Below are 547,681 nucleotides of genomic sequence, written 5' to 3'. Positions count from 1 at the left end.
AACCGGTTTGAGTCGAAGGACAAAAACAATGTGGGACTTTCTGGTGTGACTGAGTACGTTGGAGGTAAAAGGCCAACGCTCTCTTACAGGTCAAGAGTATGGAGCGCCACCTCTCTGGGGTGAGAGGTGGGGCTTGGGAAATAAAACACAGGTAAGACAATGGACTGATTGAGGTGAAAATCAACACTACTTTAGGCAAGAACTTTGGATGGGTGCGGAGTACCACCTTGTCGTGATGGAATACCGTGAAGGGTGGGTCCGCTACCAGAGCCTGTAACTCACTAACCCGCCGAGCGGAAGTGAGCGCAAGCAGGAAAATATACCTTCCAAGTGAGGAATTTTTGGATGGCATTTGTCTAGGGGCTCAAATGGAGGTTTCATTAGTTGAGCCAGAACCACATTGAGGTCCTAAACCACCGGAGGGGGTTTGAGAGGAGAGGGTGGACATTCAGAAGACCCTTCATGAAGCGAGAGACTAAGGATATGGAGCGAGAGGGCTTTCCCTTCCAGGGGCTGATGAAAAGGCCGCAATCGCACTGAGGTGTACTCGAATGGAGTTGGTCTTTAGGCCGGAATGAGATAATTGAAGTAAATAGTCAAGGACCAGAGGGACGGGGACCGACACCGGGTCCTGGCTGGTGTGGAGTAGCACCAGGTTGAGAATCTGGTCCACTTTTGGGAGTAGCAGGTTCTCGTCGAGGTCTTTCTAGAGGCCTTCCAATATCTCCTTGACTGATTGAGGACAAGGGGAGAGCAGTCAGGGGGGAGAGAAACCAAGCATTCAGATGAAGAGATTGAAGACTGGGATGTACAGCGAACCCTGACCCTGTGATAGTAGAGAGGGAAACAGAGGCAGAGGGCAGTGGATCTCTGACACTGAGTTGAAGTAGAAGGGAAAACCAAGGCTGGCGTGGCCAGCGAGGAGCAATCAGGATCAGGGTGGTTTGTACTGTTTTCAGGTGACAAGCGTCCGCAGTATCAGATGAAACGGCGGGAACGCGTATAGGAACCTTCCCTCCCAGTCGAGGAGGGAAGGCGTCGGCCTCGAGCCGGTCCGGGGAGTACATCCGGGAGCAGAAGAGAGGGCAGCTTGTGGTTGTGGGGGGATGCGAATAGATCTATTTGCGGCGTCCCCCACTTTTCGAACACCTGTCGTAGGGATCTGAGAGTGCAGTGACCACTCGTATGGCTGGAGGAGGGCGCTGAGCCTGTCCGCCAGACAGTTTTGTTCTCCTTGTATGAACACCGCTCGAAGGAAGGTGTTGTTGGAGATTGCCCATTTCCAGAGGCGCAGGGCTTCCCGGCAAAGGGACCAAGACCCTGTTCCCCCTTGTTGGTTTACGTAGTACATTGCTACCTGGTTGTCGGTTCGGATGAGAACCACTCGGTCGTGGAGCAGATGTTGAAAAGCTACAGCTGCGAGATAGATGGCCCGAAGCTCTAGCACGTTGATGTGGCAGCGACGGTCTTCTGCTGACCACATCCCTTGAGTGCGTAGGCCGTCCAGATGGGCTCCCCAAGCGTACTCCGACGAGTCCGTGGTGAGTATCTTGCTGTGGGGTGGGGTGAGGAAGAGCAAACCTTTGGAAAGATTTGAAGAGTCGGCCCACCAGCGGAGCGATCGTTTGCAAAGAAGGCGTCACTGTCACGGGGCGGTTCGATCGGGTCCCCGGTTCTTGACGCCATTGAGAGGCCAGGGTCCATTGAGGAATTCTCAGATGGAGGCAGGCGAAGGGTGTGACGTGAACGGTGGAGGCCATGTGGCCCAGAAGAGTCATCAATCTGCCGAGCTTATACCGAGATCAGCAGGAAAACCTTCGACTCAGGCTTACTAACGCCTCTAGAACGCGGAGGGGGGAGGAAGGAACGGAGGCGAACCAGTGTACCAGCGTGGCCCCGATGAACTGTAGGTGACTAGGAGGGGCGTAGTTGGGATTTGGGAAGTTAATCTTGAACCCCAGACTTGTAGGTAGGTAATAGTCTGTTGGGGTCGCTGAGATAACGCGCTTCCCTGGACGGGGCTTTGATCAGCCAGTCGTCCAGGTAGGGAAATACCTGGAGGCCCTGGGAGCGTAAGGTTGCTGGCAACCACAACGAGGCACTTGGTGAAGACCCGAGGTGACGATGCTAAGGCCGAAGGGAAGGACACGGTATTGTAGGTGCCAGTACCCCTACCTGAAAAACGCAAGAACTTGCGGTGAGCGGGGTGCACTGGGACATGTGTGTACGCCTCCTTCAGATCGAGGAAGCAGAGCCAGTCGCCCTCGTCGATCAGGGGTAGAGGGTCGGTAGGGAGAACATCCGAAATTTTTCTCGTATCAGAAATTTGTTGAGGCGTCTCAAGTCTAGTATTGGGCGTAAGCCTCCCGTTTTTTTCGGTACCAGAAAGTAACGGGAGTAGAAGCCCTTCCCCCGTTGGTCGGGGGAACCTCCTCCACTGCTCTCAGGCGAAGCAGGTCTCGAGCTTCGGAGAGGAGTAGGGGTAGCTGCGTCCGGTTGGGAGGGCAATTCCTTGGGGGGTTTTCCGGAGGAATGGTCCGAAAGTTGAGAGAGTATCCTGATGAGATCACGCCAAGGACCCATGCGTCCGACGTGACTTGTTCCCAGCGAGGGTAAAAGGCTTTGAGGCGACCCCCGATGGGAAGGAGGCCTGGGACTATGGCGGAGGGGGCCCGCCCCCTTCCGCGTATCCCGTCAAAAGGACGGGGATGGATTTGGTAGTCGCAGGCGGTTGGGACTTGGGCATGGCCTGGTGGTGGGCTTGCGGACGCCTGGGTTGGAGGCCGCGAGAAGGCAGAGTGGATTTTTGTGGGTAGCGGCACGGAGGGGCCCTATACAGCCTGGACGCGGGCGGTTTGGCTTTTTGTCGGACGAGGGAGGCAAACGAGCGGTTCGTGTTCGAGAGGCGTTTTGTAGCCGCCTCGATAGTGTCATCGAACAGTTCTCTTTCCCACGCAGGGGATGTTAGCCAAGCCGGTCCTGTAAGTTGGGGTCCATGTCGACCAGGCGTAGCCAAGCTAGTCGGCGCATGGCGATAGCAAAAGCTGCCTCTCTGGAGGAGAGTTCGAAGCCGTCGTAGGCCGCGTGGAATAGATGGAGACGTAGGTTGGGAGAGGGATTCCAAAAGTAGGCTAAAGGCTCCTTGGCGGGAGGCCGGTAGGAGTCTCAGTCCTCAAAGGCTCTCAGTAGTCCAATGAGGTGTTTAGAGGTAGGATGTGAAGGTGAAAGTGTAGCTTTGCACCCTAGAGGCCATCATCGCATTTGATATAGTCGTTCCTGCCGAACTTGTTCTAGGGTTCGGCCGTCCGGCCTTGGGGGACCGCCGCTGCAGACCCAGAAGGGGTGAGCCTTTTTTAAGGAGATTCTACTAACAGCGACTGGTAGTGGAGAGCTGTGGTTGTTCCAAATCCAGGAAAGGGTACTGTACGGTACTTGGCCTCCATTTTGGAGGCATCGGCTGTGACCATATAGGGGGTCTCCAGGTTCCTGAAGAGAGCCTGTTGAGTTATCGGGTTTAGGCGGTAAGGCGAAGGGACTCTCTGGATAGTGATGGCATATCCAGTTTCCGCTAGGTACTCTTTAGAGGTATCGTGATCGGTAACTGGAGGTCTTAAATTCAAAGCGTGGCCCATGTCCTGGACAAAGCGTGAGAAGGATGGTCGGGATGTTCCCGAGGCCCCGTGGGGGGTCGGTGAACAGACCTCCGTCGGGTGGAGAAGGAAGGGGAGGCTTCCCTCGAGTAGCGAGGTTCCTGCTCCGATCCAAGCTCCGAGACCGGGGAAGTACTGTGAAAGTGTTCCGGGGTCATGGATCTCCGACGTCTCGAGGAGCCCCTCGGAGACGATGCTGGGGTTCGGGGTACCGATCGATGTCAAATCGGTGACCTCGACCCGGACTCCCTTGGTGAAAGCCCGAAACCTCGGATCGGAGCCCCGGTCCGAGGGGGAGTTCGGAGGATGCGTGGGTTGGAGAGTGATAACTCTGCCACCTTCAGCGGTCCCGTACGAGGTGTAGGTGAACGGCCTCGTAGAGTGGGGGAACCCCGGGCCTTCTTAGAGGTACGGCGGTTCGAGGTTTCTGTTGGTTTAGCCCGACGTTTTGCCCTCGGCGAGGAGTCCGAGGAGGATGAGATGCGGCGAAGTTTGCGCACTTTTCCCCGAGGTGGCTCGACGCGAGGCTCAGGCTGGTCTGGCACATGCGGGGGAGGTCGAGGCAGAGGCCGGTTGTAGATGGGCCATTGCAGCGGACAGCTCCGACGAGATCATTGCTCGGAGTAAGTCCTGGAAGACGGGAACGGACAGCATCGAAGGCATGTCCCCTGCCTCGGTGCACTCCACCGGGGGCGACCTCGTATCAGAGTATTCCCGTGTGGTGGAGGCACGGCCCGAAGGCTTGGAGGGCTTCGTCGTGGCTGTAAGCATGGGACTTCTGCCATGCGTTGCCGGTGTCCCCGAGGTTGGTTTCTTCGCTGGTACAGAACCTGAAGAGGGAAGAGGGGACTTACCCGGAGCCGAGGCTTTCTGTTGTCCCGAGGACTTCGGAGTCGAGTCTCGAGGCGATGCCGAGGTATTCGGGGCCGAGGTCAAGGCCGGGGCCGACCTCGAGGCCGAGGTAGAAGAGTTGGTCTGGGGCGAAAAGATCCGCCATGCGGGCTTTCCTTCGACGGAGTGCCCGGTTCTGGAAAGTAGCGCACTGGGGACAGGAGTCGGTTGGATGAGCGGCCCCCAGGCAGAGGATGCTCCGGCGATGCGGGTCTGTGATGGAAAGAAGCCGCTCGCACCAGGTGCACTTTTTAAAGCCGGTCAAAGGCCGGGACATAGAATCCGAAAGTGGCCCGCGGCTCGAGTAGCCACGCGGCCACGGGGACCCAGAAACCTCAGGGTCGGTTCAAACGAAGCAGGAATCAAGTTGAAGAAGAAAAAATTTCGCGCACCAGCAACTTAAACGATGAAAAACAAGAAAAATCGCGGTGCTAGAAGGCAGTTGGGGCAGAGCCTGAAAAAAAACACGACTTCTAGGCTCAGCGGAGAAATTTTGAACTGGAGACCACGAGGGGATGCACCCCCCTAGTGGAGCAGGAAGGCACGCATGCGTGGAGCAGCAGAGCAAACTTAAATCTTCAATCAAGTTTGCCTTGAAAATTGCTTCCGCACTCGGGGCTCCCGTAGATGACGTCACCCACATGTGAGAATATCATGCCTGCTTGTCCTGGTAAATATATATATTTCCTTAGATTATTCCTGACTAGTGCTGCCCAATTCAGGAAAAAAAATTTCTATTCGAAATCAGCCTACTAATTGATTTTTTTGATTTGATTCAATTTTCCCTGCCCAATTGGGTGGGTTTTTTTTGTTTTGTTTTTTTTCAACATCCTGGTGGGTTTATTTTTATTGCCTCTTCACCTCCTTTGCCTCTCCTACTCACACTGGCGCTGTGGTGTAACAAAATTAACAAAAAAAGGACTTTTCCTTACTCTGCTTAAATCCTAGCTCACGTTCACGGTCTACACCAGCTCTGGCAGGATACACATTCATAATTCTGACACAATTGTAATCGCAAAAACAGAAAATAAAATTATTTTTCTACCTTTTGTTGTCTGGTCAATTACTCAAATCATGTTGGTCCCAGGCTCTGGTTGTCTTCTGATCATGGTCTCCTTTCTCCGTGCTAACCCATCCATCTTTGTCCTCCCCTTCTGTTTTCCCTTCCCTCTCCTGGAGGTTTGACATCTTTCCTTTTTTCCATCTCCATCCCCCTGCAGCTGCAGCAATGGACCCCCACCATCCCCAGATCCATTCATCTCTCTTTTTCTCAACTAATCTTCATCCAGCATTTCTCCCATCCTTCCCACCACCCGAGACTACCTAGCTCTCCCTTTCTCTTCCCAACTACCCTCCTATCCATTATCTCTAACCCCCACCCCCTCCACACCATCCCTTGAATCCAACTTGTCCCTTCCTTCCCTAAATCCCATTGTCCACCACCTCTCTCCCTCTCCTGTTTTTAGACCCATTATTTCTTCCCCCCATTATATGTACCTCTTTGAACCTCTCTTCCATCCCTCCATGAACTTCTACACTCCTCCCCAGGCCTGCCCCCCCCCTTGAGGCCTACGTTCCCCCTAGCTCCCCCAAAGGCCTGCCCTCACTGATAGGCCTGCATGTTCCCCCAGCTTTCCCTGAAGGCCTGCATGTTCGGCTTGCTTCTCCGCTCTTACCTTAACACAGGGGTGTCCAATGTCAGTCCTCGAGGGCCGCAATCCAGTCGGGTTTTCAGGATTTCCCCAATGAATATGCATAGGATCTATTAGCATACAATGAAAGCAGTGCATGCAAATAGACCTCATATATATTCATTGGGGAAATCCTGAAAATCCGACTGGACTGCGGCCCTCAAGGACCGACATTGGACACCCCTGCCTTAACATAATACGGCAGCCTGCAGGATCGCCGGTGCTGTAATGATCCTTACAGCTGCCGTCAGTAGCACATTTCCTCTGCCACGATCCTGCCCCCAATTTCAGATGGCGGGACTGAAGCAAAGGGAACATGCCACTGACGACGGCAGCTGCAAGGATTGCTACAGCACCTGCGATCCTGCAGGCTGCTGTATTAGGTTAAGGGAAGAGCAGGAAGATGGACCGAACATGCAGACCTTTGAAGGAGGGGGGCAGCCTTCCCGACTGATCCTTCCCCCCTCACCCCCTAACGCAGCAGCGGCATGGACAGCCAGCAAGAGGCTGTGCTGCCGCTCCTGCTTTAGGAAGGCACGGGGAGGAGGGTCGGTCACTGAATCGGGAGGCCGATTTTTTTTAAAAAGCAAATCGATTCAAATTGGAAATCGTGGCAGGCACTATTCCTGACCCTGTCACCTCTTAATTTCATCCTATGTCTTCTCATTACAGAGCTCCCTTTCAAGTAAAACGCGCCTCTCCCACCTTTCCTCCAAAGTATACAAGGTGTGATCAGAAAATACAGCAAATTTTAAAATAAAAATTATTACAGTAAAAGACACATTACCATTAATCCTCCTCAAAATACTGCCCCTCACTTCAAACACACTTATCCTATCATCCTTGCCACTTTCTGAAGCAGTTCTGGAAGTCCTCTTTTGTCTTTAGTTGCGCTGTCATGGCTTCCTCAATGTCCTAAATCGAAAACGTTTTAACTTTCATGGTCATTTTGACTTTGACCGAGTCAGAAGTCGCACAGTGCCAGACCCAGTGAATAAGGTAGATGACAAGCCGTAACATTTTTTGACATAAATTTCCATACCAGAAGCGATGTATGCCACAAAGTGTTGTCATGATGGCAGTTGAAACCGTTTGCCCATTTCTCAGGTCACGATCACTCACCTCATGTTAAAATCTTATTGTTAAAATGTTTTGAACAGAACCACAAGACATATTTAGATCAATGTTCTCCCCAGAAATTTTTTCCAGCCGGGTGGCATGAAAAAGTAGCAGGGTGGGCAGGGTGGGGAAATTTGGTAGTGGGGAAAATTAAATGTACACTATTTTTATTAGTTAATTATTATTATTTTCCAATGGTCGATATGACTTCCTTTTTTAAGGTTTGACACTTTACTAAATTTAAGAAGTATCCAATTTCTAGAAGTGAATAATTAGATATTCACCCCTCTTTCAAATAGTATAGAGGTTTAAAAAAGGGAAATGCGTTAATGAAGTCATTAGGTTCAATCTAACCATTTATTTCTGCCATGAATTTAAACAACTAAAAAAAAAAGATAAATATAGCTCATCCAGTCATACAAGAAATGGCTGTACAACACCTCTAATAATGTTTTGATCACTAGGTTCCCTTCCTGAGGTCTCACTGAGGATATGAAATAGATGCTATCCCTACTTCCAGGACCTCTTCCACATAATTTATGCAGAGGTATTACTGAGCCTTGAAGGGCACCTGTTGTGATTGATCTTTATCTGCTTCTTTTTTATTTTGCTATACTGCAAAGTAAGAGCTAGGGCAAAACAGTATAGGTAAAGATGCAGGTAATAATTAGCAATGTATAAAAAATATTTTATTTTTATTTGCTTATAATGTCATTTGAAAGCTGCTTGATGATTAATACAACTTTAATTTAATTCTTTATAATGGGTGTGTCTGTGTGTTGGGGGGACAACACCTATGTCAACAGTAAGTTAGAATAGGGTCATTAAATCCAGTGGTGTACCTAGTATATATGACAGCCAGTGCTAATCATTTTTTTAACAAACCCTCCCTCTATATAAAAAAAAGATATTTTTTTAGTAATAATCCATGAGTCACACAATAAGGGTGCATCTAGGAAAAGGCAGCATCTTAAACACTGCAGTGAGCACGATAGCACCAACACACGCATTGTAAAACTAAACAAACCAGATCCCTACATCAGTCAATTGATCCCGTAGTCGATGCTAACAGAAAACCATGTCCTTTTCATACACACAGAACACAGATACACCCTCGCCCAATATGGAATAATCACAAACTAAAAATAGAAATATGTAGACAAAAGTTAAACGGAACACAAGAAACCAGACTCTGCATACAATGCAACACCATAGAAACAGTGACACATGTCCCCTAATACTGTGCAAAATATAAAGACAGTAGATGTAAATTTGAAAAAAAACTTCTACATAACAGTCACCACTTTACAAATTAACAAATAGAAATAAAATAATGAGAAATATGAAAATACCATTTTATTGGGACTAATCAATTTTTCAATTAGCTTTCAGAGGCCAAATCTTTCTTCAAGACAGTACAGTATACAGCTGTTATGGTATCCTGTCCTGACCTGAGGGAAAGGGGTTTATTCCCCCCCCAAAATTGCCTTATTTCCATTTTCCTATTGATAATTTTTAATCCATTACAGTTTACAATACTACTTGATTCTACGTAAAGCAACAAAAATATTTTTTTCTACCTTTTGTCGTTTCTGCTTTAGTCATCTTCTCTTCACTCTCTTCTTTCTATTTAGCATTTGTCCCTCGCTCACTTCCATGCAACTTATCACTACTACAAAACTACAAAAATACTTGGTATCACTATTGACAATAATCTTTCCTACCATGATCATTTAATAATACTGTTAAATCATGCATTCACAGACTCTGTTTAATCCGATCAAATCTCAAAATATTTAGAACCGAAATCGCTAAATATCCTACTTCATTCATTGATTATCTCTAAACTCGATTACTGCAATTCTCTAACTGTTAATACATTACACATAAAGAAAAGAAACGTTTACAAATTATACAAAACACTACCGTTAAACTTATTTACAAAGGAAAAAAATATGATCATGTCACTCCTTTTCTGATTAAATCACACTGGCTCCCCATAAATCATCGGATTACTTACAAAATCCTATTTATTAACATTCAAAACCCTCAGCACTAATGAACCTCAATTTATAAATAAACTACTTTATTCCATATATACCTCACGTTCATTACGTTCAAATAACCATAAACTTCTAACGATTCCCTCTTTTAAAAATTTATTGGAACCCGCCGTCAAGATATGTTCTCTGTATCAGCGCCGCAACTTTGGAACTCTTTACCCCTTACAGTTAAGAGAAGTAAATAATTTAAGCGACTTTAAATGAATTTAAAATGTTTTTTATTCAAGGATGCCTTTAATGTTTAACTTCTGAATTACTTATGTAATCCTCTTACATGTAAATATCTTTTACATTACTCATATACTTATTAGTCTATATATTTGTTAAGTAAATTCTCAATTTTATAATATTTCATATGTTATTTCCTATTTAGTTTCATGTTGTTTTTTATTTACTGTATAAATTGTTAATTTTATATTATTTCATGTTATTTACTATTTTAGTATCATGTTTACTCATACATTGTAATTCGCTTAGAAATAATTTTTAATTAAGCGATTAATCAAATATAAATAAAACTTGAAACTTGGAACATCTGTCCTCTCTCTTTGCCTCTTCCACCCTGCCTCTGCCCTCTCTCTCTCTACCCCTTCCATCTACTGTCCACCCTATCTCTGCCCCTTGATTCCACTGTCCACCCTTTCTGCCTTTTCAATCCAGTGTCTGCCCTCTCTCTGTTCCATATGGTATCTTCCCTCCTTTCTATGTCCCTTCAATAAAACTCTATATCCTGTGCCCTTTATCTCCTTTGTACATGATTTATTTCAGCTTCAAACCCCTCTCCATTTTTTGTCTCCACCCTTCCCCTATGCCTCTGGCATCTCTCTCTTCTCCTTTCCTTCCTTCCTTCCCACTCCACCCCATGGTCTGACATCTCTATCTCCTTCCCTTCTCTCCCCCCTCTCCAGTATCTGCCTCCTGTCTTTCCCCTTTTGGTCCAGGCTTCTCTCTTTCTCTCCGTCTTTCTTCTGTGAGGAGATCATATTGATCTTGAACACTGAATAATTCTTCCACATTCTCCATATCACTGTACTGTAGTCTGGTCCAGCAGACTGCTTTGGCACTATTACATGGGTAATTAGTAAATTCATTATGCATCAGCTTTACACACAGAATGCCACAAGTCTCTATTTCTTGTGCTGTGTTTACATCTGCAGCAGCAGAAAACTTGTGAGACAGATCCCTTGGCAATACTGCACTTCGGAGCCCTTTGACCATCTGGTTCGTATGGCTGCAGGCTTTTAAAAGCTCTGTTTACTGGAGGAGACCTGTCCAGCATACATAGTTGCATCGCTCTTAAGGATCTGATCAGAGATTACCGTATTTTCTCGCATATAACGCGCGCGTTATACGTGGTTTTTTACGTACCGCGCACACCCTTGCGCGTTGTACAAAATTTTTTTTTACATAGTTCCCCCCCCCACGTCTGATTCACACACACACCCCCCCCCGCAGGACCGCTCGCACCCCCACCCCGAAGGACCTCGCCTCGCACACCCCACAGCCTCCCGACACCCCCCCATCATGTAGAAGCTCCTACCGGTGTTCCTGCTGCTTCCTCTTGGCGGTCCCGACACGATCGGGGCATGAGGGAGCTCAAGCCCTCTTGCCCCCAGCCAACCGCGGCACCCCCGACACGATCGGGGCAAGAGGGAGCTCAAGCCCCTCTTGCCCCCTGACTCCCCGACACGATCGGGGCAAAAGGGAGCCCAAGCCCTCTTTCCCCGCCGACTCCCCAACTCCCCGACATATATCGGGCCAGGAGGGAGCCCAAGTCCTCCTGGCCCTGGGACCCCCCTCCCCCCTTGCTAGTTGTTCGGGCCAGGAGGAGCCCAAACCCTCCTGGCCAAGGTGACCCCCCCCCCCCCCCCTACCCCCACCCCGCACTACATTACGGGCAGGAGGGAACCCAGGCCCTCCTGCCCTCGACGCAAACCCCCCTCCCCCCAACGACCGCCCCTCCAAGAACCTCCGACCGCCCCCCCAGCCGACCCGCGACCCCCTGGCCGACCCCCACGACACCCCCACCCCCTTCCCCGTACCTTTGTATAGTTGGCCAGACAGACGGGAGCCAAACCCGCCTGTCCGGCAGGCAGCCAACGACGGAATGAGGGCGGATTGGCCCATCCGTCCCAAAGCTCCGCCTACTGGTGGGGCCTAAGGCGCCTGGGCCAATCAGAATAGGCCCGGGAGCCTTAGGTCCCACCTGGGGACGGGGCCTGAGGCACATGGGCTCAACCCGACCATGTGCCCAAGGCCCCGCCCCCAGGAGGGACCTAAGGCTCCCGGGCCTATTCTGATTGGCCCAGGCGCCTTAGGCCCCACCAGTAGGCGGAGCTTTGGGACGGATGGGCCAATCCGGCCTCATTCCGTCGTTGGCTGCCTGCCGGACAGGCGGGTTTGGCTCCCGTCTGTCCGGCCAACTATACAAAGGTACGGGGAAGGGGGGTGGGGTGTCGTGGGGGGTCGGCCAGGGGGTCGCGGGTCGGCTGGGGGGGCGGTCGGAGGTTCTTGGGGGGGGGCGGTCGTTGGGGGGAGGGGGGTTTGCGTCGAGGGCAGGAGGGCCTGGGATCCCTCCATGCCCGTAATGTAGTGCGGGGTGGGGGTCGCCGTGGCCAGGAGGGTTTGGGCTCCCTCCTGGCCCGAACAACTAGCGGGGGGGGTCGCAAGAGCCAGGAGGACTTGGGCTCCCTCCTGGCCCGATATTGTCGGGGAGTTGGGGGAGTCGGCGGGGCAAGAGGGCTTGGGCTCCCTTTTGCCCCGATCGTGTCGGGGAGTCGGGGGGGCAAGAGGGCTTGAGCTCCCTCTTGCCCCGATCGTGTCGGGGGTGCCGCGGTTGGCTGGGGCAAGAGGGCTTGAGCTCCCTCTTGCCCCGATCGTGTCAGGGGTGCCGCGGTTGGCTGGGGCAAGAGGGCTTGAGCTCCCATCTTGCCCCGATCGTGTCGGGGAGTCGGGACCGCTAAGAGGAAGCAGCAGGACACCGGTAGGAGCTTCTACATGATGGGGGGGTCGGGAGGCTGTGGGGGTGCGAGCGGTCCCTTCAGGGTGGGGGTGCGGGTGGGAGTGCGTGCGAGCGGTCCTTCGGGGTGGGGGTGCGAGCGGTCCTGGGGGGGGTGAATCGGACGTCAGGGGGGCGGCATCAGGCTTTCAGGGTGGGTACAGGACTTCAAGGGGGAGAGGAGAGTCGGGCGGGCAAAAGGAGAGTCAGGCGGCGACGGGAGAGTCGGGCAGCATGCGCGGTATACGGGTGTGCGCGGTATATAAAAATTTCTGTACATAAATTTGTGTTTTTTGCGCGCTATACCCGTGTGCGCGTTTTACACGGGTGCGCGTTATCTATGTGAAAATACGGTACATTAGACAAGGTAGTATTTTTAGGCATGGAAAAACAGGACATGTTCTCCTCAATCTACTCAGATGCCCTTTAATGTTCATCTGATCTCGGGCTAAATCTTGCCTCCTGAGCTGATCTTCAAAGGAGAGCGGAGTGAGAGCCATATCGGCAGTGAGATCCGTTTTGGGCCGCATGTGGTGCAGGGCTGGACTAAGGCAAGTTGTAAGCTTCCTTCTATCGCTGACCTAACTTCCATAAGTCAGCAACGGAGGGAAGCTTACAACTCGCTGCTCTCGCTTGCTTCGGGCCTTCCTCATTGCCGGGTCCTGCCTTCACGGAAACAGAAAGTAGGCCAATGTTCCCTCTAAGGATTGATGAGGTGTGTGCAAAAAAAAATATGCATGAGCGACAAGTTACATATTCCACAAATTTATGAGCAGGCACGGAGGACGCATTTTTAAACAAATGTAGTTTATTCTTGTACTCCTTATGTATTTTTAATCATCTATGGATATGTTTGTATGTTTATTGTTCAAATGGTTTTATTTATTTCCCAAAATTTATTTTTGTTATACACATTGAAAATATTTGATATTGCGTTTAAATCAAAATCTCAATAAACTTGAAACTTGAAACGAGTGCCCATGAGATTGTGGGAGGGTTAAATACTCAAAACTTAGAAGAATAACAATTTGCTTAAAGTTTTTGCTTCGCCAGCTTTCTGGTATCTTTACATAATGCAGTGGTGTACCTAGCATATGTAACACCCGGGGCCCATCATTTTTTGGCACCCTCCCCCCCCATCTGTACGAAAAACGTGATTTTTAGTAACAAGCCACACGTCACACATGAGTACCTAGGAAAAGGCAGCATCTTACATATTGCAGTGAACAGTACATCAATACACCCATTGTAAAACTAAACAAGCCAGACCAGCACAGATCAATCCTACACCGTCAATCCTAACAGAAAACTATGTCTTTCGAACACACAGAACACACCTTCGCCTAGTATGGAATATGTAATCACAAACTAACCCCGCCCTCTTTTACAAAACTGTAGTGTGGATTTTAGCTACGGAGGTAACAGCTCTGATGCTCATAAAATTCTGAGCATCAGAGCTGCTACCACCAAGGTTGGTGCTAAAAAACACTTCACAGTTTTGTAAAAGGGGGGATAAAATAAAAATACATAGACAAAGGTTAAATTGAACCAGCAAGAAGCTGGACTCTGCATACAATGCTTCACAGAAACAGTGACACATGTCTCCTAAAGCAATAAATAAATATAAATTTTTTTTTCTACCTTTGTCTTCTGTGGTTTCTGCTTTCCTCATCTTCTTGTAACTCTCTTCCTTCCATCCACTGTCTGCCGTCTCTCTTCCCATATATGGCATCTTCTCTCCTTCTATGCCCCTTCCAGAAACTGTATGCCTCCCCCTTCCATCTCTCCTTTCACCCCCATTGGTCTGGCATCTCTCTCTCCCTCGGCCTTCCCTCTCCACACCTCTCCTCTGCAATCCCTTTCCCTTTTTTTCCTCATTTCCCTTTTCAATTTATTTCTGCATCTGTCTAGATTATGTTCTTACTACCCCTACTCATCAATGTACTTTTTTACTGTCTACCTAAAGCTTGCCACCTCTTTCCCTCACCCCTCCAGTGTTTTCCCTAACTCAATCCTTTTTCTCCCCATCATGTGTCCTCCTTTTATTTATCCCCTCCTTCCATCATGTACCCTCTTTTCTCCAACCCTTCCATCTAGTACCTTCTCCTCTCTGTTCCACTTATCATCCAGCATCTGCTCCCCTCTTTCTCTCCTCCCATTTCCTTCCGGCATTTGCTCCCTAATCTCTTCCATCTGCACTTCCATCAGCATAGGCTCCCCACTACCATCCAATGTCTGCCCTTTCTCCCTCCATCCACCCCTCTTCAATCAGCATCTATCCCCCTTTCTTTCCCTCCAATATCCTTCCCCCCTTATGACTCTCCCCTTTCTCTGTAGATCAATTCCATCAGCACCACCCTTCCATACCACCCTGCCCCTTTCTTTCCCTCCACCACTCTTCCATTCCAGCAGTCCTGCTCCTTTATCTCCCTTCATGCAGCAAGGTCCCGCGATGATTGTAGCTGCCTGCTGCCAATCCACCCCACTCTGATGTACTTGCTCTAGAGCGGACTCAGCAGCCGCATGCTGGAAGGGCCCGCGATGACTCGTCTGCTGGCTCTGCTCTGAAAGAAGTAAGTTACGTTGGAGGGGGTGGACCCAGTAGACGCAGGGAGTTGCGGCAAAGTCCTGCAATGACTGCGTCTGCCGGGTCCACCCCCTCCGACGTAACTTACTTCTTCCAGAGCAGAGCCAGCAGACGAGTCATCGCGGGACCTTCCTGCACCTTAGCGCGGATGCTGACTCTGCTGAAGAGAAAGTAAGTCAGTGGTAACGTGACCATTTATTTTTTTCATCAAAAGGGGACATCTATTAATTGACTGTGTATCCTTTCTTTCTTTCTACACTCAGGCCCAACAAATTGTCCCTATTCCCCTCCCTCCTTCCTTCCCCATGTCCTTAGTGCCCCCAGTGCCTCCTTCCCGTGTTCATAGTGCCCCCAGTGCCTCCTTCCCATGTCCTTTGTGCCCCCAGTGCCTCCTTCTTATGTCCCCCTACTGCCTTCCAGATTTTGCCCACCCCCAAAGCCAGTCAGCTCTGCCACCTCTCCATTTTTTTTCTCTCTGTCACCACCGCATCCCCTATGCTCTGGCATCTCTCTCTTCTCCTTTCTTTCCTTTGCACCCCATAGTCTGGTATCTCCCCTTCCCTGATTCTCTGGCATCTCTCTCCTTTCCTTTTCTTCCATCTTTCGCTCCCCCTCCATGCTCTCACATCTCCCCCTTCCTTTTCCCTTAGACTGGCATACCTTCCTCCTACCCTCCAAGCCCGGCATCTCCTTTCATTCCCTCCCTCATCTTCCTTCTCCCTCCAGCTGGGTACCGCAACACTCTTCCCTGCAGCTCTGGACTTCCCCACACCTTCTCCCCCCCCCCTTCGGTTCGCTATTATTTTAAATGTTATAGCCGCGGAGCTGTATCCATCAGTGGAGACGTCTAACCTCGGCCTGCCCCGGAACTCTTACTGCAGCAGCCGCCCGTCTAGGCAGGAACAGGAAGTCACTGTTGCAGTAAGAGTTCCGGGGCAGGCCGAGATTAGACGTCTCCACTGATGGATACAGCGCCGCCGCTATAACATTTAAAATAATAGCGATCCGAAGGGGGGGGCAGGTGTGGGGAAGTCCGGAGCTGCAGGGCCGACGTTACACCAATGAGACCAAGGGCGGGCCGCCCCCCCCCCACTTAATACGCCACTGATTGCGGGGATCATGAAAGGAGTCGCTGCTGCTGCATCTTAGGCGAGCAGGGCAGACCGCCGCCGCTTCCTCTCACCTCCGCTCGAGTGAGCGACACCAGAAGAAGCATGAGCGATGCCACTGAAAATAGTGAGCGATCGCTCATGCGCTCACCTTTTAGAGGGAACACTGGGCAGGACCCGGCAGTGAGGAAAGCCCGAAGCAATCAAGAGCAAGTTGTAAGCTGATCTGTCTCCTATAGCGAACCCATGCTCCGGGGCGTGTGCATGCCGACTTCCCTTCTCTTCCCCCCTCGGGACGTGACTTCCGGTTTCGGAGAGAAGCGGCATTTCACATGTTAGAGCCCGGAGCATGGGTTCAAGTCGCTTGCTGGCGTTAAAAACTAAAAGAAAAAAAGTCAGGCTCCTGCGATTCAAGCTGTGCCGAGTCAGCCCGGTAACTCTCCAAACCGGTGAGGTTTTTGTTTTTTTATGTTGAGCAGCAGGATTGCCATCGAGATTACAGCCGGGCGCTCATCTAAATTAGCTGGGCGGAGCGCCCGGCTGAAAGGCCCTGGGGAGAACACTGTTAGATCCTCAGAAATTTCACTAATAGTCTGTCTGATCGAAACATTTGGTTTCATCTTTCAACATTCTCTTGGGTTTTTGATGTTGAAGGACATACCAATCTCTCATCTTCAACCAATTCACAACTATTACAAAATCACTTGAACCACTTGTAAATCGTCTTCATGGTCACTGCTGCATCACCATAAACTAATTTTAACATTTTTTGTGTTTCTTCAGCACTTTTTTGTAGTTTGAAACAAAATTTCATGTTGTTCATGATCCATGATTTACAGCACACTTTAACATACCTCTCAACTTCCTGTATTGAAGATTCCCTGCCTTTCCGCTGGATGGCACTCAGCAGCAGCATTCACTGTATTTATTTTTATCACACCTTGTTACATATTAAGAACATAAGAACATAAGCAGTGCCTCCGCCGGGTCAGACCATAGGTCCATCCTGCCCGGCAGTCCGCTCCCGCAGCGGCCCAGACTGGTCACGACCTGTCTGTATCACCAGAAGAGGGCTCCCTTGCCACCTTGGTTTCTCATTTAAATCCTGTCCTCCTATCGAAGTCCTAACCTTCCGGTCTTGCACATGCACGACCTGGTTTGGTTTCTATACTCATTACTTGATTAGCTTTCTATACTTGTGTTACATCCCAGCTCCTCCCTCAGTATCCCACGATCCCTTTATCCTTCAGGAATCCGTCCAATCCCTGTTTGAATCCCTGTACCGTACTCTGCCTGATCACTTCCTTCGGTAGTGCATTCCAAGTGTCCACGACCCTTTGGGTGAAAAAAAACTTCCTTGCATTTGTTTTGAACCTATCTCCCTTCAGTTTCTCCGAATGCCCCCTCGTATTTGCTGTCCCTTTCAGTCTGAAGAATCTGTCCCTATCCACCCTTTCTATGCCCCTCATGATCTTGAAGGTCTCTATCATATCTCCCGAGCCTCCTCTTCTCCAGAGAGAAAAGCCCCAGCCTATCCAACCTCTCGGCGTATGGGCAGTGTTCCAGCCCTTTTACCATTTTTCGTTGCTCTCCTTTGGACTCTCTCAAGTACCGCCATGTCCTTCTTGAGGTGCGGCGGACCAATACTGAACGCAGTATTCCAGATGTGGACGCACCATCGCTCGATTACAATGGCATGATGACTTCCCGTGTTCTGGTTGTTATGCCCTTCTTTATGATGCCCAGCATCCTGTTGGCTTTTTTCGAGGCTGCTGCACACTGTGCAGATGGCTTCATCGATGCATCCACCAGCACACCCAAGTCTCTCTCAAGTCTGCTGTCTCCCAATAATACCCCCCCCAATTTGTAGTTGAACAACGGGTTCTTTTTCCCTATATGCATGACCTTGCATTTGTCACGTTAAAGCGCATTTGCCATTTGTTTGCCCAGTCTTCCAGCTTGTCCAGGTCCCTTTGTAGGTCCTCACACTCCTCCCTGGTCTTAACTCTGCCGCACAGTTTGGTATCGTCTGCAAATTTTATAACCTCGCACTTTGCCTCCTTTTCCAGGTCATTGATAAATATGTTAAGGAGTAATGGCCCCAGCACCGACCCCTGTGGCACACCACTTGTGACTCCCCTCCATTCAGAATATTGCCCCTTTACTCCGACCCTCTGCAGTCTACCCGACAACCAGTGCTTGATCCATCTGTGCACATCCCCTCCCACCCCGTGGTTCCACAGCTTCTTAAGCAGCCTTTCATGTGGCACCTTGTCGAAAGCCTTTTGAATATTGAGATATTTAAATCTGTCTCCATACGCCTTATGACTAAGACCACTGACCATTTAGTACCCTTTCTCTGGACCAACTCAATCCCTATCCTTTTTATATCTTTTTGAAGGTGTGGTCTCCAGAATTGTACACAATATTCTAAATGAGGTCTCACCAGAGCCTTATGCAGGAGCATCAATATCTCCTTTTTTCCTATTGGCATCTTTCTAGCTTTCACCATTGACTTTTCAATTTGTTTTGCCACCTTTAGATCATCATACACTTTCAAATCCAAGTTACGCTCCTCTTTCGTGCAAAAAAGTTATTCACACCCTAAACTGTACCATTCCCTCAGGTTTTTGCAGCCCAAATGTATGACCTTGCATTTCTTAGCATTACATCTTAGCTGACAAATTTCAAACCATTCTTCAAGCTTTGCTAAGTCCTTCCTCATGTCTACTCTCTGCAGATGATACCAAAACTGCAATAGACAAATTTTACCTGACAGCCTTTCAACAATATCACTTACAAAAATGTCAAATAGAACAGGCCTAAGAACCAAACCTTGAGGCACATCTCTGGTAACATCCCTGTCATAAGAGCATAAGAATAGCCTCACTGGGTCAGACCAATGATCCAAGCCCAGTAGCCTGTTCCCACGGTGGCCAATTCAGGTCACCAGTACCTGGCCAAAACCCAAGGTGTAGCAATATTCCATGCTACCGATCCAGGGCAAGCAGTGGCTTCCACCGTGTCTTTCTACCCTCTGTCACCTTCAACTCAACCAATTCTTAACCCAGTCTGTCACTCTGGGGTTCATTCTGAGGGCACTCAGTTTATTCATAAGATGCCTGTGTGGAACACTGTCAAAAGCTTTGCTAAAATCTAAATACACATCTAGCGCACTCCCTCCCTCTATCGCATCTTAGTGCTAAATACTCTAACCCTTCCATCTTATTTTGCATTGATACATATATTTTGCTGTTTGCATCCACACATTGCTTAGCAATTGACAAGGATAATTTTAAATATTTGCATGGCTCTACTAAAGGCTCCTGACCTCTGCCTTTGTTGAAATTTCTCTATTTGGAAGATAGAATGATTCTTATGAGGAAAGACTAGAGCTCAAAATCCTGAGTGAGTGGGACAAAAAGTGTGAATCAATTGTTTACTCTTTCAAAAACAGTACAAGACTAGGGTATAGGACATTTAAATCAAAAAGGAGAAAATACTCTCTCAAGCAGCATGTAGTTAGGCTCTGGAACTCATTGCTGGGTTTAGAAAAGATTTTGACTACAACCTAGAAGAAAAGTTCATAAAGTGTTATTAAAGTGGGTCTGGAGAAGTAGCATGAAAACTTTCATTTTTATTTTTTTAATACTCCCAGATACTAATAACCTGCCTCAGCCACTGCTGGAAACTAAACATTGTGTTTGTTGGACCTCTAATCTAATCCAGTATGACAATTCTTATGTCCTAGGGGCCTGATCTATCCAGGAAGGAACATCAATCCACAGTGCCATCCCAAGAACCCAGGAAAGAAAGGTCCAGAGACCACTGTCCTAGAGCCTAGCAATCCTGCAGTGTCAAACTGTATATCTGCTGGAGACAAAGAAATATTATAAAACAAAAAGCAACAGCAGCGCCCCACCCATAGGGGGAATGAAGTCAGCTTTTAATTTTTTTTTCCTCTGCTGGTGGAGGCACACAATCTGCTCTCTTACCAGATATGGAAAAGATTACTACCAGTGGTGTAATAAGGGGGAGGCGGACATAGGGTGACATCGCCTCTGCTCCTCTCTGCCCCACCCCCTTTGAAATATTCACCGGCATAAGCAGCATCTACCACCTAATGCTCATGCCAGCCTCAGCTCCTTCTAACATCACTTCCTGGTCACCAACCTCCTTCACTACACCACTGATTACTACTTAGAGTTTTGATGAAATTTCAACCTGCATGCACACAGATATACTTTACTATGAAAATAATTAGTGTCAAATAATTCAAAAAATGTTTATTTAAACAACAAGATACTCTTATGCTTTAACAGCAAATTTGCGCATGGGGTACAGGCGTTCTTTTCTTTGCTGTTTTTTGGTCTTCAGACTTTCTTCATATTTGTTGAGTCGGCGGCGAATGGCACGAGTCTTCTTGGGCCGAAGGTCAAGAGGCTTGTACTTCTTTCCCTAGTAAGTAATCAAAACAAGTGTCACAATATTGCTCATGTTAATTCTGTGAGATTCCCGAGTCAAGTAAACAGCTCAGTATTTTCACACTGTTCATGTTACACAGAGTATAGCATCTCCGATAATATTCAGCCCACTGCACAACTTTGTCTACCTCAGAATTTTATTTAAGCAGCCCAGATGTATTGCTTATTTTTTATTTTATAATTTTTGTGTCTCATTACAAAAACAGGAAAAAGGTATGGAGAAGGCTTGGAACAAGCCTAGGCACTAGGTCACCCAAAATTCAGTGTCGGCCCAGGTGGGACAGCAAATGCTGCAGCCAGGTCTAAGTTAAGATCCTGGGACAGGGGCCACATGTTAGTGACTAGGTTCAAGGTCTATAATTCCAGGGTTCTGGAGGAGTCCTAAGCATCATCCTTAAGCAGTGACCACTACTTGCTCTCCCATCCTCACTAGGTGAGCGAGAAGCTTTGAACACTACCACCACAGAATGCCAAACCCACCTGGGTAGCAGATATGCAATGGAGGACTAAAGGCAAGTTAGAGAGACTAAAGGCAAGTTAGAGAGACAGCCTGAAAAATGGTACTGACCAGCAAATGCACTAATTTTTGCCCTATACAAACTTCCTGAAATTATTTTCTAGAACCGCCAAGTTTCCCGTATGGAAATTTTAAGCCAGTCTTGGATTTCTGACATCACCCTAATACATTACGGAACCTTCAGCACCGATTCCAAAGGGTGCAATCGGGTATTACAAATCCCATACTGCTTTGGGATGCAAGTATAAAACCAGAATTGATCAAAAAAATCTTCCTCCTGGAACTCTAACATGATAGTTATGATTTTTACCCTAAAAGCACTAAATTCCTGCCCATTCCACAATCCAATTAATATTATAAAATCACTCAAAACATTCCCATCCTACAGACCACATAGGATCAGATAATTGATCTGTATCCCCCGAAAGGCAAAACAGGCACAAGTACAGATCTATACGCCATCCAGCAGGATTTCCTTTAGCAAGAACTGATTCACACTGCATCTACTGGTTTTAGAGCAGTGCTGGGTGAATGACTTGCAGTATATTCATTTCAAAACAGATACAAAATATGCAAAGACAAAGAACATAATAGTTTGCATTTAATATTTACCTTGTAGAATTTTCTCAGATTTTCTTTCTGTGTCTGATTAATGACTGTCAGCACTCTGGCAATAGATTTACGGACAACCCGACTAAATTTAAAAAAAAAAGGGGAAAGGCTGTCAATTTTCAGAATCTGCATTTCAGTCATGGATTGCATCAGTGCAGTAGTCTATAGTGCTGCCTGATTCAGGGAAAAAATATTTCGTTTCATAAGATATAAAATTGCCCTTTTGACTATACCCCTGCATTCATAAATAGATTACTGATTCCTTATGATCCTCCCAGAACTTTAAGATCAGCCTCACAACATTCCCTTAACGTCCCACCCTTAAAGATAATTGGTACTCGTCGTACTCTCATTTCCTCAGTCACTGCCCCTTTTATTTGGAACTCTCTCCCTCTATACCTCAGAGCTGAACAAAACTTGCAGAAATTCAAAAGTAGCCTAAAATGCCTGCTCTTTAAAGATGCTTATAACTGATTTTTTACATATGTACTTACTTCCACACTAGAGAGCTGAACGGGGACGACGGGAATCCCGCGGGCATCCCGCGGGTTCCCCCTTCGGGTCACGGGGATCCCGTGGGGACGCCCCTAGGGTCGCGGGGATCCCGTGGGGACGCCCCCTAGGGTCGTGGGGATCCCATGGGGACGTCTCCGAGGGTCGCGGGGCTCCTGCGGGGCTGGATGTACTCAGTCACGCGGCTCTTCTTCTCCCTACCTTCTCTGCTTGCAGCACAGAGCCGAACGGAAGTCTTCCCGACATCAGCGCTGACGTCGGAGGGGAGGGAGGGCTTAAATAAAGCTTAAACAAAGCCCTCCCTCCCTCCGACGTCAGCGCTGACGTCGGGAAGACTTCCGTTCGGCTCTGTGCTGCAGGTAAGGAGGAGAGTAGCCTCACGGTTCGAGTGGCTACCAAGGGAGGGGGGCGGTCCGCCCCGCCCCGGTTGCAGCACAGCCGGCCAGGTCCCCTTACTTTTGTGGCACTTCCCCGACCGACCGATAACAGCCCGGGGTCCGACAATCCTCCCTGCCCTGTAGCCGCGAATCTAAATTACCTTCTTACAGCAGATGGGTGCCAGACCAATTTGGAAGGGGGAAGAAAGGGAGAGGCACAGTAACAGAGCAAATGGAAGATGCAGAAGGAAGAGAGACAGTGGATGGAAGGAAATGAATGAGAACATGAGGAAAGCAGAAACCAGGCAACAAAGGTAGGAAAATAATTCTATTTCTTTTTTTTTTTTTTTTTGCTTCAGGATAAAGTAGTATATTAGTTGTGTTGATAAAAATTTATAAACATTAGAGGCTCTGGTAGAAACCCGTTTACAAAGTATGTATTCTTCCCAATTAATATTTTCAAATTAATAAAGTCTTTTTGCTTATTTGTAAATGGGTTTCTACCAGAGCCTTTAATTCAGTAGCATAATTAAATGAAATAACTATTTCTGAAGTTTATAGGGACGGGCGGGGATTCCTCGCGGGGACGGGCGGGAACGGAGGGGATTCCTCGCAGGGACGGAGGGATTCCTCACGGGGACGGGTGGGATTCCTCGCGGGGACGGGTGGGACTTTGGCGGGGACGGGTGGGATTTCTGTCCCCGCGCAACTCTCTATTCCACACTACTTAATTTGTTCCCCTTCCCTATTGTATTTTCCTTTTATGTATTCTTTCTAAGAAGTTGTAGTTATTCCCTTTTTCCCCAATGTTATCATGTCGCAAGTACGTTTGTTTTGTTGGTTTATGTTTAATTACTTAAAATGTACATCTCCCAGCTATTTTAAATTACTATGTACCTTTGGAGAAGCGTTTAATCAAAATTTTAATAAACTATGAAACTATGAAGAACGTAAGAATAGCCTTATTGGGTCAGATCAATGGTCCATCAAGCTCAGCAGCCCATTCTTATGGTAGCCAATCCAGGTCATTAGTACCTGGCCAAAACCCAAGGAGTGGCTTCCTCCATGTCTTTCTCAATAACAGACTATGGACTTTTCGATTCGGCCTATTGAATCAATTTTTCAATTTGATTTGCCTTTTCTGCCAAATCAAGCATTTTGGTTTTTTTTTTCAAATGTTCTAGTGGGTTTATTTTGTAGCTTTTCCACCCCCACCCCTTTTCCCTCTCCAATCCTACGCCAACGCTGTGGTGTAAACAAAATAAAAAAAGTTTTTTCCTCTCTCTATTATGTCCTAGCTTCACGCTTGCTAACACCAGCTCTGGCAGGATACATATTTCAAACCTGACATATCGTAATCACAAAATAGAAAATAAAATTACTCTTTTCTACCTTCCATGCCATATCCAACATTTGTTTCTTTCCAACTGTCTACCATCTCTATTTCTCTCCATTATGATGTGCAACATTTCCTTCTCACTCCCCATGCACCATCTCTCCCTGCCCTCCACTCCATGTCCAACATTTCTCCTCTCTTCTCCATGCATGTTTCCCTCCCTTCCGCCATATGCAAGATTTCACTCACACCTTTCTACCTCTTCTCTCCCTTCCTATCCTCCAACCCAACAATTCTTCCACTCCCTCCCATGTGCAGAATCCTCTCCTCCCACCTATTCCCCTGTATAGCAGTTTTCCATCCCTCCCCTTGCCCTGTGCAGCAGCACCTCACCAATTCTCCCCACTGTAAGACCTAATATATCTCCAAGGCCTCCTAAAGCAGCAGCAATGGATGGTCAGCAGTGGCATTGCTCTGAATGGACTACTCACAGCCTGGCCTGCCCTGCCAGGGCTTCCCTCTGCTGCATCATCGGTGATGTGGCAGAGGGATAGCCCCAGCAGGGAATGCAGCAGAGCAGCCCATTCAGAGTGATGCGCCACTGTTGAACCTTCATTACCGCCACCACTGATGCTTTAGGAGACCTCAGAAGTATGTCAGATCTCAACAAGGGGGGTGGGGGTGGAGGAAGGGGTGCTGGTCACTGAATTAGTGAGTACAATTTTCTTGAACAATGAATCAATTCACCAAAGTGATTCGGACAGCACTAATAGTCTCCAACCACAATTTTCATGTAAAGGACCACGGTGTGATTACAAGAAAGCTCTGAGGGCCATCAAAAGGTTTCAAGTTTACGCATACTGCTAATTTTGTAAACCACCTTGACCTGCTTATTCAGACTGGGTATTAAACTAAAAATTAATACTAATACTGATTCTACAACACTTCAAGGATATATTTTAAAAATTCACTTTATTTTGGATTGTCAACAGTAGCAAATTCCATAAATGAGACACCTCAGTAGCACACTAGATTGTTTGCAGTTACTATATCAAATGGACAAGATTGAAATTAACGCATTTACATGATTTGAAGAGCATTTTAGCCAACTTTTTGAGGGCTGCAATGGAGAGCATCGGGGCCACACACTATTAGTGTGTTCCACAAACTTCCAAGACCAACAAGGGAGAAGTATGCTGATATTTTGTTGGAGCAGATCCAAGCAACACTGACAATTCCTAGAAGGATAGAATACAGGCAAAGCTAAACTACAGAAAAGTATTTGATATATGGTTTATTGTATTTTCTTAACACCACAGTTTTACTTGAGGAGCTAGCTAAACTAAAGGTGAACAAAGTGATGGGGCCAGATGGTGTACATCTTAGGGTACTGAAGAACTTAGGGAAGTTCTGGTGGCTCCACTTGCTGATCTTTCAATGTTTCTTTAGAGTCAGGAGTGGTACCAGAAGACTGGAGAAGGGCAGATGTGGTCACTCTCCACAAAAGTGGAAGTAAGGAAAAGAACTACAGGCCAGTAAGTCTGACTTCTGTGGTAAGTAAATTAATGGAAACTCTTTTAAAACAGAAGTGACGTTTCTAGAATCCAGTGGATTACAGGGCCTGAGAAAACAAGGATTCACTAGAGGCAGATCTTGTCTGACAAATCTGATCAATTTCTTTGCCTGGGTGACCAGAGAACTGGATAGAGCAGGAGTTTCAAAGTCCCTTCTCGAGGGCCGCAATCCAGTCCGGTTTTCAGGATTTCCCCAATGAATATGCATGAGATCTATGTGCATGCACTGCTTTCAATGCATATTCATTGGGGAAATCCTGAAAACCCGACTGGATTGCGGCCCTCAAGGAGGGACTTTGAGACCCCTGGGATAGAGGGAGATGTGGTGTATTTAGATTTTAGTAAAGCTTTTGACAGCATTCCACACAGGCGTCTAATAAATGAGAGAGAATAGTGCACAATGGAGATAGCTCTGAGGAATGGGATGTTACCAGTGGTTTACCTCAAGGTTTGGTTCTTGGGCATGTTTTTTAAACATTTTTGTAAGTAATATTTCAGAAGGGCTGAAAGATTTGCCTCTTTGTGGATGACACCAAAATCTGCACTAGAGTAGACACCCCTAATGGAGTGAATAACATGAGAACGGACTTAGCAAAGCCTGGTCTGAAATTTGTCAGCTAAGATTTAAAACTAAGAAATGCAAGGTCATGCATTTGTGCTACAAAAAAACAAGGGAATGGTACAGTTTAAGGGGTGAAGAACTTTTGTGCATGGCAGAGGAGATGTTGGGTGTGATAGTATGTGATGATTTAAAAGTGGCCAAAGGAAAAAAAATGAGGTACTGATGCCCCTGTAAATAAGTCTCTGGTGAGACCTCATTTTGAATATTGTGTACAATTCTGGAGACTGCACCTTCAAAAAGATATAAACAGGATGAAGTCTGTCCAAAGGAAAACTACTAAAATAGTCAGTTGTCTTCGTCATAAGGCACATGGGGACAGACTTAAAGATCTCAACATGTGGAGGAAAAGCAGCAGAGGATAGATATGAGATACACTTAAATACCTATGTGACAAAGAGGCATGAGGCCAGTCTTTCAATTGAAAGAAAACTCCAGGGTAAGATTACATGGGATGAAGTTAAGAGGTGATTGGTTCAGGAGTAATTTAAGGAAATACTTTTTTACAGAAAGGGTGCCAGCTGCATGGAATAGTCTCCCGATAGAGACTGTGACTGAATTAAAGAAAACATGAGATCTATTAAGAAGAAGGAGATAGTAGATGCTGCGGAGAGGCAGACTGGATGAGCCATTTGGCCTTTATCTGCCATCATGTTTCTAGGTAAGAGTAGAACAGAGATTGGAGGCATCTACTGTACATGTTTGTAAAGTTGTTCTGTTAGCTAATAAGTGTATATTCAAATGAATTCAACTTCTTGCAGGACTTACATTTTAGATAGCTTGGATGCAGCTCCTCCAGTTACTTTAGCTACTCTGAGCTGGGAGAGTTCCACCTTAAGGTCATCAAGTTGCTTCAGTAGCTCCTCTTTCTTCTTTCCACGCAGATCCCGGGCCTTGATCTTTGCCTAATAAAAAAGTAGATCACCCAGTCAAAATAAGTGTGCTACTAATAAGGCAACTGCAAAGTAGTGAAACAAAACAACTTCCCTTCAGTTACATAAACACCCCATTTCTCAATCATTCATACCCCTCCATTACCAAATCCAGCTCACTTCATCTAAGTCTGAACAGAATACTTAACTAAAATCAAACCTAAACACTTTTTAAAGTCACTTTTATAAAATTAATTCTTAACTCACTTACCACGTGTTCTTATGTAATGCTTTTATCAAGCCTCATTCATCACAGCTATCTTATAACCCACCTAGTTTACTTTTTCCCTTTCCTGGCCTAACTGTCTTAAAGCCTCTTCTATAATAATAATCCTCTAAGAGCGCATGCGCACTTAGGAGGATGTGGGGATCCGACATGTGCTGTGTCCGTCCGTGGCGGCGGCTTGAGGCACATGCACCACAGCACAGCCGGCGAATCCCCCCTCCCGCCCTCACTCACAGCCAAAACCTTCTCGCCAACTCACTCACCGCCAAAACCTTCCCGCAGCCCCCTTCAAATTCATAGACAAGCGCTACACCGCACTACCACTGGCCTCGCCGTCTTCTGTCCACTGCGGCCCGCCCTCTCTGACTACTTCCTGTTTCCGCTAGGGTTGGCCGCAGTAGATAGAAGATGCCAAAGACAGCGGTAGCACGGCGCAGCACTTTTCTGTGAATTTAAACGTGGCGGCTGGGAAGGAGGCTGCGGGAAATGCTGCTGCTGCTGCACAGGAAAGGCCAGGAAATGCTGCTGCTGCACAGGAAAGTGTGTGTGTGTGTGTGTGGGGAAATGCTGCTTCTGCACAGGGAAGGGTGGGAAATGCTGCTGCACAGGGAAGTGTGTGTGTGTGTGTGGGAAATGCTGCTTCTGCACAGGGAAGGGTGGGAAATGCTGTTGCACAGGGAAGTGTGTGTGTGGGGGGGGGAGAAATGCTGCTTCTGCACAGGGAAGGCCGAGAAATGCTGCTGCTGCACAGGGAAGTGTGTGTGAGTGTGGCGGGGGAAATGCTGCTTCTGCACAGGGAAGGGTGGGAGGGAAATGCTGCTGCTGCTGCACAGGGAAGTGGAGAGGGAAAGGGGGCCTGGTAGCAATCTTGGTTTGCTTTGGAGGAGGGGAGACAGAAAGACAGGCAGGCAGGCAGCGCATTAGAACAAAAGTCAGACACACAGAAAGACAGTGGGCAGGGAGAAAAACAGAAAGAAAGGACAGACAGCGGGAGGAAGAAAGAAAGAAAGGAAGAGAGAAACAGGGGCAGGGAGAGACACAGAAAGAAAGAAGGACAGACAGCAGGAAGGAAAAAGAAAGAAAGGAAGAGAGAGACAGGGGCAGGGAGAGACACAGAAAGAAAGACAGACAGACAAGACATATATTCTAGCACCTGTTAATGTAACGGGCTTAAACACTAGTTTATCTAATAAAAGCTTATGAATCACACACCTAAAAGTAGTCTATTCAAGATAGTTTCCAAAAACATATGTACAGAATATTCAGGAGAAAAAGTCATAAAACCATATAAACAAGAGAGGTGATGCTTATTGTTTGCGGACTGTTTTTGCCTTTTGAGCCTCTGAATTAGCTGTGAACTGTGGCAGTTGATATGCCATTTACATCAGGCACCCGGAGAAACAGCATGGGACATCACTGGGCACCTTCAGCTCTGGTTGAAAAAAACCACAGCTACTGTGGCACGTGGCCAAAGGGGCCCCTTGGAGCCACGAGAGACTAAGGTAACCTTGGAAGATTATAAAAATATTTTCTTCATATAATGGGTAAACGGAAAGGTAAAACCAAGGTTTCTACTCCAGTGACTTCTGGTCCTGATAGTTCCTAGTGTATCTTCTTCACAAGTTCCAGCTGTTGATATGTCTTTAGAGGTCTCTCTCAGTCCGCTAGACCGTACATATCCAATCTCTCCTTTTTCTGTTGAATTAGGCCCTAGTGTAGGTCCTAATACACCTTCACCAGATAATCCAGAACTTCGAAGCCCATCGATAACATATAGTTCTATGCCAAAGGTTTATCTTTTGTTGGTAAATGGTTCTGAAGACACTGATTTGGCGAAGGTAACACAGGAAATTTCCTTGAAGGATGTTTGGTTAATGTCAAGATGGAGGGTTTGTTAAAAATCAGTCATTAATCAATATCAGGTTCTCCAACAGGAAGTTGTTGGCAAATTGGAAAATTTAGACTCTAATGCAAAGATCCTTGATAAAAGACTTTCTATAGCTGAAACACAGGTTTCTGCCTTGCAAGCTATTTCTACATCATCTGTTAAGGATTTCCTTAGCTTACATTTAAAAATTGAAATGTTGGAGAATAATACAAGATTCAGAAACCTGTGATTATTAAATTTCCCAATAACTCATTTGCTATCTCCTAAATTCTTTTGAGAAAATATCTCGGGGAAATTTTAGGTTTACAAAATGCTGAATTTTGTGGAGCAAAAATTCTTGTGTTTCCGGATGTGGGCACAGGTTTGACAGAAGACCTTTTTAGTATTAAAGCCTAGGGTGTTGGCTTTGGGTGCCACATTTTTTTATATTTCCTTTGAAGTATCATGATAAAAATTTCCTTTTTTGGGATCCATTACAGTTGGAGCAATTTCTTAAATTACATGGAGGAAAACCTTGACTGTTTTTGCTTTAGAATGTTAAAAGGGAAGGGGCACGGTTTATATTGGGATCATTCCCAATTTTTTTTCCCTTAAAATTATGATATAATTGGTATCATCTCTCTAGATGTGGACTATGATAGATTATCATATTATTTAGAGATATTGTCTGCTGAATATATTTTTGTTGTATTTCCATATCCTGTATTCTGTAATGGAATGTAAATGTAAAATATGCAATCAATATATATATATCCTATATAATAAAACCCTAAGCGCACCTGCGCACTTAGGGTTTCATGTTCCCTGCCGCTATGTTTTCTGTTCCCTGGTCGAATTCTATTTTAGAACACGGCGGCAGGGAACGTTCTGGCCACTCCCCTCCTCCCACTCTCACTCACCAACTGCTGGAGGAAGCCTGGCAAGCTCTCTCCCTGCCCGCGTCCTCGGCAGGGAACACACTGTAGCTTCCCCCTTCCCGCCCTCACTCACCAATCGCTGCCGCCACTGATCCTCCTCTTCAAAACAGCCTGCGATCGTGGCCGGCTTTAGCGAACCTCGCAGGCCGCTCTCCAACCTCAGTAGCATGTTCCCTCTGACGCATGGGATTGCGTCAGAGGGAACGTGCTACCGAGTCGGAGAGCGGCCTACGAGGTTCGCTAAAGCCAGCCACGATCGCAGGCTGCTTTGAAGAGGAGCAGGCCAGAAGACGCTGGGATGGAGGGAGGGTAAGAACGGGAACAATAGAGGGGGCCAGGGGGAGAGGGAAAGGGGGCTGCTTTGGGGGGAGGGGTGTGCTGGGGACAGACAGCTTTGCTCTGGGGAGAGACAGAAGGGGCCATGGAGAGACAGTTAGGGAGAGGGAAAGGGGGCTGCTTTAGGGGGAGAGGTGTGCTGGGGACAGACAGCTTTGCTCTGGGGGGAGACAGAAGGGGCCATGGAGAGGCAGTTAGGGAGAGGGAAAGGGGGCTGCTTTGGGGGGAGGTGTGTGCTGGGGTAAACAGCTTTGCTCGGGGGGGAATACAGAAGGGGGGGCCACAGAGAGATAGTCAGGGAGAGGGAAAGGGGGCTGCTTTGGGGGGGAGGTGTGCTGGAGACAGACAGCTTTGCTTTGGGGGCAGACAGAAGGGGCCATGGAGAGACAGTTAGGGAGAGGGAAAAGGGGGCTGCTTTGGGGAAGAAGTGTGCTGGGTACAGACATACAGACAGCTTTGCTCTGGGGGGAATGCAGAAGGGGCCATGGAGAGACAGTTAGGGAGAGGGAAAGGGGGCTGCTTTGGGGGGAGGTGTGTGCTGGGGTAAACAGCTTTGCTCGGGGGGAATACAGAAGGGGGGCCACAGAGAGACAGTCAGGGAGAGGGAAAGGGGGCTGCTAGCTTTGCTTGGGGGGGGGAGACAGAAGGACACAGACAGCGGCCAAGGAGAGAGCGATAAAGAAACACAGACAGACTCACTCCAGAGTCCTCTTTAAATGTGCCTGTTTAGCCTTCAAGATCCTACATGGCATCCTCCCTCCCGTTATCCCACTCTTCTGGAATTCCTCTAACCCTAATTCCACTAGATCCTCCCAAAAACTGAAACTATCATTCCCCTCTACAAAAGGTACATCCTGCGTAGGAAAACTAGGAACATCCCTCCCCTTTAGAACCACAGAACTCTGGAATAACCTCACATCCCAGCTCAGAGTTTCAAGTTCCCTCCAATCCTTCCACAAACACCTGAAAACTTGGCTCTTTTCAAAAATCTAACACTTCCCGCTTTTTGGTTCTCTGTCCCTCTTTATCTTCCTAGCTCCTTTCCTATAACCCTTCATTGTAGCTCCTTTTCAACCTAACCCTGTAAACTGTGCCGAGCTCTACGCTTGTGGAGATGGCGCGGTATATAAACCTAAGGTTTAGTTTAGTTTAGACAGATACATCTATTCTAGCACTCGTTAATGTAACGGACTTAAAGACATTTTGATAGACAGACAGACAGATATATATAAACAATACAAAATACAAAACAAGTCCACCTGCCCCTGTATTCCTCCAATAATGGTAGCCGATCCTTTACATTCTTCCCCCCACCAATCCCATAATTTGTTATATCTTTTTTTTTTGCATATATATATAAAGCCCTTTCTGTGGCTGCATAGCTTAGTACTTTGATTCAAGACCAGAGATAAGCAGGGCTCAGGTGCACAATGGAAACAATCCTCTGAAGCGTATGGAAGGAGAGGAGGTGGCTGCCAGTACTATGGTGATGTCTGTTGCCCTGAACTTTAGATGAGGCTTTGTTCCAGCCCTCAAGGATAAAGAAAATGGATTAATAAAAGCAAAAATACATTGCTGATAAGCATGGATCAAATATGAAGCAATATTGAAGACAGATACTAAAAAGACAGCCAAAAATTTGTATCCCAACAATATTTTTTTCCAGTATTTGCTACAATGCCTTTCAAAGTAAACCGTGCTCGTCAAGGCCCTTTAAAGAATAAACCGAGTACATTATGACAGTCAGCTACTAAACATATACTGCCATAGCCAAGATAACATAAAAAGATCAAGAAAAACAGAAATATGCAGTGTACTACTCCACCAGATGGCCCCATCTAGCCCAGGGTTCCCTTAAAATTCCACTGAAAGAACAGCGAGATCAAATCAGAAATCCAAAGAAAAATCATTTCACAAAAAATGAACCAGTATGGAAATGCTGAGTGCAAGCTGGTATCAAGTCTGAGTTAGACTTGATACCAGCTTGCACTCAGCATTTCCATACTGGTTCATTTTTTGTGAAATGATTTTTCTTTGGATTTCTGATTTGATCTCGCTGTTCTTTCAGTGGAATTTTCAAGGGTGGTGGAATGCTAAGCAAAGTAGCCTGAAACAAGCACAAGTTACCCAACTAAACAAAGGAAGCAAGTAAGAGCTGTTCTTGCACTTTAGTCAACCAAGCTTTAAACTCAGATCTTCAATTTAAATAAAATACATTATGGAAAAACCAATATTGGGCAGCTTGAAACAGGAACGCTATCAAATTGACTTGCACCTATAAAGCAGCTTAACCAAATAAATAAACAATACAAAGCATTAGTCATTGAGTATTGCAACATCAAACTAAGGCCATAAGTGTTATTGTAAATACAACAATAAATTACCGCATATATTCAAATATAATCCGAGGTAACCTTTCTCCCCCTCAGAAAGGGGGGAAAAAGGTTAACTCGAATATAAACTTAACTCACAACAGTCTCGTAAGTTTACTGTGGAGTGGAGGCGTGGCTTAACATGCCACTGCCCCCAGGTACCACAGTTAGATTCTGAGCCTGCAGGGACAGATAGGGAGAATACTTAAAGAGTACTTGATTACTATTCAATGTATGGTATACCAGTCTGGATGAATCTCTTCATTAAAAGGCAATTAATAAATCCAAACAAACTTGCATCAGCCATTTTGAGTAGCGAGATTGCACAGGGCAAGAGCATAGGAGGATCACTGGCTCACCACTGGACCAGCACGAGTTAAGACAGGCCCAGGCAGAGGCCTGCGATGGATCCAAAAAGGGAAGGACTCAAATATAAACTGAGTCCCCCATTTCTGGGGCTATGTTTTTGGCCCCCAAATCTAGGTTTATATTTGAGTATAAACACTAGTAAAACACCCAAATCAAAGCATTTGGCATGAGCAAGCAACAACCAAACATCCACCAAGTTTTTTTCTATGTATTCAAGCCCATTTACAGAAGAGACATGTTCTAACAGCCATAAAAATGAATGAATATTGCGTATTGGGAGGGCCAGTCTGGTGCTTCTCATGAACATATTTGCAGTAAATATGAAACTACAAAAAAAGAAAAAAGTTGTAAGCATCCCCAGTCATGACTGTTAATGCTATATACCTCACATCCATCTCTGTTTTTCTCTTACACTCAGCAATATAAGACTTAACAATATAAGACAATGAAAGAAAGGTGTTCTCCAGGGGAACTAGGTTTGATTCCTACTGCAGCATCTTGTGACTTAGGGCAAGTCACTCAGCCCTCCATTACCACTTAAACAAAATAGAGAATGACACGGGAACAAATTTTCCCATAGCCCCGCAGAAACTCAGTTCTCCATCCCGTCCCCGTGAGTTTTGTTGCTGCCACTGTCCCATTCCTGTAAGCTCTGCCTTATCCACACAAGCCTCAAACGCTTATGATTTTAAAGTGCTTGAGGCTTGTGCAGATGAGGACAGAGCTTGCAGGAATGGGGCAGGGACAGAAAAAGAACTCTCCAGGAAGGGAAAATTAGTTTCCATAGGGACAGGGAAAAATTTGTCCCATCATTCTCTAGTACAAAATAAGTACCTGTATATAATATGTAAACTACTTAATCTTTAAGCACAGAAAGGAAGTACATCAAATTCATTCATGTTTCTATACCGTTCTCCCAGGAGAGCTCAGAATGGTCTACATAAATCTATTCAGGTACTCAAGCATCTTTTCCCAATTTGTCCCGGTGGACTCACAATCTATTTAATATACCTAGGGCACCAAGGGGGGGGATTAGGTGACTTGCCCCAGGTCACAAGGAGCAGTGTGGGTTTGAACCCACAACCTCAGGGTGCTGAGGCTGTAGCTTTAACCACTGCACTACTCTCTCCCCTTCTGCCCCTCATGTGTGATTATTAACCATGTATCATGATATTCAACATACAGTCTCAAGACTGATTTATTATTTATTGCCATCTTCTGAATCACCACTTATTTACTAAGCAACCTGGAGCCAACAGCAAATTGTAACCAAACATCTGTGCAATAGGTGGCCGAAATTACTACTATACATGGGGTAAACTGCCTACCGTCTTCCCTAGGTAACCTAGAACGGCAAGCTGCACACTAGTTGGCCTGTAAACACTGTAGAAACCTACAAACATCTGACAAGAGGAATACACTCAACTTGGCTTCTCTGTTTAAAGCACACAGTAATGTAAAAGCGGAGACCCTAAGTCGAGTTAGATCCTAGAAAATGGCATGTAATAGTGGATATCGAACTGTGTAGGAGGCAGAGGGGAGATAAAAGTCTTTGAATTGCCTGAAATTTTAGTAAAGTCTCATTGGTGGTATCTATCACTAGAAGATCGCGCACTAAGTTAATGGAAAGCTACTCCTCGCGGAAGCTCAGGCTGCAAAGCCTTAAAGAAGAGGTTTTTTAATGGGCGGTGAGGATGAGAGAACCAGTTAACGAGAAAACGGGGAAGCGCCTCAGGCCGCAACAGCCTTCCTCTTCTTTAAATTAAAAAAGGAGATTTCTTCCACATCCCACACCCAGAAATGCACAAACAGAGCTCCCACCCACCCAACCAATGCCCTAAAGTGAAGTCTAGGGTTTCAGAGCCCACGGATGACGACGGATTACAGTAGCACAGCTCAGCCTTTCTCACCATGGTAGCTGCAGGATATTACCGGAAAAGGAAGAGGAGTAGCATCAGCGATGCTGTAACTGTGCGCGGACTGAACCAATTGCAACCCGGCGCAGGGGGTGGGGTGAGGACATTAGGGGAAGAGCGTGGGGCAGTGTGCTTTCTGATTCCCACCGCGTGTATAGTGAAATGGTTCGGTCTGCGTCATTCCGTGTTGTGTTTGGCCCCGCCCACAACAGATCGTCGTTCCCAGGAAAATGGTGTTAAACGTTGAACGATGGCGAATTTGAGTCAGTAGCAAATACCTGGCATAATAACCAAGTAGGAGGTAGAGATACCAAAGCCTATCTGACTAATAATTGTGTACGACTTTGACCTCCACGTCATTTTCTTTTTTAAATTTAGCAATGCTGTTTACTTTGTGCTAGAGATGCCAAGTGTAGACCCTCTCAGAGTCTTAAGAGATTTAAATTATATTGCTTTTCAAATGAGAAAAAATATTTGCTTTCCTTTGATACCCGAAATTTACACATGATTTAATCAGATGGTAAGGCATCTGTTTCACAACTATACAGTATATAGAATGCAACTATATACACAGGAAAAAGGGGACAAGGTTGAAGAAAAGGCAAAGTATGAAGGAAGTTGTGCTCTGATTTCTTTCTGCTGGTTGTTTTTTTGTTGTATTTTTTTGCCACTTGGCTTCTCTCTCTCATATTTGTCCTTCATTAAAGTAGTGATCAGAAAGAGTACACAGCCACTGAAGCTCCAATGTCTGAGAGAGAAGGGGGCTCAAACAGAGCAGTCAAGGGAGCCCAGTTTTTGAGAAGAAGATTTAACTGCATGCCCCCAGCCCTGCCCCACTGTACCTCATGGCTCAGCCCCCTGATATACTTCAATCCCACAGCCTTTCCAGAAAATATCTTATTTACATAAGTGACAGCAGGGATGGGTAAAAGGAAGTGTTTCAGTGCATCTATTTGTAAGTGGATTATCAGCCTCGGGGTGCTTATATTGCTCCTGGTCATCCTAAAACCAGTGCACAGGAATCAGAATATATGTGTAATGATATTAGGTAAGGCTCTGGATTACATTCCCCACATATAAGTTCTGACCCCTGGGTAATACAATATCTGCAAAATAATCAGGGCTGTGGAGTCGGTATGACGGGACTCCTGCCTTCGCGTATCCGGCAGATACACAAAGGCAGGAGTCCTGGCATACGCGACGGTAGCAGGCAGTTGCAAGTCAGCTGATGCCGGCGCCTCTCTTGCTGCCCAGAGTGTGAGATTGGGTAATAGACCATGGGCCGCAAAATAGCACCTGGGGGGGCCACAGGCAGCCCATGGGCCACAGGTTTGAGACCACTGCTCTAAAGTATGCATATTAAGATCTTTAAGGACTCCGTTTACTAAAGCACGCTAGCATTTTTAGCACAAAGATTAGCATGCGCAAAACCACACAATAGATGAAAATACTAATGCAAGCTCTATGGAGGCATTAGCGTCTAGCGCGTGGGGCATTGTACCGCTAATGCACCTTAGTAAAAGGAACCCTAAGTCAGGGGTGTCCAATGTCGGTCCTCGAGGGCCGCAATCCAGTCGGGTTTTCAGGATTTCCCCAATGAATATGCATGAGATATATGTGCATGCACTGCTTTCAATGCATATTCATTGGGGAAATCCTGAAAACCCGACTGGATTGCGGCCCTCGAGGACCGACATTGGACACCCCTGCTAAGTATTTCTAGTGAACCCACTATAAATCAAAAGAGATGGTAGAAACCCAACGGTAGCTGTCAGCTCAATATTAATGATTTCTTATTTTAGAAAATAAAGTGCCTAAACTTAAACTATTTTCATATAAAGAGAGGAAAAAGAAATCTCAGAAACCTGCTCAGAACTTAATAGTTCAAGGAATATATCCAAGACTTTAAAGCAGGGGTAGGGAACTCCGGTCCTCGAGAGCCATATTCCATTCGGGTTTTCAGGATTTCCCCAATGAATATGCATTGAAAGCAGTGCATGCAAATAGATCTCATGCATATTCATTGGGGAAATCCTGAAAACCTGACTGGAATACAGCTCTCGAGGACCGAAGTTCCCTACCCCTGCTTTAAAGGTTCCAGATTTCAATCAAAGATTCTTAAAAAACCTCTCTTGTATGAATAAATGTGTGAAAAAAATAAAGTGTTAAACTCAAACTAGTGTTTTGTCTCCCTTTCATACAAATAAATTTTGTGTATAACTTGTGTTTATATAAAAACTAACTTTACTTCAAAGTGTTGTAAATTCTCATTTGCAACAAAAGCAGACATGCTATCTTTCATGTGACTGAAAATAAAGTTGTCCTGCTGTTCATAAACCAGAATGCTTCTTGAGAGATAAATCTGTTACTCAATCATTAAGCCTTGAAAATCTCATCCATTAAATATTGCACTTATCTCATCCAGCTAAATCCCTACGGGACCCATTTCGCATATGACGGCTTCTTCCGGGGTCTTGGATTAACAGCTAGTTTTCTGTGCAAGAAAATACAACTTATATCAGCAATCTTATAAGGCAAATCTATTAAATCACATTAATTGACAACCGTTCTGCAGTAAAGTATAAGACACTGTTATTTTCTAAATCCAAAAAAGGAAACAGCTCTAGCTATGTGCTGTGCCAAGCTGGGAGTGAGCTGTCATTAATAAAATTTGAATGAAAAAAGAAATGCGTGAACATCATCTTTAAAATGTTTACAAAAGATGGCAAACTTTCAAAAAATGGCACTCACTCTTCAGAGAACGCTAGCGCATGCGCTTTATTAAATATCTGTAGAAACTATTTTTTAACTCTCCAATGGCATCATGTTCAAACTACCAATTCAAGAATGTTCAAAACTATTTCAGCTTTTTTTAAAAAAGCTTTAGCTTGAACTAAAAGAAAAAGCTTACAACTTACTGAATGAAAAACAGCAAAGAATTCTTCTGGACGCTGCTCCTGCGCACTAACTCTCAGCAGGCAAAAAAAGTCTAGCGCATGAACAAATAAATCTCACTAACTGCCACCTACGTCACATCAGTTCACAGCTCTTATTGGCTTGAGAGATGTTAAAACATTTTGACAAATGTCAAAATTAAAATAGTTAAAAATATGAAATGTGTTTAAAAAAAAACGGCTTCCCTTATTGAAAAGCATTGGAGCCTATGAAAAATTGTTGTTTCAAATAATCTAATGCGTCATAATGATGTTATCCAATGAACACTCTCAATTCCAAAGATCAGTTCAATCCAGAGGGCTGAACAAACTTTAATTTATGTATCTAGCGTGCCTCCCGCTGCTGAAGTCTTTTTCTGTCTGTCTCTTCCCCTAAAGGAGATAGGTTCCTGATTGATAGCAAAACATCTCAAATCAGTAAATGAGTGTTGGAATTCCATGCAATGTTCTACCAGTGGTTCAGGTATCCTTTTTCTTTTGTTTGATTTGTGATCCAATAATTTTCAACATAAATTTTCTTACATGGACACCATATCATATATATAATGTAGGTAGATTTGCAATTTAAATGATGATTGATATAATAAATCCTGTTGTCAACAGGATTGATGAAATCTTTAACTTGCTGAATGATGCTGCAAGATAAACATTTAAAGAAACCTTTTGGCAAACCAGACTGAACAGTGTTCTTGATATTAGGAAGTGATGCTGGACTGATGAGTTATTTCAAATTTCACTCTTTCGAAAAGGCTATCCTCAAATCAGTACTTTTGAACGCAGAATGTGTTTTTACAATTGACCAATTCTTTCTGATGATTCTTGCAACACTGTTGCCTTTTGCATTGTATCTCAAAACACAAGTCATGTTATCATCTGTCTCTGATCTTGTGTCCCAAAAGTAGGTCTCGGTTGCAATACAAAGCTCTTTTGTATGCTCTTCTTATCACTCCATAGGGATAACCCCTGTCAAGGAACTTCTCTTGCAACTTTTTCCTTTGCTTCTTAAAGTCACAAACCCTTGTTCAATTCCATCTAACTCTAATGAATTGTGAAAAGGTTAAGCTGTCTTGCAGTCTCTTTGGATGGCAACTTTGATATTCTAAACAACAAAGCAAACAGTGGAGATGTCCACATTCAAGACTCTTGATGCAGGCCAGTGCGGCCAAAACATACATGTCGAGTCATTGAGCTATTGAAGTGAATAAAAGAGTTTTGAGGAATATTTAATGCTCACCAGTCTTGATTGGACATCTCCACTGTTTGCTTTGTTGCATCTGATTCGTGGAGGTGATTTTCCTGTTCTGAACTTTGATATTCTAACAGAGCATTTCTGTCGGGTTTAGTAAACAAATCTGTGTTAAACTGATTGTCCTCTTGAATAATTTTCAGATCTAAATAACTGATCTCCAGTTTTTGAATAAGACATAGAAAATCTCAAACGTGGATCATGGGAATTAAGCCAGTTTTCAAAAGCTTTAAGTTGTTCTGTTGACCCCTTCCATAACATTAGAACATCATCAATGTACCTGTACCATTTATAGATACATGAAATGAAAGGGGAACAATACACCCAAGTCGTCTCGAAATGTGTCATGTATAAATTAGCCACTGCGGGGGCAAAAATTGTTAAATGTTAAAAAAACTTATTTCATGGCTATCCTTGCCAATTCCATAAGGAACTCAGTTGGTGTTGTGTGTGGTGCAACCCGTTGAACCTCTGCTTGATATTGTTGCGTCCTCTACTTTCAATTCTTTTCAATTTTTGATTGATCTTGAAAGATTGATATTGATATTAAGCAATGGTTGTACAAGGGACTTTCATTGCTGCTTATCAGTCCCTGACCGCTCCTACTGTTAATAATTGCAATGAAGTTAAAAGCAGTTTCACATAGCTGTACACTGCCACGGGTGTTCCTTCATGTGCAACTCTCTGCTTCACCAGTTCCACCCAAAATTGTGTAATCACTTGTGCATCTCTATAACCAGTGCATTCCTTCTACTCGAGTTTTGCAAAAAAGACGCTTCCTCAGGAGGGATATACCAGTTACATGGCTACAGAACCGCTCAAACACAGAAACGCCAGTATCAAACCAGGGACTGATAAGCAGCTATGATGGTCCCTTGTACAACCTCTGCTTAATATCATTATTAGAGCACTTAGGTTCTGGGTCTGAGTACTTATCACTATAATTTATGCATTTTTAATTGTTTATGTGAGGAAGGTGGCTGTGAGATCAAGCGCTGAATAAGCTGTGTTGGTTGAGCACTTAAGCATTATCACAGGAAAGTTTATTAGTTGTGCTTCAAGATTTATTAAGAAGTTGAGATATCATTCTTCAGTGCCATAGGATGGTCCCCTCATGTTCATGATCCAGATTGGTCATTATGAGGAATAAGCCAACTCGAATAGATAGGTTTTTAATGTTATGTTGATACAGGAAAAAGTATGTTCGATCCATGGGTAATGTCAATAAAGGCTGAGTTTCTTGGATTCTCAATTTGCTTTGGATAGATGAGGAATTACAAACCTATTTGCTAGGGAATGAAGGGAACAAACGGGTATATAGGGGATAATTAATGATAGATAACTGGGAATCCCAGAATGCAGAACTTTATGAGTCTATTGTACATATTTTGAATTGAATTCTAAAATGAACTGGTAACCAATGTGATTGCTTCACGAGCAGAACTGCATGATCAGATCATCTTGCCTTATATAATAATCATACAGCTATGTTTTGCAAAGACTGTTAGTGCTTTAAGTTGAATTTTGATATGCCTGCATAGATTACATTGCAGTAATCAATTCTTGAGTTTATGAAAGCATAAAAAAGTGCACATGGAGTCGACAGAAAATTATGGACACCCCTAAGTTTAGGAAGATATAAGAAACCTATGCTTTTTTTTCATTCTGTTTTTGTCCCAACCACCTCCACCTGAAGAGCATTCCAAAAAGTACTTCCTGATCTTGTTTTTAAGCTTGCTTCCTTGCAGTTTCATTTCATGTCCTCAAGTAGCATAGCTGCCCTTACCTTTGAAAAATGTTTGTTTACTCATTAATACCTTTCAAGCAGGGATCCTCAACCCAGTCTTCATGACACACCTAGCCAGTCAGGTTTTTATGATATCCACAAGAATAGGCATGAGATATATTTGTATGCAGTGCCTCCATTGTATCTCTAAAATGTAGACTTCGGCACTGTATTCAAATCAGTTTGAATGAAAAGTAAGGCTAATGTACAAATATACTTCAACAGGGAGAAATTATCTCACTGCATTAATTACCTTCATTCAGTTTTATATTCATTAATAATTCATGGTACCTCAGCGGGCCACCACATACTCAATTACTCTCATAGTACGTGGCTTTATGCTCACCCTCCTCATTGGAACCAATATGTTTTTTAGTTTTATACTTATTTGCAATTTTATAGGTGTGTAATTAACTACTAAAGATACTTAGCTTTAAGCTGTTGGCTTGTTTAGCAAGACGCTGTGCATGGGAGTTTTTACGACAACAGGTGTTGTCGTAAAAACTCCCATGCACAGCGTCTTGCTAAACAAGCCAACAGCTTAAAGCTAAGTATCTTTAGTAGTTAATTACACACCTATAAAATTGCAAATAAGTATAAAACTAAAAAACATATTGGTTCCAATGAGGAGGGTGAGCATAAAGCCACGTACTATGAGAGTAATTGAGTATGTGGTGGCCCGCTGAGGTACCATGAATTATTAATGAATATAAAACTGAATGAAGGTAATTAATGCAGTGAGATAATTTCTCCCTGTTGAAGTATATTTGTCCATTGTATCTCTTGCATAAACATCTGAAAACCTGGCTCTTCTCCAAAACCTAACACTCCCCCCTCTTCTGACATCCTAGCCCTCTAACATTCTTCTCCCCTCTGATCTTCATCTAGCCCTTCCATGGAGTTCCTTTCTCATTACAATTCCTGTAAACCGTGCCGAGCTCCACAACTATGGAGATGTTGCGGTATACAAACCCAAGGTTTAGTTTAGTTTAGTTTTAGTTTAGGATATCATAAAAACCTGACTGCCTGAGTGTGCTCCGAGGACTGGGTTGAGAACCTCTGCTTTCAAGTATTTAAACTAGAGAATTGCATGAGGACAGAAATCAAACCCTTCCTTGCCCATCCCCACAAGTGATCTCTTCCATCCCCACCCATATCCATAACCTTCAGAAGTAGTTATTTCATTTAATTATGCTACTGCAGTATGTTAGTGGTTCTAGCAGACACCCATTTACAAAGAATGTATTCTTCCCAATTTACATTTCCAAATAAGCAAAAGCACTTTATTAATTTAGAAATATTGATTGGGAAGAATACATAGGGCTCCTTTTACAAAGGCGCGCTAGGGCCTTAACGCGTGTTAAATTGCCGCGCGCGCTAGCTGCTACCACCTCCTTTTGAGCAGGCAGTAGATTTTTGGCTAGCGCGCACTAATCCGGTGCGTGCATTAAAAACGCTAGTGCACCTTTGTAAAAGGAGTCCATAGTTTGTAAATGGGTCTCTGCCAGAGTCTTTAATGTAAATATAAAATATAGATACTCTAGCTCACAGTTCTTCAACCGCCGGTCCGCAAAAAAATCTTGCCGGTCCGCAAAGGATTTGGTCCCCGCTGCAATGAAAGGCCAGCATCAGCTGACTTGCAACTTCCTGTTGCAGTCGCTGTGCTGTGACTCCTGCCTTCCACCGCGTTTGCCTCCTGCCTTGTCTCCGCACCTCCAGGCCAGCAGCGGCAGCTCTGTGTACTTTTTAACTTCGGCACAGAGCTGCCCCTAAACAGTAGTTTAGCGCGGTTTCATGTGGTAGCCTTGGAGCCTTTGCTAGGCCGGCCCACATTGCATCATCGAAGCGGGCCGGCCTAGCAAAGGCCCCGAGGCTGCCTCATGAAACCGCGCTAAACTACTTGCTTAGGGACAGCTCTGTGCCGAAGTTGGTCTGGACTCTTGGGCCGCTGAAGGAGGGCAAAGAGCAGCTTCCTGGAGGTCTCCCTTCCTCTCGCCTTTGCAGGTCCCTTTTTTTTTTTCCTTCAAACGGCAACGGGCCCCAGCATTGACATCAATCAAGTTGGTTCCACTGTTCCTTGCAAGCGGTTCTGCTCAGCCAAAGCTTCCCCTCTGACATAAGCCACCCTCAGGGGAAAGAAAGTGACCCGCAAAGGTGAGGGGAAGGGGGGAAGATGATGGAAGTTGTGGGGGGGGAGAGAGAGAGAAGGGGTAGATGATGGAATGGAGGAGATGAGAGAGAGAAGGGGACAGATGATGGAAGTGAGAAGAAGGGAGAGAGAGCAGAAGGCAGATGGATGTCAGTTGAGAGGGGAGAGCAGATGCTGAATGGAAGTGGGGAAAGAACACATACTGGATGGAAGGAGGAGATAAATAAAGGGAGAAGAAAATAGTAAGATAATGGAGGGGTGAGGGAAAGGGGTGACAAGCTGTGGGTAGACACAGTGAAAAGAGGGAAACAGGACTAAATAGTAAGAAATAATTTAATTTAGATGGAGGCAGAAAATAGAGAAGGAAGACCAGAGAAGAAAAGGGAAGAGAGCAGAGAATGATATCAGATCTGAGTGGAGGAAATGAGAAGAGAGAGATGCTAAAAACCACAGGGGGGAGGGAAGGACAGAGATGCCAGACCATGAGGGGAACAGAAGGAAGATGATGGATGCCAGACCAAATTGGGGGGGGGGGGGGCAGGAGGAGAGATGGCAGGAAAAGACAGACAGTGAATGGAAGGGGCAGATGCTGGACTGAAGAGACAGAGTAGGTTATCACGCCACTGTACCGGGCCATGGTATGCCCTCACCTGGAGTACTGCGTCCAGCACTGGTCACCGTATATGAAGAAGGACACGGTACTACTCGAAAGGGTCCAGAGAAGAGCGACTAAGATGGTTAAGGGGTTGGAGGAGCTGCCGTACAGCGAAAGATTAGAGAAACTATGCCTCTTCTCCCTCGAACAGAGGAGAATAAGAGGGGACATGATTGAAACATTCAAGGTACTGAAGGGAATAGACTTAGTAGCTAAGGACAGGTTGTTCACCCTCTGCAAGGCAGAGAAAACGAGAGGGCACTCTCTAAAAGTTGAAAGGGGATAGATTCCGTACAAACGTAAGGAAGTTCTCTGATAGAAAGCTGGAACGCTCTTCCAGAGGCTGTTATAGGGGAAAACACCCTCCAAGGATTCAAGACAAAGTTAGACAAGTTCCTGCTGAACAAGAATGTGCGCTGGTAGGGCTAGTCTCAGTTAGTGTGCTAGTCTTAGACCAGAGGGCCGCCGCATGAGCGGACTGCTGGTCATGATGGACCTCTGGTCTGACCCAGCAGTGGTAATTCTTATGCTCTTAGGGCAGACACTGGCTGGAAGAGAGTGAAAAGGCAATGAAAGCAGAAACCAGAGACGACAAAAGGTAGAAAAAAATAATTTTATTTCTATCTTGTGATTCAAATATATCAGATTTGAAATATGTATCTTGCTAGACATAACTGGGGAGTGCAAAGCCCAGGCAGTGCTTCTTTAGCTTCTAGCTGGCTTAGGGCTCTCTCTGACCAGGGGGCAGTTGCCCTAGTTCCACTCCCCTAACACCATTCCTGTCATGTGTGACTGTGGTATTCTGTTACATGATATTTGTGTAGCATTCTGTAATAATTTGGCTTATTCAGTTTTCTTGATAGTAGAGGGGATATATGTGAAGGGGAGGGGAGACAGGGGTTTTGTTGATCTTTGCCCTGTATTATTTGTATTTATAAAAGACATGATTGTTTCTTTTTATACTTTAATAAAATATGTTCAATATAAAATCATAACTATTTGAGGCTTGTGCGGATGGGATCAGATGGTTTGTGGGACCGACCTCGCGGGGACGGGGCAGCGATGGTTTAAAAAAAAAAAAATTTCAGTCTTAGTAGTTTGCCGGTCCACAAAATAATTATTTTATTTCCACCGGTCCATAGGTGTAAAAAGGTTGAAGAACACTGCTCTAGCTGATAAGGATCCCCCAAGCTCTGTCAGCTGAAGGTTTCCTCCAGAAGTGGCCAGAACTTCCTTTTACATAGCTTGATGGGTAGCAGCAACATCCCTGAGCTACAAATGCAGGCATCTCAGTCGCTTTTGGATGCTGCCACACTTGAAGGGAGTTCGAGCCACTTTTGGAGGAGGTCCTCAGTTGGCAGTGCTTGGGGATCCCCACCAGCTATAGCAATAAATTCAAAATAAAATGCTTTTTTCGTGTTTGTCACTCTTAGGGACATTTATTTTTCCATCAAGTTGGTTCCAGTTTCTCGTGTTTGCCTTCCTATCTTCTGCAAATTTTCCTTCAAGCAGCTGCTATCCATTTGACTTTTCTCCTCTCTCCTGTCTTATTCCATTCCTTCACTACAACTGCCTATGGCATATTGACCCTTCCATTTAGTTCTTTTCTATCTCAGTCCACTCAAATTTCACTCTTTTTCTCCCAGGAAAGGTGCCGGAAATGTAGGCCAGGATTTTCCAGACCTACATTTCTGGCACCTATCTATGCCATAAATTGTGCCTACATAGGCGCTTTACAGCATCTACTGCCACTTCTGGCATTAAGCATGCCCATAGTAGTGTTAAGCGCCATAAAGTGCTTTATTTTTACCATTTTAAATGATGTTTCTCAATTAACGTAAGTGCTAGTAGGACGCCTACCGGCGCCTAAGTTTCAGCACCGATTATAGAATGTTCTCCTTCCCTTGAGTGGGGCTCAAATTGCCAATATATAAGATCAGTCATCTAGCTTTGATGAATATAAAAAACATTTATTATACATATAGGGGTCCTTTTGCTAAGGCGCGCAAGCCAATGTAGCACATGCTAAATGCTAACGCATTCATAGAATATAATGGACGCGTTAGCGTTTAGCATGTGCTAAAACGGCTAGCACGCCATAATAAAAGGATTCCATAATCTGGTCAGTGCATAAATGCCAAATACACAACCTCCAATAGCCCACAAAAAATTATTACGGCCTCTTTAACAAAGCCGCGCAACAATAGCCCTGAAGCCCTTTAAATCTCTATGGGCTTCGGGGCCCTTAGCGCGGCTTTGTAAAAGAGGCCTAGTGTTACAGTATTTTAATGTATTTCCTTATTTTAAATAGTTACAAGTTAATATTCTTATTATTGTTTTTATCATCTTATTCTTTAGAGGGTAGGAAAAGCCTCAGATATTGGAGCAATATATCTCAAATCACCAATTAATTTATAGGTGATAAGACTCCAGCATAGATATGTTCATCAGGCATCTTCAAAACGACCACCAATTATTTCTACTGTGACTTTTTTGTATGGTTCTCCAACACAACCAACCTGTTCATATGTTGGTATTTAACTCAACAGGTTTCTGAAGACTTTGCTGGTATGAATTGGCTATCCAGTGGCCTGCAGTATCACTAGGTCATGCTTTTTTTCAGCTTATTTTCTATTGCCTTGTTAGATGCTATCTAATCTAATCTAATCTAATCTAAATCTTGGGTTTATATACCGCATCATCTCCGCAGATGGAGCTCGACACGGTTTACATGGTTAGGGAAGGAACGGAACTCCAGTGGAATTATATAAGTATGAGAGAAGAGAGGTTGGTGTGAGAGTGCCAGGAGCGGGACGGGGTTACGTTCTGGAGAAGAGCCAGGTCTTCAGATGCTTACGGAATGGTAGAAGGGGGCTCAAATTGCGGAGAGGGGAAGGGAGACTGTTCCAGAGCTGAGTGATTCTGAAAGGGAGGGAAGAGCCAAGTTTACCAACAAGGGAGATGCCTTTTAAGGAGGGGTAGGATAGTTTTAATTTTTGAGTGGATCTAGTGGAGGTTGGATTTGAGGAATTCCAGGATAGAGGGATAAAAGGAGGAAGGATACCGTGGAGGATCTTGAAGATCTACCCAGTACCCACCATGCGTTGTTGGATGCTATGTACCCACTACTAGCCTTTCTACCCCATGACACGAGCAAAATGGTACTGAAGTTATACACAACATACAATGCATATTATTTTCTGTGTGGTTTAAGGGTTTGGAAAATACCAGGAGCATGTCTTTTTCTCCAGCAACTCTACAAGCTAACCTGAAATCCTGTGGTCTCAACCAAATGTAACAAGGCAGCCAGCTGTATGTCAGATATGTCAGAGAAGATGTAACTAATGAGAATAACTTTACAGTGATAGACTTCTGACAATTACATTGACAGGTAACCCTTGAATCACAACCAGAACAACTTTTAATTTAAAAGTTATTTTCTCCTTTTGAGTATGCAAATTTGCTACTATACAGTTTTTGGCACATCTCATTCTAATGTTTTGAAAAATAATATATTAAAAAATTGAAACAAACTCCCATAAATCTCTTGAAAATCTGGTTATTAATAGGATCCATCTTTTTTGTTATCTCGTATGTTCAAAAAGAAAATGTATTTGGCCATATGTAACTGTTTGATGAGTGTCATATATTTACTGCTACTTATCAAATTAGATCTGAATTATGAATGATTTTTACATTCCCGACTCCCACATACATGTTCACAGTGGTTGTTGTGTTGCCATGGGATATAGTACGTACTAATCAGCTGCTAAGCAACCAATTCAAATGTAGTGTAGGATTTTGGTAAATTTAGAACTGTGTGGTTGAAATATATTACTGGGATAAATCTTTATCATACATTTAACCATGTCGGGGGGGGGGGGGGTGGTTGCAACCCAAAGCTGAGGGGGGGGGGGGTTGCAACCCAAAGCTGAGGGTCTGTACAGTCATTATTTATATAGCTCCAGGGATATTTTCCCTTATTAGTCTTCTTCTGTTGATATGACCCAGAGCTACAAAGCATAAAAAATTCAAGAACACTGAGACATAAGAGAGGGGCCCTTTAGCAGCAAAGATCAGGAGGAGAGCGTGGCACAGTGGTTAAAGCTACAGCTTCAGCACCCTGAGGTTCTGGATTCAAACCCACACTACTCCCTGTGACCCTGGGCAAGTCACCTAATTCCCTCCATTGCCCCAGGTACACTAGATAGATTGCAAGCCAACCAGAACATACAGGAAAAAATGTTTGAGTACCTGAATAAATTCATGTAAACTGTTCTGAACTCCCTTATGAGAACAGTATAGAAAATTAAATAAATATAAACAGCAGCCACTGGAAAAATATCTTTGTCAACATGGACCAGAATTGGCCTCTAATTGGATTAACAAGTACTTGATAGACAGCTTTCCCTTAATACATCAGAGCAGTGTATGGTAAATCAAGCTATTAAAATGTCATCATCATCAACCCTACATCATCATCATAACCAACATCAACCCTACATCATCATCATAACCAACAACCCTACTCACCTTAATCTATTGCACAGCCAATCCTCACGATCCATGTCCCTCCGCTATCTTCACATTCAAGAAGACTTTAAGGCCTAGATTCACTAAGCCCACCGATCCTACCCAATCCGTGGCAGGCCGACTGATTCTCAACACGTCCTCATGCAAATGGGGGCGATCGGGGGCACGCCCCCCACCGACCACAGGGATCGCTACAGAGCGATCCTAACACATGTGCAGACCATCTTTGCCTGTAGATGGTCTGCGTATGCTTACAGAGCTGGAAACTTTTATTTTTTTTACTTTTACTTTGGGAGCCCATGATTTTAACCCACTTTAAACCCGCAGGTTAAAACCACAGGCTCACACTGCGGGGAAGGGGGAGCAGGAGAGTCAGGGCAGAGTGCAGGAGATAGTTTGCTGAAGTCGGCAGAGAGCAGGGCAGCAGAAAGAAGGGCAGTCAGAAAGGACATGAGCAACTGGTCCCCAGCAGTTGCTTCTTTGTTGATCGGCCAGCCCAGTCGGTGTTCCTGATTTTGGTTAGTGAATCGCTGCCTTCCTACTTTGCATGCCGTTTCCTCTCATTTTCATGCGCGGATCGGATCGGAGGATGATCAGCACAGAGGTTAGTGAATCAGGTAAGTACAAGATTACAAACATGATTGGTAGGCTTAGTGAATCTAGCCCTAAGACTACATTTTCCTTAGTCAATTTCTGCATCAGTACTCCAATTATGAAACTGGGGCCTTAAGAGATCAACTACTCACTGTTTAACTTGTTTCTGAAAACATGGACAATTGTCCATAGTTGCTCACCATCCTCTATATTATTATATGACCACTGTAAGATAGCAACAGTTACACAATCTAACTACTGAAGATCAAAATCATGGCGATTACTGGCAATGACCAGTGCTTAAAAGGAGGTACAAGTGCAGTCCTCAAGATAAGGTACAGATTTAGGGGGGGGGGCGTGATCAATGTGGGTTACTGCCAAGATGTGTTATTTTACTGTTAACCCCAGTTATTAGTAACTAGGTCTCAGTACATAACATGGGACCTTTGCTAAAATAGCTCGAGTTAGTGGTAAAATAACACATCTTAATTGCACCCAGGCTGACAACAATGCCCCCTTAGACTTTGAGCCCTAGGGATAAAGAAATAGTTTGTGTATCTGATTGGCCTTAGTGTGCAAGGGCATGCTTAGGCCAGCTTAGCAAAAGTAACAACCCCCCCTTTTATCAAGCTGCATTGCCGAGCAGCACGAGCTAAATGCCAAGCCGCCCATTTTAATCCTATGGGCAGCTCAGCAGCCTGATAAAAAAGGGGGAAAGTAACATAATAAAAATGGCAAAAATAAAAGGGTTGAAATGATCAATCTGGAGACCCTAGTAAGGTGTTTTGGGTTGGGCTGCTTTGGGTAGGCTAGTACCTTCATACCTTTGTTTAAAACACAGTAAAAGAAAAAAAAAAGTTGATACCTTTTTACATATTTATTTATTCAATTTTCTATACTATTCTCCCAAGGGAGCTCAGAACAGTTTACATGAATTTATTCAGGTACTAGAGCATTTTTCCCTGTCTGTCACAGTGGGCTCACAATCTATCTAATGTAGTTGGAGCTAGAGAATGACACGGTGACAAAATTCATCACCGTTCCCGTCCCCGTGGATAACCGCAGTAAACCATCTTCATGTCATTCTTTAAGGAGAGAGGGAAGAATCAGAGTATGAATGGCCACAACCACTGACCTTCAAGCTTTGCTTTGAAGAATGCTGGTGTAGAAGGACTGAGGCTGAAATAGACACTAAAAAATGACTTGGGATTATTTCCTGCGGTTATCCTTGGGGACAGGAACGGTGATGAATTTTGTCACGTGTCATTCTCTAGTTGGAGCAATGGAGGGGGGGATTAAGTGACTTGCCCAAGGTCACAAGGAGTTGTGTGGGATTGAACCCACAGCCTCAGGGTGCTGAGGCTGTAGCTTTTAATCAATGTGCCACACTCTTCCACACATATTGGACTATCAATACTGTATATTTTTTAACAAGCTTCAGAAGGCAGTGCTTTCTTCATATCAGATATCAACAAAAGATGACAATATACAGTATATTCAAAGTTCTGGGTTTCTCATCACATTACAAACCATAAAATTATACAGCTGGATCACTTCCTGGTTACCAATCCACCTCTCCCTGTTACTCCTTCAATCACTCCTCTTCCCACCCCTATTTTTCTCTTAACACTGTCATTTGAATGCTTTTTATGATTCTATACTGTTCTCATAAGGGAGCTCAGAACAGTTTATGATTGTGTGTGTATACATATGTGTGTATATATACACACACATACACATATATATAGTGAATCATGAAAAGCATTCCAATGACAGTGTTAAAAGAAAGGTAGGAGTGGGAAGAGGAGTGATTGAAGGAGTAACAGGGAGAGGTGGATAGGTAACCAGGAAGTGATACAGCAGTATAATTTTATGGTTTATAATGTGATAAGAAACCCAGATCTTTGTTAAATCCTGTCTGTTGAATGTCTAAATATTTAATCATTCTAACTTCATAGGTCTTACATTCCTGGATTGTTTTAAAGTTATTTATTAGTACTCTGACCATAAGGTAATTTATGCAGTGTCCAGGTTCTGAGAATCTTGGCTTTAGCATCTGTCCCATCTCCAGTATAGCACCCTTCTTCACATATTCTGCATTGGTTTTAACTGCTGGTCTTTGCAGGTTATTCCCCATCCCTATGCCTTATTAATAAGTGGAAAGTAATTTTCATTGCTGTTTGAGATGAAGCCCTCTATTCTTAGTTTCCCTAAAAATTAAAGTGCCAGCACATCACCTGCAGGTATTGTTCTGCATATAAATTTCAGCCTCACAAAAGTTTAATGTAGAAGAATTTTTTGTGAGGCTAATATTTATTTGCAGAGCAACAGCCTCAGATGTGTGCTGACAACTTTTGTTTTCTTCAGTCATATGGACAAGAAGCCATGCTTACCATTCCCTCAACCCTTGTGTGCAATGCAGTCAGGACTAGATTTAAATTGGTGGGTGCCTATGGGCTACTGGGGAGGATCATGTCCCCAATTGCCACTTTTCTCATTGTTCTCTGCTCATCTACAGGTATTTGATGTGCTGTTCTGAGTTGGGGAGCTGATTTTAAGTATCACCAGTATGGTCTATTATTGACAAGGATACAGTATAATTGCCTCTGAACAAGCATGCAGTATGCTGAATTGGGCTTATGGACAACTGTAAAGAAAAAGTCTGGACACATATATAATTAAGGACCACCTTTTTATACCTTTATTTCTAATAAAATTTGGATGAGCCATTGTATACTGTGCTACAGCTGGAAGTCAATGTGCAATGAAAAAGAGAAGAGGTGACAAGCTCTTTAAGGGCCTCCTCTTGCAGAAAACCCATGAGGAAGGAGATGGCAGGACCTTATAGAGTCTGTCAGCACAGGAAGGCAGTCAGATCTGCCTAGAGAGGAATTGTTGCCACAGCTGGTTTCCCTGCCCAGTAGCAGGCCTAGATCAAAGCATGCAATTGGCAGCAGCACTCCAGCACTTAAGGCAGCAGCACTCCAGCACTTATCAAAATTTAGCATCGGAGGTAGTTGCCTCTGCCTATCTCATGCTCAAATCCAGGCCTGTATGCTGTTCTAGCCATTCCTTCTAAAAAAAAAGATAGCACATCTAGAAAAGAAGGGTAACAGAAATAATAAAAGGGATAGAGTGGTGAAAGTGGTAAAAGCTGGATCTGATTATTTCCTCCTTAAAATATTTGGAAGATCCTGAATTTGAAGAAAAGGATAGTAAACTTTCTAGAATCAAATGGGTTGCAACTTAGTTGCAAGATATGAGGCAACATGGTTTTTACCAAAGGAAGTCAGACTGAGTGACTAGATCAAGGGCCCGTGTTACATATAGTCTACTTAGATTTCAGTAAAGCCTTTTAATACTGTTCCTCATAGGAGGCTTATGAATAAGCTGAGTACCCTGGGGGTGAGTCCCAAGGTGGTGAACTGGATCAGAAATTGTATTCCAGCTGTGGAAGCTGGTGTCCTGATTGTTGCAGTTGTCCGGGTCTCGCCGCATGAACCGATGTTTCAGCCATCATGCTGTGGCTTTCTTCAGGGTGTGCTGTGAGGATTACAGTTTGTTTTTATATATAGTGGGTCCTCAAACCTGACTGGCTGGAGCTTGAGATTGAGGCAGGAAATTTTGGTGGGAAAGTCCATTGGTCACCGATTTGAATTTCAGCAGGAAAGTCAATTGGCCACAAAACTGCTAAAGAAGAATAACATCAAAAGAACCCAGAGTGCACTACAGAAACTTGCATCCGGTTACCTCTACTCCAAACCCCTAGAGTGTATGAAAATCCATGCAGTTGTGGCCAATCGTACATTGGTGAAACTGGGTGCACTGTAGAGGAAAGGCTGCAAGAGCACAAGAGACACCACAAGCTATGCAACATGGAAAAATCAACTGTAGCCCTTCATATCAAGGCAATTGGTCATATGATTAGATTTGAAGAAACAAATATCTTGGAGAAAGAAGATCATTGGTGACCAAGAAAAATCAAGATACCCCAATGACTTCAATGAGATAAAGGGGTCTCCCTAAACAAAGTTTCAAGTTTATTAGGATTTTATATACCGCCTATCAAGGTTATCTAAGCGGTTTTACAGTCAGGTACTCAAGCATCTGTCCCGGCGGGCTCACAATCTATCTAACGTACCTGGGGGCTATGGAGGATTAAGTGACTTGCCCAGGGTCACAAGGAGCAGCGTGGGATTTGAACCCACAACCTCAGGGTGCTGAGGCTGTAGCTTCATCCACCGCGCCACACACTCATCCAAAAGAAATTTAGTGCAAAAAAGGACTGGGGCCAAGGACAAATGCCTTCTTCCTCCCTCTCAAAGTTTTACAATATGACCTCAGAAAATCCCTCTCCCCCCCAAGCGTCAGAATAGTCCCAATTAGTTTTCAGCCTTTTTCCCACCAGAAATTAAAGTTGTGACCAACAGACTTTCCCACCAAAATTCAATTTTGATTTTTCTGCCAAAATTCAAATTCATGACCTATAATAATAATAACTTTATTCTTCTATACCGCCATAATAATAATAATAATAACAACTTTATTCTTCTATACCGCCATAATCGTGTGACTCCTCCTACTTCAAGCCCCAGCTATTCAGGTTTCAGGACCCACTATAAATAAAGACAAACTGCAGACCTCACAGCACATCCTGAAGAAAGCCACAGCATGATGCCTGAAATGTCAGTTCTACCTACCCATATGTAGCAAGACCTGGACAACTGTAACAATCATAGATCAGAAATTGGTTGATTTATAGACCAGAAGGGGATGGAAAATGGAATTCACTCATAAGAAATTTTAAGTAGTGGCGTGCTCAGGAATTGGTCCAGTGAACACCCCAGAGGGAATAGACAACATGAGAAGTGATCTACAAAAATTAGAAGTGTGGGCTAAAGTTTGGCAGTTAAGCTCTAAGAACATAAGAATAGCCTTACTGGGTCAGACCAATTATCCATCTAGCCCAGCATCCAGTTTTCACAGTGGCCGATCCAGGTCACAAATATTTGGCAAAAACCCAAATAGTAACAACATTCCATGCTTCCCCATGTCTGCCTCAATAACAGACTATGGACTTTTCTTCCAGGAATATGTCCAAACCTTATATAAAATCAACTACGTTAACCGCTCTTATCACATTCTCTGGCAATGCGTTCCAGAGCTTAACTATTCTCTCAGTGAAAAAATATTTCCTTCTATTGGTTTTAAAAGTATCTCCCTGTAACTGTGAGTGTCCCCTAGTGTTTGTGATTTTTGATGAAGCAAAAAATTGATCCACTTGTACCCTATTCTACACCTCTCAGCTGTCTCTTTTCCAAGCTGAAGGGCCCTAACCTCTTTAATCTTTCCTCATACCAGAGGAGTTCCATCTCCTTTATCATCTTGGTTGTTCTTCTTTGAACCTTTTCTGGTTCTGCTATATCTTTTTTGAGATAAGGCGACCAGAACTGAATGCAACACTCAAGGTGAGGTTGCACCACAGAGCAATACAGAGGATTTATAACATTCTTACTTCCCTCTTCTAAGAAATCACGCCAGCGGTTTTTAGCGCAGAGAGCTGCGCTGAATGGCCTGCACTACTCCTGACGCTCATTGAGTTCCTATGAGTATCGGGAGCAGCGTGGGCCATTCAGCACAGCTTCCCGCACTAGAAACTACTAGCATGGTTTCGTAGAAGGGGTTAGTCTTGTTTATCATCCCTTTTCTAATAATTCCTAGCATCTTGATTGCTTTTTTGTCCGCCGCCACCGCACACTGGGGGGAAGGTTTCAGCACATTGTCTACAATGACTCCCAGATCTTTTTCTTGGGTGCTGACCCCCAAGGTGGACCCTAGCATCTGGTAACTATGATTTGGGTTATTCTTCCCAAAGTGTATCACTTTGCATTTGTCCATATTACATTTCATCTGCCATTTAGACACCCAGTCTTCCAATTTCCTAAGGTCTGCCTGCAATTTTTCAGTTTGCATGCATTTTAACAACTTTGAACAGTTTAGTGTCATCTGCAAATTTAATCACTTCACTCATTGTTCCGATTTCCAGACCATTTATAAATATGTTAAATAGAATCAGTCCCAGAACAGATCCCTGCGGCACTCCACTATTTACCCTCCTCCATTGATAAAAATAGCCATTTAACCTTACCCTTTGTTTTCTATCCGATAACCAATTCCTAATCCACAACTGAACATTGCCTCCTATAATTTTCTCAGGAGCCTCTCATGAGAAACTTTGTCAAAAGCTTTCTAAAAATCTAGATACACTACATCAACCGGCTCACTTATATCCACATTTATTCACACCTTCAGAGAAAATAAAAAGAATAGGAAAGTTGATAAAGTTTAGATGAGTAAGTATAACCAATTCACCCCGATGTTCATGATTGCTTTCTCTCCTGCTCACACACACATATCCTAGTCACGCAGTGATTCCCAACCCTGTCCTGGAGGAACACCAGGCCAATCGGGTTTTCAGGCTAGCCCTAATGAATATGCATGAGAGAGATTTGCATATGATGGAAGTGATAGGCATGCAAATTTGCTTCATGCATATTCATTAGGGCTAGCCTGAAAACCCAATTGGCCTGGTGTTCCTCCAGGACAGGGTTGGGAACCACTGTGACCTAGTGTATCACAGTACTGCTACCTGATCCTTTGCATCTTTTGGGTTTTCTTTCATTCCTGTCTTTTCTGCTGCTTTGTGTCTGTCTATAGCAGTGTTTTTCAACCGCTGTTCCGCGGCACACTAGTGTGCCGCGAGATGTTGCCTGGTGTGCCGCAGGGCCGCCGGGCCCGGAGCTGACAGGGGGCTCGAGGCAGGGGCGCCAGTAGCTCGCCAAGGCAAAGTGAGTCGATCACCCAGGACTCACTTTGTCTTGGCGATCTAATCTATCGAGACGATAAGTCTTCTTCTCCCCGACGTCAGTTCTGCAGTCGGAGAGGAAGTTCGGGCCAGCCAATCGCTGCCTGGCTGGGCGGAACTTCCTCTCCGATTGTAGAATTGACGTCAGGGAGAGCATGCGTCGGCGGCGGCTTTGGGGCCTGTTATCCATTGGTGGGTCCTGTTCCCCGATGGCAGCGGCAGTGGCAGTGGCTTGGGGAACGGCAGGGAGAAAGAAAGAAAGGGGGCAGGGAAACAGAAGGAAAGAAGAGAAACAGAAAAAAAGAAAGAAAGGTCAGGGAGAGAGGAAGAAAAAGTTGGGGGAGGGAATGAGGTGTGGAGGAGAGAAAGCATACAGGCTGATAGAAGGGAAGAAAGATTGGATGCACAGTCAGAAGAAGAAAGTGCAACCAGAAATCACCAGACAAGGTAGGAAAAATGATTTTATTTTAAATTTAGCAAAGTGGAGGCAGTATTACCACAGTTTTCAAAGGAATTTGCCCAAATAACTTAATAGTTAACTGGGTAAATTCCCAGAGATGAAAACTTCCCTTCACTTACTATGCACAGTTCTGAATTTATATCTGCTGTCTATATTTTACAATATGGTCCCCTTTTACTAAACCGCAATAGTGGTTTTTAGCGCAGGGAGCCTATGAGCGTCAAGAGCAGCGCTGGACATTCAGCGCAGCTCCCTGTGCTAAAAACTGCTATTGTGGTTTAATAAAAAGGATGGAGGGTATATTTGTCTATTTTTGTATGCTATAAAAACCAAATACAGAGAGAGACTGAGAGCTGTTGACGAAGAGCTACGTGTGTGTCTTTCTTCGATTCCAGCCAGAATATCAGCTTTGTGTTCAGCCAAACAGGCCCAGGTTTCGCACTGAATAAAGTATTTTATAATTTTTATTTCGTAATAAAGTAATTATAAAATACTTTCTTTGTGTTTATTTGATTCCTATTCAAGAGAATTACTTTATATATAGTCAATATAGGCAGAGAGTTAAATTTTTTAACATTTTCTAATGGTGGTGTGCCTCGTGATTTTTTTCATGAAACAAGTGTGCCTTTGCCCAAAAAAGGTTGAAAAACACTGGTCTATAGCATGCATGCTTAAATGGACAAGTTTCTTTTGAGTTTCCTGGTTCTAAGCTGAAACACAGTTGATATCAGTATTTTCATAACCAATTATTGTGCATTCCCCACGTAGTTGCTAGCTGATGCCAAATTTCAAGCCTGTATGGACCTGTGATTTTGCTTTTCTTATGAAACTCAGTGAGTGCACCAGAACAGGCAGTGAGGTAAAACCAGGACAGAATCTTGGTCTGTGTTGCATAGAATTTGGATGTGCATTTTAGAAACCTAATGAAAGTTGCCACCCAGGCTGACAGAACAGATTAAACCAGTTCTGCATTAACAGTAGGTATTTCCCCTTTGGTTCTGCTTGCATGACATGCCTAAAGCTGTAGTTCATATATTTTTCCCCAACCCAGGCATGCGAAGCTTCTCAGTTATGCCGCAGTTTCAAAATAAAGCCTTTTTTAATTCAAAGATCCCACAGCATTGTGATATTGTAGTATCTATTTCTATTGACTGAAATCAGCACTACAGATCCCATAATACAACGAGACAGGGCTGACTGACATCCAGGACTGGGATCCCCTCATGGAACTGGGTAACTTGGCAGTTTTGCACGAAGTTGGTTAAGAAGATCAAAACTACTACTACTTATCCAGCGCTGAATATATAGCTTATATAGCGCTGAAAGGCGTACTACAGCTTCAGGTAGCGCATATGGTAATTAGAAACCAGGAATGGACCAGCGCGAAGGTTATACGGCAACCCAAGCCGCAACCTATAAAAACCCCCCAAACAAAACTCCCTTCACCAGCGAGGTCGCCTTCCATGTTTGTTAGGGGCACTGCCAGTGCGTCTATCTTACCCACGCCTCTCCGCGACACAGTTCCGCTTCCGGCCTTGAGCCCTCACCGGAAGCGGCGGGAGCCGGGGAGGAGAGTGGAGCGGGAGACATTGACGTTGGGATTTTGCTGTGCTGTCGCTGCTGCCCCGCGGGTTTCCCTCCCGCTCCTTCTCGCTCTCGGTCTCCTCCCGCCCCGTTCCCCTCTCCCCGCCCTCCCTTTCCCCGACATGGCCAAGAACACGCTGTCCTCGCGCTTCCGCAGGGTGGACATCGACGAGTTCGACGAGAATAAGTTCGTGGACGATCAGGAGGAGGCGGCGGAGCAGCAGGGACCAGATGAGGGCGAGGTGGACAGCATGCTCAGGCAATATCCTTTCAGCCCCCGGAGGCGGAGGGGGGGGGGGTGCTTTGCAGAAAGCGTGTGTGCGTGCCCGGGGTGTGTAGGTGGGTTTCGCTTGTGCCCCGTGCCAGGAAGCATGCATGTGTGTCTGTGTGGGTAGGGCTGGAGCTGGGGGGTGCCAAGAGGCCGCCTCCGTTCCCACGTCTGCAGTGTCGGGGGTGGGGGCTACGGCTGAATGTCACCTGCAGATGGTGGGAACAGACTGGAGCCTTCTCAAGATGGAGAATAATACAGCGCTTGGGAAATGGAGCAATTTAGTGCAAGGAGGACTAGGGCATACGGGGTACCAGTACGTTGCCTTTTCGAAGGCGTTTTGTAAAGATTTGCTAGTTGGTGGATGGAACATTTCCTAAGACTGGGAGAGGGAAATCGTCCATATGCCATGACCTGCTCTTTAAGATACCTGGGGATTTATTTTTTTTTTAAATCTTACCGTGAGTGTTTTACCTTTGACCCCGTCTTCTGCTTTCATATGTCATTCCAGCGAGTCCTTAAGTTCTTTCATTGGAGGTTGTGTGTGCTGGTGAGGATGTAGTGAAAATGACAAGCTTACTTATAAATCATGGCTAAAATTGTTTTTCTCATAGGGTTTATTCTGGATGAATATATTTTTTTTTTCTAGTACATAAGTATGTGGCGTTCAGATAAAGGGAAGGCTGATGGCAGTGATATGCTATGTGGGGAGTTGGCAGAAATTATTGGTCAGATCTTCTCTTATAGTTGGCCAGAGTTGGGAATGCAGTTGAGAATACATTTAGGGGCTGATTACAGGGTTCTGGAAAGATACTTGAGCCCTCAGATTAATAACCTAAATTGAGAAGGAGCTGTACAATCAACTGAGGAGGGCAAATATCCTGGGTGATTGTAAATAAAATGTAATGTTGCTAAATAAAATTTAATGTTACTAGATTCCAACCTGAAATCAGTTGAATTGGAAACCCAAAAGTAGTAGGGGCAATCTGCTAGATTCCCAAAATGAAATGGGAACACCTAGATTTTATTATTTTTTTTTTTTAGCAAAGACCTAAATTTTTAGACAGAGATGTATCTGTATGTGAAGGTCACCCAATAAAAGTAAGCATAAAAAGCAGCCTAATAATTTTTAGTTTATTTGGAAATTGAGATTTATGGTTAGATTTGCTAGAAGTACTGTGTATTGACATAATGCATTACTTGCAGTGGGTCTCATTTACAAATAAAACACGTTAAATTTACTTACTGCATTTTTGTAAATTTAGCCCTTAATTTGGTATGACATCCAGCATTCTGACAGAAATCTATTCTGTGTATAAAGCCCCTTGGGCTACTGAACCTTGCTTAGAATTGGCTGTATTGTATGCACTCCTTGATTAGCTGCATGGAATTAAACAGCAGTCCTTAGTTCTGCCTGTTCCGTCCACATTTTTATTTGCTTATCCTGTTTGGTTTCTTACTTAGTTTACTTCTTTGATAATTTGTTTCATGCATTTTGGAAACACATATAGTAGACCTTAGCTATATACAGTATATATAATATGAAGAAAGTAAGGACAACTGGGACTGTGCAGATCTTTATATGCTGTCATTTACTGTGTGAGGAGATGGCAGGCATAACACCATGCTTGAGAGTAGAACTTGCCCTTTGAATGCTATAGCTTGATTCTCATACATGTTTTGTGGGGTGGGAGGGCTTTTCAGGCTATCTGCAATTTTATTTATTTATTTATTTATTTTAGTATTTATATACCACTTATAGATAAGCGGTTTACACTCAGACACTTAAGCATTTTTCTCTATCTGTCCCGGTGGGCTCACAATCTATCTAATGTACCCGGGTAAGTGGAGGATTAAATGACTTGTCCAGGGTCACAAGGAACAGCACGGGGTTTGAACCCACAACCTCAGGGTGCTGGTGTAACTCTAACCACTACACCATACTCTCCTTCAATGAATATGTGTGAAAGAAATAGGCATTCCTGCTATGCCCTCTTAAATACAAATCTCTCTCATGCATATTCATTAAGAAAATTCTGACAACCTGACTGGTTGATGGTCTCCTAAGACCATAGTTTATCCACTGTTAACCCCTACAGTGTGGCTTAGGTTTTATTATTTATTTGTAATGTATGTTACTTGCCTGGTGAGCTACAAATACCTCATGAAAGCTGTGAGTAATATGTATTTCCCTTTCATGCTCTGCCATGATGGTATTAATCACAACATGGAGTGGAGAAGTAATCTAGTGGTTAAAGCACCAGACTTTACAGCAGGTACAAGTAAATCAATTTATTTAATTAGTTTTTACTCTGTCAAAAATTACAAAGACTAGGGGACACTAGATGAAGTTACAAAGAAATACTTTTTTTTTTTTTTTTTAAATGGAGGACACCCCACCAGGCTAGCCAAACAAGGAAATACTTTTAAAACCAATAGGAGGAAATATTTTTTCACTCAGAGAATAGTTAAACTCTGGAACATATTGCCAGAGGTTGTGGTAAGAGCGGTTAATGTAGCTGGTTTTAAGAAAAGACTGGATAATTTCCTGGAGGAAAAGTCCATAATCTCTTAATGAGACAACATGGAGGAAGCCATTGCTTGCCCTGGATTGGTAGCATGGAATGTTTCTATTATTTGGGTTTTTGCCAGGATTGGGGCTATGGGGCTAAATCAGTGGTTCCCAAACCCTGTTCTGGGGGACCCCCAGCCAGTCAAGTTTTCAAGATATCCCTAATGAATATGCATGAGAGAGATTTGCATATAATGGAAGTGACAGGTATGCAAATCTCTCTCATGCATATTCATTAGGGATATCTTGAAAACCCGAGTGGCTGGGGGTCCCCCAGGACAGGGTTTGGGAACCACTGGGCTAAATGAACCATTGGTCTGACTCTGTAAGGCTATTCTTATGTTCTTTACTAGCAAAACCAGGTTCAAATCCCACTGCTGCTCCTTATGATCTTGAGCAAGTTTCATAACTCTCCATTACCTCATGTATAAAATTAGATTGTAAGCCTTGTGGAGACAGGGAAATACCTATTTACTTGAATGTAACTCACCGTGAGTTACAGCTAAAAAAGTGTGAGCTAAATCCAGATACAGTGTTCCCGGACTTGGTTATTTGCGGTATTTTCTGACTGCCTCTTCCGGTCAGAAAATATAGGGAATGAGTCTGCGAATCAGCCTTCTGCACAGCCGATTTCTCCTCTGCCCATCCTGATCAGCCTTCTGCACAGCTGATTCCTACTTCTCTCTTAACCCTCCCCCCCCCCCCCCCCCCCCCCAAGAGCATACTGGGTATGATTTACTGCCCCAGCTGCCCTCTTCTGCCTCTCCAATTAGTAGTTTTTAACTTGAATTATTGCAATGCTACATATCTGGAGTCCCCCAAATATCTGAACAGGCTACTTTTTTTTTGTTTGTTTGTTTTTTTCAAATAACCAAAAAATGTCCTGCTGCAGCAGAAACTTCTGCCTGCAATTTGAGATATTTCTGAGCACTTTATTTTTCAATAGTCTGGAGCGCCAGTGCATTGAGCTTGCAAAACAGTTGAGCTCTTAATTAATGAAGCCTCAGAATTCATTGAGCCAACATTGTGAATGTTTCAAGGTTGAAGACACTTTGAACACAAATTTGAATTAACTAAGAGAAAACCCCATTATACTAATGTATTTTCAAAGGTCATTCTAAATGATTAAACAATTGCAAAGTATATATTGGAACTATGGGGTTCTGGTTTTTCTGAATACTGTATAGTTTGCATTGTACTAGCTCCCCTTTATGCTACAAGCTTGAAATTTTGTCTAGTATTTTAGAAATTTTGGGCCAGATTCTATAAATGGTGCCTAAATGGGCAGGCACCTTAAAAAAAAAAAAGGTGCTGGCCGCAGGTGCCATTTACAGAATCACGTTTTATGGCGCCTATCACAAAACTTAGGCACCGGTAATAGTAACATAGTAAATGACGGTAGATAAAGACCTGAATAGTCCATCCAGTCTGTCCATTAGTTATTCTCATTAAAAATACATGATTAAATTAATTTGTCTCTTCTTTGATATTTCTGGGCCATAAACTAAAGTCCACCTGGTTCCAATAGTCGAAGTTGCCATCTAAGCTCACTCCAGCCTATCCAACCATCCTGTTGTTTGCAGGATATCTACTGTAAAGTCTGGCCAGTAACATCCTCATGTTTCAAGTTAGTGGAGTTCCCATTGATGCCCACCCCAGCCCATCCTACATGAATCGTCATACGTGGGACACAAACCGTACAAGTCTGTCCAATACCAGCCTTAGTTCTTTAATTTATACTATTTGTTTTCTAATTAATCCTCTGTGTTTACCCCACGCTTTTTTGAATTTCATCACTGTTTTCCTCTCCACCTCCTCCCTCAGAGAGGGCATTTCAGCCATCCACCAACCTCGCTGTGAAAAAGAATTCCCTTACATTACTCCTAAGTCTTTCTCTCTGTAATGTTGGCCAAGGTTTTACTAGCCTATATTTCAGGTGCCCAAGTTCTTTGCAGAATAGCGCCTAACAATGCCTATCTCTGTCTCCACCCCCAAGCACGCCCATTTAGGCGTTAAGTTCCCCTAGGCGCTTACCTTTTATAGAATCAGGTTATCAGCCAATTAATATTTGTTTCCAATTATGAGCTTGTTAAAACTTATTTAGATAATGTTGGCATCGATTTAGGCACCTAGCAATGCCTTAACTTAGGTGTCCTTTATAGAATTTGGCAGCTGTGTTGGCCTAGTTTATTTGCAAGATTGGACATTTTCAGGGAGTGGTTCTTGGGTGGTGGGATAGTTTGATTTGGGAAGTAAGAGGTGATTATGTATAATTCTAGAAGATATTGTAAATGGAATGGTTTGAAGAGAGGGAGGGGACATTATGGTGAGGGTAATGAAGACATGTTCATGAACCAAGAGCTGTTGGAAAGTGAATTGTAAGGGTGGGGCTAAAATTTTTAACTTTCATTTTTGTTTTCTTATGTTTATGCACTGACACTGGTACTGTTGTAGAGGTGATACTGGCAGCAAACTTCCAGGGAAGTTGGGTAACGAACAAACTAGGGAGGACAGTTTGCTTGTGGAAGGTCTGAGAACAGGATGATAAAGGATGACTGGTGGGAATAGGTGGGTAATCAGATGGGGCTAAGGGAGGAAGTTTGTGAGGAAATTAGTTGGTAGGAAGTGTTTTTGAATTTGTGATAATTGATAATATTCCTATACAATCTGAAAGTTGGTTTCAAATACACAACCAGGGTCTGGTATACTCGAGCGGAAAAATACCTCAGATGTCTAGCAAGAATATAAATTCAAACTGGTTTCTGCAGGGTCGGGTTATCTTTCATCGGTCTAAACAGCCTCTCTTGGCTGATGAAACAATACTAATAAAGTCAGTGGATTATGCACTGAACTATTTAAACTATCAGCACTGAAAGAAATTAAATGCACTTATCTTTTAGTGCTAATAAATGCTCAATAGGCCCGTTTTGCCAACAGGCATGTTTTGGTTTGGCTTCGTTGGGGAACTTTTTGTAAACTGTAACAAAATAAACAAAGTGCAATAAATAACCACATTTAATTTCAGATTGTGTAGGCTACATTTGAGGTTTCTATCCATTCAGATTTGTATTACTATTTATAATATTCCATCAGACTATTGGATAAAACTAGACAAATTTGCCTGTCTTTATACAGGAAATAGAGAGCTCAAAGAGTTATAAAATGACATCAAAACTGTAATTAGTGATGAAGCTAAAACAAACAAACAAAAAAAAACACTCTATAAGAGAGAGAGAGAGAGAGGCAAGAATTAATCTTGGATCTCAGAAGAAACTAAAAAAGTAGCAGAACAAAGAAAATGAGCAAAACTTTCCGGTGATAGAGAAAAAGTATCACAAATGAACAGTGTTTCAAAATCAAGTTTGGAAAAAACAGATTAGCGTATCAGGAGTTTAAGAGGCTGCGGCAGAAATTTCAGCCTTGGTTGGGGATGATTAAAGATGCAAATGGAATTATATTTAATGATCCCCCCCCCCCCTAACATCAGAGGAACTAGCAAGATTAATGGTTTAAGATCATCATGTCCTCAATTAATTGACTCGGATCCTCAAATTTTGCTATCAAAATTGGATGTTATCCATGCAGATCTAAGTTGGATTTCTTTTGACAAACCAGATTGGATTTATTTTAAAGGACTATATAATACGTATGCAAATTTGTTCTGATATTTAAATCAATGCTCCAAAAATTATGAAGTCAGCCCCATTGAACTTCCAATTAGATTTATTTAACTGGTTGTTTCATATGTTGGCAATAGGGGTATTTCCATCATCTGGAGGTAATATCATCATTACTCCCATAGTTAAAAACTCTTAAGAATCTACTTCATTAGTTACCAGCTATAAACCAATTGCATCTGCCCCTTTCTTTGTTAAATTAATGGATTGATCCACTCTTGATTACTGAACTATCTGGAACACCACTCACTTCTACATGAGTCTCAGTCAGGTTTTCACCCTATGTATAGCACTGAAACTGTTTTAGCTGCTATTTTAGATTTTCTAAATAACTTGTTTAGTAAAATGTACTTGATACTTGTTTAGTAAAGTGTACTTGATAGTTTGATCTGAGCAGCGCATTCGACCTAGTAGATCATACAAAATTACTAGAATGCCTAGATGCTATTGGCATTCAAGATAAAGTCTACAACTGTTTTCAGGGATTTCTTTCATTGTGTTCTTATCAAGTTTGATTTGGTAATGTCTGCTCCGGTAAGTGGAATAATCCATGTGGTATTCCACAGGGTTCTCCGCTCTCTCCACTGCTTTTCAATGTATGTCTATCCTCACTGGGCACAAGATTACACTTCTCCCTCTGTATTCGTGGTTTCAGCATTTGTGATGTCGATTATTCACGTTTTTTAGCTTGCTGGCTCCTCTCCGAAATTACATCAGCTTGCATAAAGAAATCTCTGATTCCAAGGATTTACAGAAAAAAAAATCGCTGATTCCCAACACTTTCTTCACCGTATTTTGCATCTCCTTCAGGAACAGTCCAAGTCTCCCACCATGTTATTCGCGGTTTCACCATATTCACAATAGTTTTTAATAGAAAACAGCGAATAACATATGAAAAAGTTATTTGCGGTTCTGTTAATCCCCTATCACAACGAATATGGAGGGAGAAGTGTATGTAATCTTGGGCTCAATTGTTCAGCTATACTGATGATATTACTATTGTAATTCTGACCTCCTTTTAAGAACATAAGAATTGCCGCTGCTGGGTTAGACCAGTGGTCTATCATGCCCAGCAGTCCACTCACGCGGCGGCCCTCTGGTCTAAGACCAGCACCATAGCCGAGACTAGCCCTATCAGCGTGTGTCGTCGTTCAGCAGTATCTCAAGTACAGTGGTGCCTCACACAACGAACTTAATCCGTTCCAGGAGCAAGTTTGTTATGTGAAACGTTCGTTGTGTGAAACGCGTTTTCCCATAACAATACATGTTAAAAAAAATAATTCGTTCTGTAGCATAAAATATGCTAAGATGACATAAAAAAAGATAAATTTTTGGTTATTATTTTTATTTAGATACATCTAAAAACATAATTGTTTTTTAAAACAACACACATTTTTTAAATTTAAAGACAGACTAAGTAGAGTCTAATTTTACAGTGAGAGGGCAGAGTCTCAGCGGCAAAAACTGGGACTTAACTGTTCATTTTTTTTTTTTTTCTACCGTGTTTCCCCGGTGATAAGGCAGGGCCATCAAATAAGACAGCCCCCCCTTTTTAGAAAAAAATGTAAAATAAGGCACCCCCCCCGCAAATAAGCCACCCACCGATACCTGCGCTTACCCGAATCGGGTGGTACGGTGGGTGACTCCGTGTGGTCCCTGGCACCCCCGACACGATCGGGGCAAGAGGGAGCTCAAGCCCTCTTGCCCCCCCGACTCCCCGACACGATCGGGGCAAGAGGGAGCTCAAGCCCTCTTGCCCCCCCCCGACTCCCCGACACGATCGGGGCAAGAGGGAGCTCAAGCCCTCTTGCCCCCCCCCCGACTCCCCGACACGATCGGGGCAAGAGGGAGCTCAAGCCCTCTTGCCCCCCCGACTCCCCGACACGATCGGGGCAAGAGGGAGCTCAAGCCCTCTTGCCCCCCCGACTCCCCGACACGATCGGGGCAAAAGGGAGCTCAAGCCCTCTTGCCCCCCCGACTCCCCGACACGATCGGGGCAAAAGGGAGCCCAAGCCCTCTTGCCCCGCCGATTCCCCAACTCCCCGACAATATCGGGCCAGGAGGGAGCCCAAGTCCTCCTGGCCACGGCGACCCCCTAACCCCCCCCTGCACTACATTACGCGCAGGAGGGATCCCAGGCCCTCCTGCCCTCGACGCAAACCCCCCCTCCCCCCAACGACCGCCCCCCCCAAGAACCTCCGATCGCCCCCCCAGCCGACCCGCGACCCCCCTGGCCGACCCCCACGACACCCCCAACCCCCTTCCCCGTACCTTTCTGTAGTTGGCCGGACAGACGGGAGCCAAACCCGCCTGTCCGGCAGGCAGCCATCGACGGAATGAGGCCGGATTGGCCCATCCGTCCCAAAGCTCCGCCTACTGGTGGGGCCTAAGGCGCCTGGGCCAATCAGAATAGGCCCGGGAGCCTTAGGTCCCTCCTGGGGGCAGGGCCTGAGGCACATGGTCGGGTTGGGCCCATGTGCCTCAGGCCCCGCCCCCAGGAGGGACCTAAGGCTCCCGGGCCTATTCTGATTGGCCCAGGCGCCTTAGGCCCCACCAGTAGGCGGAGCTTTGGGACGGATGGGCCAATCCGGCCTCATTCCGTCGTTGGCTGCCTGCCGGACAGGCGGGTTTGGCTCCCGTCTGTCCGGCCAACTACAGAAAGGTACGGGGAAGGGGGTTGGGGGTGTCGTGGGGGTCGGCTGGGGGGGCGGTCGGAGGTTCTTGGGGGTGGGGCGGTCGTTGGGGGGAGGGGGGGTTTGCGTCGAGGGCAGGAGGGCCTGGGATCCCTCCTGCCCGTAATGTAGTGCAGGGTGGGGTTAGGGGGTCGCCGTGGCCAGGAGGACTTGGGCTCCCTCCTGGCCCGATATTGTGTGGGGAGTTGGGGAATCGGCGGGGCAAGAGGGCTTGGGCTCCTTTTTGCCCCGATCGTGTCGGGGAGTCGGGGGGGGGGGCAAGAGGGAACCAGGCGGAGAGAGGGCAGTTAAGCGCAGTGCCTGCGCGGAAGGATGCAGCTCGGGCGACTTCGTTGTGTGAAACGAAGTTCGTTGTACGGATCAAGACATAAAGTTCGTTGTGCGCAGCGTTCGCTGTGCGAGGCGTCCGTTATGCGAGGCACCACTGTATTAGTCATATAGTTTGCTGAGGTATTTAGAATAATTTAAAAGTGGATGATTGAATTCAAATTGAAACTTAATCCAGGGATGACAAAATTTTTCTTTGCCTCACCTTGTCAAAATCAAATGGAGACCTCTTTGACATTAATCGCAACAACTTATCCAGTTCAACCCACAATTAAGATTCTAGGGGTGATCCTAGAACAGAATTTAACTATGAGGAATCAGGTTGATTCCCTTGTACAAAAGGGTTTCCACATGTTGTGCAATCGTACACTTTGAATGTCTCATCTTTTAAATTGTTAGTCCAATCCTTGGTGGTGGGTCAGTTGGACTACTTTAACATTGTCTATTTTGCAGGTATTTAAAAAAACATGTTTATTGGGAGCTGCACTGGCTGCCTGTTGAGGCTTGTGTGATATTTAAATTTGGATGCATTTGTTACAAGATTTCAACCGGTCTAGTACCCAATTATCTTAGATTCATTTCTCTTTGCAAATTTAATGCATTCTCGAAGATCTCATCTTTTTTTTTTCCCCCTCAGTAAAAGGTTGTAAATTTTAAAAAGTACCATCAGCATCTTTCCTATCGAGCAGCTATCTGGGACAAGGTTTTTAAGCTATTGATAGTGACCTCTATTTCCTACCAACACTTTAGGAAACAATTGAAAACCTTCTAATTTTCTAGGTTTCTGGGGAATTGATATTCCATATTTAATTGTATGATTATGTAACTTTTTGTAAACCGCATAAAACTTTACGGTTATTACATTACATTACATTACATTACATTAGGGATTTCTATTCCGCCATTACCTTGCGGTTCAAGGCGGATTACAAAAGGTTAATTTAAAAAAGACAGAATTACAATGATTAGCCAGAGAGGTAAGTTGTAGATCTTAAGAGCATTTAGAGGTCTTGTTGTTATTGCTGTTTCAGGAATTTCTTGAAAAGTGTGGTTTTTATTTCTTTTCTGAACGTCCTATAGTCTGGGGTGGTCATCAGAAGGTTGGAGATCTGGTTGTCCAGTCTTGCGGCTTGAGTGGCTAGGAGGCCGTCGTGTAGTTTTGTTCTTTTTACTTCTTTGATTGGGGGGGGTATGAATGGGGAGTGCGTTTTTCTGTGTCTGGTACTGGGTGCTTGGATGAGGCGATTGTTCAGGTATGATGGGCTGTCTCTGTGTAGGGTTTTAAATAATATGCAGTAGAATTTGAATTGGATTCTTTCTTGGATTGGGAGCCAGTGTGAGTTGATGAAGGCTTCAGTGATGTGGTCATGTTTTTTCAATGAGTAGATGAGTCTCAAAGCTGTATTTTGGATTGTTTGGAGTTGTCTTATCGTGGTTGCAGGACATGGAAGGAAGAGTATGTTACAGTAGTCCAATATACCTAGTATTAGGGATTGTACTATAAGTTGGAATTGTGTTCTTTCAAAGAATTTTCGGACTTGTCTCAGGTTTCTCATGATTGCGAATGATTTTTGAATTGTTTTATTTATTTGCGGTTGCATTGTGCAGCATCTGTCTATGGTCATGCCTAGTAGTTTTATGGTGGTTTGGATGGGATATTTGGTTGCGTTTATGTCTAGGATGGTTGTGGTTTGGATCTTGTCATTTTCTAGGAGGATGAATTTGGTTTTGTCTTGGTTGAGTTTAAGTTTGTGATTTTCCATCCAGGTTGTGACTGCTTCAAGTGTTTGGTGAAGTTTGTCTGTCATGGTAGGTTTAGAATGATCGTATGGGACGAGGATGGTGATGTCATCCGCATAACTATAGGAGGTTATGCCTAGATTATCCAGATGCGTTCCTAGAGAAGCAGTGTAGAGATTGAAGAGGGTAGGGGATAGTGGAGATCCTTGTGGTACGCCGCAGGGGTTTGACCAGGATTCTGACTTTTCTTTGTTTGATTTTACACTGTAGGTTCTGAGTTTTAGGAATCCTTCAAACCAGGAGTATACTTTGTCTGAGATGCCTATTGCATCTAAGATCTGTAGAAGGATGTTGTGGTCTACTAGGTCGAATGCCGCCGATAGGTCCAGTTGTATGAGTAGCATTTTTTTCCCTGTACTAAGTTGTTGTCTGACGGTATCCATAAGGGAGCCTAGTAGTGTCTCTGTGCTGAAGTTTGTTCTGAAGCCTGATTGCATGGGGTGGAGTAGGTTATGGTCCTCTATGTAATTGGTGAGGAGTTTGGCTACTAGGCCTTCTATAATTTTGACATATAGCGGAATTGAGGCTATAGGTCTGAAGTTAGATGGAAGGTTTTGTGGTGCTTTTGGGTCTTTTTGGATTGGGGTGATGACAATTTCGCTGAGGTCAGCAGGGAATGTGCCTTCTGTGAGCGTGAATTGGATCCATTGTAGAGTTATGTGGTATAGAAGCTGATTTTTATGTTATGTAAAGCATTGAAAAGAGATGGAAAGAATATGCAGAAAGTTTATACAAAAAAGGCAATGAGGATAACATTGGGGAAATTTGAACTGGAAACTGATGCCGAAAAAGAATCAGATATTTTAAAAAGTCATAGCAGCAATTAAAGCTTTATCGAAAAACAAGTCACCTGGTATCGCTGGTATTTCTATTGAATTAAAGGTTCAGAAGGTGCTATCAGGCCCTTACTTGACTGTGTCAACAGATTTGGAAGGAAAAAAATGGCCAACTGATTGGAGAAGATCACTACTCATGTACCAAAGAAAGATGATGGCAAGGACTATAACAACTATAGAACAATTGCATTAATTCCATACGTATTCAAAACATTGCTGAAAATAATACATTGAACAAGAACTACCTGAAGTTCAAGCAGTTTCAGAAAAGGTCGAGGAACAAAAGATATTATTGCCAATGTTAGATGGATATTGGAGAAGAACAAAGAATACCAAAAACCCCTACACCTTTGCTTCATTGACTACAACAAACCTTTTGACTGTGTGAATTATGATTAAACTATGGAGAGATCTAGCACAAATGGGAATACCCAAACACATAACTCAGCTGATAAAGAGCCTCTATGAAAATCAGGAAGCTGCAGTGAAAACTGAATATGGCAACATTGATTTGGTTTCCAATAAAATGTGTCTGGAAAGGATGCATCTTGTCACCTTACCTGTTGAACCTTTATGGTGAAGCCATCTTCAGAAAAACAAAATTGGAATAAGAATATGTTGGTTTTAAAGTTGGTGGCCAAAATATAAACAACCTGCGCTATGCAGATGATACAATGGTAATAACCTGCAGCAAGGAAGACCTACTGAGAAGTCCAAGCCGAAAGTCATAACATGGGAATGGGATTAGAACTGAACATAAGACATAGATCATGGACACAGAAAATGATGAAGATTTTGACCTTCAAGGCGATTGAAATCCTTTAACTTCTATCTCCTGGTCTCTTTCGTAAACAAAGAAGTAACTAGTAGGGAATAAATACTCCGCAGAATAGCACATGGTCGCTCTTCAATGAAGGCTCTCAACAAAGTATTCAAAGGCAAGGAAATAACACTCCAAACAAAGATCAGACTTGTCCACACACTCATTTTATGGATGTGAAAGTTGGACACTACGGAAACAAGACAGAAAGAAGATTGACTCATTTGAGCTTTGGTGCTGGAGAAGGATTTTATGTGTGCCATGGACCACCAGAAGAGCTAACAAATCAATTCTGGAAGAGATGAAATCAACTATGTCACTCAAAGCCCAAAAGATAAAGTTAAGACTGTCTTATTTGGTCATACTCTTGGAAGAGAAAGATGATTGGAGAAGGCCATCATGTTTGGGAAGATCGAAGGAACCAGCTAAAGAAGGCAACCTGCAACCAGATGGCTGAATACATTGAAAACCGCCATGGGAATGATGCTGGAGGACCTTACTGGACTAGCACAAAACCAATTTCTTTTTAGATCTGTAATTTATCAAGTCACTAGGACTTGAACATGAGTCAATGACACCTAACTAACTAATAAGAAGCTTTGATAGAGGAGTTATCTGTAATGTTTAAATACATTAAGGTATTTTAGATTTCAGAAGTTTTTGGTAGTCAGTAGGAACCACTTTAAAAAACAAAAGACATGCTGCTTACTTCGTACTGTTATGTAGATGGGCATTGTTGTGTGTAATCTTTCTAAGGAAATATGCTACCTGGTGCTATTTATGTAGCGCAAGATACCAGCACTACAGCGCTAGCCCATCTTACCTTTAAGTAGTATCTGTGAGTATCGTATTGGTATCTACCAAATAATTATGACTCACAACTCAATTCACCAGAGATACCAATCACAACTATCCACTCAGTGCAAGCTGTTCTTATCAAATGGGAATTCAGATTCCACCTACTCAGGCAGAGTTGGTGATAGTGGGATTCTTCATAATTCCTCACTGCTAAATTATATACTTTTTAAATTTTATTATGATTTATTTTATTATAATTTATTAAATAGATTTAAAAGTTAAATCACTTATCTTTAAATCCTTATCAGTTCCCCTTCCCCTTCCATTTAGAGGCTGATTCTATAAATGGCGCCTAAATTGGGCGGCACCTGAAAAAAATGGTGCTTGTCAGGTGTCAATCACACTTAGGCACTGATTACAGAACTGTAGCTAGAGGCACCTATGTAAAAACTGAAAGGTAGGTGAGGGTTTTAAAGGTCTACATTACAGGTGCCTAAATTTTCAGAGAATCGTGTTTAGCAGCACCTAAGTCACACTCAGCTCATAGAAACACCCAATTAGGCATTGGGTGCCTTTTATAGAATCAGAGAGGTGCCTATCCCACTATTTTTATTTTTATTTTTTTTTTAAGCAATTGAGGCTATTAAGGGTATTTTGCCAATTAAGTTATATAGAATCAGCCCCTTAAATGTTTGTTTTGACAATGGGGAAAACGTTACTCCATAACTCACAGTGGAATGGGGTGACTACCTTTCGGAGGTGTGTCATAGATAGGCAAATTAACTAATCTCCAACTGTCTTATAATCAGTTTAAAGACCATTTTGATAAATTCAAACATTAATATTTTAATTACCTGGTTAGCGAAGCAATTGGCTATATATTTTTAGCCTATTTTCCTGCAGGGAAACTGGTCTTCTAAAAATGTTCACCCCTCCCCCACCCCATAACATTTTGAGTTTGAATTTCTGCTATATTGAGTAGACCACCCATAAGCCTGGTTCCCACTTTTCCCACCTCCTCCTATATGCAGCTTGATAGGTCCCATGCTGCTAGATTACACAGAAGGGGTACTGTCCTGTTTCTAGGTATCTGCAGGCTGCCGAACAGCTTTTAGAAGAAAAGACGGCTGGAAAGAGAAAAGACTAGTAAGAGAAGAGCCAAATAGAGGGAAGAAAGTGCAGAGAAAAAAGCAATCAAGTGAAAACATCGTAACATTAAGTAGATGGCAGCAGAAAAAGACCTGTCTACTGAGCAGTCACACTTGTTATCAATTCATGATTAAACCAACAATAAATGTGGTATAAAATACGTGTATTGGATCCTGATCCATCTTTGCCATTTTTGGGACACAGATTGTAGAAGTCTGCTTAGCGCTGACCTTATGTCCCAATTATTAGAGTTGCTGTTGGTCCACTTCAGCCTATCCTAATTTGTCTTGCAATATACAGGATATAGACCATGGAAGGCTGACCAGCATTGTCCTTGCAATTCAACTGCTGGGGTTGCTATCAAAATCTTTTCCAACACATCCTAATTTGTCTTGCAGTATATCGAGCAAGAATAAGTTGCTCTGCAGTAGTTGGTTCTTTTGGGAATGTATAGAATACAGGCTGCAGAATGTAGACTCTGGCCCTTTCTGAGAGTGGATTTTTCTTGCAGGAGTGCTTTGTGGTTTTTATTTTAAAAGCCATATGTGGTTAAACTGACAAGTTTCCTATCCCCTTGTATGTGAACTGTTGCTTGAGAAAACAAAGTGATCAGGTGTATTGTCACAGAAAATAGACCATAAAAGTCTGTCTTGCTTTGGACTTGGAGGAAGAGTCTCAAAACTTCACAATAAAATATGATGGGCTGCTACCAAGTTTGCTATTGTAATGATTTCAAAAAGACAGGTTATTCTCAAGACTCCACATGCAAATGAGGTTCATGGATGTTCACGTAGGCTCACTAAATTTACTTGAGATGAGTCACTGATGGTAGCGATCAGTACATGCGCAGAATATACCCACATATTTTTAAAAAAATCCCACCAAATCGAAGATTGGCAGGAGAGATGCCCACTCTCTCCCGCTTTGTTACACAATCCCTCAACACTACTACCCACACTGCAGCGAGAGAGATGCCCACTACCTCCTGCTGCACAATCCTCTGACACTACTACCCACCCCCTTTCACCCATGCAGCGGGAGGGATGCCTACTCTCCTGCTGCATCACAAAATCTCCCGACACTACTACTCACCCACCACCACCACCTATTCAGCGGGAGGGATGCTCACTCCCTCCTGCCATCGCCCAACACCTCCTCTGACAACTCCCTCTGTGCTCCTGAAAACTCTCCCGCCCCTCCCTACCTTATTCACGAAGTCCAGCCAGAAGGACCCCTACCTACTCTGGCTGGCAGGGCCGCTTCTTACAAAATGGCAGGCCTTCCCCTGCACCAGGGAGGGGCCTAAGGCTCCGATTAGCCCAGGCACTTAAGACCCTTCCTAGGAGGGGCGTTAAACACCTGGGCCAATCAGAGCCTTAGATGTATTAGGGCCACATTTTATATTTTGTAACATTCAGAGGGCCAAAATATGTGCACATGCACTCATTCTCTTTTTGAGAATCACATTTTTTCTTAAAACACCCAGTCTTTGTCTCACGTACTTAACCTCCCCTCTCCCAGCTTCTCTCTCTTTTTCGTATGTATCCCTTTCCCCAAACATGTAGTTGTGTTAAGACTGTCCTGCTTTAATCTCTCTAAGTAAATGGAGTCAGGGAAGCTCAAATCATGCTTTTACAAGTAGGCTGTTTCACTGAAGAAATCAATTTAGTCCAGGCTTGGCCATTCATTTTTCTTTCCACCTCCCCCTCAGAGCTTTTACCCAATCTCTTTCCCCTCACCTGGCTCCAGCAGCAGAAGCTCGGTGGGATTCCTGCTTTGGCTGTCTGGAAGTTTGAGCCACACGGTGCCAAAAGTTCAGGTTGGTCATACGGTTTCAAGTCTATAATTAAGATGGCACCAGATGGACAGCATTTGGTGTGTGCTGATTAGCAATTTGATTGAAATGTTCCATTCAGTTACTCTGTTATCCCATCTTTACCACTTCAAAGAATTGTACAAAGCTGCTTATATTGCATCATAAATACAAGTACAAAACCAATATTGTTTGTAATTACTGTATATAATAGATATGAGGAGACAGCATTCGGAGCATGGCTCATGGAATTCTTTCCAACCTCTCCGTGTTTAGCTCAAGTTATCTGTGTGCACCATGGACTGAATGCAATCAATCTGAAGAAATTAGAGTGAATAACAGTCTCATGGTCACTTCCTCAATCAGGTGAACTTGATCCAGTTCTTGGATGCATGCTTTTTTTTTCTTTTTTCTTTTTTTAAGGAAATCAGAGCCACACTACCATGTTGCCAAAAGGGTCAACTCAGGACTTGACTAACTTGTCTGGGACAACCTGACTGGGTTAGTGACTCCAGTTCCAATACTTTGGTTAACTCTTTTAACATGAAATCTACCAGACCATGGTGATGTGGTTGATTTATTACCATATCCTTACACTGGTGAACTAGGGGAAGAACTACCCAGATTTTTTGTCAGGGTTAAAATAATGGATAAGCAAGAGCCACCTTTTTTAGTTGCCCACCTTTTAATTCAAGAATTAGTTTTCAGAGATTTCCAAGGTTTGAGCTGTCCATTGATAGATGATTTGGAAAAAGCATCTCATCATGTGAGAAGATAATTGTAAGCTTGGTGAGATGCTTATGGAGTCTCCTGTCCCAGACAAGAATAAGTTGCTCTGCAGTAGTTGGTTCAGCAGGAGATGTATGTGTCTTTTGGGAATGTATAGAATACAGGCTGTGGAAGATAGACTGCCTGGCCCTTTCTGACGGCAGTTTCTTTCATGCAGGCGTGCTTCTTTGTGGTTTTTATTTTAAGCCATATGTGGTTAAACTGACAGTTTCCTATCTCCTTGTATGTGAACAAAGTGATCAGGTGTATTGTCACAGGAAATAGCCCTCACAGTAGAACTGGCACTTGTGCAGTGTGTTATTCTGTGCTTAGGAGCTATGAAGACCTTGAGCCTAGTTTAGGCAACTGTACCTCACCTTTTTACAAAGTGAAATGTCAGTGAATTCAGATGATCATCTGTGGCAAATCATTTCCTTTTTGCTGTATTTTTTCCCATATTCAAAGGAGCAAGTGTACAAATACTGGTGCGCTGTTTATCCATTTTACTTGTGTAGATACTTATGTGGTGGACGCTTGACCAGTAAGGGATACATCATAAAAGTCATGCAAGACCAGTCATCTTGAACAGAAATTCTATCATGCTAAAAATATAATTGTCGGTCTCTGTACTTTTAGACAATTCTGCCATCCCCTTATTTTCACATATTCTTGGTTGTAAATTCCCTTATTACATTTTTTCCCCCCTGGATTCTGAAATATGCAGTGCCCCAGATCCTGAAATGCGTATGCGGTTGGCTAATGAGCAATAATTGGACACTAACAAGCAACTGATGTTAATTGGCACCGATTGGCATTTGCAAACGCATCTGGTTGTGTGCTATTTTCTGAGGCTGGATGCCCAAATTCCATAGCACACAACTTGAGGCATATAGCCATGGGAGGAGCATGGGTGTGTCATTCAGGTTTCAGAATAATGGCTCAGTGTGCCTGACTTGGGCAGCAGCATTTATGCCGAGTTTCAGCTGGAGTAAATCTGATGATAGAAAACTGAAGTTGATGCTCACTGCTGGATTGGAGGCTGGGATTGGAAGTCATTAATTAACATTGCAGAAGCCTCTCGTTTTACAGAGGGAAATCATTTTTGATAGCATCTCTTACAAAAGCCATTTGGGACGTGCCCCGGCAAGGTCAGATAGCTGATGAATGACTCTGTTGCTATGAAAGCTGATTGATTGGTATCTTGGGCAGTGGCCCCAGCTTGACGGTGCTTTGTCTTCTGTAGTGGTAACACCTACCATTTCAGACATAATTTGTTTTGCAAGTTAATTTTACCTTGAGTTTAATCAGCAAGCTGTATATCGCTATTTGATTTTGCTTGGCAGACCAGTAGGAATATCTCGTGATTTTAATTCCTAGTCATGTTCAGGACCCATATTTTGATGTAAACTTCTTTTCCTGTTGTGGAATTGCTACAGATACAGTGGCAGAATTCACTTTGCTCCCTTGACTAAGGCACACACTAGTTTGTTAAAATTATTACTGAATCTAAAATTAGTGTCACTAAAACTTAAAGTTCAAGTTTAATAAAATTTGATAAAATCGCTTATCTGGAATTACTAAGTGACAATTCAAAAATTATACAAAAAAATTAAAACATGAATTAAACACTTAAAACTAACAATTCAATAATACAAAGAAAATAAAACATGCAATGACACTGAAAACTGACAGGGGGACACCACAAACTTTACATTAGGCAAACTAGGGGGCATACAATCTTTATAAGAATATAGACAAATAAGGTAAGTACAACAGGAAAAAGGGAGAGAAGAAAGAAATAGAAGAAAACAAATGAGAAAAATAGAGGAATAGCACTACATATGAAAGACTGTAGTGTCCTAGGATGGAATGTGGCTGGGCCTCCGCGTGTGCAGATCACCGGACTTGGTGGACCTAAGGACTGATCCAGAGATGGCAGTTCTTATGTTCTTATACATCCTTAAAAAGGAAACTTTTAAGGTTATTCTTAAAGTGATTTATATTACTATCATCTCTTAAGTATAGTGGGAGGGTATTCCAAGACTGCGGAGCAATTACCGCTTTTGCTTGCAATATTTTGCAAAAAAATCTTTTCATGTCACAGCTATATGAAACCAGCTGCCTGTTCCCCACCCCCTTTCTTGGTGATAAGAGTAGCAAACAGTGAGCTGAAAGGGGAGACCTCATATGTTACTTTTTTTTTTTTTTTTTTGGGGGGGGGGGCTAAATAGTTGTTTGCCAGTAAACAGATTAAATGTGACCAGGAGCCACCTGAAGCTAAAGTGAAATTTGCCATAGCAGCAGTATAAGAGATATCCTGTTTTCAGTCCGTCATGGCAGTCAGTAGCCATCATAGATGGTTTCTAAAAAGGTTTCTTTGAATGTTCATTAAAACAAAATATTTAGAGGTTGGTTTCGCCAAGACAGGTAACTTCACAACTAGCTCCTACCCACGAAATAAACAAATATATATTAAAAAGACTGAGGGGGGAGGCAGAATTCATCAAGGGGCACTCACCAACTGATTTAGTGCATGCTAAATACCAAGATGCCCTTAGGAATATAATGGGAGTCTTAGCAGTTAGTGCCTCTTAATGGGGTGAATCCTGTGTGTGTGGGAACAGACATTAAGTTGACATGACGTGTGTCTGCCTTAGTTTTGTGCTTTTTGAGAAGCCAGTCGTCATTCTAGATTTTTTTGCTCTCATTGCTTGGTTGTTCAGTTACAGTTAAGATGAATTCTTCCTGAGCTACTTGATTTGCCTATTTGGCGTTTACCGTATTTTTCGCTCCATAAGACGCACTTTTTTCCACCCAAAAGTGGGTGGAAATCTCAGTGCGTTTTATGGAGCGAAGGTACAATTTTTAACCCCCCGTACCGTTAAAAAAAATCCCCCCCCCCCCACTGCATGCCCCTTTTTAAAACATCCCCCCACATGCCTGCCGACGCACCTTTTTAAAACATCCCCCCCCCACAAACACCCGCCTCCGTCGTACCTTGTTAAAAACATCCTGGTGGTCTAGCGTGATTCCTCCCTCGCTAGCTGTCTCTGCTCTCCTGCCTGGCCCTGCGTTGCGTCAGTTCTCGCATCCTACCCTCTAAACTTGGCTCTTTTGCTGAACATATTGTGACCTGGACTGAAATTCTGTATTTTACTTTTAACTATTGCTTCTTTCTAAATTCCTCCCCCCCACCCCTTTTTGTGTTCCGTTTGATTATTGCGCCCAGATGTTACTGTTGTGTTATTCAGCCCCTGCTCTTGTTTCATGGTGTCTTGTTTCTAATTTATGTTCTGTTGTCTAATTGCATATTTTTGAAATACAGAATTACTATATTATGTACACAGCCTTGAAGGTTGTTCGAACATGCAGGTTAAGTACAATACTTCAAATGTACTACAACTGAAATGCATCTCAAAAGAGATCTCATACTCTGGAAATTGCTGTCTTTTTTACTTTGCTTGTTTTAAATATTTTAACTGTTTGGCCCAAAATGGGTTTCATTCCCCCTACTCCCAATAAGAATCACTAAAGAACATAATATAGTCGCCTCAATTATTCAGTTCCACACTTCTCAGGATACATCCCACCTTCTAGCCATAGAGTGACAGTTTTTTCTGTGTTCTTTCCTGCACTGCTGTTTTGGGTAGATTAGCATATGAACTCCTTCACTTGGTGCACATCCAGCATACCTCCCTTTTTCCATCTCTAACCACAAATCTTTATAATGAACTAAACAGCTAAAACAATTCTGGTCAGGCTGTTGCCCAAACATGTGGCTGCCCAGATTTCTTGCACCTACCTTAGCATCTGAGTTTATGCTAGGATGTCAAGTTGTGGCCTCTTAACTTGGATCACTTGTCTCACTGATGAGCAAATATGTTTAATTCCCCCACCCCTTCCTCCCCCACATATTGCAAAAGCGAATAACTGGGTGGAAAAGTAGGGCATACTGGGATCCTTAGGTAGATTGCTAAACAGCCAGACTAAGCTATTCATTTTGCTGACTTTTGGAATACAAATGAGTGAATCATATATTACAGGTTTCTGCAAATGACTAATGTCTTTCTATGAAGTCAGCATAGGCGTGAGTAGAGAGTGAAATTTTGGGCCGGAATAAAGGGGCCCATCAGAATGGGGATCTGATGAATCTGCATTTTTAAAACTTTTTTATAGAGGGGATTTTGGGAAATTCATTGCACAAGATAAAATGAACACATTTTTGGTTGTTGAATTGTATGACTTTATTGGTATGTTTAATAAAAATTGTTTCAACATAAAAACTGTTCCTCAGTTTGGATTAGATCTATTTGCCTTTTTCAAATCCAAATTCAAGGCAAGTTACGTATTCAGATATAAGGTCTTTCTTTGCTCAAAATGTGTTATAATTTAGTTGTACCTGAGTTAGTGAAGGTGAACTGACTTGCCTACGGTCAGTGTTGGGAAAGAGGCAGAGTTTATATTCTAATTTACCTGGTCTGCAATCCACTTCTCTACCACCGAGCAGCTCCAATTCCAATATCAAACTACTTGGAGTAGTAGTCTCCAGTTTCTTAAAATTGTGTTTTGCTAGGAATAGTACAACAATGCTACTTCTTCCCTTCTGCCATTGTTGCCACCAGGTGCTTGTGTGTCATTTTTAATTTCAGTTTCAGTTTCATTGGCATCTCTTCAGATTTAGTTATCTCATATATCCCTTCCTCGCCATTTTCCCGTCTTTGACACCATCAACTCTTATCCCTCTGCCTTTCTTCTCATTAGTCCTTGCCTCCACTAGCTTGCCTCTCTTTTCTTTGCTAGTACCTGCTCCCTTCTCTAGGCTGCCCAAGCATGACGAACACTTACAAAACTCATGGGTCAGTGCTCTGGCTACTGATCTCATTCAGTGTAAGATCAGCGTAGTTTTCACACATTGGACTGAACCAAACACACTTTATTAATACACATTGTACATCATACAGGGAGACTTAAGTAAGCAGTTCAATTACCTACTTAGTCTCCCTGTATGGGGTGGAGCCTCATCTTTTGACCTCTGGTGACTGGTGGTACGTGCCCCACACATCTGGAGTAGAGCATAAATAGGACTGATAGGACTGAACTAGTAGGAAGTGCAAATTGTGCGGATTACAAGGATGTGTCATTCAAGGACATTATAATCAGTTCCTGGGAATTGCTAGCCCATGAGGTTGGGGAGGATGGGGGGTAAACTTTTGTAATTTTGGCAGACTACACATGAGCATAAGCTTTAAGATGGGTTCCCACTACTTGTTTCTCATGTAATGATATAAAAGGGAGAAAACTTAATACTTAAATCTAGCTTGCACTAACTAATAACAAGTTTGTTAATGATGAATTGCTAAAGGGATAGTCTGGGGAAAAATCTTTAACAAATTTCAAGTCTCAAAATCAAACAGGCTTCAAAATGAACCATATTAGTCTCAGAAGCCCCACTCATACCACTGGCTTACTTCTAATAGTCGGGGGGGAAAAACAGAACAGTGAAAAAACTCATAAGAATATAAGAGTTGCCGCTGCTGGGTCAGACCGGTGGTCCATCCTGCCCAGCAGTCCGCTCACGCAGCAGCCCCTAGGTCAAAGACCAGTGCTCTAAATGAGTCCAGCCTCACCTGCGTATGTCCCAGTTTAGCAGGAACTTGTCCAGCTTAATTTTGAAACCCTGGAGGGTGTTTTCCCCTACAACAGCTCTCCATTCTCTGGGTGAAGAAGAACTTCCTTACGTTTGTACAGAATCTATCCCCTTTCAACTTTAGAGAGTGCCCTCTCGTTCTCCCCACCTTGGAAAGGGTGAACAACCTGTCCTTATCTACTAAGTGTATCCCCTTCAGTACCTTGAATGTTTCGATCATGTCTCCTCTCAGTCTTCTCTTTTCAAGGGAACAAAGTCCCAGTTTCTCCAATCTCTCACTGTACGGCAACTCCTCCTGCCCCTTAACCATTTTAGTCACTCTTCTGTGGACCTTTTCGAGTAGTACCGTGTCCTCTTTCATGTACGGCGACCAGTACTGGACGCAGTACTACAGGTGAGGGCGCACCATGGCCCGGTACAGTGGCATGATAACATTCTCCGATCTGTTCGTGATTTCCTTCTTTATCATTCTTAGCATTCTATTCGCCCTTTTTGCCGCCACCGCCGCACATTGTGCAGACGGCTTCATTGACTTGTCGATCAGAACTCCCAAGTCTCTTTCCTGGGAGGTCTCTCCAAGTACCGCCCAGGACATCCTGTATTCGTATATGAGATTTTTGTTACCAACATGCATCACTTTGCACTTATCCACGTTGAACCTCATTTGCCATGTCGATGCCCATTTCTCGAGCTTGATTATGTCACTTTGTTTATGTCACTTTGCAATTATGTCACTTTGCAATTCCCCTGTGTCTTCACTACTCTGAATAACTTTGTATCGTCTGCAAATTTAATCACCTCACTCGTCGTACCAATGTCCAGATCATTTATAAAGATGTTGAAGAGCACGGGTCCAAGCACCGAGCCCTGCAGCGCACCGAGCCCTGCAGCACCCCGCTGGTGACACTCTTCCAGTCTGAGTATTGTCCATTTACCCCATTCTCTGTTTCCTAGGCTCCAGCCAGTCTTTAATCCACGTGAGTATTTCACCCTCGATTCCATGGCTTGCAATTTTACGAAGTAGTTGTTCATGCGGAACCTTGTTGAACACCTTCTGAAAACCCAGATATACAATGTCGACTGGGTCACCATTGTCAGTCCGCCTGTTTACTCCCTGGAATAAGTGCAACAAGTTAGTCAGTTGCTGAAACTGTGCTGGCTGGTCCTCATTAAGCCATGTCCATCAAGGTTCTCAAGATGCGGTCCTTTATCAGCGCTTCTACCATCTTTCCCAGTACCGAGGTCAGACTCGCCGGTCTGTAGTTTCTTGGATCTCCCCTCAAACCTTTTTTGAAGATCGGCGTAACATTCGCCACCTGCCAGTCCTCTGGAATCTTTCCCTATTTGATCAACAGATTGGCTGAAGCATTTCAGCTATAGTCCCTTTCAGTTCCTTGATGACCCTTGGATGGATGCCATCCGGAACCGTGGATTTATTGCTCTTAAGTCTATCAATCTGCCTTCATACCTCTTCTAGACTGATTGTCAACCCTGTCAGTTTCCCGTCTTCGTTTCCAGCATATAGTCTGATGGGTTCCGGTATGCTGTGTATATCCTCTTCGGTAAATACAGACACAAAAAATGTGTTCAGTTTGTCTGCGATTTTTGTCCTCCTTTAGCACTCCCTTTATTCCATGGTCATCCAACAGTCCCACCGCTTCCTTCGCGGATCGTTTCCCCTTAATATATTGAAAGAACAGATTGAAGTTTTTCACCTCCTTGGCCATTTTTTCCTCGTAGTCTCTTTTGGTCCCTTTTACTGCCTTATACATTGATGTTGCTTGTGCTTATTCCAGTTTTCGTCTATTTTTCACCTTTTTCATTCTTTAAACGAAGTTTTCTTGTCTCTGATCGCTTCTTTCACCTCTACAGTGAGCCACGCCGGTTCTTTGTTCTTTTACCTCTTGGATCCTTTTTTGATAGGTATATATATTGATTTTGTGCCTTAAAAAGAGACCAAGCTTGCTCTAGCGTTTTTACAGTGTTTATTCTATTCTCAGTCTTCTTCCCTACCATGAGTCTCATCCCTTCGTGATCCCCTTCTTAATCATTCCTAGCATTATATTCATCCTTTTCACCGCCGCCGCACATTGCGCAGATGGCTTCATCAACCAGAACTCCCAAGTCTCTTTCCTGGGGGGGGGGGGTGTCTCTCCAAGTAATGCCCCGGACATCCTGTATTCGTATATAAGATTTTTGTTACCGACATGCATCACCTTAACACTTAACCACGGTGAACCTCATTTGCCATGTTGTGGCCCATTTCTCAAGCATGTTTGTCACGTTGCAGATCTTCACAATCCTCCTGCATCTTCACTACTCTGAATAACTTAGTATCATCTGCAAATTTAATCACCTCACTCGTCGTACCAATTTCCAGGTCGTTTATAAATATGTTGAAGAGCACGGGTCCAAGCACCGAACCCTGCAGCACTCCACTGATGACGCTTTTCCAGTCCGAGTATTGTCCATTTACTCCCATTCTCCGTTTCCTATCTGCCAGTCAGTTTTTAATCCATGTGAGTATTTCACCCTCGATTCCATGGCTCACAATTTTTCGAAGTCGTTCATGCGGAACCTTGTCGAACGCCTTCTGAAAATCCAGATATACACTGTCAACCAGGTCACCCTTGTCTATCTGCCTGTTTACTTCCTCGAAGAAGTGCAGCAAGTTTGTCAAGCAAGATCTTCCTTTGCCGAAGCCATGCTGACTGGTCCTCATCAGATCGTGTCCGTCAAGGTGCTTAATGATGCGGTCCTTTATCAGCAGCTCTACCATCTTTCCCGGTATCAAGGTCAGACTCGCCGGTCTGTAATTTCCCGGATCACCCCTCGAACCTTTCTTGAAGATCAGCGTAATACTCGCCACCTTCCAGTCTTCCGGAATCCTTCCTGATTTGATCGACAGATTGGCTATAAGCATCTTAACTTGCTCCGTTGATAAACAGGGTAGCTTAATATTATCCAAATGCATATCTGGAGCTAAGATATGTTCTTTTATCTGGTGTGGATACGTGCATAAAAACGTCAAAGACCTCACGGATGTGTTACTGTAGTCAGAGTGCATTAAAGATCCCTGTGGTGTTTTAAAGAGTTCAGATTTTCTTGGGACCTTCCCAATTTTTAGTGAGACAGACCAATAATTCACTGGTCTTATTCCCATATTTATATAATTGGCAGTGGTAGTACTTGATTGACTGATTTTGTTTAGCATGCTGATGCAAAAGCTCATTTAAAGAAAATTGTAATAACAATTTGTGTGCAGAAGGCAGTTTTCACATTGTTGCTGGAGACGCATTAGCTGTCTCCGAAGTCGAATTGTACATGATCTCATATTTTACGTGTATGATTGCTATAAACAAGAATCTCCCCCAGTAATACCACTTTTGCTGTCTCCTAAATCAATATCTCATCTTGTTTGTTTTTGTTTGTGTATTTAAAGTTTATATACCGCTACTAATGACTGGAACAGTCAAATCAAAGTGGTTTATATGTGCTTTAACAATGGTATCGCAAAGCATGAGCTTCTGTATTAGTGTATCCATACAGAGCACTTTACATGAGATTGTAATGGAATATGTGAGTGTTGCTTATTAAAACACTTTTATACTTGCTTATTTAGTCCTAATATAATCACTGAAGTGGGAATCAAAATATAAGTCCAAAGGGAATCTCCATTGTCTATGACCTCCCAAATCTCCAGGTATCTGCAGCTCTAAGCAGACTGGGTCATGATCTGAGATCTCAGTGGGTCCGATAGTGGCAGACTTAACTGAATAGAAAAACTCCTGATCTACAAGAAGATAATATACATGTGACTGAGGGAAAGGTGGGTATAATCCTGCTGTGTGGCATGGAGAACCCGCAAACAAGCAGAAGAACACCTCTCCTTCAAGTGAAGACAGTCAAACAAAAAAGGCAAGGGAGGTGTCTTTTCAACCAGTGATAAAAAGTCTTTATTGAACAAGTAATGGTCCCAACAAGGATCCCTGTTTCGGCATATAAAAACGCCTTCTTCAGGGGACACGTAAGCAGTCAGGCAGTAGCATACATAACACTAAAAGTGAAAGTGAACCTGCCACACCTACAAAATCTAAAGTATCACAGAGGGGAATTTCTTTTGTTCTGAGGATTATAAGTTTTATCCACCATTACAGGGTCTGCCACACATTTAAAATTACCCCCCCCCCCCCTTAAAGAGTGGATAGCCTGAAAATGAGTGGAGTTTAACTAGTAAAGCCTGAAAAAATAATGCTTGTAAACAGGGGTGTAAACAGTGCATGATAGCAGGGGCATAGTCTATTGTAAATTGTGCTATAATAAATCACCCTTCTGGATCCACAATAGTTGTAATAGTAAGTATTTTGTGAAAGAGTATGATGATTTCCCTGCTTTCTTATGTACTGCAGGGGCTTCCATATATTGCCCGACCCATTAAGACTTCAGTTTTCTTATGCTCTTCAAAACCTAGATGTGTTTCTTGCAAATGTGCTATAGAAGAGTGTAGTCTATATCAGAGTTTCTCAACTTCTTCATGCCAAGTACCCCCTAACTCTAACAAATATCAACAGAGTGCCCCTGACCTAACCCTCATAATAATAGTACTAATTGTAATGTAATTTATTCCATTAACTTTTCATATACACACACAATATAATCTTATTAACAATACTTAATGGTAAGCGCAAAATTTTTAAAAACACATACGAAGAGAATATGTTAATATCATTTATATTCGGGAGGTTTAAAGAGGTCAAGGCAGATGACTTTAAAATATGCAATGTTGAAAACTTGGAAAAAGTTATAAATTAAATTTAAAAATAAATGCAATGTCACCTAGGTAACAACTATAGAAAAAGAGACAAATATAGTGTAAAATATAAACAGCAGATATAAATTCTCAAAACTGACACATTTCGATCACTAAATTGAAAATAAAATCATCTTTGTTGTCTGGTATTTTCATAAGTCTCTGGTTGCACTTCCTTCTGACTGTGTATCCAATATTTTTTTCTTTCTGCCTCCTACAGGCTTTCTCTCCTCCGGCCCTCATTCCTTTCCCCAACCAACATCTCTCTGTCCCTCCATGAGTCCAACTTTTCTTCCTCTCTCCTCCACCCCCATTGTCAACTGGTCTCCCTCTCTCTCACTGTCCATCTGCCTTCCTCTCATTCCCTACCTTGCTGAAAGGGAAGTGGGGAAAGAGAGAGATCCAGGGTGTGTCTCCCACTCCCTCTGCTGCCACATCTATCATTTCTCCCTTTCTCATCCACAGATCTCATCCACAGATCATGTGCAGCATTTTCCACTGCCCACCAGCCCCATGCCCAGAATTTCTCCTATCACCCCTCCAGCACCATACCACATCTCCCTCCATCACTATGCCCAACATTCCTCCCCCTTGCACCCCTTCAATCTGTACCTCTGTTCCCTTTCCACCACCATATCCAACATTTCTTCCCTCATCCTTCTCTTCCCCATGCATCTATACCTCATTTCTCTCTGTGCTCAATTTTCCTTTCCCTATGTGCACCATCTCTTTCCCTCTCAATCACACACCCATGCCCAAAGTTCTCCCTTTCTATTCCCTTCCTCCCTTGTGTCCTAAGTTAGTGCAGCCCCCTCCCTGCCTTCTGTGTCCTCTGAGTTCATGCTCCCCTCCCTGCCTTCTAGCCTTTGTCCCAAATTCATATCCCTCCTATGTTGAAATGCGCTCTGTCCCTCCCCCCCCCCTCCATTCTCCCTTTGTCCCACATGCAGCTGAAGGCAGGAAGGACTGTTGAGGTAAATGGGATCCCCAGCTGACCCAGAAGGCTTCCCTCTGACATCAGAGGGAAGCCTTCTAGGTTGACTTTGATGATGCAGCTGGAGGGCAAGGGATCCCCAGTGGCAGTGTTAATTGAGGAGGAAGGGGGTGGGAGACCTGCACAGTGCCATGTACTGCGTACCCTAAGGGGTACGCGTACCACACTTTGAGAAACGCTGGTCTCCTAAGAGCAAAGTTAACCATACATTATGGTCTGTTCTGATTTCCTAGCTCCCAACCTGTATACATGTTCCACTCGAAATGAGGAATGTTGTCAATCAAGCCAGCTATAAAGACTGGAAGCCACATTTCCAAGAAACTGACCAGGTCACATTCAAACAGTGATTCCGGAAGACCAATTAACAATCTGTTCTCAAAGTTGTCCAGTTTTTGTCGTAAGTCTACAGCCATCTTCTTCAATGCGATTTGTACCTGTTCCATAATTTGCACTTGATCTTCCAGCACCGAGGTGTGATGCCACCTGGCATCCAATTCCAAACCCAAACTGTCTAATCTCTTGTGTTCGGCCTCCACTCTGTTGCAGGTTTGTTTGGTTTTTTAAAATCGAATGCGGCTTCCACAACAGCTGTGACCTCGGCAGTAATCTCCAAAGTCCACGCAGAGCTCACTGATGGACTCTTGAGGGCAGCTGTGGTGGATTCATTGGTTGGATCTTGCCCTTGTTCCTCTGCACCGATTTGAAGTAATAGCTGAAAATAGCTTAGTGGTAATCAGAGATTCTCTATGTCAAACACTTGGACAAAGATTACATTCAAGTAGAACTCTAAAGCAGTCTTTTAGCAGGAAGTTGGAAAGAGCTCAGCAATTTAGCTGCAGCTTCCTCCTGTGATGACACTTTCTGGCCTGTTTTAAATCGCTTTGAATATTGGGCTACTTTAAACACTTTATATTTTTAGCTCACACCTTTTTTGTATTGGTAGCCCAAGGCAAATTTATATTATGGTAAAGTAAGTATTTCCCTATTCCCTGAGGGCTTAGTCTAGTTTCATCACTCCTTCAGTGAAGTATTTTACAATGCCACCACTGAGCAGGGGTAGAATTACCGTATGTTTAGAAAATATAGACAGCAGTCAAATTTTTAGGAGCTAGAGAAAATCATTTCCACCACCACTTTTCTTTATTATGCTCTTCAGTGGGAGGGGTTTCTGACTTCTATGCATTGGGTGCCAGACCTTAGGTGGGCAAAGAATAACAGCACAGGAACATTTTAAGATGGTTTACTAATGAACTTCGTGTCCCTTTTACTAAGTTGTGGCCTTAAAATGGCCTTACGCAGGTCTTTCCTGCACACTAAGGCCACTTTTTGCAGCTATCAAAGGTCTTCATTTATTTACTTCTTGTATTTAATGGTTATTAGTTAATGTGGCCATTTAAAAACTAAAAATACCACATAGCGCTTATTGCCTACAAAATGGGTAGTGTTAAAGGCTCATGCAGCAATCCTGTACTAACAGACTGCACGTGATAATGTGGATGTACTGTTTAGTGCAGGAATGTCTGTTCTCCATCTTCTGGCATGCCCCCTCCAAAAAAAAGTTACTAATTTTTTATAACACACTGATTTGGCTGTTACGGCAGGATGCTGAGTGTATCACATGGGATGAGATTTTAAGCTGCCTTAGGTGCCTAAGGCAGCTTAGTAAAAGGACTCCTTTGTTAAAAGTACTAGGCCCCAGATTTTAATTGATACTTGAATTTTTCCAATCCAGCTCCCAAATCTTCCACCTAACGGTTCTACAACATCCTGTCTGAGGCCTGAAAGCACCATTTTAGGATTTTCTGAAGTAAACATCCATCTTTTGTGGTTACACCTTGTTCCATGCTTACCTTCCTAGAAGTCAAAACTTGGAATGGCCTTACAGAAAAGACCAGAACTGAACCTTGCCACATATCTTCTGAATAAAACTGAAAACCCATCTGTTCGATACTTAATCTCCTTTACCCTCTCTTCTCTCCCTTTCCCTTCCTCCTCTCCCCTATTTTTCTCTCCCCTTCCTCTCCCTCTTACCTATCCACCTCCTCTCTCTCCCTCCTCTTTCTCTCCCCTCTTACCTCTCTTTACAGTTGCCTTGACCCGGTATAGGTATGAGCGACGCACAAATAGAAGATTAGATTAGATTCTATGCTAAACTTTTTGAAAGATTAAATTACAGAAGTCTTCCCCTGCCCCCACCCCAATTTAGTTTATCGCAGCACTACTAAGCAAGGGTCAATGTGCCATCATCATTCAATTTGATCTAAGCAGTGCGTTTGAGCTAGTGGACTTCAACTGAATGGCTAAGATTCTCAGTGAGCCTGGACTCAGCAGCCCAGTCCGCTCCTGGTTCCAGGGATTTCTTACCACTTGACAATACATCATACAGAAGAATGGAGGGCATCACACAAGGGTAAATCAAAAAGGGAAAATACGTTTCAACACCTTTAATAGAAGTAACTGTGAGAAATTAAACATTTCACTTTTCCACATAGTCCCCATGCAAGGTGATGTATTTGTTGTATAGTTCAATTAGCTTCTGCATTCCTGCAGTGAAGAAGTTTTTCAGTTGCTCCCAAAGCCAGGTTAGTATTGCTTCCTTTACTTCATCATGCTTTATCTTCAACTCTCTGGGTCTCAGTAATGTATCCATGTCTCGTTGCCGGTGACAAATTTTTCTTCATACTGTCACAGGAACTGGGTCGCAATCTCCACACACTGTTGCTTGTCCAGATCAGTAAACTATTTGGGAGCCCATTGTGTGGAGACTTCTGTATCCCAAGTCTTCATGCATTATGGCAAATGCAGATCCATAGCTGATATCTAAATATGCAGCCAATTGAAACACCGTTATCTTGTCAGTTTTCTTTAATCAAGGCATCCACCCTGTCAATGTGCTCGCGTGTGTGTGTGGTGTTCATAGGTGACCAGAACAACCTTTGGCGGTTACACCTGTTCTTCCTGCATTAAACCTTTCAGAGTTTTTGGGGGGCCTTGGCTTCCTTTCTTCAGGGGCTGTTACGGGTTTCTGTTCCTGTTTCTGCATTTCATATGTTGTTCGCACATTTTTCTCTGTTTTCTGTGTATACTTCTGCTGAGAAATTGTTTTTGAGCAAATGTTATATTTTGGGGAAGAAGTGTATACTGAACTTCTGGTTGGCGGATGTTCCTCCCTCATTCTGGTATTGGAGGAATAAGTTACATAGCCTTCTCAGCTGGGAGGCCACCCTGGCTTCTTCCTCACGGCGAAGGAGCAGAGACTTTGTTCATATTTGGACTCCCTATTTGGACAGTTTGTCTCCTAGGGTGCGTAGTAGTATCTTGAATAGACTGCAGTTGTATTCCAGTCCGCCTGTCTGATCTGGGGGAGGGGGCGGGGTGGGGGGGTATGGGGAGGGGTCTGCTTTGGGGGGGGGTTGGGGGTCACGGGTTCTTTGTAACCTGAGAGGACATCAGAGTCCAGTCCTCTTGGGAGGTGGGGAGCCCTGTTTTCTTTTGTTGGGGGGGATTATTGGTAATGCTTTTGTCTGCAGTTTGTATTTGATATGGCTTGTTGTTTAATAAAAAACAGATTGCACTTAAACCTTTTTACCCACTCATAAATCTTTCATTGGATCATGGTGCTATGTCCATACTGAATCAATATCCGATGGTGAATTTCCACAGGTTTCACTCCCTATTCCCAAAGAAAGCGTACTACACGGTCTTCGATGATGCAATCTTGCAATGGTGCATCCATGTTTCTAACCTTATGGCTGCCACACAACTAAAGGCCGAGCACAGCACTGTGCGTGGGCAAACTATCCAACAGGCAATATAGACGTACATATGTTGCATTTCACTAGCTCTGTTCCAGTTATCGCAAACTTTAACAATTGCCTTTAATTTTTGATTTGCCCTCATACATTTATGGATTTCCTTTGGCGTTTTTTTCAGAAGGAATAGGAACTTCATAATGCTCAGAGTTCCACACTTGAACATTTCACACTTTTCTTTGACATGGTTCAATCAATGATCTGAAACAATGTCAAAACATAGCATTGCAATTCTGCAAATTTTCACTTTGCAAAATAAACATTCTCTTCAGCTACAGTGGCAAAACAACACTCAATTTAGGAAGTTGGTTAGACTGAGAACTTTTCATCACTCTCGTAAAGCAAACTCGCTGGTGTTCTATCATTCTCTTTAAATACTAGCAATAGTGTAAAAGCAGAATACAAATCCTTATTTGAATTAGTAACATTTAACTTCTTGGCCGCTTCTTACTACTGCTATTATTAATTATTTCTATAGCGCTACCAGATGCACGTAGCGTTTCACAGAGTCACAAAGAGTAAGAAAACAATCCCTGCTCGAAAGAGCTTACAATCTAAACAGGCAAGACAGACAAACAGGATGTCATGGATACAGTTCAAATTCCAAAAATTGGTACTACAATGTATATAATCCCCAAAACTGAACCTACAATGGAGTGAAAAAAATGCACCACCAGCTTACTCCTTAAATAAGGAAAATATATATATAAAAATTCAAAAAGCCAAAGGGCACTAATCAGTACGGGCCTAAGTCAACCCTCGTAATAACCAATGGCCCCGGGCAGGTATTTATTGAGTGACAAACACTTAGACCGAAATCTAAATAAATCCTGCCCCGTACATCATCATGCCTTTATACAGTGTAATAAATAAGCTGATAAAACAATAAGGTGCATAAACACTGCCAGAGAAGTTCCAGGAGGAGAAAATATAAATGTGTAAAGGAAGTTTCAGATGACGGCAGGACATCCAGGCAGCATGTCAGCCAAACAAGCAGAGACTTTTTCTTGGACTTTAGGTGAAATTTCAGGTGTAGAGAGGTAGATCTGGGAGTCGTCCACAAATAGGTGATACTGGAAGCCATGGGAGGAAATCAGGGCACCAAGGGAAAACGTGTAGAGAGAGAAGAGAAGAGGGCCTAAAACAGAATCCTGGGATACACCAACCGCTAGTGGGGTAGCAGCAGAAGAGGACCCACCAACACATAAACTAAAGGTGCGTTGGGAAAGGTAGGAGGCAAACCAGGAGAGGACAGACTCACAAAATCCAAACAAGGACAGCATATCAAGGAGTAAGCTGTGATTTACAGTATCAAAGGCAGCAGACAGGTCAAGAAGGATAAGGATAGAGTAAAGGCCCTTAGATCTGGCCATGAACAAGTCACTACAGACCTTAGTGAGGGCAGTCTGTGGAGTGTTAGGGGCGAAGACCAGATTGTAGAGGATTAAGAATCTGTTGAGTTGAAAGGAAGTCCAGGTAGTGAGGGAGAATAGCATGCTTGAGTATCTTAGATAGGAACGGAAGAAGGGAGACAGGGTGATAATCGGACAGGCAGGAGGGGGTCCAGCAAGGGTTTTTTGAGAAGTGGCTTAACCACCGCATGTTTGAAGGCAGCAGGGACAGTTGCAGTGGAAACAGATAGATTGAGAATATGGCATATGAAAGGGATAACAGTATGTGAGATGGGGTCGAGTAGAGGGGTTGGAATAGGGTCAGAGAGCCTGGCTGAAGACAGGGTGAGCAGTTTCTTCCTCTGTGATTACAGAGAAGGCAGACAAGCGGGCGGGACCAGACAGGAGAAGCTCCCTGAGCTGTTTGGGCAAAGGATGAAGGGGAGGTGCAAGGTTGAAGTTAAGGAGACTGGATGGTGGGTAGGGGAGAAGGATACGACTTTGTAGTGAACTCAAGGGCGAGCTTGTGGACCTTGTCATGGAAGTAATCAGCCATAATCTGGGGAGAGAGAAAAGGAGGGGTTGGAAATGAGGGCGCTTTGAGGAGGGAGATAAGCATGGTAAAAAGATGACGAGGGTTGGAAGAAAGGGAGTTAGTTGGATGTAGTAGTCTTGCTTGACCCATGTAAGTGCAGAATTAAAGGAGGTCATCGTAAATTTAAAATGAATAAAGTCAGTAAGATATAGATACCACATACAGCTGCATGAGAAACCAAATGATCAAGCTTATGTGAGAAAACTAAATTGACAATCACCTTTATTTTCTGACAATCTGCAAGATGAATGACATCATTCCCAAAAGATTCAAAATCAAAAATCCTTTGGCCACCACTTAAGATTGACTGTGCAGAAAAACTCTTCAAACATACTAGTCAGAAACTGAGAAATGAACTTATACATCAACAAAAAATAAGGAAAAGATAACTCGTAAAAAAAAAGAATTATACTGGAGCTAAATCCCAACCTTAGGAGTCAACTACCTGCAGGAAACCCATATCAAGAAACAATACATTGCCATTCACACACAAAAGAAGACAAAAAGGTGACTTTTCTCCTGTAGGACCACATAGAGAACAATGTCTAATTCCAACAGCTGCTGGAAGAGACCCAGACTTGGACACACTTTCCAATGCACCTGAGAAACATGAAAATCAGAATTCAAACAGACAAGGTGATCAGATAAGCCAACTAATTCTCTGCATGAAATCTCCCACTGACCACAGAAGTGTTAATTAAATGGGGATAGCAAACCTCTCCAACTACCAATTATCACAACAGGATACCTCTGTACTATCAAAAGGTCTCTCATTTTGCTCTGCAGGCAAAATTGATGAAATTCAACTCTAAGCAGACCTAGAATAATTCTTTAGGAAACTCCGCTTGAAAGTATACTTCCACAACAAAGACTCCCAATAGACTGGAATACAATTTTAAACAAAAGAACACACATTTTGCACAACTAGACACTTACATAGAAAGTTTCACATAACAGGATAAAATCACAACAGGATAAAATTTTGTACAACCTTTCTGCACTAGAACAAGCTGCCATAAAAAGCTTACATAAAACATTGGCATCAAACTAGAGAGTTGCGCGGGGACAGAAATCCCACCTGTCCCTGCAAAAATCTCACCCGTCCCCGCAAGGAATCCCCTTCCGTCCCCACCCATCCCCGCGAGGAATCCCCTCCGTCCCCGCCCGTCTTTTTTTTTTTTTTTTAGTTCAAAATTTTTATTGTAAAGTTTTGTAGTACAAAAGAAAGGAATACAGCATACATAAATGTAAGAATAAGTACATAGCACAATGAACTAGTGACATCGTAAAATGACTCAAAAGGAGCTATTTATATAAGAGAAACATCCAGTAAATGCAAAAGAAAGAAGAAAGAATAGGAAAAAAAAAGGGTGATGAAATCAGAAAACAAATTATGGAATGGTTAATGAAACATATTGATTGAATTTCCAAGAAATTTCCAAGGTGATACAGGCCCGTCATTATAAACTTCAGAAATAGTTATTTCATTTAATTATGCTACTGAATTAAAGGCTGTGGTAGAGACCCATTTACAAATAAGCAAAGAGACTTTATTAATTTGGAAATATTAATTGGGAAGAATACATACTTTGTAAACGGGTTTCTACCAGAGCCTCTAATGTAAATATAAAATATAAATACTCTGCTGATGAGAACCCCCAAGCTGTCAGCTGAAGACTTCCTTTGCAGTTGGCTGGGGGTCCCTTTTGCCAAGCTTGGCAGGCAGTAGTAGCATCCCTGAGTCACAGATGCTGGCACCTCAGTGGCTCATGGATGCTGCCAGTGACTGCTGTGCTTGGTGGAGGGGAGTTCTGGCCGTCTCTAGAGGAGGTCCTCTGCTGGCGGTGCTTGGGGATTTCCACCAGTCACAGCAAGGGTCAGCAAGTACTTCAACACTGTAGAAATAAAACCAGAAATGCATTTCCTTTTCTTTTGAACACAATACAAAGCCATCTGCTATATACATTTCCCAAAGCTAACATATTTTAGTCAATAAATTCCGTTTTTTACCTTTGTTGTTTGGAGACTTAATTTTTCCATAAAGTTGGTCCCAGTTTCTTTTTTCCGCTTTCCCATCTTCTGTAAATTCTTCTGTTGCTGTCCATTGGTTCTTCCTACCATGGTACAACATTTATCCCTTTCTCATCTTTTGTGCCTGCCCACCAGCCCCATGCCCAACATTTCTCCTTCTATCACCCCTCTCCAGCACCATGCCATATCTCTCCCTCCATTCCCTTCACCACTATGTCCAACATTCCTCCCTCTTGCATCCATTTCAGTCTGTCCCACTGTTCCCTTTCTACCCCAATATTTCTCCCTCCCATCTGTACCTCACTCCCTATGACCAAAAATTCTCCTTTTTTTCCATTCCCATGTACACAACCATCTCTTTCCCTCCCTTCCTCTCTCCCAAGTCCATGCCTTTTGTGTCCAAAAATGCATTCTCTCCCCCACCTCAGCATCTTTCCCTCCCTTCCTCTCTCCCAAGTTCATGCCTTTTGTGTCCAAAAATGCATTCCCTCCCCACCTCAACATCTCTTTCCCTCCCTTAGAAACATAGAAATAGACGGCAGATAAGGGCCACGGCCCATCTAGTCTGCCCACCCTAATGACCCTCCCCTACCTTTCTCTGTGAATAGATCCCACGTGTCTATCCCATTTGGCCTTAAAATCAGGCACGCTGTTGGCCTCAATCACCTGTAGTGGAAGACTGTTCCAGCGATCAACCACTCTTTCAGTGAAAAAGAATTTCCTAGTGTCACCTCGCAGTTTCCCGCCCCTGATTTTCCACGGATGCCCTCTTGTTGTCGTGGGACCCTTGAAAAAGAAGATATCTTCCTCCGCCTCGATGCGGCCCGTAAGATACTTGAACGTCTCGATCATGTCTCCCCTCTCTCTGCGCTCCTCGAATGAGTATAGCTGTAATTTGTCAAGCCGTTCTTCGTATGGAAGATCCTTGAGTCCCGAGACCATCCGGGTGGCCATTCTCTGCACCGACTCCAGTCTCGGCACATCCTTGCGATAATGTGGCCTCCAAAATTGCACACAGTATTCCAGGTGGGGCCTCACCATGGATCTATACAATGGCATAATGACTTCCTCCTTACGGCTGACGAAACCCCTTCGTATGCAACCCATGATTTGTCTTGCCTTGGACGAAGCCTGCTCCACTTGATTGGCAGACTTCATGTCCTCACTGACGATTACCCCCAAGTCTCGTTCTGCTACCGTTTTTGCTAGGATCTCGCCATTAAGGGTATAAGACTTGCATGGATTTTGGCTGCCCTTCCTCCATCCTCTTTCCCAAGTTCACGCCTTATGTCCAAAAACGCATTCCCTCCCCCACCTCAGCATCTCTTTCTTTCCCTCCCTTCCTCCATCCTCTTTCCAAAGTTCATGCCTTGTGTCCAAAAACGCATTCCCTCCCCCACCTCAGCATCTCTTTCTTTCCCTCCCTTCCTCCATCCTCTTTCCAAAGTTCATGCCTTGTGTCCAAAAACGCACTCCCTCCCTCACCTCAGCATCTCTTTCTTTCCCTCCCTTCCTCCATCCTCTTTCCAAAATTCATGCCCTGTGTCCAAAAACGCATTCCCTCACCCCTTTTGTGTTCCGCCTCCCAGCCCTCATCTACAAGCAAATTACCAGCAAAATGGAGCTCGAGCCATGAGGCTCGTCTTCTATTTCCTGCCTGCACTGCCCCAGCACACATAGCTGACCGGAAGTCTTCCCCGATGTCAGCGCTGATGTTGGAGGGAGGGAGGGCTTTTCTTAAGCCCTCCCTCCGACGTCAGCGCTGACATCAAGGAAGACTTCCGGTTGGCAGAGCAGGTAGGAAAAAGATGTGCCTTGCGGCTCAAGTTGCATCGAACCCCGCAGGATCCCCACGACCCTAGGGAGCGTCCCCACGGGATCCCTGTGACCCGAAGGGGGAACCCACGGGATCCCCGTCGTCCCCGTTCCTGTGCAGCTCTCTACATCAAACCTGCAGACAAAAGCAGCTCTGTAGTGGAAAACGCCTGCAAACACTCCTACTCACACTTCCTACCCAAATTATGGAACACAATCCAGACAACCATCAGATCACTGACAAATCTACACTTCAGGAAGGCGGTAAAGACCCACCTTTTTAGCGGACTCTCTTAAAGACACCCTAACCTCTACTTCTATTCCAACAGTGTTACGCTGCCTGATTGTATGTGCCCTTTACCTGATTTATAAGTTTCTATGCACACACCCGATTCCAAACTGCACAAGATCTTGTCTCCCACTACATGTACCTACACCAAGAATGCCTTAAATTGTCCTTTGAATCAAATGTATTTGCCCTATGCAATGAATGTATTTTATTTCTAGCTTCTATGCTATACCATTCATGGGTAACTCCAGTCCTCGAGGGCTGGAATTCAATTGGGTTTTCAGGATTTCCCCAATGAATATGCATGAGATCTATTTGCATGCACTGCTTCAATGAATATTCATTGGGGAAATCCTGAAAACCCGATTGGATTCCGGCCCTCGAGGACCAGAGTCGCCCATGTCTGTGCTACACGTACCTTGCCTTATTGTTTGCCTTCTACTGTGCCTCAACCCCCTAAACATGTATTCAATCCTATATGCAGTACATAGAAATTATCTCACTGTTGCTGTTCCTCCTTTTTAATCTGTTCTGTATATCTGCTATATGTGAATTTGTAACTTGTTGCTAACCTTCCATTATGTATAATTGTATAATTGGGCTCTTCTGTGAGGATGGGCTAGAAAATCGACTAAATAAAATTATGGACACACAGAAATATATTGAAGATGGACACAGACAACTCTCAGACAAAACATATTGCAGGAAACTGACTGAAAAGCCCACACCGGATTATACTAAACAGCTGAAAAACCTTATCAAAACACTCCCAAAGCAAATACAACCATATGTAAAGAAACTCAAACCTAACCATCCTGTGGGCATATTCTACATGCTACCCAAAATTCACAAACCATGCAACCCTGGAATTAACATTCTCACAGAGGAAATAACTGGACTTTATAGAGGGAATTTTAAAACCTCTAGTGTACATGACAAAGCTTCATACAAGACACCACAGACCTCCTGAACAAATTAATATCAAGAAGCTACCACATAATGATCTGCTAGTCACAACGGATGTAGAATCACTATACAGCAACATCCACCATGCTGATGGCATTGCTGCATGTGAGAATTCCTAAAAACATTTACCCTGGACCAACAGTACTTACCAGAAGCTGTTACAGCACTAATCAAATTCATTCTAACTCGCAACTATTTCTGCTTTAATGATATCTGTGGATCATGGGCACTGCTGTGGGCACCATGATGGCACCATAATATGCGAACTTCTTAGCAGAACTAGAAGAGAACCTGTGATATTTGATAACATTTTTATGATTTGGACTGAGGGAAAAGAGATTCTCAAAACAGTTTTACAATTATTTCAATACATACCATCCTACAATCAAAAATGGACAATTCGTCAGAGAAAGTCAAACGTAGTAACATAGTAGATGACGACAGATAAAGACCCGAATGGTCCATCCAGTCTGCCCAACCTGATTCAATTTAAATTTTTTAATTTTTTCTTCTTAGCTATTTCTGGGCAAGAATTCAAAGCTCTACCCGGTACTGTGCTTGGGTTCCTATTGCCGAAATCTCCGTTCAAACCTACTCCAGCCCATCTACACCCTCCCAGCCATTGAAGCCCTCCAAAGCCCATCCTCCACCAAATGGCCATATACAGAAACAGACCATGCAAGTCTGCCCAGTACTGGCCTTAGTTCAATATTTACTATTATTTTCTCATTCTAGATCCTCTGTGTTCATCCCACGCTTCTTTGAACTCAGTCACCATTTTCCTACCCACCACCTCTCGGGAGCGCATTCCAGACATCCACCACCCTCTCCGTAAAGTAGAATTTCCTAACATTGCCCCTGAATCTACCACCCCTCAACCTCAAATTATGTCCTCTGGTTTTACCATTTTCCTTTCTCTGGAAAAGATTATGTTCTACGTTAATAGCCCTCCCCAGCCCATCCTCCACCAAATGGCCATATACAGACACAGACCGTGCAAGTCTGCCCAGTACTGGCCTTAGTTCAACTTTCTAGACACCACTGTTTCCATCAACAATGGATACAAGTACAAACATTTTTATACAGAAAGCCTACAGATCAATGCAGCTTTCTCCACAACTCCAGCTTCCGTAAAGTTTCTTTTTTATTTAGTTTTTAATGCCAACAGAAAGTGCAATACAATTTACATACAAATAATAATAATCAAATATTTTCCCCCTGGGACTTCCAAATTTCCGGTATCGGTGTGGAGAACGTCTAATCTGCAGTATATTTCTCAGGTGGTAACTGCACAGGGCACGGTTCCACCATTCCTGGTGATGCAGACTGAATATCATTGGACACCTCGGGACTGGTTGGCGTATGTTCAGATGACTTCTTATATTCGCTCTCTCCCATCGGCAGGGCTCACCAACCATACTCAGGAGAAGATTTCGGAAGCGTTATGTTTAACGGCGCAGACTCTTATTCCATTGAAATTCCACCTACGCTATGCGTGAAAGTTTGGGGTCCATTCCCTATGAAGTATACGCGGCCCGCTGGTCAGGGGACTTGCAGTGTGAGGTGACCGGCCAACATATTCAACAGGGTCTTAAATCCATTCAAACTATAACCTCGCAATCGACCCTTATTGAAACGAACTATAAATTCTACTTACGACTGTACCGATCTCCAACCTATCTGTATCGTGCAAAACTTAGCACAACAGATGCTTGCATTAAATGTGCCCAACCAGGATCAACATTGGGTCACCAGTTTTGGACATGCCCATTGGTACAGGGCTTTTGGATACAACTGCAGTTGCATATTGCTTCCATGTGGCACCGAGGATATATTAGTCGTCCGGAACTGTTGTTTACGATGGACTCACTCCCCCGGGGGCCCCCGAAGGGTTTTCGAGGCTTTATGGCCCGGACTTTCCTAATGGGAAAAAAAACCATACTACATAATTGGATAACTGCAGACCCACCAACGGTATCATTCTGGAGAATTCTGATGCTTCGACAAGCATCACTGGAGCGTATGTCTTTGACTTCCCTGGAATCTCCTGGAGGCCATACATTTTGTTCTATTTGGGAACCTTTTTGGTTAACGTTGACTCACAGAGCCCGAAGTAACCTATTGAACCCGTAATATATTGTCTGCTGGAGGATACTTGTTGTTATAGAAGGGAGTTGGGGGGATGGGGTGTTGGGATGAGGGAGGGGGAGGGAGGGGGGATGAAAACTGTTTGACTTGTGAATTTCTGCTTTTATTGTAAAATCAATAAACAAATTTAAACATAATAATAATCAAATAAGCACTTATAAACAATTGTAATCTATTAAAAAAAAAAAAAAATTCCCTCTCCCATCCATCATTACCATCAGGAATAATACCAAATCCTGCTCTCCCCCCCCCCCCCCCCCAGATGTGTGGGTACAATACAACAGAAAATAAAAATGAAGAACAAGTATAACAAATCTACAAAAGACGTCAATGGGCCCCAAACCAATTTGAATATCTTATTATGCCCCAGCAAGTCAGCATTCATTTTCTCATACTTATAAGTTAAGCATAAACTTGCCCACCAGAAAGGAAAACTAAGGCGATCCCAATTCTTCCAATTGCGAGTAATCATTTGCATGGCTATCCTGGTCATAATTAGGAAAAGCCTGCATTTATAGCAGTCCCCGGAGGGCTTAATATGTAATAACATTCTGCATATGACTACCTCATACATCAATGGAATTGATGCCTCCCGTATGGTATTATCTATCCCCATATTGACTTCCAGAAGTTAATTATTAAAGGACAATAGAACAGCAGATGATCCAGTGTCCCTACATCAAGATGACAGTGTCAGCATCTATTAGAGTTAGAACTGTCTAATTTTTGTAAAGGAGCAGGGGTCCAGGAACTTCTATGTAACAACAAAAAAAAAATGTTTGTCACACAGATGCTGATGCTGTACATCTCATCCTCCAAGTCCAAATTCGTGGCCATTGAGATGCAGAAATATGCTGCTTTATCTCAATGCTCCAAATGTCTGTGACAAGTTTTTTGCTTTTTATTCAAGAATTCAGATATTAATTTATACCAGTGGGCGGCCTGATGTCCTAGCAAATCTTTCTGGAAGCACAGAACCTGCAAGCTATTATATTTTTTCAAATTTCGTCATTTAGGGAACCCCTTCTGAATGGCTTGCTTCAACTGCAACCACTTATAAAGTTGAGACTTTGAAATACCCAAAAATTGTTGCAGTCGTGAAAAATCAAGCATTTTCCCATTTAAAATAACATCATCTAGTATATGTATGCCTGCCTGCATCCAGTGCTTTCAGGCAATCTTGGACTTGCCAATTTGAATCTTGGAAGATTGGAGAAACTGGGGCTCTTTTCCCTGGAAAAGTGGAGACTTAGAGGGGACATGATAGAGACTTACAAGATCATGAAGGGCATGGAGAAAGTGGAAAGGGCCAGATTCTTCAAACTTTCAAGAACAAGAGGGCATTCAGAAAAATTAAGAGGGGACAGATTCAGAACCAATGCTAGGAAGTTCTTCTTCACCCAAAGGGTGGTGGACACCTGGAATGCGCTTCCAGAGGGTGTGATGGGGTTCAAGAAAGGATTAGATAATTTCCTGAAGGAAAAGGGGCTTGAAGGGTATAGATAGAGGATTACTATACAGGTCCTGGACCTGATAGGCCGCCGTGTGAGCGGACTGCTGGGCATGATGAACCTCTGGTCTGACCCAGCAGAGGCACTGCTTATGTTCTTATGGTGTTTAGCCATAAGGATTGACATATGGATTTCTGTACTGGAATTTCTGTTAAATTGTTAATAAGTTTCAAGATTTTCCAGGTGTCAAATATAATACTAGTGACCTTAACGTAACTAGGTAACTTGATACTCAACACATGAGCCAGCCGTAATGGGGACATAATTTGTAACTCATTAAATACTACAAGCCTCCTTTTGCTAAAGAGCAGTGTCTGCAAGCTGTGAACACAAGTTTCCAATTGCTTAAAGGCAAGACCGTTGCAGTTGGACTTCCAGTTATTGACAAGTAACAACCCTACAATATCTGCAGTTTTCAAGTTCTCAAAAAAAAAAAAAAGTGCTACAGCGTTGTGAAAAGTTTGTGTACCACTATTTGTGGCACTATCAGAAAAAGTAAAATGTAGTTTTTGAGAGGTAACTCAGATTTCAAATCCCCCAAAGAAGATCCATCTAGGATTGAAATGCCCACAAATAGGAGGGTGTCGGGAGTTCTTACTATACACCAGCGCTGGATGTGGCATAATCTACACAAGATAAGTGTTGCCTTTCCAGTTATGAGGTTTTCAGATACATTGTAGCACACTTTTTTGTAGAGAACTTGAAAACTGCAGATATTGTAGCGTTGTTACTTGTCAGTAATTGGAAGTCAAGCTGCAACGATGTTGCCTTTAAGCAATTGGAAACTTGTGTTCACAGTTTGCAGACACTGCTCTTTAGCAAATGGAGGCTTGTAGTATTTAATGTGTTACAATGTTTTGAGTTTGATGATCATTTTCTGATGGGATTTTCTTAGGAATAGTAGTTAAATTTTTTTTTTTTAGTGTAGTTACTTTAATGACCAGTGGTTTGAATTCAATTTTTTTTGTAAGTTGTAAGGGTTGAGAAGGAGGAATGGGCATATATGATTAAAGTAAGGTTGCAGGTTGTAGAAAAAAAACAAAAGGAATTGACCCCAAAATATCCACAAAGAAGAAAATCCAGAGAAAACCAAAAAGACTCTGGAGTGACGATGTTCCTAAATGGACTTTATTTGAAAGTATCAAAGTTCCAAAGGTACACTGAAATCATCCACATAAGAGCCTTAAAGGACCTAGTCCGCTAGGGATACAGGACCCAACACGGTCTGCGTTTCGACAAAAAGTCTTCTTCAGGGGTCCCTGGGGGTCCTATAAAGGTGAGTACGTGAGAAACAATTGTGTGGTGAGCCGGAAGTGAGACACTGCTGCTCATCTTTATAGGACCCCCAGGGACCCTTGAAGAAGACTTTTTGTTGAAATGCGGACCGTGTTGGGTCCTGTATCCCTAGCGGACTAGGTCCTTTAAGGCTCTTATGTGGATGATTTATTTTTATGTGGATGGAATTATTTTATGTGGATGATTTCAGCGTACCTTTGGAACTTTGACACTTTCAAATAAAGTCCAATTAGGATCATCGTTGCAGGATGTAGACCTGAAATAACATATAGGTTATAGGAGGGTCCTATGATCTGACTTCCTATGACATTATGATATGCCCACCCTCCGTTTGAATATGTGTTTGAGTATATTAGATGTAAATGGTGATTGAAATAACTTGATCTATAAACTCGTTGAATTGGTTAGAAAGTCAGTGTTTACAAGTAACTAAACAGTAAAATTAGTAAAGACAGTTTTGGGGTTTTTTTACCATCTTTTTACCCAATTGTTCTGTGAAGATATTGAAGAAACAAGCCAGATGCTAAAGACTAGGATTAATTTATACAGCTATCATATTAAAAATTGCAATACCAACCAGGATATCACCTCCATGGGACAACATTTCAGAAAACCAATAATTTTATGGTGAGAATATTAAAAGCAAATTTTAAGACAATCCAAGAATGCAAGACTTTAGAGATCAAAATGATAAACCCATTTTGAAACCCACCAAACAGGACTTAACAAAGATATTGGCTTTCTCTCGCATTGCAAAACATAATTTTTACTGCTTTGACACCTTCATATTCTCGTTCCTTCTCTCCCTGGCTCCCACCCTCCCTCTTCCTGTAAGACTGGCATTTGAATACTTTGATGTTTTATTCTTATAAACTGAAAAGGCTGCTTTTGATCTTTTTGAATGATCAAAGTTGGCCTCATCAAGTCCATCTTTGTCTCTTTGAAATAAGACAGGCAAGATTGTTTTTCCTTTAGCTGGCAGCTAGCCTGATGGGGGATCAGCTATAACTAGAATTCATTACCCCAGCAAAGCCACCGCAAAAAAAGTTGCATTGCTTAAACAGTGGGTTTATTAACATTCTCCACTTAAGCATAGACGCTCTTAACTTTTCCATTTGCCACCCTTCCATTTTTAACAGCATAAATAAAAACTGAAACTTTGGAAATATCTGTCTGACCCATTTCTTTTTTTTCAACTGCTTTTTTTTTTTTAAATTCTTGACATGTTTTGGGCAACTGCTGTCTGGAAAGTTCATACAAACAAAAGAACAGGTTATTTGCAGAGATTGGAAGTGATTCATAATGACTTGAATTGCAACTGTAAATGTGAGAAATACCATCCTTATTTTGCTGTGGAGCTCTCTTTGCTTTTCATATGTGCTTGAAGGTTAATTTGTTTGCCACTTTCTTCAGAAAAGTATTTCATATTTTCTATCAGCCTTTCCTTTTTGGACTTTGTCATGAACCACTGTCCTTAAGCATTTTTGTGCTTATGATTTAAAAATATAAGGTTTTGTCTATGTCTGTACAAGGTCATGCATTTAGGCTGGAAAAACCTGAGGGAACAGTACAGTTTAGGGGGTGAAGAACTTTTGTGCACGAGAGAGGAGCAGGATTTGGGTGTGATAGTATGTGATGATCTTAAGGTGGCCAAACTGGTTAAAAAGGTAATGGCAAAAGCCACAAGGATACTAGGGTACATAGGGAGAGATTTGGCCAGTAGGAAAAAGGAGGTATTGCTACCCCTGTGTAAGACTGGTGAGACTTCATCTAGAGTACTGTGTACAATTCTACCTTCAAAAAGATATAAATAGGATAGACTCTGTCCAGAGGAAGGCTACTAAAATGATTGGTGGTTTTTATCATAAGGTGTATGGAGACAGACTTAAAGATCTCAATATGTATACTCTGGAGGAAAAGTGGGAGAGGGGAGATATGAGATGTTTAAATACCTACATAGCATAAATGTGCATGAGGTGAGTCTTTTGAAAGGGAGCTCTGAAATGAGAGGGCATAGGATGAAGTTAAGAGGTGATAGGCTCAGGAGTAATCTAAAGAAATAATATTTTTTTATAGAAAGGGTGGTAAATACTGGGTAAACCTCCCAGTAGAGGTGGTTGCGACAAAGACCACATCTGAATTCAAGAAAGCATGGGACAGACACATAGGATCTTATAGGGAGAGGAGGAGAGAGTGTATGCTGCAGATGAGCAGACTGGATGGACCATTTGACCTTTATCTGCCATCTTGTTTTCATGTTTCTATTATCGCATTAATTTAACACCATTAACACTGCACTTATAATCTGCATCTTTCTCTCTCTCTTTTTTTACGGATGACTCTTCATAACTCGCTACGCACTCTTGGAAGCTCCTTCTCCCCTGCTGCTGCTTCTCCAAGCCCCTCACAGCCATGGGAACTTATTTTGATGTGGAAGCACTGAAGGCAGGCTGCTGCTCGTTAGGCCCAAAACTTCTCTATCTAGTGTTAGAAACAGGAAGTCGTGACAAGCAACAGCCTGCCTTCAGTGGCTCTGGAAGCTTATCCCTCTGCTTCAACATCCTGTCCCTGCAGAGGTAGGATGCTGCACTAGAGAGCTTCTGGGTTGTCAAAGACAGTGCATTTTTAGGCTGCTAGCAGCCTGAAGATTGTTAACTGCAGCTTAGGGAAGGGAATGGGGTGCTGGACTGGCAGCCTGTTTGTGTTGTCCTGCATGGCACCCCTGTGAGTTCACTGCAGCACCCTAGGGAGCTGTGGTACATAGTTTGGGAAACACTGGGTTAGATGATTCTTGCATTTTTCCTGTTGTCCTTAGCTGGCTGTATTGTACAGGAGAAATGCTCAGAGCTTTTCAAGCAGCCTTAAGGAATTCCCCAGTTAACACGAAGAACCAAGCAGTAAAGGTAAGGCCTTTCTTTTGTTTGCCGATTTGCTTCTTAGAACAATGAAGGAATTGAAATAGTTTAAAGATCATTTGTTTCTGCTTGTAAATAAAGAAGGGTAGCTTTTTGGCCATGTGATTGTCAAGTCTGTTGGCAGCTGGTCTGAAGGCAAGCTTCCAACTGACCTGACACTAAGGTGTTTGAATTTTGAAAATGGAATTTGCCTTCAGTAAAAACAAAAACATTTTATTCCCACCCAACATATAAACCAAATTCCAGGTTTTGCTATGGCATGAGCATGTGTGCTTTCACATTAAAGATTTCTGTATAAATACCAGAAAGCAAAATTCACTTTATGATGATAGATCATTCCTGGAACTGAAACAAGTTTAGTTTTAAACATGAATAAATTATAATCTTATAAGTACACAGTCTCTTGGCAAGTAATGTTAAAGGAAGACAATTTGAAAGAATTTGTGATGGGGGGGGGTTATAAGAAATACTCTTAAGGGAATTCTGTACAAAAAAATAATAATTCTGCGTATTGTACAGTGTTTATCATCTAACCATTGTCTTTGAATAGTAAAACTTCTAAACTGGAAAGTTCTTTCTTTAAAAGACGCAAAACAGTTTTTGGTGCAGATTTTCCACAGGAGTTCAATAATAATGCACTTTAGCTAGAGGGGACTGCTGGGCGCGATGGACCTCAGGTCTGACCCAGCAGAGGCATTTCTTATGTTCTTATGTTCTTCTTACTTTCAATGATTTTTATTTCAGCCATCCACTGAAAATGGGAGTGCAGGAACTGCTGACCTCTTGCAGCAACATAGTTGTTATAGAGTTGTTCCTACAAATGTCAGCAAGTCAACAAAAAAAGTCTATGCTACCTGCAATTACTCTTGGGTCTTCAGATTGCTAAATTAAAATAACATGAAATTTAGAAGCCGTAACCAAAAGGGTGTGAATTGTTTATCCACCTATGTACACAGTGTTTACAAACTTGTTTCCTGAATGACTATCAAAACAACCAGTTTCAATAAAATATGGGATATATCATCCTGAATAAATTTTAAATAAGCCTACATTCACACAGGCCACCTTACATAAACAACTTTGCCATCACCTAACGATTATCCTCATAATATGCACAGAAGCCATTTTTTTGAAACAAATAGCCACAATAAGGATCTGATCCTTATAAAATATTTGTATCTGGAGAAATATTAGGTTATAGTTTCAAGTTTTAATGAACATTTGAGATATCGCCTATCTTAATTCTAGGTGATTGTACATAAAATCAGGGGGATTCTATAACAAAAAAACAACTTATTACAAAGACAGAACAGACTAATGACACAAAAGGGAGAGTGGTGAACTACAATAAAATTTAAGAAAGAACAAAACAGGAGGGTAGAAGGGATTGTTCAAGCTGGCTGAAAGGATTCAGGAAAGAAAAGGTAAGGAGAACTCATGTTAGTGCTCGAAGGCATCTCTAAATAGGAAACTTTTTAAGAAACTTTTAAATTTATCTAGGCTTGATTCCTCCCTCATATAAGGGGACAAGGAGTTCCAAATAAGTGGAGCAGTAACAGCAAAGGAGGTTGTACTGCGGGTGCAAAATGTTTTGAGAGTGGGAACAAAGAGTAGATTTTGGGAAGATGATCTTAGATTTCTGGCAGGAGCGTGAGGAACGAGTAGTTTGTCAATGAAAGCTGGTTCTCTGAATTTAAGAGTCTTGAATGTGAGCAACACAGTTTTAAAAGTAATTCTGTGAGGGATGGGAAGCCAATGGGCATTTTTAAGTAAAGGGATAATGTGGTCATATTTAGTTAGTTAGTGATTTAGTTAGTGATTATTTTAATGAAAGTATTTTGAATTAGCTGAAGTTGCCTAATTTATTTTTGTATTAACAGTATTCCTTTATAAAGAGAGTTGCAGTAGTCTATTTTTGAGATAATAAGTGGATGAACTAAGATATTTAAGGAAGAGGGCTCCAATAGACTAGCTAGAGATCTAATTAGTCTCAGTTTATGGAAGCAGTTCTTGACTACAGCACTTATCTGTTAGTCTTCATAGACTGATGCAAGAGTTTCCAGTGGCAGAGTCCGATCAATTTGCACTGAAGAAAACATTGCAATGGTTGAACAGCCAGATAGTTGAAGTAATGTTATTTAGGTAGGGTGTGTGAGTGTAGGCTTATTGTAAATTTTATTCAAGATATTTTATTAAAATTGGTCAAGTTTTGACAGAATTATGTAGCAAACAAACTTTGTTGTAGGTTTTTGTGTTTAAACAGTGTGATTGGTCAGGCCAGTCGTGGCTCTACGAGCCAAGGAAGAACATAAGAATTGCCGTTGCTGGGTCAGACTAGTGGTCCATCATGCCCAGCAGTCCGCTCATGCAGCGGCCCTCTGGTCATAGACCAGCACCCTAACCGAGACTAACCCTACCAGCGCCCGTTCTTGTTCAGCAGGAATTTGTCTAACTTTGTCTTGAATCCCTGGAGGGTGTTTTCCCCTATGACAGACTGTGGAAGAGCGTTACAGTTTTACTCTCTGGGTGAAGAAGAACTTCCTTACATTCGTACAGAATCTATCCCCTTTCAACTTTAGAGAGTGCCCTCTCGTTCCCCCTACCTTGGAGAGGGTGAACAACCTGTCCTTATCTACTAAGTCTATCCCTTTCAGTACCTTGAATGTTTCGATCATGTCCCCTCTCAATCTCCTCTGTTTGAGGGAGAAGAGGCCCAGTTTTTCTAATCTTTCGCTGTAGGGCAGCTCCTCCAACCCCTTAACCATCTTAGCCCCTCTTCTCTGGATCCTTTCGAGTAGTACCGTGTCCTTCATGTACGGCAACTAGTGCTGGACGCATACTCCAGGTGAGGGCGCATCATGGCCCAGTACAGCGGCAGGATAACCTTCTCTGATCTGTTCATGATCCCCTTCTTTATCATTCCTAGCATTCTGTTTGCCCTTTTTGCTGCTACCGCACATTGCGTGGATGGCTTCGACTTGTCGATAAGAACTCCCAAGTCCCTTTCCTGGGAGGTCTCTCCAAGTACCGCCCCGGACATCCTGTATTCGTGCATGAGATTTTTGTTACCGACATGCATCACTTTACACTTATCCACGTTGAATCTCATCTGCCATGTCTATGCCCATTCCTCGAGCCTGATTATGTCACGTTGCAGATCTTTGCAATCCCCCCTGCGTCTTCACCGCTCTGAATAACTTCGTATCGTCTGCGAATTTAATCACCTCGCTCGTCGTACCTATGTCCAGAATAGCTATGATTTTTATATTGAACTTATTTTATTAAGGTATAAAAAGAAACAATATTCTGTACAATTGTCATTTTATAAATCATAAATAATACAGAGCAAGGGTCTCCCCTCTCCTCCCCCTTACAAATGTCCCCTCTTCCCTCTCCTCTCTCTTACAAATGTCCCTTCCACTATCGAGAAAACTGAATATCTAATTACTATAGAATGCTACTTAGAAAAATCAAGCTAACAATACTTCAGTCACACATGGCAGGAATAGTGTTAGGGGAGTGCAATTAGGGTAACAGCGCCCAGAGAGCCCTGCATAGCCTGGACTTTGCTCTCTCCAGTTATGTCTAACACCAGCTCTAGTAAGATATATATTTCAAATCTGATATATTATAATCACAAATAGAAAATAAAATTTATTTTTTATACATTTTATTGTTTTGTCATTTTATTCTTTAAATCATGTTGGTCTTAGGTGCTGGTCTCTGTTTTCTTTTGTCTTCTCTTAACTCACTTGCTAGGGTCTCCTGACCATTTGAGATGTCTTCTTTCTCCATGCTAGCCATTCATCTTCCATCTCTGTATAATTTTTCCCCCATGTTCAGCATCTCCCTCTCTGTCTCCTATATGTCCCTTTCTAGTATTTCCCCTGTGCCCAACTCCCAGCCTTCATCATCTCACCATTCTATGATCTTCTCCGCTTTTGTACAGTATCATTCCTCTATATCCCTAGTCCAGCATCTTCCTTCTATGTTCTTAATCTCCACCATGTCTAGTTATTTTCTCTGTGTCCATATACCACCCCCATGCAGATGCAGCATTCCCCTTTTGTCCCTGTTCCTATGCTCCCATCCATGCCCAACATCTCACCTCTTTTTTGTATATCTCCCTATGACCAGCCTCTTCTCTCTCTTACTCCCTTATACTAATATCATTCACACTTTTCCTTCCACTATGTTCAGCTTTTCTCTTTCCCTTTCCTCTCTTCCTCCCTGCAGGTCCTGCACCTCTCTCCCTTCCCTCTAGCCCTCTCCTTCAGTGCCCAGGTGTGGGTCTGGCACTTCTCCCTTCTCTCCAGCTCTAGTCCCCCCACCACATGGGACCCGCACCTCTTTCCATCCCCAGACCAGATCCAGTAACTGTCTCCCCTTCAGCTCCAGCTGGTCCAGCAGCCCAAGCAGCCCTCCCTCATGATTTTGGGTCCAGCAGTCCCCCCCCCCCCCATGATTTCAGGTCCAGCAGCCCCACCTCATGATTGTGGGTCCAGCAGCTTTCCCTTCCTCCCAATTGTGATTCCAACAGCTCCCCTCACTCCCTCCTGATTGCGGGTCAAATTGGGGGGGTGAAACCCTGTAACTCCTCTACTGGCTAGGCCCCTTTGCTCCTCAGGCCTACCAGCATCTTAGAAGCTTCATCGAACGAAGAAACAGTCGCAGACCTGCTCTGGGACCGTCGTCCGGCTGAGTCCCTTTTTCCAAAGTAACTTCTGATTTTGCCAGAAGTTACATCAGAAGGAGTGACTCAGCTGGAAGAAGGTCCTGAAGCAGGTCTGTGATGTTGCCTCTTCGGTCGATGAAGCTTCTTTTTTTTTTTTTTTTAATATTCTTTATTCATTTTTAAAACTTACAGCAAGCGTACAGGAATATATCATTAGTAACAACAATAACACTTGTAATTCTCATATAATTCTACAAACATAAAAATTATATCCCGTCCCACCCACCTTCTTTCAAATATAATCAATCGTATCATAAATATAATATAAACACATAATTTAGTGAAATTTCCAGAAAAACTCCCTCCCATCCCCCAATGTGTACATATATTCATCCAAGGAAAATGATGTTTACTCTTTACAATATCGTTCCAATGGCCCCCAGATCTTTATAAAATTATTATAGTTCCCTTTCTGTATTGCAATTGCTCTTTCCATCTTAAAAATATGGCATACCGAATTCCACCAAAATGTATAATTAAGATTAATATAATTTTTCCAGTTATTGGTGATATGCTGAATAGCAACCCCAGTCAAGATTAATAATAGTTTGTTATGTGCTGATATTTGACTTTTTTTTCCGCATAGACATGCCAAACAGAATAGTATCATAGAACATAAGAAACGCCTTCACCGGATCAGACCTAGGTCCATCTAGTCCAGCGATCCACACACGCGGAGGCCCAGTTAGGTGCTCCCTGTTGGAGACCCAGATCTCCCATATCCCTCGATATGATTTGCAAGAAGGTGTGCATCCAACTTGCGCTTGAAACCCTGAACACTAGTCTCTGCCACAAGCTCCTCTGGGAGAGCATTCCAAGTGCTCACCACTCGCTGTGTGAAACAGAATTTCCTGACATTTGTCCTGAACCTGCTGCCACACAGTTTCAGGCTATGACCTCTTGTCCGTGTCACATCTGAAAATGTCAATAATTCTTCTTTCTGGTCTATTATGTCAAATCCTTTTAATATTTTAAAAGTCTCTATCAAATCCCCCCTCAATCATCTCTTTTCGAGGGTGAACAGTCCAAGTTTTCGGAGGCGTTCTTGGTAGCTCAAATTCTCCATACCTTTGACTAGTTTAGTGGCTCGCCTGTGCACCCTCTCCAGCAGAGTTATATCCTTCTTGAGGTATGGAGACCAGTGTTGGACACAGTATTCCAAGTGTGGTCTGACCATCGCTCTGTAAAGTGGCATTATGACGTCCTCCGACCTACTCATGATCCCTTTTTTAATCATGCCCAACATCCTGTTTGCTTTCTTTGCTGCCGCCATGCATTGAACCGATGGTTTTAGGGTTCTGTCTATCAGGACCCCCAAGTCCCTTTCTTGTTCGCATTTGGCTAATATCACACCCAATATTCTATATTCATGTTCTTTATTTTTCTTTCCCAGATGCATCACCTTGCATTTGTCTATATTGAAATTCATTTGCCACTTTATCGCCCATTTTTCCAGCTGGTTCAGATCCTTCTGAAGTTCCTCGCAGTCCCTTGGAGAGCCAACCCCCCGACATAATTTTGTGTCATCTGCAAACTTGATTATATTGCATGTCATTCCCTCTTCAAGGTCATTTATAAAAAATTGAACAAGATGGATCCAAGAACCGAGCCCTGGGGCACGCCGCTAGTCACCTTCTCCCAATCTGAGAATTTCCCATTTATTATCACCCTCTGTTTTCTGTTCTCTAGCCATTTACCGATCCATCTGTGCACTTCTCCTCCTATTCCATGACTTAGTAATTTACTCATAAGCCTTGCGTGCCTGGACCTTGTCAAATGCTTTCTGGAAGTCCAAATAAATTATGTCCACTGGATCTCCAGTATCGATTTGTTTATTCACCTTGTCAAAAAATTGAAGTAAATTTGTCAAACATGACTTCCCTTTCCTGAATCCATGTTGACTAGCACTTATTAGGTTGTGTTCTTCCAGGTGTTGTACAATGGCATCCTTAATTAGTGTTTCAATTATCTTCCCAGGAACCGATGTGAGACTCACAGGTCTGTAATTTCCCGGTTCACCTCTTGATCCTTTCTTGAAAATTGGGATGACATTTGCTATCCTCCAGTCATCCGGTATTTGCCCGGTTCTGATTGACATGTTAGCTAAGGATTGTAATAGTTCGCCAATTTCTATCTTAAGTTCCTTTAATACTCTTGGGTGAATTCCGTCCGGTCCAGGGGCTTTGTCACTTTTAAGTCTATCAATCTGAAAATATATCATGTCCAACCCCACATGTACTGTTTCGAGGCTCTCATCTATGGTTCCGGCGAATATCCTTCTTGTTTTTGGCATTGTTGTAGTGTCCTCATTTGTAAAGACAGAGGCAAAGAATGAATTTAACCTATCGGCAACCTGTTTGTCTTCTTTTATTGACCCTTTCCTTCCTTGATCGTTGAGAGGACATAATAGGATAGGATAGGATAATGCAACATGGTTTTCTAATAGACAATTTACTTGAGTCCAAATTGAATTCCAAAATAATCTTATACGGGGACAATGGTAAATTAAATGATCAAGTGTTCCCGCTTCCAGATTACAATGCCAGCATTTATTAGACTTAGAGCTATCTAACTTTTGTAAACGAACAGGGGTTCAAAACGCTCTATGCAACAAAAAGAACCAAGTTTGCCTCATAGATACTGATACTGTACATCTCATTCTCCAAGACCAAATTCGGGGCCATTGAGATGCAGAAATTTGCTGCTTAATCTCAATGCTCCAAATGTCTCTAAGACCATTTTTTTGTTTTTTTATTCATATATCCAGATATTAATTTATACCACAATGCGGCTTGATGCCCCAGGAAGTCCGCTTGAAAGCATAGGAACTCTAGACTATACTGATTATTCAATGTTTTCCATTCAGGGAGCCCCACCTGAATAGCCTGCTTCAGCTGCAACCATTTAAAACTTCTAAGCTGCTGGTAGTCCCAGGACGGGAGGTGCAAAAGGGCTGACCCGGTAGAGGAGTCGCAGGATTTCTTTTTTCTTTTTTGCCATTTGACACACGTTCAGGAGAGAGGGAGGTGAGCTGCTGGACCCATGATCAGGAGGGGGAACTGCTGGCTGGAAGGGGAGGTGAAGAGGGAAACGACTCGTGGTAGTTATCCTTTATTACGGGAACAAGGTCCTTTACCACTCCTGTGGGTGGTGAAAAGCTTTGTTCCTTAACCTCTTGACAAATGGGCCAAATTTTCCCCATTCCTGTGGGTTTGCCACAGGAAACAGTCACCGTGTCATTCTCTACACAAGTATTCTGCTGCCAGTGAGACCAGGCATGCCACTAGAACGGACACACTTTTTTTTGGTTCAGCCTCCCTCCCCCCTCAAAAAAAATTCAGATTGTTGCCTCCTTCAGTCCACACTACAGTCTTCCCCAGCTCATCTTCTCTTCTACAGTCAGAAGCTTGAGCGCAGACTGTGTGGGCTCCTTCCTGGTTTGGCTGAAACCAACAGTGGGCCGGCAGCATGGTCCTCCCTCCTGTCATGGAATGCTTCTCTGGGGTTGAGTTTAGACTGACTTCGGTCTGATTGGCAGCCAGACTAGGTTCATCCAGTGAATCTGTGAGGCAAATGTCTTCTCCCCTTTGATTCTGAAATCATATGCTGAAGCAGGCAGGCACCACTTGACACCATGAATAAGGCTATTGAATCCTATGGGGAAAATTGGGGGGGGGGAGGGTCTCTAAAAGTTTTTTTTTAAGAGGGATTCTGACCCCATAGTCTAGGACCCCCTCCTCCAAAACCCCTTTCCCTGTGATTTCCTTCAGGGAGGTCTCCACAGGCTGTTTTTGATGCAATTTTTCCAGCAGCAGCCTACCTTCTTTGTTCCTATTTCCTCCATCTTATTTCCCCCTTCCATACACATCCACTATAATTCTTTCCTAGAGCATATGTTCTTCCACACATCCCCTTACTCTGTTTAGCTCTTCTCCTACCATGCACAACTCATTTTGACATCCCTGTCTCCCCTTCCCCTTCCTTATCTGTTGTCTATCTCTTCTAACATCTCCCTTTACATATATGCTTTGCTTATCTCAGTGCTTCCTTAGCCCATATCCCAGTATCATCCTTATCTCCCAGCACTATCTTTGTTAGATGACCCAGTTCTCCCTGGTTCAAACACAGCTGCTGCTGTTGCTTTCCTGCATACTGCAATCCTGTCCTCATAATTCTGCACTTTTCTGAAGTCTTGCAAAAACAGCACAGGACTTCTGTACCATGCTGATTGCATGCTGAAAGAGTCACAATGTATGGAAAACTGGGAAAGCTGCTGAGTTTGAACCAGGACACCACCTTCCTGCCTCAAAGTAAATTCTGCATTACAGAATTTGCCTTACAGAATTCCCCAAGGGGTAACAGTTGGAAACTGGGTGAAATTTGGGTGAAAAATTTCTTTATTTAGAACCAGAAAATAGAAATAGTCCCTGGCTCACCTTTTCAAAACTTGAAAGTAAAGATGCAACAAAACCCACTTCAAAAAAACACCTCGGCATTGCACATACAATGCTGACCTGTCTGGTTTTTCTGGGCCATGGGCTTTAATTTTCTTATCCCAAAGCAGTGCTCTCCTGGATTCCTTTAGCTAAGTATATTTTAAGATGGGCTGTGGTTTTCTCCCGTGTACCTCTTCAAAGTTCAAGTTTTAGGCCATTCTTAACTAATTTTCTAGCCCTTGTAATTTAGCAGTGTTTTCTGAAAGGATGATATAATTTATTATGTGGAGTGTCCAGCAAGAACAGTCAAATTCTTACAATCTATAAATAAATTCTGTGGTAGAAGTTTACTGTCATACTGAACTTGCACGTACATTGATCCAATTCAGCATTTTCTACATTAAAGAAATCTTAATTGGAGAGCAGTTTATAATTTTTCATGTGTTTTGTTTTTTTCACAGGAACGCACCCAAGGAATAGTGCTTAAAGTGCTCACATCCTTTAAAAGCAGCGAGATAGAACAGGCAGTAAGAACGCTAGACAGAAATGGTATTGACTTGTTAATGAAATACATTTATAAGGGATTTGAAAAACCAACAGAAAATAGCAGTGCGATATTACTGCTGTGGCATGAAAAGGTAGGTCTTATAGTTACCTACACGAGAAAAAAAATGTAGACATTTTAATTGAAAGTTGGTAGGCTGGACCTTGAACTATGATAGCCACAGCTATGAGCTCTCATTTTCAAATTTGTAATATTAAGTTAGGAATATTGTTATGCTGCTTTGTATGTCTGTAATTGAGAAATTGTTTGAATTGCCTTTGTGTTTGGGGGAGGGGTTGGGGAGAACATGGCAGGCAGCTCACAACTTAATTTGCCTTGAGTTGCCATTGAAAAAGCATGAGTGAAATCCAAAATAAACCCTAATAAGCACACACATATTCATTTCATTGAAGATGAAGTATTGTGATATGGCCTGAAGAGTGTTCTCAGTAAGAAAGGGAAAAAGTAATGGAGGCCCATGGATATTTAGCCCTCCAGCTGTTTTTCATTTCACACTCAACTCTACCATCTCACACCCATTAACGGTTATCGAAGTTGGATGTGATTCCACGAAGCTGGAAGCATGTTAAGAAACAAATTAGATTATTTGTAGCTTTCTCCATTGCTGCTGCTGATCCCTCCCCCCACCTTTTTTATTTTCAAAATTTAATGCTCCTTACCTGTGTGTGAGTTACAGCAAAATAAGCACAGTTACTTACCATAACAGGTGTTATCCAGAGACAGCAGGCAGCTATTCTCAACATATGGGTGACATCAACCATTAAGCCCCGATGTGGACAGCTTCACAAGCAGACTTGCTTGAACTTTTAGAAAGTTTGTGACTGCTGCACTGTGCATGCACGAGTGCCTTCCCGCACAATGTAAGGCTCGTGTCTCAGTTCAGGTAGCTAGCTAAGAAGCCAACCCAGGGAGGTGGGTGGGTTGTGAGAATATCTGCCTGCTGTCCCTGGATAATACCTGTTAAGGTAAGTAACTGTTCTTTATCCCAGGACAAGCAGGCAGCATATTCTCAACAAATGGGTGACCTCCAAGCTAACCAGAATGGGATGGTGGAAAAGCTGGCGATGCAGGAGACAACTCAATTTGTCTGCCAATGCATTTTTCTCTCCCTGAATGTAGACAGCTTTAGAAAGGTGTTGTGATGAATTGCCCAATTCCAAACTTTCTGAGCTTCTCCGCACAGGGGAAGAGATCCTATTCCTCCCTGCTTGTTGGCTTAGTACATGATGACTTGATTGTCTGAACGGATGAGAACTACCTGATCGTGAAGAAGATGCTGAAAAGCTTTGAGAACATTGAAGATCGCTCTGAGTTCTAACAGATTGATATGATGTCGACGGTCCTTGGTGGACAGGGCCCCTGAGTCCAAAGACCATCTAGATGAGCCCCCCACCCCAAGCGTAAGTTGAAGAATCTGGAGAGATTGGATGAAAGCATCTACCAGTGAAGAGATTGCTGTAGAGAAGGAGTCACTGTAATGTGTTGAGAAAGCGGGTCGAAAGCCTGCACCCACTAAGATGCCAGGGTCCACTGAGGAATTCTGAGGTGAAGTCTGGCAAAAGGAGTCACGTGAACTGTAGAGGCAATGTGACCTAGGAGAACCATCATATGCCTCGCTGAGAGGGAAGTGAGGGTAGAGACTCATTCACAAAGTTGTATGAGGGCATCCTAACATTGCTGAGGAAGGAATGCTCTGAGTTGTACAGTGTCTAGGACAGCTCCAATAAACTGAAGCATCTGAGAAGGTTGTAGCTGAGGTTTTGGAAAATTGATTTTGAATCTCAAGCTTTGGAGGAACCAAATAGTCCGTTGGGTCGCTACAGTAACCCCCTGAGAAGTTGTGTCTTTGATAAGCCAGTCATCCAGGTATGGGAATACCTGGAGACCATGGCTGCGCAAAGCTGCTGCTACCACTACCAGGCACTTGGTGAAAACTCTGGGAGATGATGCCAGGCTGAAAGGTAGCACTCTGTATTGATAATGATTTTCCACCCGAAATCTGAGGAATCTTCAGGAGGCTGAATGAATGGGTATGTGAGTGTAAGCTTCCTTGAGATCCAGAGAGCATAACCAATCGTGATCTAGAAGGGGATACAATGATGCCAAAGACAGCATCCAAAACTTTTCTTTGATGAGAAATTTGTTGAGAGCTCTGAGATCCAAAATTGGTCGCAGACCTCCCATCTTCTTCAGGACTAGAAAGTAACGGGAATAAAAACCCGTGCTCTGCTGCTCCAGAGAAACTGTCTCGATGGCGTTGAGAGTTAGCAGAGCCTGTACTTCCTGTAGAAGAAGGGGGGGTTGCAAGGAATTGGAAAGACACTTTCTTGGAGGGTAACCTGGTGGAATTTGATGGAATTGAAGAGAATAACCCTCCTTGAGGATGGAGAGCACCCAGAGGTCCGAAGTGATCATCTCCGAACGTTGATGAAAATGATAGAGACGACCTCCGATGTGAAGAGGAGAAGACAGAGGCAGAAAGATTGATGTTATGCTGTGTGCAAGATTGTCAAAAAGTCTGCGTTGGCTTGGTTGCAGCAGGAGCCTGGGGTTTACATTGATGCTGCTGTTGCGGTTGCTTCCGAGATGGTGGTCTGGAATAAGCCAGCGTGAACTTCTGCGGATAACAGCACTGATAAGATGAGGGTCGCTTATAACCCTTAGCAGCCGAGGGTCTAGGCTTTCAGCCTGATGAGAGAGGCAAAAGACTTTTCGTGCTCAGACAAGCGTTTTGTGGCTGCCTCAATGGACTCGTCAAACAGCTCATTCCCTTGACATAGTATGTTGGCGAGATGATCCTGGAGATTGGGATCCATGTCTACGTCTCATAGCCACGGAAAATGCAGTGACCTGTGATGACATCTCGAATGCATCGTATGCTGCTTGGATCATGTGCATTCGAAGCAGAGACAGAGTGTAGTGTAACTGCTGAAACTCAGGCAAATGATGTTCTGGTACGTCCATGAAAAAAGAAGGCAAGGTCTTAATCTAATGATTTAGATAAGAGGTAAAGACAAAAGTTGTAGTTCAAAATTCTATTCGTCATCATGGACTTTTGATATAGATGACAGCCAAATTTGTCCATGGTTCTTCCTTCTCAACCTGGGGGAACTGCTGCATAGACCTTAGCCAGGTTAGACTTTTTTTTTAAAAAAGAAGATTCAACCACTAGAGATTGGTGAGATAGTTGTGGTTTCTCAAACCCTTTACAATGTACAATGCGGTAACAAGATTTCATTTTCATGGGCACCGCCGGGATGGAATAAGGGGTTTCTAGATTTCTCTTTAAAGTCTGAGAAAGGATGCCATTCATGGGTAACCACAAAGAGTCCTTGGGAGGGTGTGGCATCTCCAACTCCTCCAAATATTCAGGTGTATATTTAGAATCAGATTGCAAATCAATCTGAAGATCTTTATTCATCTGATAAATAAATTTGGAAAAAGACACTGGCCCAGAAGATGTGTGTGTTTCTTGAGGCGAAGAAGAACGAGAGTGAGATGCTACAGAAAAAGAAGATGAAGCTTCTCTGGAATACAGGTATTGAAGATCAGGATCCAAAGTCAGGGACACAGAAGAGCCGCCACTATGTGAAGGAGGCAGGGTAATTGAATGCTTGCGCTTGAAAGAGCGTGCTGGAAATCCATGAGGAAGATGAGATACGAAATGTTCTGGCTCATGCCTCGTAGAAATAGGTTGTGACAGATGGGAACAAGCCTTTTGAAGTTGACGGGGGTCCCCTGAATAATGCCTCGAGACAGGCGTATGGGGCCTCGAGTTGTTGGCAAGCAAAGTGTGTGAACTCGCTGGTCTCGAGATGAAGACTTCCGTTGAGCAGAATGCCTGGACAGGCTATGCTGCCTGGGAGAAGCAGAATGAGAATCCTTGAACAGCCTCGAAGAATGAAGTAGAAAGGGATCCTTTGCTTGCCTCGAGTGGAAGAGGTGTCTTGATGGCTAGAGATGCCTCTATGAGGACTGAGATCGAGACCTTATGACTGTAGTGGTAGCAGGAGACAGAGACCTGCAAGGCTTGGATGAAGCTGAAGATTGAAACTTGTGAGCTGAAGTCTTAGACCTGGCGTGTCGAGACGAGGACTGACTTGAGGACAAAGAGCAGAGTTTCCCAGATGCAGCTGCTTGCAAATCAACTATATGCTCTTGCCGGACTGCAGGGAGCAGTGTTGAGGCTGGAGTGAATTTGGCAAGCATAGTGTTTAATTCTTTGTGCAGGATAGCTTCCAGCATATCCTGGAAAGCAGGCACCGATACCAATGAGGCTGGTAATGTAGGTGCAGCAGTGTGCTTTAGAGAGGGTGACCTCGAAGATGAGTATTCCCTAACTTTTGAGGCACACTTTGTTGGAAGTCTCAAAGAGGCTGGCACGACTACACTCGTTACCTGGATTGCCTGAGACTCCGCCTGGAGGACTGGAGGCTTATTAGCCAGTGTACCTGAAGAGACTAGCATAGACTTGCCTGTCACTAGCGAGGGTGATTTACTCGAGGATGGGATATTCGCTAGTGAGACCGAGGTTGAAGTCGAGGTCTTTTCCGTGGAGGGATCCATGACCCCGAAGAGTTGTTGAAGTTGAACGCGACATCTCTTCAGAGCTCGTTTTTGAAGAGTAGCACAGCGTGCGCACGATTCAGGACGGTGTTCTGGGCCCAAACAATACACCAACGGTGCGGATCAGTGATGGAAATCGTATGATTACACTGGCTACACCTCTTAAAACCCGTAAGAGACTGGGGCATGGAAAAAAGATGGCCTCAGCCAAATCAAAGACTGCCGACTGGGGCCGCCACCATCGAAAAAATGACTATTATTATTTATTTTTTTAACGTGCCACACAGCGACTCGTTTTTAAAAGAAAAAGAAAACAAAAGCCGCAGCGTGAGAAGGCAACAAATTCATGCAGAGCTAGAAACAAGGGCTTCTCAGCTCCACGGGAAAAACTAGAACTGATGAGATGCACACCCTACGTCGAGTGGGAAGACACTTGCACATGCATGGTATGGCAGTCGTGAACTTTCTAAAAGTTCTTCAAGCAAGACTGCTTGTGAAGCTGTCCGCATCAGGGCTCCGTGATTGACGTCACCCCTATGTTGAGAATATGCTGCCTGCTTGTCCTGGGATAAAGCAATATTGTATAACCAAGTTATTGTAGTTAGCTGGGGGGGGGGGTTAAATAGTTTGGTACTTGCAATAATTTATTTATTTAAAAAATTTATATACCATCTAAAACTAAACGGTTTACATGTGTGATACAGTTGGACTGGTAATGGCAGAGAAATTCCTTTTTCAAGCTTAGCAGTGAGCATAAAATGTGCTGGATTTCACTTAATTGTGGGTGGTTCTGAATGTGTACAAGAAGTAGGAGGAAAATACTGCTATACATCAGCCCAGTGGGTTCCAGATTTTTTTCCATTGCTGACTTACTTTTGATCTATAGCAAGATTTCAAAATACAAAGCTGACTAGTGTTTTTATGCTGTGTAGGCAGTGCCCCATATTTAGAAACATAAATAGTCATCTTACTAGCTCCCTTATTTGCTAAATTTTATACTTTAAAAAATTATCCCTGGTTGCATAGTTCATCAAGGGACCCACTAACTTGGCGTAGCATGGAAACAAGACTACAGGACCTTAGATAAAGATTTTATTTTGTGGGCAGAAATTGGAGGAATAAGTTCTGCTTGAATCAAGTAATTTTACCATATATACTCGACTATAAACCAAGGTAGCCCTTTTCCCCAAAAAAAGGAGGAAAAAGGGTTGACTAATATAAGCTGGGGGCTTAATATTCAAGTGCCCTGCTCGGCTTTGCACCCAGCCCCCCTACCTTCCTGTTCTGCCAGGTTCTGCACCCTGTACTCTCGGCCTCCACCAAGCCTGCCATAAGACCTGGTGGTCCAATGGTGAGCCGGGACAAGAGGGATCCCTCCCGCTTCCTGTCCTGACCAACTCTAAACCTTTACTTCCCTCCCCTACCTTGCATACCTTTTGAATTCCCTTGTGGTATCACGGTACCGTGTTTTACCACCCTCCCAACTCCCCAGTGTGCCTTTCAATTCCCTGGTGGTCCAGCAGGAGCGATCATCTGGCACTCCTGCTGGGTGAAGAGCCACTAGTTGAATGATTGCCACGAGTTCTCATGCAGTCATTCAGGTAGCGGCTCAGCGCTGAGCAGGAGCGCTGGAAAATCATTCCTGCTCGGTTCACCAGTGGACCACTAGGGAATTGAAAGGCATGTGGGGGAGTCGAGAGGGAGGTAAAAATTGTCACAGTCAGCAAGGACAGGAGGCGGGAAGGATCCCTCCTGTCTCGGCCCAATACTGGACCACCAGGTCTTATGGCAGGCCCAGCGGAGGCCTAAAACAGGTCTGGGAAGAGGACAGGTGGGCACTGAACATAAGAATTGCCGCTGCTGGGTCAGACCAGTAGTCCATCGTGCCCAGCAGTCTGCTCCCACGGCAGCCCTTAGGTCAAAGACCAGTGCCCTAACTGAGTCTAGCCTTACCTGCATACGTTCCAGTGTAGCGGAACTTGTCTAACTTTGTCTTGAATCCCTGGAGGGTGTTTTCCCCTATAACAGCCTCCGGAAGAGTGTTCCAGTTTTCTACCACTCTGGATGAAGAAGAACTTCCTTACGTTCGTATGGAATCTATCCCTTTTAACTTCAGAGTGCCCTCTTGTTCTCTTTACCTTGGAGAGGGTGAACAACCTGTCTTTATCTACTAAGTCTATTCCCTTCATTATTTTGAACGTTTCGACCATGTCCCCTCTGTCTCCTCTTTTCAAGGGAGAAGAGGCCCAGTTTCTCTAATCTCTCACTATTCGACAACTCCTCCAGCCCCTTAACCATTTTAGTTGCTCTTCTCTGGACCCTTTCGAGTAATACCATGTCCTTCTTCAAGTACAGCAATCAGTGCTGGACGCAGTATTTCAGGTGGGACGTACCATGGCCCGGTACAGCGGAATGATAACCTTCTCCGATCTGTTCGTGATCCCCTTCTTAATCATTCCTAGCATTCTGTTTGCCCTTTTCACCGCTGCCGTGCATTGCGCGGACGGCTTCATCGACTTGTCGACCAGTACTCCCAAGTCTTTTTCCTGGGGGGTCTCTCAGAGTACCACACCGGACTTCCTATATTCGTGTATAAGATTTTTGTTACCAACATTCATCACCTTACACTTATCCACGTTAAACCTCATTTGCCATGTCGCGGCCCATTTCTCGACCATGTTTATGTCATGTTGCAGATCTTCACAATCCTTCTGCGTCTTTACTACTCTGAATAACTTCGTATCGTCCACAAATTTAATTACCTCGCTCGTCGTATCAATTCCAGGTTGTTTATAAATATGTTGAAGAGCACGGGTGGAAACACCGAACCCTGCGGCACTCCACTCATGACACTTTTCCAGTCCGAGTATTGTCCATTTACTCCCACTCTCTGTTTTCTATCTGCCAACCAGTTTTTAATCCACGTATTTCACCCTCGATTCCATGGCTCGCAATTTTTCGAACTAGTCGTTCATGCGGGACCTTGTCGAACGCCTTCTGAAAATCCAGATATACAATGTCGACCGGGTCACCCTTGTCTGACTGTTTAGTCCTTCAAAGAAGTGCAGCAAGTTCATCAAGCAAGATCTTCCTTTGCTGAAGCCGTGAACCAAATATAAGCCGAGACCACCATTTTGGGACATTTTTTTTGCCCAGAAATCTTGGCTTATATTCAAGTATATATAGTAATCTGCTTTTCCAAATATTGAAATATACCCAACTACCATTTAAACCCATCCAAATATAAACTGAGAACATTCCCCCCCACCCTTTTTTTTAAGGGAAAAATGTTCTTGAATATAAGCTGAGAGTTTATATTCAAGTGCTGACCTGTTCTGCACCCACATGCCTCCTTTCCCTCCCCGACCCACCACAGGCCTGTCCCTGGGCCTATCTTAAGCCCTGGTGATCCAGTGGTGATGCCAGGACAGGAACAATCTCTTTCTCCCCTGAGGTCAGGTGTCGAATTCTGTCCTAGCTGAGCCTGCACCTACTGTACCCCTTCCCCCTCCCAAACCCAGCACTGACCTCTTCCCAGGCCTACGTTAAATCCTGGTGGTTTAATGGTGAAATAGAATTGGAGAGATCCTTCCCCCACCCAGATTAGGTATCAGGTCCTGTCTCAGTTGGCTGGCTATGCAACCATCCGCCCCCTTGTGGATCCAACATAGGCATCCCCCCCTGGGCCTACCTTAAAATCTGGTTGTCCAGCAGGGTGAGTTGGGATAGGAGTGGTCCTTCTTCGCTCCTGCCCGTTCAGTCTTGCTGGTAAAAATGCTGCCGCATGGTTTGGCAGACTCACAGGATTGCTGCAGGAACTCGGGCAGCCATTTTTATGGGCGAGACTGTATGGACAGGAGCATAGGAGGATCCAACTCACCCTGCTGAATCACCAGAGTTTAAGGTAAGCCCAGGGGAAGGCCTATGTTGGTTCCATGAAGGGGGCAGGTGGTCCCACAGCTGGCTGGGACAGGACCCGATGCTTCACTTCAGGAAAGGGAGGGATCATTCCCGTCCTGGCTCAACACTGGACTACCAGGATTTAAGGGAGAGGCCAGCACTGGGTTTGGGAGGGGGAGACTTAAATATAAACACCCCCCTTTTTTGAAAACTGCTTCATGACTGCAACTGCAGATAAGAACCTGTACAAGCTAACACCATATTAGAATGTGTCAGGTTAGTTACTCACTGGACATCAGTTATGTAATATCCAGTGAGAATGTGGCATTCTAAAGAAGACCTGTCTCTTCAAGGGGTTTTCACTTTTTGATAGCCTGAGCTACCAGATTTTGCCCAAGAAAAAAAATTTAATTTGGTATGGAAAGCTGTGGTAGCTGCTGTATTTGAATCGGGACACCACTTTTCTGGCCTCAAAGAAAATTTTGCATGTCAGGGGAATTCTGCGCAACTTTGCATTGCAGAATTCCCCTAGGGATATCAGATGGAACATGGGTGGAACACAAACCTGTCTGGTCCCTGGCTCACCTTTTCCAGGTTTGAAAATTAAAGATGTAACAAAACAAGAAAACCCTCAGCATAGCACATACAAAGCTGACCTGTCTGTGGCTTTTCTGTTTTTGAACTAGCCTACGCTGTAGGTTCTGGGCAAGGGCTTTTAATTCTCTTACCCTTAAGCTGCGCACTCTCCTGGATTCCTTTAGCTAAATATCTTTTATGATGATCTGGGGTTTTCTCCTATGTACCTCTTAGAGTTTGTAAATCGAGTTCTAGTGCAATGTGACTAGTGGTCCTGAACACTACGGTCTTGTATCTGAACCAGCAAGCTGCTTGCACAAAACTTGTCAATCATGTTTTCCAACTCCACCTGTTTTCCAGGGAGCTGCTCCTGCCCCCTCGGTTTTTCTGCAAGCAAGTTGTTCAGAAGTGTGTTTGATCTGCTCTTCCATTTTATTATTTTCAGGTATTTTTGCGCAGTGATCTTTGTTTTTTTTATTTGAAGACGCTTTCGAATTGTAGAAATTTCAGATGACATCATCGATATCATTCCTTAGTATTTCAAACATTCATACCTACTGTTTCTAGGAGTTTTAACTGCTTATTTCCCCTCCTCTTGTTTTTTTCCTTATTTGTTATCTTTCTTTACATATTGTAGTTCATTCCTTTTCTGATTGTGTCCTAGTTCATCTGTTAAAGATTTTGTCTGCATTTATCTATGTTTGTTTTAATACATGTTATATGTACTTTCCCCTTTTTTAAAAAAAAATATTGTTAATTGCTTAGAAGTTTGGAGCAATCAATCAAATTTTAAATAAACTTGAAACTTGGAGGCTCGGTACCCAGCAGTTCCCTCCTGGTGGGACTACTGCCTGGGAGAAGACACAGACTTGCACAGTAGAAGTCTGCTGCTAGCAGGATTAGCCCCTTGGGTACACCTACTGTAGCTAGCCAGCCTGCTGATATTTTTTAAAGCTCAGGGGGCCGTCCCCCGCGTAGCTGCTTGCATCCCTGATTTCAGTCAGGAACTTGAGTTCAGGCTGTGTGGGCTCCTTCCCGGTTTGGCCAGGACTAACGTAGTCCTCCCCTTTTTTGCGGTGCACTTTTAAGGGGGATGAGATTCAGTTTGACCTCAGTCTGACTGGCAGCTAGACCAGGTTAGGCCAGTGAATCTGTGAGGCAAATGTCTTCTTTTGATATCAGCTGAAATCCTATGCTAAAGCAGGCAGGCACCACATGGCATAGTGAGTAAGGCTATTGAAGCCTATGGGGAAAATCAGGGTGGGGGAGGGTCTCAAAGTTGTTTTTAGAGGGTTTCTGACCCCAGGGCCCAGGCCCCCCTAATCCAAAAACCCCTTTCTCTGTGATTTATTTTCCTCACAGAGGTCTCCACAGGGTGTTTTGGCACAGTTTTTCTGGCAGCGGCCATCTTGGGTTTTAAATGTTGTTTTTTTTTGGGGGGGGGGGGGTTTTCTTTTGCCTCCTGCCTGAAAACCCCTAGATTTTGCTCAGAATTGACTGGGATGGACTCCTCTGGCCTTTTTACCCCTATATTATGCCAGGTTTGTGATGAATGGCTGTCCGATGAGGTCCATGTCCTGCATACAACAGAGCACATGGGGGAGGAGCAGGTGCACTGGGCTCAGCCTCTGAGTCATCAAGGGCTGGGGATCCACAGGAGGCATGGCACAGGGGGAAGAGACCCCTCCTAGGACCCTCCAAATCTGTATTGGCCAAGCGTGGTCACGAGGGGACTGTGGAGCCCCAGGGAACTTTCAGGGGGTCCATGCCAAGGTCGGAGGGAACCCCAGTGCTGGGTTTCACACCAGATTTTGTGAGCCTGATGTGGAATGCTGATTTGAGCTTCTGAGCATCCTCAGCATCTGTTGGCAGCGCACCAGTAGCAGCAACATAGGGGTTCTCCTCGACAGGTGCCCTGACAAGACAAGGATGCAGACTTGGACCAGAAGGTTCAGACTGGGAGGATGAAGTCTCCCTGGCAGAGTCTGCTTCCGTGCAGGACAGTGGTCAAGAGGTGATGGTGATACTGGATCAAGGGGAAGACCCCGCCGGTTGTTTAGGGCCTCTACACTTTCAAACGTTATTTTTATCTTGCTGCAAGAGTTAGAAGCTGGTAGGAGTGCCAAGTTTTTCTTATCAATGCTCAGTTATGAGCAGTTCTGTGGCTCTGACCATATGTTTTTCCTGACATTCAGTCCTCGCTAATCTGGTCACTGACCATTGGAAGTCGGCAGAGGAATCACTTTGAGTGTCTAAGACTAGGGCCAAGCTGTTTCAGATGGCGTCAGATTTTCCAGCAGCTGTTTCAACTGAAAGTGGATTCGCTGGTTGTGCAGGTCACTATGCAAACCTCTCTTCCTAGTGATGGAGGGGTGATAAAGGATCCCCAAGCGTCAAGTTGAAGCCTTGGCCCTGGGGATTTAAGTGGCAGCTGCGTCTTCCTTTCTGGCACGTGCTTGTCAGACTTGCCTGTCGTGGGCCTCTGACCTGATAAATGGGGAAGATCCCCAAATACTCCTCTCTAGGATGAATAGTGCTGATGCTTTGTATGATCTTATCAGAGTTATGTGCAAGGTCTCGGCCTATGATATCTCTGCCCGAAGGATGTTCTTGATCAGACAGTGTGCAGGAGATATTATCTCTAAAGCTTTCCTCCTGAGCTTGGAAACAGGAAAGGCCTGTTAACTGCACTTTCAGAGAATATACAGAGAGCCCCTTCTGAAGTCCCTCCTGCAAAAAAATCCAGGACTACCAAAATCTGAGCTTGCCAGGGCTCTACATCATTCGCTGCATACCAGTGCTGAAAGGACTTCCAGGCCTAAGCATAGGCTGTCACTGTGGACTTCTTCCTAACTCGGAGCAACGTGGTAACGACCACATCAGATTAATCATTGCTTGTCAGAGCCATCTGCTCAAAAGCCATACCATAAGTCCAAAGTGTTACAGATTCTCAATAAGAACCTACAACTTATTTGGCACACTGTTTTTACCTTCTGTGTTTCTTTCCTTTACCTATTGTAGTTCTCCCCTCTTTCCACAATGTTACAATACGTCAGTCTTTGTCACTATCTATGTTTTCACTGTTAGTTTAGTTAATGTAATATGTACTTTTCCCCATTTTAATTATTGTACATCGCCTAGAAATTTTTGATATACAATTAATCAAATGTTTAAATAAACCTGAAACTTTACGGGAGGCTGTCCTTTTGGATCTTACAATCAAGACATTATCCCTGATGCCTAATTGTGTCGATGAGACAGATTTCAGAGTTACAAGCTTAGGATTATGGAAGCTGGGCTCTCCCTATGCACGGTTCTGTCTTTCTTACCTAAAGTAGTCTCAGCCTTCTCCATCAATCTGGAAGTCAGTTTCCCGCTTTTCACCCTACGGGGTCTAGAAAAAAAAAAAGAACGTTGCATTTGCTGGATGTCAAGCGAGTGCTTCTTCGGTACTTTGAAGTTACCGAAGAGTTTTGCCTATCAGACTGCCTTTTTGTTCTGTCTAGTCATAAGAAGAAAGGGAGGCCGGCATCTAAAACCTCAATTTCCAGATGGATTAAAATTGCCATTTTCTCCACGTATATGGGCTGTGGTAAACAGCCATTGGTCACATTGAAAGCACACTCCTCTGTTTTGAAGGCTGTGGGGACTGCTTTGGTATGTCACTAGAATTTAGGACCAGAAGACACATTGCACTAGAAATAAAAATTAGGTTCTTACCTCAATAATCTTCTTTCTTGTAGATGTGTCTAGTGGTCCTGGAGCCCCGCCCTGTGTATGGCTTTGCCTGCCTTCTGCCTTAGGATTTGAAGAATTTTCTATCTCTCAGAGGATAAAAAAAAGAAAGACGATGCATAGGTATATCCTCATGACTATACAATCTGGTTTAAGTCTCTGTTTGAGAGCAGGTCATGCAAGTAGCTACGAGTTCTATAAATAATTGGTGCTGGTTGCACAAGTTTGGATGTTATGTTATTTCCTATGTTTTATTATGGTGCTACTTGATTGCTTTTGTACAAACTGAAGGAGTAGGAGCAGCTCCCTGGGAAGGAGGTGGAAAACATGATTGACAATTTTCTGCAAGCAACTTGCTAGTTCAGATACAAGACCCTAGTGTTCAGCACCACTAGACACATCAACAAGAAAGAGGATTACCAAGGTAAGAACTAATCTTTCTTTTCATGCTTTGCTTAACTAATTTTCTAGCCCTTGTAATTTAGTAGCAGTTTCAGAAAGAGAATAAGAAGAGTCAAATTCTTACAATCTACAAATAAATTCTGTTGTAGAAGTTTACTGTCTTACTGAACTTGCACGATTGCATTAAGATCCATTCTATCACTTGATGTATCAATATTTATCCCAGGACAAGCAGGCATTATATTCTCACTTGTGGGTGACGTCATCTACGGACCCCCGATGCGGAAGCATTTTCAAGCAAACATGATTGAAGATTTAAGTTTGCTCTGCTGCTCCACGCATGCGTGCCTTCCTGTTCCACTAGGGGGCGCATCCCCTCATGGTCTCCAGTTCAAAATTTTCCGCTGAGCCTAGAAGTCGTGTTTTTTCAGGCTGTGCCCCAACTGCCTTCTAGCACTGCAATTTTTTCTTGTTTTTTCTCAATTTAGTCGGTGTGCGCGAGTTTTTTCTTGTTTCAACTGTTCCTGCTTCGTTTTTCTCCAACCCGGAGGCTTCCGGGTCCCCGTGGCCGCGTGGCTATTCGAGCCGCGGCTACCTTCGATTCTATGTCCCGGCCTTTGACCGGCTTTAAAAAGTGCTCCCGGTGCGAGCGGCTTCTTTCCATCACAGACCCGCATCGCCGGTGCATCCTCTGCCTGGGGGCCGCTCATCCAACCGACTCCTGCCCCCAGTGCACTACTTTCCAGAACCGGGCCCTCCGTCGAAGGAAAGCCCGCATGGCGGATCTTTTCGCCCCGGACCAACCCTCTACCTCGGCCTCGAGGTCGGCCCCGGCCTCGGCCCCAGCCTTGACCTCGGCCCCGAATACCTCGGCATCGCCTCGAGACTCGAACCCGAAGTTCTCGGGACAATAGAAAACCTCGGCTCCGGGTAAGTCCCCTCTTCCCTCTTCAGGTTCTGTACCAGCAAAGAAACCGGCCTCGGGGACACCGGCGACGCATGGCGGAAGTCCCATGCTTACAGCCCCGGCGAAGCCCTCCAAGCCTTCGGGCCCTGCCTCCACCACACGGGAATACTCTGATACGAGGTCGCCCCCGGTGGAGTGCACCGAGGCAGTGGACATGCCCTCGATGCTGTCCGTGCCTGTCTTCCAGGACCTACTCCGAGCGATGATCTCGTCGGAGCTGTCCGCTGCAATGGCCCATTTGCAACCGGCCTCGACCTCGACCCCGCATGTACCAGACCAGCCTGAGCCTCGCGTCGAGCCACCTCGAAGAAAAGCGCGCAAGCTTCACCGCATTCCATCCTCCTCGGACTCCTCACCGAGGCACCCGAGGCGCTCTCCCTCCACAGACCGCCGCGGTGCAAAACGTCGTGCTAAAACGACAGAAACCTCGAACCGCCGTACCTCCAAGAAGGCCCAGGGTTCCCCCACTCTACGAGGCTGTTCACCTACAGGACCGCTAAGGGTGGCTGAGTCATCACTCTCCAACCCGCGCATCCTCCGAACTCCCCCTCGGACCGGGACTCCGACCCGAGGTTGCAGGTCCTCACCGAGGGAGTCCGGGTCGAGGTCACCGATTCGACATCGATCGGTACCTCGAACCCCGACATCGTCTCCGAGGGGCTCCTCGAGACGTCGGAGATCTACGACCCTGGAACACTTTCACAGTACTTCCCTGGTCTCGGAGCGTGGATCGGAGCAGGAACCTCGATACTCGAGGGAAGCCTCCCCATCCTTCTCCACCCGACGGAGGTCTCGTTCACCGACCCCGCACGGGGCCCCGGGAACATCTCGCCCATCCTTCACTCGCTTTGTCCAGGACATGGGCCACGCTTTGGACTTAGACCTCCAGTCCGACTCCAGATACTCTAAGGAATACCTAGCGGAGCTGGATATGCCATCACTTCCCAGAGAGTCCCTCCGCTTACCGCCTAAGCCGGTACTCCAACAGGCCTTCTTCAGGAACCTGGAGACCCCCTACATGGTCACAGCCGTACCCTCCAAAATGGAGGCCAAGTACCGCACAGTACCCTATCCAGGATTCGAACAACCAAAGCTCTCCCACCAGTCGCTGCTAGTAGAATCCTCCTTGAAAAAGGCCCACCCATCCCGGGTCTCAGCCGCGGTCCCCCCAGGCCGAGAAGGCCGAACCCTAGACAAGTTTGGCAGGAGACTATATCAAAATGCCATGATGGCCTCTAGGGTGCAAAGCTACACTTTCACCTTCACATCCTACCTCAAACACCTCATTGGACTATTAAGAGCCTTTGAGACTGACCTACCGGCCTCCCGCCAAGGAGCGTTCGGCCTGCTTCTAGAGTCCCTCTCCAACCTGCGCCTCCATCTATTCCACGCGGCCTACGATGGCTTCGAACTTGCCTCCAGAGAGGCAGCCTTTGCTATCGCCATGCGCCGACTAGCTTGGCTGCGCCTGGTCGACATGGACCCCAACTTACAGGACCGGTTGGCTAACCTACCCTGCGTGGGAAAAGAACTGTTCGATGACACGATTGAGGCGGCTACAAAATGCCTCTCGAACACGAACGCTCATTTGCCTCCCTCGTCCGGCAAAAAACAAAACTGCCCGCGCCCAGGCCGTTCAGGGCCCCTCCACGCCACTACCCACAAAAATCCACCACTCCCTTCTCGCGGCCTCCACCCAGGCGTCCACAAGCCCACCACCGGGCCATGCCCAAGTCCCAACCGCCTGCGACTTCCAAACCATCCCCGTCCTTTTGACGGGATTCGCGGAAGGGGGCGGGCCCCCTCCGCCATAGTCCCAGGCCCCCTTCCTATCGGGGGCCGCCTCAAAGCCTTTTGCCCTCGCTGGGAACAAGTCACGTCGGACGCATGGGTCCTTGGCGTGATCTCATCAGGATACTCTCTCAACTTTCGGGCCATTCCTCCAGACAACCCCCCAAGGAATTGCCCACCCAACCGGACACAGCTACCCCTGCTCCTCTCCGAGGCTCGAGACCTGCTTCGCCTCAGGGCAGTGAAGGAGGTTCCCCCCGACCAACGGGGGAAGGGCTTCTACTCCTGTTACTTCCTGGTACCGAAAAAAACGGGAGACCTATGCCCAATATTAGACTTGAGACGCCTCAACAAATTTCTAGTACGGGAAAAATTTTGGATGCTTTCCCTACCGACCCTCTACCCCCTGATCGACGAGGGCGACTGGCTCTGCTCCCTCGATCTGAAGGAGGCGTACACACATGTCCCAGTACACCCCGCTCACCGCAAGTTCTTGTGTTTTCAGGTAGGGGACTGGCACCTACAATACCGAGTCCTCCCCTTCGGCCTAGCATCATCACCTCGGGTCTTCACCAAGTGTCTCGTGGTGGTCGCAGCAACCTTACGTTCCCAGGGCCTCCAGGTATTCCCCTACCTGGACGACTGGCTGATCAAAGCCCTGTCCAGGGAAGGGGTTATCTCAGCGACCCAACAGACTATTACCTACCTACAAAGTCTGGGGTTCGAAATAAACTTCCCAAAATCCCAACTACGCCCCTCGCAATCCCTACAGTTCATCGGGGCCACGCTGGATACGGTTCGCCTCCGTTCCTTCCTCCCCCCTCCGCGCCTAGAGGCGTTAGTAAGTCGGAGTCGAAGGATCTCTCTGCTGACCTCGGTATCAGCTCGACAGATGATGACTCTCCTAGGCCACATGGCCTCCACCGTCCATGTCACACCCTTCGCCTGCCTTCATCTAAGAATCCCTCAATGGACCCTGGCCTCTCAATGGCGTCAAGACCGGGACCCGATCGACCGTCCCTTGACAGTGACTCCTTCCTTGCAAAGATCGCTCTGCTGGTGGGCCGACTCTTCAAATCTTTCCAAAGGTTTACTCTTCCTTGCCCCTCATCACAGCAAGGTACTCACCACGGACTCGTCAGAGTACGCTTGGGGAGCCCATCTGGACGGCCTACGCACGCAGGGGATGTGGTCAGCGGAAGACCGCCGCTGCCACATCAACGTGCTAGAGCTCCGGGCCATCTATCTCGCAGCTGTAGCCTTTCAACACCTGCTCCACGACCGGGTGGTACTCATCCGAACCGACAACCAGGTAGCAATGTACTATGTAAACAAACAAGGAGGAACAGGGTCTTGTTCCCTCTGTCGGGAAGCCCTGCGCCTCTGGAAATGGGCAATCTCCAACAACACCTTCCTTCGAGCGGTGTACATACAAGGAGAACAAAACTGCCTGGCGGACAGACTCAGCCGCCTCCTCCAGCCACACGAGTGGTCACTGCACTCTCAAACCCTACGACAGGTGTTCAAACAGTGGGGGACACCTCAAATAGATCTGTTCGCATCCCCCCACAATCACAAACTGCCTCTCTTCTGCTCCCGGATGTACTCCCCGGACCGGCTCGAGGCCGACGCCTTCCTCCTCGACTGGGAGGAAAGGTTCCTGTACGCATTCCCGCCGTTTCCTCTGATCCTGCGGACGCTTGTCCACCTGAAAACAGTACAAGCCACCCTGATCCTGATTGCTCCTCGCTGGCCACGCCAGCCTTGGTTTTCCCTTCTATTTCAACTCAGTGTCAGAGATCCACTGCCTCTGCCTCGGTTTCCCTCTCTACTATCACAGGGTCAGGGTTTGCTGTTACATCCCAATCTTCAATCTCTTCATCTGAATGCTTGGTTTCTTTCCCCCTGACTTCTCTCCCCGTGTCTCAATCAGTCAAGGAGATATTGGAGGCCTCCAGAAAGACCTCAACGAGAACCTGCTACTCCCAAAAGTGGACCAGATTCTCAACCTGGTGCTCCTCTCACAGCCAGGACCCGGTGTCGATCCCCGTCCCCCTGGTCCTTGACTATTTACTTCAATTATCTCACTCCGGCCTAAAGACCAACTCCATTCGAGTACACCTCAGTGAGATTGCAGCCTTCCATCAGCCCCTGGAAGGGAAAGCCCTCTCGCTCCACCCCCTAGTCTCTCGCTTCATGAAGGGTCTTCTGAATGTCCACCCTCCTCTCAAACCTCCTCCGGTGGTTTGGGACCTTAACGTGGTTCTGGCTCAACTAATGAAACCTCCATTTGAGCCCCTAGACAAATGCCATCCAAAATTCCTCACTGGGAAGGTGATTTTCGTGCTTGTGCTCACTTCCGCTCGGCGGGTTAGTGAGCTACAAGCTCTAGTGGCGGACCCACCCTTCACGGTAATCCATCACGACAAGGTGGTACTCAGCACTCATCCAAAGTTCTTGCCTAAAGTAGTGTCTGATTTCCATCTCAATCAGTCCATTGTCTTACCTGTGTTTTTCCCCAAGCCCCACTCTCATCCTGGAGAGGTGGCGCTCCACACTCTTGACTGCAAGAGAGCGTTGGCCTTCTACCTCCAACGCACTCAACCACATCGGAAAGTCCCACAATTGTTTTTGTCCTTCGACCCAAACCGGTTAGGTCACCCAGTCTCCAAGCGCACCTTGTCCAACTGGTTGGCCGATTGCATCTCCTTCTGCTACGCTCAGGCTGGTCTCGCACTGCATGGTCGAGTAACGGGACACAAGGTCCGAGCGATGGCAGCCTCCGTAGCGTTCCTCAGGTCCACACCTATTGAGGAAATCTGCAAGGCTGCCACGTGGTCTTCGGTTCATACTTTCACCTCCCATTACTGCCTGGACTCACTGTCCAGGAGCGATGGCCGGTTCGGCCAATCGGTTTTGCGAAATCTATTTGCTTAAATTGCCAACTTCCCTCCACCCCTTTTCAGTTAGCTTGGAGGTCACCCACATGTGAGAATATCATGTCTGCTTGTCCTGGTATAAAGCACAGTTACTTACCGTAACAGGTGTTATCCAGGGACAGCAGGCATATATTCTCACAACCCGCCCACCTCCCCGACGTTGGCTTCTTTGCTAGTTAAGTGAACTGGAGACCACGAGGGGATGCGCCCCCTAGTGAAGCAGGAAGGCACTCATGCGTGGAGCAGCAGAGCAAACTTAAATCTTCAATCAAGTTTGCTTGAAAATGCTTCCGCTTCGGGGCTCCGTAGATGACGTCACCCACATGTGAGAATATATGCCTGCTGTCCCTGGATAACACCTGTTACGGTAAGTAACTGTGCTTTCTGACACTCAAAGTGCAGCCTAACATGTAAATTAGTTATGTAGCATGGAGGTCTTCAGTACTGAAAGGGAGCAAATTGGTATAATCCAAGATATTATTTCACTGGCAGGTTAAAATAATCAACAAATATCTGTTTCCTGTTTGTTCATGGTGCAATTGAACTTATTCTTTCTTGCCTTAGGGCAGGGGTGTCAAAGACCCTCCTCGAGGGCCACAATCCAGTCGGGTTTTCAGGATTTCCCCAATGAATATGCATGAAATCTATTAGCATACAATGAAAGCAGTGCATGCAAATAGATCTCAAGCATATTCATTGGGGAAATCCTGAAAACCCAACTGGATTGTGGCCCTCGAGGAGGGACTTTGACCACCCCTGCCTTAGGCCTAGAGTCACTAAGCTTACCTTTGCTAGGCGATCCTTGGCTGAGTGTTCCTGGGTGATCAATTCATCAAGCCTCCTCATGCAAATTAATGAAATCGGAGGCACACCCGATCGGAGGCACACCGACTGCACGGATCACTACAGAGCGATCCCAATGCATGCGCAGACCATCTTCTTTGCCTGTAGATGGTCTGCGCAAGCGCTTGCTCTCAGCACAATCGCGGGAGGGAGAGGGGGGGAAATAGAGTTGTACAGCCTTCTACTGTAAAGCTGTATTGATAATAATGTTGGGAGCAGAGGTTATTTTTGATCGAGACCCTACACCTTTTAAAATACAAGGAAGCCCTCCGGTAAAGGAGGGCTGACACAGAAGAGTACACTCCAGCCCTCCCTGCCCCATGAACACACGGTTGCCCTAGAGTGGTCACACGACTCTTCTCATGCTAGGGAATGGGGTAATGCCAGATTAGGGCATTGTGATGCCGCGCACTGAGGTCAGCCGGGGCTGGTGGCGAGAAGTGCAGCCCCACTTTTAACCCATGGGTTAAAAACACGGGCTTGCAGAGAGGCAGGGCGGCATGATGGAAGAAAGCAAAGAGCAGTGAGCTTTTTTGATGGTTTCAGGGCTGGGCTTTCAGAAACAGGACAGTCAGAAAGGACATGAGTGACTGGTTCCCAGCAGTCACTTCTTTTTTGATCGGCCAGCCCAGTTGGTTTTCCTGATTTTGGTTAGTGAATCGCTGTCTTCCTACATTTGCATGCCATTCCCCCTCATTTGCATGTGCAGATCGGATCGGGCGCAGATTGGGAGTAAGGTTAGTGAATCGGGTCAGAGTTGCAAAGTGGTCGGGACACGATCAGTGTCCTTAGTGAATCTAGCCCTTAGTCTTAATCAGAAAATTAATTATTTACTTCACCGGTGAAGTTTTTGGTGTGGCCAAAGGTAATCTGGCTCAGATAAGTAATTCACTAAGACCTATTTGATTAGCATGATGTCAAGACCTGGAACAACCTCTTTTCACAACTTTGTTCACATTACCTTTACTTTGCTTAAAAGAGAGGGCACTTCACAGTAAATAGCAAAAGCATTTGTGATGCTGTACTTTTAAAAATAGCCCAATGTGGGTGTTTTAAGCTGAAAACAAACAGCTAGCAGTGCTTTCATCTCCATCCATTGAATTGAACATGCATTTCTACTTGCAGTTATTATGTACCTTTTTAAATACAATGTGTACATGTGGGGAGCCATCAGGCATTCTTTGTATACCACAACTATAGAAGTCACACACACTCTAAAATGTTCACTAGTTGGCTGCTTTTTAGCCTAGAAGTAAAATGAATTATCCCAAGACCAGCAGGCAGCATATTGTCACATGTGGGTGATGTTATCTACGGAATCTGGCACAGACTGTCTAAAGTGAACTGTCACTTTAAGAAATCAAAAGACTGTACCGTGCAGGCGCAGATGCCTTCCCACTGATAATGAGGCTCCTCTTCTCAGCCCTACTTTAGGGTCATCAACTTCACCGTCCAGTTGTATCTCAGCTACTTCAATGCTGCCAACATCGGGAGAACTGCATAAGAAAGTTAAGAAGCACAAGCACTGTTCCCCCTCCAATGCTGCTGCAACACAAGCATCTTCTCTATCAAGGAAGCAATGACTGGATGCCTCTGCACATTCTGTGCCGACTACCGCACACACACCAGTTCCAGTATCTGAGCGGCAACGAGCGCAATTTGTGCTGCCTACTGTACAAGTGCTATCTTCACAGCCGCAAGTGTGTTTTCTGCCGCCTACTGCACAAATGCTATCTTCACAGCCGCAAGCTGAAAATCAGAAGCCATTGAGTACAATTTTGTCATAACCTTAGCAACCCTCAGAGGGCCCTCTGGTGCCTCCCAGTGCTCTGTCAGCATCATTATTCTTTCTGAATTTGAATTAAAGAAAAAAAATGTGGACTGGGTCTTGGAGCTACTCATAAGTGAAATTTGAGTTGTGTAAGTCTGCGGGTGTTCCAGAATTAATTCAGGCAAAGATACTGAAATAACTTCCATCAAATCCATTGGTTTGAAAGGTTTGCATGCCGTCGAGTCCTCTCTCTGGTATAGGGCTGCCACAGACTTTTGGCTGTTATTACCCACCTGAGACCCGGAATCCTGAGGATTCACTTTGAGGCCATAAATACATTGACCCTAATACCCAGACATCAGTCTTTTTCCAACTGGATCTCCGGTATAGCTTTCCGCAGGGGAATAGTGCCACCATTGGCGATACTCCAGACTATGCTTTATACGAGGGGTGCTGAAAAGATCTTATCTCAACCACCTTCCTAAATTCTGAGTGGTGTTTTGCCACTGTAATTGAAGTGTGTTATTTTGTTTTGCAAAGTGCCAATTTGCAGAATTGTAATGCTATGGGCAAACTGGATGCATCATTCGAGTTTTCATCTGCCGTCATTTACTATTTTACTATGTATTGTTTCAGATCATTGATTGAACCATGTCAACAAAAAGTATGGAATTTTTCAAGTATGGAATTCTGAGCAATCATGAAGGTCCTATTCCTGCAGAAGAAAACTCCAAAGGAAATCGATGCAAACATTGAGTGACAAATGCCCATCATATTCCACAGTGAAGAAGTGGTATGCAAACTTTCATCATGGAGATTGAGACCAAAGATGCAGCAAGGTCTGGGAAGCCTCAAATGGTGTCAACTCCTGAAATTGTTGATCATGTCCATGACCTGATTTTGGCAGATCAGCGAATATAGTCTAAAACTATTGCTGGGAGACGCTACAGCTATCCAGAGAACGTGTTGGGTTATAATCCACAAGCAGCTGGGTATGCAGAAATTGTCAGCCAAGTGGGTGCCCAAATGTTTGAATGCTGATGAGAAATGATGTTGAGTGGACACTTCCAAGTTGGTTTTGCAGCATTTTCAGTGAGCTGGTGCCAACTCTTTGCAACAACTAGTTACTGTTTATGAAACATAGCTACACCACTGTGATCCTGAAACAAAGCGGAAGTCTATGCAATGGCAGTACTTAGGTTCTCCAAGGCCAAGGAAATTCAAGACCCAAAAGTCAGCAGGAAAGGTCATGACCAGTGTTTTGGGATCAGGAAGGTGGTGTAATGACTCTCTTCCAAGAGACCAGTTAATGCAGAATTCTACTGTAACTTACTTTGCCAATTAAAGGAGGCATTGAAATAAAAATGGAAGCTGAAGAAAGGAGTTCTCTTTTTGCAAGACAAAGCCCCTGCTCACAAGGCTGACAAAATGATGGATGTTTTGATGCAGTTGGGGGTTCAGTGCAGACTATCCACCCTACTCACCAGATCTTGCTCCATCTTACTATTTTCTGTATCCAAACCTTAAAAAAGAATTTTGAAAGGGCAACAATTTGAGTGATTCAGAAGTGATTTTCAGGAGCAGCAGAGCTGTAGTTCAGTAACCAGACATCAGAGTATTTTTTGGAAGTGTTACAGAAATGTCAGACACAATGTGCCAAGTGTTGAGCTTTAGGGGTGAATATGTGAAATAACTTGCAAGTTTTATGGCTCCATGTCGTTTCAACACCTCCTTATATGGGTGTCTTCAAATGTTCATCTGGGAACAAAAGAACATTAAGCATCTTCATTAAATAAGTATGAAAAGTATCTGTTAGCTCTATAGTGAAACCTTTTGGGAGAGGTTGTGAGTGCTAGTCCCACTCAGGTAGGTGGCTTGTTTGGTTCCACATTGTTTATGCTATGTGTCCATTGCTCTAATTAATTCTTGTTGCAGAGCAGAAAAGACTTGAATTGTTGGGGAGTTCCCTGTGCCCTCCTTGTTATTTCTCCTCCTTAGAGGTTATCCATTGCTTTGGTACGAACTGAGGAGCTGAGGCACTACTGTGACACAAGAAGGCAGAATTAAAAAATGTAGATGATGCCTTCTGCAATCCTCATGGGTGAGGGGAAGAAACTCACTTGCCAAACTATGCCCTTCTATTAGAAAGATTATTGTTCAGGCAAGATCTTCCACAGCCTCTAGCAATAGTTTTGTAGCTTAACTATTCTTTGAGTAAAAAAGTATTTCCATGTAATTTCACTGAGTGTTCCTTGGTCATTGTACTTAGTAGTTGACACAACAAACATTTTTGGTCAGTTGAAAGTTTTTTCTGAAATTTGTCTATTTATGCAGCTTAGGAATTTTGCAGGTGTGCAAACCATCACCACAATGGTCAAAATGATGCGACAGAAAGGTGATGTAGGGCTTTCAATGTGCAGTCAAGTCAAGTGAATGTAAAAACAGTTTTGCCTAAACTGTACTCTTAATTTCTGCTGTGTTTATTTCTGCAAGGTGTGTGAATTTTATGTTTTTAAAACTGTGGTCTTCTTTTCCCATCCCAACAGGTATTAGCATATGGTGGACTAGGCTCAATAGTACGAGTTCTTACAGCAAGGAAATCTGTTTAAAAGACTGTTTAACTTGAAGCAAAGGGAAAACGGTTTTGGACACAACTATGAAGAAGGAATTAAATGACTATTGACACATCTTTCTAGAGATTGCTATTAAAATTAAAATATTTTGGAAAATACATATGTTGGAATGCTCTTTATTTTAAAAGGTTGTAGAGGGAACATTTTAATGTATACTATGTGGGGGTTTTCTTTGACTGTTATGTATATATATAATAGGGTTTGATAAATTTCCAGTTCTGGGGGGGGGGTTTCTTTCCTTACTTTATCTTACATATTAACATGACTGAAACAAATGCCCAATAATTAAACTGTCCAGTGGAACAGTATATAATATTTTAAAGCAGGGGTGTCCAACCTTTTGGCTTCCCTGGGTCGCATTGGCCAAGAAAAATGTTTCTGGGGCCGCACAAACGCTGCAGCAAGATGGTAAACACCCAGGGGTAGCAGAGGAAAACACTGCATCGCCCTCAACCGGGGTCGCAGGTTGGACACCCCTGTTTGAAGGTTTTGTAGAACTCTTGCCCATAACTATCACTTGGTAGATAGATATTTGGGGCTAGAGGCAGAACTGGGTTTGGTGTTTGGCAGATTCATTAACTGGGCTGGCATTCAGTGCAAAACCTTTATTTTTTCTCTTAGTCAAAGGTGATCTTGGACTTTTGGGGAATTATTTGTAAAGTGCCTGCTGCATAAATAAAACTGTTGGATTAATGGTATATTTTTTTTTTGTTTGATTTCAAACTGAAAAATGAAATGGCAGCAGGTTTGCCAAGTTGTCAAGTATGACCCTAAAGATGATCAAGGAGGTAATAGATTATATCCAAGTTGACATCTTTTATATATAAATTGTTTTGCTTTTTAATTATAAATATATATTTTTCAGAGGACTGCTCTACATTAGGGACTGTCCCCTTTTTAAACTTTAAGCAGTTGAGTGTATTTTCCCATAGTCTGCGATTGGTTGAAATACAAATTAATTGGTGTTTGTGCTTGCTGTAGATTGAACAAGTCTGTTTATATTTTTAATATAATTACAATGAATATCCATGAATGCATTTTGCACAGTTTTAATTCTCTCTCTCAAGCTGTTTCTGGAGTACTCCTGTCAGAGCAGATAGGCAGTTCACAGGAAATCCACCTGAGTTATTGGATTGCGTTTTTCATTTTGGATTTCATGACTACAAGGTGATTAGTTAGAACAAGGCTCCGCTTGGTTTGTGTTTGATTTTTTTTACCTAGTTTGGTTATACAGAAAACTAAACCTGTTTTGCAGCTTCTTCATACTATAGAATCCCCATAGGCAAGCAGTCCTCAGAATTGTACTAATGGACCCCCATAAGCTAATATTGACCCACATCTATCCATGCTGGATCTGACACGTCTCAAACTTAACCATGGTCTAACAGCGGGTTAACTTATTGAAACATCTTTCTGTTCTCTCTCCCCGCCCCCCATTTTGCTTTTTAAATAAATGTCAGTGGGAGGGGCCTGGTTATTATCATGTATAACTTATTGCCAATGCTTTTACTTTCCCTAAAGATTGTGTACCTGGTATAGCACTGAATCAACTGTGTTGCTTCAACAGATTTCTCCTGTGGCAGATGCAGGATGGTGATAATTGTGCCAGGCTGTTCCTGGGCTGCAGTTTACAATGAGCTAGTATTTAGGTGATAGCAAAGCAGGCCTTAGGTGTTTCTAGTTGGTGGAATACTCTTAAGGCAGCAGTGGTGCTGTAGGGTCCAATAGGCCAATTCTGATTTTTTTTTTTTCCCCTACCTCGTAGCCCCACATGTTCACAATTGGATTCTCTTATATGTAAGTTTATTTTGCAGAGACAAAATCATTTCACAGTGAACTTAGCTTAGTTCATTTGAGGATGAACAGTACTTTAACTTTGTTGTATTACTCAGAACACCCTCAATAAAGATGTCACAAAGTACCGTGGTCTCATGTCTTAGTGTTATTCAGTTGCTTGTAACTTAATGTGGATATGTTTATAGTAAGACCTAGAACCTCATGCACACTAATCTATGAAAGTGATAAAAAAATAAAAAAAAACTTAGCTCTTGCATTTACTAATCACAGCTAACTAAATCTAAGATTTTTTTTATTTTTTTTGTAGAGTGCATTTTGCATGGCCCCAATACAAAGACTCCTTTAGCACTTGTCCCCTACACATAAGAACCAACTTGTGAATGACTTAAGAGGGCTGCCCTTTGTGGAATGGTTTCTTGGCAAACCACCACCTTAATAATCAGCCTTTTCTGCATTGTCAAGAATTGTGTGGTTCTTTAAGCCAAAAGTACATGTTACCAAAATCAGTTCATACTTTTAGTACATACTCTTGAGAGGACGGGTTCCAGAGAGTGACTGCAAAATAGAAGAGGAATTATGTAAGGCAGTGATTCTCAGTTGAGTCTTCAGGTATAGCTAGCCAGTCAGTCAGCCTTTCAGGATGTCCACCAATATGCAAAAGAGATTTTGCATGTATTGTCTCTGTGGTGTACATACATAGTCAGTCAGTATGGCGATCTTGAACAGCCCCAAAAACTGAGCTGAAAATCACAGCTGTAAGGAAAGTGTTGAAGGAGTGAGATCCCTAGTGTGTATATCCCTAGAGGTGCATCTACCATCATACCCACCAAAGTATACACATTTATTTGCAATACTTCAAGCTTGCGCTTTACAACTTAGCCCTGGAGCTCTCAAAATAATTACATTTCCAGAAATATAGGGTTTGTTTTTTTGTTGAACAGGCCTGTGAAGCCTTTTTCACATGTTAATTTTTGGCATTAAGTACATTATATTGTCTTTTTTTGTTTAAAAGCAAATGTGCTTGCACACCACTCTGGGTGAATCTTTTCTTAAAGTGGCTAATACCAACAAAATAAACTCAAACTTTTGTGTAGTCTGCTTTGTATGAGTGCATAGTGAATTCATGTGAATACAAATGCCTCAAACGTGGCATTTTATGAGATTACAGATATTCTCATGCAAGGTGTACTTTTGCAACATCATTTCATACTTTATTAAACAAGGTCCTTAAGAGAAGTCATATTATTCAACCTTAGGTTCTAGCTAGAAACAGTTCTAAAATGATATGGATTACAAACAAATTTTTATCATGCTTGCAGTATGAGTGCTTTGAAAGGTGGTCATGTTAGAAGGGGTAGATGGCATTTTACATGTGCAAATAAGCAGATATTGTTAGTAGCAATTAAAAGCTGGCCACATTTCAGCTTTGGTCTTAATCCCAAAACCAATCTAAAATCTGAATTTGAGTTAAGCAGGGATAGGGAACTCCGGTCCTCGAGAGCTGTTTTCCAGTTGGGTTTTCAAGATTTCCCCAAAGAATATGCACGAGATCTATTTGCATGAACTGCTTTCAATGCATATTCATTGGGGAAATCCTGAGAATACAGCTCTCGAGGACCGGAGTTCCCTACCCCTGAGTTAGAGTGACTTGACCACCAGGGACTCTAAGCTAGGGGCAGGGGGAGAGAGAGTAGAAGCTACCTTTAAGAGCAGGAGGAAAGATATTAGTATGGTTCAGGGGAAGTGGAGCAGTTTTAGCCCAAACCAAGTAGCAAATTCAGCTGACACGGGGGGGAAAAAGGTTTTGGTCACCCTCAAGCAGTGATAATTAGAAAAGCCACTACTTACATGTATAGTTATGGGATGTAGATATAAAGGGACAGTGGGGGTGGACTTCTAAAACATATGGGAAGCATATTTATAAGATATACCCAATTTCTTTAAGTACTTGTACCGTCTGCTTAAGTGTGAGCTAACCTGCTTGATTAGACCTGGGGATTTAGGCAGTAAGGAAGCATTTTTTTAGCCCTCTAGCCTTAATCTACCACAAACACACACACAAAAAAAAGCCAAAAACTAAAAGCTTAGAACTTAGCTCCTCTTGTAAGATCTGGCTCTTATTTATATAAGTGAAACATAAACCCTTATTAAAAACTGCAGCTTCACTCAGGGATATTTTTATAAAACAGCTAACTACAAGCATCTGTAGGACAAGTGTAATTCACAGAAAGCTCTGCTTTCAGTGAGCCTTTTATAAAATAGCTGATCACCCAATCAAAATGGAGCTTCACATTTTTTCAAATCAATGCCATTCATATTGTGCAGGTTTACTGTGGGAAAGAACATATTGTGCTCCATACAATGGTGCTCATCTTCATGCATTTGCTACACAGTGATATTATACTAGCATTCAACATTGATTAGAATGTTTTAATTGAAAATGTATCGGAAGCCAAAGTTGTTATCAAGTTCATGTTTACAAAAAGATTAACAGAATTCATTGATAAAGCATAGCAGAGTTAATATAAAAAAATGCATTAATCAGTGGAGATAACATTTACAGTTCTCTTGATTAAAATTAGAACATAAGATGCGCCATCTCCAGATCAAACCTTCGGTCCATCAAGTCCGGCGATCCACACACACGGAGGCCTGCCCAGCTGTATACCTGGCATAATTTGTAGTCACCCATATCCTTCTATGCCTCTCATAAGGAGATGTGCATCTAGTTTGCTTTTAAATCCTAGGACGGTCGATTGCGCAATAACCTCTTCGGGGAGAGCATTACACATCAAACAAAAGTAGCTAAAGAGTAAATTGGGGTGTTGACAAAATTAAATTTTAATGTAAATATGTACACAGTATGGATGAACAGTACCAAATCTTTCTATACATGCATTAGTATCACTCGGAACAAAGGATCTGAATTTGTGGAACATGTTCTTGATGGTAAACATGCTAAAGAAATCTTTTATTAAAATGTTCACAAAATGTGCTTCTCCACCACCACGCCTCACTAACCAGCAGTAAAAGTGTGTTTTGGATTTGAAATAAATAAAATGTATTATTCCAACAAAGTAAATAAAACAAACTTTTCTACACAGGAAAACATAACCATATACTTTAATCATATTACCTGTAATTCATAAATAAAGTGGAGTGAGGAACCTATTTACTTTTATCACTAGTAAAACAAGTTAGAGCAGCAATACCTTGTGGAAAATCAATACTTTAGCCTTGGCCTATTTATTTTTCACTTTATTACATTTACATTACCTCTGTGGCTAACCTAACCAGTAGGGGTTCACCTGGGGTGGCACTTAGGCAGCCATCAACTTGTCAAACATGCCCCATTGTGGCTAGCGCAAGACCTTGATGAAGGACCCATGCCAATCACAAAGAAGCTGCTTTAAAACAGGCTGATGGTTGTCTGTGTCATTCGAGAGGGGGGGAGTAAAGAAGGGAAATGTTGAGCATGTCAGGGGAGAACGCAGGGAGAGATGGTGAATATCTTTGTTGGGGGCTGAAATGTGGAATGGGGCAATGCTGACCACCTTGGGGGAGGAAAGCTGGATACCTTGTTGGGCCACTGGGGAAGGAAAGGGCGATATTAAACCTTTTGAGAAGGAGGGGGAGGAAAGAGAGAGAGATATGGTTGACACACCAGGGAAGGGAAATATAGAGGAAGAGGGCTATGGTCGCATGGCTAAGGTTCACCCTAGGTTCTCCTATCTTCCCTAGCTCCAGGGAGATGAGTGAATGGGGAGGAGCTAAAATATGTAATTGCCTGGAATAGGCACTGAGCATGCCTGTTCCATTCACTTGAGCTCTGGCTTCAGCTAAACTATCTTGTTTCTTAACACCAGCCAAGATGGTATTTTCTGTGTCTTCAACATAAAATTGATTTTATCCTGAACAGGAACAATTGGTGTAGGAAAACATATTTCTTATGGACACACAAAAATTTAAAAAATGCTACAGCTGTTTAGATGTGTACAATCTAGAACAGCAGCTGTAAAGTAGGTTAGATCCTTCAGAGCAAGTCATCAGCTAAAAACTACTGGTACTCAGCTAAAAATGCTAAATCAAACTATTATTAAGATGGAATGTGGGTTTTATTTGCTATGTAGTGCTAAGCAAGCGGCAAGAAAACAACCGATGTGTTCTTGTTCTTGAGGTTTATATCATATGACAGTTACAAAAGTAAATATTAGCTGCTATTATTTTTAAGCACACACCATTTTCCTTAGTTTGTTAAACAGCAAGAAGCGAGAAACCAAAGCCTGAATAAGCAGCACTCATCTGCTGAAGCAAATGTCAACTGCACAAAACCATGCGCTACTTGGGAAAGTGCATGCAAGACAGAATTTGACACACATTCGCTGACTGCTTTAATGTAAAGCAAAATATTGAGTCCTTTTGCATAAACTGCAGGAGCAGAAAAAGTGTTGCACAGCCTAGATATTAAGAAAGTCATACTGGGTTAGACCAAGGGTGTCAAAGTCCCTCCTCGAGAGCCGCAATCCAGTCGGGTTTTCAGTGTTTCCCCAATGAATATGCATGAGATCTATTTGCATGCACTGCTTTCATTGTATGCTAATAGATCTCATGCATATTCATTGGGGAAATCCTGAAAACCCGACTGGATTGCAGCCCTCGAGGAGGGACTCTGACACCCCTGGGTTAAACCAATGGTACATCTAGCCCAATATCCCTGGAGTCTGAACTAGCCTGTATAAAAATACTACTACTACTATTTATCATTTCTATAGCGCTGAAAGACATATGCAACACTTTACATTTGACATGTAACAGACCAGGGATCTCAAAGTCCCTCCTTGAGGGCCACAATCCAGTCGGGTTTTCAGGATTTCCCCAATGAATATGCATTGAAAGCAGTGCATGCACATAGATCTCATGCATATTCATTGGGGAAATCCTGAAACCCGACTGGATTGCGGCCCTCAAGGAGGGACTTTGAGATCCCTGTAACAGACGGTCCCTGCTCGGAACAGCTCACAATCTAATTAGGACAGAGCAAGTGGTACGGATAGGGTCATTATATCAGGCTCCATCTCTATCAATATTCAAATTCAAGCTAAAAGCCCACTTTTTCAAGGCTGCTTTCAACTCCCACTCATTGTAAAATTACCGATGGCCATCCTATCATTCTCTTTGCAAGAAACTCCCCAACCCCTATAAGTCCTGTGTCTGTCCAAATTAGATTGTAAGCTCTTCGGAGAAGGGATGGTCTGTTACATGTCAAGTGTTCAGTGCTGCATATGCTTTTCAGCGCTATAGAAATGATAAGTAGTAGTAGATAGAGGTTTGCGAGTTTCTTGAAGAGAGAATGTTAATTCAAATACTTTAAGGAATTAACAGCAGCCTGTAGCTTCAAAAAGCAATCATCTGTAAACTAGTTTAACAAACTTAAATAAAAGTAATTAGAGTTGCCATATTAATCCATTTTGACAGGCAGAAATAAGTCAGCATTGTGAATGGTGAATTTCAGGTCAACTAAAAATATAAATTTTACAATTGTGCACATAAAATAAGTTAATATTCCTACTATCTTTTTGTTATAATAGCATGCAGCACAGACTATTCATTTAGTTATGAATTATCAGCAATGGGAGGGGAAAATGTTAAAAACCTCTAATTTCAGGACAGACATTGGTGTTTTGCTTTGGTAGCCAGAAACATCTGCTGGCAAAGGACAGTGGGAAGAAATAAAGGAAACAGGGCTTAGAAATCATGCATGGGGGAACGGGGTCTTGAGCGGGCAGCTCAGTACTAAAGAAGGAATCCAACCTGTCACAAATTCTGCATATTTAAGTGTTAAAATATTTGAAGAGGAAAAAAATCAGTTAACAAGCCAAAAAAAAAAAAAAAAATCCTAGTTGTGGGGAGTTAAAAATGAAGGATCCTGCCTGCAGACAAAATACACTTTCTTAAATCCCCCTTTTACAAAACTGCAGAAGTGGTTTTTAGCACAGGCTGGCAGCTGAATGCGCTGCTCCCGATGCTCACAGGAACTACCATTTGCATTACAAAAATATATATTTCTCCCTGTTTTCTCCCCTTATATCTTGCACTTCCATCGCTTCCTTGCTTCAGGTGTGCCTTTTCTGAAGTGCACCCTCAATGACATATGTTAGATTTCAAGGGTGGTCTGATCTGGTTCTAAGCAAATCACATTCATGGAGTATCCAGGGATCAAGCCAGGATATAAATCCAAATCCCTCAAGTCTGTAATCACAGGGCCAGCCCTCGTGCTGTTATATAAAAATGACCAATTCTGCATACAGTATTGTAGCAAGTATTTTTTTTTTTTTTTTAAGTTAAGATGAATGATTCACACAAGCCATAAAATGTTGCTGCTCAGGTAATTTACAAGCTAAGCAAGTACTGAATCTTCTATGTACAGACAAAAGCATACAGTATTTAGTCAAAAAGTATGTTCTAAAGGGATAAAAATATAAACTTTTTAAATAAAAGGGGGCTGGTGGTTCCTATGGCAAAACAGTCCTGTGTTTTTATATAAGAAATGGTCAGCAATTCATTCATTCAATTTTCTATACCATTCTCCCACAGGAGCTCAGAACAGTTTACATGGTACTCAAGCATTTTTCCCTGTCTGTCCCGGTGGGCTCACAATCTAGCTAATATACCTGGGACAATGGGAGACCAAGTGACTTGCCCAGGGGCACCAGGAGCAGTGTGTGTTTGAACCTCCTTATTTTATTCTAGGTATTTATATACCACTTTTGTGTCCCTCCTCCCCGTAGGGATCCTAAGCAGTGGAGTTGCCAGGTTTTAGGCAGTCATGTGCATGCAAGGGCCTTTATTACAGGAAGAAGGGGGGCTGCCAATAGTGAGATCAGGGCCCTTTGCAGAGGGAGCAGTACTTTTATAAAGCTGTTCCCACATCGCTATAGAGGACTTTCTATACCCTCCCCCTCATGCAATTGTCTAAAATTGCTGCACCCTCCCCTCTGTACATGTAGGGACTTCTATCTACCTTTTATCTAAAATCTGCTTGTGAGAGATTTATGAAATCTACATTCCAAAACCCTTCAAAACTTGTCTTCCAAGTAATGGAGATAAACCTAGACTGTGCAAACCAATTACTTCCTCCTCCCTCCAATACCCAAATTTCTCCTTGTACTGGACGTGGTAGTCTTGCTGGAGATAACCCTTCCAAGGTTCATCACGTTAGCTCATCTCTTGAGATACAGTTAGCCAGTGCACTGAACCACAGGTTCTCAACTGAGTCCTGAGTACACAACCAACCAATCAGGTTGTCAGGCTATCCAGAATGAATATACAGTACATTAAATAAAGTTTATATGATTATTTCATGTATATTTATTGTGCATATCCTGAAAACCCAATGATTTGTGGTCAGTGTGGATGAAAGCATTGACTAATATTAAAGTTTGTTTTACATAATACAAAATATATAAGGAGAATCTTTACTGAGCACAATGTACTTGTTTTTATATAACCACACTTAGGGAACAATGTTTCTATTTCGAGTGAAGGATGCTCAGCAGTACTTTCTTTTGTACATTTGTAAACAGTCTTTCCAAAAACTTGTACAAAATACTGCAATGACAGTGAATAAATCACATGCTTAGTTGCATGTGTTTAGTGCTCTTTTCACAGAAAACAAAATAGTTATCTAAGGAGACGCCATTTTCTTTTTTTAAGACCATGGCATCCTTGGGCTGGAAACTGATGGGCGTATAATACCTTTCGGAGCAGGCTTAGATCCAAACCAGGACATCTGCAATGTAAAAGGATATAACCCTTCATGAGAAGCAATGCTTATAATACTGACCACTGCAACATCCATAACAATTCACTAGCATTATGTTGAAACTCCAAAATGGTGCAGCCTCCTTGGATGGGCGTGGGGGCTGTTAAGGAAGGTAACACTGGTATGGGCAATAGATGGTGGCTGCAATGACCAGATAAAAGAGAGGGTGGGAGCATCTACTAAAATTATCAGGAAATCTCTAAAAGGAGCTGCAAAAGGTGAGTCACAATACCTGGCTTTGTTCCAATGAAATGGAAGAAAATGAAGGAGAAAAACTGGTTCAACAAAGAAAAATATAGCTAATTCTAATTATATAGTGCCTTGTAAAAAATCACACGCTTGTATAGTTCACACACTGATTAAAAGCACAATTCAAAATACATCAAATTAACAGTTTGTTTCACTGATTTATACATTTTAATGTACACAATTATAAAAATATTCAAAAAATTAGAATTAAAAAAATCATAAATGCTTGACTGTATAAGTCTTCACACCCACTGACTTAATATTTGGTAGAAGTCCTTTTTGCTGCATTAACAGCCATGTATTGCTTAAGATAAGCATCCATCAGCCTTTCATAACAAGCTGGTGCAGTTTGTTCTCCATTTGTCTTTGCAATATAGCTTAAGTTGGCTGGGGATCATCTATGGACTGTAGTCTTCAAATCTTGCAACTGAGATCTGGCTTTGACTAAGCCACTCAAGCAAGGTCATGTGAACCTTCAACCTCGTGCCCCCTTTAATTAAATTTCAGGCCTCCAGCTCACCTCCCATTATTTTGATTATTAAACTCAACAAGCGTGATCATTCTACAACAATCCTACAAAAACATATAATTAGATATCATACTTTTATTAAATATTAAAGTGTGCTGCTCTTTGCAGTTCACCACGGCAACTGTCTTGTCCTGCCTAAAGGTTAAGACTCCCTCGCACTTGAGGACACTCACTTTTCTCCTTCCTGAGACATTATTGTTGCCTTTGCTTTAGATCAGGGGTATCCAACCTTTTGGCTTCCCTGGGCCGCATTGGCCGAAAAAAATGTTTCTGGGGCTGCGCAAATGCTGCAGCAAGACAGAGGAGGGAGCCGGCAAGATGGAAAACACCCGAGGGCAGGAGAGGAAAACACTGCATCGCCTTCAACCGGGGCCGCACAAAATACTTCACGGGGCCGCAGGTTGGACAACCCTGCTTTAGATCAATGTCCAAAAAAGTAAACTGACCTCACATTCAAAATAGTAACCTAACCATGGACCATGACCAACAATTTCTAAGTCACTCAGAAATGTGAAACTCTTCAAGGGGGGACCGCACCCCCCTAGTGATGAACCAGAGTTTGCCTTCCAGTCATTGCAACTATTTCAATGCTGGTCACGCTCCAAGAGTGGTTACAAAAATAAATAAATAAAGATTTACAGTCTTTCAAATACTTGTGTGAAGGTTCTTTCTTTCTTTCTTATATTGTCAAACGAACATCACTTTGAAATGAATAAGTTATGATATAATGACTTAGCTTTATGAAGGGTTAGGGGTCTCTACATGGCCCCGTTTCGATTTCTTCTTCAGGAGACCCTATCATAAATGTAGTAAGAGTCCTTTTCAATGCTTGTAAAGTTTTTTGACTTCGTGATGTAGTAACATCGTCGAAGAACGCTGTCGGTACAAAAGATTTCAACTGCCAGTCAAAAAACTTTACAAGCATTGAAAAGGACTCTTACTACATTTATGATAGGGTCTCCTGAAGAAGAAATCGAAACGGGGCCACGTAGAGACCCCTAACCCTTCATAAAGCTAAGTCATTATATCATAACTTATTCATTTCAAAGTGATGTTCATTTGGCAATATAAGAAAGAAAGAAAGAACCTTCACACAAGTATTTGAAAGACTGTAAATCTTTATTTATTTATTTTTGTAACCACTCTTGGAGCGTGACCAGCATTGAAATAGTTGCAATGACTGGAAGGCAAACTCTGGTTCATCACTAGGGGGGTGCGGTCCCCCCTTGAAGAGTTTCACGTTTCTGAGTGACTTAGAAATTGTTGGTCATGGTCCATGGTTAGGTTACTATTTTGAATTGAGGTCAGTTTACTTTTTTGGATCAAAGCATTTTCTGACTTCCAATAGTTTTTAACTAGTATTACCCTGGCGATTTCAAAAGGAATTAGATCAATGTCCTGCAGAAAGGTGAATCTTCTTACCAGCCCCAAGTCTACAGCAGACTGGAGCATCCCCACAAGTTGCCGCCACTACCAGGCTTTACTCTGTGGATGGTATTAGCATGGTGAGGTGCTGTGTTTCTTTTACCCCCCAAATATTCCACAGCACTGAGACCAAAAAAATCCTCTTTGATCCCATTAGATCGCAAACCCTTTTCTGACATGCATTCAGTATCCCCCAAACCAGTACTTTTCAACACTCCCCTAAAGGCACATCTAGCCAACCAGATTCATATGATTTCTACAATAAAAACACACGTGACAAATCTGTACATATCAAAGATTCACTGTATGAAATTTTCTCTCTCATCCATACTCACTGTCGTAATCCTGAAAACCCTACTGGCTAGGCATATCTTTAGGAGAGGTTTGAGCAGCACTGCCCTAAGTGGTTTTTGCAAACCACATGGCTTTCCTTCAGAAGTGGCTTCCTTCTTGATGTTTATGGAGTAATCTCAAACTTAACAGTCAACGTATCTCCCCCGTCTCCCCCAGAGTACTTTTTAATTCTTTTAAAGCAGGGGTTCTCAGCCCAGTCCTAAGGACACACCTAATCGATCTGGTTTTCAAGATATCCATGATGAATATGCATAAGATAAATTTGCTTACACTGCTTCCATTGTATGGCAATCTCTCTCATGTATAATCTTTGGGAATATCCTGCCAGAGCTGGTGTTAGACAGTGAGCATGAGCTTGGACCTAACAGTGTTTGTTTTGTTTACACTTGATAGTGCCAGCGAGGGGTTGGTGAGGGCGAAACAGGAAGTTACATCAAAAAGACGGACTCCAGCAGAGGGAAAGCCCAAGAGCAGGCTTAAATCGGTGAGTCTGATTTTTTTTTTTCTCAAAACAAATTAATTCAAATTGACTCAGCCAAACTGACTTGATTTGAATCATGAATCGGCCAGCATTAGTATGTACTAGTGCTGCCCGATTCAGGAAAAAATTTTTTTGATTCGATTCAGCCTATTGAATCGATTTTTCGATTCGATTTGATTTTCCTGCCTAATTGGGTATTTTTTAAAAAAACATCCTAGTGGTTTTATTTTATAGCCTCTTCACTCCTTTTATAGCCTCTTCATCCCCTTTGCCCTCTCCTACCCACACTGGCGCTGTGGTGTAAATAAAAAACACTTTTCCTTTCTCTGTTAAATCCTAGCTCACATTTGCAGTCTAACACCAGCTCTGGCAGGATACACATTTCAAATCTGACATATTGTAATCTCAAAACAGAAAGTAAAATTATTTTTTCTACCTTTTGTTGTCTGGTAATTATTTAAATCAGTTTGGTCCCACACTCTGGTTGTCTTCTGATAACGTGCTTGCCAGGGTCTCCTTTCTCCGTGCTAACCATCCATCTTCCATCTCTGTCCTCCCCTTCTGTTTTCCTTCCCTCCCCCGGAGGTTTGGCATCTTTCCTTTTTTCTCTCCATCCCCTCAGCTGCAGCGATGGACCCCACCATCCTCAGATTCACCAGCTCCTTTTCTTAACTACCCTTTCATCCTGCATCTCTCCCTCCTTCCCCACCACCCCAGGGTTCACCATTTCCCATTCTCTTCCAAACTACCCTCCTATCCAGTATCTATAACCCCTCTACTCCATCCCTTGTGTCCAACTTCTCTCCTTCTGTTCCTTCCCTCCCTAAATCCCATTATCCATCATCTCTCCCTCTCCTGTTTTTAGATCCATTATTTATTTCATCCCTCCCCCATCTCCCCTCTCTCAACTCCCCATCTCTCCTCTCCATGATCTTCCCCAAGTCCATCTCCCCTCTCCATAATCTCCCCCAAGTCCATCCCCTTGTATTTCAAACCTTTCCAAGTAAAGGACAAGCAGAGAATACCTGATTTGCCTGCTTTCCTCTCCGGCCACCCTAAAACGTCTAAATCTTTAAGGCCTTTAAATCAATGGTCAAGAACTCGGGGCCATAGCAAGCTATAATTTGCCTCGTGTGAGTTCCAAGTTTCCAAGTTTATTGGTTTTTAATATCCCGACCATCAAACAATTGTCTGGCCGGTTTACAATAAAATTATAAAAAAGAATTAAATGTAGCAGTATGTGCAAAAAGATGTCTTAAGTTAAACATAAATGACAAAGACTTAACGAACTGGAGTGTGAGGGCAGTAAATGTGGAAAGGGAAAAAGTTACATTGAATAGAAGAAAAGGAGAGAGTGGGGGGGAGGATTGAACAAAAGGGAGGGGAACATTAAAATAATGGAATAATGGAAGCTTGCTGGACGAAGGAAGAGAGAGAAGATGCTTTTAGGTTTGATTAAAAGCATCTCGGAATAAGAAAGTCTTTAGATTGATCTTGAATTTGACTAGTTGTTGTTCGTCACGGAGGTGTTGTGGAAGTGAGTTCCATAAGGTAGGGGCTGTTATAGCGAAGTTTGTTTTGCGAATATAATAAAAATCTTTAAGGGATGGAATATAGAGAAGTTTTTGGTCGGATGATCTTAATGTACGAGTGGAACTTTGAGGTATAAGAAGTTTATCGAGGAATGTAGGTTGATGTAAGAGTTTGATTTTGAAAGTAAGTAGAATAATTTTGTAAGTGATACGATAAGAAATTGGAAGCCAGTGGGCTTCCTTTAAGAGAGGAGTGACATGATCGTATTTGTTTTTTTTGTAGATAAGTTTTATTGCGGTATTTTGTATCAGTTGAAGGCGTCGTAATTCTTTTTGCGGAAGGCCATTGAGGAGCGAGTTGCAGTAGTCTAAGTGAGAAATTACTAAAGAGTGGGTTAATATAGTAATAGAGTCAGTATTTAGAATGGAAATTAATGATCTGATGATGCGGAGTTTATAGAAGCAGACCTTTACTACGGAACTAATATGTTCGTGAAAAGAGAGATCTCTATCAATGATGACGCCAAGTAGTTTAATTTTAGTTTCCATATGTAGTGGGATGGATTTGATAGAGATAGTTCCTGGTAATGATTCAGATTTTTTAATAGGGAGTAGTAGCCCACAAGATTTGTCAATGTTGAGTGAAAGTTTATTTGTGTATAGCCATTCGTTTATGTTATCCAATTTATTATTTATATCTTTTATGTCAGAGGTGTTAGTGGTATTAATAGGGTGAAGAAGTTGAATATCGTCTGCATAGGCAAAAATGGTAAATCCTATCGATTGGGCTAATGTAAGGAGAGGAGAGAGGAATACATTGAATAATAATGGTGATAATATTGAACCTTGTGGTACTCCGAAAGTTTGAAATATAGTTGAGGAAATTTCGTTTTTTACCCAGACTTTAGAGCTGCGTTCCTGAAAGTAAGATAAGAACCAAGAGAGTGCTGAACCTGAAATGCGGCAATCTTTTAATCTAGAGATAAGAAGAGAATGATCGATAGTGTCAAAAGCTGAGGAGAGGTCTAGAGAGATTAGAATGACAGATTTTTGGTGTTCATGGTAGTATTGTATGGTTGAAATAAGGCCAAGTAAAGATAGTTCTGTAGAATGTGAAGAGCGAAAGCCTGTTTGACAAGGATGTAATGCATGAGTTTTTTCGAGAAAGTCTGTTAATTGGGAGTGAATGATTTTTTCCGTAATTTTGGAGAGTAGAGGAAGATTAGCGATAGGGTGATAGTTTTTGGGGAGAGAAGGATCTGAGTTGTATTGTTTGAGTTTTGGGAAGACGAGTGCAGATTTCCAAGTGTTGGGTACTATGCTTTCTGAAAGAGATTTTGAGTTGACTATCTTGGTACCCTCCTCATCCTTCCAACCAGTGTCTCTCCTCTCTCCCTACCCATCCAGCCAGCTGTCTCTCCCCAGGTTACTTTCAGCTTCAATCTGTTCTCTCCTGCTGTTTCTTCTGATCTGCAGCAGTAAAGCAAAACAAGAAGAAAAACACATGGGGCCGCTGTGCTCAGGCACGCACTTTCGGCTCTGCCGATCCTCTACCCTGGAACAGGAATTGATGTCAGAGGGAACAGAGGATCAGCAGAGCCAACAACGTGCACCTCTTGTTTTGCCATTACCGCCGGCCGACATCAGTGCCGGTCGATACATGTCGGCTCAGCACTTGCTACGGGCGAGATCCTTGCGCATCGGGGGGAGAGGGGGATCTTCAGCTGCCCCCCTCCCCGGGTCCTTCCACTTTCATTTTCACTAGGAGTAGCCATTGCAGGTGGAGGGCGATCGCTGGCACGGTTCTCGGGCTTTTGCCATGAGGGGGGGGGGGGGCAGACACGTTCTCCCCCTCCCCCGCAATCCGCTCTTACCGCAAAGGGGGGGATGATCAGAAACCAAACCAGGACGGAAAATGGCTCGAAACGAAACGCACGCTTCTCTGGACCTTTCATTATTACTATTTTTTTAAATTTACTACTACTTTTTAGCCTCCCTTTGACGAAGTCCATGCTTCTGATGTAACTTCTGTTTCGCAAAACCAGAAGTTACATTAGATGGACAGAGTCTAGCGGCAGAGGAAAAACATCTCTAGCAAGGGGGCCGACTTGAATCGGTGAGTTCAGTTTTATATAAAAATGAATTGATTTGAATCGATTCACCCAAAGTGAATCGCGAATCAGGCAGCACTAGTATGTACTATGACAAAAGGTACGTACATCTTTTTGATTGATTCTAATTTGCTTTTTTGAATACTTCTATTTTTTTTTTTATTTTGAATATAAAGAATGTTGCATAGATCAGTGAACAAAGGCACACCTACTTTAATGCATTTTTAATTGCTTTTTTTTTTTTCCAATACTTTTTTATCCTAACTTGACACATACTGTACTAGGGATCTAATACCAATATACAGTACATAATATATCCAGGGCACAGGAAGCTTGTGGATGGTATTGTTTACCCAGGACATTTTATTGCAGTGTTCTAAAACCCAGTGAACCCTTCACTAGCTAAAACATTAAGAATACAAAATATTCTGAGTGGAAAATTACATATCACAACTAGCATTAAAGATGCAAAATGGAAATATAACTCCCTACAATACTGGCTGTACATGTCAAATCATCATAGTACAATAGAATCTCAGTTAATCAGCACTCTCAATCAACCAGTGAAAAAGAAAATGACCCCCAAAGTACCAGTAGCAGCAGTCCTGAGCCACAACCCCCCCTCCCTCCCTTAAGCCCTGAAGAACTACAAGCGGCAGCAATTCTGAGCTGCAAACCCCCCTCAAGCCCCGAAGAATTACAAGCAGCGGCAGTCCTGAGCCACTAACTCCACATCCCTCCCGAAGCACCAGTGCGGCAGTGTCCTGAGCTACAAATCCCCCCTCCCTCAAGCCCCCAAGCCCTGAAGCAGCTGAGAAAAAAACCCTCCCTCCTGCCCCAAAGCACCAGTGCAGCAGTGCTCCTGAGCCGCAAAGCCCTCCTCCCTCAAGCCCCTTAGTGTCAGAAGCAGGCGGTGGTCCCGAGCCTCAAACCTCCTCGCTCACTCGCTTCCTTCCTTCCCTTAAGCACAGCTGGTCAGCAGGAGGCAGCCTCTAAACAGGCTGCTTGCAGCCAGCTCTGTCAGGGCCTTTCCTCCAATGCATCACTTCTGATGCATCAGAGGAAAGGCTCTGCCAAAGCTGGCCACGAGCAGCCTGTTTTGAGGCTGTCTCCTGCTGACCGGCTGCGCTTCTGGTAAGGAAGGGAGAAGGGGAGGGAGCGAGCAAGGGGGTTTGCAGCTCAGGACCGCCACTTTCTTCTGCTACTAAGGGGCTTGAGGGAGGAGGGCTTTTTCTGGCTCAGAACTGCTGCCGCGCTTAATGCTTCGGGGCGGGAGGGAGGGGGGGAATTGAGACTGTGTTAGACAAGGTTTCTAACACACTCAATTAACCAGAAAAACAGTTCTCCTGTATCCACCAATCCCCATGGGTGCCGGATAGCTGAGCTTCTACTTTACTGCCTAAGTTATACTGAATGTTCTGACTTGAGAGACTAAACTGTGCTTTACTGTGTCTTTACCTTGTTTTGTATAATTCATGCTATGCCTCTCTTCTGCCCAGTTGCCATATGTATTTATATGATTCCTGATATACCACCTTTCTGTGGTACAACCAAAGTAGCTTTCCATTTCACAGGTACAGTAGGTATAGCAACTGAAAATTTTATCTGGGTAGGGGTAAATAATTAAATCTTGATCACTAAAGTGTGCTTACTAAAAATAGTACAACTTACCTTGTATTCCAGGGTTTCCTTGAGCATATGTTCTTCCTCAGGGGAGAAGTTTAGTAAGACAGATACAGCTTTAATAAGTTGGAATGCCTGTAGTAATAAATCATATATTTTTTAGGGGGGGGTGAGTAAAACATTTCGAGAACACACTGAAAATGTTTCAGTTCTGTGAAAATTCACCTATTAACCTCTGTCTTCTGTCCAGTGCTAAAAGTCACCATCATAACTGAAGGCGTGGTCTAGTAGTTAGAGCAGTGGGTTAACAACCAAAGAAATCAGGGTTCAATCTCACTGCCCCTATTATGTCCACAGCAATAGCCGGCAATATTAACAGATACTTGTTAGCAGTAGCCCTGGCCTGCCACTACATATAAATTTTCAATGGTCATTTTGACTGTGGAAGTCAAGGCCATGAGGTTTGTTTTTCCAGTTGGCAGAATGCCACTTCTGTAATATGAAGAGAAGAAAAGCACTGCCTCAGAAAGAAAACTGGTATTTAAACACTAGCTACATCAGCACCATCACTAGCAAGCCTGGCTATAAGAGAAAGAGAGAGTAAGGAACTGGCAGTTAAAGAACGACAAAAGGAGTTATTATTAAAGAACCACTAGATGCAGGGTCATTTTTTATTTTGGTCCTGCATGTATTTATTTGTATTTTGGGGGGAGAGGTTGCAGCTTTTCAAACCTACTTAAGATGCCTAAAATAAATGCAGGCCAAAGAACCAAACAATCCTCATCATCTTATCTTAGTCAAAGTCAGTTTGGCTGAAATGCTCCTTTGGCAATCTTCCCCATCTCCTCCACAGTATTTTCAGCTTCTTGTGGCTCCCTTTTCCAGTATACACATTTATAAATCTATTAGTTTACCTCAGCCTCTCGACAGGACATGAACTTTAATACGACATGCTTCAGGTATTCAAAGTTAATCTCTCGTGAGTCATTCAGATCTGCATTGTTTGTGACCGTAGTGGAGGCAGCAGGAGGCTCAGAACCCGGCCTCTCCCTGACTTCATAAACCTCACTGTCAGGTTTTATTTTCTATCAAGAACAAAATTTAAAAATGAATTTTAAACCAAAATAATATTTAAAAAGCAATACTCTTCTTAAAAGAAGACCATAATGAAGTAATTTATTGCACTGTGGACTAACATTATTTTTAACAGAACATTTAGGGCTCCTTTTACAAAGGTGCGTTAGGGCCTTAACGCATGGAATAGTGCACGCTAGCCGCTACCACCTCCTCTTGAGCAGGCGGTAGTTTTTCAGGTAGTGCGTGTTAATCCAGTGCGTGAGCAAAAAACGCTAGCGCACCTTTGTAAAAGGAGCCCCTAGAGAATTAATATTCAAAAGATTTGCCTGGCTAACTTTAGGAGTCAACTGGAAAAACCTGTGGGGTTGAAAGTATCTTCCCACCAAGAGGTAAATTTGGCCAGGCTATTTAGAAGCCTATTTTCAGCTGAAAATTACAATTTCTAAATTTAATTGAAAATAGGCTCCTAAATTAAACATTTATGCTTAGCATGATTTTAAATACCAAGTTTGTTGTCTCTCTTCATAAACAGAGATAGAACATTGGAACAAATAAAAATCACAAGGCTGACCCATGGCTGCCTGCCTCTTTTTCCCATCCCACTTACATATTCTCCATTAGCAGCTGTGTAGTGGGCCCCAAGGAATAAATGGCTACATGGTTTGAAAGACAAGTTTTCACAGATGAAGTCCTTGATAGCAGGGGAAACTTACCAGTTCCTTCTGGAGAGTTCTTTTCAGCTCTGTCATTCTCTGTTGGAGTTGTTTAATGGTCTAGGGCATAAAAATAAAGGCCAATTAAATTTTTTGTTGGCTGGCATCATTAATTCCAATAAGAGCTGTTCATTAAAAACATACTTGTTGACAGATACTTAAGGTGACCATACGTCCCGTTTTGAACGGGACGGTCCCGTTTTCAGACCTGTCCCGTTGTCCCCACAGACAGCTTCGGGACGCCGAAATGTCCCGTTTTCAAGGACAGCGTCCCGAAGCTGTGCTCGGGGACAACAGGACAGGCGATCACTTCCTGTCCCTCCCTGCCGCAAAAAAAACAACCCTCCCCATCTTTCCCCCTGTCTGCTGCTCTTACTGCCCTGCCGCTACAGCTGCTAAACCCGACAGGAAGTCTTCTTTCTGACGTCAATTCTGATGTCGGAGAAGACGTTCTGGGCCAGCCAATCGCACTAAAGACATGGGGAGGAAGTACTGGTGGCACTAAGGACAGGAAGAGGCACTAAGGACATGGGAAGGAGGCACTGGGGGCACTAAAGACACGGGAAGGAGGCACTGGGGGCACTAAAGACACAGAAAGGGGCACTAAGGACACAGGATGGAGGCACTGGGGGCACTAAGGACACAGGATGGAGGCACTGGGGGCACTAAGGACATGGGAAGGAGGCTCTGGGGCACTAAGGACATGGGAAGGAAGGAAGGAAGGAGGGAGGGAATAGAAAGGGACAATTGTTGGGCCTGAGTGCAGAAAGAAAGAAACAAAAGAAAGGATACACAGACAGAAGGAAACGCAACCAGAGACTCATGAAATCACAAGACAACAAAGGTAGGAAAAATGATTTTATTTTTAATTTAGTGATCAAAACGTGTCAGTTTTGAGAATTTATATCTGCTGTCTATATTTTGCACTATATTTGTCTATTTTTCTTTAGTTACTGAGGTGACATTGCATATTTGAAAGTCATTTGCCTTGACATCCTTGATAATTAACATTTTCTCTGTGTATAGTGTGCTTTGTAGTTTTTTTTTAATTTTATGGTTACCATTATGAATTAATAAGATATGTGTACATGAAAAATGAATGGAAGAAATTGGGGGCGGGACTGGGGGGTGGGGCTGACAATTAATAGATGTCCCCTTTTGATGAAAAAAATAAATGGTCACGTTACAGATACTGTATCATTTAATATCATGCAAAAAATGTGTGTTTCGTCAGACTGCCTCCCAAGTCAGTCTCTAATCTCCACCTTGGTCTGGCCTTTTCTATGACATTGTGGATGACAGAGTCCCTGTGTATATTCTATAAAGTCACAGGTGCCTTGTACTAAAAATAAATGGGTTTAGAAGAACAATTAGGACAGTGAATACTGTAGCTATAGGCCATTTGAATACTGGGATAGTCAGTTTCAAGAAATTTCAGTGAAATGCATTCTTCTGCAGTGAGATCTGAGGGCTACTATCCATCCTCTCATCAGCAAAATACTCGCCTTGTTTTTCTCTGCTAGCTGCCGCTCTAGTTCTCGGTTTTCCATCTGCAAATGGGCAATGTCTGTAGCTGTCACCTCTCCATTTTGTTCTTTTCCTCCAGGATTTGAAGGATATAAGCGCTCATTCAAAACTTTTAACTCTTCTTCTAGAGTTGCAAGCTACAGCATAAGGGAGGAGAAAGAACTCAATTAAAGCTAATAGGACAAGATGAAAACTGACCATGCTAAAGGAAAGATTTATAAACTATAAAGAGTTTTACCTCAGGCAAAATTGTCATTTCTTTAATAAGACATTCCGCCAACCTTCTTTTCTAGATAAACTTCTCATCCCTTACTGCTCATCACGGACCCTCAGATCAGCCGATCAAAACCTACTATCTGTTCCCACAATCAAAGATTTCTTCTATACGAGAAGGACTAACTTTTCCATAGTCGCTCCTACTCTATGGAACTCATTGCCATCCCACATTCGTCACGAGACATCAGTTGATAAATTTAAGGCCAAACTAAAAACTTTCTTATTCCAAGACGTGTTCTCCTGCTCCTAAATATAATTTATTCTTCAATACCACAACCGCTTTTAGGAAGCGATCCCATTCCTTATGTTTCATCCTTCCCAATTTTTTTTTTTTTTTTAACTATGTATTTTTTTCCCCTTCCACTTCTTTTCCCTACCATCACTTTCCAGTATGTCCAGTTAAAGTCTAAATGTTCACAATCCCCCTTCTTTTTCTTTTCAATTATTTTATATATTGTATAAATTTTATTTTTTTATCTTATTTTAACTTGTAAACCGGCTAGATATTTGCTGATAGTCGGTATAGTAAAAATTTAATAAACTTGAAACTTGAACTATTTTTTTCTGAGGCCCTCCAAGTACCTACAAATCCAAAATGTGGTCCTGTGGAAATACCAGCAGATAGATTTTGGAATGATTTTGAAGAGATTACATCCAAAGACATAAAACAGTTTCACCTAAAATACTCCAAAGCCTCAGGTAAGGTGGGCAGCCTCGACACCTGCCCAAGGAAGTGTTAGATCAAATAGCACCATTCCAAACTTACAAAAAGAAAGAAAGGGTGTCAAACAATTGGTACGATTCAGAACTACTAGCCTGTAAACAGGAACTGAGAAAACTAGAGAGAATCTGGCATAAAACAAACAAAAACGAAGACAAAACATGCTGGAAACAAAAAATGAAAAAAATATAAAATTCTGATTAAAGAGAGAAACGTTCAAAATACTACACACAGAAAACACAAAACATCCAAAACAAATAGCAAAGAACTGTTTAAACTGGTAAATAGGCTAACAGATACTACCCGGATTCTGCAAAAGGATAATGAGAATATCCCATCGGCAGAAACTCTCGCCAACTTTTTCAATAATAAAATCTTAGATTTAAGAGCAGCTATACCTTTGTCTACATCTGACTTTGAATTCCAATTCGGATTCCAAGAACAGGAGCCCAGACATGCTCTGGGATCATTTCGAGCTCCCAAATTGGCATCAATTTCTAACACTGTTCAACAAATACACTACCCAAACTGCTTGCTGGACAAATGTCCCTCCAAAATCCTGGAAGATGCAATATTCGATTTTAAAAGGGATTTATTCAATTGGCTAACAACTACTCTTACCAAAGGGACATTCCATGAGGAAATGGGGCACCTACTAATCACACCTATCCCAAAAGATCAGAAGAACTCAATAGCCCTGAAGACCAACTACAGGCCCATAGCGAGTATCCCCTTATTCACCAAACTACTGAAAGGACTGGTCAACTTGGAATTAGTGAATTATCTAGACAAATTTAACATTCTTAGTGAACACCAATCAGAATTTAGAAAAGGTTTTAGCACTGAGACAGTTTTAGCCTCGATTCTCAATCACCTCTACGTTTTTTTTGGTAAAGGCACAAGCGCACTGATTTTACAACTAGACTTCAGTAGTGCTTTTGATCTAGTTGATCACAAAATATTGTTACACTGCCTAGAAACAATGGGACTTACAGGAAGAGTTAGGAACTGGTTTCAGGGTTTCCTAACAAAAAGAACATACCGAGTGGTTAGCAGGGCAGGATTAATTCATCAAGGGCCCCTAGGCACTCAAGTACACTGGGCCCCCTGGCCCGTCCCACCATGCGCCCAGGCGGAAACAGGAAGCTGCATCAGAGGGAAGCTTTGGGCAAGCAGCACCGCTTGCACAATTACAGTTCCCATTGCCTTTCTTACCCACGTTGCTTGCTTGTCTTACTTTCCGTCGATGGGGGGAGGGGGGGCTCGCATTGACGATCGATGCTGGAGGGGCCAATCGCTGTTTGGAAAAAGCAATGTTGATGCCCTCCTTCATCAGGCCCCCCTGACCATTTCAGGCCCTAGGCACGTGCCTACTTGGCCTATTGATTAATTCTGCCCTGGTGGTTAGTGATGGGACTTACTCTAACTCCTGGAAAAACCCCTCAGGGGTACCCCAGAGCTCCTCACTATCACCTACATTATTAAACATCTATATATCATCCATAGGACACCTACTGCAAAAGTTAAATTTAAACTACTATATATATGCTGATGATATTTCTATTCTAATCCCCTTGAATAGCTTAACAAACAAAACTCTAGAATATAATTCAAATATTATGACCAAAATCGAACATTGGACAACCAACTTTAAATTGAAACTAAACACAGAAAAGACAAAAGTTTTCTAAGCAAGCCCAAAAGATAAAATTACTAGAACATCACTACATCTAAAAGATCATGACTACCCGATTTCAAAACCCATAAAAATATTAGGAGTCACACTAGACACACACCTGACCATGGCTGAACACACAAATATAGTGGTGAAGAAGTGCTTTTTTGCACTGTGGAAATTAAGGACCATTAAAAATTACTTTGACCCTTTATCATTTAGACTATTGGTGCAGTCTTTGGTATTGCAATATCGTTTATCTGGGCATACCTAAAAAAACAGTGAGAAAATTAAGAATAGTTCAGAACACGGCTGTCCGCTTGATATTTGGATTGAAGAAATGCAATTATGTTAGTCCCTACTACAAGCTGCTGCACTGGCTGACTATAGAGGCACGAATAATGTTCAAATTTGCCTGTATTTGTTTCTAACTGGTCTGGGGACTAGCTCCCACTTATCTTCTATCTCATTTTGCGCTATATAGTCCAACAAGGACAATCAGAAATTGTAACCTTTTTGCATACCTGAGCATCACTGGCTGTAAATACAAATCCTTCTCAGATAGAACTCTCATGTATCACGCAACTAAACAGCAGTCTTGGTTAGGCAACTACATTAATGGAACTAGGTTGACTTACGGCGCCTTCGGGAAAGAAATTATGTCAAATAATATTTTATTGATGACAAGTCCAGAACAGAACCTCAGGAAAGAAATTAAAACTGCATTGTTCGATAGATTTATCTCCTAAACAGAAGCTACACTAAAAATACTAACAATTGTATTATATCTATTCTTGTATAACATGTATTATATCTATTCTTGTATAACATGTCATACTCTTATAATCTTACAATCTTATAATGTGTACATTGTAATTCACTGATTGTTCCCAGCTCTCTTTGGTGTGAACTGCCTAGAAGTCCGTCTGACTATGGCGGTACAGAAGAATAAAGTTATTATTATTATTATTAACTTACCTGATCAAAGCAACCACCCCAACAACATATAGGAAAAAATAACCCAATTACTTAACATAAACCTAAAAACTGGCCTTTTCCTCCCCCAAATCAGGAGGAGGAATTATCTTAACTCCCATTCCTAAGAACCCAAAACTCAATCCCTTTGATCAAGTTTAAAAAAAATTTTGATTAAAATTGCATTTTTGAGATTCAAAGCGATGTACAATAAAATATGGGGATGATGGGTAAAATATTACTAACATAGACAAGGACTAACATGACTAATTAGATACAAAAGGATAAGGGGAGAACTACAATTGTGATAGAAAAGAGGACAGTTAAAGGTTAACACAGAAGGACAGGGAAAAAGGAAGATATTAGAGCCTCTTAGAAGTTTTAACCATTGAAGGCATCTTTAAATAAGAAGGTTTTTTAATAAATCTTTGAATTTGGCTAATGACTTTTCTTCCCTCAGTTGTTTCGGGCCATTAGCTTCCATCCCCCTACTCATTAAATGATGGGAGGGAATGTCACATGACCAACTCGAATGCTATTTACAACATTTCAATATCCTCCACCCTTCACAATCTGGATTCAGGAAAAATCACAGCACTGAGACAGTAGTCGCAGTGTTAGTAATTATAGGGCAAAAGAACTACTAAGCCAGGGTCTCAGTGCAATTCGTAATCCAATTTGACCTAAGCAGCGCTTTTGACCTAGTAGACTTTGATCAAATGTCCAAGATCTTCAGTGATTTTGGTTTTAGCAGCCCGGACCTCTCCTGGTTCAAGGCTTTCTAACAACTCAGCACAATGCTGTACGTAAGAATGGTGAATTGACAGCTGATACCTTCCCAGCGGGGGGGGGGGGGGGACACAGAAGTGGCAGCCAAAGATAGGACCTGCGAATAAAAACACACAGTAGCTGGGGGGGTAGAGTGGAGCATACCAAAATAAATGCCAGTAACCACAGGAAGTGGAGGGAGTGTGCAGTAAGAAATGCCCTGTCATGTGGGAGGGAGAAAGTTACCTTATACTTGAGAACTCCTCACATCCACATTTACATTCGAGAGTTAACAGCTTTCCCCCCTTTTTGGGGTGGGGAAGCTACTTTCATGGTATTGAGGAATTTCTGAAATTTACAGGTGCGATGGATAAGGTGTCACAGAAAATTGAGGTTGAGAATGAATTAAAATAAGGTGTCTATTAAAGATGTGGGACTCAGATGGATCTATAGTGACACAGTCTGAGGCAATTGTAATTAAGGATTGAAAGATTTAAATTGCTGATTCTATATTTCAGCTAATGCTAGGAAGTTCAGAAGGTTGATTTTGTGACTCTTAAGAGACATAGATTTATGTACCATTGTTCACATACATCCATGGGGATAAGGTTCTCAGAGGAACAGGAAATTTGGGTGTTTTACAGAGAATCTGTTTCTTATAGATTAGAAAATATAATACTACACTTTGAAGGTCATACAGAAGTTTAAGATGTGTCTGCAGGAAGTAAGGCTTTGTAACTGACATGATTGATACTTGGAAAGGTCAAAGATCAAAACTGATTTAAGAAGACAAGTGAAACACTGCCACCTGTTGGGTTTAAAAACTTAACAGAATGGACTTTTAATGTTAACACTGACGTAAGGCATTTTGGAAAGAAGTCATGTGATCAACTGTGCCATTGTATTCTAAAGCATGATAATTATTACAAATGATGTCACCTAGGGTATAAATCTGTTTGCCTTGTTTTCGCTCTTTGAAAAAGCACTGAAATTCTGAGGGCCTGCTCTTCCCAGGCTATGGAAGCTTTGCCAATAAACTATTTGTTCTTACATGGCTTTTCCTCGTCTATTATTTGAATTCACAGAACGGAATCTCTTGCCCAATCATGTGGGAGAGAGAGTCCATTCTGGCAATTCTTTTGGCCTCGATGTTCGAGTTTCCAACCAACTTGAACAATGGTTTATACTCAAATAGGTTTATATTCAAATATATTACAGCATTTTAGTTGTCAGTTTACACTATCTAGTCCAGGGGTGTCCAACCTGTGGCCCGAGGGCCGCATGCGGCCCAAGTAAGTATTTTGAGCGGCCCTGGGCGAGGGCAATGCAGTGTTTTCCTCTGCTGCCCCTGGGTGTTTACCATCTTACCGGCTCCCTCCTCGGTCTTGCTGCAGCGTTTGCGTGGCCCCAGAAACATTTTTTTCGGCCAATGTGGCCCAGGGAAGCCAAAAGGTTGGACACCCCTGATCTAGTCTTTCTTTTCCCTGCTAGGATTGCTGCATGATGAAAATAGATGCTTGAATTCATAGAACTAATTGTAAAAGTATTGGTAGGGATCCCTCACAAGAGAACTGTTCTATTGCTGAATATTCATACATTTATTTTTGCAAGCCTTTGCTGAGATCTGATGATGTGACTTAGGCCAAGTACCTGAAAGTCTGTATTAGTGCAAGTAGCTATGTGTTAGATATTTTTATTTGTAAATCACTTAGGTTTAAGTGGGGTAGAAATTTTATAAATAAAATATTCTTTTTCACAAGTACTGCAAACTCTCAGAGTATGTTACCCAACTGCAACTGGTTCTTGCCAATCCATCCTGGCTGAGTTCATCTTGGGGTTTTCAGGTTTCAGACCTTAAAGGCTTCCCCTACCTTTTCTTTCATATCTGTTTGAATCAATAAGCTTCAAGCTCTGCTGTTCTTGGAGCCTATCAAGATGCAATGGAGTAAATTCAGGACTACTATAGCCTGTCCCTAGAGAATTAAAGCTATGACAGCGTATGTGAGCTGGGCTTGGGACCACTGACAGCAAGCACAGCAATGTTTCTTGAATCATGGCAAATATAGAGCATCCTTGTCCAGGAACACAGCAAGCTACAACTGTGTCCTGTACAATCACGTATCATGGCACCCCCCCCCCCCACACACACACACAAGCAAAGTGCCTCCCTGCTTCTCTTTTACTTCACCCCAAATATACAATGCAGCATCTCTACCTGTCCCTTTCTTACCCTCTCCCCGCACCTCTCTTCAACCTTCCATTTGTGGGTAAAAGATCATGTTCAGCAAGCACAGCAATGCTCTGTGAAGACTCCCGCTCAAGCATGTTCCAGGTACTGTCGGGTCCTGACTACACAGCAAAAGGAAGAGGAAGTGTGCGTCAAAGGGGGCAGGACTCATCAATGCCTGGAACACGTTTGAGCAAGAGGTTTCATGGAGCTTTGCTGTGCTTGCTGCACTTTGTCTTTTATCTGCAAATGGAAGTTTTTAAGAGAGGGGAATTCCAGGAGGGTGCTGAATGAGGATCTGCTAAAGGAAGAAAAACTCCATTTTGGAATATCTTACCTGCTGGCGTTCAAACTTGGGAAAAGGTAAACTTGAACTTTAGAAGATTATTTCCTTGTCCTTCTCTTTTACATTTTAGTTCAGTACTCTGCTTTTTCAACAAAGTCAGTTTAGGCAATAGTGCAGCCTTTAGAGTTTCTGTTAGGGTTTTATATAAAAAGTGGTTTAGTCTAGATAACATTTTTGGTTGCATTTCAGAGCATAAGATAAGATCAGATTAGGGCACAGTTGAGGAAAATCTCTGTTTACTATTTAACATTAGTTTAAGTACAGCTAGAAAAAGTAGCCCTACAAAGTACTCTTTTTTTAAAGATCTTAAGTTAGGCAGTTAGAAACTACTCTTTTGTTTAGTTGCCTTTTCAGTTAAACAATGGTGCCTGATTAAAAGGAAAGGTTAACAGAGCAGGATCACTGCAGAGTGACTCATATAGGAGGTGTAGCCGATATCACTTTCACTTTAGAAGCACAGCTAACAAAAAGGTAACCCAGACCTCAACTGCTCCTTGACCTGAAGAGGTGCTCAGTAGAGGATCTGCGAAAGGGAAGAAAAACTCATTTTGGAATCTCTTACCTGCTGGCATTCAAAATTGGGAAAAGGTAAACTTGGGTTTCATTAGGTTATTTCATTGTCCTTCTCTTTTATATTTTTAGTTCAGTACTCTGGTTTTTTCAGCAAAATCAGTTTAGGCAATAGTATAGCCTTTAGAGTCTCTGTTAAGGTTTTATAGAAAAAGCGTTTTAGTCTAGACAGCATTTTAGATTGCATTTCAGAGCATAAAATCAGATTAGGGCACAGAGAGCAGTTGAAGAATGTTTAGTGTTAATTCCTCCCACCCATCCCAAGGCTGATCTTTTGATTTATAGGCTCTTCATACAATTAGGAATAGGGCATTGCTTAGACAGGAGTTTTTGTGCTTTTTCTTCTTTTTTTTCCCATCAGGTTCAAGTACTTCAGCAACCACAGTATGGCTGAGAAACATTGCAACACCAAAGCTATTGTTAAGGTTACAGTTTCTGTCTCTATGCAGATAGAAAATATTGCCCAAGCAAAGGGAGTGGTTCTATATGTAAGCTGTCTTCAGTTTGAATCCCTCATGAAGAAAGTAAAGGAACTGAGAGAGGAGGTGGCAAGACTGAGAAGCATCTGTAAGAATGAGAGGTACATCGATGAAATGCTTCATGAGTCATCAAAGATTTCCAGAAGTGGGGAAGATTAGGCTGTGATGAAGGAGGACAGCTGGACTCAGATTATGGGACCCTGCAGGATTGATACTGTAACTCCACCTGCCCTCCTGCCTTGAACTGAAGAACTGGTATGCAGCCCTGGAAGTGGAGGAAATGGAGCATCCCGTGGAGCGGAAGGACCAAAGATCGAAACCACAAAGTTGCTGGATCTGTGACCACTAAGAGGTGTAAGCTGGTGGTGGTTGGCGATTCCCTTCTGAGGGGTACAGAAGCATCCATCTGCAGACCAGACATGATGTCCTGGAAGGTATGCTGTCTGCCTGGTGCCAAAATCCAAGATGTTACAGAAAGCTTGCCAAGACTCATCAAGCATAATGCCTATTATCCAATGCTGTTCATCCATGCTGGAACTAGCGACACTGCTAGGTACCCCTCTGAATATATGAAAAGTGACTTTGTGGCTCTGGGAGAGAAGGTGAAGCAGTCAGGTGCACAGGTGGCATTCTCATCGATCCTCCCTGTCGAGAGTAAAGGCCCAGGCAGAGAAGCTCGCTTCCTGGAGATGAATGCATGTATGGTGTCATGTAGAGCATTTTGGCTTCCTGGACCATGGGATGGTGTACATCTTTCAAAGAAGAGAAGAAGAGTCTTCAGCAGCAGACTGGCTAACCTACTAAAGAGGGCTTTAGGCTAGAATCAAAGCCCCCAGGTGAGTATAAGACCTCAGTTAAGTGAATTACTAAATACGTCTACACAAATGGGAAAACGGTGACAGTAAAATGGGGGGGGGGGGGGCGACAAGATATTTTAAAGGCATAATGATAGCAAAAAGTGGAAAAGTGGCATTGAAAGACTCATAGGTGAAGAGGAGAAATATGTAGAAGCTGATAAAGATGAAGGCTGTCTTGCTTAACAAATATTTCTGTTCTGTGTTCACAGCTGAAGCACTGGGAGCAGGACCACAGAAGACAAACACAAGTAAGGTGGAGGTGTGGTAGACCTGATCAATTTTTGGAGGATTGTGTTTGTGAGGAGCTAGCTAATCTAAAGGTGGACAAAGTGATGGGGCTGGATGATATACAACCAAGGGTACTGAAGGAACTTAGGGAAGTTTTGGTGGCTAAGTTGGCTGACCTTTTCAATGATTCTCTAGAGGACAGGAGAAGGGCGGATGTGGTCCTTCTCCAAAAAAGTGGAAGTAAGGAAGAAGTAGGGAATTACAGGCTGGTAAGTCTCACTATTGTGGTAAGTAAATTAATGGAAATGCTTTTAAAACAGAGAACAGTGAGGTTTCTGGAATCCTATGGATTACAGGACCTGAGGCAACATGGATTCACTAGAGCGACTTCAGCGAGCTCCGATATGCTGGTGTGGAACAGTTGATGTACATCAAAGAGGACGTAATAATTCCTCATCCTCACAGTTTTTATGATTTCATTGTAACCAAAGCCAGAGGCAAAAATGGGCTGCTTTTCAACTTTGATGTCCATGAAGATGTTTGGCTACAGAGTGATGCGACTGTAGAAAAGGATGAGTTTGTGCAACATAAACAGATCCCTCACCTGTCGGGAGTCCTGGGCCTGCTGTGCGCCTTTCTTCTGGGGCTGGAGATGGTTTGATAAAGACTACGGGATATGGCATCTGTGGATCTGCTGTGGTCAACCTGCCTTCTTGTCTTCAGCATTTGATCTTGGCCTTGAGACATCACACAACCAGAGATCCTGATGAGTCAGCCCTGCTGTCCGTTGGGCCTGCGGCTGTCTCTGCTCTGGCGGACTTCAATATCAGCTATGACCTGCCTCTTCCTTGGCTGTCTTGCTTGAACTGCTTTGGGTCTTTGAGGTTTTGATTTACTTTAGTGTTATTCTTTTTATTATTTGAATTGTTATATCTTTATTATTTAATAATTGTTTTCTCAAGTACTTTAGCTAGATTGTGAGCCTTCAGGACAGTTAGGGAATTTCCAAGTACCTAACTTTATTTTATTGTAACCCGTTCTGAGCTTCTGGGGAGGACGGGCTAAAAAAATGAATAAATAAATAAATAGAGGCAAATCTTGACAGAAATATCTGATCAATTTCTTTGATTGGGTGACCAGAGAATTGAATAGAGGGTGTGCACTAGATGTGGTGTATTTAGATTTTAGCAAAGCCTTGACAGTGTTCCACACAGGTGTCTAATAAATAAACTGAGTACTCTTGGGATGGGCCCCAAAGTGACAGAATGGGTCAAAAACTGGTTGAGTGGAAGGCAACCTGCTGAAACGGTGGAGGGGGAAAAAGTGCTCACTGTGGGCACGGGGACAAGGCTATCCAACGCACTGTGGAACGGTGAATGGCCTTGTCCTCGCAGTTAAGGGAGGGAATGCATGCGGTCACCAATCGCGCGTGGCCCCCTCCCTCCTTTCTACCTACCGAATCTATCTCCCACCCTCCTCCTTACCTTTGCGTTGCGTTAGTAAAGTAACTCGCTGAAGCCGGCCAATCCTGCCTGCAGTCGCGTGTGTGTGGGCGGAAACTTCTCCTCTGACGCAACTTGCAGTACTGAGGCTTGTATGGATGCTGTGGGGATAGTAGTCGCGAGGACGGGGTGGGGACAGTGGTCTCAGGGAAGGGGTGGGGACAGTGGTTGCGGGGACGGGGCGGGGATAGGAATGGTGGTCGTGGGGATGGGGACAAATTTTTTTCCCCGTGTCATTCTCTAATGCATACTTATGGGTACATCAAGTTTTATTAGTTGTTTTTTTTTACACAGACAGGTCAGTTTTTAGACAAATGTTTGGTCTGCAATTCTGGAGGTCGCTTACATTTGTTTCCTTGTTCCTCAGCAATTCCTGCTGCTCCTGTAGCTGCAGCTTTATAGCACCGACTTGCTTATCCAGTATAGCTTCTCTCTGGGCTGCTGTGTTTTTCAAAGCCTCCAATTCAGACTGTAGCTGCTGCATCTTTAACAAGCCGGCTTCTTGACCTGTGTAAAGATAAGAATGGCAACAGGCAAGACATTGAGCAGGTGGATACAAGCAATTATCCAGCATGGACATGTTTTCTTCATCCTTCAGGTTATTTATATCTGCTCTTTTGACGAAATGCTAAATCCAAAAACCCTTGAAGCATCTCCAAATAAATTCTGTAATATATAATCATTTCCCCAAGTATTTACACAATATTCACTCATTTCTCCCTCTGTATAGGGGGGGTAGGGGCAACCTTCTCCAACTAATTTGTATTGTATTGTATGCTTTATGTTAACTTTGTTTTCTTGCTTATAAGTTTACCTTGGTGTGATTGTTCTTTGTTTCTTTTTTAGAAGAGGGTCTTTGTCTCTCCCTGCTATTTGGCTGTCTAATATTGGCTCTGCTCGCAAGCCAGACATCACATCTGCAAACCCATTAGACCTTTATTTAATGAAGCTGGTTGTATCGTTAATGCAATGGTGGTGTGTGCCAAAGGAGTGCACCCAAGCAGTCTGACTTGCTCCTTGGGCGAGCATCTTAGGGGTAAACAAATTTTGCCAGTTATTTTCTCTGGAATGTTATTTCTTGAAATCATTCTATTTCTTTTGTTATGGCCCCTCAGTTGGAGTCTTCCTCCATCCCTATCTTTTGGACTCATCATTCCACTTTTACTATCAGACCCACTATCTCCAAACAACCCTTGTTTTCAGATCGTCTTTCCCAATCTGTCTCACGAGATTACTTCCAGTCTTTCTTTTGCTCCAGAATCTGTATCTGCACTTGGTCATACTTTTAAAATTTCTCTGCTTAATTCACATTCAGTAAAAGGTAAACCTACTGCTCTTTTAGATTTATTTAATGTTTCTAATGCTAAGATATTTTGCCCGATAGAAACCTGGCTTAGAACAGGTGAAGAATCTTTATTATATCAGATTACTCTACCCGACCGCTCTTTGTTTTTTTTCCCATTATAGAACAACGCTTAGAGAAGGGGGTATTGCAGTGTTTGTTGACTCATCTCTTCATCTAACTGAATTTCACACAGATGATCTTTACCTTGATCCCCGCTGTCCTATGGCTGAGGATCTGGAATTTATTTTTCATAATAAGATCTTAGCCCTTCACCCACATTTGTCTACTGCAACAACTTCTAGTACGCCTGTTCCAGCTATCTCTTCCAATCTCAATGGCCTTGTGCTTTTCACTCTGTCTACTTGCCTCAGCCTAATTATCCTGTAAACTTGCATTGTTGGATGCATTTAATTTGTCTATTTTGACTATCTTGTCAAAAATTGTGAGTACTGTTCGTCTAACTACATGTTATCTGGACCCCATTCCTTCCTGGTGGTTTATTTTACCATATCATATCCTCGCCACATTATTGCCTATAATTAGAAACAATTTATTAATAGGCGTTTTCTCTCTCCCATGGAAGCCATTATTTGTCCTATTCTTAAGAAAACTTCCTTAATTTCTTCTGCCTGCTCTAACTACCATCCCATTTCCAACCTCTTACATCTCTAAGATCACAAAGTGCCTTGTGTTTCAACAACTTACTGAGTTTGCTGATAAACATCACCTCTTGCATCTATGGAAATCTGGGTTTCGTAGTGGTCATAGCTGTGAAAACTAACTTAACTTGCTTTATAAGAAGTCCTTCACTCTATCAACTGATCAAGGGAAAATATCAGTTGTTACCTAGACCTCACAGCAGTTTTTGATACATGTACATTTTACTATACTTCTTTCTAGGCGTTCAGGTTTGGGACTAACTGAACAGTTAATTCACTGGTTCTCTTCTTTTCTGTCCTCACAGTCTTTTTCAGTTTCTTTTTGGGCTCGTTTCAGATGGTTTTCCCCATCTTTGTGGAGTTCCGCACTGTTTAGTATCGGCCACTTTGTTGTTTAACCTATTTCTCAGTTCTCTATCAACACTCATCAGGACCTGGGTTTGCATGCATTTCATTTATGCCAATGATATAATTAGTTTTTTTTTACTGACTCTCTCTCTTCTGACATTTCTAAGTTGAATTATGCTTTGTCATTAATCTTCAACAGATCCTCAGTTATTCTAAAACTATTGCTACCTGGATTAAGCTCCTTCACTTGCCCCTCAGATTAATGATCAGTCAGCCAACTTGGTATCCTCACAAAAATACCTTGGCATCATTCTAGACAAATAATTATTTTTAAAAAAAAACCAAATTGTTCCATTAACAAAGATTGCATTTTACTATCTTTGTCAATTTTGTATTATCCAACAACTCTTAGATAAAGGAATACAGAAAGAATTTGCCGAGATGTTATATAATAACACGATTAGACTATTCTTTTTCTTTTTTTTTTTAATTCTATCTACTCTCACCACATGAAACTCCTTGCTACCTCATATAATGAAGTCTACATCCCCACGTATGTTTGTAATCCTCGTGCATGCACAGAATGTAATAATGTAACTCCTGGATCGCACAGTTAGTTACCTGTAACAGGTGTTATCCAGGGACAGCAAGCAGATATTCTCACAGATGGGTGTTGTTATCCAAGGAGCCTGGTACAGACAGTGCAAAAGTGTACTGTCACGTTAACTTCTGTAGAAGTTTTGAGACTGCCCGTACTGCGCATGCGCAAGTGCCCTACGTCAGCTCGCAAGACCATCAGTTCAATAAAAAAGCTAAGAAGCCAACTAGGGGAGGTGGGAAGGATGCCTGCCTGCTGTCCCTGGATAACACCTGTTACAGGCAGCATATTCTCACAGATTGGACTCTCTAGCTACTGCAAATAGGATAAAGGGAAGTTGTTGACTAAATAGAGAATAAAATTATGTAGAATTGTTTGGCTGAACCGACTACTTCGACTGGAATTAATCTCCAGACAAAAATGGGATGGGAAAGTTTGGGAAGAGGACATTACAGTCTGCTTCAAAAAATGTCCATAATGGGAGGGGAATGGAGTAAATTACTAAGGCTGTCACTGCTGCTACTTTATGCATAGCCCAATCAATAAATAACCACTGTTGAATTCTCTTTGTGTCTTTCTAAATATAAATACAAGGACTAGTCACCAACATAATTACTTAAAGTTAATAGTCACTTCATATAATTTTTGTAATTTTTTATATATATGTGAAAGTAAACTTTTTTTTTTAAAAACTAAAAAGACCGTCACTTAACTTATAGTGATCTTGTCTCTATCCTGCATTTGCCTCTCCCGAGTTGCATGTTTCAGATTTAAACTTTTCATCAGGGTCGAGGGAAACATTTACCGGAGCTACATTGGGCAATCTAACATGATGTAGCTCCGGTAAATGTTTCCCTCGACCCTGATGAAAAGTTTCAATCTGAAACATGCAACTCGGGAGAGGCAAATGCAGGATAGAGACAAGATCACTATAAGTTAAGTGACGGTCTTTTTAGTTTAAAAAAAAAAAGTTTACTTTCACAAAATTACAAGAAAAAATTATAAAATTACAATATGAGTTGTGTAGAAATAAATTAATAAAGGCTGGACCGACGAAGAACAGCAGCAGCTGGGTGTATAGTACCCAAGGGCTATCTGAAGGTCCACACACATATATATAAAAATTACAAAAATTATATGAAGTGACTACTAACTTTAAGTAATTATGTTGGTGACTAGTCCTTGTATTTATATTTAGAAAGACACAAAGAGTATATAATCTCACTTTATGCATAGCAGCATGACTATCCAGTGGCAGTCCAGCCCGAGTATGGCAGTATGATATGCAGTATGCTGATTATGGAGATATTGATATCTTGATTACCGAAGCTCCTAGTTTGTTGGTATTAAAGGACAGTAACAGATGAGTTGAAGTTTGGAAAGGCTTAGGTCCACATAGGCAGTAGAACAAGGCAAGTGTACTGTGTAATAAGTGAAATACAGGTCTCCCAGGGAGAAAATGCTTGGTGGTAGTAGCTTTGACCCTCTGCTCTTGTGGCTTCCATGAGGAAGACGACTAGATGATAAAGGTCCCATTGAAAGGAAAATCCAGCAGAACACCAAATCTATAGTTCATGTAAAGGAACAAGAAGAATGTGCTGCCAATGACAAATCTGCAACCGACTCAAGTCAGAGAATACATGGGAACTGTCCTAGACCCGACTTATCATTGAGTCTTCGTATCATAGCAGAGTCTTTCTAATCCATATAGGCTAAAAGGAGTCACATGTGCAGCAATGTACTTTTTGGGAAAATGATATCTCATAGTCTTCATGGTATGCAGAGCTCAAAATGTGTCAAATTCAAGCAGTGAAAACAATGTGAGGTTCCAAGCAACTAGAAGAAGGTTGATCGAAGGTTGGACTACAGAAATCCCTTTAAGAATTGAGATGTCAGTTGAATAGTCAAAGGTTGGTTGTGAAAGGAAGGGAAAACATGAATAGCAGTAGGATGAGCGCGCATTGAGGTGATTGTAAATATGTAAAGAGATTACATTTCACAATGTGCTTCCTGCATTCTGTACTATGATGACCTCCTACTGCCTACTTCCAGCATCTGGGGATAGAGTAAACGGTCTTCATACAATTTACAATTTGTAGTGTAGCGCCTGTCTTGTGGCTCCCACTGAAGAATACTTTAAAGCCTCTGGTGTAGTGTCAATCACCATTACCGTTTCCCAGAAAATTTAGCATAGTGGAGTACGAGCACATCAAGTGCATATATTTTTCCTTCTTGCGCTGCCTCCAGCAATGAAAAACGTGTGCATGGCCTCTGCACATTAGTACAGGAATATACCAAGAGCACTATCGATCAGTATAGAGTGGAAACCCTCGTTTTTCATGAAGTGAATTGGAGAGAGCTACAGAGGTATCAGCTGGTTCACACTACTACTATTTATCATTTATATAGTGCTAAAAGCATATGCAGCACTGTACATAGACATTTAATAGACCTCAGAAGAGCTTACAATCTAATTGTTATGAAACCATATAGTGAAAAGAAAACTAACAAGTTTAATCTTACTATAGCTTAATCCTTGTCAAAACTCAGTAAGTCCATAAGTTCTGGCATAGGAATAAGCTATAGTAAATTAATCTTGCCTTGATAAAAGAAATTAATCACATATATTACCAAAATTCCTCTCTGAGCACACTACCAAAATACTTATCCACGCCCTCATCACCTCACGCTTAGACTAATCTAATCTAATCTTCTATTTGTGCGTTGCTCATATCTATACAGGCTCAAGGCGACTGTAAAGAGAGGTGAAAGGGGAGGGAGAGAGAGGAGGTAGATAGGTAAGAAGGAGAGGAAGGAGAGAAAAAGAGGAGAGAGAGGAGGAAGGGAAAGGGAGAGAAGAGAGGGTAAAGGAGATTAAGTATCGAACAGATGGGTTTTCAGTTTTCTTTGGAAGATGATGTGGCAAGGTTCAGTTCTGGTACATAAGAACATAAGAAATGCCTCTGCTGGGTCAGACCCGAGGTCCATCGTGCCCAGCAGTCCGCTCACGTGGTGGCCCAACAGGTCCAGGACCTGTGCAGTAATCTTCTATCTATACCCCTCTATCCCCTTTTCCAGTAGGAATTTGTCTAATCCTTTCTTGAACCACAGTACCGTACTCTGCCCAATTACGTCCTCTGGAAGCGCATTCCAGGTGTCCACCAGACGTTGGTAAAAAAGAACTTCCTAGTATTTGTTTTGAATCTGTCTCCTATCAACTTTTCCAAGTGCCCTCTTGTTCTTTTATTTTTCGTGGTCTTTTCTGTAAGGCCGTTCCAAGTTTTGACTCCTAGGAAGGTAAGCATGGATTGGAAAACTCATTTATAGTGAAGGTCTTTAGTGGATGGGAGATTTAGTAGCATCCAATTGCGGGTTCTGCGGGAAGTAGACCATGCTATTGAGAAGAGTTGGATGAGTGAGCCCGCAGAGTTTCCATAAAGTATGCGGTGAATGATGCAAGATATTTTGAATGTTATTTATGATGGGATGGGTAGCCAGTGCATTTGTTTGATGAAGGTTTGTTTGATGACTACTGCAATTCACTACTCTCAGGTCTTCCGCATAGCCATCTCACTCCCCTCCAATTAGTCCAGAATTCGGCTGCACGACTTATATTCTGAGAGAGCCGCTATACTCACGTTACCCCTTTCCTAAAGTCACTTCATTGGCTTCTTATCCATTTCTGAATACAATTCAAACTCCTCTTGCTGACCTACAAGTGCACTCACTCAGCTGTTGCTCACTATCTGTCTTCACTTATCTCCCCCTATGATACCTCCGTGAGCTCCGCTCAGCTAGTAAGTCCCTCCTACCGGTGTCCTTCTCTTCAACTGCCAACTCCAGACTGTCCCTTTTACCTTGCTGCGCCATATGCTTGGAACAAGCTGCCCGAACCCCTAAGGCGGGCTCCGTCTCTGGCAGTGTTCAAGGCTCAATTAAAAGCCTACCTCTTTGAGAATACTTTCAACTCCTCTCACCTTGGGCTCTGCATCCCCAATCTTATATGTCATGTCTGTCTGTCCAATTTAGATTGTAAGGTCTTCCAAGCAGGGACAGTCTATAAATGTCAACATGAACAGTGCTGCATACGCCTTTCAGCGCTATATAAGTGAAAAGTAGTAATGTTAATAAAAGAAGATATGTGGAATACTTGCAGTAGACTAGGAGCTGTAATGCTCAGAATGTGAAACGCCACTGACAGTAAGTGGAGTAGAAGAGAGTTGGAAGCAAGTCCATGGAAATAGTGTATATTTAAGCTGTATAGAAGACTTGACCCCACAATCTCTGGTGAATGCATTATTCAGTAGGCCACTGAGGCTCATACTCTGAAATGTAAGTAAAATTGAGATCAATTGCCATAGAATCATCTCTAGGTATGGCGTAGATCTTTAAAGCAGTCCTATTAATTGGACTCATGTTGGTGAAGGTCTGGAAGTGAAGGTGCTAGATCCAGTTCATTGAGTTTGGGTAATTTTCTGCATGGCCTGTTCTACTTTATTGTCAAAACGTACATCCCCCAAGCATGGGAAATTGGTGAAGCAATTTTGTACTATAGGGTCTAAATCCAAGAGGAGAATCCATGCTGCATTAATATAGAAAGAGCTGAGGCTCTTCAAGACACTTCAAATGCATCAAAGGCAGACCCAGCCATGAATTTCCTGGTCTGTAATAGATTAAAGGTGGATTGTTGAAAGTCCAGAAGCTGGTGTGGAGGATAAAACTGTTCAAACTGTGAACGATATTGTACCAGTTGTTTAAAATAGACAGACATGAAATAATTTAATTAAGAATGTGGCTGGTAAGCATTGCATTCTGGAAAAGGCGATGGCCAAAGTTATCTAAGTTACGGCCTTCTGTGCTCAGAGGCATGCTGGCACAAGATCTAGAACTGGAGGACCTCTCCAACACAGCTCTGACAGGTGAAGGGGAGTGAGAAATGGTACCTTGGGCCTTTAAAACGCCATGCTCGGGCTGGGCCAGTACTGTAAGGGTCTGGATAGCTGCTGGTGCCAACTGCATTTTCAGTATTGCAGTTAGCTTTTTGTGAAGTACCCGAAATTGATCTTGGTTAGAAGGCACCAGTACCATAGTTTGAGTTAGTACAGATGGTGCGGTAGGGAGTCATCAACCTCGATGAATAAGCATGCCTCAGAGATGACAACTCCTGCACTGATGGGGAATGCTGCTGATGCTAACGTTTGGCATTCATCGACTTACTCAATGCTGGAGATGCCATGGGCATCTGATAGGAAGGGCGAAGCAGACTACCTAGTATGGAGAACTGATGGTACCGATGCTGGAACTGGTACCGAGGTTGATAGTGATACCGAAGACCCCAGAGCATCCATGGCAGACATCGATGAGGAGGATCCAAAAAGCTTCTCTTGCTGGAGACACCAAGCCTTCAAGAAACGCTTCTGAAGCATTAAGCAGGGGGTACAAGAGTCGACTCGATGTTCAGGACCAAGGCCCTAAATACACCACTTATGGGAGTCAGTGACTGATATGGCCCCGTTACATCGAGAGCACCGCTAGCAGGCTTAGACATGAATGGAAAGATAGCCTCGGTGAAATCAAAAGATGCAATTTTTCTAGTAGTCGGGTAAGGAAAAGCAAAAAAAAAAAAAAAATGGTTGATGCAGCCTGGCTACCCAAAGGCTGAAAGGGGCCTTAAGGCCTCAGGAAAATAAGTCAAAAAAAGTAGGGAAGGCAAGAAAAATTGTGAAAAATCGTGCACTTGTAGACACTCCAAAAACACAACTTCTTAGCTCCACGGAAGACTAAGAACTGATGGCCTCGTGAGATGATGTCAGGCAGGAAGGCACTTGCGCATGTGTGGTACGGGCAGTCTCAAAACCTCTAAAGAAGGTAAAGGGACAGTACACTTTTGCATTGTCCAAATCAGACTCCGTGAATGATGTCACCCATCTGTGAGAATATGCTGCCTGCTTATCCTGGGATAAATGTTGTTTCCCTCTTCTAGTAAATCACATAGAGCTCCTAAAGGGGAATATGAGCGATCCACAGTAATGTAATGTATATAGAAAGAGCTAGCATTACTAGATGTCTGGATTTCCTTGGACATGTCCTCCTTTTCGAAGACTATCTGGGGGGTCTGGATGGCTTTTCAAACCCGGCATTTTGTCTGGGGTTTGAAAAGCTTCCAGTTAGCAGAGATGTCAGGACGGCATCGCGTCACATCAGTGCAGATACCCTCCCGATAAGCGAAAAGGTTTCTACCAAAATTAACTGGCTTGTACAGGTCTCCCTCCATATTTGCGGTTTTGGGATTTGCGAGTTCGGTTATTTGCACGTCTCCAAACAAGCAACCTCTCTCCCACCTTCACAGCTTACCTTTGAAGCATTGGTGGTGTAGCGGTGAAAAGGAGCAGGAGCGATCCTCCTACGCGCCTGCCCCATATAGATCTGCGATCAAAAATGGCTGCTGCAAGTTCCAACATCAGTACTGTGAGTTCCCGCAGTGAGACTGCTGTGGGAACTTGAGGCAGCTATTTTTGATAGCAGATTTCATCACCCCTACACCACCAGAGATTCAAAGGTAAGCTGTGGAGGGAGCTGGGAGTGAGTCAGGATAAGATCCCTAAATTTATTTGTGATTTTTTTAATATTCACGAGGGAGCTGTGCCCCTATCCCCCGCAAATATGAAGAGAGATGTGTAATTTATATGTAACAAGACAGAGCAGGGATGTGAACATTAAAAAAAAAAAAAAAAAAAAGAATGAGACAAAGTGTTGATCACAAAGGCAAAATAAAATTATAATTGTTTATAAAAGGTGGGAAGAATGGTACCAGCACATAGTGCTAACGTGATCCTTTTTTTATCATTGCCAAAAAAAATGAATTTCAGGTAAAGAGTAAATGCATTTAAATTAAAAATGATAATTAGTGCAAATAAAATATTAAGATAAAACATTAGCACCACAGAAATACAAATGAGATCATAATTGGGAATCTTTCTAAGCTATCATTAGGGGATCCTCATTATAATTTAAAAAAAATTAATGTTAAGTTTCCATCGTGTAATTGAAGAAAACATCAAGAATAGATTCCTCTCACCTTCCTTAAGTTTGTCTAGTTCCTCCTGTTTTTGCAGGACTTCAGCACTTTTTTCAGAAATTGACTGGTCTTTTCCATTTATTAACCTTGTCAAGTCTGTGACCTGGAAAACCCCAGCAAACCAAATGATCAAAGAAAGATCAAGCCAAAGGCATTCTAAAATTGTTAAAATAAACTCTAGTAATGCAAAGGAAGGACATTTCTCCATCACCGATACTGTCTCACAACAGCAGCAAAAATTTTATTCCTGCCTGTTAAGAGGCAGTAATCACCATTTCTCCTGTGACTTGCAGGCGGCCTTCTTCACGCATAAGATTTAAGGTTGACTGCTAGTCTAAAATTACATTCTAACAAATCTTTTCAGTAATTCCTTATTAAGTGGTGGGTTTATTTTTTTTAAAAAATCTATATCATTATCTAAAAGGCCTAAAAAGGAACAAGTTTACGGTTGGACAGACTAGATGGACCATTTGGGTCTTTATCTGCTGTCATTTACTACGAGGATCATTTCATAAATAATGCACACTATTTTTTGTAATTTTACATGTTTTATTTTTTTTTTCAAGTATTTCTTTACAATCCTTCAATATAGTCTCCCTGCTTTGCAATGACCGAGTCCCAGCATCCTGGAAGCTTCATTATTCCATGCAAGACACCGTTTTTGTTCAGTTGCCGAATGGCTTGGGTAACAGCGGAAGAAAACTCTTCCAGAGATGCAAAACGATGTCCACACATAGGTTGTTTCAACTTTGTAAAAAGGTCTAAGTCTGGTGGACTCATGTCTGGACTGTAGGGAGCTTCAGGTAACACCTCCCAGCCGTATTCGCATAGTTTTTCAATGATGACATTCCCTATGTGCGGGCGAGTGTTGTCATGAAGAATGAGTGGCCCAGCCAAGAGCAACTGAGGTCGGGTTTTGTGCATTTTTCTGCACATTTTTTGTAAAAAAAAATCACAATAATATGCTGCTGTGACACTTCTTCCACATGGAACTTTGTCTGTAATGATGATGCCTTCATGAGCCTAAGCAAAAATCATCATTTGTTTTTGATTGAGCTCACCAAAATTTTTTTGGTCATGGGGAAGATGGAGCTTTCCACTCATTGGACTGTGATATCAGCTCCAGCTCAAAGTCTCTGACCCACGTTTCATCAATAGCAACAATGCGATTCAAGAATGCCTGACCTTCAATGTCGAATCTTTGTTCCAGCACGGTTGCATTGTCCAGGCGTCTCTGCTGCTGTTCAGCAGTCAAGAAGTGGGGGATCCATTGCACAGAAATTTTTCTCTTTTTTAAATCATTTGTCAGTATACTGATGCCAGTGGAATCCCTGTGGTTTCATAAAGTTCCTCGCATGTCACATGACAATCTTGTTCAAGAGCATCAGCCATGAGTTTCACACATCGTTCATCGGTTGTTGATTTCGGCCTTTCTGGTCTTGCATCATCATCCATGCTCACACGAACACTCCGAAAACAAGTTTCCCACCGAGAAACTGTACTACGGTCCACTGTTAACTCACCACAAACTTCACGTAACGCACTGTGGATTTCTATCGGGTTTTTGCCACGTAGAGTCAACAGACACAGTACCTGAGACACCTGCAGCCTCCATTTCCCACACTTGTCACAGCCACATCATGTACACTACAGAGCTCCTAAGCACACGTCCTGCTACTTCAAGCACTGAAGTGAAAGTGAAACAAGGTTTACTGCAATTGTATTATCCACTCCCCAATGTATGTTTTATGAAATGATCCTCATATATTATGTTTTGCTATGTTCACAGTCTCAGACACTTCAACAGGACTAAGGTGTGTGCACTGCAAAATCAAGGAATCTTCACTATTTCTACAATGCTAATACATGACATATCCTCAAGAGAAGTATCTTGGAGTCTTAGTAGTTGTGGCATCCCTTTTGAAAGAATCAAAGAAAAAGTAAAAAAAAAGAAGAGATGGTGGTACATAAGTACAAGTAAATACAAGTATTCAGGATGACACAATGAAGATGTCACCATCACTTTTGAATGAGAATGCCACATGGCCTTGAAAACTTGTATTTTTTCATTAGCTATAAGAGACTTCATTTCCCTCTAAAATTCATATGACTATATTAGATAGAGGCAGTACATATTTTAAAATACACTTCTCCCTCCGTATCCACAGGGGTTAGGGGCAGATCCAGCCCACAAATATTAAAAAACTGCAAATAATATTAGGGCCGGTTCTGCCCCTAACCCCCGCTTCCCCCCAGCTATTTTAAGCCCTGTAAACCCCCCCTTAAGCCTTACCTGGTGGTCTAGTGGGTTTTCGGGGCAGGAGCGATCTTCCCATGCTGCTGCCCCGTGCGAAGATCGCTCCTGCCCCGAAAACCCGCTAGTCCACCAGGTAAGGCTTAAGGGGGGCTTACAGGGCTTAAAATAGCCTGAAAAATTAAAATTATTTTTTTTTTGTTTAAAATTGCGAATAACCAAATCCACGGATGCTGAAACCACGGATTCGAAGGGGGAAGTGTACTCAATTATAAATTGAATGATCTCTAATGCACCAGCTGTAACTCTCTATCACTGTAGAAAGACTTGGATTACTCTACTATAAGCCTAGAGTTAAAGGTTTTATGTTATTTTTCCCCTCTCATCCAGGACATGTATAATGCAGTTGGTTGAATGGTTGATAGAAAAAGGACACAAGCGTCACTGCATACTACATATCCCTGAGTCACAACTATGGAGAAGCCTGAAGGATATAAAACCAAGAAATACAATATGCACATTCTATATGACCCAAAGAGCAAACGGTCTTAATACCACCCAAAAACAAAGAGCTGACTGCCTCGTCTAGCAGCTCCTGTCTAAACTGAAATGAAAGCTTTTGACTATGCAACACTATACAGAGGATGACACATGTTGGGCAATACAGAAAATACTGCTTTGTGAAAGCATTAAAGGTAGAAATTACAAAATTGCTACAATACCATGCAGTAAGAACCTGCTGTTTAATGGCATCTGAGCATTTATGTTCTGTTGTAACACACTAGTGTAATCTGGTTTCGGCACATCTTACACTTACACCAGCCACAGACTTGGTGTAGCTGCAGGTGCACAAATATAGCAGGGAAGTACATAACCTACAGTAAGTTACACACATATGTGGGAGTCCCACTCATGCTCTGTCCATGTGTACACCCCCTTGCGTGTATGTGCTATGCTACTTACAAGTGCCCTTTCAGAACAGCGCTTAAGTATCCTGCTGGCACTTTTACATTTAGTATATACATATGCACGTAAATGCTAGTATTTTGAACATTAACACACAAAGGGGTGCATAAGGGCACACATCCTCTGGCAGGATTTTTAGAACTGTTCTTAAAGCATTTTCCAAATTTTCCATTTTTCTAATAAGAAAAGACTTTTCCTTCAGTTGTGAATTAATGGAAATCTTAAGTTCTGCTATTCATTTTTCTAAATTGTCCATTCTACCAGGACTGTTTTTGAAATTTCTCTTCCAAAGTTTTAAATTGGATGTTGGTGCTCTGGACTGAGGAAACAAATTGAGAGCATACCTTATGTAAGGATTCAAGTCCACTCCAAATAGCTTCCATGTCGATCACCTCAGGTCTTATTAAAGGAGCAGGAGTAGATATTCCGGGAACTATCCCAATGGGTCCCACCTCCTCCTTCCCTGTTCCATCACAGGTTCCAGCTCCTCCGCTACAGGGAAATACTTTTAAAACCAATAGGAGGAAATTTTTTGTCACCCAGAGAATAGTTAAGCTCTGGAACGCATTGCCAGAGGATGTGGTAAGAGTGAATAGCGTAGCTGTTTTTAAGAAAGGCTTGGACAAATTCCTGGAGGAAAAGTCCATAGTCTATTATTAAGAAAGACATGGGGGAAACCACTGCTTGCCCTGTATTGGTAGCATGGAATATTGCTACACTTTGGGTTTTGGCCAGGTACTAGTGACCTGGATTGGCCACCGTGAGAACGGGCTACTGGGCTTGATGGACCATTGGTCTGACCCAGCAAGGCTATTCTTATGTTCTTATATTTTCAAATGCAACTAACCCATCTTGTGTGTAGTCACAGAAGCAATAACAAGTCCTCTCTAGTGAACTAAACATCTCTGGCAAAACTTAAAGTATAAGAGGACAAGTTGTATTGACTCTCTAGGATAAGAAATAGCAAACAAAAAAAATATGCAAAATGTTTTGGTTGTCTTGCTCAAATAAAAAAAACATACAATTGCTTTATCTAAAAAAAAGATAAAAGATACAGAAGAAACCTAATGTTACTCTCTAAAAAGATGCAAACCTGCTGTTGGAGGTTCTCTTTCTGCTTGCAGGATTCCTCCAGGGCCTTGACATTCTCCAAAGTGACTGCTTCCCTGCTGCTCAGCTCTTCCTGCAAACCATCAGTACAAAAGAAATTCACAGCTCAAACAAATCTAACTTTTAGAAGACTAATTAAATTTGCCAACAGTTTCTAAATCTTTCCAGTTTCTTCCCCACCCAATGGAATGTGTCATAGTCATAGATATACTAGCGCTCCTTTAACATGTCCTCCTGCAACCGCATCTCCAACTTTTAGGTCCCCGTGATGCTTCCCTTTACTCCAAGTTTCCAAGTTTATTAAAAATTTGTTATACCGCCTTATCAAATATTAACTCAATATTAATTCAGTGTTAATGACCATCCTGGTTCTGCTCCAATAACTGCTAATGCTGCTTTGTGCAATTCCTGCTCCTGCCTCCAAAACTATTTAACTATTCCAGAAAAATTATGTTCCTGAAATGTTTCACCTCAGAGCTATCTTTCTTCCAAAGGCTGCATTTTTGAACTCTGATACAAGCAGACAGCACACTACTGTTTCATAGAACATAGAGCACAATAGAAAGACTGTATTGTTGTATCTTCCAGTCTGCCCATCCACATCAACAGCCCAATCTCTACAACCTGTTCCTCTCCCTCAAAAGATCATTGATGCGATCCTTAGTGCTTGTATCAGGCTTTCTTCAGTACTGATAAAGACAAATTATCTCCATCTCCTTCGGGAAGCTGTTTCATGCATTCACCACCCTTTCAGTAAAGCAGTGATTCGCAAACCTGTCCTGGGGGAATCCCAGTCACGTTTTCAAGATATCTGCAATGAGTTAGATATGCATGCAATGGAGGCAGTGCATGCAAATCTAACTCATGAATATTCATTGCAGATATCCTGAAAACTTGACTGGTTGGGGATCCCTAGGACAGGTTTGGAAACCACTGCTTCAAAGAAAGATTTCCTTACATCTACCCTCTTTCATTCTCATTCTATCAATCCACACCTTCGTTTTCTCTGAAAAAGATCCATCTCCTTTGTATTTATTTGTATTTTAAGTTGTCTCTATAAGATCTCTCCTATCCCGCCTTTCCTCCAGAGTAAACAGGTTTTGATCTTTAAGGCGCCCACCATACTCCTTTAAACAAAGACCATCAATCATTTGAGAAGTCAACTTTTGGACCAACTCCTAGTTTATACCATTTGAAGGTTATAATCTCCAGAATTGCACAAACTATTCTAAATGGAAGTCTCACCAAGATTTATACAGAGGCTCAATTATTTCTTTGAAAGTCTAAACATGCTTGCATGCATGACAACTTCTGGTCAGTTACACAGTTACATTTCACAGCTTATTAATAACCATCTGCACTTAGCAAATCTACTATAAGTTTTGTAAGAAAAGATTTGTTATTAAACTAAACCTCAGAAAAGTTCCAAACGTTTGCAATGAAAACAAATCAGACCATCCCATTTATGAATCCTTTTTCCAGATTGTGTATGGAGTGCTTACACTGCAGTAAATACCTTTAATCTACTCTGCTCCGCTTCCAACATTTGTATAGCTGTTTCACACTCATTTCTTCTTTCTTTAAGGTCCTCATTTTCCTGCTCTAATTGATTCTGCAAACAGAAAATCGGTTTTGTGTCAAAAGCAAAAATAATGCTGAAAAGAAGTGTACAGTACATTGAGGCATGGGATCAGAAATTCAAGAACAATCTTGATGAGCCTGGGTAACTCCAGAATGAATCATCCAACTTGGGCTGAATTCTGCATTATCGCTGCCTAGATAGCAGAAAACCTAATTAAAGTTGCCTTTACTTACTATCTTGTGCTGTGAAGATGTTTTATCAAACTCGCGAGCAGTTTCAAGGACACTTATTTGAGCCTCCAGATGGTTAACTTTCTCTGTGCACCGAACTTTCACAATTGAGATCTGCTGATGGAGCTTGCTATTCTCAGCTTCTAGATCTGCTTGCTTTAAAGAGGGTGATAGAATTTTAATAAAGTTTTTAAAAAAGTTTTATTTCTAGAATTTCAAGTTTAAAACACAAAGAACAAGCTTTATACAAAATAGTGCTATTAATACAAGGAAATAAAATATATATATATATAAAGAAATGAGATCAAAATAACCCTCATTAATACATCTAATGGCTTGGTCCACAAAAAGAGGGGGGATGTGACCAGTACAAATCATATGAGGCTGAAGTAGGAAATTTATACAAATTAAAAGCAGGAATTTTCAATTAAACCCCCCAAACTATGGAATTAAGATGCAGCAGATCTCCCATCCAAAAAAGTGAAATAATAGATCTGGATCAAAAAAGTGAGATCAAAACATTATTAAAGGTCACAATACATTTGCAAGGAAATTTTAACTGACATCTAGCTCCTATAGCTAGCACCTCTTGTCTCATAGTTAGAAATTTATTTCTTCGCACTTGTCCCCTCCTATAAAGGTCCAGAAAAAACCCAACTCTATCTCCAATATATAAAGTAGAAAATGCCTGTCTTAAATATAATCTCAATAATGCATCTCTATCCAGTAGAAAACCAAAAATCAATCAACATAGCTCTAAACGCAAACTCATCTTGAGATCGTTCTAATATATCAGATGATGTTTAAACTCTGAAATATTTAAACTGTCTGAAGGATGTTCCACCCTGTTTTCTTCTTGAGTCGAAGATCCTGGCAAAAAGTATATCTTTTGCAATTTATTTATTTACTAGTGTTTAAGCCCGTTATAATAACGGGTGCTAGAATAGATGTCTGTATGTCTGTTTTTTGTTTTTTATTTGTCTCTCTCTCTCTCCCCGGACGCTGTCTGTCTGTCATTCTTTGTGTCTGTGTCTCTCCCTGGTCCCCTGTCTGTGCGTCTTTCTTTTTGTCTGTCTCCCTGGCCCCCCTGCTTGCCAAAGCAGCCTCCTTTCCCTCTCCCCCTGTTGTACAATGTCTGCCTGCTTCTTGGCCCCCTTCTGTTCCCCCCCATGATTGTTGTCTGCCCCCAGAACAACCATCCCCCCCAAAGCAGCCCCCTTTCCCTCCCCCCCTGGCCCCCAGTTGTGCCATGCCTGCCTGCTCTGTGGCCCCCTTATGTCCCCCCCATGATTGCTTTCTGCCCCCAGAACAACCATCCCCCCAAAGCAGCCCCCTTTCCCTCTCCCCCTGTTGTGCAATGCCTGCCTGCTCCGTGGCCCCCTTCTGTTCTCCCCCATAATTGCTGTCTGCCCACAGCACAACTCTCTTCCCAAAGCAGCCCCCTATCCCCCTGTTGTGCAATGCCTGCCTGCTCCATGGCCTCCTTCTATTCCTCCCCCCCATGATTGCTTTCTGCCCCCAGAACAACCATCCCCCCAAATCAGCCCCCTTTGCCTCTCCCCCTGTTGTGCAATGCCTGCCTGCTTCGTGGCCCCCCTTCTGTTCCTCCCCCTCCCTGATTGCTGTCTGCCCCCAGCACACCCCTCCCCCCAAAGCAGCCCCCTTTCGCTCTCCCTCTGGCCCCCTGTTGCGCCATGCCTACCTGCTCCGTGGCCCTCTTCTGTTCCCCCCATGATTGCTGTCGGCCCCCAGCACAACCATCCCCCCAAAGCAGCCCCCTTTGCCTCTCCCCCTGTTGTGCAATGCCTGCCTGCCTGCTTCGTGCACTCAGCACAACCCTCCCACCAAAACAGCTCCCTTTTTTGCCTGCTCCATAGCCCTTCTTTTTTGGCTTCCCCTCCCGTTCTTACCTCCCTCCATCCATCCATGGTTCCTGCCGCCGCTGCCGCTCCTGTTCAAAGCGGCCTGCTTAGGTTCATGGGCGGCTGTATTGAACCTCGCAGGCCGCTCTCCATATGGCAGCATGTTCCTTCTGAAGCGATCGCATCAGAGGGAATGTGCTTCATGTGGAGAGTGGCCTGCGAGGTTCGCTACAGCCAGCCGCAAACCTCATCAGGCTGCTTCAAACAGGAGCGGCAGCGGTTGGTGCGGGAGGGGGAGTCGTCGACTTGTTCCCTACCGACACTGCTGCGACGCAAGGGGATCGGGGCCATGCTGCCAGCGGGACTGCCCCCAGCCCTCTCCCTCCTCCCCTCATGGGCTTGGCAGATAAGTAATTCCGCGCTGTGGAGGCAGGAGGTGCTAGCGGCCGGCAGCCGCCACTCCGCTGGTAGAGAGCAGGGAAGGGCGCGCATGTGCACTTGTCTTGCCTCACGTGAGGCCAGACCGTAAGCCGCGCATGCGCACTTCCTATGGGTCGCTACAGCTCACGGAAAACCGGCGCACGCATAGGAAGTGTGCATGCGCGGCCTAGCGTTTTATTATATTAGCTATTCCGCATATCCTACCATTCTATGCAGATTACAAATTATTCAGGTACTCAAGCATTTTTCCCTATCTGTCCCAGTGGGCTCACACTAGCTAATGTACCTGTGCAATGGTGGAAAACCACTCTCAATATACATGAGAACTTCTTTTAAGTATTTATAAAAGTATCATGAATAGGGGACAATTTAACAGAAGGAAAATTAAGAATCTTTAAGTTCAAAAGTCAAGCCCCATTCTCCAAGTTCTCAAGTTTATTAGTAGGACATCCTGTTGGACTTGGCTCTCCGTCTCCACTACCTTCATCTGGGAAACCAATAATTCCACCTCAGATAATTTTTGCTCTTGAATTCCCAAATGAGAATCAAGAATCTTAGTAAAAGAGGAAACAGCTGTAGTAGTTGACATAAAATTCAAACAAATCTTATGGAGGGTTTCTACTGCAGTCCAAATTGATTCCAGAGTTATTTATTTTCATTCATTCAATTTTCTACACCATTCTCAAGGGGAGCTCAGAATGGTTTACATGGATTTATTCAGGTACTCAAGCATTTTTCCCTGTCTGTCCTGGCAGGTTCACAATCTTTAGATTGGCACAGTGGTTAAAGCTACAGCCTCAGCACCCTGAGGTTGTGGGCTCAAACCCATGCTGATCCTTGTGATCCTGGGAAAGTCACTTAATCCTCCCATTGCCCCAGGTATATTATATAGATAGTAAGCCTGCCAAGACAGACAGGAAAAAATGCTCAAGCACCTGAATAAATTCATATAAATCATTCTGAGCTCCCCTGGGAGAATGGTACAAAAAATTGAATAAAATAAATAAATATACCTGGAGCAATGGGGGACCAAGTGACTTGTTTCAAAAAAAAATACCCTTCTCAAATGTCATTTCAATTTTCTTAGTCCAAGTTATCCAGAGGTGTAAATCCACTATGAATAGCTCCTGAACTTAAATCCTTTTTAGTTACTTTCAAAGGGGATAAGCCTCAGATCCCCGTGTGTTGTATGTGTTTCACAATCACACTAGAAAGGAAATTAACCTCACTGGCTCATGCTCCCCTCCTGCCCTGTTGTTAATCAAAAATACTTATAGTTCTTTTTTTTTTTTTTTTTTTAAATTTTTTATTCATTTTCAAATTTTACATGAAGTGTACAAAATATTGAATTACAATTAATGAATACACAATATCACTTTTATATCTAATACATAATATTCTAAACATATTTTTATCCCCTCTCCCTCCCCCCACCCTTCAAGTATTTTCCAATCATCCATTACATATTGTATATCATATTATAGCATGTTGTGTAAAAATTATTTTCACTACCCCTCCCTCCATGTGTGTCATAAAGTTCTGCTTCACACAGAGAGTGGTTGGCATCTGGAATACTCTCCCAGGGGAGATTATTGCAGAATCGACAGTCCTAGGCTTCAAAAGCAAACTAGATGCATATCTCCTTGAGAGAGGCATATAAAGTATGGTTGGCTATAAAATAAACCAGGTGTATACCTGGCAGGGCCTCCGCGTGTGCGGATCGCCGGACTTGATGGACCGAAGGTCTAATCCGGAGATGGCGCTTCTTATGTTCTTATGTTCTTAAGATATTGAAAAGAAGAAAAGAAGAAGAGAAATCCTACTATTCATTCATTACAATATTTTGTCAATGGCCCCCATATTTTTATAAACTTAGTATATGTCCCTCTTTGTATTGCTATTGCTCTTTCCATTTTGAATATTTGACTTATAGTTCTTAAAACAGGGACTTAACTTTTAGATCCTAGGCAGGGTTTGTTGAAAATAAGCAGTTAAAGTCGTTGTTATTCAATCTTTCACTGCCTATTTTCAACAAACCCCGCCCGGGATCTAAAAGTTAAGTCCCTGTTTTAAGAACTATAAGTTTAAGAACTATAAGTATTTTTGATTAACAGAGCAGGAGGGGAGCATGAGCCAGTGAGGTTAATTCCCTTTCTAGTTTGATTGTGAAACACATACAACACACGGGGATCTGAGGCTCATCCCCTTTGATAGTAACTAAAAAGGATTTAAGTTCAGGATTTACACCTTTGGATAACTTGGACTAAGAAAATTGAAATGACATTTCAGAAGGGTATTTTTTTGAAATGAATATATGTTCTTTCTCATCCAGTATATAATTTTGGGGACCAAGTGACTTGCCCAGGGTCACAAGGAGCAGTGTGGGTTTGAACCCCCAACCACAGGGTGCCGAGGCTGGGTAGATATAAAACCCTGCGTCACACTCTCAGACATAGCATGGTAGAAGACAGCATGGCAAACATTGTTTGACAGAGATAGCAAAGCATAGGTAATAAAGCATGGTAAAACATAATATGATAAAACATGGTATGGTGAGAAATAGAATGGTGAACTTAGTACAGCAAAACATAGCATGGCAAACATAGTATTACAAAGCATGGTTAACACAGTATGACACAATATGGCAAAAATGGTAAGGCAAGCGTGCATGACACAACATAGCATGGAAGGCATGGAGCGGCAAACATTGTGTGGTCAACATGGCTTGAGAAATTGTAGCATGGCATAGTATGGCAAAACACAGTGTGGTAAATACAGCATATAGTATAGTACGACAAGCAGTATGACTTGAGACAATGGAGGATCAGGGAACTTTGTCAGAAGGTTCGGAAAATTTGGATTCACACACACTCAGAGGGTCAGGGGAAGAGGTGAATTTGCCTTCCTGAAGTTCAGTAAACTTTCTGATGATCATATGTGGGTAGATAATTTGTTCCAGAGGTGCCTGTAGGTAGTGCGAGTAAGATCTTTTTTAGGCATTTTAAGGGTGAAGGGTGTGCGTAATCACTTTTCTTCTTGCGAGCGAATTGGTTGATTTGGGGCAGAAAGTGGAAGTTTGGAGGTCAAGTAGGCTGGTACCATGTCATGGAAGAGTTTGTAAGCCATTACTAGGCCTTTGAATATACATTGTTTGTCAATCAGCAGCCAGTGGGCAGTGCGCAAAGCCAGGGTGATTGGGTCTTATATGTGGAGATTCTTCAGAGTCAGACAGCCGTGTCGAAGAGAACGCCAAGGTATTCCAGCAACTGCGTGGGCATCAGATAGTTCTTCTTGAAGCTGACAATCCAGCCCAGGTGCTCCAGCACCTGAATCACCTGCTTCACCATGAGCCATTCCTCAGCCAACAAGGGAGCTCTGATCAGCCATCCATCCAAGGAAGGGTGAATCTGGAGACTCATCTTTCGCAGGTAAGTAGTCATGACCACCACCTTTGTGAAGGTCCAAGGTGCTGTCATCAGCCCAAAAGGCAGAGCCAAGAAGTGGTAATGCTGGTCCAGAAGAAGAAATCACAAAAAGTTGTGATGGACCAGAAAAATGATACACCTCCATGAGTTCCAGAGAGGTAAGAAACTCTCCTGGGCCAATGCTGCAATGACTGAACACATGGCCTCCATTTGAAAGCCACATTCAAGTGCTCTAGAATAGGCATCCAATCTTCTGAACCTTTCTTTGGCACAAAAAGTATATGGAGTAACTGCCTGAGCCTGAAAGTTCAGGCAGCATCAGCTCTATAGTTTGACTATCCAGCAAGCACTGAACAATGGCTTGAACCGTGAACGCTGTGTCTGGGCGACCTGTAGGAGTGTCCACGAACCAATCTGTCAGAGGCTGGGCAAATTTCAGCTTGTAGCTCCACCAAATAAAGCCCAAGACCCACTGGTCGGAAGTAATGTGCATCCAGGCGGAAAGAAATGCTGAACGCCGGCTCCCTATCTGAAGGGGGCATCCCTTGTCATGGCGCATTGTACCTCTTTGGCAGAGGGCGCTGAATGGGAGTTGGAAGGCTGGGAATGCCTATAGCCAGTATGCCGTCATCGTGAGCCCTGTGAAAATCTCTGCGATGTGGATCTTCATATGGTTGAGATCGCCGTGAGCCATGAAAATTAGAATATTCAGAACCCCAGGAGGATCTGGTCTGCTATCAGGCAGAGTTTTAGTGTAATTGTCCATCACAGAATCTATAAGGTTGTTCAGACCTTTGCCAAACAAAAACTGCCCCTGAAAAGTAGCTTTGGAGGTGGAATCGCCAGCACATTGTCTGATCCAAAGAATTCTGCAGGCAGAGATGGAGAACGCTGACATCTTTGCCAAAACTCACATAAGGTCATACAATGCATAGCCATATAATCTGTCCCAGCCAACAGTTAAAGAGGGGAAACCACCGCCTCACTCTCCAATGTGTGCAGTCGAGAGAGACAGGCATGTGCGACAAAAGATATCGTCAAAGCAGTTTTAATGCCTATAAACAGTTGCGTCAGTTTCCTGAGGACCACATCCACCTAATGGTCCTGCATATCCTCTAACACTACACCCCCTTCACTGGGAAGAGAGAGGTGTGTTTAGTCACTTGTGCCACCAATGAATCCACCCTGGATTGACCCAAAAGCCGTTGGCACTCCTGTGCCAGGGGATACAAGTGTGACATAGCTCCTGCAATTTTCAAAGCATCAGGATGCCAGGGAAATGTAGCAAACTGCAAGCACACACCACAAAGCCAGGAGGAAGAAGTGGACAGAGATGGCTGAATGACCAAAGGGAACTCCTGCAAAGGTCCAGCAAAGCTGCAGACTTAAATAAGTGCAGGACCGTGGGATCATCTCCAGGCTCCAAATCCCCAGAGGGATCCACAGATGTCTAAAACATGCTCAGCCCACCTGAAACATGCCCTAGCTACCACCGCCTGGACCGCCAAGGCTGCTGTATCAAAACTTTGTTTGAGAAGAGCCTTTATCCTCCGGTCCTGGGGGGTCTCTCAGAACAGAATCCCTTTCCATGGAACCATGTGCCTCTAAGCAATGGCTGAGACCACTGTGTTCACTGCCGGTGGGCTTAAGGAGTTCCCATTGGCATCAGGAACAGGATATAAACGGGCCATGGACCATGCCAGTCAAAAAGGGGCATACACTGCACCTGCATGATATCTCAGATATCCTGATGCATGGCATCTCTACTTCCCTACTCAAAGGGGGAGAGAAGAGAGAGGTGAGATGCCAGGCTGGAATTTTGTTGCCCTTTTTCAATGGTACCTTGAACCAGGGCCTCACCTGGTCAGTACAATGAGTCTGTCCTGCATTTCACTAGTTACTATTAGAACATAAAATTCAATGTCAAAGCAAGGCAAAGAAACTAATGTGACTGTGTTTCTGTATCTTTCTCATGGAACCTTTAACAAGGTAGAAACAATAGCAGCTTTGAGATACAGACTGGCCATACAGCTCTGTTTTAAGAAGGGCAAAACCAAGACTAATGAAGACATAATTCTGTTTTCTTCCTTATACCTCCTTGCATGCAATGGGTTGATCAAGGACTGGCTCAGCACGTGCCCCTGGACATGGAGCAGTCAATTTATCTTGGGCATGCTCATGTCCAAGAGATCTTCTGGATATAAATGTACGTGAACTCATTCAGTGGTTTGAGAGAGAGAGGGAAACCAGAAACAGACTTTCAACATGAATATATAATTTCACTTACCAGCCTTGTGATTTGTGCTTCTCTTTGGCTTATTTCTTCATTGCTTTTTGCTAGTCTCTCCTGTGTGGCCTGTAGCGTTTGCTCAAGTTCTCTCAGCTGACAAAAAAAAAAAAGAATAGTGTACCATGATACTACTATCCATCTAGTAGAAACCAGATCAGGGACTGGAGGTGGCAAAGGACAATACATGCTCTATTGATTAGATCTTTTAACTTTCAAGGATAGATTCTTTACCTGGCAAGTGCTGCTCTCTTTGAAGTTGTTAATTTCTTCTTCTTTCTGGCTTAGTAAAGTCTGCCCTTCTGCCACTCTACTGTTAAGTTTTGTTACCTGGTAAATTGAAGAAAGACAAAATCGAGAGAAGAGAAACTCCAGCAGATATCCTCATCCTGATCTTCAAAAAAAAAAAAAAAAAAAAAAAAAAGAAAGACAGGAAGGCTTTGCCCTAGCACAGGAGGTAAAGCCATGGAAAATATTTAACCATTAATTTCAATAGGCCAAAAAGGAAGGAACAACAAGGTATCTGCCTGGTTGCCCTTTAGCACAGTACCACCATTAGAAAATAATGTTTTTTTCAACCAAATCATTCAAAGGTAAGAAGAAAGAAAATTAATTCAGACACATCTTATTTTAAAAAAAAAAGAATTCACACACACACATAGAAATAATTTTTTGCATGGCAGTTTCTCTGTTTCTTTGGGCTTCCAGGTCAACTACAACAGCTTCTACTGGATTAGTGCTATAAGCCTTTGCTTAACACTGCCGAGGGTTTTTTCTCCCTATGCTTTTATCCCCCCCGGCTCAGCCCATCCAGGATCCAGGATGCTTTCTAGAGCATGGGTAATGTACGCTTTAATTCAAATCACTAGGCGTTGCTGTCACATCATGATGCTCTTTCCCTTGGATGCTGCCAGCATTGGCTCCACATCATCGTCACCCCTGGCCAGCTCATAGAACCAGATGCCTGGCCCAGGAATCTAATCTTAATCTTCTGCTTGGCAGTATTCATAACACTTCTGCTGAGCCCTATACTTATGTTTTTGAAAAACTGTTGAAATAGCCACTCTGCATCTGAGAGCAAAATGAAAAAAAAAAATCTGTTCTGGGCTTCAAATGGATTTAACCAAAACATGAAGACAGGATGAGAAAAAAATCAACATTCTTAAACTAGTTCACAAAATAATTTAACACTACATACTCAGGTCCACTGAGGGCTTCCAGTGAATAGGATACTTGAACATATTGTAAGCAATATAGAGCAGGAACTCTCTCTTACATATTATCTAGTGCTGTAGTAGTAGTAAGTGATTCCTTGGATTAGTACCTGGCTCTCCAGTACACCAACAGCTTCTGTGTGATTGGTTCTGGCTTCCAGAAGTTGCTGCCTGGTATCCTCCAACTTCTGCTCTAAGGCAGTTTTCTGGAAAACAATAAATCCATTTAAGGTTTACATGACTGAGGAATGGTTCCCCATCCCCCCACCCCTCATGCCTCCTGCATGCCTATGAAACGACTAAACCAGAAGACTTATGCATAGCTTATGCTTCTACTTTTTCAAGAAACTAATCAAGCTAAAACCCAACGTGTCTCTGCCACTGTTATTATTTTAAATGCAACGGATGAAAAAGAATAAAGAGATCTATACAATGTTTGTTGTTAATCTCTATCTGAACAAGATTCAGGCTCAATTTTCCTAGCTGGAACTAGCTCCACAAGAGAGGCTAACTGCATGGGAGGGAAAATGGAAGGTATAAACTTCAAAAGTACAGCACTAGATATCTGTTTTCCTGACATACATTTAAACTGGATCACTGAAAATACACAGATGAAGATATATTGATGATGTATCTGTAAAACCATCCTTGCTGTCTCTCTATAGCAGCTAAATATTGCCTCTTTAGGAATAACTTAAGCCCTTCTCCAAATTGTAGCCCACTTTAAATGATTACATTTTGGCTACTTAGTAACTTATCCATCCAAACTTTAAGGGCTCCTTTTTCAAAGGAGCGCTAGCATTTTTAGCACACGCACCGGATTAGCCGAAAAACTACTGCCTGCTCAAGAGGAGGTGGTAGCGGGTAGCGCGCGCTATTCCGCGTGTTAAGGCCCTAACGCACCTTTGTAAAAAGAGCCCTAAGTGTTATTCATATAGGTAATGTTGGAATAAGGCATGATTCAAAAGCCCTTCTGTGGCCAATATATTGTTGTCCTCAATCTTCCTCCAAGGACATAACAAAATAGGGAAGTTTTACCTCCTTCAGCAGCTCCTGCACATGTTCATCCCCTGAAAAATTGCACTCTAACTTCTTTTCTAGGGAAGCCACTTTTTCTTGCAGATGGTCAATGAGTTTATCTTTTTCTTCTGCTTCAACAGTCATCTGTTTTGATAGTTAAAATAACCTGTTATCGCCAGATTTTGCTAGGAGTGAAACTGTTTGTTTCTGATCCCATGCTTCAGCAGAAGTACCTTGTGTTTATGCTGTTCATGCTGCAGCTTGAAGACTTCATATTCAGCTTGTAATGTCTCCAGTCTCTTTTTACAGACAGATGCAGTAACTTCAGTCTATGACAACAAGGGGAAAATTTCAGAACTAAGCACAGCACATCACAGTTTAGTGCCTGCTCATATCAACATGAAATCAATTAGCAGTAGAATGTTTCAAGAATACAAGTTTTATAGGCCTTAGATTGTCTTGTTATATGATTGTTGTTTTCATATGAAAATTTCATTACTACTGCCTCTACAATGAAAAATAAGATAGCTGAAGCATGTTTTTCAATATGTTAAGATGATATTGGCAGTTTGACAGCCTATGTATAGGCGCAGAAATGTGACTTGCTCCAAAAATATTTAACAGGGTAAATTTATAAAAAGGATCCTAATTCCACAAGATCCTCCCAAAAATTAAAACTATCCTTCCCTTCTGGAATCACTGAGCTCTGGAACAACCTTACATCCCCACTCCGAAATTCGAGCTCCCTCCAACTCTTCCATAAACATCTGAAAACTTAGCTTTTCTCAAAAACTCTCTATTTCTTCTTTACACTTAACCCTATAACCCTCCACTGGAATTCCTTTCTATCTCAGCCCTGTAAACCGTGCCAAGCTCCACGATTGCAGAGAAGGTGCGGTATACAAACCTAAGGTTTAGTTTAGTTTAGGAAAGCTCATAGGCAGATATTTTGCATCTATTTTTATAAAGGCAGCACAGTTGTCTATGTGCCTCTACAGAAATACCCCATACACCCATTTACACCTGCTTGTATGCACCAGTAAAAAACAGGCAAATATTTAATGAAATATGAAAATGTGTATCACTCATGTCCACATGCTGCCTGTTCTTCAACCTGGAACTCATACTGTATTTCACGTAAAAGATACTGCTGTGTTTCTTTGCAATTCCTTTTTACACACATACACCCCTCAGGCAGTTTTATAAAAGATTCTTTGAGTGTATCAAATGCTATTCTACATACTCGGGTCCCTTATAAAATTACATTTCAGTTTCAAAAATGTGAAAATTATGGCAGGGGAATTAAGAAGTGTCCAGGGAGGAAAAATAGGGAATGGTAAATGGAGAGGGAAGCAATGACAGCAGTGCTTTAAATTATTTTGCTCCAATGTATAATACACAGCAATTAATACCCAATCTGTTCGTATTCCTTCAATACAATATCTGCCTTGTCTGACTTTTAAGGCTATGGTAACCTTAGATGTTTATCAAATGAGCCTTTCTAGGTGCATTTGGGTTTTACAGTATAGATTTGTTATATAGCCTTATTATTATACTGGGTCAGACTAGAGATCCAATGAGTCCAATATCCTGACTCTGACAGTGGTCAATCTAGGTCACATGTACCCAACTCAACTGATTTTAGGAGCAGTATTATTGAAGACCTTACTCAGAATTTAGGTGATTTTATTGGGTTTATTATTTAATTGGTTTTCATTTTAGGTGTTAGACATCTCATGTTGGCTTATTTTTATTTAGTTGTTTGGGGAAGGGGTAGTTATCAACATGAACAACCATTAAAATGTGTTATTTTACTGTTGTTAACCACAGGTATTAGTAACTCATTGCATAAAATAGGACTGGTACTAAAATAACAAGAGTTGATGGTAAAATAACACATCTTAATCATAGCCCACATTGATAACTATGCCCCTTAGGTTATAAAATTTACAGTGACGCGTCAAAATCCAGCGCCAACACTACTAAGTTAAGTGCAGTGGTTCCCCCCCCCACCCCACACACACACTTGGAGTGCTTTAAAATTTAGTTTAATTCCGGCACGCTGATATTCGGCGCGCAATTGTTGGCTCAGCTTTGTCTGCGCGCGATTGTCTTGCGCGGTTTAGTCTATGAACCAAATTTACACACTGCGATCCTAGAGCAAATTTGTATTAAATACATCACACAGAGATTATCAAATTGTGATAGAGAAAATATAGCTAAAATAAAAAATTTAAAAAAAGGGAAGTCACACCTAAACTATAATGATAAAGTAGTAGAAATTATATTTAATATTGCCCGTAATAATGAGGAAACATTTCAGGACAAGATAAACATTGAAACAAAAAAAACATCCAATACACAACAGCCTACCAGCAAACCAAGCCAGCCCATATCAGTATGTTAAACTTCCGATCGTCATGCTTTAACTTTCAGTTCCTCTTTAGCACAAAAAAATCCATTAGCTGCTTTGTATCAAAAAACAAATGTGCACCCTAAAAGTTTATACTACATGCATGAGGAACTTTTAAAGACACAATTTGTGCCCAAAATTTGAACCCTTGGGTGTAGGGTAAATAATTCTTGGCAGTGGTTATGTTATCTTAGAAACATCAGCAAAAACAAGTACAGTGGTACCTCGGTTTATGAGTGCACCGGTTTGCGAGTGTTTTGCAAGACGAATAAAACATTCGCAAAATCGGTGCCTCGGAAACCGAGCTTGCCTCGATGTACGAGCGCCTCCCCCCGCAATCCGCCCCCCCGGCTCGTGTCGCCCCCCCCCGCCGCGACATCTGTGCATGCTCAAGACCTTAGTTCCTGCTCTCTCCGAGATTCTTGAGAATCTCGGAGAGAGCAGGAACTAAGGCCTTGAGCATGCGCAGATGCTCAAGGCCCAGCAAAAAGGACGACAGATCTTCGGGCACCGGCACCGACATGTCCTGTGCGTTAGTGCCGGATGCCAGATGGGGGGGTAAGTGATGTGTTCGGGTAGGTGATGAGTACGGGGAGGATGTCGGATCGCGGCGGGGGGGGGGGGGGGGTGATGCGAGTGGGGGGATTCTGGAACGCGGGGGGGGATGGCGGATCACGCGAGGGAGAGGAGCAATGCCGGTTCTCGGGGGAGGGGTAGAGCAGTGCCACTGGCCTCAGGGGGTGGGGGGTGGGAACGAATCAAGCGAGTTTCCCTTATTTTCTATGGGGAAACTCGCTTTGATATACGAATAATTTGGTTTACGAGCATGCTTCTGGAACGAATTATGCTCGTAAACCAAGGTTCCACTGTAATTTTTATTTTTAAAAATACCCACCAAACAGCTCATTCACAAATCTTTTTTTTTCAAATTCTTTATTCATTTTTCCATCTTACATCAAGAACACAATATTACATCATTTAAACTTTGTAAACATCACTTGTATTTTTTTTTTTTTTTTTAATCATCTTAAAAACATATATTTATACCCTCCTCTCCCACCCTTCCCCACAAATATTTTAATCAAAAATATCATATAAATATTATCAATTGATCAAACCTTAATATAACTTAATACCCTGCCCCCTATGTATAAGTGTACTTTCAATGGATAATGGTATCTAATAATTTGTCAATGGCCCCCAAATCTTTTTAAATTATTATAATTCCCTCTTTGTATGGCAATTACTCTTTCCATTTTGTAAATGTGGCATAACGAATTCCACCAGAAGGTATAGTTAAGTCTACTGTAATTTTTCCAATTATTGGTAATATGTTGTATGGTGACTCCTGTCATGATCAATAAAAGTTTATTATTGCTTGATGAAATTTGACTTTTTGTTCTCATTGACATACCGAACATTATTGTATCATATGATAATGCTACATGGTTTTCTAATAAACAATTAATTTGAGACCAAATTGATTTCCAAAATGCCATGATACAAGGACAATAATATATTAAATGATCTAAAGTCCCTGCTTCCAGATTACAATGCCAGCATCTATTAGTTAGGGCTATCTAACTTTTGTAATCTAACTGGGGTCCAAAATGCTCAATGCAAAAGAAAAAAACAAGTTTGTCTCATAGATGAAGACACTGTAGATCTCATTCTCTAAGACCAAATTTGTGGCCATTGAGATGCAGTAATGGCCATTGAGATGCATTGAGATGTCCCTAAGTCCCTAAGTTTTTTATTTATAAATCCATTTATCAATTTATACCACTGTGCGGCCTGGTGACCCAAGAAGTCCACCTGAAAGCATAAGAACTCCAGACTATACTGATTATTGAGATTTTTCCATTCAGGGAACCCTTTTTGAATAGCCTGTTTCAGTTGCAACCATCTAAAGCTTTGTGATTTATTAAGACCATATTTATGTTGCAACTGTGAAAAGTCAAGCAGCTTACCATTTGAAATAACATCGCCCAAAATTCGTATACCTGCAATCATCCAACGCATCCAAATGACTTTAAATCCGCCAATTTGAATCTTGGAGTTTAACCATATAGTTTGATTACCGTATTTTCGCAGATATAACGCGCACCCGTGTAAAATGCGCACACGGGTATAGCGCGCAGAAATCACGATGATATGTACAAAAACTTTGGTATACCGCGCTCACGGGTATACCGCGCATGCTGCCCGTCGCTCCTTTCGCCCGCCCTGACTTTCTGTGCGCTGTCCCGACTCTCCGTTTACCCCCCCTGACTTCCGTGCACTGTCCCCCCTTGAAGGTCTGTCCCCATCCTGAAAGCCTGATGCCCCCCCCCCGACGTCCGATACATCCCTCCCCCCGAAGGACCGCCGACTCCCCAACAATATCGGGCCAGGAGGGAGCCCAAATCCTCCTGGCCACGGCGACCCCCTAACCCCACCCCGCACTACATTACGGGCAGGAGGGATCCCAGGCCCTCCTGCCCTCGATGCAAACCCCCCCCCCCCCAACGACCGCCCCCCCCCCCCAAGAACCTCCGACCGCCCCCCCCAGCCGACCCGCGACCCCCCTGGCGACCCCCACGACCCCCCCACCCCGTACCTTTGGTAGTTGGGCCAGAAGGGAGCCCAAACCCTCCTGGCCACGGTGATCCCCTAACCCCACCCCGCACTACATTACAGGCAGGAGGGATCCCAGGCCCTCCTGCCCTCGACGCAAACCCCCCCCCCCCCCAACGACCGCCCCCCCAAGAACCTCCGACCGCCCCCCCAGCCGACCCGCGACCCCCCTGGCGACCCCCACGACCCCCCCACCCCCCTTCCCCGTACCTTTGATAGTTGGCCGGACAGACGGGAGCCAAACCCGCCTGTCCGGCAGGCAGCCAACGAAGGAATGAGGCCGGATTGGCCCATCCATCCTAAAGCTCCGCCTACTGGTGGGGCCTAAGGCGCGTGGGCCAATCAGAATAGGCCCTGGAGCCTTAGGTCCCACCTGGGGGCGCGGCCTGAGGCACATGGTCGGGTTGGGCCCATGTGCCTCAGGCCGCGCCCCCAGGTGGGACCTAAGGCTCCAGGGCCTATTCTGATTGGCCCACGTGCCTTAGGCCCCACCAGTAGGCGGAGCTTTAGGACGGATGGGCCAATCCGGCCTCATTCCTTCGTTGGCTGCCTGCTGGACAGGCGGGTTTGGCTCCCGTCTGTCCGGCCAACTATCAAAGGTACGGGGAAGGGGGGTGGGGGGGTCGTGGGGGTCGCCGGGGGGGTCGCGGGTCGGCTGGGGGGGCGGTCGGAGGTTCTTGGGGGGGGCGGGCGTTGGGGGGGAGGGGGGTTTGCGTCGAGGGCAGGAGGGCCTGGGATCTCTCCTGCCCGTAATGTAGTGCGGGGTGGGGTTAGGGGGTCGCCGTGGCCAGGAGGGTTTGGGCTCCCTTCTGGCCCGATATTGTCGGGAAGTCAGCGGTCCTTCGGGGTGGGGGTGCGAGTGGTCCTGCCGGGGGGGGGGGATGTATCGGACGTCGGGGAGTCGGCCGGGCAAGAGGGCTTGGGCTCCCTCTTGCTCCGATCGTGGATGCGGGTGCGGGTGGGAGCGCGTGCGAGCGGTCGTTCGGGGTGGGGGTGCGAGCGGTCCTGCTGGGGGGGTGAATCGGGCGTCGGGCGGGGTGGGAACTATGTTTTAAAACTTTTGTATACCGCGCTCAGGCATATAACGCGCGAGGGGTATGCGCGGTACGTAAAAACACGTATAACGCGCGCGTTATATCCGCGAAAATACGGTAGTTGATTTATAGATTGGAATAGGTGTTAAATTACTAACATATCAGAGAGTTTTCCAAGTATCCATAAATATTCTGTTTTCTTTATATAATCTAGGCATTTTAATACTAAGAACATGACATAATCTCAAAGGGAACATGAGTCGCCATTCCAACCACAACCAATCTGGAGTATTATCAATGAACTCTGGGAGGACCCAATACATACCCTGTTGCAAAATATAGGCTTGATAATACCTATAGAAATTGGGAAAATTTACCCCAACCTCCGCAATTGATTTTTGTAGAGATACTAAAGCAATTCTAGGAGTTTTGCCCAACCAAACAAATTTTGTAAGAATACTGTTTAACGTTTTATAAAAGGACCCCTTAAAAAAAACTGGTAACATTCCCATCTGATAACATACCACAAGCAATATCATCATTTTAATAGTTTGAACTCTCCCCCACCAAGACAGATGTAATGGATTCCGTTGCTCGCACATTTCTGTTACCTTCTGCAATAAAAATTTTTCATTCTCTTTCATTGTGTCTTCCAGCGTGTTTTTTATCCAAATACCCAAATATTTTAATCCATCTTCTTTCCATACAAAAGAAAATTAACCAAACAAGCCTTTTGTACAATACATGTTTAGTGGAAGTACTTCAGATTTACTCCAATTTATCTTATACCCTGAAAATTTTCCAAATTTCTCAATCAAATCAAGTAAGCATGGAATGGTTGTTTCTGGATTTCTCAAATGAAGCAAAATATCATCTGCATATGCAGAGACTTTGTATTCCCGGTCTGAATAAGGAATACCCTGTATCTCCTTTACTTGCTGAATAGCTAATAACAAGGGTTCCGAAACAATATCAAAAAGCAAAGGAGATAGGGGATAACCTTGTCTAACCCCCCTCCGCAAATTAAAGCGTTCTGAAAAATTATTATTAATATATAATTTTGCAACAGGAGAGCTATACAATGTTTGAATCATTTGTCTAAATCTTGAACCTATTCCAAACCATTCCATAGCTTGATACATGAAGGTCCATTCCACCCGATCAAAGGCTTTCTCTGCATCCAAGGACACAGAAAAAGCTGGAACTTTTATGGCTTTTGTTAAATTTAACATATGAAAAGCCAATCTTGTGTTATTAGATGAATGTCTTCTAGCAACGAATCCAGTTTGGTGCATATCAATAATAAAAGGGAGAGCCTTGGCTAAATGTAAAGCCAAAGTCTTAGCCAAAAGTTTTCCATTTATATTAATTAATGATATAGGCCTGTAATTTGAAACCAATGTGGGATCTTTGTTTGGCTTTGGCAAAACTATAGTCAATGATTCCGCCATAGTACCTGTAATGCAACCCTTATTTAGTTGAGCCTGATATAATTTCAATAAATGAGGTAATAGGGTAATTTGAAAAGATTTATAAAATTCTACCGTGAAACCTGGAACAGATCCATCTCTAAGAGACTTCAATGCTGTTTCTATTTCTTTTAATGATATAGGCTCTTCTAAACTTTTTTTTATATGCTCAGGAATTTTCGGCCCCTCAATTAGATTCAAAAAGTCTAAATCATCTTTTTCTCTATTTTCATAAGGCTCAGAAGAATATAGGTTTTTATAAAAATTTAGAAACTGACTTAAAATGCTTCCAATTTTAGTATGTGTCTCTCCTTTCTCATCCTTTATTGCAATAATTTTTGTTCTTCTTTTCTTTGCTTTAAGATAATTTGCCAATAATCTTCCCGCCTTATTTGAACTTCCATAATACAAAGTTTGTTGGGAAAACAAATCATTCCTTACAAATTTTGATGATATCTCATTATATTTACCCTTTGCTTTTAATAAAGCCTGCAGTGTACTTTGTTCCCATTTATCAACTAATTTAGCTTCCAAATGTTTAATTTCTTTTTCCAAATCAGAAAATTGTTTTTTAAGTTGTTTTCTAATATACGCTGAATATGAAATAATATTTCCTCTCATGGTAGCCTTAAATGCATCCCATAATATTTCTATGGTAATTTCTTCTGAAGTATTAATTTGAAAAAATTCAATCATTTTTAATTTAAATTCTTCAAGGAAATTTGAACCCACAATCAATGTATTATCGAATCTCCATACAGACCTGCTATATTCTTGCTCATTAAACTTAAATTCAATCCATATACCTCCATGATCAGACAAAATGATAGGATCAATGGAGGCTTTTGTCACTTGTTGTACTAAGTGATTTGAGACAAAATTATAATCTATTCTTGAAAAGGATTTATGAACTTGTGAGCAAAAAGAAAATTCTCGATCATCAAAATGAAGTATCCACCATATATCCTTCAAATCACAAGACTGAACCAAATTATCTAATCCTAATGATTTCATTATTTTACTTGGTTTTTTATCCATTAATGAATTCATGACAGCACTGAAATCTCCAGCCACCACTAAATTAGAAGCGGCCAGTGGGAGTATCAATTGTTGTAACTTTTTAAAAAAATTCATTCTGATTCGTATTTGGAGCACACACATTAAGCAAATCCAGGGTATTATTTCCTATGCTCATTCTCAAGGGATCAAAATCAATCAATTGAAAATTAGCTGTGCATTTTTTTATTTATTAATATGGCAACCTCAGCTTTTTTCCCAATTGCAGGAGCAAAAAAAAAAAAAAAAAATCTTTTACCCATCCCCCTTCCAATTTTTTTGACTCTACTAATGAAAGGTGTGTCTCTTGTATATAACATATGTCTTCTGTTGTTTCAAGAAGGCCAGCATTTTTTTCTTTTTTATTTGATGATTAAGGCCATTAACATTTAATGAAAAGATTTTAATCTCCATTATAAATTTTTATTTCCAAATTCATAATCCAACAATATATTTTAAATTTATTTAACTTAATATGAATAGACACCAATGTACCATTATTAAAACTTTTAAAGTAAAATTTCTCCTTTCCAAATCCTCCCAATCCCTTTTTTAAGAAACCTCCCTCCCTTATCCCTCCTGCACCCCCTACATAAATTGACTGCCTTGGAACAGACATAGGATTAGTAATCATAATAACCCCTCCCCCCAGGCAACTTCCATCATCCCTTTCCCTTGACTATACTTAAAAGTAATAAACTTATACTTTAATATATTACAAATCAAGTATTCCCTCAATAATTACCCCTATTTATAGTGAAATCCTACTTATTTATATCAAAAAAGTATTTCATAAAGACCATTTTATTCCCTTTCCAATTAAATCAATTTTATATGATTATATCTGACCATTCCCATAAATCCTTTTACTACTTTTTACAATAAAAGAAATAAAACATTATAACTCTTATCATCAAGATAATATTCTTAATCAATGCTTGAATTTCCATTTAAAAACTATTTCATGTTTTATATAACTTTCAATTAATAACATTAACATTTAATCAATTCACTTTTCTTTTTTTTTCTCATATATTAAAATCCTTCTCAATATAGTTCAAGTTAGTCTTGTATATAACCTTTGAAATTAAAGAGAAGAATCGCCTCCTCTATTAAAGATTCATATCTCCAACAAATAGATGAACTTCTTTTTCCCCCCTATAATATCCTATAGATAAGAATTTTATTAATCTTCTCCATAAAACTCATTCAACTGAACTCAACTTCTTAATTAAGTCATGTTAACTTGCCCATCCTGTATATCCTTTTATGCTTTACCATGACCAATCCAAAATGCAGAAACCTGTCCAAAATGCAGAAACCTTGTCTCCTTATTCCCATTTGACTATTACATTGACAACTTCAAGATAAGTTCAATATCCTAATGTATCCTTGAATAATGAGAACATTTTTACATGGGATTTAAACTCCAACACTTCTTTCCCATCACCTTGAAATCTAATATAATCTGCATCTCTTCTACACCTCTTCTCTTGTTTCTTTAACATTAAATAAATATGGCAAATTGTACCTGTAAACTGTATATTATATATACTGATTGATATTAGATTCCTAGTATGTGTTGAGTTAGGATAAAAACTTGTATTGAAAAAACTTTTACTGTAACAATGGCAAATTGTAACCTGTTAACTGTATATTATGTATGTTAACCTGTTCTGAGCTCTTTGGGGACAACAGCGGTCCAACTGCAAAGCAAAAGGTAACCACTAGTGTGGACCTCTATAGAGGTCCACCACCTCTATAGAAGATTCTAAAACAAGATGTTAATTTCTCCAGAAAACTCTTGCTGAGCTATCTCCCCCCTCGTCCCCCCCCCCCCACAAAAAAACACACACTTACTACTGGTGGTAAAGTTTATGGGGGTATTTAATCACTCGCACAAAACAAAAGAAAAACTGCAGATCAAAATGTACAAGTTGCAGGCTATGTTTATTGTACCAAATATTAATGCAGTTGCTAATATCACCTTATTACAAACCAAGAGACCCAACACGGTCCATGTTTCAGAGAACACACCTTCTTCAGGGGTCCATGGTTAAATTAGATCGCAAGCCAGCAGTGCAGCGCCAAAAATAAAGGTAAAAAACAAAAAAGTATTTAATCACTTCTTTAAAGTACTTCCACAATATTTCCAGGGGGAATATCGGTTGTTACTTGGGGAAATTCAAAATTCTCAAGTTGTTTTTTCTTATCTGATTCTCCAGATATTTGGGTCTCCTTTTACAAATCTGCTTGACTTCTTTGAAGGTGTGAATAAACATGTGGATAAAGGTGAGCCGGATTATGTATTTTCAGAAAGCTTTTGACAAAGTTCCTCATGAGAGGCTCCTGAGAAAATTAGAGTCATGGGATAGGAGGCAATGTTCAGTTGTGGATTAGGAATTGGTTATCAAACAAAAAGCTGAGGGCAGGATTAAATGGCCATTTTTCTCAATGCAGGAGAGTAAATAGTAGAGTGCTGCATGGATCTGTCCTGGGACCAGTGCTATTTAACTTGTTTATAAATGATCTGGAAATTGGAACTACAAGCGAGGTGATTAAATTTGCAGATGACACAAACGTTCAAAGTTGTTAGAACACATGCAGGCTGTGAAAAATTGCAGGCAGACCTTATGAAACTTAAAGACTGGGCATCCAAATGGCAGATTAAATTTAATGTGGACAAATGCAAAGTGATGCACATTGGGAAGAATAACCCAACTTATAGTTACCAGATGGTAAGGTCCACCTTTGGGGTCAGCGCCCAAGAAAATGATCTGGGTGTCATTGTAGACAATACGTTGAAACCTTCCACCCAATGTGTGGGAGCAGCCAAAAAAGTAAACAAGATTCTAGGAATTACTAGAAAAGGGATGGTAAGTAAGACTAAGAATGCCTCTGTATCACTCCATGTTGCAACCTCAGTTTGAGTACTATGTTCAATTCTGCTTGCTTTATCTCAAAAAAAGATATGGCAGAACTAGAAAAGGTTCAAAGAAGAGCGACCAAGATAATAAAGGGATTGGAACTCCTCTCATATGAGGAAAGACTAAAGAGGTTATGACTGAAGTCTACAAAATCCTGAGTGGTAAAGAACAGGTACAAGTGGATTGATTTTTTTTTTTTTTACTCTCTCAAAAATGACAAAGATTAGGGGATGCTCAAAATTAAAGGGAGATACTTTTAAAACCAATAAGAGGAAACATTTTTCACTCGGGGAATAGTTAAGCTCTGGAATTCATTACCAGAGGATGTGATAAGAGCAGTTAACATAGCTGGTTTTAAAAATGATTTGGACAAATTCCTGGAAGAAAAATCCACAGTCTGCTATTGAAACAAACATGAGGGAAGCCACTGCTTGCCCTGGATAGGTAGCATGGAATATTGTTGCTTCTCTTCATTACCTAAAGCCGGTAAAGCAAGTTACACATCATTTGTTACAGGTATTTCTCTATCCTTTGATTCAATAAATTCTATCAGCTGTTTAGGTTAAAAAAAAAAAAAGGAAATTCTTAGTTTGATAAGTAACAAAACATTTTACCGGAAACTTTAGCAAAAATATTCCTCCCAAGGCCAGGATTCTTGGCCTCAAAGCCAAGAATTCCTTTCTCCGTCTTTGGGACTTTTGAGATATATCTGGAAATATACGAATTTTAGAACCTAAAAACAGATCATTTAAATGACGGAAATACAGTCGTAATATATATTCTCTATCACTTTCCAAAGCTAAGGTAACTAACAGGGTTCTCCTTTCTGTTACAACCTCCAACGAGCTCTCCAAAAAGTTGTTAAGTCCATACCCATCCTTTTATCTCATTGATTCTCATTAGGAGTAGAAACTCCTACAGGATTTTTAATCTGAAGGTAATTTACTCTAACAATAGGAGGTAAATTTTCTGATGGAATACATAATACTTCTTTAAGGTATTTCCTAACCATCTCTATAGGAGAAATCAGAGGAGATTTAGGAAAATTTTAAAGTCTCGAGTTATTTTTTCTCAATTGGTTTTCAAAACTCTCAATTTTCCTACAAATATAAGATCTTTCTTTTACCAGTTCAAACTCTTATCTGCTTCATTTCAGAGAGTTTTGTCTCCTGCTTCTCTACTTTTTCTTTTATTTGAGTAAGTCAATCCCTGTGGTTCCACTTTGGAAAAGATAGTCCCATAATCAATCGATAATGTAGAAAAAGATAACTTTAGGTTAGCATCCATAACTGATATGGCTTGCCATAGTGCCTCCAAGTCTATCTTTGCGGGCTTTTCTAACACCCCAAATTGTAAGGTGGACCCTCCCGAAGCACCTCTCACCTCTACACTGGTGCTGGGTCGTTGTTGAATTTCTCCCTGCTCCTGTTCTCCTGACGAAACAAATGCTTGGTTCCTTCCTAAGCTGGGATCAGAGAATTCTACTCTGGAACTCATCTGCCCCAGCTCTCCTTCCACCAACGTGCTTCCGGGTTGGGGTGGTGTTGTCCGCTGCTCTGGGCTCAAAGACGCCCTTCCTGTTTGCACGGGTTCACCCGAAAGAGTCGGGGTCTCCCCCGAGTTAGGCAGTGCTGAGTCATCCGAGCCTCCGCATTCGTTGTCTGAACTAAACGCTGCTGGGCTACCACCGCTGGAGGGTTGTAACGGAGGGCTCCCTTTCTCTTTCCCATGTCTCCAGACCGAGGAAGACTATCAGACAGCGTCAACCGGACAAGGTACGGAGCTCCCCTCTCAGGCGTCTGCTTCCGACGCCATCTTGATTTTCTCCCCATAAACAAGTATTACTTGTTGAAGGAGGCAATCCTGGAATATTTTGAGAGCATTCCCAATTGCTGGAAGCTCCAAAAGATTAATATGGAGAGTCTGCTGGTAGTGAGATCACACTCCATGAGTGTTGAGACTACCTAGATGATCTCTCTAGCCCAGCATCAAAGTATCTGTTGTTAGAAGTTTTTGGTAAGGAGTGGGCTGAAAATGTAGATCTCAGGTAAGATTTTGTGCTACCATCCATCACTGGAGATGCAGAGCAGGTGTAACATCTGACGTGCAGAAGTTCACTTAAGGGTGTATATTGTTTGACAGAAGTGAATGAGATTGTCAACCCTCTGCTCGGGTAGAAAAATCCAACCTTGAATGTGTTCAAGAGTGCCCCTATGAACTCCAAGATTTGAGACGGCTGCAGATGGCAAATCCTAGTTGCTCAAGGAAGCAAAATGTTGGGAATATGGCATGCTGTGTTGCTTACAATAATGAAACCTTGATCAACCAGTCATCTAAGTTAGGAAATACAAGAAACCCCCATTAGCGAAGGGTTGCTGCAATGACTACTAAGCATTTTGTGAAGACACAAAGAGCAGAGGCTAGTCCGAAGGGCAAGACCTTGTACTTGAAGTGTCAGGAACCTGTGTGGAAGCAGAGATACTTCATGTGAGCAGGAACTCATAGAATGGATATGCAAGTGTAGGCTTCTTTGAAATCTAGAGAGCAAAGCCAAACTCTTTTTTCTATCAAGGGTAGTTCCCAGAAAGACCGTGCGAAACCTCTCCTTCAGCAAAAAGGTCTAGAATGGGTCAAAGGCTTCTGATCTTTTTTAAATATCAGTAAATACTTGGCGTAGAACCCCCGACCCCTCTCCTTCAGAGAGACAAATTCTATTGTGTATAGCTGGAGAAGGGCCAAGAGTTCCTGGTAAAGGAGGGTTTTCTAGAGGGAGCTGAAAAGAGACTTGAAAGCTTTTTGATCAGACATAGGACATAGTCCTGAGTAAGAGCTCAAAGCACCCAATGATCTGTTGTGATGAGAGCCCAGCATTGGTGAAAATAGAGCAATTTGCCTCCGATAGTGAGATTGGGAGGTAAAATGAGGGGCATATTGACAATGCTCTCTAGAAAAGAGTCAAAAGGACAACTGCTGTTTGGACTAAGAATGAGACTTTGTCTTCTGTTGTTTTGCGATAGAATGCTGACCAGTAGGCCTAGAGGATGATGAAGATGCCCAACTATAACATTTTGTGTTGTAGTAATATGAACATCTAGATGGAGCAGAGTATCTTTTAGAAGACTGAGAGGTTTAAGGCTTAGAAAAAGTTGACATATTGTCTGTGTGTTTTTAATTTTATCAGCCACTTCTTCAATCTTGTCTCCAAACAGATCATCCACCTTTGTGAGCATCATCTGAAAGGTGCTCCTGGACTGAAGTTTCCAGATCAAAGACTCCTGAGCCAAGATAAACGGTGTATAGCAATTGCTATTGTTGATGTTCTAGAAGAAACATTGAATGCAAACATGTCTCTAGCTAGGAATTTTCTTGTAATGAACAAATTCTTGGATAAATGTTGGAATTCTTTAAGTTTGTCCTCAGGGAGGAATTTCTCATACTCTGAAAGTTGTTTAAGCAAGGATTTAAAATAAATGAAAGAAAAGAACTGGTAGTCCATAAGTCTATTTATGAGCATGAATTGATTGAAAAATGTGTTTACCAAGAGTCTAGTGTTCAAGCCTCCCTTCCTGGAAGAGCAGAAACATAAGACCTTGAACTGAGCATTTTAGAGTAGATTACACAACTAGAGAGTGATATTTAGTTAAAAATTTATATCCTGTACCATCTACTATTCTAAGCGGCTTACAATTCAATGTTGAAGTTGTGTTCTCTCAAACCCTGTACACACTTGCATTCTGAACATTGTGTAAATTTTTTAGGAGCCACCTGGACTGATAGAGGGGTCTCCCAGTTTTTAAAGAGTATCTTTCATAATCCTATATAAAGGTACCTTGATACAGTCAGTTGATCTGCAGCGATGGAGAACAATGTATGGTGTGTGAACACTTACTATAAATGGAACACTTACTATAAATGGAGAAAGTGCCAGGGATGACACTGTGCCTAGAAGGGGAAGAATGTTTATGCTTCTTATCTTTCTTACATGTTATCTCCCTCCAGTGGGAATGGCATGAAGAAAGATGATGTCAAGTCTTACCTCTGGAGAGAGCCTGATGCTAGATGCTCTCTATGCAGTGCATCTCCTTCCGTGCTCAACACTGATGTCAAACCAAAGTTTTTCAAACTGAAGTTGTTGGGCTTTAAACATCCTCTTTTAACTATGCAGAGGTCACAGCGAATGTCCCAATGGTCAGGATCTAGACAACAGATGTCAGTCGTTCCTCGAGGGCCGCAATCCAGTCAGATTTTCAGGATTTCCCCAATGAATATGCATGAGATCTATTAGCATACAATGAAAGCAGTGCATGCAAATAGATCTCATGCATATTCATTGGGGAAATCTTGAAAACCCCTGATCTAGGCACTGAACACATCAATTATGGGTATCAGAGCCTGAAATGGTCCAATTATATTTAGTACATCTTGAAGCCACTCAGCATCTTCCGATATGGAGGAAAAAAATGGCTAATGCAGTCAAAAGGCATGATGGCCCGGAAAGCTCGAGTGAAAATTATACTGAAAACAGTCAATACTCCCTGGGTTGAATAATGGCTTTGAAGCGGCCTAAAGCTAAAAAAATCAAACATGAAGAAAAATTTAAAAAATCTGAGGAATGACTAAAAAAACAAGAAAAATGAAGAATTATGATGAAAACTATAATAAAATAAAACCAGGAAGGTATGTGCTGAGGAGAAACTGAAGACATAGCTTCTCGGTTCCACAAAAAACTGAGAACTGATAGTCCCACGAGCCAACATCGGGCAGGAAGGCACCAGCGAATGCAGATGGTATGGGCAATGACTAAAGATTTAAAGTGATGGTGCACTTGGTAGTGTCTGTACCAGGTTCTGTGGATGATGTCACCCACATGTGAGAATATTATGCCTCTTTGTCCTCAAAGAACTTGTTTTTACAACTGTATTTGTTGGTGACATTTTTGGCAGAAGCCAAAAGATAAATATTTATCTACCTCTATGTACAATCTAATTAAGCTTGATTAGATAATTCCTGCAGGCTTTGTACTTACCACAGCATATTGTGTTGTTAATGCAATTTCAGCAGACACCTGAAGCATGACAGCTTGTTTGGATTTCAGCTTACCTTCTGCAGATCATAAGAGAGCTCCTGGATAAAAGTCTGGAGTTCTTGTTCCCTTTGCTCCAGGTCAGTAATTTTCTTTTCAGCACTTGCTTGCGCAATCACCAGTTCTTGCCTGCATACACAGAGAGAAGATTGATATTTTCTGAGTCTTTCAATAGCTTAGACCAGACCAGAATGGTATCCCTCTTTTCTCTTTCATTGTGTAGCTATCACAGGGTGAACTGTGCAGTATTAATTCACAGGCTTATATGAATCTGACAAGCTGCAGTGTGAATGCTTCTGCTACAGCTCCCAAATTCTACTGGGATCACCATTCACACTGGCCAATTGATCTGGGATTTGAACTGGCAGCTTAAAATGCTGTTACTTTTCTCCTGTGCCCATAATGACTTGCTGTCTGAATGACAGAGGTATAGTACATGAATCAGAAGGAAGCAGATAAGTAAATTTAACTCTAGCTGGAGACAATGACTGGCAGCTTACTACTTGGGACTGGATCAGACTCTAAGGTTTGCTCCTAGCAATTTCTGCAGACAAAGAAAATCACTAATGGTTCATAAAAAAACAAAGAGAGGTTATCTATTTGTAACAAGGAATACAGTGGAACTTCTCTGTCCAGTAAATGAATCTAGCTGCCATTAACATAAGACTTTGTAACACCAAAGCCTGAGATTGCCAGCTTTCTGTAGTTTCCTTGGACAGAAGCAAAGTCATTTCACAGTTTGGGACATAGCAAAATAGGTGCTATGGAATGAACAACTCGGAACAGGACACTTGGAAGGAGGAAGCATGCATGAGGATCCTGTCCCTTAAATATTGTCCGAGTCAGTGATATGCACAAGCTTACTAGGTTGCATAGGAGTCTAAGGATGATTGTCATTGTGTATATATAATATCCAGACCAGTAAGTAATGGTTGAGGGGAATCCTCTCAGCGGCAGTTCCGGAACAAAAGTGCAAGTAGAGTCTTTTGGTGCCATTCAAGAAAGAGCAGATTAGTTTGGTGAGGAGCAGAAATGAATATCATATGATCTCCCATGAATTCTAAAGATAAGACAGAATGGAAAGGTGGACTGGGAGTGTTTTGTGTTTTTGTTTCCCATAATAAGTCTGTTTGTAGGATAGCAGGATACCCAGATTTCTACCCAATGGTAAGTGGGCTGTGGAGAAACAGCTACAGCTATGCAGTACAAGATGGCTTATAATTGGTGCCATTAATGACCTTAAAGGAAGAACTCTGTATAGATGATATTCTCTAAGTGGTGCAAATACAGGACTTTCCTGTGAGCTGGATGCAAGAGTACGAGTATGTGGGTGAAAAATGCATGAAATGGGTTAAGCTCCTGAATCTATGGTCATTTTCTTGGAAAACGTCAAAAGAGACTACAGCCCAGATGCAATAAAGCCAGCAATCTTCACTAAACCTATTTTAACAGCTTTAGCAACAATCACATTTGCTGACCTGATGAAGAAAACGGCTCACTGCCTGGTTTTCTGCATGATCGCTTATTCTCTGATCTGACCCTGCAAGTTTATTAATATTAGAATGCCATGTAAACTAGTAGAATGACTGATGCTCTAATATGGCTTCCCGATGCACTAAAAAAAAAAAAAAAAAAAAAAAGATGATAGCTTTTAGCGATCCAAAAAAGCAACTGGACAAGACCAGTTGCTTTCCTGTCAAAACCCTTTTTATTTTTAAATGAGAACAGATGCTGTACATGTTTATACATGCATAATATCAGCCCCATTAGAAATAAAAAAGAAAATAAGCACTCCCCACCGATGACGGCCCTCCCTGGTAAACCAACGAATGCTGCACCGGGAAGACCCCCCGCGCTAGTGAAAAACGGAAAGAGGTATGGCCATTCCCTCCTGCCATTCGCACCCCCCTCCCGTGCCAACAAAAACAGCAGGAAGAATGCCCACTTCCTCCTGCCATGATGAATCCCTCCACCATGAAAGAAAATTGGCAGGAGGGATACCCAATCCCTCCTGCCAATGTGACTCCCCCCAAACAGCAGCAATACAGCTTCTTGCCACGCTTCCCCATAACATCCCCTACTCTCCCCCTCCCTTAAAAAAAGGCAAGAAGGATGCCCACTCTCTCCTGCCATTGGAGGACCCCACCATCCCCTCAAAAACCCCTCCCCCCCCGTACCTTCTTAGAAATATTGAAGCAGGATGGAAGCTCAGTCCGTCCTGCTCATAGGGCCACGGCTCCAAAAAGGCAGGCTTTTTTCCTCCCTGTTGCAGACAGCCTTTCCTTAAATTTACTGAAGCTGGAGTCTTTTGCGCAACATTGTTTCAGTGTTCCATGTCAGATTGCCGTGAGGGGGGAGGGCGCATAGCATGGGAGTGGGCCTTCGGTGGCAGGAGGGAGTGGGCATCTCTCCTGCCGTTATCACTGATGGTTAGGAGGGAGGAGTCACATTGGCAGGAGGGATTGGACATCCCTCCTGACAATTTCTTTTGCGATAAGGGGATTTGGCATTGTAGAAGGAAGTGGACATTCCTCCTGCCCTTTTCGTTGGCGTGAGGTGCGGATGAATGGCAGGAGGGAATGGCTATCACTTCTGCCATTTTTCGCTAGCACGGAGGGGGTCTTCCCAACACCCCGTTCATTGGGGATGGTCACTATTGGTTGGGGGGGGGGCTTTTTTTTTTTTTCTTATTTAACAGTGCATGTGTAACACGCACAGTATCTGTGCCCATTAAAAAAATAAAGAAAAAAAAAAGGTTTCCTGACCCAAACAACCGAATGGCAGGAGTCTGCTTTTTGGGCTTCCCCTGCCGGCTCTGCATATGTGTGAGACTCGCTCTCACAGCGATCAGCAGATTCGGGATTACAATTAAGATCTGCATGAATAATTTGCATGCAAACCTTTCTATATTGGCCAAAAATTGGCATGATGTAGACCCAAACAGTCTTACCAATCCTCTTAGTGCATCTAGCCCTTGGTTCTTTTCTTGTTAATATCTTTTCTAGTAGATAGGTGTGTCATTCTGGATGGGTGGGTTATATCTCAGTGCCTGTGAGCTGCGCAGAAGGAATCCAACCGGTTTTTGAATCCCTCCTACTTCACAGAGGGTTCTGCTGCCCCCTACAGTTAGTTCCAAAGCAGGCAATAGCCCTTTCTAGAAACAGATGTGAAGGAGAGGTATGAAGAAACTCCCCAAAAAACAACTCTGTTCTGCTCAGAAATTATAACAAACATGTTAACAAAGAACAATCAAAACAGCACAACAAGCATGCCAAATAGACACATTTATGGAGCTTGAATATTACCCCCAACACGCCAGCAGCAATGGGGGACAGATACTAAAAAGCTAAGTACCTGTAATTCTAACTATGAATAAATAAGAAAAAAAATATAAAAAACTTTTAAAAAGATTACATAATTCTGCAGGATCAATGAGGATTTAAGCCACTTGAAGTTAAACTACTCGGTGGTGGTCTGAAGGTCCTTGAAGACTGGAGTTTTATCAGTTGACACGATAGGGAATGTGTATTGTATGAATGAGGTTTTGATATGAACATCCTGAGTGAAACCGTAGACAGGCGCAAAAAATAAATGACAGGGCAGGGTCCAGAATGACGCACCTATCTACTAGAAAAGATATTAGCAAGGTAAGAACCTAATATGCCAGTGTATCGCAAACTGTGTGCCGCGGAACACTACTGAGCCTTCTGAAATTTTAACTGTGCCGCAGGAAGAGAGGTTCCAGCGCCTGAGTCAGCTGACTTGCTCCTACCGGGACTGACTTTTACAGATGCCTGTTTTCTGGGACTCCAGCCTTCGTCTTCTCTCCGCACCCCCGGACTAGCAGCGGCAGCTCTGTGTGCTTTTAACTTCGCCACATAGCTGCCGCTAGCAGTAGTTTAGACACGGTTTCATCAAGCAACCTCAGGGCCTTTGCTAGGCCAGCCCGCATTGCATCATCGAAGCAAGCCGGCCTAGCAAAGGCCCCGAGGCTGCCTGATGAAACCGCAGCTAAACTACTGCTAGCGACAGCTATGTGGCAAAGTTAAAACCACACAGTGAGCTGCTACTAGGCTAGAGAGAGGAGAGGTATGGTAGACAGAGAAGGAGGGAAGGGGTACTGCTGGACAGTGGAGGAGTGGGCTAGACAGGGGGAGGAGAGAAGGGGTACTGCTGGACGGGGGAGGTAAAAGGAAGGGAGAAGAGGTAATGCTGGACCTGGCAGAAAGGGAAGGAAAGGTGCTACACACTGGAGGGGAGGGTGAGATGGTGCATGGAGAGAGAGCATGTTTGGTTGGGGTTTGGGAGGAGGGAGGCCACTCGAGGGAAGAGGCAAGGACAGAGAGAGAAAACGTGCAGGAGGGAGAAAGTGTTGGACTCATGGAGAGGGCGAGATGGATGGAGAGGACTGAAAGGAGGGAAGGAGAAATGTTACACTCTGGGGAAGGGGGAGAGGGCAGAGAGTGTAAAGTTGGACTCATGGAGGGAGGGAGAGAAAGAGAGATGTTGGTTGGGGGAGGGAAGGAAGACCAAAGAAGAAGCATGCAGGAGGAAGAGAGAAAAAATGTTGGACTGGTGGAAAGGAGAGAGAAATGTTGGACTGGGAGGGGGGCCCGAAAGGAGGAAGGGAAGGAAGATGGACTGCAGAGGGCAGAAAGGAGAAAGGGAAAGAGAAATGTTACACCGGGGAGGATAGATGACTAAAGGACAGGAGAGATATCAGACCAGGGAAGGAGGGGAGTCTGGTAGCGCTATAGAAATAATAATAATAGTAGTAATAAAGAGAGATGCCAGATTATGGGAAGGAGAGGAGAGAGATGCCAGACGGGGAAGGGGGAAAGGAAGGAGAGAAATGTCGTCAGACCATTGGGAGTGGGGGAAAGAGAGAGAGACAGGAAAGGAAGACATGGAAAAGTAGATTTTGAGAAGAAAGCAGAAAAATGGAAATATTGAATGTTAAGTTAATGCCAAAAATGGATGCAAGGCAGAAAGTGAAAACAGAGAGAAAACAGTCAATGGATAAGAAGGCCCTGGAAACATAGTTAAAAGCACAGAAAAATAAATTCACCAGACAACAAAGGTAGGGAAAATGATTTTATTTTCAATTTAGTGATTGAAATGTGTCAGTTTTGAGAATTTATATTTGCTGTGTATATTGTGTGTAAATGAAAAATGAATGGAAAAAATTGCATTACAATTAGTAAAGGGGGTGGGATCTGGAGAAAAGCTTGGGTGGGTCTAGGGTGCAGTTTGGGAAGTCTGTGGTTGGGAGTACTCAGTTGATATTTGTTAGACTTCCCTGCTGGCACGCCCTACTGGCATTTCAGGGCCTGTTTGGATGGCCTCTGCGCATGCGTGGATGTCAGCGTGATGTCATCACAGCGACATCCACGCACTTCTGGGTGCCTCGAGCCGTGGTCACTACCTTTAGTGTACCCCAGCTCGAAAAAGTTTGAGAGACACTAATATGCAATAGCTGCACCTTTACAGAAACAGGAGACCATTTCCCAGAAACAATATATGCTAACAAAATGGCCATATGGATCCATCTGGCAATCATGGCCTTGGAAGCTGATGCACCACGTCTAGCTGGATTAATAAGCACAAAAAGATGGTGAAATAGCCTGAACTCGCTGGTGATCTCAAAATAACAGAGAAGCACTCTTAATGTCCAACTTCTTCAGAACTCGGTCCTTTTTCTTGGAACTTGTGGACTGGAATGCCGGCAATCTGACTTCCTGCTTGACATGGAACACTGAAACAATGTTGCGCAAAGAGACTCCAGTTTCAGTAAATTTGAGGAAAGTCTCTCTTCAAGAAAAGAACCTGTAACTCCGAGACCCATCTCACTGAGATAATGGCCACCAGAAAAAATATTTTGAGCATCAGATCCATCAAGGACGCTTCTTTCAGCAGCTCATATTGAGGCTGGCTGAGGCAACCACATTAAGATCCCAAGAAGGGCATGAGAGGTTTTACTGGGAGCCTGAAGCGCAGTGATCCCTTTAGGAATCTGGTTATGTCTGGATGAGACGCCAATGTAACTCTTTGGGCTTGAGCTCTAAAATAAAGAAATAAGCAGAGCAGATCAGAAACATTCCTTCTGGCTCACGTGCAAAAGGAAAAAACTGTAGGGGGCAGCAGATCCCTCTGTGAAATAGGAAGGATTAAAAAAACAGGAGTGGATTCCTTATGTATCTAATTGGCATGGTTATAAAGGCCCTCTATTTGATTTAAGAAATGCATAAACTTGACTGGTTCTAGGGACAAGCGCAAGCCATTTAGGAGGGGCTGATTCTGGAGGGGGGCATGTTGATGAGGATGGAGGCTTGTCTGTAGGACAAGTCTGATATCAGGGATGATTGAGAGCTGAATATTTATGGTCCATCCAATTCCTTTTTACTCATATTTGTTATCAATAATGTTTTTGGATTCTTCTTAAGGACTCCTGAAAAAGGCACTTTTGGCTGAAAAGAATTACTATTAATAATGTAATCCGATTCACTACTTGTTTGTATGTATTAAATCTATGCGTCACTTATACTATTTGTAACCCGCCTAGAACTCCAATTCTGTGAGGATTTGGCGGGACTAAAGACTGCACACAATATAACAGATTCATCAGGAGGAGCAATCACTCTTGGGTAGAGTCTTATCCCATGTGTCGTCAGAGATTAACAAAGCAGTTCACAAGAGTCCTGTTGCTGGAAATAGAGGATCTCCCTGGCCAGTGGGTACAGACTCAATAGTCAGTAGGATCCTCTCTATGGAAGGCTGAACAGGCCTTTTCCATCAGATCTTCATTTCCAGGGGTAGTGCTAATTCCTTAGAAAAGTGCTCCAGCTCTGGTTGTCTTGGGAATGAAAACAGTTTTGGTTTTTTCTCTTTTGATTATTATAGAAAGGAGAAAAGGGAGAGGAGAATGTATTCCATCTCACTGAGTCAACAAAACAGATTGAATATGACATTTCCGTTCTGGAACAATCATAGTGACACCAACCCAGTATGACCGATTCTGTCCTGCCTGTCCTGCTTCTAGTTAAAAAAACAACTATAGTATATTTCTAACAAAGCAATGACAAACTTATGGCATTCCTGTAATGGAGATGGCACAATTGCCAAGTGAGAATGAATATGACCCCATGGATGAGGTTGCCCACCAATCTGGTAAGCACATGTTCAGGTAGTCCTTTCAAACGCCCTCCCCACAGTTTGTCTACACAGGTGAAAGAGAACCAAACATTCATTACTACCAAGCTCCCTCACCACCACCACCACCACCACCACCACCATTCACTACCCCCCTCCCTCCGCAAATGTTCCAAAGTCCCCAACCTTTGTCTGTCAAGGTCAGAATGTTCTTTCTGTAACAGCTGGAGTTCCTTTTTTAAAGTGTTTGTCAACTGACTGGCAACTTGCAGCTGTTCCTCAGCCTGGCTTTGATGGCTTCTTTGCTCCTCCAGTTCTTGTTTTCCTTTTGCCAATAATTCTTCTTTTTTTAGAAGCTGAAAAACAAAAGAAAACAAAACCACCACCATTTTGCAATGGAACATTCAAAATATTCAAAAACAAGAATCAAAAAATTAACAACCAAAGGTTACAAAAATCAAAACAAAATAAAAAAAAACTGTAGATGTAAGACTGGAAAAATATATCAATTATCTCTTGTGGAAGGAGGAAAACCTCAGATCATGAGTCCATTTTCACATGCCATGCCACTGGCCATTCAGCTAATGTGGACAACAATTTCAATCACTGGCCATCCTCCACCATTCTTAATTAATGTGCAAAAACCATGCTATGCAAACTTACATTGATAATATATAAACAATATCAAAAGTGTAAAAACCACTTATCTTTATATTGTCAGGCAACTTGCTTTAGACTCATTCTGACGAGCTTGTTTCACAATATCTTCCTCAGAGAATCAGAGAAACCATAAAGTGTTTGCAATAACAAAGCTGTATCCCAACAGCCCATGCAGATGCCATTATTAAGGATATATAAGGTGACATGGGCTGTGTGAGCTGTTGGGATACAGCTTTCTTGTTGCAAACACTTTATGGTTTCTCTGATTCTCTGAGGAAGATATTGTGAAACAAGCTCATCAGAATGAGTCTAAAGCTAGTTGCCTAACAATATAAAGATAAGTGGTTTTTACACTTTTGATATTGTTTATATATTATCAATGAAAGTTTGCACAGCATGATTTTTGCACATTAATTAAGGGTGGTGGAGGATGGCCAGTGATTGAAATTGTTGTCCACATTAGCTGAATGGCCAGTGGGCTGGCATGTGAAAATGGACACATGATCTGAGGCTTTCCTCTTTCCACAAGAGATAATTGATATATTTTTCCAGTCTTAAATCTACAGTTTTATGGGTTTGTTTTGATTTTTGTAACATTCAAAATATCACCATTTTCCACCAGAACTGGAAATGACTCCAATATCTCTTAAAACTATGACCAAAATATGTTGCCAAAACTTTATGTATCACACCATGAAGTCTTCTGTTTTTATCATTATGTTTTAGAAAGGTTTTTTTTCCAGTTTCCTTCTTTCCTTGTTTGTGCCAAGCAATCCTGCAATACACTAATATTGTTTTCTTCACCTGGAAGAAGAGGGGAATAGCTACAAATGCAATGGAATTAACAGGTAGAAAATTAAAACAAAATTTGAGAAAGTATACTTTCAATCAACACATATTTAACCTGTGGAGTTTGTTGCTAAAGGATATGGTTAAAGTTAATATCATAACTGGGTTAACCCCCCCCAAAAAAAAAAACAAAGCAGGAGGCACTGTTGCCTTAATATACATTCTCAGCTTGTATAACTAACATACTCATGACCACTACTCATATCAGCAGTGGATAGTAAAGGGGGAGGGGCATACTGCCCTGGGCTCTGTCTTGGTGGGGATGCCAGCACATCTCCACCCCCTTATGCCACACTCGCATCTTCACTTCCCTGACCTCCCCCAATATCTCTTTAAAATCTTCGCCAGCGCAAGCAACTGCTCTAGCCTCCTGCTCATGCAAATCTGTCTGTCTCTCTCTGAAATCACTTCCGGTTCACAGGGCCAGGAAGTGAAGTCACAGGGAAAACAAGAGTGAGCAGCAAGCTGGAGAAGCTGCTCACACTGGCAAAGATTTAAAGAGGTACGGGGATGGGAAGGGAGGTTGCAAGTGTGGTGTGGGAGGATGGAGAGGAGGCAACGGGGGTTCCACTGCCCTGGGCACCTCCTACCCTCACAATGCCACTTTATGTCAGCAAAGCGCTTGCAAGATATCAGTCAAAATCTTTGGTCTATCCTTACCATGTGTTTAACTTTGGCGAGTTCCTGTTGTTGAAACCCTTCCAGTTCATCAAGCTCATCTCTTCTTTGGAAAAGATTCAAACTTTGCTCTTTCATTTCTTTCAAGCGAGCAGACAATGCCTTTCTCTCCTGTGAATCAAAGCACAAAGGTCAGCATTTATGTTCAAACAATTTTTATTGATGAAAAGAAAGAGCATGTACATACATAGAATAAGGAACAACCATAGTACAGAAAAAAAAAAAAAAAAAAAATCAGCAAAAATTGTACAACACAGTGAATTTTTCAAACACATAATATCAAATCCAGAACCTAATAGCCCCGCACACACACCCCCACCCCCGGTTAGTAATAATAATAATTTATTTCTTATATACCGCTATACCGTGAAGTTCGAAGCAGTTTACAATAAAGATACATTTGGCAGTACATGGGATAGAAACGGTTTACAATAAAGATACGTTTAGTCAGTACATGGGATGCAAGTGGTTTACTTTAAAGATTCATTTTGTCAGTACATGGGATACAAGTGGGTTACAGTAAAGATATATTTTGTCAGTACATGGGATGCAAGTGGGTTACAATAAAGATACATTTAGTCAGTACATGGGTTACAATAAAGATACATTTAGTCAGTACATGGGTTACAATAAAGATACGTTTTGTCAGTACATGGGGTGCAAGTGGGTTACAATAAAGATACATTATGTCTCAAAGCCCTTACATGGGATGGTCCGGTACTTGGACTCCATCTTAGACGGCACCGCTGTGACTGTAAGAGGGGATTCCAAATTCCTCAGGAAGGTCTGGTGAAGGACCTTATTGAGAGGCAGCCGAGGAGTTTCTCTCTGGGGAGTGGGCAAGTCTTGCTCCTCCAAAAACTCTTTCGTATATTGAGAACCCGCGAGTAAGTCCAGGTTCAAAGCACGTGCCATATCCTGCACGAATCTGGAGAATGAGGAGGGCCTGGAAGGCGAGGAAGGAGTTCGAGAAGCCCGCGCCGCCAAAAAGGAGGGGGAAACCTCACGGGAATACTGAGGCTCCCTACTAGACCTTGACCCCCAGGAGGCCACATCCAGGGACCTCGAAGGGGTGGGGGATCGCCTATGCCCCGAGGAGCCCTTGGGAGAAGTCCCCGGGGTACGAGGCACCGAGGCACGCCCCCTCCGTCTCGGCGAGGAGCCCCTCGAACCCCTGCCCTCGGAGGAACGGAAAAGCCTCGGGTTGTCGAGGCGGAGCTCCGAGACCCGCAACGTCTCACCCCCGGTCGGCGAGGAGCGACCGCGTCTCCGGGGAGAACCCCGTGAACGCTTGGGCTTCCTCGGCCGACGCCTCGCTCGAGGCCGGCCTGAGGGCGAGGAGCCCCGGGAGGACCTCGAGGAAGAGGAAGAAGAAGAGATCCTCCTAACCCGACGCACCTTGTCCCGAGGCCGCACGCTCTGCTCAGGTTGGTCAACCGAGGCCGAGGTCGAGGGCAAGGTCGGGGTCGTCGGGAGAACCCCGGGGGCCGAAGCCAAGGGGACCGAGGCCGAGGCCGCCGACGCCGGAGCAGTCGAGGCCGAGGCCGGAGCAGTTGAGGCCGAAGCCGGCTGCAGGTGTGCGAGGGCCCCGGACAGCTCCGAGGCAATCAGCGCTCGGAGCAGGTCCTGGAAGAACGGAACCCCCATCATGGCGGGTAGGTCCGGGGCCGTCGGGTGCTCCCTGGAGGGCGACCTCGGTCTCGAGTATTCCCTCGGGGTACCCGACTTCGACACTCGGGGCGGGGCCGAGGACGACCCACCCGCCGTCGAGGAACCCGAGGATGGCTTCTTCGCAGACCCTAGAGTCGAGGAAGGAAGCGGGGACTTACCCTGGGCAGGTTTCGTCGAGGTCACAGGCTTGGATGAAGCCGAAGGTCGCGGCGAGGTCGAGGTACCCGAGGCCGAGGTCAAGGCCGGGGCCGAAGCCGAGGCCGACGTCGAGGCCTTTGCCGCCGCAGGGTCCACAGCAAAGAGCTCCGCCATTCGGGCACGGCGTCTGCGGAGCGCTCGAGACTGAAAAGTCGAGCACCTATCATAGGACTCAGTAGGATGCTCAGGACCCAGGCAGAGCAAGCACCACCGGTGTGGATCGGTGATAGAGAGCAACCGATCACACCGGGTGCACTTTTTAAAGCCCGTCAAGGGACGGGACATGAACTCGAAAAATGGCCGGGAACGAACGATGTATCCCTTCCATTGTTGTTGAATTTGAGGTTGAGAGGCCATACATTCCAACTTATCCAGGTTTAATTTACAACCCCAAAAAGTCCCATATTTTTTTGAAACATTCCAAGAGAACCGGTAAAGACTGTTCCAGATTAGAAATATGCATCAATAAATCATGAATGATTGGGATCGCATTTGGAACTCTGTAATCTTAGGATTCTGCAGGCAATCCCTCAAAAACGGATCCATGGTGAGGACAAATAGTAAGGGAGATAATGAGCACTAGAGAATGACACGGGGAAAAAATTTGTCCCGTCTCCGCCCCATCCCCGTGAGCTCACTCCCGTCACCATCCCATCCCCAATGGCTTGGTCCCCGTCACCGTCCCGTCCCCGCGAGTTCGGTCCCTATCACCGCCCCCGCAAACCTAGAGAGAAGATTGTTCTTAAGTAGATGGAGTTAACCAAAGTGGACGGGATTGGGGAAGGGAGGTGGGTAAGGATAAAAGGCAGGGGAGATTGATAGGGAAGAGTCAAAAGGGGATAGCAATTCAAATATTCTTAATCTATCCTCTTTCCCAGCATCTTCTTCCCATTCTCTCTTCCCCAGCGTTTTCTCCCCACTCTCTCTTCCTCATTTCCCAGCGTCTTCTCCCCACTGTCTCTTCCCCATTTCCCAGCACCTTCTCCCCTCTTTCTCTTCCCCATTTCCCAGGGTCTTTTCCCCACTCTCTCTTCCCCATTTCCCAGGGTCTTTTCCCCACTCTCTCTTCCCCATTTCCCAGCATCTTCTCCCTACTCTCTCTTCCCAATTTCCCAGCGTCTTCTCCCCTCTCTTTCTTCCCCAGTTCCCTTTAGGCTGCTTCAGCATCTTCTCCTCTCCAGCCCTCCCCCCAGCACCGTTCGCGCGGTCCAGCAGCTCCCTCCCACCGGCCGGCCGTGCCATCTCCCTCCCTTCCCTTCTCTTCATGGCGATTTCTATAAGGCTATGTGTTGTATTGCAGCCAGAGCCTTGAAGTTGCATCGCGTGTGGCTGCTGGAAAAGTCTCCTCCGATGCAACCGGAAACAGGAAGTTGCATCAGAGGAGACTTTTCCAGGAGCCACATGTGACACAACTTCAAGGCTTCGGCTGCAATACAACATATAGCCTTATAGAAATCGCCACAAAGAGAAGGTAAGGGAAAGGGAGAGAGGGAGATGCACGGCCGGAGGAAGAGAGCGGGCTGCCGGCATGCTCACTCCTTTAACTGTGGAGACAAGACCATTTACCGCTTCATGGGGCAGTGAATGGCTTTGTCCCCGTACTTGTGGTGACCTTTTTATTTTTCCACTGTTTCAGCGGGTAACAACCACCGTGTCATTCTCTATTGAGCATCCCTGACGCATCCCAAGTTGAATAGGAAAGGAGCTGACTCGAGCCCATTAACGTAAACAGAAGCTTTATCGTAATAAAGAGTGCTAATCGCCTCCAAGAACCAGCCCTCAATACCATAAAGAGGGAGGAGTTGAGTTTGTATAAGAAAGGCCAATGTATTCTATCAAACGCTTTTTCAATGTCAAAGCTGATCAACAGAGTTCGATGACCCCGCCTCTGGACCACTTCCAATGAGGCTAATATTTTCCTGATATTTTTGACTGTATGGCAATCATGTACAAAGCTGGCCTGGTAGTCAACAAGTAATTGAGGCAGAATTCTAGCCAATCTGTTAGCCAAAATGGTGGTTAACAGCTTATTTTCAAAGTGCAACAACAAAATAGGCCTATAAGAATGCAGATGACCAGGATCCTTCCCCGGTTTGGGAAAAGCTATGATGGATGCCCTATGTTGTGTGGAAGGTAACTCACGATCCCCTAGAGCCTGATTAAACATTGCAGCAAATGGTTGGGCTACATCGTCTTTTAAAAGCTTATACAATTCAGCTTTAAATTCATCTTTGCCTGCTGCCTTAAATAAGGCACTCTTATTAATACCTCACCGTCATTTATGGGCCTATTAATATCTTGCAACTGTGTAGGTTGAAGCCCAGAGTGGGATGTTATCAAGATAGATATCCAGATCCAGCCCAGCACTAATGGGATCTTCAGTGTATAAAGCTGCATAAATGTCTCTAAATACATCATTAATATCATTGTCCGTATGAGCCAGGGAGCCCTTAGAGGTACGTAAAATCAAGATTTTCTGATATCTCTTATCCATAAAAACATAAGAATTGCCGCTGCTGGGTCAGACCAATGGTCCATCGCACCCAGCAGTCCGCTCACGCGGCGGCCCCCCAGGTCAAAGACCTGTGCCCTAACTGAGACCGGCCCTACCTTCGTTCGTTCCGGTTCAGCAGGAACTTGTCCAACCTTGTCTTGAATCCCCGGAGTGTGTTTTCCCTTATAACAGACTCCATAAGAGCATTCCAGTTCTCCACAACTCTCTGGGTGAAGAAGAACTTCCTTACATTCGTACGGGATCTATCCCCTTTTAACTTCAGAGAGTGCCCTCTCGTTCTCTCTACCTTGGAGAGGGTGAACAACCTGTCTTTATCTATTAAGTCTATTCCCTTCATTATCTTGAATGTTTCAATCATGTCTCTTCTCAGTCTCCTCTTTTCAAGGGAAAACAGGCCCAGCTTCCCTAGTCTCTCATTGTACGGCAACTCCTCCAATCCCTTAACCATTTTAGGCACTCTTCTCTGGACCCTTTTGAGTAGTACCGTGTCTTTCTTCATGTACGGCGACCAGTGCTGGACACAGTATTCCAGCTGAGGGCATACCACAGCTTGGTACAGCGGCATGATAACCTTCTCCGATCTGTTCGTGATCCCCTTCTTAATCATTCCTAGCATTCTATTTGCTCTTTTCGCCACCGCTGTACATTGCACAGACGGCTTCATTGACTTGTCGACCAGTACTCCCAGGTCTCTTTCCTGGGGGGTCTCTCCAAGTACCACCCCAGACATCTTGTATTCATGTATGGGATTTTTGATACCAACATGCATTACCTTACACTTATCCACGTTGAACCTCATTTGCCATGTCGCTGCCCATTTCTCGAGCGTGGTTATGTCACGTTGCAGGCCCTCACAATCCCCCTGCGTTTTCACTACTCTGAATAACTTCATATCATCTGCAAATTTAATCACCTCACTCGTCGTATCCATTTCCAGATCATTTATGAGTATGTTGAAGAGCACGGGTCCAAATGCCAAGTCCTGTGGCACCCCATTCCGAGTATTGTCCATTTACCCCCACTCTCTGTTTCCCCACTGTCTTTATAATTCACCCATTTTTCCATAATATATTCACTAAATTTTACATCTGTATACAAGTCAGAAGAAAAACCCAGCGCCAAGGCCACCGAGATCTCCCACCCCAATGTATCTGAAGCCAAACTGGGGCAAGGTTGGAGATCATAGTTGGGCCAATCTCTGTTTCAGGAATATGTGTGATCAAATATGGAGTTACAAGAGATAATCAATTCTCGAGTGTGTCTGGCGAGCACAGGAAATATGGGCATAATCTCTATCCATAGGGTGCAACATATGCCAAATATCCTGGACCCCCAGAGTATCACAGAGCAATGGAATACCCTTAGTAGGATCTGTACGTTCTTTAGGTAAGCACGTGGTTTTATCCATACTTTGGTCTGCCACTATGTTAAAATCCCCACCGATGACTTTGGGGGTGTCCGAAATGGTAAGAATATTAACAAATTGCCTATAAAATGGCTTATTATATACATTCAGTGCATATACCGTACTAAGTAAAAGCAGGCTCCTATCAATTTTTAATGAAGCTATAAGATAGCGACCATCCAGGTCCCAGATAACGTGATGTTTTTCTACTTGTAAATTTTTATGAAACAACATGATAACCCCTGCTTTCTTGCCACAGGCTGGATTATCAAAGATATCCCATACCAAGTTTTCAATTTGTGATGTTCCTCCGAGGAGAGATGGGTCTCCTACAGCAGGGCACCAAAGCACACATTTTATGTCAAGCATGCAAGATTTTCTTTCGCTTCACACGAGACCCAATCCCACCTACATTCCACATTACTATTTTGAGATCAGCTAGACTCAACCAATTCTGATGCAACAGCAGTTCATTTCTCAAGGCGATCCGAGTATGCCGTCCCAGCCCACAGCATCCCGGATTCAGCAGCCCAATACCACCCCATAGAACTACAGCCCTGCCATATTGAAGTCTAACATTTGTACAAGAACACTCATCCACATTCATACACCTCATCCATCACAATATATAACATTAAATTCCCCAAACCCCTTCCCAAACCCCCAAAAATCCCAACAAAAAAACAAGAATTTAAAAATTAAAAAAAATCAAATAACACCCCCATCTATTCCCAGAGTCCAACAGCGACCTTATGGTCAAGGTACATTATTATTGTCTCCCTTCAACCCAAAGAAACCACTACAGAGCTGTACTGGTGGTTCCATACAGAACAAGTCAGACATATCCGCAAAACATGTATGGACTAAGGCATAAGAGAAATGTACCATTATTCAGGAAAGAAATCCTCTTAATTGGGATAGTGTAAACTGGGATTAATAAAGTCCAGAGATAAAAGCCAAAGCATACGAAATTCCCAAGCCAACACAGTTCATGAAGTAGAGGAGTTCGTTGTTAAGGAGTCACAAAAATGTTGAGCATCAGCAACTTGTTCAAAAAATTGAGTTTGACCCACTTGTGAAATGCGTAATTTGGCAGAGTACAACAGCATGAACCTAATCTGCTTCCTATGAGCGGAACAAATGGGCACGAACAATCTCTGACGCTACTGCACTTGTGAGGAATAATCTTGAAAACAGAGTACAGGTTTGTGGTGGTAGGACAGAGTTTTCCCAGATCTCAATAGCCTGCAGATTACGCTGTTTGTGCTGGAAGTGCAAAACTCAACAGATCACTACATGTGGCCGCAACGCGTCCTCTCTTCAAATTCCTAGTCAGTGGGCCCATTCAAGAGAAAATGCAAGTAAGGAGTGCTCCAGTGTGGCAGGAATCCAATACTCCAGAAAGGTCAAGAGATCTCTATCCAAGATCGTTTCAGGGAGTCCCACTAGTCTCAAATTATTACATCTGGAGCGATTTTCCATATCGTCCACTTTCTGTTCCAACTCCTGCACTGTCTTCTGAAAGGCCCCTTGCGATTGCTCCAATATGGTGGTCCAATTCTCTATGTCCGACGTTCTCTGAAGGCCGACATCCAATTCTAAGTTCAGGCTATCAATCCTCTTCATGCACCTCTTCCGCCCGATCGAAAAGTTGTTGGGAGTTTTTTTAAATCTAATGCTGCTTCGACTGCAGCTGTTGCTTCAGCAGCTAACTCTGCCGTCCAGGCCGAACTGATGGTATTCATCGGGGATGAAGATGGCGCCACCATTTTCAGATCCACCTGATGCTGTTTGTATCTGTCTTTTTTTTTTTAGCAATTTTGGATGCCATAAAGAACTGGTTTGCTGCGGATATGTTGTGCGTGTAGTAAGAAAACAGTAGGGGTTTAGGACGTAGTTGAAGTGATTCAAAAACCGGTGATTAAAACACAAATGTTGCAGGACTGCACAGAGCTCAGCTTAAACCCTGTTACTCCGTGGCATGGCAATACGTGACCCTAAAAACCAGCATTTAAAAGCTCTGAGAAAAAAGGCATGAGATAGGAGGCAGTGTTGGGACTTGGGAACTGGTGAAAAAGACACAAAATAGACAGTAGAGTAAAATGATCAGTTGTTTAAATGGAGAAAGCTAAATTGTGGAGAACCACAGGAATGTAGCACTGTGTTCCCTTTAAGGACTGAGATGAAATGAGCAAAGATTATCCATTACATTACTCTGTGAGCATTTCTTACAAAGATACATACTTATAGAGATCTATATCTATATCTAGGGAATTTCATGAGCTATTGTCTGAATCATTTCCCTATTTGTTCACCCTGTAGTTTAACAGTATGGTTTATAGATACTCTGAATTTTATTGGATATTTAGTGCAACTTAGAGGGATCATCGATCTTCCTGCATGAGCAGCATGCTTTAAAATTTTTTTATTTTTTTTTTAAAGGGCGTAGGAACGCTTTTGAACACAGCAGGGAAGAACCCGTTCACTACCAATTTTCTCTCTTAGCATTATGCATTAGAGAATGACACGGGGAAAAAAATCTATCCCCGTCACCGCCCCGTCCCCGGCCCACCATCCTCTGCACTGCCCCGTCACCGCCGTTCCCTTCACCGCCACATCACCGTCACCGCCATCCCTTTCACCGCCCCCTCACCGCCACTGCCATCCCATTCACCGCCCTGTCACCGTCCCCGCTGCATCCATATAAGCCTTAGTACTGTAATATTTAGCTTATTCCTTTCATATAAATCAAAGTTCCTGCTGCTGAACTAGAGAAAGAGATGTTCAGCTGGCAGGGCTTTGTTTATAAATTTTTATCAACACAACTAATATACTATTTTATCCTAAAGCAAAAAATAAATAAATAAATATAATTTTTTTTTCTACCTTTGTTGTCTGGTTTCTGCTTTCCACATCTTCTCATTCAATTCCTTCCATCCACTGTGTGGCTTCTCTCTGTGTCTTCCATTTGCTGTTACTGTGCCTCTCCCTTCACCCCCCCCCAAATTGGTCTAGCACCCATCTTCTTCCCTCCGCTCCCCCACAGTCTGGCATCTGTCTTCTTCCCACTCTGTCTTCTACATTTCCCTTCGGGGTCTGTTCCTCTCCACCCTCCTTCAATGTCTGTCCTATTCCTTTCCACCACCACCCTTCCCTCCTTCCTTTACCATCTGTTCCTTTCTACTACCCTTCAGCTCCTCTCGCGTGGCCTATCTATCTACCTTCCTCCCTCTTATTTTCATGGCACGTTATAATGTAATTTGTGCAAGCCACTGGAGCCTGCGAGCTCGGTCCCTGTCCCATCCCCACAAACCATCTCGCTTCTGTGCTCCTATTTTCCCCATTTATAATATCTCCCCTATGTATCTGCCAATGCCCCCCCCCCTGTGCCCATATACCATCCCCATGGCATGTCCCCTTTATGTCTCTGTCCCTATGCCCCATGCACATAATTTCCCCTCTTTTTGTTACCTTCCTGTGTCCAGATTTCCCCTATCTTCCTCTTTCCTGCTGTGGGTTTTTTCTTTCCGTCTTCATCCCCTTGGCCCAGAATCCTTTTCCCTTTCACTTCCTCCTTCCAGTTTGAGCCGGGAAAACGAGCGATCGCACGGTCCCCACAGCCACCACCCGCCTGCCCAATCGATCCTAGTGTTTAGCCAGCTCTCTCCCTTCTCCTCACCTTAGCTTGTAGGTTTTCTTTTTCAGCGACCTGCACGCTTTCCCAAAGAGCCGCGCACACGCGGCTGCTCAGTGTTCAATCTTCTGCTCTGCTGCAACTTCCTGTTTCCGGTTGCGTCAGAGCAGAAGATCGAAACTGAGCAGCAGCGGGTGCGCGGCTCTCTGATAGTGTGCGGGTCGCCGAAAAAGAAAACCTACAAACTAAGGTGAGGAGAAGGGAGAGAGCTGGCTAATCACTAGGATCGATTGGGCAGGCGGGTGTGGGCTGCGGGGACCGCGCGATCCTTCATGCCTCACTGCGGGGACAAGACCATTCACCGCTCCACGGGGCGGTGAATGGCCTTGTCCCCATCGCCGCAGCGACTGCTAGTTTTAATTCCCCGTTTCGGTGGGTCACCCGCGGCTAAACGCGGTGGCCGCGGGTAAACCGCCACCGTGTCATTCTCTATTATGCATACAGTATACATTTGACAGTATTCCACACAGACGTCTGATAAATAAACTGAGTGCCCTTGAGATGGGTCCCAAAGTGATGGGCTGGGTCAGGAAATGGTTGAGTGGAAGGCGACAAGAGGGTAATGATCAATGGAGATCGCTCTGAGGAAAGGGATGTTACTAGTGGTATGCATCAAGATTCTGTACTTGGGCCTGTTCTTTTTAACATTTTTATAAATGATATTGCTGAAGGGTTATTGGGTAAGAATTGCCTCTTTGTGGATGATACCAAAATCTGCAATAGAGTAGACACACCGGATGGTGTGAATAACATGAAGAAAGACCTGGCGAAGCTTGAAGAATGAAATGAAATTTGGCAGATAAAACTTAATGCTAAGAAATGCAAGGTCATGCATTTGGGCTGCAAAAACCTGAGGGAACAGTACAGTTTAGAGGGTGAAAAACTTATGTGCACGACAGAAGAGTAAGACTTGAGTATGATTGTATGTGATGATCTTAAGGTGGCCAAACAGGTTGAAAAGGTGACAATGAAAGCTAGAAGGATGCTAGGTTGCATAGGGAGAGATATGGCCAGTAGGAAAAAAGAGGAATTGATGCCTCTGTATAAGACTTTGGTGAGACCTCATTTAGAGTATCGTGTACAATTCTGGAGTCCGACCCTTCAAAAAGATATAAAAAGGATGGAGTTGGTCCAGAGGAAGGCTACTAAAGGAGTGTGGTCTTTATGATAAGGTGTATAGGGACAGACTTAAAGATCTCAATCTGTATAATTTGGAGGAGAGGCGGGAGAGGGGAGATATGATAGAGACATTTAAATACCTATGCAATATAAATGTAGTTTGATTTTATAGCCAGCACATTTTATTGATCCTAATATATTTTAGCAAATTGTATTTTATTCATTGATTGTATAATTTTGAATGTATGTGAACTGCCTAGAACTATGTGGTAGGGCGGTATATAAAATTAAAATTATTATTAAATGTGCATGAGTCGAGTCTTTCACATGAAAGGAAACTCTGCAATGAGAGGGCATATGATGAACTTAAGAGGTGATAGGCTCTGGAGTAATCTGAGGAAATACTTTTTACGGAAAGGGTGGTAGATGCGTGGAACAGTCTCCCGGAAGAGGTGGTAGAAACAGAGACTGTCTGAATTCAAGAGGGCCTGGGATAGGCATGTGGGCTCTCTGAGAGAAATAAAGAGATAATGGTTACTGTGGATGGGCAGACTAGATGGGCCTTTATCTGCTGTCATGTTTCTGTGTTTCTATTTATAAATATTTTAAAAAGCAGCAGTCCCAGCACAGACCCCCGGGGTACCCCACTATCTACTCTTCTCCACTGAGAATACTGCCATTTAACCCTACTCTGTTTTCTATCTTTTAACCTGTTATTAGGTTAAAAACTAATCTCTGATAACAAATTCAAGCTCTAATTACTCTTCTATGGTTAGGAGTCGACATATTTGGTCTTCGGAGGCAGGGAAAAAAATTTCAACAAAGAGCAGTATCCTTGTGCCTGGGGCTCTTGAAGGCACATTACATTACAGCTGCACCTAATGAGGGTAAAGGACAGGAGATAAAATACAAGGCTTGACAGAGAAAATTGCATCCCAGCCTCCTCAGAAACCGAGAACAGTTTTTTTGTTGTGAGAATAGAGTGCAAAATTTCTATGCACACTTCTTAGTGGAACATTAAAGTCCAAGTTATTCAAAAAGGATTAATTTTTTTTTTTTTTTTTTAAATCTTTATTCATTTTCAAATCACACAATAAGTGCACAAAAATATATCATAAAAGTAATTTCCATATAGCACTATAGTATCTAACACATAAATCTAATAGTGTAAAATCCCCATCCATCCACCCTTCATCACATTCTCAACTAAAATGGAACATACTATATTATACAACATATTATAACATATTGTATTAAATTACATCCCAGATCCACCCTCCTCCTTGAGTGTGCTACATAAAACTAATAATGAAAAAGAAAAGGAACAGAAAAGAAATGATGTCTATTCATCACAATACTTTTCCAATGTCCCCCATATCTTTATTAAGTTATTATATGTCCCTTTTTGTACTGCTATTGCTCTTTCCATCTTAAAAATATGGCATAACGAATTCCACCAGAATGTGTAATTAAGATTCTTGTGATTTTTCCAATTATTGGTAATATGTTGAATGGCATCCCCTGTCATAACTAATAAAAGTTTATTATTATGTGACGATATTTGACTCTTCTTCCTCATAGCCATTCCAAATAAAACAGTATCATAGGAAAGCGCAACATGGTTTTCCAATAAAGAGTTTACTTGAGTCCAAATTGAATTCCAAAATAACTTGATGAAGGGACAATAATAAAGTAGATGATCTAATGTCCCTGGTTCCAGATTACAGTGCCAGCATTTATTAGACTTAGAGCTATCTAATTTTTGTAAACAAACAGGGGTCCAAAACGCTCCATGCAACAAAAAGAACCATTTGCCTCATAGATACTGACATTGTACATCTCATCCTCCAAGACCAAATTCGTGGCCATTGAGATGCAGAAATCTGATGCTTAATCTCAATGCTCCAAATGTCTCTGAGACCAAATTTGGTTTTTTTATTCAAATATCCAGATAGTAATTTATACCACAATGCGGCTTGATGTCCTAGGAAGTCTGCTTGGAAGCATAGGAACTCCAGACAATACTGATTGTTAAAAGGATTAATTTTTAATTATGTAACACTAGTCTTTAAGTATGTTACATTAACAGGTGCTAGAACAGATGTGTGTGTCTGTCTGTCTTTCTTTCTGTCTCTCTCTCTCTCTCTTTGGCCGCTGTCGGTCTGACTTTTTCTTTCTGTGTCTCTCCTTGGCCGCTGTCTGTGTCTCTGTCTGTCTTTCTGTCTCTTTCTTTCTCTCTCTCGTTGGCCGCTGTTTTTCTGTCTCGGTCTCTCGTTGGCCGCTGTCTGTGTGTCTTTCTGTCTCTCTCTCTCTCTCGTTGGATGTTGTCTGTCTGTCTGCCTTTCTGTCTCTCTCTCTCTCCTTGGCCGCTGTCTGTGTGTCTTCCTGTCTCTCTCATTGGCCGCTGTCTGACTTTCTGTCTCTCTCTCTCATTGGCCGCTGTTTTTCTGTCTCTGTCTCTCGTTGGCCACTGTCTGTGTGTCTTTCTGTCTCTCTCTCTCTCTCCTTGGCCGCTGTCTGTCTTTCTGTCTCTCTCTCTCCTTGGCCGCTGTTTGTGTGTCTTTCTGTCTCTCTCTCTCTCGTTGGCTGTTGTCTGTTTGTCTGTCTTTCTGTCTCTCTCTCTCTCTCTCTCTCTCTCCCCTTGGCCGCTGTCTGTGTGTCTTTCTGTCTCTCTCTCTTGTTGGCTGTTGTCTGTCTGTCTGCCTTTCTGTCTCTCTCTCTCTCCTTGGCCGCTGTCTGTGTGTCTTCCTGTCTCTCTCATTGGCCGCTGTCTGACTTTCTGTCTCTCTCTCTCTCTCTCGTTGGCCGCTGTTTTTCTGTCTCTGTCTCTCGTTGGCCGCTGTCTGTGTGTCTTTCTGTCTCTCTCTCTCTCTCTCCTTGGCCGCTGTCTGTGTGTCTTTCTGTCTCTGTCTCTCTCGTTGGCCGCTGTCTGTCTTTCTGTCTCTCTCTCTCTCCTTGGCTGCTCTGTCTCTTTCTCTCTCCTTGGCCACTGTCTGTCTGTCTTTCTGTCTCTCTCTCTCTCTCTCCTTGGCCGCTGTGTGTCTTTCTGTCTCTTTCTCTCTCTCCTTGGCAGCTGTCTGTGTGTCTTTCTGTCTCTTTCTCTCTCTCTCTCTCTCTCATTGGCCGCTGTCTTTCTGTCTGTTTCTCTCTCTCTCTCTCTACCCTTGGCCCCTGTCTGTCTGTCTTTCTGTCTCTTTCTTGCTCTCCTTGCCCACTGTCTGTCTGTCTCTTTCCTTCCCTCACGACCTTCACCTGCTCACCTTCCTTTGGCCGCCCCACACCCCACCTCCCTCTCTGCGGCAATTCAGAGGTAAGGGGTGCTGGTTTGCCGCCAGGCGGGCAGAGAGCATGGCTCCTGTGAGCTGCAACGATGCTCTGACCCAGAGGAGAGAATGGAGGCAGAGGAGAAGGCCGTGTGACCAGGGAGCGACAGTGGTTGTGGCCTTCCCTCTCCTAGCTCTGTAGCCTCCTTCTCTTCCCGATGTCTGCTCCAAACGTGCGAATGCGCTCCGAATGGGCAAGAAGGCTTGGGCTCCCTCCTGCCCCATCGTAATCTCCGGGGGAGGACTGATCGCTGCAGGGGAGATGGCACATCTCTCCTGCTGGCGATGGTTATCGCCCACCCCCTCCAAACCGCGGCACTTTAGGGTGAGCATCGCCGGTAAGGGAGATGCCCTGTCGCAATGCTCACCCCGAAGTGCCGCGGTTCGGAGGGGGGTGGGCGATCACCATCGCAGCAAGAGAGATGAGCCATCTCTCCTGCAGCGAACGTTGCAGTAGGGGGTAGGCAGGTTGCTTGGGCCACTGAGCTGCAGTGATCTGCCTAAAGCTTTGGTTATACCTGCTGCACGCCTAGGTCTAGGTCGGCCCACTTCCCGCCCTTTCCCCTCCTCTAAAAACCCCTCTTTTCGCTCTATGCGTTTAGAGGCAGGGGAAAGGCCTAAGCTGGTTTTAGATACGTCTAAAACCAGCTTTGATTATAGTTACTTGAACGATCAGGCTTTTTGATCGTCCAAGTACTCATTTGGGCCACTTTTTGGATGTTGGTTTGTTTTTTTTTTATTATTATGAGCTCCTTAGGGTTTTATTATTAGTGATAAGGCTGTATATTCATGCAATACTTAAATTTTCTGGGACATGAATTCCATTAATCCATTCATAATGGTAAGGGCACGATTTAAATGAAGTCTTTCTTACTGGTGATTTAAATCGAATTCACCCTGGATTTTTGACTACAAAGAAATTAATATACACACAATCCTTATGTCACAGGCTACCGGATAGCTTGCTTCAGGAAAAATTATTCCATATATGTCGTATATTTTTTTCCTCGTGTCCCACACAGCATAAAATGCATGCTGGTAGTAAACTGCCCAAAGATTCCAGTTTTGTTTGTGGAAATAAATTTACCTTTTCTAGGTCAGCTAACTTTTCCATCCACTCCTAGAAACAGAAAGAAAATATAGCACCTTACAATGTTATCATTTACCAGAAAAATATAAAGAGAATGGATAACAAATTTAATTCATTTAAAAAAATATCTGATAGGCCACTCAATGCAAAAGACAGAGTGGTTCAAGACACCCATCAAGAGAAACAAATAACTGTATCCCCATAAAGAAGAATAGAATTGACCAGTAGCTAGGTATATTGGAGACACTTACCTGTAGCAGGTGTTATCCGAGGAGAGCAGGCAGATATTCTTACATGTGAGTGATATCCATGGAGCCCCAGAATGGACAGTTCACAAGTACACTGTCACTTTAAAAACTTGAAGACTGCCCACACTATGAATGCATCTCTGCCCTCTCACCGAAAGTCGGCTTGCAAGACCATCAGTTCAGTAACACAGCTAAGAAGCCAACTAGGGGTTGTTTATGTTTATTAAAAACTTTATATATCACATATAATGCCAAAAGGATCAAAGCGGTTTACAGTACATAAACCAAAATCATATCGAAAAGGACTCCATTCAAATAGAAAAGAAAAGAAGAAAAATAATTTCCTTTTTATTTTAAAATACATAATATTCCATAAGTCAAAATATCAATAATAAAAATTAACTAATTGATCTAAGCCCTCTGCCGCATCACTGATGATCTGTAACAATCTTCCTATCCGTGATTACTCAAACAGCAGTCACACACTCTCAGTCACAGAGTCAGTAATAATATATGGTGCAGTTTTATAATGATTTGTACTGAGAACCGTCGGATGTATTAGGTGTGCCCTATGTAGTAGTTTCCCCATTTCGCCTTGAAAAAGAGACTCAATGCGTTGGGCATTGAGGGGATATATAGCAAGGCTGAAAGCTAAGTATACTCTATCATAGAATTATGAATAATTAATAGAAAAAAGTAAATAGAAAAAGTAAAAGAACAAGAGGAGGAGGAGGAGGAGGTACCACGGGGTAATATGAGGAAGTAACCCTTTCAAACTATGCTGTTTGTAAGGCAATCCGATATCCCCAAGGAACTCTGATAAAAATCATTATAAAACTGCACCATATATTATTGCTGACTCTGTGACTGAGAGTGTGCATCACTGATGATGTCATCAGTAACATGACGCTTCTCCGGGGGGAGAAGCGTGCAAAGCAACCTGTTTAGAGTGCTGCCAATGCTGCTCTTTGGAGGGAGATATGTAGATCTTGCGGTCGGTGGGGTCCGGATGGGAGGGTCATAGGGGGTTCGGCTGTACGTCAGGGGTGGGGGGCTGCTCAAGAGTTCTGCTGCATGGAAGGGAGGGATAGAAAGATACTGTGCCCAGTGCAAGGGTTCTGCTGCACAGGGGGATGGGAGGGAGGGATAGAAAGATGCTGCAGAGGGAAGGCACAAGGGGATGGATGAGAGGTGAGGAAAGATGCTTCACATGTGAGGGAAAGGAAAGAGGAAGAATTGGGGTGAAGGAGAGATGATCATGTACATGAAAAAAAAAAAAAAAAAAGACCTACCCTGAAAATAAGCTCAAGTGCATTTTTTGAGCCCAAAAATATAAGACACTGTCTTATTTTTGGGGAAACACGGTAAGCACTGGACACACCAGTTATATGGGTCTGTACCTAAAAATGGTCCTATTACACTGAGTGCACTGCTTAAAGCTGCTAGGAGACTTGGATATTGAAGGAAAATCTGCCAACGACAGGTCAAAGGACTCAATGGTCCAGGGAGGTCAAGCAGATAGACTGAAAAATGTTTGATGCTCCCGGCAAGAAGACAGGCTGAAGAGAGCCCAAAGGCCCAAAACAAGAGACAGTGAAAAATAAAATTTTAAAAAAACTGAATAAAAAAGGGAAAGCACAAAAAATACATACAAAAAAAGATGCTGAAAATAGACACATGTTTGACACATTGAGAGAAACTCAAAGGAATGGCTTCTCAACTCAGAGGAAAACTGAGAAATGATGGTCCCTTGAGCCGGCTTTAGATGGGAAGGCACAGACACATTCACAGTACAGGCAGTCTTCAAGTTTTTAAAGTGACAGTGCACTTGTTGACTATCTGTACCAGGGCTCCGTGGAAGACATCACCCACATGTGAGAACTTACTGCCTGCTTGTCCTCAGATAACTCTCTATTTTTTAATGCACATGTGCATCATAGAATTATACAAATATTGAGCATTACCAAACAGAAGACTAAAATTACATTTCTTGCACCTCTGCCTCTGTTCATAACAATCAAAAGAACCCTCAGAAAGTTACATGTAGGTTCCCTAAAGGATTCACACCAATATCCATCTATTACCTGGTCTTTTTTCCCTAATGCTAAAGCCATTCCTTCTGCCATCTTTGCTTGGCTGGCTTGGTATAATTCATTCTGTTCTTGAAGCTTCCGCATTGAAGCTAAGAAAAGAAAAAAAAAAGACATTACTTGAGTTTTAGGATATGTGAGGTGTTGACAGTTTCTTTAGGTAGCATATGTTTAAACCCAAGCAATCAATGGACCAAGTAAGGTAAAATTATGTCTTACCTGGCAATTCCCTTTCCTTTAGTCGACTGTACTGCTCTGAACATGTGAATGTTCTCCCCTCCTAACAGCAGACAGAGGTAGAAAAATGCTAGGCTTTTCCAGTGAATTCACCAGTATAACCTGCTAGTGCTCTGGAAAAGTTCCACTTTGTCTCTGCAAAACAGCAGAAGGTCCCTTTGTAAAACATATCTATGCCCCTTCAACACCATACTGTATACCTCAAACGCCACAGAGTAGCACACGTATCCTTGCATCTCCAAGATCACCTCCTAGAATCTCACATAAGCTTGTCAATCCTTTTTTCAAAACTGAAAAACAAAGAACAGAGCACCGCACCGCAAGAGTCTCAGGCTTTAGAACGGTACAGCCGACTAAAGGAAAGGAAATCAGGCACAACATAATTTCACCTTCCTTGTCATCTAGGCTGCACCATTCTAAACAAGACGGTTGTATGCAAGTAGTACTATTAGGCAAGGGGAGACAACACGCACTGAAGACAACTTTACCAAAGTTTGAGTGAGCCTAGGCAAAAATATGAAGACAGGAGAGACCCCACACTGATCAGAAAGCTGGGCAGTCTCCTGGATTTTGATGGAATTCAGGGCCAGGCCCTGATCCAAACCTTGAAGGCTAAGATATCAGGGATCTCTGTGGAAGGCACCTCCTGGCCCTATTAGAAGACTTCCTTAGCTGCTCCCAGTTGGATCCTGGAGAGTGAGAGCTGGGGCTGGAGACCTACCAGCTCATTCAGGACCATTGGGGGCCGCCAGTGTTTGACTTGATGGCCACACACTTGAATGCCAAGATGGAGAAATTCATTAGCTTCCAAAGGAAGGCAGTCTGGTTCAGCCTTGGCCAGAGAGGAGCACTTGTATGTCTTTCTTCCATTGTGTCTGATAGACAGGCTCTTACAAAGAAGAGAAGTGGACCAAGTCAACAGGATTTTACATGAAACTTCTGGAGACTCCAGAAACTGCTGCAGCCAACACCGCATGGCCCTAGTAACCTAACTGTCACAAACAGTGGCCTGAATGCCAGATGCTTGAAAAGTAAAGCCAAGATGAAACTGACATTCCACCCACTTCTCATGAAGCTTGCAGTTCTCTAGAGCCAAACTCCCCTTGATGGGGACATCCATTTTCTTTGTGACCATGATGAGCACATCCATCTAGGAATACAACAATTACCTCTCCACATCCTCAGGGGAAAAAGCATACAGATGCTCCAGAGCTCTGGCCCCCCTGAAAGCCCCATCAGGTGACTTCCATTTCACCAGCATTATGCAAGGTCACCAGCATTATGCAAGGGAGGGACTTGAAGAGAGGGAAATGCTTCAGAGGCACCACAAGGTCCTCCAACAGGGAATCCCCCTTGAAGGGTTCTGCAACTGGAGCCTTGAGAAAGCACCTCCTGAAAGAAGAGTCAAAAATCAGATGAGATCATTCCTCTTTCTCCTTAAAATCCGAGTCTGAAGGGGACTAGGTGTCCGAAAGACTCTCCTTGTCCTCAGAGATCAAAGTAGAGGCATGCGGGGTGTCAGAAGCCCCCAGTTCTCCTAAGGTGTTTGGACCTTGGAATGGGGGCCCCAGGTCAACGTCAACCTGTAGGCAGTCCCTGGGCGGATAGAAGAAACATGCCCTCCACCCCTCCAAGACTCAATGGGGGCTGCAAGCTGTCCTACTGTGAGCAAGCAGGAGAGGAAAAAAGAAAGAAGACAAAATGGCTGCCATTCCCAGCAAAGTCATTGTTGGAAGCATGGGTCCTGACTCATCAGTGCATTGAGAGTGGCTTGAGCTCCAGAAATGGCCCGGGAGAGGGGGGGGGCATTGAAGTCAGAAATTACCCATCACAGTAGGAGCAAACAGAGCCGCTGCTGTACTAAGCTGCCAGCTTTTGCAGACTGCACAGCAACTGCCCGAAGGCATACTTAGCCATGCAGCAGATAAGTACATACCTGCCTCCCTGCACAGGCTAATACTAGCCTGGGGCTCCAGCATCTCAGCTGTTCCCCTGCTCTTAGCACGTGTATTCTTTGGTGGGGTTTGTTTGGGTTTATTTAAAGCAAACGAGCCTGGAAGCTGGAGAGGATCCCAAGAACACCCAAACAAAGTACACAAGCTATGAGGGGAAGAAGTGAGGACCCATGCCCTTCTGGCAGGGTTTCACAGGACCAAGCCACACACCTCACCCAGTGAATGCTAAAGAGTGTGCCTGGGGGAAGCAGAGCAAGTCTCCACAGGTTCGATTCAGTAATCAGGGAACTTGGAATCAGCCATTAGGCTCAACCTCGTTGTGCAGCCTCAGCCAGCAGAATGAGGAGCAAGGCCAGGAACCAGGAGCATTAGTCTGAATAACCTACCATCTATTAAAGATACAGAAAATTAATAGAATTTTCCCAGAGCACCAACTGGTTATACCAGCAAGTTTAATAGAAAAGCCTAGCTTTTTCTCTACTTCCATCTGCTGATAGGAGGGAATAACACCCACATATTCAGGATGGTACAGACTAAGACAACAAGGAAATGTGTTTTGTGCTGTTCTATCACTGAGAAAACAAAATTTCCAAAGAGCAAATCAGAGGAAACAAGAAAAGCGGCTAAGTATAGCATGTCATCATGCCTTCTAATTCATGCAAATATATGAACATTCAATCTCAAAATCTCCATCAGTGCTCTACACCGATCACTCTACCTTGAAAAGTCTTGCGATCGCTATTTTTGTTCTCTTGAATGTGTAAATAAAAAGGAACAGTTAAGAGATGTGCTCTCTTCATTGGGACAATGAAAAGACATGCAAGTATACTGATAGATAAAATGACCACAGCTCTTTAAAGCTGGTCACTGTTGGAATCATCCACAACTTGATTATAGATTCTTATACAGTATTTATACATTAAAAAGAAGTGAACCAGTAAGGACCATATGCTCAAAAACTCACCGTGTCTTTAACGATTGATGCTAAACCAGTTTTAACCAGTTTAGCACTGAAGTATTTCAGATGGCTAAAATGGCTAATTACAGTCTTTTCTGAGGTTTGTAGCAGCCTCCAATAATCATATATAAATAGATTACGAGCATATCAGAATTAAAATGAGTACTCCAATTGATGTCCAGATGATGTACAAAATGAGGCGCCGGTTTTTAACGCTCCGAAATCTGACAGGTCTGAAGGTGTTGGTAGTGTTAAAAAAAAAAAAAAAAAAGAAGCACCCTGAACAGCATTTTTTGCTTTATTTTTAAATGGGCACAGAAGTTGTGCATCCCCAACCTACTCCCCTGTACTTTATTCAGATAAGCTGGAGGAATGCCTACTCCCCACTGCCAAAGGCCCACCTCTTTAAAATAGGAGGCCTTCCTCTTCATTGTCTGAATAAAGTACATCTGTGCCCATTAAAAAACAAAAAAACAAAACCCTTCTCTTCCTGCCCCAAACAGGAAGCTGCTTTGGGACTTCTCCTGCCAGCTCTGTGCATATGTCAGTAGCTTTCTCTGACTTATTGGATGGAATGCAAAATTGTTTAAACATAGATCATTTTCAAATCAAACAATTTACCAGCATCACAGCGACCCACAGGATTTTAACGGCGGTTTTAGAGCATCCAGCCCTGTCTAAAATTGGGGATTTTTTAAATGGTTTTACTTCTTTAAAAATTTGTCAAATTATTTTAAATCTCAGTACTTCTTTAGACAATGTGTTAATAAGCTGGCAGGATTCTTGCCCATGTGGTATTATCAGATGATTTTAATAATGGAATAGATACTTTAAAATAGTGCCTTGTTCCAGAATCCGACCAACCTCAATAATGAAAGAACACCCACCAAACTTCTAAATACAGCTCAATATCCAGCAGATGCAAAATTTTGTTACCAGTCCATCATAAAGGCAATGCCATTATTGTTTTTATATGAAAAATTGATTTACCTGGAATCTCAAACTGTTACATTTTATCTGTCAAAATTAAAGGCTCCTTTTACAAAGCCGCGGTAACGGCTTTAACGTGTGCGACTTTTAATCACGCGCTAACCCCCATGCTAGCCAAAAAACTACCGCCTGCTCAAGAGGAGGCGGTAGCAGCTAGCGCATCCGGCGGTTTAGCGTGCTATTACGTGCGTTAAACCACTACCGCAGCTTCGTAAAAGGAGCCCTAACTTTCTTCTAAAGCTTCCAAAAAAAAAAAAAAAGCAGAAATGACTAGGAAAATTCAGCACAAAACATATAATACACTAATTACCTAAATTAACTCTGACAATTAACTCAGAAGAATTTATAAACAACAGAAAGAACAGAAAATGATAAAGGTAGAAAAAAAAAGTACGTACAATCCTGGTGTTTTTCTAATGCAATTTCAAGCTTCTCTTTAATCTTCTTCAGGTTTCGGACCTGCTCAGCATAATCTTGTGTTAGGCAGGAGGAGCACAAATCAGGAATGGACAGCCACAAACAAGGGAAAAAAGATAAACAGAACAAAACAAAAGCAAAACAAAGTGATGAGTGGAAGATGGTAATGATTTTCTTTTTCAGAAAATCATTCTAGTTAAGGAACACTAGGGCAACTGCCTCACCTTAAACAATGGAAGACAAAACAACAGAACACCCAGTCTATGGCCCATTCAGTGAGGGGAAAAAGCTGGTGGAAATGAAAAGAAATTATGGTATAATGTCTAACACAAAAAGAAAACACTCTCACCAAATATACAACCTCACAAAGAGAAGAGGTTAAAAAAAAAAATGCTCGAGGCTGTTCTTGCTTATACTGTATTTTTATTTAGTGGTTAGAGTACCAGGCTAAGAAATAGGGAAACCTGTGTTAAACCTCCTTTCTCCCACTGTGGCTTCTTGTAACATTGGGAAAGTGGCTTTATTCTCCTACAGGGGTAGGCAATTCCGGTCCACGAGAGCCGGAGCCAGATCAGGTTTTCAGGATATCCACAATGAATATGTATAAGATGGATTTGCATGCACTGCCTCCTTGAGATGCAAATCTATCTCATGCATATTTATTGTGGATATCCTAAAAACCTGATCTGGCTCCGGCTCTCGAGGACCAGAATTGCCTACCCCTATCCTATTACATTACATTATTGCTTTCTTTCCCACCAATACCTTTCAGTTCTAGGCGGTTTACAAAAAAAGAACTGATCTGGGCATCCCCAGGGAGCTTACAAAGTTGATAGATAGAATAAACTTACAAGAGTTGATGGAAAGCATGAGCGATAGGATATGAGGAAGGGTTTATAAATTTTTTGAAGATAATAGTTTTCAGTTCTTTCCTGAATGTTTTGTAGTTGGCTGTCTTGGTCAGTAGCTTGGAGAGGTCTTTGGTACAAATTTTGGGGGAGCCCTTTTACTAAAACTTAGTACATACTATTAGATGATTTAAATCACTAGTTAGAAAGACTTGATTTAAAACATGGTTTTCTATGCCTGGAACAGACTGCCCGAATCCGTATGTCAAGTAAAGCATGACACGGGAACAAATTTGTCCCTGTCCCTGCAGGAACTCAATTTCCCCATCCCCGTGAGTTTTGTCGCTCTCCCTGTCCCATTCCTCTGCTCTGCTTTAACCACACAAGCTCGGACATTTATGATTTTAATGTGTTTGAGGCTTGTGCAGATAAGGAAGGAGCTTGCAGGAATGGGGCAGGGACAGGAAAAGAACTCGCAGGAACGGGACAGGAAAATGAGTTCCCATGGGGACGGGGAAAAATTTGTCCCCCCGTCATTCTCCAACATCAAGCGCCGTCTCTGGTAGTATTCAAAATCTAAGCTACAAGCTCACTTTTTTGAGATTGCTTTTGAACTCCTACCTCCCACTTGCTTGTATAGCACCCATGCTTGTTTTATTGTTCCCTCTCTGAGGAGGAGAGATGCCAGCTTCGCTGCAAGAAGCATGTCCTGTAGGCAGTCAGCTGACGTAGACGACTCTCCTCCTCGCCAGTGTGTCACAGTACACCTGAAATCTCAGGAGGCACGCGGTTTGCTTTAATCCCATCAAATAAGTCCAGAACCTGTAAGTCATACCAATTGACCAGCAGATGGAAAGAGAAAAAAAGAAGTCCTGAATGCTTCACCTGTAATGGCTCCATGTGTTCTTTGAATGCTCAGTATTTCAAATGACAAAGCAAAGGACCATGTTTTCCATTTCACTTGAGTTGTTGTACTCACTCACAATACTCAAAACATATTGCTGGTTGGAAAAAAAAAAATCTTTGAAAGTTAAACTGTTATAGAAAACTGAACATTGAAGCTAAAAGACAGAGTTTGTTGATTAAAAAAAGGGGGGAAAGAGCAATACAAGATGAAATCTGTAGGACCATTAGATTATGAAGGAGCCAAAGGGGCACTAAGGGAGGACAAGGCCATAGCGATCCAATTAAAAAAATTATTTGCTTCAGTCTTTACAGAAGATGTAAGATCTACCTGAATCAGAAATGATTTTCAAAAGCAACGATGCAGTAAAACAGAAGTCTCAGTGAACCTGGACGACGTACTGAGTCAAACTGACAAGCTAGTGATAAATCACATGGCCCATGGTGTACACCCTAGGGTACTGAAAGAACTCAAATATGAAATTGCTAGTCTGCTGTTAGTGATCTGTAATCAGTCAGTAAAATCATCCATAGCGTGGCAAAGGTAACGCTATTTTAAAAATGGTTCCAGGGTGATCTGGGAAATTACAGACCAGTAAGCCTGACTTGAGTTCCGGGCAAGATGGTAGAAACTATTATAAAGAATAAGATTACAGATCATGTAGACAAACATGGTTTAATGGGACAGAGTCAGCATGGGTTCAGTCAAGGGAAATCTTGCTTTACCAACTTGCTTCATTCCTTTGAAGATGTGAATAAACATGAGGATAAAGATAAGTTGGTTGACATAATGTATCTAGATTTTTAGAGAGTTGTCAACAAATTCCCTCATGATAGACTCCTGAAAAAAATGAGAGACAAGGGATAGGAGGCAATGTTCTGTTGTGGATAAGAAATTGATTATGAGACAGAAAACAGAGGGTAGGGTTAAATGGTCATTTTTCTCAATGGAGGAGGGTGAATAGTGGAGTGTCACAGGATTCTGTACTGGGATAAAATTTGCAGATGATACTAAACTCTTCAAAGCTGTTAAACTACAAGCAGACTATGAAAAATTGCAGGAAGACCTTAGGAAATTGGAAGACTGGGCATTCAAATGGCAGATGAAATTTGATATGGACAAATGGTGATGCACATTAGGAAGAATAATAAAAAATCACAGTTACTGGATGCTAGGGTTCACCTTATCGGTCACCAAGGGGCGCTCAGGGAAGACAAGACTGTTGTGGAGAGATTAAATTAATTATTTGCTTTGGTCTTCAATGAGGAAGATGTGGGGAAGATACTGGTGCCAGAAATGGTATTCAATACTGATGAGCCAGAAAAACAAACAAATCTCTGTAACACTAGAAGGTGTAATGGGTCAATTTCACAAACTGAATAGCAGCAAATCACCTGGACCGGATGGTATACATTATTGAGTGCTTATAGAATTGAAAAATGAACTTGTAGAGCTATTGTAATTTTTATCTTTAAAATTCAGCATAGTATCAAAAGACTGGAAAGTGGCCAAAGTAATGCCATTTTTTAAAAAGGGTTCCAGGGTGATCCAAGGAATTATAGACCTCAGCTACCAGACAATCATAAACGGACAGGGAGCAAAAGTAAATGTGATCTACCTGAAATGAGGATATCATCTTTGCAAGAAAGTCCAGAATTATTTAATTGACATTCCTATTTCTGCAAACCAGAGAAAGGGATTTATGCCTATTAAAGCTTGAAGCTCGGAGATGGGGGGAGGGGCATGGGAAGAGTTTTGTCCTAAATGACATACCTAGTATTGTACCAAAGAACAATGGTATGACTTGTTATTTGTGACACATTTCTTGTTTCATGTGCATTAAGAATTGACTTGTTTTCTTAAATAAAAGCGATAAATTTGTTTTAAAAAAAAAAAAAAAGCAGCTTGTAGCTCAAAATTCTCTTTGAGAAGAAATAGAAACTAAGAATAATTACATAAAGAATGAGATTTTTTTTGCAGATGCTCCTTAAAAAAAGAGGGAGGGGGGCGGCCAGTCAAAGACCCATAGCCTTAAGCGGCAGAATCAAATTCTACTCAGGGCAGGAGAACATACAGCATTTCACCAGAGAAGGTTCACTACATGTGAATGAAATGCTCAACAGATCCCTGCAGGCAGCCTCAAAAGCATGATAAAGTTGCAACTTGAACATACAGAAAACAAACTATTTCTACTTGGATTTCAAACTGAAGAATAAACTAAGATGCAAATGAAACATTCAACAGAGGGAGAACTACCTCCTCTCTATACCACTTGTAAAGATTCACCAAGAACTCTCAAGTATGCTAAAGAGGGAAAGTATTTATGAGACTAAAAAAAAAAGCATGGCTAAGACAGCACTTAAAGTGCAATCACTCAAGAGCCAAACTGTAATAGAAAATTGAGACCGATTTTTGCAAAAGAAACACTTCTACTGGGAAATCAGAGAACTAATATCCATTTGGATGGAGACCCTTTTCCCCTGGAATGGTGGTCTCTATGAAAACTGATGAAACTTAATCATTCCCCTCAAGCAGTTTACTTGTTCCCTACTTATCTGGGTACCACTCACTGCATTTAAATCAGAGCCTCACTGGCTTAAAAAAAAAAAAAAAAAGAAGGTCATGCAGGTTTCAAATCTCTGAAGTTAGGTGCAGAGAGAAAAATTGCCATGCTCAAGAATCCTGGAGCATAGAAATCAATTAAAAAAAGGTCCTATTGTCCATACAAATGAGACTAGTGAAGGGCCAGTCCTTATGGATACTGGATACACATGCTTCTCTAGTAAGGATCCAACTCTAGGAATGGTATGTGCTACAGACAGCACAGACTACAAATTTTGACCAAGGAACATCATGTGAAGCACAGGATTCCATTCTATCGTCAACTTCTAGGAAGAGTACAATTCTAGGTACACAATTCTAATTATCACAGTTTTAACATCACATACCACATTGCTGGTCAAACAAGATAAAATCAAAATAAGATCATTATTAAATTACAATCAAAATATTGATCTCTTCTTATTCATATCAACATCTTAACGTATCCATTTCTCATATTTTCCACCAGCTCTCACTAAAACTCAGAGTTCTCAATGGTCCATCAATCAATTATAAATCAGATTCAGAGTATGAACGTTTCCTGAAACAGTAATGTTTTCAATGCAATCTTAAACATTTTCAAATCTTTCAGTGTTCATACTTTTACTTACTATGCCACAGAGTAAACTAGAATTGGAAGTGGAAAGGGAGCACTATTACTCTGAGTTCTCTCAGTGCTGAAATAAAAAGGACTTATTTCGGAACTTAAACCTCAAGTAAGGCATCCCTCTACTCAACTGAAGGCCCAGTTCTCCAACTGCATCAGAAGCTGCATGGTGCACCTGTCACTATTTGCTGAAGTCAGAGGAATACTGATCATCTAAAGCTGCACAGTGCCCTTATTGGACAAAGCATACAGGAATTTTTTTTTCTTCTCTCTATCCAGTAAATCAACAGACACAACATCAGGTTCTGGACTGGTCTGGCGAGGATGCTAAGGAGCTGTATTTTTCCAGGAAAAAAATCAAGAGAGAGCTACAGTTTAAGAATATCCAGCAACGCAAATGAAAATAAGGTGATGAGGGCTTAGCAAATAAACCTTTACAACAGAAAGAATTTGGGAGTTCCTCTGGGGTATTTGCAGGTAACTGTCATCAAGTATGTATCTTTTAGTATTGGAAAGTTCCAGAGATAGAGTGTATGAGATTTGCTGTGCTTTAGTATTGAGTTTTCTCACAGTTCAAATACTATCCTTTATTTAGACAAATTCCCAAGTGTCCTCTAAGGAGATCTAGCTTCTACTCAGAAAGTTGCAATTGGATATTTCAGTTACCTATCTCCATATTATCAATCTACTTTTTCTACTGAGAACTGTCCAGCCTACACCCTAAATAATATGCAATGCCAGACTTCTCTACAATAGAAAGAAACAGAAAATGTATAGTGTATTTATGTGAATTATCATAGCCTCATCTTTTTAAGCCAAGGGTTCTAAACCCAGTCCTCAGGGCATACCAGCCATTTGGATTTTCAAGAGCAGGTATGAGATAGATTTGCATCCAATGAAGGCACTGCATGCAAATCCGAGTCCTGCATATCCACCGTGGAGAGCTTGAAAATCTGATGGTTGGGTTTGTCCCAAGGAGTGGGTTGAGAACCACCGATTTAAACCAATAAGCAGTCTGCATAGGTAAAATCTTTTTTTTTTTTTAAATGAAGTTACTGAAGACAAAACATTCCCACACCTTTTTTTCCATTTAACTAACTTGTACAACAAACACACATTTGCAGTATAAAAGTAGACTTTATTTAAAAAAAGCAACTTTGAATTAATGGCTTGTGGGGGCAGGATAGAAACTCTTCCTCTAATCTAGTATTGTCTACATGTGATAAAACACATAATATCACATACCGGAGAGCCTTGCTTCCAGTTTCCGTATATGTTCATTTCTTCTGAAGAGTTGGGATGAGAGATCCTCTCGAGAGCTGCTTCCATCTGAGGCCTTGACAGTTTATAAAGGAGTATAAATAGTAAGTGACTCACATTTCTTATTGATAAAACACAATAGCAATTTGGCTGTGGGAATCTCAGGACAGGTTTTGGAAGCCAATGCTATAGGACTAAAGGATTTTATTGCCCGACTCTTGGGGAGATATGTTTAGGGCACTTTTGCCAATCAGGTGTTCAAAATATCCTGAGACTCAGCATACACAAATCATCATCTCATACATATTAACTGTGAATATCCTGAACACCTAATCTCCTATAAGCAGCTCTGAAACACACAAACCAAAGCAGAAAGATCATATGACAGAAAGGTGTCTTTCATTGTGACTTTACTTTCACCAATGCCATGTAGCATGGTGGAAAAAAATCACTCAGATCAAATCTATTTATGAGAAAGCTAGTGTATGGACAATTTATGTCTTACTTGATCATTTTCTTTCTTTTAGTCAGCTATACTTATCTCTTCCCACCAGCAGATGGATGTAAAGAAAATAATTTGAGTTTTACCAGCAGCCTCACCGATATTAGCTGCTGGTGGTCCCTGGAAAGATTCAGCATGCATCTACCAAAGCAGCAAAGGTCCCTTTTTGCAAATACCCATACACCAACTGCCACTACAGCTGCAACAAGAAGCCCTGATAAAGGCTGTGAGGCATTCTGCTGCTGCAAACTTGAAGAAAAAGAAAAAACAAGCCAAGTCAACATGGCCACTCTCACCAAAGGCATTGGGACTTTGAGTCCCAATGCCTTGATGCAGAGGGGGGAAAGAGAGCAATAGCTCTGGCAGATCTCCAGCTCTCCCACCCCCGGGTCACTTGCAAAGTCAGAAATGGCCCAAAAGATGTGTTAATCTGTCAGGAGGCATGTTCAAACATGCAGAAAGAATGTGCAGGCCCGCCCTGTCATTCAGTCCACTCAGGAAAGAGCTCTGGTGTCTCTGCTGCCCCTCCACCAGCTCTCTCAGGTACACTGTATTTACAAAAAAAAACCCCAAAAAACAATACTTTATTCCCTGCTACTGCTAAAGAGAAGAAAGTTATAACAAGCAAGCTGATCAGAATTTATTTAATGCTTAGGAGTTATAAAGGAGCTTTGGGGAGATTATACTCAAACAGTGTGACTGAATATGGAGGGGTAGGGGAGATGGGACCCACACCCCTCAGGCAGGGTCCCACATGACCAAGCCACAAGCCTCAAACCCAGAGAACAGCTGAGCCAAGTTCCGCACTCAACTATGTCTGCTCTGAAGACTGGATAACCTGGTAGCAACCTTTAGGCTCGACCATGCTATACTGCCTTAGCCAGTGGAGCAAGGAGCACCAAACAGCATAATCTACCATCTGATGAGGTAGAGAAAATACTATATCTTTCCAGGGACCACCACAATCTAATACTGGTAAAGTCACTGGTAAAACTCAGGGTTTTTTCTCCATCTCCATTTGCAGGGTAAAAACGACAAGCTATCCAACCAGCATCTATTAACTAAAAACAATACATTATAACATATTTTAAAAAAAGAGAGAGAGAGAAAGAGAGATGTAAAGCCTCATTGTCAACTACTAGAATACATATGATTATATGAACACTTGTTACTCTTAATTTTTCATAAACTGCTTGGGAGTGTTCAGTCTCATGCACGTTATATTAACATTTAGGATTTTTTTTTTTTTTTTTTTGCATATTCCAAAGGGTATCTTTCATGAAAACGACAACCGTGATTGTGGGTGGGAATTCCTAGCAAAACAATTTCAAGCCTGTCATTGTTGATTTCTTTCTTGCAAGATTATGATTTGATGCAAAAGTTACATAGAATAGTTAACTGCACATGATATTAAAAGAGCATCTAAAGTAATCTAAAGAAATGTTCAAGTTAACAGAAACTTCAAAATAAAGAAAATGGAAGGTACATTTAGAAAAGCCCTACTAAACAGGACAGGGGTATAATGTTACCATAGTACCTTAAGTAGGGCTAGTGAGTTCTGGTAATAGCTGAAATTTCCATGATTATATAATATGGTCTTCCCCATGCAGAAAACCTTAAAAACCTCTATGACCCTTATTTTAGAAGCCCTATTTGCAGTTTACATGTGTAAATATTGACATATAAACATATAGACCAAACAAACAGAAAACCCAACTTTAGAAAGCTGGGATTTACACATGTAAGTTTTAACTATGTTTATATGGCAAGGGGCACGGTTTGGGTATATTTTGGGTAGGCATTAGGGTAGCACCAAAATCTACAAAAGAATTCTCCAATTCACAAGACGACTTCAAGTTTATGATCACAGATATTCATTGGGATTTACAGCTGCTCCTGGATAAATATAGGTTTGGTAAATGTGCTCATTTTGGGCAGCACTTTACAGGTAGGATTAAGAGAGGTCTCTCCTTTAATCCCCTCTCAAAATTTAATCCCTCTCAAAATTGAACACATAGAAAGACTGTAGCCTCTGGTATAGTAGGAGTGTTTAGACTTCTAAGTTTCTAAAATGGAGACATAAAAGCCAAGGCAACCTCAATAAGTTGTTGGGTTTTTTTTGGTGTTTTCTCAGCGACTGCTTTGAATTTCAATGAGAAATTTAATGTACGAGGGTAAATCAAAAAGTAAAGGCAAAATATATTTAACAGCTTTAATAGAAGTAACTGTGAGCAAATGAACATATCACTTTGCCACATAGTCCCCATGCAAGATGATGCATTTGTTGTTTCGTTCAACTAGCTTCTACATTCCTGCAGAGAAGTTTTTTGACCACTCCCAAAGCCAGGTGAGCACAGCTTCCTTTATTTATCATGCTTTATCTTTTGCTTCCTGGGTTGCAGTGATGCACCCATATCTCGTCACCGGTAACAATTCTCTCCGAAATTCTTGGATCTTCTTCATATTGTCTCAGGAACTGGGTCGCAACCTCCACACGCTGTTGCTTGTGCAGATCAATAAGCTGTTTGGGAACCCATCGGGTGCAGACTTTCCTGTATCCCAAGTCATCATGCATTATGGCAAATGCAGATCACACCATTATCTGTCAGTCTTCTCTAATTGGGCATCTGCCCTGTCAGCTCGTGTGTGCAATATTGATGGGCCACCAGAACGATCTTCATTGGTTACACCTGATCTTCCCACTTTAAACCTTTTACCCGCTCAAAAACCTTTCATTGATTCGTGGTGCTTCTTCAGTTTTAAGATACAGTATTAATGAATATTTGGTCTTGAACTTAATATTCAATGTTTTCTGCAGTTTTATTGTTGAACTCTTGATTTGATAATGTCTGTATTGGATTTGTGTCATCTATCTTGGGGTGATGGGAAATTTACGTCTGTCTACTGTTTGTACCATATGTGTGCGACCTAAGGGTGAGCAGGATAATATGTATTCAACCAATGTGTTAACTGCATAGTTTTATGCGGTATATAAATTGTTAAAGAAATAATGTCCATACTAAGTGAAAATCAGATGGTGGATTTTTACAGGTTTCATTCCCTCTGCCCAAAGCGCATTACTGCATATTGTTCTTTGATGGTGCAATCTTGAAATGGAACGTAATGTTTTTGATCTCGTGGCTGTCCCACGACTAAAGGCCAAGCACTGCACTGTGCATGGACAAATTATTCAACAGGCGATGTACGAGTACATATGTTGCATTTCGCTAGTTCTGTTCCGGTTATCGTGTAATTTAACAATTGCCTTTAATTTCTGATTCGCCCTCATAGTTAGTCATCATACTTAAGAATTACTATTAAACAACATTTACTTATCTTATGCTATATTGATGTAACTGACATTTTAGCGTTACTACTTAGCAATTTTGACATATTAAAAATGATCAAGCTAAAAAACAGTAAAACATCATCATTCAAATGGTACAATTAACAATGTGTCAGAGATTTGCAGTCACTGTGAATGCTCAAAGTGTCCATAGCCAGCTTTAACACAGGACTTCAGTCTCTTTGGAAGTTCTTAAGCGCCTCATCGTCAGTCTCTATGGAAGACTTCCTCCTCAAGTTCAGCAACTGCTTGCGACTTTGAAGGAAGCTTGTGATAGGCCTCCAACATTGCTCCCCAGACAAAAAAAAAAGTCTACAATGTTGTAACATCATTAAACAGTAAGCTGGTTATCTCTTCCCCCTTCCCCCAAATACAGTACTAGTAGTTTTACAGGGAAAACATTTTTGAACACGAAAAAATTTCTGGATCCTCAAACTACAAAGTCTGTATATTTGAAGTTTAAAGATAATCTCATTCCAATAGGCACATAAAAATGCAGATAGAAGCAACAAATACACTTCTCCCTCCTTATTCGCGGGGGATAGGGGCAGAGCCGGACCGCGAATGGCGAAAAACCGCGAATATCCAGCTCTGATCCACCCCCACCTCCCTTCTGCCTTCCCCTGGCATCCCGGCCTTACCTGGTGGTCTAGCTGGTTTTCGGGGCAGTAGCAATCTTCCTATGCTCCTGCCCCGTGCAGATAGCCATTAGGAAATGGCTGTGGGGATTTAGCCATTTCCTAATGGCTATCTGCACGGGGCAGGAGCATAGGAAGATCGCTACTGCCCTGAAAACCAGCTAGACCACCAGGTAAGGCCGGGATGTCGGGGGGAAGAAAAAAATATTGGGGGGAGGTTCCTCCTCCCCCCCCCCCCAAAAAAAAATCACAATTATGTGAAATTGCGAGTAGGGAAACCGCGAATGGGGAGGGGGAAGTGTAAATGTTAAATTTCACACTGAAATTCCAAGCAATTGCTGAAAACAGCAACACACTCTAGGTTACTTTTTTTTGTCTTACCCTGTAGATGTGTAAGAGCTGACACTCATCTGTGTTCTGAAATTCCCTTTTACACATGTTTAGTACCACCACAAAAGTGCAAGCTACCCAATTACCTACAGTAATGTGTTAAATATTAACAAATGTGAAATGGTTGCTTCTGCTGTATGTAGCTGATATATACCATGTGCATTCCTGCATCTAATTTTAGAAAAGCATCAGCAGATTCCTTTCTAAAATACTACCAACAATGGGATATGTCCCAATCTGGACATCTCAACTCTAATTTCTATGTTCTATCTAAAATGGGGTTGTATGTCACTTCTACTGCATTAAAATGGTAAAACACTTTGGATGAATGTACTGCACAATACTTACAAAGTCATCACCAGAGTCGGCCCCTGCTGAGGTAATGGACTCTTTGCTAACTGATCTGGGAATTCTTGTAGCCCCTCCAGGTCGGGGAGCAATGGCTGCTTCTTCTGTGATCTTCTTTTTCAATTTTGCAAACATATTTATGTAGCTCTGGTCCAAAAATTACTGCACGTAAAGGTATTTTAAGGCAGAAATGCCTCTGTAGTTCACCAATTAAATTAATTTGTTGATGTTAGCCATTTGGGAACATTGGAGGATGATTACAGCTTTAAAAAAAGAAAACCCATCCGTCTGTTACATGTTTTACTGCATGTTAAAATCCTTTGGTGCTTCCATAGTGCAAGAATTTCTGTTAAATCAAAAGAAAAATTCTGTTATCAAACTTTTGGATACTATTACTTTCATAAATGCATTCACCATGCACTTCTAAAACATAATTGCTTCCTATTTAAAAGAAATAGGATCTGGATTCATTTGCAATCCTCAATATATATCTTTTTTTTTTTTTTTTTTTTTTCATTTTAACAGTTATGCATTTATTTTGAGGGTTTTTTCAGGTTAATGCAAACAATGCATCCTCTCAATTTACAATCTCAAATTACGATAATAAAACGGTCAGCCAATGATGAAGCACCACATAATCCTTCCCGCAGTAGCAAATTATTACAGCGGTGGAATGGTGGGGCTGAGGCGTCCTTGAAGATATAAGATATATATTGAGGATTGCAAATGAATCCAGATCCTATTTCATTAGAGGAAGGATTGAATTTGAGGCTGGATACAAATACTGATTGACAAATACTTGCCAGTTTTGCTAGATCCTATTTAAAAGAGCCACTTACATCCCAGATGAAGTATAGGGCTTCACTGTGCACATTTCACCTCCCCACCACCACCACTGCACCAATATCTAAACTCAATGGTTGGTGTTGCTTTAGAAAGATAAACTGTAGATATTTCTTCCTCATTTTATATAAGAGCACACACCTTGCCCTCCATTTTGAATTTGGATGATTGAACAGGGATTTTGAGCAGGGGGAAATAAGTAAAAACGGTGATCTACTGTTATTTGGACTTTTTTCTGTTCAATTAAATTCTCTCATTTTTTTGTATATGTGTTTTATTGTTTCATTTGCTTGACATTCACCCAATAGGAACTGTTTAAAAGTAAAAAGCTAACTATAGTATTTAAAATTATACTCAGATAATCAGCCCCAGGCAATACCTGAATGTCAACCCTGAATATCTGGATCTAAGGTGACTGCCAAAGTTACCTAGGTACCATCAGTGATATGATATATTTATTTATATTCATATAATAAGTAAAAATGTTGTGTGATCATGGCACCAAGCTACCCTCTTCAAACCCAGCATGTACCCAAAAAGAGGGAGAAAAAGCCTCAAACTAATGTAGCAGTATAGAACCAAAAGGTACAAATCAAAACTGCTTTTGATACTTTCACTGGAAAAAAAAACTCCCTCACAAAACAGCTCAGGCTTAGAAAAGGGCAAAGTCATCCAGAGGCACGTTCAAGGACTTAGCTGATAAAAGACGACTTGAGCTCCAATCTTCCAAACAAGCGACCTTCTTTCACCAATGTTTGGCTCATCAGGGGAACAAACAATACAGCCTTGAAAAGTGCAGTCACACTGAGACCAGCCCCAGAACAAAGGAAACAGACATGAGCACTTAAAGCCCTCCCATGGCATGGGTGCATGCTGGGTTTGAAGAAGGGGGGGTACCTCGGTGCCACGATCACACAACATTTTGACTTATTATATGAACATATTATATGTTGTGCGTCCTCGTATAATTTGTTAACATATTTATTTAATACCATTATTCCTACAAGGTTCTGAGCAGTTTACAATGATTAAAAACTAACTGATGCTGGACAGACTTCTACGGTCTGTGTCCATATGCAACAAGACGGATCAGGAGCAAGGAAGCATATCTTATACCACATTCATACTGTCTGCATGCAGGTCTTGCCTATCTTGGCGGAGGGGAAGATATCTTATAGGGAAAGAGTAAGTAAAATGAATAATTACTCGATTGATGATTCAACATTGCTTTGATAATGAATATGACTGTTAGGCAGACTGGATGGACCATGCAGGTCTTATCTGCTGTCATTTACTATGTTTCTATGTAAGTATGGTATTTTATACATATTGGGGCTCATTTTCAAAGCACTTTATGGTACTTTGTGTGTCTTAAGTGCTTTGACAATGAGCTTCACATTGTTTACAATGGAATTGATTGTAACTCTCAAGGGAATGTCTTGGTTACACCACCCCACTGCTGGAGTTGCTGTCAAAGTTAACTCCAGCCTGTCTCGATCTCTCTTGCCATATACTGGATACTAACCATATAAAACTCTGTCCACATCATCTTTGCTTCCCCACTGCTGAGGCTTCGATTTAAGCACCGCTCCTGCGTATCATAAATGAAGTCCTCTATTAAAGGATCTTTTGTATCTATACCACACATTTTTGAATTCCGTCACTATTTTTGCCTCCACCATCTCTATAAGAAGGGCATTCTAGGCACCCACCACTCTATCCATGAAAAAGTATTTCCTGAAGTTATATTCTTAAGCCTTCCACCCTGCAATCTCGTATTATGTCCTCTAGTTTTACTGCTTCTCCATCTCTGGAAAATATTTTTTTATAGATTAATATCATTCAAGTATTTAAACATCTGTATCATATCTCCTCTATTCCTTCTCTCTTCTAGGATATACATATTCAGGAATTCAAGCCTCTTTGCATAAATGTCTGTCGGAGCAATCTAGGTATCATTGATGCCTTTCTTCTTACATCCTTAGCAAGATATGGCCTCCAGAACTGAACACAATATTCTAAGTGGGGCCTCACCAATGACTTGTACAGGGGCATTAACACTTCACTTTTTCTGCTGACAATTCCTCTATGCATCCCAGCATCCTTCTGGCTACAGTCACTGCCTTTTTATGTTGTTTCGCAGTTTTGAGATCCTACGTCACTATCACACCAAGGTTCCTCTCTCAGTTTTTCTTGTGTATGAAAATCAGGGTCTCATTTAATTCAGAGTGAAAACTGAGCACATGCCAATGCTATTTAATTGCTTTGCAAGCTGCTAATGCTTGCTTAGAATAAGGTAACACACACACCACACTTTGATCACGATTGATCACACCGTGATTATACAAGAAGCCAATCCCTAGGCACTTTTAAAAGAATTGCTAGACCTTACTAGGGTAACCACGTTTTTCAAACCTATTGCTCATGTGATCTGCATGTTTAAGAAACTCACTCCTTGAATCACAACCTTTTAACTCTCAAAAATTGCCCAACTGGAACACTCTTTCTCTCATACTTTCAAGGTGGTAACTACTATAAATGTAGGATAGTGTTCCGGTCAGTTAATTTGCACTAGATAGTAGTGGAAAAATGTCCCTGTTCCAAAATATACCTGGATATCCAAAAAATGTATGGGCTTTGTGGACATTGATGACTCAAGATATTATCACAATTGTCAAGGTATCGCAAAAACTGATGTAATTCTAGTTCAGTTCCTGACTAAATTAAAAGGACATCATCAATGAAGCATTTCCACAATGCTATGCCATGACTAAAATGAGAATTATATACAAAATTCTGTTCAAATGTAGTCATATATAAGCAAGCTATTGAAGGTGCTACCGTTACAACTCCGTTTATCTGAAGGTAAAATTGATCCTTGAAAGAAAAATAATTACAGTCAAGTATCAATCTCAACAACTCCTTTAAAAAAAACTGGCTTGTTATGTGGTAACTTTAAACCATCCAAATATTCCCCCATTAATTCTTTTGCTCAGTCTTGTGGGATATTAGTATATAATGCTTTAAATATCTAACGATACTAATATAGCAGAGCCCAAGAATAGCATTTGTTGTAACAGTTGAATTAAATGGGTTGAATCCCTGATATATGATGGGGACCTTTGAACCAAAGACTGTAATTAATAATCAAAAAAACTGAGATAAAGGATGAAATAATGAACTCCGGCTAGAGAATATGGCACGGTCAGGGCGCTGAGTAAGTGATTTATGTATTTTAGGTATGAAATAAATGATTGGAATCTTAGGATGTTCTACAAATAAATTATATTCTTTGTGTGAAATTCTCTCATGTTAAAGCTGTAGTTAAAGCTTCAGAAAATTGTCCAAACCCTTCTTGAACTCCAATACTGTACCTTGTCCTATCACTCCATCTGGAAGTGCGTTCCAGGTGTCAACCACCCGTAGGGTGAAGAAGATCTTCCTAGCATTAGTTCTGAATCTTCCCCTTTCAATTTTTCCGAATGCCCTCTCGTTCTTGTAGTTGTTGAAAGTTTGAAGAATCTGTCCCTCTCCACTTTCTCTATGCCCTTCGTGATCTTGTAAGTCTCTATCATATCCCCTCTAAGTCTCCGCTTCTCCAGCGAAAAGAGCCCCAGTCTCTCCAATCTTTCAGCGTATGAAAGGTTTTCCATACCTTTTATCAAACGTGTCACTCTCTTCTGAACCCTCTCGAGTATCGCCATATCCTTTTTTAGGTACGGTGATCAATATTGGACGCAGTACTCCAGATGCGGGCGCACCATCGCCCAATACAATGGCAGGATAACTTCTTTCGTTCTGCTTGTAATACCCTTCTTGATTATTCCTAGCATTCTATTCGCTTTCTTAGCAGCCGCTGCGCATTGTGCCGACGGCTTCATTGTCATGTCCACTATTACCCCCAAGTCCCTTTCTTGGAAACTCTCACTCAATAACAGCCCTCCCATCGTGTACCTGTACCTCGGGTTTCTGTTTCCTATGTGTATGACTTTACATTTCTCTACATTGAACTTCATCTGCCATCTCGTCGCCCACTCCTCTAGTTTGTTCAGGTCCCTTTGTAAATCTTCGCAGTCCTCTTTAGTCCTAGCCCCATTAAATAGCTTGGTGTCATCTGCAAATTTTATTACTTCGCTCTTTGTCTCCGTTTCTAGATCATTTATAAATACATTGAATAACATTGGTCCAAGCACCGACCCCTTGATAATAAGTTCGATCTGATAATTGTCTGAAAGCTTCTTGATCATAGTATACTCTATTCAATATCACTACTCCTCCCCCTTTATCCGCCCTAGTGATCACTATAGATTGATCAGATTTTAATGAATTTAATGGTTTGTTGTTGTTCCCTAGTTAAGTTATATCCCCTTTCATTAGTTTGCTCTATGATATTTAACTCACTCAAAATTAATCTTTTAAAAGTCTCTATGACAGGGTCAACTGGACCAAGGGGAACCCAACTAGATTGTGTTCTATACTTTTCTTTGAAAAACAAAACAAAAAGCTATTAACAAAAATTCTGTCTTTTCCACTTTTACCAGAAATTTTTTTTTTAAGTATTAATTTACGAAAAACGTATGTAGATATAACCGGGTTGTAAAAGAATCATAAAGGAAATGAGGTAGAAAAAGATAACTTCAACTGTAATACCTCAACTGTAATACTGATTCCTGAGTATTAGTCAAAATTTTAGAAGATACATTGAATATATTTATACTCTGTTCTTGATCTGTTTGGTTCCTGCCTGCATATAACACTGTTATCTGTCCATTAGTCTTAAAAAACTAGCAGACAGCACTTCAGATTGCTTATTAATGTCAGTGGAGGATGTAGACGTTGATTTATCTGCTGAGGATGCACTAGATGAATTAATATGGACCACCTTTTTACCCTTTTGAAAATTTCTACGGGATTTATGAAATTTACTCATCCAAAGGTACACATAACTTTTGGTATAATCAAATTCATCCCTACGAAACTTGGCTATTTTTTGCATTTTTACTTCCTGTCTATATATTTATCCATTTGCTCTTTCCCCTCACTTGCAGTCATGTGTAGAAACATTTGGTATTTAAGTGTGTAGGTTTGTCTTCAATATAGAATGTGCATTGATCTGGGTTTGGTAACCCACATTGTCTGCTGCAGTCTTCATGTGCTTATAATGTATAAGAAACAGGTACGAGATTTTATTAATTTAAATGTATTGTAGTGACATTTGGTTAAATTTAATTTATTCTAAATATATTTAAAGAGAACTGAACTAGATTTGACTAATCAAAGTTAATCTGATGTTATAGGAAGGTTAAGGGGCTCATAATTGAAAGGGAAAAACATCTAAAATCCTGTCTAAATCGGCACTAGGACAATTAATAAGACAAGTCGTCCAAGTGCCGATAACCAAAACAGGTTTTAGACGTATTTAAAAACAGCTTAGGCCTTTTCAGTGCTGCTGTATACCCAGAGCTGAAAGGGGTGTTTTAGGAGGAGTGGTCAGGGCGAGATCAAGCCAGGACGTGGGCTGACCTAGACTTAGGGCTCCTTTTACTAAGCTGTGCTAGCTGTTTTAGCATGTGTGCTAGACGCTAACGCCTCCATAGAGCTGGTGTTAGTATATCCGCATAGCGCGCACTAAAAACGCTACCGCAGCTTAGTAAAAGGAGCCCTTAGTCGTACTGCAAGTATAACCGAAAGTGTACCGTATTTTCACGCATATAACGCGCGCGTTATACGCGTTTTTACCTACCGCGCATACCCCTCGCGCGTTATATGCGTGAGCGCGGTATACAAAAGTTTTAAAACATAGTTCCCACCCCGCCCGACGCCCGATTCACCCCCCCCAGCAGGACCGCTCGCACCCCCACCCCGAACGACCGCTCGCACGCGCTCCCACCCGCACCCGCATCCACGATCGGAGCAAGAGGGAGCCCAAGCCCTCTTGCCCGGCCGACTCCCCGACGTCCGATACATCCCCCCCCCCCCGGCAGGACCACTCGCACCCCCACCCCGAACGACCGCTCGCACGCGCTCCCACCCGCACCCGCATCCACGATCGGAGCAAGAGGGAGCCCAAGCCCTCTTGCCCGGCCGACTCCCCGACGTCCGATACATCCCCCCCCCCGGCAGGACCACTCGCACCCCCACCCCGAACGACCGCTCGCACGCGCTCCCACCCGCACCCGCATCCACGATCGGAGCAAGAGGGAGCCCAAGCCCTCTTGCCCGGCCGACTCCCCGACGTCCGATACATCCCCCCCCCCGGCAGGACCACTCGCACCCCCACCCCGAAGGACCGCCGACTTCCCGACAATATCGGGCCAGAAGGGAGCCCAAACCCTCCTGGCCACGGCGCCCCCCTAACCCCACCCCGCACTACATTACGGGCAGGAGGGATCCCAGGCCCTCCTGCCCTCGACGCAAACCCCCCTCCCCCCCAACGACCGCCCCCCCCCAAGAACCTCCGATCGCCCCCCAGCCGACCCGCGATCCCCCTGGCGACCCCCACGACCCCCCCACCCCCCCTTCCCCGTACCTTTGGTAGTTGGCCGGACAGACGGGAGCCAAACCCGCCTGTCCGGCAGGCAGCCAACGAAGGAATGAGGCCGGATTGGCCCATCCATCCTAAAGCTCCGCCTACTGGTGGGGCCTAAGGCGCGTGGGCCAATCAGAATAGGCCCTGGAGCCTTAGGTCCCATCTGGGGGCGCGGCCTGAGGCACATGGGCCCAACCCGACCATGTGCCTCAGGCCGCGCCCCCAGGTGGGACCTAAGGCTCCAGGGCCTATTCTGATTGGCCCACGCGCCTTAGGCCCCACCAGTAGGCGGAGCTTTAGGACGGATGGGCCAATCCGGCCTCATTCCTTCGTTGGCTGCCTGCCGGACAGGCGGGTTTGGCTCCCGTCTGTCCGGCCAACTTCCAAAGGTACGGGGAAGGGGGGTGGGGGGGTCGTGGGGGTCGCCAGGGGGGTCGCGGGTCGGCTGGGGGAGCGGTCGGAGGTTCTTGGGGGGGGCGGTCGTTGGGGGGGAGGGGGGTTTGCGTCGAGGGCAGGAGGGCCTGGGATCCCTCCTGCCCGTAATGTAGTGCGGGGTGGGGTTAGGGGGTCGCCGTGGCCAGGAGGGTTTGGGCTCCCTTCTGGCCCAACTACCAAAGGTACGGGGAAGGGGGGTGGGGGGGTCGTGGGGGTCGCCAGGGGGGTCGCGGGTCGGCTGGGGGGGCGGTCGGAGGTTCTTGGGGGGGGGCAGTCGTTGGGGGGAGGGGGGTTTGCGTCGAGGGCAGGAGGGCCTGGGATCCCTCCTGCCCGTAATGTAGTGCGGGGTGGGGTTAGGGGGTCGCCGTGGCCAGGAGGATTTGGGCTCCCTCCTGGCCCGATATTGTTGGGGAGTCGGCGGTCCTTCGGGGGGAGGGATGTATCGGACGTCGGGGGGGGGGCATCAGGCTTTCAGGATGGGGACAGACCTTCAAGGGGGGACAGTGCACGGAAGTCAGGGGGGGTGAACGGAGAGTCGGAAAGTCAGGGCGGGCGAAAGGAGCGTCGGGCAGCATGCGCGGTATACCCGTGAGCGCGGTATACCAAAGTTTTTGTACATATCATCGTGATTTCTGCGCGCTATACCCGTGTGCGCGTTTTATACGGGTGCGCGTTATTTGCGTGAAAATACGGTAACTTGTATGTTGTGACTTAGGCGATGTAAAAGCAGGTCTAAGTGCCCAGAAGGTATCAAAAATGATCAAATAACCACTGAAGACACAAAGTATAGATCCCACACACACACACACACTCTCCCAGAGATCACTGACCCCCCCCCCCCACACACACACACACCACCACCATAAAAATTGGAATAAAAATAACAAAATAAGCACTTAAATTCCATTAATAACAATGCAGAAGATAAATATCCCTCCCCTCCCATCCAACAATTTAATCAAGAAATAAACCAAAAAGATATCCCCCCACCCACCCCCATCCTGGATATGTATAAAATTAAACAAAAAATTTAAACAAAGACAATTATGTTGAATTAACTAAGGTTATCAACGGGCCCCAAACCAAATTAAATAATTTGCCATGCCCCAACATATCCGCATTCATCTTCTCGTATTTGTACCCTAAACATAAATTGGCCCACGAAAACGGAAAGTTGAGGCAATCACAATTTTTCTAATTACAGGTTATCTATCCATGTAATAATCAAGAAAAGCCTGCCTTTGTAGCGATCCATGGGAGATTTGATATGCAGCAATGTTCCACATATGATTGCCTCATATGTCAAAGGGATTGTTGATTCCAATATGAGGTTAATCTGTCCCTATATTGACTTCCAGAAGCTGAGTATCAAAGGACAATAGAACAACAGATGATCCAGTATTCCTATGTCTAAATGACATTGCCAGCATCTATTAGATTTAGAACTGTCTAACTTATGTAACCTAACAGGGGTCCAAAATGATCTATGTAACAGAAAAAAACATGTTTGTCTCATAGATGCTGATGCTGTACATCTCATCCTCCAAATCCAAATTCGTGGCCATCGAGATGCAGAAATATATTGCTTTATCTCGATGCTCCAAATGTCCCTACTATTTTCTGGCCCTAGCAAATCTGTCTGGAAGCATAAGACTGCAAGCTATAATGATTTTTGAGATTTTGCCAATCAGGGAACCCACTCTGAATGGCTTGCTTCAACTGCAACCACCTATAATTCTGAGATTTTGAAATAATATAGGTGATTGTTAAGAAATTTAAATGGAAGGAAAAATGAGAAAAAAATTACATAACAAAGTTAGAGAGTACAGGGGGGAAAAAACGGTAAGAAGCATAAGCCTGTCAGCAGACTATGCTTTAGAACAGTGTTTTTCAACCGCTGTTCCGCGGCACACTAGTGTGCCGCGAGATGTTGCCTGGTGTGCCGTATGGTCAGGGCCGCCATCAGGGCAGTACCACCAGTCTAGGGAGAGGGGCGGACCGCCCCACGTGGACAGGAGAGAGCTGGATGGGGGACCCGCGGAGTTCAATACATCTTGAGCCGCGAGGCTCGTCTTCTGTTCCTGCCTGCCTTGCAGCTAACATATAGCCGATCGCAAGCGTTCCCCGATGTCAGCGCTGACATCGGAGGGAGGGCTTAAGCAAAGCCTGCCCTCCGACGTCAGCGCTGACGTCGGATAATACTTCCGTTCGGCTATTTGTGCGCGGCAGGGCAGGCAGGAAGCAGAAGACAAGCCTCGCGGCTTGAGCTTCGTTTTGCTGAGAAAGTTGCAAAGATGGGCTGGGAGGCAAACACGGAACACAAAAGGGGGAGGGAGTGCGTTTTGGACACAAGGCATGAACTTGGGAGAGAGGAAGGGAGGAAAAGAGATGCTGAGGTGGGGGAGGGAATGGGTTTTTGGACACAGAAGGCATGGACTTGGGAAAGAGGAAGGGAGGGAAAGAGATGCTGAGGTGGGGGAGGGAATGAGTGTTTGGACACAGAAGGCATGGACTTTGGAGAGAGGAAGGGAGGGAAAGAGATGGTTGTGTACACAGGGAATAGAAGAAAGGAGAATTTTTGGTCATAGGGAGGGAGTGAGGTACAGAGAGTGGCATACCAGGGTGGGGGGGGCGGTCTGCCCCACCCCGGGTTTACGTACCAAGGGGGTGCACAGCTGGCCACCCTCCAGTGTTGTCCCTAGGCCGGCAAACTGCGGCTCTTTAGCCACTTGAGTGCCACCGCCGCCAACGGTGTTGATGGCGGTGGCAGCAGCATTATAAAATACTTTCTTTGTGTTTATTTGATTCCTATTCAAGAGAATTACTTTATATATAGTCAATATAGGCACAGAGTTAAATTTTTTAACATTTTCTAATGGTGGTGTGCCTCGTGATTTTTTTCATGAAACTAGTGTGCCTTTGCCCAAAAAAGGTTGAAAAACACTGCTTTAGAACATGAAAAAAAAAGGCACAAAAACATTTAACAGGAAGCTTTAGCAGAAATATTATGAGGGTAACTGCAGCCCCAAGAGCTCTGAAATGTATAAAGGTCACATCTTCACAAAACAAAGTTACACCACACTAGGGGCTAGAGAAATTGAGAGGATGGATGCCCTGGTAACTGTGGAGACTAAATCAATATGTAGTATATCAATAAAGAAGATGTACTGCTTCCTCTGGCTGTCATCACGTGTTATGGAAAACTCTAGCCAAACACCTATGCAATTATTTGTTCAAGAGTATATAATACACCTAATATTTTATTTAGTAGTAACAGTACAGATGTGCGTCCTGCCATAAGATACACCTCAAGAAATGGCATTTTACATCTTTTGCTATTATGTAAAACCAATATCTCCATGGGCTTGTAGTGAAAGGAGTAGATCAAATCTATTCTTTGGATTACCAGCCACTACAGCACAGTGGAGAACCATCTTAAATTTTAAACAGATAGGGAAAGCTAATTTGTTCTTCGTGTCTTTGGGTCTTATAGATATTATTTAGGCTTTATATCAGCGGTGCCCATCACGAAGGCAACGTGCATCGATCCAGGGCTCCGTGATAGACTCACATTGCCTTCGCATTCTACCTGCTTCCCGATGAAGTAAACAGAAGCGCCGGGCCGACCAACTTTCCCCCCACCCCCTCCCAGAATTGACATCGGGGAGAAGACTGGTTGGCCCAGCGCTTCTGTTCACCATGTCGGAAAGCAGGGAGAGCTCACAACTCGGTGACAGGCAGCTTGGGGGCCTGTTCCCCAATGGCGGCAGCTTGGAGGAAGACAGGGAGAAAAAGAGAAAAAAAGACAAAGAAAGGGAGGAAGGGAGGGGGGACAGGGTGCGAAATCTAGCAGGGCAATTGAATATTAACCTCTGGTTTATATTTGAGTCAACCTTTTTTCCTTCTTTTGGGGGAAAAAATGTTGTCTCGGTTTATATTTGGGGCGGCTTATATTCGACTATATACAGTGATTTCCCCATTTTGTTAACCTTTATGAACTCTCCTCACATGGGTAGAAGTCTTTATTTTACAATCTTATTTACATGAAATATTTTTACACTAATTTATATTTATGGCATTACTAAAGTCAACCAAATTAACCTTATGCTAGATACTGCCAATTGAGGCAAGAATATTGTTTAAGTTTGGTTGTATATGTTTTAAGTCTTTACATGGTCTTTTACCTAGATATTTTCTTAACTACTTTGAATTTGTTAATAGAAAACGCCCTACACAGGGTTCGTGGATATTTAACTTTCTGTCTATTAAGGGATGTGTTTACAAATGATTCTTTGGCAGAATTCTATTTTATCATGTCGCTATATTATTGGGAGTCACCCTAGACAAACATCTATCCCTGGAAAAACATACTGATATTACTGTCAGAAAATGCATTTCAGTACTTTGGAAACTACGCACCATAAAAAAATACTTCGACGACACCTCATTCTGCCTGTTGATACAATCCTCCATTCTCAGCATTCTAGACTACTGCAACATCATTTATCTGGCCTCCACGAAGAAAACCATCAGGAGACTGAAACTGATCCAGAACACCGCTGTTCGCCTTATATTTGGCTTAAACAAATGGGAACACATAACCCCTTTTTACCACAAATTACATTGGTTACCCCTTGAATCTAGAATCCTATTCAAGTTCGCTTGCTTCTGCTACAAAACTGTTTTTGGTCTATCTCCGAGCTACCTCACCCCATATTTCAACCTGAACTGCAACAAAAAGAACTCCCGCAGAATCAATCTTTTCGCCTTCCCCTCCCTAAAACTATGTCACCTCAAAAGGTTCTTCGACAAAACCTTCGCCTTCCAGGCTAGCCCAAATTCTGCTCAAGGCCCACTCCTACCTGCATTTCCGAAAAATACTCAAAACTCATTTATTCCACGCTCAAAATTCCTAATCCCTTCTCTTCCACTTCTCTCACTCCTCCCTCAAACGACCCAACTCTCCCGGTACCCCCCCCCTTTTTGATCTCCCCCTTATCACTACCTCCAATGACCTGTACAATTCTCCCCTCTCATGCTCAAATTTTGTTTGTCTGTTGTGAAAACTCCCCTCCTCATGCTCACCTCAATATCTACATTACTTGTAAATCTAGTTTATTGTAATTTCTTATTAAACTTTGTTTAATTGATGTGAACCGCCTAGAACTACCTGGATATGGCGGTATACAAGAATAAAGTTATTATTATTATTATATAGGATAAACATCTTGGTAATTTTATATTAAGTTCCAACATCTTATCTGGCATTTAGAAAATTGTTAAACACATACTTGTTTGGTAAATTTTTTAACTAATGGATTGTAATTCACTGTGAATGTCCAGTATCTTTACTCTGTAAACCGCACAGAACTGAGAGGTAGCTGCGGTATACAAGCAAATTGTTATGTTAATTCATATATACACAGTATTATGTTTCTTTGTCTATCTATATGACTGCAGTATACATTCAGGGCTCCTTTTAGTAAACTGCGCTAGCGGTTTTAGCGCCTAAATTGCCCCGCGCACTAAACACTAACGCCTCCACTGAGCTGGCATTAGTTTCTCTGCGTAGTGTGGGAGTTAGTGCGCGCTAATCTGCAGCGCATGCTAAAAATGCTACCACAGCTTAGTAAAAGGAGCCCTTAGTCTTATGTTGAACTTAGTTACATCTGAACAGGTAAGATGTACAATAAAATGGAAGCACCCTTTAGTAAATCTAGCCTTAACTATGCAGCTGAAAAACCACTGATTTGACTGACTTCTATTAAGTAGATACAGTTATCCACACAAATTCTATCAAAAACTAAGCAGCTTACCTCAAAAAGCCTCCTTGCCCCTTTTTTAATCCATAGAGCAATTTTGTGCACACAATTTAGCCAAACAATGGGAAAAAGTTACCCAGTTGGATGTTTGTGGTTAAAAGCAAATTTTCACAGTACAAATCTTTTGAATATTGACCTCTTTATATGAATATGCATATTGCATAGTAGTTTGCGTCATTCCAGCTTTTATTTTCATCTACATTTTTAGTGCCGGCCGCAGAGGTAACAGCTCTGATGCTCATAAGAATTATATGCGCATCGGAGCTGTTACTGCCGTAGCTGGTGCTTTAAACTGCGCTATGGTTTTTTAAAGGGGGGGTAATCTAGCACTTAATTTGTAAGTATAACTGAATATCCAAAGTTATCAAGTTAAACTTAAAAATATTTAACTGTCTAATCTACTGTTGCTGAATATTAATTCATAGCAATCAAATGAATCACCTGTGGTTGAAATACACCTACAGCCTCTTTTACAAAGCCGCGCTAGCAGCTGCCCTGCGCTAACAGCCCCGAAGCCCATAGAGATTTAGAGGGCTTCGGGGCTGTTGCCGTGCGGCTTTGTAAAAGAGGCCACTAGCCTCTATAATTACAATTTTACTGAACTTGATATGCAGCCTAACAAACAAATGTCCAGATGGTTTACAATAAAATTAAATCAGAAAAAAAACTCCATAGCAGACAGGAAAGCTTACAAATACAAAGTCATATATCAAAAACCATCTACAGGTATAGGCTTTATAGCAGTGGTCTCAAACTCAAACCCTTTGCAGGGCCACATTTTGGATTTGTAGGTGCTTGGAGAGCCTCAGAAAAAAAAAAAAAAGTTAATGTCTTATTAAAGAAATGACAATTTTGCATGAGGTCAAACTCTTTATAGTTTATAAATGTTTCCTTTTGGCTAAGTCTTAATAATAATATTGTAATTTATAGCTAAAGAGACATATGATCAAGAAACGGTTTTATTTTACTTTTGTGGTTATGATAAACATGCCGAGGGCCTCAAAATAGTACCTGGCGGGCCGCATGTGGCCCCCAGGCCACGTGTTTGAGACCACTGCTTTATAGAGACCCAGATTCCAACCTAAATATTAACCTAAAAAAGTATGTGGCATACAAACCAGCACTTGTGTCAAGGGAACAACCTAATGCTAACTTGGCCTGAAATCAAACAAACAAAATACACAATATAAATGTCTTCCTTGTACACTGTAATCACAGTGCTCTTCGAGTGATTACTCACAGGTCAAAATATTTAGGAACATTTTTTTTTCCTTTTGACTTAAAACCCACAATTAGTTAAAAAAATCTGTAAGCAAAAATAACTTTATGTTTGTGGTAATGCATCCCAAAAATCACAACATGATACCTCAAATTATTAGCTGACAAAGCATTTAAGAGTTATCTGCCAACAGCATTAAACACTTATTTCCCGGTGAATGAGCTCAGCGTTTTTCTGAATACAAGAGGACCTAATTTTGTACAATCCTTGACAGATACTTAGCTCAAATTAGCAAGCAGTGCCTACTACTTATCAAACTGGAATGGCAAGAATGGGTTACTACCCTGCTGCGTGAAAAGCTACCAGTAGGCTTATAGAAGCTCAACTGATTAACACTGATTATCACAACACAGCACCTTCTCTCTTCTTTTCCATTACTGGGACTTGCTCATCTATTTTCTGTACTTCCTTAACACCAAGACATTCTGGCTGGTCACCCACAGAAGCACAATTTATTCTAAATCGTGGCATCAGGTAGAAGCACTAGCCAGTCAAAACACCTTACAAATCAATAATAGAGATTATTTAAAAGCTGGCTATGTAGCTCAGGTATATTTTGGTTTATTTGATTTTTTTTAATGCAGCTAGAAGTTTTATGATACATATATATAATGAATGGTGACAATTTTAAGATTATAACCTGTTGATTGTACTGTATATGTGTATTACAACTATCAAATCTATAAACAGCTATAATCAACATGTAAAACAAGTAAACATTAGTTTTCATGCCTGTTTCTTTCCACAGACCTACTTGCTTAAATTAAAGAATATTTGCTAAAATACACCTCTAGAATACCCTTGCTTTTCAGATATTGAAAATAATCTTCCAAAGTATATTTGAATTTGTAGCTTTACAATTAACTCTGAAGAGTTTCCATTTTCCTATCTGGTATCTAGTCCAAACACAATGACACTCAGAACTTTAGGTAGCATCATACTAGGGCAGGTGTAGGCAATTCCGGTCCTTGAGAGTCGGAGCCAGGTCAGGTTTTCAGGATCTCCATCATGAATACATACGAGATGGATTTGCATGCACTGCCTCCTTGCGATGCAAATCTATCTCATGCATATTTATTGTGGATATCCTGAAAACCTGACCTGGCTCCGGCTCTCGAGGACTGAAATTGCCTACCCCTGTATTACAGCAATGAATTCATGAATATTTCATCAATGTGCAGGTCAAGGATAAAACAGTGCAGGAGTTACTCCAGATGCTTAACTGGCAGGCTTCCTCGCCAGCAAGAGGATACTAGGGCCCCAATTCTGCAAAACGTGTATAAAGTTAGGTGTCCTTTCTAGAATCACACTCAACAGAGTTCAGCACTGTTTAGGTGTCTAACTTTTTAGGCGTCCTTTAGAGAATCGGGTTTTAGGTGAGATTTAGACATTCAAACAAGGTCTTTAATGTTATAATATTTTATTAGAATGGCGTTTTTATGATGTGTTTCATTATAATTGTAATACTGGGAGTTGGATCTGTTTAATGCTTTTATTTATTTCTCTTCCATCAGACAGAGTGACTGGGATTCGAACCAGCAACATTAGGGTAGAAGGCTGTAGGTTTAATCAGTGTCCTATAGAGTGAGCTAGCAAGCTGCATAGCAATTGTAAAACTAGGTCTTTTAGGCATTGTAAGGAAGTCTACATTTTGAGCATAGTTAAGGCTTCAGATAGACCTGAGTTCTATGGACGGAACCTAGGCACAGTTTGGCTGTCCTTAATGCGATCTGCTAAATAACTCTCTGGGTTTTTATTTTTGCTTTATTAAGCTCAAAATACATTTAATAAGCCACCACAAACAGGGCACATCAATAGGTTTCAGGTTTATTTAAAAATTTGATATACCGCCTTATCAAAATTCAAAGCGGTTTTACATCCTATATAATAAAATGCTAGATGCGCATGCGTACTAAGACCTGCATGATCTGTAATCCCTGATCTGTGAGATGTAGGTCCGTGGCATTGCAGGAGTGCGCATGCGCGTCTACGGTTCTTTCTTCGTCGTCGTCGTCTTTGCCCCTCCACCCACCAATCCCCGTTGAGCCTCCCACCCGATCGCCTCAAGAAGTCCTGCTCTGCTCCTCCAACACCGGAAGGCCCCGAGCCCAAGTCGGTCCTTTGCCGGCTGCTGCCGCTCATGCTGAGGAGCGCGGTGTACAGGCGCTGAATGGCGGCGGCTCCGGCCCTTCTCCTCCCGCACAGGCCTCTCCCCTCTCCGCCAAACACGCTACAAGCCCAGCGCAGCACTTGACACCGACCAAACTCCCACTGGACCAGTCGCGCGAAGCTCTGGCTCCAGGAGAGGTGGGTTCGGGCCATGCCCCACCAAACATGTTCACGGCGCTTCTGTCACACTATATTAGACATCTGCAAGCCGAGCAACTTCGCCGCGTTCCCGGCCAATTACAGTAAGGTAAGAGTTGGTTGGTCGCTTCCTTCTCCCCCCAGCCTCGACTCGCGCTCTTTCTTTCAGCTTGCGCTTGCCCTGGTGAGCGTTGCTTCCTGCTATCGGATGTCACGCAGGCGACATAGAGACCTCCCCACTGAGAAATACTACAAGAACAGAGACTGAGAAAAAGAGAAGGCATAAAGGAGTAGACAATTGCAGTTAGTTTCAAAATTAAAGGCAGGGGGACAGGGGGAGCAAGAAGAGGTGCTGATGGACGGGGGGGGGAAGGAAGGGAGGCCTACTGCTGGACAGGGGGACCAGGAAGAAGTGCTGATGGACAAGGGGGGGGGAAAAAGAAGAGAGGCCTACTGCTGGACAGGGGGAGCAGGAAGAGGTGCTGATGGACAGGGGGGGAAATGAAGGGAGGCCTACTGCTGGACAGGGGGAGCAGGAAGAAGTGCTGATGGACGGGGGGGGAAATGAAGGGAGGCCTACTGCTGGACAGGGGGAGCAGGAAGAGGTGCTGATGCACAGGGGGGAGGTAAAACAAAGGGAGAAGGGCTGCTGCTGGATAAGGGGAGCAGTGAAGGGGTGGTGGTGGACACAGGGGAGGTAAAAGGAAGGAAGAATGGACAGGGGGAGCACGCAAGGGGTGGTTGTGGACAGCCAAGGAAAAAGAAAGCGGCTAAGGAGAGAGAGAGAGAGAAAGAAATAAATAAAGACACACATACACTCACATATTTTAGCACCCGTTAATGTAACGGGCTATAAAGCTAGTAATATATAAAAACAAAGAGTAGAAAGGCAATAGTTAAAAACAAATTATAATTATTAAAACAGACAATCAAACACACAGACGAACATTAACTTCCCGAAACAAAATGAAAAAGGGTAGAAATACATTTGTGTAATGAAAAAGAGAGGGAGAAGGATCAAAACATAAGGGGAGGGAACAAAAAATAAATAATCTAGCACTTCTATTTTTCTGGCCAAAGTAATGCTATTTGCTAATTAGAGGGAAAGATCCATTAACTGAAGCACAACACACGAAAAAGTAAAACAGCTTTATGTTTCTTACTAAAAAGCTACCCTTTTTTATCACTAAAGATTGCTCCAATGAGGTCATTCTTAAAACAGGTGGATTTAGCAAATAAAGCACATGACAAAAATATATAGATTGCAGATCTCTAAGCTCTCATATCAAAGGGCAGTCAGAGACATCTGCCTGGAAGCTGCTATAGCTCAATAAGTAAAAGCCCTGTGCTCTTCTTCCAGAGGTCATAAGTTCAAATCCCAACCAGCTCCCCAACACATATTTTAATTGTGGCATTCTACCTTGCAGGTGCACTTTGATGATCTCACAATGAGGTCACCATTGTGCAGCTGCAAACCTCCATTTGCAATGAAGTAGAAGACATACTAAGGTCTGTATCTCTTTTTAACCTTTTCCAAATGAAGTTACGTATGCAATCTATATATTTTTGTCATGTGCTTTCTTTGCTTTCAAGAATGAGCTGATTGGAGCACTGTTTAGTCAGAAAAAAAGGGTAGCTTTTTAGCAAGAAAACTAAAGCTATGTTTTTCATGTGCTGTGCTTCAGTTAATGGATCTTGTCCTCTAATTAGCAAATAACATCGCTGTTTGTCCACAAAAAATAGAAGGTTCTACATGCAATATATCTGTTTTGATGTGCCCCGTTTATGTGGTGCCTTATTAAATGTATTTTGAGCTAAATAAAATAAAAATATATCCCAGAGAGCTATTTAGCAGATCACATTAAGAACGTCCAAAGAGTGCCTAAGTTCAGTCCATAGAACTCAGATCTATTTGAAGCCCAAACTAAGCTCAAAAGTAGACCTGGTTTTCATTTGCCTACAATATAGGCATCATATGGACGCCCTAGGTCGCTCAGTGTTATGTAAATGAATCAAAGGATGCCCAAATTGAGTCATTGCCCAAACCACGCCCATGCCTATTGAGTTAGGCGCAAGTTTTAAACATGGGCGTCCATGAAATTGTGGCTGCGTCTACAAAGTGGCATCTACGTCCTTTGGATGCCTAAGTACCAATTATCGCTTTTAAGACCCTTAATTGGCTCATTAACTACTTAGATTGGATGCCTAAAGCATGCCTAACTTTAGGCATGACTTAGGCGCCCTTTATAGAATCAGGGCCTAGCTGTACAAATGAGTCTAAGCTCTCAGTTATCGGAACAGAAAACCTTATTGAATTTCAGTATCACAACAGAACTTCTGGCACATTCACCTTCAAAATGATGAATACTGGGTCAAATGAAGCAGAGATTAACTGTTCAAAAGATACAACAAAGCAATGGAAAAAAAAAAACCCAATTATAAATGACCAAGAAAACTTGCATTATATTTTTACATCACCAATATTGGGTCAATACTTAATAATTGATATTAACTCCTGAATGTCTCTCAGAGTCAATTCAGAAGGGCAGGTGTGCTTAAGAATCTTTCCCAAAGACACAACATCTAGCCCTTGATAAAAATAAAAGTTGTGTATATCAGTAAAACACCTTCTTTGGTCTTGTTAACCTTAGTGGGAGAAGCTTGACAAAACAATTTCATTGTACTATGTGGAAAAGCACTTGTCTAAAGTTAAGGGGTTCAAGTTTATTTCTCATAAGAATTCATTTTTAGGTTAGTCTAAGCATGAAAACCTAAAATGATAACAGGGCTAGTCCAATGTAAATCATGCATCTAGGTTTAGTAAAAATATTCTTAGGTCTAAAAAAAATCATCTAAGCATGGCTGACATCAAGGAGAAAGCCTATAATGGTAAAACACCAACATTCAGTGTTCAGCATTTACTCATACAACCTATATTTGTCAACGGCATGGTTTACTGCTTATTGTTTGGAGATTTAAGTGACTACATGAGAGGAGACAAGTTCACTGTGGAGTCAGGTGAGCATTTGGATAAGTTGAAACATTTGATTTTCAGTTTCATTAAACTGGTAAATGATACATCGTTAGTGTTTTTACCATTATGGGCTCTCTCTCTGTCAAACCATACTTAGATTTTTTTAAGGAGTGAAGATTTTTTTAGACTTATGAAGCTGAACCGAGGTCTTTTTCTTCACTTTTTATTTTTGTTATTCTTTGTCATTTTGGATTATCTTTTTATTGCTTTGGTAAAGTTTATGATTTTTGATTGCAGTCTGCTGGCATATATGAGAAAGCTTAGGGGTTAAAAACTTTAAGCTGAGTGTATGGGTTATTAAATAGGCTGAGTGATTAAATACTCGAGTCTTTAGTATTAGGTAGTTGATTTCAATTACCCCAACATTAACTGGATAAATATTACATTAGGGAGTGCTTCTCGAAGCAACTGGTCCAGAAACTGACAAGAGTGGGAGCTATTTTAGATTTGGTTCTTAGTGGAGTGCAGGGCATTGTACAGGAGGTAACTGTTATGTGCACTGGAAAACAGTGATTGCAACGTAATCAAATTTAAGCTATCTGGAGCGACGTCACTAAAGAAATCTACTGTAGCGGCATTTAATTTTCAAAAGAGCAACTACAATAAAATGAGGAAAATGGTTAAAAAGAAATAAAAGGATGGGTGGAAACCTTCCGCCCAATGTGCAGTGGCAGCAGCCAAAAATGCAAATAAGATGTTAGGAATTTTGAAAAAACGGATGGTTAACAGGACTAATAATGTTATAATGCCTCTGTATCGCTTCATGGTATGACCTCACTTGAGTATTGCATTCAATTCTGGTTGCCTTATCTCAAAAACTATATAGCAGACTGAGAGGAGATTATGATTTGAAGTCTACAGAAACCTGAGTGGCGTAAAACAGGTACAAGTGGATAATTTTTTACTCCATCAAAAATTACAAAGACTAGGGAACAGTCAACATTACAGGGAGATACTTTTAAAACCAATAAGAGGAAATATTTTTTTTCACTCAGAGAATAGTTAAGCTCTGGAATGCATTGCCAAAGGATGTGGTAAGAGCGATTAACGTAGCTGATATTAAAAAGGGTTTGGACAAGTTTTTGGAAGAAAAGTACATGGTCTGCTATTGAGAGAGACACGGGGGAAACTACTGCTTGGGTTTTTGCCAGGTACTGGTACTTGAATTGGGTACCGTAAAGACAGGCTACTGGGCTAGATGGACTGTTGGTCTGACCCAGTAAGGCTATTCTTATGAATGAACCTCACTCCTAAGCCAGGGCATCTAGAGTATGATATCAGTCTCTCAAATTTACTACTAATGGTCATTTGTTGGAGGGAGGTATAGTCTGTGCATTTATCTCTGTGTTCACTTGCTATTACAAGTCTATTTGTCTCCATGTCCACCTGCTGGCAGAAACATGTCTGTATATCTTGTCTGTTTGTACTTTTGTGTGCCTCTGTATCCATCTGCTGGCAAGTCTGTCTGTATTTGTCTATCTTGAGTCCATTTGCTGGTATGTGTATGTCTGTCCTGGCACACACATCTATCTGTTCTTCTGTGTCTGTCCATCCCTTCTGTGTGCCTGTGTCCACCTGCCAGTGCATTATTCATCTGTCTCTTTCCCTCTAAGGCTGATGTAGAAAGACACAAGGTAGCGTATAGTACTGTTGTCCCAACTATATAGTCAGAATTGTTATATTTGTGTCAATGGAGGGGTGTATTATTAAAGACTTCAAGGTACCAATAAACTAACAAGGTAGAGAAAAAGTCTCAAAACGTAGACAGCAAAATGCACAAAGTGAAAAAAGCTGCCTCAATTACCATCTTGGGCACAAAAAAACTCCAACTTTTAATTCTCTTGAAAATGTCTCAAAATGGGAAAAAAAAAACCCCAACCCTGCCACCTACGTAACAGAGTGACTTATCTGATGACACCATGTTTTGTGTAGTATGGAAAAGGCATACAGTTGATGGATTAAAATTCCTGAAACAGCCTAAGAGGAAGACAAAACAAGGATCTTTGTTGGGGGATGCATACAGGATGAGTATAATAAATTATTGAAGAAAGCAGGTGTGAGTGTGCATTGAAAGACTCCGTTTGATTCCCAGCATCATCAGATAAGTCACTCTGTTGCGTACATGACAGGGTTAGTTTTTTTTTTCATTTTGAGACATTTTCAAGAGAATTAAAGGGTGGAGGATTTTTCTGCCTGTGATAGTAATTGAGACAGTTTTTTTCACTTTGTGTGGATTGCTGTCCAATGAGTTTTGAGGCTTTTTCTCCACCTTGTTAGTTGATCGATATCTTGAAGTCTCTAATGATACACCCCTCCATTGACACAAATACAATTCTGAATATATAGTTGGGACATTAGTTATTGTTATCCTCTATAAATTTGAGAGTGTAATACTATGCCAATGCAAAAAGCCAAGTACGGTATATACAAGTTTTTATATGCACAGGACTTTCATGCTAATTGGAGAAGACTGCTGAATGCATGCGCAAGAAGGTTTTAATTAGTAAGTGCAGCTACTTGGACACATGTCAGAACAAAAATGAAGTGTTCAGCACTCACTGGGTTCCTATTCTGCATATAAATGCTGAGCCTCACAAACATTTCTTACACAGAAAAGTTTTGCTAGGCTGATATTTATGCACAGAACAGGTGCAAATGTTGAAACAAAAGTAAAAGTCAGCTCCCAAGCTCTTTTACCTCCCATTAGTCTTTAAATTTTTGGTAAAGAGAAAACTGGCATGCAGGTATTAATCAACATATGCTACCATTAAGATGAGTTATTTTACCATAAGCCCCATTTTATGAATTGAGACCTAGGTTACTAATAGCTCAGGTTAACAATAAGATAACATATCTTAATGGTAGCTCTCTTCGAAAACTTTTCCCCTTAAATCTTCTCCACTACTGGCCTTGTCAAAATATTTCTTGCACTTTGCATAAGTCAAATACCACAGCTTTCTACTTTGCATTGTTGCAAAATACTTGATAAAATGTACAGTAATAAGACTAATACAATGTGTGGCCTTATCTTCCACAGCACAGTCTTAAATAACCCTGCAGTTAAACTTGTGATAGCTTTCTGCATGGGTCCCATTATACCAGGAATCTCAAAGTCCCTCCTTGAGGGCCGAAATCCAGTCGGGTTTTCAGGATTTCCCTAATATGCATTGAAAGCAGTGCATGCACATAGATCTCATGCATATTCATTGAGAAAATCCTGAAACCCAACTGGATTGCGGCCCTCAAGGAGGGACTCTGAGACCCCTGCATTAGACAGATGTGTGTTTATTAGCTCCTTGTGCCTGCTGGTATCCATCCTTCTGCCCGCCCACCCACTGCTGGTACCCACTCTGTCCTTTCCCCTCTAGGTAGGGTTACCATATGGCTCCAGAAAAAGAGAGGATGGATTGAGACATCTGGATTTTACTTCCACTGAAAAGAATTGAAGTAAATCCCGATTGTCTCAATCCGTCCTTTTTATTTCTGGGGCCATAAGGTATCCCTACCTCTAGATCAAGAGTCTCAAAGTCCCTCCTTGAGGGCCGCAATCCAGTCGGGTTTTCAGGATTTTCCCAATGAATATGCATGAGATCTATGTGCATGCACTGCTTTCAATGCATATTCATTGGGGAAATCCTGAAAACCCGACTGGATTGGGGCCCTCAATGAGGGACTTTGAGATCCCTGCTAGTCTAGATGGTCGTTGGAACCCGAACAAAACCGAAACGACTAAAATCGACCACTCGATTTTTAGCAGAAGCTGAAGCCGCCACAGACCCGAGGTAAATGTACCAGCAAGTGGATAGACAGACACCTGCCCGTACGCGTCCCTCCCCCGCTGAGTCTATCCACCTACCAGTATGCATCCCTCTGTCCCGCCCCCTCTGTCCACCTGCCGACACGCGTTCCTCCCCTTTACGAGTCTGTCCACCTGTCGGTACGCATCCTTCTGCCAATGGGTCCCTCTAGTCCCACCTCCTCTGTCCTTCCCAGCGAAGAGTCTATCCACCTGCTAGTACGCTTCCCTCAGTCCCTCCCGCCCTATCCACCTCCAGATGTCTCGCAGAGATTCCAAATCATACACATTAGGCGCGATACATGCATTCCGATGCCCCCCCACTCTCACACGCCAAGCGCCTCTCTTCACACGCATTCGGAAACCGGGGGGGGGGGGGACCCGTCTCTCCTTCTCGTGGACTGCCATCTCTCTCCTTCTATCTCTTTCGCACTCCGGTCTTCCTCCTCTCTCTCCCACCCACCCCCCAAACGCCTCACCCTACCTACTGTCAAACTCATACCTGAGGTCGCCTACCACCAATCCCACAGCTATCCTTCTCCGGTGCCCCGTCACCTCTGACACAACTTCTCTTCCTCGGATACGTCCCGCCTTGCCGGAAACCGGAAATTGCGTCAGAGAATTGGAAAAAAAAAAAAAGTGGCATCGAAAAGCTGCGGGCCGTGGTTTGTCACCAGTGATCTCAAAAACAAGTGAAGTAAGGCGCTGCACAGGAACGGCGTGTGTGGAAATCCTGCGGGGATGGAAGTAGTTCTTGCGGCATTCATGCGGGCGTATATAAACCTCTCAGGGACCGACTACCACTCTAAAAATTTTCCCAAGAACTGCCTCCTCCGCCGTTCAATAATTCTGGCCAGACGCATTTGATCGCTGCCTGGCTGATGCAGCCAGGATCATACAGACACACTCACGAGCCGGCAGCATCAGAAGTCACCTGATCTACTGGCGCATGCGTGTGTCTGCCTCACGTGCAGCCAGCCTGCTGCACGTGGAGATCGCTGTATCCACATGCCAGTACGGTCACTGCCATGTACATATGTCAGCTTGAGCCTTGCTGTGTCAACCCGGGCAGAGAACCAGTGCTGTTGTGATAAGTTATTGAAGTGAAGACTTTGCTGCACAATGCTTGTTAAGCGCGTGAAAAGGATTCAGGTCCCAATTCCTGCCCCATACTTTCTCTGTCTCTGTCATATGTAAGTCAGGTACCTGGGGACACATCTTAAAGACCAGAAACCATCTTTCAAATATGTCCGTCTTTTATTATGAGTTTCACATATTTATACGAATCAGGTTTGCCAGCATGTGTCAGCATGTGACGTAAGGTCACATGAAACTTTAAACACATCAGCATTTTTCCTATCTAGAGATTGAAGTCCAAAAGGTAAGAAAAAGCCTTGACCAGCAGAGCTTCTTAACTAAAGCTGTCTGTAAATACGGCTTAACAAAACAATTGAATTCACTTCACTACAACTCTGTTTAAACATTCATGTCAAAGAAAGAAAGACAAACATAGATGTCCTTATACCATCTTCAAAGAAGGGAAAGATAAACAGGGCCTACCTTTGCATCTTTAAACAACATATGCCTAAGGACACTTACTAAAGTTCTGATACGTGTCCGTTCAGCGCGGTTTGAAATCAAGGTAGTAAGCGTTACATAATGCACAGGGCGTTATAAAAAGATCGGTACCAATGCTGTGTTGGAGTTAAAGGGCAGACAGGTGGTTAGTATAAGTTAAGAAGTAGAGCCTGTGATTAAGCTGCTCTGAGCATTACTTAGCCAACTAAATAAAAAGTCTACCTTATATGCATGAGTGGCAAATTTACCACTTACATGAATTAAGTGAATCCAATAAAAGGTATCACTTTTTTAAAATTCTTTATTTATATTTTAAACATTTGACAAACTTTATCAGTCAAATAAAGAAAAAAATACAATGCAAACAAATATCCTAGAAGCATTAAAACTTCTTGCACAAATTAAACAATGAAATAATGATTCACAAAGTATAGTTCATTCTCAATACATGGAGGCGGGGCTGCAATAAGACTGAAATAATTAATGGGTAATCCTTTAACAAAGAAAATAAGATGGAGCTGGACAGCATCAGAACATATCCTCACTGAGCTTATATTGGATGTAACAGGTTACACACTGCCCTTTGGCAGAAATAAATCTAGATAGCTGTTGTGGCTCATAGAAAACAGATTGCCATTTTTTGTAAACCGTAACACATTTACAGGGGTATCTCAGGATGAATATTGCACCTAACTGTAATGCCTGGGGTCTCACCTAAAAGGCGAAACACAGCTGTTTTGGGCTTAACTGTTCAGTTTATTTGAGGTGAATGATATATGGAGAAGAACTGACAACGGAAGGAGAAGATAAGCAAAGTGAATGTTGGCACAGTGATGAAGATTTTTTAGGATATAATAATTGGACATTGCTTCATATAGTGAATGAACTTTTAAGTTGGGATTAATTGGGAGGGCTTCATGTGTATTAAGATGATATAAATGTATGTATGAAAGAATATTTAATTGAATTTTAAGATATATGGTATAATAAAATTATGAGTAAGTTAATAACTAAATAAATGATAATTATACAATATATGGTTTAATAGTATAGCTCTTTTTGTATGAAATAGAGCTATTGAAGGCATTTTATAAATCCCGTTGGTGTTTGTGTACATAGAATATAATGGGCGCGTTAGCATTTAGTGTGTGCTAAATCGGCTAGCACGCCTTAGTAAAAGAGGGGGTTAATTAGTCTTCCATTTTTCTCTTTTGAATTTTCTTTCCTTTAATAGGAGGGGAGGAGTCTAGTCAAGATGGTGTTTTGCTGTTCCGTGAGCATTTGGGTTCATGAGCCACTAAAATTTATGCTTTACTTTTTTCCTCTAGATCCGGGGTTCTTAACCTGAGGTCCATGGATGGGTTTCAGGGGGTCCGTGAGGATCAGATAAAAATTAACATTTATATTCAATATACAGACCGGTACTGTTGATTTTTTTCTCGCAGATAACGAGAGAGTAGATGTAGTAGTAATGATAGTAGAAAACATAGAGCCTGTTTTACAAAGCCGTGCTAGCGGTTGCTGCGCAGTAACGGCCCTGAAGCCCATAGAGATTTAAAAGGCTTCGGGGCTATTGCCGCACGGCTTTGTAAAACAGGCCCATAGTAGTAGTAGATATTAGAAGCAATAGGGATCTCAGGCGAAGTATACAACTGGTTTCAAGGATTCCTTTAAACAAGAACATACAGAGTAAAGACAAAAGATCTTATATCGGAGCCTTGGACCAACCCCTGCGGAGTACCCCAAGGTTCCCCACTGTCACCCATGCTCTTCAATCTTTACATTTCCTCCCTCGGTACCCTGTTAGACAAACTCAAAGTAACTTCATTCAGCTATGCGGACGATATCACCATACTCCTCCCCTTTGACACACAAGACCCCACCAAATCAGGCACCCTGGAAAAAACTCTAGAAGCAGTGGAAAAATGGATGACAGAACATAAACTGAAGCTCAACCCAGATAAAACTAAATTTCTACTGCTTGAAAAGGACAAAACCCCTTCTATAACTGAGCTAGAAATAAAAACCACCAAATATCCCCTACAACCCACTCTCAAACTCCTTGGAGTAACAGTAGACAGAGGTTGCACTCTTCAGGTGCAAATCAACAAAATCACACAAAAAGCTTTCTTCACCATGCGCAACCTTCGCAAAATCAGAAAATTCTTTGAAAAAGAACAATTCAGACTCATAGTTCAATACCTAGTCCTAAGTCTATTGGATTACTGCAATATCCTCTACCTTTCTTGTCCTACCTACCTAATAAAACAACTACAGACCGTGCAGAACACTGCCCTCAGAATGATCTATTCCCTTGGAAAATTTGACCACATCACCAACGCCTTCCTAGACTCACACTGGCTTCCAATACAAGCCCGCATCCAATTCAAACTATACTGTATGTTATTCAAAACCTTAAACGGAACGGCACCCACCCACCTAAACAACCGTCTAAACAGGAACCTCTCAACCAGACAGAGGAGAACCCAATCCCCTTTCTCCTTCCCCCCTTTTAAAGGAACTAAACGCAAAAAGATGTATGACAACTTACTTGCAACACATGCAGCTAAATTGGACCCCTCCATCACCAACCTACTGACAGCATCAACTGACCTCAAGGCTTTCCGCAAAGAAATCAAGACCCTACTATTCAAGAAATTCACCCAAACGTCCTAATCCCTTCCTTTTCCCCTCTCTCCCCCTCTTAGAATCTACTCATCAAAATTGCTTTAGACCTTACTCCTTAATTGTAATTTGTATTTCTCTTCCTGGAAATGTCCAGTTATCGTTCTGATGTAATCCGCTTAGAACTGAAAGGTACAGGCGGAATATAAGCCAGTAATGTAATGTAGTAGTAGATCTGTTTTAATTTGCACAAAGGATTGTATTTCATAATTATAATGAGTGGCCATTACTTTTTGCATAGAAAAGGAGTGGGTTTTTTTAGATTGTTTAATTTAAAGTTTAATAATACTTTGTGCATGTCATATATGTATGAGACAATGAAATCTCAATAAAGTACATTATATTCATTGCATGCAAAGTTATGTTTATGTGAATATTTCTGGGGAAGGGGGTCCCATAGCTTTCATCAGATTCTTAAAGGGGTCCGTGATTTAAAAAAGGATAAGAATCACTGCTCTAGATCAGTTTTTCACAACACGCGTATAGAGCTATTGAAGCGAGCCGCTTGAAGGAGTTACGAGGTGCTGGCGATGTATGTCTCCCAACTTCCTTCCATCATGTCTGTGCAGCGCCAGTGCTATATGTCTCCTTTCCTCTTGCTGTCGTGTATCTCCTGCCTTCCTCATCTCTCACTATGTGACCTTTGCTAGGCCAGCGCACCTCTGACGAAAGAGGAAGTTGCATCATCAGAAGTGAGCCAGATTAGCAAAGGGCCCGAGGCTGCCTGATGGAATCGCCGGCTCAGCAGTACCACTCCTTTTCCTAGCGACATCTCAATATGTGCTTTTAACTTCGCTATGCAGCTGCCACTAGCGTTAGTTTAGCTGTGGTTCCATCAGAAAGCCTCGGGGCCTTTGCTGGGCCAGACTGCTTCCAACGAAAGAGGAAGTTGCATCATCAGAGGCAGGCTGGCCTAGCAAAGGCTGCCTGATGGAACCGCGTGGGAAAGTTAAAAGCACGCATTGAGCTGCCGCTAGGGAGGGGAAAAATACTTCTGGACAGGGAGAAGGGGTACTGCTGGAAATGGGGAGAAGGAGAGATGCTGCTGAACAAGGGGGAGGGAAAGGGAAAGGAGAAGAGGTGCTGCTGGACCTGACAGAAGGGGAGGGGAAGAGAAAGGTGCTGCTGGATTTGAAGGAAAAAGGGAAAGATGCTGCTTGACTTGAAGGAGAAAGGAAAGGAAAGGTGCTGCACGCTGGAGGGGAAGGTGAGATGGTGTATGGGGAGAGAGTATATTAGTTGTGAGTGGGAATGGGGGAAGGAAGGAAGGAAAATTGTTGCAGGATGAGAGAGGGAAAAATTGTCATGGTATGGAGAAGAGGGAGGAGTGGGGTTGGGGAAAGATGGACTGGGGGGTGGGAAGGAGGGTATGTCACACTTGAGGGAAGGGGCGAGGAGAAAGAGAGAAAGCATGGCAGGAGGCAGAAAGTGTTGAACTCATGTAGAGAGGGAGATATGGAAGGGGAGGGCAGAAAGAAGGGAAGGAGAAATGTCACACTCAGGGGAAGAGAGAGAGAATAAAAAAGTTAGACTCATACAGGGGGAAGGAATGAAGACTGGAGGAGAAGAAGCGTGCAGGAGGCAGAGAGAAAGAAATGTTTGGTGCACAGTCGGAAGGAAGTGCACCCAGACAACAAAGGTAGGAAAAATGATTTTATTTTCAATTTAGTGATCAAAGTGTATCCATTTTGAGAATTTATATCTGCTGTCTATATTTTGCATTATATTTGTCTATTTTTCTATAGTTATTACTGAGGTGACATTGCATAAGTCATCTGCCTTGACTTCTTTGACCCCCCCCCCACACACACACACATCAAATATAAATGATAATTAAGATTTTCTCTGTGTGCTTTGTGTTTTTTTAATTTTGTGGTTACCATTATGTATTAATAAGATATTGTGTGTATATGAAAAAATGGATAGAAGAAATTGCATTACAATTAGTACTATTATTATGGGGGTGGGGTCAAGGGGGGAGCTTGGGTGGGGGTACTTGGTTGATATTTGTTAGACTTAGGGGGTACTTGGTTTGATGAAGTTGAGAAACACTGCTCTAGATCATGCCTCAGAAGCAGAAGGGAAGGTGCCAGCCCCAATGCAATGCTCTGCAGTTCCTCAAGCCTCAAACCCAAAAATTGTCGGTTTCTTCGCTCAGCCCCTAGCAGAACTATACGTGAGAGCCATGCTGCTGCGGATGACGTGGATGGAGTCACTGATCCTCCTGTGAGTGAGGTTTCCCTCAGCCCTTGCGAGCATCCAATGCCAACCCGGAGTACTGCCGGCTTGAGAAGCATAGAGGTTAGCCTTGATGGAGTTAGCTTACCTGGCTCCTGTATTTTCCCAAATGTTTCACAGGGTTGCAGTCCCCTGAGTCAACATCATCTGATGGTCAGAGCCAGTTGGAGAATGTAATGGCAACAATTTCTCCAGTGGTAGGCACGTCAAGTTTTTCATCAGAGCCTGGACAAAGTCATCTAGAATTGGGAGCAAGCCAGTTGGCTGGTGAGGTGACTCTTAGGGCTATCAGGGGGCTTCTTACCAAGATGGAAACTACAGTTTTGAGTTGCTCTTCTGATATTGCTAGTTTGAAACAATCTTGTTGTACTCGTATATTGGCAGATCGTCGTATGCGTATTGAGAAGGTGGAAAATCTCTGAAGGAAAATTCTGAAGTAGTTCAAACTTCTAACAATTCATCGTAAATTAAAGCAATTTGAAAATCAAGTTAGATATTTAAATCTATAATTGCTTAATTTTCCAAGAGTTCTGGGTTTGCAACCAATAAAATATTTTGTTGAAGTTCTAAGCAAAACTCAGGAATCCATACCTTCATTGATTAAGGTTTATTTTGTACCACATAAAGTTGGAGGAAATGAGTATACAGCTCTAAACAGGGTGGATTTGATTTAAATCAAATCAATTTAAATCACTAGTCAGACTTGATTTAAATCATGGTTTTCTACAGAAAGACTCATGCTTGCTGGTATAATCTTTATATTTACAACCAGATGAAGGTTTCATTTTTTTTTTTTTAGATTAGTTTTACAGTTATATAAAAAAAATTACTGATTTGATTATACTATTAGAAATACATAGATAAGTATTTCCAGTTTAATAGGTTACCCCCTCCTTTACAAAGCCACGTTAGCATTTCTAGTGGCGGTAAGAACTCTGACACTCATGGGGGGATGGTGGGCGAGAGAGGATTGCTTGATCAGGGGAGGATGATAGGGGAGAGAGATAGATGCTTGATCAGGGGAGGGAGATAGGGAAGAGAGAGGGGTGCTTGATCAGGGGAGGATAGGGAAGAGAGAGGAATGTTTAATCAGGGGAGGGGGATAGGGAAGATTGCTTTGGTACCAACTGAAGAGGGTGCTGTGCTCCACTGCAGAAAGGGAGGAGTTTCAGTTACAGTATGGACTTATGTGTATCCTAACAGAATCCAAATTATCGAGATAAGAACCTAATCTGTTACCATATGTCTGGGAAAGCCCAGACATGTCTTCTTTTTAGAGTACTCTGTGGGTGTCTGGATGGTTGTTTTTTTAATGAGGGAGTCTGTCCGGGTTTAACTGGCTCTCCTGACTCCTCCACTTACCTCTTCCCTGGCCGCTGCTATTTTGAATCTTTGGGCAGATGGCAGCAGCAATGAGGGGAGCCTGCTGCCACCACCGTTCTCCAGGTTCCGCCCTCACGGGAAGAGGAAGTCGCTGCAAAAAAAAAAACCCAGCTTCTGGGGAAGGTCGGCAGCAACAGGCTCATTGATGCTACCAGCAGCCTGGGGACAAGACAGGGCACTGGAGAAGGAGAAGCCATGTGACTTCAGGTAGGGGGGCTTGAGGGAGAGCGAGGGGGGCGATATCAGGGCTGCCCCTCTCCACCTGCACCACTCTTCAAGTCCCTTTCAGCACTGTCAGCCTGGCCACTTGCTCCCTAGCTGCTTGGGTAGCAGATGCTCGCGTTCCAGGCAAGTTTGGAAATGGTCAGGGGAGGAAAGAGAGAGAGAGACATGTTAAACTGCTGGGGGGAGGAGAGGATCAGAGGGAAAGAGTAAGATGCAGTGTCAGACCAATAGGAGCTGGCAAAGGGAAGGGAATGAGTAGTCTGGCACAACCCAGGGAACACGGCTTGCACTGTTTTTTTGGCAGCTCCTCAGAAATTGGCACCCCCTGCCACTCTTACCATGTTTACTGGGTTGTGTCGGCCCTAACTACCAGCAAAGAAAATCATAAATCAGCAATTGCTAATGCTAAATAATTACCTTCAATTCAATATACTCATTTGGTGCACTGTTCCCATTAAATTACCTCACTGATGGTACACGTGCTGAAGAACTGCATGTTTCAAGTTTTTTGGACAGTTCATTGGATAATGAAAATCCCACATGGTGGAGCTTGCAATTGATATCCTCTTTAATATTGCCAAAGACTTCTTCATTACCAGAGTCATTTACCAGAGTCATTCTCTCAAATTATCACATAATATAATGTTTCACAAATTATAATGCACAAGATCATTTAAAGCCTGATGTCCAACTAGAGATGGAAGGTTAACTTAATAGCAATGGTGCGTCTATAGAGCTAATTTTATTTTTAGCATATGACAGATTTGTCAGAGAAAACCCCCCCAAAAGGAATTGATAGAAGAATAAAAATAAGTAATTACTTCAAAAAATTAAGAGGCAAGCCTAAAGTTGCGAAAATAAGGGCAGTTTACAATTTTGTCCTTTTAAATTTCAATAACATCATTATACTAAAACTAATCAAGCAATAAGCAACAGAAATTAAAGAAGTGTCAGCCTCTCCAAAAGTACATAATAAGCTACTTTTGAGTTAATTTTTATTATCCTGGAGATTAGTGGGTGGAGTGTGGGAGGGGCTGTGGGAGAAGCTGTAGGTGAAGTATGGCCGGGGTCATATGTCTTTTTTTTGTCTTCACTAATATGGTAACCCTATTTGAAGGTGTGCCTTCAGGAGAGGGTTAAATCTGTACTAGGGATTGATTTGGAAGGGTATAAATCTAGCAGAACACATGCAAGGTTGGTTCAGAACCTGCTTGTAGGATAGTCTGTGTGTAGGACAACCTGGCAATCTTGGCTCAGAGCTGTAATCTCAGGAGACTCCGATTTCTTCTTCTTATCCCACCACTCCCTATACATTTCTTATCAGAATTGTTGATTGTTAGTCATCTGGGGAAGAAACAGGGTGTCACACTTTGGGCTGTATCAGCTCTTTTTCTTTCCCAGTTGATTTTCCTCTGTTTTGAACTAGCTGTAGTTGCCATCTCTTACACACCAGCCAAATGGCATAGCTGAGAGGGGTTGGACTCACATTCTTTGGGAGAAGGATTAGATGCTCTCAGTGGCAGAGAGATGAGCCAGCATGAAACCGATGGGGATATGGATGTGTACTGGAATGTCGATCTTCTCCTTTAGACTTGGTTGATTTTTTTTTTTGGGGGGGAGGAGAGGGGATTAAATTTTTGTCTTGTTGATTTTTAGTGCTTGTGAAATGTCCAGTGCAACACCAAAGTCTATTTCTTACCCGTTATATTTATTGAACCCTCAGCAGTTTGAGGAACAGCTTTTCTCTATCTCTGGCAGTATTCAAATCCAGACTCAAAAGCCCACTTCTTTGAAGTTGCTTTCAATTACAAACTCCAACCCACCTGCTAAGCACCAATACCTGTCTCATCATTTCCACTGTAATTTCCCCACCTGAGCACTATGAATAGATGCACCTTCTTGTCCAGTTTGTCTGTCTTGACTAGATTGTAAGCTCTTTTGAGCAGGGACTGTCTCTTCTATGTTTTGATGTTCAGCGCTGCAAATGTCTAGCAGCGCTACAAAAATGATAAGTAGTCTTTATCCTCCTGCAGAACCATTGCAAGGCAAGCATGCCAGTTAGTTTCTCCCATGTTCATCGGCTCATTAGCCATGCACTCAGCTATCTACTGGAACTCAAAATGCAGCTATGACACATTTCTGGTTGGTCTTTGGGCCACTGGCAATTTATTGAGATTTATCAAAAGGTGTTTACTATTTCCATATCCATAAACCTAGAAGGACCTCCACCCCCAATCTTGTGTAACTCAGTTTTCTAAAACCTATTTTAGGGGTCTTTTTACTAAACTGCAGTAAAAAGTGGCCTTAACGCGCCCTTACTTGGGGGGTTTCCCGTGTTCTAAGGCCATTTTTACTGCAGTAGTAAAATAATTGACTTCTTTTCCCATTACTGGCCATGTGCTAATGTTGCCATTGGTGTGCAGCCATTAAAAAAATTACCGTATTAGCACTTACCGACACCTATTTGGTAGGCAGAAGAGGCTCGCGTGGTAATCCTGCACTAATCAGCACATACGCATTACTGTGAACTGATTAGTGCAGACATTAAAATAAAAATGTTTAGCACGCAGGTAGTGTGTGCAGATTAGGATGCCTTGCCTGTTCTAGAGTAAGCCATTTTAAGTTGTGGTAAGTACACACTAGCATTTACCTTGTACCTAAGGAGGAGGGTGTGGCGCAGTGGTTAGAGCCACAGCCTCAGCATCCAGAGGCTGTGGGTTTAAACCCAGCACTGGTCCCTGTGACCCTGGGCAAGTCACTTTCCTTCACTGCCCTAGATACATTAGATAGACTGTGAGCCCACCAGGACAGATAGGGAATGCTTGAGTACCTGATTGTAAACCACGTAATACACCTTGTCCAAGCAGTATATTAAATCCCATTCCCTTTCCCTTAATTTCCATTTGTATAGCTGGATAGTAGGCAGAGTACTTCAAAATTGCAGGATGTCAAAGAAAACCCAATACTTTAAGCAAATATGTTTATTTTTATATTATATCATTAGCACACATAATTTATGAGTGAATTTCAGGTACAAAAATTCATATACAACAGTTCACAACTCATGAGCGAGAGAACATTTACCAATGTGAAAAATGTAACACACTGACAGCAAAACTGAGCATTTCAGAGTCAAAACTTTTTCTCTGTCAGCAATACAACAAATACATTTAACTTCTCTGATGCTGTTATCAGCTCTGTGCATTATCACAGTGTAGATTTAGAAAAGTACTCCTCCATGAATTTTACTTTGCCAGTAACAGCACGTTTAAGGGGTGAATGCACTGAATGACCTTTCTCCAGAGCACTGCACCAATATTGGTTATTGGAGGACTAGAACTATGACTCCCGGTTTTCTGTTCTTCTGTTCATTTTGAGGATAGTAACATTATTAGTAGTGTGGTACAAAATCTGGTCCCCAGTATGGTCCTTTTTATAGTATTTTTTTTTTTATTATTTTTTTTATTTGCAGGCAATATTGTGAAAGGTCTGTTGAAAAAAGGTAGGCCTATTTGTGGTTGATACCAAATATCTGCAACAGGGAACGGCTGCAATCTTCAATTTGAAAGGCATGAATAACATGAGAGATTTGGCAAATCTTGAGGAATGGTCTAGAAATGGCACCTAAGATATAATGCTTAAAATGCAGGTTCATTTATTTGGGATTCAAAAACTCAAGGGAGCTGTACTGTATAGAGTAGGGGTTCCCAAAGCTGTCCTGGGGGATCCCAACCAGTCAAGTTTTTAGGATATCCACAATGAATATGCATGAGAGAGATCTGCATATCAGTGAGGCGGTATATGCACACTGATTTCCAATCTACTCTGCCCATCTACAGTAACCATTATCTCTTTCTCTCTCTGCGAGATCCCACATGCCTATCCCAGGCCCTCTGGCTGGCTGGGGTTCCCCCAGGACTAGTTTGGGAATCAATGGTATAGGGGTAGAGTACATCTAATCACAAAAGTACAAAATCTGGAATTGATGATACTTGATCTTAAGGTGGGCCAGACAAATAGAACAAGCTGGGAGGATGCTTGGGTGCATATGGAGAGAAATGGCTAGCAAACTTAAGAAGGTGATCAGTCTCTGCCTATATCTGGTGAGTCCTCGTTTGCAACAGTGTTCAATTCTGCAGACTGTACATATTTCCATGATATAAACAAACAGGAGGCTGACCTCTTTCAATTAAAAGAAAGCTCTGAAATGAGGAATCATAGGATGAGGGCAAAAGGGAATAGACTTGGAAGTGATTTTTTAAAAGCTGCTTGGAAGGACATAGGAGTAAGTGGCATAGTAAAGGGGGGGTGGACTACTCCAGGCACCGTCTTTATGGAGGCACCAGCACTTCTCCGTGTACCTCTTTAAAAGATCATTAGTGCGAGCAACATCTTCCACTTGCTGCTCAGGCCGGCCTCAGCTCCCTTCTGTCGCGGGACTAGGAAGAGATGTTAGAAGGGAGCCAAGGCCGGTGCGAGCAGCAGGTAAAAGATGCAGCTCATGCCAGCAAACATTTTAAGAGGTTGGGGGGGTGCTCAAGTGGCTGGGAAAAATGGAGGACGCATGGCGTGGTTATGCCAAGCGCCAACCTCCCTTGCTACGCCACTGATAGTTCCTTCTTTATATAAGGGGTTGGCTAAACTGAGTTAAATATATCATATGGAGAAGTTACCAGCTAAATGTAATAGAACTTTAGTGAAATGGGAAAATATCTTGGGGTCCTTTAGTATATGTACACTTGTGATATTGGGCTCCTTTTACTAAACTGCGATAGCGGTTTTAGCGCGTACTTAGCGCACACAGAATTACCACGTGTGCTAGACGCTAATGCCAGCATTGAGCTGGCTTTAGTTCTAGTCGCGTAGCACGGGTTTAGCGCACGCTAAAAACGCTATCGCAGCTTAGTAAAAAGAGCCCATAGAGAAACAGTGAGTTGAGAGGCCTTTCCTTTCTTCTGGTTTCCTTAAGGGGGTGAGTTATAACAAGGGGAAGGAAAGAAAACCTCCAAATTTTTACAGTTTTCTTGAGCCTAGTTACTAGTTAGGGGATCCTTAAAACTAGAGGTTCCCTACTGTTAATGCTATGGTTCCTTAAGCAGTTTTATTTTAGATATAGTGCAGATAGACACTCAAACTTATTTATTGATTCGTACCTTTGTATTTCTTGATGATTCAGTAAACACTTTCTTTAAATTTAAAAAAAAAAAAATTATTACCAAAAGGGTGGTAGACACATGAGGAAGGCTATGAGTTCAAGAACACCCATGACAAGCAAAGGATCTGTGAGGGAGAGAATTGGATTTCAGAGGTGAGCTAGTATTTTATTTTTAATGAACAGAACAACTGTACTGGATCAGCCCAGCATCCTGCTTCCAACAGGGGCAATCCAAGTTACAAGTACCTGGCAGAAACCCAAATAGTAGTAACATTCCATGCTACTGATCCCAGTGCAAGCAGTAGCTTGCTCCATGGCTCTCTCAACAGCAGAGTATGAGGCTCATTTTCAGAGATAAACATCCCAAAAATTACAAAGTGGCATTGGATGTTTTGTTTCGAAAATGGCAATTTGGATGTTTTAGCAAACACATTTTTTTAGACTGTTTTCTATGCTGTTTGTCTGCAGTACATCTAAATCTTATGGGGGTGTGCTGGGGGCTTTGTTTTGGCTGGGATTAGGGCGGACTTATGATCTGGACATTTCTTTGCAATAGTGGAACATTGTGGAAAGTGTCCAGAGCAAAATTTGGAAGTTTATGGCTAAATCTGTTTCACAGACGGAAGAAGAGGACAGAGATTTAACAGTAGATATTCAGAACATATTTTAAAAAGGGAAAGTTTTACTAATAGGCGATTTTAACATGCCTGATGTTGATTGGGGTATCCCTATTGCGGGGTCTTCTAGAAGTAGGGAGATCCTAGATTCTCTTCAAGGAGAACTGTTCCAGCAGTTGGTAATGGAACCCATGCGGGATGGGATTATACTGGACTTAGTGCTTACAAACAGGGAAAGTGTTTCCGATGTTACAGTGGGTGGATCATCTGCCATCCAGTGATCACTGCATGGTATGGTTTAATATTAAGACGGGTATAGAGAGGGCTCATTCAAAAGTAAAGGTTCTAGACCAGGGGTGTCCAACCTGTAGCCCCGTGAAGGATTTTGTGTGGCCCCGGTCGAGGGCGATGCAGTGTTTTCCTCTGCTGCCCCTGGGTGTTTACCATCTTGTCGGCTCCCTCCTCTGTCTTGCTGCAGCATTTGCGCATTTGTATGGTCCCAGAAACATTTTTTTCGGCCAATGCAGCCCAGGGAAGCCAAAAGATTAGACACCCCTGTTCTAGACTTTTAAAAAACTAACCTTGTTTGGATGGGGGATTACGTCAAGGAATGGTCTAGATGGGAACGTCTGGAAGGAGTAGAAAATGCAGTGGGCAAAACTGAAAGGAGTTATTGTAAGGACGAAGCATCTTTTTGTGAGGCAAGTAAATAAAAGTAAGAGGAAAAGAAGGTCACTTTGGTTCTCAAAAGTAGTAGCTGAGAAGGTAAAGGGATAGCTTTCTTAAACTACAAAAGATCGCAGAAAGAGGAAGGCAGGCAAAAATATTTGGAAAAGTTAAGAGAGGCTGGTTGAATAGTCTGGAAAGCAAAGATACAAATGGAAGAAAAAATGTCGACATGGGGAGACAAGACATTTTTTAGACAAATGCAAATAGGGATGGTAGAGTGGTAGACCCTGATTGATTTTCAGAAGGTTGTGTTCATGAGGAGCTGACTAAATTAAAGGTAGACAAAGTGATGGAGCCGGATGGGGTACATTCGAGGTTGAAAAGGTGACAGCGAAAGCTAGAAGAATGCTAGGGTGCATAGGAAGAGGTATGGATGTTAGGAAAAAGGAGGTATTGATACCCCTATATAAGACTTTGGTGAGACCTCATTTAGAATATTGTGTACAATTCTGGAGACCTCACCTTCATAAAGATATAAAAAAGTCCAGAAGAAGGCTACTAAAATTGTGTGTGGTCTTCATCATAAGGCATATGGGGACAGACTTAAATATCTCAATATGTATACTTTAGAGCAGGGGTGCCCAACACGTCGATCGCGATCGACAGGTCACTTCGCTCAGGCGACCCCAGTCGATCGCAGAGCGGGTTCCCTTCTTTCCGTCTCTTTTTTTCCCCTCCTGACTGGCCTGCTCCTGAATTCTGCTGCTGCCTCCGCTGCTCAACATTAAAAAACAAACAAAAAAAAAAAACGGCTTGGAGAATTTATGCTCCGGGGGCTAACGTGTGCTTGTACCAGCCTCCCTTCTCTTCCCTCTGAAACCGGAAGTTATGTCGGAGGGGGGGGGAGAGAAGGGAAGCCAGCACGCACATGTTAGAGCCCCATTCGCGGGCTAAAGCGGGAGACAGGTCAGTGAAGCTTGCGATTTGCTCTTCTTGCTGCCAGGTCCTGCCTACTTTCTGTTTCCTTAAAGGCAGGACCCGGCAGCATTTCTCCCAATAGGTCGATCTTGGGCCGATCAGCCTTCCTCTCCCCGATGTCAATTCTGCCGTCGGAGAGGAAGTTCTGGCCAGCGGAACTTCCTCTCCGACGGCAAAACTGACGTCGGGGAGAGGAATGCTGGTGGGCCTGAAGCAAGGAGAGCTTGGCCGGCGGCGGGCAGGCTTTGGGGGCCTGTTATCCGATGGCAGTGGCAGTTGCAGTGGCTTCGGGGAGGGCAGGGAGGGAGAAAGAGGGCAGGCAGGGAGACGGAAGAAAAGAGAAACAGAAAAAAAGAAAGGGGGCATGAAGAGAGAAAGAAAGAGAGGGCAGGGAGAGAAGAAGAAAACGTTGGGGGGGGGGGGAAATGAGGTCAGGAGGAGAGGAAGCATACAGGCTAAAAGAAGGGAAGAAAGATTGGATGCACAGTCAGAAGAAGAAAGTGCAACCAGAGACTCATGAAATCACCAGACAAGGTAGGAAAAATGATTTTATTTTAAATTTAGTGATCAAAATGTGTTTGAATTTATATCTGCTCTCTATATTTTACAATATTGGTCCCCTTTTACTAAACCGCAATAGAGGTTTTTAGCGCAGGGAGCCTATGAGCGTCGAGAGCAGCGCTGGGCATTCAGCGCAGCTCCCTGCGGTAAAAACTGCTATCGTGGTTTAGTAAAAAGGGAGGGGGTGGGTATTTGTCTATTTTTTTGTACGGTTGTTACTGAGGTGACAGTGCATAGAGTCATCTGCTTTGATCTCTTTGAAAAAAACCCGGAATAGGAATGATAATTAACAATTCTATGCGTACAGTGTGCGTTGTGTTTTTTTTAAATTTTATTGTTGGTAGATCATTTTGACTTGGTCATTTTAAAAGTAGCTCGCAAGCCCAAAAAGTGTGGGCACCCCTGCTTTAGAGGAAAGGTGGGAGAGAGGAGATATGATAGAGACATTTAAATATCTACGTGGTGTAAATGCGCATGAGTCGAGTCTCTTTCATTTGAAAAGAAACTAGAATGAGATGGCATAGGATGAAGTTAAGAGGTGATAGGCTCAGGAGTAATATAAGGAAATACATTTTGCAGAAAGGGCGGTAGATGTATGCAACATTCTCCCAGAAGAAGCGGTGGAGACAGAGACTGTGTCTCAATTCAAGAAGGCTTGGGATAGGCACATGGGATCTCTTAGAGCAGGGGTGTCCAACTTGCGGCCCAAGGGCCGCATGTGGCCCCGTGAAGTATTTTGTGCGGCCTCGATCAAGGGCGATGCAGTGTTTTCCTCTGTTGCCTCCGGGTGTTTACCATCTTGCTGGCTCCCTCCTGTATCTTGCTGCAGCATTTGCACGTTTGTGCGGCCCCCAGAAACATTTTTTTCGGCCAATGCAGCCCAGTGAAGTCAAAAGGTTGGACACCCCTGTCTTAGAGGAAGAGATAATGGTTACCTTGGATGAGCCATTTGGCCTTTATCTGCCATCATGTTTCTAAGTGCAAAAAAGTGGCCAAACTGACCAGATGACTACTGGAGGCATGAAGGCACTGACCCCCCTTCTTCCCACCCCCCCAAGATGTGAATGAAACAGTACATACTAGTTTGTAAAACAGCTTCAGATGTTATGGCCAGTCCTATTAGAGCAGCAAGCAAGTCTCTGGAGTAGTCTAGTGGTCAGTGCAATTGATTGCAGAGAAGGGGACTTAGGCCCATGTCCCACTCTAACTAGTACACTTGTGGTAGAAAGCTTGAGCCCTCCCAAACCCACCCAAAACCTACTGTACCAACATAGAGGTGACACCTGCATGCATAAGGGCTATTGGGGTGGTTTACAGTTGGATATAGGGTTTTGGGTGAGTTTTGGAGTGCTGACAATATAATGTAAGAGGGTTAAGGTGATGTGTGTACCTAGGACTTTGTATGTGAAGTTCAATACAATGCACCTTAGTGTTCCCCACTACTGTGCTGGGATGTCTATGTGGCTGCCCCTCGTATGTCCCAATGGCTGTTTCTTGTACATTTTCCATTTGGACTTTTTTTTTTTTAATGGTTGAAAAAGATATGACGCACTGAGGACAAATACATCTAAGAAATGACCATTTTCAAAACAAAAAGATAGACTTTTTTTTATTTTAAAAAAGGTAATTTTCTCTACTGGATTTTTGGACCTTTTTCCCAAAACACCCCAAATTGGATTTAGACGTCACATTGGAAAATATCCCTCCATGGACTTTTCCTCTAAGAACTTGTCCAAATCTTTTTAAAATCCAGATATGCTAACTGCTGTCACCACATCTCTGGCAATGAGTTCCAGAACTTAAACGATTTGTTCAGTGAAAAAATATTTCCTCCTAACAGTATTTCCAGGTATTTTTGAAAGAGTAAAAAATAAATTCACTTCTACCTGCTCTGTAACACTCTGGATTTTGTAGACTTCAATCATATTCTCTCTTAGCTGTCTCTTTTCCAAGCTGAAGAGCCCTAACCTTTTCTCATATCTTTTATTCCCATACTTATAATACTCTCTTTTAAAACTTGTATCCCCCCTTACACACACACACTATTTTTGAATATGCATTTTTATACCTATACTTGTACATCCTTAATAAATGGAAAATGAGAGTTGGCTTGATAGTTCAATGGCTGCATCACCTTGCGGGAGACTTGGGTTTTGCTCCCTCCTGCTTTTGCTTCTTGGCCTACCCAGTTCTGGAGGTTCTGTGAAAACAGTATAGTCTCAAACTGCCTAGAATGAAGGGGAAAATCCTGCCATTCCTGTAGTAGCACAATTGGATTCTGACAGGAACTGGAGTCCTAAGCTCTCAGCAAGATGATCATAGCTGGAAGGGCTCAGACCCACAAGGGAAATAGAGGCTTCAAATGGGAATAACCTAGGGAGATGTAAAAGAAAGGTTGTGCTATTTGCAGAGAAGATACTGACTGAATTTGAAATTTGAAGGACTAGTCATGGATTTGTCATTAATTCTGTACATTTGCTATTAGAAATTAAATACAGATGAAGTGGGAGCACATATAGGAACCCTTTCTTACTCATTGCTCAGAAACTTTGTTTATGGATCTTCATTGTTCATTTGTTTTATTGCATAGTCTTGTGAAGGAGAAGGGATTTTGGAAAGGATGCATTGGAAGAATAAATGGGAGATTTATATATAATCTTCTTAAAAAAATTGGAAATTCCTGTCTGGATCTTTATGTTTGACAAGCAGTTCCTTTTCCTTAGTTTATATTATATATTTTTATGTTTTAAGTGTGATGTGCCTTTTTGAAACTTCAAATAAAAAGACCTATAAAAAAAATTTTTTTAAACCCATGAAATACAGATGAAGTTCAGTTCTCAAGTTCATCTGTTATTGACCTCAATCCTCTATAAAAATAGAAACCCAGGAGTTCTAGTTATTTCCACCAATAACTTGCTTTGCTATGCAGTTCATAAAATTACATACATCTGTCATTCCAAACAAGTACTTTTGTACATACATGGATGTGTGTAATAGTTGGTTGGATTTTAAAAGCAGGAAATGATCTATTGCACCAGGTGATGTGAATAGGAATCCACCACCTCTAAAATTAAGGTTCTGTCAATGCATTGGAAATGGACACCATGATTTATATCTTGTGTTTATGACCTACACAATGTTTAATTGTATGGATCAACAGACATTACTGGTGTATGATTTTCTTGGTCGTTAATTGTAATAAAGTGTATTTTATTTAAACTACTGGTTTCTCTGTGCCTCTAAAAGGTCTCACTATTCTGATCTATTTTCTTTTACAAGCATATTTCTTTGCTTTTCCTTGGTTCAGGTCACAAAAGATGGTCAAACTAGATTACAAGATGATGTAAGAAGGAGAGATTGCAAGGTAACTGTGACTTGTGAGGACATGACTTACCTGACAGCACCAGTTGCACAAAAAAAAAACCAACCAAACGTGCATTCGCCAGGTGAGGTATAGCATATGCAAACATTGTGCTTGTCTCATTAAGCGCTCTCTGGATAGAAAGTAGCAGCCCTAATTTTTACAAATGTATCTCAGTAAAATACTTGGGTGTTAAAAACCCTCTTATGTTGCTACCAGACAGTTTTTCTCACTGAAGCCCTCCAAGGGGGAGGAGAGGGAGTGTGTAGTTTATTCTGTAAATGACTATACAGTACTTCAAATTGCATTCACCAAAATGTGTGTTGGCAGAAAATAAAATATTTAATGTTCCTTATTGAGAAGCTGAATCTTATTGATTTTAGGGTTTAGTTGATGTGTAAGAGAACTACCCCACATGAAATAGATTGTGATGTGTTACTACTACCAGGTAAGATGGCATTTTGAGATCTGAATATCTTTTAATCTTTTATACTATTGGATCCAGCCATTCCTTAACCTTTCCAGCGCTGAACTACATCCCTCTGCAGAGTTTCCAACAAAGGATATCAGCTTTATTCTGCTCATTGGTAAGTACCATGAAAATGCCTAACACGTGGGTTTTGTTTGGGAAAGGAAAAGAGACAAGTAAACAAAAAGTAAACTGGAAAAGAAATAAAGAAATGCAAAACAACCTTAATTGATGAGTACTAGCTGTTTTTGGAAACCATAGATTATGGGTCACAGATGAACCAAAGTGGTACCCAAGACTCTGGAACATGTGCTTTCTAACCTGTATTTTTCTCATCCTAGCCTATAGCATGTCACCGAGCACTATAATGCAGTGAAAGCTTGCTGTGAAGGAACTTTCTCAAAATCAGTGGTGGTCTAAGGTTGTGCTGTCTATTCTCACCTGAAGCAACAAAAAGCTGGATAGGTCTAAAGCTTAGTATGCAGGTGGTGGAATCTTACAACAGCTAACTCTCTCCTAGAGTCACAGATTATCACTTGGGTACATAAGGTTTCATTCAATCTATTTGGGGGGTTGATATTTCACTTTATGCACTCAAAAGTGACTCATTCGGCCTGGATAGGACTGACTTAGCCATTCTCAGGAATAAGGCTGAGGTGTCCAGTCTGAATCCGCCCCATAATGCATTGCAATATTCAGGACAGGTCAGGCTTGAAAGAAGCAGTGAACATAATTTCTGGGCGACCAGGTAATGGAATTCTTAAAACAAAGGTCATTTAGTTTTGAAAATAAACCCTATTTGTAGTTAGCAGCAAGGCTTATTTTCTGGGGAACAACCTGGAACGCAGTTCCGCCACCTTTTTTCAGATTCCAGAGCCAGCAGGGATGTTCTGCTCCAGTCCCCTACCTTCCAGGCAGCCTGCAGAGCAGAAGAAGGAAGGGGGTAAACCTGGAGCAGAGCCACTCTTGTACCTCCGGCCCCCCCTGACTGCCCTTCCCTTCAACTCCACAGTTCCATTTCCTTTTTGCCTATAAATTTAAGCTCTGGTTGGCAGTTTATTGTCAACAGAAATGTAGTATTAAAACAAATTCAGTCACTTTATTTAATTCAAGTATCTTTTTTCATAAAACAGATGCTATTAACATGCCATTCATGCTCAGTTTGTTATATTGTTATCGTGCATAGGAACCTATTAATTTGTGGTAAGGTTTTGTGGTTAATTGCCATAATTACCGCCTGATATGTTCTTATGATAACTTGCAAAGCCTCTACGTTAAATGTTAGGGGTTTCCCCAGGAACTTCCCTTCCAGTTAACAGAAAAAATTAATGCTTGTTAACTGTACGGCAGATAATATGATGCACTTAGCTGCATTTACTGAAGTAGTGTTAATTGCATGTTTTAATGTTGCAATTTTATTTGATATGCTGCAAATTTACGTAAATGCATGTCTAGACCTAATAAAGTATAAAATCTGCTATGTTAATTATGAGGTGCAGCTCCCTGCCTATTCCATGCCTCTTTTCCATGTTAACACAAAAATGGTAAACACCTAATTGCAAAGGTGCTGCATGAATAGTAAGCATGCACTAACTACTATGTTAACAGCTGATGCAACTTTGTAAACAGGCCCTACAGAACTGTATCCAATCAACAGGAAAATCTCTTTGGCTCAGTCCCGTAAGATACTCCTAACCACATATTTCACTGGTTGCTAGAGTAGTTTGAGAGTGGTTTTCCATGTCCTTATAGATATTTTACAAAAGGCAACAATGAGTGTCATGAGGAATGGAGATATATATTATAAGAACCACCCAAACAGCAGCGCTCCATGTGTTCAAAATTAACAAATAATAGAATTAACAAAACTGTTATTTATTTAAAAAAGAATTATTATTTTTTTTACTTTTACATTCTTTCAATAAATAAGCATCAGAGTAACCTAAAGAGTAGGAAAAAAAGGACCTCTGAACTTAACCCAGGAAATAAATTCCTTGGAATAAGTTATAATCATTGTTCCAAAAAATTCCTTTAAATTCTTAGTTATATAATTTAATCACTATAAATAACTATTTCAAAATAGACTCCACATTTAGGGAGCTTTTTATAATACTTTTTGCATGTCTCAGGGCTCCTTTTACTAAGCTGCGGTAGAGTTTTTAGCGCGCGCTGAAGATTAGCGCACGCTAACCCCCGCGCTACGTGGAAAAACTAACGCCAGCTCTATGGAGGTGTTAGCGTCTAGCGCACGCCGCATTGTAGCACGCGCTAAGCGTGCGCTAAAACCGCTAGCGCAGCTTATAAAAGGATGTCTCTCTTCCTAGCTGGATGACCTATGCAAAATTGGATATCATATGTCTTATTTTGAAAAATATGTTCTATCCCTGGGCTCTTTTATCCCTCAGTGTACATAGGAAAGACAGTGCCTCACAGGAATCAGCCCAAGAGCAACTTTTCAAATACTTTACAAGACCATGAAGACTCGTATTTTATAATCGACCTATGGACAAAAAAGATGGCATGGTGGGTACTGAAGCCACTTAAAACAATGTTCATATGCTGGACAAAAAGGAACAAAGCATATGGAACTATCCAGCAAATGGCATCAGGGCTATTAAGCCCCTGCTTTATTCTGTCTGCTCCAGTTTCCACTGCTGTTTAAATTGATCAGTTCCAAAATTTCTTGCAAGCACATACCACTGACTTTGCTGGTTATGTGCCTAAAGCATTTCCCAGTAACACAGGACTCTTTGGCAACAGTTTCCAATATAAAAAAAATGGATCCTACTTTATCCCAGTTCACACCACCACACACACCGAATACATAGAAATGTATTGTCAATAAAATCTGAAGCAATTTTTGAACTGGAAATTTTGCTATGTCAACTCTTATTTATATAAAATAATAAACTAAGAAGCTGAGCACGTATTTATAAAATAAAATTGCTTCCCATGCTATCAGCTTATTTTTATACAAGGACAGTGGCCAACCAGAGGGGGTACTGTGGAGTCTTGTGCATGAAGGGAAAGGTTTCTGCTTAGCTGCTGATTTACTCCAAAAAGCATTTGGAAAGAGCAATAGATGCTAATTTACTTGAGAAAGCAAATTTATGTCTGAACAACTACATATGCATTTCACTTGGTGGTGTAGTTACAGGACTGCCAACTAGCTGCAAGTATTCAGGGAAGGCAGATCCAGTCTTGGCTTCACCTGTCTATATGGTGGGCTTGCTATCCTATAATTTCTTAGGGAAAAGGATAGGGACACTAGAACTGAAGAGTCCAGGCATGAAGTGGGACAAGGCCAGGGACTGGACTGATTCTACCTCAAGAGAACTGGAGTCCACTGGCAACCATAATAGCCCTATTGGCTACAGAAATCTGAAGTCTTAAGAGACTTTAGTACCTTTTTTGACTGGAAGAGAAACTAGAAAGGTAAACATCTGTATTTCATAATGTAATAAATCATCCCAAAAGTTGAGCAAATTCATAACTATAGATGGTAAGAAAATACATTTTTTAACCAAAAGAAAAATCTCCCAAAGCTTGGGCATGGACCCTTATTTCTTTTGCTTTCTTGTTAGCATTCCATAATGGTAAAACTTTATCGTGGATGGGAAGAAGAAGACAGAGGTAAAATAATTATAAATGGATTTTTCTCCTATGGGAAGTAATTTCTGCTATACCATTTTAAATGTCTAATTTATTTATTTTAAAAACACCTTTATCCAAAATATTAAAAAGATTTGAGGGGACAATAGATTTTTTTTCACCATAGGTACAAGTATTTGTGGGGCTTTTTTACTAAGCTGCAGTAAGCACTGATGCATACTTACCACACCTTAATATGGCCTACTGCGGAGTGCACGCGAGTATCTTGCAGTACGTTTTGCATATACGCATGCTACCCAAATGCTAAAAAATAGCTGGGGATGTGTTTGAGGGTGGAGAGTGGGTGCGGCTATGTTACTCAGTTAGCACATGGGCACTGACACAGCTGATTATTACAGGATTAGTGCTTGATCCCTTACCACCTACAAAATGGGCGTGGTAAGTGCTCATGCACTAATGGTCATATGCTAATGGGAAAATCAGCACATGACCATTATTGCCAGAAACGTAAAAACCATCCATATACCGGCAGTGCTAAAAATGGCCTTAGCGCATGAGGAAAAACCCATGTTGGAGCTAGCACAGGCCTCTCTTTAGCACTGCTTAATTAAAATGACCCCTTCATGCCATGCACTGGTCGTAGCACATGAGTCCACACACTTCTTCGGATGATCCACCTTTATATTGGATCATGATGAAGGGCACTTGGTTGTCTGGAAAATTTAATTGTTACAACACTTTTTAAATGCTGTTCTGATAAAAGGTATGATTATATCATAGCGCAGTGCACAGCTCTGTAGCAGGACTAAATCTATGCTAGCCTGAATACTGCTAAGAGAGGGCAGATGTTGCCAAACCGGGGTGTTGCATGGAGATCGATCCCTTGTGTTGATAATGCACTGCTCTCATTGCAGGTAATGCACAGAATTTGCCCAACACTTGGAGATAAAAAACTGCACCCTAAATGAAGAAATATTATTGCTATGGAGTGTGTTGTGAAAAAATTCTGTGTATGCTCGGTGGAATTATTAGAGAACTGACAGGGTTGGTTTCCCAATACTCTTCCAGTATAAGGGTGAAAGATTTTCACCAAAGTCATCATTCTCCATTATTAGTTCTTAGACTATTGAAAGAAAGGGTTTAAAACAGTCGCATAGCCTCACCAAAATAAGCTTTAGGAAGCATCGCTGCATCCAATATGTAAGAGGTCTGGAAAATAAGTATTTTAGAAAAAAAATTACCAGAGTAATAAACTGCACTGGAAATAGAATTTGGATTTTAACAGCATGAATTCAGACTTAAAATATAAAATCAAGTAAATCCCCCACTGTCTTCACATTGGAAAAAAATATATGCACCTTTCTGACTTTGTAGCTGAAGAAACTCAAACGTTCAAAAGAGATGAGTAGGTTCAATACTCCTCAATTGTGTTCTCCAGAAAGATGTGTCGGACATCCAGCACAGAAGCCAGCTCCAGGATCTGCTTCTGCAGGATCTGATTCTCCACTGTTTCATCTCTTGGCAGCTGAGGGTATGTTTCTGGATAGTTTCTCGTCTCCTGTGGAGGAAGAAAAGGCTCTTTGAGGGAGACAGTTGCCAAATCATTTAGGGCAAAGCTCAGAAGACCAAACACATCCTGGATAAAATAAAAGTTGTTTTCTTTGCACTGTTCCAAGAGACTGTGCTTCAAAATTTCACTGCCTGATTCCTAGTGGTTCATCTGAATGTAACACTAGGGATCAGGCTGAAAAAGTAAGGGATATAAAAGTGAAGAAACATTAGCCAAATAAATAGATACTATCAAGCACACAGGGGGGGATTTCAAAACATGTACTTTTGTAATATTTCTTATAAAGTGCCTATTTTATAAACAACAAACAAAAATTGACCCTTAATACTCTACAGACCCGAAGGTCAATGAAGACAAAAATAAAAACACTGTGGAGACGACGATGTCCAAGATGCAGGACTTTATTAAAAATACAGTCAATTAATCCACATGACAAAATGTCAAAGACCCCAAAAAATGGGGACTAAGGACCACGGTCCATGTTTTGACGACCCTGTCTTCCTCAGGGGTCCCTGAAAGTCCTAATGCGAAAACGTGGATCAAATCCTAAAACCTAAGGTGGTCAAGTATGGGAATGGACTGGTCCAAGTAGAAAACTCTGCGTGATTGAAAAAACAACAATAGCTGGAGGCCCTGATTCTATAAAGGGCGCCTAAGGCATGCCTAAAGTTAGGCGTGCTTTAGGCGTTCCAATCTAAGTAGTTAATGAGCCAATTAAGGGTCTTAACAAGTGATAATTGGTACTTAGGCGTCCAAAGGACATAGATGCCACTTTGTAGACGCAGCCACAATTTCATGGACACCCATATTTAAAACTCGTTCCTAACTCAATAGGCGTGAGCATGGAATGGGCGTGGTTTGGGCAATGACTCAATTTGGGCAGCCTTTGATTCATTTATATAACACTGAGCGACCTAGGGCATCCATATGATGCCTATATTGTAGGCAAATTAAAACCAAGTCTACTTTTGAGATTAGTTTGGGCTTCAAATAGATCTGAGTTCTATGGACCGAACTTAGGCACTCTTTGGACATTCTTCCGGAACTTAGACATAGTTTGGATGTCCTTAATGTGATCTGCTAAATAGCTCTCTGAGCTTTTATTTTTGCTTTATTAAGCTCAAAATACATTTAATAAGGTACCACATAAACGGGGCACATCAAAACAGATATATTGCATGCAAAACCTATTTTTTTGGACTGCACGAACCTTATAGAGAAGGGGGAGGGGGTAACCTGTTAAGAGTCACAGATACAACCTTGACTGCCTTTCTAGACAGGTTGGATGGGCCATGCTAGTCTTTATATGCCATTATTTACTATTATCAATTACTGAGACCACTGAAAGGAATTTGCATGCTTTTGGCTATGACTGCTTTTTAAATTTTTGTGAACAGTTTTGGATTTATGTTTTGAATATTTTCATCTCCTTGTGGATTGAACCTTGAGACCGATTGGTTCTCACCACATTAACTTGACTGGTGGAAAATGTTTTGCAATTGGATATTTTATGCCATGTGATTATAGTTCATAAGAATGCTGATGCTATTTTCTTTCCAGAACATAGTCTGCAAAGAATGTTTTTTTAAAATCATATATCAAATGCATGACCCATATCCCTACCAAGGCAACAGAGGCACTTATGTGCTCTTACAAAGTAGGCTCTCAGACAATCGGTAAGAATACATATATACTTACTTTGAAGGTATAATGTGTACATATACTTGATAAAATATGCATGCACACATACATTGCAACTCCAAACTACATCTCTTGGGTGCCTATTGGCCATGCAGTTTATAACCACCACTTTCCATGTATAAACATGGTTTATATTGGAAAAATGCTTTATAAAATTACTCCCCATCCCTTGTTATATAGCTGACTAGTTCAGACACCATATAAAAACTGTTAAGAGCATACAGTATGTACACAAACTGTGTCTTCCTGGAGTCATCAATTAATGAAGGCTAAGATAAAAAGCATGCTAACTTAACTGTTCACTATGACAGATGTTCATTTGTTTTATAAACCCCGCAGTAGTATGACCAGATGTGTCGCAATGGCTCCTCCTTTAATTGTACTTTTAAAAAATACCATGGGTGCGCTATAATACTAGCAGACAAGTAAGGAGGTGGAACAAGATCTTGCATGTTTCATATAACTAATGATTTTAATTCCCAGTTCAAGCATGGCTGCTGAATGCTCTGCTACATAGGCACATCTCTAAGGCAGCAATAGACAGTGACAATGTTCATGCCTACCCTGAAGTTCTTGTGCAGCCTCATAGTTGCTGAGCAGAAGATAAATCTTGTTAGCAGCAAGCGAAGAAATTCATCCCCAAAAAACTGAAGAAATGCCTGGTCTGCAGAAAGGAAGAGGAGGATTAATTAAATACAAGTGGGGAGAACTTGTGTAAAGAAAAAGAATAAAAGCAAAATAATCTTCTGAGAAAAACACAATGATAAAAGATGTACTTCCTTCAGCATCTTTACACCCTCACCCAGAATCTGTCATTTTTATCATGACCTGAATTTGGGAGCTGGATTTTCTACCCCAAGAAAGTGCTCTGAAGATATATGATAATTAAAATTATTATGAAAAGATAGATTATACAAGAGTTGTAGAAATGTGATTGACCATTTTTTAAAAGCATTTGTAAGATTAACAAAATAGTAGTAAAATCAATTGTAGCATACTTATCCTTGAGAACAGGAATCTGTAGTGTGCTACCTCTTATGGGACTAAACTCCCCTTTTACAAAACCGTGAAAGCGTTTTTTTTAGTGCCGGCTGATGTGCTGCTCCCAACACTCATGGAGTTCCTATGAGTATCGGGAGAAGTGCAGAGCAATCAGCTTGCCGGCCTGAGCTAAAAACCACTTCCGTGGTTTTGTAAAAGGGGTAACTTAATCACAATCAGCACAGAATCCAAGTAAGATGACCACCACACAATTTCTTAAAACACTAAGAATAGACAGTTTATCATTTAATTTACATTAGCAGATGCAGTTTTTCTATAAATCACCACACAATCTGCAAGAGTATCAAAAAAGTTGAAATGCGTGTATTCCACTCAAGTTTTGAGGATCTGCTCAACAAATACATTTGTAGACATATGATGAAACTTTCCCACTCTTTTACAAAGCCGCACGGCAACAACCCTGAAGCCCTTTAAATCTATATGGGCTTCGGGGCCTTTACCGCGTGGCAGCCGCTAGCGTGGCTTTGTAGAAGAGGGGGTATGTGTTGTAAACATTGTCAGGTACGAGAGCCTTACATTTAAAAAAAAAAAAAAAAAGATAAAGTGAAATTTCAAAATGAGGCCTTGCCCCAGCACTGTCATAGAAAGATTTACCTATAGAGCGGGAGTGGGTGATCAACTGTGTGATATCCCGGATTATTTTTCGAAGGTATTCTTGACACTTATCCCACAATCCTTTCCGCATGCTTGATAGTCCAGAGACAAATAGGAATGCCATTAATGGATTGTTCAGAAAGAGCGTGAAGAGACTACCTCGCTGAGATTGGTCTACAAGGCAACAGAAAACATGATGTATATTCCAAGAGAGTTTCTTGAATAAGTGGAAATTGAGACCTATTACAAAATGTCCCCTTTCATAGCAAATGTTGTAACAAACAAGGAGGGACCCTTTTACTAAAGTCCAGTACATTTTATACTTAATGTGCTTTAATAGCAAAATGTAATATCTGGTAAGTGCAAGGTGGTGTAATTGTTGGGGGCATATCCAGCATTGTCCTTTGCTATTACCACACTGAAATGTTCTTTACCACAAAATAAGACTATTCAAAAATAAATGCACTAACTGCAGGGTGCAGTGCACACCCATTTTCCATTCCCTAACAAGACATGCAGTTAGGCCCAAATTCTATATATGGTACCTATCAGCATGGCACTTACTGTGAGCCTATGGCTCCTGCTATACATTCTATAGAATTATGCTTAGCGGTGTACATGGCATAACATTTAGGCAAGGAAAACCAGACCTAAATGCAACTACATTGCGCATGGATTGGGCGGTATTCCTAACTTTTAGGAATGCCCACAATCTGCTCATGCTTCTCCCCTGTTCACATCTCCTTTTGAGATTCATACACTAGAAATGATGCACACCAGTTTTTAGAGTGTGCCTACCAAGATGTGCAAGCACGTAACTTCTAATTAGTGCCAATTAGAATCAAATAAGTGTTAATTGCCAATTAGAGAATGACACGGGGGAAAAATTTGTCCCCTTCCACATGAGTTTGTCACCGTCCTGTCTCCGCGAGCTCGGTACCTGTCCCCACAAACCATTTGATCCCATCCACACAAGCCTCAAATAGTTTTATACTGAACTTCTTTTATTAAAGTATAAAAAGAAACAATATTCAGTACAATTGTCATTTTATAAATCAAAGTTCTAGCTGCTGAACTGGAGAAAGAGATGCTGAGCTGGTAGGGCTTTCCCTTCAGCGTCTTCTCCCCACTCTCTCTTCTCCATTTCCCTTCAGCGTCTTCTCCCCACTCTCCACTTCTCTTCCCCATTTCCCTTCAGCATCTTCTCCCACTCTCCACTTCTCTTCCCCATTTCCCTTCAGCGTCTTCAGCCCACTCTTTCTTCCCCATTTCCCTTCAGTGTCTGTTCCTCTCACCCCCCACCCTTTCTCCACTTCCCTTCAGCGTGCACGGTCCAGCAGCCCCCCTCCCTCCCAATTGCCGAAGTTCAGGCAGTCCCTTCCCCTCACCTTGGCGATTTTCTGGGGTTTTTTAGTCTCCCAGCTGCCTGAGCCAGTAGCTAGGGAACCCATGTATTTGCACTTGTAAATTTCAGGTCCTGCCAAATCGCTTGCCATTATGGAGCTTCCTGCAATTAACTATACAATGGAAACAGCAGAGCTACATCCAATCAGCTCCAGTCACGCAGGCTGCCCAAACACCCCACATGCTACAGTTCTTCTCAAAGGGCACCTCACACATTGAAATGGCCTCAAGACATCGGGAGCCGACTTAAAACAGCCATTGATGGGATTGGGTCTCTTAGCTTATGTCGCAACCAGCCTCTGTATTTGCATAGTTTTACAATCAAGACTGATTAATTTATGCATCTCTTTTTATTTTTTTTATTTATGAATCTTCAGTGCACTGTTTTAATGCTTGTGTTGCTGTTTCCCATCTTGCACGGCTTGGTTACAAAGCCAATCTGCTATTCCAATTAACCATCAAATCGTGTGTGGCTGCCAAAACTTCTCCTCTGACGCAACTTCCTGTTTCTGATTGTGTCAGAGGAGAAGTTTCAGAAGACACGCGCGACTTGATGAAAGCCAGCTCGGGCAGCTGGGAGACGGAAAAAAACCACAAAATCGCCATGATAAGTTGAAGGGAAGGGAGGGAAAGAGATGCCTGATCAGTGACCGCGCGGGTACCCGACCTTAACTGCAGAGACAAGGCCATTCACCACTCCACGGGGCAGTGAAAGGCCTTGTTCCCATACCCGCGGTAACGACGACTTTTTCTAACACCATTTTGGTGGGTTACCCACAGCTATCCGTGGATAACAGCCACCGTGTCATTCTCTATTGCCAATTATTGGCACCAATTTGTGTGCACAACCTATTACACCATGTACAGAATTTGGGGGTTAATTCATAAATTAACACAAACTCTCATGGTAACAGCACACACCAATTTATGCAGTAACTTCTTAATGTACTTAGTAAAAGGGATCCTTAAATCTTATCCAGCAAAGAAGAACCAAGTGAATGGCAAAAATCTAGCATAACAAACCCACTGTTTATAAAATATTTTCCACATTTAAAGGAGGCTTCACTTAATAAAATTGCACAGCCAAAACTAAACATGCCAAAACAATAGTGCATATTTTTACATGTTCTGATCATAGGCATTCCTAGGGGACAGAGCATGAGAAGTTGTGATATCACATACATGTGAAGTGGCACTTTAGAAAAAAAACATCTAACTCAGAGTATGGATGCCCAAGTCTTGTACATCACATATGGAGGTTCATTTCTCATATATTGTAGCCCAGAAACTGCTGACATACAGTCTGCTCTAAAATACATGAGAAAATGGACATTGAAGTGCTTGTTGCTTCCAGCATTAACATTCATTTTACAAACTGAAACATCCAAATTATGAATGGAGCATAACAAGGGACATGGTCGTCTTTGTGACAGCATTACAACATCCATATTATAAAATGACCAAATAAGAGTTCCATGTGAAGGAGTGGCCTAATGGTTAGAGCAGCCAGCTGAGAACCAGAAGTTGCTGGTTCAAATTTCACTGCAGCTCTTTTGTAACTTTCTTTCCTAATTATTTAATTGTGAGCCCTCAAAAGACAAAAAAATACCTACTACGATTTCCCTTATTGACTCCAGTGGAAAACTACTCAATTGGAGCACCTTTCTGTGACCTAGACATAGTTGTAAGGGGGCAGAGCACCCTGGATGCCATCTTGGTGGGGGCACCTGCACCTCTCCTTCCCCCCACCTCAGCAATAGGGGGAAACTTGACTGTACTCCTCTCACATACCTCTTCTAATCTTTGTCTGCAATGAGCAGAAATGCCCTTCCCACTAATCACGTTGGCCCCAGCACTTCCTCTAACATCACTTTTTGTTTGCAGGGCCAGGAAGTGACATAGGAGAGCTGCTCACTGCCAGTGAAGAAAAGAAGATTTGAAAAGGTACCGTAGTGTGTGTGTGTGGGGGGGGGGGGGGGGAAGAGTGCATCTAAGAAATGCCCCACATCACTGAAGGGGAATGCTGGGTGCCTTGGCCCTGGGTTCAAGCTTTCCTCTCCACACCATTGCCTGGACATACCAAGTACCAGTTCTAAATATGAATATCTTTATTTGGCACCTCCCTAGACCCACTGAAAATATGCCCAGACTATGTGTCTGGCATATGGGCATGCTGCAGTTTTAGACATTCATATTCTGTCTTTATAAAATCAACATTTGGATATCAAGGCACGATGGATGTCTGAAAGACAATTTTCAAACGTCTGAAGGCAAATACATCTAAAATAAAAGTCACTGTGTGCGAGAATCTGTGCGCTGTTCATTTTGGACATCTGTTTTATAAAACAACATAACTGCCCACATTACCTTGGTAAAATAAAAGCCTAAATCAAGCCCAAAAATAATTGCATAAAGCTTTGTTAAATAAATGATAGATCATAGTCACATTCAAGGAATCAATATGCCAGCATACTTCATCTAAAGTCCATTTATTGAAGAAGTACAGTAATAAACTTCCTTGAAGTATAACGTGGTTTGAAAACATGACAATTTGCCAGATACCAAATCCTGAGACAGGGAGATGAAATTCCTCAACAGAAGCTCCATTTCACATATAGCTGCGTCAGGAGGATTCAAAGTGCAGACTCCCGGTTCACACTGTGACGTTCAAATATAGCTGTGGTGTTTGAGAGTCACAGTGTGAACCGGGAGACTGCAATTTGAATCCTCCTGACGCAGCTATATGTGAAATGGAGCTTCTGTTGAGGAATTTCTTCTTTGGTACAACTATTGGAAGTTCTGGCTGAGATAAGCAACATGACCATTTGATATTTAAAGAATTAGAAGAAAGCATTATACGTATGACAAACTGTCCACTGTTCCAGGGAGGGTTTTCGTTTTTGAAAAGTCTCTTGATATAGCAATTACTGGCCAATTTGTTTATGGAGGGTTTTTTTTTTCTGACTGGTGATATATGTGCTGCAGTGTTTTTTTTATGAGACTGACTGTGTTTTGTTCTGAAATCTTTCTTTCTCCACATTTCTTTCACATATTTTTTTGTGTTGGATTATGTTTGTGTAATTTAGTCCCCTGTAGGTCTACAAAGATAGTGGATTTCTATAAAAAGATTGTTACTGCTTATGTGTGGACTGGTATTTTTGATGTTCTGAGTTTGTACAGCTCAACCCTACTAAATTATTGCTATCACAATTTTTAAACATTCCCATTCTTGAAAATAATAATTTAGGGCTCCTTTTACAAAGGTGCGCTAGTGGTTTTAGCGTGCGCTAGCCACTACCGCCTCCTTTTTTTTTTTTTATAATTCTTTATTCATTTTCAAGATTATAATAAGTGTTATATATGTTCAATCACATTAACAATAAATACATCACTTAAAAACTATCATTGGTATCTTACATAAACTCTTATCCCTCCCCCCTCCCCATCCCTCCCTACCATATATTCCATTATCGTATATAATATGTAATATTAAAATATCTCCTTTTAAGCAGGCAGTAATATTTTGGCTAGCACACGCTAATCTTGTGCGTGCGCTAAAAACGCTGGCGCACCTTAGTAAAAGAAGCCCTTAGTTTCTGAGGAAAATCAACCAGAAACCACCCAAAGGCTGATGGGTCATCATGCTCCATCTTTCTTCTAATTGTGTTTCAGACCATCAACTCTATACTTCATGTAAACTATTTTGTTGTATTCGGATTGCAAAGTGGTGGATGAATTCAAACCCTGACACCACTTCCATATTTACTGACCAACTGATGCCAAAAGGAGAGTTAAAAAGGATGGCCATGTGTCTGCTGGTCATTTTCTCTGTTCTAGGTTATTTTGAAACAAAAAGGAGCTCTTTTTCACCCTAACTATAGTAGGGGCTTTGCCCTATTCAGGACCTCATTAAATGGTAGCCCCAATAGGCATGTGCCTCAGACCCAAGTTTGGGGCCTGAAACGCTGCTCCAATGACATCATGATGTCTACTGGATCCTGGGCCCCATAGCTCCAGGGAGCCCTGTGGCCCAGCATCTCCCACCTATGTCCCAGCATGGCCCGACTTTGCCGCCACCACCTCCCTTCACGCACACTTTTTCCGATCCACAAAATCCATCTCCTGTGGCAGCAACTCTTATCAGCCATACTGAAGATTTTTCTCTTCTGCATCGGAAGTTGCGGAGGGGGCAAGGCTAGAATGCAGCAAAGAGAAAGTGCCAAGGCAGCCGGTCTGAAGTGCTGCCGTGGGAAATGGCCTCTGCAGACTGGAAGGTGAGGGGAAAGAGAGAGAGAGAAACATTGGGCTGTGCTGAGGAAAAGGGGAAGAGATACTAGACTTTAGGGCTCCTTGGAGCTATTTTAAGTTAGCTCTGGGGAGAGAGGGAATGAAAGAGAGGGGAAAATGCTGGACCAAAGGTGGGGTAAAGGATAGATGGTAGACTGATACTGGATGCAGAGCGGTTATGAGAGATGCTGGATGAGTTACCATCAGGAAGCAAGAGCATGTTGGTCCTGGGGATGGGGAGGGAGACATGCTGGACAAGGAGGGAAGAGAGAGCTATAAATGTTGGACTTAGGGGAGGGAGGGATATATGTAGGATAATAGGGTGGAGTAGGCAAGAACAGGAAAGAGCGAGTAGAACTGGATGGGGAGAAAGAGGAGAGGTGGACCACAGTAGGGGGAGGGAAAAGGGATGAGCCCGGAGGATGGGGAGAGGGAGGATATGCTGAGCTACAAGAGTAGAGTGATAGGAGATAACTGGAAATGGTGGAACCATGTGGAAGAGATCAAGGGGAGGGGTGGCAAGGAGATGAGTGAGAGGAGGATAGTGAGTACAGAGGTAGAAATGTGAGATGTGGATAAAGATAGCAGGGACTAGGAGGCTGGGGAAGGAGTGAGATGAGAAATGGGAGCTCTAAAGCATGACAGAAGGAGAAGAAAGCTGAAAAATAAGGTGAGAAAGAGGGTGACATTTGAGTAGATGGGAAGAAAAGAAATAAGGAGGAAAAAACTAAAAGAGAACAATCAGTACATCAGAGACAGGTGTAGTGAGGGAATGAAACAAGAGAGATGAGAAAAGCCAAATTGATAGCAAATACTGAAAAAAGACTTAGCAGGAGACACAAAGGCAGAAAAGAAGTTTGAACCAACATGATGGAAAAACAAAATGTCCAGACAGCAAAGGAAGAAAAAGGTATTTTATTTTGGAATTTATTAACTGGAATATGTTAGTTTTGTATTGTTCAGTGGCATAGTCAGCTGGGGGCCCAGTGTACTTGTGTGTCTAGGGCCCTTTGAAGGATTAATCCTACCAAGGCTCTATTACAAAAATGTAGAATTTGGCCATGACCAGCGCACTTTGCTGCTCTAAGATGTTAGGCCTACAAATCTACATACATTTATCAAGCTGTCCCTTCTTCCCCTCATTTTCAGCACTATCCTTCCAAGTCATACTTCCTATCATAGTCAGCGGAACTCTGATTTGTTGGGGGGGGGGTCCAGGAGCTCCACCCTGGCGCACGACCTCTAAACAGCTCCCGAGTCCCCCAACCCCCAACCATGCTTTAGTTTTAAATCTTCAGCAGCCGCTGTGCAGCATCCACGAGCAGGCCTGCCCCCAGAAGTAGTATGAAGGTTTCCGGGGCAGGCCTGTTGTTTGACACTGTGTGGTGGCTGCCCGAAGATTTAAGCAAACACCGGGAGAAGGGTGGGTTGGAGGACCAAAACCAGAGTGATCGAGAATTTATGGGGAGGCCATGGCCCCTGTGGCCTCTCCTGTTCCGACGCCTATGCTTCCTAAATAGCAGGTTTAAGTCTTGCTAGTCAAATTCTGCCTCTGAGCCCTTTTGAAAAATTAGCCCCCATAAGGTCAATAAATAGTGGTGCATCAAGAAACAGAACTGAAAGTTCACTGACTCTTTATGAGCTATGCCTATCTGCAACCACCAAATCTGTTATATATTGAAGACAAAGAAAAGCCAAATAACAACTAGTATTTGAGACGAGGTACAGGCAGAGAGAAATCAAGACAATGCACAAAAGTTGTAGAAAGCAAACCCTACCTTGCAAAGCTTTAGGGTACACTGTTGGAGAAAGTAAGCAGACCAGAGGTTGTCCAAATAGATTTGTAAAATTCTGCAACATATAACATTTTAAACAAAATGGCACATGAGTTGTTTCCTGTTACAGAGGAAAGGATTTATATTATGTATATCTGTCATATATATATATATATATTTTTATATATATATATATATATATATAATGCTTATAACAATAAGTGTTTATTGGCATATCCCATGCTAGTGACAAACATCAGCCAGCATGCCCCACTGGAAGAATGACAGCAAGAATGAGAATGAACACATGAATGCATTTTTATTCTTTAGCAGCAGATTTAAAATTCCTGCTCTGGAAATGATGGCGACCGAGCATTAACCCCCCTTTAAAAGGTCCTCAATCTCAACTAAAAGAAATCATCTTTGGCTCCTAACTAAAAACTAGGGGATGTACAATCTAGAATTCTGTACTCTAGCCTAGTGGTGAAAGGATTCAAATCCTGCAACTTGCTTCTCTTAGGTCTTCTACTCAACCATCTCTCTCCCCTCCAATTCGTGTAGAATTCTGTTGTACGACTTATACTTCACGAGAGCCGCCATATTCACATTACTCTTCTCCTCAAGTCACTTCATTGGCTCCGCATCCATTTCCAAATACAATTCAAACCCCTCTTACTGACCTACCAGTACATTCACTCTGCAAGAACTCAATATCTCTTCTCACTTATCTCCCCCTATAGCCACCCCCCCCACCCCCCGTGAATTCTGTTCATCGGACAAGTCCCTCCTATCCATACCCTACTCATGCCTCGGCCTCTCTATTCCAGTACAAATATGACCCCAGGTTTGCCTCTGGATTTCTCTCCTCCATACTCACTGGCCCTGAGCTCATGTGATGTTCTCAATGATGAATATGGAGCAAATGTTAGCATAGGAAGAAAGGCTTCATCAACCTGTCCCCCAGACACCTCAAAAGGATCTGAGCCTGGTATCCACAGGGTTAAACCAGGGACTACAGTATTGCAATCTCTCAGCATGGGAAGGAGATGAGGACAGCCTGTCTGAGCTGCGACTCTCTCATGCATAATTAGGCATTTATAAGCCTATTGGCATGATTTTTTTTGCCAAATTGGAAAAACGGGGGGGGGGGGGGGGGGAGGAAAGCAACCTGTGTTTCTGAAATCAAGACATTTGTTTGTCACAAACAGAAGAAAACAAAGTTTAGGCATCTGCATGCATAAGCTCCACATATCTTCTGCGATTCCGTACCCATGTTGGCTCATATCCCAGAAAAGTGCTTAAAGTGCTGTGTAATCCCACCCCCAAGCAGCCACATCCATAGTGCTGCGCTGTTAAGGAAAAAGCATTTGGCCATACCTCCCCTCCCCATTCCTTCCCAACTGTATTGCCCCTCTGCTGGCTGTTTTTTTTTTCAGTGTTAAAGCTATTGCTAATGTACAAGGTGATAACTTAGCCACTCACAGCAATAAAAACAGTGCAAACGTTTTGCTGTAGTATACTTCACCCTTTTTCTGTTCAGTTCATAAAAATGTAAATGCCACCATTTAAAAAGGATTAAACAATTACAAAAAGAAAGGATTACTTCTTTCATTTAGTTTAATGAGAAGTAAGGTAGTGCTGAGATGCTGTGTTTCTGGTTTTTAATGCAGCAAGTCATTCTAAAGGTTGGGTGGGAAGGAGGCAATGTTCTCTCTAATTTTTGCTGGGCCATGTGCACATGAAAAAAAACATTTTGGCCAGGATTCTCTAAACAGCGCTGTTTTTTTATGCACCAGTATGCGCCCAAACTCAGTAAAAACACACTGAAATGACCTAACATCACTGTGGGCGCAGCTAATACCAGAAGTGGTGTTAGGTGGCCTAAAGTGCCTATGGAGCTGTGATTCACATCATTGGTAGGCACCAGAAATGTAGGCCAGGAAAACCCTGGCCTAAGTTTCCAGTGCCCATCTTTTCCAGAGGCGCAATTCTGTACCTGGTACCGTTATGTGATTGACATGCGATCAGCGGCAGCTTTTAAGGCAACCGATGACAATGGTGCTGGTTACAGAATCTGGGCCTTTGTGCTTTTTTTCAGCCTCAGCTCAATGCATGCAGTGCAGCCTATGTTCACAATAAAGCAAGCCAATAAATATTTTGTGCATGCAGTTGCTCAGCTTGTGCACACATGGCTTAGAGGGGAAAACTTAGATCCCTACAATGCCCAGAACAGGCCACAAAACTACTGACAAAACTACCGACAGCTCAGAACTTTTGGTAGTCTCCTCTCATACTTTTCTGTCAGTACCTGAGCCTGATTGGTCCAGGCACTGACAGGAATCACATCCCTGAACCATTCCCCCCCCACCCCCCGCCCCTGGTGATCCAATGGACCCCTTCCAAATCCCTCACAGCTCCTATAGGCTTAAAAAACACTGATAGTCCAGCGAACCCCTCCTGATTCCCTTCCTGACCCCCCCCCAAGTTTAAAAAAATATTGGTGGTCCAGTGGACACCTCCTAACCCACTCTTGCCCCCCCCCCCACACACCTCCCACTCCAACACCCAAATGTATCTCAAAACAGGCAGGAGGGATGTTTACTCCCTCCTGTCACAGGGCCTTGCTGTCTTCAAAATAGCAGTGCCCTGCCCCTGCCCAGTGCATCCTGGGATGCACTTGGAGGGGCCAAAGCACCATACAAGGAAAAAAAACTTCTTTTATGGTGCTTAGGCCTCTCCCAGTGCTTCTCAGGATGCACTGAGCTGGGGCAGGGTAATGCCACTTTGAAGAGGGTGGGCTCTGTGGCAGGAGGGAATAGGCATTCCTCCTGCCTATTCCGAGGTACGTGTGAGGTTGGGGGTGGGGAGGTAAAGGGTATGGAGATCTTGGCCTGACCACTGGACCACCAGGGATTCTTTTACTCTTTGGGATGGGTGGGCCAGGAGGGGTCCACTGTACCACCAGGAGTTTTTTAAGCCTTGGGGTGGGCAGGACCCCTCCCCAACAACTTCTGCACTCATTTCAAATCTCTGTGTGTTAACCATAATGGTAGAACACACAAAGCAAAAAGCCAGTGGGGAAACAACATCATTCGCACTAAAGCTATCCTCCCCAGGAAGTTCCAACCCCTTTAGCAACCAATACTCAACACCAACAGGGTGCGTACAGTTTGCATTGTTGAACATTGGTCGCTAAAAAACTGATGTTCCTTTGGCACTCTAGAGGAATAGCACCAGAGTTTTGTGCATCTAGACCTTAAAAAGCTTAGCTATTTGCTGAAGAGTGCAGCTATAGGTATACCAGCCCTGGGCAGGCCTGCCCACATATATTCAGTACTGCCACTTATCTGGATAGGAGCACTGAACATACAATTTTTTTAAACATTCATCACACTGTTTAAATATTACCTGACTGTGTTTTAAATAGCAGACCTGAATGCAGAATTCATCAGTGGCATACCAAGGGGGGGGGGCAGGAGGGGCGGTCCGCCCCCGGGTGTGAGCCCTGAGGGGGTGCTCCGGCGTCCGTTCCCCCCCTCCCACCCCGACGTCTGATTCTTACTCTCTGGCCTCCCCGCACCATTAAGAGTACCGAAGCAGCCTGCAGCAAGATCGCGATGTCAGCGATCTTGCGCTGCTTCATGCTGTCCTCCGCCGCGGTCCCGCCCCCTCCACTGACGTCAAAAGAGGGGGGCGGGTCCGCGGCGGAGGACAGCACAAGCAGCTCAAGATCGCTGACATTGCGATCTTGCTGAAGGCTGCTTCGGTACTCTTAATGGTGCGGGGAGGCCAGAGGGGAAGAACCGGACGTCTGGATGGGGGGTGGGAGGGGAGGGCGAGCGGTCCTTCAGGGTGGGGCGGGCAGGCAGGCTTTCAGGGGGAGATGCAAGCCTTCATGGGGGGAGACAGGCTTTCAGGGGGGGGACAGGCAGGCAGGCCTTCAAGGGGGGGACAGGCAGGCAGGCCTTTAAGGGGGGACAGGGGGGTGGGACAGGCCTTCAAGGGGGTGCAGGCCTTCGGGGGGGGGAGCAGGCCTTCTGGGGGGGTGCAGGCCTTAAAGGGGGGATAGGCCTTCAAGGAGGTGCAGGCCTTCGGGGGGGTGCAGGCCTTCTAGGGGGGTGCAGCCTTCGGGGGGGTGCAGACCTTCAAGGGGAGGGACAAGCCTTCAGGGGGGAGACAGGCTTTCAGGGGGGGGAGAGGCAGGCAGGCCTTCAAGGGGGGGACAGGCCTTCAAGAGGGTGCAGGCCTTCGGGGGGGGGTGCAGGCCTTAAAGGGGGGGGGACATGCCTTCATGGGGGGAGACAGGCTTTTGGGGTGGGGACAGGCAGGCAGGCCTTCAAGGGGGGGACAGGCCTTCAAGGAGGTGCAGGCCTTCAGGGGGGTGCAGGCCTTCGGGGGGGGTGCAGGCCTTCAAGGGGAGGGACAAGCCTTCAGGGGGAGATGCAGGCCTTAAAGGGGGGGAACAAGCCTTCATGTGGGGAGACAGGCTCTCAGGGGGGGGAGGGGCAGGCAGGCCTTTAAGGGGGGGGGCAGGGGGGTGGGACAGGACTTCAAGGGGATGCAGGCCTTCTGGGGGGGTGTAGCCTTCGGGGGGGTGCAGGCCTTCAAGGGGGGTGCAGGCCTTAAAGGGGGGGACATGCCTTCATGGGGGGAGACAGGCTTTCAGGGGGGGACAGGCAGGCAGGCCTTCAAGGGGGGACAGGGGGTGGGACAGGCCTTCAAGGGGGGGACAGGCCTTCAAGGAGGTGCATGCCTTCGGGGGGGTGCAGGCCTTCTGGGGGGGTGCAGCCTTCAGGGGGGTGCAGGCCTTCAAGGGGAGGGACAAGCCTTCAGGGGGAGATGCAGGCCTTAAAGGGGGGACAAGCCTTCATGGGGGAGACAGGCTTTCAGGGGTGGGACAGGCAGGCCTTCAAGGGGGGGACAGGCCTTCAAGGGGGTGCAGGCCTTCTGTGGGGGTGCAGGCCTTAAAGGGGGGGACATGCCTTCATGGGGGGAGACATGCCTTCATGGGGGGAGACAGGCTTTCGGGGGGGAACAGGCAGGCAAGCCTTTAAGGGGGGGACAGGGGGTGGGACAGGCCTTCAAGGGGGGGACAGGCCTTCATGGGGGAGACAGGCTTTCAGGGGGGGACAGGCAGGCAGGCCTTCAAGGGGGGGGACAGGCCTTCAAGGGGGTGCAGGCCTTCGGGGGGGTGCAGGCCTTCGGGGGGGTGCAGCCTTCGGGGGGTGCAGGCCTTCAAGGGGGGTGTAGGCCTTAAAGGGGGGGACATGCCTTCATGGGGGGGAGACAGGCTTTTGGGTGGGGACAGGCAGGCAGGCCTTCAAGGGGGGGACAGGCCTTCAAGGAAGTGCAGGCCTTCAGGGGGGGTGCAGGCCTTCGGGGGGGTGCAGGCCTTCAAGGGGAAGGACAAGCCTTCAGGGGGAGATGCAGGCCTTAAAGGGGGGGGGGAACAAGCCTTCATGTGGGGAGACAGGCTTTCAGGGGGGGGACAGGCAGGCAGGCCTTCAAGGGGGGACTGGCAGGCAGGCCTTTAAGGGGGAGGACAGGGGGGTGGGACAGGCCTTCAAGGGGGTGCAGCCTTCGGGGGGTGCAGGCCTTCTATGGGGGTGCAGGCCTTCAAGGGGGGTGCAGGCCTTAAAGGGGGGGACATGCCTTCATGGGGGGAGACAGGCCTTCAAGGGGGGACAGGCAGGCAGGCCTTCAAGGGGGGGGACAGGCAGGCAGGCCTTTAAGGGGGGGACAGGCCTTCAAGGGGGGGGACAGGCCTTCAAGGGGGTGCAGGCCTTCAAGGGGGGGACATGCCTTTGGGGGGGGACCCTGGTGTAGAAGTACACAGAGGGAAGGGGGTGTTCAAAGAGATGTGCATATGCCAGACTTTGGGGGGAAGAAATAATGGGTCTGAAAATAGAGGAGAGGGAGAGAGATGATGGATCATGGGATTTAGGGAGGGAAGGAACAGAAAGGGAGAGAAATTGGACACAAGGGATGGTTTGGAGGAGGGATAGAGATACTGGATAGGAGGGTAATTGGGAAAAGAAAGGGAGAGATGGTGGGCCCTGGGGTGGTGGGGAAGGAGGGAGAGATGCCGGATGAAAGGGTAGTTAAGAAAAGGTGGATCTGTGGAGAGAGATGAAAAAAAGGAAAGATACCAGACTTCCTGGGGAGGGAAGGGAAATGGAAAGGGAGGACAGAGATGGCAGATGGATGGTTAGCATGAAGAAAGAAGGAGACCCTGGCAAGCAAGTGATCAGAAGACAACCAGAGCCTGGGACCAACAAAATTTGAATAATGACCAGACAACAAAAGGTAGAAAAACTAATTTTATTTTCTGTTTTATGATTACAATATGTCAGACTTGAAACGTGTATCCTGCCAGAGCTGGTGTTAGATTGCAAACGTGAGCTAGGATTTAACAGAGAGAGGAAAAGTCCTTTTTGTTTCTTTATTTTATTTACACCACAGCGCCAGTGTGGTTAGGAGAAGCCAAAGGGGGTGAAAAAGCTATAAAACCCACCAGGATTTTTGAAAAAAATCACCCAACTGGGCAGAAAAATCGAATCGAAAAACCAATTAAATAGGCTGAATCGAAATTTTTCTTCCTGAATCGGGCAGTTTGCGCTACTGTCTCAGACTTTAGGACCTGGGATTGGGGAGAGATGGCATCCTCAGTACTTTATAATGCAAGTGAAATGAGGATTTGGTCAGACTTTTGAAGGGTCTGCAGAAGAAAAATATTGTATAGGCCGGGGACATGAGACAGCAGGAAATGGGAACTTTTCTTCCTTCTATTTTTGTGAATGGAAAGGCTGAGGATGTCAGAGAGTTCAGTTAAAATATGTGCTTTATAAAAAAATATAATAATGTGTTTTATAAAGTTTATAAGCATTGCTGGCCTACCCACCATGGAGGGTGGGTGGGGGGGGGGTGTCAAAAAATGATGGGCCCTGGGTGCCACATACCCTAGATACGCCACTGGAATTCATTTAATGAAATGAAGAAGGTTTTAGAAATTGCCTGTCTCCTTAACTAAGAGCTCCTTTTACAAAGCTGCAATAGAGTGTTTTACCTTGGGCAAGCGAGGTAAATGCTTATAAGAACTGTATGAGTGTCAGCAAAGCATTTATCTCACTGACCCATGATAGAAACCTCTACTGCAGCTTTGTAAAAGGAGCCCTAAGTTGAGCATGGTGATAACAGAGCATTACTTAAGCCAGCAATAACAAAGACAACAGTGAACTACAGCTAGGAAAAGGACTGAACTATGTCTCCAGGTAGAAATAGTAAGTTATAACACACAGTTCAACAATTATAAAGACCTAAGGCAAGATCTTGTGCTGGAAAATATTAAGACATTTGTGTTTACCTGGAAGTATACAATAAATTATATATAAACAGCTGCAAAGTCCTCATAATTATTTCATTACAAAATTGGAGCTTCAAAAGCTGACCAACTGTATTAAAGGCAAACATTAGAAATTTAATGCAAGTTGACTCCCAAAAGCTGCCTCAAGTTACATTTAAATGATTTAGTGGTTTACTTATACAGGAATTCAGTTGCCAGTGAGGCTTGACCAATTGTATAAGGTTAATATCGGCAAGATGTTGCAACAGACGGAACGCCAATTAAAACTTTGAAAGCCATTGCCTCTTTCACTGATGGAGAGAATAGCTTTGGTGCAAATGACATTGTTTCCTCAGTGACTTTTTGTTTGTATGTTCTATCATTATGGATAACACACAGAGATTTGGGATGAGTGCAGAAGTTGTTAGGGAGGGAAGAGATCATGGTTGCATTATGATTATTTGTTGGGTACGTGGAGTATGGGGGGATTGGGACTCCTGGATCTACAACTTTATAACTGGGCGTGTTTATTGAGGCATTTGAGTGATTGGATAAGAGGGTCGGAGAACTACACTCCGTATGGTTTAGAGTCCTCTCTTTTTCATCCCTGGCACTTGAATTACTTGTTACAGGTTAAAGCGAAAGATCTTCCAGTACAGCTTAAGAATCATATGTTGTTACAACCACTTTATTTAGTTTGGGTGGGTTTAACGAAAATGTGGAATCAAGATTCTTGTCATTCTTTGTTTTTACCACTTGTGGGAAATACCACCTTTTGTCTTGGAATCGATGGTATAGCTTTTTGTAGATGGCAAGATAGAGGAGCGGTTTGTTGTAACATCATATCCAGATGGATGGACAAGTAATATCACTGGCGGAAATGAGATGGAGATTGTGACAACATAGAGGAGATATGTTTGCTTATTTACAATTGACATACTATATTCAATCTTTGCCTTCCATGTCACTTTTCCATGAATTTCTTGATAAAATCCAAACCTTACTGGCTCCCAGTGTCTCTAATCCATTAACAGTTTCTTTGCTTCATGCTGTATTGGCTAAGGAGAGATCTCCTAAGCAATATACATTTTTGCGAAGTAAATGGGAATTAGAGTGGAGGGATTCATGCAGGGAACTCAGTTTTCTTGCCATTAAAAAAAAAAGATTCTATAAGTAGTTTATAGTGCGGAAAATAAAAAACGTTGTGTGATCACTTGAGAAAATCTCACCCTGTACCTCCTGACGGCACTGATGACACCTCAAAGGGTCACAGCTGGTTTTGAATGTTACACAGGGCCTATTTCTCTTCTACTAGGGCTTTCAAAATGTGTGCCCTCTGTGGTGTATCCAAGTGTGGCTGATCCCTGGTTGATTTGGGCCATATAAGAATATGTTAAGTTAAGGTGGTTTGGGGGCTCAGGCCTTGGGGTTTGGTTTTGGGTTGGGATAAAGCTTTGGGAGTTAAGGAAAATGACAAAAATTGTTGGTACAGAAAGCTAAAGTGGTAGTTCTGAAATGTATTCTTTGTTGGTGCACCCAAGCTTCCACTCCTTCTTTCTGGGAGTGGAGGAACAGGTTCCATAATTTGTGCACTTTGGAACTTCAGGGGGTTCGGGGAATATCCAAACGTAGGAAGCAATTTCTTCAGGTCTGGAGGTCAATATTCAGGCTTTGTTGGCAAGAAGTAGAAGTCAAATTTTGAATGTTTTGGGAAGTTTGCCGAGGCTTTAAAGTTTTGGGATGGAGGGAAGGCCCCTTTGGTGGATGATGATTGAAGTGACGTCTGTTCAACTATAGTGATATGGGCTTGCTCAGTTTATGTTGAATATAAATATAGGCTTATTTGTTTTTATGAGGAGAACAGGAAGAGCAGCTGTTTTTGAAGGGAGGCGAGATTTAAGGATGGGGGATTTAGAGGGGTTGGCAGAAGAGAGGTTTTAGAAGGTTTATTGTAATTTGTCTTAAGGGGCATGGGTCATAAGGTTCCGACTCATGCTGCCTAATATGTGGTTAATGGAGGGGCTGTTGTAATTCTGGTTCTGGGAAAGTTAGGGAAGGAGAGGTAAGGAGGAAAGAGTGAGGGTGGAAATTATGTGATAATTACAAAAAAGATTCGTATATATTGTTCAGTTTATTGAATGTATGTTCATTGAAACTTATAACGCAGCCGACTTTATACATATATAGAAGCACATGACAATCTCAGTTGCAATACTTGTTTCTGATGTATGTGGCTATCAATAAAAATTGCTGAAAGATAAATGATTTATTTATTTAGATTTCTATCCCGTCCTCCCAGTAGCTCAGAATGGCCAACAAGCAAACATTCACAGTGGAGTACATTTGGACAATACAAAGACTATACAGTAGTTTAAGCACAAGAACTATACGGCAATTTGAGTACAGGTTAAGAATGGACTATACAGCAATTTAAGTAGGGGATGAGAAGGGAGGGGGAGTTTAGGGGGGAGGGGTAGAGTGCGATTGTAATTTTAGTTGAAGAAGAGGGTCTCTATCACTTTCCAGAAAGTCATCAATGAGTTCTGTAATCTGTGGGGGGAGTTGGTTCCAGAGTTGGGGGATGAAGTGGCTGTAGGAGCGTTTGTGGGCAGTTTCTGACCAGAGGGACCTTCCTGGGGGCGTTTCTCCATTTCTCCAGGGTGGGTGGGGGTGTACAGGGTTAGCTTGGATTCTATGTAGGCAGGGGTGGTGGTGTAAATTCTTTTATGCGCTATTACCAGGGTCTTGAATGCGCAGCTTTGGTTAATTGGGAGCCAGTGCTCTGCGCGGAGGGCTGGGGAGATGGGATCGCGGTAGTTGAGGTTGTGTAGGAGGTAGATTGCTGCATTCTGTACCCCCTGGAGGCGCTTGAGATCTTTTTTGGCTACTCCATTAAATAGGGAGTTGCAGTAATCCATCCTGGAGAGGACACAGGCGTAGAGGAGTTGGGCTAGGTCAGGTGTAGATATGTAGGATTTGATCCTTCTCAGTTGGCGGAAGTAGTAGAAGGAGGTAGAGACTACTTGAGATATGTGGGTGGATAGGGACAGGTAGCCGTCTAATGTTACTCCTAGGCTGCATACTTGATCTGCTGCTGTTAGTAAAGTGGAGTCCCATGATAGTGTTGGGTGTGTGTATTTGGTATTTTTTTTCCTGATCCATAATAGTTCAGTCTTGGAGGTGTTCAGCTGTACTTTGTTGTTTGTCATCCAGGTTTTCATGTCAGAGAGGCAGTGTTGGAGGTTGGCGATTTGGGATGATCGGTTTTCGCCTAGTGGGAGGAGCAGCTGGATGTCATAGGAGTGGATTTTAATGTTGTACTTCTGGGCTATATCAATGACAGGTCTGATGTAGAGGTTAAATAGGAGGTGGGATAGAAGGGTGCCTTGGGGAATGCCATATCTGATAGGCTTGGGGTTAGATTTGTGCGTCCCTAGTAAGACTGTTTGAGTTCTTTGGTGAAGGAAGGAGGTGAACCACTGGAGGGCAGAGTCCTTGATTCCAAGGTCATAGAGTCTGGATAAGAGAAGGTGGTGGTCAACAATGTCAAAGGCAGCGCTGAGGTCAAGTAAGACTAGTAGGGCGTTGCTGCCTTTGTCGAGTATCGACCAGCTGTCATCATTGATATCCAGGAGTACTGACTCTGTGCTGTGGCCTCTTCGGAAGTCAGATTGTGCAGGGGACAGGGCAGCTTGTTCTTCAATGAAAGGGTGTAATTGGCGGAGCACTATTCGCTCTAGGAGTTTGGAGACAAATGGGAGGTTGGAGACTGGGCGGTAGTTGCTGGGTTCGTTAGGGTCGAGGGTGGGTTTTTTGAGAGTGCGTTTGATAATAGCCGACTTCCAGCTGAGAGGTACTGTTCCTGTGGAGAGGGAGGAGTTAATGATGGGGAGGATAAATTCTGCCATGGCGTCTTCTGTGGACAGTAGGAGATTGGATGGGCAGGGGTCGAGGATGGTGCTGGAGGGCTTGAGTTCTCTCAGGGTTTCCAGAACCTCAGAATTTAGTAGGCCATTTACTAATAGCACGTGCTAATGCAGTTATTGCAGGTTACCTTGCCTCAGATAATGCAGGACAGCATGCCAACTTTTAATAAATTATTCCCTAAAATAAAGAAACAAGTTGAAAGAGAAACTTGCATGGGAAAAGAGACTCAGTATTCATACAGCTCAGAATCTGAATACCACATCCAAGATTAATTTATCACCTGATTTTTGAATTTGCAGAGCTGTAGCTGAGATAAACTTGGGCACAGCTTCAAGTGTGCAGCAGAGAATGTTGCACAAGTGGCCAAAAGGAAAACTAAAAAGAAAGCGCAAGAATAAAACATGCAACTTCTAGCATAGAATCCATCATCGTCCTGGGGCAGGATGCGGACCACTGTCCAATGCAACTTTTGCTAAGGTTTTCTTTTCCCCTTTTTATAGCGTCTGAGTTCATAGCAAACATGCAAACCACAAAGGATGAAAAAGGTGAATCAGCCATAAAAATCTACATAAAATCCAAGATGGGCATCTTTTCAATAGTACCTACTTCAGGATAAAATACCAGGAAGGAACATGCGCTTCAGTGCATTACCTTGTATGCAACGCTGTTTGAGGAATCTACGATGACGAACATAGGTTTTCTTGTAAAAGGGTAGAGGTCACCTGGGTGAAGACTTGACAAAAGAAAACATCAAATTGATAAAATGTAAGATGCAACACTGCAACATCTCATGATTTAAGGATTCCAGTTTGTCACAGGAAATATTTGGTAAATAATACTAATGGCCTGTTTTACAAAGCCGCGCTAGCAACTGTTGTGCGGCAACAGCCCCAAAGCCCTTTAAATCTCTTGCTTCGGGGCTGTTACCGTGCAGCAGCCACTAGCGTGGCTTTGTAAAACAGGCCCTAAATATTTATGGCTTGAACCCTGAACTGCCCATTTAGATTCCGACTCATTTCTTTTTGGTTCGTGTGGGCTACTGAAAAATTTAATAGCATGTTTCTATTTTTTTAAGCTCATGCACCATTTTATGGTTGCCTTGTTTCTAAACGTCAAACCCCCCCCCACTTACAAACATTCAGCAGCTGCCTTACATGGAAGGTCTGCCTCTCACTGTTGTCTCAGGATCTTCTAATTTTATATCTGTGTGATGCACAACGTAGCTCAATAAATGAACATGGGCATCTGGAGCTACAGAATGAAATCACTCAAAATTAGGCATAAAATTATTCAGCTGTGGTGGACCAAAACACCTGGTGCACTATTAGAAGAAGGAAAGCTATCAACAGTAAAAATTATAATAGAGAAGCAGATGGAAGACGGGAACCCCAAATGTACAGCATATAATATATAAATGGCTTTTGATTCTAGGGGTTTATTTTTGAGACCTTTTGGTGCTTTTCAAGTATTGGAAAAATAGAGACCTACAAGTATCAGTGTATTCATATCACAAAAAATTGGGGGGATTGTTAGGTGGATTGCATTCCCTATAAAAATTGATCTACGCATCAGCACCCCCTCTTCCAGCCCTGCCAAAAGCAACAGTACCCCCTTCTCCCATCCCCATCAAGAGTATCAGTACCCCTTTTCTCTAAGCCCCTTCAAGTACTCCTCCCAGCCCCAGCTCCCTTCTCCAAGCTGTCCTCAATATCATCCTCCTTTTTACCCCTCCCCCCAGCGTAGCCTCATTTACCATCTTAGTATCCATCTACTTCTCCAAACCCTAGCATCACCTCTCCCACCTACCCAGCACAGGAGTGCTCTTAAGAGTGGTAAAAGCTTACAGCTTCCCTCCCACCACTCTGTCTACTGACAGTGCTCAGATGTCAATAATATGACAGCAGGTATTTCATGTATCTTGCAAGAAGAATCTGCTCTTGCAGTGCTTTCAGTTAGAGGAGGAGAGGCAGGCCAAGCAATAGGAAAGAAGTAGCTCACTCCTGTTGCTCTGAAGGTCATCCTGGCACAGGAGGGTCCTCAAGCACCCACCTACTTCAATTAACTTCATCTGACAGCAACCTCAACTGCTAGGTGACATTGGAGTGCCCCAGACTGACCACTTTCTGGAGTTTTTCCGCTTATAATTAAAATCTTCAAAAGCTCCTAATGGAGCTTTATCAGGGTTTTCAAGTAATAACCAAAAATCATAAGTCCCAGATATATCATAAGTGTTGAGTTTCTGCAAGCATGGTTTGTTATCCTGCCCTTTTGCATACACACTTACTTGCACCATGCGTACTTGCTGCATTTACTCTGGTATACTACTGGTCTTCCATGTTCCTGTTCTCAATGGAATTTAGAAACTGTTTTACGACCTGTTTTCTCTTTTTGCAGTACTTAAAATGATAGGGGTCAATATTCAAAGTAATTTAATTGGCCAGAAATGGCTCCTGGCCAGTTAAATCTCTTGTTCAGGAATAACCAGTCACAATTAAACTGGTTAATGCCGCTGAAAATGTCCAGTTAGTGCCCAACTCAAAACCAGCTATTTTGGGGGTGTTCCGGGGCAGAATCAGCACTTAGCTGATTAAATGGCCGATTCTAACCGGCCATGATAACCACATAAATAGCACTTTTACTAAGCCATGATAGAGGTTTTTACTGCGGCTCGAGGTACTAAATGCTCCGATGCTGCTCTGACGCTCATATGAGTGTCAGAGCAGCATCGGAGCATTTAGTACCTCTCTACACGGTATTCGCTATGCAGGCAAACTGGGAAAATCCCTTCTCTTCAGAATCACAGGTCTTTGGAACGACCTTACTACCCCGCTGCGGAACCTGGGCTCCCTCCAATTATTCCGCAAGCAACTGAAAATCTGGCTTTTCACTAAAATGTAATACTATCCCCCCTTACTCTTCTCTTCTATATACACTTCTCCCTCGTCATTCGCGGGGGATACAGGCAGAGCCGGACCGCGAATGGCGAAAAACGCAATTATCCAACTCTGACCCACCCCCACCTCCCTGCCGCCTTCCCAGCCTTACTTGGTGGTCTAGAGGGCTTTCGGGGCAGGAGCAATCTTCCTACCCTCCTGCCCCGTGCAGATCGCCATGAGGAAATGGCTGCTATGAGTTCCCGTAGTCTCTCGATACTACGATGGGAACTCCCTACAGCCATTTCCTCATGGCGATCTGCACGGGGCAGGAGCGTAGGAAGATTGCTCCTGACCCGAAAGCCCTCTAGACCACCAGGTAAGGCCGGGAAGGCGGCAGGGAGGTAAAAAATATGTTTTTTTAAATTTTCCCCCTCTCCAGAAAAAAATTGCGAGTGCAGAAACCGCGAATGGGGAAGGGGAAGTGTATAAGCTTCATGTAAACCTTTTTTTTCCTTCTCTTCCTATATTTTAAGTTCTTGTAAACCGTGCCGAGCTCCACATCCGTGGAGATGATGCGGTATATAAACTTAAGGTTTAGTTTAGTTTATACTGCAGCCCAGAGTGCTAAATGCTCCAGTGCTGCTCTGACACTCATATGAGCGTCAGAGCAGCATCGGAGCATTTAGTACCTCGAGCCGCAGTAAAAACCTCTATCACGGCTTAGTAAAAGAAGGCCTTTTTGCGGTTCGTCATAGCCGGTTAAGTGCTGAATATCGCACTTAACCAGCTATGGTTTTGTTGCCTCTGTTAACCCCAAAATTCAATGCTGGTGGCCTGGACCTGGCCTGGCATTGAATTTCCAGGTGTAACACCAGCAGCAGTCAACAAAATGCTGAGCACTGCCAGTTGAATATAAATCCCACTGGTTTTAGTCTATTGGGAGGATACATCCTAAGTCTCGTGTTATTTTCTGAACATTTGATGGAATTTTAGGAGTGGCCCCACATAATCTGTGCAGAGAGTACTGGTCTCACTTACCAGTGCATTTCCTTGTGCGACTGACCGCGCTTGTGCAAAGCGTCGCCGTTTATAATGTCCCGATTGCTGTTGGTGAGAACACCGCCAAAATCGTATGGACCTGCCATGAGCAAGTAACAGCAGCAGTTATAAACCTGCAGGGAGGGGAGGGATGCAGAGGATCAAACCTATTAATATCTGACTGGTTTCAAATGACGCCTTATTCATAATAAGGCTCCCTGCAATATCATGCTGAGTATCCCACACATAGCTCACACCAAGAGGGTAATTTTATAATAATAATAACAACAGTTTATATACCGCAGTACCGTGAAGTTCTATGTGGTTTACAATGATTAGAAAGCTGCTACAAATTGAGTTGAACTTACATAGTTGGAGATTAGGGGCTAACAGTTTAAGAGATCATTTGTTATGGGAGAGATTGAAGGGAGAGATTGTGCAGATCAGCTACCTAGGTACTTCAGGAACAGATATGTTTTTAGGTGTTTCCTAAATTCACCATAGTTATTTGCATGCATAATTACCAGGTCTTTGCCCCATAATGCTGCTTGATAAGAGATTTTTGAGGCATAAAAGGGGCAATTCAATAAAGTATCCATGTAAATCATTAAAATAAGGACAGGTTCTGTTTCTGCTGTGTGTAACTACACCTAAGAATAATTCTATACATGTACGCGCATTTTACAGGTAGGGGTATACATTGATGGCGAGTCATGGGGCAGCATGGGTGGGAATAGCATTTAAACATGTAACTTATAGAATACTATGGGGTAATATTCAGCCCACGGTGGTCAGTGGTTTTAAGCTGTTGACTACCTCAGGCAGAACTGAGCCCATGTGCAGTCACCCAGAAATTAACTGAGCACTGGCCAATATTCAGACTGGTGCCTGGTTAACTCAGCGGATAAAATTAGGACAGCTTTTTTGCTCTTCTGACGTCATCCACTGGATATTGCCACTAACCAGTTAAGTGCTAGCTCTGACCACACTGTCTCTCCACTAACCAGTGTAAGAGCAGTTAATGCTGACATTTTATGTATTTATTTATTTCATTTTCTATCCTGTTTTCACCAAGGCGCTCAGAACAGGTTACAGGTTAAACATACATAAAATACAGTTAACAGGTTAAAATATGAAAGTTACAGTACAATTTTATGATACAAAGTTGTGTCCTAATTCTATACATACTAGAGGTCTCATACTAATAAACATAATATGGAGTTTACAGGTTACAATTTGCCATAGTTATCCTTAACTGCAAGGTTTTCAATACAAGTTTTTATCCTAACTAGACACCCACTAGGGATCTAATACAAATATGCATGGAGGGTCATAATCAAAAGACACATCTAAGTCTGATTTGGACATAGGGCACTTAACAAGATCGAAACATTCAAGGTACTGAAGGGGATAGACTTAGTAGATAAGGACAGGTTGTTCACCCTCTCCAAGGTAGGGAGAACGAGAGGGCACTCTCTAAAGTTGAAAGGGGATAGATTCCGTACAAACGTAAGGAAGTTCTTCTTCACCCAGAGAGTGGTAGAAAGCTGGAACGCTCTTCCAGAGGCTGTTATAGGGGAAAACACCCTCCAAGGATTCAAGACAAAGTTAGACAAGTTCCTGCTGAACAAGAACGTGCGCTGGTAGGGCTAGTCTCAGTTAGGGTTCTGGTCTTTGACCAGAGGGCCGCCGCGTGAGCGGACTGCTTGGCATGATGGACCACTGGTCTGACCCAGAGTGGGCCAAAAAGTGGCAAATGAGCTTCAACATAGGGAAATGCAAGGTCATGCATGTGGGGAAAAAGAACCCGATGTTCACTTACAAAATGGGGGGATCACTACTAGGGGTAAGTAACCTTGAAAGAGACCTGGGAGTGATGGTAGACACAACACTGAAGGCATCAGCGCAGCGCGCCACAGCCTCAAGGAAAGCAAACAAAATGTTGGGTATCATTAAAAAGGGTATCACGACCAGGACGAAGGAAGTCATCCTGCCACTGTATCGTGCAATGGTGCGTCCGCATCTGGAATACTGTGTCCAGTACTGGTCGCCATACCTCAAGAAGGACATGGCAGTACTTGAGGGAGTCCAGTGAAGAGCAACTAAGCTGATAAAGGGTATGGAAAATCTCTCATATACTGATAGATTGAAACAGTTAGGACTGTTCTCCCTGGAGAAGTGGAGACTTAGGGGAGACATGATAGAAACCTTCAAGATCCTGAAAGGCATAGAGAAAGTAGACAGGGACATATTTTTCAAATTAAGGGGAACCACAAGTACAAGGGGGCACTCGGAGAAATTGAAAGGGTACAGGTTTAGAACAAACGCTAGGAAGTTCTTTTTCACCCAGAGGGTGGTGGATATATGGATTGTGCTTCCAGAGGCTGTGGTAGACAGGAGCACATTACAGGGCTTCAAAGAAGGTTTGGATAGGTTCCTAGAGGACAAAGGGATTGAGGGGTATAGATAGGTGTAGAGGTAGGTTATAGGGATAGGAATAGAGGTAAGTTATAGGAATAAGAGTAGAAATAGGTTATAGAGCTAGTCAGGGACCACTGCTCAGGCAATGGGCCTGCCGCGGGAGCAGACCGCTGGGCGAGATGTTCTTATGAAGAGATCCTCATGGGGAGATTATTTCCTTTTGTGAGGAAGGGAGGGGTCGGAAGGAAGGCCAAGGCACCCCTACTCCAAGAAGACCTCTGGCTTCTCCTCAGACACCCAGAAATGGCCCATATCAGATTTGTGAAAGTACTCCTCACTGGGAGTCAGGCCCTAGGTTCAGGGCACTGAAGGACAGATAACCTCTGGTGCCCTGAAGAAGCTTTTTTCCCTAGGGGACTTGACACCAACACTATCTTGCAGGGCATTGACTCCAACATACTGGGGGACACAATTGTCAATGAGTGTGTGACAGGTATGGGCTAAAGCTCTAATGGGCCCAAAGTTGAAGCTGTCGATGTCTATGCATTGCACTGAGCCAGCAGGCATGTTATCTCCTTCTAAAGAATGGCCCAGATCCACTCCTTGAGGGGAGCTATTAGTAAAGATGGGTGCGGCTCAGTCAGTCCTGTCACATCTGTCAAAGTCATAAGTGCTGAATCAACAGCCTGATCCTGGCTCAATGGAGGCTATTGTACCCACTCTGAGTCCTTGGAGGGTGAATGGCCCTCACAGCCTGGGTGATTCTTGAGTTCTAAGGATACTGAAACCTTGGTGCTCTGAATAGCACATGTCGAGGGGGAATGATAGCATAACATAGCATTGGGATCCCTAAGAATCAACAATGACAAAGTCAAATCCTTCTTTATCCTCAGGGAAGAATCAAATGATTCTCTGTCCTGATGGCCACTACCAACTCTTGATGTAGAGGCAAGTGGACACCTCTCTGATGTTGATGCATCCCCAGTGTTGATGCTGAAGTCAATGGAAAGACTTTTTGGCAACAAAATAAATTCATGCTACTTCTCAAGACCTCTAATACTTCTGTTGGACATCTGCAAACAGAGTTTACAAGAAGGATTATGATCAAGTTCAAATCACTAAAAGCACCACTTATGGGTGTACATGACGGACATGGACCTGGAGCATCAGGAGCACTTCTTAAAATCACTAACAGATTTTTTGGGACATGACTGGAAAAACAGCCAAGGCAAAAATCAAATGACTCAATTTTTTAAAAATTTAACCCCGACTAGGACACTCAAGGCCTAAGTGGGTAAAGTGAACTGCAACAAAAAAAGGAAACTTAAAAGAGCCAAAAAACCCTAAGTCAGACAGCAAGGATGGGGGAAGCACTAGCCCTCCATGAATGTTTACATGATAGAGCAATTTAGAAGAAAGAAGACCGCAAACACTACAATGTGAAAAATCACTCAAGCTTTCTGGAGATCAACAAGATGTGACCTCTTTGCTTTGCAGTAAAAGTAAGACTGCCTTATCCTAAGTGACAACAGCTGACAAGAAGACATATGCATGTACAGTAAAGTGTTTCTAAAAGCTTCTAGAAAAAGAACGCTGAGGCGTGTCTCCATTTCAAGGCTCTGTTGATGTCACTCATCAATCAGAATACCGCATCCTGCTTGTCTTCATAGAAAGGTCTTTATCTGCTGACACTTCATATATTACTATGTAAAATGGAGCTCATAAGAAGTGATAGGTCTCCAGAGTAAGGTTCTGTGTCTTTAGCTGATTGTCTTTTGTTCATGTCATCAACCTTGTGGATAATTTTTATCTGATAAGGCCTGCTGTTGAAAGGTCTACGATTTAGGCAGTCCAGTAATTTACTACTGTTATAAGAACAAAAAATCATTTAGAAAAATGCCTGACTTCATTTTGTTATGCAAATATACGTGATTTATCATAGATTAACGAGATGGCCAAATTTAGAAACAGTATAGCATATATTTGAATGAATAGTTCTAAATGTCCTAGCAAACGAACAATAATACAATTCTGATGTTTTAAGTACTTGCATATTATTCATTTTTCTAAACAGATGCTATAATGGATGGAAGATGAAATGCATATCGCACTACACCAGACAGCAGAAATATGCCTCTGTGTCATTAAGACTATCTCCAGAGAATGAAACTAATTATCTGAACATTTTATAAGCCAAATCAATGGCTTTTAAATACAGCATGGATCAATTTATTTTGAAACAGAATGATGCTCTGTTAATAAAGGTCTGTAGGAACAACCTACTTATAAATATGAATTTTTTGCAGACTGCCACAGTGAGCACCTCTGGATCAGCTGCAGCACAGTAGGTACCTTCAGTGAAACAGAGTAGATATTACATGGGAAATAGGCATGGACCCCTGAATGCAGCAATGGCCTGCGAGTTCAGAAGGCTCCGAGGAATATCTTGGTGTAAACCACTCCAGCTTTTTAGTTTCAACTTAATAAGATGCAACTGGCCATATCTTATCTCAAGATGTATATCTAGGGTTTCTTCCCTATACAGTTGTAAAAAGCTGGACTCACAGTAAAAGCTGCAAATGGTCTCCAACCTACGAAATAGTAGAAGTCCTTAGAATATTCTAACTCATTACAAGGATGCAAATTGCACAGCAATGGAACTTGCCTCATCACAAGTGTTCACAGCAGTGAATATACAAAAGAACTGTGTGAAAGGGTTGTACTGGTAGTACTTCACACCAACTTGCCTTAACCACGTTTGCTAGGCTTTGCCACTATGTTGGTGCTGCTGTGGAGAGTGAGGCACTAAGAGCCACAACTGGCGGACCTGTCAGACTGAAAGCTATTTGGAAAAAAGTGTGAGCTAGACTTCAGTGTTGGCTGAAATGTGCAATGTTTTAACAAGTCAGCCCCAGGGCTTTGCTAAACTCAACAATTGCTAATTATAATTATAGTTGATGATTTATATTCTGTCTTAAGCAGCATTTTAATGCAGTTTGCCCAATAGTTGATCAGTCCGGGAAACAGCCATGCAGCCTATCACATCTCAACAGTATAATATCTGGTGTGGTATATATGTGAGACAGAATGCTTAATTGCTAAACAAAGGCAATCATTACCTAAAATGGGAAAATTTGAACTCCTTTCTTGATGTGCCATGTTTAATGTGTAGTTGGCATTTAGGGAGAATGGAGAGTTTGGAAACTTTGGGGGGAGGGGGGAGTTATACCATTGGTGCACAATTGTGTTGTTTCTATATTTATGGGCGTTGCGCCACTTGTACCACATATTCATGATTAAGCTACCTCCCTCTTTCCATATCAGGTAATGATTTCCCTCCCTCCCCCTTTCTCATTATTAGGCAGATACACCCCTCCCAGCATCAGCCTGTGGAATAGAGCCCCCTCTCCTATCCATTTACTCCCAGGCCCTCTTTCCTATCAATTATTGTATTTCTATTCTTCTCCCTTTTCCTCTTTCATCACCTCTCATTTTCCAATATTAATCTCATTTGCTTTATTTGTAAACCACTTAAATGTCTTGCAATGAGTGGTGTATCAAGCACTCATTAAACCTGAAACTTGATATAGTGGTTGGGTGGGGGATATGTTTCAAAAACTATGTATAAATTTATGGTTTCTTACATTTAATATTATAATAGCAGGTTTTGAAATTAAACCCTTCAATTTGTGTGCAGAATTTATTTTTGGGAGTGGGATGGAGGATGAAAGAGAATCTTCCTTTTGATTCCATGAATGGTTAAAAAAAAAAAAAAATCCCTACTTGCCAATAAGTAAATCTCTATATATTTTCTTGCCAATACTCGATGAATTTCAGGAGGATCACTTGCATTATTTTTGTCCTCCAGGCAGTCAATGCTCTCGATATTCCCCTCCCCCACCAACTGTTTTATAGGAAGAACTGCCCTCTGGATGGCACCCCTCTTTCCTGGCTGAGGGTTTCCAGGTTCATCCCTTCACCTCCGCATCTGCTGAGTCTCTATGGCAGGGAGTAGATGAATTGCCACATATTCATGAGCACCCTGTTCTTTGAAGAGAGGCACCAGCTAAGAATGTTTATATTTCAAAGAAATATTATTAAATGTGAGAAACCAGAAGTGCTCCTTTAGTGCAGACAAGATGTCTGTATCTGATGAGCATGGAGAGGGTCTACGCCAGAAGCAGATACACATAGAGGCCAATTCTCTAAATAAGGTGCTAAGGTTTATGTGAGGCTTGTACACGTAACAAGTAGAATACTGGCATTTGCACACATTATCTGTGCATATTCATGCATAAATGTCCATAATCTGTTTAAGCTCTATTCTGTACACAAGCATATTTTACATAGCACACATTTGACAGGTGGGTGGCATGCACAGTTAAATGCCTCCTTCTGCATACTAAAGACAAAGAAAGGAACTGCAGACAGATGTACAAGATACAGGCAAAGTTTATTTTAAACAAACAGATTGTTGCGTACAAATAGACCACTTTTTACAAAATATGGGACCCAACACGGTCCGTGTTTCGATCAACACGACTTCTTCAGGGGTCCCATAAAATGGTAGTAACAAAGGACACGCAACAATATATGCCTGATCTGTATGCTGTGTACTTAAGCAATCAAAAGACGCTGCTTAAAAAACTAAAAGCTTTAGTTTTTTAAGCAGCATATTTTGATCGCTAAAGTGCACAGCATACATTGTTGCGTGTCCTTTGATACCACCATTTTATGGGACCCCTGAAGAAGACGTGTTGATCAAAACACGGACCATGTTGGGTCCCATATTTTGTAAAAAGTGGTCTATTTGTGCGCAACAATCTGTTTGTTTAAAATAAACATTGCCTGTATCTTCTACATTTGTCCGCAGTTCCTTTGTCTTTGGTTCACTGCATTTTCACTGCAGATTTGTTGGATTTTCTTTTTTGTCTTCGTTCCTTCTGCATACTGTAAATTACATGCATATTTCTGTCATTTACACTAGCTCCATGGCTTGTTCCTAAATTACAGACACTTATTTTAGACATTACACTAGTAGTCTGTAAAGGAAAGTTATGTACCTACTTTGCTTTATAAAATAGGCAGCACATAGACCCTCTCTATGCACCTAAATATAGAGGTATTGTTACAAAATTGTCCCTAAATGTAGCAAAACGACATCATTTCAGTTACATAGCAACCTAATCCAGTCTTATAAAATCCAATTGTAAAAACATGATGCAACCACAAGTCTCCCCTCACCCTCTAAAAAAAATCCTTCTGCAGCCAAACTCAATAATTCTTTACAAGCATCCATCTCACGTACTGAAAAGGATCATGTGTTCAGAACATTTTCACTGAATATTCTTCCCCACCCCTCAGCTACCCAAACTCAATGCGAGAGGTAAACAGCATCTGAGGTGTAAGAGATCTTTGAACTCTGTGGTGATGGAAGTGCATTTTCTTTTTAATGTTATTGGGTAATTCTACGTCAACTGGTCCAGTTTCATGGAGTTCCCCCACTTGCCATCTTCCACAGATACAAAAAAATTAGCCCCAAAAAAGGGGCCCCTATCTCGGGACCTAGTTGAGACCATGCCCCAAATCTTTGGATAGTTTCATTAGAGGTTTCAACATATCCCCTGAAAAAAGATGGTCGAGTGGGGAACTCTGGATTAGAGAATGACACGGGGACAAATTTTTCCCCGTCCATTCCCCGCAATTTTTCTCATTGTCCCTGTACCATTCCTGTAAGCTCTGCCTTAACTGAAGCTTTGAACACTTAGGATTTTAAAGTGTTTGAGGCTTGTGCAAATGAGGATGGAGCTTGCAGGAATGGATCAGGGACAAGAAAATAATTTACGGGGACGGGATGGGAAAATAAGTTTCCATGGGGACGGGGAATAATTTGTCCCCATGTCATTCTCGCCTCTGGATTATTTCTCTTTCACCCTTCCATGAAAGTGCTTTGCTACAATTTAGGGTGATGTACATAAATAAATATTATTTTTTATTCCCCCCCTCTCATACACACAAACTTATGTATTGTATTGTATTCAGACTTATGTATTGTATTGTGTTCAGATTTTTGTATTATATTGTAGTTAGACTCGTACTATATGGTACTGTATTGTATACAGAATCTTTGTATTGTATTGTATTGTATTGTATTGTATGTTGATTTATTGTATTGTATTGAGACCTCTTGTTATTCGCTGATTGTCCAGCCTTCTTACACTGTAAACCGCCTAGAAGTCGATTGACTATGGCGGTATAGAAAAATAAAGTTATTATTATTATTATTATTATATGGGGACCAGTCCCACTCACTTCCACCAGCAGCTAAATGCAAAGCCAAAAGACACAGGTCATGCAGTGAGGATGGGGTGAGATGGGAAGGGAGAGCTACAGAAAAGCATGCCTGTGGATAAAGGAATGCACGCTTAAACCAACAGATAGAAGAGAGTGAAAGGAAGTAGGAGGAGCATGAAATATTGGGGGCTTCCGTATCCTATCAGAAAGGACCTTAATCAATGTGTCCTACAGTAACATGTTGAAAGCCAATTTCTGTGTGTGCATTACACCATGTGTGTGCAAGACTCCACAAGCTAAAGTTGTTTTTTATACTGGAAGGGGACTTGTTAAAGCAAGGAGTCCAAAGCTTCCATGCATCAAAAACTATCAGTCTTCATACTTATTTTTTAAGTCAGAATAGTAAGAAAACCTTGATTTCATAAAGCCAATCAAGCATTAGGGTACTTTGCTCAACCATAACATCTCTGAGGAGGTTCCTACATGTTCTTTGGAAGTACTGTAAAATCCCACTGTCAACCCCCATCCTGCCCAGAAGCAGGTATCTGAGGTCTTGTATGTTACTACACACTCTGAAGAGTTCAAGGTCCCAGTGGCACCCCAATATTTCACTGGGAAAGGATGGCATGAAGTGAAGTGATTTAACAGAATCATGAGAAGGGCTTGAATTTTTCTGCATTGGTGGGCACTGGGCATGTGGAAAGCACAGAAACATGTCCTCTGGCAGCAGGCTCCTCTTTCCCATATCAATATAATGGGATCAAATCCTTGGCTGTAAATATCAGCAAATTGAATAATTATGGCCCTCTTTTACTAAGCCGATTACCGCAGCAGCCTGTGATAATCACACCGAAACCCATTGGCTACTGTGGCAGCCACTAGCGTGCTTTTGTAAAAAGGGGATATATGATTTTAACTACAGCTTAATGAACAGAGTACACTGTGGTAACAAATCTCTTTCCAACACTGCAAACATATCCACAATAGAGAATGACACGGTGACTGTTACCTGTGGCTAGCCATGGCTAACCCGCTGGAACGGGGAGGAAAAAAAACTGTTTGCCATGGGTACGGGGATAAGGCCATTCACTGCCCCATAAAGGTGAATGGCCTTGTCCCTGCAGTTATGTATCTTGTGCATGTTGCCTCACTTCTCATCCCTCCTAGTCAGCAGCCCTCACGATTGTGTGGTCCAGCAGCCCCTTCCCTCCCGAATGCCGCAGTCTGAGCATCCCTTCCCCTCACTTTTGCTGGCGATTTTCAGTTTTCTCTCTCCAAGCGGCCCATGCCTTTTCAAAAGTCATGCACATAGCTGCCCTGAAACTTCAGAGATGTGAGCTGTCCAGGCGGAAACAGAAAGTTGTGTCAGAGAAGTTTTGGGACAGCTGCACATGCAACTTGTGAAATGGCTTGGGCCACTCGGAGAGAGAAAACTGAAAATTGCCAGCAAAGGTGAGGGAAAGGGATATGCCCCGATGAGGGGAAGAGATGTCCAAACTGCAGCGATTGGGAAGGGGCTGCTGGACCACGTGAAGGGCGCTGAAGGGAAGTGGAGAGAGAGGAGGAGGGAAGAGAAGAACAGACGCTGAAGAGAAATGGGGAGGAGAGAGTGGGAAGCAGATACTGCATGGAAGTGGGTAGGAGAGAGAGAGGGGAACACACTAGAAGGAAGTAGAGAGGGAGGAGGGGAGGGAGGAGCAGACGCTGCATGGAAGTGGATGCTGGAAAGAAGTGGAGCGAGAGGGAGGCACAGACACTGGATGGAAGTGGGGAGGGGAGAGAATGGAACAGATGAGAAGAGAGAGGGAGCACATACTGGATGGAAGGAGGGGATAAAGAAAAAAGGACACATGCTGGATTGGAGAGACAGATTCCAGATCTAAGGGGAGGAAAGGAGGAGAAAGATGCTAAAAAAACAACTGGGAGAGGGAGTGAGAGATGGAAGGGAAGAAGACAGAAATGCCAGACCATCAGGGGAACGGAGGAAAGAAGATCTGTGCTAGACCAATGGAGGGGGAGGAAGAGATGGAAGGGAGAGGCAGGCAGTTCCTGGTAGAGGCATAGAAATAGAGCAGTTGCCATATGGAAGAGGCAGAGAGAAGGCAGACAGTGGATGGAAGAAAGAGAATGATGAGAAGGTAAGGAAAGCAGAAACCAGGCGGCAAAGGTAGAAAAAAAAAAAACTATTTCTTTTCTTTTTTTTTGCTTTAGGATAAGTATTTATAAATAAAGCCCTGCCAGCAGAAGATCTCTTCCTCTAGTTCAGCAGCCAGAACTCTGATTTATAAAATGACAATTGTACAGAATATTGTTTCTTTTTATACTTTAATAACATAAGTTCAGTATAAAAGTATTGAAGCTTGTGTGGATGGGATCATATGATTTGTGGATATGGGGACCGAGCTCGCGGGGATGGGGACTGAGCTCACAGGGACGTGGTGGAGATGGGGACAAATATTATCCCTGTGTCATTCTTTAATCCACAACTCAGAGGTGCCCTGGAAAAGGTTCTCAAACAGTAGACAGACAGACCAGATAAATAGTGCAAGGCAAGAGTTATTGTTTGAATTACTCAAAGGGCCCTCATCTCTGGAAGATTTCTCCCCCAAGAGCAAAAGACACTGAATAAGGAACTCATATTGAAGAGGGCCCTTCCATGTATCTGATAAAACCAGTTGCCTGCCCAGTCCACTCAAGCATCAGACTCTGTGCTTCAAGAGGCTTTACAAACCACACCAGCGATGGAGTGGGGGGGGGGGGGGGGGAAGGATGCAGTGAATTCAAGCCTTGCTCATGACAGGGAGCATTCCTTTATTGTACCTTCATAGTCACAACGACCTGTTGGGAACACGCCTGTGGCAGATAGGTATATCAGAAGCACACTGTTGGCAGGTAATTCCTATAATGCAGAAATGCAGTTGTTTATTCACAATTTTTTTCCTATAATACCAAACAAGAAGACTAGATACCATTTTCTTCTGTCTCTAAGAGATCTTCATAATCCAGTGCTAAACAGAGCAGTAGGTAAATGTATCTTCCTGCCCACTGAAGCAGCAGTGCAGACTGGCATGAAGGCTATTGGTCTAAATGAACCAACAATTAAATGGAGTCATTTCATTGGTTTACAGGCAGACACTAATTTAAAGAAAGCAAAATTGTTCAGTTTTTCACTCTCATGTCTTTAAATAAAATTGGCAAAATGGTTTACTACTATTCTAAATTTTAAAATACAGCTACCGACCACATTTTAATCATTTCAAATTTTTCTTTTCACGTAGGCATATTGATAGGGCCAGATTTAGAAACTGGGTAGCCTTCCCCAAAATCTTCCCACAGCTGTTTTGCACACACAATTACATTTTCAATTTACACACAAACTTGATGTTTGAATATAAAAATTACCATCATTTCCAGTGCTCTACAAAAACCCTGTCACTGATCCATTTCTTGTTCTGTTCTCTTAGGCTTCTGCAGCTGCCATCATGATTGGTGCAGTTGTCTGGGTCTTGCTATGTCTGAGCAAGTGGAACCGACGCTTCAGCCATCATGCTGTGGCTTACTTCAGGGTATAATATGGGAAGACCTTGACAACTGTAACAAGAATTTCTTGTTCTAACAAATGTGTTACTCCTTTCCCCACCCCCAAAAAAACCTCATAAATTTGGTGGTACCTTGCTGATAGATGTGTATTTTGCATTGTTGGACCTTAACCCCCCCTTTTACAAAACTGCAGAAGCGGATTTTAGTGCAGGCCGGTGCGCTGCTCCTCTATGAGTGTCAGAAGCAGTGCAGAGCATTCAGCACGCCAGCCAGTGCTAAAAACCGTATTCACATTTTTTTTTTAAAGAGGGAGTGTTAATTGGGGGGTGTTAAATCTAGTCTATGCTAAGTTGATCTGTATTCTGGACAGAGGGTAGGGAGAATTCCTGTGGTGGGAGGGGAGGGTTGCAGAAGGATTTGCTTAATTCTCAATCATAGCCTTCTTTTACTAAAGCTTAGTGCACACTAAATGCTAAGAAGCCTATTTTATACCTATGGGCTTCTTAGCATTTAGCACGAACTAGCATGTGCTAAGCTTAGTAAAAGAGCCCCTTAAATTCTTATTCAATTATTTATTTAATTTTTAAATTGTTGTTGTGTGTCTGTCCATCGTGACTAGATTTTAAGGCTTAGATGCACTAAGAGGATCAGTAAGACCATGTGGGTCTGCACCGATCCGATTTTTTGGCTGTTCAGAAAGAGCTATTGATGCATATAATTGTATGCATATAATTCATGCGGATTTTCATTGTAAGCCCCGACTCTGCCATCTGATGAAAGCTGTGAGAGCGACTCACACATGCGCAGAGCTGGCAGGGGAAGCCCGAACAACTGAGAGGCAGGAGAAGCCCCGAAAGCAGACTCCTGCCACTCAACTGTCCGAAGCGCCAACTTTTTTTGTGTTTTCACACTTCTCCCTTCAAACTGAAGAATTTTAGTGCTGGTGCTTTTGAGGAAGGAGACTGTTCCTCCAAAACGGAGCTCTGTCGAGCCTTTAAATCATAAGCACGAACGATGGACTGTTGCCAATACAAGCATACTATTGTGGCGTGAGATTAGTACTTCATTTTCTTCATGTTTGTTTTTTGAAAAAAATCTGGATGTGAAGGGGAAAACATCGAAGGAAACTGAACCCCAAATTTAATATAGAATTGTAGCAATGTTTATTGCACTAGTAGTATATTGAAGAGATCATAGCACATTTTATTGCTGTGTATTTTTTGCACTTTATGTTGAGCACAATTGCACAAAGGTCCAGGGATGTTATACGCTTAAATAACCCTCTTGGGTTTACACAGCTCTCAACTCAAGAATTCAGGGCTTGTTCCTGGTAATTGAGTTGTGTTAACTGAGGACCTTGCATACAAATTTATTAATTTATTAATATTTCACTATTTTGTATCTTGTTAGGCCAGTACGCTTTGATCTCTCAATATACCTGGCGGTACATGAAGATTTTTTTCTTTTAGTCTATATTCGTGTATTCTTCTTTATTGGGTTTTGGATTTGTCAACTCAACTGTTCGGAGCAAGAAACCTTTTTTTTCTTTTTAATGGGCACAGATGCTGAGGCCCAATCAGGGCCTTTGACTCCTTCCTCTGTATCCTGGGATACAAGGTGGAGGAGTTTAAGGCCTTGATTTGCTCAGTCAAGGGGAGGGGTCTTAGGTGTCTGAGACAATTAGGGCCTTAGGTCCCTCTCCTTGCATCACATGATGCACTGGGAAAGGAAAGGCCCACCATTTTGAACTGGTGGGCCTACGAGCGGGATGGACTGAGCTTCCCTCCCACTCCAACTTCTCTAAAAAAGGTATGGGGGGAGGAGGGTTGGGGGATTCGGGTTCGGAGTACCTCCAGTGGCAGGAAGGAATAGGCATCCCTCCTGCTTTTTTTCAGGGGGGTAAGATAGGGGATGTTTGGGGTGCACCTGGTGCAGGTGTGAGCCTTTGGTGGCAGGAGGGAGTGGGCATCCCTCCTACTGTTTCGCTGGTAGTTGCCATGGCATCCCTCCAGCCAATTTTCTTTTGCCCCGGGGGGGGGGGCAGTTTCAGCAGGGCAGGAGGAATTGGGCATTCCTTATGTGCTGGTTGCTGAATTTTATGTAGGTCCCACCAATATTAAACTGTGACCCATAAAAGAAGTTTACGTGGTTCCCAGTTGAATGTCAGCTGGTACCCAAATAAGGAAAACCAGAACCCCCTTCCTCCTAATTCTAATACCCCTCCTTCTCTCCCCCCAAATCTGATCCTCCCTCCCCTCCATGAAGAGAGCTAAATTCCAAAAGAAGATCCTACCCTCATAGGCCCCTCCTCCATCCTACCTTTAAGGTTCCTAGCAGTCTAGGGGTCTAATAGGCAGAAATGAGGTCCACTCACTCCTGCCCATTGTGGTTCTTGTCTCAAAATTGCCCCCATGACCTCTAGTGGAGTGGCCAGGCTGATCAGTCCTGACAGGGGGGACTGGTGTAACAGAAAGATTTGGGCGAGAGATCTGGCCCTGTAGGAAGAAAGTCTGGTAGTGGGAGGGTCCATGGGGACCTATATACCAGCAGGAAAGAGCAAGAGGCGCTCTGTATGCAGGAAGCCCAGTGGTGGGAGGGTCTGTGGTGACCTATACACTGGTAGAGAGGAGTCTGGAAAAGTAGCCAGAGGGCCCGGTAGAGTCTGGAGTTGAGGAAGGGACTCAGGCTTGATGATCGGTGGAGGGACCTGTGAAGAAGGATCCAGGTGGTAGGAACCCAAGAGGCCAGGGACTGAGGGACTGGAAGTGGCCCCACAAGAGGCAGCTGGAAGACCTGGTAGAGAGGGGTCAGGCGGTTGATTGGTGGTGGGACCAGCTGGGACAGTGGCAACCATCAGAGTAACTGGTAATGGTACCAGAGACTGCTGAAGATGAAGAGGGCCAATGGAGGGTCAGAGGAAGGACTCAGGAGAGACCCGGAAGGACAGAGTTCAGGGAGGACCTGGGAGAACAAGGAGTCCAGGGAGGACCATGGGATGACCAGGAGGTCAGGAAGACCTCCTGGTCACATGTTTAAGAACTGTGTGTTTAACCCTGTTTATGTTTTGTGTTATAGAGAACCAAGGTGTCTGGGGGTAGACATGTGTCGGGTAATACCGCATGGCCTGGTTTCATGGTCATATTCAGGCACCAGCTATTTTTCAGTGCCGATGCCTAGATAGCTAACAAGGCAAAGACAGGACTGCTCTGCCCAGACTCTGCCCCTGTAACACCACTTTCCTACTTGGAATTAGGATGACTGGTTAATGGTGATATTCAGCTGCCCTACCCATTTATGTGCTGATGAATATCAACATTCTAGAAGTGATTTAAACTGGCCTCTCCTTCCCTGTTAAATCATTTTAAATATTGACTCCTTAAGCGTGTAAGCCTTCCAGGGGCAGAAGATATCTACTGTATCTAAATTTAACTCACCTTGAGTGACAACTGGAAAGGGTGTGAGAACTCCAAAATCCCTCCCCTTCCCTTCAGCCCAGCAACAATAGAAGAATTTCTTATTCTTCCATTCTTTTATCCTCTTTTATAGCTCCCACCCTTTTCCTTTTCTGACAGGCCTAGCTGAGAAGCCTACTGCTGGCAAAATTCTTGAGTAGTTGTCTCCTGATTCTGAACCCCTGAGATCCTTTCTTCCACCAATAGGGGGATGCAGTGGTAACAGCTGCTGTCTTCCCTCTCTGATGTTTGGAGAAAAGCTGCTGTCTTTGCATTCTTTTCCCTACCAATTTCTGCAGAGTGTACACACCTTGAAAGATGCAGCGAGGAAGGTGAAGAGCTGGCTGAAGGTTGGCTTGTACAGGAGGTATTTGTGAGGATTTTCCCGCTTTGCGGGTTTCTCAGCTGGCTCCTGCAAAAAGGATGTCTAATTTAGGATCAGCTTTGATAACAACTTCTTTTTATGTGTTTTTTCTTTTAATCTACAAGGCTAATTCCCTCTACTGTCACCACGTAACTGTCTATTCAACATTTGTCTTTTTAAGTGCAATGGTTTACCTCACCACTGAATATCATTATCTCATTACCCCCATCAGTAAAGAAAAAAAGGAGAGCTGAGGGGATTTGGGGAGTAGTGCAAGCAGGTTACAATGGAATTAGCCTATGGGCTCCACCTGGCTCCAAGCCTCCCAGCTTCCCACAAAACCAGGATATAGCCTGGGTTCAAACCTGGGTTCAAATCTGTATCTCCCATGACACATCAAGACCTTAAATAAACCATTTCACTCTCCATTGCCTCATGCACAACTTAGACAGCAAGGGCTCCTTTTACAAAGGCGTGTTAGGGCCTTAACGTGCGGAATAGCGCATGCTAGCCGCTACCGCCTCCTCTTCAGCAGGTGGTAGTTTTTCGGGTAGGGCGTGCTATAGCGTGCGATAATCCAGTGCTTGTGCTAAAAACGCTAGCGCACTTTTGTAAAAGGAGCCCTAAGTTCAATTGGACAGGGAAATAATTTGTATGCCTGAATGCACTTTGCCTTGAAATCAAATTTGGGAAAAGAGAAATAATTAAATCAAAATCAAATTAAAATCAGGCGATGTATGTCTACCACATTTTCTAGGGCAGAAAAAAGTTAAGGCCGGCTTCCTCCTCCTCCTTTCGCAGTGTGCACAAAGCCGCAGGCTGCGGCTCCTCACGCGTCCCACACCTCATCCGGAAGCATTCCCTCTGATGTTGCGACGTAAGAGAGAAGTCTTCCGGTTCAGGCACGGGACACGCATAGGAGCCGCTGACGCCCACAGCTTTGTGCACACTGCGGAAGTGAGGAGGAGGGAGCTGGCCAGAAGATAACACCAGAGGTGGCAATGAAAATGCAGCATTGCACCCCAGGAAGCATAAAACGGCCATGCGGGCTGGATTCGGCCCATGAGCCTTGAGTTTGACACCTGTGTATTTGTCCCCCGCCTCCACCCCATCCCCGTGAGCTTGTCCTCGTCCCATCCCCATGAGCTCGGTCCCCGTCTCCGTCCTGTCCCTGTGAGCTCAGTCCCCATCCCTGCAAGCTTGGTTCCCGTCCCGTTCCCATAAACCATCTGATCCCATCCGCACAAACCATCTACCTTCTGTGTTCCTATTTTCCCCATTTCTAATATCTCCCCTCTATATCTGGCATTGACCCCCCCCCCCCGTGTCCATATACCATCCCCATATATCTCCCCTTTATATCTCTGTCCCTATGCCCCCGGCCCATGCATATAATTTCCCCCCTCCCCCCATGTATCTCCCCCTTATGTCTCTGTCCCTATGCCCCCATGCACATTTCTCCCCCCATGTATCTCCCCTTTATATCTCTGTCCCTATGCCCCCATGCACATCATTTCCCCTGTTTCTGTTACCTTCCTGTGTCCGGATTTCTCCTCTATTCCTCTTCCACACCAATGTGTCTCTCTCCTCTCCAACCCCATCTAGCTTCTTTACCTCTTTTTCCCTCCGCTTCCAACATCTGGCTCAACTGCCTGTCCTCCCTTTTCCCTTTCCTGCTGTGGGTTCAATATTTGTCTCCTTCTTCATCCACTTGGCCCAGCATCTCTTTCCCTTTCATTCCCTCCTTTCTACTGTGAGGGAAAATGCGTGGTCACGGATCGCGCGGTCCAGCAGCCCCCTCCCGCCCGATCGCCGCGTCCCACCATCTCCATCCCTCCCCCTCACCTTATGTGGCAAATTTAATTTTTCTTCTCCCAGTGGCACGCTTTCAACAAGTCATGTGTGCGGCTGCTTCAGTTGAATCTTCTCCTCTGAAACAACTTCCTGTTTCCAGTTGCGTCAGAGGAGACGATTCAACTGAAGCAGCCACGCATGCACAACTTGTTGAAAGCGTGCCGCTGGGAGAAGAAAAATTAAATTCGCCACCTAAGGTGAGGGAGGGAGATGGCAGGATGTAGCAATTGGGCAGGAGGGGGCTGCTGAACCGCACAATCTGTGACCGCACGTGTTCCCTTCATTTCAGAGACAAGACCATTCACTGCTCCACGGGGCGGTGAATGGCCTTGTCCCTGTTCCCGCAGCGACCACTATTTTTTCTCTCCCCGTTTTGGCGGGTTACCCGTGGTTAGCCACAGGTAACAGCCACCGTGTCATTCTCTAGTAGGAATGGTCCTGGTCTTTAATGCTATATAAATGAACGGAGTGAGTTTTACTGGTTTGCTTTTGCAAGTAGTGAGCATGCTGGTGCCGTGCTTACTAACAAGCCTGCAAAAATTAAATACAAACAGATCACCTGCAGTCCAGGCTTATTCATTTGTGAAGCCAAATTCATGGGTTCCCTTTCTAGTGCTTGCAACATTCGGAACATGTCGACGGTTAATTCGCTGAACTTCACCTAGAAGAGAGAAATCATCCATGTGAAGAAAAGCATGGATGGATATCTTTTTTCCCTTTAGTACACCACATTCGGTATCCTGAACAGTTTGGTGTTCTTAAACTTAAGAACCTGATCAGTCCAATGGCTCAAATGGGCAAGATCTGTGCACTACCATGAGATAGGTTCCTAGTTCAACTTCTGAGTCAGCCCTTTTGCTACATAGCTTGACTGTTGTATCTTGGAATTCTGTGTAGGAAGCATTCATAGCTCAGGGGGTTGGGGAGAGAAAAAAAAGAACATGATTACGCAAGGGCAACATCTTGTGGCAGGGCCAGATAAAGACCAACTGATGCCCTAAGCACAGTTCAACAATGGTGCCTCTTGGCCCTTCCATTGGTTAACTAACAAGGCATTAAGACTCAATAAGTAAATCCACATAGGAGTCTGTACAGTAGGTATTCAATCTGTACCTGCGATCCGGGTCTTGCAGAAAGCCACAAAATTGTTTTCTGCTCCTCCTACTTAGCAGAGAAACTCTCCTCCTACTTAGCAGAGCCCCCTACAGTTGAGTCCAAAAGCAAATGAGCAGCACTGGAACAAAGCATATATGCTGTAGATAGAAGGAGACACAGGGAACTTTCTCAAAAACATCAATCTGTTCTGCTCTGAAATATATAAGAGAACAATTAATAAACAGAAAATATGAAAAAAACCAGGCATGAACATGACAGCAATAAAAACTAACCTGCTATATGCAACGAGCATGAACTCAAAATTAGCTAGTGGCTCAGATATGTACTTACTGATGTAGAATAATTCCCCAAAGGGTCCGTCTGCTGGTTGGAAGATGCCGCTGTCTGAAAAGCGAAACATTTGAAGCAGAAAATGCAGGCGATATAGAAAACAATCAGAATAGACAGAGGGCGGGCCATACAGACATCTCCGTGGATTTACAGAATGAAGATTATCAAAGGTAAGAACCTAATCTTTTATTCTGTTCCATCCACTCTGGAGTCTGTAAAGTAGGTGACATACCAAAGCAATGGCAAGATCTAGGGTAGGACAGAAGAGCCTGCCCATAAAACTGAGGCCCCAAAGTTGGCATCACACCAAGCAGCCATGTCCACTCTTTAGAACCTAACACGGACTTCAGAAGTAAAACAACTATTATCATCACAGACACTCGTTACTGGAGATAAGTACTGTATTATAATTTTGAAAACTTGACACATTATGAAACTTTTGTCATGCATACTGATGTTTAGACCTGCACTTTTGTGGGCTTTCACTGCACTTGGGGATAGGATCTCCTTTTTGATTGATTTCTCTTGATTTTTTTATTTATTTGCGCTACACCCCAGTGTAAAGTCTACTTTTGGTTGGGAGCACATTGTGTTGACTTCATTTACAGCACTTCATACAATTAGGTCCAGGGATGTATTATGCTTAATTTACCCTTTTGGGTTTTCAAGCTTACAACTCACCATTAAAACCCTTTTGAGCTGTATATTACTGAGGACCATATTACTGATAATTTGATGTGCTGATATGCAGTTGTTCACATGACTTTACACACTTATTAATTCCCTCTCTGTGGTATGAAAAAGAATTCCATTTGATCTCAAATTTACTCCAAACATTCCAATCTTCAGGCTGCCAGTTGGACAAGCCCCAACCAAAACCTCCACCCCCTCGGAACCTTGAGACACGACCGGGGGGTGGGAAAATGCAGCCTATGCCCAGATACCCCAAGGTACACATACAGCCTGTGCTTAAACTTCTGGCAAGGTCAGAAGGCAAGTTGGCTCCCAGGGGGACAGACTCCGAGCTATGATGGTTGCCCACAGGCTGGCTTCACAGGGCTACCCGAAGCTTGCCCTGTGAAGCTGCAATCCAGCTCTGCAGGAACTGCTTCTTTCTTAGGCAGAGAACCCCTGAATAAGGGGTCTCAAGGCACTAAAGCTACTGGAAAAAACTTACGTAAAAAAAAGAATAAAATAGCAAAACAGATCAGAAACACTTCTGCACAGGTTCATTTGCACGGTTTGCTTGAAAAGAAAAAAACCTGTAAGAGGCTCTGTATTCCTTTGCTAAGTAGGAGGAGCAGAGAACAATGTGTGGCTTTCTGCAAGACCCGGTTCACTGGTACAGACTGAACACCTACTGTACAGACTCCGGAGTGGATGTAACAGGAATATCATTATTGTATGAAATTAAACATCATATATACAGTATTGGATAACATGTGTGTACAGAGGGCAGTGAAAGAGTTAAGGGCATGATAGGTACAGGATAAAACTCTGTGGTGCCTCCTTTCCTCGGTGCACTAAGCATGGCTTATTTTGCTTTATGGTTAATCCAGGGCTGCTGGTGGCCCGATTCAGGTGCCATGATTGTAACATTCCAGAAAGAACCCTGCTTGTGTTCAGCTGGAGAAGATCACTGCAACGAACAGACTAAAATATGTTGATATGGGATATATTATTACAACTATTACTTTTCCAGGTACAAAATTCTCAGGCAGTTGTGCAGAGAATAACACATGGATAAATTTTGTCCCTCTCCCCGCAGGCTCTGTCCTCATCCCTGCCCCATCCCCACAGACTCCTTCTCCGTCCTCGCCCCAACCCCATGAGCTCTGTCCACATCCAAGTTGCACAGTTAACTGTGGGTACCCATCCCCCGAATCATTCTCTATTGTGAATGAAGGCTCATGAGCCCATGTTTCCAATATGCTGGAAGTACAATGGAGCAGGAAGAACCTGCTAGGTCAAAAATAAACAAAAAACACCAGCAAAAAAGAAAACCAAACACCCCACCCCCTTTGAATATAGCGACTGTCAGTAGATAAAGACTTTTTAGCTCACCTTAGCTCACCCAGTCTGTCCAGTATACAATATTTTAGATGCTCAGGATTCTTCAGTGCCGCACCAACATTTTTAAGCCTCATTTTGAAGTAAGTTCCCAGCACGTTTAGCTGAGGCACCGAGATGGCAAGACATTACATACTGGCTGCCACAACGGTATTTCTAATGTGGTTATTTACTTCCTTTTGCTAACAGCAAGATTGTCCCACAGGGTTTCAAAACATACATTGCTTTCTCCTGCTGCTGCTATGTTACTGCCAAGATAGCACAGAAAACAAGCTCATTCATTTCTACAGTATTCTGCACCATGCAAATTCTGGGGCATGTTCTCGCCACATTACAATTAACAAGCTGCAGAAGGGAAACCTAATAGACCCAAATGAACATGGTTTGTGCTGGTTCCTTACTGCTCAACATTTATGGTTGAGGGGCTGTGGGGCATTTGTAACTGAATGATATAGGCACAATTTTCAAGCAGAGTTCTGATCATGTCCTGTAAAAGAATTCCCTCTGTTTGTCCAGACCAAAGTTCACAATGTCAGTATTCTCAAGTATTTCTAAAATTAAATTTTAAAAAAAATAACAAACTGCACTTTTTGGGGGGGAGGGAGGGGCGATGACACAGTTTAGCATAAAAACATAAGCAGGAGTCTCAAGTTTATAAATGGTTGCAGTTGAAGCAAGCCATTCAGAAGGGGTTCCCTGATTGGCGAAATCTAAAAAATCAGTATAGCTTGCTGGTCCTATGCTTCCAGACGGATTTCCTAGGACATCAGGCCGCTCAGTGGTATAAATTAATATCTGGTTATATGAATAAGAAACCAAAAACTAGTCTTAGAGACATTGGGAGTATTGAGATAAAGCAGCAGATTTCTGCACAATGGTCACGAATTTGGACTTGGAAGATGAGATGTACGGCGTCAGCATCTATGAGACAAACATAGCTTTTTTGTTACATAGATCTTTTTGAACCCGTTAGGTTACAAAAGTACATAGTTCTAGGTCAAATAGATGATGGCACTGTCATCTCAGTATAGGGATAATGGATCATCTGCTTTTTTTTTGTCCCTTGATACTTGAATTTTGGTGATCCATTTGGGATCAAATAAATAGAATACTGGAAAATCCAGTGGCATTGTCATATGATACATGCTATCTGGCACGTTAATGAGGGCTAAAAGCTCAATAACTTCCCATAATAACAAACTTCTCTTTATCATGACAAGAGTTGCCATACAACTTATTTTGAAGAACTGGAAAAACTGGGATCGATTAAATTATAATTTCTAGTGGGAATCTTTATGCCACATTTTAAAAATGGAACGTATGATTGCCATACAGCGGGGACATTACAGGAAATTTAAGGATATTTGGGAACCATTAACAAAATTCTGTAAGGAGTGATTTTTGGATTTAGCTCTTTGATTATACACATCCAGGGTGGGGAAATACCTTTAATTTATTTTCTTGTTGATTGCAATTTTGTGTGTATAAAAAGGGTGGGAAGGGTCATGTATTTGTTATGAAATATAATTTGATTGAATTTAAGTGCTGTTTAAAGTGTAAACTGTTTGTATAATATATTGCACCTATTGTTAGCTTTAAAATGAATAAAAATATTTGAAAAATAAACAAAACAAAAGCAGGACTTGGAGTGTCTTTTAAGTCTGGGAGATATCCTGTAAGAGGTCATGAAGGTGTCATAGCAAGAATTCTGCTTTACAATTAACACTTAATAGTCAAATACAAATCAAGCAAAACTTAACAGAACATAACAGAAGATAGAGAGCATAAACGGTTGTTCAATGCAAGGTCCAGAGGCCAATGGTGGTCCCTGGAGACTTCTAGGGCGACTCCCATCATCTTTCTGCTTTGGTTTGTTTTTTTCTGCTACTATAAGCATCTCTAACCAAGCTCGTGACAGAAAAGGGGAAGTAGATGGGGGAAGAGCCAGACGTTGAAGATCAAGATATTTTATAATAAACAATAAACAAAGAGAATAATTTGGAAATGTTAATTTCCTTGAGGATATGCCCAATAGAAAGATTGAAAGTGGGAATGGATATCATTGATACATGTTGATCAATAGTATTGTGACTCTGCATGGGAAGATATTTGGAGACCTTCCTTCAACTGATTTGGATCCAAAGTGGCTCTGACTTATTAATGGTCTGTCCAGTTTGCCCATCCATACCAACTGCTCAGCTCAGCTTGTCTCATGCTTTCATAAATTCTGATACTCTCCTTGGCCCAAATGCACTAAAGTCAGCAATCATCGTTAAACCTGTTTTGACATCTTTAGCAACAATTGCATTTGCTGACCCAATGTAAGAAAACGGCTCATCCCATGTTTTTCTGCACGATCGCTCATTCTCCAATCTGACCATGCAAATAAGCTCATTAATATTGAAATGCCATGTAAACTAGTAGAGCGATTGAGGCTTTAACTGGCTTCCCAATGCACAAAAAAAAGTGATCACTTTAGTGATGCACAAAAAGCGACTGGTCAAGATCAGTCGCTTACCTATCTAACCATAGTTTAGCCCTTTTTTTAATGGTCACAGATGCTATGCATGTTACACATGCACAATAACTGCCCCATTAAAAAAAAGAAAAAAAGCACCCCACCCACCCACCGATGAACTGGCACTGGCACCAGGAACCGACCTCTTACCCATGGCAGCAAAAATGGCTGGAGAGATGCCAACTCCCTCCTGCACGAGAAAAAATGGCAAAAGAGATGCCCACTTCCACTTGCCATGCCGACCACCTCACTCCACATCAGCAAAACAGCAGGAGGTATGCCCACTCCCTCTTGCCAGCGCCAGGTGCTCCTATCCCCAAACCAACCTCTACCCTCCCACTTCCCCCCCCTAAAAAAAGGCTAGAGGGATACTCATTCTCTCCTGCTGCTGGATGCTCTCTCGAACCCCCACTGGTACCAAGCAGAAGGGAAGCACGGTTCCTTCATCTTCATGGTCTGCCAATCCAAAATGGCAGGCCTTCCCTCCTCGGTGCATCATGAGATGCATAGGGAGAGGCCTAAGGCCCTGCTCAGATGCCTAAGGCCCCTCCCAAGGGCTTCAGGCTTCTCCCATATGATGCATGGGGAGAGGCCTAAGGCTTCTGAGCCAATCAGGGCCTTAGGCCTCTCCCCATGCATCACATGGGATACAGAGGGAGGAGCTCGAGGCCGTGATTGGCTCAGATGCCTAAGGTCCCTCCTAAGGGGTGGGGCATTAGGTGTGTGAGCCAATCAGGCCCTGTGCATCATATGAGAAGGATTGGGCGACACATTGACGAAGTGGGTTGGGAACTGGCTTGGAGGTAGGGCTCAAAGGGTAATGGTGAACGGCACCCCCTCTGAAATGACAGAGGTGATCAGCGGAGTGCCCCAGGGCTCTGTCTTGGGCCCGATACTGTTCAATATCTTTATAAGGGACTTGGCAGAAGGGCTCCGAGGTAAGATAACATTATTTGCCGATGACGCCAAACTAAGCAATGTAGTGGGCAAAAGCACAATAGATAAAAATTCAATGCCCGACAATATGATGCACGATCTACTCTTACTAGAGAACTGGTCTAAGACATGGTAGCTCAGCTTCAATGCCAAAAAATGCAAAGTTATGCACCTGGGTACCCAAAATCCTAACAAGAACGGTAGCAGAACGGGACTTAGGGGTGATCGTCAGTGAGGACATGAAGGCTGCCAATCAAGTGGAGCAAGCTTCTTCCAAGGCAAGACAAATCATAGGTTGCATACGCAGGGGTTTCGTCAGCCGTAAGCCTGAAGTCATTATGCCTTTGTATAGATCCATGGTGAGACCGCACCTGGAATACTGTGTGCAATTCTGGAGGCCGCATTACCGTAAAGATGTGCTGAGGCTGGAATCGGTCCAGAGAATGGCCACCTGGATGGTCTCGGGACTGAAGGATCTCCCGTATGAAGAACGGTTAGATAAATTACAGCTATACTCGCTCGAGGAGCGCAGAGAGAGGGGAGATATGATCGAGACGTTCAAGTATCTCATGGGCCGCATCAATGCAGAGGAGGATATCTTCTTTTTCAAGGGTCCCACGGCAACAAGAGGACATCCGTGGAAAATCAGAGGCGGGAAACTGCGTGGTGACACCAGGAAATTCTTTTTCGCTGAAAGGGTGGTTGATCGCTGGAATGGTCTTCCACTTCAGGTGATTGAGGCCAGCAGCGTGCCTGATTTTAAGGCCAAATGGGATCCACACGTGGGGTCTATTCGCAAAGTAAAGGCAGGGGGGGGTCATTAGGGTGGGCAGACTGGATGGGCCTTGGCCCTTATCTGCCGTCAATTTCTATGTTTCTATGTTTCTATGAAAGGCCCATAAATACTTGTCAAACACGTATTGTAGATAATAGTTAATAGCAGGGAATCATTCAGGCCACATAAACACGCATTGCTGACATAACACAAACTGTATGAAAAATCATAATATAACGGAGAAAAATGAACCTCAATTGTGGAAGGCTGGGACTACACAAGTGCCCAAACCTATGCACATCATCACGGGTTTATAAAAAAACTCCGTATACATGTAAATAAATAAATAAATAAATCACTTCCATTCATACAGAATCAATTTTCTTCAAAAACCTTTTTGTAGTGACAGCAGTGTGCACAAAATTCAATGCATTATTCAAATCCAAAAAGGAGTGACCAGAATCCCAAACTTAACTAAATTATTAGCGAGGGCTACAGCTCAATTTCACTTATGTAAGCGGTTGTGGAGGCGTGGAGCAAAAAGTCACAATCATAGAGAAAATACACTCATCTGAAGGCGTAGAACTTCAAAAGAGGCTTTAAACTCCTAGTCCCGACAGAAAAGACTTTCTGTTTCGCCTGGAAAGGCTACTTCAGGGGATCCATGCAGTATCCAAATCTCTCCCCGCTTCTTACAACCAAACAGTAGTGAAGCCGGCTCCTCTCAAAATGGTGCTGGGACTGTGAGACGCGCCCGGCTCGAATAAAAAGACAAACGAACCGGGCGACATGACGTCATCACAAAACGTGATGCGTGATAGGCTAAACACCGGCTCATATAAATTGAGCTGTAGCCCTCGCTAATAATTTAGTTAAGTTTGGGATTCTGGTCACTCCTTTTTGGATTTGAATAATGCATTGAATTTTGTGCACACTGCTGTCACTACAAAAAGGTTTTTGAAGAAAATTGATTCTGTATGAATGGAAGTGATTCATTTATTTACATGTATACGGAGTTTTTTTATAAACCCGTGATGATGTGCATAGGTTTGGGCACTTGTGTAGTTCCAGCCTTCCACAATTGAGGTTTATTTTTCTCCGTTATATTATGATTTTTCATACAGTTTGTGTTATGTCAGCAATGCATGTTTATGTGGCCTGAATGATTCCCTGCTATTAACTATTATCTACAATACGTGTTTGACAAGTATTTATTAGCTATTACGATTGTATTCCAGAAACTTTTCAGTTGTATATCTATGAAAGGCCCGCCATTTTGGATCGGCGGGCCTTGAAGGTGGAGAGATCATGCTTCCCTCCAGCTTCCTTCTTCAAAAAAAGGTATGGGGGGATTCGGGGGAGCATCCGGTGGCAGAAGGGAGTGGGCATTCCCCCTGCCATTTTACTGCCATGGGGGGAGGTGATCAGCATGGGGGTGGGTGGCTTGGCAAGAGGGAATGGGCATCCCTCCTGCTGATTTTCGCTAGCACGATGGTGGGGGATTCCTGGTGCTGCGTTCGTTGTTGCTGTTTTGGGAGGGCAGTCATCGGCAGGGTTGGGGGCTTTTTTTTCTTCTTTATTTTTAATGGGACAGATATTGTGCGTGTGTAACATGCACAGCATCTGTGCCCATTAAAAGATTTCCTGCCCCAAAGAGTTGAGTGGCAGGAGGCTTTCCCCTGCCTCTCTCCTGTTCGGGCTTCACCTGCCGGCTCTGCGCATGTGTGTTATTTATTTATTTATAGTTTTATGTTCTGTTTATATTACTTTTAATTTTACCCTGGGTTTAGTCAGAAAATCACTACCATCTTTGAATGCAGCAGTTTGACCGTTATAGTGCCTAAAGGCCTTGAACTGTTAATCTTTAGCTGAGGCCTTTCCTACCTGCGTTTGGTGACGGCTGAGGATCGTTGCAGGATTACAGCTCTTCTTTTCTCTCTTTTGGATGCAGAGGTTGTGACTTTGAGTGGAGTGGTTCCGGTGTTTGGGCCCAGTTCTGCCCTCCGCTCTCTCTTCTCGTTTTCTGCTTGTTGGCTGTGCTGTGGATGCCGCTGCTTGCATCGGGCACTGAGTTGGAGTGGTTCTTGGAGACCGCAGTAACCCTTTCGTGCTGGTGGGACTGCGTTGTACTTGATGGCTGCACTGTTGGCTCCTTCCTTCCGGCGGCGGAGATTGTTGTGCACCACTTTTCTGGCAGGCCTGGACCAAGGACAGTTGACGGAGGCTGTGTTGTTGGCTTGCATTGATGGGGCCTGCCTGGATGGTGTGCAGCGTCGGATGACCTTTCGTGGCCTGCCTCTTCTTCCTGGTTTCTTTGCCTTCTGCTCTTGGACCCAGATTACAGCCGTTGATTCCTTCACCTCTGGCAGGGATGGCCCCACAGCCTACCATCGCTTCTGTGTCGATCCTTCCTTGCAGATGTGGAGCTCTATTGGACCGGATTGATGATTGGACTTCCAGATTGGTATTTATTTTGTTCAATGTCCAATCTCTTAAACTTATTTGTATATTTTAATTTAATTTTTTTTATCTTTTTCTTTTTTTTTATTATTTGAATTGTACCTTTCCCTCACAATTCTTGGAATTTTGTTATATCTTTTCTATTTTAACAATTGTTTACTCAAGTACTTTAGCTAGATTGTGAGCCTTCGGGACAGATAGGGAAGTTCTAAGTACCTGTATTTTATTGTAAACTGCTTAGATCTGTAATATGCTTAAGCGGTATATCAAATGTTAATAAAACATAATTAATCGGACAGGAGAGTCGGGAATTACGATGAACCGCTGCGTGAATCATTTACATACAAACTTTTTAGTGCATGAATAGCTCTTTTTGAATCATCCAAAAGTCAGATCAGAGCAGACCCACACGGTCTTACCAATTCTCTTTACTACATCTGGGCCTGTGTTTCCATTTCTTCAACTGGGAGGCTGTTTTTTACACAACCTCCACCCTTAGATTACCCCCTGTTATCCTCAGAGATGACAGTAGATACTTGTGCCTTTTGCATGCCTAAATATCCCCTTTTCTGTGGGCATCTTATTAAAGCCAATAAAATATTAACGTGTTTCTATCATATTCTCCCACCTCTTTCCTCAAGCAAGTACAGTATATTTGGAGTTATTAAAAATCTCTTTGTAGGTTTTGTGCTGCAGGCCCTGGATCCAGGATCCTTTGTCTTATCTGCTGCTGGCCTCACAATGCCTATAGAAGAAGCTTCCAGAAATGAACACAGTACACAACTGGGATCTCACTAGACACCTATAAGAGGTAATATCACCTTCTCCTACCTGCTGGAGAAGCCTGAACACATTGTTAATTTCCTCTGCTGTCATTCCACTGACTGTCAGCCTTTAGATAACCTGAAATGGTAACTCCTGAATCTCTCTTCTACTTAAGTGGGGGGGAACACCACTAGGGGTTAGTAACCTGGAGAGAGACCTGGGAGTGATGGTAGACGCAACACTGAAGGCATCGGCGCAATGCGCCACAGCCTCTAGGAAAGCAAACAGAATGCTGGGTATCATTAAGAAGGGTATTACGACCAGGACGAAGGAAGTCATCATGCCACTGTATCGTGCAATGGTACGGCCACATCTGGAGTACTGTGTCCAGTACTGGTCGCCGTACCTCAAGAAAGACATGGCGGTACTTGAGGGAGTACAAAGAAGAGCAACCAAACTGATAAAGGAAATGGAAAATCTCCCATATACCGACAGATTGAAGCAGTTGGGACTTTTCTCCCTGGAAAAGCGAAGACTTAGAGGAGACATGATAGAAACCTTTAAGATCCTGAAGGGCATAGAAAAAGTAGACAGGGACAGATTTTTCAAATTAAGGGGCACCACAAGCACAAGGGGGCATTGGGAGAAATTGAAAGGGGACAGGTTTAGAACAAACGCTAGGAAGTTCTTTTTCACTCAGAGGGTGGTGGACACATGGAACGCGCTTCCAGAGGCTGTTGTAGACAAGAAAACATTAAATGGTTTCAAAGAAGGTTTGGATAGATTCCTAGAAGAAAAAGGGATTGGGGGGTATAGATAGGTATAGACCATTGCTCAGGCAATGGGCCTGATGGGCCGCCGCGGGAGCGGACCGCTGAGCAGGATGGACCTATGGTCTGCCTCAGCGGAGGCAACTTCTTATGTTCTTAATATGATTACTAGCTAACAAACAAAAAAGCCATTTAATAATGAATTTTCTCAGATTAAACATAATGCACCAACATGTCCTGGGCATCTCTCTACAGGTCTTACCTCAGTTTGCTGGGGCAGGCATTATGAGAAATACACTTTTTCAAATTGGTTTTACTTACAGACCAGGTACAACCTCTTTCTTTTGATCTGTTATGATAGTTCACAGTAAAGGTGGTGAAGTGATGCTTTAGTATCAGTGCTAAAAGAAACACTTACAGCACTTAAGCTGAGATGAAGATTTGAAGTACCTGATTATTGCAGTTGCCGATAATTAGAGCGTCTGCTAAAATCAGCTGTCCAACGATCATTCCCTGCTCCAGCAGGGGGCCCCCTCCTTCTGCCAACCGGTTTGAAATGATAGCAATGGTGTTGTCATCGTTGAGCACCATTACAGGGTCTGCCTGCAAATACAGACAAAACATGAACATTTCCAGGGTGAACAGTCTCCAGACATCAGCAAGGAGAAGTGGGGACAGTATGTTATGGAGTTCTGTAATTTCCAGGCAATATTCTCAGAGCTTCCACAGGTAAAAGACCTGGACAATATTTCCATAATGGAAAAATAGATTAGTTAGCCTTTTTAAATGCTTCCAGTGAATCGCTCCTTCTGCAGCTGAAAGGAATCTGCGTTGTGGAGGTTCAACTTCTCTGTAATTTGGAGGCTTACTGGATTAATTCATAAACTAAAAATCATTCTTCTGAACATGTGAAGGGCAATTCTATAACTGGGCACCCGCTTTTATTTGCCACTTGAGCTTGTAACTATACAGAATAACGTCACTTTTGCAGGTTAAATGTACATTTAGTCTCCCTGCTGCCACTTGGGTGTGCAAGTGTGCATATAAATGGTACAGTACATGAAAGCAAGTTGGCCATTCACAAGGGTGGAGCATAGGTAGGGAATGTGAACTTGTATACTGCCTTTTTGTGACTTTGGCATTCAAAGCTGACATTCAAAGCGGTGGGCACTGGAAGATTGAGTGACTTACCCGTGGTCACAAGTTGCAGCACAGGGATTTGATCTCACAACCTCTGGGTACAGAGGCAGCAGCTCTACCACCTTGCTACATTTAGGGCCTGTAGTTACACCAGGTTTATGACTTCTATAACTATGATAAGTAAATGTCCCAGTCCCTTCTTCAACATTGGTCCATACTTTATATTCAATATCAAAGGACATGATATGTGCTTCATAGTTATAGAACTAATGTCTCTACTATCTCATCAACCTTTATGCAATTAGTTAGGGCTTCAGACATGCCATTTTTGTTCGCCCGTTTTTTCCGGCGATACAAAACAATCTTGGTGGCTATGGCTGTGGCTTCTTCATTCGCCCATTCAAAAAAATTTTTATCTTTTAAAACGTTTTTATTTTTTCTTATTTTAATTTCTTTTCTTATATAAAGTGCATAGTGCTCTCATAAATATTTGCAATGAAAATTTGTAATAAGAGTTTTAACTTATCTTAAGCATATGTTGTTTCCTTAATAGGATCGGGTAGGGGCTTGTCACATCGACATGTTTCGCCGTAAGGCTTTATCAAGATTATGTCCCCCTTTTTCCGTTCAAACAGACCATCCCAATATCCGAATTTTCTGATCTAACAAATTTTCATTGCAAATATTTATGAGAGCACTATGCACTTTATATAAGAAAAGAAATTAAAATAAGAAAAAATAAAAACGTTTTAAAAGATAAAATTTTTTTTGAATGGGCGAATGAAGAAGCCACAGCCATAGCCACCAAGATTGTTTTGTATTGCCGGAAAAAACGGGCTTACAAAAATGGCATGTCTGAAGCCCTAACTAATTGCATAAAGGTTGATGAGATAGTAGAGACATTAGTTCTATAACTATGAAGCACATATCATGTAGCTGTGCCAATACCAGGTTATGACAGTATTCTATAAAGGAATCCAGTTACCTAGATTTCATTATAGATTAAGCTCTTATCATGTGGCACTGGGACACATAAAAGGAAGTACCCTGTTACAGAATTGCCCCCGAGCTTAATTTTAACATAAGGCACCTATGTGAGAGATCTAAAAAGCAGTCTACTTTATAACCATTTTATAACCATTTTATAAAGGCAAAGTAGATACCTATGTGCTTTTGCAAAATAAACTCTCAGAATCAGATCCAATGCTGCACAAAAGCTTTGTCTAGGTTTGAAAATTTTTCCGCAAAATGCTTACAGCGGCAAAATGTCCATTCTCGAAAAGTATGTATAAAATATCTTTTTGAGAAAATTATCTCTCTGTATGTCCAGACGTTTGATCGTCCAGACTGCCACTACGCTTTATACCACATTCTTGACCCAAAATTCATCCAAGTCCCAAACACCCAGAACAAAACCTTTTGGACATGGGAGGGGCCAGTATTGTGAGGGACTGGCCACCCAGACATGGCAATAGAGCAGAGAGGCACCTTATAGGGCACTGCTGTGAACTTCACAAAAAAGGGTGCCGCATAAACACCTCACCAGAACTCCCTTATTGGATATGGTAAGCCCCCCTAAACCCACTATACCCACCTGTCTATAACCCCAATAGCCCTTATGGCTGCAAGTGGCACCTATACGGCAGTACAGTAGAGTTTTGCGGGGTTTGGTGGGCTCACATTTTCCACCATGAATGTAGTGGTTAGAGTGGCTTATGGGCCTGGGTCTTCCTCTCTATGGTTCACTCGCCCACACCCCCCCCAGTATTAGAGCCACTTCTAAGTAGCTCTACTAAGCTTTCCTATAGCAGGTGCTAATATTTCAGAGGCAGATATATATGTTTTTAATTTGAACTTCATAGGGGTGCAATGGGGTCAGTGAACATGGGGGTCTTTACTTTGTTCCTGCAGTGGTTATCTGGGCACTTTCGATACCGTTTTAGCACTTATACCTGCTTTTACATCATCTAACAACATATAAGTTTTACCTAGGAAGTCTCGTCAAACATTCAATTATCCCTGCAGGACGACTAAGTCTAGGTCGGCCCGCATCCTGCCCTAACCACTCCTCTAGAAACGCCCCTTTCAGTTCTGGGCGCATAGTGAAATTCAGAGGCCTAAAAAGTCCTTGGATACGTCCAAAAAGCTGTTTCAATTATCGGCACTTGGATAACCTGTCTTTTAGGACAACCAAGTGCCGACTTGGGCAGGTTTTTAGACATGTTTAAGTTTGATGACCCCCATACTGTACAAATAACAAAATAAAACAGTATCATAAGCAACACAACAACAAGACATCAACATAAAAATAAATAAATATGTGAGCTAATACTTTGTAGCTCAAGAGGAGCAGAAGGACATCCAAGCTAGAATAGAAATGTCCAGCTCATAACATCCGAAACAGATGTCCACCTCACATGTGTTTTCCAACAGTTAATATATCAGGATATCCTGTTGGAAAATGCATGAGATGGACGTCTGTGTCCTGAGGACGTCCAGTGTGAACAGCCATTTTAAGATCTGGAATGTTCAAATTATGAACAAAAAAGCAGGTACAAGGACATCTGTCTGGCACCATTCTTAGAAAGAAAAATGGCCACACAGACATTCATGCAGAGCAGAAGAGCAGGCTAGTAGTGGACTAAGAGATCCAGGTTCAAATTCCTTTTAACTTTGGTGAATCAATTTGAATGGATTTGTTTCCTCCGGCTCAAAGCAGCAGCAGCAGTAGCAGTGAATGCATTCACGCACACTAGGGTGAACCCGATGATGGTGTGTGACTGAAATTTTGGTATGACTTCTATGATGGTTGAGATTCTGAATAGAGAATGACACGGTGGCGGTTTACCCGCGGCCACCGCGTTTAGCCGCGGGTAATCCGCCAAAACGGGGAACGAAAACTAGCAGTCGCTGCGGGGACGGGGACAAGGCCATTCACCGCCCCGTGGAGCGGTGAATGGTCTTGTCCCCGCAGTGAGGCATGAAGGATCGCGCGGTCTCCGCAGCCCACACCCGCCTGCCCAATCGATCCTAGTGATTAGCCAGCTCTCTCCCTTCTCCTCGCCTTAGTTTGCAGGCTTTCTTTTTTGGCGACCCGCACGCTATCAAAGAGCCACGCACCCGCTGCTGCTCAGTTTTGATCTTATGCTCTGACGCAACCGGAAACAGGAAGTTGCAGCAGAGCAGAAGATTGAACACTGAGCAGCTGCGCGTGCGCAGCTCTTTGGGAAAGCATGCAGGTCGCCGAAAAAGAAAGCCTGCAAACTAAGGTGAGGAGAAGGGAGAGAGCTGGCTAAACACTAGGATCGATTAGGCAGGCGGGTGGGGGCTGCGGGGACCATGCGATCGCCCGTGTTCCCGGCTCAAACTGGAAGGAGGGAGTGAAAGGGAAAAGGATTCTGGGCCAAGGGGATGAAGATGGAAAGAAAAACCCACAGCAGGAAAGAAAGGGAAGGACAGGCAGGTGAGCCAGATGCTAGAAGCAGGGGGGGGGAGGAAGAAAGAGGGAAAAAAGCTAGATGGGGTTGAAAAGAAGAGACACACTGGTATGGAAGAGGAAGATAGGGGAAATCTGGACACAGGAAGGTAACAGAAAGAGGGGAAATTATGTGCATGGGGCATAGGGACAGAGACATAAAGGGGACATGCCATGGGGATGGTATATGGACACAGGGGGGGGGCAATGGCAGATACATAGGGGAGATATTAGAAATGGGGAAAATAGGAGCACAGAAGCGAGATGGTTTGTGGGGATGGGACAGGGACCGAGCTTGCAGGCTCCAGTGGCTTGCACAAATTACATTGTAACGTGCCATGAAAATAAGAGGGAGGAAGGTAGATAGATAGGCCACGCGAGAGGAGCTGAAGGGTGGTATAAAGGAACAGATGGTAAAGGAGGGAGGGAAGGGTGATGGTGGAAAGGAATAGGACAGACATTGAAGGAGGGTGGAGAGGAACAGACCCTGAAGGGAAATGTGGAAGACAGAATGGGAAGAAGACAGATGCCAGACTATGAGGGAGCGGAGGGAAGAAGATGGGTGCTAGACCAATTGGGGGGGGGGTGAAGGGAGAGGCACAGTAACAGCAAATGGAAGACGCAGAGAGAAGACACACAGTGGATGGAAGGAATTGAATGAGAAGATGTGGAAAGCAGAAACCAGACAACAAAGGTAGAAAAAAAATTCTATTTATTTATTTTTTGCTTTAGGATAAAATAGTATATTAGTTGTGTTGATAAAAATTTATAAACAAAGCCCTGCCAGCTGAACATCTCTTTCTCTAGTTCAGCAGCAGGAACTTTGATTTATAAGAAAGGAATAAGGTAAATATTACAGTACTAAGGCTTATATGGATGCAGCGGGGACGGTGACGGGGCGGTGAATGGGATGGCAGTGGCGGTGACGGGGCGGTGAAGGGAACGGCAGTGATGGGGCGGTGCAGAGGATGGTGGGCCGGGGACGGAGCGGTGACGGGGACAGATTTTTTCCCCGTGTCATTCTCTAATTCTGAACAATAGAATGGTTTCCTAAGGGAAGTTGCTCTTCTGAGCTCACAACCTCACACTGAGGGTTCACCTTATAAATTAAAAATTGTTCCCGTTATCCTAAGTTCAATGGATTAGCCTCCGATTACTCATCATTATTATATCTCTTTTAAGCACTAATTTTGTAAGAGCCCATTTATGTGCTTACATCAGCATTTTATTTACAAAAATGGTTAAAGATTAAAGTACATCAGATTTTACAGTTACCACAACCTAATACAGGAAATTAATGCACAGTAGCTGCAGAACTAACATGGCAGTTATTAGGGGGCAGGATGGACTGCATTTTCCTATACAGATCCTACATTAACATTGGCATTAGCACACAATGTGTGCATTAGTGTAGAAATACTTAGCGCATCCTATTAAGGAGGTAGTAAGTGGTCCAATGTAAACAGTGCATTAGTCAATCAGTGTGCAGTTACTACATCTTGTTAACTGCACTACACTCTCTATACTCCTACACCCATGCCCCACCTAGTTATGCCCCGTACCACTGACATGCAATTTAGCATGCAGTGATTGCAAAATTACTGCAAAATCAGCTACTCTTTAGGCCTAAAAAACAGTCCCTGATCACATGTCAAATACACAACAGTGCTGTTTCTAGAATCATGGCTTTATGAAAGGTACATAAGAACATAAGAATTGCCACTGCTGAGTCAGACCAGTGGTCCGTCATGCCCAGCAGTCCACTCACGCGGCGGCCCTCTGGTCTAAGACCAGCACCCTAACTGAGACTAGCCCTACCAGCGCACATTCTTGTTCAACAGAAATGTAGTCCAGGGTTCTAAAGGCCTACATTTACGGCACCTACCTTTCACATGAATCGTGGCTACAGAGGCGCTTTACAATGCCTAATGCCCCTTCAAAAGGGGAAAAATTCATGCACAAAAAAAATGAGTTCAAGCCACAAATTCAGGGAGTAAAACAGTAGCATCTTAGCTTGCCTAGTTCTTAAAATTTGGTATTTTCAATCAAACCCCCAGTCCGTATTTTATTTATCTTGCAGTACTTACATAAGAACATAAGAATTGCCATCTCCGGATCAGACTCTGGGTCCATCAAGTCCGGTGATCCTCACACGCGGAGGCCCCGCCAGGTATACCCTGGCATAGTTTTAGTCCCCATATCACTGTATGCTTCTCAAGGGAGATGTGCATCTAATTTACCCTTACCTGTATCACTCAATGCCATTCTTAAGGAGATGTGCATCTAGTTTACCCTTAAATCCTAGAACGATGGATTCTGCAATTACTTCCTCTTAGAGAGCATTCCAGGTGTCCACCACTCGCTGCGTGAAACAGAACTTCCTGATATTCGTCCTGGACCTGTCCCCCCTCAGCTTCAGTCTATGTCCTCTTGTCCGTGTCACATGGGACATTGTAAATAACTGCTTTCCCTGCTCCATTTTGTCGAATACTTTGTGAAATGTAAAGGTTTCTTCCAGAATCTACAGGAAATTAAATTCTCCGGCAAAAGAGGTCACATTTCAAAACTATACTAACAAAGCTGACTTTAGGTCTTGTATCACTTTCTTTTTGTTTGACCCACAACTCTGAGCTCAAGCATATTAAAACTGGAAACATATCAATTAACATCGGGATTTCTATAACAACCCTTTTGGGAACCAAAACGTCTAAAGTCCACAAAGTTACTTCTAGCAAATGCTTTCATCTTGGTTTTAATAATTTAGATTTGATAAATTTAACGACTGCCATTTAGAAGGTAGGGTATATTTTAGTCTGGTAAATAAACTATTAATGGATAATGAGAGCAATGCTATTTATGCTCATATGTAATGCTTTGCAGATTACGTTAACAGTAATATAGAAGATGAAGCTTTACTGGGAGGAGACACTGTACCTTCACTTTTGGCAGCCTGAGGCAGTGAATAGCAAAATACTACTGTGCAGTATCTTAAACTGCACATCAATCTGAGGCCAGAACATATATATATATATATATATATTTTAAAATCCTTCCTTGAACCATTAACTACAAAAGAACTGAGGCATCATTTAACTGTGTGAATCAAAGGCAGCCATTTTACATGCTGGATCACTGTATATGTTTCTTGGCCAAGATCCAAATGAAGTCTGGTGGCTCAAATGGTCAAAGGAGTCTCGTTCCCCTCCAATGACATGGCTGGCTGGCCAGACCTCCTCCAAAAATGCATAAGATTGGCCAGATTTTTGGAAGCCCGCCACAGGACTAAGCTCCATGCAATATATAAAACCTTATTTCTGTTGCTGCTGCTGTGACCATGGTGACTTGACTCAGCCTTTTCCAATTCTTTAGCTGTAGATTGAGGGCAAATACTTCATATTCTTCTGGCTAGAAATGAGTGGGAATATGGAACTTTGAATGTCTTAAAGCAGGGGTAGGCAATTCCAGTCCTCGAGAGCCGGAGCCAGGTCAGGTTTTCAGGATATCCACAATGACTATGTATGAGATGGATTTGCATGCACTGCCTCCTTGAGATGCAAATCTATCTCATGCATATTTATTGTGGATATCCTGAAAACCTGACCTGGCTCCGGCTCTCGAGGACTGGAATTGCCTACCCTTGTCTTAAAGGCTGAGGGAGGGGGAGAGGGACAGTGGAACTCTGGAAGTTTAAATGGCCCACCATAGTTCTTATAAAATTAGATCAAGCCTAAAACTATTTGCCCAGGTTTATACCCATGGTAATGGCAAGAGGTTTATAGCAGAACCATACCAAGCTGGAATCGTGCCCTGTGTGAGACACTCCCTGGCACCTCTGCCCTGCAGCCAAGAAGAGATAATGGGAGGGGAGCAATTTTGGCACCTGTCTCCTTTGTACACTGTACAGATACAGTTCTTAAATAGCCCTCAGAACAGCCCTGGATAAACTGTTAAAACAAAAAAGTTGACAGAAAATGGCATTCAGGCAACATCAATATGGGACAAAACATTGGTCAGCTCTAAGCAAGTATTGAACAGGGGGAATTATTTGTTAATGCCTTCCTGTGCTAATGCTATTCTCTGTTAATGCTTTCCTGTCCTGTAAATGATTTTATGGGATCTTATGTTTCCATCCTGTAGGATGAATTTAAAAGAAGATTTTAATAATGATACCATTAGTTAATGTCTTCTTGTGTTTGTCTTGTTGAAACATGTTTAGCATTTCTTAAATATGTATGCATGTAATTTTGTAAACTGCACAGTTATGCGGTATATACATTTTTAAATAAATAAATACTAAAGGCTGCATGTCGTATCACAGCCTCCTTTGGTCAAGTTGCTTGCCAGGTCTGAAATCCTGCCACAAGACAGGAAGAGAGATACGTCTCTTCTCACACATAAAGGCTGCCCAAAAAGGTTTGAAGCCTCAGCATAGTCACGGCTCATTTCCCAAGCCTGATGCATTACTTCTAAGGCACAATGTGCAGTGTCAGCACTACATCTTGGGCAGGATTTTCGCTTGCGTCATCTCACTGAGAGTGGCTGCATCTCAGTAATGTGCCACAGGGCACTCTGCACTCAAGCCAAAGGAGATAGAAGGAAAAGGTTCTTCCAAGATGTAGAGTCCAGAAATAAAATACTGAGAAGAAAATGCAAGAGGTAGAATAAAACTGTGGAAAACTATAATGGGTTTTTCCCTTTATCAGCTATTGAAAAAAAGTTTTGTCTAGGTCTGATAATGTCTATAGGCATCACTCACACTGCATTTGCACTTATGTCTTTCCAGTACATCAGCTGGCAGAAAACAGAGGCCTCTCTGTGCACCCTCCCCCTAATTTTATATAATGTACCATAAGTTGCCAATGAGGCACACAATTTTGGCACTCAAATGGAAGTTAGACACCTAACTATACTTAGGCACTATTCTATATATTATTGTCCAAGTGCTTCAGCACGAACCTGCAAAGTGGCCATTCAAGTGGATGGAGCAGGACAGGTCACATGCTTAGGTGCCAGATTTACAGAATACCACAAGTTGCATACCTAAATGCCAACATTTAAATCACTTGAATAATGGCTTTGTTAGTTGTATTATTCCAACCTTAATATCCGTCCATATACTGTTATGATTTAATGGTAAGAAATGGGACTAGATACCAAAATTTTTTCCATAGAGTAATAGTTGATTAAATGTAAAAGCCTCGGTCCCACCACTCCACCGCTGTTAGGATTCTGAACCGCGGGAAGAAATTACGTGGTGACTTTCATCATTGGCTCTTGTGCATTTACCAATAGTCCAATACTAATATCTCTAGTTTTTTATATATATTTAAATATTCATTTTCTATTTTTCTTCAGCTATTTTATCATATATAATGTACACTTATCTCTGCATTGGCCAACATCTGGGAGCCTGACCCGACATGTTTCCCGCCGCTGCGCTTTATCAAGGGTCTCCCGAGGTGGCTGTATTTACACCTGCTTTTTACAAGTTGGGTGCCCAAATGCCAATTTAGGTTCTATTCTATAAAGGAATCTAGGCGCCCCCTATGCTGTTATATAATACAATCTTAGCACACAGATTTTGGGCTCTTAATCTTCAGTGCCCTCTATAGAATTGCTCACTCTCCAACTAAGGTACACAAGTCTGTACAGCTCTACAGACTGGGAAATACATATTCCAGATCACTTTTCACAGTCAAGACTGTATAAAAAAAGCACCACTGTTTAATATTCTGTGCCTCAATCACAGAAATGTGAAACAAGGACAATGAACTTAAAAAGAAAAACCCTCGTACCAACCAACACCTCCTCTGTATGGCTGTTTGTCAGTCCCTAATACCAATTAGTAACATCAAAGTCAGCATTCTATTACCATCATGCTCAAATGTAAACATATTTTAATCCTTGAGGAACATTTTGCAAACGGCGACATGAAAAAAAACAGAATGAATGGCTCAAGCCAAAACACAGTGATTGTGCCCTGCCAAAAATTCTTAATGTGTCACATCCAGCAGCCCCCGCTTTATTACAAACCTTGGCTACTGTACACTGAAGTCTTGTACCACTGCCACGGTATAAATAATGCAGTTAAATGGTTGTGGAAAGTCAAGTTGTAAGATTCATTAGTGTTCTTTAAGCACATTAAAGCAAATGCTGGGCAATTAGAGAACTTTAACACTACCTATGTTTTAGTAATCCTGATGATGTCATAGTATTGCTTCAGGTTCATCTCTCTAGGGGGGGTAATATATCGGAGGTTTTACTACAGAAAGAACAGCGGTTTATTTATCAATGGGGAACTACTGAGCCAATGGAGATGAATAAAGAGGTAGAGAGGCACTCCTTATGAGATTGCTCATTGGACTGATCAGGAATTGGTGGGAGGGACTAGTGAGTATAAAGGCGGGTAAGGTTATCCTGCTCTCAGTATGATTCATTCCTTCCAGTGGGGAGATGTGGTTTTTGAGCCTGCGTCGCAGTTGCCTTATGATGAATAAATAGGATTACAAGTATTTATAATAATGGTATAATTGTTTAAAGTATGAGGGGGGTATATGATGTATAAGTTATGTTTAGTATGGTAGTGAAATGATGCTTATATTGTAGTTGTAATCACAGTGAAAACCTGATGCATCTTCAGCTCCTGAGGACGCCTGTGAGGCGAAACGCAAGATTGTGTTAGGCTGGCTGAGGAGTAGTTGTTATCAAAAGTGAACTTACGTGGCAAGATTTCATTAATACAACAGGAGTTAAGTCCATGAAGCACAAGATTTATAGAGCTGTTTATGGGAAGGACTTTTTAAAGACTGGACAATGAGGAACTGATGTTCCAGGTTTTCGTGGCAGCAAGGGCATATGCCCGGGTTGCATCATGAAAGAGTAAAGCTGTATGTTTATGATAGTGGGTGGTATTTATAATATTTATGGTAAAAATTGAGGTAGATTGAATAAAAATAATATTGGTTTGTGAATAAATATAGTAGTTATCTTCTTCTAATTGTATGGTATGAGTTAAAACAGTGAAAAGGGGAAGATTTTCTTTATATAACGTCCACTCCTTCTGACTGAGAGCACTATCTCCACGGAAGAAAAAGCTTCAGGTATTATTACAGGCAGAGCATGAATGCTCAAACCTCCACCTCATCGGCAAAAAAACTTCCGTAGGGGATGTGCAGTACCACAAACTATGTTGATGCAGGACTAAAACAACCATAACCTAACTATCTTATGGAATTAAGTGTCAATGAAATGTAGCCGACGTTTCACGATAAAGACCGTTTCTTCAGGGCTCGTGGATTTTCACCTTCCAATACGTTTTTTGAGTTGCTTGCGTTTGCTCACCCGCGTCCTGTTGCTGCGGCCATATTCTCATTCATCATTTAAAGAGAGCTAAACCTATCAAATTTTAAGTTTTTTTGCTGATGATGTGGGAGATGGAGGTTTGAGCATTCATGCTCTGCCTGTAATAATACCTGAGGCTTTTTCTTCCATGGGGATAGTGCTCTCAGTCAGAAGGAGTGGAGTCAGTCTAATTTTTATTATTTTATTACCCACTTTCACTTATATTGATATAATACTTTATATAACGTCCGCCATTTGTATTGATAGCAAAAACCAAGAGACATACATTTAATTTTTAATCTTAGGCATCGGAATGGGGAAGCCAAAGGAGACATGGCACCACCAAAATTTCACATATGTAGCTGCCAAAGCTATTGCTTATTCTTCATCTTTAACAAAGCAGCAGGTATACAGAAGTGATATGACATAACGACTGACATAAATTCCGATTGTTGCCCCTGTTCCTGGAACTAAAGTACCACCAACACCTCCCTCACTCTGCAGCAGCTCCACAGGTCCATTCTGGACTTATTGAGCCAAACTGCTGCAGTTTGGCACCATTGCTGGACACCCTCGCAGTACCAGACTGCCAAGACCCACCATTATAACTGGATTTAGGTCAGTTGGAAGACAGGAAGAGCTAGAGGAAACAGCACTGGGATAGGGGGAAAAGGGCTGGAGAAGGCAAGACAGGGTGTGATGTGGTAGTGGAGGGGAAGCCTGCAGGCTGGAGAAAGCAGGCAAGAATATGGTGGTGATTGGTGGGAAGGCCTGCAGGTAGAAGGCTGGAGAAGTCAGGCTGGAGCTGGGGGTAGGGTCTGGTGAAGAGCTTGGAGTGGAGCTTGCCCCCCCCCCAACAAAAAGGCATTATGTTGCACTACCCAGCCAGGACCCCCCCTCCCCCTGTGAAAACTGTATTGCATATAGAGCACAATCAAACCCAGAATCTTTGGTTTCTGCAGAAACCAAATCAACAACAAAACTGGCCACTCGTTTTTTGCAAAATGAAACTGCACTCCTACAACCATAAAAGCTCTCCTACTGGCAGTGCCCCCCCCCCCAAACTGTGATCAGTTTCCCATGCCCCCCTTCCCATCCAACCACCCATAGGCCCTCCCCAGGCCTACTTTAGTGAAGTCCTCATGATTTAGCAGCCTCTTTTGGGGAAGGAACAGACCCCACTCGTTCCTGCCCCAGCATAGGCAGGAGCGAGTCCTCTGCCCATGCTGGTTTCCCATCAGAAAATGGCTGCTCGGACGTTTTGTGGCAGTCACGTGAGGTGGCCACGGGAAGTGTTGGCAGCCACATAGATTGACGCAGCACATGGGGCAGGAATGAAAGGGGTCTGGTTTCTGCCCCAAAAGAGGCTTCACTAAAGTAGGTCCGGAGAAGACTGAAACCTGAACCCATATTTTGGGTTGGTTTCAGTGCCTGTAACAGTTCATACACATTTTCACAATGGGATTACTTTTAGTCAGGTTAATAGTAAGCATTTCAGGGGAGGGGGACAGCTAGGTCAAAATAGTAAACTAAGCATTTGGGAATTGACTTTTCAATCTGTGTAGGAGGTTTTGATTCTGTTTCTCTGTCTGCAGAAATCTGTGAGTGCTTGATCCAAGTGTTGTGTTTAAACACTGATTGTGCTGGCCAAAAATATTCAGACATTTTTTGCCAATATTTGAATAATGGCCAGTACTAAATATCCAGTTAAAGGAGTCTATCCAGATTGCAAAAGTATCGAGTCCACTGCTCAGATAGCTAACCAGATAAAATTAGGAAAGTTCTTTTATTGTGCTACCTTGATGCATGTAGTTATCCGGTTAGCTGACTGGACATTGAAAAATCTTCCAAATTTGCTGTAGCAAAAGAGGCTTCAGCTGCAATTGAAACTGGAAGGCTTTTTTCCCCCCTTTTTTCCCCTTGCTGCTGCTTAGCTCCAGAACTCCAGCGATCACAGCCCTGTACTCTACTGGGCCTACACACAAGAACTGCACCTACTGCTCAGCTCTTGTGCCAGGCACAGTTCTTTCCCCTTTCACGACGGTACTCAGCACAAACAGTGTGCCTATAATTTGCATGCTGTTTGTGTTGAGCATTGCTTGCAAATCCAGTTTCCTCTAGTTGCCAGAGTTCTGTTCATCTGGCCCCTAGTCTGCCTAGTGGTAAGGCCAGCCCTTTTAGGCAAGCGTTTCAGGTACAAAGCTGCAGGCTATGTACAAGATGCAGGCACTATTTATTATAACAGATTGGCAAGAAGAAGTTTTTTTAGATTTGACTTCCCACTTTTCTAAATCTGAGCTCAAGGGGTCCTACATACAGATACAGTAATATTTACTTGCCCAAAAGAGTTTAAAATGTTAGCTTTGTATCTGAACAAAAGAAAAATCCAACAAAAACTGCAGTAAAACAAGCACCAAGCAAAAACCAAAACAAATACTGCAGGCTATGTACAAGATGCAGGCACTATTTATTATAACATAAATGAAACATACAACCTTATTACCGACCAAGGGACCCAACACGGTTCGTGTTTCGGACAACACGCCTTCCTCAGGGGTCCATGGTGGATAAGGTCTAGACAAACAGCAAAAAAAAGTGCCTGTACAAGTCGCACATTCACATTGAGTATTGAACTTGTACAGGCACTTGTTTGCACTTTTTATTGCTGTTTGTCTAGACCTTATCCACCATGGACCCCTGAGGAAGGCGTGTTGTCCGAAACACGGACCGTGTTGGGTCCCTTGGTTGGTAATAAGGTTGTATGTTTCATTTATGTTATAATAAATAGTGCCTGCATCTTGTACATAGCCTGCAGTATTTGTTTTGGTTTTTGCTTGGTGCTTGTTTTACTGCAGTTTTTGTTGGATTTTTCTTTTGTTTAGATACAAAGCTAACATTTTAAACTCTTTTGGGCAAGTAAATATTACTGTATCTGTATGTAGGACCCCTTGAGCTCAGATTTAGAAAAGTGGGAAGTCAAATCTAAAAAAACTTCTTCTTGCCAATCTGGCAGCTGCATCTTGAAGCAGCTTGTCACACCTGGGGATCCGATTGCAGTGAGACTGCTACTGAACAAAGGACCTCTGTTTTCCAAAAAGTACCAAATTTGCCATTCAGGAGTGCCCAGTTCAAAATTCCCGCAGCACCCTGTGGGAGTGCAATTTCATTATGCAAAAACAGAGTGGCCACAAGTCGAGTAACTGCTTCAGGTACAAAATCAGATTATGAGCCCTCAGGGACAGGGAGATGCCTAGTATTTTAGTTATTTGGATTTTGCTCACATCTTTTTCAGTAGTGGATCAAGGTGAGTTATATTAAGTTACACTAGGTATTTCCCTATCCCTGAAGGGCTCACAATCTGATTTTGTATCTGAGGCAATGGAGGCTTACGTGACTTGCCCAGGATTACAAAGAGCAGCAGTGGAATTTGAAACGGACACCTCTGGGTGTTGAGATAACTCATCTGGGGGTACTACTGAAAAAGATGTGAGCAAAATTCAACTTAATAATAAAATCAATATTACTCTGACAATGGCTGCTCTACTTACTGCTGGTTTTTCCAATAAGAGGACAGGTAATTTGATGATACAGTCACACTGTCGTGCCTTAACATGAGCTGATACTTCAGGAATATTAGAGGTAGTTACCTATCCTTCATCATGCACTTTGCTAGTTGAAAATGAATGCACATATTTTGAGGAATGATCTTTCCCTACAGTTCACTAGACCCCAAAGTCCATGTCCTATTTACCTGCCTCGTGGGGATACCCATGATCAAAAGATCTCTACTTGCAATGCACAAAAACCGGACTAGAATCTCCACAAATAGAAGAGGCAGATAGAGCTTTCTTTTAAAACATAACTAGTCAACAGCTTGGATTCATGGTTAGTTGATAACCTAGAACAAGTGTTATTCACTGATGGTGCTTGAAGGCCACAAATGAATTGACCTTTAGGATATCCTTAATGAATAGACAATAAGATTATAACGAATAGGAAAAAATTTGATCATGTGACGTCTCTTCTTAAAGAAGCTCATTGGCTTCCAATTGTTCACAGAATCTCCTACAAAATAGCAATATTAACATTCAATATATTAACAACCAAAGCTCCATTGCTCCATCATTTTTAGAAAGGTACATTATTCCATATATTCCTACTAAAATCCTACTGAGATCAGAGGACAAAAACCTTCTAGTAATTCCATCACTTAGTATAATAAATACAAGGCAAGATACGATCTCTGCAGTTACAGCGCCCAGAATATGGAATTCCTTACCATCATTTATTAAGGAAGAAAAATCACTAAGTAAATTTAAAGGACTATTAAAATGCTGGTTGTACAAGGATGCTTTTGAGACCTAATTACTGGAGTCTCTATTGATCCCATTCGTTGCTTAAACTCATTAGTCCTCTGTCTTAGGCTCTGAGAAATTGAATTTAAAACAAACAAAAAAAAGTTCTTAACTTTCTATTATATTTTTATCAATAATTTTAAAGTTTCTTACCCTCCATTTGTATTTTCCTTGTATGTATCCTTTACTATACTTATTGTAGTTCTCCCTACATCCCTTATGTATTGGTACGTCAGGTCCGTTTGTGTTGGTTTTAATTAATAATTAAGACTTTGTTTTAAATTGTAAATCGCTTTGAATTAATGATATTGCGACACATCAAAATGTTAATAAAACTTGAAACTTGAAATATATTGAATACAATGGATGTAGCATGCAGGCAAATCTCTATTCATTCAGGACATTCTGAAAACCTGAAATTAGTGGACTTGGAAGACTGAAAGTAAATACCACTGGCTTGTAAAAGCAAACAATTTTACTAGGACATCTAGGTCTTATCAACAGATATGTATTCCATATCCAAAATTTAAACAACTGTATGATATTACATTTTAAGTCAACATTACACTCAGAACTCTAGTTTCATATGCCCTAAACCTACCTCAATGAAAGCGGCCACCTCTTGCAGAACAAGATTCCACTCCACTTGATCTTCGGTGTTAAAGCGATGGGTGTAATCTTCAATTTCATCTGACAACTCCTGATAAAAGTCATCCAGAATTAAGGAAAATAATGAAAGTTTGACTAATTGTGTACACACACAATACCAAATATCACTTTGCAAGGAAGATGTGCCTGGTTCAGTGGAAGTGATTAGTGTTACAGGGCTTTGTATGATCTGTGAAGTATTGAATGGAAGGTAATTGAACCACAGGTTCTGTTTTCCTCATTACACATTTGTTAGATTTTTTTTATATTATGCTCAATCATAGTTTTCTTAAGTTTATGTATTCTTTTAGTCAATTTAATTGTAAACTGCTTTTTCGCTCTGAAAAGCAGTATATCAAGTACCAATGAAGTAAATTATTTTGCCCAATATCAGATATAAACCCTTTCAACTTTATAATTTTATTGTTAGTGGCAACACTGTCTCCCTGCTCTCTCTTCATCAAGGTGTAGTAATATAAATGGATACCCTCATTGCAAAACAATTTGTACCTTAGTATTACAGTGTCCCACTGACTCCATCAGGTCTCTGCACTATTTAAGAAGTCTCACCTACAACTTGTTTAGATTCTTAGATTTGCAGAATATAAATAATAAAAATGCAATGAAATGAAAATGGGATGGTAGAAAGGTTTAATCAAACCCTCAAACAGATGCTTAAAAAGGGGATAGGAGAGGAACCAAGGGATTGGGCCCTACTGGTACCCTTCATCCTTTTTGCTGCTCGAGAGAAAGTACAGGACTCACTAGGCATAAGTCCCTATGAACTAATGTTTGGGCATTCCCCAAGGAGGGTGTTAGACATGCTTAGGGATAAATGGGACTTCCCGGAGGAAACAGAAAGTAATGTTATAGAGTATCTAGCATGGCTTAAGGAAGGGTTGAGGCGCGCTCTGGTCCAGGGGAAGAAAAATTTAGAATGGAACCAAAACGACAGAAGACCTATTATGATAGGAAAGCAAGGGCATGCCAGCAACAGGTGGAAGACCAGGTATTAATGCTAGTACCAACTGACTCTCACAAATTCTTGGGCCAATGGAAAGGACCAGGGACAATCACGGAAAAGATAAGGGACGTGGATTATAGAGTAAAGGATAGGAGAGGGCGAGTGCAGACATATCACGTTAACTTGCTCAAGCCCTGAAAAGATAGAGTGGCTCTTACACTGTTCGCACAGCGGGGGCAGGAGGATGACCTGGGTCCACAGGTTGCAGAATTTGACACACAAGGGGAGGTGAATATAGGAACAGACATCTCCCAAAAGCAATTCGGTCAGGTGCAGACGGTGGTCAGTCAATTTGGGGATGTATTTTTCCCACTGCCTGGCAGGACGGAAGTGGTGGCATACGATATTGTGACCAACCCAGGGAAGGTGATACAGGTATAGATTATCGGAGGAAAAGAAAAGGTTGGTGGAAGAGTTAGTCCAGGAAATGCTCACCTTAAGGGTGATAGAGCCTTCGCAGAGCCCCTGGTACAGTCCAATTGTGATCGTCCCCAAGGCAGACGGGACACCCCATTTCTGCCTCAACTTTAGGCAACTGAATGAGGTGTCTCAATTTGACGCATTCCCGATGCCAAGAGTCGATGAGCTGTTGGATAGACTAGGCCAGGCCGAGTTTTTGACAACCCTGGATCTTACAAAAGGGTACTGGCAGATTTCCTTCACGGAGTCCGTGCGGCCAAAGACAGTGTTCAGCACCCCAAGGGGGTTGTTCCAGTTCAGGCCCATGCCTTTTGGCCTTCATGGGGAAGCTGCAACTTGTCAACGCTTAGTCCGTGAGGTGCTCAGGGACCATCATGAGTACGTGAATGCATGCATCAATGACATCATGATACACTCCACAATGTGGGAACAACATCTAGTACACCTAGCTACAGTACTGAGGGCAGTAAGGAAGGCAGGGTTGACAGTGAACCCGAACAAGTGTTTCCTAGCCCAACTGGATGTCAAATATTTAGGGTACACTGTAGGGAGGGGACACATAAGAGTTATGGTAGATAAAGGTTGAATGTATTTGAATATATCCCCGTCATAGCAATAAAAAGCAGCTTAGAGCTTTCCTGGGACTAATTGGGTATTATCAGCGATTCATCTCACATTTTTCAGCCTGGGCAAGGTCCCTCATGGACATGCTAAGGAAGGGAAGCCCAGAAACACTTTGTTGGGAGGAAACTAGTAATCAAGTCTTCAAATCCCTGAGAGAAAGTCTGTGTACCCGCCCAGTATTGAAGGCCATTGATTTCACTCAACCTTAGGTCTTATAGACAGACGCATCAGGCACAGGGCTAGGAGCAGTCCTTAGCCAGGAAAGTCAAGGGGTGGAACACCTAGTGTTGTACCTTAGCAGGAAACTTTACCCGAATGAACGCAGATATGCGACTGTGGAACAAGGAGTTCACATTGGTCACTGATCATGCAGCATTAAAATGGCTAAATACCACGCAGAATAATAATGCACGGCTTACCTGCTGGTACTTAGCACTACAGGCATTCAAGTTCACGGTGGTTCATTGGCCGGGCAAACTGAACACTAATGTAGACATCTTGACCCGGATCCCAGAGAACACAGGGGGGAGTTCTCCAACTTTAAGCAGGAGTCAGCTTTTAAGTGTGGGGGAATGTGACAAACCCAAGTCTGTTTCGGGTCTTGTCTTTAACAAACCCAAATCCGTCCCAGGTTTTGTCTCAGAAATTAAAAGAAAACACACTGAGCCTAGATGTAAGAGATATGGTCAGGTGGCATGCCAATTGACAGAGCTAGCTGACTACTGCTCAGATAGTGAGATGGAGTCAGAGGAGGCATGGCAGGAAAGGGATAGGCAAGAAAGCTGTATCCAGTTTAAACCTGTTCCTGCCACTGTTAGGTTTGCTACCTTTTGAGCAGCCTGTGCCTGTTAGAACTAGGGCTAGAAAGATCCCTGCCAATAATCATAGGGAGCAGGCTAGTATGGGGAAAGCCCTTTACCCACCCAGTCTGAGGGGGTGTGGCTCTCCACAGGATAAAACGTGTCTCCTCAGAACAGGAAGGGGAAGGAGGCAAACGGAAGAGAAGCAGCCAGGGGAGAGGCAACCAGCAGAGGAGAATAAGTTCCTCACTTCCCAGCCAGCAGTGGCTGGGGATACAGATTGGCTGATGGCTGAAGCAGAGGAGCTGGATTCTCCCTCTGAGCTTTGGGAGCAGAATCTTGAGGAAGCCATGGACATTCAAGAAAGCCGGGTAGGAGTTGAGTCTTACCCCATAGCCATAGAAGTGCAATGAAACACTGGAGTTTTGTTTACCTGAAGTTTTGAGCTCCCAGATTATCTGTATTTTTGTGCAAGAGTTTAGGTTCTCCCTTTAGGAATGAACTTTGCCTCTTACCTTAAAACCTTGAGGTTTGCTGCCTTAAAAGGTGTGTATGATTTTCCAGCTACTTGCCAAGCTAGGCAATTACGTTGCTCCTTCTCAGCTGTGTGTGGTTGCTAAAGCAACGTTTCAGAAGGGAACTGATATATGAGACTTGCATTTAACCAGGATAGTGATTGTTTGTGCTAACTTCACTACAGGCAAGCCTGAGATAAGTTTACAGTACCCATGCCTCTGAGCACTTTTCTGTACCTAGGAAAATAATTGAATTTCCAGGAAAAGCATGCTAAAGTGGAAACTGTGTGCTTTGCTACTCAAGCTTCTGGGAGGTGTTTTTGTTTCTCTCTTGTCTGTTCTTATTCAGTAACAGACCAAATTTAAGCAATGGTTTTTGTTTTGTATGAACTGTGAGTAAATCCTGCAAGGATAGAATATAACTGCTCTGGTGAAGAGGACTTAGTTAACTTACCTTGGTAAAGCCCAGAAGCAGAGGACTGCGCTTAGTCTAGTGCTGCCAACTGAAACACTCTGGATTGTGATGTTTTGGATCTTTTTTTATATCATTTCATGAAATGTATTTTTCCTGCAACTGCCAGGCTGAAGCCTGTATTTTGATTTAGTGGGCCAGTGGCTAGAATAAAGTGATTGTTTTTGCCATATATGACTGGATTTATTCCCTGCATGCCCATTAGGGAGATACCTTGCCTGAATAAAGTCCTGAAGGGTCCCTTAGTAGAAAGAGACACACTGAGTCAGAGGTTTTGTCACGTCCCCATGAGCTCGCTGCGCATTTCAGAGGCGTGTGACAAGAGGTGGTTTAAAATTGAAAAGCCCTTTTATGAATCTGGAGACAAGAGGATGAGCAGTAAGAGGTTTACCCTCAACTGGTTGATGAAAAGCTGTGATAGCACTGAGATGGATTCTAATAGATGTAAACTTTAGTCCTGAATCAGACAAATGTGAGAAAGCCAAGGTTCTTCACAATAATCTTCACAATAATCTGCCTGATATTACTGATGAAACGGAGGAGTTTAAAGCCAGTAGAGGGTGGTTCGAGAACTTTAAGAAAAGGACTGGGATCCATAGCGTTGTTATGCATGGGGAGACAGCCAGTTCTAATTTGGAAGCAGCTGAAAAGTTTGTAAAGGAGTTTGTGATCAGTGAAGGCTATGTTTTGAACCAAGTGTTCAATTGTGACGAAACTGGCCTCTTTTGGAAAAAGATGCCCAGACGAACATACTGTATATCTCAAAGGAAGAAAAGTCTGTACCAGGCCATAAACCAATGAAAAACCACCTTACTCTGTTGGCGTGTTGTAATGCTAGTGGGGACTGCAAGATCAAACCTCTCCTCATATACCATTCAGAAAACCCACAGGTCTTTAAGAATAACATCATTAAAAGCAAACTTAATGTTTTGTGGAGATCGAATGTGAAAACATGGGTTACCAGGCAGTTCTTCACTGAGTGGATACATGAGGAGTGTGCTCCTCTTGTAAAGGCTTACCTGTAGGAGAAAAACCTCCCGATAAAGGCTCTCCTTGTCCTCGACAATTCTCCTGCACATCCACCAGGGCTGGAGGATAATTTGGTGGGCGAATATAGCTTCATCAAGATAAAATTTTTGTCCCCCACTACCACTCCTCTTATACAGCCCAAGGACCAGCAGGTGATCTCGAACTTCAAAAAATTGTACCCCAAGGCTATGTTCCAGAGATGTTTTGAAGTTACAAATGAAATGAAACTGACTCTCCGAGAGTTCTGGAAGGATCAATACAATATCCTCCAATGTCTAAGAATCATTGAGAAAGAATGGAGGGAAGTGTCTTTGAGTACGTTGATCTCTGACTGGAAAAATCTCTGACCAGAATGTGTTGATGAAAGGAACATTGAAGGCTTTGAAGAACCACATGTTGTTCCTGACATCGTATCTCTGGGCAAGTCCATGGGTTTGGATGTCAGCGAAGAGGATGTCAACAAGTTAGTGGATGATCATAGGACAGAGCTGACAACGGAAGAGCTTCAGCACCTCAACCAGCAGCAGCAGAAAGAAGTAGCAGAAGAAATTTCTTCAGGAGAGGAAGAGGGAGATGCAGGTACCATACCCACTGCTGAAATCAAGGATCTGCTCAGCATGTGGTCAAAAACACAGGCAGTCATAGAGAAGTGGCATCCCGATAAAGCCCTTGTTAACAGGTGTGTTAACTTATTCAATGATAACATCATTGAACATTTTAGAAAAGTTCAAAAAGGTTGCCATCATCAGACCACTTTGGAATGTTGGTTGGCAAAAGACACCACCAGAATGCAGACACCAGAACCATCTGAACCATCTGTTGCCAACATGGAAGGTGACCCCAAGCCCTCTACAAGTGGTACCTTGGCAAAACGCCTAAAAAGGAGCAGAATGCAGACACCAGCCTGGTAACACATGCTTTCACATTCGATCTCCACCTGAACCACCTGATGCTAATCTGGAAAGTGACTTGCCTTCTAAACAATAATCTCCCTCCTGTTCCAGGTTCCACATCATGATTCGTTATCATTGGTTATTTTATATTACTGTACTGAACATTACTTTACTGTACAGTATTATCATTGGTTAATATCTGAGAGTGTTATGAATAAAGAATTACAAAACAAATCCAGTGTGTTTACTGTTAAATTTATTTGAAAATCTGAATTTGTGGGACCAAGGAACAGATTAATCCAGTTTCTATTATTTTCAATGGGAAAAATTGTCTTGGAACTCGAACGGCGTTCTGGAATAGATTAAGTTCGGATTCCAAGGTACCACTGTACCTATATATAAGAGGTAAACTGGTTTGATTGTAACCAAATGTATACTATGGCAGACACACTGTGCATGCTGATGAGACATTCCCAGTGTTCAAGCCAGCTCCTATGTTAGGAGATAAAACAGCTTATATTCCTTGTCTTAGGAAGTCTGTTAGTAGCCTGATTCCTTCTAGAAATATGGTTGGGGGGAGGGGAAGGAAACAGAGAAGCTATGGGGAGTCAAAGTTCCCAAGTAAAACTTTCCCTGACTCAGGAGAATTCAGGTGGGGGAAGGAAAATTTGCCCTTTACAAGCACTGAGAAACACCCATTGGGGGAATTGCTGAAACATCTGACATCTGGTGGCCAAAGGAGGCTGGGTGAAAAAGGGAACACTCTTAGTAGCAAGGAACTTAAAATCAGCTCTGAGGATTCAGGAGGTGAGGAGTTAGGCAGCACACCTGTCTCCAAGTCCCCTAAAGTGGAAATGCAAGAGCTACCAGGGGAACCTGACCTGAGCTCCCATGGGGAGCTGATGCAGCAAGAGCCAAGTGAGCAGAAAGCTGAAATGGGGCCAGAACTCAAGGAGTGGGCCTGAGCAATACATGCGGCCACTGTAAGGCAATAATGAAGATTAAGCTGTGCTTTTCTGGTGTTTTAACTTTTTCTGCTCAGCCATGCTGGCTCGGGCAGGGAGTGCTGGGCTACTGAAAGCCGCACCCTGTTTAGAGAGAAGTTTTCCTTTCTGAACTATTAAATTTGCTAATGAACTGCAAAACTGCCTTAACCCAGGAAGGTGAAAGAAGGGCATTGTGGGGATTGTAATCTGAGCTAATCACTGAAACTGCACAAATGCCTAAATCAAGGAAGGTGCATGAAGGGCATTGTAGGAATTGTGGTTTTGACTAATCTTTGAAGTGGGGGTTTTTTTCTTTTGGAGTTTAAATGAAGTATGTTTGTGCTTGAACTAAAAAACCCAGGGTAAAAGTGGAAGAAAACCTGGTGTGCAATATTAATGGACTAACGGTGCATTTTGACAACAATAACAATAAAACTGATGAACTCTGACCTGTGTCTGCTCAAGTTTGTGGAAAATACAGTGGCCTGCTAGTGAGCCACAATATCAAATCCCATTACTTTTCCCTAAAGAGCTGGGAATTAGGACTGTGCTAAAAAAAGTATTATGTAGACCTGGATTTCTGTTTTTTTCCTAGTCACACTGCATAGTGAAAGCCAGTACATTACTGTATACTAGTACTGCCCGATTCAGGAAAAAATATTTCTATTCAATTTGATTCAGCCTATTGAATCAATTTTTCGATTCGATTTTTCTGCACAATTCGGTGTTTTTTTCCAAACATCCTGGTGAGTTTATTTTATAGCCTCTTCACTCTCTTTGCCCTATCCTACCCACACTGGTGCTGTGGTGTAAACAAAATAAACAAACAAAAAAGACTTTTCCTCTTTCTGCTACATCCCCTCTTTCTAGATAGGCATAGGTCTGTATCACATTATGTAGATAATTTCTTGTGACTCATTGCATTGGTGCAGTGCGCATGTTTCTTGCCTTGTTAACATTTATTGTACTTAATATACCAAACTCAATAAAATTTTTTGAACTAGAAATACAAGCTCAGCTCTGGCAGGATACAAATTTCAAATCTGACACATTATAATCACAAAACAGAAAATAATTTATTTTTTTTTTTTTACCTTTTGTTGTCTGGTCATTTTTCAAATTATGTTGGTCCCAGGCTCTGCAACAAACATCTTCTGATAACTTGCTTGCCAGGGTCTCTTGCCCAGATCCACCATCTCTCCTTTTCTCAACTACCCTGTCATCCAGCATCTCTCCCTCCTTCCCCACCAGCTCTCCCTTTCTCTTTCTAACTACTCTCCTATCCAGTATCTCTATCCACTCCCCACCATCCCTTGTGCCCAACTTCTCTTCCTTTCTGTTCCTTCCCTCCCTAAATCCCATTGTCCACCATCTCTCTCCCTCTGCTGTTTTTAGATCCTTATTTCTTCTATCCTTCTCCATCTCCCCTCTCCATGATCTCCCCCAAATCCATCTCCCCCCCTCCACCATCCATCTTCCCCCCTCCACCAAGTTCATTTCTCCCATTTATCTTTTCCCCATCTCTCCTCCAGTCCACCAACTCCCCATCTCCCCTCTCCTTCCATCTACCTTTTCTTATTTATTTATTAATTTTTTAATGGTACACAAAATATTTATTGTGGTGTAGCACAATTATAAAAGATTTTAGCCAGAAAAGAAAAAGGCTTTACACTATCTCTCTAAGGCACATAAATGTGAGACACATCAGAGTAGCTGGGACAAGGACATTTCCTTGTTAGGGTTAGCCAGTGTGCCACTCTCCTGCCACCACCTCATTGGAACTTCCCAATCCCCCCAACCTGTGACATCCCCTCTCCAGATCCCCCTACATCAGTAGACCTACCCAAACCTGTAGACCCCCTGGCACTCCTAAGCCCCCACCACCACCACACCCCCGCACCTTTCCCAAAGAGAGTCTGGAAGAAGGGATGCATCTGGGAAGAGGTCTGCTGGTCGAGGTAGCGATCCACTCCTGCCACCACTCCTTGCATCTTCTCTCCATTGCGGCCCGCCCTCAGTGAAAACTTCCTGTTTCCACTTGGGCAGCCGAATGGAGAGAAGACGCCCAGAGTACCGGCAGGGTAGTGAATTGCATTCACTACTGCTGCTTTTCCCTGGCCAAGGAGGAGAGGAGAGAGCCTTGCTGCTGGCAAGGAGACAGCCTTGCTGCTGCCGATCTCCACCAGAGATCCGTTCAGGATTTCCCTCTGCCACCGGAGTCCTTGTTTCGATGTAACTTCTGGTTTTGCAAAACCGGTAGTTACAACAGAAGCAAGGATTCCAGTGGCAGAGAGAGCCCGAACGGGTCTCAAACAAGGGGGCCAACGAATCAGTAAGTCCGATTTTCTCCAATAACAAATCAATTCGAATCAATTCACCCAAAGTGAATCGGAGAATCAATTCAAATCGCGAATCGGGCAGCACTACTGTATACTCAAAATGGCACAGAGAAGAGACATCATGTAACTTTTGTGATCTACTTGTGACAGATTTACCTTGACAAGGTCTTTGACAAGATCCATCTTGTTGAGTAAGAGACAAACCACAATGAACCGTGCATAATAACGTAACTTCTTAACTACCAGTTCAGGCCTGTAAAGGTAAAAGGAAAGTATTTCTAGTTACCAAGGGGAGATTATAACAAAAACAGTTATTAACGTAGGGATTCTTTTTACTAAGCTGTACTGACAAATGGCCTTAGCCTGTCTTTACACAGGTCATTGCCGCACGCTAAGGTCATTTTTTACTGCAGCCATAAAACCCCCAATTTTCTATTTATTTCATTAATAGCTGTGTGCTAATGTTGCCATTAGCATGTGGCCATTTTTAAAAATTACCGCAGGTTCAGTAGGAGGAGAAGCACTTACCACCATGTATTTTGTAGGCAGTAAGGGCTCCTGCGTTATCCATGCATTAACCAGTTAAAACACGGTAATATAGATGCGCTAGCTGGATAATGCTGGAACACTCACGCTTCACCTCTGACACGTCCTCTAAAAACATTGCCAAAAAAATATTTTATCATTCAGTTAGCTTGCGCACATCCTAAAACTGCTTCAACACATCCCGCTTTAGGCCACATTTGCTGTGTTAGGCGTTAGCCATTTCAGTATTTTCCACAATAACTATAAACATGGGGGTTGAGAGCAGCACTTGAGAAGAGGCCCCCATTGAAATAACAGCAGCCTGCCACAAGAGGTATAGCATTTGCTTAAGCCCTCTCCTCTCTATTTTCAAAAGAAATAAGACATTACCAAGACTTTAGTGTGGAAGAAATGGTAATTGCAGAACTGCTGAATTGTTACATAACATCTTGATAGTCTTAAGTGCATCTTTACATTCTCATACCAAGCAGCTGTAAAGCTTCACACCACATAACGTGCATGGGAGAGACCTTTCCACTCAGGCACTGAGCCACATCGACGTGAGAGAGAGCAATGTTACTTACAGTAACAGTTGTTATCCAGGGACAGCAGGCAGCTATTCTCACTAGTGGGTGATGTCATCCGACAGAGCCCCGATACGGACATCTCACAAGCATATTTTGCTTGAAGAAACTCAGAAGTTTCGAGATGCCCGCACCGCGCATGCGCCAGTGCCTTCCCGCCCGATGGTCCGGGCGTGTCTCCTCAGTTCAGGTAGCTAGCAGAGAAGCTAACCCAGGGGAGGTGAGTGGGACGTGAGAATAGCTGCCTGCTGTCCCTGGATAACAACTGTTATGGTAAGTAACATTGCTTTATCCCAGGACAAGCAGGCAGGTATTCTCACTAGTGGGTGACCTCCAAGCTAACCTCAATGGGATGGTGGGAGAGTTGGCAACTTAGGAGAATAAATTTTGTAACACTGTTTGGCCAAACTGTCCATCCCTTCTGGAGAAAGTATCCAGACAATAATGAGAGGTGAATGTATGAACCGAGGACCAAGTGGCAGCCTTACAAATCTCCTCAATCAGTGTCGATCTGAGGAAGGCTACAGAGGCCGCCATTGCTCTGACCTTATGGGCTGTGACCTTACAGGGAAGGGGTAATCCAGCCTGGGCATAGTAGAAAGAGATACAAGCCGCCATCCATTTGGAGATGGTGCGCTTCGATACAGGTCGTCCCAACTTGTTTGGATCAAGGGAGACAAAAAGTTGAGGAGCAGTTCTGTGTGGTTTGGTGCGATCCAGGTAGAAAGCCAAAGCACGCTTACAGTCCAGAGTATGAAGGGTTGATTCTCCAGGATGAGAATGAGGCTTTGGAAAAAACATTGGAAGTACAATGGATTGGTTGAGATGAAATTCAGAGACAACTTTAGGCAGGAATTTCGGATGAGTGCAGAGGACAACCTTGTCATGATGGAATACTGTGAAAGGTGGATCCGCCACCAAGGCCTGAAGCTCCCTGACCCTGCGAGCAGACGTGAGGGCCACCAGAAAAACCACTTTCCAGGTGAGAAACTTAAGTGGAGCCTTGTTGAGAGGCTCCAAAGGAGGTTTCATAAGCTGAGAAAGGACAACATTGAGATCCCAAACCACTGGAGGAGGTTTGAGAGGAGGATTGACATGGAAAAGTCCTTTCATAAATCTGGAAACCACAGGATGAACAGAGAGAGGTTTCCCTTGTAGGCTGATGGAAAGCTGCAATAGCACTCAGGTGGACTCGTATAGATGTAGACTTGAGACCAGACTGAGACAGGTGTAGAAGATAGTCCAATACAGAGGATAGGGAGGCTCGCTGAGGCTCCTTAGAATTGGAAACACACCATGAAGAAAATCTAGTCCATTTTTGGGAGTAGCATTGACGAGTAGCAGGCTTCCTGGAAGCCTCCAAGACATCCCTCACCGCCTGGGAAAACTGGTGAGGAGTTACGTTGAGAGGAACCAAGCTGTCAGGTAGAGAGACTGCAGGATGGGATGAATTAGAGATCCCTGATGCTGAGTAACCAGTGAAGGAAACACTGGAAGAAGGAATGGCTCCCTGCTGCTGAGTTGAAGTAGAAGGGAGAACCAAGGTTGTCAGGGCCACCGAGAAGCTATTAGAATCATGGTGGCATGGTCGGATTTCAGCTTGACCAGAGTCTTTTGAATGAGAGGAAATGGAGGAAACGCATACAGAAAGCGAGTCCCCCAATCCAGCAGAAAGGCATCTGCCTCGAGGCGATGAGGAGTGTAGATCCTGGAGCAAAACTGAGGCAGTTTGAAGTTGTGGGGAGCTGCAAAGAGGCGTCCCCCACTGTGCAAAGATCTGATGAAGGGGCTCGGAATGGAGTGTCCATTCGTGATGCTGGAGTAGGCGACTTAAGTTGTCCGCCAAGACATTGTCCTTCCCCTGAATGTAGACAGCTTTGAGGAAGGTGTTGTGGCGAACCGCCCAATCCCAGACTCTGAGAGCTTCCTGGCAGAGAGAGGCCGAGCCCGTGCCCCCCTGCTTGTTGACATAATACATGGTGACCTGATTGTCTGTGCGAATGAGGACCACCATGTCGTGAAGCAGATGTTGAAAAGCTTGAAGAGTATTGAAGATGGCTCTGAGCTCCAGAAGATTGATTTAATGGAGTCAGTCCACACTGTTCCAGAATCCCTGAGTGCGAAGACCATCCAGATGAGCTCCCCAGGCATAGGTCGATGAATCGGTTGTGAGAACCTTCTGGTGGGGAGGCGTGTGAAACAGCAAACCTCTGGATAGATTCGAAGAGGTCATCCACCAAAGTATAGACTGCCGAAGAGCAGGAGTGACTATGATGTGTCGAGTCAACGGGTCTGACACCTGAGTCCATTGAGAAGCCAGGGTCCACTGAGGAATTCTGAGATGGAGTCTGGCCAAAGGCGTCACATGAACTGTAGAGGCCATGTGGCCCAGGAGAACCATCATGTGTCTCGCTGAGATGGACTGGCGAGAAGACACAGACTGGCAGAGATGAAGAAGAGCCTCCATGCGCTGAGGAGGAAGGAATGCTCTGAGTCGAATGGTATCCAGGACCGCCCCGATGAAGGGGAGAGACTGGGTAAGCTGCAGGTGAGATTTTGGGAAGTTGATCTCGAAGCCTAAACTCTGCAGGAAGCAAATTGTAGCCAGGGTCGCTGAAATGACCTCTGGAGCTGAGGGGCCCTTGATGAGCCAGTCGTCGAGGTAGGGAAATACCTGAAGACCCCTGTTCTGGAGTGCAGCGGCCACCACTACCAGACACTTCGTGAAGACTCTGGGAGACGAGGACAGGCCGAATGGAAGCACTCGATACTGCAGATGTAGATGTCCCACCCGAAATCTGAGGAACTTGCGAGAGGCCGGATGAATGGGAATGTGAGTGTAGGCCTCCTTGAGATCCAGAGAGCATAACCAGTCGTTCTGCTCGAGGAGGGGGTAGAGGGAAGCAAGGGTCAGCATGCGAAACCTCTCCTTAACCAAGAACTTGTTGAGGACCCGAAGGTCCAGTATGGGTCGCAGGTCGCCTTCTTCAGGACGAGGAAGTACCGGGAATAGAATCCCCGGTTGAGTTGGTCCACAGGGACCGGCTCAACAGCCCGAAGCCGGAGCAAAGCTTGAGCTTCCTGAAGAAGAAGGGCGGTCTGCGTCAAGTTGGAAGGATACTCTCTTGGAGGGTGGTCCGAAGGGACCCGATGGAATTGAAGAGAGTATCCTTCCTTTACGATGGAAAGGACCCAGAGGTCGGTGGTAATAGCCTCCCAGCGATGAAAGAAATGATGGAGGCGACCCCCGATGGGAAAAACAGGAGGATGCAGAACGAGGTCGGTTATGCTCCCTGGGAGAGAGTCAAAAAGGCTGAGGAGCCTTGGGGGCAGTAGGAGGCTGAGGTTTCTGCTGAGCCTTCTGAGAAGGCTGTCTCTTCGCTGGTTGTCTCGCAGCCGGAGCCTGCCTGGGAGCGTAACGCCGCTGATAGATCAAGGGCGGTCTAGCAGGTCGAGACTGTTGAGGCTTAGGCTTGGCCCGAAGGATGGACTGAAAAGACTTTTCATGGTCAGATAATTTCTTCATCACAGTCTCGATGGTCAGATAATTTCTTCATCACAGTCAAATAAATCCGCTCCCGCACAAGGAACATTGGCACGTCTGTCCTGGAGGTTCGGGTCCATGTCAATGGTCCGAAGCCATGCCAATCGAGGCATAGCCACGGAACAGGTGGAAGCCCGTGCCGAAAGCTCAAAAGCATCGTAAGAGGATTGCATCAACTGGAGACGTAGCTGGGACAGCGAGGCCACTACTTCCTCAAATTCGAATCGAGCCTGAGATTCAACGTAAGGTGTGAACTTCCGAAGAACAGGCAGGAAGAACTCCAAATAAGATGCAAATGAAAAGTATAATTGAGAACTCGGGAAGCCATCATCGAGTTCTGGTATATCCTCCTCCTAAACTTATCCATGGTCCGGCCCTCGCGACTCGGAGGCACCGAGGCGTATACCTGGGACGGATGAGACCGCTTGAGGGAGGATTCGACCAGCAGGGATTGGTGAGAAAGTTGAGAGCCCTCGAACCCCTTGTGATGGACCGTGCGGTATCGTGCATCCAACTTGCCCGGGACCGCAGGAATGGAGTATGGCGTTTCAAAACATCTCATAAACGTTTGATCAAGCAGTTTATGCAGAGGCAGTCGAAGAGACTCCGCAGGAGGATTAGGTAAATGCATGGTGTCGAGGTATTCCTTGGAGTACCGAGAACCGGTGTCCAAGGTAATGTCCAGGTCATCCGCCATCTGCCGGAGAAAGGAAGAAAAAGACAATTGATCTGCCAGCACAGGCCTCCGAGAAGGACTGGACGAAGTCGAGGCCTCGGGATCCAGAGAGACCTGGGATCGACAGGGAGAATAAGAGGTGGCGGTTCCTCATACTCTGGCCCCTGCGGAGAGGACAGGTCTGATGAAGAATACCCCATGCGTGGCAGCTTCTTCTGCGGTGAAACCTCCAAGTGCCTGGAGGAGTGCCACGAGGAATGCCTGGACCGATGCCCCTCCCAGTGTCTGGAGGGGGATCTAGAATGACGATGCTTAGCATGGTTCCCCGACGCCTCTAGTGAGCAGATGGGACTCGAGGCCGTAGAGCGAAGAGGCGGGAGATTCGACGCCTCTCGAGAAGCAGCCCAGGCCTGGTAGGGAGTGCGGAAGAACTCTTCCTGTGACTTGCGATGCCCAGGACTTCGATTACCCGAAGAGGGATTCCAGGCCTCTTCGAACGGAGGCATGATGGGTTCCAAAGGGGGCATATCACTGAAGGAGGCCCGCCTCGACGGACCGGCCGCCATACGCCGCTCCTCCTCGCCAAGCAGCGAGGTCGACCGGCGAGGAGGAGGAGGAGGGGGCGGTCCGCCCCCCCGGGATCGGAACCGGGAGGTCACCTTGGATGGTGGCGATCAACTTGGGCCCCATTGTTTGCATGAGCTCGACAAATTGAGCCTCCAAAAGAGACCGCAACGAAGCCGATATGGAGGGATCCGCACCGAAAGGGGGTCCTCCAGCACAGTCTTCGCGCTCCTTCGTGGCCGAGTGCTTTTGCTTTGAAGCTTTCGGCACTTTGATGACCACTGGTGGAATGGTAGAAGGCGGTACCTGAACCTGAGAGATGGAAGGCACCAGCGCCGAAGACGGGGTCGTAACCGGGACAAACGAAGCCGGTTTCAGGAGACCCAGAGCAGCAGGAGCAGTGGTGGGCTTCGCATGTGAGGGTGAAGCACCAGTCGAAGTCGAAGCTGAAGGGTTTTGCACAGCTTCCATCTTGAACATGGACTCCCACAAAAAACAGCGACGCTTAAACGCCCGCGCTGTGAGTGTGGAACAAGGCCGGCACGATTTCGGGAAATGTTCCGGACCAAGACATTAAAGACAGCGTCGATGCGGGTCCGTCAGCGAAATCGCGCGCTGGCACTTGCTACACTTTTTAAAACCGGTGATTGGCCGGGACATAGGCCGAAAAAAGCTCCGCCGCAAGATCGAAGGAGCGGGGCCTGAGCCATGCGGCCGACCCGGTCGAATCGCCGGAAGAAATTTTTTTTTTAAAGAAATAAAAGAAATAAAACCACGATAAGAGCAAAAGAAACTCAAACCCGCGGCTATGGAAAGCAAAAGAACGGGTATTCGGTCAGTGCAGAATCGAAGTAAGACTTCTCAGCTCCGCGGAAAGAAAATAACTGAGGAGACACGCCCGGACCATCAGGCGGGAAGGCACTGGCGCATGCGCGGTGCGGGCATCTCGAAACTTCTGAGTTTCTTCAAGCAAAATATGCTTGTGAGACGTCCGTATCGGGGCTCTGTCGGATGACATCACCCACTAGTGAGAATACCTGCCTGCTTGTCCTGGGATAATGTGCACAACTGAGAATGGCATTAGAACATAAGAATAGCCTTACTGGGTCAGAACAAAGGTCCATCATGCCCAGTAGCCTGTTCTCACGGTGGCCAAAACCGCACCCTTCCAAACACATAGCCGCACCATCTCTTACAAGGTCACAGCACACTTTAGTGGCTTCCTGTACATATACCATTTACCTCTATCATTCTGATATACTTGATTGAGGTATTTTAAGACCATGAGTGTCCTTTACTTAGATACTTTAGAGTTTTGCAGACTTGCTGAAAGTCATACTGCTCATGGCGGCTGTAAAATTCAAGACGTGACTCTCCAAGTTAATCAAAGTCCCTTCACAAACAACTCGGCTACTCCGTGAATGAGTTTCTTCTCTACATATGCTGGGATTATGTTGCTGCTTTTAGATCCAAAATATTTGATGAGCGTGATGCAGAGGGGCTTTCAGTATACCAGTGAGCATGTCCATGGTCCACTTTTCAGACAAAGCTGCTATTAAGCCATCACAGGGCATTGATAAATTCAAAAACACAATTCAAAAACACAGGTAAGAAGTGCTTCTCTGCACTTGGTATTCCTGGTCGCTGTTTGTTTCAGTCTGACCAAGTAATCATCACATCTCTCACTAAGTCATTTCTCTTATCAACCAATCAACTTCTCCCAACAGTATAAAGCAGCTACTGAGAAAAGAACTGATCAGTTCCAGACTTTACTGCTACTGAACTTCAGCAAGAGATCTCTGGGATCCTATTTAACGTTCTTGCACTGGCTCGAAGTTTAAATAGAAGTCAGATAATTAAGTGACAAGATCACCAAAATCTTCCCATTTAACTTTCCATAAAAATGTGAGCAACATGTCAGTTAATCTTCTGAGAATGTCCGACACTGGGGGCATGTTTTACAAAGCTGCGCAACAACAGCCCCAAAGCCCTTTAAATCTCTATGGACTTTGGGGCCGTTACCGCGCGGCTTTGTAAAACAGGCCCTGGATGTAGGGTTAAGTTAATGTAAAATGACCAATGTCCACTCACCTGTCCTCCTTGCTGACCTGGGAATAGTAGGATCTCTGCCTTATAGCAGAATAAAAAGATAGTGCTTCATTCAGGTAACTGGTTTCAGAAGTGCGCAGGCTGTGGGAGAAACACATCATCAACTCAGCACAGGAAATAATATACTAGCAGACACAGGAAAGGTCACCAGTTTGTGTTGCACCTGTATGCAACCACTATTAGCTGGCACTCTATCAGCTTGGCTCCTACCCCTTTGGATGTGCCATGGTGTCTTTTCAGATGCTACAAACATCTTGTTAATTGGTGCTACATAAATGCCTGATTCACTAAGGATTTTTCTCCCTTACTATGTCTATAGCACTATTTTTCAAAAAGAGGGGAAGGGGGCATGTTGACAAAAAGACTTCAATGCGAGAGCCAGGACCACAAAGCAACTAGTGTCCAGCCCCATGGGCTATGCCCCAAAGGGGTGTGAACTGCCCCTCTAATTTTACAGCTCAGGCACAGTTAGAGCAGCCCATGTAATTAAAACAAAGTCTGATTCTCCCAGACTCACTCCCTCTCTACCTTCCTCAGCCCATCTCACCTCCCCCAACATATTCTCCCCACCCCCCATGAATTCTCACCAGTTTCTTTCCCCCAACACTATCTCAGTCAGTCTCAAACCCCATTAGTCTCTCTCACACCCGCCATCATTCTCTCCCAACCCCTCCAGACTTTTCATACTTTCTTCACCTTCCCTAGAGTATTGCTGGTGTTGCCACCTCTGGAACAGCTGTTCTGTTTTCTACTAGCATTATGTGGCTCTCAGTGACTTTGCACTACAAGGTGTCTAATCTCTTTCACTCTTGGTCCAGTTTCATGGCTCAGTTTCATAAGAACAACACAGGGGTTTCTACACTATGTAGTTCAAACTCACAGAAGTCAGGAAATCCTGAAGGAAGATAGAGAATCTGTTTCAAAGGGAATGCTGGTATGATGCCTTCTGAGAAGGTAAGGTATGTACTGGAGGAAGAGAGGCAGGGAGCTGAACTTAGGGGTTGACTTGTGCTGCCACTGCCCCCCTCTTCCACCTTACAATGAAGCACATATTTCCAGCAAACATTAGAAAGGATCTGGTAACAAGATTGCGAGCCATGGAATCGAGGGTGAAATACTCATGTGGATTAAAAAATGGCTGGCGGATAGGAAACAGAGGGTGGGGGTAAATGGACAGTACTCGGACTGGAAGAGCATCACCAGTGGGGTGCCGCAGGGCTCGGTGCTTGGACCCGTGCTTCTAAACATCTTTATAAACGATCTGGACATAGGTACAACGAGCAAGGTGATTAAATTTGCGGACAATACGAAGTTATTCAGAGTAGTGAAGACACAGGGGGACTGCGAAGATCTGCAACGTGACGTAATCAGGCTCGAGGAATGGGCATTGACATGGCAGATGAGGTTCAACGTGGATAAGTGTAAAGTGATGCATGTCGGTAACAAAATTCTCAGGCATGAATACAGGATGTCTGAGGCAGTACTTGGAGAGACCTCCCAGGAAAGGGACCTGGGAGTTCTGATCGACAAGTCGATAAAGCCGTCTGCACAATGTGCGGCGGCAGCAAAAAGGGCAAACAGAATGCTAGGAATGATAAAGAAGGGGATGCAAACAGATCGGAGAAGGTTATCATACCGCTGTACCAGGCCATGGTGCGCCCTCACCTGGAGTACTGCATACAGCACTGGTCGCCGTACATGAAGAAGGACATGGTACTACTCGAGAGGGTCCAGAGAAGAGCAAACAAGATGGTTATAGGGTTGGAGGAGCTGCCGTACAATGAAAGATTGGAGAAACTGGGCCTCTTCTCCTTCGAACAGAGGAGATTGAGAGGGGACATGATCGAAACATTCAAGGTACTGAAGGGGATAGACTTAGTAGATAAGGACAGGTTGTTCACCCTCTCCAAGGTAGGGAGAACGAGAGGGCACTCTCTAAAGTTGAAAGGGGATAGATTCCGGACGAACATAAGGAAGTTCTTCTTCACCCAGAGAGTGGTGGAAAACTGGAACGCTCTTCCAGAGTCTGTCATAGGGGAGAGCACCCTCCAGGGATTCAAGACAGGGTTGGACAGGTTCCTGCTGAACAAGAAGTGCGCTGATAGGGCTGGTCTCAGTTACGGTACTGGTCTTTGACCTGGGGACTGTCGCATGAGTGGACTGCTGGGCGCGATGGACCACTGGTCTGATCCAACAGCGGCAATTCTTATGTTCTTAAGTCATTTCTCTTATCAACCAATCAAGATGAGGGTTGGAGGATGGGGGTGGCCAATGCATTCTTGAAGTGGAAGTAAACTACTTCAAGATCTCCTGGAAAGTTTGAGAACAACAAACTGAGCCAATAAGACCACAGCAAAAACAAACTGCCAGATTCTGACTTGTCTAACCACTGCCGCATTTCCTAGCTTCCTAGCACTAGGCTTAGATGGCACTGTGAGACTTTGTGAGAGAAAAGGATGTAATTTGCAACCTTGTTTACTTACTAATAGTGGTAGTACAGCTGTCCAATCTTGGAAGCAATCTCCCCAATCTGCCATCGCTTAAGGCCATATCTGTTGTCAAGCACCTGTCTGGTTTCATGGGAAGGTTGAGAAAGAGAATTTATAATAGCCTATCTATTAAAAACAGGAAAAAAATCTACTCAAGCTTATAAATATGATCTATATACACTGTCAAAAAAATGGCACCAGTAAAATAATATTAAGGTAGTGCATAGAGAGACCAATGTAGAACACTACTGTGAACCCTACTGTAAGGTTACAACAGGTTGTATACACATGTTACTGCTCAAGCTTTTCAGAGGACATTTCACTGGGTAAATTAACATTAATTTGCTCTGTGCTCTGACAACTTAAAGCTTGGGATGGAAGAAAATTTGTAGAATTATTAATAACAATGGTTTGAATTTCATTTTAAAAAGCCCTTATTTATTAGCTTTTTAAAATCTAAAAATCTTTTTTCCATAGTTATAAACTTAACCGTTACAGTCTAGGGCACAGTTCTTGCTTAATCTTTGTAAACCTCATAGAACTTCACAGTATTGCGGTATATAAGCTGTTATTATTATTATTATTATATATATTTTTTCATCTACTTTGAGGAGCATAGAGGCCAAAAGAGGAATTAGAAAGTGTTGAAGGTACATGTTTGATATTTATCTTAGAGAAATGACTGCTTGTAAATCAAAAGCTTGACTTTGGAACTGACAGGCGGTTTACTATCTGAGTGTGTGTGGTGCAGTGGTTAGAGCTACAGCCTTAGCACCCTGACGTTGTTGGTTCAAATCCCCCACTGCTCCTTGTGACCCTGGGCAACCGGAACAGAAGAGAAATATGATAAAAGAGCTAAATGTAAATACCACATAGGATATAAGTGGTACATAAATAATTAAAAGATAAATAAATAAAATATAATGGTGGTGCCAGCATTTTACTACATACAATTTTAATGTAAAAAAAAATCATAAAAATCACCTTTCTAATGACATCATAATGCTAACACACGATAACATTATAGACATTATTAGGATGTCTATGTTACGCCTAAAAGATGATTCTGCAAAGGACATCTAACAATATAGATGCGTTTAGATTCAATCAACACTGCTGAACGCGATTCTCTATAGTGTGTCTTTGCATTATAGATTCACACTCAGCATTCTATTCCTGGATGTCTAAACTACGCCTAATTTTTATTCGTCCTTTACAGAATCTGGCTCTAAATAAAAGCATAAATACCACCATATATTCTTAAGGCCCTTATCTTAATCTACTGTCCCTACAACCTCAATAAATTAAACACAAATTTTAAAAACTCAATACAAAGATTCAGACAGCAGTTTAGCAGTAAAAGGGGTGCTATCCAGTAGTGCTACCCAATTTCCGATTCTAATCGATTCACTTTGGGTGAATCGATTCAAATTGATGTGTATTTTTTAAAAATCGGCATCTTTGATTCGGGGCCCAACCCTCCTCCCCGTGTCGCTAACCTAAAGCTGCCGCTCCGACTCTTGGACAGTTTCTATCTCTGAGGCAGGAGACTACAGTGTTCTCCCTAGCGCTCTTTAGCCGGACGTGAATCCTGCTGCCAACACTGACGCAGGCACCAGTCAAACATTTTTTAAAACCCCTCTCACCGGCTTGGGGATTCCCTGGCCTGACTCGGCACAGCCTGAAGTTCTGTGTTTTACTCCGGACAAAGAAAGTAAAAAAAGTAAAAAAAAAAAAAAAACCCCAGGCAATTTTTCAAACCCTCCCCGTAACACTAGCCTGGACTAGCAGCTGCACTGCTCTCTCCTTATTGTAATTTGCCTGACAGCTTCTGTAGCTTTAGCGAGTCAAATCCCTTCTGCAGCCTTGGGGATTTTGCTAGGCTGCCCCACCTCCGATGATGCAACTTCCTTCTTCCTCAGAGGTGGGACAGCCTAGCAGAGGCCCCGAGGCTGCTGGAGGGAATTGACTCGCTAAAGCTAAGGAAGCTGTCAGGCAAATTACAATAAGGAAAGAGCAGTGCAACTGCTAGTCCAGGCTAGTGTTACGGGGAGGGTTTGAAAAATTGCCTGGTTTTTCAGGGGGGGGGGGTGTCTTTTTTACTTTCTTTGTCCGGAGTCGAACACAGAACTTCAGGCTGTGCCAAATCAGGCTGGGGAATCCCCAAGCCGGTGAGAGTCGATGAGAGCCTGTTAATGGGGAAGGGGGAGTGGTGCCGATTGACCTGGGAGATAAGAGGGAGGGGTGGTGATAGGAGGCGAGGAGAGGAGGGAGTGGTGCTGCTAGACCTGGGAGGCGAGTGGGTAAGGTACTGAAGGGAGAGGAGCTTTGCTAGTCAGAGTGGAGAGGTGCTGCTGGCTCTGGGAGTGGAGAGGAGAGGTGCTGTAGCTAGTCAGTGGGGGAAATGGAAGTAGAGAGGAGGGGAAGGAGAGGTGCTGTTGGAGCTGAGTGGTGGAGGGAGGTGAGAGGGAGAGGTGCTGCTGGATTGGGAACAGAGGAGAGTGCTGCTGGACTTAAAATGGATGAGGGAAAGCAGCAGCAGGACTGAGTGGAGAGCAGTGGAGGAGGAGAATGGATGGGGGAAGGGGGAAGAGAAATGCTGCTGCTGCACCCAATTGGAGAGAGAGAGGGAAGGAGGAAGAAGGAAGACCAGGAAGGAAAGGAGTAGAAAGAGAGATGCCAAGACCATGGGAGGGAGGGACAGGAAAGGCGATACTAAACCATAGAGGGAGAGATGTCAGGGCATGGGGGGGGGGGAAGGAGACAGATGCCAAACCAGGGGAAAGGAAGAGAAATGAAAGGGGAGGACACAGATGGAAGATGGATGGTTAGCACAGAGAAAGAAGAAAGAAGGAGTCCATAGCAAGCGAGTTATCAGAAAACAACCAGAGCCTGGGACCAACATGATTTGAATAATGACCAGACCGCAAAAGGTAGAAAAAAATCATTTTATTTTTGGTTTTGTGATTACATGTCAGATTTGAAATGTGTATCCTGCCAGAGTTGGTGTTAGACCACGAACATGAGCTAGGATTTAACAGAGAGAGGAAAAGTATTTTTTGTTTATTTTGTTTATACCACAGCACTAGTGTGGGTAGGAGAGGGCAAAGGGGGTGAAGAGTCTATAAAAGGGGTGAAGAGGCTATAAAATAAACCCACCAGGATGTTTGAAAAAACACCCAATTGGGCAGGAAAATCAAATCGAAATTTTTTTTCCTGAATCTGGTCTTTTGCATTGAGTGTCACATGTATGATTATCTCCCAGTTAGCAAGAGGTTATATGTGTGTGCCTGGTGCAAAGAGCTCCCAGCTCTCAGAAAATAAATCCAATCTTTTGAGGCTAGAGTAGCAGACTGGAGGAACTAAGGCAGAAGTACATAAAGGAGAACCTACAGGAACATAAGTAGGGAAGTGCTTTGCAGGAGGGAGGTCATCAAAAAGAAGAGCATCACCCTGAAGCAGGAAATGATTCTGTATCCAGGACCTATCCTCCACACAATGCAATTTCCTCTCACACTAAGCATGTGTCTCCAAGGTCTTTTGCCCAGGAGGGAAGGAAAAGTATGACCATTTTAGTTGGCAATTCCTCATTAGGCATGTAGATAGCTAGGTAGCTGGTAGACATGAGCATTACTTGGTCACTTGCCTGCCAGGAACCAAAAGGCAAGCAGAGCTCTGGAATCTCAATATGTGGTTCAGATAGGAGTGCAGGGATAAGGAATTTAGATTTAGGAACTGGGTAATGTTTGGGGGAAAGGGGAACCTATTCTGAAAAAGTGGACTCCACCTCAACTGGGATGGAACCAGTTTGCTGGCGCTAAGAGGAATGGACTAATGCCTGGCAACTAAAATTCAATACAAAGAAATGCAGAGTAATGCATTTGGGGATTAATAATTGGAAGGAACCGTATATGCTGGGAGGAGAGAAACTGATATGCACGGACGGGGAGAGGGTCCTTGGGGTGATAGTGTCCGAAGATCTAAAGGCGAAAAAACAGTGTGACAAGGCAGTGGCTGCTGCCAGAAGGATGCTGGGCTGTATAAAGAGAGGCGTAGTCAGTAGAAGGAAGAAGGTGTTGATGCCCCTGTACAGGTCATTGGTAAGGCCCCACTTGGAGTATTGTGTTCAATTTTGGAGACTGTATCTGGTGAAGGACGTAAGAAGACTTGAAGCGGTCCAGAGGAGGGCGACGAAAATGATAGGAGGCTTGCGCCAGAAGACATATGAGGAGAGACTGGAAGCCCTGAATATGTATACCCTAGACTGGAAAGGAGAGATAGGGGAGATATGATTCAGACGTTCAAATACTTGAAGGGTATTAACGTAGAACAAAATCTTTTCCAGAGAAAGGAAAATGGTAAAACCAGAGGACATAATTTGAGGTTGAGGGGTGGTAGATTCAGGGGTAATGTTAGGAAATTCTATTTTACGGAGAGGGTGGTGGATGCCTGGAATGCGCTCCCGAGAGAGGTAGTGGAGAGTAAAACTGTGACTGAGTTCAAAGAAGCGTGGGATGAACACAGAGGATCTAGAATCAGAAAATAATATTAAAAATTGAACTAAGGTCAGTACTGGGCAGACTTGCACGGTCTGTGTCTATATATGGACATTTGGTGGAGGATGGGCTGGGGAGGGCTTCAATGGCTGGGAGGGTGTAGATGGGCTGGAGTAGGTTTTAACAGAGATTTCGGTAGTAGGAACCCAAGCACAGTAGCGGGTAGAGCTTTGGATTCTTGCCCAGAAATAGCTAAGAAGAAAAAATTAAAAAATTTAAATTGAATCAAGTTGGGCAGACTGGATGGACCATTTCGGTCTTTATCTGTCGTCATCTACTATGTTACTATGTAAATAAAACTGCTTTTAAACTAGAACTGGAGGAAGTTGACAGTCATTCAGAAGCGTGTGGTTCAGAATGAGGGATCTTTAAAGGATACTATCAAAACAGGGAAGTTAGGGCATCCTGATAGAGAGGTGGCAACAAAGGCAACAGAAAAAAAAAGACAGGAGCATTTAAAGGGAGAACAAGGTAAAAATTGGAAATTATCCCTGTCACCTACTAAGCACAATTTATCCCTGTCAAACAAAAAGCACAATTTGAACTGTATGTATACAAATGTTGAAGCCTAAAACAAGATTGGAGAGTGAGAGTATATAGCACTAAACAAAGAGGTAAATATAAGGCATCAGAGACCTGGTGAAAGAAGAACTGTTTTACCAGGATAGAAATTATATCATGATAAGGTGGATCAAATTGGAAGGGGCATGGCGCTATAAAAATTAAAGAGGGAATTGAGCCTGACAAAACAAAGATTCAAGGAAACAGAAACAATGTGAATTTGCTAAGGATAGAAATTCTATGTGTGAAAGAAAAGAGAATACTGGTAGGGCTATACTATTGTCCTCCAACCAGAACAGTCAATGAAATGTTAACAGAAATTAGGGAAACAAGCAAATTAGGCAACAGAATAATAATGGGTGATTTCAATTACCCCGATATTGATTGGATACATGTGCTATGATTGACACAGTGGGAGTTCATTCATTTTTGCACTAATTGAGCACCTGGTTGGTTTTCTGCGCATATAAATTTAATGAAAGGACAATGTTTGTTTAAGCTAATTATTTTAGTGTTAGTGACATATCCTAAATCTGTGTTTCTGGATAAATGTAATGTCAGGAAATGCTGAGGAGGTAAAATTCCAACACAAAATAAACCCCCTTTTTACAAAGCCACAGTAGTGGCTGCCATGCGGTAAGCACTCCGATGCCCATTAAATCCCTACGAGCATCAGAGCAATTACCACAGCAGCCTTGTCTAGGAACTGGCAAGAGGGAGAGCCTCTTCTCTTAAAATCCTGAGCAAGGGGACAGAAAGAGTAGAAGAAATAGTTGAGCTGGGGAAGAGGGTGAATGGAACAGGGTGAATGGAACAGGATCCGGATAAAGGTGAGAAGGGACAAATCCAACTGCTGTCTTAGGTACTAAAATGTTTAATTAAGATGCTAGGAAAGAGAGAAAGTTCCTAAGAATAAAAGTTAAAGTGGACATGAATTAGGACTATGCATAATAATACACTCGTTAGTCATATCAAAAATTGACTATTGCAACGCTTTTTTCAAGGGAATAACCTTAAAAGAAATACGTAGATGCAAATCCTACAAAACACGGCAATAAAAATAATTACTAAAAGGAAAATATTTGATCATGTGACTCCCCTTCTAAAGGAAAAGCATTGGTTACCTGTAAATCATAGAATTACATATAAAATAGCATTACTTACACACAAAACTTTAACGAATAAAGCTCCTGCATTCTTAGAAAGGCTTCTAATATTATTGGAATTGATAAATAAATTTGGAAAAATATCAGGGTATAAAATAAATTGGGATAAATCAGAGATTCTTCCATTAAATATTCATTGTCAAAAAGGATTATTTGATTCGTTTTCCTTTATATGGAAGGATGACAGCATTAAATATTTAGGAATTTGGATTAAAAATACAATAGAAGAAACGATGAAGGTAAATGAAAAATCTTTATTGACAAAGGTTACAGAGATGTGTGAGCAATGGAACCCTATGCATCTGTCTTGGTGGGGGAGAGTTCAGACTGTTAAAATGATGATTTTGCCTGTAGTTTGTTATCAAATGAGTATGTTACCAATTTATAAAAAATTAAATAGTGTTTTAACAAAATTTATTTGGCTTGGAAAATCTGAAAGAATTGCTATGGTAACTTTACAAAAACCAATTGTGGAGGGTGGGGTAAATTTTCCCAATTTTTATAGGTACCATCAAACCTATATTATGCATCAAGGTATGTATTGGATCCTCCCTGAGCTCATGGAAGAGTTCCCAGATTGGTTAATGTTGGAATGGCAGCTCATGTTTCCTTTGAGACTGAGTCATGTCATCAGTATAAAAATGCCTAGGTTATATAAAGATCACAGAATATTAATAGATACATAGAAAACATTAAGATATGTTAATGATTTAACACCTATTTCAATTGTTAAATCTACATATCAGACCATATGGCTAAACTCCAAGATTAAAATTGGCGGTTATAAGGTCATCTGGAAATATTGGATGAAGGCAGGCATGCGTACTTTAGATGATGTAATTTCTAATGGTAAATTGCTTGACTTTTCACAATTGCTACGCAAATATGATCTTAATAAATCACAAAATTATAAATGGTTGCAATTGAAGCAATATTATTCTTTATTGAATCACAGCTTTTATTTATATTGTCAAGCTTACATGTTAAAAACAAACATTTTTCATTCGCAACAATAAATTGATTCAGTTTCCAGTAACGCTGAAACCCATCATGTGATTAGATAGTAAAACACATTGTCTTCTTCAATTTCCAGCCATTTACAACATGAATGGCGGAACAAAATATAAAAGTCAATAGCAGCGTTAATGGATTGTGCAATTGGTGCAAATAGTGCAAAAGTTTTTTGTATAATGTGCTGGAGTGCTATTAAAGTGCTGTTTAAAGTGCCATGTGCTTTTTACTTCAATGCCTGGCCCCCCGACCCAGGTTTCGTATTCTTCGTCAGGAGAGGTCTAAGTAAAAGCAAACTAACATTAAAAACATTTCAGGGATAAAACAAATACATACTTAATCTTATAACTGAATCTTAACAGTCATATAACTAATGTCAAACTTCTCTACTATCAATGTAAAGTTACTAAACATACCTTCTCAGGCAAGCTGAATCGGGAACAGACACCGGAAGAAGAACTAACTGAAGTTACCTAAGCTCCCGGATATAAATACATGCGCACTCACTAGCGTACCCATCTGGCCAAATACTGCAATTAAAGCAGCGGAAATGACTTAATACCCGAGGATACCACACATATACCTATACATTTAACCACTCAATTTCCGAATTTAAACCGTTAGGAGATAATGTATTCCAATTATAAATGAATCGTTGTTCTTTCTGTAATAAAAGTTTTAAAAACTTTTGCACTATTTGCACCAATTGCACAATCCATTAACGCTGCTATTGACTTTTATATTTTGTTCCGCCATTCATGTTGTAAATGGCTGGAAATTGAAGAAGACAATGTGTTTTACTATCTAATCACATGATGGGTTTCAGCGTTACTGGAAACTGAATCAATTTATTGCTGCGAATGAAAAATGTTTGTTTTTAACATGTAAGCTTGACAATATAAATAAGAGCTGTGATTCAATAAAGAATAATATTATTTTCATCACAGAATACTAGTGATTTTCTCCCTATTAGTAAGGTTGCAATTGAAGCAAGCCATTCAGGCAGGGTTCCCTGAATGGAAAAATCTTAGTGATAAGTACAGTTTGCCTTTCTTATGTTTTCAGGTAGACTTTCTGGGACACCAGGCTGCACAGTGGTATAAATTGATATCTGGATTTCTGAATAAAAAACCAAAAAATGGTCTTCGAGATATTTGGAGCATTGAGATTAAGCATCAAATTACTGCGTCTCAATGGCCACGGATTTGGTCTTGGAGGATGAGATGTACAGTGTCTGCATCTATGAGACAAACTTGGTATTTTCTGTTGCATAGAGCAATGTTATTCAACCACCGGTCCATGGACCGGTGCCGGTCCACGGAAATTTCCTGCCGGTCCACAGGGCCAGCATGTGCATCAGGCCCAAAACTGTGTTCTTCAACTGCCGGTCTGCAGTGCGATCGATGCGTTGTTAATAAGATTACAGTGGTACCTTGGATTACGAGCATAATCCGTTCCAGGAGCATGCTCGTAATCCAAAATGCTCGTTTATCAAAGCGAGTTTCCCCATAGGAAATAATGGAAACTCGTTTTGATAGGTTCCCACCCTCCACCCCCCCCCCAAGGCCAGCAGCACTGCCCCCCCCCCCGAGAACTGGCATTGCTCCCCCCAAAGCCCCCCCCCCGCAAACCGGCACCCTCCCCCCCACGATCCGGCACCCCCCGCCGCCATCAGGCACCCCCCGCCGCGACCTGAGGTCCCTCCAACCCACCCGAACCCTCTTCTTACTTTGATGTAGCCTCCGCACCAGCACTAGCATGTGCGCATGCTCAAGGCCTGAGAGTTCACATTCGACGTGAGAGTTTACGTTCGATGTGAACTCTCAGGCCTTGAGCATGCGCACATGCTCAAGGCCCAGCACAGGAGGCAGATCTTCGGGCACTGGCACCAGCACAGGACATGCTGGTGCCGGTGAGGAGGCTACATCAAAGTAAGAAGAGGGTTCGGGTGGGTTGGGGGGACCTCAGGTCGCGGCGGGGGTGTGCCCGATGGTGGCGGGGGGGTGCCGGATGGCGGCGGGGGGGTGCCCGATGGCAATGGGGGGGTGCCCGATGGCAGCAGGAGGTGCTGGATCGCGAGGGGGAGGGTGCCGGTTCGCGGGGGGGGCGCTCGCAAATCGAGGCGCGCTCGGTTTACGAGGCACCAAGTTTGCAAATGTTTTGCTCGTCTTGCAAAACACTCGCAAACCGGTGCACTCGTAAACCAAGGTACCACTGTATATTGTGTGTATATATGAAAAATGAATGGAAAAAATAGTGTTACAATTAGGACTATGGGGGAGGGTCTGAGGTGGAGACTGGGTAGAGATGGACAGGGTCTGGCCCACGACTTAGCCCAATGTTCTTCAACTGCCGGTCTGCGGATCGATGCCAGACCACAAAATAATTATTTTATTTCTGCCGGTCCATAGGTGTAAAAAGGTTGAAGAACACTGGCATAGAGTATTCTGGACCCCGGTGCGTTTACAAAAATTAGATCGATCTAAGTCTAATAGATGTTGGCACTGTCATCTTGAAGCTGGTACAATAGATCATTTGTTGTTTTTTTGTCCTCTAATACATAGCTTTTGGGAATCCATTTGGAGTCAAATTAACAATTTACTCGAGAACCCGGTAGTGCTTTCATATGATACAATACTATTTGGTACATCAATGAGAACAAAGAGCCAAATATCTTCTAAAAACAATAAACTTTTACTCATAATGACAGGAGTTGCCATTCAACAAATTACAAGAAATTGGAAAAATTATGATAGACTAAGTTATAATTTCTGGTGGAATTCATTGTGCCATATCTTTAAAATGGAAAGAATATTAGCTATTCAGCAGAGACGTTATAAAAAATTTAATGATGTTTGGGGGCCATTAACAAATTATTCTAAGGATTGATTATTACTAATAATTTATTCTTCTCCTTTTATTTAGTGAAGTATAGGCTGGGGGAGGGTGGGTTTAATTAAGTTTTCTGAAACTATAATGTAATGTTATATTATAGGGAGGGTGGAAGGGAGGAATTATATTTTGAATCAATATATGTTTGATTAATAAGTGTTATTAAAGTGTAGATGATTGTATTCTAAATCACTTATTGAAAGTTTAAAAATGAATAAAGAATAAAAAAGAAAAAGAAAGGCTTCTAATCCCTTATATTCCTACAAAATCCTTAAGAACGGAAGAAAAATCTTTCCTCTTAGTCCCTTCACTAAGACTCATTTATTCAAGGAGAGACACGATCTTTTCCATCACGGCCCCTCAAATCTGGAATTCGCTCCCAATCAATATAAGGGAAGAAAAATTACTTAGTAAGTTTAAAAGTCTCCTGAAAAGCTGGCTTTTTAAGGACGCTTTTAACTGAGTTCTGTAAATTTTATATATTCAGGATGCCTTTTAGAGGACTAATAATGCTGATAAGTGAAAATTGAGCGGGTAACCTTTTCCCCATCCTATTGTTTTATTACCTTGCCCTTTTATTTGTTTACAAATTGTATGTAACACTTTATTTTTTTCTTTTTACCTTTTGTGTTTAGTTGGTCTAAAGTTGTATTAACTGTCTGGTTTGATCAGTGTGTTTTTCTTTTCACCCCAATTTTATCATTATTTGTAAATCGCATTGCATTATGATTTTGCGATCAAATCAAATTTTTAATTAAACTTGAAACTTAAATAAGAATCATAATTTAACTAATCATTACCTGTGCTGCTGTTGAAACTTCCAGAGCTTGGTGTAAACATCAAAAGTCCGTCCAAAGTAGGATTGCCACTGTTTCTGTCCATACTGAGGTAAATCCCTGCAATACCAATGACAGCCTACTGTGATAACTGCACCCTGGATATAAAATGATTAATTAATAAATGTAGGGACCAATATTTGATGGAACAAAATTATGCAGGAGAGGTTTTCACTTTTCACCTGGTTATCTCTTGCTAATCAAATGATCCCTGGATTTTCAGCAGTACATAATCAGATAGTACCACTGGAAATCTGTGGAGACCACTGCAGCACTATCGAGTTAGTGCCAAGGCAGATTTAGAAGTTATCTGAGCCCCATTGACATTCAGTGCTAGTGCCCAAATAGCTATAATAACAAATAACAGAAATAGCTGTCCTAACTTGCCTTAACAGTTAACAGTTATTCCAGTACTAGAGATGAATATTGCCTGGCTCCTGGATAACTTCCAGGGGCCAGACAAGATCCAGACATTTCTATGCTGATGCCTGGATATCCAGGTCAAATTCAGCCTGCAACAATCAGAGCTTTAAAAATTGCTGACCAACACTGGCTGAATATCAGGCCTTCTTATTTTCGAGACTGAAACTTATTTTCAATGGTGAATTAAGATGTGCTTTTGTTTCCAAAATAAAAAGGCTTAATTTCATGATTAATGAAGAAACTTAAGAGCTTCATTACATAACATCCTAGCAATGCAGGTTTAAATCTTCTATTATGTCAGAGTTCACCCTCTTTTTTTGCGACAATCACATTTGACGACCCAATGCAGAAAACGGCTTACTGCCTGGTTTTCTGCATGATCTCTCATCCCCCGATCCGATCATGCAATAAGCTGATTAATAGTAAAATGACATGTAAACTAGTAGAGTGATTGATGCTCTAACATGGCTTCCCAATGCACTAAAAAAAGTGATTGCTTTTAGCGATCCAAAAAACAAACCAAAACAAACAACTGGTCAAGAACCTGTAGAATGAGTATAGGATCTTTAGGATGAGGAAGCATTTAACATCCTTCTACCTGATCATAATGGGGACAGGATCATATTATAATTATGGCCAAAGCAGAAGGCTTAAACCTCCTATTAAAAAAAGAAGAAAAAATGCACAGAGACACAAAGATATACAGCACAAGCAAAATTAATTTAGAAGGTCGACTCTTGAACATAAGAATAGCCTTACTGGGTCAGACCAATGGTCCATCAAGCCCAGTAGCCCGTTCTCACGGTGGCAAATCCAGGTCCCTATAACTTGGTCAAAACCCAAGGAGTAGCAACATTCCATGTTACTGATTCAGGGTAAGCAGTGGCTTCCTCCATGTCTTTCTCAATAACAGCTTATGGACTTTTACATAAGAACATAAGTATTGCCTCTGCCAAGTCAGACCAGGGGTCCATCGTGCCCAGCAGTCTGCTCCAGCGGCGGCCCCTCAGGTCCATGACCTGCAAGTAATTGTTCACCCAAATTGTTTATTCCCTATTCATTTACTATCTTGTATAGTTACCCTCTATCTGTACCCTTCAGGAAGTCATCCAATCCCTTTTTGAAACCCAATATTGTACTCTGTCCTATCACCTCCTCCAGGAAATTGTCCAAACCTTTCTTAAAACCAGCTACACTATCCACTCTTACCACAACCTCTGGCAATGCGTTCCAGAGCTTAACTATTCTCTGAGTGAAAAAATATTTCCTCCTATTGGTTTTAAAAGTATTTCCCTGTAACTTCATTGAGTGTCCCCTAGTCTTTGTAATTTTTGACGGAGTGAAAAATCGGACCACTTGTACCCGTTCTATTCCACTCAGGATTTTGTAAACTTCAATCATATCTCCCCTCAGCCATCTCTTTTCCAAGCAGAAGAGTCCTAACCTTTTTAGTGTTTCCTCATATGAGAGGAATTCCATCCTCTTTATCATCTTGGTCGCTCTTCTTTGAACCTTTTCTAGTGCCGCTATATTTCATGAGATAAGGAGACCAGAATTGAATGCAATACTCCAGATGAGATCATACCATGGAGCAATACAGGGGCATTATAACATTCTTAGTCTTGTTAGCCAACACTTTTTTAAATAATTCCTAGCATCCTGTTTGCTTTATTGGCCGCTGCCACACATTGGATGAGAGGTTGAACACGTTCTTCTCGTCGGTTTTCACGAGCGAAGACACATCTAATATACCGGACTCAGAGGAGCTCATGAGTGGGGAACAGGCTGAAAAATTGGATCACATAGAGGTAAGTAAGGAGGATGTTCTCAAACAGATAGGCTAAAATGCGGCAAATCACCGGGCCCGGACAGGATCCACCCAAGGGTTCTGAAGGAACTAAGACAAGAAATAGCGGGCACAATCCAGCATGTTTGCAACCTATCCTTGAAAACTGGTGAGGTACCAGAGGACTGGAAATTGGCGAATGTCACACCTATCTTCAAGAAGGGATCGAGGGGTGACCCCGGGAACTACAGGCCGGTGAGCCTGACTTCAATTATAGGGAAGATGGTGGAAGCTATGATCAAGGACGGCATTTGCGAGCACATCGAGAAGAATGACCTATTGAGAACAAGCCAGCACAGATTCTGTAAGGGAAGGTCGTGCCTAACGAACCTTCTGTACTTCTTTGAGGGAATAAGCAGTCGGGTGGACAATGGGGAACCCATAGACATCATTTACCTCGATTTTCAAAAGGCTTTCGACAAGGTGCCACATGAAAGGCTGCTTAAGAAGCTGTGGAACCACGGGGTGGGAGGGGATGTGCACAGATGGATCAAGCACTGGTTGTCGGGCAGACTGCAGAGGGTCGGAGTTAAGGGTCAATATTCTGACTGGCGGGAAGTCACAAGCGGTGTACCACAGGGGTCGGTGCTGGGGCCGTTACTCTTTAACATATTTATCAATGACCTGGAAAAGGAGGCAAAGTGCGAGGTTATAAAATTTGCAGACGATACCAAACTGTGCGGCAGAGTTAGGACCAGGGAGGAGTGTGAGGACCTACAAAGAGACCTGGACAAGCTAGAAGACTGGGCAAACAAATGGCAAATGCGCTTTAACGTGGACAAATGCAAGGTCATGCATATAGGGAAAAAGAACCCGTTGTTCAACTACAAATTGGGGGGGGTATTGTTGGGAGACAGCAGACTTGAGAGAGACTTGGGTGTGCTGGTGGATGCATCACTGAAGCCATCTGCACAGTGCGCAGCAGCCTCGAAAAAAGCCAACAGGATGCTTGGCATCATAAAGAAGGGCATAACAACCAGAACACGGGAAGTCATCATGCCATTGTATCGAGCGATGGTGCGTCCACATCTGGAATACTGCGTTCAGTATTGGTCGCCGCACCTCAAGAAGGACATGGCGGTACTTGAGAGAGTCCAAAGGAGAGCAACGAAAATGGTAAAAGGGCTGGAACACTGCCCATATGCCGAGAGGTTGGATAGGCTGGGGCTCTTCTCTCTGGAAAAGAGGAGGCTCAGGGGAGATATGATAGAGACCTTCAAGATCATGAGGGGCATAGAGAGGGTGGATAGGGACAGATTCTTCAGACTGAAGGGGACAACAGGTACGAGGGGGCATTCGGAGAAACTGAAGGGAGATAGGTTCAAAACAAACGCAAGGAAGTTTTTTTTCACCCAAAGGGTCGTGGACACTTGGAATGCGCTACCGGAGGAAGTGATCAGGCAGATTACGGTACAGGGATTCAAACAGGGATTGGACGGATTCCTGAAGGATAAAGGGATCATGGGATACTGAGGGAGGAGCTGGGATGTAACACAAGTATAGAAAGCTAACCAGGAAATGAGTATAGAAACCAAACCAGGTCGTGCATGTGCAAGACCGGAGGGTTAGGACTTCGATAGGAAGACAGGACTTAAATGAGAAACCAAGGTGGCAAGGGAGCCCCTTCTGGTGATACAGACAGGTCGTGATCTGTTTGGGCCGACGCGGGAGCGGACTGCTGGACAGGATGGACCTGTGGTCTGACCCGGCAGAGGCACTGCTTATGTTCTTATGTTCTTATAACACCCAGATCCTTTTCTTGGATGCTAACCCCCAAAGTGGAGTCTAGCATCCAGTAACTGTGATTTGGGTTATTTTTCCCAATGTGCATCACTTTGCACATGTTCACATTAAATTTCATCTGCCACTTAGACACCCAGTCTTCTAATTTCCTAAGGTCTGCCTGCAATTTTTCCCAATCCGCATGCATTTTAACAACTTTGAACAGTTTAGTGGCATCTGCAAATTTAATCACATCACTCATCGTTCCAATTTCCAGGTCATTTATAAAGTTAAATAACACCAGTCCCAGTACAGATCCCCGTGGCACTCCACTGTTTACTCTCCTCCATAGAGAAAAATTACCATTTAATCCTATCCTCTGTTTTCTATCCGATAACCAATTCCTAATCTACAACTGAACTTTGCTACCAATCCCATGACTCTTTAATTTTCTCAGGAGCTTTCTGTCTCATGAGGGGTGAGGTAGGGGGCAGGGAAGGAGCGGATGGGGGGGGCAGAGAGGGGGGCAGGAGAGTGGTGGCACCACCACAGGTTACACCACTGAAAGTAGGTGCTTAGTCCAAAGCGCCTATATAAAATAGGCATGGTTAGGGGACAATCATAGGTGTGTTTTTGAGTTAGGTGCTTCTTTGTGAATTAGGCGCTGTTAGGCACCTCACTTAGGCTCAGATATTTAGGCAAAGAAAACCCTGGCATAAATTGGGTGCACCTAAAGTTAGGAGCCTAAGTCTGCTTAAGTGGCAGCATGATTTTATACAGTGTGCCTAACTTCTATAGAATCATGCTTAGCACTGTACTAGTCAGCATCAATTTTTTAGGTGAACTATATAGAATCGAGCTCTTATTTTAGGTCTATAGTTTGGTTTGGTGTATAGTATAATTTTATTTATTTTTATGCTATTATGAATATTTTAGGTATTTTAAGATGTTTAAGAATTGTATGTTGGTATTTTAATATTTGAGTGTGTTTGTTCACCAATGTTTAGGTGTTTTCTTTTGTAACCTACTTAGATTTTTGCTTCTGCAGGATATGAATGTTTTAAATAAATAAATAAATAGGCCCCAAATTAATAAATTATTAGAAAACCATGTAGGACTCTCATATGATACTATATTATTTGGTACAGCAATGAGAACTCAGAGTCCGATTTCTGCAAATAATAATAAGTTATTATTACTATTGACAGGGGTCGCCATGCAACAAATTACTCAAAATTGGAAAGATTATACTAAATTAAATTACACATTTTGGAATTCAGTTTGCCATATATATAAGATGGAAAAGATGATAGCGTTACAACAAGGGAATATTCATAATTTTAAAAAAGTTTGGGGACCATTGGCTAGTCACGCTAATGATCAGATATCTTAGCACATGGATAGATTATATAGGGGGTTAGGGAGGGTAATTTATTTTATTTGGAAATAGGAATATTGACAAAAAGGGGGGATATTTATTTTATATTATAAGAGTATTTGAATGTAATTCAAGTGTTGTGAAATAATTGTCTTTTAGTATGAATTTTCACTTGATGTAAGAAATGAAAATGAATAAAGATTTACAAAATAAAAAAATAAATAAATAAAGATTTACAAAATAAAAATAAATAAATAAATAATGACCCTGGTACTTTAGATAGATTGTAAGCTCACCAGGACAGATAAAGGTAATGCTTGAGTACCTAACTGTACAATTAGCTGTAAACCACTTAGATAATTTTTATAAGCGGTATATAAATACCTAAAATAAATAAATAAAAATATATTTAACTTTTCTGTTTATACTATGGGCCAGATTCTATATATTGTGTCTAAAATATCCGTGCCGATTAGAATGGCATTTAGCATGATACTACAAGGTGTGCATACTTCTATAAAATTGCGCTTAGTGCCATTGTGTGATGCATAACTTAGGCTCAGGCATTAGGCCAGCTAAATCTAGGACTACATGCCTGCACCTAAATTATATGCCCCCAATCTACCCCTGGCCACACCCCCTATTCAAATTCACACACTGAAGCTGGCGCTTACTTTTTACAGAATGCGCTGAGTTGTCACTTTTAATTAGTGCCAATTAGCATAAATTATGAGGTGTTAATTGCCAATTATCCATGCCGATTAGGCCAATTAAGTTGAGCGAAAACATCAGCTAGGCACACAGATGTACATATACAACTTTAGGCGCCAATTATAGAATCTGGGGGTATGTATATTTTGTTGTACTCTGCTTAGATGCTCCTGAGGAGCTGATTATAAATTTTGCAAAATAAATACATTTCAAATAAAATTGAGTTAATGCCTTACTGAGATCAAAACACTCAAGCAGATTCTGTAAATAACACTGATCTAGATGCCTAACTTTAATTTTCTTAATTGCCTTAATTGACTCTATTAATTGAAAGTGCCATTAAAAAAAAACATTAAACAAATTAATTAGCTGGTAGGCGCTTAACTCAGTATGTGTCTACCACCTTGAGGCAGGTGTCTACTCTGAGGTGCCTCCCAGCAAGTAGGCATGGTTAGGGGTAGATCCTGGCCAGATTCAGGATGGATTTTGGGCGTGGTTTGACTTAAGACACCTACCTTAGGTACACTCATTTACTTTAGGCCAAGAAACCCCTGGCCTAAATGGCAGTGTGCCAAATAGTTTTAATGTCTAAGGCATTTAGGTGCTACTAGGCATCTAATATAATAAAGCCCTAAGCGCGCATGCGCACTCCCACCTGTGTGCTCCCGTTTTCCGTGCGCTGTAGGAACCCGCAGGTAGGAGTGTGCATGCGCGCGGCGGCGTGGAGCCTGTCGGCCGCAGCGGCTCTTGCCATCTGAAGGATGTGAATTGGCCAGGGCAACATCAGCGGGGGCCGGAATGGACTTTAATTCTTGCCCCCCAGGCTTCTCTTCCTGCTCCGGCTGGGCCCGCGTAAAAAAACCAAAAAACCCCAGAGCTCGCTTGGGGTCCGGCAAGGACTGCGGGTCCTGAAACCTTCCAATTCACGCTGCTTTGGGGCCTTCTACTGCCCTGATTTTCTGGGCAGTAGAAGGCCCCGAAGCAGCAGTGTGTAGAGTGCTGCAGACGCTGCTGGAATTGGAAGGTTTGTCGGGACCGCGGGAAGGGAAGAGGGGGGCGGTAAGGGACTAAGGGAGCTGGCCAGACCGCAGGAAGGGAAAGGGGGGGTAGGGGAAATGCTGCTGCTGCACAGGGAAGTGGAGGGGGAGGGAATGCTGCTGTGGCTGCTGCACAGGGAAGTGGTGGGAGAGAAATGCTGTTGCATAGGAGGCAGGGAGAGAGACAGATAGATAGAAAGAAATAAAGGAAGAAAGACATAGGGGCAGGGAGAGACACAGAAAGACAGACAGACAAAGGGGGCCAGGGAGAGAGACAGACAGCGGGAGGGAGAGAGAGACAGAAATAAAGACACATAGACATATATTCTAGCACCCGTTAATGTAACAGACTAAAATACTAGTGATTCTATAAATGGCCTAGCAGAAGACTGACAATTGCACTCAACGGTGCCTAGAAGTTAAGCGCAAGTTAAGCGCTATTTATAGAATCAGGGCCTTACTGCTTCTCATTGGTCTATTTTATAGAATATCAACTTGTTTGACAGGCTGTGATCATCACAAAGCCACAATGATTGTTCACTGACATCTTCTCCAATGATACTCCCATTCTCTCAGATTACATTATCTTGCCTGAAGCAGCATACAAGGACTTTGAAAAGTCAGCACTATGGTTTGGTTGGTTAACTGGGTCAGGCTTTAAACTGCTGATCAATGAATAGTGGAAAGATGTGAACTTTCTGACAAATCACATGACTATTCTCAATCAATAAAAAGACAAAAATTTAAAAGCATGTAACAGTGTAAACTATCAAGCTTGCAATTATGTCCCACTCTTAAAAGTTCATGTGTTTTCTTTACACATATAATTTATCACCTGCTCATCTGTTTTAAAAGCAAGCCAGATGAATATTGTATTACCAATTAATGAGACTTCTAAACAAAGTATGCCCCTTTTACCCTCCCCCAGTACAATTTCTCTTCTTTTCTTTCTGGGGAATTAACAGGTTTAAAGTTGATGCTATTGCAAATCCAGTGGGTCCAATGATGGAAGATGTGACAGTTGCAAATAAGACCTTTTACTCTGTTTGTTGCATAGAGAGATTATGTATCTCTGTCAGATGGCACTACAGAAATAAATATATTCACTGGGCTTAGTTAGTGTTTATGGGCTAACCAAAGCCAAGTTTAGATAACCATGTGAAATGATACCTATTTTTCTAATCAAAGTACACAGTGGCAGAGTGCTTACTCTGTTGAAAAGTGTAGTGTTACACGGCGTTAATTCAGTCCAATAACTTCAAGGGGCTAGTTCTAATTTCTGCAAAAACAAACCATATATTTAAAGAAGTTCCATGCAGAACCAATGGATCTTACTTTTCAGGATGGAAATGTATCCATGCATACTCATAGATGTGAATGCCCCCCTCTAAAAAAGCAAATACTCATCAGGATCCCCCTTAAAATTTGGTGCAGATAGAACATTAAATACAATGTAAGGGAAACACTTATAAGCCTTTTATCATTTTGGAAATAGGCTGAAAGTGAATCAGTTCCTAAAATGTCAAAGGTTTCCCTGTGTGCAGGGAAGAAGTAGCATAGGCCCATATGCTCAAAACTCACTGTACCTTTAATGATCAATACTAAACCGGTTTTAAACGGTTTAGCCTCAAAGTATTTCAGCTATGGATAATAAAGGGGGTGGAACAGGTCCTTTAGGAAGAATGGCTAAACAGAGGCCATTCAGCTGGAAGAAAATGGATGAAGGATATGAGAGAAGTCTATAAAATCATGAATGGGGTAGAATGGATAAATAAGGATTAGCTGTTTAACCTTACTTAGGCTAGGGGATGCTCTATTAAATAAACAGGTTTCATATTTAAAATAAGTGGGAGATAGTTTTTTTCCATTCAAAGCACAATTAAGCCGTGGAAGTGCCTACATGGAATAGTGCTTACTGTGGATTTTTCCCGGTGCCTATATTTGAGTGCCATTTACTGAGTCCAAGTGCGCTTTAGGAGTTAACGACCTTCAGTAAAAGGAACATTCATTTATAGAGTCCATATTTGAAAGGGGTGGGGCTCCCAGTTGTACACATATATAGAATAATTTAAGTTATTTGCATCCCTATTCCGACCTATGATTTCCAGTTAGTGGTACAATCCTTGATCCTTAGTAGATTATTGTATTATGCTCTATTTGTGGATTGGGAAATTGAAACTTAAAACTCTGCAGAGAGTTCAGAATTCAGTGGCCCGGGTAATCTTGGGAGATAGCAGATATGGCCACATTTCATCAAAACTAAAATCATTACACTGAAAGATTAGAAAAACTGAGGCTCTTTTCCCTGGAAAAGCGGAGGTTTAGAGGGGACATGATAGAAACTTACAAGATCATGAAGGGCATGGAGAAAGTGGAGAGGGACAGATTCTTCAAACGTTCGAAAACTACAAGAACGAGAGGGCATTCGGAAAAATTAAGAGGGGACAGATTCAGAACCAATGCTAGGAAGTTCTTCTTCACCCAAAGGGTGGTAGACGCCTGGAATGCGCTTCCAGAGGGTGTGATAGGACAGAGTACGGTATTGAGGTTTAAGAAGGGATTAGATAATTTCCTGAAGGAAAAGGGGATAGAAGGGTATAGATAGAGGATCACTATACAGGTCCTGGACCTGATGGGCCGCCACGTGAGCAGACTGCTGGGCTTGATGGACCTCTGGTCTGACCCAGCGGAGGCACTGCTTATGTTCTTATGGCTTTCACATACAGTATAATGTTTTAGTGCAGATATTTAAGTGTTTATTTTCGTCTGCCCCAGTTTGTCTAAAAAATATGATTCAGTTGTACAAGCAGAGACAAAATAGTAGTACCAGATTTGTGTCAAATCCAGTTTGTGGATATGTCTCTGTGTGTTTTTTCAATTACAGGGCCATGTTTATGAAATGCCCTACCAGGATGTGTACAATTCAGTTCAACCTTGCAACAATTAAAAAAAAATGATTGAAAATATCTCTCTTGCAATATGATTTTTGCCAATACTGTATTAGAATTGTGGTGTTTTGCAGCTGTATAATTTCCATCTTTGCCATTGCTGTTATGCCGGTTTGTCAGGGGGCAGTATAATGGGTTCTTGATTATATGATGTATGTTATTGAAGATTATGTATGTTTTAATGTTTACTGGTTTGGGTATAAGCAGGGTATAAATATTTTACATAACTAAATAACACTGAAGAAAAGAAATGCTATTTCAAGGAGAATATACTGTACTTACATCATGGCCAAGTGACCCTGCTGGGATCTCAAAAAAAATCTTTTTATCTCCCCTCCCCCCAAAGAAAACAAAAAACAACTAGAGAGGCATATCACTAATAGCTAAAGAAAAATGAATTTCATCACCCTCCAGGAACAGAATTCAAGTGTAGTCAAACTGTGGAACATCTGGCCATTGGATGCAAGAATGACGACAACATTGCAAAAGTAAATTAAGTAGTTTTAGACTGTGATTTCACAAAAGTGTACAACCATTGATTTAACAAAATTGGCATAACTGGGCTTGGGTTTTTCCACTGTACCTTGGAAAACATTGAGGTAAACAGAATTGAGCAGATAGAGTGGGATTAAGCATGCAGAGAAAACTGTTATGCAATTTGAAAGAAACCAAACTATGGAGCTAATTTTATAACAGTGTCTATGTGAAAAGGCCAAAAAAGCACATACAGTATTTTAATAAAGGAACCATAGGTGCAAAAATTCCTTTAAAAATGAGGCACCTACAGCGACCCCAGTAGCATACAAATGCTCTCACACTAAATTTACAACTGCTCCAAAGAGGAAGTAAAAATGTGTGTATGTACTCTGAATGGGTGGCATGTACATTGCAGCTCCGGCCCCTTGCCCAAACCACACCTTTGCAAATTCAACATGCAGATTACATAAGAATAAACCCAGTCATGCAATGATCATCAGCATGTAACATCAGCATGCTTTCAAGTGGAAAACACTTTACAAAATTATGCCCTAGGAGTCTCAGATCTTCTTTGAACTCAATCCATTTTACCCTCCAAACAGACAGGGCCACATGCTGTTGCAGAGTTTCAGTGTAATGGAAAATGCACCAGTAGCATCAGAAATCCGCAACAGAATTTCAGCTGGTAATATAAATATCCATCCCTGTTCTAGAATTACAGTGGATTTTCCCTTTCACTTTCCAGGTTGCATTTCTTCTTGTTTCCATATCACTATTGGAACCATGTGTGTTCAGCCTTCGTCTTTGGTACTCTTAAAGCTATCCAGATGTATACTTTCCCCAGCCTACTGCCTCATATCTCTTACAGGCTAGCTTCTTTTCCTTATGCATCTAGCTCTTCATATTATTAAACAACATATATTCATTAAAACGTGCAGACAGCTGTAGAATCTAGCAATTAATTAGAAATGAAACAAATAACCTAGCTGGAAAACAGCAAACGTGTGCTGTGACTTGGGTTTCATTCCATAGAATGTAACCTTCTGTAACATATTTGCTCAAAGACTTCAGTACATTAAAACAGGCTTTGGAATAAAGAGGTATGTTGGGACCACGGTGTCTGAGTTAATATGATATTCAAATTGACTTTTCTGCTCAAGGCATTAGTAAAGACCAATAATTACATGTTGTTGGTTTAGACAGCTGGACACCAAGGACAAAAGAAAATTCATCTGAGAGCTTTCCACCAAACAAGCAGGTTCTGCTAGAGGATTTGATTAATTAAAGGAGATTAGGCAGGTGCTAAAGAATTATGAATGACTAAGTTGTCTGGTTTGTAGCAGACAGGCGTAAGTGTCATTAAAACCCAAGGGTAGCTTGGCTGGTAGAGTGGGACCACCAGGGATTGAACTATAGTGCCTGTTCACTCACAGGAGGTGATCTCACCCAGAACAGTCAGCCTGTGTCCATGTTATACTTGACTCTGCAGTGAAACAGTTTCTTCTGTTAACCCATTGCATTCTGAAAGCATTAATCCTTCTTTTTTTATTTACTTTCATAAAAGGCAAAAGTTCCAGGGACAAGCACTATGTAACAGAATGATATATATAGATATATAGATATATATATATATATAAAAGAAGCGAGTAATAGAAATTAAAACATATAAGACCTACAAACGACTCATCCCTACAAACCTTCCTAAAAAATTTGTGAACCAGCATAATAAGTCAAGACATAGATCCCCATATATTTGCAAGTGCTGCATGCTTGGGAGCTGTCATTATCACAATTCAAAGTGTTACCAACAACCACAGCCAACTCAAAGAATTATGCTGCTCTAAGCCAACTTGCTTCATTTAACCCCAGGCATCTCCCTTCATTCACTTGATCCAGCATATCCCCCCCCCCCAGTCCAGTATCTTTCTCCCTCTCTGTTCCACCATGGTTGCCGACAGTGACAGTAGCATGAACAGGCAGCTTTCAGCCCACCAATGAGTCTTCTCTCTGCCGCATCCTGCCTCCTCTAATGCAATGTCTTCTAGGCAGGACACAGCAGAGGGAAGACATAGAGGAAGGCCAAAAGCCACCTAAGTTCATGTAGAAGCTGATAAAGACAAGATAAAATTGCTTAACAAATATTTCTATTCTGTGTTCACAGCTGAAGAGCTGGGAGCAGGACCACAAAAAACAAATACAAATAGGAATGGAGGTGTGGTAGTGCCTGAATGATTTTCAGAGGACTGTGTTTGTGAGGAGCTAGCTAAAGGTGAATAAAGCGATAGGGTCATATAGCATAAATCCAAGGGTAATGCAGAAACTTAGAAAGGTTCTGGTGGCTCCGCTGGCTGACTTTTTCAATGCTTCTCGAGAGTCGAGAGTGGTCCCAGAGGATTGAAGAAGGGCAGATGTGATCCTTCTTCACAAAAATGGAAGGAAGGAAATATAGGCCAGTAAGTCTGACTTCTGTGGTAAGTATATTAGGGCCCCTTTTAAAAAGTCTCAGTAATGATACCGCTGTGGTAAATGCACTGAAGTCCACAGGAACTGAATGGGCTTTAGTGCATTAATGAGGTATCATCGCTATCACAGCTCTGTGAAAGGAGCCCTTAATGAAGACACTTTTAAAACAGAGAATAGTAAAGACTTTGGAATACAATGGATTACAGGAACCAAGGCAACATGGTTTCATTAGAGGCAGGTCTTGTCAAAGAAATCTGATTAATTTCTTTCACTGGGTGAATAAAGAATTGAATCGAGGGATAACCCTTGATTTGATGTACTTCGATTTTAGCAAAGCCTTTAACATGGTTCCACTTAGACATCTAATAAACTGGGTTTCCTCAGTAGGGTCCCTAAAGGGACAGACTGGGTTAAGAACTACTTGAGTAAAAGGCAACAGAGGGCAGTGGTAAATGGAGCTCACTCTGAAGAAAAGGATGTTACCAGTGATGCGCCACAAGGTTCGGTGCTTGGGTCAGTTCTTTTTAATTTTTTTGCAAGCAATATTGCAGAAGGGCTGTCTTTGAGGATGATACCAAAATCTACAAAGGGGTAGATACCTCCAATGGTGTGGACAACATGAGAAAGAAACTAACAAAGGTTGAAGAATGGTCTAGAATTTAGCAGCTAAGATTTAGTGCTAAAAAAAAGCAGGGTCTTGCATTTGGGTTGCAAAAACCTGAGGGAATTGTACAATTTACATTGCTACACTGGTACATTGCTACACTAATAGAAGATCTAAGTTCATGGTCTCACCAGTACTTCCTTAAACTGAATAAACAGAAGACTAAGGCACTCTGGTTTGGTAGCCAGAACCTCTACCACACTGGGAGATCACCTTGACTATGGGAAAGATCATCAAGGGTACTTGGAGTAATACTCGACTCGGAACTGACCATGAGACCAAGTCAACTCGCTGGTCAAGAAGATCTTCTTTTGAATAAGGCAGCTGAGGACAATTAGATCAGTCTTAAGCCCAACCAATCTCAGGACAGTGGCCCATGTGGTCCTCCTTCCCTACTTAGACTACTGTAACTCCCTCTACTGCCGCATTGCTGAGAAAGACCCTAAGAGACTACAATCACTCCAAAATACAGCAGTGAGGTTGATCCTGCGCAAGTCTGAGAGGGCAAGTCCACTACTTAAGGAATTACACTGGCTATCAGTCAAGGGCAGGATCCAGTTCATAAAGCCATCCAAGTCACACAGTCCTTCAATTACTTGATGACAATCCAATGCTGGAAGCTACCACTTCCTTCCCCGCATCTGATCTGGAGGAATACTATTTTCAAGACCATCTTCAAGTTCAAAGGCCCCAAAATCTGGAACAGCCTCCCGAGCAGCTTGTGCCAAACTCCTACTTACTTCCAATTCAGGAAGGCATTGAAAACATATCTATTCTCTTCACTGCACTGGCCTATTCTTATGCAGTCACTTGTATCTAATCTAATCTAATCTAAACCTTAAGTTTATATACCGCATCATCTCCATGAGAATGGAGCTCGACACGGTTTACAAGAACTTAAAATAGTGGGTAGAGAAGAAGAAAAAGGATTACATGAACTTATGTGTAGAAGGGGGGAGAGAAAGGGGGGAAGGATAGAGCTATAATTTGCTGAAAAGCCAGGTTTTCAGTTTTTTGCGGATTAACTGAAGGGAGCTCAGGTTCCGTAGCGGGATGGTGAGGTCGTTCCAAAGACCTGTGATTTTGAAGAGAAGGGATTTTCCCAGTTTGCCTGAATAGTGGATGCCGCGTGGAGAGGGGAAGGCTAGTTTAAGCCTTTGGGCAGTTCTGGAGGAGTCGGGACTGGAGGAGTTGAAAGACAGTGGGATAAGAGGAGGCAGGATTCCGTGAATGATCTTGAAAGCCAGGCAGGAACATTTGAAATGGATTCTGGAGTTTATTGGGAGCCAATGAAGTTTGGCAAGGAGTGGGGAGGCATGGTCAGACTTGCGTTTTGAGAAGATCAGTTTGGCTGCAGTATTCTGGATTAACTGGAGTTTTAGAATACTTTTTTTTTATAGATTTAAGTAGATGGCGTTGCAGTAATCTAGTTTGGAGAGGATGATGTCTATTCCTCTATATCATTTCTAATACTATGCAAGCTGCAATGATTCCTAGCTGACATTTGCGAGATACATGAATCAAAATGTATGGTATTTAGGGGGTGAAGAACTTTTGGGAATGAAAGAGGAGTGGGACTTGGTTGTGATCATATATGATGATCTTAAGGTGGCTAAACATGTAGAATGAGTGCACTGGAAAAGGAATGGCTAGTAAGAAAAAGGAGGTGATAATGCCCCTGTAAAAGACCCTAGTGAGACCTCATTTAGAATACTGTGTACAATTCTGGAAACTGCACCTTCCAAAAAATATAAATAAGATGGAATTGGTCCAGAGGGCAATTACTAAAATAGTTGGTGGCCTTCGTCATAAAGTGTATACACTTCTCCCTCGGTATTCGCGGGGGGATAGGGGCAGAGCCAGACCGCGAAGTGTGAAAAACCACGAATAACTTCTCGTCCAGCTCTGACCCACCCCCGCCTCCCTCCCACCTTCCCGGCCTTACCTGGTGGTCTAGCGGGCTTTCGGGGCAGGAGCAAACTTCCTAAGCTCCTGCCCTGTGCAGATTGCCAATAGGAAATGACTGCCATGAGTTCCCGTAGTCTCTCGAGACTACGATGGGCGTTCATGGCAGCCATTTCCTATTGACGATCTACACAGGGCAGGAGCGTAGTAAGATTGCTCCTGCCCTGAAAGCCTGCTAGACCACCAAGTAAGGAGTAATCTATAGCGCAACTAGACATTTTAAGTCCTGTAGGGAGGTGGGAAGGCCCTAAACTATGCTTCCCCCCCAAAAAAAAAAAAATTGCGGATAATCGAAACCGTGAACTCCGAAACCATGAATAGGGAAGGGGAAGTGTACTCTGAGTATTCACTGTGTGTATAATGTCCTTTACTCTCCCTTCACTCGGCGCTTTTATTTTGATTGGTATTCAGATCAATCACTCTAGAACTTTTCTAATACTCACCGCTTTAGCAATTTGTTTCCTGCTGGCATTATTTAAAAACAATATTACACCGCCAGAAGCTATGTTCTACAGCAGGGGTAGGGAACTCCAGTCCTCGAGAGCCGTATTCCAGTTGGGTTTTCAGGATTTCCCCAATGAATATGCATTGAAAGCAGTGCATGCACATAGATCTCATGCATATTCATTGGGAAAATCCTGAAAACCCGACTGTTATACGGCTCTCGAAGACCGGAGTTCCCTACCCCTGTTCTACAGTGTTCCTCTTTTGTCATCTTCAAGTGTTACAGTTCATAATCTGTTAGTCACTCTATCTCTTGTTTATATTTCCTTAGCCACAATTTATACTTTTTAATGCAGTAGTTTTACATTTCATATTCTGTGAACCATTGTTTCTTGGTTACTTTTCAATTTACTTTTATTGTTTATTTGCCCTATTTATTGCTCATTTACTTTTATCATTTTCTTAGTTACTTTTTTTGTATTTGGGTGGAATAACATGTATTCTATTTTCAGCAACTTTAACATATTGATGCATTGAATCAGTGATTTCTTCCTAACACTCCAAGACAATTTCCTACTCGGTATTGTGACGGGGCTGAGGAATCTGACTAGTGCTCCAGCATCCCAGCTCTGTCTCAGGCGCAAAGCCGAGCCCTCCTATGGAGACCTTAACACTTAACACTGGCATCAGAAAAATAAAAGAGAACAGTTGATGGCAAACAGTCTGTTATTAGCCGATATTGCATAGTTCCATTTGTATAAGCCACATAGGCAACCGCCTAGGCCTGCTTTGATGCAGGCTCTCTGAGCCCTACAATCCAGTTCTCTGATAAACACTTCGCAGAAGGAAGCCAAGCACAAACAAAAGAAAACCCAAAACAAAATGGGGGGGGGGTCACATGATGCAGCCTACTTGAGCAGACATGGGAGACATGAGCTCCTCTCTTACCCTGAAAAATAAGTGAAATTTACCTGATTCCCTCTGTATTCTACCCAGTATCTCTCTCTGCATGAAGTGGAAAGGACCCCAGACCTGACATGCACTGTTTGGAATGTGGAGAAGCTACAGGCATGCCTATAAAAGCCACAGAGACACCTAAAAATAAGCACCAGGCAACACCAGCTAAGATGGCAGATGAGCCTGCGTTTTTTACCATATCCGCTGGAGAATGGATCCAAGAAATAATGTGGTCAGTGTCAGCAGAACTGGCAGACTGCTTAAACAAGCTCTAGTCAGCGGTCAACAAAATGCATGAAAAATTGGACTCACACGCTCGGCGGCTTACGAATGTGGAGCAAAGAGTGTCAGTACAGGAAGACATGTGTAATAGTCTGGAGACACAAGTATCGGCACTGCGAAAAAACGATGAGGAGCTGCTGGACAGACTGGAGGAATATGAAAACAGAAGCCCCTCTTATCTGTACCCTTCTTTTCCACTGCCAACTCCAGACTCCATCCCTTCTTTCTTGCAGCACCGTATGCCTAGAACAGGCTGCCTGAATCAATGCTCCATCCCTAGCAGTATTCAAATCCAAGCTAAAAGCTCACTTTTTTTAAACTGTTTTTTCAACTCTTGACTCCCACTCACTGCTATCAGATACCTATACCCACTGTATTATTTCCTCTACCATAATTTACCCAACTCTGAGATGTCCTGTCTAATTAGATTATTACTGTGTTTGGGTTCCAACTGCCGAAATTTTAACAGAGATTTCGGCAGTTGGAACCCAAGCATAGTACCGGGTAGAGCTTTGGATTCATGCCCAGAAATAGCTAAGAAGAAAAAATTAAAAAAATTTAAATTGAATCAGGTTGGGCAGACTGGATGGACCATTCGGGTCTTTATCTGCCGTCATCTACTATGTATGTTACTATGTTAGCTCTTCTGAACAGGGATGTCTATTGTATGTTAAATGTACAGTGCTGCATACGCCTTTCAGCGCTATAGAAATGATAAATAGTAATAGTAGAAGACAAAGCATGGGGGGAAATTTGTTTTTTACTCCCCAAGTGCATCACCCTACCCTTCTTTGCATTGAATTTTAGTTGCCAAACATTAGACCACTCTTCTAACTTTTGCAGATCCTTTTTCATGTTTTCCACTCCCTCCGGAGTGTCCACTCTGTTACAAATCTTGTTATCATCCGCAAAAAGGCAAACCTTCCCTTCTAACCCTTCCTCAATGCCGCTCACATATATATTGAACAGAATCAGATTCAACACCAATCCTTGTCGCATTCCACTACTCTTCTTTCTTGAATTCTATTAACCACCACCCTCTGGCTTCTGTCCATCAACCAGTTTCTAATCCAGTTTACCACTTTGGGCCCTAAATTCTGCCCATCAAGTTTATTCAAAAGCCTCCTATGAGGAACCGTGTCAAAGACATTTCTGAAATCAAAGTAAATTAAATCTAGCCCACAACCTTGATCCTATTCTCTGGTTGCCCAGTCAAAGAATTCAATCAGGTTTGTTTGGCACAATTTACCTTTAATAAAGCCATGTTACCTCAGATCTTGTAACCCATTGGATTCCAGAAAATTCACTATCCTTTCCTTCAGCAACACTTCCATTATTTTTCCAACTGGCCTGTAATTTCCCACTTCATCTTTGTGACCATAACCTTGTTTGTGGGATCTCTCTCCATCACTTTTTAACATTTTCATTAGTCCTCTCACAACTCTCATTCAAACTTACAATATCAAATTCTTCATTTATGCTGATAACATTTTATTAATCTACCCTTGCTCTCCTTTTTACCTAGATCTGGTTCCTCTTCAGTCCTGTCTCTCAACGCTTTCCTGGTTGACCAACCACTGCCTTGTGCTCAATCCTGAAAAGTGGTAGCCTGTGGGATCACGGGGCTCTTACCTGCCCCTTCCATGATTCTGCTTCTTTTTGACTGGCCAATTCAACCAGTCTCGTCCTGTTGTTACCTGCGTGTAATCATAGATTCGCAGCTGTCCTTTCAAGAACAAATTTCTTCTATTATCCATTCAGGTCTTTACATTATGTTCGAAACGCTCTTTTCTCAATTCCAAGTCTTTGTCTATCCTCATACATGCTCTCATTATTTCTAAACTCGATTAGTGTAATACTGAAAAGTGCTGAAAAATTCTCAGCCCAACCAAGAAGGGAATGACGAGGAGCCATGAAACTTACAAGTTATTCCACATATTCACCCCTAAGTTCAACACACTTGGCACATCATGTCTGAAGTTTCTGTAATTCTTCCAAAAAATATTCTTATCTGGTCACTGAAATACTGTTCAACTGCTGTAATCACCTCCAAATCACTCAAAAATTGTTGCCCTTTCCAAACTCTTTTTAAGGTTTGGAAATGGAAAATAGTCAAATGGAGCAAGATCTGGTGAGTAGGTCTATGCACCGAAACCCCAACTGATGGATAATCTATGAACTGAAACCCCAACTGTGTCAAAATATCCATCGTTTTGCCAGCCTTGTGAGCAAGTGCATTTTCTTGCAAATAGAGAACTCTTTTCCATGGCTTCCCTCTCCTTTTTTCTTTCAATGCCTCCATTAATCGGCTCAAGTTACAGCAGTATTCTGCATTAACTGTTTGGCCTCTTGGAAGATAGTCAGTCATTACAACACCTTCCTGATCCCAAAACACTATGGCCTTGACCTTTCCTGCTGATTTTTAGGTCTTGAATTTCCTTTGCCTTGGAGAACCTGAATGCCACCACTGCATGGAGTGTTGTTTTTTCTCAAGATCATAGTGGTGTAACCATGTTTCATCAGCAGCATCTACTCGTTCCAAAAGGCTAGCACCAGGTTGCTGAAAATGCTGCAAAATCAACTTGGAAGTGTCCACTCAATATCATTGCTCATCAGCATTCAAACATTTGGGCACCTACTTGGCTGACAGCTTCTGCATACCCAACTGCTTGTAGATTATACAGCCAACACATCCCCTGGATATCGGTAGTGTTTCAGCTAATATTTGCTGATCTGCCAAAATCAGGTCATGGACATGGTCAACAATTTCAGGAGTTGACACCATTTGATGCCTCCTAGACCTTGCTATATATTAGTCTCAAAATCTCCATGCTGAAAGTTTGCACACCACTGTGGAGTATGATGAGCATTTGTCACTCAGTGTTTGTATCATACATTTATGGATTTCCTTTGGAGCTTTCTTTGGCAGGAATAGGAAATTCATGAAAGCTCAGAGTTCAACACTTGAAAATGGTTCAAATCAACAATATGAAACAATGTCAAAATAACAGTACGATTATGCAAAATAAAATAACACTCTTTTCAGCTACAGTGGCAAAATAATGCTCAGAATTTAGGAAGCTGGTTGGGCTAAGAACTTTTCAGCACCCCCTTGTACTGTTTACACAGGTACAATTGAAACATCTTCAGACCCTTCAAAATACTGCCCTGCTTTTTCTCTGCCTGCTGCTTTGATAAGGGAGTGTGTGGTGCAGTGATTAAGGCTACAGCCTCAACACCCTGAGGGTTCAAACCCACACTGCTCCTTGTGACCCTAGGTAAGTCACTTAATCCCCCCCCCATTGCCCCAGGTACATTAGATAGATTGTGAGCCTGTCAGGACAGACAGGGAAAAATGCTTGAGTACCTGAATAAAATTCATGTAAACCATTCTGAGCTCCCCTGAGAGAATGGTATAGAAAACTGAATAAATAAATAAGTTAACACCTCTTTTCTTACGCTTACATTGGTTACCCGTACAATATTGCCCACTCTTCAAGATCTTATGTCAGACTTACAAAGCTCTACATTCTGGTCAACCGCAGCATCTCTCGAGAACAGTAACTCCTTATACTCCTGCGTGCAATCTGTGATATGTCGATTGATGCCAACCATCTAGTTCTCTCAGCCCTTTGTCAAGCCCACTATGAGACTAGTAGAAAATCTGCTTTTTTCTTCCTAGTACCAAAACTATGGAATTACCTCCCTCCATACAACCGCCTTGAAACAAAAGTTTAAGGTCCTATTAAAGACTCTACTTTTTGAAAGAGCCTTTAATTTTGGTCCTTCGTGATGCTTCAGTTTGGATGTTCCTTCTAGTCTGATACATCCTCTGGGGAGTCCAGGAGATTAACAATTTGAAAACTAATGTTTTTATTAATTTTTACTTTTTCTGTCTCTTTAAGGAATGAATGTGTTCTTTCCTATCATTGTCTGGAGTTCCTTTCTTGATATCTTTGTTTTAGTATTGTACACCGCTTAGGACAACGTGTTGGATTTTGCGGTATATCAAAACCTAACAAACAACATATTCTGGGAATAGTTGTAGGTTTTGTTATGAAATACTCTTCCATTTGACTGCAATTTCTAGAGCAGGGGTGCCCACTTTATGGGCTTGCGAGCTACTTTTATAATGACTAAGTCAAAATGATCTACCAACAATAAAATTAAAAAAAAACCCACAAAGCACACTGAAAGGCAGAGAAAATGTGAATTCTTCATATTCTGGGGGTTTTCAAAGAGGTCACAGCAGATGACTCTATGCAATGTCACCTCAGTAACAAAATACAAAAATAGACAAATACACCCCCTCCCTTTTTACTAAACCACAATAGTAGGTTTTAGCACAGGGAGTTACGCTGAATGCCTCGCACTGCTTTCAATGCTCATAGGCTCCCTGCGCTAAAAAACACTATTGCGGTTTAGTAAAAGGGAGCCATAGTGCAAAATATAGACAGCAGATATAAATTCTCAAAACCGACACATTTTGATCACTAAATTGAAAATAAAATCATTTTTCCTACCTTTGCTGTTTGGTGATTTCATGAGTCTCTGGTTGCACTTTCTTCTTCTGACTGTGCATCCAATCTTTCTTCCTTTCTTTCAGCCTCCTGTATGTTTCCTCTCCTCCAGACCTCATTCTCTCCCCCAACTTTTTCTTTCTGTCTCCCTGTTCCCCCTTCTTTCTGTCTCCCTGTCTGCCCCCTTTCTTTCTCCGTGCCCTTTCCCAAGCCACTCGGTTTGCTGCCACCGCCATCGGGGAACAGCTCCCAAGCCACCGCCGTCCCAAGCTTTCCCTGCAGAAGCGTCGCGCTGACCAGCATTCCGCTCCCTGACGTCAATTCTGACGTAGGAGAGGAAGTTCCGGGCCAACAAGGCATTTCTCCTCATTCCATCCAGCCTGAGCCCCATCTCTCCTTGATCCAGCATTTCCCTTCTGTGTCTGTCAGAATTACCATTCCACCTATTTTCCAGCATCACCCTTCTTTGTGTCCATGTCACCTATATCCCTATCTCACCACTTTTTCAGAATCTTCATTTGTCTCTGTCCTTGTCTTTACCCCATGTTCACCATTTGCCCTTTCAATGTCTTTATCTCCCCCCCCCACACTTTTTCAGCATTACTTCTATGTCTCTATTTCACCTCCTCTTCATGTCCCCTCTGTATCTCTATCCTTATTCAGTAGGTCCTGCTTACCCTTTCTCGATCGCTGCTGCTGAGTTGCCGAAGAGAGCCGTGGAGCAGGGGGTGTGGCCGGAAGCAGGTAGAAGGGAGAGGGAGATAGGAAGGCTGTAGAAGCTCCGGAGCATGACACCGACCCCGGCCAGGATGATTTCTTTTTCAGGCTGCTGCTGCCACTGCCACGCTCCCCTCCCTCCCCCCCCCCCCCCCCCCCCCCGAAATGACAAAAACAGCCTAAAGTGGATGCCCGGCGTCGGCGTCTTTGACGTCGGGGAGAGGAAGGCTGATAGGCTCAGTAGATCGGGACGGCAACACGAGTCTTATCATGGAGCCCGGGATGTGCTCTGCGATCGACTCACGTTGCCTTCCTGAGCTACCGGTCAATTGCGATCGACTTGTTGGGCACCCCTGTTCTAGAGACTTTTGGGTACAATGTACTTGCATTTAAGATTTGTCTCGATCCCACAGCAGCATGCACTACAAAACAGACATTTTATAAATGGAGTAGAAAAATGATGGGGTTTCTGGCCACACTTGGATGATACTGTAGATTGTGGATGCACCATTTTTCAGGCAGGTGGCAGGTTTGCAATGCCAGCTTTCAGGTATAATCAGCACTTACAGAACTCTTCTTTGACCTGCTAGGAAATGGACCTCCTGCTGTGACTGGGTAGGAGAAAAGAAGCTAAAAGCTTCCCACGCTGTAGAAGGAAAATACTGCATTCAACAAGAATGTAAAAATGTCATTCTAATATGAAGGCAACATTTAAGTCTGCAGTAGGAACACTTACAGTACACAGACATGTAGATTCTCAGTTATTAAAATGGGGTCATATTAGGTGAAAATTTGAGAATTACTGATCTAAATACAGTACTTCTTTGTAAAATCACCATGCAGCACATTATATACAGTAACTTTTCATCAGCACCCTCCCATTAAGACCATGTTTGTGGAGTAATTAACATTTTCCTCAGTCTTATTCAAAGACCTTTGTAATTCTTTTAAAGTAATCTTACGCCTCGCCCTCACAGTGACCTTCCTCAGAAGTTTCCTTAACCCACAGCTTTTGAGAAACAATGTCTTGATGGTGCCAAACTGTTTCTACTTTACAATAATGGATATCCCCAAAGGGTATTCAAAACATATGAAATAATTTCTCATAGCCCTCCCCAATCTGTACTTTTGAACAACTTTAACCCAGAGTTCTTTTAGCAGTTCCATGTTTAGACCTATGCCTCAAATTTAGTTCATACAAAGGAATAGCTTAATTCTTCATCCATGAATGTGCAAATCAGCTCATCTACTGGGAGTAGACAAAGCTGGACTCTTATTTTGCTAAGACAAATTTTGGCATCAGGAATAATATGTGTTTGCTATGACCAAGGGTGTGAAAACTTATGCCATTATTTCATTTCTTAATCTTGATTACTTTTGGAATATTTCTATAACTTTTCTTTCACAATGAATATGTGAAGTAGGTTGTGAAACTCCAACTTTAATGCATTTAGGCAGTATAATATGCAGCTTGTATTAGGATTTGAAGAGAGGTACAAAGCACCATGTATATACAGTATACTGAGAAAACAAATTTAAATTATGTTATGAAATCTTAGATAAGTTGAACAATTCTCCTGCCATATGCATAGCCCTATAACAGGGGTTTTCAACCCATTCCTCAGGTCACATCTAGCCAGTTAGGTTTTCAGGATACCCACTATAAATATGATTGGTAGATTTGCATACAATGGAGGTTCTGCATGCAAATTTATGACATGCATATTCGTTGTGGATATCCTGAAAGCCTGACTAGCTGAGTGTGTCCTGAGGAATGGGTTGAGAATCTCAGCTCTGCAATATGATTGAGTATTTACATTCATAAATAAATGAACACAGTATGCATATTGCAGGAAAATTTCTAGCTATGTCAAGATACTAGTTTATGTCAAGATCTTACAAAATAATTTAAATTTGGCTTGATGTTACTTTAAATATGTGGTCCTCACGATAATTAGCAGACAAGAGGCTATAAGGATCAAAACCTCTTATTGCTTCTCAACTATGTCTTTTTGCCTAGATTCTACTGAGGGAAATGGAGGGAGCTTTGGGGAAGGGGAGTCTTAGATTTTGTATGAAGTTTCTATTATAATAACCAGCGCTATTGCTTTGTTGTAATGCTGCTTTATTGAATGTTCAATAAAATTGTTTACATCTAAATATGCAGTCCTCAGTCACAGCTTCTACCAAGAGCTTGAATCCTCAGGCTTGCTCCATACCCCTCAAATGGGTATGTGGAAGGTACAATGGGAGATATAGCCTTTAACTTCCAAAAGGCGTAAACTTTGACTGTCGACCCTTTTGGCCAAGTAGAATGGAAATGTAAATCATGCATTCATGTCATCTAAAGAGAAGGTCAGGGTGAAAGTGGGGGTTACCACCTCCTTACACACCTTATGCTGCACCTGTGCCTTTAATCCTGCACCACAAATAAGTTTCAGTTTCTAAACAGTGACTATTCTGTGTCTCCTCCTCATGCTCACAAATCCAAACAGGTTCACCATTAGGGGCCTAAACCTTGGTGCCACCAACAAAAGCCTTCTTTGTGCCCCTAGAAATGTATAGATTTAAACAAACATCACCCTTTCTCTCCCTGCCAAGAGAATGGTGAGAAGCTTCTGCTGGAAACCAGAATCAATATAATCTGAGTTACCCTAGGAATTACCCCCCATACTTCAAAGGATGGCACCTGAAACTAGGGCAGGTTGAGTATTTTAAATGCCTTCTTTGTTCTAGGGAAAGACAACAAGAGGAAACAGGAGTCTTGAAAATTAAAAACATTTTTCTTGCGTTCCAAACCCACAAAAGGTTTGTGAAAAGACAAAGATGTCTGTTTCTATCCCCTCTCCCCCCCCCCCAACACTCTTCTTGCTCTGAAGAAACCATAAGCAAACCTGCAGTGTAATGTGCTATATCCTGCTGGGATGGAGGCGAACAAAACAGCACTCGGATGCTAAAAGCTTCAGGAATATTTACTGCACTAACCAATAATGATGTTCTTACAACGCCCCCTCCTCTTATAGAAGGATTATAAAGAAGGTCTGCAATGGCGTTCACCAGAATGCTGTGAGTCACAAAGCAAAGCCCAAAGTGTTACATTTCCCTTTGCAACAACGAGGTGCACTATTGCTAGATGCAAGGTCAAGGTGCAGAAGACACTTACTTCGTCACTTTCCCCTGCCAAAGGTTGAAAACAAGGATTAATTTATACCTGTTGATCTATTTCTGTCGAGCTGGAAAAATCATCTGCTTGCAATGAAGCATCCTGAGAAATGATGGGATCTCTCTTTCCCTTTACAGATTTACTGTTACTATTAATGATCTTTAAAGGCTGGCTCTAATCTTAATGATAATTTATTCACCATACTAGTCTTATAGCCCGTTATATTAACGGGTGCTAGAATATATGTGTGTGTGTCTGTCTTTATTTCTTTCTCTCTCTCTCCTTAGCCACTTTCTGTATTTCTGTCTTTGTCTTTCTTGCCTGCTCCCCCTGTCCATTCTCCCTTTCTTTTACCTCCCCTGTGTCCACCACCACCCCTTCACTGCTCCCCTTATCCAGCAGCAGCCCTTCTCCCTTTGTTTTACCTCCCCCGTAGCACCTCTTTCCTGCTCCCCCGGTCCAACAGTAGGCCTCCCTTCCTTTTTCTTCCCACCCCGTCCATCAGCACCTCTTCCCGTCCAGCAGCACCTCTTTCCTGCTCCCCCTGTCCAGCAGTAGGCCTCCCTTCCTTTTTCTACCCTCCCTGTCCATCAGCACCTCTTCCCTTGTCCAGCAGCACCCCTTACTTCCGTTCGCATCTGCCCTCTGCCGACAGCCGCCACAGCCTGCAGGCACCGACAGCCACCGCGTCCTGCAGGCGCCGACAGCCACCGCGCGCGCCTGAAGCCGACAGCCGCCTCGTTAACATTTCCGCCATCCCTGCCACCGCTGTTGCTTGAGAGGCCCACAGAACCGAAGGCATCCTGGAGTCCTGGTGTCGCGCATGCGCACTCCTGCCCTACAGATCAGGGATCAGGGAACACAGCGGTAAGAGTGTGCATGCGCGCTTAGCATTTTATTATTATAAATGCCTCAATGGCAGACAAAAACTGTGATTCTCCCTCATGCTGGATGCCTGAGATATGTCCACAGGACCCTGCTGAACACTGGATGTATACTGCAGAGAACAGAAAAATACAGCCAGATCATTTCATGAGGAGGTCAGAGTACTAAAACACGTATTCCCATTTCTAAACAGGTTAATTTGCAAAAGGACCCCATTTAGGGGTGCTTTACTAGTTTTTCTCTAAAATGATTTCTTCTGAACTCAAAGATTGTAGAGCAGAAGAAATTCCCTGCCTTCCTTTTCTTTCGAACACCATCTGACTTATCAGTGGGAGCCCCATAGGAACAGTAAATCTGAGAGATTGAAATCATGCTCCACATACCCTTACTCAGGAATGAGGTTTATTAGTGTCATAGTATGTGTAAACTGACCTGTTTGGAGACATTTCCCTTAGAGAAACCACAAGCAGGCCAAGTTTAAGGATTTTGGGCCCCTGGTATAGAAAAAATTCAACCCCCAACTCATGTGCAATTTGATGAGCCAGTTTCCCCATGTAAAACATTCTTTACATATAGAAAAAGCTCTATAAAAATTACCCTTCTCATTTGGCTGCAATCCCTTTCTCCTGAATCCATACCTCTTCTCCTTGCCCTCTTTCACAGACCTCCACTCTCTCCTCATTCTCTACCCCCTTCTCCAGGGCTGATATTCGGGGGGGCTGCAAACTGGGCAATTGCCCCGAGTCCCTATTAGAGGTCTGCACAGGAACAGGGATCGCGGGAATCCCCCTTAACCCACGGGACTCCCACGGGGACCCCCCCCTCTAGCCAACGGGACTCTCACAGGGATGGAAGGCTTTGGAAGCAGGGTTCGTCCATTTAATATAATGGACACGTCAGCCTTAGTAAAAGAGGGGGTTTATAAGTTAATTACCTGAACAGAAAATTAAAAAAGGGTTCTACCAAAGAGATTCCACAAAGAAAACAGCAGCATAAACACAAAAGAAACTGTGGAATTGATGATCCTGTCAGAAGTAATTGCTGCTTTTTATGGGTACAGGCAGGTAATTCCTTGCGGGGATGGGTGGGGACGGAGAGGATCCTGGCGGGGATGGGTGGGGACGGAGAGGATCCTGGCGGGGATGGGCGGGGACGGAGAGGATCCTGACGGGGATGGGCGGGGACGGAGAGGATCCTGGCGGGGACGGGTGGGGACGGAGAGGATCCTGGCGGGGACGGGTGGGGATGGAGAGGATCCTGGCGGGGACGTAGAGGATCCTGGCGGGGACGGGCAGGGATGGGCGGGATTTATGTCCCCGTGCAACTCTGTAGTCCCTATGTCACAGGGAGCCTTAAACATGCTTGAAGCTGCAGTAGACACAAACATTGGTAGCTCAGGCAAAAAACTCTATATGAATAATATGACCCCTATATTTTCAAGAGAAAATACTGGGTTAAAAGGAAGCAGGTTGATGTTTAAATTTCTCAAATAATTTACATGAGGATAAAAAGATGACAACACGCTGCTCCTTTTTCCCTGGTCAGGCAACAAAACAGCAGTGACTCCTTAAGATTTGAATTTATTGAGAGCAAGAGAAAACTGAAAGTTTACATCATCCAGAGACCCAGCAGTTCTACCCGCTCACTTAAAAAATGACATGCAGTGCTCTCCCATTAAGTAAATTAGCTGCATAAGCATCGCCTTACTGAGACAGACCAAAAGACCTTCAATCTAGTATCCCTTTTCCAATAGTAGCCAATCTAAGTCATAAGTAGCTGGTGATCCCAAAATAGTAAAGTAGACAAGCAGTGGATCTTTCCCACCTTAATAATGGTTTACAGACTTTTCTTTTTGGAACTTGTCCAGACCTTTTTTTTTTTTTTTTTTAAATCCCTGTCCTCCGCTCCCAAGATGAAATACGCCTCAAAACACCGCCTGATCGTGCCCTTCAATTGCAAATGATGTTCTTAGTCCCACTTCATACTGAGCCACTGGAATCAACTGCCCCTGCAGATCAGATCCCTTGAAGGATTTCTCAACTTTAGGAAAGCAATAAAAACATACCTCTTCACCTAACTATCTCACCACGACCGATGGATCCAAAGAAATGTATATTGATACTAGATTCTCAGTATATGTCATGTTAGGATAAAACTTGTATTGAAACATCTTGAACTGTAACTATGACAAATTTAACCTGTAAATTGTATATTATATATGTTAACCTGTAACCCGTTCAGAGTTCTTTGGGGGGAAACAGGCTTGGGACCTATCCGTCCGTCCAACTTCATGTAAGTGCAGGGGGGGGCGGGGGTGAGAGGGGGCGAGGGGCGCGGGGTTAGGGGGCTATCATGGGGGGGTACACCGTGGGCAGGAGGGCCTGGGATCCCTCCTGCCTGTATTTTAGGGGGGTGGGGGTGCGCCTTGGCAGGAGGGGTTGGGCTCCCTCCTGCCGGTATTGTCTGGGGGGATGGAGGGGATCACGGAAGGGGCACCATGGGCAAGAGGGCCTGGGATCCCTCCTGCCCGTATTTGCGGAATTTGAGGATGTTCGGGGGCTCGCACCTCGGCAGGAGGGGTTGGGCTCCCTCCTGCCGGTATTGTTGGGGTTCAGGGGTGGATAGCGATCGCAGCAGGAGAGATTGGCCATCTCTCCTGCCGCGATCGCAATCCCCCCCCAAAAAAAAAACTTCTGCGATCGTTGCGGGGGGTGGGGGTGGATTCTGTAACTGGTGTTGTTTTTGACAGACACCGGTTACAGAATCCAGCTATTTTCTTACATACCACTCAACCAGAAGTTCAGGGCGGTTCACAGCAAGAGAACTGAGCCATATCAGCGAAGACACAAAATACAGTAGAATTCAGTGGAATACAATACAGTGAAATACAATATGATGCAGTACAATGTAATATAAGATGAAAGAAAGAGTTTAGAAAATATGTACAATTTCTAAAAAGAGCTTACAGTCTATGTGGGTACGGGGGAAGACAGGGTGGAGAGCCTGGCAGACAGGGAGGGAAGGGGGCTGGGGGCGGAATGGGGAGTGACACAGGCAGAACTGGAGGGGCCTGGGGGTGTAGCCATGGGTCCAGATTTCCTTTGGGAAAATCTGGTAACCCTTGCCAGAGTGACTTCCCACATGACCTGGATAATCGATGCTGGTGTGCTCTTTATTTATTTATTTATTATTTATTTCTAAACTGCCTATAACTAAGCGGTTAACAGCTAAAACCTTCACAATAGTTTAAAGGACAGTACATTTACAAAATGCATTCAATTACATTCCAATCAGGGGCAGCGGGACGCTGTTTTGTTTGGGGGGGGAGGGGGCAAGGCACTCTGCCCATAGCCCCGGCGAAATCGTGCAGCAACTTCAATTTTAAATGATCGGGCAGCCACCATATAGCATCAAGATAAAGGCCTGCCCCGGAAGTCTTCATTCAACTTCCAGGGGCAGGCCTGCTCCTTGAAGCTGTGTGGCGGTGGCTGCCCAATCATTTTAAGTTAAACCCTGGGAGTCGGGAGGGTGGGCAAGCACCAGTTTTTGGGGAAGCCAAGGCCCCTGTGGCCTCCCCTGTTCCGACGCTTATGATTCCAATCACATAGTCATTTAATCCACTTAAAATAATGTCAAAACTTGACGACTTTTCATGTTATCCTTCACCACTAAATAAAGTGCAGCATTCATAATCTGAGATTCTTATTAGATATGCCTACCAGCACACTTTCAAAGAAAAGCCTCCACAAACAGTTGTGTCTTCAACATCTTTCTAAACTGTAAACAGTCAGAACAGGTCCTCAAGATGCCAGGGAGAGAGGGAGGGAGGGTGGAAAGGGTGGAGAGCCTGGTAGGTAGGGAGGGGAGACAGGATGGAGAGCCAGGCAACAGGGAGGGAGTGGGGCTGGGTGCAGAACCTGGCAGGGAGTGAGGGGGGGGTGCACAGATCCTGGCAGAGTACATGAATATTATTTTAAAAAACTCTGCCATCTTATTTTCAAGTCAACCTTTTTTCCTCCTTTTTTTGGGGGGAAAAGGGTACCTTGTCTTATATGCGGATCAACTTATATTCGAGTATATACAGTATTCAGAACACACAACTACAAAAAGAAAAAAAACAATAAACTTTACTAACAGTGCTAGTTATCCTGCTTCATCATCTGTTGCAAAATGGCTCCTTGGCGTCTGCTCTGGTTTAAATTGCATGATGCAATTGCGTCACAACATAGTGACGTCAGTGAAATCTATCCAATTAAAGATCATCGTTCAAAAGGTAAATTAATCAGATGACTCAGATGAGAACTATCAAAATGTAAGAAACATAGTTGTAAAAAAATTATTGTCTTTTATTTCCATCTGTACATCCAAAAAGGAAATACATCTATCATTGAACAAGCAGGAAAACTTGATAGTGTTAGTACAAGAGTTTAAAAAAATTCACAAAGTCCTTTAAGGACTCCGCTGAACCTTCCCACGCTAAAAAAATGCAATTTATATAGCGGCATTTAAAACTAGGATCATTGAACATGCTTTCCTCTGCATAGTGCCACAGTACACTGGACTTCAACAGATAAGTTTTTACTTTTTTTCTGCATAATCAAAACATCCAGATGTCCAAAAACCTGCCTAAGTCGGCCCTTGGACGTCCTAATCAACAAGACATACAAGTGCCAAGTTTCAAAACCAACATTCTGGACATCCAATAGGACTTCTAAGCCACTGTGCATCCAGAGCTCAAAGGGGTGTGTTGCAATTCTGGTCGCTGAATCTCAAAAAAGATAGAGTAGAATTAGAAAAGGTACAGAGAAAGGTGACAAAAATTATAAAAGAGATGGGATGACTTCCCTATGAGGAAAGGCTAAAGCAGCTAGGGATCTTCAGCTTGGAGAAGAAATGGCTCAGGGGTGATATGACAGAGGTCTATAAAATACTGAATGGAGTGGAAAGGGTAGGTGTGAATTACTTGTTTACTCTTTCCAAAATACTAGGACTAGGGGGCATATGATAAAGCTACTAAGTAGTAGATTTAAAACAAATAGGAGATAGTATTTCTTCACACAACATGTAATTAAACTCTGAAATTTATTGCCAGAGAATGTGGTGAAATCAGTTAGCTTAGCAGGGTTTAAAACAGGTTTGGATAATTTCCTATAAGATAAGTCTATAGTTGATGGCTTGAAATGGCTTATTGAGATGACTTGGGGAAATCCACTACTTATTCCTAGAATAAGCAGAATAAAATCTGTTTTACTACTTGGGATCTTGCTAGGTACTTGGGACTGGGCTTGATGGACCTTCGATTTGTCTCAGTATAGCAATTCTTATGTTCTTAAATTTGTTGTGGATGTCGTGGAAAAAAAAAAGTGTGGTATCTGGAAAATTCAAAGTTATACCCTTTATTTAATGACAAAGAGGTTCCTTGAGGCAATTTTCAACCCAGTGAGCTTAAGTGCCGTATTTGGGGGTCTGGAAAGCATTTTTTTTTTCTCATTTACTGCAATGTTGCTTACAGATGTGCAATGGGTTTTGTTTCTTTTGCCTCTCCTAGGTAAACAAGGAGGCTGGATTTAATGAACTGTTTTTCTTCTTCCAGACTTTCTTCTTGAAGAATCACCTGTTTCTGGCTACCTTTGATTCATCTCAACATTAACCACTCCTCACAGTATACTTGTCCCCTCCATGGAACAGTATTTTGTGTATTTTTATAGAATTTTTTTTGTAAATTCTAATAATTCTTTCTTGTACTCACTTTTCTTTCTTGTTTTTAACTTTCCTATATTATATTTTTAGTTTATTTATTTATTTAAAAAAATGTATATTCCACTCTTGCAACATTTCTAGGCGGATTCCAACAAACATACATAATTTATAACAAACAAATATATTTAAACAGCAAATAGTTAATAAACTTCAAAACACTTTTAAAAAATCTAGAAAATCAGCATTGATATATCTCCCTAAACAAAAATGTTTTCAACAGAACCTTGAAACAATCAACATCACCAAGTCCTCAGGTAATTGGTTCAATAACTGTGGTCCATGCACATAGAATATAGATTTCCTATATTCCTCCCTGTGAGTTTCACGAACAGATGGGACCACCAGGGCATTAAAGTTCAAGGAACATAAGTTCTGTGTTGGTCAATAAATACAAAGGGAATCTAACATTACTGGACATTTCCTGCCAGCCATGTTTTAAAAACAAGTAGCAACAATTTATAACAAACACAGTACTCAATTGGCAACCAGTGCAGTTCTTTAAGAACAGGAGTGATGTGCTCAAATCTAGAAGTTCCAGTTATTAACCTTGTCTTTTTGATCTTTTTTTTTATACCGGTTAGAACTGCTGCCTCAGCACCATAATGTTGTGAATCCAATCCCAACCTACTCCTTGTGACTCTGGGCAAGTCACATGGAGAGGCATAATCAAAAGAAATGTCTAAGTCCGTTTTGGGCCTAAGTTGCAAGTTGCCCAAAGTCAGACATAAGAACATAAGCAGTGCCTCTGCTGTGTCAGACCAGAGGTCCATGGCGCCCAGCAGTCCGCTCACGCGGCGGCCCATCAGGTCCAGAATCTGTATAGTAATCCTCTATCTATACCCTTCTATCCCATTTTCAAAAAATACGTCCAACTTTTTTTTATTTTTAATCATCCAACTGTACGTCCAGCTGTCTGATCGTCCAGACCGCTAAGTCTTTATACCCCATTTTCATCCAAAAATTCATCCAAGTCACAAATGCCTAGAAAAAAACCTTTGGGGCGCGGGAGGGGCCAGAAAAGTGATGGAGTGGACACCCAGACATGGCACCAGAGTACTGGGGTACCTTACAGGGCACTGCTGTGAACTTCACAAAAAGAGTGCCACATAAACATCTCACTACAGCTCCCTTATAGGTCATGGTGAGCCCCTCAAAACACCCCCAGAACCTACTACCACCTCAATAACCCTTACGGCTGCATGTGCATGTGCCACTTATATGGCAGTACAAAAGGGTTTGGGATTTTTTTGGGGGTGTACATTTTTCACCATGAATGCAGTGATTAGAGTGGCTTATGGGCCTGGATCCTCCTCTCCATGGTTCACCAACCCACCCCCAAGACCACTTAAGCCACCTCTGTGCAGCTCTACTAGGCTTTCCTATGCTAGGCTGCTAGGTGCTGATGTTCTGAAGGCAAATATGTAAAGTTGGTATTACGATTATTATGGGTGTGTGGGGGGGGGGGGGTCAGTGATCACTGGGGCAGTTTATGGGTGTCTGTACTTTGTGTCTGCAGTGCTTATCTAGTCATTTTGGACACCTTCTGTGGACTTAGACCTGGTTTTAGATGGCCTAAGTCACAACGTCCAAGTTCCGTTTAGGCAATGTTGTAAAACTTTTGGTTATACATGCAGTACAACTAAGTCTAGGACGGCCCATGTCCTGCCCAAATCCCGCCCTTGACAGTCCTCCTGAAACGCCCCTTTTAGCTCTGTTCGTTCAGCAGCACTGTGAAGGCCTAAGTCATTTTTAAATACGCCTAAAACCCAGTTCGATTATCGGCACTTGGACGACTTGTGTTAGTGATCATCCAAGTGCCGATTTAGGATGGTTTTTAGATGCATTTCTGTTTTGATTATGAGTCCCTTACTGTATATACTCGAATATAAACCGAGATTTTAGGGGGAAAAAAATGCCCAGAAATGGGGGCGGAGGTCTCAGTTTATATTTGAGTCTAAACTTGAGTATTTCTCTAACTACTGTAGTTTTTTAAAAAAATATCAAAATTTAAACCTACTGAGGGTCTCACTGTGGGCAATAGAGTCATGAGTCAGGGGCAGGCTCGACATGCAGGCAGGCAGCTGATTCCTCCCACCACCAGCCGCAGCAGTCTAGATCCTTCCCCTCAAAATCAGGAAGTAACTTCAGAGGGGAAGGGAGCAAGACCGACAGAGCCTATAGCGATTTGGCAAAAGGGAAGGCCCCTGCAGCGTCTGGCTTCATCATTGCCAGACAGTTTAGCGGGACTGGGACCGAAGGCAAGGCTGCTCGCAATCCGGATGCGCCACCGAGTCCTCACTCACCCCTCTTCCTGGTGGCCGGTAAACAGCATGGAGGACCGCTGCGGCTACCGCCAGGAGGAATCAGTTGTCTGCATGCTGGTTCTGCCCCTGACCTGCGACTCCATTCCCCAGAGCCCCAGGTAGGTAGTGTTGGAAGAAGCAAATGATAAAAGGTGATGGGGAGAGATTTTGGATAGAGGGAGAGGGAGAGAAAGAGAGAGATGAGGTGTTGGAGAAAAGAGGGGAGAGGATATGTTGGATAGAGGGAGCAAAACAGCAGATACTGGTTAGAGAATATTTCCTCCATGCTGCCTGTTACAATATATCATTTGTACCCTGCTGGCTTTTACCATATTTTTGTTACATGACCATTCTACTGTGCTATTTAAATGTGTATATTTATGATACTTTCTCATGATATTCCTATTATTAGAATTCAAGCTGTCTGTTTCCAATTTTAGAAGCCTGCTCTGCTCCCTATATGTGCTTGATCATCCTCAATACTGAGCAAACTCTTTAACTGTGTCCAGGGGAGTAATTTTCATTGGGTTTAGCACCCCCAGTCATTTAGAAAAGTTGGCTCCTATGTCTCATTGATCAAATTTATGCTTATATTTGATCTTTTTACTACTGCTATGCTGTTAACACAATTTTAAGTTTATATTTATTTTTATGTTTTACGTTAAGCCATAGCTCCTTCAATCTGACAGCCTTATTGAAAGATGTGATTCTTGCATTACAAGTATAGAGGTAAGAGTTCAGTCATATTCAAGAATTTTATTACTCAAGAACCAGAAACTTGGCATATCACAGTCTGAAAACCCATGACACAGGCTTTCTTACAGAAATATGGTCTGTGTTGGGTCTCTGTGATCAACATTTGGTATTTGGATTTGAAATAACATTTTTATTTCTGGTGGATTCCCGAGTCACTATCATCCCTCTTCTTGGTTATCACCACTCATCTTTCTTGACATTCTTTCAAAGCCAAATGTACTGTACACCACCTTGAGTGAATGTCTTCATGAGGGCAGTTAATAAATCCCAATGAATAAAATAGTTTCTGGGACGGGATCCTAAATTAGTATATTTATTATTTATTTGTTGTTGTTGTTGTTGTTTTATACATCTTTATTCAACAAGGTCCACAACAATATACAGGCAGAATGCAAACAACAATTAAACAACCCCCAACAAAGCAACCCCACCTCCCCCCACCAAGGGACATAGCATAATTCCCCCCCCACAAAAAAAAGCAGAAGAACTAAAGAAAAGTCCAGCAGTAAAGCAAAAAATAGCAAATGAGTAAGAAAGGCCTCTCCATAATCCATAGTGATGCCAAATACGATGAAAGGAACCACAGGTGTCATTGTTTAAAGCAGTCAATTTGGACATCAGGTAGATCTGATCTACTTTAAGCAGAAGATCAGAACGGGTAGGCAAAGCTGCTCGTTTCCAAAAAGTGGCCACACAAAGTCTGGCCGCCGTAGCAACCAAGGCCACAAAATGGGCAGGTTCACCATCCAAGCCCCCCAAGGGTAGTTAAGTAAAAACACTTCTAAGCGAAACATTATTGGTAAATGGAGAACATCAGACACCAATTGGTGAACCATCCGCCAGAATGGCACAATCTTAGGACAGTCCCACCATACATGCCCAAAAGATCCCAACACCCCACAATTGCGCCAGCAGTGTCCATCACCAAAAGCATATAGATGATGCAATTTTTCAGGTGTTAAATACCACTGAAACAACATCTTATATCCCTGTTCTATCAGTGGAGACGCTAAAGAAACCCGAAGTAAAGTGCCATAAAGGCATCCCCAACAGAACTTCCCATTTGTGTTCATATGACCGAACCTGAGGTTGTGTATACAAAAGAGCTCTATACAAACGAGAAATAAGGCCCACCCCAGATCCCTTCCGAAAGACTTGAAGAAAGGCAGAATATGCCCCCCACCCATTCAGGAATCACTTTTTTTCTCAAGAAGTCCCAAACCTGAGTATAAGCAAAAAAGTCCGTTGCCGGGAGGTCATACAGATGCTGCAGAGCAGCAAAGGGGACCAAGTCGCCACCCAAGACCAACTGACCCAGCACCCGGAGTCCTTCCCGTTCCCAGCGCTTGAAGATTCCAGAATCACTTGCTGGCAAAAAGTCAGGGGCAAACCTAATAGAAACATAGAAACATAGAAAATGACGGCAGAAAAGGGCTATAGCCCACCAAGTCTGCCCATTGCAATTAGCCTCCCCCCAGAGTTCATTCCCTTAGAGATCCCACATGAGTATCCCATTTCTTCTTAAAATCAGTCAAGGAGTTGCATAAAAATAACGTTGTCGCGGGAACCAAGTCTGCCAAACCTGCCTCCAAATCTGCAAAGTGCACTCCATCCCATAGGAAGCCCCCTTCTGGAGATCACATATAATATCAAGGGGAAGCCATGGTAGGGCCGCAAGAGGAAAATTTGGCTGAAGTGCCTGTTCTAAGGAAACCCAGTGCTGTGAGGGGAAAGCCCAATGGAACAAAACCTGTAACTGGGCAGCATAGTAATAATTAAAGAAATCAGGGACACCCATCCCCCCATGAAGCCTATCCCAGTATATACATTCCCTCCGCACCCTAGGTGGCTTAAGCGTCCAAATATAAGCAAAAGCTATATTTATTATTATTTTTAACAGAAAGAATAGTAGATGCATGGAATAGTCTCTTGGTAGAGGTGGTAGAGATAAAGACTGTGTCTGAATTCAAGAAAGCTTGGTACAGGCATGTGGGATCTTTTAGGGAGAGGAGGAGATAGTGAATGGGCAGAATGGATGAGCCATTTGGCCTTTATCTGTCATCATGCTTCTATATTGTACTGGCTTTTATTATGACTCAATATTTGATGTTTATTATGTATTAAAGATGATTCTTTCAGTTTTAATTGTACCATTATAATCTTGACACTTATGTTTCCTCACATTTCTTCTCTTGTAGCTCATCTCATAATAGCATAGTCTCGCTCCTTTCTTTGCTCACATCACGACAGCCAGTCGGGTTTTCAGGAGTTCCACAATGAATATATATGCACTGCTTCCATTCTATGCAAATCTATCTCATGCCTATACTTTATGGAGATCCTGAAAATCTGACTAGCTAAGTGTGTCTCAAAGATTGGGCTGAGTACACCAGTCCTAACCTAATTCTTTGATCACAGTCAATTTATTTATTTATTTAATTTGATTTCTATTCCGTCCTCCCGGGAGCTCAGAATGGGTTACAAGCCAACATTCATAGTATGTTACCTTGGACAGTATATTTGGTAATACAATACAATACAGTGCTCCCCCGCAAATTCGCGGTTGGCGGTTCGTGGTCCCAGTCATTCGTGGTATTTTCTGACCGCGAATTACCAGGCATGAGAGGGCAGCCGGAGCGCCGGCAAGTGAAAGGTACTGCTTTGTCATATTCTACATCCATTAAAATTCTTGGAGTAACTTTAGACAATACTTTATCATTTCATTTTCATATTAATAGAGTTGTTTCTTCATCATTTCTAATACTTCATCATTTACGTTCCATTTGGTCATTTTTAAATCTTAAGTCACTTCAGATTCTTTTACATTCCTTAGTCTTTTCTAAACTTGATTATTGTAATTCTCTTTTAATTGGTCTTCCTCAATATCAACTTTGTCATCTTCAGCTTGTGCAAAACACTGCACTTCATCTTGCTGTATCATTGGTCTAACTATGATCACATTACCCCTTTACTCAAATCTGAACATATATTTCCAATGGTTGGATAGGCTAGAGTTAGCTTAGATGGCAACTTCAGCAGTTGGAACCTAGAACAATAACAGGTGGACTTTAGTCTAAGGCCCAGAAATATCAAGGAAAAGACAAGCTAATTTAATCATATATATTTAATGAGAATAACTAATGGGCAGACTGGATGGAACATTCAGGTCTTTATCTGTTGTCATTTACTATATCACTATCTCCCCTTTTACAAAACCATAAAAGCGGTTTTTAGCGCAGGCCGGAACGCTGAATGCTCTGCTCCCGATGCTCATAGGAACTCTATGAGCGTCAGGAGCAGCGCAAAGCATTCAGTGCACTGGCCTGTGCTAAAAAACGCTTTCATGGTTTTGTAAAAGGGGAGGTATGTTAATTGGTTACAGAATTTCTTTTAAGTAAAAGATGGATCCAAGATGGCCGCAGACCCTGCTGGCTGAGAGACACGCCGCAGATTCTGACCTTTAACAACTTTTGCACTGCTGCTTCAGATTGATACTTCCTCTCCAATGCCGAAACGAAGAGATCGTAGTGCCGCTGAAGCCTCGTGGCAGCCTGGAGCAGTGACGTTCGGCAACATTGAGGAGCGTCTGCGGCATATGCAGGAGACGCCGCGAGCGTCAGCAGTCCCGCTGGAGACGCACCGGAGAGGCGAGACAGAAGCGATCTCCCTGGGCTTGGAAACAATGTTGAGCCCTGACGCCAGAGCACCTCCCCCTCTTGTTCAGATCACCAGCTCCCCACGAGTGGAGGTACTTCTGGAGGGTGGACAGTATTCTCCCTCGGAGGCCATGAAGAACATGGAGGGGAGTATGGAAACTAACTCCCTACATTTGCAGGAGAGTTCGGTGGAATCTGAGAGTTCAGCAGCTCTGGGGGTAAACCGAATCCTGGGTAGTGCTATTCAAGAGAGGATGCCAACTGGTGAGATTTCTTATTCTACAAATGTTTCCTATATGATAGAAAAACCCAGAGAGGTAACTTTGGATTCTCTTTGGGATCTTGTGGCAGACTTGGCAAATTCAGTTAAACCCCAGCTAAAACATTTGAAAGATAAATTTAATGCCCAAGAAACTTCTGTTAAAAATATGAAAGCTGAAATAGTTGATACAAAAAATTCCTTAGTGAATATCCATCAAGAACTGAAAGTATCTAAACAGATTAGAGAAACATTAATTAAGGATAACACTAACTTGAGAAGAAAGCTGGAATACCTAGAAAATTTTTCTCGTAATAACAATCTTAGATTGATTAACTTTCCAAGGGTTGCAACAATAACTCCAAGGGATATAGTGAAATGTTTCATGATGGAAATTTTGGAAATCCCTGAAGATATGTTGCCACCACTTACTCAAGTTTATTATTTACCTATCAAAAGAGATGAACAATTACAACCACAAGAAGGGGACCAGCAACCACTTGAGGGTCCTTTTATCAAGCTGCGGTAGGGGTTTAACGCGCGTTAAACCACCTGCCGTGCTAGCCGCTAACGCCTGCATTGAGCAGGCATTAGTTTTTTAGCCAACCACGGGGGTTAGCGCATGATGAAATGTCCGACGCACTAACCCCACTGGCGCGGCTTGATAAAAGGACCCTTTGATGTTTGAGAATTGGCTAAATCGGTGACGCTTCTTATTACAGTAGTCTTAGCACCAGATAAAAACTGGCTGCTTAGGCTTTTCTTTAAAAATAGACAAAAACATTTTTGGGACTTAAGATATTGATTTTTCCAGATCTGGCACGGGATACACAAAAAAGGAGACGTGGATTTCTCCTTTTAAAACCAGGTGTTACAGCTCTTGGGGCAACCTTTTTTCTCCGTCACCCATGGAAATGTGTGATATAAAACCTTATGAAAAAATATGTTTTCTTTTATCCAAGCCAGCTGACAACATTCCTGTCTACAGCATCCCAGGTTGAAGGGGAAACATGAGGGCTGTTTTGATTATTTGTTATCCTGTCTCAGCCAAATGGACCTGTTTTTCCTTTATATAGCGGCTTAGGGCTCCTTTTACTAAACTGCGATAGCAGTTGCCGCACGCGCTAGACACTAATGCCAGCATTGAGCTGGTGTTAGTTCTAGCCACGTAGCACGGGTTTAGCGCGCGCTAAAATTCTGCGTGCGCTAAAAAAGCTATTGCAGCTTAGGGCTCCTTTTACGAAGCCACGGTAGAGACTTTAATGTGCGTGACTTTTAATCATGCGCTAGCCGAAAAACTACCGCCTGCTCAAGAGGAGGAGGTAGCGGCTAGCGCGGCCGGCAGTTTAGCGCGCGTTAAACCGCTACCGCAGCTTCGTAAAAAGATCCCTTAGTTTGTTAAATTTCCTTATTTCTCGCATTTTATACCTTGGATCCTAATTGCGGACTTGAGCTGAAGTTAAGCTGTAGTAATTTTCCTATTTCATATTTGATGTTAACTTGAATATTCTTCATTGGCTTATCTTTATCTTTCTGTACAAGTGGATACTTGATTTGTAATTTGAAAATGATAAATAAATAAATTTTTTTTAAAAAGTACAACATACTCTCTTTTCAGATTCAGTCTTCAGGTCTCCCTTCTTTTTTGGCCAGTCATTTGATTCCTTATTTACCTCAAAGGAATCTTCGCTCTTTTCAACAAAATCCGTTGACTGTTCTTTCTTTTAGGCAAATATTTTTTTGACATATACAGGGATTCTTACTTTTCGGTAATGATCCCTATTTTGTGAAAATCTCTCCCATTACACTTAAAGGCTGAAAAATAATTTTAAAATTTTAAGTCACAATTAAAGACTTATTACTTTACAATGGCATTTGAAACCATCTCTTCGTAATTCTACAATATTTTATTTTGGTTAAGAGACGGTTTTATTTTTACCCCTTACCTTTTGTTGTTTTCCTTCCTTTTTTCCTTATAATATACTGTAAACCCTTCCTTTTCCCTTTTTTTCCCCATTTGTGTTTGTCTGCTTTTAGTTTTACTTTGTGCTCACTGATTTTAGAAATGTCTCCCTTGCTTTTAATATTTTTTTTAACTTGCTTTTTTATTTTTAACTTGCTTTTATATTTTTTTTAACTTGCTTTTATATTTGCTTTAACTTTTTGTGTTAATATTTTCAGTATACCAAATAAAGTACGGTAAACTGTAATTGTAACTGTAGAGTGGCTGTAGTGAAACAAGTTCCTAATGGTACATAGCCCAAATGTGAGTGTGTGTATTTACACAGACACATAGGGGTCCTTTTACTAAGGTGCGCTAGCATTTTTAGCTTGCGCTGAAGATTAGCGCATGCAAACCCTGCGCTAAACGATAAATACTAATGCAAGCTCTATGGAGGCGTTAGCGTCTAGCGCGCGTGGCATTGTAGCGTGCGCTAAGCGCACGCTATAACCGCTAGCACACCTTGGTAAAAGGAGCCCATACAGTATGCATCTTAAGTCATATAGAATGAAATGCTTTCCTGCAGCAGTAGTTATCAGCCCATACAGGGTCCAGCCCCTCCCTAACCAAGCTAAAATAGATTTGCATACAATGGAAGTATAATGGGAGCACTACAGGCGGTTTTTTTCTTCCCTGATTATGGCTAAGGAACATACCAGCACAAAGAGTGAGCAGACAGGTTTCCTTAAGGGAAATCTCTAAATCCTTTAAAAAATGACTAAATAAAATTTCCTAACCTTGATTTGTCAAAATTATTTTCTGCACAAGTTGGCAGAATGCACTTGCGGAGAACATTTCACACTAGACCCAGGTTTTGAACAGATAATGTAGAAGTACCATTTCCAAAACTTACCCAGGATTAACAAATGCATTCATTTCATTCTACGCTGGCTCTGGGCTTTCAGTTTGTCATGAAGAATAACTCGGAATGAACTGGATTGATAATTAATAAAAGGAATGCTGATTGTGTTTTTCAGCTGCAATCGACTGGATCTTTGACTCATTTCAGTGATTGTAATCACAGAAAACTTAACCTTTGCAGTTCTGTGAATAATTCTTTGGCACAACCATTTGTCAAGCCAGTGGACACCTCTCTCATGCAGAAAATAAGGATCTAGAGGATTTTGTAACAACAAAGTATAAAGGGGCCACATAAAGCCTCTTACGATCTTTGTTTATTACAGTAGAGGCATTCTCTTCCCTTTGCTCAAACCAATGTGTGCAGTCCCTAGTTCCACAGGTGGTGCTTACTCATGAACTATTAGAAATCCACTGACCTCAAGCCATTAAAGAGCTGTTTGGATTTGTCCAACAGGTAGCAGAAATCTGTCACCGTTTTCCTCTCGCTCTGAGGGATATCATCCTCAATTCCTCCGGACGACATCGCTTCTCCCACCAGCTGAGTCTGCAATAGAAGAGACTTTTCTCTTACTGGTTTGTGAAGAACAAATTAAGCAGTAAAACATGAAGGCAATATAAGCATAGTTAATGTCCAGAAAGCTCAGTATTCAAAGGATATACGTGTCAAACTTTGAGAGTTATGTTTCTAAAATGGCATATTTGAAAATTTACATTTAGGAGCATAAAAAGTGAGTGACAATAGGAGCAGATGTAGAATAGGGGAAAAGTTTAGGAGATGAACATCGATTTTAGGCTCCTAAATTAGGTCATAAATATAGGCATTTGAACAGCAAGCCTAAATTTATAAGCATAATTTTTGAACTCTTGAATGCTTGCACACATAAGAATAGCCATACTGGGAAGGATCCAAGATGGCGGATTAACTGTTTGGCTGAGTGTTCCGCTTCAGAGTGCTCGTCTAAATTTCTTTCCTGCAATATGCCGAAGCGGAGAGGGCGCAGTGTCACTGGAGCCTCGCGGCGTTTGGGCCCGGCCGGTCTCGGCAACATAGACGAGCTCCTGCGCCGAATGCAGGACACCATGGGAGCGTCGGCACGCCCGCTGGAGACCCGCCGGGGCAAGACGGAGGCGTTCTCCTTGGGCTTAGAAACTACCCTGACCCCGACGCTGGAGTGCCTCCCCCTCCTCCCCGGATTGCCAGCTCCCCGCGGGTGAAGGACCTATCGGAAGTCGATGAGGGACTCTCCCCAGAGGCTAACAGGAGCATAGAGAGGAGCTTGGAGTTGGAATCCCTGTATCCACAGGGTTTTCCTTCTGAATCTGGGGATTAGCCAGAACCACAACCTGTTTGTGAGCAGGAAAGCAGCAGCCAAGAGGGAACCTCAGTTGGTGAGAACATTGACTTTTCTTCTAAAAAAAAAAAACAGAAAACAAACAAAAAAAACTTTCCTTGACATTAAAGAAACCCCAAGAGGTAACTCTTGAAGCTATTTGGGACCTTGTGGCGGATTTAGCTAAAACAATTAATCCTCAGCTCTCACAGATAGAGCATAAAATTAATACCCAAGAAAATGAAATTAAGAATATCAAAGTTGATCTACAAGATTTGAAAAGTTCAACATTAAATTCTTCATAGGAAACGAAAGTTTCCAAACAAATAACAGAAACACTTGTGAGAGATAACATCAATTTAAGGAGAAAATTGGATCTCTAGAAAACTTTTCCCACAATAACAACCTTAGACTAATTAATTTCCCCAGAGTTGCTTCAGCAACTTCGAGAGATATGCTGAAACATTATATGACAGAGGTGTTGGAAATTACTGAAGATTTGTTACCGCCATTCACCCGAGTGTATTATTTACCTATTAAAAGGGAAGAAAAACTAAATAAAGCAGGGGTGTCCAACCTTTTAGCTTCCCTGGGCCGCATTGACTGAAAAAAAATGTTTCTGGGGTTGCACATACGCGCAAACGCTGCAGCAAGACAGAGGAGGGAGCCAGCAAGATGGTAAACACCCAGGGCAGCAGAGGAAAACACTACATCGCCATCAACCGGGGCCGTACAAAATACTTCACTGGGCCACATGCGGCCCTCGGGCCGCAGGTTGGACACCCCTGAGCTAAAGGAAGATGATCAACAATCGCTTAATATTTCTACAATGCTGGAACTTTCAGATAAGGAAGTCGCAAAGCCGGCAATCCTTCTTCTTACAGTTGCCTTAGCACAGGATAAGAATTGGTTAGTAAGACTTTTCTTTAAAAATAGACAGAAAGAAATTCTAGGGTATAAAATACAAATGTATCCAGATCTGTCACGAGACACACAAAAACGTCGTTGTGAATTTTTGATGTTAAAGCCAGGTGTTATAGCTCTTGGGGCAACCTATTTTTTGGTCACCCATGTAAATGCGTGATAGTTTACCAAATGCAAAAATATGTTTTCTTTGATCCTAGCCAACTGACAACATTCTTGTCAGCTGCACGACTGAAAATAGGAGGAGGAATATGAAGTACTCTTAGAATGTTTGATCTCCTTTACCTTTCTGTACAAGTGGATACTTGATATGTTATTGAAAAATGATAGATAATTAAAAAAAAAAAAAAAATTTAACTCTTAAACTGAGAGCTGAAATAGAGCATAAATTTAGAAGCTCAGCTTTTTTTTTTTTTAGTATCAGGCCCTACAGGCCAAATTCTGTAAAGGACGTCTAACTTTAGGCATCCACAATATGGATGTCCATCGACTTAGGCGTCCAAATAAAGTGGATAATAAATACATTTAACGACTTTAACAAGCATTAATTGGAACTTAGACATCTAAATGCTGGACATGATTCTACAAACAGACGTCCACAATTTCATGGATGCTCACTGGAAAAAGTCGCGCCTAACAGGTTAGGTGTGGGCGTGGCTTTGATATAGACATCCATTTACAGAATTACATGCCACTGAGCATGCTAACAAATCTACCTAGCGCCTAAAATGTAGGCGTTGCAAAACCAGGTCTACTTTTGAGCGTGAACTGGGCACTAGGTAGATGCGAGTTAGGTGGATGTGACTTAGGCGTGCCATAGGTGTACGTTTATAGGTGAACGGGGCTTTATTTTGGGGGTATAGAGGACTCCAGGTCTACTTGCTCTGAACTACTACAGACATTGTGTGTGAGTAGTATATTTCCTTTTATGTTCTTAACCTTTTGGAAATGAGGTTTAGTATGCAATATATATATTTTTTTCATGTGCTTTGCTTGAGCAATGTATCATTAAACATCTTTTTCTATCATTATCATATAGGAGTCTTCTTTACCCCGAAAATGGAAGTTTAGCATTCAATATATATATTTTTTTTCATGTGCTTTGCTTAAGTAATGCATTATTAAACATTAAAAAAAAACAGAAGTCCTGTTCACCTATATGAGGACGGCTCAAGCATGCCAAAAGTCACGTCCAACTAACTGAAGCCTATCTAGCGTCCAACTCACGCTTAAAAGTAGACTGTTTTTGCAAGCAGTCCTCTTTTAAAAAAATAAGAGGATTTAGTATGCAATATACTGTATATATTTTTTTTTCATATACTTTGAGGAACAGCAGCCAGAAGAGGAATTGGACAAGTTTTGAAGGTACATGTTTGATATTTATCCTAGAGAAATGACTGCTTGGAAATCAAGAGGATATAAGCTTGGCTTTGGAATTGACATCTGGTTTACTATCCAAGTGTGTGTGGTGCAATGGTTACAGCTACAGCCTTAGCACCCTGATGTTGTTGGTTTGAGTCCCACTCTGGTCCCTGTGACAGAAGCAAAATTTTTTTTAAAAGGATTAAAAGATAAATAAAATATAATTGTGGTGCCAGCATTTCAATGCATAGAATTTTAATGAAAAACAGAATAAAATTGCCATTCTAACAACATCATAATAATGAGACGTGATAAAGTTATAGATGTTGTGAAGTTGTCTATGTGATGCCTAAAAGGTGATTCTGTAAAGGACGTCTAACTATTTAGACGCATCTAGACTTGCTGAGCAGCGCTGAGCGCGATTCTCTATAGTATGTCTATGCATTATAGAATTGCGCTCAGCATTCTACTACTGGATGTCTAAACAAGGCCTAACTATTAGAATCTGGCCCTAAATGTCTTTTCCAAATTGTTGATTATTACTAGCATTAATAATTGCAACTTGGGGTCCTACATCTCTGAAATTTGAGAGGACTGATCTTGTATAGTTCCTAAAATGAAAATATGTACTTAGCTCTTCGAAGTGATGTGTATGAAGCATTTGGCATTGAAGGAGAGGGTAGTGTAATTCAGAATAGCTTATTTAAAATAGCTTTATAAGAATATCAACAAATAATGTATTTTCAAGCAGTGTACAACAGTGTAATCTATGTAACCACTTTCATGTGACTTTTCAAAAACCAACCTTCCTCTTTGAAGATGAGTGTAAAGTATAATAGCAACTGCCTACTCTGAACCTGCTTTTTCTGGAGGGGAAATAGCACACATGCTTTTGAAAGCTTCAAGTATGCAACCCGCTTCTCACTGGTCTCCCGTTGAAACATCTCTCTCCCCTTCAATCCATTCAAAATGCTGCTGTACAACTTATATTCTGTCAGAGTTGTTATGCTCACATCACCATCCTTCTCAAGGCTCCCTATCTATCTATATACAGTTCAAACTCCTCTTATTGACCTAAAAGTGCATTCACTCTGTAGCTCCTCAGTATCTCTCCTCCCCGGAAAATCTGATCATCGGTGTGACAGGATGAAGTTCCCTGTCATTGGCATTCCTCCAGAGAGAGTCTGTGAACTGGAGCAGTGAGAGAGCCTAGCTAATTTGCATAAGAGCTACAAGTGCTACTGGGAGCTGTCCACTTACCCTGAGTGGATTGTGATGCTAAAAAGAACAGCTCCAGCCCAGAGAACTCAGAAAGCAACAGCTCCTTTGGGAGCTGGGTGACCCTCAGGAGGAGGAATGCTGACCTCAGGACTAACTCCCAGTAAACCCTTAAGGCCACTGCTGACCAGCTGATAGGGGGGCCCAGTGTAGCAGAGTAGAGTGGCCAGGCTGACCAGTCCTGACAAGTGGGACTGGTACAGTGGTGAACTGGAAGCCTGGTGGTGGGAGGGCCACGGGGACCTATACACTAGCAGAGAGAGATCTGGCCTTGTAGTAAAGCCCAGTGGTGGGAGGGTCTGTAGGGACCCAAACACTGGCAGGAAAGAACTATGAAGTAAATGGAGGGCCTGGTAGAGCCTGGAGTTGAGGAAGTGGCTCAGGCTTGACAACCAGCAGTGGGACCAGTGAAGAAGATTCTAGGGGATGGGGACTCAAGAGACCAGGGAATGAGGGACTGACATATAGAGAGCTGCACAGGAACAGGGATGACAGGAATCCCGCGAGATCCGCGCGGGGATCCTGTGAGGATGCCCCCTAGGGGCACAGGAATCCCGTGGGGTTTGATGCAACTCGATCCGCGAGGCTCGTCTTCTTTTTCCTACCTGCCCTGCCGCAGCACACAGCCGACCGGAAGTCTTCCCCGATGTCAGCACTGACTACGGAGGGAGGGCTAAGCAAAGCCCTGCCTCCCTCCAACGTCATCGCTGACATCGGGGAAGGCTTCCGGTCGGTTATGTGTGCTGGGGCAGTGCAGACAGGAAATTGAAGATGAGCCTCGCAGCTCGAGCTCCATTTTACAGGTAATTTGCTTGCAGATGAGGCGGAACACAAAAGGGGGGAGGGAGTGCGTTTTTGGACACAAGGCATGAACTTGGGAAAGAGGATGGAGGAAGGGAGGGAATGAGATGTTAAGGTGGGGGAGGGAATGCATTTTTGGACACAGAAGGCATGAACTTGGGAGAGAGGAAGGGAGGGAAAGAGATGCTGAGGTGGGGAGGGAGTGCGTTTTTGGACACAAGGCATGAACTTGGGAAAGAGGATGGAGGAAGGGAGGGAAAGAGATGTTGAGGTGGGGGAGGGAATGCGTTTTTGGACACAGAAGGTATGAACTTGGGAGAGAGGAAGGGAGGGAAAGAGATGCTGAGGTGTGGGAGGGAATGCATTTTTGGACACGGAAGGTATGAACTTGGAAGAGAGGAAAGGAGGGAAAGAGATGGTTGTGTACACGGGAATGGAAGAAAGGAGAATTTTTGGTCATAGGGAGGGAGTGAGGTACAGATGAGAGGGAGAAATATTGTGGTGGAAAGGGAATGGTGGGACAGATTGAAATGGATGCAAGAGGGAGGAATGTTGGACATAGTGGTGAAGGGAATGGAGGGAGAGATGTGGCATGGTGCTAGAGAGGGGTGATAGAAGGAGAAATGTTGGGCATGGGGCTGGTGGGCAGGCATGAAAGATGAGAAAGGGATAAATGCTGGACCATGGTAGGAGGAACCAATTGGCAGCAACAGAAGAATTTACAGAAGATGGGAAAGCGGAAAAAAGAAACTTGGACCAACTTTATGGAAAAATAAGTCTCCAGACAACAAAGGTAAAAAACAGAATTTATTGACTAAAATATGTTAGCTTTGGGAAATGTATATAGCAGATTTCTTTTGAACACAATACAAAGACAAGGAAATGCATTTCTGGTTTTATTTCTACAGTGTTGAAGTACTTGCTGACCCTTGCTGTGACTGGTGAGGATCCCCAAGCACCACCAGCAGAGGACCTCCTCTAGAGATGGTCAGAACTCCCCTCCACCAAGCACAGCAGTCGCTGGCAGCATCCATGAGCCACTGAGGTGCCAGCATCTATGACTCAGGAACGCTACTGCTGCCTGCCAAGCTTGGCAAAAGGGACCCCCGGCCAAGTGCAAAGGAAGTACTCAGCTGACAGCTTGGGGGTTCTCATCAGCTGAGTATTTATATTTTATATTTACATTAGAGGCTCTGGTAGAAACCCGTTTACAAAGTATGTATTCTTCCCAATTAATATTTCCAAATTAATAAAGTCTCTTTGCTTATTTGTAAATGGGTTTCTACCAGAGCCTTTAATTCAGTAGCATAATTAAATGAAATAACTATTTCTGAAGTTTATAGGGACGGAGGGGATTCCTCGCGGGGACAGGTGGGGACGGAGGGGATTCCTCACGGGGACTAAACCTGGAAAAGTTCAAGGCTGAGGGGGAAGGACTGACAGCTGACTGGCAGAGGGACCGGCTGGGATGGTGGTGACCGGCGGAGAGACCGGTAAAGGCACCGGTAGCAGTCAGTGAATCCCTAGGAGGCAGCTTGGTAGACCCTGGGAGTATTGGACAGAGTTCTGAGGAGCGCTCAGCAAAGGGACCGGCTGGGATGGTGGCAACCGGTGGAGAGACCAGTAAATGGCACCGGAAGCTGCCGAAGGACCTGATGGGTCAATGCCACTGCTAACTCCAGACTATGTCTCTTCTCTCTTGTTGTACCATACACCTGGAACAGACTGCTTGAGTCGGTACATCAAGCCCCATCCCTGGCAGTATTTCTCCAGATGATAAGCCCACTTTTTCAAGGTTGCTTTTAACTCTTAATCCCCTCATCCTAAGGCACCCACTATGGCCCTGGGCACTCCATTGTCTCAGGTACAGAACTTTTGTGAGCCCGCAAGGGACAGGGATAGTACCTGCATATAATGTATACAGCACTGCATATGCCTAGTAGCACTATAGAAATGATTAGTAGTAGTATGCATGCTACTTTACTCCTCTGAACTCAGAATGCCATCAGGAATGCCTTTTCTAATCTGTCTTAAAAAAGCATTCACACCCATGCATACTTTTAGCTAGATGAAGGGTGACAGTTTTCTACTAGCCCTTTAATCCAAGTAAATTGGTGTTTTTTCCTGTGTGAAGGGCTTCTGAAAATTGCCCCCAAAGTGTACAAAAATGTTATTTGGAAGAGCCCCTACAGTCACCTCACAATGGTGACACCTAATGGCCAAATTTTAATAGGACTCCAAAAAGATCCCTGGTATATGGCCTTTGGCTGAGAAGTGTCATTGCAACCACCAAGTTAAGTGAGTTGGGAGAGGCTCATGAATAAGGTGACCATACGTCCCGTTTTGAACGGGACCGTCCCGTTTTTAGATCCCCTGTCCCGTTGTCCCCACGCACAACTTCAGGACGCCGAAATGTCACGTTTTCAGGGACAGCGTCCCGAAGCTGTGCACTGGGACAACGGGACAGGGGATCGCTTCCTCTCCATCCCTGCCGCGCCAAAGCCAGCCTCCTTCCGCCCCTCAAGCGCCGATTCACACACACCCCGGTCCGCCGCTGCTGCTTGTCAGCCTCCATCCCTCCAGCGCCGACGCTCGCAACCCAGAAGCACAAGCATCTGAGACACGACGTGAAACGCAGGGGCACACCATCTACTGGCTAAAACACCACCCCCTTCCGCACTAGGGGGCGGGGCAGGAACCAGACTTGCACGGTAGCTGTGGCAGCAGTAGCATAGGGAGCGAGTGCTGATGTCATGTGGTTTCCCCGTCTTATTCGTGGGGGAGGGGACGAAGCTTAGATTGGGTAGAGGAGGAGGAAGTAGTGGGATTGTCATCGGCTCGTGCTGGTTTTGCAGTAGGGAAATTAGAAACTAGGCGGGTTGGTGTATTTTCAGGTGAAATTAAAAAAGATGTAAAAGAGGAGCAAACTAATTAGGCTAAGTTTGATGGAGGTGCCTTGAATCAAGGTGAAGATGGGCATGGCCGATGCCAGCATGCAGTTGGGGCTGGTATAGTTAGTGGCTCAGGGTTGGGGAGGATTGCAAGACCTAAGGCTGTGCTGGATAAAGCAGAAACAAAGATTGGGTCCAGAGAGCAGGGCCAGCTTTTTTTTTTTTTTTTTAGTTAAGGCAACTTGAGACAAGGTACAAGCAAAAACATCAGTCCACTTTACAGACACCAGAAAATACTAAAAACTGAACCATACATCATGAAAGGGGAGATTCCCAAAAACAAGCAGCCCCAGCCTCAAACAAACCCAAGTTTTTACATTTTTCCACCCATCCCCCCCACCTAGCAAAGCTATAGACGAAACATTGTAGAGAGACCTAAACCCCTCTCTCCCTGCCGTGCCAAAGCCAGCCTCCCTCCAGTGCTGATTCAAACCCCCTCCCCAGGCTGCCATCGCTGCTTCTTGCTACCCAGAACTGACGTCAGGGGGGGGGGGGGGGTGTGGAGCGGAGAGAAGACTTATAGGCCTGGTGCTTGTGCAGTGCAGTCACTGCACGTACCTTGATGTTGCTGGGTCAGGGAAGCAGGGTGCGTGGGGGCAGGGGAAGAAGGGTGACGGCTTGTCGGGGGGCAAGGGAAGCAGGCTGCGTTAGGGAAGCAGGGTGGCTTGGCTAGGGTGCGTTGGGGAAATAGGCTGGTTTGGCTTGTCGGGGGGCAGGGAAAGCAAGGTGGCTTGGCTTGGCGGGGCAGGGGAAGCAGGGTGCATCAGGGAAGCAGGTTGGCTTGGCTTGTCGGGGGCAGGGGAAGCAGGCTGATTTGGCTTGTGGGGGGGCAGGGGAAGCAGGGTGGCTTGGGGGGCAGGGAGACAGAAAGAAATGAAAGAGAGGATGTGCAATCAGAAGGAAATGCAACCAGTCATGAAATCACCAGATAAAGATAGGAAAAATGATTTTATTTTAAATTTAGTGATCAAAATGTGTCACTTTTGAGAATTTATATCTGCTGTCTATATTTTGCACTATATTTAATGGGATCCGGAGGATCCGGAATCCAGGTGAATGGATCCAGGGGTCCTGTCCCATTTTGAGGAAAAAAATAAATGGTCACGTTACTCATGAAGCTACAGCCCTGGTGAAGGCCTGCTTCAGCTAAGCTGGAAGCCTAAAGAATGAGAAAACTGCCGAGCCACAAAGTCCCACAACATTTTGGTCATGTCTGCTTTAAAAAGCGAATTGGAGAAAAAACATGTTGACAGCATAAATAAGCAATCTATTAAGTAAATTACTTTCACTAAAGCTTGGCATGCATAAACGGATATTAACATGCACTAAGTGTAATGTGGCCCATAGGTATAAAATGTCTGTTACTGCACTCTAAGTTTTAGTAAAAGAACCCCCATATTAGGCTTTGCTCCTGCTAATCATCAGCTTGGTGCTGAATATGCCCAAGAGAGGGTACACACAGTATAAGCGATAAAGCACAGTAAAAGCACAAAGGTTAATGCTTGCAAGTTATTAATATGAAAACTAGAAAAAAGGAGGGAGATCTCTCAAACCTCCCTCCCTCTCTCCCTCCACCCATTTGAAATACATCATAATCAGGAAATATTCAAAGGTACACAGTAGAACATGGTAGTATTTTTGATAAAAGCAAATTATCTATTAAAGACATGCTGTAATCAAAATAAAGACATCAAACAATAGCTGCATTACACTCTGCTAGACAACTTTATCAGAAGAGCTGAAGACCAAGCCGGATAGCAAGGAAGACAAAAGAAACAGTTAAACTACTCTTGCCAAGCCCTGTGCTGAGAAACAGTGTAAACACAAGTGGGCAATCTGAGGCTAATTCTTTTTTTTTTAAATTCTTTTATTATTTATTCAATTTTATAACACAAGAAAGTACATCTTGCTTAGGAAAATACAGCAGGAATAAATGTTCAATTATTCAACATCACATTTTACAAGAAATGAAAAAAATAAAAAGGTAATATAGATATGCAAAAAACTGTTGAGGGGGGGCTAAGCAGGTAAATAAGAAGTTCATAAATCATATTGAAGAAAAAAAAAAAGTACCATGAAAGGCTATAACATAACATTCTGCATTCTAATTCAAATTATCACCTATACAGCAGCTATTTTCTTCAGCTCCAGAAAAGATCTTAACTGCTCTGGTTGAAAGAACCCAATTCACAAAAATTGGTAAGCAAATAGAATCTCCTCAACTGGCCCACCGACAGTGGAATACCTTTTGCACCATCAGCTTAGTTCCAAAATAAGGAAAACTTCAAGAAAACAGCAAAAAAAATGTGGTAATCAGTACGGGCCAAATTCTCCCTTTGTGGTATTTTGGAACTAAGCTGATGGTGCAAAAGGTGGGCCAGTTGAGGAGATTCTATTTGCTTACCAATTTTTGTGAATTGGATTTATCTCAGTATTGGTAATTATCTTAAGGTTTTTTAAGGCCGATCTGGTTGAAAGAAGACATACTTAACTTGGGCATATTTAACAATACATTTACACGGATATGTGAGCAAAATGGATGCCCCCAAAGCCCTAGTGTCCTGTTGCATAGCTAGGAAAAGTTTCCTCCTTTCCTGGGTAACCTTAGTTACATCCAGGAATACCCATATCTTTTTTCCATAAAACAGTTCTTTAGAAACATGAAAGTAAAGTTTCATGAAGGAATCAATGTCCCGTTGGAAAATAAAAGAAGCCAAAAGAGTCATTCTTGGAGTCGTATCTGTAATAGATTCCTCTAAGATGGCTGAAATATTATTTAGGTCCAATTGTGGAGTCAGTTCTCCGGCCTCCATTGTATCCCAGATTTTAGGTGAACAGGGCAAATAATAAACTTTATTTAAAGGAGGTTTATTATCCGAGGTATACTTTAAGATTTCCACTAAATATTTCTTGAACATATCATAGGCTAATATCTTGGGTACTTTGGGGAAATTCAAAATCCTAACATTCAGCCTTTGATTAAAGTTTTATACATTGTCAAGTTTACGATGTAGAGTCGTTAAATCTTTAATTGCAGTATTTTTAAAATCCACAAGGGATTTCACTTCTGTTTTAACTTCCGTGAAGATTTTTTTTGCTTTGGTATTTGAATATTCCAGGGCCTTGGTTAAATCAACCATCTTACTAGCCAAGATTTTTACCTCTGTAGAAGTCTTCGTTGCCTCAGAGTCCATCTTCTGTAGCAGTCCCCAAATTGCTGCTAGCATCACCTCACCAGAGGGGATTATCTCTCCAATGTTAGTAATCGTCGGCAGAAGCTCATCTGCTCTGGGTGCTCCCCCATAGGAGCTCAGTGTGCAACTTTGGCAACACTTTCTGTTCCTACTGCCAAAGCAGCAGAGTCGGCCTGGCAGGGAGGAGGTTCAGTGAAGGGAAGTGAAAGTGAGATCTCGTTTCCATGTGGGCTGGAGCCTTCTCTACTCTCCCCCACCGCCAGAGTAACTTCGCCTCGCTGGATGCAGATTCCAGGTAACAACTGCTCAATTGTCTGCTGACGAGCTGGGGGCATCAGCGTCGAGGAAGCTGGCGCCTTAATGCTCCCTTTCCTCTTATGGGGCAGGTTTTTTTTTTGCGATTAGAACTCCCGAAGCAGAGAGAGCCTGATCTTAACGTCTGGTCGATGCCGCCCTCTTGGACCCCCCCAATCTGAGGCTAATTCTATTCAGGTTTTATCACATGTAAAGCCTATTTTTACATGCAGAAAAGGCCTTTTATAGGATTGCATGTACAGTAGAAACAGCTGTGATGCACATGTGCATGTTGCAAAATACATGGATCACACAGAGTAGGTGCATACATTTGTATAGTTTAAGAGCAAGGTCTGGTTCCGGGACCTTATTTTCTAAAAGCACATAGTTACCTACAAAACGAATGCCTTTCCAGAGCTCTCACGTAGATGTCCTATTTTAAAATCAATCCTAATGAAGCTAGTTTTATAAACAGAGTGCCTTTTTGAAATGTCCAATGTAGGTAGCTGTGCATCTTTAGAAATGATACTATGATTGATCTTCAAAAAGTTTCTGCACTATTATTTTTTTTAAAACACTATTTATTAAATATCTCAAAAGCAAATTACATCACTTTTCCAAAGGTGAGCTGGCTTGCCTGACTAATCATATGACATTCTACGACACACCCTCTTACTACTTCTCCCATCCCAACCATTTCCCACGAAAATATGAAAGTGCGAAAATTCAAATATGGGGGTACCCCAGGAGTGTAAGGGAAAGGGAAGAGTCAATCTGATAGTCCTCATCTGTGGACACAATCCTACGCCGTTTAGCCCCTTTGCTGACTGTGTCTATCTCTAACCTAAGGCTGGCTGGCAGCGGCCTGAGAAAGACCCCTCAACAGACTCCCAGACTGACCTGACTTCAAACTCTGTAGGAGAAAGGCCTGGTGTAACAGTAACACAAATTCTGGGGGAAAAAGACATCATCTGTGTTCCTGTTTGCAGTGCTGTCAAATTTGAAAGGCCTGTATTGCCACAGAGGGAAAACAAAACCGGCATGGGCTGACCCATAATTTAGACCTGTCTTCTTGCACCCTAGCCTGAATGCAATATGAACACAGTGGAGAAACCTAGAGATTAGAACTGCAGGTTGAGAGCCAGGGAAACCAGGGTTCAGATCCCACTGTGGTTCCTTGTGGAATACAGGCAAGTCATTTAACTTAGATTGTAAGCCCTTGGGACAGGGAAATATTACATAACATAACATAAATCTTTATTTATATACCACATTAGCCTTTCAGTTCAAAGTGGTTTACAGGATGAAAAAACATGGAGAAACAGCAAATTTTAACATCTAAGGAATAATACAAGTTTTGCAATCACATATAACAATTAGCAGGGAAACAGCAGAGGTATGTAAGGGGTGAAATAAAGAATAAGAGTGGTCTAAACTTAGATCAACAATGTGAAATGGTAGTTAATTTAAACTGGGTCATCCTATTTGAGGAAGAGGAATGTTTTTAGGAATATATATAGTATTTAAATATAACTCACTCATGGTACATTCAAGCTAGTGTGCAAAAAGACAGGTCTCAATTATGGGTCAGCCCATGCCGGTTTCGTTTTCCCTCCGTGAAAAAATAAAGCAGTATTTTAGATTAGCTGTGGGCATGGACCCTGCAAACCAGGCCAAATGGAAAAGATGTGAAACTGAAAAAAAAAAAAAAAAAGAGTCAGTATGATTGGTGATCCTTAGCAGGCAGACCTGAGCAAAGCAGAAAGGCGAAGGAAGATGGAGTGCTGTTGTTTAGGGAACTGAGGACTATCCGACCTAGACGTGATCCACTGTGATGCTCAATGCGTTTCCTCGTCATTGTTCTAAAAGCCAGTAATAACTCTGCAATCTGTCCTAGTAGTCAAGTGATCCAAACAACTTTGCCTTAACAGAGCTCACAAACACAATGTGTGCTTATGAAGTCTTATTTTTCAAGCTTCACACATCTGCAGGCTGCTTTATGAATACATCACTGCCAACAGCCAAGCACTGAGCAAAACATTTTTACATATAAAAATCTATAGTCTCCTAGTGTGCTATTTTACAATCTGCTGTATGCACTCAATACTATTGTCATCAAGACACAGTAATTGTTTATTCAGTAAAGGTCAGATTTAACAGCAGGGAGTTAGCCTAAGGGTACTCATTTCTCTGACTTGCCAATTCAGTGCACCCACTGCCTCCACACTGCACACGCTGGTATGTTACAGCAATCATGTTTTAGATTAAGATCTACCATTAGAAAAAGAGAGACAGAATTTAATTTTTCATTCCTCATAAGTACCAATAAACAGCCTCATTATTCTGAGCGATCTTCTGTCAGAAGTTTGGATCACATGAAAACAGAGAAGCTGCATTGTGGAAATTGTATTCGCTTTCGTAATCATAGAAAGAAACTTGGATTTTTGGCAGTCTGGTAGCTGTTTTACCAGACTGACAGAAGAGTAAGCCAAAGATGATGATTTAAATGAATTATTGAACACAATGAAGTGCCTTCTTTGGAAGGGACCAAGGCGGGATTGATGCATAAACTCATACACCTCCGGATAATTTTTACATCGATTCAATAGAATAAACCAGTTTGGTTGATAATCTGCTCCTGCAGTACCCCTTATCCGCCCTGATTTTCAGGATATCCGACATGGATACATGAGAGATAGATTTGCATACAATCAAGGTAGTGCAAACAAATTGAAAAGTCCAAAAATAACCTGTTTAAAGCTGAGTTGTTAGTTGGCTTTCGGAACACATTGTTTTGGTCCTGGTTTTATGCCATTTTATGCATGGGTACTTCTTGTAGCCTTGGCTTTTCTTAAGTAAAATCAATAATGTCTACTAGATCTACAAGTTAATGTATGAGATTAAGATGAAAGAAGACCTGTATCAAACTGTCCTGGGGGGGGAAGGGGATAAGGGTGAAAAATATCTTGGAACCTTTGAGGGCGATGTACTACTGTGTGAACAGATTCACAAAAGCAGATATGTGAAAAGAAAAACTGTACATAATCTAATTAGCAAATTTCTTTTCATGCTGCTTACATTCCCAATATCTGGGGCTCAATAAAGTTTGCGAGACACTGCTCTAGGGTATACAGTATATATTCAGGTCTTCAAGTCTCTTCTTATACATTTCCTGGCAGAGACTTTTTTCCATTTTTGTTGCCCTCCTCAAAACACATTACTCCACCTTGCAAATGTCAGATGATATCTTCTCAAGGTCCCTTTCCTGGTCCATGCACATCAGCCTCTCTCCTCTTACTGCATATCCAGCTTCATTGGATTACTGAACTGAAAATGCATCATTTAGCATTTCTTCACACTGAAGTTTCATTGCCAAGCATTACTCAAACATTCAAAATTTTATACATGGCTTCTCATAGGTCTACTCTCTCCCATGCAAATCTTCATGTTATCTGAGTTTCCAAATTTATTTGATGATGTTATTGGATTTGAATTATTTATCTGGATTGCTTTGTGACCTACCTAATAGTTAGATATTTTTATGTTTTTGGATTATCCAGCCTTCAGCATACCTACAGAAAAGCAGCATGAAATCCAAGAAAACAATAAATACTAGGCCAGTGGAATATTGTTGAATTGTGACCCTTTATCCAACATGCATTAAGCCATGCTGCCCTATCAAAAGGACTCTTCTACACAACATTTAGAGGTCCTTCTACAAAATCACAGTAAATAGCACCAGAAATTATCTGCACAACCTTTTTAGAATAAGAGTGTTGCTCACAAGCCACAATTAACTTTGGGTGCCGGACTTATATCTCATAAAAGCAGTTAACCCTCCGTCCGAAGTTAGGTGTGGATAAACCTAATTCTGAAAAACCGTGCCTAGCTTAGAAATGCCCCTGATTTACCCATGCCCTTTTCATGGCCACATATCTTTTTGAGATCTGCGCAAGACCTCATAAAAAAGAAGAAAAGAGCGTTCATCTTCTACAAACAATCAGGGAAGCGAGAATCCAAGGAAGATTATCTGGCAAAGTCAAAAGCGGTCAAAACGGCAGTCAGGGAGGCCAAACTCCAAATGCAGGAGAACCTTGCGAAGAACATCTAGAAGGGCAATAAATCCTTCTTCCGGTATATTAGTGACAGAAAAAGAAACACAGATGGGATAGTACGCCTTAAGAAACCCGACGGGAACTATGTAGAATCAGACTCCGACAAAGCCAAACTTTTAAATGAATACTTCTGCTCGGTCTTCACTTGCGAGGTGCCGGGATCCGGCCCTCAGCTGCCGACGAGGGAAAACTCGAAAGACCCGTTTCAAAATTTCGAGTTTATGCCCAGCAGTGTCTATGAGGAGTTATCAAGACTCAAGGTGAACAAAGCTATGGGACTGGACAAACTACACCCCAGGGTGCTCAGGGAGTTGAGTGACATCCTGGCGGAACCGTTATCCGCGCTCTTCAATCTTTCCCTAAGTACAGGAAGAGTCCGGTTGGATTGGAAAATGGCTAACGTCATTCCACTCCACAAAAAGGGATGCAGGATGGAGGCTGAGAATTATAGACCGGTGAGTCTCACATCGATAGTGAGTAAACTTATGGAAACACTAATCAAACGCCAATTGGATACAATCCTGAACGAGGAGACTCTAAGAGATCCTCATCAGCATGGTTTTACGAAGGGAAGGTCCTGCCAATCAAATCTGATCAGCTTCTTTGACTGGGTAACAAGAAAGCTGGATATAGGGGAGTCCCTGGACATCGTGTACTTGGACTTCAGCAAAGCGTTTGATAGCATCCCACACCGCAGGTTATTGAGCAAGATGGGTTCGATGGGACTGGGTGAAACATTAACCGCATGGGTTAGGGACTGGCTTAGAGGTAGACTTCAGAGGGTAGTGTTAAACGATACCCTCTCCGATACGACGGAGGTGATCAGCAGAGTGCCGCAGGGCTCGGTCTTGGGCCCGATCCTATTTAACATCTTCGTAAGAGACTTGGCTGAGGGGCTTCGAGGTAAAATTACATTATTCGCCGATGACGCCAAACTATGCAACATAGTAGATAACCACATAACAGATGAAAGCATAGTGCCCGACAAAAGCTCAATGCCTGACAGTATGAAGCAGGACCTACTCCTGCTGGAGCACTGGTCAAAGACTTGGCAACTAAGTTTCAATGCCAAAAAATGCAAAGTCATGCACCTTGGCTGCAAAAATCCATGCAGAACTTACACCCTAAATGGTGAGATCCTAGCAAGGACTGTAGCAGAATGTGACTTGGGGGTGATCATTAGCGAAGACATGAAGACTGCCAATCAAGTGGAGAAAGCTTCATCCAGGACTAGATAAATCATGGGCTGTATCCGTAGAAGTTTCGTCAGCCGTTGTACAGATCCATGGCGAGATCCCATCTGGAATACTGTGTACAATTCTCGAGGCCGAATTATCAAAAAGATGTGCGGAGAGTTGAGTCGGTTCAGCGAATGGCCACCAGGATGGTCTCAGGTCTCAAGGATCTCCCGTATGAGGAACGACTGGGTAAGTTGCAGCTGTACTCACTCGAGGAACGCAGAGAGAGGGGAGATATGATCGAGACGTTCAAATATGTCACAGGCCGTATCAAGTTGGAAGAGGATCTCTTTTTCCTTAAAGGACCCACGGCAACAAGAGGGCATCCGTTGAAAATCAGGGGTGGGAAATTTTATGGCGACACCAGAAAATATTTCTTCACCGAAAGGGTAGTTGATCGCTGGAATAATCTTCCACAACAGGTAATTGAGGCCAGCAGCGTGCCAGATTTTAAGAAAAGATGGGATTGGCATGTGGGATCTCTTCATGGAGGTAGTTAGGGGGTAGGCCATTAGTGTGGGCAGACTAGATGGGCCGTGGCCCTTTTCTGCCGTCATTTTCTATGTTTCATGTTCTATGTTTCTATGACCAGTTAGGCACAGTTGGTGGAGAATCACGTGAAGATGACTGCGCATAACCTCCAATTGGTGTCAATTAAGTGTTTGTTTACACTAACAATTGTAATAATTAATCAATAATTGGCCCAGTCAAGCAATTAAGCTGCACGCAGCTCTCTGATCTGTGCACAAAGTCCAGCTTCGATCTTTTGACCCCATAGAATTTAGGGATTAATGTATAGTTTATCACATGAAGATGTGCACAACAATGTTTGACGTATGTTTTTGGTCAGCAAATGCAACAACAAAGGTGACCAATTGGTGTTCAGTCTCTTTTATTGTAATGGACTCGACACAATTGTATTTCAGCCCACAAGGGCCTGCCTCAGGAGTTTTAGAATAAATCAATACGAACAATTTCCATGAACCTTTCTAATGAACAATTTCCATGAACCTTTCTAATGTTCTAATGAACTGCAACTGTGATGAACGCCGTCTTCTGCTGTCTAGTCCATTACAATAAAAGAGACTGAACACCAATTGGTCACCTTTGTTGTTGCATTTGCTGTTCACTGTTGTGAAGGCAGTTTCTCCTGTATGTTTCCAAGTACCGGTATGTTTTCGGTCACCATGTGTAAAAGTGCTTTTGGTGTTAGGTGGTATATCATGGGCAGAGAATGGGTAGGAAGGCATTTTGCGATTAGTGCACTGTAAATAATGTGAATTAATTGGCACTTTTCAATTAGCATGGTACCATTTACTGGTGCTAAGTGCTTCTATGTTAACTCCAAGCAAAGCATTGCTTAATACTGTAACTGCAAATTTATTGTGGCACCTGTAATGGCAAAAGCTGGGAACGCTACTATCAGTTGTTACATTAAACTAACAGATATTTCACAGTAAAATCCTCTATTAAGCTACTGTAACTTCAAATTTGACTGCAGCTTAGTAAAAGTCTCTTAATGTTATATGATCCCTTCCAACCTGTCTTTGTATAGTACGAAATACAGTACTAAATGGTAAGAAAACAGCAGAAAATATGTTATGAAGAACATAAGATATATCATACTAGGTCAGTCCAAACATCAATCAGACTGACTATTCTATAGGTCACAAGTACCTGGCAGAATGCCAAAGAACAGATCCATTCCTTCTTGCTCATGCCCAGAGATAAGAAGTAGCTTTCCCAAGTTTATCTAGCTTTTAATGGTTTATGAAATTTCTTTCCAAGAGCTTATCTAAACCCTTTTTTAAACCCAACTATGCTAACTGCTTTCACCACATCCTTTGACAACAAATTCCAAGCACTTGCCCCAGATTCTTTACATGGTGTACAAGCACTTAGCCAGTATTGCCGCCATTAATTTGACATCTTGATTTGAAAGGGAGATGGGTCTATAAGATCCTGGGAGCTCAGAGTCTTTACCTGGCTTGGGAAGAAGAATAATGTGAGCAGTGTTTGACCTTCCCGGGTTTCCCCCTTCTGAAGCGTCTTCAAACATGTGTTGTAAGGACTTTTAAGACCATATCACTCAGGATATTTTATAAAATTCCGGCCCCATTCCATTAGGACCCGGGGACTTAGAAAGGGACAGGTGACTAATAGCAAGTCTGATCTCTCTGTCCCTATGGACCTTATTTAAAATCTCCAGTTGCTCCAGAATAAGCGTTGGAAGGCGTAATCCTCAGAAAAAGGTTTCCTTTTTTTCCACCTCAACCTGTCCTCAGCTATATAAAGAGGTGTAGAATTGTACAAATTGTTTCTAAATTTTCTCTAAATCAGTATGGCGGGTTCCCTGAGCATCCTGAATGCTCTCTTTGAGTTGTTGCTTATGGGGCGGGTATACTAAATTGGCTAATTTCCTTGTTTTCCCATCTACATAGTTTATAGCGTTAAAAATATATATCTTGCTCTGCTCTAGCAGTCAGAATCTGATCTCTTTACAAATCTGTAATATTTTATGCTTACTGGCTTCATTTAACCTGTGAACATGAAGTTTATACATCGTTTGCAGCTCCTGAGAAAGATGCAGAAGGGTACATTCTCTGGCTTTTCACTTTCCAGCTATGTAAGATATATTAGAAACATAGAAACATAGAAAAAAGCAGCAGAAAAGGGCTATAGCCCACCAAGTCTGCCCATTCCAAGTATCCCCTCCCCTGAATTTACTCCCTTAAAGATCCCACGTGAGTATCCCATTTTCTCTTAAAATCCGTCACGCTGCTGGCCTTTATCACCTGGAGTGGGAGTCTGTTCCAATGATCCACTACTCTTTCGGTGAAGAAGTACTTCCTGGAGTCGCCATGAAACCTCCCTCCCCTGATTTTCAGCAGATGCCCTCTGGTGGTCGAGGGTCCCATGAGCCAGAAGATATCATCTTCTGACTCGATGCGTCCCGTGATGTACTTATATGTTTCAATCATATCTCCCCGTTCTCTTCTTTCCTCAAGTGAGTACAGCCGCAATTTTTTTAATCTTTCTTCATACATGAGATCCTTGAGCCCCAAGACCATCCTGGTGGCCGTTCGCTGAACCGACTCGAACCTCAGCACGTCCTTTCGGTAGTGTGGTCTCCAAAACTGAACACAGTACTCCAAGTGAGGCCTCACCATGGCTCTGTACAACGGCATCATAACTTCAGGTCTCCTGCTGACGAAACCTCTGCGGATACACCCCATCATTTGTCTTGCCCTAGAGGAAACCTTCTCCACTTGATTGGCAACCTTCACGTCCTCACTAATGATCACCCCTAGGTCGCGTTCCGCCGTGGTCCTAACCAAGGTCTCACCATTTAGTACATAAGTTCTACGCGGGTTTCTCTTACCCAAGTGCATTATCTTGCATTTTTTAGCATTGAAGCCTAGCTGCCAAGTAGTTGACCATTGTTCCAGCAACAGTAGGTCGTGTGTCATATTATCAGGTAATAAGCTTTTGCCTACTATGTTGCAAAGTTTGGTGGCGTCGGCGAACAGTGATACCCTTCCTCTAAGTCCTTGCGTCATATCTCTTATGAATAAGTTAAATAGAATCGGGCCCAGGACCGAGCCCTGCAGCACTCCACTGATCACGTCCGATGCTTCGGATGGGGTACCGTTCACCACCACCTTCTGAAGTCTACCGCTCAGCCAATCCCCAACCCATGTAGTTAGAGTGTCTCCTAATCCTATCGATTTCTGCTTGTTCAGTAATCTTCGATGAAGGACGCTATCAAATGCTTTACTGAAGTCCAAATATACCACGTCCAGTGACTCTCCGGCGTCCAGTTGTCTAGTAACCCAGTCAAAAAAGCTAATCAGATTAGATTGGCAGGATCTACCCTGGGTGAACCCGTGTTGGTGTGGATCACGCAGTTTTTCTTCGTCTAGGATTGTGTCAAGATTCTGTTTGATCAGTGTTTCCATGAGTTTACACACTATAGACGTGAGACTCACTGGTCTGTAGTTTGCTGTCTCTGTCCTGCAGCCCTTTTTGTGGAGTGGGATTACGTTGGCGGTTTTCCAGTCCAAGGGGACCCTTCCTGTGCTTAGGGAAAGATTGAAAAGAACAGATAATGGTTCTGCCAGGACTTCCCTTAACTCCCTGAGCATTTTGGGGTGTAGGTTATCCGGTCCCATGGCTTTGTTTACTTTGAGTCTTGATAGTTCGTCATAGACGCTACTGGGCGTAAATTTGAAATCTTGAAACGGGTCTTTCTGGTTATCTCCCGTCTGCAACTGTGGACCAGCTCCCGGCGCTTCGCGGGTGAACACTGAACAGAAGTATTTGTTTAGTAGTTCTGCCTTCTCAGAATCTGATTCCGCAAAGTTACCATCCGATTGCTTCAGGCATACTATCCCATCTTTGTTTCTTTTCCTGTCACTAATATAGCTGGCCCCTACGAACCACCTTTCCAAGTATATAGTTGGAGACACATCGGCCATAGAGTTATTCTGTAAATATTCCTGGAATTTAGCTCTAAAAAATATGGAAATCCTTATCCCTGTATAAATGTGGTGCTAATTTCCACATACATTTTGATCTTTATTTAGTAGGTGTAGGGCAGGGATGTCCAACCTGCGGCCCCGTGAAGTATTTTGTGCGGCCCTGGTAGAGGACGATGCAGTGTTTTCCTCTACTGCCCCCGGGTGTTTACCATCTTTCCGGCTCCCTCCTCTGTCTTGCTGCAGCGTTTGTGCAGCCCCAGAAACATTTTTTTGGGCCAATGCAGCCCAGGGAAGCCAAAAGGTTGGACACCCCTGGTGTAGGGTAAGGGATAGCGGAGCATGATCTGATACATTAGACAAGAGAGACTGAGGGGAGTAAGTAATCAAGCCTTGCATACACATTATGTGGATGAGAAAAGAATGTGTAGTCTTGCTCATCAGGATTCAAGATCCTTCAAGCATCCACCAACCCCACTTGGTGCATAAGAAAATTCACCCCCTTAGACTCATGATGGGCATCCACCGATCTGGGTGGTTTGCGCTCCAATGCTGGGTTGGCAACAAAGTTAAAATCCCCCCTAAGAGAAGTTTATAGGATGGATATGCAGCCAGAGTAGCCACTAAATCAGTCTAAAAGCTATGTTGATAAACATTAGGAGTGTATACACTACAGAGTACCACTGGCATAGCTCATAGCTCCCCTGCTACTGCTACATATTGTGGCCGGGCCAGACCCCAAGTAGGTGGGAAACCCCGGCTCGGATCACAGGTAAGATTTTAGGAGCGCCTTTTATATGGTTGGTCAAAGGAAAACCCCGGAGACTGGACTTCTAGCAAAACTTCTTTGGGTTTATTAACATGCCAGCCCCAAAACATCACTGCATGCACATTTGTCACAGTCCTTGAGTTCACAGTCTTTTACATAAGTCCCGGGCACACCGAATGTGCCTCTGCCTGTGACTGTCAATCTTCCTCAGTGCATTGACATCATCATAAAAAAAAAACAGAAAAATTTGCTTCTGCAGTTTCTTCACTGCTTCTGAGTTGTCCCCTCTTAGGGTTAAGGGCTTCTCCTAGCCAGAGTTGGCTTGTTACTTTACAGCTGAGCACAACAGGTGTCAGCAAGCTTTCCACTATACTTTCAGAAAAAAAAAACTTTTTTGGCTTTTATTATTTTCCTCTTTCTCTCCTAGTCCCTCCCTTTGAAGGACGTTCACAACCTGAACCCAGGTTGTGCGGGCAAACCTCCCTTATGCTAAAGGTCTTAATCGCCCACCCAAACATGCCTCTAACATCCAGAATTTTAATTCAAAGGGCACTTAAGAGAACTGAGGTTCAAGGAATCCTTTTGGCATTACTTAATTAGGCACTGCTGCCATGCCTTTTCTAGCTCAAGACTCCATGTCCATGTCTTCCTCAAACATGTATTCTCCAGAGCCTTCCTCACTGAGCATTTCCCAGGCTGGCTCCAGGGGATTAGGGCTCTCTATGAAGTCCTGCACTTCTGCGGGTTCTTCCCATCCCCCTCTCTGAATACCTGCCAGCCCTCTCAAATCATTTTCCCCTTCAGGAACACCCTCTAGCTCCTCACCCCAAAACGTGCTAGGAAAGTTATGGTACTTCCCTGGAGGTAATCTCTCTACCCTGGTGGGCTGGTGTCCTGAAAGCTTTCTTGGCTGGCTGGTGGAAGAAGGGAGATAGCAGCTATCTTGGTTTGCTGCTGGGCTCCTACAATCCGGAACAGGTGAGCCTCCTCCTCCTTCCTGATTACTCTGCCATCTGCCTATTTGAGGTTTGCTTGGTTGCAGGGCTCGGTGACCAGCTCCACCCCCTTCTACCTGGATTCCTCTAACCTGGGGAAAGGAGTAATAGGGACTGGCTTGTGGTTTCAGTGCCCTCCCTTCCAGAATCCTGGGCTGACTCCACCCCTGCTTTTCCACCATGTTATTTGGTTGTGCTACCCTGCTGCTTTTACCAGGAGAAATAGGCTTTATTTTAGAGCTTACAGCCTTAAGGGCAGTATTTCTGACTGGACCCACAGTCTTTTTACTTGTGACAGGGGCTTCCCTGTCACATACCCCCCTACTTAAAACACTATTAGTCCTTTCCAGGTCACCCCCCTCTGAGTGTCCTTCCCCTAGACGTGACAGGATCTTTTTGGGTATAGGTTCTTTCCCTGTCCCCACTTTCGAATCTGAGGAGCCCCATCCTTGCTCCCCTCGAGTTGTGTCCGTTCTTATTTCCTCTTCCTTCAGCTCAGGAATCACGGCACGCTCACATATAAGTTGGGCAATCCAATCTCCCTCTTTTATCTGGTATTCTTTTTCCCCTAGATTCATGACTAGAATCTTTAAGGGACCTCGGAAATCCGGGTCGATCACTCCAGCCCCAATGTGGATCCCATGCTGGAGCGCCAATCCCGACCTTGGCGCAATGCGCCCATAACACCCCCCAGGTAATCCTACTACCAGGCCCGTGTTCACTAATCCTCTACCCCCCTTGGGTACTTTAAGCTCCTGGATACTGCTTAAATCTATTCCCACTGAGCCCGGAGTAGCCCGAGCTGGCATCCTGGCTTTAGAGGATAGCCTCATGAACTTTAACACTGGCTTCCTAGCGGCTTGCTGGGCTACCGCTATCTGGACTTCCTTGCAACTAGACCCTGGGGAAGCCTCTGCACCGCCTCCTGTAGGAAGCTCAATACCCTTATTACATTCAGAGCATTCCTTGCACCACTTTCTCACCTCTTGCTCTAGGCCCGGCCAATAAAATTGGGCCTGCAGCCGTTTAACCGTAGGGTCTTGGGGTAGGTGAGCTTTCCCCAGGTCTCTATGAATGGCCCAAAATATCTGTCTCCTAAAGACAGCCGGCACTACTAAGCGCCTTTGTTTACGCCTAGCCCTGGGATTCCACCCCACCTGGTACAGCAGACCTCCCATCACCTGGAATTGGCGGGATCCTCTTCCTATTTCCTCCCACTGCTCTATAGCATAACTCAATGTGGAATCCCCCCTTTGCTCCCGGCCTAAGGTAGGGAACCGTTGCGCTACCTCATAGGGTACCCAGGGTTTCCAAGGCAGTTGACCTTCTCCCCCCTTGCTTTGGCAACAGGCCTTCTTATCAGCTCTCCTCTCGGACCTACTCTTGGGCCTCTTCTGGGAAGGCTTCTCCAGAATACTATCTTCCAGGGGAAAAATTTTGGCTAACTCCCCTTCGGACCCTACCGGAGCCCTACCTCCCTGAGCGCGAAAGCAGTCCCAGAAATAGGGCCACTCCCGCCCCAAGATCACTTCATATGGGGGCCTTGGCATAAGTGCCATATTCAAGGCATGCTTTCTCCCTTGATGTTCCACCCCGACTTTCTTTATCTCATAAGGTAAGGAAGTTCCATGCATGCATTGTATGTGTGATTTCCCTTGAGGTCTATCTATCTCCTGCCCCTTGGCTTTGAGGATCCGTGCCCACACCCTCTGAGATAGGATAGATTGGTTGGCCCCTGAGTCTAACAGGGCCACTACTGGCACCCCCTCCAATTTTAGTTGGACCATGCACTCCTCCTTAAGACCCAGTATTGGGAACCCAGCCCTGTTCGTCAGGTTCCTCTTGGCCGGACATTGCTGCCTCCAATGACCTGGCTTCCCGCAGGCAAAACATTTACCAGCACGTGGACCCCTGGCTGGACCCTGATACATGCCCCCGGCTCTCCAGAAGCATCTTTTTAGACCTTGTATCAAGGCTCTAGGACGCTCCTTCTGGGCCCTATATGCTGCTTGGAACTGTCTCTCATAATGGTTTGGGCCATAGCCCCGATAAATGTCATCATCTGCAGCTAATTTGTTCAGTCTAATCGGTTCCCCAAAAGGAGTTCCTACCGGACCGCCAACCGCTCCAGCGCTGTCGGCCACTGGCCCTGTAGGTCTCTGGGCCAGGTTAGTGATGGCCTGGATCTGTGCCCCCATCTGTTGCAACAACTCGATATGTCGGGTTTGCTGTGCTTGATGGTCTGCCTTCCACAGATCGGCCTGAGACTGTAGCATGTCCTGAAACCGTTGCTGGAGTCTGTTCATCTCCGCCTCTAATCCGGTCAGGAACTTGGACGCCTCCATCCTGAAAGTAAACCAAAAAGAAAAGGAAACCCAAGTGCGGCTCTTAGCTTCAGGGATTTCCCTCCGCCCTTTCCAGAGTTCTCTGGTCCCCTTACCCTGCAATCCACACCAGCCCTCCCTAAGTACTTTTACCTCGGGGACTGATGTGTCTCAGCATTTGGGATCTTAGGGCCTCCCCAGCCACTCCTCCGACCAGGATCTCTGGAACACAGCTCACACGTCTGGATTCCTCTCCGCTCCACCGCAGACTGCTCTCCTAGGCACCTTGCTGCTACTTCTTGGTCCTCGCCTAGAACCACGCCCTCCTGGCGTTGCACTTCCTTCTGGCTTAATATTTGTAATCCACAAAAGGTTTAAGTCGAAAGAGCAAAAATCATTAATGTCACTGTTTCCAGCACTCAGGTCTTCCAAAAAAAAAAACAACCCCCAAATTGTCCCACACTTTAGGATTCAAATCCCGGAGTATTGCCCAACTCTGTACACAGTATCTGGTGGCAATATCTTCCCTTCAAATTGCAAATAGTTCTCTGGGGGTTTTTTTTTTTTTTTCCAAGTCCAAAATCACAAAAAAAAATTCACCAGAATTTCCTTTTTTTTTTTTTCCACTGGTGCACTTCCTTCACCAACCTGTGGGCGGCGCTAGATCCCACCACTGCCACCAACTTCCTGTGGCCGGGCCAGACCCCAAGTAGGTGGGAAACCCCGGCTCGGATCACAGGTAAGATTTTAGGAGCGCCTTTTATATGGTTGGTCAAAGGAAAACCCCGGAGACTGGACTTCTAGCAAAACTTCTTTGGGTTTATTAACATGCCAGCCCCAAAACATCACTGCATGCACATTTGTCACAGTCCTTGAGTTCACAGTCTTTTACATAAGTCCCGGGCACACCGAATGTGCCTCTGCCTGTGACTGTCAATCTTCCTCAGTGCATTGACATCATCATAAAAAAAAAACAGAAAAATTTGCTTCTGCAGTTTCTTCACTGCTTCTGAGTTGTCCCCTCTTAGGGTTAAGGGCTTCTCCTAGCCAGAGTTGGCTTGTTACTTTACAGCTGAGCACAACAGGTGTCAGCAAGCTTTCCACTATACTTTCAGAAAAAAAAAACTTTTTTGGCTTTTATTATTTTCCTCTTTCTCTCCTAGTCCCTCCCTTTGAAGGACGTTCACAACCTGAACCCAGGTTGTGCGGGCAAACCTCCCTTATGCTAAAGGTCTTAATCGCCCACCCAAACATGCCTCTAACATCCAGAATTTTAATTCAAAGGGCACTTAAGAGAACTGAGGTTCAAGGAATCCTTTTGGCATTACTTAATTAGGCACTGCTGCCATGCCTTTTCTAGCTCAAGACTCCATGTCCATGTCTTCCTCAAACATGTATTCTCCAGAGCCTTCCTCACTGAGCATTTCCCAGGCTGGCTCCAGGGGATTAGGGCTCTCTATGAAGTCCTGCACTTCTGCGGGTTCTTCCCATCCCCCTCTCTGAATACCTGCCAGCCCTCTCAAATCATTTTCCCCTTCAGGAACACCCTCTAGCTCCTCACCCCAAAACGTGCTAGGAAAGTTATGGTACTTCCCTGGAGGTAATCTCTCTACCCTGGTGGGCTGGTGTCCTGAAAGCTTTCTTGGCTGGCTGGTGGAAGAAGGGAGATAGCAGCTATCTTGGTTTGCTGCTGGGCTCCTACAATCCGGAACAGGTGAGCCTCCTCCTCCTTCCTGATTACTCTGCCATCTGCCTATTTGAGGTTTGCTTGGTTGCAGGGCTCGGTGACCAGCTCCACCCCCTTCTACCTGGATTCCTCTAACCTGGGGAAAGGAGTAATAGGGACTGGCTTGTGGTTTCAGTGCCCTCCCTTCCAGAATCCTGGGCTGACTCCACCCCTGCTTTTCCACCATGTTATTTGGTTGTGCTACCCTGCTGCTTTTACCAGGAGAAATAGGCTTTATTTTAGAGCTTACAGCCTTAAGGGCAGTATTTCTGACTGGACCCACAGTCTTTTTACTTGTGACAGGGGCTTCCCTGTCACAATATCTACCATTTTTGTCTGTAATGACCTTGTGGACATGCAAAGGTAGTTTTTTATGCACTAGGATAGCTACTACTCTCTGCCTCCCATTAAAGGAAGTGGACCACACATCATCCACCCACCCTTTTTTCAGCTAGGCATGTTCGTCATAGAAAGATGAGTTTCCTGTAAATATATAGTATCAGCCTGCAGCTTGCGTAGCATCAACAGCATTTTGGTGCACTTCACTGGGGAATGAATACCATCTGCATTTAAAGATATTACCCTGAGTTTAACCATGGTCTAGGAAAGATAATACCTTGTCTAACAAGAATATCCTAAGTGGTCTAAGGATGAGGATCCCCCAGCTAGACCTCCCTTCCCTCATATAGGAGGCCAACTTCCCTCTTCACCTCCAAGTCCAGCAATCCATACAAGCAACATTCTTCCTCCCCCCACACCCACCACCACACACTCCCAAACCAACCAAGGAAAAAAAAACTATCCCATCAAATTTTCAAATCTCCCCTCTCAACCACCACCACCTCCCATCTCCTATATTAAACATACTGAACCAATCACAAAGAAGTGTCCCCCCCGGGAGCCCCCCTGCCCATTCACACACAATGTAGAAAAAAAAGAAACACTCTAGACTTAGAATATTTACAACAAGTATAAGCCTAGGGTTATGCCTAATATTCTCCCATCCATCAAAGAACAGCTGAGACTGCCTCCTACGCGCTGGTATAATAAAAGAAAAGATAACATAAGATGACAAATGAAACTGATTGTGAGAAGTACCAGTCAACTGGTCCACACACAGCCCAGTATTAGGTTAGAACTGGCAAGCTAAGTGCAGCTATCGTCAAAGCTGACGGCAACAGTTCAAATCAGGCAACTCCTCACCCCAAAGGTTACTAAAAGATCATACATGGTCAAACTCTAGGATCCGAGCCAGTCACTATCTCCCTGTTTCCTCCGAGGGTAGTTTTTGTAGAAAGGTCTCCAAGTCCTGAGGTTTGTCAAAAGAAAGATTCTTCCCATGATAAGTTAGCTGCACTCAGGCGTTTGTAGAGGGCCGAGCAGTAAGGGGCCATTGCTTTCTGGTGTGCCGCAACTGCCGAGAAATCTTGAAATAGCAGGACCGAGTGATTCTCATAACTCAGCTGCTTACATTCCCGATATCTGCAGATAATTTTTTCTTTGTCAGCATAATTAAGAAATCTCATGATCACAGGTTGGGGTCTAGAGTTGTTGTCTCTCGTCACCGGCAGCCTCAGGGCAATGGATCCTAGGGCACCAGTAACAAAAGAAAACTCTTGTGAGCCACTACGGGCTGCACAAGGAAAGAAATAGGCCACCAAAAGAGACCACCACAATACCAGGTAAGCGTATAGCCTCAACCAAGGTCTGGATTTATTCACAAAAAAACAATTCAAACCAACCAGCTTGCCTAGAGTTCAACAGTTCCACATTGGAAGAAAGAATATCAATCTTGTCAGGATGTTCAAAAATATAAAGTATAGTCCAAAGCAAAACAACTGTAATTCCAAACAGTCCCTGGATTAGTGCCAGCCAATAAAGTTATTGGAAACCCTTTTCCTTGGGTCCTTCAGTATTGGGAATCAAATTCAAATTCTCAAATAATCAAATTCAAAAACTCATAATTCAGGCTTTTCAAAGCTGCTGCTGGTTCTCCAGCAGATTAATGATTCAAAACTTTCAAATATTTCAAAACAGTCTCTAGGCCCCAGCATCTGATTTGCTGGCCAGGGAGTGTGCTCTGTGTGGTCACAATTTGCAAATAATATGCCCTCAAACCCAACACAGAAGACACAGAGCAATCCCCACTTCCTGGGACTGGTAACAGACCTTCCCCCCACCCAGAGGGAAAGAAAAAAAAATCCATAAGCAGTTCTTTAAAGTTCTTACAGGTGCCACCAAGCACCTCACCTTCTTCAGGGTTACCCAGCAAAAGGCCTTTAGTAAACTTAGCCAACAGTATCCAGGGTAAACATTTAGGCAGTTTAATTAACTTGCCTTCAGTCTAGCAAACTTCCATTGGCAGGGCTCCATTCAGCAGTTCAGGATATGGCTCTAGCTCCATGGTCTGAAGATCCTGGGGCATTAAGTTTGGTGGCTCCGGTCCAGCCTCTGTCAGCTCTATACATTCAGACTGTTCACTTCCATCCAGAGCTCTCAACCCCAAGCCTCCCTGCCTTTTTTGTTGCTCCTCCTTTTCCTTCTGCCTCTCCAAAAGTTCTGCGCTCTGATGTAATAGCCTGCAGCCACGCCCTAAACTCTCAAGTGAAAAGGCTTTCCGGCTGGTTCTGCTTCCAGCCTGCATGTGACTGCTGGGAACTAAGCAAGAGCTGTGTGGGGGCTGTGGAGCAAGCAAATCTGCTCTCCTGTTCCCTCTAGAGGCCAAAAAAGAAAAGTCCCCAAAATGGTTAGTTTGGGGTTTAAAATGAGCTATTTCTAGTGTCTTTGCTTCAGGTTTCTGCACTGCTCTGGGGACAGACATAGCAGGCATAGGCTGAATACCACACTCTAAGCTGCCTAATTCTGTGCGCTCATTCGATGTGCATTGTAGCAGGCTCCTTGTTCATCTGGAGTGCTGTTGGAAACCGAGTTTTAAGCCATGAGCGCAGATTTCCCTCTTTTAATGTTTCTGGTATGTCCACCGCCCGTAAGTTGTTCCAGCACGCTCAATGCTAGGAATGATTAAGAAGGGGACCACGAACAGATCGAAGAAGGTTATCATGCCGCTGTACTGAGTCATGGTATGCCCTCACCTGGAATACTGCGTCCAGCACTGGTTGCCATATATGAAGAAGGACACAGTACTACTCGAAAGGTTCCAGAGAAGAGCGACTAAAATGGTTAAGGGGCTGGAGGAGTTGCCGTACAGTGAGAGATTAGAGAAACTGGGCCTCTTCTCTCTTGAAAAGAGGAGACTGAGAGGGGACATGATCGAAACATTCAAGATAATGAAGGGAATAGACTTAGTAGATAAAGACAAGTTGTTCACCATCTCCAAAGTAGAAAGAACGAGAGGGCACTCTCTAAAGTTAAAAGGGGATAGATTCTGTACAAACGTAAGAAAGTTCTTCTTCACCCAGAAAGTGGTAGAAAACTGGAACGCTCTTCCGGAGGCTGTTATAGGAGAAAACATCCTCCAGGGATTCAAGACAAAGTTAGACAAGTTCCTACTGAACCAGAACATACACAGGTAAGGCTAGTCTCAGTTAGGTCACTGGTCTTTGACCTAAGGGCCGCCGCGTGAGCGGACTGCTGGGCACGATGGACCACTGGTCTGACCCAGCAGTGGCAATTCTTATGTTCTTATATAATTCTCCTGGTCCTCTACACATTTGATGAGCTGCTGAGCCAAGTGCTTCAGAACCTGCATTCTGGTGGTGAGGGAATCAGCCATCATCTTGTGCTGATTCGGTCCTCCAACTGCAGAACTCTGTTGTTAAATACGCTCATACTGTCTTTAACTTCTTGGATGGTAGTTTGTAGTCCCGACATTTTGTTATCAATAATGGCAGTAAGATGTTTTAGCCTGTAGTGGAGCGATGACTATGTGCTCCCTTATGCTGCATAACCCATCAAATTAAATTGCTAGAAGTGCAGTTCGACCTTTAGAAATGAAGTAATGATCATTCGAAGCAAATCCGAGCAGGAAGGCCAGGGGAATTAGCAGAGCAGCTCCTGGAGTGACTCCCGGAGCTACACCCCGGGGCATCCTGCTCAGACTGTGCACATCACATGATCCCCCTAAACAGTTTTTATTGAAAAGTTTTTATTGAAAAGTTTTAATTGGTACAAAGATCACACAACAATATAGAGCATCAGAAAACATAATACATCCTCAACTAGTCACAAAACCCCCCTACCCTACTCCATCTAAGCCTCCATCCTCTTACCCAGCCTCCCACTAGAAGTAAGAAACAAAATTCCCCCAGAAGGCTTGGACTCTTATAGCCCTCCAGAGTAGAAGGAAGGAAAAAGAGAGAGAGAGAAAGAAAAAAACAAAAACCCAGAGCTATACAACCAACATCTTTCCATTTTGTAATTTATATTTGTGACTCTTGATTTGTAATGTACAGTGTGTATAATAATATCAGGGTAAGGTAATGGAAAATTTTTGCTCACATCAACTCGGTCCTTTGCTCACACAAAAAAATTTTTGCACACATGAACTTGCAAGAACATTGCCTTCACTGATCCTGACCTTTTAACTTTTCCTTTTAATCAAGCACTATTGTTTACCTGAAAGGCAACTGAACAAAAGAGCAGTTTCTATCTGCCTAACTGAAATCATTTTGTGACAGAGGTAGATAAAATTATTCCTATTGTTGTACATCACACAAACATAACATCTTTAAATTATTCTTTGCACAACCCAGAAAGTATTACAAGTTTCTGGTCAATATTCCATTTGCCAAGGCAGCTCAAGAACATTGTTTCTACAGGTGCAAGTTATCAATCACCCTCATAGCCAAAATCAGATAAATGGCACCAAGGCCCATATTTTCTAAATGGTGGCTTAACTTAGGTGCCTAAGTTAAGTCCAAAACGCCTTTTAAAACAGTATTTAAAAGAAATTTCAAGGTGCCTGTGGTGCCTAATAAAACGGCACCGAGATCGCACCTCAGTGGGTGCTAGAAATGTAGGCCCTGAAAACCTTGACCTACGTTTCTGGTGCCTACCTTTGCCAGAGGTGCAATTCTCTAAATGGTGATATCGTATGACTGACATGTAATCAGCAGCCACCAATAACGGTGCCATTTAGAGAATCTGGGCCCAAGTGTCCTGCTGGGGGTTTATCAGATTTCAGCTTTTATTTGTAAAATCAGTTCACAAAAACCATATTATTGCTTCTTGATGGGTCAGCCTGCATTTTTTTTTTTTAATGAAAGTTCTCAACCCATTTCAAAATGCACCTTGCTGGTCTGGTTATCAGTATATTAAAAATCACAATGCATGAGATAAATTTGCAGGCAATGGAGAAAGTGCATGTAGATCTCTCTTGTACTTATTCACTGTTAATAATCAGAGATCAAACTGGCTGGGTGTGTCCTGAGGACTGGGTTGAGAATTGCGTCAATGTTCTTAGAGCCAGAAAGACTGACTAACATTTATCTGCCAGTCTCTGGTGAGGCTATTTGAAATACATTTGATCCTTTTCTGGCAAGCACTGTCACAGCTTACCATTCTGTCTTGCCTAACACATTTTATTTTTTTGTACTTTTACAGCACATTTTCAAAAATATATTGGTACAACTTTCAGTATCTCAACACCTTCTGATTTTGATATTTTATCCCCAAAGGACTGGCTTTCAGCAACCTGCATATTATATACAGTAGATCACTAACACATTTCATCCAAACATGTTTCTAACACATTTTATAATTTGTACTAGTCGTTTGAAACATATGCACACATGCCTCTATGGCAGAGGGTTGATAAACACACGGTCCTGGTCCTTCCCCCACCACAGGTATGAGCAGTTTTGATTTCTCTAAGAAAAGCAGCAATAAAAGGAGACTGATAAAATCAGGAGGGGGATTAATCTGCCTTTAACAAAACAAGTAGTCATTCTAACCCTAGCATCCAAATTTCAGGATGCCTCATAATGGGAGAAAGAAAGAGGGAGCCACCATGTTCATATTATCCAATCAAAGCAAGGTACAGAGAGGAAAAAGACAACCATGTGACTTGTACATGTTCATACAAAGCTCTACTAAAATGGCTGAAATGGTAGGTAAACCTCCCACCTTGGTATTTCACTTCCTCTGGTTTTAACTGCAACACAGAACTACTGCATCTTCATTTCTAAAACTACGGAAAACCTTCATCTGGTTCTAATATCCTCCTCATCTACCTCCAATTAATGAAATTGCCAGCCGCTCTTTAGTTTGCATAATTACTTATTTGTATGACGATCTAAAACAGCTATGTGTCAGTAAAGAGCAATGAAATCAAGGTAATGAAAAGCAAATTATGTCCTAGAAAATGAAAAGCAGAAGCCCCCCTTTCCAATGCTCTAGAGTCACAGTCATTGAATCACTGATTTACTGATCTGTTCCTTGAGGAAGGTCCCACTAAGGAACACCAAAGAGTAAAGGCTGTAAATTTCATATAACAGTAATCAGTTTCTTAGAGATAAATCAGCATCTGCTGTGGGTTCCAGTGCACTGCTAAGCAATTTGTATTCTGATCTTATGGAGAGCTTTTTAAAATTCACCCTAAGAGCCCCATATAGGCAGAAAGCCAGTAAGCCATGGGCTGACTATGTGTAGCCCAGGGCGATTTACAGTGTGCATCTTACACAACTTTGCACATTTGCATCAATGAAGAGAACACTACATCTCTTATCCAGATAAAACAAGTACTTGATAATACCTTGGCCAAGTTTTCCTATAAAATGACCAGGATAAAATGCAATGAGTCTCAGTTTGGTCCTCACAAACCAGCCAGTGACCCAGGTTTTCAGGTTCTCTATTTTATACAGATTTGTCTCATGCCTATTCATTGTAGATGATGGTACATGGAAATCTGTAGTATACATAATCGGTATAATTATCCTGAAAACTAGACTAACCTGATGATCCTTGAGGACCACATGAGAACCACTGTAATAAAGGAAACTGGAAATCTGAAGAATGACCTAAGGCACGGGTTCCCAATCTGGTCCTAGAGGGCCACAACCCATGAGTTTCAGGATTTTTACAACAAATATGCACGAGATCTATTTACGTACAATGAAGGCAAAGCATGAAAATCTCTCTCCTGCACATTTGTTATGAAAATACTGGAGACCAAACTAGCTTATGACCTTGAGGTTCAGGTTTAGGAACTCTGACCCAAAGTGAAGACACTCTGATGGTTTCTGGAAGACATACTTAAGACTGGCTATTGTTAAAAAAAAACAAAAAACAAACCCAAAAAAACCCAACAACTTAAGGAAAGGCTAAAAAGGTTAGGGTTCTTCAGCTTGAAGATGGCTGAGATAGGACATGATTGAGGTCTGCAAAATCCTGAGTTGTGCAGAACAGGTAAAAGTAAATCAAATTTTTATTCTTTCAAAAATTACAAAGACTAGGTGACACTCAATTAAGTTACATGGAAATACCCTTAAAAACAAATAGGAGAAAATATATTTTCAGTCAACAAATAGTTAAGTTCTGGAACTCATTGCCAAAGGATGTGGTAACAGGGGTTAGCATAGCTGGGTTTAAAAAAGGTTTGGACAAGTTCCTTCAGGAAAAGTCCATAGTCTGCTATTGAGACAGACATGGAGGAAGCCACTCCTTGTCCTGGGATCAGTAACATGGAATGTTGCTACTATTTGGGTTTCTGCCAGGTACTTGTCACATAGATTGGCAACTGCTGGAAACAGGATACTGGGCTAGATAGACCATTAGTCTGACCCAGTATGGCTATTCTTATGTTCTTATTTAAATGCTTTCTCACATGGATAAATATGCTGTCTAAAAACTGCCCACCCTTTATGTGGATAAAATTCTGCACCTTGTTCCACAACACATAATTTTTTCTACATTTCTGTACAGGTGTTCCATGGGTGGGATTAGGCAGAGTAGTATGTAATTTTTGTATTATTTAACACTATCCACCCCCAAATGTTATAATAGGGGTAATTGTGTCTGATGATGTCAGCGTGGCAAAACAAATAGAAAAGGCGATAGTCAAAGCCAGGAGGATGTTTGGGTGCATAAGGAAAGGAATGGCCAGTAGGAAAAGGGAGGTGATACTCTGGAGCAGTGGCCCCAACCCTGTCCTGGAGGACTACCAGGCCAAACGGGTTTTCTGGATAGCCCTAATGAATATTATTTGCATGCCTGTCACTTCCATTATATGCAAATCTCTCTCATGCATATTCATTAGGGCTAACCTGAAAACACGATTGGCCTGGTGGTCCTCCAGGACAGGGTTGGGGACCACTGCTCTAGAGGAAAGACGGGAGAGAAGAGATACGATGGGAGATGTTTAAATATCTCCATGGTGTTAATGTACAGGAGGTGAATCTTTTTTAAATGAAGGAAAACTCCAGAAGAAGAGGGCATAGGATAAAGTTGAGGTGATAAGCTCAGGAGTAATGTAGGAAAATACTTCTTTAAAGAAAGAGTGGTAATTGTGTGGAATAGTCTCCTGATGGAGGTGGTGGAAATGAAGACTGTATCTGAATTCAAGATGGATTGGGACAGGCATGTGGGATCACTTAGGGAGATGAGGAGATAGTAGACTGGATGGGCCATTCGGCTTTTATCTGACATCATGTTTCTAAAGTTATGCACCATGGGGCTCATAATCGAAAGAGAAAAACATCCAAAAACCGGCCTAAGTCGGCACATGGACGAGCATTTCTCAAAAACATCCAAGCGCCGATAATAAAACCGGGTTTTGGACGTATTTAAAAATGTCCAAAGCTAAACGGGGCGTTTCGGGAGGCGTGTTGAGGGCGGGAGTTGGACGGGACGTGGGCCGGTTTAGAATTAGTCGTACAGCATGTATAACCGAAAGTTTAACAACAGAGCATAGACGGAACTTGGACGTTGTGACTTTGACCATGTAAAACATGGTTTAAGTCACAAAAACCCACCTAAACTCACCAGATAAGCACTGGAAACACATAACACAGACCCCCCCACACACACACACACATTACCCCAGTGATCACCAACCCCCCACACCCATAAAAATTTTATTCACAACTTTAAATTTCAGCCTCCAGACCATCATCACCTGACCGCCTGGCATAGGAAAGCCTAGTCGTCCAGCCCAGAGGCAGCTTAAGTCATCTTGGGGGTGGGTTAGGGACCCATAGAGAGGAGGACCCATGCCCATAAGCCCCTATAATCACTGCATTGATACTGAAACATGTGCACTGCCTTATACACCTCCAAAACCCTTTTTTTACTGGCATATAAGTGGCTCCTGCAGCCATAAGGACTATTGGGTGGTAGATAAGTGGGTCTAGGGGATTCTGGAGGTGGTTTGGGGAGCTTACCGTCACCTATAAGGGAGCTGTAGTGAGGAGAAGCCATGGCACCCTTTTTGTGAAGTTCACAGCAGTGCCCTGTAAGGTACCCCACTATTTAGGTTGCATGTCTTGGTGTGCAGTCCATCACTTTGCAGACCCCTCCCACGTCCAACAGGGCTTGTTCTAGGAGTTTTGGACTTGGACAGAAAGTTGGACGGAAATGTGGTATAAAGATAGACGATTTAGTGGCTTGGACGATCAGATCGGCAGGACGTATAATTAGACGATTTTCGAAAGTAAAAAAAGTTGGACGTATCTTTCGAAAACGTGCCTTAGGCTCTTTTTAACTTTGGACGACTTGTGAGATGGATGTAAACGGACTTAGACGTCCCTTTCAATTATGCCCCTCCACTTGTATACTTAAATTATGGAATACTGCCATCCTCGTTTATAAATGTACATTTCCACATGTAAATGACACCCTTACTGTTATCTATAATCTTAGTGCACGAATGGCCTAGCAAGGGAGCATTCACAGGAAAGGGGTAGAGGCAGGACACAGGAAACATTTACATGTTTTGTTTACAAAATGCTGTCAATTAAACACATAAAAGTCACATTTAAGTGCTCGCATTTACGCCAGCCAAAGACCTGATAATAGTGTGCTTGCTGAAATGTAAGCACATTGATGCTGGTTTACACTAATATCCTATTAGAATTTCTATAGGCATAGGTGTTCCTATAGAATAAGGCTGCCAACGGGATCCAGATTCGCAAGACAGGATTGATCCAGTCCTGGGTTTACCTTATTGCATGCAGAGACTTGTTCTGATTTCCCCCTCCATTCCCTAAGAAAAGCCAAGACTACAAGTCCCAGCATGCACTGGAGTAAACCTAGGATCAACCCTGCCCTGTGAATCTGGATCCAGTTGGCAGGCTTAATATAGAATAGGTTCATAGCCCGCATAAAGTTGAGCTTAGTTATAGAATTACCTCTTTATGTGAATTATTTCAGGCTGAAAAAAATACTTGCAAAAAAATAAAAGCAGCTACAAATCTCTGCAGGTTCTGAGTATTTTTTTTTAACAAGTTTCAAAGGAAAAATTATGTATGTACATTCCCTTTGAGAACTGGTGCAAAGTACATATTAAAAGCACCAGTGGACTTTGTGTTTTCTCCTCCTTTCTTCATCTCGGTAAATAATACTGTCATCGTTCCAGTCTCCTCTGCTCGCAACCTTGGAGTTGTCTTTGATTCCAACCTCTCATTTTCTACACACATCCAGCAAACTGCTAAGGCCCATTGCTTCCATCTCTACGTCACCAAAATTTGCCTCTTCCTCTCTGAGCACACTACTCGGACCATTGTCCACACTCTCATAACTTCATGCTTAGATTACTGCAATCTACTTCTAACTGGTCTCCCAAAGTGCCACCTCTCCCTCCTACAATCTGTGCTGCATGATTCATCTTCTACCAACTTCTCTACACTCATGTCACTACTCTCCTTATCTCACTTCACTGGCTTCCTATCCACCTTCGAATACAGTTCAAGCTCCTATTGCTGCCCTGCAAGTGTGTTCATTCTGCTGCCCCTCAATATCTCTCCTCTCTTCTTATACATCTCCCAGAGAACTCCGTTCCTTAGATAAGCTGCTCTTAGCTGTATCCTTTTTCTCCACTGCCAATTCCAGACTTCATTCCTTTCATCTAGCTGTCCCCTATGCCTGGAATAAATTACCCAAGTTTGTCCACCAAGCTCCTTCTCTTTAAAAGCAGACTGAAAACTCACTTTTTTTAAATATAGCCTTCAATCCATAACCCTACTTCCTATTGCCCACCAACCCAGCCAGCAGATTAACCATTCTCCTTAACTGTATCCATGACATCGTGTTTGTCTGTCTTGTGTTTAGACTGTAAGCTCTTTCAAGCAGGGACTGTCTTCTTCGTGATTCTGTACAGTGCTGCGTACATCTGATAGCGCTATAGAAATAATTAATAGTAATAGTGATTTGTCTGTAGAGCTTTGAAATGTGTCCTTTCTATGCCAGACAGAAGAACACAGAAAAAAAAATAGCACCTTGAAACGCCCAAAGACAATGATCTGCTAAATTCTTCCACAACAAGACACAGGATAACAGTTAATACACCCCTGTAGAGAATGACTCGGTGACAAAATTCATCATCATTCCCATCCCCACGGATAACCACGAGAAACAATCCCGTGTCATTCTTTAGTGTCTATCTCAACCTCAGTCCTTCTACAACAGCATTCTTCAATGCAAGGCTTGAGGGCCATTCATACTCCGATTCCTTCCTCTCTCCTTAAAGAATGACATGGAGATGGTTTCCCATGGTTATCTGCAGGGACAGGGACGGTGATGAATTTTGTCACCATGTCATTCTCTGCCCTAGAGCTCGCAAATGGAATAATTTCCAAAAGTCTACTTTCAAAATAAACAAGTCTGTGAAAATGCAGATCTGTAAAGGGAAATTAATTTTTATGAATAACTACATACTCATATATATTGGACTAGGACCACATTTTTGCCTTTCACATTTCATCTGCATTGTTTTTACCGATGATGAAACAAGTGATTACCGTATTTTTTGTTCCATAAGACGCACCCTATATTTAGAGGAGGAAAACAAGAAAAAAAAACCCCATTTTGAACCAAATTCTCCCTGCCAGGCTCGGCATCCAACCCCACACTCCTTGCCAAGCTCTGCACCCTGTCCCCCCTCCCTGCCAGGCTATGTACCCTGTCCCCCCTCTGGTGGTCCAGTGGTAGGCTGGGACAGGGCGGGCAGGCAGGCCTAGTGGCCTAGTGACAGGCAGGCCTAGTGACAGGCAGGCAGGGCCCCCACCCCGAGGCAAGCAGGCAGACAGAGCCCCCCCGTATCCCCTAAACTCCCCCGTACCTTATTTTAGATCCTCCGGCAGTCCTGCCCTTCCCTCTGGCTGACTCCCGAGTCCAGAACTAGCTGTAGCAGCATCAGAGCGGCCCAAAAGGCAGGCATGAGCTTCTCGCACGCTGCCTTGTCCTGTGCCACTCCGTGAATGGCTATCATCTGTTCTCGCGTGAGAACTAACAGCCATTCACGGAACGGCGCAGGATAAGGCAGCACACGAAAAGCTTGTCAGACTGAAAATCTAAGATTCTGAACAATTTTACAAGCAGCTTGGGGTAACAGGAATATTTTTAGTTAGCTCTTATTTCATTGTTTATAGATGTTTCAAATTTAAAATTATTTTAATGGGGGAACTTCCAGCTCTACCCCTGGAAACTAATAGGGATTAAGAAAGTGAGCCAAGAAAGTGTCTAAATTTCAGCACCATTTATTGAATTTACCTCTGTGTATGATATTTTAACATGTTATATACCACTTTGGGCAATCCGAGAGGACTGGAAACAGAAAATACATGTGTAAGATTAAATTAGGCATGAACTACAAAAACCAGCAAGACAGAGTCTGAAAAACAAAATGGCTAAATTTGCTTTAAAATCCTGTTTCTGTGGGAGCAGGTGCACTAGTGAGGAGGCAGATAATTCTATTTCATTCTCAGCTCCCAACTTCAATTATATTCCATTTTAATTATTTACCAAAAAAACAAAAAAATTCACAGAGGAAGCATAACCATTTTTTAAAACCTCTCTTCATTAATTAAGGCAATAATTAAGTAGTTCAGCAAAGATACATATCTGTAGCAGGTATTCTCTTGACAACAGCAAACATATATTCTCACATGTGGATGATGTAATCCATGGAACCCAGTACAGACACTATCAAGTGCGTTGTCACTTTAAATCTTTAGGCAATGCCCATATCATGTACTGTATGTGCCAATGCCTTCCCAACTGACATCAACTCGTCAGACCATCAGTTCGGTCAAAGCTAAGAGGTCAACTAGGGAAGGTGGGCGAGTTGGGAGAATATATGTACCACACTTTCCCCTCAATAGATGCTGAGTAGAAATGAGCTACTGAGGTAGCCCATAGCTCAGACATTGTGGGCTGTTACACAGTTCTGTAGTCCAGTCTGAGTATACACAAAGGAGATACAGTCTACTAACTAAGTGGAGATGGTTCTCCTAGTAACAGGAGCTCTGAGTCTGTTAAGATAAAAAGTCTCAAATGATCTTCTATGAGGTTTAATTTGGTTCAGGTAGTGTGCCAGAGTTTGTTTGCAGTTCAAGGTGTGAAGAGCTGCTTCTCCAGGATGGGAACGTGTCTTTGAAAAGAAAGCAGGCAGAACTATAAATTGGTTGAGGTGGAACACTGAAACAACTCTGAGTAGAAATTTTAGATGAGTTCAAAGCATTACTCTGTTGTGGCAGAATCTTCTGTAGAGAGGATCCGAAACAAGAGTATGGAGTTCATTCACATGGTGTGCAGAGGTGAGAGCAATAAGGAAATGACTTTCCAAATAAGAAGTTTGAGAGAGCAAACTGTAAGTGGCTCAAAGGGAGTCTTCATAACAGCAGACAGTACCACGCAACAGGTGGAGGCTTGAAAGGTAGTTTGGTGCACTAAGCCTTTCATGAAACAGACTACTAAGAGATGTACATAAGAATAGCCATACAGGGACAGATCGAAGGTCCATCAAGCCCAGTATCCTATTTTCAACAGTGGCCAACCCAGGTCCCAAGTACCTAGCTAGATTACAAGTAGTAAAACAGATTTTATGCTGCTTATCCTAAGAATAAGCAGTAGATTTCCCCAAGTCCATCTTAATAATGGTCTATGAACTTCTCTTTTTGGAAATTATCCAACCTTTTTTTTAAATCTTGCTAAGCTAACTGATTTCACCACATTCTCCGGCAATGAATTCCAGAGTTTAATTACACGTTGTGTTAAGAAATATTTTCTCCAATTTGTTTTAAATCTACTAATTAGTAGCTTCATCATATGCCCCCTAGTCCTAGTATTTTGGAAAGCGTAAACAAGCAATTCACATCTACCCTTTCCACTCCACTCAGTATTTTATAGACCTCTATCATATCACATCTGAGCCATCTCTTCTCCAAGCTGAAGAGCCCTAGCCACTTTAGCCTTTCCTCATGGGTAAGTCGTTTTATCCCTTTTATCATTTTTGTTGCCCTTCTCCGTACCATTTCTAACTTCGCTATATCTTTTTTGAGATACGGTGACCAGAATTGAACACAATATTCGAGGTGCAGCTGTATCATAGAACAATACAAGGGAATTATAACATTTTCATCTTTGTTTTCCATTCCTTTCCTAATAATTTCTAACATTCTATTTGCTTTCTTAGCTGCTGCTGTACACTAAACTAAACTAAACTAAACCTTAAGTTTATATACCGCATCATCTCCACGGATGTTGTGGAGCTCGGCACGGTTTACAAGAACTTAAAATATAGGAAGAGAAGGAAAAAAAGGTTTATATGAACTTATATATAGAAGAGAAGAGTAAGGGGGGATAGAATTACATTTTAGTGAAAAGCCAGGTTTTCAGTTGCTTGTGGAATAATTGGAGGGAGCCCAGGTTCCGCAGCGGGGTAGTAAGGTCGTTCCAAAGACCTGTGATTCTGAAGAGAAGGAATTTTCCCAGTTTGCCTACATAGCGAATACCGTGTAGAGAGGGGAAGGATAATTTATACCTTTGGGCGAGTCTGGTAGAGTCAGGACTCGAGGAGTTATAAGATAGTGGGATTAAGGGAGGAAGGATGCCGTGAATGATCTTAAAAGCCAGGCAGGAGTATTTGAAATGGATTCTGGAAATCACTGGGAGACAGTGAAGTTTGGCTAGGAGTGGGGAGACATGGTCAGACTTGCATTTTGCAAAGATCAACTTGGCTGCAGTATTCTGGATTAGCTGGAGTCTTTGAAGACTTTTTTTTTGATAGGCTTAAGTAGATGGCATTGCAGTAGTCTAATTTGGAGAGGATAATGGATTGGACAAGGACGGCGAAATGTTGTTGGCGAAAATAGGATCTTACTTTCCTCAGCATGTGGAGGCTGAAAAAGCATGATTTAGCCAAGGAGTTGAGGTGGTCATTGAGGGAGAGAGAAGAATCGATAATGATGCCAAGGACCTTGCTTGAGAACTCAAGCTGCAGTGCAGCACCTGAGGGTAGTGCGAAGAGGGTGGGCAGGTGTTCTAATTTTGGGCCGAGCCAGAGCTGAGGGTTTCAACATATCCTCAACGATGACACCTAGATCCTTTTCCTGGGCAGTAACTCCTAACATGGAACACTGCATCACGTAGCTGTAGTTCAGGTTTCTCTTTCACACATGCATCACTTTGTTCTCACTCACATTAAACATCATCTGCCATTTTGATGCCCAGTCTCCCAAGGTCCTCTTGCAATTTTTCACAACCCTCTTGCGATTTAACAACTTTGAACAACTTTGTGTCATCAGAAAATTAATTTTGTCACTAGTTATTCCCATCTCTAGATCATTGATAAATATGTTAAATAAATATAGGTAGATGTTTCTTATCCAAGGGAGAGTGAAACACACTGATAGCAGTGAGATGCACTCAAACTGAATTGTTTTTTAGACCAGAGTTAGAGAGATGAAAACGGTAGTCTAGTATAGATGGAAATGGATATATGTTTAAAACCAATAGGAGGAAATATTTTTTCACTCAAAGAATAGTTAAGCTCTGGAATGCATTGCCAGAGGATGTGGTAAGAGTAGTTTTTAAAAACATTTGGACGAATTCCTGGAGGAAAAGTCCATAGTCTGCTGTTGAGACAGACATGGGATGGTAGCATGGAATGCTGCTATTATTTGTGACTTGAATTGGCCTCTTTGAAGATGGGATACTGGGCTAGATTGACCATTTTGTCTGACCCAGTAAGGCTATTCTTATGTTCTTATGATATGTGACGGGTTTCAGAGAATGCAATACACACTGGGAAGAATATCTCATCCATTTGAAGTAGTAACAGTTCTGAGAGAAACGTTTTCTAGACGCTTCAATAACAGCAGATATTGCAGCCAAGAGGGAAAAGCATTTACTTGGTTGGTGAAAGAAATCACACTCTTAGTATTAACATGCAGGTTTTGGGGTTGAAGGAGGGCTCCCTTGTTCTGTGTTAGCAATGTTGGGAATGGTTTTTTGAGGAGCAGAAACTAAACCTGGCATGGCCAATGTGATGCTGAGTATCATGGTGCCTTGATCTTGGAAAAGCTGGAGTTTTCCCAATGAGAGACAGCAGAGGGAATAAGTAGAGAAAACTGCCGCCCAATGAATGAGAAAGGCATCTGATGCAATACAATTAGAGGAATAGAGTCTGGAGCAAAATTGTGGAAGTTTATTGTTGTGGAGGGAAGCAAAGAGATCTATGTCCGGTGTTCCCCACTTGGAGAAAATCTGATGTAAGATGGTTATGCTGAGACCATTCATGAGACTGAAGAATTCTGCTGTTTGTCTGCCAATACATTCCACTTCCCTGTTATGTAAACTGCTCCGAGAAGTATGTCACAAGCAGTTGCCCAATTTCAAATCTTGATTGCTTCTATGCAAAGAGGGTGAGATCCCGTGCCTCCTTGTTTGTTGAGACAGAACATGGCAACTTGATGTCTGTACAGACAAAGACTATTTGGTGGAAGAGATGGTTTTGGAATGTTTTGAGAGCATTAATTATCACTCGGAGTTCTAGAAGACTGATATGAATTTGTGGTGTGGAGGCCATCCAGAGGAGCATCCCATCTTAACATCGAAGCATCTGTTAGAAGCTTTTGATTGTGCATGCAGGTGGGCTGGAAGGGAAGACCTTGAATGAGATTCTGAGGAACCATCTACAACTAGAGAGAGTGACAGACATAAGAATATAAGAATAGACATACTGGGTCAGACCAGTGGTCCATCTAGCCCAGTATCCTGTTTCCACAGTGACCAATGCAGGTCCCAAGTACTTGGCAAAAACCCAAATCGTAGCAACATTCCATGCTACGGATCTCAGGGCAAGCAGAGGCTTCCCTATGTCTGTCTCAATAGCAAACTAATAGCAACATTCCATGCTACCCATCCCAGGGCAAGCAGTGACTTCCCCTGTCTCAATAGGAGGTATCTTGGTTTAGAGTAGACAGATGTCCTGTGGCTTGAGACCACTGGGTCAACAGAGCCCATTGTGGGACTCTGAGGTGAAGATGTGCAAATGGAGAGAGTGTACTGTAGACACCATGTGACTGAGAAGGCATTATCATCTGATGTGTAGATGTGCATTGAAGGGTGGAGACTGTTTGACACAGGTGAATGTGATTGTTGGCTCTCTGCTTTGGTAGAAAAGCTTGACCTTGTATAGTATCCAAGAGAGCTTCTATGAACTCCAGCACCTGATAAGAGAGCAGATATGAATTGTTAGCTGACGGCAAACCCAAGCAGCTTCAGGAAACAAACTGATGAGGTGATGGCATGCTGAGTTGTTGCGGCGATGAATTCTTGATCAACCAGTTGTCCAAGTAGGGAAATATGTGAAACCCCTATGTGCAAAGGGCTGGCACTACTAACACTAGGCATTTCATGAAGACATGAGGGGCCAAAGCCAGTCCAAATGGCAAGATCTTGTATTTGAAGTGTGGAGATCCAATATGAAAGCAAAGATTCTTTCTGTGAGCTGGTAGAATGGATATGTGAATGTAGGCCTCTGAGATCTAGAGATCAAAACCAATCACCTTTTTCCAGTAGAGGTAGTAGGATTCTCAGAGAGACTATGTGAGACTTCTCTTTCAGCAAGTAGTTATTGAGACTCTGGAGGTCTAGAATAGGTCAAAGATCTCCAGTCTTTTTTGGTATCAGGAAATGCTTTGAGTAGAACCTGGGCCTCTACTCCTGGGAAACAGGTTCTATTGAGCTTAGATGAAGAAGGGTCAAGAGTTCTTAGTGAAGGAAGGTCTCCTGGAGGGAACTGAAAGGAGACTCTTTTGATGGGTGGTCTGGAGATTTTCTGATCAAGTACAGGGCGTAGCCCTGAGTGAGAACTTGAAGCACCCATTATATCCTTGAGTTGGGCTGACACACTCATAAGCAGATGCAGTGAGAATTGGGCCCAATTTCCCTGATTCTTAGGCCATTACACTAAGAATTAGGCTATCCCTCCAATCCACTCCTTGAATTCACATGATTTTAGCTTCCTGCACAGTATGAGGATGCCACCCTATCATGAAGAAAGCCACCTTCAAAACCACATTTGCCTCTGTAGATTTCCAGCAGCATCACCCTCTTAAACACCAGGGAAATCAACAAATAAGAACATAAGAAGTTGCCTCCACTGGGTCAGACCAGAGGTCCATCATGCCCAGCGGTCCGCTCCCGCGGCGGCCCAACAGGCCTATGACCTGTGAAGTGGTCCCTGACTATTCCTATAACCTACCTCTACTTCTATCTGTACCCCTCAATCCCCTTATCCTTTAGGAACCTATCTAAACTTTCATTGAACTCCTGTAGCGTGCTCTGGCCTATCACAACCTCCGGAAGCACGTTCCATGTGTCCACCACCCTCTGGGTAAAAAAGAACTTCCTAGCGTTTGTTCTAAACCTGCCCCCTTTCATTTCTCCGAGTGCCCCCTTGTACTTGTGGTTCCCCACAGTTTGAAGAATCTGTCCCTGTCTACCTTCTCTAAGCCCTTCAGGATTTTGAAGGTTTCTATCATGCCTCCTCTGAGTCTCCGCTTTTCCAGGGAGAATAGCCCCAGCATTTCCAACCTGTCAGCGTATGAAAAGTTTTCCATACTTTTTATCAGTTTAGTCGCTCTTCTCTGAACTCCCTCAAGTACTACCCTTCTTGAGGTATGGCGACCAGTACTGGACACAGTACTCCAGATGTGGGCGCACCATTGCTCGATACAGTGGCATGATGACTTCCTTCGTCCTGGTCGTGATACCCAACATTCTGTTCGCTTTCTTTGAGGCTGTCGCACACTGTGCTGATGCTTTCAATGTTGTGTCCACCATCACCCCCAGGTCTCTTTCAAGGTTGCTTATCCCTAGCAATGATCCCCCCATTTTGTAGCTGAACATCAGGTTCTTTTTCCCTACATGCATGACCTTGCATTTCTCTATGTTAAACTCATTTGCCACTTTTTTGCCCACTCTTTCAGCCTCATTAGGTCCCTTTGCAGGTCTTCGCAGTCTTCCGCAGTTCTAACCCTGCTGCAGAGTTTGGTGTCATCCACAAATTTAATAACCTCACATTTTGTTCCCGCCTCCAGGTCGTTAATAAATATATTGAACAGGAGCGGTCCCAGCACCGACCCCTGTGGAACTCCGCTCGTGACCCATTGCCATTCTGAGTAATGGCCCTTTACCCCAACCCTCTGTTTCCTGCCTGCCAGCCAGCCAGTGTTTGATCCATCGGTGGACATCCCCTTGCACCCCGTGGTTCCACAGCTTCTTAAGCAGCCGTTCGTGGGGTACCTTGTCGAAGGCTATTTGGAAGTCAAGGTAAATGATGTCTATGGATTCCCCTTTATCCATCTGGCTGTTTATTCCCTCAAAGAAGTACAGTAAGTTCGTGAGGCACGACCTTCCCTTGCAGAAGCCGTGCTGACTCGCCTTCAGCTGTCCATTGTTTTCTATGTGTTCGCAGATGCTGTCCTTAACCAGTGCTTCCATCATCTTTCCCGGAACCGAGTCAAGCTCACCGGCCTGTAGTTTCCCGGGTCACCCCTTGATCCCTTCTTAAAGATGGGCGTGACATTTGCTATTTTCCAGTCCTCCGGGATCTCCCCAGTTTTTAAGGATAGGTTACATATTTGGCGAAGTGTATCCGCTGTTTCGTTTCTCAGTTCTTTTAGTACCCTTGGGTGGATGCCGTCCGGACCTGATGATTTGTCGCTCTTCAGTCTGTCTATCTGTCGGAGGACATCCTCTTGGCTTACCTCTAGTTGGACCAGCTTTTCATCCTGATCCCCACTTATGATCTCCTCGGGTTCTGGAATATTGGATGTGTCCTCTCTCGTGAAGACTGATGCGAAGAACTTGTTTAACCTGTCAGCTATCTTTTTTTCCTCCTTTACCACTCCTTTCTTGTCTCCATCATCCAATGGTCCCACTTCCTCCCTGGCCGGTTGCTTCCCCTTCATGTACCTGAAGAATGGTTTGAAGTTTCTTGCTTCCCCCACCAGTCTCTCTTCATATTCTCTTTTTGCTTTCCTAACCACTCGGTGATATTCCTTTTGGTGTCTTTTGTGCTCCTTCTGGTTGTCCTTGGTTTGGTCCTTTTTCCATTTTCTGAACGATGTTTTCTTATCCCTTATCGCCTTTTTCACTGCATTTGTTATCCACACCGGTTTTTTTGTTCGATTCTTTTTACACCCTTTCCTAAACCTGGGGACGTACAGGTTCTGTTCTTTGTGCACCGTGTCCTTGAGTAGGGACCAGGCTTTTCCTACGGTCTCCATCTTCCCTGAGCTGCTGCTGAGTTTCTTTCCCACCATTTTCCTCATGGCCTCGTAATTCCCTTTTCTGAAATTGAGTGCTGTCGTTGTGGTTCTTTTCACCTTTGATGTTCCTATTGCTAGCTTGCACTGGATCATGTTGTGATCGCTGTTTCCTAGTGGCGCTAGTACTACCATCTCCTTTGTGGGTCCCCCTAGCCCGTTGAGGATTAGATCGAGAGTGGCATCTCCTCGTGTTGGTTCCGTGACCAGTTGTTCCATGAAACAGTCCCTCATAGCCTCCAGGAATTTTGTTTCCCTCGTGCAGTTTGAGTGTCCAATACTCCAGTCTATTCCAGGGTAGTTGAAATCCCCCATCACCACCACACTTCCGCTTTTCATACCTGCCTCAATTCAGCCTCCAGGTCCTGGTCATTTGCTTCTAATTGTCCTGGCGGGCAATAGTACAGTCCCAATTTTATGTCTGCTCCATTTCCTCCTGGTAGCTTAATCCATAGTGATTCCAAGCCATCCGCCCTTACTGTTGTTTCCATCCTGGTTGAAGGAATGGAATCCTTTATATATAGCGCTATTCCTCCACCCTTCTTGTATGTCCTGTCTCTCCTATAAAGCTTGTACCCTGGTATGACCACATCCCAATTGTTGTCCTCGGACCACCATGTTTCTGTGACTCCAATTATGTCTAAATCACCAAAAATTCTCACCAACTTGGAAGTATGCTGTGTAAATCCAAAATACTTCAGTCATCATGAAAGAAGACCAAACAGCTGTGTGTGCAGCCCTCTCATTCCTGCCCATCAGCTCTCACTACATGGTAATACTGGAAATGGAAAGTCAAAAACAAATTACTAAGTTCACTTGAAATACAATTCTTCAGATCATGCCAGTGTATATTCAGGTACCATAGGTATTTTCCAGTTCCAGAGGGCTCACAATTCAAGGGCTCCTTTTACTAAACTGCACAAGAGATTCTTATTGCGGGCTGGCAAGGTAAATGCTCCAACATTCATTCAATTCCTATGAGCGTCAGAACATTTACCTTGCCAGCTCATGGTAAGAAGCTCTTCCATGAATCCCCGGACCCCCCTCCCCCTTACCTTAAGAGCTGAACCGGAGGGATGTGGACCTCATCTTCCCAGCAGCTGCTGCAGCTGCATCCTCTAAAATGGTAATTTCCAGCCCCGGTGCATCATGGGATATACCAGGGAATGGCTTTAGGCTCTGATTGGCCCATAGTGTTTAAGGCCCCGCCTATGGCCCTCCTATGGAAGGGGCTTTAAATACCCTGGGCCAATCAGAGCCTCAAGCCCCTCCCTAGATGCATCGGGAAGGGTCCTAAGACTTTGTTTGGCCTGGACACCTTAGGACCCTTCTGATTGGCCCAGGGTGTTTAAAGCCCCTCCCATAGGAGGGCCATAGGCGGGGCCTTAAACACTCTGGGCCAGAGCCTCAAGCCCCTCCCCGGTGTATCCCTTGATGAACTGAGGAGGGAAATTACCATTTTAGATGACACAGCAGCAGCAGCTGCTGTAAAGATGAGGTCCACGTCCCTCCAATTCAGCTCTTAAGGTAAGGGAGAGGGGGGTCCGGGGTCCAGTCGTGGCAGGTAGTTTACTGCAGTATGAGAGAGTGGGCATCTCTCCTGCTGCAGGAGTGATCATGGCAGGGTTTGTTTTTTTAAAAACTTGTGCTGCAGAAAGGAGAGAGTGGACATCTCTCATGCTGGAGGAGGGTTGCGGTAGGGTTTTTTTTTTTTTAACTTGTGCTGCAGGCAGGAGAGAGTGGGCATTTCTCCTGCTGCAGGGGGGTTGCGGCTGGGTCAGGGGTCGCGGCATGTTTTGGGGGGGCATTGACAGCGTTTTTTCTAGGAAATCTTCGCTGCTGTCTGCTGACCTTATTTGCATACGTGGTTTTTTAAGAATGTCTTGGATTTTTAGATTTGATATCGGAACGGCTGCATTAGCAGACCGTCGCTTTTTAACGCGGGTTTTTAAGAATCTTCCTCAGAATCAGTGTTTGGCTGCCAGTGTCAATCTGCTTGGATATTCAGGTTTCACAAATCCTAGAATATCAGCCAAGGCAGGCATAACATGGGTGATGAACCTATGATCCATTGAACAGGTCGATTCAGCCCAAAGGGCTGCTATCCTTATTATTTCTGGGGAGTTTCCAAAATTAGATAGGCACAGAAAAAAAGAACCTGTATTCTATTTCAGGCTTCAGCAGTTTCCATTACTGAATGATCAACCCCTTAATGACTCTGCAGGCCACTTTTACACATGCACGCACATGCACTATCCTCGGGGTCAGAGATTTGCTTGCTCTGGATTTGGATTTAAGGAATTGCTTGCTTAGCACATCTGTTCTCACATTACCTGAGTGCTGTGAAATTAGCAATCCCGTGTTGCATAGATCTCAATTTTTCAAAAGAATCAGGAGTGCTAAAGACAGCACAAATTATCCCTCTGTGGAATCACTGGAGGAGATTGCTCAGTACTGGGACTGCTCAGCACCCACAGAGCTGGAACCCATGCTGAGAAGTACATACATAGCAACCCAAAACTGCACCAGGGGAGGGTAATTTTAAAGCAGTCAATATATCTGTATAAAATCTCTATTTACCCATGTAAATGGCTCTGAAAATTGTTCTGAGGAAGAATACAATGGCAAGAAATACTGGATTAGAGAAAAAAATAGGCTGAGTCAAAAAGGTATATCAGGAGATTATAAACATAATGAGTTAATGGACTCTTTTCAGGCATTAAAAAAAACATTTTCCCCCAATCATCCCACATCTCAGTGCACACAGTAATTCAGTAATGCAACACTGCCAACTGACTCATCAATATAAATCTTTTCTTTTTTTTTATCAAACTATTTCTGCTTGCAAGCATACCTGCTTCCCCAATCCATTCTTTTGACATTAGTCCACTTAAGCCTTGGGGAGATGGGAGTAGAGTGGGGGGTAGGGGGAGAGAGAGGGATAGCTTCAGTTATTCCATATATCCCAGCACAAGCCCTTCGACCTTTGAATGATTTCAGTGCTATAGAAATTATAAATAGTAGTAGTAGTAGTAGTCATCTTCTGGCCATACAAGCCCTCCCATGTCCACACTGCCTGCTAGGATAGTATGCCACAAATATTTTTTTAAATATAAGTGCACTTTGGGTTTGAAAAGACTGAGAAACACTGGTGATGGTTTCATTCTGCTCTAGTACTTTAAGCCCCATTTTATGCAGAACATTGATCGGAATTGGAATGTCCAGGTTAGAACATTCGCAATTTCCCTGGTATTTTACAAAAGTTTCTGTTGAATGTGGAGCTTTTTGCAGAATATGTATAAGGACACCAGAATACACATGTGTATTTGTTAACACAACAGGAGCCTCCATGTCATAAAAAGAATAGCACCACTTGGGGCTTTACATGTAGATGCCAGTCTTGCAACATACACATGTATGTACTGGATGTAAGGAAATTATTTTTCATGGAGAAGGTGGTAGATGCCTGGAATGCCCTCCTGAGGGAGATGGTGGAGAGGAAAATGGTGATGGAATTCAAAAAACACATGAGATGAACACAGAGGATTTCTAACTAGAATATGAATGGACAAACTTTCACAGTCCGAATCCCGCAAAGGATAGGCTGGAGTGAGCTTCAACAGCAACTCAAGTAATTAGAACCTAAGGACAGTACCAAGAGGACTTCTAAGGTTTGTGGCCCAGAAGAAATAAAGAAAAAAGACAATTTAATCATGATACTGTAATGCATATAATTATTATAGGGCAGACTGGATGGACTGTTCAGGTCTTTATCTGCTGTCATTAACTAAGTTACTATGTTCATAAAGCTGCACACATAAGAGGAACCAATTTTAAATGATTTTAGATGGTGTTAAAACATCAGAAATTCACACAATTTTTCTTTGAATTACTAGCAAGAGCCAGGTCCAAATGATCAGGTAACTAACTGTAACTTGTGTGTCCTGTGGAGCAGGCAAAAGCCAACACAGGATTTTATATATATAGTACGTTCCTACTATGAAATGGGAAGTGCATGTATGATTTTTCAACCTGCCCACATCACGACCCCTTGAAATCTCTGCATCTTGCAACATCTACAAGTGTAAACAGCAGCTTTCTGAAACAGCCATCTATCTCCATGTGTATGCAATCTACGTGTTCAAATGCTACGAGTCCATGACCTTCTCCATGTTATGATTGATTTGGGAAACCAGTGCAAATTAACCTGACCCAAGCACAGAATCTGTGAACTCTTCTTGAGCTCATTCCATAGCCCTAAGCCTCTAGAAAACATATGATATTGGAGCAGTAAAACCTAAAGTGTATAAATATGACTATTAAAAAGTGTGCTCTCAAAATTCAGCACTACCAGATGTTTAAACAGTCAAATTCAAGTTAATTTTTTTATATACCTCGCCTTCTCAGTGGTTTATGCACACTCTTACTTGTGCGATCCGTGACCCGTAGGTCCGTGGCCGGCAGGAGAGCGCATGCATGCATACAACGGTCCCTCTCTTGCAGACCCCAAGGTGATGTGCAGTCTTGCCACCTCCCTTACACTTCACACTCGGTCGAGGTCTATTTTTAAGTTTAAAAGATGCCGCGGCGGGCTCCTCTCATGAGCCACACCTGCATCGGAGAAGGCTTCCAAAGCAGACAGTGATCGTGAGAGGAGCCGCCGCGTCACCTTTAAACAAAAATAAACTCCGGCAAGGGACTAAGGGAGCCGGCCAGACCGCGGGAAGGGAAGGGGGGCAGCAAGGGACTAAGAGAGCAGGCCAGACTACGGCAAGGGAAGGAGGTAGGGGAAAATGCTGCTGCTGATGCACAGGGATGTGGAGGGGGAGGGAAATACCGCTTCTGCTGCTGCACAGAGAAATGGAGGGGGAGGGAAATACTGCTGCTGCTGTTGCACAAGGAAGTGGGGTGGGGGAGGGAATTGCTGCTGTGGCTTCTGCACAGGAAAGTGGGGGGAGGGAAATGCTGTTGCTGCTGCACAGGGAACTGGGGTGGGGGGAGGGAAATGCTGCTGCACAGGGAAATGGAGGGTGAGGGAATGCTGCTGCTGCGCAGGGAAGTGGGGGGAGGGAAATGCTGCTGATGCACAGAGAAGTGGGTTAGGGTGAGGGAAATGCTGCTGCACATGGAAATGGAGGGGGAGGGAAATGCTGCTGCTGCACAGGGAAGTGGGTTGGGAGGGAAATGCTGCTGCACAGGGAAATGGAGGGGGAGGGAATGCTGCTCTGGCTGCTGCACAGAGAAGTGGGGGAGAAAGAAATGCTGCTGCTGCATAGGGAGCAGGGAGAGAGACAGATAGAAAGAAAGAAAGACAGACAACGGGAGGGAGGGAGGGAGAAAGAAAGAAAGATAGACAGCAGGAGGGAAACAGAAAGAAAGGAAGAAAGCCACAGGTGCAGGTTGAGAGACAGACAGACAAAGGGGGCCAGGGAGAGAGACAGACAGAAAGAAAGACAGACAGCGGGAGGGAGAGAGACAGAAAGAAAGACAGGCAGTTAATGTAACGGGCTAAAAGACTAGTTCATAAATAACAGAACAGAAAGAGAGTAGAACCCTCAAAATGTTACACTATGAAAGCAAAATAATCTAAAATAGACAAGTATATTACAGAACTGCCTGTAACTTAAGAACTCCTTGAGCTATTCACAAACAAATAGCTTGAGGCAATCAAATTGTGTCATAAACCTCTAAACGGATATGCTTTTGAAGTATTTTTTAAAACTGACATATGACAATTCTTTTCTAATGTATATAGGGAGTACACTCCAAAGCGTTGGGCCTACTTTATAGACTGTGTCAAATACTATCCCACCAAATGATTTTCATTGATGGTACCATCAGCAACTTTTGGCTGAGTGAGGGCAGGTTCCTCAAAAGAGCATATGGAGCATCTTTCATCATTTCGCACCCACTCTCTTTACCTGTTCCCATCTTTGGTCATAATATATCTCTTATACTACCCCCACTGTCATTTGCAGTTCTCAATCTCCTTCTATTCAACTCCAGATTTCCATTTCCCACTCTTACTTCCCACTCTGCCTTCATTTCCTTCTGGTCTGCCTATCACCCTGCCCAGCTTTCTACCTTAATTCTAGACCCAGGCACTATCACAATCTCCAATCTTGATTTGAAGAGTAATTGCCGCTAAACAAATTACTACTTGACATCTACTGGGGCCTAATGCTCAAAAGTCCATCACTAGAGACAAGAGCGCACATCCCATAGCACAAAATCAGCACTAAAAACTAATCCTCCAAAGTCCAAAGCAAATTAATGTAAAGTGAAAGCAAGGAGGAGAAACGTGACTGACACATGCACACAAGCACTGTGATTACCACAAATTCCTGTGCACATGTACCATACAAAACAGGAAGTGCAAGAGCACAATGGCACCCTTCCCTCTGCCATGAAATTTAAACTCCCCCCCCCAAAAAAAAAAAAAAATTGTAGCTGTTTTTATCCCCTAAAAGGTTCACACCAAATCACAGAAAAACAGGCACCAATATTCATACTTACCCCTGGCTTTGCATGGACTTGCAAAAACATTTTATTTTCCCTCACTATCAGCATTACAGGTTTCACAATCTTCAAGTTTCAAGTTTATTGAGATTTTGATTTAAACGCAATATCAAATATTTTCAATGCGTATAACAAAAGTAAATTCGGGGAAATAAATAAAACCATTTGAACAATAAACATACAAACATATCCATAGATGATTAAAAATACATAAGGAATACAAGGATAAATTACATTTGTTTAAAATTAAAAGAAAACAAAAGAAAAAACATTTAGGGAAGAACAACATTAGGAAGGGGGGGAAAAAAAAAAAATTAATATGAAAAATGCAGAATAAATCCTCTCCTCAAAATCGGAATGCCATCTCCAACCTGATGGTGTGTTTTCAGCATTAAGGTAAAGTTAGTTTCTGCGCTTTCTTCTGAGTATTGGAGTGAAAACATCATCACCTTGATTTGAATCCATTTCAATGCATTTAAATATGATATACACGCTGGAGGGGTTTATGCATGCACACAGTTCTGGCACTAATCATTCTTAGTGCTGGCATTAGGCCTCACATGCTGGAGGGATTTGTACATGCTGCACGCATTAACATGCATGCAGTTCTGGCACTAGTCACTCTTAGTGCTTGCATTAGGCCTCCAGGGCCCAGATGATCAAAACATATCTTCAAATTCTCTAGATATAATACATCCTTCCATCGGTCTGACACTCACAGCTGTTATGTGTTGAACACTCAAATATTAGGTTTCTTCTTTATACGTATTAGTTAATGAAAAGGTATTGCAACTTCTCATTTTGCAGCCTCTCAACCTTTCCTCAAGAATTCCACTCATGAGATAAATTGCACTGAACTTCCCTTCTTTTCCACCACCAACTCCAGACACCATTTATTCTGTCTTGCTGTACCACACACCTGGAATAGATTTCCTGAGTTAGTCCGTCAAGCTCCGTCTCTGGCCCTGTTCGGATACAGGTTAAAGTGTATCTTGTAGCAGTAGACACAGCTAAATCCCAGAACACTAACATGTGTTGCTCCATTCCCAAGCTGACAGGTAATTATAATGTATAATGCTGGAGCAGAGCCACTGAGGCAGCAAGGGTATTTTCAAAAGTGCTGAATCTGTAGCAGTTTTGTCTGTGCAGCCTATTCAAGTACCTCTTCCCCTTCCCAAGGATGATCCTGATCACAGCCAACAATTAACGGCCCTCCTGTTTTCAACCCCTATATCACAATAAAACCTTGACGCACCCATTAAAAGAAGGTGTGCAAGACATAACAATATGGACCCAGTCAAAAAATCTGTATTCACCATAGTGCCTCTCAGCCCTCACCTGAAGACACACCTAGCCAGACTGATTTTCAGGACACCACCAGAGGACACCAATGTACAAATGTAGGGGATTCTTTGTATGTAAATTTATCTCATATTTACTTATTATGATAGTCCTGAAAACTTGGCTGGGTTGGTATGCTTCCATTAGAGGGTTGAGGAGCACTGCCTTACCACACCATCAAAGAAGCCGGGGGGGGGGGGGGGGTGCGATTCGTATCAGCAGGTAAGAGACATCAAGGATTTCCAATGCTCTAGGTACATCAGACAAATTGTGAGCTCACCGGGACAGCTAGGGAAAATGCTTGAAGTACCTGTACGTAAACCACTTTGAGTGTGGTTGTATAACTACAAAAAGGCCATATACAAGTCCCTTTCCCCCTTTCCAGATGGCTGGTGAAAATGCATAACATGCACATCAGCAGATAGAACAGTTTTAGGCCATCAATACGTGAACAGGCATGAAGAGAAGTGGAAAGCCAAGAAATAAGTCATTCATAAAAAAGTGGTATTGTATATATAAAATATTCTATTATTTCACAGCTCCAAATAAGAAGTAGATGGAATGTTTTCCTCCCACCTCCCAGCAAGTGTTATTTTTCAAGTCTGTTGATTCAGAAATCATTTCTGAAGGCTCTGTGGTCTTATCTATATTTCTTTATTTTTCTCCTGAATTTTGCATCTAAAAAAAGTGCATTATCTTAGAAGGAAAGTGTGTTTTCTCGTTTCTTAAAAAGAAGATTAAAATTAATGGTCATTGCAATTAAATAATATCAAGCTATTTATCAGAATGCAAGATAATCTAAGTTTCAAACACTGCAGATGTTTTATCAGCTCCCTTCACTCTCATTTTTTCTCTTACCTTTCCCACTAATTTTACATAGATACACAGACTTTTAAAACAATAAAAGACTAGTAGGCTTTAGTCTCTACCCCCCTTCCCACAAGCCCTATTTGATCTTCAGCTTTACACTTGTCCATTCCATTACTCAAGTGTTCAAATTCCCTACTGTGAAGTCCTATGTCATCTATCTTTCCTACCTCTGAGCTTGTTCCTTGCATCTACCACCCCTTATTTTCAAAATGTTACTCCTGGGTCACCACTTACTCCAGCCAGAGCAGAACAACCTTTTGTTCTAAAGCTTCTTTTCCACAAACCATAAAATTATACTGCTTTGTCATTGTCTGATCACACATCCATATCTCCCCATTTCTCTTTCCGAACCCCACCTTTCCCTATAAGACTGTCACTGGAATGCTTTGTTGTTTCACTTATAAGAATATTTGTCATCATTTTCTCATTTCTGATCTGAAGAAGATATTGCTTTCAAAAGCTAATTTAAAAAAATGTACTGTTAGTCCAATGAAAATGTATTAAGTTAGTCCAATAAAAAAGGTATTGTCTTTACTTTTTTTGTTCTGTGTTATTTCTATTATCTTTTCTACCAAGAAAAATGTTTCCCCTTGTGCAATACTGAAATTTTGAGGACACCTCAATGTCCATATGAGATTTCAGCTTTCGATCTCCTCCTATGTGGTACCTATTTTCATTCAAGACTACTCTCATAGGGCTCAAGGAACAAAATCCTTCCTTTCTATCGACTCTGCAACATCACTTTTGACATTTCATTAATTTGGTTCATGAATTCTTTCCATTACAAATGTGTTTAAGGCTGGAAATTACACCAAGAACGGTGTTTGCTGACATTATCTGAATTTTATTATGTGCATAGACAAGAATGAACGCCATCAAAGTGATATACTAGCATGTCAACCTCTATATTTCTGCCAACCCGAAAAATGGGGGCATCGGATTTGAAGTGACGAGTGCAGCAACTTGTGACACACTGAATGGGAAGTAGTGTTTCACCTTAGGGAAAAAATAGAGGATATTTCAATATGAATTGCTTTGTTCTGCACCACTGTGCTGAACACAAGTCACTAGCTATTAAGACCTTTTCTTGGAAGAAAGGGGAAAGAAAGGCCTCCTATACTGAATGGCATCTTTCAGAAAAATAATCCTTGTATTTGGAGAAAGCAAGCTGAAGTATCTTTTGTTTCCATCATTCATTCTGAGTAGGAAAGAGATCTGCATATGGGGAAGATTCTGCTGGTAAATTGTAATTAGGATAAGGTACATCTGTAAAAAACGGTATAGAAAGTTTAAAAATAAATAAATAACCGTGAATTTTTGCAGTTAGTGGCTAAAAGCTAATTGACCGGCTAGATTTAGAGGACAAATCAGACCGCCTAAATAGCAGCCCATTATAACTAGTTATGGCTATTAAAAAAAATAGATTAGTTTCTTACCTTGCTAATATCTTTTCTAGTAAATAGTTTGTCATTCTGGACAGTAGGGTATTCTCCTCATGCTTACAAGCCGTGCAGAAAGAATCCATTCCAGGTTTTAAACTAAACTAAACTAAACCTTGGGTTTATATACCGCACCATCTCCACGAATGCGGAGCTCGGCACGGTTTACAGGAAGAAGGATGAGAGAGGAACTACAGTGGAGAGATTAAAGAGTTAGGTGTAAAGGGGGAAGGTGAGAGGCCTAAGAGGGGGGAAGTGTTACAGTTTTGAGAATAGCCAGGTTTTTAGGTGTTTGCGGAAGAGTTGGAGGGAGCTTGAGGTTCGGAGAGGGGAGGTGAGGTTATTCCAGATCTCAGTGATTCTAAAGGGGAGGGATGACCCAAGTTTGCCTACATGGGAAATACCTTTTATGGAAGGGAAGGATAGTTTAAAAATTTGGGAGGATCTGGAGGAAGTAGGGGTTGGGGAGTTCCAGGATAGAGGGATAACGGCAGGAAGGATGCCATGTAGGATCTTGTAGGCCAGACATGCACATTTGAAGTGGATCCTGGGGATTACTGGGAGCCAATGGAGCTTAGACAACTCCTCCTCCTTCTTCAGAGGGCTCTGATGCCCCCTTCAGTTTGTTCCAAAGCAGGCGATAGCCTTATAAAGGAACACATAAGGAGGAGTACAAGGAGATTCCCCAAACTTCAAATCTGTTCTTCTCTGAAAGCATAACAAACATGTTAAAGATTATAATTGAACAACTGAAACACTGAAATAACCATACTTGTACCAATCAAATATTTATGGAGCTCAAGCATTCCTCCAGTGTGTTATAGCAATAGATTATTCTTCATACCCTTATGATCCGACATCAAAATCTCAGTTTCGACTTGAACTTCCTGACTGAAACAGTAGGCAGACAGCGTAAATACTGACAGAGCAGGGTTCCAGAATGACAGTCTTTGATGGTAAGATCCAACAAGGATGCGTCTTAAATAGGCTCATAAAGAGCCTAGCTGAGGCCATGCTAAAGTATGTTAAGGTTCCATGACAGAAACAGTTGTTTTACTGGAGGTCTGAGTTGAAAACCTGGAATGGATTCCTTATGAATGGCTTGCAAGCATGGGGAGAATACCCTACTGTCTAGAATAATACACCTATTTCAGTAGAAAAAAACAGATATTCAAACGCCAGTCACAGGAATCGGCCCGGCACTGAATATCCGGGCTCACCATTGACCACGGGACTTAGGGGGGGTCTACCTCCCATGGTCTGAATATCAGGCCCTTTGTGCCTAAGTTCTATAGTGCAGAATTGCCATGGAAGCATTAACAGGGGCATGTCAGGCACTTATGTGCTAAGTTTACAGAATACTGTCAGTTAAGCATGTAACTGTCAGAATTTAGGCATGAGTATTTACACCACCTTAGCTGTGGTGTAAATGCTCACATCTAAAGCTTGGCGCTCAAATACCAGCTTAGGTTAGTATTCCATAACAGCTTCAGCACCCATCTTTGCTGTTGGAGAATACTTGTTAGTGCTCTTTTTTTTTTTGGCACCAACTTTTGGCGCCCTTTCTTAAACCTACCCCTAACTATTCCCAAAGAAGTACTTTGGATGGAGTATAAGCAGAGTTGCGATGTGTGCAGATGTAAACTTATAAAAGAGCACACATGCGCTACTGGTACTGGTTTCAAAAGCCTATTTCATAAAAGGTACATAGGGTCTGTGTTTCTGTAATAAAACATGTCAAACAATGAAAAAAAACCCTCTGAAAACATCTCTTTATTACTCCAAGTCAACAAGAAAACAATTGGTCCTATGAAAAAAAAATTCTTTCTGATTTGTAACAAAGAATGGCTATTTACAGAGGTTCTTTTGATTGTTTTACAAGTTTTATAGTAGATTCCTCCAGTTTGGGATTGATTTTTGTTGCCTTTATAAAACAAATACATTTTTTAGAAAGTTTTAAAGGCACCCTGTTAAAAAATCCCTCTTTTATTAAGTCGCGATATAGGTTTATAATGCGCCCCAGAGTGCTAAATGCTCCAACATCACAGAATTCCTAAGAGCGTTAGAGCATTTAGCGCCCAGGGCTGTGGTAGAAAACTCTACCATGGCTTAGCAAGAGAGGGCCTCAATTACTTCAATAAAAGTATTGCCCTTTTTAATCTCTGTTTCTGCAAAATTAAGTAGATTAGCATGACAACCACACTGCATTTCCCAATACTGAGTAAAAACTTTTTTTTAAATGTATAATGGCGCCTAAAAACAATAAATGTAGCAATTAGCAATTCACCAATACTCAAATCTCCTTCTACACTTTCATAATGGGGAAGGCAACTTGACCTTCCTTACTGTGGTAGAACGTATAAGTTGTTTTCAACAGCAGATATACTATCAACATGCATGGATCTGAAAACCCAATTTATATGCATTTCACCTGCACAGAAACCCACCCAAGAGATCCACAGTAAAATGGTAAAATCAAGAAACAAAAAAAAGAACTGTGGAAGTGATGTTCCTGATGCAGCCTTTCATTGAGTCAATCAATTGCAGCAATATATCATTCACAAAGCAGAATCCACATGTGTATGGGATGGGATGGACCCAACACGTTTCATGTTTTGGCTAAACCGACTTCTTCAGGGGTTCTCTGTAATGCTCCTGGCGTGAGCAGAAAGAATGAAGAAGGCGGTCTAGCCAAAACATGAAACGTGTTGGGTCCATCCCATCCCATACACATGTGGATTCTGCTTTGTGAATGATATATTGCTGCAATTGATTGACTCAATAAAAAAGACTGCATTAGGGATATCTTTTCCACAGTTCTTTTTTGTTTCGTGAAATATATGGGTCTATTGTAACTATGAGCAATTTTTTGAAGGGAAAATGTAAGGTTTGGTGGGAGGAGAGAGAAAATTATATAAAAGAAATGAATTGTTGCTCATACATTAATAACAAAATACTGTATAGTACATACTAATTTAATGCAAATCTTCAATGGAAGAATGTTTGTTCCTCAAATTAAGGTAAATTAAAAAAGGGAAAGGTGAATATTTTCCATTTGAAAATTAGGTATAAAAAGATCACCCTTGAACCTAGGTGACTAGTTTGAAAATGGTTCCCAGACTAACTAAAAATTTTTAAAACAACAATTTGGGATCCTTGTACTAAAGTGTGGTAAAATCTGAAGTCACCATGGCTTAACATGAGATTTTAGTTTCAAGTTGACTAAAAATTTGATTAATCGCTTATTCAAAATTCTAAGCGATGTACAAAAAGGTAAAATGACAAATTTCTGGGAGAAACAAAACAAACGAATAAGACTAACCTGACAAAACATATTAAACGAAAGGAAGAAATACAAGTTGTTGATAGGAAATAAGACAAGTAGGGGAAAAATCAATAGGAAGGGTGAGAGCGGTGGGATTCAAATAAGTTAGGAAATAGGATTCAATTGAGGCTCCTAATCCAGCTTTCTAGCAGTCAAATGCATCTTTAAAAAGAAAGCATTTTATCTTGCTCTTGAATCTGTCTAGGTTGCGTTCATCCCTTAAATAAATAGAAAGGGAATTCCATATTTGGGGGGCTGTGACAGAAAAGATGAATTGCCGCCGTGTGTTAATGTTTTTGAGAGAGGGAACAATTAATAAATGTTGGTCGTTTGACCTAAGTAATCTTGTTCAGTGTGGGGAATCAATAATCTATGAATGAAGGCGGGTGTTTAATAAAGAAGAGATTTGAGAGTTAGCAGACTTAATTTATGTTATGCGGTGAGCAACTGGAAGCCAAGCACTTTCTTAAGGAGAGGTGTCATATGGTCTAATTTCTTAGCTTTCATTATGAGTTTAACTGAAACATTTTGGATAATCTGTAAATGTCTGGTTTCTTTTTGGGCTATTCCCTTAAATAGAGCATTACAATAATCGATTTTTGAGATTATCAGCGAATGAATTCATTTGTTAAGTGACTTGGGGCTAGATTCACTAAAGTCCACAAATCGCTCCGATTCGTGTCCTATCCGTTTCCGAGTCATTCTGGCCGATCGATTCAGTAAAGCTTGTCCATGTAAATGATCAAATCGTAAACACGCCCTCATTTACACACACGTCTCGCTGTAACATCGATTGACGCTTGTGCGCACTGTATCCTTGTTGGTTTTGAAGCACATAACGCATGCGCTAGCTCTTTAGGACTTCACTGCGTAGAAATGGGGCGGGGTTTAATCGCGGACATCATTGGCAAATGCGCCTACCACAAAGCATTGTTGTCATTAAAAATGCAATATAAGAACTGTAGTTTTTACCAACCTCTCCTCGGCATACTCGTGTTCCAAAAGAAGCAGATAGTGTAGCCGTCCATTTTTCTCAGAAAAAGAACTGTTAAGTTGCTAGAAGGCCCAACAGTTAACAGCAGTTGAATGCGCTGGGATCACGCGCTGTTATATACAGCCTATGCATCCCAGGAGGCTGTGCGGCTCTTTCTGCCGTGAAGCACGAAGCAACCAAAGGCGACCCCCGTGACGTCAGATGCACGCAACAATCTAGCTGGTCCTTAAAAGTTATTTTTTGATTTTTTTTTTTTAATTTGGCATTGATATATGAAATGTACGATGCGCAAGGAGAGCACGGGGTTAATCCGCGATTTTCTCGCCATGCGTATTACAAATCCAAGATTCACTCCCGCGCTCGATATGCGCATTCCAAAAAAATAAAAAAAATATTTCTAACACTCATATACATGAAAGTTTACATATATTTAAAGTTTAGATATATTTTGGATTTTTTGTGGGGTAGATATATATTTTTAATGGGGTTCTAAACATGCACACGGCAGTTGCTAGGCAGGAATAGTCAGCGAGGATGTAAAGCGACTGGTCCTCAGCAGTCGAAACTTTTTGGATCGGAAAGGCCAGTCGGTTTGGACGAAATGGTTTCATGAATCGATGCCTTAAGAAATTTACATGCCTTTTTACTCATTTGCTTGCGCAGATCGGATCGGGTGCGGATGGGGTCTGGAGGAAGGTTAGTGAATCGAGCCGTAGTCGGAAAGTGAGCGCAAACCGATCGGTACACAATCGGTTTGCTTAGTGAATCTAGCCCTTAGAACATAAAAATTTACCATGGCCTGAAGCGCTAAATGCTCCAATGCTGCTCCGACGCTCATAGGAATTCTATGAGCATTGGAGCAGCGTCAGAGCATTTAGTGATCCAGGCCACAGTGGCTTAGTAGAAGGGGAGGATTAATGCTGCAGTTATGCACTAGTTTCATTGCAGGTTGTGCATTAGCATTCAGATTAATAACATGGCACAGACTCTCAGTTAACAAAGAAGCACTTAGGCCCTGACTCTTAGGTTGCCTAAAAGATAAAAAATAAAAAATCAGTGTTAGGCATTGCTAGACATCCTAACTTTAAGCACACTGAATTTATGCCAGAGTTTTCTTAGCCTAAATGTGTGCGCCTAAGTTAGGCACACATGGCACCTAACTCAAAAACATACTCACTATCTGTCCCCTAACTACACCCATTTCGCATAATCCAAAAAAACGTGCAAGTCCCCTTTTGGCCTAAGGCCCTAAATGTTGAAAGTAGCAGAGAAAATGTCCATTATCAAAAAAAAGTCCAAAAGGAGTTTTTTAAAAAAATAATGGCTTGCCTCTACGTTCAGCTGTTTAAATGCCCAGACCACCACTACGTCTACACTTAAGACATATAATAAACCCCAAAAAAGCCTAAGTCCAGCAACGATCACGGCAGGAGAGATGGCTCATCTCCCCTGCCATGATAGCAATACCACCAAATGCCGCCAAACGCAGCACTTGGGATCGCTATCGCAGCAGGAAAGATAAGCCATCTCTCCTGCCGCGATCCACACCCCTGATCGGATCGGGCAGGAGGAAGCCCAAGCCCTCCTGCCCCGGAGACAACCCAAACTCCCCCACCTGCCTGACACGATCGCGGCAGGTGGGAGCCCAAGCCCTGCTGCCCCGGAGATGACCCCCCCCCCCGACTCGATCCAGGCAGGAGGGAGCCCAAGCCCTCCTGCCCCAGCAACCCCCCGACTCGATACGGGCAGGAGGGAGGCCAAGCCCTACTACCCTCGCGCACCCCCTCCCATGATCACCCCCTGAACCCCCGATCAGCCCCCCCATGACCCCTCAACACAACCCCCCCCCTCGACACCCCCCATACCAGAAAAACAGTTGGACGGACGCACAGGTCCCAAGCCCATCTGTCCGGCAGGCCCGCCATCCATCGAAAGGCGGACCTTAGGGCCTGATTGGCCCAGGCACCTCAAACCCCGCCCACAGATGGGGGCTGAGGCACTTGGGCCAACTGGAATTGGCCCAGTAGCCTTAGGCCCCTCCTGTGAGCGGGGCCTTAGGCACATTGGCCCAACCCAGCCCATGTGCCTAATGGCCCACCCACAGGAGGGGTCTAAGGCTACTGGGCTGGTTGCCGGGGCCGCTGAGCTCATCATGGCAGCGCGATCAGCTCAGCAGCCCCTTTTTGTCACTTATACCTGTTTTGACTTGATCTAAGTCAAAACGTATAAGTGCTGACTAGACAACCTGCCTATACTTTTGGTTATACCTGTTGTACGATTAAGTGTAGGTTGGCCCACCTCCTGCCCTTTCCCCTCCTCTAAAAATGGCTCTTTTCGCTCTATGCGTTTAGAGGCATGGGAAAGGCCTAAGCTGGTTTTAGATACATCTAAAACCAGCTTTGGTAATGGGTACTTGGACGATCAGGTTTTTTGATCATCCAAGTACCCATTTAGGCCACTTTTTAGACGGTTTTTTGTTTTATGAGCCCCTTGGTGTCTCCTATTTTGGACAGCACCAGTAAAAACTAATCTAAAAAAAAAATTAATTTTCAGGTAGGTGCCTAATTCACTAGGCGCCATATAGGCATCTACACCAAGGTGCCTACAAGTGTCTACCTGTGGTTAAGGGCAGAGTATGGATGTGGATTGTCTTAGGCAGCAGTAGGTGTCTGTGTTAGGTGCTGGTAAATTAAGTCAAGCTTAAAGTCCTGGCCTAATTTACTGGTGCTTAACATTATGATGCCTATTGGTGCCTATATCGAGTTAGGCACCGCTAGGCGCAATTCTACAAATTGTGCCTTGCAGTTCATCGACAACCACGCTGAGCGCTAGGCACCATTTAAAGAATCAAGGCCTAAGTGCTTAACACAGTTTTAGTAAAAGGGCCTCTTATGTATCGCTTTATTTCCTCCCAAGTCAGTAGAGTACATGGTTGGTAGAGAGTCAAGCCAAATCACTGTGCAGATCTAAGGATTCATTCTTTAGAAAGAGAAAGATAACCGTATCACCTGCAATTATGCTAAACAAAAAACAAACCTAACATAACCCCATCAATATGACACAGTTATTTAAAAACTAGATATAAGTTCACTGCCCTGTGGATCCCAGATTTAGCTCTGTGCTAATAAAAGTGTATACACAGGCACATCACACACATATATGTCAACATGAGGGAATGGAAAACTTAGCCATGGGTTTTAGAAAGCTGAATGAGGCACACAGGTGTCTCTGCCTAGTTCTCAAGGGACAAATTTGCGTGCAGGAACGTACAGGCACCATGGAGTGGAGTGATCTCATATCTCCAGATGGAGTACGGTATCTTTTCAAAAGGGAAGAAAGATAAAATAGAGATTACTAGATCAGTGCATTTAGAATCCTAACGAGTTTGCCTTGTTTGAAATGTGGAAAGAATGCTCTATATAAAAGAGACATGCAGTTCTTGACCCGTTTCTGTATTATGGAAAACAAGGTAAGGGATCATTTCCAATGACCTGAATAATCTTCACTGTTTACAAAGCCATTTTTTTAAAAATTAGAATTTAGAAAAGGAGAATCTTAATGACTTTTCATGTTTTGATTGCGAGTTCATTTCTCAAAAAAAAAAATTTTTTTCAGGTTTAAGTTGGTCAGTTTGCAGAGTATGAAGGTGACTTAATAATACATTTTATTTGTCCAGGAGCTTACCAAATTATTTCTTTCATACTCTGAGTTATTTACCCTAACAAATTTGATGCCTGCATTTCACATGTAATGCAAGGAAAAATGCAGAGTTTTAAACTTCAGTTTTGATACAAATACATTTTCCTAGCCATTTTTTTTCCAATAAACATATCGACTAATTAAACAGATCTCATGCCTGTCCTCTTCCCTGAAGTGCTTTTGAATATTTTACTGCCAGCCATCCCAAACCAGTCCCAGTCCTACCCCTGTTGAGTTTTCAGGACATCTGCAAAGAATAAGCATGAGATAAATCTCCATACTTTGGAGCTCAGTATATGCACATTTACCACAGATATATTCATAATATATATTCTGAAAACATCCATCACATTTGGAGTCACCAAGACAGATTTTTTAAACCCTGTTTTAATCATTCATTTTACCACTGCCATCCTTGTTTACACATGCAAGTACATCGTATCCCTTCAATGCCAAATGCCAACAGGGTCCCAAGAACTGACATTTCAGAAATAAACGGTCAATTTGTCTAAAATATCCAAAACCTGAACTTCACTCTCTGGTGACCACTGTCAGTCTATCAATAGGAGAAGCCTAGGGCTGGGGACATCAAGAGGATTTAAGGAGCTCCTGCTGCCACCAAAAATAAGCTGCAAACTAGTGCAAGATCGTCACAAACAATCTGTGAAGCATATTTTGGGACTTCTTGCTCAATACTTTACCTGGTGTGTTTCAAATGCTGCTTGAGCATATCTGCTCGTTTTTGGCATGTTCCAGATTTGTGTTTGCTATGTTTGGCGTCACCACTAATAAAAGAGCTTCTTGGCCACTGGCATCTATTTCTCTCCACACCACCTCAATCAAATTTGCAATTTCCAAAGGATGCGAGTACACTTAGGGCCTCTTCTATCAAACTGTGCTAACAGTTTGTAGTGTGGTGAGCTGCGCTGAATGGCCGCGCTGCTCCCGACGCTCATAGAGTTCATATGAGCGTCGGGAGCAGCGCAGGCCATTCAGCGCGGCTCTCTGTGCTAAAAACTGCTACTGCAGTTTGATAGAAGAGGCCCTTACTCTCAGAAGTCAAAGTATATAACTTCTGAATATTCATGTGGCTAGCCTAAAAATCAGGCTTGTCTAGGTACAGAAGTGCTTAAGTTTAAATGTAATTTAAAACAACAATTCTAAGCCCCATCTTTGAAGGCGGTACCTTGGAGAATATCAGAGGTGGTTCTGAGCATTTTAATAAAATATGGATCCTCTTTATCAGTGGCCCAAGGAATAAGGCAAATGTAACTAAAGAGTGGTATGAAATTTTTTTTTTTTTCTTTTTTTGCTTGAGATGGGGAGGATCAAATTGGGGACTATGAAAGGATAAGAGAACAACAGATAGCAAAACTACTTTAAAAAGATTAAAACAGAAACATAGAAACATAGAAAAAAGCAGCAGAAAAGGGCTATAGCCCACCAAGTCTGCCCATTCCAAGTATCCCCTCCCCTGAATTTACTCCCTTAAAGATAACTGGTTATGCTGATGTTATGATGAAATTTGCTGAATGCATGGAACTTAGTAGCATTTAAATTTAAAAAACAAAACATTTTAATGAGAAAAAATAAACTTACATGTCTATTCCAGTTTAACACCTCAGAGCTTAAAATGGGTAATAACAAGTACCTAATGCTTACAGTACCACAGTAGTAGAAAGTTACAATACAATAAGATTTAATTTCAACAACACATAATTAATGGAGATGATCATACAAATGATCAGTTTGTCACCTTAGGCAGGAAGGAGCAATCCTAGTTTTAGCTCCACACTGCACATAAATATCAGGTACAGTGGTACTTTGGTTTAAGAGCATAATTCATTCCAGAAGCATGCTCTTAAACCAAAACACTCGTATATCAAAGCAAGTTTCCCCATAGGAAGTAAGGGAAACTGCTTTGATTGGTTCCACCTCCTCCCCCCCCCCCTGAGGCTACCGGCGCTGCTCCATTCCCACCCCCCCCCTTGAGGATCCTCCTTCTTCTGGTCTGGACTGGCTTTGAGCATTTGCGCATGCTCAAAGCATTCTGGTCTCGCTCTCAATCTCGGAGAAAAGGAACCAAACAGCCTGCGCTCAAGTTCCTGAATACATCAGGGAAGCACAGGGGACGGCCCCTGAACTTCAAAAATATAAAAGCAGGCTGGCTAACTAGGTGTCCCTGAGGGCTGATCCTGCTAGCAGCAAACTTCTGCAATGTGAGTCTGTGTCTTCTCCCAGGGAGAGGTCCCAACAAGAAGGAACCTTTGGGCACCAAACATCCAATCAAATACTTAGGAAAATACCAGAAAAGAATAAAACCGCAGAGCAGAAGTACTTCTTAGGAACTTACAGAAAACAAACTTAGGGAGGCAGGAGCAGCTCCCTGGGAAGGAGGTGGAGTTGAAAGGATGATTGACAGTTTTCTGCAAGCAATTTGCAGGATCAGATGCAAAAACCTACGGTTCAGGATCATTAGACACATTGCACTAGAAATATCTTTTTGAAGGTGCAGTCTCCAGAATTGTACATAATATTCTAAATGAGGTCTCAGCAGAGTCTTATACAGGGGGCCAGGGGCATCAATACCTCTTCTTTTCTACTGACCATTCTTTCCCTATGCACCCAAGCATCCTTCCAGTTTTCACTGTCATCTTTTCAACCTGTTTAGCCACTTTAAGATTATCACATACTTCCTTACTTTAGGGAGGAGACATCCTTCTACTCATTGCAAACCTTTAGGTTTGCCACACACAATAAATATGAATGCATGACTGAATGCTCTTTAAATAAGCTGACAAAGATACAAAGGAACTTACTGAAAAAACATGAAAACCAAAATGGGGCCTCCACTCTTCAAAATATACAAAGTAACTGATTTGAAAATATTTCTCTATACAGTTAAGTCTACTAAAGTTAATAACACAACAAGGATATTGGTTATTAGGTATACTGTGCCTGAATAAAGCCATGTCAGAGATTTTGTTATTGCAATAAGTGCACTGTTTTATCTTCTGTTTTGATTACTGAGATCATCATTCCCATTTAAAAAAGAAATTATTGAGAAGATGTGTAGAATGGATCCACTGGGTGCCTCTGAATCCTTGTATCTCAAAAATAAATCATTTTCAAGGTTACTTTGCTAACAGAAAGGTACTCTGCAGCAATACTCCCTCTAAAGGCTGGCCGGGTGCATGGAAATTTTTTCTCATATGAGCGACAACTTATAAAAAAAAAAAAAAAAAAAATTTTTGTGTGTGAGCAATAAGTTCTAATAGTTTTCCAGATTTGCAAGTATTTTTGTGAGTGACCGTGTAAAATCTGTGAGCAACACTCTGAGAATTTATGAGCCATTGCTCATGTGCTCCGCTTAGAGGGAAAACAGCTCTGCAGTATTCAGCTGTCTACACTGTGATCCATCACTCCTCTTCTTCACTTTGGGGCACAGTTTTCAGAGTTAAAAAGAAAATAAATGTTTTCAGCTTTCGCTCTGAAGTTCAGAATGGTTACAAGGCAGCCAAGGAGGGAAATGATATTAAAGGACCTCTCGCCACCTCCATGTAGGGCTGAGATGTGCAGTCTTTATATTTTTGGAACTGCATGTCTGAACCCAGTAACTTCCATTGAATTCAATAACATTATATCTAAAGTATGGGAACACCCCTGATCTGCCTATGCCCCTCCCATGGTCATGCCCCTTTTTGGATGCACACGAGACAATTTATAAAAGCAATTTTATAAACTAGCAGGGAGAATAACACGCAAATCTAAATTATCGCCAATTAACGCCAATCTGCTCATGAAGCCATTTGTTTGTGCGTGCACCGCTGTATTGTGTCCAAAATTTGGTGTGCAAATTAAAGCAACCTTTATGAATCTGAGAAAAAGTAAGTCAAATCATTAAAAAATAGAAAAATAATTAACAAAGTGGTTGGCATAGCAGTTTATTTGGAGGTCCTTGAGTTTTGTGTGGCTGTCAGGACTCTATATTGCTCTCCTGTTATTCTTGCTGTTCTTTGCCTCATCCCAGAAGCTGGCACCCTGGGCAATTATCTAGTTTGCCTAATGCCTAAGTTGGCCCTTCTCATTGTCTCTACAGCCAAGTTCCTAAGTGCTTTCGACGTCCAGCATGGTTCTTTTCTGGGAATTTATTGGTGTTTAATGTAATGCTTATGATCAGGGTGAAAATAATTAATTCCAATTATTTTAATGCTTTGGTGCTGAGAGGTAAAGATAAGAAAATGTGTGACTTAACAATAAGCCTTAGCAACTGCTGGCATTTTATTGCTAACCTTGTACAAGTGTCATAAGGATGAAAATAGAAGTAGGAGAAACAGGCTGCAAACCAGTACAGAAGAGCTAAGAGTGGCAATTCAGATTCAGACCTTGCAGCACATACCTCTCACATGACTGCATCCAGAATCTTTCTGGAGCTACAAAAGTCATAAAATGGTAAAGTACTTGAGAATTTTACTATAACTCTGATAAGGAGCTTTCTACTTCCTGTTACCTCAGAGACACCTGTGACCCTCTTGTTTGGCAATACTGCTTTGGACAAATTCCCTTTGAATTTCTGAATCCCACCACTGACACACCCACCACTGACACACGGTCCAGAAGAAGGCTACTAAAACAGTGTCATTAGACGTATGGGGACAAACTCAAAGATCTCAATATGTATACTTTGGAGGAAAGGTGGGAGAGGGGAGATATGATAGTGACATTTAAATATCTACATGGCATAAAAATACGCATGAAGTGAGTCTCTCTCAGTTGAAAGGAAACTCCAGAGTGAGAGGGCATGGGATGAAGTTAAGAGGTGCTAGGCTCAGGTGTAATCTAAGGAAATACTTTTTTGTAGAAAGTGTGATAGATGGGTGGAATAGTCTTCCAGTAGAGGTGGTGGAGACAAAGACTATGGGCTCCTTTTACAAAGGTGTGCCAGCTTTTTTAGCGCACACACCGGATTAGCGCGTGCTATAGCGCCCTAGCCATAAAACTACCGCCTGCTCAAGAGGAGGCAGTAGCGGCTAGCGCGTGTGGCATTTTAGCACACGCTATTCCGCACATTAAGGCCCTAACACACCTTTGTAAAAGGAGCCCTATGTCTGAATTCAAGAAAGCGCGAGACAGACCTGTGGGATTTCTTAGGGAGAGGAGATAGCGAATGCTGTGGAAGGGCAGACTGTATGGGCCATTTGGCTTTTATCTGCCATCATGTTTCTATCTAGTCCCCAGCCAGTCTAGATTTCTGCATATCTATAATGAATATACACGACAGGTTTGCATGCATATTCCTTGTAAATATCTAGAAATCCAGACTGGCTGGGTGTGTCGCAAAGACTGAGATAAGAAACCCTGCCCTAATCAGTGAACCTATAGCACCACCATCCATGGTGGACAAGTTTCAAGTTTCAAGTTTATTAGGATTTTATATACCGCCTATCAAGGTTATCTAAGCGGGGGTTTTTTTTACAATCAGGTACTCAAGCACACAGGCCTAACTTAATTCTAAGTACCAACTTCATCTAACAGGGTTACAAATTCCTCTGAGACATATACACAAAAAGTGAAAAGCACTATTTTATCGACAAAGTTTATTATTATGGTTTATAAGCATCTGCAAATAAAAATGTTTTAAGATCAGTTTTAAATTTATCCAATTAATTCAATGACCTTAGAGATAATGGTAGAGAGTTCCAAAATTTAGGACCAATTACTTAAAAGACAGTAGCCCTAACGTGTTAGTAAACTATTTCTCGATATGTTGGCACTTAAAGAAGGTTTTGAGTTCCTTATCTCAATGGCCTTAACGGCATATATGGAACTAGCAAACGCATGAGGCATAAAGGTTCTCCTATGTTTAATGTTTTAAAAGTCAATAAGAGAATTTTATAAATAATCATCTGAAGTATTTCCTTAGCATTTCAAGAGGAAGTACTTGAAGAAATTAAAGAATCTCAAATTGTTCTTTCTTATTTGATTCTCAAGATATTCCACGAATTTGGACTTAGAGGATGAAATGTACTGTGTCAGCATCTATGAGACAAACTTGTACTTTGATCTGAGTGATTGCTAGAGAATGACACAGTGACACAATTCATCACCGTCCCCTTCCCCGCGGATAACTGCGGGAAACCATCTTCATGTCATTTTTTAAGGAGGGAAGAATCGGAGTATGAATGGCCACAACCACTGACCCGCAAGCTTTGCTTTGAAGAATGCTGGTGTAGAAGGACTGAGGTTGAAATAGACACTAGAAAATGACATGGGGTTATTTCCCGCGGTTATCCGCGGGGACGGGAACGTTGATGAATTTTGTCACCGTGTCATTCTCTACTAGAGACTTCCCTGTAACTTTGAGGAACCAAGTCAAGGACAAGTAAAGTATGCTGCTATGCTGAGAGGCAGTAAGGTACACAGTGGCCCTGCAGAAGCAGGCTACATGAGGACACTGTTACATTTACAGATTCGTTTTGTGTTACCTTTTTCTCCTACCTGTGGATGGAACAGGACCCCTAACCTAACACCTTTAATAAATGTTATTTTCTTTCACCTACAACTGCTGTGTGGCTCTGTCTTACCTGGGCTTCAGGACCACCTTTGTCCACACCCCAATAAAACATTACTTCTATTCTCTAAATTCACTCAGTCACAGCAAAATCCATCACCCCTCCTCACAAGTCCCTATAGAATAAATCAGATTCATCATCCATCTGCAACCCACTCTCCAGCCCTAGACAGAAACAACTAGAAAGTTCTATTTAAAAAAAAAAAAAAGGCAGACAACCATTTTCCACTGATCGCCCAGAACCCTCAACATTCATACCAAATAATTTCCTATCACTGACTACCCAAAGAATCACTCAAATAGCCAAGTGTTCACTCATGCCAAACTACTGATAATTAAGATCCAGATAAGCCTCCAAAGATAAGCCTCCAAAGTTCAGCAGTGCTGGGAAAAAGGGCAAAGTTTGGTCACCATCAATTTAACTACTAGAAAATGAGAGAACTGTGAGGAAAGCTTGCCAAAACCATCAAGAGTGCAAACCAATGCAACTATTATATATCATGGGGTAGCTCAGCAAGACATTTAAACACAACACAAAGAATCTTAACATGAATTCCCCTCTCCACAGGTAGCCAGTGCAAACTAGGTTCAAACTAGCAGAACAAAGCTGAGCTCTACCAGACTCACGATGGAACTTTAATATATACACTTAGGAGCTTAATCAAGATGGCAGCTTGATTCTTCCACGGAGACGCTGCCACAGTCTGTTTGAATTTTATTTCCTGCTTACCTAATGATGAAGGGAAAATCGAAGACCCGGGTCTTTCCGGAGGATCCAGTTGCAGCCCAGACCAGTCCGATGGAAAAGGGGAGCACGGCTCCCGACTACAGCTAACGGAGGAAAATCCCTCGGCTGGAGAGAGCGCGCAGGCTGAGATGCACAAGCTCGTCTTTGAGGTCGCCACACTGTCCCCAGAGGAGCGGAGCCTGCCGATGGGCCCTGAAGCGGTGGAGGAGTGGTTTCCTCTTGCCAATCCAGCAGGGAGCGAAGGCTGACTCTGAACAGGAAGCAGGAGGAGCTGTTTGAACCAACGATGCAGTTGGCAGGGGAATTTTAACAAACTCAAGTAATTTTGGCGACTACTGCTGTGACATCAGGTACTGTGAGATCTATCTCGGGCCTTAGAACTGAGTTTGTTCCCTTACAGAGGCCGAAGGTTTTCAATATGGAATCGATTTGGGAGGCCATTTCCAAATCTCGCTGGGTAATCAAATGGAGCAACTTCCCACAAAGTTTACTACGGTGCTTTCAGAAAATCTTGAATTAAAGACAAGAGTATTGACTCTGGAAAATAAATCGGATGAAGTAGAAGTTAGAGTAAAAACTTTGGAAACCCAAGCTTTGACTTGGGTTAAAAATAATGCAAGTTTGCACTTTAAACAGGAAATGTTGGAAAATTTCATTAGGAGGTCAAATTTGCGGATTATTAATTTTCCTAAACAGCCTCCAATAACTGCAATAGTTATGTTTTAAAGATATTTGAATGAAATTCTGAAAGTACCAGAGGCCGCATATCCACCTCTTTCCATAATATATTATTTACCTATAAGAACAAAGTCACAAAGTCCTAACCAGCAGAATTTATCTGCTGATAGTTTGGACCTATCTAATTTCCTGGAGAGATCGGATACTGAGGCACAGGTGTCAGCCACATTATTGGTACAATTTGTTATAGATTCCGATAGTGATGGATGCTTAAATTATTTTTTAAATATAAAGATGTTCCCTTTTTATCAAATGTAATAAGAATGTATCCAGATATATTTCATCCAACTCAAAAGAGAAGGAAACAGTTTCTTATTTTGAGACTCCAAGCACTTCAGTTGGGTGCAACATTCGTTCTGAGATACCCTTGTAAATGTGTTTTGGTTTTTGAAGAAAACAGAAATGTTTTCTATGAGACACAGCAGTTATCAAAATTTATTTCTGCTAAAGGGCAACCTATCACCATAACATGAGTTTAGTTGCAGTCATTTAGCTCGGTAAGGAAAATATCAAGAGTCACCTAGCCTCATCTTTAGTTTTCCTCTTTACGTTTTGTACTTTTAAATTTCAGCTCCGCCTCTCTATATACAGTGGACTAACTGCAACTTGCTGTTTAAAAAATTTATTTACTTCTTTTTTGTGAAATTATGGTATGCTTCATAGTTGAATGTTTGTCAGCAAGATATCTTTTCTTTTTTTGACTTGTAAGATTACTTATAAATTTTAACTTTTTGACAAAGAATTTTAAAAAGTAATATATATACATACATGCACCTGTTGCACACATCACCCTCATACAGATAGGGGAGCTGAACAGTATTTATAGTGAGGACATAAAAAGTCATCTTTGACCTCCAACTAATAGCCAATCTGTCGATCAAATCGGGAAAGATTCCATAAGACTGGAAGGTGGCAAATGTTACGCCGATCTTCAAAAAAGGTTCGAGGGGAGATCCGGGAAACTACAGACCGGTGAGTCTGCTCTCGGTACTGGGAAAGATGGTAGAGGCGCTGATAAAGGACCGCATCATTGATCACCTTGACGGACACAGTCTGATGAGGACCTGCCAGCACGATTTTAGCAAAGGCAGATCTTGTTTGACGAACTTGCTGCACTTCTTCGAGGGAATAAATAGGCAGATAGACAAGGGCAACCCAGTTGATTTTCAGAAGGCATTCAACAAGGTTCCGCATGAACGACTACTTCGGAAAATTGCAAGCCATGGAATCGAGGGCGAAATACGTGGATTAAAAACTGGCTAGAGCATAGGAAACAGAGAGTGGGGGTAAATGGACAATACTCGGACTGGAAGGGCGTCATCAGTGGGGTGCTGTAGGGCTCAGTGCTTGGACCCATGCTCTTCAACATCTTTATAAATGATCTGGACATTGGTACGACGAGTGTGATTAAATTTGTGGATGATACGAAGTTATTCAGAGTAGTTAAGACACAGGGTGGATTGCGAAGATCTGCAACATGACAAAATCAAGCTTGAGAAATGGGCATCAGCATGGCAAATGAGGTTCAACGTGGATAAGTGTAAAGTGATGCATGTCGGTAACAAAAATCTCATGCACGAATACAGGATGTCCGGAGCAGTACTTGGAGAGACCTCCCAGGAAAGAGACTTGGGAGTTCTGATCAATAAGTCGATGAAGCTGTCCATGTAATGCGTGGCGGTGGCGACAAGGGTGAACAGAATGCTAGGAATGATTAAGAAGGGGATCACGAACAGATCGGAGAAGGTTATCATGCCGCTGTACCGGGCCATGGTGCGCCCTCACCTGGAGTACTGTTTCCAGCACTGGTCACCGTACATGAAGAAGGACACGGTACTACTTGAAAAGGTCCAGAGAAGAGCGACTAAAATGGTTAAGGGGCTGGAGGAGTTGCCGTACAGCGAGAGATTACAGAAACTGGACCTCTTCTCCTTTGAAAATAGGAGACAAAGGGGACATGATCGAAACATTCAAGATACTGAAGAGAATAGACTTAGTAGATAAAGACAGGTTGTTCACCCTCTCCAAGGTAGGGAGAAAGAGAGGGCACTCTCTAAAGTTGAAAGGGGATAGATTCCGTACAAATGTAAGGAAGTTCTTCATCCAGAGAGTAGTAAAAAACTGGAACGCTCTTCCAGGTAAAACACCCTCCAGGGATTCAAGACAAAGTTGGACAAGTTCCTGTCAAACTGGAACGTACGCAGGTGAGGCTGGATTCATTTAGAGCACTGGTCTTTGACCAGAGGGCCACCGTGTGAGCGGACTGCTGGGCACAATGGACCACTGGTCTGACCCAGCAGTGGCAATTCTTATGTTCTTAATGGAAGGCTTCACCTGCATGTGTTGAATTATCAAAGCACCACTATCTTCAGCACCTCTCTGGATCTGAGGCAAGAAATTGCCAGTACCTGATATGGCAGTTGAAATAGAAGCTCAGATGCGTTAGACTGCATAGAGATCTCCAACCTCACAGTCCCACGCAAAAAGAAGTGCAAATGAATCAGAGACAGAATTCCCAAACCAGCAGGGCATCTTAAAATCAATTATTCACCTGTATAGAAAATAGAATGGGCTGATGCTAGTAACACATTTGGGTCATAAGCTTCCCGTAAGTGCAGATATGCCAGCCAATTAGTGTGCTGTAAATATTTTATCATGCTCTCGCAGATGAATGAAAGTGCTTGGACCACAATACAGCAACGCTGGACTGCATAAAGTACTTTTAAAACTGAGATTTCACCATTTGATGAGAATACCCACTCCCTGGTCAAAGTTTTTGGAAGCTGAAATAAAAACTTGCTAGTTTATCAACTTTATCAACTTAATCAATGCTCACAAAAAAATTCTGTCTTCTAAGACACTGAATTTTCCAGTTTGTCCTTCAGTTTAGACGAGTATGCATACAATAAAGCAGATTAAATTAAGCAGACCCTGGTGACATGACTCCAAGATACACAGGTATTTTGGTTTTTCTGATCCACCTGTACACAGTACAGATGAAATTTATGTTGATGTTTATTAAAAACTTTATATTTATTTGTTTTAAAATTTTATATACCATTTAAAACTAAGAAGTTTACATAATTTACATACGTAGAGGGGCATAATAAAAAAAACATCTAAGTCCCCTTTTGGCCTAAGGCCCTAAATGCTGAAAGTAGCAGCAAGGAAAATGAGGTGTTTTTTTGAGAATGGCCTACCTCTACGTTCTGCAGTTTAATCACCTAGACCACCACTACGTCTAACCTTAGAAGACATTATCAACCAAAAAACTGCCCAAGTCCCAAACCCCCCAAAACAAGACCTTTTAGGTGAAGGAGGGGCCAGTCCTTCACCTGGATTCTGAAACAAGCGTCTGTCAAAAACAACACCAGTTACAGAATCCGGGGGGGATCCCCGGCAACGATCGTGGCAGGACAGATGCCTAATCTCTCCTGCCAAGGTCCGCGAAGACTCAGACGGGACATGATAGAGTCTTACAAGATCATAAAGAGCATAGAGAAAGTGGAGAGGGACAGATTCTTCAAACTTTCTGAAACTACAAGAACGAGAGAGTATTCAAATAAATTAAGAGGGGACAGATTCAGAACCAATGCTAGGAAGTTCTTCTTCACCCAAAGGGTGATGGATGCCTGGAATGCGCTTCCAGAGGGTGTGATAGGACAGGGTACGGTATCAGGGTTCAAGAAGGGATTGGATGAATTCCTGAAGAAGAAAGGGATAGAAGGGTATAGATAGAGATCATTATACAGGTCCTGGACCTGATGGGCCGCAGCGTGAGCAGATTGCTGGGCAGGATGGACCCCTGGTCTGATCCAGCAGAGGCACTGCTTATGTTCTTATGTTCTTAGTTCGGGGGGATCGCAATAGGAGAGATTAGGCATCTAACCTGCCGCGATCCACACCCCCATCCCCGACAATACTGGCAGGAGGGAGCCCAATCCCTCCTGCTAAGGCACGAGCCCCCGAAACCCCCGACTCCCTCAAATATCGGAAGGATGGAGCCCAACCCCTCCTGCCAAAACAATACCGGCAGGAGAGAGCCCATCTCCTCCTGCCAAGGCGATACCTCCCCCTCCCCCCCCCCGAAACAATACCGGCAGGAGGGAGCCCAACCCCTCCTACCCACGGCGCACCCCACCCCACCCCACAAACTGGACTTGCAGAAGTGAGAATACTTACAGCTTTGAGTACCTCCCACAATGAGGCAGAGCACAACGTCTTCTCCAGTTACAACCCAAAGCAATCGAGCTCCACTGGAACAGAACATAAGCAATGCCTCTGCTGGGTCAGACCTGAGGTCCGTCGTGCTCAGCAGTTCACTCACGCGGTGGCCCAACAGGTCCAGGACCTGTGCAGTAATCCTCTATCTATATCCCTCTATTCCCTTTTCCAGCAGGAAATTGTCCAATCCTTTCTTAAACCCCAGTACTGTACTCTGTCCTATTACGTCCTCTGGAAGCGCATTCCAGGTATCCACCACACGTTGGTTAAAGAAGAACTTACTAGCATTCGTTTTGAATCTGTCCCCTTTCAAATTTTCCGAATGCCCTCTTGTTCTTTTATTCTTTGAAAGTTTGAAGAATCTTTCCCTCTCTACGCGCTTCATGATCTTGTAAGTCTCTATCATATCCCCTCTAAGTCTCCTCTTCTCCAGGAATAAGACACCCAGTTTCTCCAGTCTCTCAGCGTATGAAAGGTTTTTCATCCCTTTTCCAGATGTGTCGCTCTCCTCTGAACCCTCTTGAGTAATGCCATATCCTTCTTAAGGTACGGCGACCAACAATGGACGCAGTATTCCAGATGCGGACGCACCATCGCCCAATACAACGGCAGGACAACTTCTTTCGTTCTGGTTGTAATACCCTTCTTGATTATGCCTAGCATTCTATTCGCTCTCTTAGTGGCCGCTGCGCACTATGCCATCGGCTTCATTGTCATGTCCACCATTACCCCCCAAGTCCCTTTCTTGGATACTCTTATTCAATAACATCCCTCCCATCGTATAGTTGTACCTTGGGTTTCTGCTTCCCACATGTAATATTTTACATTTCTCAACGTTGAACTTCATCTGCCATCTCGTTATCCATTCCCCTAGTTTGTTGAAGTCCCTTTGCAATTTTTTGTAGTCCTCTTTATTCCAAGCTCCACTAAATAGTTTGGTGTCGTCCGCAAATTTTAATATCTCACACTTCGTCCCTGTTTCTAGATCATTTATTAATATATTAAATAGCAGTGGCCCGAGCACCAAGCCCTGCGGAACACCACTCGTGACCCTCCTCCAGTCCAAGTAGTGGCCCTTCATCCCTACCCTCTGTTTCCTACATGCCAACCAGTTTCTGATCCATCTATGTACGTCTCCTTCCACCCCATGGTTCTTCAGTTTCCGGAATAGACGTTCATGAGGCACCTTGTCATAGGCTTTTTGGAAATCTAGGTATATGATGTCTATGGGGTCTCCTCTGTCCATCCGTTGTTAATTCCTCAAAAAAGTGCAATAAGTTAGTTAGGCATGATCTCCTCTTGCAGAAACCATGTTGGCTGGTTATCAGAAGTTTGTTTCTTTCAAAATGTTCATCGATGTTTTCTTTAATCAGTGCTTCTGCCATTTTCCCCAGAACCGAGGTCAGACTCACCGGTCTGTAGTTTCCCGGGCCACCTCTTGATCCCTTTTTAAAGATGGACGTAACATTAGCTATCTTCCAGTCCTCCGGGATCACGCCTGTTTTCAGGGAGAGATTGCAAATTTGCCGCAGTAGTTCCACTATCTCCTCCTTTAATTCCTTTAGAAACCTTGGATGGATTCCATCCGGACCCGGGGATTTGTCAGTTTTTAGTTTTTCTATCTGCCTGCGCATATCTTCAAGTCTCACTTCCATGGATGTTAATTTTTCTGCTTGATTTCCATTGAAGAATTGCTTAGGTTCTGGTATGTTGGTTGTGTCTTCATTGTAAATACAAACGAAAAGAACATATTTAGTCTTTCCACGACTTCTTTCTCCTCCTTCACCACTTCTTTCCTGTCTCCGTCGTCCAGCGATCCCACCTCCTCCCTAGCCGGCTGCTTCCCTTTAACATATCTAAAGAACGGTTTGAAATTTCGTGCTTCCCTGGCTATCCTCTCTTCATACTCTCTTTTGGCTTTTCGAACCACACGTGCCACACATTCGAACCACACATTCTTTTTGATACTTCTTGTGCTCTTTCCAGTTCCTGAATGAATTTTTCTTATTGCCTATCGCTTCCTTCACTATTTTAGTTATCCACGCTGGGTCTTTTGTTCGACTCTTTTTGCACCCCTTTCTGAATCTGGGGATATACTGATTTTGCGCCTCGCTCACCGTGTCCTTGAAAAAGACCAGACATGTTCTACCATTTGCCATTTTTTAGGAAGTGTTCCTAAGTTTCTTCCTTACCATTTCCCTCATTGCTTCGTAGTTTCCTTTCCTGAAGTTAAAAGTTGTCGCTATGGTTCTCTTTCCTTTCAGTATTCCTACCTCAACCTTGAACTTGTTCATATTATGAGGGGCACGGGGAAATATCTTGCATATAGTACACAAGTCTGTTCTGCTCTGTAACTTAGAAAATAAGAATTAGAACAAAAATGCTATTTAAGACAACCATAGAGAACTAACCTACTATGTGCAACTAGCACTAACAATAAGGGAGCCAGAGGCTAAGGAATATACTTACTTATACAAGATCTCATTGCGCTTAGCCATCTGACTGACAGATAAACTCCAAGCCTGGAATCCAAAAATATCCAAGGCAGAAAAGTAGGCAAAACAGAACATACTGAGGGCAGGCCATACAGACTCCAGAGATTAACAGAAAGAAGATTATCCAGGTAATAACCTAATCTTACATTCTGTTACATTTCCTCTGGAGTCCATATGTATGGTGTCATACCAAAACAATGGCTGATGTCCATGGTGGGACAGATGAGTCTACCCGCAAGACCGAGAACCCAAAAGTGGTGTCCTCTCAAGCCGCCACTTCCACTCTGTAAAATCTGGAAAAAGTATTCAGAGTAGACCAAGTGGCTGCTCTACAAATCTCTGCAGGAGGAACTGTCCAAGATTTTGCCCAGGAAGACACGACACTCCTAGTCGAGTGTGCCATGCAAATCTATCTAGCTATAGAAGCTTTGGACACCAGCCTACCACATTGGGACTGACTGGTAAGCACGAACTGATGGTCTGAAAGGTGAAAATCATTGGTCTTCTCCAAGTACTGAAACAGAACTCTTCGCATGTCCAGTTTCCTCAACATCCGATTCTGCTTGTCTGAGCCTGTAGATTGAAAAGCTAAGCAGAGCAGATCAGAAACACCTCTGCACAGTTCATTTGCAAAAGAAAAACAGGAGACAACACTGTGTTCCGCCTCTATGTGGGAGATGTGCAAAGCTCTATGTGTTCTCATTTCTGCAAGTCTAGTTCGTGGCAACAGATTGATCACCATACAAACAAACTCCAGAGGAGATGTAACAGAAAGTGCCATGTATAAACAAACCGCAAGCTTTGTGCTTTCAGGTGTCACTGACCCCCTTGAACATAAGAACATAAGAATTGCCGCTGCTGGGTCAGACCAGTGGTTCATCGTGCCCAGCAGTCAGTTCATGCGGCGGCCCTTTGGTCAAAGACCAGTGTCCTAACTAAGACTAGCTTTACCTGCGTACGTTATGGTTCAGCAGGAACTTGTCTAACTTTATCTTGAATCCCTGGAGAGTGTTTTCCCCTATAACAACCTCCAGTAGAGCGTTCCAGTTTTCTACCACTCTCTGGGTGAAGAACTTCCTTACGTTTGTACGGAATCGATCCCCTTTTAACTTTAGAGAGTGCCATCTCGTTCTCTCTGCCTTGGAGAGGGTGAACAACCTGTCTCTTATCTACTAAGTCTATTTACTTCATTATCTTGAATGTTTCAATCATATCCCCTCTCAGTCTCCTCTTTTCAAGGGAGAAGAGGCACAGTTTCTCTAATCTCTCACTGTACGGCAACTCCTCCAGCCCCTTAACCATTTTAGTCTGGACCCTTTCAAGTAGTTCTGTGCCCTTCTTCATGTGTGGCGACCAGTGCTGGACGAAGTATTTCAGGTGAGGGCATACCATGACCCGGTACAGCGGCATGATAACCTTCTCCGATCTGTTCGTGATCCCCTTCTTAATCATTCAAAGCATTCTGTTCACCCATTTCACCACCGCTGCCATGCATTGCATGGATGGCTTCACTGACTTGTCCCTTAAGTTAACTCAACTTGTACGTCAACTCAACTTGTACCCCACTAATCTTCTGTAAACCGCATAGAACTTAACGGTATTGCGGTATATAAACTGTTATTATTATTATTATTACTCCCAAGTCTCTTTCCTGGGGGGTCTCTCCAAGTACCGCACCAGACATCCTGTATTCGTGTATAAGATTTTTATTACCAACATGCATGTTAAACCTCATTTGCTATGTCGCAGCCCATTTCTCAAGTATGTTTATGTCACATTGCAGATCTTCGCAATCCTCCCACGTCTTCAATACTCTGAATAACTTCGTATCATCTGCAAATTTAATCACCTCACTCGTCGTACCAATTTCCAGATCATTTAGAAATATGTTGAAGAGCACGGGTCCAAGCACCGAACCCTGGGATCTGAGTATTGTCCATTTACTCCCACTCTCTGTTTCCTATCCGCCAGCCAGTTTTTAATCCACGTGAGTACTTCACCCTCAATTCCATGGCTCGCAATTTTTTTTTTAATTTAATTTTTATTAAATTTAACATACTTTACAAGTATAAACTACTTGTTATAGAAATACAGAGTCATATTCCTACAAAATTAACATCATGAAACATTATAACATTTAAAAGTAAAAATTATTATGAAACTAACTCTTCCTTAGACCTCAATTAAAAGGAAGAAGGAAATAAAAAGATTACAGGGAGTAACATTGCAAAGAAAAAACTTAAACACTACAACCCAGCATTATTTTTAAGCTACAGTCCCACCACTAGGCAAACCCTTGAGATCTAAAAAGAATCGTAGATGTTCTGGTGTGAAGAACACATATTTTAATCCCATAAACTTAATAACACATTTGCATGGATAGGCTAACAAAAATGTAGCACCTAGCCTCCTTGTCTCTTCTCTCATTCCCAAAAACAATTTCGCCTTTCCCAAGTTACTCTAGTTACATCATGATACAACCATAGACGTTGACCACAGAAGAATCTTCCAGACTATTTAAAAAATAACCTCATCACTGAATTAAGATCTTGTTCAAAGATAAAGTTAACAATTAGAGTTACTCTTTCTTTAACTTCTATGGACGGTTCCTCTAATACTGCTGAAAGGGTGGTTGATCGCTGGAATAGTCTTCCACTTCAGGTTATTGAGGCCAGCAGCGTGCCTGATTTTAAGGCCAAATGGGATAGACACGTGGGATCTATTCACAGAGAAAGGTAGGGGAGGGTCATTGGGGTGGGCAGATTAGATGGGCCGTGGCCCTTATCTGCCATCTATTTCTATGTTTCTATGTCTTTGTCAGAAATCATATACCCCTAGGTATATGATTATTATCAGAATTTCTTTTTGAAACAGGCAAAAAGTACGTTTTATTTATGGGCAGTATCTGGTCTTGTGGAAAATTCAAACACTCGATAAGAAATTTTTTAAAAATCTCAATCGGTGATATTGCTGGTATCCTCAGGCAGTTTAGAACTCTCAAGTTCAATCTTCTATTATAGTTCTCTATCATTTATATTTTACGAGCAGCAAAGTTTTGTTCTTTAATTATAGTGGTAATTGAGTTTTTCAAGGAGGCTGACTCAGTTTGTATTTTGTCCATGCATTCTTGTTTAACTTTAAGCAAACTATCTGAAAAAGTATCCATTTTCTGAACCAATACCTCCATATCCGAGGCAGTCTTCTCAACCTTCACATCCACCTTAATAGCCTCCAGGAGTATCTCCAGTGTCACTGCTGGGGTAGTTGCTGATCCTCCCTCCCCATTCAGCGATCTTTCGGTCTAGCATTCCAACTGGGGCATTAGCTCCTCCCAATGCCTGCTCCGGGATCTCCTGCTCCTCTCCCTCGGGGCCAAGCTCAATACTCTGTGCTCCTGCTGGACACGGTGGCAAAGAGAGAAGCAGCGGTGACAATGATGTCAGCAAATCCAGGGACTCGAGTGCTCTCTCACTCAAGTCCGACGCGGAACTCAACCGCCGCGGGGATATCCAGGTGTCAGCTGGGCTCAGCGGCTGCAGGAAACGCTGGATCGTCTGATGGGCCAGCGACGATGTGAGTAGTGGCAACTGAGCTGCTTCCTCTTAGTTTAGGGCATATCGGCAAAAGGTAACAGCTTTCCAGGATATTCGTTATAGAAATTTGAAGAAAGACACTAAGCCTTCCAAGCTCAGCTAGATAGCGTCCGCCATCTTGAATTCCTCCTCCGGCTCGCAATTTTTTGAAGTAGTCATCAGTAACGTGGCACATGGAATGCCCCAAAGGGAGAAGGCCATGAAGCAGCCTGTTTAGAGTGCTGCCGACGCTGCTCTTTGGAGGGAGGTATGTAGGTCTTGCGGTTGGAGGGAGGTATGTAGGTCTTGGGGTTCGGATGGGTGGGAGAGATGGAAGGATGGGAATGTCAGCGGGAATTCGGCTGCGCAGTGGGGGCAGGCTGCTCAAGGATTTTGCTGCAGGGAAGGGAGGGATAGAAGCTGTGCAAGGGTTCTGCTGCACGAGGGATAGGAGGGAGGGAGGAAGGGATATAAAGATGCTATGCACAGTGCAAGGGTTCTGCTGCACAGAGGGATGGGAGGGATAGATAGAAAGATGCTGCAGAGGGAAGGCACAAGGGGATGGGTGATAGGGGAGGAAAGATGCTGCACATGTGGGGGGAGAGAAAGGAAATAGGAAGAATTGGGTTGAAGGAGAGGAAGGGAGAGATGATCATGTACATGAAAAAAATAAGACTTACTCCAAAAATAAGCCCTAGTGCATTTTTGGGGCCCAAAATTAATATAAGACTGTCTTATTTTCGGGGAAACACTGTAGCAGTCTATAAATTTTAAATATAGATTACAGATATCCTGAAAATCCAACTGGCTGTTAGATCGCCAGGTTTGGAAAACTGGCTTATTCTAATCCTAATCTTGTTCCTTGAGACTCCATTTCCTGTTCTACACTATGTACACACACAGCCTGACCTCTCCCACCCATTTTCCTATCACTGCTTTGCAGACAATAGCATGATTTTTATTTCTTTTTTTCACCAGTTCTCTTTAGTATCAGACATTAGCATAAGAACAAATTCTAAGCAACCAAGGAAACATTTTTCAGTGGCTCTTCCCTCATAGCAACTGTAGTCATCCCCTTAGAGCAGTGGTCTCAAACTCTTTGCAGGGCCACATTTTGGATTTGTAGGTACTTGGAGGGCCGCAGAAAAAATAGTTAATGTCTTATTAAAGAAATGACAGTTTTGCATGAAGTAAAACTCTTTATAGCTTTATAAATCTTTCCTTTTGGCTAAGTCTTAATAATAATATTGTAATTTACAGCTAAAGAGACATATGATCAAGAAACTGTTTTATTTTACTTTTGTGATTATGATAAACATACCGAGGGCCTCAAAATAGTACTTGGTGGGTCGCATGTGGCCCCCCAGGCCATGAGTTTGAGACCACTACCTTAGAGAGCCAGGGAGAGGGATATCTTCAGAAGAGGGAATATGGGAGATGGATTGCCTTCCTCCCCATGAAATTTCCCTCCTACCCACCTGTCCCTGCAGGACCTCCTCCCACATCCTCTCAATTCACCAAGAAGGTCCTGGATTGTAGCCAGCATCTTAATTTCAGAGATTCCTATATCCAGCACATGCTGACAGGCATTCCAGCACCCTCACCTTTTACATGGGGCTCCTATATAGCAGGGAGTTCATGTGGAAGGAAAGGGAGGGCCTGCTGCAGAACTCACTGGCTGAGAGACTCTGTGCCAGACTCTGCTATCAGTTCAGACTCTGTTTTGAGAACTGCTGTTGGTAAAGTCTACAGGTTGTCAAGCCCTGAGCCTCTTTAGCAGAAAAGCTGCTGAGACAGGTCCTGTATCACTTGAATCCTTCTTGACTAGACCTCCCACAGTTTGGGGGCTGCTTGGAGAGTATTTATGCCACTAGATTCACTAAGGACACCGATCATGTCCCGACTACTTTGCTATCACTTAGCGATCCCGGCCTGATTCATTAACCTTACTCCCGATCTGATCCACGCATGCAAATGAGGGGGAACGGCATGCAAATACAGGCAGGCAGCGAGTCACTAAAAATTATCTCCTTGCCTTTCTGATCTTTTCTCATGCATACACTTTCACTTCTTCATGCTTAAAACATTCAAAACTGGATGTTATCTTCCTTCTCACACCCATCGACCACATACCTCAGCTACCAGCTGGGCACGCTTCTAGTAGCTCTAATCTTCTTTGAATTAAGACTGGGTTAAAAAACAGATCCCCCGGACCTAGGTAATTCTGCCTTAAAATGGATTGTGGATTACTGGATCCCCAGATCTGTGAGTGAAGGCTGCGGAGGTAAAACATTCACTGGAAGGGAGGGAAGAAGGTAAAAGTATATACCGTTTTTTATGTGGGTTACACAATCAAAGTGATTTACATGGGGCAATGAAGTATTAAGTGACCTGCCCAGAGTCACAAGGAGCTGCAGTGGGAATCAAGCTCGCAACCTCAGGGTGCTGAGGCAGCTGCTGTAATCACCAGGCCACTCCTCCACTCCAAAGCGAACAAATCTTACACTGCTAGGGTGCAGCAACTGTCAGGGTCCAGTTACAGCAATCAAGTCAGATCTAGAGGTCTGCACGGGAACAGGGATCGCGGGGATCCCGCGAGTTCCCCCCCTGGCCCACGGGACTCCCACGGGGATGCCCCTCTGACCCACGGGGACGGTCCCTGGCCCACCTAAATTCTGTCGATGCAGGCATGCAGCTTAAGTACAAGACAAGTCCGGCGTCGCGGCAGAAACAGCCATGCTGAGCAGTGAGCTCAGCACGTACACAGCTGAAAGCCTTGCTTGCTGATTGGTCTGGCGGCACGGCGGGGCGGGATCAGCAAGGAAGGCTCTCAGCTGTGTACGTGCTGAGCTCACTGCTCAGCATGGCTGTTTCCCGCCGCGACGCCGGACACACAGATTCTGTTTCCCACATTGATACAGCTCCCATCTCTGGTCTTTGAACACAGCTTTGACCTCTATCCCTACTTTGCAGAGAGAGACGAATTTTGTTGCTGAATGCAATACTTGGAGCGCCATCCTTGGCTTACCCAAACCATGACCCATTTTTAAACAGTTACCTTTGATCATTTTAATGATTTAAATGGTGTACGTGCTGCAGATTTAAAAGAATAAAACACTTGTGGCATGAAAACCACTGCTGGCCATGTAAGTGATTTTTGAATAGCGAACTACAAGTTTTTACCCTTTACCTGAAACTCTACATAACTTATGAAATGAGAACTAGTACTGCCAAGCTATTTTTTACTGGTGACGGTAGGTGCTTTTATTTAATTTTATTCTGTAGTCTGTTTTCACAAGAATGGCAGTCATAAAGGCCTTGGAGAAGATAAAAGAAGATTTTCATAAGTAAGTTCCCTTCAACTTGATTGTTTCTGAGCAATGACATTTTGAGAGAATTTTATAAATAGCTGCCTCACTTGCACATACATAAGATACACCAGTTTTCAAATGGAAAGTTTGTACTTATTTCCCCTTTGAAAATTACCCCAGAGAATTTATGTGCATATTTTTACCCCTGCTCTTTAACATATACAAACATCCTGGTTTATTACGCATGTATATGTGCTTAAAACCTAACCCCAGCCCCAGGAGCACCTCCACTCAGTCTTACACATTTGGGTAAAGCAACATTGTAGAGGCATGAATGACCTATTTGGAATACATATGACTATCGGCAAATGGAAGAAAGAGGAGAATTTTTGGTCGGAGGGAGGGAGGTACAGAATATGATAGGGAAGAAAAAGATGAGAGTGAGAAATGTGGCAAGGGAACAATGGGACAGATTGAAAGGAATATTGGACAGAGGGAGGAATGTTGGACAGTGGTGAAGGGAATGGAGGGAGAGATGTGGCATGGTGCTGGAGAGGGATGATAGAAGGAGAAATGTTGGGCATGGGGCTGGTGGGCAGGCACGAAAGATGAGAAAGAGATAAATGCTGGACCATGGTAGGGGGAACCAATGGACAGCAACAGAAGAATTTACAGAAGATGGGAAAGCGGAAAAAAGAAACTGGGACCAACTTTATGGAAAAATAAGTCTCCAGACAACAAAGGTAAAAAATGGAATTTATTGACTAAAATATGTTAGCTTTGGGAAATGTATATGGCAGATGTCTTTGTTTTGTGTACAAAAGAAAAGGAAATGTATTTCTGGTTTATTTCTACAGTGTTGAAGTACTTGCTGACCCTTGCTGTGACTGGTGGGGATCCCCAAGCACCACCAGCAGAACTCCCCTCCACCAAGCGCAGCAGTCGTTGGCAGCATCCATGAGCCACTGAGGTGCCAGCATCTGTGACTCAGGGATGCTACTGCTGCCTGCCAAGCTTCGCAAAAGGGACCCCCAGCCAACTGCAAAGGAAGTCCTCAGCTGACAGCTTGTGGGTTCTTCTCATCAGCTGAGTATTTATATTTTATATTTATATTAGAGGTTCTGGTAGAAACTCATTTACAAAATATGTATTCTTCCCAATTAATATTTCCAAATTAATAAAGTCTCTTTGCTTATTTGTAAATGGGTCTCTACCAGAGCCTTAAATTCAGTAGCATAATTAAATTCCTCACGGGGACGGGTGGGGACGGAGGGATTCCTCGTGGGGACTGGTGGGATTCCTCACAGGGACAGGGGGGTACGGGTGGGATTTCTGTCCCCGTGCAACTCTCTAGTCAGATCCAGAGTAGATCCCATCCCAACCCACCCCCATTATATAGGGGAAGGAGTGAAACAAGCAGAGGCAGTGCATCTCCCTGCAGGAAAACTTCTTGACACCAGCAGGTTTTGGTTGTAACAATCATTTCAGACCTGGAGGATTACAATACAATTTCCTGATTGCTTGCCTAGCTGCTTTATCTTTGGGGGGGGGAGGGGAAATACATCCAATCTGCATTCCAAACCAATTACTGTAGTACTACCAATTTCTTTGTGGCATTTTAAACCTGCTGAGGGAGTTCTCTAAACAATCAGAGGGAAAAATTAGATTCTCCAAATAATTTTTACTAAAAATCTGGAGACCATTCATGATCCCCCCCCCCCATTTCTGTACCACCTTCCATTTCCTTATCAGTTATACAGTGTGTGAAAATGTCCTCATTTGCTTTCCTTTGAAGGCAGCCACAATCTTCTTTGTGATCTCTTCCTCTCACATACTTCAAAGAGCATGATCATTGCCCTATAAAGAAACTCTCCATACCCAGAGAAATAGTACAAAAGTCTACTGCCCACCTTCTTCATCAGCTGTTCTGGTATTCACATCTCTCTCCTGTCCTCCGACATTCCATCCTCTTTCTGCTGACTTCCTCATAAGCTTCTTTCTCAGAGTTAACATCCAACTCTGTCTAATCTTTACTCCCAGCAGTTACTTCTCTCCTCTTACCTACCTGTTGTTACTGTCTATTGTTATATTATTGCAATCATCTGTTGCTCTTACCACACCATCTGAGACTTAGGGCTAGATTCACTAAGCAAACCTATCGTGTACCGATCAGTTTGCGAGCCCTTTGTGACCCGATTACCCTCCAACCCAATTCACTAACCTGTGTACCGATCTGATCCCGATCCGTGCATGCAAATGAGGGGGGATCAGCATTCAAAGCAGGAAGGACACAATTCACAAAACTTCTTCTGGCACACCGACTAGCTGGCCAATCAAAAAACTAGCGACTGGTGAGGACCAGTCGCCTGTGCTAAACCCTGCTCTCTGCCCCGATTCTCCTGCTCTGGCCGCCCTGTTCTCTGCTCTGCCCCGATTCTCCTGCGCTGGCCGCCCTGCTCCCTGCCCCGACTCTCCTGCCTTGCTCAGCCCCGACTCGCCTGCCCTTCCCCACAGTGCGAGCCCGTGGTTTTAACCCGCGGTTTTAAAGTGGGTTAAAACCACGGGCTAATGAAGTAAAAAAAAAAAAAAAACAGTAAACATAAAAAAAGAAAAAACCTCGGGCAAGAAGGGCTAGCGCATGCGCAGACCATTTACAGTCAAGGAAGATGGCCTGCGCATGCTCAAGAATCACTCTCCAGCGATCTGTGCGGTCTGAGGGGGGTGTGCCAACGATCGCCTCCATTTGCATGCAGGCCTTTAGTGAATTCATCAGCCTGCATGCAATCAGACATGGATCGGGAACGGATCTCAGGTTAGTGAATCTAGCCCTAAGTCTAGGAACTGAACCCAGGTCTTGCTGCTGAGCTACCAGACCCACTCTCTGGTAGCATTCTAGGGGCCAGTTTCTCAAAACTCATCGTGCCTTTAACAGTGGTCATTAAACCAGTTATATCCGGTTTAGTATGCCAGTATTTTACTTCCCGATTTTCAGAATGGCTCACCGTGGTCTTCTCTGAGCTTCCTAGCAGCCTCCAACTCTGCCATGCAAATGTGGTACAATGAGGTCATTAATATTAAAAACGGTATTACAATGAGATCATTAATATTAAAAACGAGCACTCCAGGCAATTTTCTATCATTTCTGGGTGATTCTCCAAATGAAGCGCCGGGTTTTAAAGACACAAAATTATCAACTGGTTAGGGGTGCTGGTACTGTGAAAGCGCATCTCAAGGGCGTGTATCTGGCTGTGGCTCATAACAAAAATAATAATTTAAAAACCCACTATTAACATAAATTATAGTACTGGGTAAAAAATTTCAAAAGCACGCATTTCTAGGGCTTGAATTTCAAGCGTGTCTTGAGCATGTGTATTAAAGATGTGCCTACATGTGCACATTTATGCCTCTTTCCATGGACTATTCTGTACATGTGCCAATTGCTATGACCAGTGACTGATCTCATGAAAATTAGGCGACCCTCCACAAACCTCATTTGCATGCGAGGTTCTTTTATAATCACTCGTCTTTTCTGAATCGTTAGATATACAGCCACTACAGCGACCCAGCAGATTTTATTGGTGAGTTTTGAGCATCCGGCCCTAGGGCTCTTTGTGTAAGCTACCCTATAAATATATATCTACCCTATATATATCTATCCTATAAATATATATCTACCTATCTATCTATCTATAGATAGATAGATATCTACCTATCTATCTATCTATAGATAGATATAAATATCTTTGTCTAGCCACTAAATTCTGGTGGTACTTAATTTCACAATTATGGAGACAAGGGGGATAGGGTCCTTTCTGTTTTGCCACATTCATCTTCATTTTGGCAGTTTTCCTTCAGATTCAGACTCCTGCCCTGATTTGAAACCAAAGATGGTGGGGAGGGGGAGGGGGGAGGGGGGAGGCTGGGGAAAGAGCTTAAACTGACATGACTGTGCAAGATTCAAGAGCTGGAGGACAATGATGGGGGGGGGGGGCTTGAATGTATGTGTGCAGATAATAATTGGATAACAGGAAGATTTTTCCTCCCTCTCCCCCTTTTGCAAACAAAGTCTATATAGAGTGTAAAAAAAATTGGGTCAGGCACAGGATAAGTAGATGTGTATATATGCAGCTATCACATGAATTTACTATTCACAAAACTTACTGGTAAGTGTTGCCTGAGCAGATGCTGTAGACTGGGATTCTATGGCCTTCCTTTCTATTACTGTCTATCCCAATCCCTGTCCCACTTTAGGGCTCCCCTTTACCAAGGTGCATGCCAAGAGTCCTTCCACTCATTTAGGCAACCCTCCAGAGGGGGTGCAGGATCCAAGTATTCTTGAAGATCCCTCACAAATACATTACCCACCAATTCACTGCAAGAGATTCATGCTGTCTGCTAAAGTAACAGATGCATGCAATATTCTGCAAAAGTGCAAAACCATTGCTCAAAAAGATTATTACAATGGCAATATAGTAACACAGTAGAAGACAACAGATAAAGACAAACAGTCCATCCAGTCTGCCCAACGCTGATTATCATTTCATAATTAAACTAACAGCGATCATGGTATAAAATATATATACTTGATCATAAAATGAATATACTTGATCTAATCTTTTTTTGCCACTTTTGGGATAATGACACGGTGACAAAATTCATCACCATTCCCGTCCCCGCAGATAACCGCAGGAAATAATCCCATGTCATTTTCTAGTGTCTATTTCAACCTCGGTCCTTCTACACCAGCATTCTTCAAAGCAAAGCTTGTGGGTCAGTGGTTGTGGCCATTCATACTCCGATTCTTCCCTCTCTCCTTAAAGAATGACATGAAGATGATTTTGGGACGGGAACGGTGATGAATTTTGTCACCGTGTCATTCTCTAGGATACATACTGCAGAATGGTATTACATGTTTTGTCCCTCATTTATAAATACATCAAAGATATAATTAGATGACAATCACCTTTCTCATACTTGTTTTACCTCAGCAGACAGAAGTGCATTTCCTCTGATTAATCCATGCTCTTCCCTCGAAAGTGCAAAAATAATCCATTTGAAGAAATTGCTGCCAAGGCAACCCTACTTTATGTATACAACTAAACCAAGCTCTTTCTTGTACTTCTCATCTCTAGAACTAGCTTGCTCCTACATCACTGTCTGTTTAGAAGCAGAATTAAAAGTACTGTTTCCAACCTTGCTTTCAATTACTTCAGAAGAGAAAACATTTCTTCTTTTGTCACTATTGCTGTCTATATGTTGTTTTGACTGCAAGCGCCCCTGGACATTGGCATCAGTTAAATACAGAAATAGACACACAGCCGCAGCAACCCTATACAGTGTGATCTGTGTTTCACAAGGAATGTGCACTAGCAGACACCATTTTTGCTGGAAGAAACCAAGAAGATGTCAGTATCTCAAAAACTGAAATTAAACTTTACATAGATAACAGCCTGCCAAAATCTCACTGCATCACCTAATGAGGCACCGCTTTTCATTTCCACATGCCAAAAAAATATCACTGCAACAGATTACTTTATCTGGGCACAAACATATGACAGAGAAAGACTCCCACAATGAGAGCACACTGGCAGAGCCCTAGTAGGTGTTACACAACAGGCCAGACAGGAGAAGAGCTTCTGTTACTACAAGTCTATCCCCACTCCTCCCCCTCCCAACCCAAAATTTATTCTGAAACATCTGGGAGAACCCCAGAGACTCAAATAAAACAATTTATTATACCTTAAGAATACAGGATTTGCAGTCCATCTTCAATCAGCCATAAAAACACTTTCCTATAGTTAAGTTGTTGAAAGGCCATAAACAAATGTAAGGTAGTATGTGTACATACCCATATTTCTATAGTGTGTGCATGCATGCATAACATACATATGCATATTTATTGGGATTTATTAACTGCTCTTTCATGAAGAGATTCACCCAAAGCGGTTTACAATACATTGAATGATAAACAATTACTCTTAAGTATTTGATGTATTTACAATTTTCAGCATCTCTTCCGTGTGGGTATATATATCTGCATAATATGTATCAAGATATATACAAAACACGCATAGGCGCCACAGTGAAAGAAAATTAGCGCTATACTGATTAGAGATATGGCTGATTGCATATAACAGCAAGGTAACTGTCAAGCTACCTGCAGGAAGCCTAACTGAGCCCAGCTCCTCCAAGTTGCTCTACTCTGTCACCGGTGAGGTAGAGGCAGGAGAAGACTGCAGCCATTGTGCACCTGAAAAGGGGGAGGGGGGGAGAGGAACAAAGCGGTGCCAGGCTGCAGTGCCCGCAGCACCCACTGCATGCAGTGCTGTGCCCAGGGCAAGCTGCGCTGCATGAGGCCGCTGCATACCCCTCAGGAAGTAGCGGTTTGCTGCACGACACTTACCTGGGGAGGTGCTGCTACTGCAGCTGTAGTCCTCTTCCGCTGAACTGCGGCGGCTTCCTATACCGCCATACCCCACCTGCACTCCGCCAATACAGCCGCTGCCAATGCAGCTGCCACTCTGCTCAACCTACCTTGAAAGTTAAGTATATTTTTCTAAATTTTTGCTGGAATCCTCCTTTCCCCTCGACGATTGGAGGAGAGGAGGCAGAAGAGGAGTAGCCATTGGCTGCAACGCGTGTCGGTCTAGGCATTTGCTCCGCCTCCCCGCTCGGCAGTTGCTACTTAGTTACGGACTCAGAGAAAGGGTCGGGCGCCAATGTGCGGTGGTCTGGTGCATCTGCAGTTGTACTGGCCAGTTCCTTGCTAATCCCAACGAACATGTGCTTTTGACAGAGCAGGAGGGGTGAATTCCACGTGCAATCCAGCCCTTTAAATCCCAAGACTGTTTCCCCTTCCCCAAACACGCGGCCATTTTTATTACAGAAGATCAAACTACCATATAGAAAGTACATTTTTATTGGAAAACATGATATTCCATTATATTAATGGAGATTTCTGGCCAGAAAGCATGTGTATTATACACTGGTAGTAGTAGTACTACTACTACAGTGGGGTCAAAGTCCCTCATCAGGGCTGCAATCCAGTCGGTTTTCAGGATTTCCCCAATGAATATGCATGCGATCTATTAGCATACAATGAAAGCAGTGCATGCAAATAGATCTCATGCATATTCATTGGGGAAATCCTGAAAACCCGACTGGATTGTGGCCCTCAAGGAGGGATTTTGATACCCCTGTATTACTACTACTATTTATCACTTATATAGTGCTAAAAGGCATAAATAGCGCTGTACATTTTGACATTTATAGACAGTCCCTGCTCAGAAGAGCTTAGAATCTAACTTGGACAAACAGACATGACATATAGGGTTGGAAATGCAGAACCCAAGGTAAGATGAGTTAGGAGTCGAAAGCACTCTCAAAGAGGTGGGCTTATAACTGGACCTTGAACACTGCCAGAGACAGAGCGCCCCATAGGGATTCAGGCAGCTTGTTCCAAGTACATGGCACAGCAAGGCAGAAAGAATGGAATCTGGAGTTGGCAGCCGAAGAGAAGGGCACAGAAAAGAGGGACTTACCAGCTGAGCAGAGCTCACAGGGGGGGGGGGGGAATCATAGGGGGAGATAAGTGAAGAGAGATAGTGAGGGGCAGCTAAGTGAGAGCATTTGTAGGTCAGTAA

General features: G+C 43.0%; 5 protein-coding genes across 8 annotated transcripts; 1 reads left to right on the top strand and 4 right to left on the bottom strand.

Moving 5' to 3' along the window:
• Nucleotides 1-20,377: 20,377 nt before the first annotated feature.
• On the bottom strand, nucleotides 20,378-35,244 carry RPL35 (ribosomal protein L35). Its single transcript, XM_033962110.1, has 4 exons — nucleotides 35,091-35,244; nucleotides 26,909-27,045; nucleotides 21,722-21,803; nucleotides 20,378-20,566 (listed from the first exon to the last, which is right to left on the bottom strand). Exons 1-4 carry the CDS (start codon nucleotides 35,091-35,093, stop codon nucleotides 20,417-20,419), a joined length of 372 nt encoding a protein of 123 aa, XP_033818001.1. The 5' UTR covers nucleotides 35,094-35,244; the 3' UTR covers nucleotides 20,378-20,416.
• A 22,535-nt stretch (nucleotides 35,245-57,779) lies between these two features.
• On the top strand, nucleotides 57,780-141,443 carry ARPC5L (actin related protein 2/3 complex subunit 5 like). Its single transcript, XM_033961666.1, has 4 exons — nucleotides 57,780-58,184; nucleotides 105,579-105,651; nucleotides 115,296-115,472; nucleotides 139,436-141,443. The coding sequence occupies exons 1-4, from the start codon at nucleotides 57,802-57,804 to the stop codon at nucleotides 139,496-139,498; spliced, it is 696 nt and encodes a 231-aa protein (XP_033817557.1). The 5' UTR covers nucleotides 57,780-57,801; the 3' UTR covers nucleotides 139,499-141,443.
• Nucleotides 141,444-146,243: 4,800 nt separating this feature from the next.
• GOLGA1 (golgin A1) lies at nucleotides 146,244-282,030 on the bottom strand. Of its 2 annotated transcripts, none has more exons than XM_033962133.1 (24): nucleotides 281,627-282,030; nucleotides 257,094-257,439; nucleotides 251,855-251,945; nucleotides 245,631-245,705; nucleotides 241,087-241,184; nucleotides 238,752-238,784; nucleotides 223,722-223,850; nucleotides 221,739-221,908; nucleotides 214,421-214,532; nucleotides 198,039-198,134; nucleotides 197,824-197,949; nucleotides 196,896-196,991; nucleotides 195,806-195,901; nucleotides 195,572-195,667; nucleotides 187,560-187,712; nucleotides 187,261-187,356; nucleotides 185,728-185,817; nucleotides 181,415-181,517; nucleotides 171,733-171,893; nucleotides 160,741-160,899; nucleotides 159,236-159,295; nucleotides 158,360-158,530; nucleotides 157,494-157,580; nucleotides 146,244-149,108 (listed from the first exon to the last, which is right to left on the bottom strand). In XM_033962133.1, the coding sequence occupies exons 2-24, from the start codon at nucleotides 257,226-257,228 to the stop codon at nucleotides 149,028-149,030; spliced, it is 2,514 nt and encodes an 837-aa protein (XP_033818024.1). In that variant the 5' UTR covers nucleotides 257,229-257,439; nucleotides 281,627-282,030; the 3' UTR covers nucleotides 146,244-149,027. The 2 variants fall into 2 exon arrangements, with proteins under 2 accessions (XP_033818024.1, XP_033818023.1); XM_033962132.1 differs by having other exon boundaries at nucleotides 281,641-282,030.
• Nucleotides 282,031-298,742: 16,712 nt separating this feature from the next.
• On the bottom strand, nucleotides 298,743-546,690 carry SCAI (suppressor of cancer cell invasion). 3 transcript variants are annotated; one of them, XM_033962135.1, is made up of 17 exons: nucleotides 546,573-546,690; nucleotides 452,100-452,227; nucleotides 409,449-409,544; nucleotides 398,457-398,543; nucleotides 395,956-396,054; nucleotides 388,128-388,224; nucleotides 378,823-378,921; nucleotides 362,361-362,513; nucleotides 350,730-350,831; nucleotides 348,263-348,364; nucleotides 343,781-343,859; nucleotides 332,246-332,345; nucleotides 328,983-329,064; nucleotides 317,066-317,138; nucleotides 309,597-309,770; nucleotides 308,504-308,604; nucleotides 298,743-306,227 (listed from the first exon to the last, which is right to left on the bottom strand). In XM_033962135.1, exons 2-17 carry the CDS (start codon nucleotides 452,204-452,206, stop codon nucleotides 306,081-306,083), a joined length of 1,698 nt encoding a protein of 565 aa, XP_033818026.1. In that variant the 5' UTR covers nucleotides 452,207-452,227; nucleotides 546,573-546,690; the 3' UTR covers nucleotides 298,743-306,080. The 3 variants fall into 3 exon arrangements, with proteins under 3 accessions (XP_033818026.1, XP_033818025.1, XP_033818027.1); XM_033962134.1 differs by lacking the exon at nucleotides 546,573-546,690 and adding an exon at nucleotides 546,442-546,569; XM_033962136.1 differs by lacking the exon at nucleotides 546,573-546,690 and adding an exon at nucleotides 546,442-546,569 and having other exon boundaries at nucleotides 343,799-343,859.
• Nucleotides 474,856-478,512, bottom strand: LOC117368454. Its single transcript, XM_033962131.1, has 2 exons — nucleotides 477,891-478,512; nucleotides 474,856-477,759 (listed from the first exon to the last, which is right to left on the bottom strand). The coding sequence occupies exon 2, from the start codon at nucleotides 477,756-477,758 to the stop codon at nucleotides 475,044-475,046; it is 2,715 nt and encodes a 904-aa protein (XP_033818022.1). The 5' UTR covers nucleotide 477,759; nucleotides 477,891-478,512; the 3' UTR covers nucleotides 474,856-475,043.
• Nucleotides 546,691-547,681: the final 991 nt, after the last annotated feature.

The sequence above is a fragment of the Geotrypetes seraphini genome, chromosome 10, assembly GCF_902459505.1.
Source record: "Geotrypetes seraphini chromosome 10, aGeoSer1.1, whole genome shotgun sequence".
NCBI classification, from domain to species: Eukaryota; Metazoa; Chordata; class Amphibia; order Gymnophiona; family Dermophiidae; genus Geotrypetes; species Geotrypetes seraphini.
Note: the sequence above shows the minus strand (reverse complement) of the source record. Positions and strands in the feature narration are given on the sequence as shown.

What these genes read in the sequence shown, in the direction of transcription:
- RPL35 (XM_033962110.1), bottom strand. An exon ending in GCATCCAAGCTATCTAAAAT is followed by an intron (nt 21,804 to 26,908) that starts GTAAGTCCTGCA and finishes TTTTAAATTTAG; the next exon opens with TCGGGTTGTCCGTAAATCTA. An exon ending in ATCTGAGAAAATTCTACAAG is followed by an intron (nt 20,567 to 21,721) that starts GTAAATATTAAA and finishes ATTACTTACTAG; the next exon opens with GGAAAGAAGTACAAGCCTCT.
- ARPC5L (XM_033961666.1), top strand. Translation starts at nt 57,802, where the DNA reads ATGTTTGTTAGGGGCACTGCCAGTGCGTCTATCTTACCCACGCCTCTC. An exon ending in GTGGACAGCATGCTCAGGCA is followed by an intron (nt 58,185 to 105,578) that starts ATATCCTTTCAG and finishes GCTGTATTGTAC; the next exon opens with AGGAGAAATGCTCAGAGCTT. An exon ending in TACTGCTGTGGCATGAAAAG is followed by an intron (nt 115,473 to 139,435) that starts GTAGGTCTTATA and finishes CCATCCCAACAG; the next exon opens with GTATTAGCATATGGTGGACT.
- GOLGA1 (XM_033962133.1), bottom strand. Translation starts at nt 257,228, where the DNA reads ATGTTTGCAAAATTGAAAAAGAAGATCACAGAAGAAGCAGCCATTGCT. An exon ending in CGGAGCAGAGTAGATTAAAG is followed by an intron (nt 185,818 to 187,260) that starts GTATTTACTGCA and finishes GATGGTTTGCAG; the next exon opens with GAAGAGCTGAGCAGCAGGGA. An exon ending in AAGAGAACCTCCAACAGCAG is followed by an intron (nt 181,518 to 185,727) that starts GTTTGCATCTTT and finishes GGGGTTTTCCAG; the next exon opens with GTCACAGACTTGACAAGGTT.
- SCAI (XM_033962135.1), bottom strand. Translation starts at nt 452,206, where the DNA reads ATGTCGTCCGGAGGAATTGAGGATGATATCCCTCAGAGCGAGAGGAAA. An exon ending in TCCTCGCTGCATCTTTCAAG is followed by an intron (nt 343,860 to 348,262) that starts GTGTGTACACTC and finishes TCTGCATTATAG; the next exon opens with GAATTACCTGCCAACAGTGT. An exon ending in GTACCCTAAAGCTTTGCAAG is followed by an intron (nt 309,771 to 317,065) that starts GTAGGGTTTGCT and finishes GTTGCCTTGTAG; the next exon opens with ACCAATCTCAGCGAGGTAGT.
- LOC117368454 (XM_033962131.1), bottom strand. Translation starts at nt 477,758, where the DNA reads ATGGAGGCGTCCAAGTTCCTGACCGGATTAGAGGCGGAGATGAACAGA.